The sequence below is a fragment of the Eptesicus fuscus genome, chromosome 21 (assembly GCF_027574615.1).
Source record: "Eptesicus fuscus isolate TK198812 chromosome 21, DD_ASM_mEF_20220401, whole genome shotgun sequence".
Taxonomy (NCBI): Eukaryota; Metazoa; Chordata; class Mammalia; order Chiroptera; family Vespertilionidae; genus Eptesicus; species Eptesicus fuscus.
Window position 1 is genome coordinate 33,437,487 of NC_072493.1, and position 576,716 is coordinate 34,014,202.

General features: G+C 39.8%; 1 protein-coding gene and 1 long non-coding RNA gene across 7 annotated transcripts; one reads left to right on the forward strand and one right to left on the reverse strand.

The window, feature by feature from the left end:
* The first annotated feature begins 106,756 nt into the window (after positions 1-106,756).
* LOC129147795 (uncharacterized) lies at positions 106,757-110,162 on the forward strand. Its single transcript, XR_008555005.1, has 3 exons — positions 106,757-106,774; positions 109,009-109,119; positions 110,106-110,162. It is a non-coding gene; the product is annotated as an uncharacterized LOC129147795 (long non-coding RNA).
* A 115,468-nt stretch (positions 110,163-225,630) lies between these two features.
* CNTNAP4 (contactin associated protein family member 4) lies at positions 225,631-476,443 on the reverse strand. 6 transcript variants are annotated; one of them, XM_054710987.1, is made up of 25 exons: positions 476,356-476,443; positions 438,490-438,600; positions 403,546-403,739; positions 338,531-338,678; positions 319,852-320,055; positions 319,086-319,270; positions 318,163-318,306; positions 314,447-314,708; positions 305,654-305,803; positions 300,507-300,678; positions 293,662-293,768; positions 291,165-291,284; positions 282,705-282,902; positions 278,306-278,462; positions 273,872-273,999; positions 259,085-259,255; positions 258,180-258,398; positions 246,853-247,092; positions 244,411-244,635; positions 242,900-243,033; positions 242,055-242,142; positions 230,418-230,453; positions 230,235-230,312; positions 229,832-229,903; positions 225,631-225,884 (listed from the first exon to the last, which is right to left on the reverse strand). In XM_054710987.1, exons 1-25 carry the CDS (start codon positions 476,441-476,443, stop codon positions 225,691-225,693), a joined length of 3,825 nt encoding a protein of 1,274 aa, XP_054566962.1. In that variant the 3' UTR covers positions 225,631-225,690. The 6 variants fall into 6 exon arrangements, with proteins under 6 accessions (XP_054566962.1, XP_054566961.1, XP_008137905.2 ...); XM_054710986.1 differs by having other exon boundaries at positions 230,235-230,453; positions 403,546-403,736; XM_008139683.3 differs by having other exon boundaries at positions 230,235-230,453.
* Positions 476,444-576,716: the final 100,273 nt, after the last annotated feature.

The window sequence follows — 576,716 nt, forward strand, 5'->3', positions numbered from 1 at the left end:
TGCCTTTATAGCATTGTATGTGCTGTCTGATATGTCAAGAAGATAAAATGCTTTCAAAAGACAAACATCAAAAGCCTTTTTATCGCCTCTTTCATAATGCTAATAATTTAAAGCGACATTTGAGTCAGTGTGACATGTAAGATGACTGGGTAGCAGGGACACTGGACATGCACAAACATGGCCAGAGATCATCTATAAAACCTTTGTGAATGTTTTCTTCTGGAGTCAGCCTTCAGACAGGGCAGTCTGCTTCCATGATATCCCAGGGCATTATTCATTCGTAAGATTATCTGGAGACTCAGAAACCCTTTTGGTCTCAATGTTCTATATTATAAACTGAGTGTCTAAGAGATGAAGACAGTGTGTGGTGGTGGTGGGAAGACAGGAGTGTCCTGTGCCAGGAGCAGAAGGCATTGGAATTTCATCTGTGATGCTAGAATTTGGGAGATTGATAGTCCTTAATGTTACTCAAATGAGATCTTAAGCATTTTCATAGCTGATGAAAATTAGGTCAATCTGCTCTTTACTTCAGTCAAAATTTAACAGTGCATTCCTTATTTTATCTTGAAAACTTTTTCTGAATTTTAAGGAAAGCACATCAAGAATTCTAAGCAAGGGGTGCGGGGTGGGTAAGGAGACCAGGTTTTTATTTTCCAAGATTGTTGTGACAGCAATATGAAGAAAACGTTGGAGGGAAACAGGATTGGAGGCAGGGAGATCTCTTATAAACTCATTAGAGCAAAGCCCACACTGAAGCAGTTTTAGTTGGAATAGAAAAGAAGAAATGGGCTGGAAAGTTAATATAGGATTAGAATTTATAGCTCTTGCTCATAAATCACATATATAAAGTGAACAGCAGGGACGGACTATGAGGAGATAGCTAACAGCTGAGATTAGCTGAAGAGGTGAGTGATAATGTCATTCATTAAACTAGGGAAATCGGGGTCAGCCTAAGGACTTAGGGGAAAATGGCAAGTTGAATGGTCATGTTGATTTAGAGGTGACTATGGAACACATCCCCTACCCCCCAGCAGAGAGAATAAAAACATTAATTCAATAAACTGTTCTGAAGATACATATTTTGAGGTCACCAGGATACAGTGGTAAATAGTTAAAAGATATTGACTTGTCAGGGTCTTAAACCATGGTAATACTGAGACTTGGGTCCCCTGACTTGAGTACAGTTCTGCATGAGACAGATGGTGTTACTTTTACAGGAACACTAAGGAAATATATTAATAATTAAGCTGCATTTCCCCTTCACATTCTGGATATATCTGAATTTGGCATTTCTCTTTATAGATTTAAATGTTTAAATCTAAGTATCTCTATTTTATATTCAATAAATATTTCACATTGTATTTTATTTCATACATATCTCATTATTAGAATACACTCTTATAAATATTTTTATTTGTAGTTTATCATCAATGTAGTTCATTTTATTATAGCAATGCTCAAAGTTTTAGAAGAAAAGAACAAATCACTGACATGAGATGTTGTCATGTTGTTTGTTCAAGAATATTCGCAGGCAGTCCTGGAAATGTGGGTGGGAAGTGGGGCTGGGCAGAATGTAGGAAGTTGGTCTTCAGTCTGACTCTACTTGAAAAGAAGAACATCAACCAGTGAAAAACTTAATGCATCTGCATGAATGGAAATCAGTGGCATTGATTTTCAAGGGACTTGTTACTTTGCTGCCATTTTAAAACTCGATTCATGAAACATTTTAGAATAAGGTCATTTAAAAGATCAACAAGAAAAAAAAATGCAAAGTTTTACTTAATGCAGGAAGATTACACTTTTTCAAAAGCCTTTAATTATACAAGTTTTCAGTGAGATTTGAAGTTTAATTTAATCACAAATCTATAATATGCAAGTAGGCATTGTGCTTTCCAGTACTAAGAAATCTATTCTTCCACTGATGTGTGAAGGATTTAAATGGCCATCAACTCTTAACACTAATAGCTTTTCTCTTTTTCCCTCATGCATCTGCAGCATATATTGTGATTGCCCCAAGGACTCTGAGCAGTGTGTTTGAGCACATTTAAGAATTAAACATAAAAATTTTATTAAATCATAATGACAACATGATAAAATATCTACGGTAATTATACCCACCAGATTATGACAACGTAAGTTTCTTTATTCCATTAAAAATAAGAATCAATAACTATAAAATGTGTACACATAAGTGTTGTTTTTTTTTAAAGTATTTGCTTACAAGTGGTGATATTCTTTAAAAAATCAATTAAAACTGTAACAATTTACGAAGTTATTGTTAGGGACCACTGTTTTATGGTTTTTAAATTAGGCTTGTAAACATGTAATATAAACATGTGTATGTATGTATGCATATGTGTATATTTGGCTGATAAAAAATTTTCAAAAGCAAACAGTAAAAGAAACATCACTTGACCATCCTACCTAATAAAAGGGAAGTATGCAAATAACCATCACTCTGCTACGCCCACGATTGGGCCGGCGGCAGGCTGGGGGCGGGACTCGGGGTGGCCAATTGGGCTGGCAGGAGGAGCGGGGGGTGGGGTCTCATGAGTCCCCGCCCCCCGTTCCTCCCGCCGGCCCCACTTCGGGAGGACCGATGGAGCCAGTGGCGGAACTCGGGGTGGCCGATTGCGTGGCTGCCAGCACCAGTTTTCCGCCAGCAGCAGTTTTCCTTTGGCCACCCGCTGATCGGAGCACCTCCCGATAGGAGTTCCTCTCGGGGTGGCCGATCGCGCTGGCGGGAGGCACTGCAGTCAGCGGGTGGCCAGAGGAAAACTGCTGCTGGCGGAAAACTGGTGCCGGCAGCCAGGTGAAGGAAGGTCTATTGCACGAAACTTCGTGCAACGGGCTTCTAGTTTCTCTATAAAGTAGCAATATCAACTGGACATCAGGATGAATTCAAGCAACTAGAAGATGAGACTCTCACATAGGATGTGGGAATTTTATTGTAGAGTTATTGAAAAATTCTTTATCTTGATTGGTGTGTTGGTTAGTCCTGTGTATACATCTACCCAAATTCATAAAATTATACATTTTATAAAATCCATGCATTTTGCTAATGGAAATTTTACCTTAGAAAAATATTGGTAAACTATATCTAATAATGTTTATAATTAACTGTAAAAGAAATTTTCTTGGTCAAAAAGGTGGAACTGAGATAGCTACTCAGCCATCTTACTTTCTTTTTACTTATGCTGATGAATTGAGAATCTTCATCTTTGTTTCCATTTCCTCTTCATGGCTTCCCCTTCCTATCTTAAAAGCTCACTAATACCCTTACGCATTTATGACAGTCTGTGGTTGGCAGCATAATGGCCCCTCAAATATGTCTGCATTTTAATCCCCAGAATCTATATGAATGTTATCTGACATGGCAAAGGGACTTTTCGAATATGGATTTTGAGATAGGGAAACTATTTTGGATTATCTGGGTGGGCCCAGTGTCATCACAAGGTTCCTTACAAGGGAAAGATGAAGACAGGGGAGTCAAAGTGAGAGAGGATATGAACAAAGAATCAGAATCGAGAGTAATGTAATTGCTAGTTTGAAGATGAAGGGGACCATCAGGCAAGCAACACATGCAGCCTCTAAAAGCAGGAAAAGACTAGGGAACTTTCCCCCTTAGGGCCTCCAGGAAAAAAAAAACAAAAAAAACAATCCTGCAGATACCTTGATTTTTGCTGTGAGAGCCATTTCAGTCTTCTCTCTTGAATTGTAAGATAACTAATTTGTGTTGAGTAACTACATTTATGATAATTTGTTATAGCAGCAATAAGAAACTAATACATTGCCCTAAACTTTCAAAATCCCTCTGTTCTTACCATTATGACACTAAACTTTCCTAGATTCTATTTTCACTTCTTACCCCCTGTCTCCCTGTGAAATTTTTCTCTGAGAGGATTGTTTTCTTTTTCAATTACAGTTTACATTCAGTATTATTTTGTATTTGTTTCTGTTGTACAGCATAGTGGTTAGACAATCATATACTATACAGAGTTTTCCCCCAGTATTTCCAATAAACACCTGGAACTATATATAATTACTAGAGGCCTGGTGCATGGATTTGTGCGCAGGTGGGGTCCCTCAGCCTGGCCTGCGCCCTCTCGCAATCCAGGACCCCTTGGGGGATGTCGGACTACCAGTTTCTACCCAATCCCTACAGGTCAGGAATGCAGTAGTGTGCAAAACAGCCGGCAGCCTGGGAGAAGCCCGAGCCTGGGCCCGGCGCCGTTCCTGCTCATCCAGGCCCTGCTGGGCCTGCCACTGCTGCTGCTCAGTAGTGCTGCCTCAGAGGCGGCCTCCTGCGTTGAACATTTGCCCCCTGGTGGTCAGTGTGTGTCATAGCACACTGGTCACTTAGGGTTTTATATATAGAGAGATACTATTGACTATATTCCCTATGCTGTACTTTACATCCTCTGACCATTTTGTAACTACCAATTTGTACTTCTTAATTCCTTCACCTTTTTTCACCTACATCAAGCATCTTCTCCAGCTACAGTGGTATTGTTATGGGCAATCTCACTTCTTGAGTATGACAAAGGAAGAATTCAGAGCCAAGAACTCGAATGCAAAGGGAAGTTTACTCAGCAAGCATAGTAAAAATACACTGGAAAGGAAGAACCCAGCGGGCTGCTCAGAGAGCTGCCTTGGCCTTTTAGAAAGAAAGTCACAGAAGCAGAAGAAATGGACCAGCTGGGCTGCCTGGACTCCGGAAACAAGTTGCAGAGGCAAAAGAAAGGCCAGGGGAGACAGGTTCAGGGGAATAGCTCAGGACGAACTGTCCCCACCCCCCAGTTGTAAATCTCCTGAGAACCTTTAGAACTTAGGAGAAAGAAAAGCAAAGATAGGCACCTGAGGAAAGAAGAAGGATGGAGAAAGGCACGGATGTATGTGTGTGTGTGAGAGAGAGAGAGAGAAAAGAGAGAGAACTGGGTCCTTTGTCTTAGGTTTTTTTGTCTGTTTCCTTAGGTGTCAGTTTTAGGAGAGATCTCAATCAGAATGTTTATCAGCTTTCCAGGTGTGTGCTCTCAGGGTTGTGGTCTCTACTGATTGGTCGGCAGTAGGGTAGGGGGTCCTGTTGTCAGCCATGGCATCTTTTTGTTTGATTTTGCTGCATTCTGGGCCTGGAGCTGAAACACAACTGAGGCCTAGATGTCATCTGTAGTTTGATCAAATCTCTGTCTCTGTGGTCAACAGACCAGAGGCTTTGTTCCTAAGATTATTTGATGCTGATCAGAACCTCATTGTCCTGAGGGCTTAATGCCTAAGGGAGTGGTCTTGCGAAGGAGAAGGAGGCAGGTGTGCCAGGATGCTAGATAGGGTCAGTGTGAATCAGCCATCTGTCTCCGCTTCCCCATTTTACTTGCCAAGGAATTTGCCTAGCTTCTTAATGTCATTACAAGAGAAAACACACACGCACACACGCACACATGCACGCACACACACACACACGCACACACACACGCACACACGCTAAATAACAACGAATGGGTTAACAATGAGATCAAGGGAGAAATCAAAAGATACCTTGAGACAAACAAAAATCAAAACATAACCACCCAAAATCTATGTAACACAGTAAAGCAATCCTATGAAGGAGGACTTATTTTTTTTTAATTTCTATTAATCAGATTTTGAATGACTTTACATCACTTGACACATAGCATTCCACATCTTTATATTATTTCTTAAATTAGTCCAAATGGTCCTCTTTTTGTAAATGCCACCACTACTTTCTGGACATCATGGTCAGGACAAACAGTGAAGCACATGCCTCCCTCTCCTTGATAAATGGCTCCCCTCTAAGAATCATTATGTGGGATCCCTGGTGGGAAGAGGAGTAATCTGTAGAGAAGGATACTTGTCCATATTAAATGAGATATATAGAGAGAGGCATAGTAATCCCTCAGTAACTCTCAGTGTTTTGCACACACACATCCTAGTCCTTCTGCAAAATAGATTTTAGAAGTATCCTGTTCTAAATATGCAAATAATATGGAGATCTGGAAATTGCCTAGTGATTTGCATTCCTCAGTTACCAGACATTATTTCATAAAATGTTTGTGTGATTATGCCATAATTTTATTGCCCAGATTATGTGAGTAAAATAAATTTGTATCTCCCCAAAGGATTTCAGACATAGATTCTGTGTACTAAAGAATTTCCTTTCTTTTCTTCAGTAACATTTTAAAATAAATCATTCAAATGAGTTTGCTGCATAATGTGTTTTTTTCCCTGTTTTTAGCTTTTTATCTCTTTTCCACAAGCCATGCTTGGGTAGATAATTTTAAAAGATTTTAGCAGTTGAAAGTATACAGAGCAAAACTGGAAAAAGCACTTGCCATCCTTCTCCATGATTATGCCAACTTAATGCTGGGGTATCTGAGGAGTATTGTTAAATAAAATAAAAGCTTCTGAAGCTATTAATTAGGCAACTAATTCTCTCACTTCTTCCCTGATTTATTTTTTAATTCAAGGTCATGTTCAAAGTCTTAGACTACTAGCTGCTAAATTTAGTTTTTTATTATTTTTTATTTTATTGTGGCAAGAACATTTAGCATGAGATTCACCCTCTAACAAAATTTTACGTGTACAATTCAGTACTGTTATAGAACTATAGAAAGAGTGTTGTGCAGCAGTTCTCTGTAACTTACTCATCTTACGTATGTGAGACTTTATGCCCATTGATGAGTACCTCCCCATTTTCCCTTCTCCCAGCCCCCAATAACCACCATTCCACTCTCTGTGTCTGTGAGTGTGGCTATTTTATATACCTCATATAGATGGACTCACACCCTCCTTTCCCTGTGCAACTGGCTTATTTCACTTAGCATAATGCCCTCCAAGTTCATCCGCACTGTTGAAAGTGGTAGATTTTCATTCTTTTGTAAGTCTGAATAATATCCCATTGCATGTATATACCGCATTTACTTTAGCCACTTGTTTATCAGTGGATATTTCCACATCTTGACTATCGTGACTAGTGCATCATTCAACATGGGAGTGCTAAATATACTTTAGAGATGATGATTTCAATTCTTTTGGATAAATGCACGAAGTGAGATTCTGGATCATACAGTAGTTGTATTTATCATTAAAAAAATATCCACACTGATTTCCATGAATGATTTCTTGGATATGACAACAAAAGCATTGGCACACACACACAAAAAAAGCATTGGCACAGAAGGCAAAAATATACAAGAGGGACTTCATCAAACTAAAAAGCTCCTGCACAGCACTGGAAACAAAGGGTGAAAAGATACTGTATAATGGGAGGAAATGTTTGCCAACCATAGGTCGGATAAGGGGTTAATTTTTAAAATGCAGGGGTGGGCAAAAGTAGGTTTATGTTTTAAGTACATGAAACAGTTTTTTTTGTACTATTAATTAATTATTGTATTATTTGTATTATCAATATGAACAATTATAAACCTACTTTATCTACCCCTGTATATAAGAAACTCCTACAACTCAAAAGCCAAAAAAAAAGCCCACAAGAATCTATAATCTGATTAAAACTGAGCTAAAGACATGATTAAACACTCAACCAAGATGAAATATACGTGACCAACAGGTACATGAGAAGATGCTCAGTATCACTAACCATCAGAGAAATGCAAATCAAAAGCACAGTGCGATGTCTCCTCATACCTGTTAGGATGGCTATTATCCAAAAAACTAAAGACAGAAATTGGTCAGGATGTGGAGAAATGGGAACTCTTGTGCTTGTAATTTCAGTCTTCAGTGCACACTACCAAGATTGTGACTTACTGATCTATGACTAATGTTCATTACAGTGGATTGGTCCATCACGAAGCCAGTTCTACCATGTTGTCCAGAAGTAACAGAGCTTAGGATAGACCCCTGTTCAATTTTAATGTTCTGAGTGCATCCTTCTCTCCTTTTACTCTTTATTTTGTCCTTATATAATTGATAACTAAATATAATTTTTAATATATTTTTGTTTTCTGAGTAAAGCAAAACTAACACAGTTCTTTAGGTTGATATAATTTGCTTAAACTGTCCTACTTTTGAGAGCCCTCTCAATATCATCAGCTAGTCATATTTTATGAAATTAGCACTGAACCATTCTAATAAGTGCTAGATAGTTTCTGATGAAAATTATCAGAAGAGATGTGAGAAATATTAGAATATATCTTTTATAATTTGTAATGAATAATAGCATAATCAAAGCTGGTTATAAGTGTATTTTTCAGAGCTTTAATTAGATTTTATAATTTTCTTGTTACTAAAGCTCTGCATACTGGGTAAAACAATTACTTTAAGAACTCAGTGTCAGTAAGAACATGAAACAAGCATTGGAAGAGAATGTTAGAACTGTAGGGATTTGGGGAAACCTCTGAACTCTTTATACAGATAGAGAAGCTGAGGTCCAGAATATGGAAATGAATGGCCCTCCTTGGCTCTTATCTTCTGGCTAAGCATTACTGATCTATTTATTATGTGAGAGGAGCCAGTGGGTTTAATGGTGCAAAATCCCAGAGATAGGGCAGGGAGCCTGACATTTATTCATCTCCCATTATGTGTGAACTCCTGGGAGTCCGCACCCACGTATCACTTTATACAGTTCTCAAAAAAACACCACACCAAACAAACAAAAAAACCCACAAACAAACAAAACAAAACAAAAACCTGAAGAAGAAGACTTGTGTTCCTGTCCTGTATAGGGAGCGGCTATAGGGTTAAGCCTCGGACTGACCTGTTGGCAAAGCCACAAACAAGTCCCAGCTTAGAGGGCACAGCCCTCTTAGCATAATTAAGCTTGACCTTATGACATTCCCTAGATCCTTCCTGGGTAGCTAATGGGCTGTGGGAGGTGCAGCAAGTGCTGCCAAAACAAGTGAAACTCACAAGAACATTGTAACTATGTTGACCACTACCTTGTTTACCTCTGACTATAAAATAAAGCCTCTGCTGGTTGGCTGTCTCTCTCTCTGTGTCCTCAGCCAGGCACAGGAGATCCACCAAGCCCCAGCTTATTCTCTTTGTCTTTTCTTTAATCCTTCGCCACCCCCCCCCACTATCCCCACCCCCCCTGCCCCCAACTTACCGAACCCTTGGCTGTGCAGTTCTGAAGCCCCATGCTAGTGGGGAAACGGAAACTGAAAATCTCCTGCTCTGAATTCAATTTGGACTGAATGTGTGTGACCACCCAAAGTTCATACATAAGGCCCTAACCCCTAAAGTAATTCTATTCAGAGATGGGGTCTTTGGAAGATAACTAGGGTTGGAGTGGTTCATTGAGGGTGAGACATCTTGATGGGATTAGGACCTTATAGGATGAGAGAGAGAGAGAGAGAGAGAGAGAGAGGGAGGGAGGGAGTTGTTTTCATGTGCATGCATCAAGGGAAAGCCAGGTGAGGACGTAGGGGACCATCTACAAGCCAGTAACAGAGCTCCGGCAGAACACAACCTTGCTGGCACCCTGATCTCAGGCTTCCAGCCCTCAGAAGGCTGAGAACATCAATTTCTGTCAGTTAAGCCACCCAGTCCATGGTATTTTGTTATGCCAGCCCAAGCTAATGCATCTGTGAAAGTTGCAAGGCTACTGGGTGCTGAGCTGAGCCCCCAAGCAGGTAGATCTCTGTGCCCTGGGCCCATCTGTCCCGTGGGACTCAGAAGTCAAGCTCTGTGAGGCTGTTTAACATTTGCACTGGCTGTCCATCACTACGTAAACTATTAGCATGCCATTGTAAAAGAAATACCAGATAACTAAGGCGCACGTCTATGGAGCATGTACTATTGCCTGGTGCTGTGCTTAGCATTTTATAAAAGCTGTTCCATGTAAGCCAGTTTTCTGTTTTTATTAGTTGTGTCTCTTTTCCTTCTAAACGATAACACTTTATACTCCTACCTTCTTCAATAATTTCTCATGTCTGCTTCAGGAGAGAAATTACAGTAGGGCCCCTGGGAAGGCAACTTAGTATATTCAAAGGCTACAGATAAATATCTGGTTTCCTTATGAAAACACCCCGTGTGGACATTATGAATCTGTGCAGTATCATTTCTTCAAAAAAATTTTACAAGAAACTCTTTAGCACATTTTGGTGTTTCATGTGAGCCCTGAACTAGGAGAAATTGGGCAAGTTATTATGATAATATGGCTTTATCATTGTTTGAATGGACAATCTTGAGTAAATCATTTCATTGCTTGATCTTCCCCAGTTCTGACATCCACTCATGGCTGCTGCTTATGAGAGATTACATGAAGCAGTAAAATAACACATAGCAGTGTGGAGCCAGCATCTGGACTGCTATAGAGGAGGCTCTGGGGAATACACTGGTGCAGAAAGAGTCTCCACACAAAAGAGCAGAGGTACCTATGCTTGGCTGCTCCTCATATCTCCCGTCTGCACTCGGGTTTCACCGAGATACTTTAGGTCAGCCCAGTCCAACCTGGAGAATGTAAGTCACTGGCCTGGAAAGGCAGGCTTTCAACTCCCTAACAAGAGCCTTTGGAGACAGAAGACTGATTAACATGAAAATGAAGAGCTAGAAGAGATCTTAACAGGGTCACTAAGCAAAGGAAATATGATCCATTGAGGAGATGATGGATTCATATATTCAGGAGACATGTGTAGGTAATGTGTCACGAGCTATGCTGGCTGCTGAGGGTGGAGCAGTGAAAAGGCATAGCCCCTAAAGCTGTGGTCAAATGCATCGTTTCTTCAGCAGGGTTTCATGACATTGAGAAATGCCGCTTTCTCCATACAGAGTGCACTTTCCCTGTTGGAGTGAATTTCACAGAATGAATCCTATGAACCGAATAGCTTACACCCTAAATAAGGAAGACCTGATAAAGCCTAAATAAGAAAGACCTGATAAAGGCTAAATAAGGAAGACCTGATAAAGGCCAAATAGCATTGTGCAGGGGTTTTAGAATCACACAGATATGGGTGAATCTGTTTCTTTGCATTGCATGTGAAATCGTGAGCAGTAGTTATGTACCAACCCCAAACCTCAATTTTCCTGTCTACTCAGTGGTGGATAATCCAGTTCCAACCTCATTTTTTTTGTTTTCTGTTTTGTCTTTTTTGAGGGGTTAATTCAAATGATGAATATAAAGTACTTGCTATAGTGAAGATATATAATAACCAATTGGGGAAAATTTGCTGTTTTAATGTTCTCATAATTATCAGTTGATTTAATTTTACAGAAAAGATGAGATAGGAAGAATAGTGCTGCCTTAGTTTGGGTCCCCCCAGAAATAGGCCCTGAGACATATTGTTTATTTGGAAATTGATTCCAAGAAACATCAGAAGAGATCAGGGAAGTAATATGAGAAGGGAAAGAAGGAAAAAAAAAAAAAACAAAAGGCATTATCAAGCATGCCCCTGGAGCTTACTCTGCCAGGAAACTCTGGGTCTCAGTGAGGAATACACCTTGAAGCCACCTCACTGATGGTGCAGGGTGCAAACTCTGACTGTCCATCTACCATCAATTCCCTGGCCCTTCTATTCATTGTCTAGGGCACGGTGGGCTCTGGAGGCTAGAGAAAGCCTTCAGAGAAAGTGAGGAGGCCTTGGCAATTGGAGGTTGGTCTGTGTATTCGTTTTCTATAACAAGTCACTACCTTAGAGCAACCCCACGTATTATCTCCCAGTTCTGTAAGTCAGAAGGCCAGGTACAGTTTAACTCAACTGGATGCTCTGCCTAGTCTCCCCAGGCTGCAATCAAGTGTCCGCTAGGTTGCATTCCTTCCTGGAGGCTCCAGGGATAAGCCTGTTTCCAAGTTCACTCAGGCTGTTGGCCAAGTTCATTTTCTTGCAGTTGTAGGACTGAGGTCCTCTGCTCCTGGAGACTGCCCCCATTCCTGCTCATAATCTCTATGCAGCTTCCCCCATAGGTGAAGGTACTCCCATGCTTTCAATCGCTCTGACTTTCCTGTCTGCTCCCTCTCTCAGACTTCAGCTGGAGAAAGCTCTCAGTGTTTAAAGGATCATGTGACTAGTCCACCCAGATAATCCAGAATAATCTCCCTGTTTCAAGGCCCATAACCTTCATTATATCTGCAGCACCCTTTTTTCCATGTAACGTAACATATGCTTTGGTTACAGGGGTCAGGGTGTGGGTGCCTCAGACGTGCACAGAAGTGGTAAGGCCTGGGCATACATGCAGGCCACCAACAGCAACTACTAGAGCTCCCAAATGTTCCATTACCCATGTGCCTAAGAGATATGAGGGGAGACTCTAAAATGATATCTTGATAGAAGCAAAAGGTAGCAAGATGTGGTGCTTCCTCAAGTCTTTCTTATGAAGTAAGAAAACTCATTTAATTTGCGGAGAAAGGAAATCTATAGCATCTGGCTCTTTGACATGGTAAACCTAAGAGGACAAAGGTCTAGGGTCCATAGAAAATCTACCTTATGCATCATTTGTGGCCAGTAAACAGCCATTGCAGTATCAGAACTTGCATAGAAGTGGAGAGAATTGATTCCATGATGTTTAAATTATGGAACCTGGGATGGGACACATTGAGAACCACCTCCATGCCTTTTTTCTGACAAGTGTATCTAGAATAGATTTGTACCAAATGCTCTTTCAAGCAGAAGAGAATAGCTGACACACTTGTATGTATCCAATTTATGTTGAGTGCATGAATGCTTGTCCTGTATTGGTGATCTGGAAGATATCTGGTGCAAATCCATCAGAGACTGGGACAATGCACCACAAAAATCCACACCCTTCCTGTGGGAGGAAACTGAGTAGAACTTGTCTGTTTCAGTTATGAACATACTAGAGGCCCGGTGCACAAAATTTGTGTATGGGGGGTGTCCCCTCAGCCCAGCCTGCATCCTCTCCAATCTGGGACATCTCTCTCGCAATCCTGGACCACTGGTTCCTAATTGCTCACCTGCCTGCCTGCCTGGTCGCCCCTAATTTACTCCTGCCTGCCGGCCTGATCACCCCTCACTGCCTCTGCATGCTGGCCTGATCGCCCCTAACTGCCTCCCCCCTGCTGGCCTGGTAGCCCCTCATAGCCCCCCCCCCACTGGCCTGGTCACCCCCAACTGCCCCCCCTGCCTGCCTGGTCACACCTTACTGCTCCCCCTGCTAGCCTGGTCACTCCTAACTTTCCCCGCCCTGCTGGCCTAGTCGCCCCCAACTGCCCCCCCCCCATCGGTCTAGTCACCCCTCACTGCCCCTCCTGCCCCCACCGGCCTGGTCGCCTTTTACTGCCCCCTCTGCCGACCTGGTTGCCCCCAACTGCCCCCCACCCGCTGGCCTAGTCGCCCCTCATGCCCTCCCCCCCCCTCCCCACGCAGGCCCCCCCCCCCCCCGGGCCTGGTTGCCCCACGCAGCCTGCTTGTTCAGTTGTTTGGTTGTCCCTCACTAACCCCCCTGCCGACCTGGTTACCCCACGCAACCTGCTTGTTCAATCGTTTGGTCATCCCTCACTAACCCCCTGCTGGTCTGGTGATAGGCAGCCATCTTGTGAGGGTGTGATGGTCAATTTGCATATTACATCTTTATTATATAGGATATTATATAGGATGCTGATGTTTTGCACTCAAAAGAGTGGGTTAAAGCTTTCTTACTTCTTCCCAGTTGTAAAAATGCTATACCCAAAACACCACTGAGACTCTATTGAAAAAATGTCCCAGTGACCCCAGAGTTCCAGCAATAGAGGCATCTATACTAATAAAAGCCTATGTGGTTGTCACGCCCTCACACTGTGATGCCCTCACGCCATAACAATCCATCACCAGGAGGCTGTGTGTGTAGTGGGTACACGCAGGTGAGCGGGACTTGATGCTGCGTGTGCAGCACGGAGGCAAGGACCCCTGGCTCTGGCCTACCTCTTTGGGGCAATCCATCGAGGATCCTTGGATGGGTGGGTGGGGCCTACCTCTTTAGGGCGATTGATAGCGGGGCTCCCACACTGTGAGAGGGCACAGGCCAGGCTGGGGGACATCTCCCCCAGTGCATGAATTTCATGCACTGGGCCTCTAGTAGTATAATAAACATGGTGTCATTATAGATTCATTACCCAGATGGGCGAGGAAAGTTTTGAATAGTAAGAAAGCAGCTCCACCTGCTATGTTCCTCGATGCTAGAGACATTCTTTGTTCCCCATTTTATCTGACTGCACAAAAACGTGACCCCTGTAAAGCTTTAATAATGCTTTCGAAAGAATATTCCGTTCCCAAAATGCTAGCTAACATTTTCATACTCACGTGTGAGCCATTAGAAAGAAATAACTATGTTTCAGTTTATATCTGAAGATTTTGTACATATCAGTACAGATGACCTGTTTGCTTCCAGGAATATGCTAAGGAAGATGTCAGTGGTTTTTATCTGAGGCCTCCCAGGGCTCAGCCCTTTGCTGGGAACTTTCTCTCCTAATAAAGAGTTCACTCGCTGTGCTCACTTTATCCTCACTGGAATCCCTGAGGTAAGCTGGTTTACCAGCTTCTGTTTGCTTGTTTCTTATTCCTCCTCATGGAACAAACCTAGAATGGAACCACCACTGCAGCTGTAAGTACAAAGAATAAACAAAGATAAGGCTTCAGACCACAAAAACATTGCCGAGTTCCCAGCTAATTTTATCCCTGGAGGAAAAACAAAACAGAACCTACCTTAAAGTAAAATTAAATGTAGTGCTACAGTATGAACTCCAGGGTTTGCTTAGAGATTTGCTTATCTGTCCACAAACTTGGCTTTCACATATGTGAAAGGATGTCAGCTAGAAGCAAGTGCTTCTAAAAATCATTCACTGTCTCAGATGAGAAATCTCAGGTTTCTGCGTAGCTTTCAACTTTATTTCCAAACAATGCAGGCTCTGATTTAAGATGCATATTAAACAACCCTAGGCTAGGCTTTTCTCCTGTCATTTTTTACAATATTGTAATTAGATGTGCCTGAGAGACCGGGAAGAAGCTTTCTACAATCATATTTTGTTGATATTATAACTTTTTGTTGATATTAAAACTTTTGAGAAGTTAAACAGTGCATATTGTAATTAACTAGGTTCTCTTTAGAAATGGAATGTAATAGAAGGAGCATGCACTGATGAGCAGGTGGCACAACTACAGGGATCTGGATTAAAACATCCTCGCTGTGTCCTGTTGGGATGTGCTTTTGTTTTCATTAGACGCCTTTCCTCTGCAGCCCTGTTTTGTTTTATCAGGAGCTAAGAGGTAGCCTGCAAGAACCCATCCTCTCACACACGTTGGACACAACTTGGGACTCATTCAAAGATATGTCCCTGGATGTAAGGCCAATAAGAAGAAAGAAATTATATTTTATGTAAACGATAACAAAGTATTGATTAGCTAACATTTCTCCTCTCTGTGTTTCAACATTGATTTTTCTTTTTTGTATTACCAAGTTTTTAATCATTCATGATCCCTTAAGGGGAAAAGGACATTCGAAAGCAAGGTTCCATGCTGAGAAGTGAAAGTACAATCACAAAACCCCCTGGCTTTAAATAAATGTTATTTTATAATTTTTTTTTTAGTTACTGAGAACTAAACTTTCTTGTTGATATACTATTTTATTTTTCCACACTGCACATTTGTGGGTGAAAAATAAGGAATGTGAATGGTAAAATTACATTATTGTAATTATATGATGAATTCTCTTATCGACCCCACCTTTGAGTACTTGGGTATTTCTCATTCCTGGGCTCCCTTTATTGACTGTCCTATCAAATTCCCTAATGGCATATCCAGTAAATGTGCAATTGTAGGGCTTCCATTAATGATCTAGCCTAAAATTTAGCAGCAGAAAATATATCTTTTGAAGAGCTGATACGCTTTCCTTAATCAGTTAGTAGATATTAAAGAGTCCATCTGAAAAAAAATTGTCAATCAGAATAATTGTATTAGACTATGATTTTCTATATTTCATCTCATCTAGACCCACACCGCTTTGATCTTCTATTTTTATGCTCTTACAGTGTGGGTAGGAATATGTTTTACATATATATATTTATAGAAAAAAATAGATCTTTAGTTGTAATGACTTAAGTTAAACTTGAGATTCTGTGAAATACATGACATCAATTATGACTCTTCATAGTTCAAGGTTTCACGAGTATATAATAATTGAAGGTCAAACACAAGAACCACATGAGGAATTCTCTTTGGAGTAATAGCCATTTTGCCCAGCAACTTGCTGCTAGAAATTACATTCTCAAGAAGAGCACCTGATATTTGGGGCCTAAACTTGAGCCAATGTAGCATTAACTTAGCTTTCCCTTTTCTCTGGAACTAGGTTGAGAGGTAAGCGTAGGTGCATGTTACCATGTTCTTTGAGGAATGTAACTAGCCAAACTAAGGAAGGAGATAAAAGGAGAACTCTTAACCCATGCCTTCCACAGAATAATCTGAGGTGTGGTGCTTATCTAACGTCAAAGTCTATAAAATATCTGGACTTTTTATTCTTTTTTTCTCCCCTCTTATCTCCCATTAAGGGTTAGACTTGACCTGTATTCATGGACAGAGACAGTATTACATGGCTGAAGGTGGGTTGTGCTAATGGTGGATTTACTTCTCCGAAGGTGATCTGGGTCATTGGTGTCAATGACAATTGTGGGGTAGGAAGCAACTCAGAGAATTGCAGTGCTTGTGAAAGAATCATATCATTTGTGTGTTGTCAGTGACCATTGTTTAGAGAAGAAAAGAGATGATTAGTATGATCACAGTGGCCTTAGTCCTCCTCCAGTCAGCCATGGTTATGGGAGCATGGTCTCCTAGGCCAGCCATCACCAGATCTTTCCTTTATGATTTCCCCTCCACATCTCGCTGCACAAGAGCTTTGCTACCCACCTGGTGGCCCCTTGCAGAGAACTGGGAATCTTCCAAAACTGAGCCTCACTGAGCTCCTGAACACAGAAGGCAAAATTCAATGAGGAATTGTATGCAACAGAGTACATTCCTAGTGGACCAGTGTGCAATTTAGGACACAGAGGGCATAAGTGAGTGGTGTGGTTTTGAAGTGTCAGGCTTCATTCAGTTATTAAATTCTGGCTACCCTATTTTTGTTCTCTCAACATGCAAAGCTCAGAGTGATACCATCTCTATTGGTAGCCCTTTCTTTTCCTGTACTGATACCACAGTATGAAGTAGTCATCCAAGCTGTATCTCAAATCGTTGCTTTTATTCCAGACCTCACCAGGCTGAACAGGGCATTACCAGTGGATGGTTGGAGGACTGTGCTGGCCTCCCCATTGTGCAAGGCATTGACACATCTTCGTTAACTGTGAATACTTGAAAATTACTTGATTCATTTACTCAATGTGATATTTATTGCACAGCAGTTGTCACATACTGTAGTATATGCCAAGGATAAAATTAATAGATAAGATAAGAACCTCACCTTCAAGGAATATTAACAAGATAACAGCTTTGAATACACTTAATAGAAGAAATATGGGATTTTCGAATTTTAATGATAGGATTTATGATGTGGAAATTGAATATAATTTGGGGGTCAGGCCTGGAGTATTGGTAAGAGAGGATGGGGCAGGATGGGGATTTGAGCAGAGAAGAAGAGACATGAGGTGTCAGGACATTAGGAGGGGTGGCTCAGGGCTCTGGGTACCTAAGAAGGATCCTGCAATGGTGATATGGGGTTGCTGGAAGGGAATACAATGATGAATGTTACTTTAATACGTTGCTAGTCCCTCTGTCTGGGCCTCCATGCCTCCCTGGAATCTCTGGTTTGTTAGCTAGAAACTCCCAGGGGATGCTGAGCTATGACCTGAGCTCCTCCCTCCCAGAGCAGCAGCATCCTGGAGGTTCTCAGGTCATCCCCTCTGTCTTCTTGGTGAGCCAGCTGTGACTGCTAATTGCTGCTGACAGGGATTCTGGAACAGCCATCAGGGTAATGAAGCCTCGGAAGCTGTTAGAGGGTTTATATTCTTTTACTGTGGGACTGTGCCTAAAATAAACACGAGTTTTCAGATAAAGGGCTTCGTCTATGGCTATCACACGGGGATAATGAAGAACTGTCAGAATCCAGTAGATCCATGTGTTTTTGTTTTGTTTCCGTGGTTTCCTTTAGATTGTGCTAGAATGAAATTAGATTGAGCCTAACCGTAGCAGAGCTTTGCGAAAGAACATTGCACTTTCAGAGTGAAAAGTTGGCTGGGGCTCTAGAGAGCCACTCCCAGAACTGCTGCCTGATTTGCATTTTAAATGATCTGGGCTGTAGAGATCCCGTTATTTCTGCACTATCACTCTTAAAGACGTGAAATATTCTCATCACAGCTCCAAAATTGGAACACCAGAAGCAGAACTAATGAAATCATGGGCATTTTGAAATTAGGGGGAAAGATGAAATGACTTGTTTTGTTCTTAAAATAATAATGACTTTTTAAAATGTTTCCCATGAGATTGGGGTCTGTTAGTTAAAAAAAGAGGCTTTATCCCTATACTTATTTTTTTTCTTTTCTGTGTAGTTAATAAATGAATATAAAATTTAATTCTTATTTACTATATTTTCTCAGATACTCATTATCTTGTATTTATTCAGGTTTGGGTTGAATAAATCATATTGTTTTTCCACAACAAATGTTTGTCATACACTTTTCACAAAAGCAGTGGCCTCAATTTTTATGTTACATAATGTGGTGGGTGAAGGAGACAATAACTAGATCTTATGCTTTTAAAATAAACGGTGATGCCTTCCAGCTATACTCTAAACCTGAATCTGAAGCAGAGGATTAAAATGCATGAACGTGCCCTAACCTGTTTGGCTCAGTGGATAGAGCGTAGGCCTGCGGACTGAAATGTCCCAGGTTTGATTCCAGGTCAAGGGCATGTACCTTGGTTGCGGGCACATCCCCAGTAGGGAGTGTGCAGGAGGCAGCTTATTGATGTTTCTCTCTCATCGATGTTTCTAACTCTCTATCCCTCTCCCTTCCTCTCTGTAAAAAATCAATAACATATATTTTAAAAAATGCATGAACGTGCGTGCGTGCGTGTGTGTGTGTGTGTGTGTGTGTGTGTGTGTGTGTGTTTAGCTATTTTGGGAGGAAAGCTTCTATGTTGGAGTCAGGCCTATGGAGCTAATGCAGGGAGTTACTGAATAGCTCTCATCTCCCTCCAGCTCTGCTGTCAGCTCCTCCAGACCCAATGGGAAGAGGAGAAAAAGAATAAGGAGAAAGAGCAGAGATACATGAAAATAGGGGTGTGTGCTATGATGTGGTGGTGGGAATTAAATAAATACATAACATTAATTAAAATAAAAGGAACTCTCCCCTTGTCCCATTTCACTTGAAGATTCCATTGTATGTGAAGGGCTATTCTATTTTCTTGTGTGACATGATAATAAAAATAATTTGGGAGCAGAATAATTTTGAAATAAGTAAATTAATATGTTCATACCTCTTAGAAGCCCAGTACTTGGTTTTCACACAAATGCCAACAAGATTCAATTTACAAAGTAAGACACAGAGTTTGGAGGTGGGAAAGGCTTGGACTCTTACATAAAAATTTTCTTTTAAGTTGTGTAATGGAAAAAAGGTTAGGAAAGGGAATTTACCTCTTAATAGGATATAGTTTGCCAGGAAGTAAGTCAAGGACAAGAATCTGGTGCCTCCTGTCTGATATGACCTGTTTATGTGGTTCTCATGAGTTACCCCGCCCCAAACTCCACTTGCCTATTTAACCCAAGACAATATCCAAAAAAGGATTGAGTGGCATGGGAAAAAGCAACCCTTCTTTTAAGGCTTGTCCTTCTTGATAGACAGACTACTGGTATCATTATTTGTCTTACTGATTTTAAATATAACATGACTTCTTGACAAGCATCCCTTCCTTCTTTCTCCATTTGATCAATAAAGATGTGTATGCGTGTATCTGTGCATGCACCTGCACCTGTAAGAGAACACACATTTTCTTTTTTTAAAATATACTTTATTGATTTTTTACACAGAGGAAGGGAGAGGGAGAGAGAGTTAGAAACATGATGAGAGAGAAACATCGATCAGCTGCCTCCTGTACACTCCCTACTGGGGATGTGCCCGCAACCAAGGTACATGCCCTTGACAGGAATCGAACCTGGGACCCTGAGTCCGCAGGCCGACACTCTATCCACTGAGCTAAACCAGTTTCGACAGAACACATTTTCTTACTCGCGGTCTGAAGGCCAAGTGAATGTCCAGAGGTGCAAGGAACTAGGGACAATTCCCAGAGAGGGTGTCTTGAAACTGTCATCTTATTTTCACACAGGTGATAATAAATTGTTAATATTGTCATTTAAGCTGTTGCCTATTGATGTGTATGAATAAGAGGGTTATAGTTTATTTGAATGGGGAAAACACATACCAACAAAGGAAATCTACCAACCACATATTGGGAGTAGGGGCACCATTTAAAGCATCTGCCCATAAAACTTAGGAGAGGTGCTCAGAGCTGCCCTTTGATGATCGCTCTTCAACTGTACAAACCCAGGGAGGCTGCATGGAAGCATTGGTAACTATTGTTATCACTCTTTTTTTAAAAATATATATATTTTTTATTGACTTCAGAGAGAGGAAGGGAGAGGGAGAGATAGAAACATCAATGATGAAAGAGAATCCAATGATTGGCTGCCTCCTGCACACCCCCTACTGGGGGTTGAGCCCACAACCCAGGCATATTCCCTTGACCGGAATCAAACCTGGGACCCTTCAATCCACAGGCCAATGCTCTAGCCACTGAGCCAAACCAGCTAGGGTATTATCACTTTTAAAGGATTTGCATTAAATAAGGTTTCTACAATGAAATCCTCCTCCTGCCACCTGTCAGACCTAAAATCAGAAAAGAATTATGACTTCCATGCTTCATTGTGATTCAAAACTGATGGGAATTATGTGTATATATCTATATACTGATACACCTACATACCAATATCCATCTATCCATCTACCCATCCATCCCCCCTTCAAGGAATACTTTCCTGAAAACTTACTAGAGTTCTGTGAATAATACTCAGATGCAAATTTGAGACTTTAATTGTGTCATGCTCTGTAAGCAGCTCAAATGTTTTTTTTTTACATAATTGATTTTGTGCATACAATAACAATCACTAAAGACCGTTGAATAATTGCTTCTGTTGATGAATTTCATTGCTATCATGTGAAAGCTACACATTTTAATGTTTTTCCTGGCACTTAACAAATTGTCTTTATTAGAAAAGTTTTTCTTTGGTAATTTATAGCTATTTGTTCCAGAATACAATGGAGCAAATGATGTCATATTTCCCTAATCATTTTAAGACTAGGTCTGTGATCCTACCTGACAGGGTTCTCTAGAAATGAAATTCCAGACATATTTTGAGGTTCTCTTTCTCACACCAGCATCTCACAGGTTTCCTGGGGTCTTTCCTGAGAGAAAGTGAATTATGGGCTTGTTTTTAGTTACCATGACACTACTGACTTTTGGACCAAAGGATGGAAGCTGCTGTCAGTTTGAATCTGGCATTTCCATCTACCATAGAAACTCCACAACGTCAAGCCAGTTGGCTCAAAAGGGAAATGCCATATAGAATTAGCCCAGCTAATACTTTGCTAAAATATATTTTAATAAGGAACACATCGTATTCACAGAGCCTGGTTTTACCCCCACAGTGTGTTGTTCATCACGACGCTCAGAAAGATGCTGGTGAGCTGGAAAGATGTGTGGAGAGTTGAGGCTGCACACCCCCTTCTATTACATGTCGCATGTGCGCTTCAGTGGGTAAAGGTTAGAACAGCTGTCTCAGATCACACACCTGTATCATGATTTCTAGTGAAGCGAACATACTACAGCAAATTGGGCAGTGTCGTCTATTGTCTTACTTCTGGAAATGAGTTTGGGAACTGACCTGTCACTCTGAAGTGCTTATCGAGCACCCTGTGCTCATTCTGTATTGTACATGCATTGGACAATATTCAAAGTATTCCTGCAGGGCTCTTTCTTAGACAAGCTGTGGGCTTTCTGAAAGTGGGTGGGAGGAAATGTGTATATATGAATTCTAATCCCGCAAACATTATAGGAGTAGATGAATTTATTATTTTCTCTACGTATGAATTCCTGGAGGATCACAATGGTGGTTTAGTCATCTTTCATAGCAACTGGTGCTTTTTTTCTGGTAGAAATGCAAAAGCATTAGTAGAATGTGTACAGGCAGGATCTAGATTTGAGTGGTAACTTGGGGGTAGCTCCATCTTAGTTACCTGATATGCTCAGGCCCCTTAGATTAGTAAGAGAGAGTAAACTAACCAGAAGTACATAAAAAAGATGCAAGTGCTTTTCAGAGTATGTACTATCCAAATCTCCACCTGTGCTAGTTAACTTGTTACTGTGTGTCCCCAGCCTCTTTCCACCTTCAATTCTTCTCCCCCTACTTTGGTGCTGTCCCCAAAGTGGATTCCAGCAGTGGATCCTCTCGAGAAGACAGGTCCACGTGACCTTGGCTTATCTGGGATGCTAAAGTGACTCCAGGGTCCATGTGTGCAGTCTCTTTCAACAGGGAGTTAGAAGACAGAAGAGCATAATAGTTATCACACTGAGCTATGTGGTCAGACATGACAAGATTCAAATCTGAGATCCAGCATTTTCAGGCCAATTGATCATGTGCAAATAGTTAAACTTAACAGCTCTTTGTTGTCTGACCTGTAAAACGTGAGTAAATATGTATTTTCATAGACTGGGAGGAAGGATTAAATTAGGCAATGTGAAGCATTCAGCATAGTGCCCAGGAACATAGTAGCTGCTCATTAAAGAGTATAAGTAGTTATTTTAGAGTTTTAGAGACCGTCTGGGCTGTTAGAAATGTCACATTGATATTTAATTGAATAAGCACTATCTGCATATTATATCATTCTGTTGAGTAATTTCAAATTTTCAATTACAGTAATTTCTGTAGGGCCTTATGATGAGTGAGTTTTGTCCATTGATTTTAATTTAAAAAAAAAAATCTATGAATGTAATGTCAACATGAATATTTGCTTTGTAGAATACGGTAACCCTGAAAAAAGTGTTGCATTTATATCCTCTAAGGTATATTTATTGCATATAAGAAGGATGGCAAATATGATGGGAAGATAAATACACAAGAAATATGATATAAAGGAGATATGGAACTCATTTTGTTTTCTTTTCAATATCAAGGCAAAAGGTGATATTATTAATCTCTTTAATTTTCCTCTGCCAAAAATGATTTATTGCCCTGTATTCACCTATCATACTCTTGACCTTTATGTAAGTGTAATATTCCATAATATAAAGAAAATGACCTTTCAACTTGACTTACACTGTTTGCTTACAATGGGAAACTTAACATCTGTTAACAGAAAGTTTGCATATTATGGCTATTGGAAGATCTTGAAAGATATCTTTGTTTTTCATTGTTATTCTATGAAAACGATGAGTCCAAAATCTCCTAGCAGAGTTTAGCATCCAATGGGCTTACTCTTTAGTCAGGTAATATAGATTCAGATATTATAGATAAATTAATTAGGGCTCTAATAATTCATACAGTGTAATAACTGACCTCAATTGCTAGTAATTAACTTAAAATATAACATTCATCAATTTTGAGCACTTACCTAGTTATACCATTGATGACTTACCAGACAATTCATTCCAACATTTCTTCTTCTTATAAACAAGTATTTAAATCCCAGAAGCAAATAAAAACTCTTAAGGGACTATATTTATCTTTTAAATTGATCTGTGCTACAATATGAAAGAACCTCAAAAACATCATGCTAAGTTAAAGGAATCAGCCACACACAAAAAAGCCCCCACTCATTTAGGTAAGTTAATAATTCCAGAAATACTTTGGAGCTAGACCAATAGATTGAATGTAGGGGATAACAGAAAATGAATATGACAGGTAACATCTAACATACACTGAGTGGCCAGATTATTATGATTTCTGAATGCATAATAATCTGGCCACTCAGTGTATATCCTATATAATAAAAGGCTAATATGCAAATTGTCCCCTTGACCAGGAGTTCAACCAGCAGGCAGGCCGGCCAGCTGCCCATGTCCCCTCCCCCTGGCCAGGCTGGCCGGACCAATTCATGCACAGGGCCTCTAATACACACACACACACACACACACACACACACACACACACACACACACACACATATACATATACACACACACACACACACACACACTGAGTGGCCAGATTATTATGCGTTCAGAGATCATAATAATATGGCCACTCAGTGTATAGCCAAATGAAGAAGGTAGATGAGCCCTTTTAACAACAAAGAGAAGACTGTGAGGTATGGAGGTATAGGGACAGATCAGGGGACTAGAAGTTTGAGATGCCCAGTAGAGATCCAGGAGAGAAGGCACATACACAGTTGAATGTAGAGTCTGAACCTTTGAGGAATGGTCAGGGTTGGAAATATGTAGATGATATTTAAAGCTATGACTTAAGTCTTATTGCACTGTTGGTGGGACTGCAAACTGGTGCAACTCCTATGAAGAACATTATGGAGGTTCCTAAAAAAAACTAAGAATAGGCATACCATATGAACCAGCAATTTCACTTCTGGGTATTTATCCAAAGAAAATGAAAACACTAATTCAAAAAGATATCTGCACCCCTATGTTCACTGTAGCAGTATTTATAATAGCCAATATATGGAAGCAACCTAGGTGCTTCCAAACATACATACACACACACACTCAAATCTTACACAGCAATAAAAAATTAAAAAAAGAATGAAATCTTGCCATTTGCTAAATCATAGAGGGCATTATGCTAAGGGAAATTAGTCAGGCAAGTAAGGACAAATACCATATGGTTCCACGTATATGTAGAATAAAAAAAACAAAGCAAAAACTAACTCATAGAAACAGAGACCAAAGAGATGGTTACCAGAAGGGAGGGGTGGGGGAGGGGGTGGTTAAAAAGGGGAAGTGGAATTTCATGAAAAATATTGTGATTAGTTTACATGGTGACAGATGATTACTAGAATGAGTGGGGTTGTCATGTGTAAGGTATAAAAATGTAAAAACACTATATTGTACATCTGAAACTAATATATATGTATATATATGTACATATGTATATGTGTATGTATATATGTATATACATATATGTATATATGTATGTATGTATATGTGTGCATGTGTGTGTATATATATATAGATATATATATATAAAGCCTAAGCAACCGTTGCTACCGAACGACCGGAACAACCGGTCAGCCAACCAATCACTATAAAGCGCACTGACCATCAAGGGGGCAGATGCAGGAGCTGCCCCCTGGTGGTCAGTGCGCTCCCACAGCCAAACTCCTGCAGCCGGCCAGCCACCTGCAGTCCCTTCCCCTATTCCTCTCCCCAACCGGCAGGCCCTGATCTGCCTGGCCCCAATTGGTGTAGTGACCACATCTGTGTACGAATTCGTGCATTGGGCCTCTAGTAACCAATATAAGATTGTATACAAACTATCCTATATAATAAAGAGCTAATATGCTAATTAGACCGAACAACAGAATGACTGTCCAGATGACCTTCTGGATGAAGCCGGAGCTGTGAGGGCTGAGCATGCACCAGGCCTCTGGTCCTTAAATAAAAAAGGAAATTTTAAAAAAAAGCAAAAAAAAAAAAAGCTAGGTGCAGCCAATTTGTAACCCCAACAAGCCTACAAACAAATCTTGTAAACAGATTATGAAATAAATGCCTTGTTTTTGAAGAAAATAGAAGTTCTTATAGAACATGTATAGATGGAGAGGAAAACTGAACTCGGATCCTTAGGACAAACCCCATGTAGAGGTTATAAGGAAAAGAATAATCCAATGAATGGGAGTGAGAAGAATTGGATAGAAAGGCATAACCAGGAGCATGGGGAATAAAACAAAGAGAAGACATTTTTATGGAATAGAGCAAAATGAACATAACTATAAAAAGAGCATCATACTGCTACATTTATTTTAATTGATTAATGTGTACTGAGTTATGTCTTACTGGTAAATATATTCTGCTAATTAAACTTTGCATTTTGACTTCTTTTAATTTAACAGAAGCATTTTCACAGCATCCATAATGATGATGACATAAAGTTTCATATCCAGGAAATTAAATTATTATTAGAAATAAATTATCACACCCAACAATTATCACTGCAAGCATTTGAAAATTCCAAGTGGCTATATTCAAATATTCTCACCAGTCTAAAGCCTTTCAACAAATTACCAGTTCCCTCATTTACATAATGTATTCAAGAAAATGTGTGAATATGACAATGAAGCAATTCCTGTAGAGAGGGCAAAGGACAGGTGAGAATCGTAAATGAATTGTGAAGTCTTTTATTGAAACACGTTTTAGTTTGAATGTTCATTAACTTAAGTTTTTTTTTTACATTAAACTTGGTCTAAGAAAGAAAAATATTGGCATTGTTATCTTTCCAGTGCATGGTTTTCAAATACCTAGTGTCTAAACAAGTATCTAGTGTCTAAACAAGTAATCAAACTGTTATCATGGGTCCAAAAACTAATGAACAGACTTAGCCATTTTGGCTCAGGGGATAGAGCTTCATCTTGTGGACCAAAGGGACCCAGGTTCAATTCCAGTCAAGGTCACGTACCTTGGTTACAGTCTCCTCCCCTCCCAGGCTCTGGTCAGGAAGCGTGCAGGAGGCAACCAATGGATGTGTTTCTCTCACATTGACCTTTCTCTCTGTCTTTCGCTCTCTCTTCCACTCTTTAAAAAAAAAAAAATCAATGGAGAAATATCCTCCGGTGAGGATTAACAACAACAAAAAGCAAATGAACAAATGTTCTCAGAAGGAAGAGGTATGGTCTCCCCCTTTGTTCTGGTCCTTGTTCTCTGTGCCTGGTGTAGGATGCCTGGGCCTTTCTCAATCACCCCCAAGAGCTACGCATTCAGTTTACCATTGAATGAATAGGATATTACCTTATGAAGATGTCACATTCTTCTCAATTTCAACCATTTGAGCCGCTAGCAATAACTGAACAAGGAATAACCATTAACTTAGTGTGATTCAGCAAGGTTAATTCTGATACAAATCTGCAAACTCCACTTACTTGTTCTCAGTTGTCATTAATCATTACAAGCACTTGGGATAATGTATATGTTGAAGAGTCAAAGTCACCACTGAAAACGAGGCAAAGCAACAGACAGCAGAGAAAGCAAATTGTATGACAGAATATATTTTGCTGCATCATAACCATTTTCTCAGAAACCCACTTCACACTAAACTTTGTGACATAAAATCTCTTATTTGGCATAGTTCATTTTCTAGAACACATTTAAAACTTACGGCTCCTTGGAGAGATGTCTGATTCTTGGTCAGGAGTAGGAAATACCAGATAAACTTGGAGGATCTAGTAGTGCCAAAAAGTAAGAAATTGCTAAAGGAAAAAAAAAAAATGAGGCAGACATGCAAAAAGTATACAGGAGTAAATTTGAAAGAGCTGCCAAGGGCCAAAGCTGGAAAATTATGAGCAGCAAAATAATCACAGTATTTTATTATAACTCAAATAAATATCTGAGTCAATATTGATATAAATAAATGATTGAATAAATAAATGTGGGAGAAGGAATGAATCTTCCTCAGAGAAAACTTACAAATAATTCATCTCCTCCTGGGAAAGATACATTCCTCCAGGTGGTATAACAATTTCCTTCCCGCTGAGTGTGGGATGGATTTAGTCACTGGCTTTCAGAGAATCAAATGTGGGAAGGCAAAAACAGGAGCTTTATAGTGAAGAAACCCGGCATTGGTCAAGAGTAACATCACGTGATGAGTCAGGCTGATGGCAGCAGTGTCTTTCTATGATTAGGGTCATTACCTCTGCAAGTGCATAACTCATTACAGTGTCTTTATAGAGATACTATACAGTGGGTTTGTTTGTTTTTTCTTATACTATAGATACTTCTAGAACCAAGAGGTCTGTTGAATCATGTGGCTGAAGAGGCTACATGTGCCTCAGCCTGGAGGATCTGTAGCAAACATTTGTCCTCAGGACCACACTCAAGACTAAGTCTTCCACATAACCTCATAAACAAGTCTGAGCATTGCCCTCAAGTGTGGAGTGTGCAGAACCTGAAAAAAATCTCATGTGTTACAACAAAGGAACAATGTGCAAAGTAATTTTATTTTCATGGAATGTGCTGGCAATCTGAATTTTTGTGGAGTTTCTCTCTCACAGTAAGGGCTTCTAGAGTATTTGTTTCTCTTTGCTCTGCCCTGGATTAATATGATGTCATAAATATAATGGGCCAAAGTAATGTTCTACACAATATCCACTGTGGCAGGACACCTTAATGCTGCATTGTGGTGGAGAGCATGGGATTAACTCCCTGAGATAAGCAGCTGCCATGAACGGAGGGCAATTCCCAGAGAGGGGGTGGGTGGTTTACATGAAGCATGAGTAGCCCAGACCTAGAGTGGTTGAGGAATGGATGTAGTGGAGACATGGGAGGACACCAATTATACTTGTATTGAGTATGATGAGCCAAAAGAAGCTAAAAATTTTTTTAAAAAATCCACACACGAGAAAAATAATGCATCAACTATGAATTAAAATCAGAAGATATTTTAGGCAAATGACTGACAATTAATTTGTAATAATACCAAAAAGAGAGAAGCCATTAACTTGTGGTTCAATGAGCCATGATAAATTTTATGAGTTTCATTTACGTTTACACTTGTAGAATGTGGAGTACATACGCCATCATTTTAAAGCCAATAACTGGAATGAAAAATCAGAGACAGAATATAAATTAAAACTTGAAAAGTAATTCAGTTTTCCGATTGCAAATATTTTGTGTTTTGAAAATCCTTTTGCAAAGATAAACTAATTGTTAAGCCATCTTAGGTGGGCTAATACCCAGATCAAAACCCTTTTTCAGCTGAAACCAGTTTGCCTCAGTGGATAGAGCGTCAGCCTGCGGACTGAGAGGTCCCAGGTTCGATTCCGGTCAATGGCATGTACCTTGGTTGTGGGCACATACACAGTAGGGAGTGTGCAGGAGGCAGCTGATCGATGTTTCTCTCTCATCGATGTTTCTAACTCTCTATCCCTCTCTCTTCCTCTCTGTAAAAAAAATCAATTAAAAAAAAACAAAACCCTTTTCCAAGTTTTTGTCAAGTATAACTCAGAGAGAATTGCCCTTATAACTGATATAGTTGTCTCAATGCAGACATCACTGGAAGGGTCACTGACATCCATGTAATTGAGCAGAAAGGCCCAGTTCCCAGACATTCTAAGTACTCATAACATTGGTGAAGAGAATGAAATAATAAAGTAACCATGGCAATATGCATGGCTTGGCCACAGGATGAGAATTTAGGTGCTGAGTAATCGTAGACCATTTTACCATGGTTTGCTGGCCCTCTGGGTGAGCCTCACTGGACAGTATGTTTGAGCTCCTTTGGAGTAGCTGGGACTTGGTTAGTGATTACAAAGGCTGTAGCAAAGCTTTGTGTGCCAGCTGGACAGTAGTAAGCACTTTGTCCTGTGACATTTTGGCAGAAGGGAGATTATGCATATTCAAGCCTACGCCTTAAGAGACCTTGTACATTTCCACCTGTCCTTTTTTGTCTTTTTTTTAAAATACATTTTTTTATTGATTTCAGAGAAGGAGGAAGAGGGAGAGACAGAAATATCAGTGATGAGAGAATCATCTATCGGCTGCCTCCTACACGCCCCACACTGGGAATCGAGCCTGCAATCTGGGCACGTGCCCTGACTGGGAATTGAACCGTGAGCTCCTGATTCATAGGTTGACACTCCACCACTGAGCCACGCTGACTGGACTCCACCTGTCCTTTTGTGTGCCGGGCTTTGCCATGAGAGGAACAAGCCCTGGCTCTCATTATCCAAGAAGGATGCAAGATGTGTGGAGCAGAGCAACCCCAGCTCAGCCCAGGTCAGAGAAACCCAGCTGACCTGCAGAACCATGACAGTAAATACTTGCTTCTGTACGCCTCGAGAGTTGCAGGTCATTTTTCATGTAGCAAACACTAACCAAGTGAGTTGATTTTGCCTACATCTGTTCTTGACCTTGGCCTCTTGCTGTGGATCAAAATTCCCTTTGTCCCTTTCTCTTTCAATCCTGCCTCCACACCCATGAAAAATAGCCACTTCAGGCCGTATGACCTCCACCGTCGTTCCTGACTGTATAAGTCTTAGGCCTGAACATGGTATAAATTACATCTATCAGCTTTTACAGGAATCGGTCATAAAATGAGGAATTGAACTAATTATCCAACTCATTGATGCTAAAGATTAATTTCTCTGCCTATGATCTGTATGGGGACTGGGAAGTGAATAACATTTAATGAGTACCTACTGTGTGTGTAGAGGACATTCTGCTGTGGGTTCTAATGCCCAGCATCTCATTCAGTCCTTAAAATAAATATTCACATGGGTATTATTATCTTCAGAAGAGACTAAAACTCAAAGAGGCTGTGTTACTTTATAAACATCTCCCACGTGGGAACTGGTGGCTGAGCTGCAAACCCAGGACCGTCTGGTGCCAAAGCCCATTCATTGTCCACGACTCCAGTGTACCTGACTCCACAGATGCTGAAGTGATTCCACTTTACTGAAATTGCTAACACGTTGGCTTACACAGGTCTCATAACAAAATATGATAGAGCAGGAAATATCAGTCTCTATTTTTTCTCTAAAATTGCATTTGCAAATAACGTATCCCAATACCTGGTTCATAATTGTTAGTTACCACTAAGGTTGCACCCTCCTCACTATTTTTACAAATGTTGTTAATAAAAATGAAAACATTTCCCAAGCCATCTACTTTGCTCAGCACCATGGACAACACAGATAGATCCTCAACAATGAGATAAATGGATTCTCGGATGATCCAACATCAGAATTTCTCTTCGTAAGGAACTAATATTTGCTTATAAGACATTCAGCATGCCTTCTGGGATAGGAGAAGACAGTGTAGGGGCTTGGAGTACAGAGAGGAAGGGTTGAATGACTACATGGAAACAACATAAACTGCTGGCTGAAACCAGCATGGCCCCCACCAAGTGCCAGGAAAATGACGGGGTGCTCTATGCATTAACTCGTCTCATCCCCAAATACTCTATGCATTAGGTGTACTTGTAACTAACCTACTTTTCCAAATTGGAAAACTAGTCCCAGGGAGGTTAGCTATCTCTCCCAATCATACATAGCTAGAAGTGGTAGCATTAGGAATGAGACCCAGGTACTCTGATTCACAGACGGTTATCTTAATTCTTTGACTTTTTTTTTTCATCTCAATGGGATTTTTCAGGGCACGGGGAGATAAAGGTAGGAGTAGGGATGGACATGGAATCTCTACAGGGAAAAAAATTGAAGTCCTGAGTCAGATGAAAAGTCACTAAGAAACACCTAGTATTTGAATGGATTAAAGTGTGAAAAGTGAAATAGAAGTCAATGGCTAACATAAAATTGGATATTTTTTCTCTTTGGCTCATGATATAGATTCAAAACCTTAGGATCTACCATATGCACAGTTGCCTCTTTTAAAGAGTGCTAGGTTTATTGGTGAGGAAGCTATATGTATTTTTTAAAATCTGAAAAACAAAAAAGGTTTAAAAAATGTTGAATTCCCTTATAGTTTATATCACCAATATAAATAGCTATTTCCTCAATGCCATAAAGTACATCTAAATACTCTGAAATTAATAAAATGTGGCAAGATTTTAAAAATTCAAGTTTGAGGCATTTTGAATGAAGAGAAAAGTATGTGAAACAAATGAGACCATTTTTCAGGATCATCTTTTTATCTTACTGGTAATAGATCATTCATTGAAATAATTTTCTCATTTGAAACACAAGCATGGTTTTACTCTCATCTCACTGAGATAGAATAGGATACCACTTACAAGGAATAAGAAAAATCTGGAGAAAAAAGGGGGAAAAAGATTAATAGCATGATACTCCTAAGAGACGACATACAAACAAACATCATTGGCAGCAGGATGACACAAATGTGAAAGAAACTCATTCCTTAAGAATCTGATATTCTCCACACACACCCTCCACTTCTCAAGGAAGGCTTTCTATTAGCAAGGAACCTCAAAATTGTTCCTGGTTTCAGGAAAGTCTGCAGTGGCAAAGGCCATCAATTATTCTTTCTGTAAAGTTGAGTAAGGACAGAAGTAATTATATACTGTGGGAGACAGGACATTTCCCTGGGGGGAGAGTGTTGCTCTGACCTGCCACCGAGACGCTCATGGCTCTTTATGGAGAGAGGACCTTCAATTAACGCTCATGAGGAAGAATAAAAGATATGCCATTTAGTTTCTTCTTTTTTAAATGCAAAATCATCAAAGTAAGAGGAATCTCCATAAAGCTTCAGACTTATTTCTTATTCGAGGGAGAATATAGGTCAATTGTGCCCAAAGTAAAATTGCTAATTTCTGAATTCTTAAAACGTCACTTTCCCAAATTCTTTTGGTAGTGATGCTGGTTAAAGATGAGTTTTGTTCTGCCATGAAATCAGCAAATGAAATGAAAGCATATTCAAACCATATGGTGACTTTTGCAATCTGATTTTCTGTACTTTAATGATTAGGTAATAATTTATGATTCATTACCTTGGGATTCCATATACAAAATAAATACTACATGAAAAAAATCTTTACACAATTCTGTAAATATAGAACTACTTTCAAATTTATTTCATTTGTTTCATCTAGAGTCAAATGACTTATGTTTGAATTTAAGTTTTCTCCTTTCCCATCAGCTATATTCTAAAAATCCTCTTTAAAAACTGACAATGCCATATACTGGCAAAGATATGGAACAACTGAAGCTCTCTTATGTTGTTGGTTGTGAAGATTTTGGCGTATGACCCAGCAATGTCACACTTAGGTATTTATGCAAGAAAAAAAGAAAATGTATGTCCACAGAAAACCTTATGTGAACGTTTATTGCACTTTATTTGTAAAAATGCTAGAAACAAAATGTCATCTAATGGATGAGTGAAAAAATTACAGTACAACTACACTGTAAAATACTACTCAGCAACGTATAGAAACACAATAACTGCAGTGGATGAACCTCAAAGGCATTACGCTGAGTGAAAGATGCCAGACTTAATAGGCTACGTACTATGTGCTACCATTTATATGACATTCTGGAAAAGAAAATTATAGGGACAGAAATCAGATTGGTGTCAGCAAGGGACTGGGGAGAGGGAATTCACTATGAGGTGATGTCAAATATCTTATTTTAATTTTTAAAAAATATTTTTTCAATTTCAGTTGACATACAATATTATACAATAGTATGATTTTCTTATATGTTTTGGGTATTAAATCCCTCATCAGATGTATCATTGGTGAATATCTACTCCCATGCAGTAGATTATCTTTTTGTTTGGTTGATGGTTTCCCTCACTGTGCAAAACCTTTTCAATTTGATATAGTCCCATTTGTTTATTTTCTCTCCTGCTTCCCTTACAAGAGGAAACATATCCAAAAAAATTTTTAGTAAGAGTGATGTCAAAGTGTTTACTGCCTAAATTTTCTTCTAGGAGTTCTATGGTTTCAAGTATTAGTCCATTTAAGTCTTTAATCCATTTTGAGTTTATTATGTTATATGGTGTAGGGAAGGGGTCTAGATTAATTGTTTTTCATATGTCTGTCCAGTTTTCCCCATACTATTTATTGAAGAGATTGTTTTTACCCCATTTTATATTCTTGCCTCATTTGTCATAGATTAATTGATCATATAGGCATGAAATTTATTCTGGTCTCATCTATTCTGTTCTACTGATATGTGTTTTTATGCCAGAACTCTGCTGCTTTGATACTGCGAGAGGGTGCAGACTGAGCTCAGGGACACCCCTGAGTACACGGATTTTCGTGCACCGGGCCTCTAGTTGGTATATGAAAATGCAATAATTTCTGAATATTAAATTTGTATCCTGCTACTCTTCTAGTTAATTTTTAGCTCTCTAATGAGGACACTCTTCCCCCTCTATTTTAGCGAGAGGCTTCTCCTACTCACCCCACCTTTAATGATGTGGTTTTCATGGAGATTGGCCAGAGAAAGGAGCAGATGATGCATTTCCAGGGTTTTTCTAATTGGAACTGAGGAGTCTCTTTCTAAGAGGGAGAGATGTGTTCTAGGAGCTGCTGGAGAAAGCCTTCTGTCTCATGGAAAACACCAGGGAGAGAGAAGTAAGGCAGCCTGTAGAGTATGGAGATGGAAGCCACAGAGTCCTGAGCATCTGAGCTCTGCCCTTGCCCTCCTGCACTTGACACAGATGAGGCCTCCAATGTATGCATTAGTCATGTGCCTTCTCTTTAGTACTATTGTATTTTATCATGAGCTAGTTTTGAAATGAGGTTTTGTTTTGCTTCAAACAAGTCCTGACTAATAGCCCACAGATCGCTGTTAACAAACTCTGAGATAAGCCATAGAGTCATGAGTTTTCATATTGAAAGTTAAGATAATTCATGCAATCCCTTATCATTAATTTTAATGAAGAAGCTGAAGCCTATAGAGTTAAGTAATTATCCCATTATCATATGATATAAATAGCACAACCAGGAATTGAATTGATGGCTTTATATTTTTATGCTTGCTCCAATGCATCCAAGGAAAAAATGTGTATCATATCTTAGCCTCTTATATTACAGCAGGCAATGATACCAGTCTCTTGCCCATTGTTACCAAAAAAGTTTGTTTTTTTTTTAATTAAGGGAATTGGAAACTAAGTTCTACATAATCTGGCTACCTATTACTCTGGGATATGTATTCTACTGACCTCCTCAAATTCACTTCACTCTAGCCATCTTAATCAGCTCACTATTAGTGTGATATATTCTCCATCCGTTTTGTTTAAACCTATATGTTTCTTTATATTTAAGTGGTTCCAGATAAATTTTAGAATTATTGTAGACAACGTATACTTGGGTCATGTTTTTGATCCACTCAGACAATCTCTGCCTTTTAATTGGTGCATTTAGACCATTGACATTCAAAGTAATTATTGAATTAGTGATTATTCATATTGAAATAGTGTTTACTGATATAGTGGTCATTGGTATTGATATGACAGTTATTGATATAGTAAGATTAATTTCTACCATATTCATTACTGTTTCTATTTGTTATTCTTCCTTTTTTTCTATTTTGGTCTTCCACTCTTTCTGCCTTTTGTGGTTTTAATTGAGCATTTTATGTGATTCCATTTTTCTCTCCTTTTAGTATATTAGTTATGCTTTTTTCACTTTTTTAGTGGTTGCCCTAGACCAGGGGTCCTCAAACTTTTTAAACAGGGGCCAGTTCACTGTCCCTCAGACCGTTGGAGGGCCGGACTATAGTTCAAAAAATTTTTTTAACAAATTCCTATGCACACTGCACATATCTTATTTTGAAGTAAAAAAACAAAACAGCAAAAACACCCGCAGTGGCCTGCGGGCCGTAGTTTGAGGATGCCTGCCCTAGACTTTGCATTTTATATTTGCAATTAATCCAAGTCCACTTTCACGTAACACTATGCCACGTCATGAGTAATGTGAGCATCTTTTATAGTTGCCCCACAGTCCTTGGATATTCTGTTTTGGTGTTGGTGGTGTTTTTTCAGTCTTTGTTTTCTTTGCTTTTCAGTTTTGGAAAATTCTATTGAGATGCTCTTAAGCTCAGAGATTCTTCCCTCAGGTGTCCTGTCAACTATTAAGCCCATCAAAAGCATCTTCATCTCTCTTACAGTATTTTTATATCTGGAATTTCTTTTTTGCTTCTTCCTTAGGATGTCAGTCTCTCTGCTCACATTGCCCATCTCTCTGGCATGTTGACTGCTTTATCCATTAGAGCCCTTAGCTTATTAATCATAGTCATTTTAAATTCATGGTCTGATAATTCCAACATCCCCTCCTTATCTGGTTCTGACACTTGCCCTGTCTCTTCAAATTGTGTGCATTTCCTTTTGTTATTTCCTATAGCATTTTTCCTGATACCCAGACATGGACAGGGTTTAACTTAAGGCCTATAGCAACGTGGTGAGAGGTGTGGCGGGAGGGGAAGTGTTCCATAGTCTGAGAGGTCTCAGTCTTTTAATGAGCCTGTGCCCCTGGACTGTGAACTACCCAAGTACATCTCAGTTTTCATTCCTCTCCCCCACTTTGATGGGACAGGATGGCAAAAGTGGGTTAGAGTTGTAGGGTGCTCCCCGTCCCCAGGCCAGTGAGGTTATGATAATCATACCTCAGCACATTAGGGCTGGTTAAGCAGTCTCTCCTGAGAACAGGAATCGAGAACAGAGTGCTCCCATGTGTTTCAAAATGGTTCCTTTTCCCTTTCAGCAGGGGAAACACTCCCCGCCCCATATTTGCTTTGGGAACCTGGTTGAGCTCTTGGAGGTAAATCTCACAGGACTATGGGGGTGTCATTATGACTGGGTCTTTGGAGTTTTTTAACTCTCCGGCTTGACCACACCGAGCCACCAGCAAGTGGTTCAGGAATCACAATTCAAGTTGCCCAACCTGTCACTTGTTCCCACCACTTCCCACAAGTCTCTGCTCCAGGAAGCCAGTTCAGCTCCCTCTTGTTTGCGTCTGTTTCTCCAAACTTGGGCCAGTGGTTTGCCCTGTGACCTCGCCTCTCTTATGGATCCAAGGGAGCCAAGAACAGTTGTTGATTTTTCCGTCTGTTCAGGTTTTTACTCATTAGGACTGAGTGGTGACTTTGCAGGTCCTTACTCGTGGGACTGGAAACCGGGAGTCTCCCCTCACTATTTTACAAACCTGCTTGCCATACTTCCACCCAAAATCCCCTTTTCTTCCTCTCTCTTCCTTGATTTCTCTGCCATTGGCTGTCCTCTTGGCTCACTCCCTCATCTTCAGGTGTCGTTTTGTAAATAAAGGCTCTCTGGACACTTCATAGAATATTGTAATTCCCCACCTCTTCCCCCCTCACACATTTTCTTGTCCTCTCCCTCTTACTGATTTTCCTCTTTAAAAGGCATCATTAACATCAATTACTCTTTTATATTCTTCTTATTTATTACCTTACTTCCCCACTGAAGTGCAAACTTCATAAAGACAAAGATATTTGTCCATTTTGTTGATTGCTGTATCCATAGACCCTTGGAAATGCCTAGTATATATAAGGTACTCATATTTTTATCAAAATGTGTTAAATGAATAGATAAGTAAATGATTCTGGGATTTTATTTCTTTGACAATTGATTTTTGTTCATTGAACACAGAACTCACTAACTAAATATTTTTGAGAGTTTCATTTTGGTCCTAGTGAATGGAGGACCCACGTTCTATCCAAATTCTAGACAATGAAGGACATTTTCATGATAGGGAGCACCCCGGGAATCCAAGGACAGAATAACATGTATTTCCTGGCCTGGAGTGATCTGTTTGTGGAAACAGGGACCACCCTGAGGTCTGGGCTGCTCTGCTCCTGCCCAGTCCACCCAGAGCCCAGTGGTGTCTGACCTCCACCTTCCTGCGCACACCTTCCGCTCTCTGCTTCTCTGTCCTTGGGCTTGCTGTGGTTACCCCCAGTGAGTTCATAGAACAAACCAGGGAACTGGGTTGGCTATATTTGATCAGGTGTCCTTCCCCCTGTGATCACCTATAACCAGGAAGGTGGAAATCGCAGGAAAAGTAAGAATGCCCCTTTAGGAGACTGTGAGGAAGTAATACTCTCTACAAAAGACTAAGAGCAGGTCTGACAGGGAAGCATATTTAAAAGTATTATTTCATTTATAAAGTAATTGATGTAATGCAAATACAAGCCTGTGATTCTCAGCTGTTTATAGGGACCTGGAATAGACCACAATAGGTGGCATACATTCTGCTTTCTTCATTTTAAAGAGGAGGAAATTCAAACCCAGAGAAGTCTTGAGTGTCATCAGTGTTCCACATGACTGCCTTTGATATTTTATTAAATTAACCTCGACATCCTAGGGTCCCAGGTTCCTAATTAGTGAAATAAAATGAATTATAAATTTAAAACAATGATATTGACGGTGAAACAAAATCTCATCAATAATCTTTCTGTTTCTCTCACTATTTCTGTCTTTGGCAGACACTATTCTCTCTGCCCCTGCCCCCCATTTTTTTCTTCCTCCATAACTTTAATGGAAGAGTTCTAATTTCTTAATTGGTGGAACTGTCTCAGGAAAAGGAGAAAAATGTCCCAAAGGAAATTTTTCATTAAGAAAAGACAAGTGTAGGAGCCTCACCCAAATGAAACAAGAACATGTCAGGAACACTTAGACGTACAAACACACTTATTCATACACAGGTGAACTGTCAGATATATTCACACCCCGAACATGATCGTTTTGTGAAGAAAATAAATCAACCACAGTATCTACAAATCTTCATTTTGATTTTGTGCAACACAGAAGCAAAAAATAAACATTTGGTGTCTTTTCTTGAGAAGTATCTATTTACTTTCCATTTGTAATGCTTTGCTATACATATTTTTTTGCACACATTTACTCCAATATACATCTCAGCAGAATCACCAGGGACACTTGAAAAAATGAAAAGAAAGCTACTAAAATAATGTGCAGTGCATACTCCTTAACACAAAATGTCTTCAAAGAATAATCTACTGGAAAAAAAGACAGAAAACCCTTGAAGTGAATGCCACAGTGTAATCTGGAATATGATTTGCCTGAAAAATGATGGAAGCTAAGACAAGCTCCACTGCCACTGGTATAATTGAATAGATCTTTATACAATAAGAGTGATATTTCTGTCCACGGCCGCATGTCACTGAGCTCTGAAGTTGTAGACAAACATTCGTTCTAATTTTTCAGACTCTATGCAACCCCCAAAATAGCTAGATGTTGACATCTTAAATACATAGGTTCCTATTTTTAAGAAAAAATGAAGAAACACATGCTCATTTTTTTTTCACATATTTTATCACTTACCTCAGAGATTACACAGGGTGGACAAAAGTATGTTTACAGTTATCCATATGGAAAAATATATCATACAAGAATAAATAATAATGCAAAAGTAAACTGTTTCCCATATTCACTACTGTAAACCTACGTTTCCCCACCCCTGTATAGGAAAGCTTGGTTTTCCTGAATGACCTTGGGCACATTCGGTAGCATTCTTGAACCTCACGTTTCCCACACGTACAATAGATTGTAACTCAAAGAGCTATTGGGAGAAATGCTTAAATGTCTGTCTGTAGCAAGCTTAGCACAGAGCCTGATAGATAGTGAAACGGCCAATAATGTTTGCTGTTGTTATTACTGTAATTCAGTGGCATCAGTCTATGACCATGGAAGCAAATGTTCTCTAGCAATCAATATTTTGAAGGACTATTATATTTGGAAATCTCTGAAAAGTAATTTGCCTTATTTTCGGTTGGTAACGAGCAGTGTTCAATTACAAATTAATTTATATCTCGAGATTACATAGAGGGTGTCACCTTCAATGGATGATGAACACATACACCTTGACCAGAACTGCATTCACACACAAAAGAATATATGGCTGAGTTTGAGTTTCTGCGGAGTGACTAATGTAGTCGTGGCAAATGAGCTGTCCACTTTTTGACTCACTGCTATAATGAACTTGCCTTGATGAAATGGTAGTTCATAGCACTCAAAAAAAAAAAAATTAACCATGCCAGATAGTCCTCCTATATTTCATTTCATTTCCATAATAGATAAAACATGCTGATTGCACATCTCTAAAATGTGACCTTTTCCTCTCCTTTGCATTGTATTCTGTATTTAATACACGCGAGTGGTGTGAGGAGAAAAATACTGTCAAAACAAGTTGCTCCATAACGCTGTTCTTCCTTTTTATCTTCTCATGGCCATCTTTGACTTGGCTAATGATTCACTTCAAACATTTCATTAGCCTAGAGGGGCCAGTCAAGGGATGGCGGGGGGAGTGGGGGTCTTTGTTCATAACACAAGTCATCAACATCTTCATAGTTCTCTCTACACTGGATTTCTTTCATTTCTTGCACTTCCTTTCAGTTTTCTCCCATACTGAAGCGCTATCTTTTACCTCCATGCATTTAATATCTCTCTATTAAAATTTCAAGGCTAAATGAAGATGATTCTTGCAGGCATATTTCTAGACCACAGAGCTATCAGCTTTAGGGGAAAAACTTTTCCCCAAACCCCAAACAAATAACTATCTAAAAATCTTTCCTGCTTTGTTGATAAAACCAAGCAGAATTCAGCTTGGATGTGTTTATTAATTAAAAAAATAAACTATATTCAGAGGCGAGGTTACTTTTGGGCAAGATGCACTATTCCCAATACTCTGCTTTTGTGATGTATCAAAATATTTTCTATAAGCAAAATCGAAAACATAGCACATCACTCAATAAGTTGAAATATGATGCCAATAATTCTATATACATCTAGAGTTTGAGGGCAACTAAATTTGTGTAAAATATAAGGAAGCTATTAGTTAGTTTATATAATAATTTAATTATCACAATCAAAAGACATTGCTAAAGCTAGAAAGTTTTACAAAGTATTATAAGCCAAAAACATCTGAGAAAATATGAAGACCTTTTAAATAGATTTGATGAACATTTATATTTGCATACGCATATTTAAATACAGAAGCAACTGGTCAACACTGGAGAGAAAAACGTTGGTTCACTGGCTGAGAAAAGCAAGCCTCATCTCCTCTTATCAGTAGCCACATACAGACCCAGAGACAGAGAAGCTCAATCCTGAATATGGGATTCATCCTCAGAATCCTCTCCCCGCATCTGGCATGCCCTTTCTAAGCCATGCAAATGTATCAAGTGCTGGCATTCATTGAAAACTGCTATGCGCCAACCAAATGTGGACCAAGAAATGGAAAGGATTTTGTGCCAATAATATTCAAGTATACAGATTCTTGTGCCAAATTTCCCAAAGAACTGGCATCAAATCTAATGGGTGTTTGCAGGTGATTTGTCAGAATATTATCAGCCCCTTTCTACAAAATGGTTCTTTCATGTATTTAACAGCATCAATAAAACAGACATACATGAGTAGAGCGAAAGCTTTCTTTCAGTAGAACGGCAATTCTATAAAGGTAGAAGGACCACAGACAAACTACCATTTTGGAACTAGCATAGACATAACTGATACATCAATGGTCGTTAAACCCATTAGGTGAGAGTTTGTTTCAGAACAGGACATTAGTGCAATTTCAGAATTTCTCACCACAGACGGCTTATTAATAGCAAAGGGAACAAGATAACTTTTCAGGGGGGAAATCTGGTGCACACCACTTAACCCAGTGATCAGCAGCATTACTATTAATAGGATTAAGTGACAGCAGGTGCCTCCTGATAAAATCCACTGAGAAGGACAAAATACCATGAATGTCGTGTTCTGCCAAAAAAAAACCCACAAAAAACAAAACTAAAATTGAATCATGAGGAAAGATTTGGTTAAACTTGAAAGAATAGACTACAATGCAACTAGCCTGCAGCCTGTTGGTGATTCTTAAATATTATTCAATTGCTTTCAATGAATCATTTCTCAATCACCTTTAAAATTTGTTGCCAAAACAAAAAAATTTAAATTTTAGTATATGTATTAAGTGAAGTAAAAATATAATTTAAGACCCATTGAAAGTGTTTCACTAGAACAGTGAAACAACAACAAAAAACAACATCACATTGAAGCAGAAAAAAAAATTCAACTAGATGGCAGCATTCATTTTACACCAGAGACTATAATTTGTGGATATGGAATTTGATGTATTTTGAAGTCCTCATATACCACCAGTCTTTGTTGAAAAGTGCTTAAATCTTATTTTATACAGCATTTCAATTGTCTTCTAGACACGGGGATTGGGGTGATGCATTGAATCCTGGAAGAGATGAAATAGATTACAATATCATGAAGATACCCCAGAGTGTTTTGTGGTTGTTAATGTGCGGTGTGAGTGGTGATTTTATTTAGATTTCAGTTCATTCTGTGTGGTCTCCAGGGAGTGGTCTCATGAGTCTGTTTCATATGGAAGCAAAAGAGAACTCTTTATCCACATTCGAGCAGGAAGCTTTTCCAGCTTTGTCCGTGTTCAGTGAAAATGGTGGGAAAGAATAATAAAACAAACCTGAGCACATTCATCCAGACCTTGGATCTGGTGAGTGTCAGGCTAATGGCAGGCTGGCATTTAGCTCCTGATAGCCACATCTGTGCCTCCCCACATGTTCGCTTGTTTTTAATTCCTGCATTGATTAGGTATGATCACAGTGTGATTTCCCCTCCTGCAGACAACTCATTTGTATTGCAAATTGTTAATAACATCCTAAAGTCCAACAATATTATCATCACCGGGGCCCCCACAGCCTTCACATTCACTTCCATGTTATTGAGCTAACAAGCCCTGCACAGGGCCAGCTGCAGCTCCTGGTGACGCTTATGTAATCAAAGCTGACTTTCTCAGTGGGGGCCTCAAACTATTAAAGAATTGTAACAGATTAGGTGAGTAGAGGTGAAAAAATGTGCTTCATTTGTCCTTTCTGCTGGTACTTACATTAGGAATGCTAGGATTTCTTTTAGTGGGTGGCATCATAGAAACATTCCCTATTTATATTTTTATTTATATTCATAGTCAATATTTTCCCCTCTAAGTATAACTCCAGCTAAATTTATTGAACAGTATAGAAACTGGATGTACCTTTGGGCTTTGGAATAAAATACACTTGTGTTAGCATTTTGACTCCTGTGATTACGACAGTGAACTTTAGAACAAGTTTCTTTTCTCCTTCTGCCTGTTCCTACATATCAAAACTACAAATAGCAGTAGTCCTTTTCTGTACTTAGTGAGTTGTATTTAAGGAAAATGTGGATTAAAGTGCTTGTGTACAATAAATACCAGCGACTACTAGAGCTAATCATGAAAGTGCTTTCTGTGGCAGGAATTAGCTATTTCTTAGATTTTATTTTAAATGAAATAAATTATATTATGCATTCTATTCAATTAAATATATAATTATATTTTCCAAATTATATTTAACAAATTGGAATCTTGAAGGGCCAAATGAATCCAACTCCTTGAGACATTTGAATGATCAAATCAGCAAATAATCTTATTTGAAATATGGTCACCCATTTACTTAAATATTTTAGATGGGTGGTAATTTTATTCTATCAATCATTTTCTTTCAGGGCTTTATTTTTAGACTCAACAGTGTGGGAATTGAAGATTTCTGCTCCTGGCCATGATGGATTACTTTGCAACTGACCATTACCGAATGCCAAGAACGCTAGGAAAGGTAAATGCAATAAAAACACATTTTTGCAGGTTCCAGAGAGCTATCAAGGCAGTTAGAACTTACAGAGCCATGAACCTGGAGAAAAGAAAAACACATTGGAGGTTCCTAAGACATTTTTAGTCAAGACATTTGCAGATTGTTAAACAGCATAGGGCAGGATGTAGAAAAGCTGAATATGCCCAGTGTGGCTCAGTGGTTGAGCGTCGGACCTATGAACCAGGAGGTCATGGTTTGATTCCCCGTCAGGGCACATGCCCGGGTTATGGGCTCGATTCCCAGTAGGGGGCGTGCAGGAGGCAGCAGGTCAATGATTCTCTCTCGTCATTGATGTTTCTCTCTCTCTCCCTCTCTGAAATTAATAAAAACTTATTTTTAAAAATGTGTTAGAGAAGCTGAGCAGAAAGGAGCAGCTAAGCAGTGTTTCTGACAGTCTTACAGATGAGAGAGCCAAAGATTGGGGATTTAGTCTTTTAAAGCAGCCAGGACTTGAGGGGCCAAATCCTGCAGTGAAGGGAAGAGGAGAAAACCTAACTCTGCTCCAGTTCTCATCTCAAAGTTGTTCATGTGACGGAGTCATAGGGTGAAAGGCTGAGCAGGGATTGGCATCTAAATGTCTGAGAAAATGCTCAGAGTTTTGTAGGTGCACAGCACAGAGAAGTGAAAAACTGGAATCTAGGTTCCTAAAAAGAAAGGGGTCCTGATAAAACTGTAATAAGAGTAACCAGAAAATAGACCAGGTCTTATAAAACCCCCAAGCCTGCTCTTGAATCTGTGTAAGTCCTGCTTGCATACAGGATTGCCGAAATTAACTACAGGCAAGAATTTAAACCTCTTTTCTTAGAGGAATATATCATCATTTAGAGCCTGTAAAGTTTTTCATGTAAAATGGACAGCATTTAATTTTAAAAAGTTAAGAGGTGAACAAAGAAATAGGTCTAAGAAATAGCAATGTTAGAAATGGAGCCAGTGATCATCCATATTTTGAAGTGAGCAGAAGTGTAAAACTGTGATTTATAACAAGAGGTTAGATAAGTTAGAGGATTTCTACAGAGAACTGAAATCCATAAAAATTTTCTGCATGATTTTAGAGTAGGCAAAATTTTCTTAAGTAGATGCAAAAAGCAGTAATCACAATGTCTTACAGTTTCATCCATGTTATTGCAAGTGGCAGGATCTCCTTTTTTTAAGGCTGAATAATATTACAGTGTGTGAGTGTGTGTGTGAGTGTGTGTGTGTGTGTGTGTGTGTGTATACAGATATATATATATATATATATATATATATATTACAACTTATTTATTCATCTATTAACATATAGGTTGTATTCAAACCTTGGCTATTATTAATATCAAACACATGGAAGCAGAGAGTAGAATGGTTGCTACCAGGGGTGGGGAGGTGAGGAAAATTGGAAGAGGGGGAGATTTGGGTCAAAGGTACAAAGCTGCAGTTATGTAGTATGAATAAATCTAGAGATCTAAGGTAGAGCATGATGACAATAGTTAGTAATATTGTATTGAATACTGGAAATTTTCTACGTGGATTTTAGATGCTCTCATCACACACACAAAAGCCACTAAATATGTGAGGATATATGTTAATTAGCTTGAATGTAGTAATCATTAAACTATAATAATAAAAGCTAATATGCTAATTAGACCAGACGTCTTTCTAGACGACCTTCCGGATGAAGCCACGTTGTGGGGGTTTGGGGGGTGCCAAGTCAGAAGCAGCCGTGGCGGCAAGCGGGGGCCGAGGCAGAGGCAGCTGCTGCGGTGGCAGGAGCTGAGCCACTTGCATGAATTTTCTGCATCGGCCCTCTAGTCTACACTAATAAAAGAGAAACATGCAAATTGACCATACCTCTGCTATGCCCACAAGCCACGCCCACCAGCCAATCAGGAGCGAGTTTGCAAATTAACCCAACCAAGATGGCTGCAGCCACTGAAAGGCAGGAGGTTTGGGTTTCCCCAGCAATGGAGGAAGCCAAGCTTCCTGCACACCTTGGCCGGCCCAGGCCTCCACTCAAGGCTACAAAGTTTCAATTATAGAAGATAAATAAATCCCAGATACCAGGGCCTCTGCTTGGGTCGCCAGGGGGCGTGGCCCACCTGCAAACCACCACAGGCTCCTCACCCAGGCCGCCCCATGCCCCAAGGGAACCCTCACCCTGATCTGGGACTCCGTTCAGGGCAAACCAGCCGACCCCCACCCGTGCACCAGGCCTCTATTCTATCTAATAAAGGATTAATATGCAAATTGACTATCACTCCAATACAAGATGGCTGCCCCCATGTGGTCAAAGATGGCTGCCCCCATGTGGACACAAGATGGCCACCACACAATGGCCAGCAGGGGAGGGCAGTTGGGAGGGACCAGGCCTGCAAGGGAGGGCAGTTGAGAGTGATCAAGCCTGCAGGGGAGGGCAGTTAGGAGTGACCAGGCCAGCATAGGAGAGAAGTTGGGGGTGACCGGGCCTACAGGAAAGGGCAGTTGGGGGGGACCTAGGCCTGCAGGGGAGGGCAGTTAGGGGTGACCAGGCTGGCAGGGGAGTGGTTAAAGGGTGATCAGGCTGGCAGGCAGAAGCGGTTAGGGGCAATCAGGAAGGCAGGCAGGCGAGCAGTTGGGAACCAGCAGTTCTGGATTGGGAGAGGGATGTCCCGGTAGGATCGGGCCTAAATGGGCAGTCGGACATCCCTCAAGGGGTCCCAGATTGGAGAGGGTGCAGGCTGGGCTGAGGGACATACCCCTCCGTGTACAAATTTCTATGCACCGGGCCTCTAGTACTATATAAAAATAAAAATAATTTAACTTGTGCTATAAAAACGACCAGGGATAAATCTCACCAACATACTGCTTAGCAACAGAAATCTATACTAGTAAAGAGCTAATATGCTAATGGTCGATACGCCGTAAGGGGTAACGACTAGGTCATTAGCATATTAGCTGGGGCGTTGCTCCGGAGAGGGGGAAGAAGCAGGAAGGCGCCCAGAGGAGGCGGGACCATCCCATGCTGGGGAGGGGAGGGGTGAGAGCCCATAGCGCCCCCTTCACCAGGCCTTTACCACCCACCACTTGACTCTGAGTGCCCTGCAGCCCACCTGCCAGGGGAAGGAGCACAGTGCAGCAGGCGGGAGGCTTCCATGCTCTCCTCTGGCACCATGATGGGGCAGAGCTGCCGCATTGCTCCAGAGACGGGGCGGAAGCAGGGAGGTGCCCTGGAGCTCTGCGTGGACAGGTTCGGGTGTCAAGGCAGGGCTGCAGGTGGGTGGGCGGCGCCACGCGATTTCGTGCGCTGGGCTCCTAGTTAGTCATAAAAGGGAATATGATGTTAGTGCATTTATGTAAATTTCCTTAACAATCAATGGGAAGTCTAAACAGTGGATATTTTTGGCTGGTGATTATGACCAGGAGTAGTGAAGCAGGGATTTCTGCAGTACTGGTAATGGACTTTTTCTTAACGAACACAATAGTTACATGGGTGTGTTCATTTTAAATGCATCAGATTGTACCCTTGTGGTAAGTACATATTCTCTAACAAAGTGAACTCAGTCCCTTAGAATCCCTCAAATTGCCTTAATAGAATTATTATTAATTTATAATCAAGCCAAATCACAAGGTGTTTTTTTTGTTTGTTTGTTTTTTTAATCCTCACTTGAGGATATTTTTCCCTTGATTTTTAGGGAGAGTGGAAGAGAGAGAGAAAGACAGAGAAATATCGATGTGAGAGAAACACATCCATTGATTGCCTCCTGCATGAGCCCCAGCCAGGGCCCAGGCCAGGGAGGAGCCTGCAACTGAGGTATGTGCCCTTGACCGGAATTGAACCCGGGACCCTTCGGTACACAGGCCTATGCTCTATCCACTGAACCAAACTGGCTAGGGTCAAACTACAAGTTTTTATAGTTTGCCTGTACATATGAATTGCATTTGCCTTTTCTCTACCTGGGATTAATGTCTTTCTCAGCTTCCCCAAAGTGAAGACTGCTTATAATCTTAATTTTCGGAACAGAGCACATTGGACATTGCTGTTCCACCATTTCTCATGTATTAGAATAATATTTTTATTGCTATATGAAAGAATTAGTACATGACTTGGCCTTTTGCATGTGGCACAAGATGGAGTGTGACATTAGTTTTTTCTGATTGTTGAATAACGCCACCCTATCTGAAGCATTCTGCTTGCCTTTTCTTATTCATCTGTCTGCAAACATCTGGAAGAGATATGTTCAGATAGAGGAGTGTGTGAGTACGGAGATACCATACCCCCACCCCCCATGAGCAAAATCTTAACATAATAATTTTCTTAAATTTTTATTCCATAAAAGATAATTTACCACCTAAGTAAATTTAACCCAAAACTTAACATTGGTAATGCTTTTGCTTTGCTTTTTTATTTGTCTGTTCCTTTATTTGTTGGGGTTAGCATGCCCTTGGTTCTATACAATACTATTTCTCCCCAAAGAGAAGTTAATATAATCTATGGAAATATTACTGTTATTATATTTGCTCAATTTTTCAGATATCCCCCAAATTTCATAATGCTTTCTCTTGCTTTGCAGCTTTACTGATTCTTATTTTCAATTTTTGCTGTCTTCACTATCTACGTTTCCTCTACCATTTGAAAAATATTATTTTACTCTAAACAAGTAATGTTTTAATTGTCAGCAAGCAATACTTGTGAAAATGGAAGATACTATCACCTTGTTGATCTGTGAATCAATATCCACATGCATGAGGCATTTTAACCATAACACTCAGATCAGATTAACTCTGCAGGCTGGTTCTGTCTGGAGAAAGGGAGTGAGATTTAGGGAAGCTGGTGAGACCAGGATGTGAGCTCTTCCTTTAATAAGGCAGTGTGTATCTCAATGCTCTGTCAAATCTCTTGTAGCTTTTACAATCTGAGGAGGGCAGTTCAGCTTGATAATAGCAGCTTAGTTTGTGATAGACCAACTTTTGCCCTGAGAACTTGTGGAAGAAACCTGATAGAAACAAACAAACAAACTATTTGAAGACATCTGAGAGCTACCTTTAAGGCAGTGGGTATTTGAGAGCCTAAGATCTGAGAAAAAGAAAAAAGCCAAGAGCTGTGAGCCTGACATTTGGCCCCATTCTCCACTCAAGGGAATGACTATTTTTAAAGCAGTTGCTAAGAGACTCAGTAGAGTAAAAGTTCCCACAGTACTACAGAGCTGAGAGAAGGAAGCAAATGGAGTTTATATTTGCCCATGGAGGAAGGACCCATGTAAATCAATAAGGGTTTCTGTTGGTTCTTGGGATCTCCACACAAAGTTATAGGTGAATCAGAAGCCAGCACTTGCTAGTGAAACATCTCATTTAAAATCTATCCAACGCCCAGTTAGATTAAGGTGATCTCCAGTCTAGTTGTCTGTCTGAAGCAGAAGTAAGTCCTTAATTCTATATTTTAATGTAAATATACAGAATTCAGTAAAACATATAAAAGAAGGAAAGGCTAAGAACCAAAGAAAATTATCTAATAAAAGATGCAAAAGAAAAGCAATGAAAACATCAGATATGTATCTTGAAATAATGATAATTCAAATGTTCAAAGCATGAAAACATAGAATTGGCAGAGAATTAGAAACACTAATAAAGTGCAAAATGAAGGTTCTAGAAATAAAACCAGACAAAACAAACAGTGAGTGAGTGGATTAATATCATGGCGGTTTAGACATAGTTTGAGAGAGTTGAGGTGGATAGATGAGTATACAAATACAAAGAAAGAAGAGAGTGAAAAACAAAAAATACTGAAAAGAATTTAAAAGATATATTAGACATGGGTAAAACTCTGATATATGTGTAATTGTAGTTCCAGAAAAGAGAAAGACAATAGGGCACAAGCAATATTTGAAAACATAATTGCAGATGATTTTTCAGAATTAGTGAAAGACTTAAGAGTTACAAACCTCAAGCAGAATAATTATTAGAAAACCACACCCAAACACTGCTAAAAGTGAAAGACCTAGAAAATCTTAAACATCAGACAGAAAAATAAAAAAGTAATTACCTTTATAGCAGCACCAGTAAGAATGATGGCTGGCTTCTCAACCTGAAGCAGTGAAAGCCAAAATACAATCATTTCTCATTATTTCTGAAAAGTGCTAAAAAAAATCCAAGGAAACCCAGTCACTGTAGAATTCTATACCCAATAAAAGTATCCTTCAGAAAATGGAGGCAAAACGTTTTTAAACAAACAAAATTTGAGAACATCTGTAACCACAGACTTTCACTAAAAGTGGTATTTTTCAATCCGGGTTGAGAATATGTGTATGTGGAGGGCCAACTTAAGTTACATGGGAATTTTCGACTGCATGGTGGGGTTGTTACCTATAGCTCCTCTTTGTTCAAGAGTCAACTATAATACTAAAAAGTGTCCTCAGGCCACAGGAAAATGACATTAAAGGCAGAAGCGCAGAAAGTAAAACTAGATAAACGTTCTATACAGATAGACATGTGAGTGAAAATGGTTACTGAGTATACATTTTGTTTTACAAGATGAAAGAGTTAAGCTGGAGCTGGATGTTCGCGGTGTTTGTACATGATGAACATATTAATGCCACTGAACTGAACACCTAAGAGTGGTTAATACGGTAAATTTTATGTCGTGTGTATTTTACCACAGTAAAGAAAATGAAAATGACACACACACAAACACAAAGATATGCGGAATAACATAACAAATACTCAGCAGCTTAAAAAATACTGTTTCTGGTCAGTGGTGCCTCAGTGATTAGTCACTCAGCTCATGGTTCCCGGGGCTTGCTTCATGACAAGCACATGAGGGGCATGGAGGCAATGCAACTTTTATAGCAGTCCTTCCCCTTCTTAATAAACAGCCCCTCCCTAAAATTAAAAAGCTAATTCATTATTTATTGTGCATGACAATACATCACAATGTCTTGTGGAATTTGAAATTAACATAAAATGAAATATTCAATATCAACAGTCCATGAGCTAGAGAAAGGGACAAGTTCTCTGAGGTGCATGCATTGACAAGGATGTGGCAAAGTACTAACTTAAATTAGACTTCAATTAATTAAGAATGCATGCTGCAATCTCTAGAGTAACTTAAAAAAATAAAGGAATACACTAACAAGCTAATAGAGAGGTAAATGGAATAATAACATAAGTAGTAAATCAAGCTATTTTATCATGGTTTCTTTAAAATAAAAATCTCAAGGAGACTCTTGTCCAAAATATATTTAAGTTTAAACATTACATCTAAATACCAGAAAAATAATTTTGAAGTTGTTTCATACAAGAAAATAAACATGCAAAGAAAGGCTTGACTTGGGGTGGAGGTAATATGTTTTAAAAAGAGAAAGGCCTGAAATGGTATATCCTTAATTTGTGTTTCTCCATATTTTTCACTAACCTTTGAAATGGGAAGAGAAAAATATTGAAGTGAAAGTGGAAGCAAAGAGTATGTGGTAAGAGACCCTTGTTTGTCAATGATAATATAAAGTTCCAAATTCATGAAATAGCGACCTTGAGCGTTAATCTAAAAGAACTAGTGAGCCTGGCTGGTGTGGCTCAGCAGTTAGAATATCAGCCTGCTGACTGAAGGGTCGTGGTTTCGATTCCCGGTCAAGGGCTCATAACTGGGGTGTGTGCAGGAGGCAACCAATTAATGTTTCTCTCTCTCTCTCCCCTACTCCCCCCCCCCCCCTTGCTTCCCTCTCTCCCTTCCACTATCTTTGAAAAACAATGGAACAGCTATCCTCTGGTAAGGATTAACAATCAATCAATCAGAGCAGGTAAAGCCAAGTGATGGTAGTTTATAGGGGAAAAGACTGTTTTCTGGAAGACAGGGTGAGGTAGAATCTCCCACAAATAGCAGTTCATTTAGGGCTGCACAACTAAGATGGAAAATATATTATTTAAGGAGCAATAGAAGAGCTGGTTGCAGGTAGGTTCCAGCATAAAGACTAGGTATTTGTAAGATTGTCCCCTGCAGGACTAAGTGCTCATCTCCTAATGGTTTATGTAACAGAAATCCTTCTCTTCCCTAGATTTCTAGGAGTATTTCAGTATCTTACTGTCTAAGGACCCAGACCATGAGTGGGGAAATGACTTTCTCATATACTTTTATCCTCTCTTATGTCTCTCTTACCTGAAGGTTGGCTTTCATTAAAAACACAGCAATGCTCTAATAATCTTCCAATATTCTCAGAGCATTGAGGTCCGCAAGGAAAAGAATGTCCATGTGTGATCCGAGACAATGCTTGAAGAATGAAAATGCTTATTCACCTACACATGGCCTTGAAACCCACCACATCCTGATTACAAATCAAGGAGAATAAATGCACATCTTTAAAACATATTTAAAATATCCATAATTAATGATACCCTCATCTCTTTGAACCATTTTAATCCACTGTCTTCCTCTCACACTTAATAAAAACTGTCACACACACCAGCCTTTTTGAGTCTTACACATGGAAGTAGGCAGTCCACATAGGAGGAAGGTGCATCCTAGAAATAAGTAGAGAATCTAGTGGCTTAAATGATAGTGGCCTCCTATGATTTTCTCAGTCACATTGCTCTGTTAGCCTGTGTCATAGGTACTTGCTGGATTTTCCCTGTAATATTCAGATCGTGGTTTCTAATTCATGCATCATACTCATTTAACTGCATGTAAACCCCACTGCAGGAATTTCTGTGGATGGTTTGGTTTAATTATGCAGATAACTGAATATATGACAGACAATGGGCCACTCCTGCTATCTGATCATTCAAAAGCCCATTCCACTCCATGTCAGATGGTCATTTTTACTGCCCAAAGTTTAACTGTTTGGGCAATTAAAAATAGATTTGACTCCTAAATGGTAGATTTTAGAAACGGTTTAGCCCACTTTGTTTCAGAAATGATTTAGAGAGGTATGTACATTAACAAACTAGAAAGAATAATTTGCTTTATCTTCTAACAAAATTCTTACATACACTTGAGTATTTAATCCCACGCTAGCCATTATTTTTTGAGAGGTAATTACTTCCACCTTCATTGTAGAAAATTAATGTCTGTATTAATGAGGGGAGTTGTCTATGAAAAATAAAATGCTTTCTTAAGGTAGAGAAGACAGTTAAGTGTTCTGGGGATCTGAGCCCTGGAGCCAGCCTGCCTGTGCTGGAAAGCAATCGCTTTTTACCAGCTGTGGGCCCTGGAGAAAGCTAGGTGAATTCTGAGTGCCTCACCTTTAAAATGAGGATAATAGAATATCTTTTTCTGAAGTTGAAGTATAATTATTCATTTGAGATGCTTAGTATAAGCAATTCATCGTCTGGTTACACTCTCAAAAGAATTGAAAGCAGATAATTTTATACCCATATTTTATAGCAGCATTATTCACAATAGCCAACTGGAATCAATGCAATGCCCATTGAAGGATGAATGTGTAAACAACATGTACTATGTATGTACAATGGAATATTAGCCTTAAAAAGGAAGTATTTCCTCATCTTTATGGCTGAATAATATTCCATTGTATATATAAACCACAACTTCTTTATCCATTTATCATTAAGGAACACTTAGGTTATGTCCATGTCTTTTTTTTAATATTTTATTGATTTTTACAGGGAGGAAGGGAGAGGGATAGAGAGCTAGAAACGTCGATGAGAGAGAAACATCGACCAGCTGCCTCCTGCACACCCCCCACTGGGGATGTGCCCGCAACCAAGGAATATGCCCTTGACCGGAATCGAACCTGGGACCTTCCAGTCCGCAGGCCGACGCTCTATCCACTGAGCCAAACCGGTTTCGGCTATGTCCATGTCTTGACCATTGTAAATAATGCTGCTATGATCATGGGGGGTGGGGGGAGCATCTCCATTTATTCCCACCCCTTATCCTCTTCTACCTTCCCCACTTCCTTTTCCCTCTGAAAATCATCATATTGTTGTGTCTGTGAGTTGTTTATTTTTATTTTAGTCCCTTCACTTTTTTACCCAGTCCACCAAACTCTCTCTTCTCTAACAGCTGTTAGTCTGTTCTCTGTATCTATGAGTCTGTTACCATTTTGTTTGTTAGCTTATTTTGTTCATTAGATTCCACATATAAGTGAAATCATATGGTACTTGTTTTTCTCTGACTGGTTTATTTCACTTAGGTCCATCCATGCTGTCAAGAAAGGTAAGATTTCCTTCCTTTTTGTGGCTCAGGAGTATTCCATTGTGTAAATGTACCACAGCTTTTTTACCCACTCATCTATTGATGGGTATTTGGTTGCTTCCAAATCTTGGCTATTGTAAATAACACTGCAATGAACATAGAGGTGCATATATATTTTTTGAATTAGTGTTTCACATTTCTTCATATTTTTTCCCAGAAGTAGAATTTCTGAGTTGTAAGGCAGTTCATTTTTAATTTTTGAGGAAACTCTATACTATTTCTCACAGTAGCTGTACCAATCTACATTCCCACCACCATTTTGCAAGGCTTTTCTTTTTTCCACATCCTCATCAACACTTGTCATTTGTGGATTTATTGATGATATCCACTCTGACAGGTATGAGGTGATATCTCATTGTGGTTTTAATTTACATTTCTCTGATGATTAATGACATTCATATATCTGTTGGCCATCTGTAAATCCTCTTTGGAGAAGTGTCTATTCAGGTCTTTTGTCCATTTTTTAATTGCATTGTTTGCTTTTGTGGTGTTGAGTTGTATAAATTATTTATAAACTAGAGGCCTGGTGCATCTCATGCACCGGTGGGGTCCTTTGGGTGTGGCCTGTGGGGATCGGGCCATGAGCCCTGCATAGGGCCCCCTTGGGTCAGCGGAGTGGCGCTCCTGCTGTGGGAGCTCACTGACCACAAGGGGGCATCTCCTGCATTGAGCATTTGCCCCCTGGTGGTCAGTGTGTGTCATAGCGACCGGTCAACCAGTCGACCAGTCACTTAGCCTTTTATATATATAGATTTAGATATTAACTCCTTATCAGAGGTATCATTGGCAAATATGTTCTCCCACTCAGTGGTTTCAACAGACCCTCTAGAATCTAGATAGTTTCAACAGACCCTCTAGAATCTAGATAGTTTCAACAGACCCTCTAGAATCATAGAGTCTAGATGATTCTGATGTATATGCAAGCTGAAGTTTGAATTTTATGGAAGGAAACAGTTATGATTAATTAACAAATATTAACTCCAATGACATCACTTATTCATTTTCTATATTGTTTAGGCTCTCTTGATTCATTTTCCAGAAAGTAAATCTCATTTAATTTTCTTTGTGCTTTTATTTATTTTTTAAATTTATCTTTATTGTCGAAAGTATTACAGATGTCCCCCTGTTTCCCCACTGACCCCCGTCTATTTAATTCCATATTTGCCTTCTTTACAATACCTACTCTAATGTCTCACAGTTCAAGTGTATAACAGAAGAAGGAAATATTCAGGGGTAAACAGTGCTGAAAGTCATTACGGGTAGAGGCATATCCCCAAGGCTTATCTTTCGTGTATTTGAGTAATAGATAGACCAGAGGTCATTCCCATCATAACACATATTCTACAATTTACAAATTACAGAATATAGAAGAAAATTATTGAAAATGCCTGTGGAAACTGTAAAGTTTTTCAAAAGAATGTTTGTAATACCTTACATTGGCATGTTCCCTTTCATGATAAACAGAGGTTATGGGTTATTTAAATGAGTTGTAAGCATCTGGGGGGCCATTGTCATCCTCATTAAAATTCCACTAACTGTAAAGACCTCTTTATTCTTCAAATGAACACACTGTGAAGGAAGTCGTTGTAAAATACCCAGACTGTCACAGACATTAACCTCCTACATCAATAGCTTCTACTTTTTACCGAACTCCAATAAAACCTAGGAATTCTCAACTGGAAGCACTTTCCTTCTGCAATAAAGTTGGCTTTTTGTGGACCCATAAATCAAATCACCTTTCCTCTTCTGAACACAACCTAAAACAGATTCCCTACCCTCGTGTTCATCAAATAGATAAACTTTCACTCAGTTCTTAGCTAGTGGTAGTTTCCTCAGGAAATCAAGTACTCAGAAAATGTGGCTAACCCTGTTCCAACTTCCTTATTTTGCAGGAGCTAACAATGTGTGCTTGATATTTTCAGATAATTCCTCTATCACAAATGTCTATAAATGGAATGCTGGGCCCAATCAGTGGATCAGAAAGCTTGCCCTGGTGCCTTTATGGGCCACCTCTGATGATGGCTCTGGGCTGGAGCCAGGAGGACTTATTTTAAGGCTCATGTGGGCCACTTATTATGTAGCCTCCAGCAAGTGACCTAGCTTACCTGATCTCAGTTTATGTAGAAAATTAGATTAGATTCTCTCTAAGGTTGCTTCTAATTATAAGAGTTCCATGACACTCCTCCCAACCCACCCAAGGGGAAGTTATTAAAAGCAAGCTGGATGTTCATAATAAATGATTCATGATGATTCAATAGAAATAAGGAATAGTTTCTGATTCATGGTCAACTTTCACTGAGTAGTCATCACCCTGGAGGAAACTCTGAGTTCCCATTCAAGGGTAATTTGGCTTTTGGAAGGACATTGGGTGTTAGGCATATATAAAAATTACCATCTTTAGGAATTTCACATTGATGTGACTACTCAGAGCCCTGTGCACTAGGCCTCTACAGAACGGAAAAGGACCTTCTGGGGAAGGGAGGAGAAGGGAGAAGGTGGTGGCTCCATTAGCAGTGGCTAAATAATGCAAAACCTGGAGGTCATTTATGTTCTGTAGAGGGGTCCGATTTCATCCTGTTCAAATTGAAATGTCCAAGAAAAGTAGCTTTTTTGATATTTTGTTTTCAATGTTCTGTAACTTGCTATGGAACTCAATTCCTAAAAGTAGCAATCCATGACAGGGATGTGGGGAACCCACAAAATAAATAAAAACAAATTCAAATCCAATAGTTTCTTCTGGTTCAAAACTATCTCTTTCTGTTTGATTGGTTCATTAGGAGAAAGGGTCATCGAAGTATAAATCCCTTTTATGGCTAATAATCCATGTTTCCTTTTTACAATTCCCAAGAGGACCGCTGGTGAAGACTTGTAAATCCTAATGGTCTGGGGCAGCTCCCGGGTACCCTGCTGTGAGGTTGGCCTTAGAGTGGCTTATTTTTCCTGCTATTGATTGGGGGGCTCTGGATGGTGTCTGGGGCCCACTGCTGTTTCTAGAGTGAGATGTTTCCCACTCTCTGCAGTCTTCTTGTCTTTCTCTGAGGCCTCCCCAGGTCACCGGGTGAGTGTGCACTTGGTGTGTTTCTGATCTAGGCACATGGGAACCTCAGAGTATTGTACTTGGCAGTGCCATCTGTGAGGGATTGGACTCAGGGCTCTATTTCAAGACTTTCACCCTCTGCTTTGTCTAGCTCTCATGCCATCTGAGGGATGATATGGAGGTGGTATCCTGTTGGAAGGTTCTGGTCCACTTTTCTTTCACTCACATTGCCCTTTGACCAAGTCCCTGGGGCATGTCATTTGCTGATCCTCTCTCCAAGTCCAGGTCAGGACACTGAACATTGATATGAACCCCTGCTCCCCTACTCTCCTCCTTCACCAGAAGGAAGGCTCTTTGCTTTCTCTTCCTGGTGATAGAGACTTCCATACAACCCACTTTCCATTCAACATCCTACCTTATGTTTTTGCTCACAAGGAAACACATACTCTACCAGCATAATTATTCACAGTGGAAATCCACACTCTGAATCATCCTGGCTTAGCTCTTAAAGTGCAGAAGAAAGGGCTTGAAATTAATATACACTTTTCTCACAAGCAAAGCCTCTTCATCCATCAAAAACTATAATCGCTGTAATTCAAAAGTCTTAGTTAAAAGTCAAAAGCAGAATACGGATGCTGGTGTTTTTCCTCCATCACTTAACAATACAGTTAAAATCCTTGATGCAACAGATGCCTTTGGCCATGTAAGGAAAATATATGACAGTGATTGGGAACTCACTCTGTAAGAGGTTATGTTCTAAGCACTGTATATATTGATTGAGTTCTATCAACCATTCTAGGAGATGATACCATTATTAGTCTCATTTTTGAGAGGAAACAGGCTTAAATGAATGAGATGACTTGGCTAATGGCACCCATCTAGCAGGTGGTGCAGCTAGTATCTTAGGAAGGAGCCACATGAGAGCCAAAATGACTTCACTTTAATTTATATGTGTGTGTGTCCTCTTTTATTTTATAAATTATTATATATTTCTTATACTGGGGGGTGGGGCGTCCCTCAGCCCGGCCTGCGCCCTTTCACAGTCTGGAAGCCCTTGGGGGATGACCAACTGACAGCTTAGGCCCGCTTCTGGCTGAGCAGCGCTCCCTCATGGGAGCACACTGACCACCAGGGGGCATTTCCTGCATTGAGCATCTGCCCCCTGGTGGTCAGTGCACGTCATAGTGACCGGTCATTCTTCCATTCAGTCAATTTGCATATTATCCTTTTATTATATAGGATAAGTATATTTGTATATTTATTTCCTGTGTTATAGAAAATTTAGTACTGAATTAGCTAATTATTATCTTCCATTTACTTTCATTTTATAAAACATATTTTTATTGATTTCAGAGAGGAAAGGAGAGGCAGAGAGAGATAGAAACATCAATGATGAGAGAGAATCATTGATCGGCTGCCTCCAGTATGCCCTCTACTGGGGATTGAGCCCGCAACCCGGGCATGTGCCCTGGCCGGGAGTCAAACTGTTATCTCCTGGTTCATAGGTTGATGCTCAATCACTGAGCCAAGCCAGCCTGGCTGTGTTCATATTTTTAAAGCAGAAAAGCCACTTTCATTAATAATCTTGTACAATAAACCATAGAGGACCTGCTCAGGTTAAAGTACGGAAAGAGAAAGGGGATGTCTGTGGGTCAGGCGATAAGGCCCCATCCAGTTACCTCCTCCACAGCAACTCTGCTGGCCTTCATTCTTCTCAGAATCCATGTTGGAACCCCTCTTCCTGCAGGTGGCCTTCCTGTTCCATCACTTAATTATCTCCTGAAACATAAGTCAGAATCGGATTGCCAGGACTGGGCAGGATTATAGACCATCCAATTTTGGTTTTGACCTGATGGGGCCTAGGGGTACACACTGGAACTGGGGGTCTGTTTTCTCATGCCACTTGACTGTCCACTTCTCCCTGGAGCCCGCCCCCCCCATTCCCCTTCAAGACCTGCAGAGCAGAGGGTGCCAAGTAGAAGTTAGTGCTCACACTTTGTTCCAAGGGCATGTTGTGTTTGGTTGTTGTGTGTTGTATTGTAATAGTGTGTGTTCTCCTGTTCAACACTGTTTGACCTCTTCCTTTCGCCCTTTACTTGCTTACCTGAACGGACTGGCCCTTACAGCTTTCCTATGTCCATCCTTGACCCACAGTTGCTTCCTGATAAGCCTGAAATTAGGATCAGCTCTTAACCACAGCTCCCACACTGGCCAACCACAAGCTCTGTGAGTGCAGTGACTGTGTCTGGTTCACTAATGCGTCCCCAGCACTTGGTATACTGCTTGGGACATAGTAAGCACTCAGTGTGTGTTTTCTTAAAGTATTAATTAACTGATGGCACTAACTTGTGCTCTTATCAATTGATTTAAGTGTCAATGTGTTAATTATCCTGAAAAAGCAGATGTGGTTTTACATGCTTAATTGACAAGAAGGAAGCCTTTTGGGTATCAAGGGGTTTGTTTTAAAAATCTTAAAAAAAATAGCAGGGAGATTTAGTGATTTGATGAACCATGGAATTAATTGCTTGCGCTGTCCAGTTTCAATTACTCTCTCTCCCGTCCAATCTGTTACAGATGCTTTGGCAGCTTTGACACTTGGTTTTACATTTTAAATAGCAGGTCAACTCACCTTCCTAATGTAGACAAGGAACCACACTATTTCATTTTGGTCTGGGAAAGTTACCAAACTTTGCATGCTAAGTATACAAGTTCAAAGCAAATTTATAACTTAGGAAATATTCCAGTTTTCCATATTTACTTTCTGTATTCCAGTGTAATTCCCTGGAAACAAAGCCATCAGCTGTCATTGTTTTTCTATCATTATAATTGCAAGAGCATTGTAACAAGCTCTTCAGGCCCTCTGGGAAATTTGGAAAAACTCACTAAAACTCATATCACAAAGTACAGCTCTCTTAAAACTAAAAAATGCAAGTGTTTCATTAATTATTTTTATCACGCCTCGCTATCATTAATGATAGAAGTTTGAGTTAAGTGCCATTAAGAAAAAGGTATGTGTGTGCTCTTAACCACATCAGTGCTGCTTTAAAGAATATGTATGCCAACTCAACATTCAAATGACTTCAGATTATCAAAATGTTAAAGGCAAGAAATAATTTGTCAGTGTGAAATCACGTCTAAGTTTTCTTCCTCCTAATACATAAGTCTGCCTTTTCACTTGTACTAAATTCAGATGAATATTCTCGAGGAATTAATAGGACCTTACTATTGATTTGGTATCACTTACCCCAAATAGGGACATCACTCTGAGAGGAAGCAATGTGGTTCTACTGATATTTCACAAATTATCATCTTTTGCCTTGTTTTCTGTTTTTTATGGTTCATTTTTTCCAACAATATTCAGTTTTTGAGTAACAATGAGGTGCTAGAAACCATGGCAACTGCATCGAGCTTTCCCACAAACCTACCTGGCATCTGGCAAGTAAGAGGCCAGAGCCAGGATCCAGAATCAGGGCTGTTACATTCTCTGGTCTGTGCTGGTTCCCCTTTGCTGCTGTGCTTCTATTTACCAGTTGTTAATTCACTGTTCATTTAATCACGTCCCAGGTAAATTGTGCAGTAAATGTTGTAAACACTACACAGAGCCACCATTGTCACACAGAGTGGCTATGCTCGCCTCACACATGTATTTTAAAGGAAGAGAAATCGCTATATTCTTTGTGCACCACTAATTCCTGATTATCTTAATTTTTTCAGTTATTTAATTACTACCGAAGGGAAAGGTACAATCTTTCATATAAATGCTATGAAATTAGAGGAATGCCATTTCTCTCCAAAGCCAGTTTTCATTAAGAAGAAAATAAAAGATTGACCCTCCCAAAACTCCTGGTGCTTTTAGTTGTAATCACTTTAAAAACAAACTAACTTGGAAGCCTCATTTGCAATTTAAAATGACTTTCTAAAAGGGCACAATTCACTGAAATGCCACATTTAGGGGTTATTTTATTTCTTTAATTCTGATGGCTTTTAATTAAGCAAATGCATAGCCACTACAATAGTTTCTCTTAAAATTTACTGAGACTGAAACAAATAATATACCTGAGTATGTGTGTGGGTGTGTGTGTACTAAAGTCACGGTTCCAAAGTTCACAAGACCTTTCTAAATAATGACCTTCCCAAGTATCTGGGAGGAGGTAGGTGACTCTGGAGCTCTGGTCACAGCCTGTACCAACAGGCTGCATTGAGGGTGCTATTTAGTTTTACATCATCAAAGGTTTCAACTAGGGTCAGTGGACATGGTTCTGTGATGGGTCAGCAGTTCCTGGCAATTGATGCCCATTGCTGGATTAGGAACAATGATTGGGCTGCACATTCCTCCCCCTGCATTATCCATTATCAGCCTCCTCGTTGCCTTCCACACCTTTTTCTGTGGTTTGGGCACCATTTCCTCTTCTACTTCTGCATGTGGCATTTGATCAACTGGGAGGACTCTTCTTATCTCTTTATCTTAAAATTGTACCTTAAATGTTACCTCCTCAATGGAGTATTACATAGACCAAGAAGTTACATGTAGGCCCACTACTTTTATAATACTATATATATGTTAGGTAGAATTTCTTTCATTACACACAGATCAGCTGAAATTAAATAATGACAACTTTTAATGTCTTCTCCACTGACAGATTGTAAGCCTTTTGTAGGGAGCTCACCCTCATGTACTTCAATCACTGCAAGTGTTTCTATCACCACGATCCTCTCAATGTTATATTTGAATAGCTCAGCACTCACCCATATCCCCCACTGGACTATGGGCCATGTGAGGAGCTGGCTACCCAGTTTTCATCTTTTTATCCAGAATGTATCCAGTTATTGGCATAAAAGTAGATCCACAATGAATACTTAATGAATGAATGAAACTTGAACTCAACTCCACTGCAATTGCCCTAATTCAGATATCACTGATGTTGTATTAGACAACTGAAAGATAGCACAGCCTCAGCACTGTTGACATTTGGGCCAGATAATTGTGTGTGTGTGTGTGTGTGTGTGTGTGTGTGTGTGTGTGTGTGTATTTTAGGAGGACAGGCTGTTTAATTCATTGTAGGATGTTTAGTAGCGTCCCTGACTTCTATCTGCTACTTGTTGGAAGCACCTCCCCTCAATCCTGAATAATAAAAAATGTCTCTAGATATCACCGCATGTGGTCTTGGGTATTGAGATTGCTCCCTTGAGAACCAGTAGACTTATCTAATAATATACTTTTCTTCCTCGGCTCCAAACCTTTCACAATGCTAATAATACAATTTTAGCAATAGTAATAATAACCAATTCCAATTGTGTCTCTACCTTGCCTGAAAATCTTGTCCTGGGTTACCACATCTATAGAACTTAATCATTTTCACTGTGAACGATGGCATTGTAGAAAGCAGGCCTGAGATACTAGCACTGAACCTCCTCCGCCATGAACTGCTCCTCTGACCTTCAGCAAGTGCATTGACCGGTCTACGTTCCAAGTTCCTCATTCCAAAAGCTAGGCTATGCTCTTCTCACTCTAAAGTTCTCAGATTCTTTATCTAATTTAGTTAGCCATGCAGATTGGCAAACGCTGTCTTTACATGTTTAGCACTATGTTCAGCCAAAACCTAGTGTTTAAGGTGTTTAAGAAATCTGATCTGTCTGCAGGATGCTTTCAAAGTACTCAGAGTTTGACCTAAACATCCTTCTTTTGAGTTACCAGGAAACACCAGGAAAAACTTTTCACAGTGTATTTTGAAAATAAAATGTGTTCTCTCTCTAATAGACTCTAAATAGTAAAGGGCTATTTTGTTAACAGATGGGACTGTGAATCTTAGTAACTTATTATGTGACCTTGGGGAAGAGATTTAGCTTCTCTCAACCTAATTATTCCATCCATAGGTTAGAAATTACAGTGATCTCTCATGTGGTTGCTGTGAGGCCTAGGGTTTGGCAAAAAGACTAGTGCATAATAAGTGTTCAAAAATTTTATTGTTTTTATTCACTTTTTTAGCAATGGTAACAGTGCTTTCATCAGCAACTTTTCCTCTTAGTGTCACATACCAGAAATGCTCATTTCACGATCATTGACATCATATTGTAGTTACTTAAGTATGATGAGCTTTTCAGTACGCGACAATAGAGGAGCTCAATATAAATTTGGCGAATTTAATACTCATTGGTGTACATGTATGTTTCAGTAATGTGTGGGCAGATGCTGTTTCACTTTAAGGGAAAATGTAATTTTATTGACCTATATGGAAACCAACAAAAGTCACTTCTTGTTAATAGCCTAGATAGTTAGATTAAAAATCACATTATAAAGCTATCCTCATTTGCAGAAAATGTCCTTCAGTTGTAACATTTAATTAATATTGTAACTCATCAAAGGTGCTGAATAATATATGCCACTCTCCAATTTGGCCCATCCCAAAGGAGAGTACATTTATTTAGCTTTCCCATGCCAGAGAGATGAAGGCCTGAAGATGCTACAGAAGAACCTGTAGATATCTTTGTTTATTTTTCCCTAGGCTGCTAATTATGTTCTCAAAATATGATTAGTTGAAGTAATTTGTATGCAAAGCACATCTGATCATACAATGCCTTTGCATCTTTGTCATGTGGTTACTCAGCTCAGATAACCTAACAATAACCCATTATCAGGAAAGATGATCTGAGCACACATGAGAACAATGACTGATGTGCTGATTCAAAATGTGTCAGCAAATTCAGAGACAAATTTATGTTTTTAAAAAATTAAATACAACTTACAGTGACATTCATGGAGCGGCTACTAATAGTTCTCAAGTTGGGCTGAAAATAGAATCACTCAGGGATGATTTTAAAACATAACAGTGGCCTCGTCATAAATCAACTCAGAATATCTGAGGGAATACTAGTACTTTGAATAAAGCATTTTTGATGTTTCTCTTGAAATTACTGTGTTTTCTTTGATTACAAAATCCGCCATTATTAACCAGTACACCTTGTATGTCTGCAGAGTGATATCTTCTAAAGCTGCCTAAGTGATTTCAACATGTCGCCAGGGTTGAGAACCAATGAACTAAGTTATTTTTTTATTTTATTTTATTTTTTTGTTAGTCGGAATGATGCTTTCAAAGACACAGTAAAGGAGTGCCAAGTATCTATAATAGGTCATAGTTTCTGTACTAAAGGCACTTAACACCCATGCAGTTAGACAGTGAGGGAGATAAACTAGCCCCTTGTTTGCTGGCATGATTGTTTATGTAATCTGTTCAAGTAGGAGGAGTCAACTTGGGTTTTAAAACTTTGGTGAACTATTGGAACAAATGAACTCAAAGTTTCCCAAGAAAATAAGTAGAGCATATTTGGATTAATCTTTTGTATCTTTATATTTTAATAGTTTTAAACACAAGTGCAAGCTAATAAACATCACACATTTGTAGGTATTTAAAATACAAAATAAATATAATAAACCTCTAGCCAATAATTATCTGATATGTGGTTCTTCATAGGAAATCATCCATTGATATTACTTTAAAAAGCAAAATCTTCCATTGTTATTATTTTTTTTAAAAGCAAAATTTTCCATTGTTATTATTTTTAAAAAGCAAAAAGCAATATTTCCCTATCATTGGTGTGATTTCAGCTCAGAAAGCAGAGGCGAGAGCTGAAAGAAGGAACCGGAAGTAGGAATAAACATTATGTAACAGGGACCAGAGACCTAGTGAAGGGAACCACATGGCTGAAGAATTTCGGATGCTGGTTTGCTTACCCTGTTTTTAAGCCATCAGGAAGTTTGCTATTTTTTGGTCTCTCACTTCATTGTAATAAACTATAGATACAAAGACTTTCATGGGAAACTAATTTTATCTTTTGGTTTTAGGACATGAAAGACTTTAAATAAGATGCTTACCTAGTATATTTTATGAAATGTCAAAAACATGAATAGGAGCAAAAGCTGATCACTTTACTTCTGCAGATGGCATTAAAATTCCAGTCACAATATTGTTTACTTCACTCATGCTATTTGGTAGAAAGTATGAAAAGGAGAAAAGGAATCATTCCATATATTTCAGATAGCCACACTATATATATTAAACTAGATACATTCAGTGTAATTTACCCTTAGTAAGTGGCTGATAACAAATACTTATAAACATATACTGTTCTTAGTCATTCAGAAGGAGGGATCTTTCTCTTTTATGACACAGACTCAGCACTGGCTCTTTGTGATGTGTGTTCCTGTGCTTAATTAATTAGTTAATTTGTTCATTAATTAACTCAGAACATAGGAAATGTGAGGGAAAATGTTGACTTAACCTGATTTTATTTTCTCTAGTTGTCGTCCCCTATGGTCTAGCCTCCTCTCTTGAAAGAGAGAAAGAGAATTATTTCCCCATTTCTTTTTTAAAAAAATATATTTTTATTGATTTTGGAGAGGGGAAAGGAGAGGGAGAGAGAATTAGAAACATCAATGATGAGAGGGAGTTATTGATTGGCTGCCTCCTGCACGCTCCCTACCGGGGATGGAGCCCACAACCCTGGCATATGCCCTCTGCGGGGATCAAACCGTGACCTCCTGGTTGATAGGTCCACGCTCAACCACTAAGCTATACCAGCTGGGCAGTTCCCCATTTCTTACATGTAGGCTGGTCTTATGATTTGTGTAGGCCAATGTATGTCAGTGTGCCAGTTCTGAGCCTAGTACTCAAGAAGGTTGTTTGCTTGTGTTGTCTTTCAGAACCCTCTGACCCCCCTTGAGAACAAGCCTGCGCCAGCTTCCTGGAGGATGCGGAGCTACATGGAGGAAAATTACAGCCAGACAACCCCAGAGAACAGAAGCCTGCTGACTACAGCCACTGAAAACAGACAAGAGTCCAGCTGAGTCCAGAGAACTGTCCAATTGGCCCACAGACCAAGTAAGCAACAACAAAGCATGATTACTATTTTAAATCCCTAAGTTTTCAGATGGTTTGCTATGCAGGACCAGAAACATGGTATAGAAAGAGAACCTACAGGTGAGATGCTGTCTGAAATACGTGGCACTAGGAAGAAGGGAAACATTAGCCAGAGCTGGGAAAAAATGGCAAGAGACTTGGTTGGCAAAAGATTTGTAAATGGTGACAACATTTTTATTGGATGGCTGGGAAAATGGTGACCTGTGGTTTACTGACAAAACTGACACTTGTGGTGAGTAGAAAATGGAAATAATGTACCTAATGAATTATAAGCTTTGGGTAGGTGTTTTCCAAGTGGAAAATGAAAATGTCACTGGATTTCTCTTATTTAAATTTATTTATCTTTATTGTTGAGGGTATGACAGATGTCCCCCATTTTCCTCCCATTGGCCCCTCCACCTGGTTCACACACCAGAAGAGCTGGAGAGATACATGAAGCACATCTGAATAAAAACCAGCTCATAGTTAGAGATTCCAGTATTGGCCATTCACAGCTGACGTGCTCCGTGAGGGAGATTTAAATGATCAGATTGACCGTATTGGTTTAATTTCAGCCTCTCATCAATCATAGCTGCTAACTATGAACTTTAAGAAATCATTTTATTTTGCACTCTCATCTTTTCATAATTATCCATAACAATAGCTGAGTTTACTTGACATACTTATATTTCATGCACATCTATCACTCTTTATGCTTAATATAGTCTTGAGATTTATTTTAACAATTATATCAACTTATTTAATACGAGGTTTGGTTTGCTTCCTTGTTTTACAAACTTATCACAGGGTTTTGTCGTTGTTTTCTTTCCTGTTTACTGTGTGATTTAAATTGTTTGGGCATCTAAATGCATCTCCTCAAGCAATTCTTCATTTGCTGCTGTGTAAAATTATCCTAAGTAACAACAAAATTACCCATAGTACTTTTCCAGTGCTAGAGCAATTTTAAAGAAACTGCAGACTCAAATTTCACTTCATTTACAGTTGGCACTTTTATATAAGTATTACAAAAATCAAGTTACATCTCCCAGAGATGAGTAAAAATACCAACTTAGGCTCAGGATGGGGAAAATAGTGTAAATAATTCAGAAGCATTCTTGTTAGTATTTCTACTATTTTAATTTATCTGTTACTCCTATGTTATAAAACATTATATTAGAGAACTGATTTCTTTGGGGCATCATTATCTAGAGTTATTCTCTAGAAATACATATGATAATTAATAGTTTTTCAATATTAAAACAAATTAAACACAGTTGACCCTTGAACAACATGGGTTTGAACTACAGAGGTCGATTTGTACGTGGATTTTTTTCAGTAAATACCTGAACCCTTTTCATTCTGTGGTTGAGAGTTCATGGATGTGGAGGGCCAATTGTATGCATTAATTGACAGCATTTTATTTAGGCATCTGTGGATTTTGGTATCTGTAGGGGGTTTTGGAACCAATATAAATTGGGATGAATTTTTAGTTAAATTTTGGGGGACTCTAAAATTATACGTGGATTTTGACTGTGTCAGGATTTGGCATCCCTCTCTTTCGCATTCCTTGTTCAAGTGCCAACTGTGTATACAATTAAAATTAAAATATTCAAATACTGAAATAGACAAGCATATTTCAAATCTTAAAAAATATAATTGTTTTTTATTTCCCTGACACCAAGTCAGTGTTCTGATAGTGGTGGGTTCACATTTAAGTGGATGAATTTCATTCTGTACAGACTCGCTACATATACTTAAGACCAACGACTTTCCGAATATATATATATTTTAAAAAGAGTCGCTGTGATAATTTCTGTTTCCAACTTGTATCTGTTTGACGTATATGTTCAAATCATGTCAATATAAACATTGTCCACCTTCAGTTTTTGTTGGTGGCCAGCAGATAGTCTAAGCTAAGATAGTTTACACCTACTATAGAAGCCTGAAATTTTATCCATAAATAAATATTTTTGTACAGCGTTTATTTTGGATGCTTCTAATGGCACACAAAAAATGCCCCATCATCAACAACAGTGACCCTTGCTTACAATAGTGCCTGGCACATAGTATGTACTCAATAAATATTTGCTGAATGAATGATGAGAGAGGAACATCTAATATTTCATAGCAGATGAAAAGAGAGGAAAAACATATAATAACATTAAAAATGTGATGACAACGGCAGAATGGTGCCGGGGAGTCTAGACAGCTGATGAATTGGAAACATGTTCCTGGCAGCCGGGATCCTGGATCCCACTCTTGCATTCTCTACACACACGGACTTTGAACCAGTCACTTTACTCATCTGAGCCTCAGTTTCCTCATTTGAATTATGAAGATCTAATTGTTGGATGCAAATATTCTATTACGTTTGGTAGAATACACCTCCTTACCAATGTGATTCCTGTCAGGGTTTTATTTTCAGGTCTGGCAATCTTCTGGGTGTTTTAGTTCCTTCTGTTTATTTCCTCTACTAGTGTAGAGTCTTTCTTTTATCTGAAGATCCTTCCCTAGCGGGAGTGTTCTCCCTACTGTAAATATCAGTGATTTATGTCTGGAAGGAATCTTACAGATGGCCCTTTTCCATTTATTCGTTTTACATAAGCACTGAAACTCTGACAGATAACATAAATGGGGTAAGTTCCACATTGAGTTACTGGGACGGCCAAGATTCTGCTTGTCTGATTAACCATAAAAACAGAGTTTCTTCTGCTCCTGCAGGTACCAGCTCGACAGAGCCAAGTTCATTACTTAGGATTTAGTTGGCATCTTGCTTTCTTCTTCCTGTCATTTGCTTTTATTTTTCGTGATATGTACAGATATAGTATCCTTCGATGAACAATTACCAACCTAGCAGAAAGACTAAAAAACACATGTGAGGATGGTTATAATAGGTGAACATTTATTTTTTTTAAATGATGCAACACTTGCCCTAGCTGGATTGGCTCAGTGGATAGAGCGTTGGCCCGAAAACTGAAGGATCCCAGGTTTGATTCCGGTCAAGGGCACGTACCTCGGTTGCAGGCTCGATCCTAAACCCTGGTCGGGGCACATGCGGGAGGCAACCAATTGATGTGTCTCTCTCACATGGATGTTTCTTTCTCTGTCTCTCCCTCTCTCTCTTCTACTCTCTCTAAAATTCAATGGAAAAATATCCTTGGGTAAGGATTAACCCCCCCAAAAAACAAATTATGCAGCCATCACCAAGAGCAGGTTCCCATTGATTCGAAAACTTCTCAGCATCAGAACTTTACCATCCAAGTGATTTTGAAATTTTCTTAACATAGCCCAAACATATTCCTAGATCTTGAATTTGGGATATTTGACTTGCAGGGCATCAAAGACCAAAAAAAGAAAAAAAAAAAAAAAAGAATTTCTCTAGTTCTCTGTCTTCACACAAATCCACATGTGCTATCGTAATACAGGATCTAAATCCAGGGAAGGCCTCTATTCCTTTTATCAGTGTCCTTGTGCTTTGTGTCTTTTTCCCTGGGACTAGAAGGAGATGGCTGCTCCAACACTTAAAATGCTTCCCAGTGGCAGCTCGTTTCATGAATCCACATCTCAGCACCATGGGGAGGGTCACTTTCCTCTCTGATCCTGAGCCAAATCTGTCAAAGAAAATGATGAGCAGCAGTTGGTAGCAAACATCCTTTTTCTCACTCGGTAGACCCTTCGACATGCTGCTCTATGATTGCAAGTGAGGATGCACGCAATTCTTGGGGCCAGAAATAGTCGCTGTAGTGGAATACCTAACCAGAACCCTGCAACATCTGGGAACCATTTAAAAAGCCCGGCATTTTCCTGCCAGCAGTCATACTATCCGCAGTAGGAGCAGTTCATTAGTCAGGAACAACTCGATTTAGGAATTTACTCTTGAAAATAAGTCGGGCTTCACATAATAACCTCTGTGGTTTTTCCTAAATGAAACATACCCTGCGTTTCATTTGTGCCCTGGTCTAATAATACTGGTAAGCAGTAGCCCTTTAATAAAACAACCGATCAAGTTGATTGAAAGTGGCTCAGATTAGCATCGCTGTCGTCACATGAAATAAAACAGAAGGGTGATTACCAGGTCATAAACGTTTGACTTTGGTTATAAATCCAAGCCCTAAATATTTTGCCATCACCTGTCATCCTTGGTCACACACCTTTCATCACTTCCTCCCCGGCTGTTTTCGCTAACATTATTCCTTCCGTTCTCCCAACGCCTGCAGTTAATTACGCCCAGCACTCCAGCTCTTAATTGCGTGCACATTGCCTCTGCACAACAGATTGTTGGCACTTAAAGGCTTAGGATCTGTCCTCTAATCTGCTGTCCGCATCTAACCGAAAGTGACCCCAAAATCGTGATTTTTACTATACCTGTACTATGCACCTAATGTAGAACATTATTGGAACAGGAGAACATGTATTGCTGTCTATACAGGAATTTGCCACCTTTAAATGTAGTGATTCTTGTCTCCCCGACCCGACTGTAAGGTCCCTGTGTGCCTCACACAGGAAGGGGCACTGCCAGGAAGCTGCGCACGAAGCAGGTGTATGAAAGGCACTCTAGTCCAGCGGTCGGCAGCCGGTGGTCCACGGCCCACTGGTGGGCTGTGAGGTCCGAAAGGTTGGCGACCGCTGCTCTGGTCTGATGGTCTTGGGTCCTGCAGTCTTTAGGAATTGGAAACAGCAGCTGGAAAAGGTCGCTTCGGTCCATTTTATGCCTGTCACCAAAACCTGTTGTGACAGGTTTTTCAACTATTGAAAACACCAAGTGATCACTTTCTGTAAGGTTAGACACGAGTCGTCGCATAGATTCCAAAATCTGTATTCAAATATAGAACAGTAATGTGATAAAGAGATTATTTGGATTATCCTGCTTTATCAAATTACCATGAAAAACTTTTCCCCGGTTAGTGACAACTCTATAAGGAAAATGATTTCTCCTAGGCATCCTCATTTCCAGCCCAAGGATTCAAGGATCTTTGGAGAAATGCTTGTTATGGGACGAGAGCAGACAATGCACAGGGTGAGGCTGGTGTGTCCTGTAGTGGCAGATAGTAAGGAAGGGCTCAAACCAAACCAACACGCAAGCAAACAGCAAGCTAAGTTGAGGGGGTGTGTCAAAGGGCCACGGGACCCAACTGGAAGTTTCCCATGGCTAAAGACGGGATGATTTGAGCAACAAAGTAAAGTAGTAGTAGATTATAGCACAAAGTATAACATAAATACCCATGAGTTCATATGATACTAATAAATGGTTGAGTAAATCAATGAGTGGAGGAGGAGAGACCATTCTGCCCTGCAGAAGAATTCCACATATTTCATGTAGATGCTCTTCTCCCAAGGAAACGACGCCTAAATCCTTCTCCTTAAGTGTGGCCTACTCATAGTGACTTCCTTCCAAAGAACACAGCATGGAAAGGGGGAAAATGGAGTCACTTTCTGGTGGAGAAACCTCGCAAGTACCACCGCAGCCCCATTGAGCAAGGTCAACGCCAACGGTGATGTCACATTGATTTATGTACCTTTGATATGAGGTGATAAAAGTGACACTTTGCCCTTGTATTTCTTCCCCCCACAAACCCATATTAGAAAAATTCCAAGAGAGGGACATTTTACAAAATCCCTGACTACTGCTCAAAACTGCCAGAGTCATCCAAAACAAGGAAAGTCTGAGAAACTATAAAAAGAATCTTAAATCAGAGGCAAAATATTAGCCATTAAGGTAAGACTAGCCTTAAGGAAACATGACTGCGGAAAGTACTGGTCATCATGATTGAGATCAGGGACAGAAAAAAACACACAAAGTACGAAGTAAGAAAACCTGAGTAAAGTATGGACGTTAGTTAATAGTAATGTGTCAATATTGGTTCGATAAAATGCACTCTGCTAATGAAAAATGTTACTAATAGGGGAAACTGGATGTAGGGTTTATAACACTGTACTGTGTTCACGATTTTTCTGTAAACCCAATTTTTTTTTCTCAATAAGAAATTGACTTATGATAAATACATTGGCAAAATATTTGCACACACATATTACAAAAGAAAATATACAAATGGCTGTTAAGCGATGAAAAGATGCCCAACCTCATTAGTCATCAGTGATATGCAAATTAATACCACAGTGAAGTAGCATTGCACCTGACAATACCCAGGGACACTGAGTGTTAGTTGCAACTGGAACTCCCCTTCACTGCTGGACAGGATGTAAATTGTAAAACCATTTAGGAAAGCAGCCCTGAGAAAGTGAAACACACACTTTCCCGATGGCCTAGCAATCCAGCTCCTAGATATTTTATTGAAGGAAATGAAATCACACGTCCACACAAAGACATGCGCACCTGGTTCCTAGGTTGATGCTCAACCACTGAGCCACGCTGGCCGGGCTGCTTATGATTTTTTTTGTTTCCCATAAGACAGTCTTTCTGAGTCAGAAAGTACTTTGCAATAATGGAAAAGGCTTAGATGCGTGGTGTGCATTATTTTTACTTGTCCCCTCCTGAATTAGATGAAATGTTTTTTTGTTTCCTAATATTATACTCTTCTCTGAACCAAAATGCAAAATTAATGTATTACATATTTAGTGCCTTAATAATGACATAATATTTACCGTTTGTTTTTAATAGAGTGGCGGCCATTTATATAAAAAGTGAAATATGCATATAATTATTTAGATATTTTGGTTTTATTATAGCAAAGCATCTAAGTAATGATTAAATATTTAATAATTCAAACCCAAATTGTTGCCTTAAAACGTATATTTCATAGCGTTTGAGTAAAATTATTTCAGACCCACCTACTACCAGTTTTTAATTTAATAATGTGCTCTGTTGAGTTTATTTCTCTCACTTATTTCGAACCACTCTGGTAGCTGATACTGAAATTAAATGATGAGGCACCGCTATATTTTTCTACTGACACTAATATTTCAGTGGCTAATATTTTGCCTCTGATTTAAGATTCTTTTTATTGGCAATGAAGATAATCCATGAGGCCCGCTCCTTCTAGAGAACTCTTCCTAGAAGATGTATTACTTTATTATTTAGATATTATTTATTACACATTTCAAACTTTAAATTGTTTGGCGACAAGAATTACTTTTAAAAATATTTTTTTTTTAGGTTTTAATTCTCCACCTTGTCTTGTAAGCATTAAAAATATTCTTTAGGTTCCAATTCTCCACCTTGTCTTGCAAACAGCATGAATAAATCACTCCCAAGCAGCATAGCAAAGAGAAAATAAAGGTCATAAGGGACATATTAAGGTTATTTGCTAGGACAGTTAAGAAGCATTCATACATATGAGGACAGTCTTAAAATGAGCAGCTTTCTTACCAGGGTAGTTTGCATAATTTGGAGGGCAGCATTTCTGCAGAGCAATAATACAGGCTCTAAACATCAATGCCAACACAAGAGAAAAATGAAAGTCCAAGTTCATTAATTTGCACCTTCCTCCCCTCCCAAATCGGGGAATAACACCACATTCCTTACATTTGAGCAAACCATTAATCTAGAGTTTATTTTTGATATCTTCCTATTTTCCCTAAGTCTAATCAGTCACTAAGTTATGCCAGTTTTAACCTCCAAACATCTCTAGGGATCTGTCCACAGATGAACGATAATCAATCTTATAGTTCATATTGTCACCTTTATGATCATAGACTCCTGCAAAAGTCTCTAAATTTTCTGCTCTGGCCACATAATTGTCTTCTTACAGTAGAAACCTGATCCACCTGCTTAAAACTGACTAACTGCTCAATTGCCCAAAGACAGAGAGCAGTTTTTATCAAGGTCTGTCCAGACTTTCATGCTTTGCCCATAATTTCAGTCTTACTCTCAGCCTCTCCCTTTTCTGTGTTCAACAGACACATCGGGCTCCTCTCAGTTACATGCCTGGGCCCTGCTCCCTCCTGCCACAGGCCCTCTGCACAAGCTGATCCTTGGCCTGACATGCCCTTGTCACTCAAAACACCTGTCATCCGCTAACATTTGTACAGATGTCAGTTCTTCAGAGAAGAGACTCACAGTTCCCTTGGGGAGGAGAGGCCCTGTTTACACACCCTTTCTTTATAATATTAACATACACTTTTTACTGCTCTCTGTTTAATAATGTATCAAACACATGCACATTTGGCTCAGCATTTTATTTTAAACAACAAATATATTGAAACAAATCGTTTTTTGATGAATGAACAAATATTAATAAAGCACCTACTTTGTTCCTGTAGAGGTAACAGGAAGCTCCTAGGAGACAAATTGTTAATGGGTGATAAATGAGCAAACATAAAGGTCATAAAAGTGTGTAGAAATACTATGTCATTAGTTCTGTGGATAAGAATAAGGCATATTACAAACAGTATCTCTGAGTTACTGACATTCTGCTCTCTGTCCACAGCCCATAGGGCCTTGCAGGCATGTTGCTTTAGAACTTTGATTTATTTTGAGTGAGATGAGAAGTCATCGGTGTGTTATGGGCAGGGTGTGATGTTGACTCACTCAGTAAATAAAGTGAGGTGTTCTGAATAAATGAGAAAGGCTCACTGTGGTTGCTCCATGGAGAACAGACTTGATTGTGGAAAAAGTAAAAGCATGTAGGTTAGTTCCCAGGTTACTACTAAAGTGCAGGAGAGGGTGTTTGGAATCTGGATTTGGAAGATAGAGCTTGGGATTTGCTGGAGGAGTGGATGGGACTGGTGAAAGGGGGTATTGAGATGACCCCAAGATTATAATCTGAACTCTAGGAGAGCTGCTGTTTGCTGAGAGATGATCATTAACAAGGGGCACGGGTTGAGGTGGGTGGGTTTGGAGAGAAAATCAAGAATTAGTAATTATTTTAATTATTTTCTTCATCGGTGAAAGTATCTCAACACAGCAAATAGCTTACAGCATTAGAAACTCTCGAGCTAGAAATTGTGCTCAGGGCATTCTACATTGAAACACTGACATTGTGCTCTAAAGGAATTATAAAATATGTATATAGTGGTCATTAATTTTTAAGTCATTTTTTTTAGAGTTGGCTAATAAGGCCAATACAGGGCCTAATACGAATCACTCTAGATGGTTTAAAGCCTATGGTTTTAAATTACTATGACAAATACAATGTTTAATTCACTAACTTGATTATGTTGGTTTATTGTAATAGATGATGTTTGTTGAGGGTACCACAACATGATGCAATCCCTTACTAATTATTACAGTGATTCCCTGGTAGCAGTGATAATCTATGAGAGAAGAGGGAAAAGTTCACATGTAGATAGGTAGAATGTTAAATACTTGAAGACATTCTAAAAGATATTCCTAATTATTATCCTCTTAATGTAGGAGCAACCAAGGGACTTTGCCTGATTCAGCCTGGGCTATAAATTTTTAAAAATTGCCTAAATATTTATAAGCGTAGGCATGCTATCCTATGTATTTGGAGTTTGAACTTATAATACTGTTTTAATTGGGAAAAACTCAGGCTGAGAATAATTTAAAGTTGTCCAGGGTTGATACTGCACATGCTACCTTGCAGGAGTTCATAACATTTATGCAAAAGAAAAGACTCCATTAACCCAAGAGGTTGATTTTTCCAAGATAGACGCACAAAAGATGAGCTCATAATTTATAATTACAAGACATCTGAAGGAAAGGGACATATTAGCAGAGTTGTCAGGAAATAAATATAACCAGAACCCAGGAACTAGGGATTATGCAATTATTGGAGACAAAATATGTATAACTGTTTAGATAAAGGTGGATTGAAACGTGAGAAAGGAACAAAATGTTTCAAAAAGTTAAAGCAGAGTAGATTTGGACTTATGATGATAGCTTTAACATTTAAGGGTCTTAGAAAGTGTCACTTCTGTCTTACAACCAGAAAAATTCTGAAAAAAGATGACTTAAACACATGAGAGAATTGAGGTGGCAGGGGCAAGAACTGCCATAAGTCTTGAGATACAGGCAAGTACAGAGAATCACAGTGAGATCAGGTTACCATGAACAGAAGCCTCTGGAGCTAGACACTAGGCTCTGATGGAAAAAATAGGCAACCTGCAAGAACAGATGAGTGAAGGAAACAGAGAGATGAAAGAATCAAAGGGAAAATGAAAGTGCAGTGGAAATGAAGAATGTCTGATGGGCTCATCAGTTGACTGGGTCTGGCCAAGTAAAGAATGAGTTAGCTTGAAGATATGCCAATAAAAACTTCCTAAACTGAAAAGCAAAAAGGAAAATCAAAGCAAAGCAAAAGTCACAACAGGCTACCCAAGAACTGTGTGACAATTTTTAAAAGGATAATGCCGAAACCGGTTTGGCTCAGTGGATAGAGCATCGGCCTGGGGACTGAAAGGTCCCAGGTCGATTCCGGTCAAGGGCATGTACATTGGTTGCGGGCACATCCCCGGTGTGGGGTGTGCAGGAGGCAGCTGGTCGATGTTTCTCTCTCATCGATGTTTCTAGCTCTCTATCCCTCTCCCTGCCTCTCTGTAAAAAATCAATAAAATATATTTAAAAAAAAATAAAAATAAATAAAAGGATAACATATGGTTAATTGAAATACTCAAAATAATGAAACAGAAATATTTAATCCAATAAATGCTAAGATATTTCTAAAATTAGACACCAAACCCCAGAGAATACTTGAGAGGTAACTTAGAACTAAAATCTATACCTAACTGTATCCCATTCAAATTGCAGAAAACCTAAGACAAAGATGAAATCTTAAAGGAGCTAGGGGCAGGAAGATATCACATTATCTCTAGAGGAATAGGGTAATAATTACAGTGGGATTTTTATCAGAAATCATGTAAGCAAGAAGAAGGTAGTATGATATATTTTAAGCGGAGAAAGAAAACAACAACACATCAACCCAGAATTCTATGTCCAACAAAATTATCCTTCAAGAGTGAAAAATAGAGACTCCCTTGGTCAAACTAAGGCCAGGTGAGCTGAGCAAGTGTGAAGAGTTTAATACACTTTGGTGATGCCCCAATGTGAATAGAGCTAGGATAGAATCATTCAATTGGAAATTGTAATGTGTAACTTCTAATAACTGCATAATCATATATTTGATTATATATTTGGTAAAAATGGGGAAGTTTGAAATATTTGGAATATATATATATATATATACTATAGCCCATTTGCAGGAAGAATCCTGCAAGCGGCCGCTGTGGCCTGCTGTGGGCGCATGTGCTGCCGCAGCGGCCTGCACCCGCACGCCGCTGCCACCCGCCCCGCTCCACCCCACCCCACCCAACCCTGCCCCGCCCCGCCCGGGCTTTCCCTCTGGCAGCCACCTTGCTTTCTGCTTTTCCTCCCTCTTCTAAGTTGTCTTCAGTCTTCACTCCTCCCTCCCTCAGTATATGCAAATTAACTGCCATCTTTGTTGGGTAATTTGCATACTCGCCCTGATTTGATGGTGGGCGTGGCTTTGGCTAGTGGGCGTGGCTTGGGTGTAGCGAAGGTGTGGTCAATTTGCATATTACTGTTTTATTAGGTAGGATATATATGCTAATGTTATTATGGTAAATCTTGAAATTAACATCCACATTGTGACTCCATTATGGGTTCAGCTATATTATGTCTGAAGTATTTCAGTTCTAATGAACCAATCCTAATAGAATGAATACATAAGGTAGTAAACATTTAATGAAATTTATAGTATAAGTGATCATAAAGGACATATCAGGGAAACATAAACATATCAATAGGAATGTTGATTTTTTTGTAGACTAATACTTTACTGCCAGTATTAAATATTTCAAAGTGTTTTCAATGATTTGAATATTAGTGCATCTAGTAACATGAAAGAGAAATGAAATACATGAAAATTTAAATAACATTTTTTAGTCAAACGTAGTCTGTTCTGTTTTGAGGAAAAAAGAGGTAAGAACAGCCTATCAATTAACTGAATTCTCTGGATCCTTTAGCCACAGTAGGCTTCTGGAGGGATTGTGTTGCTGGTAATTATTGTCCACTTCTAATGATATCTGAAGACTTAGAAAAAAATTGTATTCTCCTAAATAATACCAGGGACTTGAAATACATAGCCTGGGACAAATTTTTTAAATATATTTTTATTGATTTCAGAGAAGAAGGGAAAGAGAGAAACATCAATGATAACAGAGAATGATTGATCAGCTGCCTCCTGCACACCCCACATTGGGGATGGAGCTCACAACCTAAGGATGTGCCCTGACCAGAAATTGAACCGTGACCTTCTGGTTCATAGGTCGATGCTCAACCATTGAGCCACACTAGCCAGGCAACCTGGGACAAATTTTTAATTTAGCTATTATGTAATTTCTGTCTTTAATATTATATGGCTTACAAAAGAAAACTTAGCATTACTTTTGTGCCTGATTATTAAGGTGCATGTCCAACTACATGAAACGTTAGGTAAGAAAGATTGCAGATTTCAAACAAATATATTCTCTATATGACACATTTGCAAAGATCTTTCTTTAAAAAAAATAAATCTCCAATTGTTTATAATGTAGCCTTCATCATCTAACAAACTCCTAGGAGATTTTCATGGAAAGTATTAAGAAAAATGTTTTGTTTACACTTGTTAATGTATCCTAGTGTGTAGGTATCTGATTTCTACTACTGTATTTACAAGCTTGTAATAGATTCTGAGTCTAATATATACATTGGTAATGAACATTAAGTTATATTCAAGACACCTCTGGAATGTATAATCTATGAAAATACCCTTCCTAAAATCATTAAGATCCTGAAGGAAGGTAATAGAAGGTGGGACATGGTGGATTATTTTGGGGAAGAGATACATTTTGTCAAAATATTTTTTTCTAAAATTGCTCTTTACATTAGCAGATGAGAATACACTATCAAATTACTGCTAGAGAAAATAGTCTGAGTTTGATAGGGAGATATTGTATCTTCTTTCCAGTTTGTTTGAATCCACCTAGGCCTTATGAAATTAATTCTATCATTTTAATTTGGTTATCAAATAAACCTAACGTTCAAAGAATAGTGGGTTGTAAAGTAAGTAGATGTTGATTTTTTAACATCTAGGTTTTACGGTATTGTACAAGGTTTTTCAAGGGGTTGGGAAAAGCCGGTACAGGAGATGAATCAGTAAATGAAAGCAGGTGTCGTTAACAGATCTGGTTGGTATTTTAAAGAAATTAATGGATAAAATGATATTAAGGTCCACATTGATCCAAAATTTGTATTAAATAACTAAATGTGACACATATTGAAACCTTAAGAGTTTGTGTGTGCAGCCGGACTAGTCAAGCCAACTAAGAGTGGTCCCTGACACACAGGCCTGAATCAAAACGAATGATGATTCCCTGACAGAAAATTTCTAAGTAAAAGGGAGTGGGTTAGGCCACTCCAGTTTCACTGTGTCCTCTGTCTTTTTACCTGCAGGTTTATAGTTAAATAGATGGTGGCGATTGTGGGAAGGAATTGCTAAAACATGGCAGTCTGCAAAACTCTGATTGGGCCACAGTCATTGCTGTTTTTTTAACCTGTTCACTAAGCTTGTCAACCGAAAGAACAATTTGTAATGCTTTCAGTGGCCTCGTAAGATAACACCAACAGCCCTGTCATGAGTTGGAAATCAATAAAGCATTAAAAATGCAAATACGTTCTTGTTAATATGATATAACTGTGAAGAACTTTTTAGACGTTCAATTACCATTTAACACAAAAGCCTGTAATGATTTAATTAGGAATCCTTCACCTAATTGAGGTCAAGATTGTTAGCAGTGGATGTCTAATTAGCTTGCTACAGCAGCTATCTTTTTAGAAAACTCCCTGGATAAAATCCTTCCTTAAAAAATACCCACCCCACCACCACCACCACACACACAACAAAAGGAGTGCATGTAAAAGATATGGAATCCAACTGAAGTCTATTCCTGAGTGAACAGTATTGTGGCACTATCAGACTTCTGATTTTGACAATATAACACATAATATGTTTATATATTGTCCTGGGGGGAGGCAAGCTGGGAGAAGGGACCTTGGGAACTCCTTGTAACTAGCCCTACAAATTACAGTGAGTATTACATAATTTCAAAATAAAAAGTTATTAAGAACGTATCCAATCTTTCAGAATTATAAGACTACTTGAATTTTCTACTTTCTCTTTTGAGCTCACAAGGATTATTTTAGACAATAATTGGTTCCATGAGAAAAGGCCAATTCAATGTGGCATTTGATATAGATCAAGTAAATACCAGTTTGGTTGATCCAAAATCAATTCAGAAGAACTCCAATCACAGTAGCACTCCTGAGAGGTGCTGCCCTGTGGTAGGGAACTCTAGTTTCTCGATCAATGAGGTGATCTATCAACCAGTCCCACTCCTTGTCCTCTCTACCTGTTTTTCAAAAACTCAACCAGCAGCCACAATGTGGATAATACATTTTTAGCTATAAAGATAAAAAGGAGCAGTCCTCTATTACACAATATATTTGCAATAACATTTACTCACGGACCTTGCCATTTTTATGAATGTATAAAAAATTAGGCCCTCGTTCTTGATTTTAAACTTGATTCTTATTAGGTGTTGATTGAAAACAAGATATAGGTGAAAATAAAGAAATGAGGTATTAGTCAAAATACAGAAGTATAGAAATATACTTATTAAAATGAAAAGATGTAGCTTTAAAATTCATATGAAAGAACCCTTAAAATTGCTTGAATGAGTTATGACTGTAAGCCTCATAAGATGCCATTTTTACACCATGCTGAAGTTACAGTAATGAAAGGGGCAGGTTCTCCCCGTTAGAGGCTGTCCCTCAGAAGTCAGCTGCCTGTGCCCAGTGACTGTGTGGTAAACACTTTCATTAGGGACACTTCTGGCTGGGTTCCTTTCAATAAAGATGGCAGGTCTGTTATGTAGAATGTGTACGGTGAACTAGAAGCAGAAGAGAGAAGTAAACAACACTTTTGTGCCATAAAAAAATCATCTAGTTCCAGATTAGAGTCATTCCAATGAATTTTGGCCCAAAGCAGTCTACATAACTGACAATGTAATTCTAGGTGCTTCTAACAGGAAGTAAGAACAGCTGAGGAGCCAGCTCTTTGGTTTTCTGAAGATGTAACATGTGTTCTAAAACCCTTTACCCAGAAAGCCAATACTGTGTTAGGTAAAATAAATCATCTGTCTAGAATAAATTGACTATGGCAGACATTGATTTTTTACTTCAGAAAAATATGCCAAACACGTTTTTAAAGAGAGGAATTAATGATTTTTTTTCTCTGAATTTGTAGACCTTGTTGAAATATTTTCTAATATTTGTACATGGTCTACTTCACTAAAAAAGCTAAGTAGAAACACATGAAATTAGTTATTAACATGCCTTAAAAGTCACAAAATAACCACAAAGAAAGTAGTTTCCAGAGAGAATAGATTTTATATCTTTACATTTTAATTTAAATGCAATTTTTATTTGCTTTCTCTTGCTCTAACAATCAATTGTGAGTGAATTGTGATCTGTGTGTTTTTTGTTCTATCTATCCATTTTCCTTATTCTTTTTTAAGAGTGAAAATAATATGACTTTGGTATATAAAACACATTACTGTACTGCATAAATTCTCATCATCATAATCAGGAGGGACCATCACATTCATATTTTAGAAAGAGGGAAGGTATTGGGCGTATCTTGACATTCTCTCTGTGTCTCTTCATCAAAGACATATTCAAGTGGGCACTAAAGCTAAAGGACAACAGCTCTTTCCCGGGACACCTGCAATGGCAGTTATTGTTGCCAGCCTTTCACATGCTTCTTTGTGTCTTAGTCCCTAAGAGCTTGTCTTTTAAAAGCAGTATTGGGAGTATAACAGGTGGAGAGGATGCCTGCTTACAGCAACCATTCTTGTTAAAGGCAGAGGGCCCTGATTTTGTTCACAGAAGGCATATCTGTACCAGCTTGTCGCACAGTTTGGAGAACACAAAAGGGCAGCCCTTAAACTGCAAATAATTTAAAATTATTAGGGGCGATTAGGAAGTGAGGAGAAGTAGAGATAAATGAATTGAGAGAAGCCACCCAGATGGCTCAAGTCTAGGTAACTAGATGGGGGTGAAAAGGGCATGGAAAACCCCTGGTAATAGTCACTAAAGAAAATCTTAAGAGTGTTCAATTTGAAGTTGTGATTGTTGTTCCTGTATGTCCCCCATTCTCTGTTTCCCAGAACCTAATTCTTTAAGACCAGTAACTACACAGTTGCCGTCTGTGAGGGTTGGCTGTGTTTCAGGGATTGTGTAGAAACAGAGAACTTGTTCTGAGTGGATGCATGGGCAATGGAGACTAGAAAACCCAGAACAGCGAGGTGATCTGAACACATAAAGCAAGACTGGGGAGCCAGCGATGACCGGATGTCACCGCCGCTCAGGAAGTGGCACACGTGGGGGGGGGGGGCAGCATTTTGGATATACATAAAGATTGGACTTTACTGCCCTACTTGGTTTGGCTCGGCGGATAGAGCGTCAGCCTGAGGACTGAAGGGTCCCAGGTTCAATTCCGGTCAAGGGCACATGCCCGGGTTGCAGGCTCGATCCCCAGTGTGGGGCACACAGGAGGCAGCCAATCAATGATTCTCTCTCATTATTGATGTTTCTATCTCCCTCTCCCTTCCTCTCTGAAATCAATAAAAATATATTTTTATAAAAAGTAAAGATTGGACTTTACATGTAAGCCAGTGTTTCTGGCAGGAGTGTACCAGCTGGTGTGTGAGTTACTAGTACACAGGACGCGGTGGACAGAGAATGGTTTGCTCAATAAAACCGGGCCAGTGAAAGTGAGATGAGAGGCTGTGTGGCCACTGGCTGGCCCAGTTTCCAGGACAGAAGGGAGTTGCATAGAAGCCTGTTCTGAGGAATGGCAGCCGGAAGCAGTGACCAGCTCCCTCATCTGATCAGAGAGGCAGGAGATGCCAGAGGGAGGGGAGAGGTGAGGTGAGGAGAGATGCAGTGGGCGAGGGGAGGATTGTTCACGTAGCTACGCTTGTTCCCACTCCCTTCACAGTCTCCTGCCATTCATAGTGCTTTTCGAGTCACTCCACTCACCTGCACCCACTTCCGACCCCCATGCTCCCCTCCAGTGCCTCTCAGCAGCCTTCCCAGCCCCGTCTCTCCCATTCTTGAAGGCCTTGTGCCGTGGGCAATGGGACAAGGCCCCTCAGCACGGGATCACCAGTGTCCCTCCTTGCGTCAGGGCAGCCCAGTCTCTCTCTCAGGGCCGATGCTCTGCCTCCTTCCTGCTGCAGGTGTCAGCTAGGCCGGGTTTGAATGAGAAGCTTCTGGACCTCAGGACTGGGGAAACCTGTGGTGCTGCCATCCTAAGGCTTGTGCTCTGGCTGCTAGACCTGCTCACGATAAGATGTGCCCGTTTCAGAATTTGCTCCTCTGCTTCTGGCTTTGAAAGGCCGGTCCATCCATCGCCTGTCCCAAGGAATGAGGGTCTTAGGTGCTCAGGGGTTCTTCAAGCCCCAGAAAGCATCAGTAAAAGGATATGTGCATTTCCGTTCCACAGGGCTAGGGAGGGTGAGTCCTCGATGCTCTCCCTGCCTCCATCCTGGGCAGGGGCCTGCTCTCTCAACGCCACGTGCAGTGATGAATGGCAGTGAGCCACTTTTAAACGGGTGGACAAGAAAAATATTGGACGCTGAAAGACACTATGTTTCTTGCAATTTTCAGAGTACATGATGGACATACATGTAATCCTGCCTTTTCAGAATGGCTGGGCTTTAGCCAGCCTGGCGTCATGGAAATAGCCATCTTTTTCCTATTTAATGTGCAGCATAAAGTCCCAATAGCCAGAGTTAGTTGAAACACTTAATAAGAATAATGGCATTGTAATGTGTTGCCCTGGGAATTGTGGTCTGCACCGAGAAATACACTTTTACTTTGCAGCAGGTTAATTGCAAGATCTCATTTCTCTTGTGTCTGCTTCTCACCTGACTCCTGGGGACTTCAGCCCCTTCCTCTTTATGAAGCTGTTCTTGGGGGCGAGAGAGCAAGCGCTGTTGCGTTTCCCTCTTACCCAGCAATGCCTGGGCCTACATTATGTATTCGAATGTCACTGTAAAATTTGAAAGATAAATGAATAAAGGAGTAGAATTGATTCTGCCCTTACTCAGAGAATGGTAAGTGTTGTTTGGATAGGCCGTTAAATAAATTCCAACCTGCACAGAAGCCTTCGGTAGTGTGTTCATGCGGAAGGAAGTCGTCCCGTGACACTCGGATCCATTCATCTGCGGATTAGCAGGTGCAGAGTCGATCAATTCAAAGGATGAAATGTCAGAGAGTTCTTCAGGGTTTGCTCGCAAGTCAATCATATTCATTGTATACTTAGTTTTAAAACACGTTTCATTTTTAAAGCTCCTATTTTATATCGATAGGAGCATTGTGAAGACAGTACAGAAAGTCTCCAGGTAGCTTACATTCAGCTCCCCGGTGGTTAACATCTATGTTAATGTTGGTTACCATGAAGGAACTGACAGTGATAGATTTTTGTTAACGAAAGTCCGTAGTATTCAGATTCCCTTAGTTTTGGCTTAATTTCCTGTCCCAGGAGCCCATCGAGGAAGCCTCATTACATTTAGATGCCATGTATCCTTAGGCTCCGCTAGGCTGTGACACTTTCTCAGACTGTCCTTTTTTTTTTTGGTGACATTAGGGAAACTGACCAACTACTTTGAGGGATGTTCTTAAATTGGGATTTATCTAATGTTTTTCTTACGATTAGACAAGGGTTATATGTTTGGGGGAAGAAGAACACAGAGTTAAGGTAGTTGTAATGTTCCACTGTCAGTTTCTGAGTTTTGACAAATGTACCATGGTAATGTCAGATGTTGATAATAATGGGGGAAGCTGGGTGGCACACGAGAATTGTCTGCACTATTTTTATGAACTATCTGCACTGTCTTTGCAACTTTTTGGAATATCTAGCAGTATTCTAATATAAGGAGTTTATCTTTTTAAATAAACTAGTTTTCTAAATTTAAGATAAAATAAATCATCCCAAGGAGGATATATATACAGTCATCCCTCAGCATCCGCAGGAGATTGGTTTCAGGAACCCTCCAGATACTTAAATCCACATAATGTTTTCCATATAATAATGTAAAACCATGCATACAGTCAGCCTTCTGCATTCGCAGATTCAACCAGCTACAGTATTTCAGTCCGTGGTCCGGAACCTTGGAACCTGCCAATGCAGAGGGTTCAGCATGTGATAAACAAATATGGACAAACTGGAATGACCCCAATATGTGTTAATGAACAGTGTAAGTCACAGGTAGCAGAAGTATTTCTGACCTTCAGGTCTAAGTAACCGTGAAAGGTCCAAGATTCCATTATCTTTACATGAGCCAGGTTATCAAGCAGAATTTCTTTCATTTAGAGCGGATGGTATTCCATATTTCTTCCCTGATGTTCTTAATTTTGCAAGCAAAGCTGTTCTTGAATTTAATTCTTTTAAAAGGGCTTAAAATGTGCTAAGCCCATTAAATATTGGTGCTTGCCCCATTTTCACTGCATAGAATATGAGAAGAGATATTTTTACCACAGTACGTGGCTTACTATGTAGACATTACAACTGGAAATAAGTACAGTCCAAGAAAGTTACAGAATATGTGACCATTTTATTTTACTCTATATTTAGTTAATAGTATGGTACCAATGTGAATTTCCTTTTTAAATTGATGTATATTTGACATACAATATTTTATTACTTTTAGGTATACATCATAATGATTTGACACTTATACACATTATGAAATGATCCCCTATGACAAGTCTAGTTACCATACACATTTATTACAATATTATTGACTACATTCCCCTGACATTTATTTTATAACTGGAAGTTTGTACATTTTAATCCCCTTCATATATTTTTCCATCCCCAACCCCTCCCCTCTCTGAACAACTAGTTTGTTTCCTATATCTATGAGTTTGTTTGGTTTTTAGATTCCACATATAAGTGAAATCACACGGTTTTTTCCTTTCTGTCTGACTTATTTCACTTAGCATAATACCTTCTAGGTCAATCCATATTGCCACAAATGGCAGGATTTCATTCTTTTTTTAATGGCTGAACAGTATTCCAATAATGCACACACATACACACACACATCTTTATCAATCTATTGAGGAATATTTAGGTTGCTTCCATATCTTGGTTATTGTAAATAATGCAGCAGTGAATATAGGGGTTCATATACCTCTTTGAATTAGTGTTTTTATTTTTTTGGATAAATACCCAGAAGTGCAATGGCTGGGTTGTATGCTAGTTATATGTTTAAGTTTTTGTGGACTTTCTATACTGTTTTCCATAGTGGCGCCCCATTTTAATTCCCACCAACAATGTACAAGGGTTCCCGTTCTCTACATCGTTGCCAACAGTTATTTTGGGTCTTTGTTATAATGGCCATTCTGACAGGTGTGAGGTGATATCTCATGTGGTTTTGATTTGCATCTCCCTGATGATTAGTGTAATTGAGCATCTTTTCATGTCTATTGGCCATCTGTATGGCTTCTTTGGAAAAATATCTATTCAAGTTCTCTGCCCATTTGTTAAAGTTTTTTTCTCCTAATTGTTGAAAGTATTACAAATGTTCCCCCTTTCCTCCCATTGGCCCCTTCCCCTATCTTCCCTCCCTCTAGGCCAGTGATGGCGAACCTATGAGACGCGTGTCAGCACTGACACGCGTAGCCATTTCTGATGACACGCGGCCGCTGAGGCGGCCGCATGCCGAGGATGAAACATTTGCTGCTCCTGAGGATGAAACATTTGTGAAATAATGTTTTTTCCTCAAAGTGACACACTACCCGAGTTATGCTCAGTTTTTGGCGAAGTTTGACACACCAAGCTCAAAAGGTTGCCCATCACTGCTCTAGGCCTTCAAGGAACTATTTTCTATGTCCATGGATTATGCATATATGCATGTAAGTTCTTTGGTTATATTTTTCCATTTATTTGCATCATTTCCAATTTCTTTCATCAATGTCTTATAGTTTCACTTCTAAAAAAGATATAATGAGTCTAAGATTCACATAATGCCCAATCTCCCACTTTATACTTAGTGACAAAATACAACATATTAAAACCAACCAAATTACATTTAGAAATATGTATTATGCCAATGTAAATGCATAAAAACCACAAAACAGTATACCGAACTATATAAAAATATGCTTTCTATTACAAGGAAAATGGCAATTAATTTCTTTGTATTTTTAGTATCTAATAAGCAATATTTAGTAATCATAAGTAGAGGACACAATATGTAATTTTGATCTTGTCAATACTACTTAGTAGAATGTGGTGATAACTAGATGATCATATGTATTTTTCAAATTTCATAAAAACAATTATAATCTGCTTAGAAAATAACAGTTTATATTTTGACATTTTTTTCCTTCTCATATCAATATTTTAGTACTTGGCATAGACTGAATCTCATTAACAGAAGCCTAAAATTAAAAGTTGAACAGCTGGGGTGTTGAATCAAAAACCCTGCATAGCAAAAATCAAAGCTTTGTACTTAATTACTTAGCATAATATAATTATTTCAGAAACTACTTGATTTTGAACAGTGTGAGCTTTATTTTACTTATCCTGTATGCCACTTCAAGTAAGGGAAATATAGAGAAAAATGCGGTGATGCATATTCATTTTTCCTTTTATAAATAGTGACACTACTTTCAGTTGAAAGAAGAATGGAGAAGAAAACACTGTTCAGGAGGAGTTTGGGAATTAAGAAAACAGCATCACTGCCCCTTTTGCATGTGATCCATTCTTCTGCTAAAGGGTAAATTTGACATTCTTCCAACAACCATTAAAACTATCAAGAAACCCTTGAAAATAGCATTTAAAAAATCAATAGTGCCCCTTCACATCTTTTGAATTGGTCAGTCTTGATTGCCTAGTTCCCTGAAATACTTTGGAATTCCCATGAGGATTGATGGCATAAGCCAGTGTCATGAAAACCATTAAAGAAGAGACACACCAAACTTAAGAGAGCAAGGTATTGTAGAAACACATTAAAATGTTTCCTCGGGGGGTTCCATGACTTCAATGTTCCTACCTCCTGGGTCAGTACTAATCATTATTACAGATGGGTAGATTATAGATACTACAAGTTTCGTTTAAAATAGAATATAAATTTGCAAGCATGGGTTTCTTTTATAGGGAAGTAAGGAACAAATTGAAAAACCCAGGTGTGATTTCCAGCCAAAGGTGTTATGTGAGCAGAGTCCTCTACAGAGGTCAGGAGCTCTGAGAAGGCCCGCTCCTTTGACTTTGCTTTGATTCCGCTCTCAAGACTTAGGATTGAAAAAGGCCCTGAGAGTCACTGTCATCCTGGTTCTTCCCTCCACACTCCCCACGTCCCTCTCCCTCATGGCAACAGAACTGTGTCATGTTTCCCAAGGTGATCATGTGATCATGATTGTATCTGCCCTGCTGTAATTTAGGGACAAGAGCCATTGTGTCTGCAATGTGCAAGGAAGAGGGCGTAGTGCATACGAAAAGAATGATAAAAGTACTTGGGTAAAGCCACACTGTAAAAGTGATGGCCAGATGAGTTGGATTTGTGAAAATAAATACTTAATTTTAGAATAGTTTGATGTACATATCAGTTGATTAAAAAAAAAAAGTTGGATTTTTAAAAATAACCTGAATTCCTACTCTAAGTTTAAGATGTAACACACTCAACAGGAGGGAGGAGAAGCTGCTCCTGAGGCCCGCATTGGAATCAGGAATCTGGCTGTGCCTGTTGCTAGAGCTGATTTACCATTTGCAGTTAATTGAGCCAATGCATGTCATGGGCTGGATTGTGTTCCTACAAAATTTATATGCGGAGGTCCTAACCCCAGCACCTCAGAATATGCCCATATTTTGAGATGGGACCTTTAAAGAGGTAATTAAGTTAAAATGGGGTCATTGGGGTGCACTCTCATCCAATATAACTTGTATCCCTGTGAGAAGACTTCAGGGATACAAGTTAGGCGATAAACAGAGCGAGGAGGCCAAGTGAAGACACAGGCAGAAGACAGCCGTCCTCAGGCCAGGAAGAGAAACACACCAATCCTGAAACACAACGATCCTGCTGACACCTCAATCCTGGACTTGTAGCCTCTAGACTGTTAGAGAATTAACATCTGTTGTTTGAGCCACCCCGTCTGAAATACTTAGTCACGCAGCCCTAGCAAAGTAATACAGACATTTGTTTGTACGCTCATCTACTAGTTCCATGAGCAGATTCGAGATGGTTTTTCCGTGAGTTATGACTCACTAAGTGCTAAAATATTAACAGCATTTATTTCATTGTTTCTCACTTAGTTATTACGTTGGTTTTCTTCCAAAGCTTGATGCTCCCTGGCTTGGCCGTTCACGTTTAATGAAGAAGACGCTGTGACAGAAAGCTCAGCGTGCTGCTTCCGAGCTTCATGTTAGGCGGGGCCAGCAGAGTCAGTCTTCATGGGGAGGTGCCCGGGGCCAGAGTGGGAAGGCTTCGCTCTGGGGGCAATACCCCCCCTGCTACCCCCGTTCTCTTCGGACACTGTGTTTCAGGCCTTGCCTGAAGAGCTCTTCAGTGACTGGCCTGGTTGTCTCACTTTATAGTACATGAGGTTGAAGGAGCAATGGCGGGAACTCGGGTTTTAAAATATTGCACATACTCCTTTAATCATTCTCTTTCTTTTTAGCTCTGCCTCTTGTTCCTGTCCTCACAACACCAGCTGCCTCTGCTTCTAGGTATTTCTGGGACTCTACCCAGCAGGGCATGTTGATTCTCTACTCTACCCTAGTCATTCCCTCTATTCAGTTTCTTCCACCAAATTTTTCTATCCACTTTCTTTTTTTCAGAAAAATATAAAACCTCTAATCTAGGGGTGACTCCTCCTCTTGTATGTTACTAGTGTGCCATAGGAGGCAGAAATAAAGAGGGATCTTTTGTACTAGTACTAGAGGCCCGGTGCACGACATTCATCCACTGGGCGGGGGGAGAGTCCTTCAGCCCAGCCTGCGCCCTCTCACAGTCTGGGACCCCTCGGCAGACATCCCCCCAGGGGTCCTTAGCGCTGCCTGGGAAGCAGGAGAAGCTCCCTCCACCGCCCGCTGCACCAGCCGTGAGCCCGGCTTCTGGCTGAGCGACGCTCCCCCTGTGGGAGCGCACTGACCACCAGGGAGCAGCTCCTGCATTGAGCGTCTGCCCCCTGGTGGTCAGTGCACATCATAGTGATCGGTCATTCCACTGTTCGGTCGATTTGCATATTAGGGTTTTATTATATAGGATTGGCAGCCAGGGACAAAGTATTCGTATTGCAGAGTAGTATCAGAGAGACCCTCTGCCCCATAAGAGAGAGCCAGCACCCATCAGGCACGGATGAAATCTTTTGTCCATATGTCGGTCAACTGAGACCTCTGCTGTCACTCTCCTCAGTCCCTCCCCCACCTCCAGTACCAGAAGAGCCATTGTAGCCTAGTGAGCAGTGATGGAGGAGGAAGGACAAACACTTGGTGGGGAACTAAAGGAGGACTGACCATGGTTCTCCATCCTCCGTGATAGGCTGGAACTGAGGGGAGGAAGGAGCTGTAACCTGAAACACAGCTTCAAGGCTTACGTCTACCTAGGACTAGACATTTTAATTACTAAAAATAGGCTGAGTGTGACTAAACTTATCCAAGAGTGCCTGGGGAACTGAGACCTGCCTGACTGTTCACACAGTAGAAAGGAGAGTCAAGAACACAGAGAGGATGGAAGAGGACTATGACCAAATCTTCACTAATTGACTTTTAAGAGAATGTTTTCATTTTACCGAATGTGTTCTGATGACAGCTTACGGGAGGATTTGCTCTTAATTTTGCTTCTTAAAAATGTTTTGTTGTTGTTAATCCTCACCTGAGGATATATTTTTTTCCTTTTATTCTCAAAGAGAGTGTGGAAGGGAGAAAGAGGTGGTGGTGGTGGGGGGGGGGCATTGATGTGAGAAAGACATGTCGATTGATTGCTTCATGCCAGCATGTGCCCTTAACTAGAATAGGACCAATGACCTTTCAGTGCGAGGGTTGGGGCCCTAACCACTGAGAATACCATCCAGGGCTTAAATTTTTTTTCCAACTACTTTTGATTGGTCTGTGAAGTAATAATTCTTTCAGATTAAGTGCATATTTTTTCTTCTAATGTTTTGTGTGACAATCTGATGGTGCTTAAGCATATGTGCAAACTTGTCAGAGGTAAAAAAAATATTGATACACAGCTCACAAGAAACAAAAATAAACATAATTTCAAATTTTACTATCAAGTTGAAACTTCTGAGATGATGAATCATCATGGTGTTGGCGCAAGATTTTAACCATTTCATTTTCAGTTTGCCATTTATTGAGCAAATAATGAAGTTCCCTCAAGAAGTAATTTGACTCAACTGTACCTTTTTTTTGTTTGTACCGAGATGCTGTATGTGCCATTTATATTACACATTAAATTAATTCTAATTAATTTCCTCTTAGAATGTGGATGAGGGAGGGTATCCATGCAAGTGTTTTGCACAATTGTTTTTCTCTTTTTCAAAAGTTCTTTAAAAGATTTCATCATTCGGATGCAATCGAATTGTATGGATGAGAGGCAATGCTGTGCTTTAAGCCCACCTCAAAGATGAGATTTTCAAAAACATCAATTTTATTGAGGTATCCTTTACATACCAATAAAATGTACTCATTTTAGCGCACTGTTCAGTGAGTTCTGACAAATGCATGTACCCATTTGAGCATCCCCACTTCGGAGACACAGAATATTTTTAACAACCCGAAAATTTCCCTCAGACCCATTCGCAGTCAATTCCCCTGACACCCAGGAGTAGGCAAAAACTGATAAGCCTTCTGTCACTCTTGGTTAGTTTTGCCTTTCCTAGAATTTCAAAGAAACTGGATTGTATACTCCTGTGTGTCAGGCTGCTTTTGTTCAACATGATGTTTTTCAGAGCCTTCTGTGTTGTGATGTACATCTGCGGTTCATTTCCTTTTGTGGATGCCTAGTAATTCCATCTCCCTCACTCGCTCTCTGCTGTTAGCTGTGATCTGTGCCTACACCTGGAGAATGAGACAGGGGACTTTGTCCCCAAACATGCCTTTTCTGAAGTGTATAACCTTGAGCCAATTCCACTCAGCCCGACTGTTCAGTTTGCTCGATGTGGGGTGATGATGGAATGTTATTTTGTAAACCCAGCAAAGGTTTACATAAGAGACACCGGAAGGCAAGTGATGGGAGTGTCCTTTAAGCCAAAAGTAGCGTGAGGAATAACAGCTCTCCCTGTGAACCCAAACACCTATGTTTTTGAGCCCGATCGGGGAAGCCACCATTACTGTACTCTATTTTTATTCTTTATGACCTCGTTTGTGGGAGGGTAATAGTTCCGGTATTTATTGCTGTGAAAATGATGATTCTCTCATCTATGGAGGGTTGTGTTCTCAAATAGGGACCAGGCAGCTGCCGCAGAAAGGGTCTTTAGGAAACATATTTTTATCCCTAAGCAGGTATATACTCATATTTGTGTGAAGTCCAATGAAAAATAAATGGAGAAATAAGTAACAGATAATAGATATGAATGCAGTCTAGAAGCACACCTTTCCCAAAGTGCTCTAGTTGCCCTTAATATATCATTATTATGCTCCTTGTAGAGTATCATTTGCTCTTCCGTGCTCTACCCAGGATCCCAGTCCTGTTCAGGGAAGACCACACGTCACGTGTTTGCAGGCTCCGTCTGGTTCATGGACTCAGCTTCGCGCAGTGACGTGGCCTGTGCCAGAACCCTGCAGACTAGTTGGACATGGAAGTGGGGGTGTCAGATGACCGGGTGTGCAGGAGTCCTCCTGTGGAGACTCTCAGAGAGTGATACAGGACACAGACACCCACCAGGATTTCGCACCCCACAGCGAGACATTAGCATCTCCTGGTGAAACAGGTCTAGAGGCGCCTCCATTGTCAGTTCCCTGTGGTGACAGGAGCTACAGGTCACCATGGGAACAGTGACGGTGCCCTGACCACAGCACAGGGACATGGTGCCCTCTCACCACCCCGGAAGAGGATGTTTCAGTGCATTTCCACCACTGCTGATGTCATCTAGGGTCACGTCACGGTGTGATTAAAGGCATGATTGCAGCCCCTTTACTAATGGCTGTTTGTTGTTCAACCAGAGGTTACAACTGTCCATACTATTCCACTTTGTGGGAAAAAGTGACAGATGGTTTTGTATGTGGGAAAAAAAACAACTAAAAATATTCATAGTGTTCCCCCTTTGAACAGTAGCTCACAATAATCGCCAGCTGTCCCGTATTTGTCACACTCCACGAAGAATCTGTAACAATGGAGTAGGATTTATCGTTCGTATTTTTTTTTGAGTGGACATATCTCAATTAGTACAGTACTTCTCATTGTTGAAGTAATTATTTGTAAAAAGGCTTTTGATAAATACATCTGATCTTTTCTCACTTTAATTTTGTCAAGTGCTGGTGCAGAAATGAATCAAATTCTGCACTTAGTCCCTTGAATTTTGTATTTCTATCATTTCAAGAATGCCTCTTGTCACCGTGACTTCTGAGGGAGAAACTTATTTTTCTGAGAATTAAATGACTGCAGGTGAGCTTTTAATACATCGAAACAATGCAGAATATTGTGTCTCATCTTTACTTCAAAAGGTTGGTCCCATCTGTGCATATTTACTTCTGTGCACGCAACGTGGCCTTTTTGTGCAGTCTTAATGACTCTTAAATGTCCTCACCATATACGTCCAATCTTAGGACCCAATAGATGTCAGTGATTGCTGTCTTTTTGGAAACAGCTTATAAACAAAATATTCCTTGAAACTGTTAGTCATGAAGTAGGCTATTCAGAATCTCATAACAGTAACCTTTCTAAAACATTTTTCACAAAATATCTGAGAAATACCTCTTCTACCCGTTGTGTATTCTCTTTGATAGTTTGTAAATATTACTGAGGACATGATTTTGGGGGAAAAAAACTCTTTCATATAATAGCGTTGAGTCAATCTCATCTTTCTCTATGGTTTACCCTTCTGGTCCCATTGGAATTTTGCCATGATTGATAATGTTGGGAAAAAAAAAGTCAATATTCATCTGAAAGTTAAGCATACCTTAAAATAGCTACAGCTTCTTCAAAATCCCCTGACAGAGGATAAAAGTGGGAGGGGGAAGTAGAAAGAGAAGCCAGTCTTCAATAATGGTGATTGAAATGCCCTATTTTTACAAATTTTACAGGAACATATTATCTCAGATCATGTCCAGGGTCTTCAAAGCTGCCTGTGTAACTGAGGCACCCAGAAGTTCAGGTCTCTGAATGTTGACAGGAGACTTTTCTTCTCTTTGATAATAGAAACCTCCGTGGCTCCCTTAAGGTATACAGAATGGCCTCCTTTAAGTATTGAAGGTATATAGGAAAAAAGATGAACTCTCCCCCTGGTATTGGCTTCTTCCTCCAGGTGGGATGATAGACATGGAAATCTGGGACATGGGAGAGGGATAGGAGCAGCCTCTCTCTGCGCCACTCCTCACCTCCCCGCCTAGGCTTCTAGCCACCATACCAGGGAGGGGGGACAGAAACAGGTGGCAGGAAATTCCTGGTTAACTGGCACTGTTGTGTGTTGGCTTCATTCTCTCTAGACCTGGGAGGTATCAAAGGCAGGTTCTTGCTCCTGCCTGGGTGTTTTCATAACTTCTTCAGAGCTCCCCACACCTGTCCATCTGCTGGTTGCCCAGAACTGCTGGGTGATGTTTGCTGTGACACCTGTTGCCACTCCTCTCTTCGCCCCTAGTTTCAGGAACTTCAAGCCACACATTCGCTCCCCTTGCGTTCTGTCTTCTTCCCAGGTGGTTTAATGGCACGGATTTCTCTGAAGAAATCGTCTTTATAAATGGCCTTTCTATTAGCTAAAACTCCTGAGGCACATTGTTCCCTCACACTGGGTGTAGTTCTTCCCCTTCCCTTTTGATATCTACATCTTAATCTGACTCACAACACACTGGATTATGCAATGTCTTTTCTTAAAATATATTTTTATTGATTTCAGAGAGGGAGGGAGAGAGAGAGAAACATCAACGATGAGAGAGAATCATTGATGGGCTGCCTCCTGCACACCCCCTACCGGGGATAGAGCCCGCAACCCGGGCATGTGCCCTTGACCGGAATCGAACCCGGGACCCTTCAGTCCACAGGCCAACGCTCTATCCACTGAACCAAACCAGCTAGGGCTATGCAATGTCTTTTATATCTAGGTGCTTCACTCCAAACCTTCACTGAAGCATCATTACTTTTGGGCGACCTTAAAAGATTTGGAAAGTCTATCCAATTATATTTCTTTGGGTTGCAAAAGATCTCAGAAAATGTAGGCTTTACTAGATCAAAATGGGACTCAAATCAGTTATTGAATTTGAAAACGCAGACTGAAGAATCTCAGAGGAAAGGGGGAAAGGGAGGGGGTAGAGATTAACCAAAGAATTCATATGCATATATGCATAACACATGGACACAGACAATAGTGCAGTGAAGGCCTGGGGGAGGCGGGAGCCGGGTGGGTGGGGTCAATGGAGGAAAAAGGTGGGAATCTGTAATAGTTTCAACAATAAAGATAAAAAAGTCAATTATAAAAACTTAAGAAAAAATTAAAATACTACATTTTAAAAAAAAAGAAAACACCATTATAATGTTGAGGTCTCATTAAATCAATCCATTTTAAACATAGACTCTTTCTTCCTAGCTTAACTTCCTTATAAACATAAGTAGAAAATGAAAACTTTTGCTTTTCATAGCTTTTTCACAGTTTACATTACTGTAATTTCAGGAGCTAAATCAGATCCTTATTTTTACTTACGTTCAAGTAGGGTTTTTCTTCTTGCCAGCCCCTCCATTCCCATCTTGTTTTCCACACACATACAGAGACACTTCCTTCTTCTGTGCTCTGTTCCAGCTGTACAGACTGTTAATTATTTGGGCAAGATTCAGAGCAAGGCTGAAACTAAGTGATTTGCAATTTCTATTTACCCTAGACAGTCGGCTTTCTCCACAGTACCTTCCAGCTCAGTAGAAAAGGCAGGCTTAATTATAGAAGTCACAAATAACACTGAACAAAATAATCATTTCCAGCCTTTTGTGAATCTTTAAGAGATGATGTAAAAAAGCCAGTTTTGGCTGCAAGAACTTCTGCCAGGAAAGGCTTTGTTATTTATTCAGCATTTTTCTACTCTCCCCTCAATCTGAGCTAATTTACCTTAAAGTACTGTTGGCAATGGTCCTCATCTGTGCATATGGTAAATACAGTCATTCAGTGTGTAGCTCTGTTTGATATAAAACACCAAAATATCTCTGTAACCCCAAAAAATCTAGACAAAAAGTGTGGTGATGGTCAGAGGCAGTGGGCGGGGCTGGGTGGAGGTAGGTAAACAGGGAGAAAATAGAGGACATCTGTAATAATGTCAACGAAAAAAAGATATTTCCTAGATAAGACTTTTCTAGGAATTTCATTTTCTGTTCCTCTAACTCTTCTTATTCTTCATACCAACCTTCCTTATAGTGTGTTTCCTTTTTAAATAAGTCATTTTATGGAGTGAGCTACATTTTTAATTTTACACGTGGGCGGTATGTAAACGGATTCGTTCCTCCCAACATTAGTCCTCTTATTTCTTCATGATAGATCCCAACATTTAGCCTCGCCCTTGCCACAACTGCTTTCCGCCGCCTTCTTGTCATCCAAGTACAATAGCTCTATGTTCCTTTTGAGCTGTAAGGAGAAATTCTGTGTGGTAATCCCAAAAGTCCATTTTAAATGGGAAAGACTCTACATTTTGGAAGAGATAGCAAACATCCACACGTAAGATTCGAGATGGCCTGGAAACTGTGGCATCCATTGCAGCACTGTGCATAATAGCTCAATTTGAGAGCAAGCTCAAGACTCAGCAGAAGGAGATTAATTAGCTAAATTATTGTACCACCATAGTACCAAATCCTCAGCAACCATTCAAAGCAGGTTTTTCAAGGGTACTTAATATAGAAACATATCTCATTGTTTACATTCCGTGACAGAATTAATTACACTATGTGTTTCCACATAATGGAAAGTTATACATCCTTAACATATTGTTTCTGAAGATTACTAATAACATGGGGAATGTTTACGATATTATGTTCAACACAAAAGCATAGTGTTCCCTTGTACAGAATGCCTACATATGCCCAGAACAAATCCTGAAAAGAGGTAAGCAAGGATGTTCACCAGTGGTTTGATATAGGTGGTGAGGATATACACATGATTTTCTTTTTCCCCCTTCTTTAAATATAGTTAAAACTTTCTACAACGAGCAAGCATAATCTCTATAGCAGAAATACACTTAGAACTTACATTTCTAAGAACAAATACGAGGGCTGTAGAGACTTCACGTGAAATGAGAGTTGAGGCGGTTTCCTTGTTTGGCATTTCGGAGGTAATTGAAGAACTTCGCCGGAAGATTTTCCGAGAAGTTGATGGGGGTGAAAGTCCGTTTGCGATAGATTAAAATTTAATATGGGAAACGAAATATGCTAGTGTGTTTAAATCCTATTTCCAAACAACTTGCCTATGAAAGGATGGAGAAAGATAAAACAGTAGCTAAAGAGGGACTTGAGGTTAAAAGGGGGCTGCATTTATATTTTATTAGAAGATAGTAGAGGATACACAGGCAAACGCTGTGAGGGTAGTTTAAAAGCCTCAACTTTCTCTGTGAAGAACGAAGGGGAATTATCAGCAGAGGGACGTGGCGGGTGGCAGGGTGGACCCTGTGAGGAGAATAATAAAGAATTAAAATCATCTCTGTGATGAACAGCGCAGGGAGCTGACCAATGGGCTGACGGTATTGCTGAGCAGCATCCGAGTCTGGCTGCCACGGGGGGCCCAGAAGGCGTGATGACACCAATCTGCTCAGAGGTGTGATTCAATCTTCACAGTCTGCAGGAGGCTGGGTGCCGAGTGGAAAAGGTGGATAACCGGACTGATTCAGAGCTGAGAGATTAGAAGTTTGGGTAGGGAAGTGGGACAAAAATTATAACTCCTGTGCAACTTCAGTGACAGGGGGCCGAGGGAGTTGGAAGGTTTCGTTACTTTATGAAGGAGTTGAGGTGTAGCACTCAGACCAGATAATTCAGAGCAGGCCCTCGAGCAGTCTTGGGTCTGTTAATTGCTAATGGGTGTCGTTTATCATCACGGCTTCTTGGCAGGATTTTATCTTAAAGCTGATCTGACCAGGGAATATTTTCCAGGCTCACTTCCTTGTGTTTACTTTCCTCAGTTTCATAAAGGTGTTTGAATAGAGAAGCAGTAGCATATAGCCCAGAAAGATGTGGGGTCATTGGCTTCTGAGAATCAAGTTGCTTAGATGGAGCTGGTGAGGTTTGCCCTGTGGTCCTTGCAGGTAAGGGAGGCTTCCGGAAAGAGAGAAGAACCCCCTACATTCCCCCTTATGCTAGCTCCCAGAGAGCTGTGCTTTTATTGAGCATCATCATGATAATCAGGTTTTGTATCAACCATGAGCAAAAATGTGTGTGAAGACTGAAAGTTGATTTTCTCTCTCTGATTAGAGGAAATAAGGTAGAAGCATAATGTCTTTTTAAAATATATATATATGTAAATATACATTTTCTCATTAGGGTGATACAATAATTCACTGAAATTGTCATCTCATGCTTTTCCAATTACATTAGAAAGCAGACATTATTTCTATTCTGTATCATCAAGAAAATTACTTTTAATCATTACTACCACTGCCTCTCTGCGCTGTCTGGTTCTTTCTAATCACATAGTCAGAGGGTTACAGTAAGTCCATCATAAACATCTACATAATTGGTGATGAGATGGAATGTCAGCATCTATGAAACAATGCCCAGATAACCAGTGGGATAGATTATGACCTCATAATATGAGAGGGGCCACTATAACATATATAGTGATTAGTATAGATGAATTCTTCCATATCTAATTATGGACTCATCTACATCTATTCAGTGGTATAATGAATAAGAGACCTTGTGGATTTCAAAACATCAGCCACAAATAAAATTAATAAATGCTTCATAAGCAAGTGAGGAAAGTACACTTTAGCATTTTCAGATCAATATTTGTACTAAATTTCCACAACTAGCTACAATGTGTCTTAGAAAATGCCCCTAAAGGCAAGTACTTATTAAGAGAGTTTAATAATGATGATGACACTTACTGAGCATATACTCTGTGCCTGGCACTGTTCTAAATGCTTTATATGCATTATCTCATTATTTTTTTAAATCAGATAAGTATTATGATTGTCATTATATTAAAGGAAAATGGACTAAAATCCTAGTAAAGAGAGGTGAGCTCTCATGCTAGAGATTCTATACCTGCCAGTACTTAACTATTACTTACCTTATGCAAGATTTTATATATCACTAGTGGCCCGGTGCATGGGGTGGCGGGGGTTGTCCCTCAGCCCGGCCTGCACCTTCTCCAATCTGGGACCCCTCGGGGGATGTCCGACTACTGGTTCAGGGATCGGGCCTGAACCGGCAGTCAGACATCCCTCTCGCAATCCGGGACCGCTGGCTCCTAACCACTCACCTGCCTGCCTGCCTGTTCGCCCCTAACCACTCTGCCTGCCGGCCTGATCACCCCCAACTGCCTCCCCTTCCAGTCTGATTGCCCCTTACTGCCCCCCCTGCCATCCTGCTTGTCCCCAACTGCCCCCCCCTGCCGTCCTGCTCACTCCCAACTGCCCCGCCCCCCACCAGCCTGATTGCCCCTAACCACCTCTGCCTTGGCTCTGCCACCATGGCTTTGTCTGGAAGGACATCCAGAAGGTCTCTTGGAAGGTCTCCTGGACTAATTAGCATATTACCCTTTTATTAGTATAGATTATTTGTTATACTTACAATAAGGTGAAGTTGTTCAATTTTATGGTTTCTAAGAATTATCAGATTTTTTATGTAGTTATCCAATGGGATTGATTATTTTTGCTTTCAACATTGTTATTATACTGAGCTTCTTTTCTATCTAGAGGCATACCATTTCAAAAACTGAATTGATACAGGCAGTAAAATCTATGACTGTATGTGTCATTAACGGAATGATAAATTAACCTTATACATCTCCTAAATACAGAACAAGAGACCATATTAAAACTTGTTAACGCTATGTATTAAAAATATGATTGTTAGTACATCCCAACGTTGACTATAAAAGGGGGACAGTGTTGTTTGGTTCTGATTTCCCTCTTTGTAGTCATCTTACCTTTGAGGTTCCATGGAATTTTAAGGCACATTAGTCTAACGAAATGCACACATCATTTTCTCAGCACCACTGAATGTACCTGTTGGATATTTACAAATACATCTAAGGAGAAACTTAAAGAAGGCTGTGCTTATTTTTATTAAAACTCTGCATGCATGCTTAAATTACTCTCCTGAGAAGCACATGGAAAATATGTAAGAATTTTCTTTAGGAAGCTTTGCAAGCACACATTAATTATTGTCTCACACAGGCTAAAGGAGTTTTTATTATCAACATTCCCCATGGGGAAGGGAGGTGCAAGAAAGTTTATCTAAATGGGGAAAATTGAACTGATTAGGCCTGGGAAATTACCACCGGCCCATTATTTGGAAACATCGAATGATTTTCCTGTCAAACCTTATGAATTGGTAGGACTGAATTGGAGATGACAGGGCATTTGTGGGAAAACATTAGCTCAGGAAGTATGGTTCCCAGAGGAAATTTTGATGTTTAGTCCAAGGAATTATCAGTTGAACTCATTTGTATCAAGAAAACCTACAATGGTGAAGAGGTTAGATTTCCTGACCCACCCAGCATGCCCTTCCTACAGCAGGTCCCCACAGGAAGATTCAACAGGGTTTCCCTATACATACAACCGGCCTCTGAAAGAAATGTTTTAAAAAATACTTTTCTCCAGAGACCATTTTAATAGGGCCAGGACTTTCTTACTTGTTCCCATTTGTTTGGGAAGTTTTCATTCACAAAACAAAATAAAGCCATCCCTCAACTCCCCGTGACCACTCACATTCACCGGTCCAGAGTCTTACTCTTACAGTTGTAGTTTTCCTTGATACAGTTGAGTTCAACGGATCCTCCACAGGACAAATTAAAGTATGTTAATGAGCACTGTTTATTTTCCTCTCACTACTTTCATTTATTTTTATGTAAAATGGAAAATATGAAAATTGATTTATCCTATATAATAAAAGGCTAATACTCAAATTGGAAAAAAAAAATATCTCATGCTCCCCAATCATTCTTCCTCAGTTAAGGCTCCCCACTCGGTCCTCTCAGCTCCCACTCGGTCCTATCTGTTCTGCCTCCTGACTTCGGCACTAGCTTGGTATTCAACTGACCTGAGTTTAGAGGCTAGATCAGCCCCTCTCCCTTGTCTGATGTGGGACATGTCACTTAACTTCTGTGAACCTCAATGTTCATGTCAAAATGCAGTGTCTGTAAAAATTAAAATAGATATTGTGTGTGAAGGTTATTTGTTCACACATTATGTCATAATTACATATAATTAGGGAGGCTAAAAAATAAATGCAAACTTGAAAGGACCAATATGCCAAGTTGTAGTTTATAAGAGAAGTATTATATTGAAATGTTTTAAAAATGACAATCAGGGTAAGGTGAAAAACAATGAAGTTTATCATAGGGCTGTCACAAGTCATCATATTTTTTAAAAGCAGAGTGTCTTAGTTTGCTTTCAAATGCAGGATGGCAATTCAAGATTCAGACATTATGCTGTGTAAGCTTCAGCAAACTAGGATTGATGTGTATGTCACCTTTAAGTCAGTGAGACCTTATTTTTAAAAGCAATCTGTGATGAACAGAAATGAAACAGGCACACTTCAAGTTAAAACATAAAAATGTAATAGCTATAATTCTCATGATCATAAATGGAGCCTTACATGTATGGGCAAGAAATACTATTAAGAAATTACTCTCTGTCACACATTCTTCTAAATGTTTTATAAGCTTCACCTCATTTAATCATCACACAACCTTATGAAGTTAGTAATGTCATTAGCACCGTTTTACAGATGACAAAACTGAAGCTCAGTGAATGTATGGAACTTGTCTGAAGTAGTGAGTAAAATAAACAGCAAATCAGAATTGGACCCTCACTTTCTCACTGCAAAGTGAGGGTCACTGTCACCAGAAGAGCTCCCTCCCTGTGCCCCTGTGGTTGTTAAACACATTAAAATTGGCCATAGTGGGGATATTTACACCACAGCAATTGATAGGTGTTACCAATCAGAGACCCCCTCCCTGCCACCAAGGCCCCTTGTCAAACATTCACCATCATACCACTGAATTAAAGTCTTTTGCACCCGAAGGTGCACTAGTGTTCTTTGTAGATTTCCCTTAAGCCTGCCCTTGTGTTGATATCTCTTTGTTACTCATTCTTCAGTTAGTCCTTTTGAGTGTGTCTCCCTTTTCCATACTAAGGACACATTTAACCAATATTAGGGCAAACAGTAGCTGAGCCTAGATTTTAATACCTTAAGTGATGCTTAAGAAAATTGAGAAATGAAGGATGCCTTTACATCAGCTGAATCTGTAATGTTAATCATGAATATGCTAATGTTTTCCTCCTGCCTCTGACATTTAAAAGATTTCCTAGAGGAGACTTTTTCCAGGTGTTGAGGTGAGTTATTTATAATAGCTTGATTTTAACTGCATATTTTGGGGTGACCATTGAGCTTGCAAGCAGGTGTCTGTAATAATCCAGAATGCTGTTGCTTTTGTAATTTATACATTGCAAGTTCATCTCGCATGTATACATCGGCAAGGTTATTACCTCTAGCAGGAGTAAGAAGTCATCATTGTGGTTGATAGGCAGATAGTTTATTAAAGCCGCAGCTGCTTTTTATACCGCCCTGTCATCAGCTCCCACCAGCGGAATTTATAGACTGTCCCATTTTCTCTGTCCAACTTCTGCTGTAAACACTATCCGATTTTTAAATACATGCTTCATGGCCCACCATATATTAACATGGATAAACCAACCACCGAGAGACAAAAAAAAAAAAGAAACCTACTTTAATAAATTGAGCTATAAACATACACCCAATTGGTTAATATTTATTCCACGAAAATGGATCTTCACTATCTAAGGATAAGGACGGAACAACGGCAGCACATCTGCAGGGAACAGGTGGCAGGAGTAACGGAACCAGTTTTCGGCGATGTACCCACCTCCTCCTTATTCTTCCTGTCCCTTCCTTGAGATGAACTGGTTTGGGGAATCGTGTGCCTTTGAAACTCCTCCTCAGTAAAGCGCAGAAAAATGAGCCCTTACAGTAAAGGCGCATACGGGCTTTGCTCATAAACACAGGAACCACATAGGCTGAGAGGTTTAGGAGAAGAGAAGAGGCATAGCAATGTTTGTTTTCTCAAATGAGTGTTAGGAGGAGAGAGATGAATTTGCACAAATACTACGTCCCCAAGGCCGAAATTAGCTTATTTTAGTAATTGTATTATTACTGAATGAGGTTCAGAAAGCCATGCCAGTCCTTGAGCTGCAACATTTTAGGAGGTTTTATCCAAGAAGACCACTTTGTCTTCCCGGATGACAAACCCTCTACTTTGCTTTATGAGGCAGTTAGCAACCCCACACCATGGACAGGTTGGGACCTGCGCAGGCCTCAGTGAGCTGCAACATTTGAACAGCATTGCTACCAGGACTTACGTAGAAAGACTCAAGATCGTGTGCCCAATTGAATTTGTTTTTTTGCAATTTCAGTTTTGAGGGAAATGTCTGGAATATTGTTTAGTTTTGCCTTTTTCCCCCTTTCCAAGTGTGCGTACCTTATTCTTGGAGCCAAAAAAAAAAAAAAATCATCCGGATATTCATTTATTATCTTTACCAATGCTGTCTCCATGTCCTTTTAGCTTCTGTTGATGGCTAATTTTAAATGCTTTTTTTAAATTACCTCAAAAGCAAAAGAGGAAACTAACCAAAATGAATCACAAAATCTAAACCTGGATGCCACCCAGGACTATAGTCAGATTTCCATTAGCCAACTCTGGGTTATGCTATGTTCATGTTTGTAACTTCTGTAGAGGTGGGCCAGTTTTTAATGTTGCAAATTTTAATATAGAGTTTGATCCCTCGGAATTTTTTTCTCAGTAGAACTGATCACTTCCATGGGATGGAGCCATTCCTACTTTGTGTATAGAAAGAGCTGTAGTTTTTTACTTTTCTAATATTCTAAAAAAAAAAAAAAGATTTTATCACAAAAGCTATTGTCTTGCCATATGAAGAGTAAATACTTTGGTTAACTTTTCTCTCCTAGATGTGTTCATCTATCCTGGGCAAATGCCAATTCAAAATAACATCTGTTTTTCCTCTAAGTTTAACTAATACTTAGAAATGTAAATAGAAAATGATTTCACTTTTATCTAAATTTATTTGATTTAGGGATTTGATTTTTCATTAAGATTAGTAAGATTACATATATCTGATTTAAATAAATTCCAGATACAAATATTTATTAATTTCCATTCATGATTTTAACTATATTGACTTTAGATGTGAGACCCCAAAGCCCTCTATTTTTAGAATCACTAAATTATTTTTCTCCATGCATGTGACCTTTAGACATCTCAATTCCAATGTCCCTTTTTAAATGGCTTAACCCTTTTAGAGTTCCTAGGAAAAGCCACTGCATACCTTTGCACGTATTTGTAAAGACATTTCTATGTGAAATCTTTATATATCATGAATCCAGCTTTTCTAAACCTACTGTTCGTTGTCCCTCCATTGAGTCTGCTGGATCATCCCCAACCCTGACTTACTGGCAGATTGACGAGTCCTTTTATGTTTCTCATTATGTAGTAGAGGTTAGGGGAACTTTACTACCAAGTGACTGCAAATTGCTGTTTTATTGTAATGGTCACCCATTCACATGAAAGAATCTGTGTGATCACATCATTTAAACATAGTCTTGCCGCTAGTATTTATTTTCCACACACACACACGTAATTTTGTTTTTCTTATTGCTTTTTAAGTTCTTTGCGAATCAAGGAAATAAATCTTTTGTCATATGTGTTGCAAATTATTCCTGGTTTATTATTTATCACTTAAATTTTTCTAGTTTGTCATTTGGCATTTAATAGATATGTGTGTGGAAAACAAGACACCTCTGGATTTTTAAAAATACTCTGTGTAAGTTTATTGATTTTCTTCTGAGTGTAGCTTTTAGTACTTTTCCTAAAATTTTAAAATTTTGAGCAAGTCTAAATTTGTAAACTAATTATTTAATAGTAAGTTTGAAATGTCACACTCTGAAGTGATTCTAGATAGATATTAAAGAAGAGATTAAATAAAGGCCCCCAGTTCCAGAAAGATATTAATGTTTAAAATTACAAAGAAGAGATTAAAAGCCTTCAGTTTCTTGAAGATATTAATTTTTAAAGTTACACATTTTCCTTATTTTATCTTACATCAAAGCCTATTGCATAAAGGATTAAATCCCAAACATAAACACATAAATATCCTTTGAAAAAAAGGGAAATAAAAATAGTGAAATGCTACAAGAATAGGAGTTAAAATATGATTTTAGTGGCGAAGTAGCAGGATTGTGACGCTGGACCTCGGAAGTTGATCGCCTTATTACGTCAGTCACTTAACCTCTCCGGTCCTTGGCTCTCCCACGAATAGAACGAGTGGAGGACTGTCTCACTGGTTTCCAAGCGATGCTTGAAAGACTCTCTAGAGCTTAGAAAAACCCTGGAAGGGTCTGTGAAGCAAAAAATAAACTTTGACTCAACCATATCTATCACGAGACCCTCCGGTTAACTCTCTGAGAGCCGGAAACTAAAAACAAACTTCATCTTGTCAGATCGCCTCTTTCCACCCAGTGAAAGCCAATACGCACTGTGACCTGTGCTTATGCGTGTACACTTGTGGGTTGATAGATCCAGTTCTTCCACAAACATCTGACTGTAGGACGAATGTTGTCAATTGCACACCTGTGAGCTAGAACCAGCCTTTGATACTGATGTGATTATTTATATAAAGGAATAGATTGGCTTTGCTGAATTCACCGACTTCTAAACTTCGCCTCTAAGTTTCTGCCATTTCAAGGCTGTCTTGATTAAGATGTAGGAGGGAATTAAGTTTATTCATGTTGGATTAATGAAACGCTGATTTGAGTAGAGTGTTCCCTTGCAGTATTGAGTACTTCTTTGCTTTTCTAAAATCCTCTTTCTTCACTCCTTGAGTTTAATATATGATTATTTCCCAGGAAGTACTCACATAGAGTGTTTCAAACTACGCATGTGGCCATTTTATATCGGTTGCAGTATCTGGAAATTATGGTTTCATTATCTCTTGGACTGTTCTTTAGAAAGAAAAATGTGTGTGTCTCCACCATTATAAGTTTTGGAGGCTTTGGAACGCTATTGAGATTGAAGTACTGTGCTTGCAAAAAAAAAAAAAAATTGTTTCTAACAAAAGGCGTGCTTTGAATTTTCCTTTCTACGGCCTTTTTATTCATCTTTTTTTTTTTTTTAATTCTCACATGGTGTTCTGAAGCAGTTACCATGACTCTAGGGGCTGAATTCAGCTTTGCAAATATGTTAAAAGAAATTATCAAGCACTGTCCTTCATCTAGAAATATCATCCAAGGGAAAAAAAATAAACCTTTGCTAGCTAGCGTTGTGCAACGAGCAAAAGGATTTAATCAGCACCATTACTTTCCACTGACAGGCTCAAGATTGTACTGGCTCTGAGAAAGGAACTCTTTGTATACTTCTTTCACACAGTTACCTTTGTGTTCACCACTTCCTGAGACCCAGTGCACCTCAGTGATGGCGTGCAGGTACTCGTGTGCTTGAACATGCATGATGTGCCTTGTTTAAAGGCTTACACTTGAAACTCGTATGGAGTTTAAACATCCGCTCTGGGAAACGGAGTGGCCTGCAGGTACCTTCATTGAGATCCAAAGACGGTTGAAACTGCTACATACCATCCAGAGGTGGTCGCCAGGGCCCGCCGTCATCATTGGGTGCAATGAGATGTATTGTCCCTGTGGAGTTTCATGGATGGCTCATGGATCACATGAATAAATGATGATTTATAATGACTCCACCACCGGTGGTAGCTTACACGTCATTGCTTATATGTCGCTTCCAGCTCTAAATGTTTTAATCAACTTGCTAAGTAAGAAAAGCTTGCAATTGGGGGCCTCTTCCCGACAACATGTTCTACAAGAACTCTGAAAAACACCAAGCTGGCTTTCGGTTATCCAGAGACTGACTTTTCTGTATTGTTATTATGCATCATTTTCCTATAAACCATCACTGAACTTTGTCTTTCAGTCCAAGAACGGTGAGGAAAAAGGAGGGAAGAAATTAACGAAGAAGTTTGTGCCTTGGTTTCTACTCCGTGAAAGTTTATGAGAAGGTAGGTGAGTCACTGGCTATGTGAGTTTTGAATTACTTGTCCATTAGTCTAGCTATATATATTCTAAAAATATATTTTTATTGATTTCAGAGAGGAAGGGGGCGGGAGAGAGAGAAACATCAACGATGAGAGAGAATCATTGATTGGCCACCTCCTGCATACCCCACACTGGGGATCAAGCCTACAACCTGGGCATGTGCCCCGACAGGGAATTGAACCATGGCCTCCTGATTCATAGGGAACACTCAACCACTGACCCACACTGGCCAGGCAATCTAGCTATATTTTTAATGACCACAAATAGTAGGAAACCACATTCTGTGCTATTTTGAAATAGTGGAAATCCTTTTATATCTGAGTGAACACAGAATCTGACTACATCCTACTTATTCACCCAGGTCCCTGTTTAGACTTTTTGGTATTTTCTTTTTATATAAATTATTAATAAATTCTGCATATTCAGAGACAATAGCAATGTAAATAAATTTCAAGGAGCTTACTAAACCTCTTGCTTAATATTCTCACTACTTTAATAAATACATTATCCTATTTCTATTGAGGTCCAAGTTTCAAATTAAATAGGAAAAATAACTCAGGAATTAGTTTATCTATTTTTTAGCCATATAAAGGTAGATAGAAAGATAGTGATACATATATGAAAGGCATTCATATATACTTTCAGGATAGTATATACATTGTTCAGTTGAATAAGTCAATTTTTTTTTTTTTAGCTGAAACTGTTTATGTTTCCATAGCTCTTAGGTAAACTTTGAAAGCTACCTTCTCAGATTCCTCCATGTAGGGGTTGAAATGTCAACACTCTAGAAGGACTCAGACACACTCCCCATTCCCTTCACGACGAGTAGTGATTGCAATGAGATTTGAGATATAGCAGCCTCTCTTCTCTCTCCAAAGAAGTGGGGAGATAAAAGCAAACAGACAACTGACATGAAATTTCCAAATTAAAGGTAAAAATGGGAACTTATTACCTGCTTAAATATTGTTTTTCATAACATTACATTTAAATTCTCTAAGAATAAGTTCCTTTTTAAAAAGTGCCCTTAAATTGTATGCTTTCATGTCATTAAATATTTATTTCCTTCAAGTACATCAGGAATGTCATTCATACCAAGCCCTATACTATTTTTAATCATAAAACACAACTAGGCTTATTGACTATGAATGCCTTCTGTAGTGTGATGCATTATAAAATGCTGTGCTCTGCTTTTATGGAAAACAGTCTTTTTAGTGTAACTTTGGCTTATGCACATTATAGCAGCTCTTTTCTGGTCACATCCAGTGAACTGAGACACCTTCACTCTAGTATCTGGAGTCTCCTCCCATAAATATGTCTTACGAGCATGCATTGAATGTCCCTGAAGAAAAACCAATATGGAAAGTTCATAACCTTTATGAATACTCTGGGTTTTGGTTTTGTTTTCCAGCATATATGTATCAGGCAAAAATTTCCATATGTTCACTTTTCAAAGAAAGGTTAAGTAGACTTCACAATCAAAATAGAAGTGCTGCTATTTTTCTCAAGAAAATTTTATTTTGGCATATGACGTACATAATAATTATCTTCCTCAATTAGCAGCCCATTCAGAATATCACTGCTACTAATTTTATGTCACCACTTGCCTTCTGAATGGTCTGAATATTTGATCCAGAAAATAGTAAAAGGCTCTCTTTCAAGTCACTGAATAAAAATGTTTCTTTGTTAAACATCTGAATTTATAAATTGTAAATCAGAGCCTATTCAAATGGTAGAAAGTATTGTTAAATCCAGGGTGAAGAAAGGCAAGAACTTTTATTATGCTTGGAGAACTCTTTTCCTACTTTTCTCTTGTCACTTAGTATATAGATGCTAAGTATAAAGTCACCATGAAAGGAGCTGATAACTACTTTATAAGCTTTTATTGGGGCAAAATATTTCTAGTCCAGAAAAACAAGTAAAGAGTAAAATGGGATCTGGGCCTAAGCCCATGGAGTGGTCTGTGCTGAGGGATGTGCCGGGAGCTGCCAGCAACCAATATTCCCAGCGCTGAGGTGTGGGCGCCCTGGCCCTGAGGGAGCACCTGGGGGCAGTGCTTCCACTCTGTTCCTCTGGAGCCATCATAACTCAGCAGCATTTAGACAGCTCCCCCAGACCATGCTCTGTGAACACTGGAGCCTGAAACGGGAGCAGGCGCACATGGTCGGATTGTCCGTCTTCAGTCCTGTGTCTCTTGCAGGAGGAAACTACCCATAAAGCCATGGGCTGGAGGCCATCCTGGTGCATATCTCGCTGGCTGTGAGGCGATTCCGGCTTTCATCCACTCCTCTGGCTGGATCTGTCACTCCAGGTATGAGAACCTTAACATTTTCAGCGAAAGCCTCCTCTTTCAGCATCACAGGTGATTTATGGGGGTAGACTTTTTCATATGGACATATTGAGGAGCTGTCAGATTGTGTTGATTAAGTACTCGGGCTCCGGAGGCACACTGCCAAGGTTAAAAACAAGAGGGGAAAGCATGCCACCTTGGAGTCTGTCAGCAGCTTCTCTGTGCTTTTGTGTAGTTGCCTACCATGTGAGTCAGGGATGATGATGATGATGATGATAGCTACCTTAAAGTGTTGTTACATGAAATGAATCTATATAATACCTGGCAAAGTCTGGAACATGGTAAACACACATTAGTTACAAGAACACTGAATTGTAGTAAAATTATATTCTAAGTAACTTTAATTGTACACAGTAACCTGTAGTCATACTTGATGTATTTTTATTGTTGTTAATCCTCGGCTGAGAACACTTTCTCCATTGGTTTTTAGAGAGTGGAAGGAAGGAAAGGGCGTGGAGAGAGAGCGAGAGAAACATGGATGTGATTGAGACACGTTGATTGGTTGTCTCCTGCACGCACCCTGACCGGGCCAAGGATTGAACCTGCAACCCAGTATGTGCCCTTGACCAAAAATCAAACCTATGACCGTTAGGTGCATGGGCTGATGCTCTAACCACAGAGAAATTCTGGCCAGCACTCAGGGCATTTTTACAGCATCCCTGGTTACAAGTACAAACATCACAGAGAGTCGAGAGATTCAAGGATGGGGCCTCAGACACGTGAGGACTTATCCTCACATCCTCTCTAACCACTGAGAGATGCAGGGTGAGAATAGGGGGTCTGAGAGTGCAAAGGAGGCACCCCAACCAGCCTGGGAAGCTCAGAGGAAGGTGAAGTGAGGGGGCAACGGGTAGGCTATGCTGTCTAGATTGTATACCGGTTCTCTATCACTGTCTTAAATCACCACAAACTTAGTGGCTTAACACAATGTAACTGTTTTGTCTTAGCTTTGTGGAGAGCATAGATCTGAAAGGGTCTCAATGGACAAAACCATCCTACTGGAGGCTCCAGGGGAGAATCGTTTCCTTGCCTTTTCCAGGTTGGAGACGGCCCATTGGCTCCCGGCCCCCTCCTTCATCTTCAAATCCAGTGACTGTAAGTAGAGCCCTTTTCGCATCACCCTGCACTAGTCTTACCTCCTGTCAGCCTTCACCTTCCAGTCTCAGGACCCTCGTTATTGCATTGGGCCCACCTGGGTAATCTCCACATTATAAGGTCAGCTAGTTAGCAACCCTAATGCCATCTGCAACTTAACTTCCCCTTAGACATGAAAGGGATCCTAACCCCAGGATCTGGCAATTAGGACCTGCTCATCTATGGGAGGTCTTCATTCTGCGAAGTCCAAATGTCAGTTCGCCTAAGGAACAGAACAGGGAAGGAAGAAAGAAGCGCAACACTGAGGATTGAAAATGGGCTTTAATATACACTGATTGGTGTAAAGGGAAAAGATCCACGCATTTCTACAGTTAAGTTTTCTCAGCTAAATTGGTATTAGCAAAATGCCTTCTTTTTTCTTCTTGAGAGTCATAAGGTGTGATGCAAGCATCTGATTGTTAGCCAAATAAATGGGGGAAATCGAAGGATGATTTCATCTTTGCTGCTCTGCATAGATTTTGTTTACATGTTATCAGCATTAATCTGTGAGCTTCACATCCTTTCCACTCTATTATTCTTACTAGAAAAATTCAGCTTCCAGGTCATTATAAAAATCTAAACTGGGGGGAAAAAAGTAGTGTTTGGTTATATATGAGCTTACCCTACTACTGTTTTCACTTTAATATGAAATTATAAGGTAAAAACAGTACATAATTATAGTTTTAAGACATCAAGCAGGACATGGAGTGTTAAATAATAATTTACAAATTCTCCATACTTCCCTATTTCAGTCCCAATTCTTAAATATAATTGCAATTAATATTTACTTGTGCATCTTTTCTTCCAGACATTTTTAAAAATATATTTTTATTAATTTCAGAGAGGGAAGGAGAGAGAGAGAAACACCAAAGAAGAGAGAGAATCATTGATCGGCTGCCTCCTGCACTCCCCCCTACTGGGGATCGAGCGCACAACCTGGGCATGTGCCCTGACCTGAAGTTGAACCATGACCTCCTGGTTCATAGGTCGATGTTCAACCACTGAGCCACTGCAGCTGGGCCAGACATTTTTAGGCATGCATATGTAACATTGGACAGTCAGGATGACAGGTCTAGCGTTCTGCAGCACGGTGTGTGTATATGCCCAATTGCTGGTTTGAGATGACTGTTTAATAAGGAAACATTTATATATTGATGACATTTAATGTCTTTTGACTCTTTCAGAATCACTTTTATTTATGTACCTTGGTTATTTTAGTAGAGTTTTAAGATTTATTCTTTGTGTATTGTATTTTTCTTCTTCCTCCTCTTGTTGTTAATGGTATCGTCTCAAGAAAGGAAACCACCGAACTACAAGCAGTTACCTAACACATCCCCTCCTTTTGGAAACGTCTTCCTGTCACATCCTTGAACACGTTGTCCCTGGTTCTTTCTGCTTCAGGGACATCAGCTTCTGGCCACCTTATCTCTCACCTTCTTTGTAGCTTTGCCAGTGCCGGGAGTGAAGTTTACTACCTGCTACAGAGCAGGTTATCAGGAAAGTCAATTGGTGTCTTATCTTCAGTAATTTGTGGAATTTCTACTTTTCCACCCATGTACTACAGGGCCATCTCCAGCGGGGACATGGCGTGAATTCTAAGTCCTGGCACAGCAGCCACCACCTGGTCTTGTAAGCTTTGATAAATTATTCACCACTTTGGGCCACTATGTTGTTATCTACAAAGAGGGCCAGCAGAGAGGGCTGGATTTCGATCGATACTATGAGCCCCGGGGTTCCGTGGGGCAGCCCGAGAGTGAAGGTTGGGGCTGGGAAGATAATAGGGAGCTTGCCTACTTTCATTTGCTTGGATTTTAGAAAATACAGGGTTTGATCCTTAAAATACTGAAATCCAATAGACTAAATAATCTCTATATGCGTATCTCTGAGAAGATACTATAGAACATCCTGTTTTGTGAGCTAGACACAAAATACCTGTGGAACTTGCCTAAAATCAAATTAAGGCAAGTCGTAATTTACTGTTTTAAAAACATGGAAAGATCTCTTTGATTCTCCGCATTTCAGTAGAATGAAATGCTTTTAATTTGATATTTGTATTATCAAAAAGCAAATATATTAGAAATCATTTTAAAATGAACCTTTTTCATCGTAACAATTCATATATCTTTTGGAAACTCTGTGTTTTTTAAGTCAACGATTTTTCAGTACTCTCTATTTCCCAAACAAGTCATGGGAATCTACTGACTCAAAACTCCCACAACTAAATTTTTATATTTATTTTATAATTACTTAGTTGTGCTAGACTAGAGATGATAGGATAATTACCAGGAATACATGTAGCTGGACCTTTCAACTCATGTGTGCATGTGTACCCATGTGTTCCTCACTTGGCTGCAACAATATAGTTTGGGCAGATTGATTAATCTCTATGTGTCTCTTTTTCAGAATCTCTAAAATGCTTTCTAGAGTTGAAAGTTATAGTTTATATGCTAATCACTTCGTTCAGTGCCTCGCAGATAAACTGCAAATGGCTACTAACATTGAATTGCACGTTGTCTCTATGTTGGCCCAAGAAAGTCAAACCTTAACCTCTAGTGCCAAATTTAAGGAAAAAATACACACATGCATATTTTATAAAATTTATCATAATTATTGAAAGAGAATTACTTAGAACTGTTTAGGCATTTCTATTTCATATATATATATATATATATATATATATGTATATTTTAATTCATGAAAGTGCATGGTTGTTCTCCTTGTTTGATCTGGGAATATATATAATCCAAAGAAAAGAACAGTACAAAGACCACCATGGAACAAATAGTACATTATTTTTGGAACAATAAACAGAGGGAGCAAATACAAAGTAATATCAAAAACTTCACCTCTGCAGCACCCAGAGCAGACATTGCTGAATTGATAGCATCCTTTTAATTGTTTTTAGCTAAGCTGCATTATCTTATTATTCTTAGCGCCATACTCCAGGCAGCCCCTATTCTAATGTAATGTGATGAAGAGGGGCTCAAACATACATAAAAACTATCAATGAATTTATTTCCTCCATATAAAAGTAAAGCAACAAGTAGTAAACTAAAAAATGTTCATATAACTCAAACATCTTTAGGAAAAATTTCCTAAAATGAATAGTTATTATAATGAAGGAAGAAGACTGGAAAATAAATGAGATAGATGTTGAGCTTATTTCTTAAATCTCTGATTTAAAAGAATAATTTTTTTGCCAAAACAGAATAATTATGAAGTAATGAAGACTCGGTAAAATACATATTAATCAACTATAGAATTTGAATGTGCATGTAAATTTATAAGCAGTGTGAATGAACTTATTTAATATTCAAAGATAGAAAGTAAATTCCTAAGTATTGCCATTTTATTTAATTTTCCTCAAATCTCTAAAACAATTTTTGTAAAATATATTCCTATTTAAATAAATTCAGAATATAATTTCATTTAAAGATGCATTTTTACAGCACATTTATCTAGTCACTAGATGTTACACTGGAAAAGCATGAAAACAGAGCCAGTAAATCAAATTAATATACTCTTTCAAATGTAGAATCCCAGAATATTGGAACTAAAAACATTTTTAAACACTAACTGATCCAGCCTTCCTAAGCTGTGTTTTTATTTATCTTTGTACTAATATTTTCCCTTCAACCATTTATATTTTTATCTTATATGTAAGACATATGTATTCTATGTAATATGTATTTCTAGAAATCACCTGAGATTTATTTTTTTTGAGATTTATTTTAAAACAGGATGATATAAACTAATTTAACATCTTCTTTCCCTTTTTTAATTATGCATAGAAACTTTTAATCTACAAAATAGTCACAAATAATGCATATTATGTATGTATTATATGCATAAGCCCATACACAAAGAATAAGATACAATTTTCAGTGAAAAAATGCAAGATTATTACATAGGAATCCATTTTGACTAACATTTGAGCAAGATTATTACATAGGAATCCATTTTGACTAACATTTGAAGCAAGATCTTTCATAAGTCTGCTACAAACTTGGTAAAATAAGGTAAGTACTATAAGTTATAGCAATTACAGTTGAATGAGGACTAAGATGAATATTGTAATCCACACTGAAAAATGAATACAGCTTTCTGTGCTGGTTTTCCCCAAATTGTGTTCCTTGGACCATTAGTTTTAGAGTGTGTTAGTAAAGTGTTTCAATGGAAAAGGTACTTTGGTCAAAGAAGTTGTAACTATTTGGGTAGACATTATCCAGCTGGCACTGTTATATATGTGAGCTCAGGTGCTGTCGCACGCAGGCGTGCTGTTCTCCAGAGGGAAGGTAGACGGCTTTGCCCCATTCCCACTGACCAGGGGGCTTTTCTGTGACAGAGGATGTCACAAGAATTGTGTTCCTTGGAAGATATGCTCGAAGTATGTTTGTGGGTTGTTGTTTTTTTAATGTTTTACATTACCTTTCCATATCTGTTATTAATTATATGTTATGTGTGATGTGTTCACTTAATTCCCTAAGACTTCAGTGGGAATATACATATGTATATATCACGGGTTGGATCATTTTCACCAAATACAGCCTGTGAAGGAAGAAGAACTACTCGGGTGCATTTTCAATGGTGATCAGTACAAGTGCTGTTAGATTATTTTCCAAGAAACAAAATGCAGAATGACATGCATTTGGGAAGCACCACACAGATAGTAATGCACACACACACTTAAGTATAAATGCACAGCAGGTCCTCAAATAACTTGTTTCATTCAGCATCGTTTCAGTATGATGTCACTGGACTCTAGGAAGTTAACTCTTGTTTATATCCATCAGCCTATGGGAAATTGGTCTTGTTATATAGCGTTTCACTTAACATTGCAAAAACCTATGAATAATGTTAAGGGAAGGGTTACTTTATTAAAGAAACATATGCAGTTAAGTACAGTTTCTAGACAGAGCCTTTTCCTGCAGAATAGTAATTCCTTTGAGTCTACACTTAGCTTAACAATAAAAGTTTAATTTCAGCTTGCCATGTGTCCATGGTAGATACTTCTTAAGGAAGAATCAGATCATCAATGATAGTCCAACACTGTAGGTTAGTGCAGGGACTCCGTATTGTCCCTGTTTGTCTACAAGGTGAGGATTTATAGGTAAGTCAATTGATTACTTGTACTCTGAGCTCTTGATTTCACACTTCAATAAAAAGCAGAATATTTTCCAGCATTGTTTCCTTATGGGAATGTCTATTTGAAATTTAACAATTACTCTTAAGAACACTGTGCACATCTTAAAATGCATAAAAGGAGCAGATTTGTGGGGAAACGATCTTAATGAGGCAGCTTTTAGGGAGGAGGAAATTCAGGAGAACTGTCAGAAATCTGCCCCTACGCTCAGTGGGTGTTATTCTCCAAATGCAAGTCATTTTGTGTTTTGTTTCTTTGAAAATAATTTAACACCGTTGTTCTTGTTTACTTGCGCTGATCACCATTTAAAATGTATCCGAGTAGTTTTTCTTCCTTCACAGGCTACCCTTGGTGAAAATGATCCAAGCAGCAGGTCGTACGTGTGATGACACACACGGAGTCGGAAATCAAACACACGCCAATTAAACGGCGTGTTTATAGTAAACACCTTTGCAGGCTGTCTCTCCGGTTGCATTGTGTCTGCTGTAATTCACAGTGTACCACAGGCTTAACTCAAGCTGCATGTAATAAAACTTTTGCTGTTTTATTTTAAGAGATTTTTTTTTTTTAAATCCTCACCTGAGGATATGTCTACTGATTTTGGAGAGAGGGAAGGAGAGAGAAACATTGGTTGGTTGTCTCCTGTATGTGCCCCGAACTGGAATTGAACCTGCAGCCTTTTGGTGTACAGTACGACGCTCCAACCAAGGGAGCCACCTGGCCAGGATAAGAGATGATTTTTTTTATTATTACTAATAGCTGTAGACTCATAGAACAGATTTGGGTGAAAAGTACTTTATTTTAGGCCATCAGACATAGTAGCTACATATGGCTATTTAAATTTCAATTCATTGAAATTACATCATGCTGCAATTCAGTTTCCCAGTTGCACTAGCCATCTTTCATTGTGTAATAGCCATACATAGCTGGTGACTGTTACACTGGATAGTGTAAATATAGAACATTTACATCATCACAGGAAGTTCTAATGCACAGCCCCATCCAGCCTGTTGTTCCTAGAGGGGATCCCAAGGTATATGGAAATCAAATAGGTGAGCCCCTTTATTCATATGACTTGTTCAAGTGCATAGTAGTTAAATCGCAAAATTTAAAAAGAATCTGGCCATGTGTATTCTTGAATGTGGTTGTGAAATGGGTGGGGATTATCAGCATTTTTAAAATAATCGGATTGACATAAGTGTTGGTGATTTTTTAAAATTTTCTAAAATGCTTTGAGATATTTTACAAAGTTAAACACATCCATTTCAAGTATGGATTTTCACGAATTTTTAAAAATGTATGCACTAACATGAGCATCAACATCTCAAGACAGAATGTTTCATCACCTCAAGAGGGTCCCTTGTGACCCTTTCCAGTCAAACCCACACCAAGGTCCAGCCTCGGGCAACCACTGATCCTTGTGTCAGGATAGATTAGATTCCTATTTTCTAGAATTAGAGTCTTACATTTGTATTTTATGTAGTCTTTCCTGTTTGGTTTACATCCTATATATTCACTAAACTCACTTGTGTTTTTTTAGTAATTCTTTATGTAGATTCTTTATTAATTTCTACATAGAGTCATGCTATTTGTAATTAAAGATTGTTTTACAACTTCATTTCTAACAGCATCATGCCTTCTATTTCTTTTTTTAGTCACTCCAGGACAACACTTAATAGAAATTATAAGCATGAACACCTTGTGTTCCTGACATTAAAGGGAAATATCCAATCTTTCATCCTCATCCTGAAGCAAGAGGTTATCCATAGTTATCTGTTATCTAATCTATCACAGGGATTAGACTTTATGCAAATGTGGGAGCTGGTTTGCAGTCTCTTTAAGGCAATTGTCTTTGTATCTGGTGATGTTGGAATTTGAAGTCAACAAGACAGGCAGTTAAACAGGAATGATTAAAATGGGCTGATCACGGACAAGATGGAACCCACAAACATAGCTTGGACCTAGGAGGATGGCGTGGAGCCTGTGTAAGTTTGCACTGTCCTCCGCCTTGATGATGTGGGATTCTTGCAGGGAAAGCTGGTGCCCTTGTCAGAGCTAAACAGGCTTTTGGCTCAAAGATCAAAGAAACTGGGAGAGGAGCAGTGGCAGGGCTGGCTGCCGTCCCATGAATACACAGCCGCACGCTCCCTCCAAGCACTGCTTTCCTGTGTCCTACAAATTTTGGTGAGTTGTGTTTTCATTTAGTTCAAAATATTTTTAAATTTCTCTTGTGATTTCTTCTTTGGCCTATGTGTTGTTGAGAAGTGTCTTTTTAAATCTCCAGGTATTTGGGGATTTTCCAGCTATCTTTCTAGTATTGATTTCTAGTTTAATTCCATCATGGTCGGGGAGCCCACATTGTATGGTTTCTTTCAAATTTGTTAAGGTGTGTTATGGCCCATAATGTGGTCTATCTTGGTGAATGTTCCCTGTGAGCATTAGAAGCATGTGTAATCGCTCTTGTTGGATGAAGTAGTCTGTAGACTACATAATATCCATTTGATCGATGGTGTGTGGAGTTCAGCTATGTCCTTACTAATTTTCTGCCTGCTGGATCTGTTCATTGCTGATACATGGTGTTGGAGTCTCCACCTCTAACAGCAGATTAATCTATTTCTCCTTGCACTTCAATCAGTTTTTACCTCATGTAGTTTGACGCTCTGTTGTAGGCACATACATATTAAGGATTGTTATGTCTTCTTGGAGAGTTAACTCCTTTATCATCATATAATGCCACTCTTCAGACCTGATAACGTCCCTTGCTTTGAACTCTGCTGTGTCTGAAATTAATAGAGGTACTCCTGCTTTCTTCTAATTAGTGTTAGCCTGATACATCTTTCTCCATCCACTCATTTTAAACCTATATTTAAAGTATGTTTATTATAAAATACATATAGTTAAGCCTTGTCTTTTTGGTCCACTTTAACAATCTCTGTCTTTGAATTAATGTATTTAGACCCTTAACATTTAAAGTGATAATTGCTATAGTTGGATAACATCTACCATATTTGTTACTGTTTTCTACTTGTTGTTCTGTTCTCTCTTCCTATTTTTGGCTTCTGTTCTTATGATTTTAACTGAGCATTTTATATGATTCCATTTTCTCAGCTATACTTTTTTTTTTTAATCTTTTTTAGAGGTTGCTCTAGAGTTTCCAATATACAAATATCCAATTCCACTTTCAAATACTATACCACTTCACAAGTAGTGTGAGTACCTTATAATGATAAAATAATCCTAATTCTTTCTCCCCATCCTTTGTATTATTGCTGTCATATTTATACAAGATTACATAAGCACATTAAACACATATAATCAAATACATTGTTACTGTTAATATGTTAGATCAATTTAGAATAAGAAAATTAACCATTTTTACTTTGCCTTTACTTACTTATCCAGTGCTCTTCCTTACTTTATACAGATTTGAATTTCTGAAGTAAGTAAATCATTTTTATTTCTCTCTGAAGAAATTCTTTTAACATTTCTTGCAAAGCAGGTCTACTGGCAAAAAAAACAAAAAACCCTCTATTTTTGCTTGTCTGAGAAAGTATTTCTCCTTTACTTTTGGGTACAGAAAACTAAATATTTCACTCCCCTCTCCTCCTATTTGCATGGTTTCTGAGGAGAAGTTGGACATAATTCTTACCTTTGATCCTCTCTAGATAAGATGCTTTTATCCTCTGCATTTTATCAAGAATATTCTGTCTTTGATTTTCTGAAAATTGGATATGATGTGCCTTGGAGTAGTTTTTTTGCCTTTTTTTTTTTTTTTTTTTTTACATTTATTCTTGGAGTTCCCTGCACTTCCTGGATCTGTGGTTTAGTGCCCTTAGCATATTAATTATAGTTGTTTTACATTCTGGTCTGATAATTCCAACATCCCCAACATTCCAATATCTCAGTCTGGTTCGGATGCCCTCTTCTAACAGTGAGGTTTACCTCTGAGTATTCCTTGAAGCTTTTCTCCATATCTGGACATGATGTGCTGGGAAAAGGAAGCCAGCACTGGTTCCAGCATAGGCTTCTGCTCTTGTCAGGTTTGAGTCTCTTAATTTACCTGTCTGTGTCTCCAAGTTTGGTGTAGTAGTTTACCCTATGACCTCACATCTCTGACAGATCTAAGATGAGTTATTGACTTTTTGATTTATTGTTAGGATGCAGTAATGACTTCTAAGTTTCTTACATGAAGGACTGGAAATTGGAACACTATTACAGGCATTAAAAATAATTCAGAGCCCATAAATATAGAACAAAAGGACAGAGCCCATACTGTAACTAACAGGGAGATACGTTTTTAAAATCTTTGAAATGAAAAAGAAAAACAAAAGCAAACCTTTGTTTTCTACAAAATACCATTTTATATTAATTTTGGAGAGTAATTTACTTCTACTTTTTTTCCAACTCTCCCATCTAAGAAAAACTACAGCTATTTTTTTTTCCCTTCATTAAATAAAGGCCCATTGTGATGTTGAGCCCCACAAGGGCATACAGTTCTGTGAAGGTGAATATTGCTGTTGGTCTGACGGAATGGATACAGGGAGCCTTTTAAAAATAAATGTTCCTTTCCACCATGACCAGAAGTAAGGAGGACAAAAAGCTCACCATGGCCTTAACCATAAATATCCTTAAAACGTAACTCGTGAGTCTGAGTTGTTTGGGGTAAATATTGAATTTGTTGATACCTACAAAAATATTTCTTGACTTGTTAACCTTTTCAATTGAAAAATGATTGCATTTAGAAATTAAAATACTGAAATTCAAATAATTTTTAAAGGTATACAATGAAATAAATGACCTCTATTTCCATGAGAGTATTCTAGAATGCCTTTTTTCTTAGTCCTGATAAGAGAATATGAAGCACAGTGTTCACAATTTTATTCAACTCCGTGAGGAAACCATCAGGAATAGAAGAGAGCTCACTTAAAGCACAATGGAGAAACAAGGAGATTGGTTAGTCAAGAAAGAAATGTCTAAACAAGATTGCTAAATTATGTATAAGACTGGCTGTCTAAAGGCCAATAAATTAAATTATCGATATTTCCTGGTTAACCTCTAACTGTATTGAGCTCTAAACTACCTGCACATTTATCACTTGTGGATTGTTAGTCAAATAGACTGTGACCACAGAGTTACACCTCCAAGAGTATCGGATGAGAGAACACTTTCTAAAATGCTCTGACACAGTATCAACAGCAGTCATCACTGCGCCCCTTTCTAGATGCAGCTCCATAGGTCACCTTGTTTTCTACACCGAGGAGGCCTTTTGGGTTCAAGAGGGATGAAGTGATAACTCCCATCCCCAGCCCATCCTCACAGGAGGCTTATTTACAATATACAACCCAGACACGCCAGGCAGTGCATACTAAAAGGGCTTCTTCGGTAAGAAATCAGGATACAGCAGCCCCAGAAGACTCTCATTTATCTTCCAGCTAGTAAATTCCATCAGCGTGCCTACAGGAGGACAAGACAGCCTGAATTGTTCCCGAGGAGGACAGAGCAGGGTTACAGACCCACACCTCACCCTTTCTTACCCATGTGTATGACAGCAGTGCTTCTGTAAGTTGTCTAGCGTTTGTTTTGGGTGGTGGTAAATAATGCTTTTTTAAAGTAAAAAATCATGACTTTCACACAAATATACAAAGAAGGCATGCCATAGATTTTATATAACACATTAATTAAATAGCAAGCCAGCAAAATGTCCCATTGGTTCCAGATAGGCCATCAGAAATGCTGGAATGAATTTACAAGCAAATGCTAAACTGGTCAACATTTACAGGAAAATAAACAGTTGCATTCACTAGCATTTCTATGGGAAAAATAATTTTCAGTATGTTTCCCGCCACCCTAAAATAGCTCAAAAACAATGCCCTGGAAAACCCAGTCATGTTTTGTGTGGGTGGGTATGCATTTCAGAATGTTTCATCATTTACCCAGACAGTGGACACTTTTATCAGGTACAGACCTAGCAGGAGACTTGCTGGATGGGGGGGTCTTTATATGTTCAGGTTTAGTGGCTATTGACAGATACTAGTTTCTCAAGTGATGTGCCAATTTACACTCTCCACCCATCAGCTATGTGGAATTCTTTATATGCTCTTAAAAATTAGGAAGTTCTGACCCTCAATTCAGACTTTCAGAGGGTGAAGCTTGATTTTAAGCAATCTCCTTTGTAGTTCTCACGCATCCTAACTTTTCAGAGTGACAATTCGTGGTATAATAAAAGAATCAATCTGTTCTTTGTCTCTGGTTCCAGGAACAGAACTTCAAAACCCTTAGAGCTTCCTGAGACAGGAGTGTTTTCATTATGCTAATAAGGTAGGTCCTGGTAGGCCCCCTAGATGGCTTCAGGATGGGGACTGGTCCCGCAAAAGACCAACCATGTGGTTAGAGCAGTGGTTCTCAACCTTTCTAGTGCCGCGACCCTTTAATACAGTTCATGTTGTGGTGACCCCCAACCATAAAATTATTTTTGTTGCTACTTCATAACTGTAATTTTGCTACTGTTATGAATCATAATGTAAATATCTGTGTTTTCCGATGGTCTTAGGCGACCCTGCTAGCGGTTCTCAACCTGTGGGTCGCGAACCGCTGCTGTAGAGCCTAAGACCATCGGAAAACACAGATACTTACATTATGATTCATTAACGGTAGCAACGAAAATAATTTTATGGTTGGGGGTCACCACAACATGAGGAACTGTATTAAAGGGTCGTGGCATTAGAAAGGTTGAGAACCACTGGGTTAGAGGGATGGAACTTTGAGCCAGCCTGGCCTCTGGGAAGTGGGGGCACCTGCAGATTGCGTTCAATCACATGTCCAGCGATTTAATAAAAACTCTGGATATGGACTCTGTGAAGTTTTCTGGTGTGTAAAGACATTGACCCACTTGGGGCTGGTGCTGGACGCTGCCTTATACTGAGTACATGTAATTTACATGTTAAACAAGTGAAATGCACTGATCTAACCTGATTCTTACAGCTCTTGAGTAAATCATTTTAGAAGTATAAGTTCTATGAGCATGGGCCAATTACAGTGGGGGGTAGGGAGCTTGACGATTCTGCCCATTTGGACACATTCTAGGAAGTTGTGACTGAACGACGGGCACATTATTGTGTGTAGGAAGACTATATATCATCTTAGGAAAGGGCATTCTGTAGAATACTAACTTTCAGTTCAAAGCAAGTTAAGACAAATGGACCATCTACCTTGTGGTCCAGACGGGGTGCACTGGCCACCATAATAGGATTAAGAGGAGGAAATTGAGAAGGAGCTTGAGCTGTGATTTGTGTTTCATTATCGCCAATATGAGGAGGCATCTAGTCTGTAATTCACAACTATTTAATTGTGAGGCTTAAATTCAACAGAGAAAACATCTATCTCTAGGGAATTAGATTATCCCAAGAGGAAAACAAAACCTTAAAAGAACTGATATTAGGCATTCACAAACAATACAGTGTCTTTCAATGTTAGAAAAATACTTTAGCCTTCATTTTCCAGAATTATATAATTTTGAATCGAGATAAGACTATGTTGAACTTTGGATACCTGGCTAAGATATTTTGGTTTTAATTTTCGCTCACACTGGGGGTTGAGAAGTTTGGATCAGAGGAGTGAGGAGAAGAAAGTGGTGCCATAGAAATGGATCTACAATAAGCAGGTGAATCGAGGAAGGTCAGTACAGACAGACAATTAACATTCACTCCCATGGCTGCCAGACTTTCTCTGGGTTCATCAATTTACTCAAAACTTTGTGTGTTTTAATTTCTAGGGTTGTATTTACTACTTATTTCTTCCGTGCAGACTATGTTTTTAATAAGAAACTTCATGTGCATTTTCAGGCAGGTACCCAATTTCTGAATGACTAAATAGACCCAGACATATCATGAAAACCCTTATTGTTTGAGAATTCTGGCCAATTATTCGCAACTTCAATATCAATTTTAGGAAAGAGCAGCCTCTTCATATTGCCAAAACGAAGAGTGTACCCAAGTTGGGCAGGCACCGGCAAGGAAGACTGGATTCTACGCAGCTGCGGTAGGGGAGAGAGTCACACTCGGTCTGAGCACAACTTCACCGAGACAAAGGGCTGGAGTGAGGGAGAACACCGACCGTCTACTTCTGGAAACTGAATTCACCCAAAGGAAAAGTGAGCTCTCGCGATCTTTGTGACAGAAGGTAGCTTTGCAACCAAGAGCAAAGAACATGTCAAAATTAGGCTCGTACATTGTCACAGGAACTGGGAGGTAGGGGTGCTATCTTCCTTGATGTCTACATTCCAAGAGATGGGCTATAACACTGGCGAGAGGCTTTTTAAAAGATGTATATCTCAAAGGGGCAGAAAGGAATGTCCAGTAACGAGTTTTCTAACATAGATGTTCTAGATAAGGGAGGTCAGAAGAATCCTGTGTAAAATTTGTCAAGATGAGGGGAATATTAAAGCCATCCTAGTAAATATATTTAAGCTTCTTAAAATGTACTGAAGCAATTATATAGAGGGGTAGTATATCAGTCAGAGTTGTAAAGAAAAATAGAACCAGTAGGATGTATGTGTGTTCCATGATTTATATACAGGGTGTCCCCCAAAAATGTATACACACTTTAACAGCCGATAGCTCAGTTTTGAATATGAAATGTATTTCAATAAGCACTGCCTTTATAATTATTCAAAGTGTGTATATACATTTTGGGGACACCCTATAGATATGCATATATGTGTAAACATATACACATATGTTAAAGGTATACATAGACACATGAGTGTTTGTCTATATATGGGGAGGGAGGAAGGATTGTGGAGGAAAAGGTGTTGGTTGCTTCTCCAGTCTGAAGAAGTAAAGTTGCTTTTAGGCAACTTCCACCTAGTTGCCTAAAAGCAGGACATAAATTTATAAAGGTGTCCTCTCTTTTCTCTACCAGGAAGGACACAAGTTAATCGCTGAGACAGCTCTAAATTCTAGACCCCAATGAGCCCAGAGATAGCACCAGAGGAACCAACAGAACCAACGTTAGTAATGAGCCCTTATCTCCCATTAGTGTCCCCCCATATGTTTGCCATCCCTCTGCTTTGAGTCACTTATCACAGAGTTTTCCCTGTGTCAGAGAGATGCACATGTTAATAAAATTCTGTTTTTCTGTTTGCTCTGTCTTTTGTAGGCCCCCAGGCAGAATGACCTCTTCTTTGGGGTCCACATTGTGGAGTGGGTAAGGGAGGATAATCTGTTTTCCTCAAATTCCACTGATTTAAATGTTAATCTGATCTTAAAAATACCATCATGTAGCAGCATCTAAACCGATGTTTAACCTTTTGCACTCGGATGTCGAGTGTGACTCGACACGGTTAGCATCGGTAGCAGCTTGTATGTCGAGCCACACTCGACACGTAGTTTCACCGCGGGGGGGTGGGGGGAAGGGGGATTTTTGTCTATTTTTCCAGTATCTTTTCTTGTTTTCATTAGCATGAAAGGACAAGTAAAATGTAAATGCCGTCTCAACTGATGCCACCACCTAAGCTTCACCAATGGCATCTTCAAAGGCTATTTGTTTCTAAGACACATCAGTCACGTGAAAAAGGTTAGACCAGTACACTAACTTCCAGGGGTAGATTATTATCCACTAACTTAGAGCAACGTTTAGATGGAAAGCTCCATATAATCACACCTCACCCTGACAAAAAACACAAAGATTGTGTTGTTTGTTCTAACAGAAAAATCAAAGGAGGAAGAAGAGAGACGATTTATATTTGCAAAACATGTGAATGTAAACCAGGTCTTCATGTGGGTGAATGTTTCAAAAAATATCACACCATGAACAATTATAGAGATTAAAATTACTCTTTGAATGTATCAATAATTTGAAATATAAAAAAAATCCAAATAAATAAGTTTGTATGAAAAGAAACTCCAGTTTTTTATTCTACTGCCGCGCTTTGTAAAATCTGGGTTATTTAAAAAATTAAATCCTGAGTAGAATAAAGGAATCAAGAAAAAAGCAAGCGAGTGCAAAGGGTTAAATATCTGTGTACCATGACCTAGCCAAGTTGACACATAAAATGAACCCTCGCAGGCAGTGGGGCTGGTACACAGAAACGCCCTCTGAAGAGTGTCTCTGAGAAACGTCCTGTACCACTTACACCGAATAAATCGGTTACCTAATGGCAAAAAAAATGAGCTAACTTGACATAGACTCGGTTCTCGTGAAATGTTATAGTTTCAGAGAAGCAGAGACAAGCACAATTTCTCTTTTCTGGATAATGAAGCTTGCTTTGAAATAAATGAGTATCAGGAAAGTGCCCCGAGGCAAAGAAGATGCAGCTGCGTAAGAAAAGGATCCAATTTGGGAAGCAGGAGCTGTGCGCCCCATGGTCCTCCAGGTGAGAAGCTCTGACCTTCTGATGATAAGAGCATTATTTCTGTAACTGCAGGGGACCCAGCGACAATCTGAGCGCGGAGAGATCTGCCGTCTACATTTTCACTGTGAAATGGCAAAAAAGTGGGATGTGGAAATACAGCTTTCCTTAGAGTTAGTCTACACACCTACCACCCATGATAAGCATTAGATGTCGTTAGCCTTAGAAATGATAACGTGCGATATTGTGTAGTGCTCGGTACTCTGGGAGAGTAGGAGATAGGAGAATAAAATAGAAGGGTGCATTCAAGCACTAAATAGAGATGTTAAGAAAAGCTTGCAGCAGATGAAGTTATTATTCACCGGGTGTGTTGCGGGCTATCTCTCAGATCATTGGATACACCTTAAAATGCAAATTGCTTCTTTCTAGATATTGGCAATTTTTCTCCATCCAGGGGACTGAAGATAATTTTGGCTCTCTACCCAGGGCCCAGTTTTTCAACTTCCAAAGTCCTGTAAAGGTAAAATTATTTTAATCTGTCCCCACAGGTTCCTCCTCCTCTTGGAGTCTTCACTATCCCATATTGTTTAGCTCTAAAGAGTCTACTAATGAAAGACAATTCCTAACACTAAGGAAATGAAAGCAATCTACAGATTTGTGGGAACATATTTGCTAGCTATTTAATCACTTCTCAAAGCTCAGCAATCTGCATAACATGGAATTATTACTCTGGTTTTCAGAGTCCATGCCCTATGTTCCTTCTTCTGACTCCATCTCCTTCCTTTTTTTAATTCATATTAAATACTGAAGAGCTGCAGAATATCCACCTAAAAATGTCACTTTGGCATAAGGATTATTTTTGAGCTGAAGGCAATTGAAAAGAAGCCCATAGAAGGAAAGCTCTCTGCCTTCCACCTAGTTGCCTAAAAGCAGGACATAAATTTATCAACGTGTCCTCTCTTTTCTCTACCAGGAAGGACACAAGTTAATCGCTGAGACAACTCTAAATTCTAGACCCCAATGAGCCCAGAGATAGCACCAGAGGAACCGACAGAACCAACGTTACTAATCAGCCCTTATCTCCCATTAGCGTCCCCCCATATGTTTGCCATCCCACAATTTGTTGCCCAAGAAACCCCAAATCCTTTTACTTTCACTCACTTTTCTAAAAAGTTATTGATCTTTTGTTAAGATGCCATCTAAGCCATCTTCTAACCTCTGCTTTGAGTCACTTATCACAGTTTTCCCTGTGATAGAGAGATGCACATGTTAATAAAATTCTGTTTTTCTGTTTGCTCTGTCTTTTGTAGGCCCCCAGCCAGAGAACCTAGGCAGGTGGAGGAAAATGTTTTCCTCCTCTACAGTATCAAAGTTCACTTTCATAAACATTACTTTTTTTTTTTTCCCTTTGGTGAGAGATTACAAATTTATTCGATCATCCGCACACCCAGTGGCTGAGCCTGGATGGCTCCAGCAACCAGTGGTGGGAGTCAGTGGCTTTTAAAGGACTTTTGGTGGGATTTTTTCTGGGCGGAGACTTCTTTATGCATACCCGGAGGGGAGAGAATGGAATGTGGTTAACCACCCACTTAGAATGCCAAATATTTGGTTCTTTTCATTTAAAAATGCCTACTTTACTGAATTCTAAAACCTTATCAATGGTATAATAACATTTCAAAAAAAAATAAACCAAACTAAATTATAGGATCAAACCTGATTTTAGGGTTTTAAAACAGAAAGTAATACATATATATGAGTTACAAAGGGTGGGAGTTAATGGGGAGGGTGAAATTCAAAGTTGCCATACTTCATGACTTCTTGAACTGAGTAGGATGTACCTAGGTTTTTTTAATTACTCTTATACTTTACAAAATATATGGACATGTAAATATAGTTACCATATTTGTAAATGAATACATACATATATTGTGTAGACATCCATTTGTAATGGCTGATTTCTGATTTACATAGAGCCTGGGCTATTATTCTATCTCCAGATTATTTTCCTTAATCATTGTTGATGTAACTCATGGATTGGATTGCTTTTGAAATACACTTTCTCTAACTTCATTTAGTTGGGAATAAACACTTTGACAGTATTATGTAATATTACTTCAAGATCATCTACATGGAAGCCTTTCTTTAAATTGTGTAAAAGGAACAATTTTTCCTAACGGCAGCACTTGCCTAGAGATATGAAAACTGTTTCACTGAACTCATTCTAACCAGCCAGCACCCTTAAAGAATCGTAAACTTTGAGCGACTCAACATAGGCCAGCAAGACTAGCATTGGACCTGATTATAGACTCTTTCCTGACCAAGGAGCGATACGATTTGTTTGAATTAATAATGAACAGACCTTCGGATGGGCCCCCCTTATCCAGAGGGATAGGCTACAGCCCTTAATCAGAATGTGCACCATGACTTTCCCTTCATCTAACTGCTCAGTGAAATTCTCCTCTGGTTTGTTCTTGAACTGGCTCAGGTTAGTTTTGTAATACTTTTGAAACCGACACTCAGGATATTGATGTAACTTACAATTTAGATCTGAAAATATAGTTCTGAGAATGAAACCGAAGTTATCTTTACTCAATGTTTTATCCAATATCAACTCTCCTGATTATGAAATTGTTATCAATGTGTGTTTTTTTTTCATAATTTCTTAGGACCATTATTTTATCTGAGATTTTTTTGTCAATAAAAATTCGAAATGGAATTTTTTCCCTTCCTTTATGCTTATTACTGTAACACCAGTGGTCTGCAGATGAGGTTTGTTTTTGTTTTGTTTGCTCTTGCAATTCGAGCTTTTTGAAGCATTCCTTGCCAAAACCTTTGTTTCATCCTCCACTGCCCAACAGTACAAATCATGAATGTATCCAACTGAGCGCAGTTATAGCAAACAGAGCTAGAGGAGTGCTTTTCCATCTACCTGCCTCCCCGGGAAAGGAAATAAATTGGAACCGACTTCCTGTGGGCTCCGTGGGAGAATGTGGTAAGGCAAGGATTTAAGTTATATTTTCTTAACAAACTGGTAATCCATTCCCAATCTGAATTGGTTGAACACTACAATCACCATTATTTCCATTTCATTTCATGCCCATAAAAATCGAATTCACTTGAATCCAGTGATTGTAATCACAGAACATTTACAGTGTATTTGATCTGTTGACGTTTTTCATTCGCATTTTTTTAAAGAACATGAACACAGGACTAAAGAAAGTAAAAAAGATGCTAAGATTTCCACCACAAGTTATTTTCTAATTTCTTTCCACTCCAAGCTCACATACTAAATTTATACAACTACCCTCAATTCCGCTGTATATGATTATATTAACAAGCATTTTTTTGCCATTGCCATATATTTTGTAATGACATTGAATGGATTCATAATATTATAGCAAGTCAACTAAGCAGAATTTCCTTAACCATTTGTTCATTCTGTGTAGTGAACATTTAAGCTGTTCCTACTTTAATTGTAGTCATATATATATATATTATATATATACATATATATAATATATGTATATATATAATCTGACTGACTAGATTATAATTTGTAGACATCACACCTTTTTCCACAAATAGTTTCAGTGACTATTTCCTAAGATACGGATTTTCTCTCATACAATCACACAGTATTCCTATCAAAAGCAGGACACTTAATACTGACACAATACTATTATGTATTTCATGAATTTTATCAGCTGCCCTAATATCATCCTTCATAATTTCTTGGTCCAAGTCAAATCCAGAATCATATCTAATTGTTATGCATCTTTAATATGAACAATTTTTAGCCTTTCTTTTTGCCTTTCATTATCTTGGATTCTTGAAGAAAACAGGCCAATTATTTTGTAGAAGATTCTCCAACTTATATTCGCCTGTTGTTTCCTTATGAGTGTCCCAAGGGATGCATTTTGAGCGGGAGCACCCCAGGATGATTATAGAAAACCCAAGAGGCCAGTCTGTCCCTGGGTGGAGATGCTAAGTTGATCACCTCATTAGGTGGTGTCTACCCGGCTTCTTCCCTGTAGAGTTACTATTTTTTCTCTGGTGATTAATAAGTAATTTAAAGGAGATACTTTGAGATTATGTAAATATTCTGTTCATTAAAATTGAATCCACTATATTTAGCATCTATTAATGATACTTGCCTGAACCACTGATTACTGTGATGGTTACAGAAAAATGATAAAGTGATTTTATAATAAAACATTATTTCTGTATTTATCAGTCGGCTGTTCACAGAGCTTTCTCTCCTCCCTGACTCCATTTATTTATTTCTATTGGTAGGGTCTCATTTGTTTAATTCCGCAAATTTTCTGTTCCTCTCATCATTTTGATGCTCAGATTGTTCCAGATTTTCCCAGAGAGAGCCCCCTGCAAAGGGGCTCTTGACACGTCCCCATAATATTTTAAACACTGAGTTAGTTTTTGCCACAACAGTTTTATCTCGTACTTTTCCTTTTCCAATCCTGAAGTTAACCGTTTCTACAAGAATCCCCGATTCCTAGTGGGACATGGCCTACAGCAGCTGAGGTCCGTGTGCTTGGTAAGAACATGGCTGAGAACTTGAAAGAACAGTGGAAACCTGTGGCACGTGAGCCTGGACTCACTTCCTCCCGCATCCCCCAGTGAACGAAGCACTACTCGGGAGGGCGCAGCTGAAAATACAGGGTCCCCCCCCCCCCCCCGCAACACCCCCAGTTCACAGGCTGGGATTACCGCTGTCTCAGGGGCAGAGGGCACAGCATTCCTCCCTTCCTGGAAGGTGTGGCTGAGAGGACCAGGCTCTCTCCCTGCCTCCCTCGCACAGGATGGAGAAAGCACAGAGCTGGCCTACAGAGCTTGGCCCCGATTGTCCTTGCCCAGATTGCTCTTAAGGTGGAAGTTTCATGCCGGAGGGAGAGGCCGATCGATTAGGTTTTATTGGCCTCTCAGCACCTACTTTTAGCGCAAGGTGCCACACGGGAGAAAGGAACGCTGTCCTGACCCTCAGCTCCTGTGGGCATCGCGGGTTCTACAGACGATGCACCTTTGCCGTTCTGCCCGAGGGGCGGACTGCATTGGGAAAAGAGCGAGGAGAGGTTCATAACTAAAGAGACTGAAGAAACCACGGAGATCTTGGAGAGTGCCTAAGAGGGAGCACGTAGCTCTGTGATCATGGTAGCAAAGAGCAACAAAATCAAAGAAGACAGGGCCTGTGGGAGACATGCCACGTTCACGGTCAGTTCTAGGGTCCAGAAGGCCGTGGCAGTGCTGGGCTGCACCCTTGCAGGAGCTATTAGAACAAAGTATGGCACAGACGTAAAGACAGTCCCCCAGTCACACACGGATCCAGCCACAAAGGACACAAGCCTCACCTTCATGAGGGGATTAAGCACCAACACTGGCAGAACCATGAGCAACTAACTCTGAGGCGAGGCAACGCTTAGGAAGCGGGGCTTAAAAATAAAGTCGCAAGCTTCCCAGAGCGTTTTGAATACTGTGTGCGCGCCCAAGACGGTGGCCTTCCAGGAGTAATGGGGCCGGGATTTCCAGGCTGCGAGTGCCTGCCTGAATCTGGCGCAAAAACCTGGACCCTGAACTGTAGTAATACTGCAAAGCCGCACCAGCATGTCAAATGGTCAAGGCTAAAATCCCGGTGGCCAAGAGGACCTAGGCACAAGCTTTGAGCAAAATTGCCTTATGCCGACCCAGGGGTAATTCCAGGCAGCATCTGACACAATCCACCACCTTGCACACTAAAATATAATCATAATAATAAAAATCTGAGCATAGACATTAGATATTCTAGGTCATTTTTCTGTTATAAATATGTTAACACAAAAATTAAAGGAAGATATGATGATGGGTCATTAAATAGCAAATAACAAGAAGAAGAGAGACATTACTAAAAAGAAATGGAAATTCTGGAGTTGCAAAGTGTAACAACTCAAAAACTCACTAGAGAGAGGACGATGCCAAGAAGACCTGGACAGGAAGGAAATATTTACAAAAGACATGTTTGGTAAAGGCCTCCTATCCAAAATATACAAAGAATTCTTAAAACTCAACAAGAAACAATCTGATTGAAAAAATTAGACACCTCACCGAAGACATACGAATGGAAATCAGCACATGAAAAGAGGTTCCTCGTCGTATGCCATCCATCAGGGAGATGCAGGGGAGCAGGCCCCAAGTCCGGGACACTGGCAACACCAAGTGCTGGGGGGGGGGGGGGGATGTGGCGCACGGGTGACTCTCACGCACCGCTGATGAGAATGCAACGTGACACCATTTGGGAGACAGTTTGGCAGCTTCTTACGAAACTGAACAGACGCTTACAATAGGACCCGGCAGTCACACGCCCTGATACTCACCCAAAGGAGTGGGATACCTGTCTCCACACAAAAACCTGTGTGTGGATATTTATAGCAGTTTTATCTGTAATAGTCAAAACTTGGAAGCCATCGAGATGGTCTTCCATAGGTAATGGATGAATAAACTGTATATTCAGACAATGCTAAAATAATGCTAAAAATAATGCCGTGAAAAGACATGGAAGAAACTTAGAAGCATATTACTAAGTAAAAGAAGATAATCTGAAAAAGCTACAAACTGTATGATTCCAAGTATATGACATTCTAGAAAAGGCAAAACTATGGAGACAATAAAAAGATTATTGTTTCCACACATGTGGGTGAGTAGGCAGAACACAGAGGATTTTTATCTATATGACATCATGATGTTAGATACATGTCATTATACATTTGTCAAAATTCATAGCATGTACAACACCAAGAGTGAACCCTAATGTAAACTCTGGACTTAGGGTGATTATGATGTGTCATTATAGGCTCATCAATTGCAACAAATATATCACTCTGGTGGGAGTATTGATAATGGGGAAGCCCATGCATATGTTGGGGCCTGGGGTTTAAGGCAAATCTCTGTGCCTTTTGCTGTGACCTAACAGTGCTCTAGAAAGACATTTACTTAACATTGGACTAGAGGATCTGGTCAAAATAATTAGGCAAGAAAAACAAAATGCATATAGATTGAACGAAAGAAGATACTTCTATTCAAAGATGCCATGATTGTTATGTTTAAAAATCTAAGGAATAACTAAAAACACTGTTAAACAAATAAACTAGTTCAAGAAGGTAGCAGGATGCTAGAATAATCTTTTAAAAATCAATTGTACTTCTTTACACTAGCAAGGAACAATCCAAAAGGAATTAAAAACAAAAATATTTTCACCCAGGGCATGATAGGAAATTGCAATTTCCAATATGAATAGCCCCTCGGCTTGGGATGTAGCAGAATACTTGTTTAAATATGGATTTTGTTGTTAAGATGATGCAAATGTCCCTGAAAACCAGTGTCTTCTGTGTGAGAAATTCTGGATAACTACTAAATGAAATAAATTTGTTCCCAGAAGGAATCACATAAGTGTGAAGGGAAATTAGCAGAAACATTTACAACAAAAAAGACAACTTGTTTTGGAGTAAGAAACCCCAATAAATTAAGCATGTCAAAAATTGTTTGAGGTTTCCTTAGAATCTATCTAACCAGAGAAAATTTTAAAGAGGAATATGTTGTAGATGAGGCCAAATCAGTTTGGGATCTACAAGAAATATCTAAAAAGCACAACCTTAGCAAAAAAATTGTAAAAATATACATTTGATTATACTAACACACACACACACACACACCCTAAAAAATTCACAAGGTGTCTTTTCAATCCATTTAGAAGTTTGAACAATGGGTAAAGCCATACCCTTGATTTGATCCTTGCTGCATACGCTCCATTGTCCTTTACTGAGCAAAGACCTGGGTTTTACCTTCCACCCCTGGATGATAAAAAGCAGCTGCTCTTCCAGCTCGATGCTCCTTTGCCTCCCAGTGTATTTCATACCACAGTTTTATCAACATTGTCATCACAGAGTAAGATGAATGCCATTATAAGAGCCTTCAAAATCAGTTTACTTCTAGCCTGCCTCCCAACTATTATGCTAATGCTACATATATTAGTTTTCATTAAGGCAGCCCCTGCTTCTAAATATAATTATTTGTATCAGTCAGAATGGGTCCGGTGTGGTAATAAATAACCCCGAATCTCAGTGGCTTAGTTAGGGATACAGGCTGATGGGGCAGCCATCTTTTCAATTATCATCAAAGTGGGGGAAGAGGAACCTCCGGAGGGTCTCAAAGCAATAATTAAATTCTGTGACTCAGCGACATCAGTCCCTTCTTCCAGGTTATCACGAGTCATGTATCCTCATTCCACCACAAGGGTTTTAGGAAATGTGTTCTGAAAGCAAAGAGCCAGTGTATAATGGGTGATTTACTAATTTATGGGGGTGTATGTCCATTAAAAGTCATTGGGATTTCAGAAAGTGGTTAAATTGGAAAAGCATTTTTTACATCAAAGAGTGCCAGGCAAAAATGTGTGCAGATGTACACAGCATGAGAAAAATGTTGTACTTCATGTGCTAAAACTGGAGTGAAACTTACATGATGTAACACAGGGGGAAATACAGTTCCATTTCTACTTAAATATACTATATCCCTGCTCATCCCTCTGCTGTAGCAGTCACAGGATGGTTCTACCTTGTGTCACTTAGTGCAAGTCCCTTTCACCTCCCAAGATTTATCATACCACTTTCCTTTCATTTAACTGAAATACTTCCTTTCTCAAGTTTGCAATGTCTGCCACACAGAGAATTAGACAATAGATAGTTAAAGGGGATTTTAAAGTCATTTAGCAGCACAACCCTAAACATTATTGCTTTTATTAACTTAGCCTCAGACTGTATAAAGCAAAAATCAGCAGAATTATAAGCCACTCAACTACCAAATAGTACTGCCGGGCACACACCATACAATACACAGATGATGTGTTATAGAATTGTACACCTGAAACCTATATGTATAATTTTATTAACAACCCCAATAAATTTAATAAAAATGAAAAATAAAATCAGGCAGCTTAGAATCAGCAATGATCTTGGTTGTATTTTATAATTCCTTGGATACAATAAAGTCAAGGGCAATGATTAATTACTCATTAATCAAAATGTCATAAAAACATTTTTTGAAAGATTTCCATTCACAATAGCATAAGAAAAATATGCTATGAAAGGAAATTTTAAAATATTATGTCTTAAAGGAGTATGGTATTAATACAGACATGGTCAAAGAGAGAAAATAAGAGAATGCTGACCTCAGACACATACTCAGGTGTTTGTGGAGACCTGGTTTGTGAAAGAGGTGGTATTACAAATGCCTGGGAAACTGTGGCTTTTTATTAAATGCTAATGGGAAAATAGAAATCCATAGGAAAAAACATATACATCCTTTGCTCATATTATATGACATAGTCAAACCCAAATATTCAAAATACTTCTATGAGTAAAGCTAATTGAAAATATCTAGGAAATGTATAGATAATTGTACTCAGAGTAAAGATGGTTTTCTTAAACAAAGCACAATAATAAAGGAAATCCTACCACATCTGTGCAATAAAGAAAACCATAAACAGATTCAAAACACAAGACACAGACAAGGAGTGTCTTTATAGCTTATTCAAGCAGGCAGTATAAAGAAATCCTAAAAATCAATAACGCACAAAATGTGTATGAGCAATTCACCTGAAAGGCAATAAACACGTGCAAAGAAAATGTTCAACCTCACTGGTAATAAGGAAGAATGCAAATTGAAGCCGATATTTCAGTCTACACAGAAGAAACTGTAGTATATTTTGAGGAAATTGATCTTAAGAGAGAATCAACAGATTGTGTTATTAATGGCTACTATGACAAGGAGAGAGAAATACATATTCTGCTTTGATATTTATTTGTAGGCTTTTTTTTTTTTTTTTTTTGCTTCCTTCACTACATCAATTTTTACTATAAATAGTCCAGGAACAGACAGCAAAGGGGATAAAATCAAAGCATGCCAGAAAATAATGTGTGCAGCAGTCTAGAAGGAATTGAGAGGCTTGTGGCATCACTGGGCTGACAGCCCTGCAGAACACACACACCTACAACCAGAAATGTAGCCTGGAGTCATGACACTCTTGGCATATAATTTAACAGGGTGCTAATTAGGTGAACACCAACAAGAAACATGCCAAGAAGATTTTTTAAATGCTGAATGGATAGGATAAAATGCTAAATATTCTCCTTTGAAGTCAAGATGTTTGTTTGCATAGTGCTGCATAACCTACCACCTTCCTCCCTCCTTCCCCCTCCCCGCCACATAGGGGTTTAGCATCATATTTTATTATTTGTCCTAGTTATGTGAGTTGACTGGGCTCAGCTAGGCAGTTCACACTTGGGGTGTCATATCTAGTTGCCGTCAGAGGGTGGCTGGAACTGGCAACTTTCATGCCAAGCACATCGGTGAAGGTAGCTGGAACATCTGAGGAATGACCCAAGAGGCCTTGCATGGCCTGGCTTTCTCCAGAACAAGGCTATCATGGAATCTGCCAGCTTGTGACTAGCCTTCAAAATCCCAGCACATCAATTCCATTGCATTCTCTTGGTCAAGCAGGTCACTAAGGACAGCCCAAATTCAAGAGGGCTGGGGGTGTGGGTGGATTGGACACCATATCTTGATGTGAGAAGCAGCATGTGGGCACAGGGAGGGAAGGAATGGCGGGTGGCTATCTTTGGAGACTACCCACCACACAAAATAACCAACATTCCTTCTCCTTCACTGCCCAGAGTGTATTACTAAAACGATCCTGAAGGGTCAGCCTCTTTGTGTGTCAGCACTCAATGTGAATGGACCCGATCTTTAAGCTTTTACTCCAAGGCAGGCGTGGGCACAGTCCCACACCAACAGAAGTCTGAGTCATGAATGCCACCATGGGGGCTTAATCACAAGGAACAACAGCCTGTAATTATTGGAATTGAGAGTATAGGTCAGTGGTCGGCAAACTTATTAGTCAACAGAGCCGCAGTTTGCTGACTACTACACCATGGGATCCCTAGCAATCAAATCAAGTCTAAGGAACTTCCTGTCAAGATGGCAGAGTAGGTAAATACTGTGCTCCCATCCTCCCATAATCAAATCAAAATTACAACTAAATTATAGAACAGCCATCATTGAGACCCACCTGAAGACTAGCTGAACAGGAGTCATATAATTAAGAAGAAGCCACAACAAGACCAGTAGGAGGGACAGAGACTGGAAACGGGCAGGTCCCATACCCATGGTGTGGCAATTAAGATTTGGGAGCAATAGTTTGCTTCAGAGGTCCCCCATGAGGAGCAAGGGGGCCCAGCTCCACACGAGACTCCACAGCCTGGGGCACCCGTGCTGGGAAGAGAAGTCTCCATAACATCTGGCTGTGAGAACCAATGGGGATTGCACCTGAGTAAGACAGAGGGCGGCTGCTGCTGCCCTGGGCGTCCCTCTGGAGGGGACTGAGCATGGACTTGCTTTGTTCACAATCTCTTCTCTCCTGGCTCCTTGTAGGGGCAACAGCTCAACAGGTGCCAGGGAAATACAGGAAGGAACTGACGCTGACTAGCTTCAAGGGAATAGCTGGAGGGGCAGGGGTGAGGGCAGCTCTCTCCAGGGACAGAAATGCTGACAGGCACCATGGCTCCTTGCCCTTCCTCCACCCAGCTGGCAGACGCAGGCAGGTGCCAAAACTGACTTCTCCCTGGTGATTCCCTGAGACCCCACCCCAACCAACATGGCATCCAGACAAACCCGCTTCCGGCAGCTTTTCCACACAAACAACTTGCCTCAACTCTTGCTGAGGACTTTCCTAAAATCTCTGAAAGGTCCACGAACCCCGAACAAACAGCAGATGGCTTGTACCTCTTGCTAAGAAGCCCCAACCCTAGCACAAACCACCAGATTCAGCGTGCAGTGTGACTTACATTAGGCGGCCCCAAGCTTGGCATCAGCTGCAGCCAGTGTTGTTTTGAAATGTAGCTTCAAGTAAGTGGCCAAAAAACCAGCACAAGTGGTGGTCTCAGCTCACATTGTGGTGTCCACCAAAGAGGGTCAAGCATGGCACACTGGAAGCTGACCTAGGTTCACAACATGGCCTCTTCCAAGTGCCTCCGAGTGGCAACCATCCACAGATCACGTTGCACTTCCCACCAGGCAGCCCCACGCTGGGCACAGATGGCAGCTGGCCTTGGTCTGTACCAAGGCTCCTCCTGAGCGGCTTGGGAACCAACATACCCAGTGGCCAGCTTCAGACCACACCATAACATTACCCAACCGGCTTCACAAAAGACATACCCATGCCCAGCTGATACGGTTCAGTGATTGAGCATCAGCCCATGAACAAGGAGGTCATGGTTTGATTCCTGATCAGGGCACATGCCCAGGTTGTGGGCTCGATCTCCAGTAGGTGGCGTGCACGAGGCAGCCAATTGATGTTTCTCTCTCATCAATGTTTCTATCTCTATACCCCTCTCCCTTCCTCTCTCTAAAATCAATTAAAAAATGTTTTAAAAAGACTTGATACCCAAAAGACAGACTCAGCTAACACCAGGTCCCTGATAAATCCATTCCCATTCTGTGGGTTAAACCCCTGCACAATAGCTTGTCCATTGTAGTCATGGCCAGCCATTTAACCTTTTGCACTCGGATGTCGAGTGTGACTCGACATGGTTAGCATTAGAATAAAGGAATCGAGAAAAAAGCAAGCGAGTGCAAAGGGTTAAGCCACCAGCCTGAGGGTCAATCCCACCCACCGATGTGCCCAGAGTAGTCAAGGCTCAGGTTGTAACAGGAGGGAGCACACAACCCACAAAAGAGACACTCCTGGGGCACCCACCCAGCTCTGGTGAACAAGGAGAGAGCGCCACTGGGCCTCACAGGACATCTGCCACAGAAAGCTACTCTGCCAAGACTGGGTAACACAGCAAATCTACCTAACACATAGAAACAAGCACAGGGAGGCAGCCAAATAAGGAGACAAAGAAGCATGTCCCAAATGAAAGAGCATGACAAAACTCCAGAAAATGGACAAAACAAAATGGAGCCCATTTTGTGGAAGAATAGATGAACTGAGGGAGAACTTCAACAGAAATAAAGAACATGAAGACCCTGTCAGAAATGAAGACTACAATATATGAAATAAAGACTATATTACAGGGTATTAACATCAAATTAGATGAAGCAGAGGATTGAATCAGAGATCCAGAAGACAAGTTAGTGGAAAACACCCAAGCAGGACAGCAAAAAGAAAAAATAATTTTAACCCTTTGCACTCACTTGCTTTTTTCTCGATTCCTTTATTCTACTCGGGATTTATTTTTTTAAATACCCCAGATTTTACAAAGCGCAGCAGTAGAATAAAAAACTGGAGTTTCTTTTCATACAAACTTATTTATTTGGATTTTTTTATATTTCAAATTATTGATACATTCAAAGAGTAATTTTAATCTCGACATCCGAGTGCAAAAGGTTAAAAAAATGAGGATAGTTTAAGGGACCGCTAGGACAACCTCAAGCATAATAACATTTGCATCATAAGGGTATCAGAAGGAGAAGAGAGAGAGCAAGAAATTAAACCTGATTTGAAGCAATAATGTCTGGAAGCTTTCCTAACCTGGCAAAAGAAATAGACATACAAGTCCAGGAAGTGCAGAAAGTCCCAAACAATATGAACACAAAGAGGCCCACACCAGGACACATCATAATTAAAATGCCAAAGGTTAAAGACAAAGAAAATGACTTAAGAGTAGCAATAGAAAACCAAGTAGTTATGGACAAGGGAACTGCCATAAAACTATCAGCTGATTTTTCAACAGAAACTTAGCAGGCCAGAAAGGAGTGGCATGAAATATTCAAAGTGATAAAAAGCAAAGACTACAAATAAGATTACTCTACCCAGCAAGGCTGTCATTTAGAATCAAAGGCGAGATCAAGAGTTTCCCAGACAAGAAAAAGGTAAAGGAGTTCATCAACTCTAAACCAGTATTGCAAGTAATGATAAAGGGACTTTTTTTAAGTAGAAAAGAAAATATTAAAAATATGAATAAAATATGCACCAGGCCTCTATCCTGTCTAATAAAAGAGTAATATGCAGATTGACCATCACTCCAACACACAAGATGGCTGCCCCCATGTGGTCAAAGATCCTGCCCCCATGTGGACACAAGATGGCCACCACAAGATGGCCAGCAGGTAAGGGCAGTTGGGAGGGACTAGGCCTGCAAGGGAGGGGAGTTGGGGGTGACCAGGCCAGCAGAGGAGGGAAGTTGGGGGCAAACAGGCTGGCAGGGAAGCAGTTAGACATCAATCAGGCTGACAGGGGAGTGGTTAGGAGGTGATCAGGCTGGCAGGCAGAAGTGGTTAGGGGCAATCAGGAAGGCAGGCAGGCCAGCAGTTGGGAGCCAGCAGTCCTGGATTGTGAGAGGAATGTCCGACTGCCCGTTTAGGCCCAATCCGGTCCGGTAGGATCGGGCCTAAATGGGCAGTCAGACATTCCTTGAGGGGTCCCAGATTGGAGAGGGTGCAGGCTGGGCTGAGGGACACACACCCCCATGCACGAATTTCATGCACCGGGCCTCTAGTAATATATATTATGTTACTAATTTGTCATTTATAACACTATAAAATGTTTATTATCTACAGACCATGCCAAATAACTCAGATCACTTGACCTACTCCATTTCATTAAAAGCAAATCACAGATCAATTTATATATGAACTATCTTGAAAAGTGCAAAGACAATTTTGCAACATCATGGTGAAAAAATAATTTATCTTTGCTTTACTATAGTTACAAGCATTTGGTATTTTTTTTCTTTTATAAGAAAAGCACAGCCAGCTTTCCTTGAACATTTGCATTTAGGGATTATCTTGTTCTGAAGGGTGATGGCAGTCGTCATAGAAACAACTATAGTTTCAAGAGATACATTTATCAGGGAGGAAAATATTTACCTTAGATTCCAATCCACCTTCCCCTTGTTGTTGTGGAAAGGAGTCATTTTTAGGAGCGAGCTTTCTATCTATGCGTATGCAGGGCCTTCCTGACCTTCTTCTAGGTTTGCCAGTCCCAGGGGTCATTCCTTTCGGGCATTGTGAGGCTTAGTTTAAGTCAGCATTCTGCATCCGAAACTTGTTGCTGGAGACTGCTGTCTCCTCACGATTGATTGATTTTAGAAATTATGTGATGGAACAGAAGAGTCTATTGTTTGTGTTTGAGGGGGGAAAAACACCCATGATATTTCCCAAGGCAAGTAATTATCTTCAATAATATTTATCCTTGGTGTATTCAGAGTTAACAGGAAAGCGCAGGAGCAGAAGCAAAGAGACATGTGTAAACACTTCATTTATTTTCCTCTGCCTGAAATTGTACTTGTTATTCCTCTAACAAAATGATGCTTCTTTCTTATTTAAAATATAAAACTCTTCATATTCTTAACTGTCTACAACTTTGCCTCCATGACCACTGCTTTAAAATTTATTCCTAAATATATGTACATAGTTTAACTGTCTATATTTACTTATACTTTATTGATATATCATAATATATCATATATTATTTATAAAATTAAATCTATATTTATATTCTAAATGTACATATGTTTTAAAGTTAATAACTTATCCTACCGTCTTCCTAAAGTAGATTTATGGCAATACTCAAAATACAGAGAGTATAATGAAATTAAAATAATTAAAATCTTAAGTAGGAAGAAATCAGGTAAAGTTAAAACAAATATACAAAATTCAAGATGAAATCTGCTCTGCATAAGGTTGCTAAAGGGAGTTAGAGTGACTTCATCTACTGCATCATTCACCCCCTGCTTGGCCACGCCCTAAAGATGCCATCCAAGTCGATGCTCAGAGGAAGCACCATTATCCCCACTTCTACAGAGAAAAACGCGCCCCACGAGCATCACAAACACCCTGTGCAAAGCACTTAACCTTTCCAAGAACATTTTATACTGAGCCACATAGGTGTCACCTTGTATATTAAAAACATCCCTCAAAATCGCAATGACAATGATGGCAAATTCTGTTTTAGGGGAAGCGTTCCATGATGGTGTCAGAGCCTGGGCTCCTGGCTCAGTCCTCCTCTGGAGCAACATAAAGATAGAACTCAGGGCACCCGGGGAGATGGGCACATTAAAACACCCAGGTCTAATATGTCGTTTCACTCAACTATAACCTTTGGTTAGTTTCAACAAATCAAGTTATTTTTACTGATAATTATTGGAGTATGTTCAATTTTACCCTTTGTAAGTACATTCTACCAGCCAGCCAAAATAGAATTCCATTATTTGTTAGGAGAAGACATTTAAAAAGCCACAGGAGATGTAAAATTAGCCTTCTACCTGCCCATAGGCAGAGCCTGTGATGGTTTAAACTGTTCACACACACACTCAAAAGATTAAAGCCTCAGAACTCCATGTCATAAAGCACAGCCTTGCAGGTTAGAGCAAATATACAGAGGTCATTAATCTCTAAATAAGGATCCAAACAATAACAAGGTTTAGAAATAAATATCCTAGTATATTCAAGAGTAACTATATGGCAAGTATACCTAGGCCTATAGCTGGAATTCTGGATTTCAAAAAAATTAATAAAAAGTACACACACGTGTGTGCACAAACACATTACATGCATTCCTATGTGCATATAAACATGGTAGTCAATATATCCTCACTACTTTGTATTGCAAGTTAAAGCCAGAGAAGGTGAATAAGCATGCAAACATACATGTACACACACATCTTATACTGGCTCCCACTGTCATTTAAAAATATGAAAGTAATTTTAACCAATCCAAAAGCCAAATAAATTTACTACCAGATGGTAATTCAATCTTTTGGAAGAAATTTGTTTTGTGAAATTTTCACTCTTATTCTGAGATGTATTTAACTTATTTATCTCAGACTAACACAAGTGTTTAGACCAACACGCAGGAATCTCTGTAGTAGGTAACTAAATGAGTGAGCTTGCTGGGTGGGGTCCCGTCATTTTCACGCTCTAGCTATGAAACAGATCCCATGCTGGTCACATGGCTTGGTGTGATAAGCAACAAATGATCCATGTTTCTATGGAGAGGGGAAGACATGAAACAGATAATCCCACAAATGACACTGAAACTTCACTTTCATGAGCTTCTGTGAATGAAGAGTTCAGGGGTAATGAGAATTCATGACAATGACTTTGCATCAGCTTGGCCACCTCCTGTAGCCTCACAGACGAGCAGCGCCGTAGCAGGGAGAAGCCCCACTATGACTCTGCCGGAGCTTTTTGATCCTCATCAGATATGCTGTCAATGATTCAACACATTACTTGAAGGCCTACTATGTTCCTGGGGGCTTTCCGGGGCCTCCCAAATGATTTTGGTATTTAATAACAAACAGACTTCAAATGGCATATTTATTATTTGGTCCAGTCTGCCCTAACCTCCAGGCTATGAATCTTCTTTTTTCCCCTCATTAAATGTCTTCAAGAACCCGCTCCAATTATACCCAACAGAAATGACATGACATGGCTTCGTCGAAAAAGGGAGAGTTGCTAGGTAACCCTTAAATTCTGAGCTCAAAATGATCCTGTTTCTTTTCTAGCAGAAAAGCTTCAAATTATGTTCTTTCACTTCCTATTAGCCTTGATGTAAGTTTCACTATATATATTTTTTTATCATTTTATGAACTTCTTTTGGTTATGCCCATCAAGATATGGGAAGTTTTAAAAAGAAGAATGGAGGTTAGAGTCTCATGTAAATTTGTCCTTCTCCAAAAAATTCCACAAAAAATAGTCAAATAAAAACATTCATATTTAAGAATCATATCTAATGCCGGCTTTTACTATCTTAAAAAAATGTAAGCGGCAGGTCCAAGATGACGGCATACGTGGACACTGAGCTTGCCCCCTCACAAAATCACATCGAATATACCCCTGTATTTAGAGCAAATCCTGCTGAGAGACAACTATGAGCCCACTGAATACCTTCTGCACAACAAAGAGAGAAGGACCGCAGAGAGAAGGTGAGGAAACCACGATCACTCTTCCAGAGCCGAGGCCACAATCCAGACAGGAGCTGGTGGGCACCACTGTTTACATTTCCCTGGATGTGGACAGTGGGCAGCGGCTCCATCGGGGTTCTCTGGCAGACCTTCAGGTGCTGCAGCACGTCCCCAGCCACCCCTCCTGGGGCTGGACCCAGCAGGAACAGGAGGGTGCAGAGCGTGCGTGTCAGGGGCCCTGCCACCTGGAGATGGATCCAGCAGGTGCAGCAGGTGCTCCCACTGGGCTGCACACAAAAGTCCCCCCGCACCCCCTCCCCGCCCACACCTGGAGAGTACAGAGCTAGCAAAATGCTGCAGCGCCTGCCTGTAGCACTACCTTATCCAGGGAAAGCACAGAGATGCTGGGACACTACTGGGTGCTCACATGGGGCTTCCAGACCTGGAGAGAGGGTGGAGCTAGGGAAACGCTGCCACACCCACATGCCCTGCGGGACTGCCCTGTCCAGAGAAAGGGCAGAGCTAGCGGGGCATGCTGCACACACGTGGGGCTGCCCCGTGGAAGAAAGCGCAGAGCTAGCGACACTGCGGTACCCACATGCAGGGATAGGGAGTGGGGTACTGCCGTGCACACACATGCGCCCAGGGCTGCCCCATCTGGTGAGAGTACAGAACACACGAAGTACGGCTGTGCGTGTAAATCAGGCTACTTCACCAGGAGAAAGGGCGGAGCTAGGCAGGTCAGCAGAATGGCCCTACCATGACTCTGCTCCGACTATGGACAATTAAGGCAACAGGGCAGGCACGCAGGGCTGCCTGTGTGGAATGAGAGGGTGCAGCTAACTGTTCAAGGAACTGCGCACCCAGGAAAGGAGAAGCAGCAAGGTGTGCAGTGTGTACACACAGGCCTGCCGCACCTGGAAGAAGAGATGGGGCTGGCGAGGCACTGAGAGGTAAACACACGAAGCTCTTCGAGAGCTGAGGCCACACAGACCCTGCTCTGATCACAGTTAAAGCAACAGGGCGCACCAAGGGCACACCGAGCAGCCCAGTCTAAATCGGGCCGCTCCACCCAGATTAGCAGGGCAAGAAAGCATGCACACACCAGGCTACCTCATCCAGAACCCACTCCCTCTGACAGATGATGCACCAGGAGCCACATGCATCCGTCTCAACTCCAACTGGCCAGTCAGAACAATTCAACACACAGAGCACTCTTTCAAAACCAGGAGAGGCAGCTATTCTAAGCCTCTCATAGAAACAAACAAAGCCAAACAAAATGGGGAGGCAGAAGAATATGCCCCAAATGAAGGAACAAGGAAAAACTCCAGAGGAAAAAACCAATGAGATGGAGATAATTTGCCTGATAAAGAATTCAAAGAAATACTCATAAAGATGCTCAACAAACTTGAGAATGCAATAGAGAAACTAAGCACTTCAACAATGAGATAGAAAAATTTAATAACGGACCAATTAGAAATGAAGAATACAATAGCTGCAACGACAATACATTAGAAGGAATCAGATTAGTTAATACAGAAGAATTAGCCACTTGGAAAAAGTGGAAATTACCTCATCAGAACTGAAAAATGAAAAAGAAATTTAAAATAAAATGAAGATAGTATAAGAAATCTCTGGGAAAACACCATGCACCCTAACAGTCACATTCAAGTAATTCCAGAAAGAGATGAGAAAAAGGGGAAGAAAGAATATTTGAAAACATAATCTCTGAAAATTTTCCTAATCTAGGGAAGGAAATTTTCCTAATCCAGGTCCAGAAATCACAGTTTTAAACAAGATGAACCCAAAGAGAACCACACCAAGCCATATTATAATGAAAACTAGAGGCACGGTGCACGAAATTCGTGCATGGCTACGGTCCCTAAGCCTGGCTGGCGATCAGGGCTGATCTGTGGGGCGACCGGCAGGGCAATCACCTTGGCCGGCCTGGTGCAGCCTGCTCACCACGCTCCCCCCCCCGCCCCCTCCACCACTGCAGCTGGTTGCTTCCTTCTGCAGGAGGAGACCAGTGATGCGATTTTTAAAAAAATACTTTATTGATTTTTTTTTACAGAGAGGAAAGCAGAGGGATAGAGAGTTAGAAATATCGATGAGAGAGAAACATCTATCAGCTGCCTCCTGCACACCCCCTACTGGGGATGTGCCTGAAACCAAGGTACATGCCCTTGCCCGGAATCGAACCTGGGACCCTTCAGTCCGCAGGCCGACGCTCTATTCACTGAGCCAAACTGGTTAGGGCCCAGTGATGCGATTTGCAGGGGGGTGGGGGAGACCCACTGGCACCTGCCTTGGCTGGCCTGGGGGCAGCTCCTGTGTTAAGTGTCTGCCCCCTGGTGGTCAGTGTGCATCCTAGCAACCGGTCATTCCACCGATTGTTCCACCGTTTGGTTGATTTGCATATTAGGCTTTTATTATATAGGATGGCAAAAGTGAAAGATAAAGAGATAATCTTAAAGGCAACAAGAATGAAAACACAAGTCACATACAAGGGCCACCCAATTGGCTATCAGCTGATTGTTAGGAGCAACTTTACAATCCAGAAGAGAATGGCACGATATTTCAAGGGCTGACAGGAAGGAATCTACAACCCAGAATACTTTATCCAGCAAGGTTATTATTTAGAATTGAAGGAGAAAGAGTTTCCCAGACAAGCAAAAAACTGAAGGAGTTCACGGCCTTACAAGAGATGTTAAATGGTCTTCTTTATGCAGAAAAGAAAAGGCCATAACCAGAAATAAGAAAATACAGGAAAGAAAAAAAGTCTCACTAGTAAAGGCCAATACATAGTGATTACAGTGAATCAACCACTTAAGAAACTAATATGAAGGTTAAAAGATAATAGAAAATTACATATAACTACAAAAATGAAACTGGACTACTCTTACACCATAAACAAAAATAAATGCAAAATAGATTAAGGACTTAAATATAAGGCCTGAAACCATAAACATAAGTAGTAAACTATTTGACATCAGTCCAAGTAATATATTTATGGATATGTTCCTCTTGATCAAGGGAAACAAAAGAAAAAATGAACAAATGGGACTTCATCAAACTAAAAACGCTTCTGCACAGCACAGGAAACCATAAACAAAATTAAAAAAGACTTACTGAATGGTGGAATACATTCACAAATGATATATCTGATAGAGTTGATATACAAAATCAGTAAGAAGCTAATACAACTCAATAACAGAAGTAATCTGATCAAAAAATGGGCAGAGGACATAAAAAGACATTTCACCCAAGAAGACATACAGATGGCTAACAAAAAAGATGCTCAACATCAATACTCATCAGGAAAATCCAAGTTAAAACCACAATGAGATACCACCTCACCAAGGGAACTTCATGAAAGTTTAAATATAGAAATAATCTAATGTTGGGAAATAAATTTAGTGGTCTATTTCTCTAGCTCTCACTTTCTATTTATACTTTATTTATTTCCAAAGTTAAATGGTTTTTAATTTTTTTATTGTTGAGAGTATTACAGAGTCCCCAGTTTTCCCCTTTCCCCCTCCACCCAGCCCCTTCCCAACCCCAGGTCTTCACTACACTATTGTCTGTGTCCATGGGTTGTGCATACATGCATATAAGTTATTTGGTTAGTTTATTCCATCCTTTTCTATATATCCTATAAAATAAAAGGGTAATATGCAAATTGACCCTAACGACAGAATGACTGAGAATGACTGGTCGCTATGACATGCACTGACCACCAGGGGGCAGACGCTCGATGCAGGAGCTGCCCCCTGGTGGTCAGTGCGCTCCCAAAGGGGGAGCTCCACTCAGCCCCAAGCTGGGCTGACGGCTGCAAGGGTAGGGGGCGTGGCGAGAGCCTCTCCCGCCTCCTTGGCAGTGGTAAGGATGTCCGACTGTGGCAGAGGCCCGCTCCCCGCAGGGAGGGATCCCAGGCTGCCAGAGGGATGTCTGACTGCCAGCTTAGGCCCAATCCCCCAGGGAGCGGACCTAAGCTGGCAAGTGGACATCCCCCAAGGGCTTCTGGGCTGTGAGAGGGCATAGGCTGGGCTGAGGGACCCCGCTGAGTGAACGAATTTTTGTGCACTGGGCCTCTAGTATATTAATAAAGAATATGATAAACTGAAGAATTAATGTTTGTTTTTGAGAGATTGGTTCATTGATTCGTTTTTGAGGAGACTGCTGTTTTGTATTATTCCTTATATAATTGACAAATGATAAAATGTAGAAGTATCCAGTATTGCAAAATATGGTTGTGTTTTCCCCAGATATCTTTGTCTCTGTCTTTCCCAGATATCTGTGTTTTTCCCAGATATCTTTGTCACTTGGATGTTTCTTTGCTTACTTCCTGGAACAAATGGATATTTTTGGCTTAAATTGATCACCACCTGCTCACAATGCAACATCTTGCATTTTTCAATTCCTAAGCCTATGGAAGCTATGCTTTTATAAATATAAATGTTATTTGTTGAGTAAATTGTGCCTGTCAATGGTTGGAAATTGGCACAGAGAAGAAGTACAGGGAAAGATTACAGTTCTATTTCATAAGAGAAATAGCACCTACGATTGGATAAAGCTTTCCTTCTTCCTGTTTTATCGCTGGTGCTCTCACCGCTCTGGAAAAGGGGCACAACAGATGGAAGATCTTGTTCCTGGAACTAAATATTATTTGAACATAAAAACACTATAGGCAACATCGAACTTTCTCTAAGCCTACCGGAAACTTGTGATACATTTTTGTGATAACATCACAGGCTTCAAATATTGTCCAACCATTCTCACGAAATAGAACTCATTGTATAAGTATACACTTCAAATCCTTTCAATGAACTTAAGAGTTCCCATTAGGATTCAGCTTCAATTGTACTTAAACTCTAGGTTACTCTCCCCTCCCCAATTTTTCTACATACCTTACACCATTGTGAAATTTTCTTCCCATTTTTAGTCTCAGTATGTCTTCCCTCCACAGACTCTCAGCCTAAAGCCATCCCTTGGAAGCGACTATTATACTAATGCACATATCAGGTCATAGTCAATGGCCTAATCATTTGAGACCAACTTTGCTAATAACCTAGACTCTGTTCTTACACCATTGCCTATCTTCTTAACTTCTTCCTTCTTGACCTAGAAAGCAGTGCCATTTCCTTATTGACCTGGGAAGCAACTTTATTTTTCATGCTACTTAGGTTGTCCTGATTGCTCAGTGAATGAGTTAGTTCATCTTCAAAGTTGAATGAAAAATAACCATCAAAATATGCAGAGGGGAAAAGTCAAAAATGCATATGTTTTGCCCTTATACTTTCACTTGAGGCGCTGTATTTTTTTTATTTATTGCTGCAAAACAACTTGCCATAGACTTAATGTCTAAACCAACACATATTTATCACCGTACAGTTTTTGTGGGTCAGGAATCTGGGCACAACTCAACTGGGTCCTCCGTCTTAGGGTTTCTCACAAACCCGGCAATCAAGTTGCTAGCCAGGGTTCTGGTCCTCTGAACTCTTGTGGTCGCTGACAGGACTCACCTCCCTTTGGGCTGATGGGCGGGGGGGCGCCTGTTTCTAGCTGGCTACAACCTGGAAGTTTTCCTTGTCATGCAGGCCTCCCCTACATGGTCACTTGATTCCAAGCCAGCAAGAGAAAGCATCTGCTACTAGAATGGAAGTGACATTATCATGGACCTTCATCATGGAAGCAATAACCCATCACTTTTGCATATTCTGTTGACTAGACACAAGATTCTAGGCCAGCCCATACTCACAGGGAAAGGACTACACTAAGGCTTGTACCTGAAGGCAGAGGTCATTGAGGGGTCATAGAAGCCACACTTATTTCAGCATCAACATGGGTGAAAAAAAACAACAACATTAAAGACTTCCATGCCACTAGCAGCGTATGGAAGCTTTGTCCATGGGCAAGTGGCTGTTTTCACACCGAATAACATCTGTTTCTGGGGAGGCAGCAAGCACAGTCTGAACCTTGCTCAACACTCCAAGCTTTTATTTGTTTGGACAGCACTAGAGAGCTGGCTGCCGGCAGCCCAGGCTTCCCAAATTGACCTGGCTGAGGCAAAAATTAGATTTCGGGGAGAATCTTTCCACATAATGGCCTTTTAGCTATTATGTGAAAGGGGAACCATGCACCTGTAATTTATTCCTCCCTCCTCAGGGACCCCTGGAGAAGTTTGACCCTGACCAGAATTCTTTGCAGATATCGACTGATTGAGTCTAGTAGCTAAAAGATAAATGAGGGTCCTGAAAGGGTTTGCTATGCACCGATTACTGATTCAGAAATGACTTTCGCTTTGGCTCCTGGTCCATGTAGATTGTTTATATTAAATTATCCTAAAAATCACAGGCTGAAGTCGTGCCATGTGTCTGAAACTCCAGAACTTAGCGGCTTCCCCGAGTAACTTGTCACGTGCGTACTCAGTTCTTGTTAAACTCCAAAACCAAAATAACACCCTGGTGTGGAAGAGAACACCCGGGAAGTTGTGTGTGTGGTTTAGTGCCTCCTAGGTGATGTGCATATTGTTGCTCCTGTCCCCTATCCATTGATAATTATGCGTTAAGCCTGGGCTTGGTGAGTCAGACCATCTTTATGAAACAATAGGAATAATCAAGGTGACGGCAACTCCAAATGACCTTTGGAGCAATGTATCTACTTTTATTTTAAACAGTTTCATTAAGATATAATTGGCATACATAAAACAAAACAAAACACAGTACATAAAGTTCCAGCACTTTAAGTATATGCTGCGGAAACCATCACCACAATCAAGATAATGATGCATCTAATTTGACACTGCTGACCTAAACCATAATAGATACTATGATGTAGGGTGATCTCCAAATTTGGAATCATTGTGTTATATTGCTACCTAGGGGGTCAAGAAAATACTCGAGTCAATAAGCTTAGTTATTATTTGGGGGATTACAGGGTGGCAGAAATGTCTATACCAGTGGTCGGCAAACTCATTAGTCAACAGAGCCAAATATCAACAGTACAACGATTGAAATTTCTTGTGAGAGCCGAAAACCGACTTCTGCGCATGGGCCACGAAGTTTCGATCGCACTGTATGTGCGTGCCCGCACGTGGTCTTTTGTGGAAGAGCCACACTCAAGGGGCCAAAGAGCCACATGTGGCTCGCGAGCCGCAGTTTGCCGACCACTGGTCAATACTATTGAAAAGCAAGGAGAGACTAAGGGGGAAAAAATGTAAAAGAAGAAAGAGGTAATAATTGACTTAGTGCACTGGAATTGTTTCATTGTTATTGAAAAACAGGATGGAAGAGGAAGACAGGGATAGATCATGAGCAGGGTGCTGGTGGGATAATCGGTATAATCTTGTGGCTTGAGAGGTGGAAAACCAACTTCATCTCTGGCTGGACATGGAGGACACAAATCCCAACACCATAAGCATCATGGTCTGGAATGAAAGATACACTGAGTGGCTGGATTCACTCCTTCAGTTAAAACCGTAACATTCTAAAAATAAATTATTAAGGGTTTGGGGACTGCTCACCCAAACCTCAGCAGGGGAATCCAAGGAGCTAGAAAATGGTGCCGGCACATGGCCTCTGGACAATATCTAAACTATCTGAAGGATTAGCTCTTGGTGCCCAGGGTACCTTGGTCCCCATGGTGGGGGTGGGGGGAGGGTGAAGGGGGCACCTTAGAAGGCTTAGAGCTGAAACGTGGAGGGTAGCAAGATGCTGTGATAATACCTGTATGAAGGCTAAACCCTGATTCAGAAAACACGATGTGAGAAAGTGTTCTGTCTGCGTCTCCTTTCCTGAAACACAGAATTGGGATGGAGGCCACGTGCGGATGGAGGCTGAGGCCCCTCCATTCTTAAATCGTATGCGTCCCATGTCCACCCTCCACTTGGTTTCAACTGAAGTGCTAAATGAGAATCTTTGCAATTCCCAAACTCTGCTTTGCAGAAAATATTAAACAATGTAGAATCCTAGACGTACAAGAGGAGATTAATGCTTTCATTAGCATTAATGGTTGAAGTAGGGATATTGATCTCTATTAATTCTCTTTAGAACAGCCCTTTCAAGCCAAAAGGCAAAGCAGATGATTTACAGATACTGAGAGTGGACGACTGGGGATTGATCTAGGGAGATCTGCCCTTTGCCTCAGACACACTGTAGATATGATTAAAAACAAACAAAAACAACAACAAAAAACAAACACAAAAAACTTCAAAGAGCAATGGCCAAAGGAGACTCGTATGCAGCGCTATTTAGTGATGCTTTCTTTTCCATTCCTATTTCAGAAGCCAGTCAAGAAGAGCGTGAGCTCATGTGGACGTACCTCCAGGTGACATGAACAGTGCTTGCACGGTGCCGCTTTAAGCCACCGGCGCTCTGTCATGATCCAGTGGGACTGCACTTGGCCTGGACAACCACTGAGGGTAAGTTGGCATGGCAGATAAACCCCATTACAATTCAATACCTGCCCCCGTCTCCGAACATGTGGGGAAACTACATAAGCGAGAACTACAGGAGGCTGTCCTCGGAGTATGAGAAATAAGTTATGATCTGATCTCGACCCCACCGCTACACAGCCCAGAGACTGGAGACACGGAGTGATGGCCAAACCACCTCCTCCCATGTGGGGGGCATTGTTCGTCCGACTCACCAAGTCTCCAGGAAGAAATCGGGAGACAGGCCGGATTGTGCCCTGACAGAAACGAGCAAATAAAAGATGTGTCAAGGGCTGTCGATCCCGTGGTGTCTCCCGAGCCTCGTGACCCCGACGCACAAATGACTGCAGACGTGTCAGCAGCTAGAACACACACTGACGGGAGCTTTTGGCAGAAATCAATACACTGCTCCGTGGAGGCAGCGGGGATTGGGGACTTGGAAGTGGTCTGATGCAACTGCTCGATACAGCCCTTCAGACATACAACTGTAAGCCTGTGGCTGGGGGTTGGGAGAGATGGCTCCTACCACAGGCAAACTTCAGACAGTCCTGCAGCCAGAAACCCCCATTGTGACCTGGGTGACTGATGTCGGAGAAACATTCCCACGGAGGACGCATGGCGACGGGGCCCGCCGACGCGTGGGAACGGTGTACCTGAGAGTCCAAAAGGCGTGCACCACGTCTGTGCACAGAGTTCTTCCCTGTAAAACCCACCCGGGTCCTCTCGAGAGGCCGTGCCTGCTGGATCGTCTGGACCCACATTCTCCCTTAGCCTTGCAAAGCGGCTGCCACGTTTACCGACTGCATTTCCTCAAGCCCCGAAGCTGTTTGGAAGTCGGTTCTTAGATGTTCTGCGTTCTGTAAACCCTGGTGAGGAGGAGGAAAAGGCTGCGAGGGCATCTTCAGCAGCTTTACAGGAAGCCGAAAAAAGATTGGCTACGCCACGTGCAGACACTAGAGGGAGCTCTCCCTCAGGAGACTGGCCACGGCCGGCCATCAGTTCCCAGACAGGGTAAAAGCTCTCCGAGAACGCGTCGACAGTCCATATTATTAAACTCATCGAACATCAATCTTGGCAGCAACTCTTGGAAAGAGCGTCTGCCCTTCCTCGGGGGACATTTTAATAATAATGAAATCAGATGTACTTAGGAGGCCGCGGTGCTGGTGGCAACATGTCGCAAAGACGGCAGCCCAATAAGGGAGTGACAAGCTTCGCAGGACTCCTGAGCACTTGAGATGTGTCAGGTCCAAACAAGGCGTGTCAGACAGACAATGCGTGTGGGATTTCAAAGACAGCGTTGAAATGGAATGAAAAATACTTCAATAATAATATCATATTGGTGATATGTCGATTCAATATTCTTGTGGATATGTTTGGATAAATACAATATGATTATTACAGTTCACTACCACTGATTTTACTAACTGACTTTGAGAGAGAAAGAAAGGGGAGAGAAAAGATTGACGGGAAAGAGAAACATCTATTGGCTGCTTCCTGCGTGCTCCCTACTGGGGATCAGGCCCGTAACCAGGGCCTGTGCCCCGACTGGGAATCGAACCAGCAACCTTCCAGTGCACGGGAGGACACCCAGCCAACCGTGCCATCTTGGCCAGGGCACAAGTGTTCTCCTTTTTGAGTGGACCTTCAGAAACTTTTAAATTATATATGTGGTGTGCCTTTTAGTTTCCCTTCTCTATTGTTTATTGTAGATAACTTTGTGATTTATGGACTTCGGCTGGGCTGAGCAATTGTAGGCACACATGTACCTAGAATAGGGCCACAGGAAGATCAAGATTTACAAACGAATAGACCCCCAGATCTGGCTACGTCCCTGCGCTAACTTGTTCTCCCTATGCCTGGCTCTTACCACTAGAAAGAACAATAACAACACCAACCAGAAACAAAATATCTTCTAATTTGAAAACGGGCTTGGGCGAGGCTTTTATCTGTCGGGTCCAGGCCTCCTAGATAGCCATGTGGACCATGCATCGTGCCTGCCTGTGTCCTTTGTTAATTCTAAGTAAATCTTCACCCTAGGAAAGACATGTTTCCAGTGACTTCAATGGACAATTTGGGCTTTGTGTTTGCACAAGGTTTGAAATTACATTTGTTGCTTGTACCATGTTTTTTTTTTTTTTTTTTTTTTTCAACAAGATCTGCAAGACATGCTTCATGCTTGGCCTTGGAAGACAGCCGTAAGGGGCCACCTGGAATCTGTCCCTCCCTGCAGTGTTTGAACTGCCTGCAGCACCAACAACTGTTCCTGTGAATGACCAGCCTTGAAGTCATGTGGCCTGTCAGCCGCACCTCCAGTACATGACCTCTGGTCATAACTCTTGGACTTAGAAACCAAATCTACACCCAACGGAACCATTTTTCTTTTTAAAAAGGAGGGTATTTTTAATATGGTCATTTATTAAGATGTATTAAAATAACAGGACTTTTAAAAAGTAGAATAGAAAGTCAAAATAATTATAAAAAACTAAAGGATTTCTAGGTAGGTTTCCTCAGCAAGGGAAGGAGGGAAGGACCTGGTTTGCTCAGAAAAACACAGGCATTCGTCACACTTTCATTATAGGAAAGCAGACATTTGAAAAGAAATAAAACACAAAAAAATATTTTTTTTTAGGAGGAGTGGCAGAATAAACTAGAAGAAGTGTCTCTGGAGAAATTTTAAATCTTAAAAATCAAGATAAACTTAGAAAAGGGCGGGAGACTGACAGAGGACATCATAAAAGAGGGTCATGTCCCATAGTTTCTAAATTCAGAAAAATCACGTGGACACACCTGCAATCTCACAGAGAAAGGGAGACTGCTTCAGACATCAGAGCGAACCAACGCCTGCATTCAGAGCCCAGCACCCAGGAAGCCACTGAAAGGGGGCCTCAAGGAGAATCTCAAAATATTAGGAAGGTTTAAACAAGTAATTGCAGAAAATTAGACAGATGTAAGAGACAGATTCATAGTCAAATGTTGTTAGGGAACTTCACAGCACATAAAACTCAAGGAATTATTGAACAGACAAGCAACTGGATTTTTCAGGTGACCTGTTTTCAAGGGATTTTTAATTTATAATAAGATCCTCAGGGCAAAAGAGTGTAGGGTCCAGAAAGCAAGACACAAAATAGATGTGACTGCCCAATTAGTAAATCCCCGAATGGAAGTCATTTTCATCTTTCAAGTTGAGGGGAAGATGTTGAGAATATTGAAATTAAGAGAACTGTTACAAAGCTTATATGTTCCATGGCTCGGCCCCAGCATTATCCTGTTTAGAAAGCGTTCAGATGAACTCACTCTACAATAATTACATTGATATTTGCAATTCCTGGTTCAATTAAATATACATATTCCTAAACATCTATGACCAACATTTATCTATGTCTGTACTACTTTACCGTCAAATATTTTGTTTCTCTAAGTGAAGAAACATGTTTGCCTACAATATTAAAATAAGTTTTGTGTTATTTCTTTCCTTCACCCAGTAGCTTTCAATATTGAATTTATCCTACACACTAAACACTAAACATTTTTGTTCTGTATTTTTCTCTTCCACTTACAAACACATTGTATAATGCCAGCATCATATCAAAACATTTAAAAATTTTTACAATATAAGCAGACTACAGAAACTATTATTCACGTACATGAAAGTGAACTTCCTTAACAGAATTTTAGAAAAGAGAATCTAGAACTATATAAAATTATAATACATAATGACAACAGGGTTTTTATCTCAAGAATGTAAGATCTGTTAACACGATAAAACTCTCAGCCAACTAGGAATTTTAAAGAATTTCCTCCAGCTGCTACAAGGCATCTATGAAAAGAAATCTCCAGATAACATTATGCCCAGCAGTGGAATATTAAATTAATTTTCCTGAAGATTATAACAAGAATCTCGTTCACAACTTCTATTCAACACTGTATAGGAAGTCTCAGCCAGTGCAATAAGGTAAGAAAAAGAAACAGACACAGAGAATTAATGAAGACGTAACTCTCCAGATGGGCTATCTTCAGATTACTTTTTGTCAAGGTACTTTAAATTTCTAATAAAAATTTCATGACCCAAGTAGTTACGATTTAGAAAGTAAGACAGAAATGAAGACGTGCTTGTGTGTAGAAAACACCATAAGGAAGCCTTGTATAAAGCTGCTAGCACTATTGTTTGACGTTAATGAAATGACGACTACAAAGTGAATATATATGCGCAACCAAGAATTAAAAATTGAAATTAGAAAATAATACAGTTTATTGCAGCATCAAAAGACACAAAATAATTAGGAATGGATTTAAAATTAGGAATGTTTAAAAAAATCTATACTTTGAAAACTAGAAAAAGAAATAGAGAAATTAAAGGAGATAAACATAAATGGAGAGATGTAATGTTCCTGTGAATCAGAATGCTCAGTATTGTTAAGGCTTCAGTTCTCTCCAAATAATCCTAAATTTTATATGAAAATACAAAAGGCCCCAAATAGCCAAATCAATCTTGAGAAAGAGAACAAAGTTGGAGGTTTTACCTTACCTGATATGAAATATAAAACTATAGTACAAGACTACTGTAATTAAAACAGCATGGTTACTGGCATAAAAATAGACACATAGATCAATGGAGTAGAATAGATTTAGAAATAAACCCACACTTATATGGTCAACTAATCTATTAAAAAAAGAGGCAAAATTATACAATTGGGCTTGTATCAAGAATAGATATTTATTAACAACCCAATAAGGCAAACAATATAACTTTAAAATGTGCAAAATTATTTAAAATCATTTATGAAAGAGGCCTTATACCAGTAAATAGCTAATAAACACATGAAAAACATATCTATATTGTTAGTCATCAAGAAAATACACCTTACTAAAATCCAGAACAGTTGAAATTTACAAGGTTGGCAATAGTGTTTGCAAGCTTGTGGGATAATAGGATATCTTGTGTATTTCCTCTAGGAATATAAGATTGATAACTACTTTGTAAGACAGTTTGGCAGTTCCTTAAATACATGCTTACTATGTGCCTCAGCAGTTTTACTTCTATAAATTTACCCAAGAAAAATGAAAATTTATGCCCAACAACAACTTCTACATAAGTATTTACAACTTAATTCATAATAGACCCAAACTGGAAATACTCCAAATGTCCTTCTACTGGTAAATGGATAAACAAATAATAGTATCTCTATGCACTAGAGTACTATCCTATATAATAAAAGGGTAATATGCAAATCGACCAAATGGTAGGACAACTGGTCGCTATGACACACACTGACCACCAGAGGGCACACGCTCAACACAGGAGCTGCCCCCTGATGGTCAGTGCACTCCCACAGGGGGAGTGCCACTCAGTCAGAAGCCGGGCTCATGGCTGGCGAGCTCAGCAATGGTGGTGGGAGCCTCTCCCGCCTCTGGGGCAGTTGGACATTCCCCGAGGGCTCCTGGACTGCTAAAGGGCACAGGCTGGGCTGAGTACCCCCCCCCCCCCCCAAGTGCACAAATGTCTTGCACCAGGCCTCTAATTTGGTGATAAAAAAGCAGGAAATCTAACCTTCTGTGACAGCATGGATGGACCTGGAGATTATTATGCTAAGTGAAATAAGCCAGTCCAAGAAAGAAAAATACCACATGATCTCACTTATATGTGGAATCTAATAAACAAAATAAACTGGCAAACAAAATAGAAACAGAGGCATGGATACATGGAACAGACTGACAGCTGAGGGGAGGGGGGAAGGGGAGACTAGATGAAAGAAGGTGAAGGGATTAGCCACAGAACATGTATGCAAAGCCCAAGGACATAGACAACAGAGGGTAGGGGGTGTGGTGGCTGGGTGGAGGGGGATAAAGTAGGGGCAAATGGGGATAGCTGCAATGGTGTTAACAATAAAAAAAGAAGAGGAATGGACTACTGATATACACTATAACATGGATCAATCTCAAAATCATTGTACCGGAATGAAAAGGCACACACACAAAAAAATCCATATTTTATTATTCTATTTACATAAAAATTATAGAACAAGATAAACTAACCTATCGTAACAGTGAGACAGTGCTTGCCTGGGACTGGGAGTTGAAGAGGATGGCTTTCAATGGGCACAAAGGAACACTGGGGGGGTGACAGAAATGTTCTGTGTTTTTACTGGAATGATGATTATACGAGTGCATTTATTTGTCAAAACTCATTTAACTGTATATTTAAAATTAGTGCATTTCCTTTTATGTCGATTATACATCGATCAGCTTAGTTTAAAAATATGGATAGCTACAGAAAACAACTCTTTCCACCCTGCAAATACCCAGAGGAAAACAAACCGTAGCCTTCAGCGCATGGTCAGGTCCATGCCTACCAGCTGCTGGTCATGTCTGAGGAGAAGGAACCTGAGGAAAAGCTTTGAGTTTCTGCTAGTCACGCAGGTGTGTCTTTGTACTTACAGATTTGAAAACTTGCAAAAACCTAATATCAGGTGGCACAGCTTCTAAAACATATTAAGAATGTGTTAGTCATAGATTTTTTTTTCTTTTCTCTCGTTTACTAACGTTATGTTTGAACGTAGGACACGTGCTTTGTAAACTGGGAAGAAATATGGTCTGTGCTGCGTTTCAATTTGTGCCCTTCCTGGGTCCAAGTCATTGGCATTCCGAGGTGAAGCCTCCTGTCCTTTTCCCCTAATTATGCCAAGTTATTTCACGCCTCAGTTCTCTCCCCTCACGTTGCTTTCCGGGCCTGAAATTTTGTTCCCTCGTCTCTGCTTGGCTGGCTCCTACTCATTCTTCCAGACCCAATTTAAAAATTGCTGCTCCAGAATCACCATTCTGTTTCAATGAGGTGTTCTTTATTAAACTTACTCATCGCACCACATTCCACTCCTTCAAGACAGTGAAAACATTCGGATCTTGTGTATTTATAAATAAGAACTTCTGCTTGCCCTCTGTTCTCTCTCTGCTCTAAGTCCCGTGACCCCGTTCCTTTTTAGTACATACGAATGCTGTGGAGTATTGCAGTTGTTCACTGCTGATGGGTCCCAGATATGAGTAGATTCCAAGTTCTCAAACAAAGAGAATATACCATTCTTTGTATATGGTTTTTCTAAATTATTTATAATGTGGCTTAATCTAGAAGTGAACTGAGAGGATTTTTTTTGTTGTTCATCCTCAGCTGAGGATATTATTACCATTGATTTTTTAGAGAGAGTGGAAGGGCGGGGGAGAGAATGGGGGAGGGAGAAAGAGACGGGGGGATGAGAGAGAGAGAGAGAGAGAGAGAGAGAGAGAGAGAGAGAGAGAGAGAAGAAGGGGAGAGAGAAACGTATATGAGAGAGACACATCAATTGGTTGCCTCCCATACATGCCCTGACCAGAGCTGGGGATGAAACCTGAAACCCATGTATGTGCCCTTGACTGGGAATCAAACCTGTGACCCTTCAGTGTGTGGGCCAGAGCTGGGAGGATTTTAATGGCAGGGACCCTAATACTGTCCAAGTTTATATCTCTTGTTCCTAAAGGAGTGGTGAAAACAATAGCAGCAACTGTTATTGGAGAAAAACACATCTTGTCTTCCCCCATTGCTAGTAGGAGTGGGGTGCTGGGGGTACAGTTGGAATGAGCATTTCTGGAGGCCCCCATGGGAGATGTGATAGGGTAGAAAGCTTTATTTCCAAGGAATTGCCTCCCTGGGTTTCCAAAGTCCCATTTCCCTTAGTCCGGTACAGAAGAAGTGTACCTGGGCTTTATTGAAGCAAAGCCAGTGTCACAGTTTCCTTTCCATGTTGGCGCTGCGGCCAGTACCAGCATTAGGCTAGCTGCAGTCCATTAGTCCACTGCCCGGAAAGCAAGTGACAGGAAGCCAGCCATGAGCCATGAGCCATGAGGCACGCGTGCCAATAGGAACCAAGAGCCTAAGAGCACAAGCTCCTTCGTTTAGGGCCGTGGTCGGCAAACTCATCAGTCAGCAGAGCCAAACATCAACAGTACAACGATTGAAATTTCTTTTGAGAGCCAAATTTTTTACACTTCTTCTAACGCCACTTCTTCAGAATAGACTAGCCCAGGCCGTGGTATTTTGTGGAAGAGCCACATTCAAGGGGCCAAAGAGCCGCATGTGGCTCGCGAGCCGCAGTGTGCCGACCACGGGTTTAGGGGATTATATACTCCATATGTTCACGTCCTTGCAGTGGCCATGCCCATTCTGGCCAATGACCTCTGTTCCCAGGTGTGGTTGATAGGAAAGTATCTTCCCCATGTGGTTCCCTCCCTCAATGTTTTGCAGGAAATATGCCTATAATGTCTGGTCTTCCTTCGCTCCTTTCCTATTATTAATAACTAGCTAATTACACCAGTCTCTCAAAAACAAAACAACAAACAAAAACTAATCTGTGATCTTTGGAGGATAAGAAAATAAGTCATTTTTTAAAAATGTTAAAAGAAAGAATCAAGCATTCACCTTACTTAGCTATCTGAACTGTATCACTAGGTAGTTTAAGGGTAGATCACAAAAAGTGTCTGTTTATAAAAACATCCTAAAAATGTCCTTAAGAAGCAGCCCTGACAATTAAAATACCACCATCTTGCAAAAACCAATTAATTAAATTAAAAAGGGATTTAATCATTAAGCACCATGGCCCCTCACACAACCAGGAGTGAGTCAACTAAGCACAGTGCCTTCTGGTTAAAAAGGACACCACTTAGTCCTTCCAGAGGAAAGGGGCATGGGTCTGATGAGGACTTAGATTCTGCAGCAAATATTCCAAGGAATACAGCGGGAAATGTGGAACCACACCATGAATACATAAAAAATAAGGCCCATTCTTTGGAAAATCATACAGGACAGATGTCCTGGGATCTTCACCAGATACATTTATTTGAAATAGACAGGAATACATGATAAGACATGGGCAAACCTTTTCTACTGGAAACACTAAAGGGAGTCCTTCAGGCTGAAAGGAAATTAGAAGAGTAACACGAATGAAGAAATGAAGAGCCTTGAAATGGTTCCTTAAGGTGCAAACCCCAACCCTTTTCATGGATAATAAGAAAAAATCACGATCAGAAAACTTGCAATAGAAAGGAGCCTGATAAAGGGCATCTACAAAAACTCAAAGCTAAAATCAATAATAAATTCTAAACGCTTTACCCCTAAGAAAGGAGCAAGACAAGGACGTCTACTGTCACTATTTCTATTCAACACTGTACTCCAGAGGATCAGCTACGGTGTTTACACATGGAAAAGAAACAGAAGGCCATCAGATAGTATAGAGAGAAGGAAACTGTATTTGCTCAGATATACATGCTCATGTGTATAGAAATTCCTAAGAAACCCATAAAAATAATAGAGCTAATAAAGGAGTTCAGTATGCTTGAAGGATATAAAATCAAAATATAAAAATTAGTTGGACATATTTCTATAGACGGGCAATAAACAATATAAACACAAATTTAAGAAATCAGCTCCATTTTCAATAGCACAAAAAGAAAAATATACTTAGAAATGCATTTAACCAAAAAGTACATGTATATACTGTAAAGTATAAGATATTGTTGAAATAAATTAAGGATTAATTAAGGACATGTTTATGGATTAAAATATTAAGATGGCAATACTCCCCCAAATAATCTACATTTTCAATGCAACCACTGCCAAAATTTCAGTTGCTTTTTGTGTAAAATAAGGTAATCCTAAAATGTAAATGGAGATGCAAGAGACCTAGAATCACCAAAATAATTTTTAGACTGAAGGACGTTGGATGACTCATACTTTCCAGTGAAAAACTTACTACAAATCTACAGTAAACAAGACCCTGGGTGCAGGCGTAAGATAGGCATATAGGTCAATAGAATAGAATTGGTGGCTCTGAAATACAGTCATACATTATGGTCCATTGGTTTTCAACACAGATGCCAGGAAACTTCAATTGGGAAAGAATAATTCTTTCAATAAATGGTAGTAGGACAATTGGATATCACATATAAAAAAAGGATTTAGTCTCTACCTCACACCATATGCCAAAAATAACTCAAAATGACCAACTAAGCTAACTGAAAGTACAAAACTGTAGAGCTCTGAGCAGAGAACAGTGGTGAATGTTAGTCACCTTCGTTTAGGCAATGATTCCCTAGGTGTGTCAGCAAAACTGATCTATACTAATAAAAGGGTAATATGCTAATTAGACTGGATAGACCAGATGTCTTCTGAACATCCTTCCAGACAAAGCCTGGGCTGCGAGGGCCACAGTGGCTGTGAGGGCTGAGGCAAGCCGCCACAGCGGGGAGGGCCCATCGCAGAGCCCCGTCTGTCCGGTGGGCAGGGCCTCCCTCTGCACAGCATTGATCACAGAGCCCTGGCGGGGTGGGCAGGGTGGGCAGGGCCTCCCTCTGCACAGCATTGATCACAGAGCCCTGGCTGGGTGGGCAGGGCCTCCCTGTGGGCGGGATCAATGGTAGAGCCCAGGCCGGGTGGGAAGGGCCTCCTTCTGCTCTGCGATTGATCCCAGAGCCCCAGCAGGATGGGAAGGGCCTCCCTCTGCAGGGCATCCATCTGGGGGGTTCCAGACTGCCAGAGGGCATAGGCCAGGCTGAGGGACTCCCCCAAGTGCTCAAATTTCATGCACCGGGCCTCTAGTATCATAATGAACCTAGTTCTTAATAGGAGGAAAGGGAAGGCCACATATTATAGGCATGTCATTTGGGCAGCTTTGCCAGAAAGCTGCCGCTTTACACTCCCCAGAGAGCCACGGGTCTATTCCCTGCAGATCACTGGGGGAAGGGACTGGATGGGGAGGAGGATGGGCAAATGTGCAGTAAGTCAGGGTGATATCTAGAAGATACTTGTCTTGTCAGTCACACCCGGGAACAGACCATTGGCCAGAATGGGTGTAGCCACTGCGAGGGGGAGAAATTTGGATATTTAATCCCTGAACAAAGGAGTTCACTCTCTTGGTGTGCTGTGCTCGACTCCTGGCTTGTGGGGCTCTCACTCCTGCTTGCTGGCATTTGCCCACAGGACCCACAGCCATGTGGGCCCCACACACGATGGACTAATGGACTGCAACTAGCCCAGTGGTTGGCAAACTGCGGCTCACAAGCCACATGCGGCTCTTTGGCCCCTTGAGTTTTTAGCAAAGGCCAGCTTAGGAGTCCCCTAATTAAGTTAATAACAATGTACCTACCTATATAGTTTAAGTTTAAAAAATTTGGCTCTCAAAGGAAATTTCAATTGTTGTACTGTTGATATTTGGCTCTGTTCACTAATGAGTTTGCCGACCACTGACCTAGCCTGATGCTAAACTGGACCCGGCTGCAGCATGGAACGGAAACTCTGGACACTGGCTTTGCTCTGAGCTCCACTGAGACCTCGGCTACACTTCTATGACTGGAGTCACGGAAATGGGACTTCACAAACACAGAAATATAATTCCACACAAGTAAAAATCACCCATTCTCCCATGCAAGTTTCAGAAAATTCTTTTTCTTGAGATATCATGAGAATTCCATCCCCAGTGGGTACCCAGTGGGGAAGGAGACACCCCACTTCATCCAATAACAAAACCACAAGCAAAATAGACAAGTTGAATACCTTGACATAAAAGCACTTTGTGTTTTAAAGAATACCAGCAAGAAAGTGAAAAGGAAACCCATGAAATAGGATAATAAAAAATAGGCAAAGGATTTCAATATTATTTTTTACATTTGTCAATGAACATGTGGAAAGACCCTCAACATCACTAGTCATTAGCAAAATACAAATTAAAACCACAATGACATACCACTTTAATACAGATACAATAAAAAATGACAGAAAATAAATATTGGCAAGAATAGAGAGAAATGAAAACTTGTATACACAGTTAGTGAGAATGTAAAATGGTGCATTTCTGCTCTGGAAAGTGGTTTGGTATTTCTTTAGAAAGTCAAACATAGAGTTGCTATATGACTCAGCAATTTTATTTGTAGGTAAATACCCAAGAGAACTGAAAATATATAAAAACAAATGTTCATAGCAGCACCGTTTATAATAGCAAAAAAGTGGAAAATCTGATAAATGGATAAAGAAACTTTGGTATATCCATAAAATAAAATATTAGCCACAAAAAGGAGTATCAGTTCACGAGACATCATGGATGAACCTTGAAAACATGCTGAGTTAAAGAAGCCACAAAAGTCTACATATTGTATGATTCCATTTATATGAAATACCAGAATATACAAACCCACTAAGACATAAAGTAGATTACTGGCTGCCACTGTGAGGGGTGAAGGGAACAAGAATGACTACTAATAGGTATGTGGTTTCTTTTGGGGGTGATGAAACCGTTCTAGAATTAGTAGTGATGGTTGACAGATTTATAAATATACTTAAAACCCACTGAATCATAAACATTAAAGGGTGACTTTTATGGTGTGTGAATTATATGTGTCAATAAAAAATACAGGTAACTAAAAACTGAGTCATAATAAAACCAACTTAATATTTGTAACTTAAAACGCATAAATATGCATTTATTCCTAATGTTCATAGGAGAAATGAGTCCTTTCTGTGAATGTAGTCCACTGATTATTCTTCTGTGTAATTTTGTCATAATCCACACCCATAACGCATCTTTCTAGAGTCCTAGATTTAGGTTATTGCAAACTGAGTGAGAAATTAAAGACATTTGGGGATCACTCTGAGGGGGCAGAATCTGTCAAAATATTTCCCTGGTCTTTTACAGTTACCTCATCAACACCGAATTTGGCAGCTATTTGAAAGCTCCTCTTCTTTACCGAGTCTTTCTAAAGCCTTTAATTTAAATTGCACTGCTCACTTTCTCTACTTTCAACTCGTATTCAGCAGAATTTTTGGCATTTAATTAAAACATGTAGTGGGAATAACAAACACAAGTGGCCAAAGCAGGTTTGAGAGACCCATAACGGGTCCTGACAAGTGTGTGGTTCGGCTGGGATGCACGGGACGGGGAGGGCAGACAAAGGAAGAGGGTCACGGGCACAAGTCAACAGGTGGCACAACACCAGGGCAAACAGCTTGTCCCGAGCCACTGGTGACTGGCAGCCCAAATAATCCCTGTTGTGCTTAACCTGATATTCCCGGGCACACGGGAAGGTCATTGCACACACACAGACTAGCAAGAGCCACAGGACAGACTTTTGGTAACATAAACGAAGAAATGTGACATGTTTATACTCCCATGCATGAGTCTAGGGGTGTTCTTCTGTCCGGTGAAGACTGCAAGCATCGCTCCTATCAGAGTCCCCCTCCAGGCCTTCCTCTGTATTCAGTACGCATTTCTAAGTCCTGGCTTGGAGGAGGTTACATACGCTGGGTTCCAGTCCTGTCCTTTCCACTGCTGAGTGTGGAAAATGGTTATAACAACAGATGTGTTAGGCAAAATAATGGAAAGATGTCCACACCCCAGTCACCTGTGAACATGTTACCTTACCTTGCCAAGGGGACTTTGCCGAGGAGATAGTACGGTTAACTACTTTTTCAAACTCTTTGGGTTCTGAGCTAAAAAAGGTATCAGAACACTTGACAGTAGCCAGCTCTAGCTAACTATAAAGTAAAACGGAGGGAAAAGGAGGAATAAAACCGAAAGCACACCCATCTGTTGTACCTGGGTCTTGAGTAGGCAAGGCCAAGGCCAACAAGGACTGAGGGATGGAGAACACACACCGGACTCAAATATCCTGAAGTATTTGCTAGCTGGGTATTCATACGGCTGTTGTTAGAGGTGAATTTTATGAATGACCATACATACGTGGCACCAAAATATGTATCTGCCTTCATAGGTGATGCCATTATGGCCTCAGAAATAGTAGGAGCCGTTTCCCCTCTCATCCCGCTCAAGAATGCGTAATAGCAAAGATAAACAGCCAACAGTAAGGACATTCCCATGATCTCCCCCAGACATGTCTTTCTAGTCAGTATTCAAATTGTTCCAAATTGATGCCTGTTTGTGTTCCCGCGCACACAGAATGCTCATCAGGGATTATACAAAGGCTATTATAATAGAAACAGGCTTCACGAAGTTGAATTACTAGAAACCCTGTTACTGAGACACATTTTCCCCCCTAAGCTTCTAATTTCTCTGCTCACAATGACATCCCCAGAGCTTCAGCGGCACAATTTTCACTGCTTTGCAAAGTGATATATTTTCTATGAGTCAACCAGGTTTGCATAATTACTTGGTTGAAGTTGACAAACAAAACTTTTGATACATTAAAAAGAAACGGGTAAGACAGGCGAAGACAAGAAGGATATGTTTGTAAGATACCGTTGTTTCAATGTAGGTATCACTTTATCTTTAAATGAGTGAGAGTAGATGGGAAAACAATCTAGGGGCTCATGGCAATTGTATTTATCTCTGGGTGCCCCCCAAGACCACCCCCCCACCTTCCCATACTCATGCTTTTACTCTTATATAATTACCTCCCCTTGGGGATGGAGCAGGCTTATTATGTCCTTTTAACTTGTAGAATCCTATCTAATAAAGATGGAATATGCAAATTGACTGTAACTCTGTAACAAAGATGGTAGTACCCACAGCCAATAAGAAGGGAATATGCAAATTGACGCAACAAGGTGAGAGGTGGAAGGCAGCTCTGGCTGGAGCGAAGGCGGAAAGGTGGCTCTGGGCCCAAGCAAAGGGGGAAAGGAGGTTCTGGGCTGGAGCGAAGGCGGTGCCAGCAGCCAGGGGAAGGAAGGCCTATTCTTGCACGAATCTTCGTGCATCGGGCCTCTAGTAAGATTTTAAGAGTTGTCTTGCTAGGAGACGTTTTCTCCTTTGCTGCTGTGCTGTGAGCTGGCCTATGGGGAGGACCACATGACGGCACTGAGAGAGGTTTCTGTCCACCAGCCAACAAAACACTGCCACCCTCAATCTGAATTCGTCCAACCACCACACGTGAGCCCCAGTGAGACTGACGCCCTGATTGACAGCTTTGTTATCCACTTAAATAGAGGAACCAACCAAGCCATTCCTGGACAGAAAGCGTGAGATAACATATACATGTTGTTTTAAGCAATAGCTAACTAACATACTGGTTTTCAAAATCAACCTTTTAACTGTGGAGGCTGAGAGAAGTTTCCTAATATAAACTGTGGTCTCAGACATCTTCATTAAATACTAACCCATCGTCAGTGGCATCTGTTGGCTCGTTATGATGCTGCACACATGAACCCCTGGCTCACAAGTGGGGGCTCACCTCCCTATATCTGAAAAGCGTGTGTCATGTTCAACTTAAGTTCCCACCTTATTTAATTTGTTGTAAAATGTTCTCACCTTTCTTCTTTCTTGTCTCAGCTGTACCGAATCACCAAACCAGGCAAGTTCACATCCCAAATGCTTCTAAAAGTCTTCGGGTTCTTTTCCTTCATATTCCCAAGCCATGGTTCAGGTACCACAACCGTCCACCTCTTGACTGAATCAACTTCCTGCTCGTCTCACCACCACCATCTCACTCTGTAGCTCCCCTCCCTTCATGCTCACCTGTAGCTGGAGTTAACATTTCCTGTGCAAACACGTGATTATGTCAGCTAGATTCTTTAAATCATCTCCAAAGCCTTTGAACAAAAGCTAAAACCCTTCAGTATAACTCCTGCCCCAGTTTTTATTTCAAATGCCTAGCAGATAAAGCACATTTTGCTTTCCTAAGGATAGGGATTGTGTGAGTCCTATTTTAGTCTCAGCATCCTGCATGTTTGATTCAAGCCTGAAACAAATTTGGCAGCTAATATTAGTTGAAGGAATACAGGAAGCAATAAATAATATTTTTACAAAAGGTTAGATCTCATGGTAAATATTCTTAGAGCACACATGCACGCACACACACACACACACACACACACACACACACACACACAAAGGAAGAAGAGAGAGCAAAGCAAAGCAATGCCAGAAATCTATTGGCGGTGATGAATGTTACTACCTTGATTGTGGTGGTGGTATCACAGGGATATGCATACTAGTATATCCAAGCTCATCAAAATGTACATGTTAAATGTGTATATTTTAAAAATACACTGACTGGCCAGATTATTATGATCTCTGAATTGTATAATAATCTGGCCACTCAGTGTATATCCTATATAATAAAAGGCTAATATGCAAACTGTCCCCTTGACCAGGAGTTCAACCAGCAGGCAGGCCAGCCAACCTCCCATGTCCCCTCCCCCGGCCAGGCTGGCCGGACCCCACCCATGCACGAATTCATGCACCGGGCCTCTAATACATACATACATACACACACACACACACACACACTGACTGAGTGGCTAGATTGTTATGCGTTCAGAGATCATAATAATCTGATAATCTGGCCACTCAGTGTATATTAAGTGTACCTCAATAAAAATTAAATTTGTAAAGATCTTTAAATTTTTGTAAATAGAATGTGCTTCTCTAAAAAGTATCTCATATATTTTGTGCATTTAATTCCTGAAATGGATACCTATTCTTATGAAACCTTTTGCAACATCTAATAGGCACCTGTGTTTACACATGTTCATAGCCATGTGTTTATATATATGCATCCATTTCTCCTTACAAGCTCCTTTGGGAAGGAGAAAAGGTGAGAGGAAGCAGAGTGCAGATAGTGCCAGGGTAATGACTGCCTCGGAGTCAGAGAATGATGGCAGGTGACCGCGCTCTCTACTACTGTGTACTATGCAGTTTGGTCTGAGATTTAACTTTCCAGTGGTCATGACCATTCAAAAAGCACGTATTTTATAAATATACAGCCAAGTAAATGCAAATCTACATCCGTTACCTACATGGCTGTCATTAACAGAAAGCCTTCGGCCAACGCAACAGCGAACCTGCCCTTTGGGTTTCTTTCCAGCCATGAACTGACTAAGCGCCCTGTGTTCTGCACTTTCTGGAGCTTTGGCCACAGGTAATACGGCTATAGACACTGCACAGAGATATGAACACCCCCCTCCTTGGCCATTTCCATATGTCGAATGATTGACTTGTACCTTAGAATTGTATCCAAACATTTCACTCAGACTTTCATCTTTCCACTACACTGAATCACACACACACACACACACACACACACACACACACACACACACACACAAATGAAATTGACAAAAGTTGCTGGTTTGCATGAGGCTAATAAGAATTTCCAGAAAATGTAAAATGAGGCTCTCTTGCAGGCCCTGGCTGGAATTGAGGCAGACAGTGTTGGCCGAGTAAAGGATCCACATCTCTGTTAGCTGCAGACGTTCATTAAATAACAGGATCTACAGCAGCCTTTTCTGCCCTTGAAAAGCCATTGAGTGAGTCTCTCCTTCAGTCACTTACAAGTATCTTAAAGCATGGAAATTAAGAGTATCTGAAAGAAAGTGGGCTGGTATTCCCACTGGTGGCTCAGTGTCTGCTATCCAGTATGGTGGCCTGCTGCATGTGGCTTCCGAGGATACGAAATATGGCTAATCCAAGTCAAGATGTGCCATAAATGGAAAATACAATTTTCAACACAATATGATTTATTTAAAATGTAAAGTATTTCAGTAATACATCTTGTTTGCTAATTACATATTAAAATAACACTTTGGATATCTTGGATTAAATAAAATTTATGTGAAAGTCAATCTCGCTTGTTTCTTTTTAAGTGTGGTTACCAGAAATTTAAAAATTGTACATGTGGCTCATATGATACTTCTGTTGGTCAGAGATGCTTTATGTAGTATTATTCTCCAATAGGAAAATGGGAGAAGCTTAGTGCCTATTTCAACTCTTTCTATTCTCATGGTCAGAGAATTCATCTCCTCTCTTCTTTGTAAAACCTCACATACCAAGCCATGGCTAGGGAGTGGATGGTGAACCTTTTAAGTGTTTCCTAGTTTCATTTAAATATAATTTTTTAGCTCTTTTTTGCTCTAACACCCCTATTATCTACCCTGTAAAACACACGTTGGAGCTGTAATTGTTAAGGTCCACTTCCTGATCATTAATTTGCATGTGCCTAAGTTCGTTTCACTATAGTATCTCATCATTACATTATTTCTACCAGTCAAGTTCCTTGGTTGCAAGCAACAGAAAACTCTGGATTAAGTAGAAGAAGAATGCATTGGGAGGATATCTGACAGCTGGGCCTAGAAGCTTGGAGAATGAGGCTTAGTCAACTCGCAGAAACGGAGGGAAAGGACAGGCCATGGGAAACACAGTTGAGGCCACTCCTCGGATTCCACACCCCCTCCACTGAATAATGATGATGGTGACGTTTCCACTGTCTCTGTGCTTATATCCCTCCTTCAGACCCTGCTCCCTGTGGGAGCACTTGATTGATGGAGCCCAGTAATCCATGTCCATGCCCTTCCCACCGCAGAGGCTTCAGCTGACCTCTTGCATGTTGGAAGGCAGGTGCCTGCCCACCACCAGGACTCACATGATGGAGCTTGTAACAACTTTGAGAAAGGTGTTCAGATTCTGGATAATATTTGTAATAACATATATCCATACAAATCCTTCCAGACATATCATTGCTATAGTATATAACAGAGGATAATGAGTTTAGCATGAGGGTTAACACAAAAATTTGGGGATTTATATTGGTAGTGAAAAAGATGCTAGTATGCTAAATACAGCATGGTTTTAAATACTCCATCAGTTTATGAAAATAAACTTTGTGATTTAAATTTTACGAAAATTTCCTGTGCTTTCCAAAATTAAACTGGCTCTTTCAATGTGCCTCTAATGAGGATTAAATCTTAGTTTCAGAACCTTTTGATCTTTTCAATCTACAGACATTTATTGACCTATTAGTCTTCGTTCGGCCTCTAAGAATGAAAGATTAAGGAACAGCAGATAATTGCATATAGACGTTTCCATTAGAAGGGACCATGTAGGTCTCTTTCCAGTTGTTAATGGTCTGTTGACACTCACTCTGAGAGTAACTCATTATTCCCGACTTTATATAGAGCTATGCCTGTAATTAGCTATTCATAGCTTAGGGTACTCATTTAATTGAAATGATCAAATTTAAAAATTCCCTTTTTCTTTACTTAAAAAATATACCCAACAAAGCAATCCATACACATGTTAAAAAAATAAACAGTGCCCAAGGGCTTATTATGAAAAGCAAAACTCTTCTAACCTACAATTTCTTACCCTCCATCTCACCCATTTTTAACCATCTCTGGGTTTCAATTATCCTGGAGGTTATTCCCGTAACTTTAAATAAATTATTCATTCTGCGACTTTAAAAATCTATTATCTAGACCCAAGGCACTGAATGACAACATTCCCACTTTGTATTTCACAGCCTATTGATTCCATATCGTCGCAAACAACTGTAATTGGTAGAGACAAAGTAAAAGTAATTAGATGAATCACAAGGGAAGATTAAAAAGGACTGAATCAGAGGTTTTTCTGGTGATTATTTTCCAGTCTGATTTGCACTTACTCTGTCTCTTAGTGCAAGGGAGACATTGGGGGTGAATTGTTAAGATGCCTGGGCACTCATTATTGGAATCCTTATGTGAGACTGCAGCGACCACACCCTGGCTGGCGGGCAGTGACAGGGAGGCCCGAGCACGGCTGTGGCTGGGGCTGTTGGCCACTGACCCTTGGGCAACCACTGGAGCAAGAGCTCCTCGCTCCTCCTCGAAGGTCTTTTGACAGCTCAGCAGGCAGAATGCAGCTGCTGTTTGCAGCTCAGTTGTTTTCCCCCCAGAAACTCAAGCCAAGAGAAAAAATGTCAAGGAAGCAGAAGAGTTATTTCTGGCACTTGTGCATCTATTCAGGGCTTTAATGTCAATGTCATAAGTTGGGAGAGCCTGGAAGGCAGAGCATACCAAGCACCACGGTGTGGATGTCAGAAATCAAGTCAGGGGAGTAGTTGTCTACTATCTGAAGTGGAAACTGGAACTTCTCTAATTCCAGTTGCTTTCTGGCGTGGTGGTAAGGGGGGGTAGGGGGGGTGTTTTATTGGCACACACACAAATGTTACTGGTAGAGAGAGTCTCCTGAAGTTAAATAGATTTTGTAATAGTATTTTAAAACACACTTAAATTAATATGACTACTACATATCAGATTAGCAACTTAATTGAGGTGGTCAAGCTCAGACAATGGTGAAAATTCTGCCCTCTAACACAAAGCCCGATTTCCTATCTTAATAACTGGGAATGCCATCCGTCCAGTGGCTTTGATCAAAAGCATGGAATTACTGCCCTGGAGTCCCTGCTCTGGGAGACCGCGATGCCCTGTATTCACCAGTAAGTCTCCCCGATCTTGGGAGCAGCGGCTTGCCTTCCCTTCGCTATGGAGCCAAGAAGAGTCACTGATTTCCAGTCTGATGTTAGGACGAAGGAACAACTTCCAAGCTCCTTATGCACAGAACCGGAAATGGGGAGTCTGACAGTCTCTTTCTATTGAACTCAAGTCCCAAAGCACATGCAGCACTAGACCCTGTTGACAGCCCCAAACCTACCTCCCTTTATTGTTAATTTCTTAAACGAGTAACGTACACACAGTGGCCTCCATTTCCTCTGTTCATATCCCACTCCAACCTTCCAACCTCGCTGCCAAAATCCGACAACCATTCTGCACAATCCGATCAATAGCTCACCAGTATTTGACCAGTTCCTCCCATCCTTCAACTTCTCTCCTCTCTTGCCTGTTATGGCACCACCCTAAGCATGTTCCTCCTATAACTCTATGTTCCTCCTATAAGGCTGTCTCTTTCAAGTCGCCCTTTTCATATGATCACTTAAATATTGAATTTCTTTCAAGAATAGACTAAGATCTCTTTTCATTCTCTGTTCCATTCCTAGATGAGTGTGACCATTCCCATGGTTTTAAATACTAATCATCTATAATAATGAAAGGGTAATATGCTAATTAGACTGAACTTCTTCCAGACGTCATTCTGGACATCCTTCCTGACACAACCGGGGCCTGAGGGAAGCCAGCCCAGTCCCGGGTGCTGGAGGGAAGCCGGTGCCAGCAGCTGGGGGAAGGAAGGCCTACTCTTGCACAAATTTTCGTGCATTGGGCCTCTAGTGTATCGATACTTCCCAATGGACATTTCTAATCCTGATGTGCTCCAAGTTCATTTGCCAAACGTCTACTCAACAATCACATATGGATGTCTCACAGATGCTCAGTGTGACATGCCCAGGACTGACACCTGGATATTCTGATACTGATTTAAAAAAGAAAAAAGAATTTCCACTCACTCAGTTGTTCAAACACACACACACGTTGTGGTTTCCTTTTTTTGAGCAACTATGGTGATGATTTCAAGTTTAATACATTAAATATGAACAACTCTGTACATCCATCATACCTCAATAAAGGCACTTAAAAACGTAAGAGAAGAAAACCCAGAGTCATTTTTCATAATTCCCTGACTCTCCTCAACTCCCACACTCAGCTAATCAGAAAAAAACCTTGTCTTTGACATCAACAGAATGTTGTCCTCACTGGATTCTCTCCTTCCTAATGCCACATTCTTAATCCAAGCTGTCATCTCCTACAACTGCTCTGGCCGGTTATCCTGTGCCTCATTTCAGCCCATGTCGCATAGATCCAGATTTAATATGTGAATCAGGTAGACCATTCAGCTGCTTAAAAACCCATTATGAACATCCCATTCTATTGGTGATAGAATGGCTCTATCTTTCATGTATATTCATATGGTGCAGTGCTATAGGGCCATGAGAGAAAATCAATTCATATCATATATAACAACATGCATATATCTCAGAAACATAACACAGAATGAAACAAACCGAAAACAAAAGAGCCCTCACTTTATGATTCCATTCATATAATATTAATGAAAGAAGTAAAACTGATCAATGGTGGTGGAAGTCAGAACAGAGGTTACATGCGGATGAGGAATCACTTTGAAGAATTAGCTGGTGATGTTCTATGGCAGCTACCTGCACATTTTCACTTTGGGAAAATTCATTGAATTGTATGGCAATGACGCGTGCATTTTTCTTCATGTATATCATACCTCAATATAAAACGTAAGAGCGTTTGGATCTTTCTTCTTCTTCTTCTTCTTTTTTATTTTTGAGTTATTAACCACATGGGGTCTGATAAAACTAAGAAATTTTCTGCTTGGCAATTATTGTGTATTTAGAAAAATCCCTAATTACACATTCATCTGATACACTAGAATGATTTCAGAAAGCCTTGGCTAATATGAAAAGTATGTGTTCTGAATAAGTACTATCCCACTAGAAAAGTAAACATCAGTCCTGTGATTAAACAATGTTAATATAACGGTGCTAAAGAAAATAAATTCAAAATTGTAAACAGCCTAGAAACACCACATGACAAGTTCTATCCTGGTTGTGAGATTGACAGGAATGGAAATTCTTCCTTTTGAATGAGAAAAGCAGCAAGAGGAGCTGTAAGAATCCATGCTCTACAACCTAAGCGCCCATCAGCAGATGAGTGGATTAAAAAATTTTGGCACATCTACACAATGGAATACTAGGCTGCAGTAAAAAGGAAGGAACTCCTACCATTTGCAACAGCATGGATGGAGCTGGAGAGCATTACGCTAAGTGAAATAAGTCAGTCAGAGAAAAATAAATATCACATGATCTCACTCATTTGTGAATTATAATGAACAACATAAACTGATGAACAAAAACAGATCTAGAGACAGAGAAGCATTGATCAGATGCTCAAACCTCAGAGGGAAGGTAGGGGAGGGGAGGGGTAAGGGGGAGAGATCAACCAAAGGACTTGTATGCATGCATATAAGCATAAGTGATGGACGCAGACAACAGGGTGAGGGCAGGACTGGGGGGATGAGGGGACAATGGGGGGATAAAGACACATTTGTAATACCTTAATAAAAAAATACATTAAAAAAAGCCCATGCTCTACAAATCAGACTTAAAACAAGATAGCCCCGTCCCTTTTATTGTGAGATGACTTCACAAGTAGCCAGGGGAAGGGGCATTTTTATCTCAGGTATCCTATATAATAAAGAGGTAATATGCAAATTGACCATCACACCTTCACAAGATGGCTGCCTACGACCAGGCCAGCAGGGGGGTTAGTAAGGGATGACCAAATGACTGAACAAGCAGGCTATGTGGGGTGACCAGTTGGCAGGAGGGTTAGTGAGGAATGACCAAACGACTGAACAAGCAGGCTGCGTGGGACAAGCAGGCTGCGTGGGGCAACCAGGCTGGCGGGGGGCCATGAGGGTCATCTAGGGTGGCAGGTGGGCAGTTGGGGGAGACCAGGCCAGCAGGGGGGGGGTGCAGTTAGGGGCGATTAGGCCAGCACGCAGAGGCAGTGAGGGGTGATCAGGCCGGTCGGGGGAGGGCAGTTAGAGGAGACCAGGCAGGCACGCAGGTGAGAGATTAGGAGCCAGCAGTCCAGGACTGTGAGAGGGATGTCCAGCAGTTGGACATCACCTGAGGGGTCCTGGATTAGAGAGGGTGCAGGCTGGGCTGAGGGGACTCCCACTCCCAGTGCACAAATTTTGTGCACCGGGCCTCTAGTCTAGATATAAAAGAGCTATCACACCGATTTCAGCTTTAGGACTCTGGAGTTACTTCTACACACATTTCTTTTTAATAGTTTTGTGGATTGTTGTCTTTTTTTTTTTTTGGCACACAATAACATGCATTCATGGGTAAAAATGATCCAAGCCAGACATAGTCTGTAATAACACGCAATAATAATTTGATTTTGAATTTATAAGGCTAAATGGTAATATCAACTTTCAAAACAAATGCCATCCCTTGAAACTTCTCAATCACAAAATAGAAGGTGAAATATAAAAGAAATAGTGATTGAACAAGTAATGTAAATTATAGCATCAATTATGTTCTTTCAATTTGAGAGCTATGTTTACCTAGGCCAGACTAGAACACTGAAGACTAGACATTTGGATGTGTGAGGTGGATATTATTAATATGATTAGGCCACTCATTTAAAATTTATAAATCATTGACTACCCTTGAAAAGTCAGTTTTCCTAAATAATTAAAAGTTCCATATATTAAATTTAGGGGTAATATTACAACTATATGTACATCATGCATTTTCTGCTGTGTCATCTTATTATTGGCATAAAAGATGCTAAGTTTCTATATTAGTGCAGCTGCCCTCTTGTCCCTCTTTTATTGTTTCATAAACTTTTATGACAACTTTAGCAGAAAATTTGAATTTTTCCTGATTCTCTCTATAGACTTCTCTCTAGGGATTCAAGCACATTTACATGCAGTTTTTAATAGGTAATATTTTATAATATTTTAATGTTCCCAGTGGAGGAAGAAGTCTCAAAAACAAGTAGGAGTCTCATTACCAGCCTAAAAACAACTTCATTTTTCTGTTCTCAAATGATTAACTCCATTTTACAGCGTCAGAGAAACATCAGCCTGCATGTATCTTGTGGGTGAGGAGGGGGTTGGAGAGAGAGTCGGGCAGATGGGTGTTGAAGGCAGTCATGAGCGGGGAGCACGACCCCTTCCAATTTCAATGCACGACTCACTTCATGTTCAGAGCTGAATTTACATGAAAATCAAATTCATAAATTCAGCCACAGGAAATGGAAATCACATTCATAAACTCAGTCACGGCTTTGATCAGGAATTTTGTGGTTGTTATTGTTCTTTGTGAATTGTTGTAGGAGTCACGGCAGATGGTAATGTTTCCTGAGATGTCTGTTGAACCTGGCTTTCTCGTTTCTCCCACCAGAGCACGGGGCTAGAAAATCCTTAGCACCTTCAAGGATCGGGCCATCTTAGAGCGGACTGGTCCTTGGACCTAAGTCCCTCATTTGACATATGAAGTACAGCTACAATCTGAAACAGGCCTCTGTCCTCTAACTCCCAGTTCAGTGACCTTTCCCCCAGAAGGTGAGGTCCAAAGTCTGGGGAACACTGATGATATTCACAATGATGAGCTGAAAGAACATACTGATTGAGAGATGGAGTTTGGAAATCAATGAACATTTGAATCATATGTATACATAGGTAATTGTTGTATGGATAAGATAAATGAATGTTTATAAATATCACAATGCTGACGCATGCCAGTTAAGATACTCTTTTCAAGTTTCAAAGAAATTTTCTATTCATATCAGTGAAGTATCCCATACCAAGTACCAGGAGATGGACATTAAGCATCAGACTCACACTGACTATGGGAGATTGCTATGGAAGGACTGGTCCTTGGTTGCAGGTGAGGGCACAACCTTAGAGGGGGGAAGGCCGGCTCAGCATCTCCTTGAGAGCAGTGTAGCTCTTCTCTACGACACCCCCCATGTACGGAAAGGTCATTTTCATTTACGCCACACAAAAGTTCCCATTCAAGGACTGCATGTGTGTTTGTGTGAACAGCCAGGCTCTGAAACTACCCTGATTTGTATGATGTCCATTTCCTGAGGCATTGGAAGACAGTTTTAATGAGGCATTAACATTTCTACTGTGATGCCTTTTGCCTAAATCTGTATAATATCCTTGTGAAATTATACAAATACTCTTACCTTTAATTCTGCTTTTTCCTGATCTAAGACGTAACCGGTAAATAGATTTAGAAGCAACAATTACCACCACGAGAAAGAGAAAACAGACACCTGTTGCTTGGAACTTCAGCCATACACCATCTTGTGAACTGATATCTCAATAACCATTAATACGTTGCTAGGCTGGGACCCAAGATTCTAGTTAGTATTATAATTTAAAAAGCCTCTCGTTTGCATTCAACATGTGGGCAACATGCCAAGAAGAGAAACACAAATTATCTTGATTTGTTTGCCAGCTGGTGCTTTGGACCGAATGGCCAACAACCAAAGAACCACCACCCTCAGTCACACGGGAAAGTAAAATTAATTTCTTGCTCGGCACACATATTTCTGACTGTTGAAAAATTATCCCAAGGGGGGAAAAAACTAATTGTCACAGTAAAACACAATTTTGTCTCACTCATCATCCATCGGAAACTCTGAGAGAGACAAATATAAGACTGTTGGCAACAGGGATTTTGCGTTAATATGACTGTTGACATATGACTGTTAATCACCTTTCCTCATTGAAATTGTTTCAGGAGAGTCAGCATCCAGTTCTCAGTGTAAGTAATTTGCTTTTGTTTGCTAATGCTATTTTTAAGTGGGAAAATATTTATATAGTTGTGTTATATATATGCATATAACACAGATATTTTTACAATATATAAGGTATCCCCACAAATGTATACACACACTTTGAATAAATATAAAGCCAGTGTTTACTAACTTACATTTCATTTTCAAAATTGAGCTATCAGCTGTTAAAGTATACGTACATTTTTTGGGGACAGCCTGTATATAAAATCTTAAATATATAGTGTAAAATAACTTGAAAACCCACAATAAATAGTCTCCTTTATGCAATTTTAATGAATAATTTACGGTGACTTTATTACATTATTTATTAGTGATGAAGATATCTGGAAACAGGAGACTTGTTTTTGAAAATGAGATCTGAGACTAGATTGATGCAGGCGAAATACTAAACTGTAGTCATGTCCACACGTAAAAGATGTAAACTGTCCTGCAATTTCTTTGGTTACCACTAGTTAGCCAATTACCACTTCAAGTATTTAGCACTGATTTTTCTCTGGAAGGTGTGCCAATTTGGAACTCTCTTGTGCCTTCCTAATCTCCATGTCATTCAACCTGAAGTTTGGAAAAGAAACCCACACAGCAAATTCCACACCAGCAGCTACGGGAGGATGGTTCAACTCTCGTAGAGAGCTTTCATAGTTTTCACAGAAACTACACTAGCATCCAGGGCAGCGACATCCCTCACATGGACACCTTGTGTCTTAACATACCCGACTGACTTCTTCTAGAATGCCCACCTGACTCTTAATTCCTTGAGTTGTAAAGAGAGCTCCAAAAATTCCACTTCATAACACTGTTGCTAAATTCTGAGAAAAGCAAAGAGCAATTCGGGAGAATATTCAGATTACGAAGGGGGAAGAAAATGATCCGACTTTTGAAATGTCTAATGACAAAATAGAAACACTTGTGGGTATAGGTATGATTTCATATTTAGGCCTCTTTTATAGTTGGTTATTACTTAATCATCTTCACATTGTAGAGGCCTGGTTGAATCAGGTAACAGTCAGTGCTTTATTGAACTTCTATTTCATTCATGTAAAACTACACAGTTTGGATGAATATGGTGTAAGTGGATATGTCATTAACACTGATTATAATGAATTCTGACAAGTTATGCTGACGTATGGAAATGAAACCATAGAACTTCCATTTGAAATGAAAGGAAGTGAAACCCTAATTTGAAGCAATGCTCCATTTGCATGTACAGGCAGCTGTATGATTTATGACAGGGAGAGTTTTCATCTAGAAGAGAAAGTTGCCTCTCCAGGAGTTATTATATGGTGGAAATGAGATTTCCTAACCTATTTAGATGAACCAGGCTGTGCATTATCTTTCACTCTGATATCTCCCTGCCTTCATTTCAATAACCACCGCTGCTATTCTCCGCTTACTGAGGGGAGAAGGAGATAAAAAATGTGTTATTCCACGAGAATGGCAAAATATCTCATATTTATTATATTCAGATAAAAATCTGCTTGAAGAGTAATTTAAAAATACGTATAATGATTCTATTCCTGAATAATTCTGTATCTGGTTGCAATAGATAGTGGTGGGTGGGGGGTAACAACACCTCATTGACGGTTTTCCTTTTTATCAGTGATATTTGCATACAGGATAACCGAGGGAAAGGGAAGAAAAAGGCTTTTGAGAGTTACGTGATGAGGGTCAAATGTCATGAAGGTTTATAAGTTCCATAATAACTGCTTTCTGTATTGATGGGTTTCTCTAAATTGCTAAGGACTTTCGGGAATTCTCATGATGACCAACTACTCCACATACAAACATACCATGATTCCGTATTGTCATTTTTAGAGATTTCATTTACCTAAGTGATGCCAAATAAGAACATTTTGGGAATGATATCCTGTTAGGCTAACAAAAATCAAAATGAGTTTTGATTTAATGGTTAAGTTTTGATTTCCAAGTTCCTGTGGAGATTGGAAAATGAAAAATCACTCCCACTGTAAAACTTTCCATCTTAGCCACAACGTCTCCCCGTCATAAATCACAAAGCTGCAGTAGATGCAAATGGAGCATTTCTTCAAATTAGGATTTCAATTCCTTTCACATTATAGCACGAGTCCATGCATGACGTGCAGACAGAGCTCCCCCTCCCCCCCACCTCTAAGAATTTCCAAATGTGACAGGCGGTGTAACTTCAAGGCGATGGTGTGTGTGTGTGTGTGTGTGTGTGTGTGTGTGTGTGTGTGTGTGTGTGTGTTTTACAGGAATGTGTCAGTCAGCTGAGTGCACATGACTGTCAAGTTTCAAGGTTGGAAGGGAATGCGAAACTCACGCAGTGCGACCATATGTTCTGATGTTGACGCATCTCCAGAGGGAGGCCGACTGCCGCTTGGCACTGGCTCTCCCTCCTGCGTCCTCCTTTACACGCTGTGGGCATGCGGCCAGTTACTTAACCCGTTCCTACCTCACGTTCCTCACGTTGAAATGGGAACGACAGTAGCAGGACCTCTCTATCGCCTCCTTCTAATCTAAGGACTAGATGAGTTATTCCTTATCAGACTTGAGCACTGTGCCAGGCCCCCCCCCCCCGCCCCCTGCCCGGCCTCATTGCCTATCATGAGTACCTCCTCTTCTTTGGGTCCCCACAAAGGGGCCTCCTGTTTGGAACCAGCACAGGTTGTTGTTAGTTTTCTTCTACTGACGCCCAAATGCATGTCTTTAGAGGTTATTCTCACTGTCCTAACCTTAGCCCCTTGGAATCATGGAACTTCAAGGCTTAATACCCACTGCTCATGGGTTACCTTCCAATATGTAAATTCAGCGGGGGACTTTAAATTCAGACAGGTCGGGTAAGAACGCATGAGTTCACTGGAGTTAGTAGCCTGAATCCTCTAACACCATGTTTTCCTGTGGCTTAAGAAAGAGGGAGACATACAGAGATAGGTACTGCAATAGCGCCAATGTCTTAAAGAGGGTGTGGGGTCCAATGAACATAAGGGCCTAGAATTTCATTAACGTTGACGATGACGATGATGGTCTTCCACTGGATAGACCATTTTTGGAGCTTGGGTCTCACTGAATGCCATAGTTCTCACACGCCTGTAAAGTTACCCTGGTGCCGCTAGTCCTCAAGTGGCTTCTGTAGTAGATCAACTCTGCCCTTGTGGTTCTGATGATGAAGCTGTCTTGGTAATGAACTTCACCTATTGCAGCAACAGAAAATGTCTCTGAGAGGTTGCACACCTTACCAACCTCTGAAACTGTTCCTGTTACAGAAATGTTAGAGCCCATTATCTAGAAATCCTGACCTTGACCTTGGTTTTCTTCAGCTGCAACTGCTTACCAGCTCTCGTGTTATATCCTCTATTTTATTTCCTCTTCGTGTTGAAAAAAGACATCCTTTTGGTATAAACTTCCTCCGACAGAACCACATTCTCTCCATTTTAGGCAGGGTTTTCTTTTTCGTGTTACAGTTAACGTATGCAATGCCCTGACTACGTTTATGTCGTGTGTTTCCCCCCGAAATGTTTATATTGTGTTTTCTAGGCAACACGGAGGGCGTTGGTAAAATGAAGCATCACATTATCTCTCCCTAAGAGAATGATGATAGCTTTCTAACTACATTTGTGTTTCCACTATTTCTCTCTCATCATCTGGGAACAACAGCCAGTCATCTACCTACAACATAAATGTTTCCTCCTGTGATTAACATCTTCCAGAGCACGATATCGCCTGCAGAATGACATGTCTTCTAAGACATACCAAGCCCTCTATTATCTTAGCACTTATTTTCTCACCAAATTCAGTTTTTATAGTAAAATTGCTTGCATCTTTCACCTCATCTATCCAGGACCTGGAATTTAAACAGTTATTTCATGCTGCTCTCTGGCTTCCTCTGCTCAGACCTGACATTCCAGCTACATGGAAATGCTACTACCCACACCTCCACGTAACAACACACACACACACACACACACACACACACACACACGGACACACAAACACGGACACGCACACGCACTTTATTTTGAAAACTCTTCCTTGTTGTTTGATTCCCAGCTCAAACATTATCTCCTCTTTGAAGTATTTTTTGTTTCCCTTCTTACTTCTCCTGCAGATTCCATCTCTGTACTTTCTATATATCACAGTGGGTAGAGTTGACTGGTTTACATCCCTGTCTCCTCTGCTTCTGAGCTCTTTAAGGGCAGGGTCTATCTGTTGCTTTGTAGCTCTGTTCTAACATAGATCAAAACTTCAAGCGAGTATGCCATAGCAGTTGAGCATGTGAAATCGGTAGCCAAACTGTAAGTGATACCATTTTCCCCTACAATGTAACTTGGAACAACTTTCTAAATCCAACTTATCAGTATCTGATTCAAGGAATAGTTTGGAGGAGTAAATTAAAATGCTTAGAGTAGTATTTGACATTTAGTAAATATTCAAGTAGTGTCAGTCATTAAATATTTTAAAATTATGGAGTAGTATACACAGATAGAAATATAAATTAAAACTAAAAACTGAGCCAGCTAAGTTCCTGGGCATTTGCATTTTTGTTAAAAATTAAAAACAGAGCCCTGGCTGGGTGGGTCAATTGGCTTATTTTGTCCCAGACAGAACAAGTCTGCAGGTTCCATTCCTAGTCAAGGCACATACCTACGTTGCAGGTTCAATCCCTAGTAGGGTGCATACAGGAGGCAAAGATTGATGTTTCTCTCTCACATCGATGTTTCTATTGCTCTAAAAAAAATCAATAAAAGTAGATCCTCGGGTGAGGATTAAAAATAGAGGTAAAGTCGTTTTATTCCAATCTCATTCTCATTTTCAATGATCAAAAGATAAATGACAAATTGTGCCTCATTTGAACAATATTTAACATTTGGTAAGTGTTCCATTAGCAACAATCACTAAGTATTATTGGGTTACTCATCTGCATGTTAAAATAAGAATTTGATATTCAGAAGTAAATCAATTCAATACATTTCCAGAGGGAGAAAGCAGAGCACTTACAAGTTATAGATCTGAATTCTGCTCTGTTATCAGAACCTTCAGAGTGTTTAACATTTGGGTCTTTGGTTCTAATGTAATGTGGTTGTATTTTTAAATTTTTTACTGAGTGTATTGGGGTGTCATTGGTTAATAAAATTAAATAGGTATCAGGTATACAATTCTACAATACATCATCTGTATATTGTATTATGTGTTCGCCACCCAAAGTCAAGTCTCCTATCACCATTTATCTCCCCTTTACCCTCTTCTACCTCTCCCCACCCCCTTCCTTCTGGCAATCATCACACTATTGTCTATGTCCATAAGCCTTTTTCCCCCCTTTATTTAATCCCTTCACCCTTCTCACCCAGCCCCAACCTCTCCCCATCTGACAGCCATCAGTCTGTTCTCTGTCTCCATGAGTCTGTCTCCACTTTGTTCATTTTGTTCATTAGATTGCACCTGTAAGTGAAATCATATGGCACTTGTCCTCCTCTGACGGGCTTATTTCACTTAGCGTCATACTCTCCAGGTCCAGCCATGCTGCAGGAAAAGGTATGATTTCCTTCTGTTTGTGGCTGAGTGCTATTCCACGGTGTACATGTACCACCATTATTTTTATACTCTTATTGACTGGTGGGCAAATTAAAACCACAGTGAGATTATCACCTCTCACCTGTCAGAACGGCTAGCAGCAATAAATCAACAAACAAGAGTGTTGGCAAGGATGTGGAGAAAAGGGAACCCTCGTGCACTGTTGGTGGGAATGCAGATTGGTGCAGCCACCGTGGAAAGCAGTATGGAGTTACCTCGAAAAATTAAAAATGGAACTGCTTTATGACCCAACGATTCCACTTCTGGGAATATATCCAAAGAAGCCAAAAGCACTGATTCAAAAGAATGTTTGCACCCCCGTGTTCACTGCAGCATTATTTACAATCGCCACGATCTGGAAGCAGCCCAAGTGCCCATCTGTACTGTGGATTTTAAAGAACTGAAATTATGTTTTATTTTTCCTTAACTTGAGACCATTTCTTCTTAAAGCAATACGGCATGTTTTGTGTTTAAACATTTGTGCAGAACGGAAAATTCCTTAGTTTCCACTTAAAGTAAAAATATAAAGCTTTGTGTTAAATATACTGTACATAGAAACATTTCATTTAAAAATTCACTGAGCATAAGTAACATTATTTGCCTCATTACTCCGCAGGCATGAACATAAAGTTCTGTGTTCGGAGAGAAACTTTTCGGTGACAGGATGATGGACCTGTTTGTGCAGTTTACATTTCCCATCACTCGTGTACGGTCAGCCTTCACGAACATAATTTCATTTAAAAATGCAGGGCGTGATTGATTTTGTAAATGTACTTTTTTTCTTACATACCTGTCACCTACCTGCCCTTCTGCTTGTGTGTGTGCTTTTAAAAGTGCCCGGCGTGGGTTTCACCAAATGTAAAGCACTGGCTATTTTGGGAAGGTGAGATTTAGGGAAATGCTTTCATTTGTATAAAATAGCCCCCCCCCCCCATGCATGGGGCACATGTGCCAAGACCCCCCGTGGTGCCTGAAAGTATAGACAGCACTGAGCACGAAGTATATTGTGTGATTTTTCTCCCTATACAGACATACTTTTCATGGAAAGGAAGCATTTCATAGCTTCTCCGGGCTGTATCCAGCCGGCATCACTGCTCTTGTGCTTTGGGGCCATTAAGGCAAATTAGGGTCCCGTGAACACAAGCACGGCCACCCTGCGGTCGGGGTGCTAACGAAGGCAGCTACTAAGGATTGATGGACGGGGAACATGTGCAGCCGGGACACCCTGGATAAGGGTGATTCCCGTGTAGGCAGGACGAAGGGGGACAGTGTCAGATTTTATTCCACTTGTCAAAATGGTGCGCAGTTTCAAACGTATGAATGGTTTCATTCTGGAATTTTCCACCTAATACTTTCAGACCGTGGTTAACTGCTGCTGACTGACAGCACAGAAAGGGAAACCCCGGGTAAGAGGGACCGCTGTGCTTTCCTTTGTTGCCTGAATTGTATTCGCTCATCCTTTAAAAGTAATGGTAGCCGAAACCGGTTTGGCTCAGTGGATAGAGCGTCGGCCTGCGGACTCAAGGGTCCCAGGTTCGATTCCGGTCAAGGGCATGTACCTTGGTTGCGGGCACATCCCCAGTGGGGGGTGTGCAAGAGGCAGCTGATCGATGTTTCTCTCTCATCGATGTTTCTAACTCTCTATCCCTCTCTCTTCCTCTCTGTAAAAAATCAATAAAATATATTTAAAAATAAAAATAAAAGTAATGGTAAACAACATTCTTTAACTGGAAAATTTAAAATTTTTAAGGTTTTCCCACAGTTTTTTTTTTTTTTTTTTTTTTTTTGGAAAATAGGTATCCAAAAACTAACAATAAGGTGAAATAGTATAAATCCTCTAATGATACATCCAATCGTTTTAAAGACCTTAGACTGAAGTTAGCAATTTGATACGATTTTTAGAATTCAGCTACCCATTTGGCATAGTATTATGGAAACCCAGATGGCATTAAAAGAAAGAGGAATTTTCCACGTTTTTAATGCCATTATGATCTCCCTAACATAAAACTGAATCAAGAAATAGAACTATTCATTATGGAATGAAAACATTTGCGTGATACATAATTGTGAAGATGTTAGGGAGGCAGCTGGCCGTCAAATGTAAAAGGAGCTGCTGTGTCTGCGCGCCCAGAACACCGCTGTCTGCGCGCCCAGAACACCGCGGTCTGCACCACGCAGCTCGGGCCTCCTTTGCCCTTTGCCATGGCAGAAGTCACTACGGCAGGCCTGCTAGATGCTCACTGCAGGAAACGCATTGTGAAGAAGAAAGTAAACACGCTAACCACGGCCAGGGCAGAGGGTGTTTGGGTGATGCCGAGCCGCTGTCGTTTCAAACCCAGGGCAGAGAGAACAGTTTTCGTTTTCAATAGCTGGTTAACATTTGGCTCGTGTGAGTTTGCAGACAAAAAGTATCAGCCTCATCTCATCTCCCTCCATCTGACTTTAGGCAAGGACGAGAGGATCGATGCTCTCTCTGGCGGGGGAATGCTACATCAGCTCCTCAGAGCCGCTCGCCGATGCTACGCTAACTACCCACTCGCTTACAGATGAGCCTCCATCGCCAGCACCTTCTTAATGTGTCTCTGCCCTTCCCCCACCGGCTGGTGGCAGCTGCTCTCCCCACACATGGCGGCACTCGAGACCTGGGCTTTCCCTGCTCATTCCACAAGTAATCAACCAAACAAAGTAATCTAAGCAAAGCTGAAGTCAACAAAAACACAGTAGCTGTACTGTGAGTCTGATTTACCCAGGTGACAATTCCTGCCTTTTCTTACTGTATCACAAATGTGGAAATCCCAACCCAGAATTGTCCCATAAACACAGTTGGCAGATGAAAACAAAAGTGAAAGAGAGAAACTTAATACATTTTAAGTGTTCCAAGTAATCCATGTGGTAGTTTCCTTAAATGTCCAATGCATGTACAAATATATGTGTGTAAACATCCATATACATGTGTACACACATCTATACATATATATACACATATGTGTGTGCATGTACCAGAAGAGTAAAATATCACCCTCTTAGGTTTCTCAAATTAAGTGAGTTCATTCAACTCATATCCTAACTGTAAATCCTTGGGCACCATACATATTCCCCCCTAAAACTGAGCTTCCCCATCTTCACTTGGACATAATAATCATAATAAACAATAACGAAATACCTCACTGGGATTATGAGGCCTTAATAGGATAATGCATGTTTATTTCTAATCAAAGCACCTGGAAATGAGCACGTGATAGAAGTGATCATTATTCTTCCAAGTATGTTATAAATAAGCATCCTTTCTTAAAGGGCTCTTTAATGTCCACTCTTGGCCCCTAGAGCAGGCTGAACACTCATTAGTGTACTTAAGCACCAATTCCTACAACCCGGGGACCCCGGCACCTTGGTCATCCTCTCGGACCCACTCACTGAACTGAGTCCCTGCAATACAATTTTAGGCACCAAAACTCCCAGGGTTGCTGAGTTTCAATAGTTCTTGTCTAAGTTTAAGAAAGAACATGATGAAAAAAGAAAAGGTCAATATATTCCATGTCTCCTTTGGATGTTAAACATCAGGTGAGGGAGAGTGCCCTTTAGGAGAACACAGTTACGGTGCGATAGTCCCTTAAGATGTCTGGGCGACACGCCCTCCCTGCCAAGGACCGTCTGCGCCACCCATGGCAGCTCATGGTGGTGCATCCTCAGCACCAGCTCCCGCAGCTCAAACCAGCCCCTGCTGCAACAGCTCTGCGCCTCTCAGGACACAACTCAACTCTCCGGGGGATGCAGTGTTTGGCTTTTAGGAGAATCGACAACTCCCTATTGGCCTGTCCACACCATTTCCTGGGGGCAATGAACCAGCATCTCCACAAGTGAAGGCGTAACGTCTGTGCAAGGATTTCTTCAGGAATGTTCCCAGGCGAACCCAGCCGATGCGCCTGAGAGCCACTTTAGGAAACCAACTTGGAACGTTGGGGAGTAAAACACCTTGTTGTCCCTGTCCCCAGCCTTCTGTGCCCTCTGGTAGGGTGCAGGCTCACTGGTCAAGCTAGGCAGGCCCACCCCCATTTCACCCCCGTTTTCACCGCTGCCTTGATGACAGTTGGAAGGGACAAACTTTATTTGCCTGATCAGAGCTGTGAGTACAGACATGTCAGTATCCGATTGCAGGACCGCCTCTCTCCCCTCCAGCTGGCTCCCATGTTCCCCAAGATCCTTCGCTCTCCAAAGACACGTTTAGAATAGACATTGAAGAAATTTACAACAATGAAAAAGAGACCTGTAAGCCGCTAACTCAGGGAAATACCTATAAATGTCAAGGTCTTGGTTTTCTAACACCCAAAGCAGCATCAAAGAAGAAAAATAAATCTCTTTAAAGAGATTTAGGGGGGAAATGTTAGATTTAGGGGGAATAACAGTAACATTTATAGGTTGATCAGATGGATGCTTGGTAGGAGCTGAATTGGACCTCCATTCTTGCAATCTTTTAAGATTCGTTTAATGCTCATATAAATAGTGACTTATAGCTATAGGCTATATTTTGCTATTTCTAATAAAATTTTTATAATGGAAGAGGCCATTATTACTTGCCTAATATGTCAATCTATTCTCTTGATTTCCCCCCACACAAAAGCAGCCTTTGCCAAATGATTAATAGTTTTTATGGTCACAATTAACTGTAATTGAAGCCATGGAACTCAGGAAGAAATGAGAAGTCCCTAAAAGGCAACCCTGAAGCCCATAAAGAGACAGCAACACAATATGTATTGAGTCCACTCAGATTCCGAGCATGCGCGTTAAGGCTCATTTTGTGGTCACCATTAAACAAACAATTCTATAGGCCTTCACTTTTAAAAAGGTTTAAAAGAAGGTGTGTTGGAACCAGCTTGTACCAGCTCACAAGAAGGCCAATTCTGTGGATTTCTCTCCAGGTCTTCATTCAGAGACATCAAGTGGGTCACTTGAAATAGACCATGATGGGAGTATTTACACCGTGGGAATTGACAAAAGCTACAAATCGGTACTGGATTTTTCCTTTTCTCTCTCTCTTCATACACACACACACACACACACATACACACGCACACACGTGTATATATAACATGTGTGTATACACACACACACATGCACACACAGACACATACATATACATGCACACATATACATATATTTACAGGGTGTCCCCCCAAAATGTATATACACTTTAATAGCTGGTAGCTCAATTTTGAAATTTTATAAGCACTGCCTTTATAAATTATTCAAAGTGTGTATACATTTGGGGGACAACATATATATAAATGTATATATTTACACACGTGTGCATATGTATTATATATTTTTGAAGAATCTGTTTACTAAACCAGCAAATTTTGGTTAACTTTAAATGTACTTAAAGCAGAGTTACTCCCAGAAAGGTATTTTTAGATAAAAAATTGACTAAGTAAATGCAACAATTACCTGAATAGAGCAATGAATCTCATTCCTTCATTTCTTTCTCACTTTATTCATCCTCTTACCATCTATGACCTATGCTCCCTGAAAATTTTATTTTCTCTCAATCCCACTTTTAAAATTTCCTGTTTTTGTCATATTTTATCCTTTTATCATTTCCCCCCAAATTATTCTACTTATTTTTACTTGCACAATTTACTTCTTGCTTTTATTCACTCCCCATAATCAATATGTACATTGGTTGTAAGATTCCCATATAAGTTGGAAACCAGCTTTCCTATTAAGAGCCTAAAGTGCAGAAATTTAGCACATTGTGAATAAGAAAATTATCAAGCTGGTAAAAGTAGGAAAAGGGGAGAACTGAGGAATAACAACAGTAATAACTAGGTACCATATGCTGCCTTACCCACCCTATGCCAGATATGGATCTTAAAACTTCATTTACTTTTAAAACCAACCAGGTTAACATAACCTTGGATGGTTGTAATTGTTCCCCATTTAAATAGGGCTATACTTTTGATGATGTCACAGTGAAATGTGTGGCAGAACAGAGTTGAAACCAATTTATGCTTTCTCCCATGTTCAGATCACTTCCGATATGATTGAGGGGATGTGTTCATGCTCAAATGGAGGATGGTTGAAGGCATCTCAGTGCATTGAGACATGTAAGAAGGAAGGATGTGTCAACAGAGAAAGGTGGTAGACTGCTTTTAAATTCAAGTATGACAACATATAGCCTGAACTAACTGGAGAAAAATGAAAGAGGTGCAGGCATTTACAGAAAAAGATACACTCTACTCTGGGTCCTGGATGACATTTCAGAGTTCATCATGACTTTGTTAACTTTCCACAAAGATGACTCAATTGCCAGTCTAATTAAAAACTGGGCTTCGCACTGAGCTCAGGAACAGGAAATAGATGTCCCTCAGAAGGGACAGTCAATGATCTACTTATTAGAAATTTGGATCCCATAAATCACTTATTTGGAATTTTATTTCACCTATCAGGGGCTGTGGTTCAGTAGCTGCTAGTCAGAGCAAAGAAAACGCTGAACCCCCAGAGCTCTGTTAGAACTGCCTGGGATGGGAAGGCCCTAAGCCAGGGTCTAGACCAGGCCATGTTCCCTTTCTGTGTTAAATTAGGGTCACAATCTCCATGGGGCAACTTCGCAAGCCTGGGTTATAGTCTCCCGGCTGTCTGGACTTCCTGAGTCTGAGTACTTATTACACTGTTGCTTATTGCTCTTAAATCATAAGACCCAGGAAGGTAAAAGACATATCTGCCTTACAGATTACTGTATCCATAATATATACCTAGGACAGTGTTTCAATGAACCCATTTTGAACAAATGGATGAAAGGATGGGGGAGGATCCTGAGGGCCACGAATGTACTGTCCGTCCTTCTGTGGCAAAATCACGTTTAGACCTCTTTATACTTCTAATTTCAATACCACTTACTAATCACAAAATTTTGTTTGAAGCCAGTTTAAATAAATAGATTATTTCAAAAACAAGTTAATTTTATCTTGGTCATTTATAACCATATTTTTCAAGAAATAATGGTATAAATTATTGATAGATCTTCAAAAAAAATTTCAGGCAGATTACATAGATCAAATGTTAGAAAAGAATTAGCGGTTTTAGAAAAAGAACTTTCCCTAATTCCAGTCTGTTATTTCTGACCCTAAAAACTAACTTCATCGTAACTTGCCTCGCCTCCAACAAGACACTTCAGGCTGCACTGTTGGCTCACATCAATGCTGCAGTGTCACTACCACAGAAAGCACCATTACTCGGGTATAAAAGTGATCACTGGTGTTGATCTCTTTTTTATTATATAAATCAAGCAAAAAAAAAAAAAAAGCATTTGCTAGAACATTAAAAATTCTGCTAATGTGACAAGGTCTCACTGAAAACTTGTACCTGCCTCCAATCATCAGATTTGATGATGAAAAAAGATGAAGTGGATAGTTGATTAGAGGGTGTATGAAGGTAAAGAATATATTGGCCCACACAAAGTTGGAAATTAGGAAAAATGATATAATTGCAAGTTTTGGCCCCAGTTCATTTGAGGTGGGTTATATAGTCTTTATAATGAAACACCCAAGGCCAGTAATGATCATCAGTAAACTCGACATAGATAAAAATTCTCCATTGTGAATCAAATTTGTTGTCTAACTACACGGGAAAGGTCTTCATGAAAATAGTTTTCAGTAAGATAAAAAAGACGAAAAAAGAAAACACATTTCACACCATGAGTTCAATCACATTGATTGAATAAATTCAATCACATTATCAATCAATGAAATAAACTGCATTAATGAAAGTAGCTCTAGAAAAAAATTTTTAAAATTCTGTCAACACTGGTATAAACTTAATTATATTTGTGTTTATAAATGTAGATGCAAGATTCAGGAACTAAGTAATGATTTCTTGCAGAGATGCATAATAACTATATTCCTATTCTTAGGAATTCCTATTCATGCTTCATTTTGACTGATGACAACAATATTCTTATCTATTCTGATGTGAAGCGATGTAAGGTAGGCATACATACTAGCCCAATGTGTACTGGGCTATTTGAAACAGGTACTGGTACCCCAGTGTATTACATAATTTATGGGGTAATTGTTTAAATTCAATACCAATTATTTTACGGAAAGATTGTTTAGCAACGTGCGGTTTTCCCACTTTAGTGGAAGTAGTAGATTTTGATAGCATCTATCTTTAGCAGATTCATGTTAGCATAAAAGATAAGTTGTCCTTGAGGAATAACTCAGATTTGTTGATAAAAGCACTCAATGACTCAATCCACAGATCTAATATTTCAAAACACATTTTAAAAGTTAACTTTGTAAATTAGCTTAGAGAACCACATGTTCATAGCTCTCTTTGGGGAATCATAGAAAGCATTTGGTTCTGCGACATGTCCCTTAAAACCCGATTTACTAGTGACTGTCATGACATTTTCAACCCACACAAATAACTTCGACATGAATCATGGTTGATAAGTATAATGTTATATAACTTCTATCAAAAAAGTTTTTTTAACAGTTTAATCTTAACTCATTTTACAAATAAGTTGAGTGAAGAAATTTGCCTTAAATTACTTAATTTTTTAATGACTGAAACCATTACTGGAATTAAACTGTACTGACTCTTAGTCATGAACTCATTTCAAGAAAACTAATCACTTACATACCTAATTTTATAACTTGTTTTTTTTTAATTTTCAAAAATAAGCCAGTAATTGCTAATTGATTTATAGGTTAGTCTTGATAATCTGTCTTCTATCACTCATAGCCTCCAGGTTATGTCACTATAGAATTCAGAATTGAGTATCAACCTTGCAAGCGCAAAATATATTTAGAGAAAGAGAGAAATCATTATGGGAGTATTTCATGCATCTACTATAGCATTACTATTTACATTTGGGAAGAAATTGGTTGACCCTCTTTCTCCTGTTTCCTTTTCTCAAAGCAGTCAAAGAAAGAATTTTATCTCTATCAAAGCTTCTCAGAGTGAGGCAGGGCAATTACACCAGGTTGTGGAGACAGACAAGTACATCGTAAATCATTTTAACACACCTGCCTTCCTGCGTCTCCCAACTTTTTCCTCACTGTGTGTTTTCACCTCACCTATTTGGAGATTTTGATCTAGGCTCCATGGTGCCATCAAAGAAAACTATGAGGATCAGCTCCAAGTGTTTTAGCTAAAATGTTAACTCTTGAATCGCAGGAGAATGTGTTCCTGTGCATGAATCCTGTCACATTCAGTCACTGCACATGCACATGTGCCCCCATGTGCGCGCATGCACACACACACACATGCATGCACACACACACACACACACGCATGCACGCGCACAGTCTAAACCCTTAAAAATTACCCCCATCCATGCACCCCTAGTTCCCGTTGACATATTAGCAACGTCCGAATCTGCTTTGCTGTGTTGGCTCTCCCAACCCCCGACTCGGGAGCAGGGCTTTCATTTAATCATTTAGGACACGTTGAAAACTGACCCTGGTTATTGACTTGGAGGCAACGAAGGGCAGTGAGGGCAGAAAAACCTTTATCCTGCAAGGCACCTGCTTTCCGTAAGGCCTTCACCTGGTCTCCAGGCAACAGGAAGCTAATCCCTTTGGCAAGGAGGGACTCAGGAACTCTGAAGATGAAAAGATCGTGTGTGTTTATCCACCCATATAACCCCAGGCAAGTCTGAGGGACCCATTATTTTTATTTTTTATTTTTATTTTTTCCTACCAGGGCCCTGATTTTGACACAGGAGACCTACAGGCTTGTACATTTAGTTTCGTTTGTAGCTTTGCTATCTTATAATCAGAGCCTGAGCCTGGTTCTCAGCACAGTGTTCTTTGAGGCTACAGAGGGTACCCCTCAAAGCTGCATGCGAGGCCCTCTGGCTTTGGGGCATGTCTTAAAGGGCAGTGGACTGCCCCGAGCTGATCGCCTCTCTGCAGCCTGTCAGCAGCTATCCGACTCCGTTATCCTGATGTGTAGCAAGGTCCCCTCAGTCCCAGGACGCTGCCACGGGCTAGCACCCCTTCCGAGGGCACCCAGGCACTGCGCGCTGGGGATCACTCCCGCCCTACATCACGGCCAGCGATGTGGTCACTGCTCCTTTCAGCTGCACAGTCCAAACCTTAAAACCCACCTTGGCGACCTGTGCTTTAAAGATACCCCTAGTACAAGTTGTCCTTGCCCAGGCGCTTTACAACACAGAGCCGAGGACAGGATTCAGACCCTACAATGTCATTTGGGTGGTACCCGCCCAGAGAAGAGGAGGGGAAATAAAGTGAAATAAAAAAAAAAAAAAAAAAAAAGATGTTGTGCAATGAGATGGCTACGGCATCACCCTGATCCACGGAACAGGACAACACAGCCAGGTGACATAAATGTGCATTCAGCGCTTGGGAATTCTCCAAAAGTGTTGGAAAGAGGATTCTCATCTTAGGGAAAAGAAGCTGTGGGGGGAGGGAGGGGATCTATTTATCTATTTGGCTCTCTCCTGTCTCCCATTTCCTATTGATGAAGTTTCTCCTTTTGGAGAGTTAATGCCCTCCAGGCCTGACAGCCACACAGAAACCTCTATCTCACTCACCGAAGTTGACAATTCACCCAATTTCAAAAAGTCCGGCACAGGTGAGATGACAACCAAGAAAGACAGAAAGAAGGCATTTGGGGGATCTGAGAGGGCAGATGAAGGTTTTGTTTCAAACCAGTTTCCACTCACCCTCCATTCACGCCTCCCATAACCGATCCCACCACGCAATGCGGGACCTCCACTCTGTCCATGAACAAAATATGCACAACAGAGACACAATTCATGCCCCTGGGACCGTGGAACTCGATTGCAGAGAAAGCATAAGGGGAGAAAAGAATTTAAAAGGCTTGTCATTTTAAGTGACTCGTAAAATAGAGCATAGATACATAGTAAAAGGGTAGTAAGTAGTGAGGAGCTAATTAGGAAAAACGTTTCAGAGATTTAATGTATTTTAGTCTACTTTTTTTTTTAAGTGAAACTTATAAACATGGCTTCTTGTATGTCTTGGTCCCTTTCCACCACATTATGTACATGGCTCAGTTCTCTGTCATGTTGTGTCAACATGACCCATCAGAGTCCAGCGAGTTAAGTCAGCCGAGTCCAGACATCCCCCATGAGGACGCATCTACAAGCTATAGGAGGGTGACATACTGGGTAAGTTCAACTGATTTTTGGTAACTTCAATAACATAGCTATCACCCACTGTTCTAACAGTCTTAAGGGTAGTCAAAGATACCAATGAACGCAGTGATTTATAAATTTTTAATAAGAATAAAAACTTGAAGGAAAAAGGACAGGTAATGGGTAGAAATTGTCATGCCAGGGAAGCCATTATCTTTCTGATTTATATAACTATGAAATAGTCAATTTCCACTCCAATCACACCTTTCATCCAGTAGCAAGTGACACTGAACACAGTTTATATAAACTGAATTTATGTGAAAGAATCATAACACACACATTTTGATTACCTGTAAATATGTTATAAATCAGGAATCTTGGCTGTGTTTAATAACAATAACCTGATCATGGGATATGCTTTTTGGGGGGTCAATTTCCTTTGTTTTCATTTAACACTATATGAGTTCAATAATATGGCCCCAAAAATTATATTTCTTTGTGTTTTCTGCATAGTAACGCTTGCCAAGTAGGCTAAACACCCTAGATGAGTTTGCTGGAGTTTGTCAATGCTACTAATAGACAAATTGCTTCCCAAGTATTTAGTACATAAAAATGATTCCTTCCCTAAACCAGATGCATCATGGATGATACAAAGATGCTTTATTATATTGCTTTTATAACTTTTCTCAACAAAATGGGCTTTATTAATGTTCTGAATGTACAATATTTGAAACCTACAGGTCATACTCAGATAAAGTTCACACACTAATGGAAGATACTTATGGCTGCAAGTATAAATTTAAAATCATTTTGAGTAGCAAATATTTTATTCTTTGATTTTATATGTTTACTCTACACACACACACACACACACACACATTTTGATTACCTGTAAATATGTTATAAATCAGGAATCTTGGCTGTGTTTAATAACAATAACCTGATCACGGGATATGCTTTTTGAGGGGTCAATTTCCTTTGTTTTCATTTAACACTATATGAGTTCAATAATATGGCCCCCAAAATTATATTTCTTTGTGTTTTCTGCATAGTAACTCTTGCCAAGCAGGCTAAACTGTAATAAATATTTTGTTTATTATTTAAGATTCCACCCTGAGATTTAAGCTCCTTTTTCCCCCAACTGATTTTCAAACAGTTCTTACTCTGACTTTTGCCATCCTGTGCAGTAATGATTTAAGGACTAATTTGGGACAATTTAGCTAATGGAAATGCCTAGGTCTTTTGTAAGATGGATGCTTTTAAGCTTTACTTATACTTAATTAGTATAAATCTTTAACGGTGATTTATGTGTGCAGAATATTTTTTTCTACCACCACCCATTTCCTGCTCTATGCAGTGAAATTTTTGAATCTTGATAAGTAACCATCTCACATTGTTTTGATAAATTTAATTTCTACATTTTAACCAAGGATTTTGTTGCTAAAAAACACCGAATCAATGACAGACCCTTCCAGCAAACTCATCTAGGGTGTGGGTTCTTTTTTTTTTTTTATCCTTCACCCGAGGATATTTTTTTTTCATTGATTTTTTTAAGAGAGAGTGGAAAGGAGAGAGGAGGGGGAAGAGAAAGAGAGAGAAACATGGATGTGAGAGAGACACATCGATTGAGTTGCCTCCCATTCTAGCATACAACTGAGGTACGTGCCCTTGACTGGGAATCGAATCCGAGACTCTTCAGTCCATGGGCCCATGTTCTAACCACTGAGCAAAGTGGCCAGAGCTACGGTGTGGGTTCTTGACCATGGTGGAGTAACATGTCCCCTTAGCAGTCTGGAGAAGTTTGTGAACTCTATCTCAGAATAATATTGATCTATTTATCAATCAATCAATAATCTATATGATGAAAGTCTAAGTGACCTTTACTGTGGAACGACCACAACGACCAGTCACTATGATGTGCAGTGACCACTGGGGGAAGACGCTCAATGCAGGAGCTGCCCCCTGGTGGTCAGTGCGCTCCCACAGGGGGAGCACCACTCAGCCAGAAGCCAGGCTCACAGCTGGCAAGCACAGCGGCAATGGCGGGACCTCTCCCACCTCTGTGGCAGCACTGAGGAGCAGCGAGCCGCCGAGTGGTAAGGAGCAGCAAGCAGGCGGGCAGTAAGGAGTGAGGAGTCCTGGACTGCAAGAGGGCGCAGGCCGGGCTGAGGGACCGCCCAACCAGTGCATGAATTTCGTGCACCGGGCCTCTAATATATATATATATATAAATATTATGGAAAATGAATATCTGTTACATTAAATAACAAGCTTTCATGCATGTCAGGCTAATAACTATGAACATAGACTGTATTTTGACATATCTGCAATAACTATGAATATAACATGAAAATATCTTAGTTCTATTGGTGTGAATCACTGGTACCATTAATACCATGGTGGCTAGTTGCCCACAATCAAACTAAAGGAGATGCTACCTGATTTAATCAACTCAGCCAATCCAATTTGTCTTCATGATATCCATAAGTATATCATGAGATTTTAGTAAAGTGTCTCCTGATATTGAGTGTCTATCAGTGTAGATTTGATGTCTAGTATTCTGCAGGAATTTCTAAAGAATAGAAGACTTTCAGTGTCATTTATTTTCGTGTGCCTGTGTCCCATGCAGGAGCTGCCACCTTTCAGAGCAGTCTGATTTGTGAGGGGTAAAGTCCTTAGGAAGAATGTGTACGATAGGATCCCTTCTGCTTGTGCACACCGTAGGAGGCCCCGTACTGAGGGACCCGAATAAACACTTCATCAAACTCACAAACACAATGCCTCTCTAAAGCAGTGGTTCTCAACCTTTCTAATGCTGCGACCCTTTAATACAGTTCCTCATGCTGTGGTGACCCCCAACCATAAAATTATTTTCGTTGCTACTTCATAACTGTAATTTTGCTACTGTTAATGAATCGTAATGTAAATATCTGTGTTTTAGGCGACCTGCTAGCGGTTCTCAACCTGTGGGTTCTGACCCACAGGTTGAGAACCGCTGCTGTAGAGCCTAAGACCATCGGAAAACACAGATATTTACATTACGATTCGTTAACAGTAGCAAAATTACAGTTATGAAGTAGCAACAAAAGTAATTTTATGGTTGGGGGTCACCACAGCATGAGGAACTGTATTAAAGGGTCGTGGCATTAGAAAGGTTGCGAACCACTGCTCTATAGCAAAACACACACACATTTCCACATTAACTTAGCATAGGTGTAACCACAGAATTATAGGTGTGGCTAGAACCATTGTGTAAATTGTAGCAAATGCAAGTCAAACTGCCAGTGCTATTTGTCCTCTAAAATAAACATTATCTTTACAGTCTCAATTTCTTAGCTTTCCCAGTGTTGGCCCCTAACTACTTCCATCATAAAATGATTTAATTTCTATTAAGAAATTACCATCCAACCAGCCAGTATATCAGTGTTACCCAGCCTTTAAATCATTGAGACATATTTCATTTGAATACCCATCCATCAAATTAGCTCCATATGTCAACTCAGAGAGCAATGTGAACTTTCACACGGACAGAGGATTCTATCAAACCGCCACTGCCAAGGTAGTTTCAAAGCTTATTTTTATGTTGAAACGGAAAAGCTAGTTTAAATGGATACTGGAGAAGCTTGGTTTTATTGAATATGTGGGATACATAGTGCATTCCACTTTGCTTTTACTCATCGAGAATGAATAAAAGCAAGGAAAATGCTCTAGTTGTTATGTAAGGCACATTATTCATAATGCTTTTCATTTCCTGAAATATGTAGTTTTAGATTGAACAAAAAATCCAATTTATGAAAATGAGAAGCCTACTAAAGCTTAAAGTTCATGTATATGTGTGCATGAATGTGTGTGTATGAGTGTACAGGTAGGTGTGTGTTCACATGTGTGCATGTGAGTGTTCATGTGTGTGCACATGAGAGCCCATGTTGAGTCTAGACATGCATGATGGAATATATGCGAGTTCAAATGTGTGTGTTCATTAGTGAATGTATGTATGAGAGTGGATGTAGATTGCTGTCCTGGGTAGGAATGTGTGTTGCCTGGGGGATAGGGCATGTGTGGGGGGGGCGCTTTCAGGGGATACATGAGTGTGAGGGGCACAGGGAGGGGTGTTCACCACGGGGACTTGGGTGAGGGATGTGGGGGGGATGTTGGGCACGTGAGGGCCATTTGTGTGGGTGAGAGCTGGGCACACAGTGCTCGCCTTGGCTTCAGTGGTGATTAATTCTAGTGGCGAGAAATCCGGGGTCAATGCACAGGAGTTGGTGGGAGAGAGACTGGGATGCAGGGTGGGTATCAAGGACAGTTGCAACTGCTTCAAAACTTCACCTGAGCCTGGTCCTCACCACAACTCTGCAATTGATTCCCACACTTTAATTTAGCTCTAGAACTAACACCCTTTCCTCCGCTTAGAATTATGAAATCTTAAAAGGTTCAAGTGGTTTTTAAGGTAATTTATTCAAATCCTCAATTTGGCACTAGTACAAAGTTCAGGAAAATTTTATTACTCCAACTTTTCTTTTTCCCTTCAGACATAGTCCATAATGATGACGATGCATTTGTGGAAATGAAAGCAACTGGCTCTCAGAGAAAACACTCCGGCTAACCATCGGCCACAGGAGCAAGGGGAAGAAAACAGGAGCCGAGTACACCCCACACCTGAGAGGCGGGTGCTGGGCCGAGACACAGCAAGGACTGCGGGTAAGCAGGGCCTGTGGGTTCTCACGGGAGAGAACGCAATCAAGCCTATGGGCTCTTTTGACTTTACTTGCTTTTCTCCACTGCCTGCCTTTTTTTTTTTTTTTTTTTTACTCTTGAATCTTGACCCATAATTGTCACTCTGGTGAATATTTGGACCTGTGTGCTCTGGGAGGTAAACCAAACCCCAATTAATCACAATACAGTTGCCCTCAGTGCATGTTTCGTTTTTGAGTATTTTTAGGTTCCTAAACACTTTATTTACAAGTAACTTATTTACAGGAGACAATTTCATGGCTTAGCAACATGTGTCCTTACAAGAACAAAAGAAAGCGCCCCCAGACTCCGCCTCAGACGTCTCTTTTCACTGACCCTCCTTCCCGGGTGACCTGACTCATGACTCTGGACCCCAGGTTGCCCTGGGCTCAGACTCCCTCTCTGACGCCTCCAACTGAAGACCCAGCGGTAACCTCACACTCGGCTTTCCACGTCCAGAGGCAACAAGAGACCCTTGGATAAACACTCCGCTGCCTGTCCCCCTTGTATCGTCACTCCAGCAACATGTTTTGTTTTTTATCCTTCTGGAAGTATTTTATGTATGCCCCAGGACACGCAGACACATGGGCACACAGCCATGGACACACACACACACACACACACACACACACACACACCACAGTAGCCAGCCGCTAAGATGGTCCCAAATGGCCCCATCTTCTGTATCCGAAGCCTTTTGTAACCCTGCCCCCTGCCTATCTTGCTGCTAACAACCAGAGTACACAGACTTGGAGGAGATTCCACTCCTATGATTAGGTTACACAGGGTTGTAACCTGGGTTTTGCCGGCAGACACTCCCTCCTGCTTGCTTTGAGGAAACCTAACATGAGAAAACCCATGTCCACCGGGCCGGGCTTTTCCAACTTTAATATGCACACGAGTCCCCTGGGAACCTTGTCAAAATGGAAATCCTGCCGTAGTAGTACTATGGGGCTAAACTGTGTCCCCTCAGAATTCAAATGCTGAAATCCTAACCCCTAGGACAGTGATGGCGAACCTATGACACGCGTGTCAGCACTGACACGCGTAGCCATTTCTGATGACACGCGGCCGCTGAGGTTTATTAAATACAATTATATATAACAATTATATATTTATGTTATTTAAACTATAAATATCGTGAAATAATGTTTTTCCTCAAAGTGACACACTACCCGAGTTATGCCCAGTTTTTTTGGTGAAGTTTATCACACCAAGCTCAAAAGGTTGCCCATCACTGCCCTAGGACCTCAGAATGTGATTGTATTTGAAGATGGGGCCTTTAAAGAGGTAATTAAGGTTAAGTGAGGTCACTGAGGTCGGGCTGTATGCCAATAGGGCTGGTTTCCTTACAAGAAGGGAAGAGACAGACAGACAGAGGGAAGACCCTCTGAAGACACAGGAAACAGATGGCACCTACAAGTCAAGTAGGGAGGCTTTGGAAGAGACTAAACCTCTGACGACACCTTCACCTTGGACTCCAAGCCTCCAGAACTGTGAGACAATAAATGTGTTACTAATGGCAGAGAAAAGAAAGGAAAACCATGCCACAGGTCCAGGGCTGGCAGTCGGCAGCCTCATTCCTGACCACGTCCAACCCGGGGCGAAGCCCCGCTTTCTCTAAACCTCCTCAGAACCATCCAACAAATCAAATTCTCCAAGGCCTTTCCAACTCATTGCGGGTGACACACCCCGTTTCCCCATTTTCCTTGTTGCAATGAGCAGTTCACCCAGGTTTATTTCACTGAAGGTAGACAGCCACTTCTTTCTTATGGCTCATTGTGAGATCTGAGAAGGCAGGGACATTTTGCTGGTTGTGTTCACTCGCATATCTCCACTACCTAAACCGAGCCTGGCATGGGTTCAATAATCAATCATACACTTTTGTTGAGCCATTGAAAGAAGTCCTCCTCCCCCAAGGACATGGATCGTGTAATAATCAGAAACAGGCAGAAATGAGAGGTCCTCATGGGAGGACCCGTCATCTCATCTGGATAAGTCCCCTTCCTAAGCGATTTCAGATTCTTTAACTCAGAAATTGAGAACCAAGGATGGATTATCTTCTTAGGCTTCAGTCTACTGCAGGAACACAGAAATAAAGTAAAATAAGTCAGACAGAGAAAGACAAATCCCAAATGATTTCCCCTACGTGTGGACTCTAACAAAACCAAAACAAACAAACCCCACAACACAGAAAGAGTCTCATAGAGTCAGAGAACACACTGATGGTTGCCAGAGGGGAGATGGGGGGGGGGGGGCGGGGAGGGAGAAAAAGGCAAAGGAGAATAAGAGGTACCAACTTCCAGGTATAAAATAAACGAGTCACAGGCATGTACCGTGCAGCCCAGGCAATACAGTCAATAATATCGTAATAACTCCGCACAGTGACAGATGGTGCTAGATTTACCGTGGTGATCACATCGTAAGGCATATAAATGTAGAATGCTGTGCCCCTGAAGCTAATATGATACTGTAAAGAATGCATCACTAATGGACATTAGAGAAAATATAAATGGAAAACAATGTTTATTTTTAGAAACAAATAATTGGGCCTAAGGGCAAAACAGGTGCAATTAACTTCCTAGTAAAACTGAAATAAAGTTGTGGGTTCCACCATCCATCACGGCCCCCCCTCATCGTCATCATTCTGGGCCTATGAGTTTCTGTTGCCAGTATTGGCAACTGAGGGAATAGACAGCTTCATGGTGTTCAAGGGCGTGGAAGCATCGATAATCCCTTTGCCTCAGTCTATTTACGGTGAAGTCCCAGACTTCCCTCCTCAAGATCTTAATTTAGGCATCAGCCCTCCCATGGTCAGAGACCTTCCTTACGATCCTCGTGATGGCAGGGCATTTATTTACATCCTGTCAAGATCAACGTAATTCTGGCTGATGTCTCTTCCTGAGTTTATCTCTTTGTTTTGAAGCTGCTAAGTCACTCTACAGGAAATAGAAATAAGTCGCTTTGGGCAAATCACAGCAATGTCTTCAACATAAAAGCGGGATCAACAAAGGAGAGATTTTGTTAAGAGAAACTGCAGCCACAATGGGGGCGAGGTGAGGAATCACCCAGGACCCAGTTTAAGTGGCGTTGCTCCAGCCCCTTCCTTCCCACGTCCCCCAGGTCACACTGCCTCACACCACACTGTCCTTTATTTTCCACGCGGCACAGCGAGTGGCAGAAAACGGTGGGGCAGACCATTACAGCCATCAAGGACACTTCTGAGTTGTCTGAATCTTTCTCTGGACACTGAGAGGCAGCTTGCTAACGGAAAGATTTGAAATGCTCCTGACTGAGATTTCCTAGAAGCTCGTTCATGTCCCCTCTCATGTGGGGTCCTACGTGTATCGCTGGAATTCTTCTTGAGAAATAAAGACACAAACAAACCTGTGCTTGCTTCCCTGTGTTTTTGCACATTAAGCCGGAAAGGCAGTGTTTTACGCACCCCCACAGAAACCCACCCTCTCAGATGCGGGCGGCACGTCTTGGTTATTCCGTGTGGTTTCACCTCTCCTTCCCAGCACAGTAAGGGCTTGCACCTCGCAGCCTGGTTTCGCGCTGCACGCTGCAACTTGGAGGTGCTGGGCTGGAGTTTTCAGCTCTCGCCTTGTTGTCCTGGATTCCACCGTGAATGCCAGGCCATCTGTCAGGAGCTGCTGCCAAGAGCGGCTATTTATCTGGCTTCTCTGTCAATTTAAGAGGACTTAGCAAGCTGGCCACCTGCCAGCAGCTTCAGAACCAACCTTGAGAGAGAGGACTGCTGAGGAAATGACTGCAATGATACAGTTTACGTCTCCCTTTTCATTTACCCAATTTCTCCACATCTGCACATAATGAAGAGAGGAACTGACTCAACACCCCACTCCCCCCGGCACCTCCGCACTCACTCAAGAGTCTCCCTTTTCCTTCCCGGCACTTTCTTCCCGTGGAAATCCCACCCATCCTTCGGGGGCCAGCAGAAACCACAGCCAGGGGAGCAATGTCACCCCCACCTCGCATGTTCTCCTTGGCCTCTGGCCTCACACATTTCTTAAGCATCTACCACAGCGTATGCCAGGATCGCCAGAAACCTCAGAGGTTTGCATCGCAACATACCAGGAATGCAAGACTCTCCAATTCACTCGTTTTCTAGCAAGTGTCTAGTGTGTGATACCCACTAAGTAATTACGGCAACCAGCCAATCAGGATGAAGCCAGCCTCTAACCCAGTGGTTCTCAACCTTTCTAATGCTGCGACCCTTTCATACAGTTCCTCATGTTGTGGTGACCCCCAACCATAAAATTATTTTTGTTGCTACTTCATAACTGTAATTTTGCTACTGTTAATGAATCGTAATGTAAATATCTGTGTTTTCCGATGGTCTTAGGCTCTACAGCAGCGGTTCTCAACCTGTGGGTCACTCATCTAAGACCATCGGAAAACAGATATTTACATTACGATTTATAACAGTAGCAAAATCACAGTTAGGAAGTAGCAACGAAAATAATTTTATGGTTGGGGGTCACCACAACATGAGGAACTGTATTAAAGGGCCGCGGCATTAGAAAGGTTGAGAACCACTGGGGCAAATGGAGGGTTAGCAGCGAGGCTCGTTGGAAGCATTTGTTGAGAGTTCCCTGTAGGGCCCAACACGGAGACAGAGTGAGACCCAGGAGACTGGAGCCCAGCACTGGGGTCCCAGGTCAGGGCAGGGGTGCAGCTCCAATGAGCAGCAGGGACGGTGCGGCAATGCTTCCCGGGAAATGATGTGAACCAAGATGCCGATACAGCGCTGGGCAAAAGGAGGTTTATGGCCGTGAGCACCCCAAACCCAACTTATTCTTGCATTCTTACCCATTAATTACTGTCTTATTTGTATTGCAGCGGTAAAGCTCCTTTTGCCCGCCCCTGTACATAAAACCAGAATTGCCTATTTTCTCTCTTATAAACACAAATAGAAAAAAAAAAGTGCATTTACATAAAAGCCCCACAAAACGGTCCTGTTTTAATGGTGTCTAGTAGACAGGGAGTGAGTCACAGTTTATGTTTTTCTCTGGGATGGTACCGATACCTCTGGTGGCAAAATACGGTTCTAAGGGTTTGGCAGAATGTTTTTGGCAAAAGGAGGAAGTGTTGAAGGAAAATGGAAGAGCAGAGACACCAGGCTGGTTTTATTATCTGAGGAGAGCAGCTTGCCAGATGTCCCCTAGGTGTAACCATTGCAACTGAAAATTTGGAGCCTCTCCCTGGAGTTGGGTGGGTGACTCTGAAGAAGACAGGAGACAAGGCAGATCACCGGGCAGAGGTCGAGGACTGTTAGAAAACAGCCAGGGCCACGGTGGAGTCGAACTGGCCTGCAGGTGGCGCTCTGAACGGCCGCCGTGCACAAAGCCGCGTCCTCAGCTGTAGTCCAAGGGCGTCCGCACAGGACAGGGAACGTGGCTGGGGGAACAGAGGTGTGTGCACATGCGCGGGTGTGAGTCCCGTAGGACAGGCTCTCAGACGGGGCTGCGTGTTGGAATATTCCCAGGAGGTTTATTTTTTTAAATGGTTGCATTCACTTTAGGGATTTTGATCTGATTTGGTCTCGAGTGCAGCCTAAGCTTTGGGATTTTTAAAAGATTCCCCAAAGTGGGAGAACCACCACCACAGAAGAGAAAAGAATCCAATGCACAGCATTAGGGCCGATTGGCCAAAGGGATCCTGAAAACTGATGCAGAACAGAGCACAAGTCCGGAACCCCAGGGCATCAAACTTGTGTGGGAAATTAAGGTACAAGAATCCATAGTCGGCGAAGCAGTTTCGCTCTGGGAGTCACAGAGGCCGTTAGAAGAGGGGGATGAACCCCATAGAGCGCGAGGGCCGAGAAGAGAGAAAATACAGGAGCTACGAGAGGGGACGCCTGTGCAGGGCCCCGCAGACCTGGGCCAGTTCCACACGGGCGACAACCAAGGGCCACCGCTTCACCAAACTTTATGACTATAAATGTATCGCCAGCTGGTGTGGCTCAGTGGTTGAGGGTCGACCTATGAGCCAGGAGGTCATGGCTTGATTCCCGGTCAGAGCATATGCCCAGTAGGGGGCGTGCAGGAGGCAGCCAATCGATGATTCTCTCTCATCATCGATGTTTCTATCTCCCTCCCTCTCTGACATCAATAAAAACATATCTTAAAAAACAAGTATAAATGTATTGCATCGGTTTATCAGCAAATACACCGATATACCACCAACCACTCATGTCATTTAGTATTTCTTAGCTAATTACCTGTTAAGTTTGTCAAGTCCCAAGTTAAATAATTCTTCCAGATATACCTAAGCCAGATACACGTAAATCTTATCGATGCCCAACCTTCGGGAAGTCACAGAAAATCCATCCATGTGAGGACTTTTGCACTGGTTGTGCCCAGATGGGGAATATGACACGAGTGGCAGGAAATTTTACCACGGTTTTAGACCACAGGGATGAAAGTTATTTCACATTATGGACTGTTTTATCTGTTTCACTCTAGAGAAAATTTTTTTTAAATTTGCATTTTTACCTATGAATTTTTCATGCTCCACATTTCTCACAGAGGAGAACGAACATGTGTAAAGACGTCCAGTAATGCTCAACATGAGCCTGTAACCACCGTGGAGGGAGCTCTAGAATCGAGGCTTGGGTTTAGTTCTGGCAGGAACAAATTTAAACGCCGATTTTCAAAGAAAGAGAAGTGTCCAGGTGTTGTTAAAAAGATAAATAAGACTGTTGCTCCGTTTCACCAGCATGTGCATTTTGCTGAGGAAACTGGCCGAGTTGTCTCCGAAACAGAGGAATGCATGGGGAGAACAAGCAAGGCTTCGGCAGGAAGCTCCCGGTATGTGACATGACCCGCGCCCGCTCCCAAGTGCTTCCCAGCCAGGAATTCCCAAGACTGAAGGTTCCAAGCATTTTCAGTCCTTCAAATATTTCGACACGATTGGTTTCACCAGTTACCTGCCACGCGTCCGAAACGGAAACCATCCTGCTTGCATCTATAGACGCTTATGGCATACAAAGGGTTAAATCACACACATACCCCCTCCTCCTCTTCTCCCAGCTTCTCATCCCCCCCTACCCCCCGAGATAGTACCTGATGAACTCTACTTGCACACACCTGCTTCTCCAACATCAGCTGGGGCTCAGGACCTCAGGAGTTCCAGGCCTGCGTGTTCTCTGTCACAGACAAAGGATGTGGAGACTTACTCCCAAGAAACTCTCTCCATGTCGGTGTGTTGGCATGATTCTGAAATTTCTTTATGTTACTGTGATAATTCTCTGATATTCCTCCCCACGGGTTGTTCGAAATACAGCCACTCCCGGGCCCGAGTACACTTTCCGTTTAAATCTCACCATTCCAAGGGCGGTCCGTGGCCCGGCAGCTCTGCCGTCCCAGGGAGCTTGTTAGAGCTGCAGACACTCAGGACAAACCCCAGACCATCTGAGTCGGAACCGGCTCTAACAAGATCCCTGGTGATGTGAGCGCAGGTTAGAACTGACAGCCACAGACGCTCTTGCCCTTCAGATGTCTCCGACTACTCGGCATTTGCATTGCATGGATTTAAAGTTTGTGTGTTCCTTTTTGAACATCTTAACTTCACAAGTAGTAATGTTTGGAATACATTAAGGACAGGCAAAGCCAACAAACAAATTAATAAGTGATTTCAGCTGTTCTATTGCTGCTTTATTTGCTGGTTATCTCCCACTCTCCCAGAGATTTCACTGTAATTCTTATGCAAATGTTCCCGCTTCTTACATCTTCACTCTTACCACCCTCAATAGCCAGTTTTATATTTAAGACAAGCCTACTGGAAACTTCCATCGTGACAGACCTAAAACAATGAAAACCTATGGGTCTACACCTAATCATTTTCTGCTTTCAAGATGCTTTGGTTTTGGTATTGCAAGTGATTACAACAGATTTCCATGTGATTCTAACAATAATAATTACAACAGATTTCCATGTGATTCTAATAACCAGACCACTGATACAGTCTAAGAGTATATTCAATATTACTTCCCTCCTTTTGAAATTGGCATCCAACCTTTTCGAAATAAGTTATCAATAGCCTCCATGTGCATTTGTTACATCACAACATTATTTCTTTGCAGTGGTGTTTTAAATGCTATATTTGGGGGAGGCTTTTTTTTTGGGGGGGGGGGGGACCTTATATTGGCAGCCTATCAAGTATATAGATTTACCACTGAATTGAAAGTCAGCAGCCCTGAAAATTTCATCTTGTATTATTGAGAATTCCAAATTGGACTTTAACTTCCTAATTACAACAAAGTAAATATTTTGCTACTGCATCATTGTGAGAGCATGTTCATATCCCCAGATAGAAATCTGTTTTTACATTCATGTTATTGCTACTTGTATTTCATTCCCAGAAATTGGGGAATCCTGATACATTTATAGCTCAGAAGATACTCAACTGAATTGAACATTAGACTACTCAGCACACTCGGCATTGGCTCATAAACTCCCACGAAGTTGCATTATGCTTGAAGTGAAGGCTGAATGCTACATTATCTCTTATTCAAGTTTGAAAATAAATAAGAAATGAGAAAAAATGGTGCATCAGATTAAAAAATCATTTCAATCCCAGATAAATCATATGAAGCCATGGTTTCTGTCCACACCACAAGCCAGGAAGAATAGATCCAGTTATTATTTTTTTAATTGTTAAAAATTGCCATTGATTTTAAAGAAAAACTAGACATTCATGTTTTAACTTTATCTTAGGTGATGTTACTGTTGTAGGGTGGGGAGTCATTTTGAAAACACACATTTAAAGTTAATTCCTCTTCCTGAAATCAATACTGTACGACTTACCGACAAACACAACACTGAGCCAGGGAGGTCAAATGCAAAGGTTGGGAGGTTTCTGGCTTACTGAGCAAGGGAACGGGACACTTACCCAGCTCCCCAACGCGATCCTACTTCATGTCTCCCAGGAGTCACTGCTCACCCACTCCGCCCCCTCCACTGGCTGCTGCTTCTTATAAACAAGCCCAGTTCCCCCGCCAGCAGCCCAGCCCACTTGCCTCCTGCAGACAACAAGCCAAACCTGAGAACAGCTCTCAAGGCACCCACTCTAGCCCAGTCTCCCACCAGAATGGAGATGTGGATTAAAAGTGGAAATTCCTGTTGCTCCCGCTTAATCAGAATCACTTGACTTGGGGGTCTGGGACTACACAGCTGAGATGACTTACCTTGCTTTGTTTGGAGAACTGCATCTAAGGCATAGAGAATGTTGATCAAAATCATAGAAACCCCACACATTTGCCACATGTTCCCATCCCATGTTGGGAAGTGATTTGGAAACCACTTTGGGGCTGCTTTTTATGTGTGCTTTCATTGTACTAAAACAACACATGTTCTCCCGTTTTTGTTAAATAATGCATGGCAATTATTATTACTGAGGAGTTAGTTGCTTGGACTGAGGTGAAATGCATAATAAAAGGCATCACCACATACAGCACTTACTATATGCCAAGCTTATACAACCTGAGTGCATTTGTACAAAGAACCTTGGAAGTTACTCCTTAGGATTTATAAGATGCGTCTTCCAGGGGGCTGTGATGAGAGGGTTAGGAGTTTGTGTTGTTAAATAGATGAAGCTAATTTGAAGGAAAGAGGCACTTTGAAAGCTCTGCAAGCCAAATGAGTCTACAAAGCTATTTAAAACGTTTCCTTTAAGCATCTCACTTGGAAAATCATCTAACTGCCTTTATGAATTTCCAGCATAATAGATTTAAAAAATGTCTTTTTATAATTCAGACAAGTGCTAGGGAATAAAACATATACACACAGAGTACCTAAAACACGTCTAAGCATACACACAACACATGAAATATGCTGGCATATTTATGTATATATATATTTACATATATATGTTACATATACAAATATTTGATGTTTCACATAAATGTGATTGAAATAAGTGGAGGGAAATTTGGGGTTCCTTAAAAAATTGAGTTCACAAAAAAACAACAACACCGCCCCCTCTGAAACACTGGAAACAAGTCGTCTGTGGATAACTGCTGTGGCAGCCGGGCCAGCAGCCCGAGTGACGGGAGAGCTCTCCTTGTGCCGGTCACACGCTCACAGGTCATAGCCAGGCTGCGTGAGGATGAGATAAAAACGTTTGTGTCCAAAAAAAAGATGCTCAAGCCATGGCCGGTGTGGCTGATGGTTGAACGTCATCTGTACACCAAGAGGTCACCAGTTCAATTCCCAGTCAGGACACATGCCTGGGTTGCTGGCTGGATCCCCAATAGGGGGTGTGGGGGAGGCAGCTGATCCACGTCTCTCTCTCTCTCTCTCCTCTCTCTCTCTCTCTCTCATTCTTTCATTCTCTCTCTCTTTTCACTCTCTAACCCAGGGGTCCTCAAACTTTTTAAACAGGGGGCCAGTTCACTGTCCCTCAGATCGTTGGAGGGCCGGACTATAGTTTAAAAAAAAAAACTATGAACAAATTCCTGTGCACACTGCACATATCTTATTTTGAAGTAAAAAAACAAAACGGCAAAAACACCCACATGTGGCCCGCGGGCCGTAGTGTGAGGACGCCTGCTCTATCCCTTTCCATCTCCCCTTCCTCTCTCTCTAAAATGAAAACACATTTTTAAAAAAAGTTGTTCCTAAAAACTAATCCAGAAGTTTCAGAGCTCTAGTGTCCATAGAATGAAATCATAATTATATGCATGTGTCAATTAGACCAAAACAATCAGCACCAGCAAAAGGGGGGAGTCAGGAGGCAGAGTGACAAAGATTCTCTCCTTCACGGAACTCTGGCTGGTTCCTCTGATCAGGACTCAGCCTAGTGCTGCAAACAGATGAAGGAACACCAACATCATGTCTACCACCTCTACGATGGCCCAGCCCCCGTTACAGCGCCTGCCTGAACCACCCGGAAGCCAGAAGAATCTGCCCTTTGTGCCAGCCAGCACCCGAGGACAGGAGCACAGAGCCCAACCGCCCTAATTACCAGCGAGCAGGCACAGCTGGGCGCATGGCATGGGTAATTTATAACCAACGCTTTCTAATTTTTCACCTCCCTGACTCTACCAAGCCCCTGCTTACCTCCCTCCCCACCGCCTCGTTCTTCCTTTAAAATTCCCAGTCACCTCTGGACAGGTCCACGTGGAGTCTGCTCCATCCTGCACTGTTCTCCTGACAGCAATTGTTATTACTGGTTAAAACCTGCCCTTCCCCGTCACTCGTGGCTGGCTTTTTATTGTGGACAACAGCAGTGTGGACTATTTAAAACAGCCATGTCGAAGGAGAGGCACAGGTTTCCTCTTAAAACAGAGGCCCGGGGAAGGGAAATCAGGCTTAAATTGAACTGAGCTGGGTTTGAAAACTGTTGAGGTCTAGAAACATGTTTCACATGGGGAAACACGGTTATTTATGCTTGCTCCATTAGGCATTGTTCGCCTAGAAATATGAAGAAATTGAGTATTTGTGATTAAATATCAATACTAATTTCTTTAACAACAACCCCGCCGTCTTGATCGTTCTGTGCCATCCATAAACCTCGCCCCGCGGACCATCACCAAGGAAGTCAAATATGGAACAATGTAAGCCACAGAGCAAAGAGTCATAGCACTGGATTGCAGAATAAAATATGGATGTGTCCACATCCGAATAAAGAATTGAATAAATCATTAAATGGTGGAGAAGGGCAGCTCTTCCTTATAGAAAAATTCAAATTAATAAATGTGGAAGGAACGAGGGAAAGACAAAAGCACCTTTTGGCACAGACCAGAGTAAAATCTGTCGGAGGCAAGATCCGCTAATGGATGCTGAAACCAGTCGGGGAATGGCGAGGGGAAACAGGATAGCAGCCACAGCTAGAAGTAATTTTACAAAGGAGAAACCCCGTGGGGGACAAACATCACATTAACCAAGAATTCCAGGCCCCATACCACAAGCAGTAACACATGCTGACAGCATGCACCCGTGACATTATGAACTGAGGACACAACATCACTTCTGTGGTGCTCTTGCCAAAAACTGGGTAAGCTCTCTTGAATCACGAGAAGACATAAGGCAAGCCCAAACCGAGTGTCACCGTCGGTTATTGTAAAGTAGCAGCAGAGTCAAGGTCATGCAAGACAAGGAAACACCAGGGAGCTGCCACGGGTGGAAGGACATTAAAGAGACACAGCCACTAAGTACAATCGAGGGTCCCGGGCTGGATCCTGCCACAAAACAGGATGTTAGGGAGGAATTCGCAGGAGATCCGTAGGTTAGTGTCCAATGCTAATTCCCTGGTTTTCATAGGGAAACATAATTATGTAAGTTGTTAACGGGAGGGAGGCGGAGTGGAGGGTAAACATCAATTCTTTTTTTTTTTTAAATCTTTATTGCTGAAAGTATTACTTAGGTCCTCCTCCCCACCCCCCTATTAACTTCTTCCAGCCTGCTCCATTAACCTCTTCCGCCCCCTCCCCCCAGGCCCTCACCAGCCTCATTGTCTGTGTCCACAGGTTATGCATGTATGCATACAAGTCCATTGGTTGATCTCTTCCCACCCACCCTCCCCTGCCTTCCCTCAGAGGTTCAACAGTCTGTTCATGCTTCTATGTCTCTGGGTCTATTTTTTTTTAAATGTATTTTTAGTAATTTTAGAGAAAGAAGGGAGAAGGAAAGAGAGATAGAAACATCAATGATGAGAGAGAACAATTGATCGGCTGCCTCCTGCATGCCCCACATTGGGGATCCAGCCTGCAACCCTGCATGTGCCCTGACCATGAATCGAAACAGCGACCTCTTGGTTTGTGGGTCAACACTCAACCACTGAGCCACGCCAGCTGGGTCCTATTTTTGATCATCAGATTCTTTGGTTTATTAGATTCCACATATGAATGAGATCATGTGATACTTCTCTTTCTCTGACTGGCCAAACATCGATTCTTTGCACCAGTTTTACAAATATTCTGTAAGTCTAAAATTATTTCAAATTAAAAAATATTAAAAAGATGGAGACACAGCACTTTCATGTGCCCCCTCCTTTCCTGTGCTTTTTGCAAATTAAACCTAAAGCGCTAGCGAGGCATTTAATTTCTTTCCTGGAACACATTTGAGTTCATTCTTCTGCAGTTTCCATTAGTGTCTGAGTGGACTCATCTTCCCATATGAACGGCCAGGTCTGCTGAGTGAAAGTCCAGGTTGATTACTAATAAAATGCATTTCCCGTAAATGTAGTAACACTCTTGAAACATTACAAAAAGTAAAAGAAAATTACTGATGTATATAGCATGCACAATGAAATGTTCATTGCCCATAAGTGTTATTGTGGACAAATGGGTATTGAACAAGGGTGACATTTGTAACACTAATGTATATAATATGACTCATTCAAAACACATTTCAGTACCTCAAAAATAAAATTTAGGGCATTGAGTAATTGGCTTTCATTAAACTTTTCTTAATTGGATACTTTCTAAATAGGTTTATCAGTGATCACAAAGTGAATCTATAAAGCAACTTATAAAAATGTAGCATTCACCATGTAATGGACACTGCATTCATGGTTATTACTATCCAGAGAAGTTGGGCATGTGATAGATAAGCTACATTTGCTTAATGCTTGCTTTGAGGTATTTTATTGTTCTAAATAGGTACTAAATGTCCATTTAAAAAGAAAAACAATAGTCAGTAAGCTGCATAAAAATAACTGGAGGACTGTCTATGTTTCTACCAGTTTCAATCAAGTGAGTGAAAGCAATCACCCTTCGTCATCCCCCATGCCCGAGTCACTTCCCAATGGAGCCCTGCTGACTCCTGAGCCAGCCACAGCCGGGCTGCTGCTCTGCAGCTCCCCAGAGCCCACAGAGCCCGGCAAGAAAGTAAGGGAAGCATCAGTCCCATAGAGTGTCAGTGTGTGTCTGTCTGTCTGTCTCTCCCTCCCTCCCTGTCTCCCTTCCTAATCCACATGGATTTCAAGTGAAACGATTTCCAAACCAAAGAGACCTATACTAGAAAACATAATCCACCCAACAAACTCAACACATTATGTAAGATCATTTCAATAATGAAAATCTCCATTTTTTTCCAATTCAAATACAGTATATAATCTATTATGCTCAAACCAAACCCCTTTTCTTCTAATCTAATCCAAATGCTCATCACAGTGAGCATATATACTAGTATATTGTGAGCAGATACTATATACATCTTATATAAACTCAAGATGAGAAAAGTTGTACATCAGATAACTGTTGATAAACTAGCTTTCAATTCTGCATAATAACCTGGTTAATACTGAACAGACACAGGTAAATGACAGACTGCGACCTCACTCTGTTTATAAAATACAGAGAAGTCGAGTGGAGGCTAATGTGTTTCATTAAGAGCAAATAGAGATCCCAGGAATAGATAATGTAAGAATTATAACTGGAGCCCAGCAGGCGTGGCTCAGTGGCTGAGCATCGACATATGAACAAGGAGGTCACGGTTCCATTCCCAGTCAGGGCACATGCCCGGGTTGCAGGCTCGATCCCCAGTAGGGGGTGTGCAGGAGACAGTGATCAATGATTCTCTTTTATCATTGACTAGAGACCTGGTGTGCATGAAATTCTTGCATGGGGGATGGTCCCTCAGCCTGGCCTGCACCCTCTCATAATCCAGGACTGTTGGCTCCTAACTGCACGCCTGCCTGCCTGATCACCCTTAACCACTCGCCTGCCTTCCTGATTGCCCCTAACCACTCACCTGCCTGCCTCATTGCCCCTAACCACTCACTTGCCTGCCTAATTGCCCTGGTCTCTGGTCATTCTGGTCGTTCCACTGTTTCAGTTGCTGGGCTTCTATTATATAGGATGTTTCTCTCTCTCTCTCCCTTTCTCTCTGAAAGCAATATAAAGAATTGTCACAGCTGCCTTTTATTTTGTTTGCTTGTTATTTACAAGACAGTAGAAGAAGTTTGATCTTAGTAAAGGTGTAGCATTACACAAGATGCTGATTAAAGGGGCTTGATGGGTAAGTACAGTGGTGTGGGGGAAGGTTATTCTGTTTTGCTAATAGAAGTTGCATTTAGACATTACTAGTGGCCTTCTGGTTCTGGAGAGAAAGATAATTGTTGATCTTTGCTGCAGTCTTCCTTTCTTATGAGATGTATCGCCAGAAATTGACCCATCACTTACATGTATAAAAAAAGCAATCAGTTATCAGTCATTATTTATTTAACCTGTGTTTGCTCAGTTACCTCTGTTGGGTGTCTCTACACATCACGCCCTGTGCTTGGTGATGGGACTGATATGAACTGAGATCTGTTGATCTCATGGGGCTCAGTCTCTGGAAGAAAGCATGCCAGGGTCGTGAGATGGTGCTTTCAGTCCGAGAATCTGAACTAGCCATGGAGACAGGGGAAAGCTTTGCTGAGAAAATGCTGCTCAAAATGATGGGAATGAGTTAACTATCTGAGGAGAAAAGAATTTACTACAAAGGGTTAGCAAACTCAAAAGCTATGCACTGGGGGCAGGGGTGAATGGAAAATAAATGGAATTGAACTAAAAGAATATTAGTGTGGAAAAATAGGAGTTATCTCTATCTGATATGAGGCCAGGGCCAGGTCCTGATTATGTGTAAGTTAACCATATAATTTATCACTAAAAATGAAACACTCTTGATAGTGAAGTGTGACACACAGCTCTAATTAATCTGGAACCATAAGGATAACCATATGGGATATAGGGCCACCGTGACCTTCATCCTAAGAGCAAAGAGAGGCTTCTAAAGAGTGTGCCATGACACAGAGAGAGGTTTGCAGAGGAGAGAACGGCTAGGAGGTTGGGGGTTGCAGCCTGACACCACAGACCAATTAGGAGGCCACTTCAGAGCATCATCCAGGTGATGACAAGAGCTTGACAGGGGGGTCGGGAAAGAGAGAAGCTGGATTTATGATAGGTTTAAGGGTTGAGCAGACATACTAATATATGGGAGTGTGATGGAGGGGACTCCTGGTTTGATTTCAACTTTTGGCAACTATGTGGCTAGTGCTGTTTTCCACAGAATAGCAGACCCTGGGAGAGGCGGGCAGCAGGATTAGGATTGACACATGGTTGGAATGAGGCTTAGAGCATGAAAGATGAGGTTAATCTTCCTATTAACCCAGCGGTGAGTCACAGAATGTTCGAGAGAGAGGGTGTCAGAAGCTGCCACCCGATACTCTGCAAGGATGGATGGATGGCCCACAGTCCAGGACATTTCACTGTCAAGCCCTCCAATGGTCCTGGCAATGACTTGGGAGCCAGACTCTATTCTGTCTCTGGGGTTAAGGTTCCAACTAAATCATATATATGCATGCCATTCATCCTGGGCAGGAAGAAACCTCGAGGAATGTGCTTCCCCTGGGGCTGTGCTCTTTATGTTTTGGGAGTGGGAAGGCAGCTGTGCCAGTCTGGGTGAGAGGTCAGACCGTAGGGAAGGCCACGTGGAACAACTCATTGCACGGGCATAACTGGTGGACTCTAGGAACGGCGGGAACTGATATCAAATTCAATTCAGTTGTTCTGATTTGTAGATATATATGTCAATTTCAGAGACAAAGTGACAGGGCTCAGAGATAGAAACATCAATGATGATATAAAATAATTGATTGGCTGCCTCCTGCATGCCCCACACTGGGGATCGAGCCTGCAACCCTCCCCCCCCCCCCTCCCACCCCCGGCATGTGCCCTGACCGGAAATTGAACCATGACCTCCTGGTTCCTAAGTCGAAGCTCAACCACTAAACCACACCGGCCAGGCCTGATTTGTAATTTTTTTTAACCTTATGTCCAACATGTCTATAATTTTCTTTCTTAAACGTTACAGTTCAGTATTCCCTGTGCATGGTGAATTAAGAGAAAAACTCGAACTGCAACCAGAAGCAGCTGGTCATGAAATATAGAGTTAATCTAGTTAGCTTAAACTAGTTTAGTCACTAGAGTAATGGTCTCATGTGGGCAGCTGGCTGAAGTAACTTACAAGGACCTAGTATATAACACCATTCCTGCAGGGCCTCCATAAGGTCTTGGAGGGAGAAGGGGTTCAACTTCAGACAGTCCTGAGATAGGAGCAGAAACTATTTTCACTTGGATTTTAAAGGAAAGGATGGTGTCTGAAGGAACTAAATGGGGGTCTGTGTTGGTTTCATGTCTGGGAGCCAATGGGAGTTTCTAACACTTTCCCCATACCCACTGCTTCAGTGGAAAAGCATTCACAGGGCAAAAAATAGTTGCTCATGCATAATTAAAATTTTTAGCAATTTAGTGGCAATTTTGTTTGTACAGTATTATTATTATTAAATATTTTTATTGATTTCAGAGAGGAAGGGAGAGGAGAGAGAGATAGAAACTTCAGTGATAAGAGACAATCATTGATCAGCTGCCTCCTGCATACCCCACACTGGGGATAGAGCCCACAACCTGGGCATGTGCCCTGACCAGGAATCGAACCATGAACTACTGGTTCACAGGTCGACACTCAACTACTGAGCCACACCGACGGTGCTGTACAGTATTATTAATATCTCAGAAAATGTTTCCCTTCAAATGAAAGATTTTAAGGATTGACTATGTTTATAATATATTTTATAGCTTAAATTCTATAGCTTAGCTTTGATTTCATGATAGAAGATAGAAGAAAAGTAGAAATTGCTCAAAGATATTTTTTAGAGGCATTTAACACCATATCAATTTCACACATCATGAAATTTTAACTATGGGGAGGCCAAACTGTACTAAATTTCCACTAAGAAAGTCATCAGGGAAGATGAGATATTTTCTTTCTCTTATACAAATTATAGGCAGAAAAAGGATAAGTGGACAGAAAAGTGACACCATTCAGAAACCATACTCAGCACCATCACTACTATAGTTCTTAACATAAGGATTCAAAGTTGAAATTAGTTTGGTCAGTATTTGTTTTAGTTTCTGAGTATTTTTTGACCTGATAAATGTGGTGCTTTTGTTATATTTGGCTTATTTCCTTCCCTAAAACTACAATCCTATTTGAGAAGGTGCCATTCTACAATAGTTTATTTGGTGCTATAGATTTCTACTAAGAAACCATTACCAAATACCTTTAAAAAATGAAAAAATTATCGCAGAGTCACAGTCCTCATAGTCATTTGAGACCACCTTCTCTTAACATGTATTTTGGAGAAACAGGCCATTTCACTGCTCAATTAAAAAAATTAATTTGTTCCTTTTGACTAGAGAGAAACACGAATCATTATTAACAGTGTATTTTCAATGAAAACATAGAGTCATTCACAGAAACATACTTTATTAGAAAGTTTCTCATAAGAACAGCTTGGAAGCAGATGTGTTAGTTCAATGGGCATAAGGCCATGTCTGATACCAGCACATGGAATAAGAAAATTATTTTATTAAGAGCAAACACAAATGAGTCTGGCAAGACGCAAAGAATTATAATGAGAACTGGTCTCCCTACTTGATGGCTCGATAAAATCGGTATTAATAATTTAATGACTTTTCAAAAAATAATGGGTAGAGCCCCTAATTGTCAGAAAGGCAATTTGAAGCCACTTGAGCAAGTCGAGTGATGAGAATTTCCACTCCTTTCTCAGGCGGGGGAAGGGTGAGCAGGAAGCAGGGGCCATGGGCGTGCCCAGCTCTGCTCTGGCTAGACTCCCAGACGGTTAGTCTCTGCATTTCCTCCATACAAGGGAAGTGAGGCCAGTTTACGTAAGGAAACGGATCAGACGGTATATACCCAACCCTGGAAACGTGGGGACAGGCAGTTGCTTCACAAGCATTTCACACACAGAAGCACAGAGAGGCACCTGAATACAGGTTTCTCTGTAGAAAAGTTCAAACAAAAAGGATCTGGAGTGAAGGACATCGGGTTAGTTGGATGAAGAAAATGACAGTGGTAGGCAGACTAATGGCCCCTCAAAACTGTCCACGTCCTATCCTTGCAACCTGTGGCCCCATCACCTTACATGGCAAAGAGGGTCAGCCTGCAGCAGCCCCAGTTCAGCTGCTGTGCCAGATGTTGGTACCTTTGCTATTGTGGAGTAACATGTTCTCGGGGAAGGGGGAGGGCTAATCGGGGAATAAGGACACATATGTAACACCTTAATCAATAAATTAAAAAAATAGGTGGATATTGATCTGAAAAATGTGTCCGTTCCAAACCTATCAGAGAAGAAATTTAGAAACAGTTTGTAGTTACTTGGAGGGGACAAGAATCTTGCCCCAAGGCTATGTTAACTAACACTCTGCTTGCTCTCTGTCTTGGTTAAGTCTGAAGAGATCTCGACATCTGGACGTCCTGCAGAACACACTCACCCGCTATGCCGGCTGTCGGCGCAGTGCAATTATTAAGGGTCTAGTGCCTTAGGGCAGAGGTCAGAAAACAATGGCCTCTGGGTCAAATCCGGCCCACTACCTATTCTGGACGTTGTTTAGTTGGAATGCAGCATTTTAAAGATACACTGTCTATGGATACTCTCATGTGACAACGACAGAGCTGAGTCATCCTGGCAGAAACTGTATGCCCCCCAAGCCTGAAATGTTCACTCTCTGGCATTTTACTGAAAGTCATCTGGGCATGCTGGGGCATCTCTCCCAAGGAAATAACAAAATAGACAAGTGGTCCGCCTTGGACCACACAACCCTGCAGACCCTATGCTCTTAGAGGGGTCACTGGTGGAAAAAGATGCTGTGTGGACCTCACCGGCAGTCACCAATGCGAACGTCACATTGCGGACATTGAAGGTTTGGGAACAACCCCGTGTCATCCGCAGCGGAGAAATATACAATTTTCTACAAAATCCTCTGGGATGCCACTGAGCCCTGCTAGAGAGGAAGTCCTCACCCTGAGACACTGAGCTGAGTTCTATTAGACCCACCAAGTCAGGAAGTTAGCTGCGCCCAGCAGAAAGCCATCGTAAATTGGAAATGGTGCATCTGGGCCAAGCATCAGCAGGCACAAACAAGCTGCACAAGCCACTATCCCAGACCCTCTGCCATCCTCTCCGCCTCCCAGCACATTTCCGCAGCCCACACTTGGGGAGCATGGATGGTCCTTTCCTACCAGGGGCTGAAGAAGGGAAGAGTATGGGCTTGGTGCATGAACGCGTTAATTCAGAACGTGGAGTGCAAGCTGGGCAGGGAAGGCAGCACCACTGCAGTCCCCATCAGGGCAGCCCCGAAGGACAGGGGTGAGGAAAAGCCTTCCCCGCCAGGAGCACCCCTTTTGGATGGTGCCCCTGGCCATCACTTTGTGTGAGAGAAATGGCCCAAGGTTATATGGTCTCACAGGCAGGAATTTGGCCAGTTGGCCAGGACCTAGAAGGAGATTTGGAAGATTGGAGACTAGGAAGTCTGAGGTAGAAGCTTGTGGGTGTGGGCACGGAATGTAAAGATCTTTGCCCACCAGGAAGAATATGCTACCACAGAATCACCACGAAACCCACAAGCGGACAGAATGACTTAGCCAGGTGGTACTACCCAACCTCAACCCCTGGGCACTGAACTGCTAGCGCAATGGGCGCGTGAACAGAGCGGCCGCGGAGGCAGGACTGGGGGCAGCATGAGCTACCACACATCAAGGCTGCTGTAGCTGCTACCACTCCTGAGTGTTCAAATGGTCCCCAACCGTGTCCCTTCTCCAAAATGCTACCCCTCTACCGGGACACCAGTTCTGTGGCAAGTTGACTACATCTGATCTTTTTAACCCTGAAAGGGACAGAGACTACTTTTGATTAGAATCACTACTAATTTCAGCTATGGGCTGCCTTTACTGCCTGCCTGCAGGTGCCCACCAACACCTCCTTTGGAGGATCCACAGAGGCCCTCGGATGGTCTGGCATGGAAGGATGCATGCTCCTGCCACACATCCTTCGCTGAGAGTGTTAGGTGGGAAGCTCTGTTAGGGTAATTGTCCCTGGTCAGTAATAATAGAACTATTACTAGACCATGGAGACAGGAAGAACATGTTGGGCATGTAGACACTCTTTTGACCAATTTTAATTGTAAATGCAAATGTATAGTAGAGGTCTAGCAGACAAGGGTTCAAACTTCGCAGAGCTGTCAGCTGGAGACATGGGGGTCTGTAATGGGCCGTTGAGGAGGGAGAGGGCAAGTACCAGTTACAGCCAAGAGACCACCTGCAGGGGCAGAGTCTATGGTCTGTTACACCTTCTTTCCCTCTCACCAGATTTCTGGGCGAGTGTCTCCCAGAGCCAATAGGAAGCAGTTGATCTGAGCAGCACAGGGATGGACCCAGGGATGCTGTACTGTGCTACCCAGATCCCTGTTCTGGACTAAATGACTTCTTTTCCCCAGATGCTGAGAAGAATTGTCCTCCCTCTTCAGGAAATGCCTAAGCAGAAGAGAGCTGTCTGTCCAAGCTCATGCCCACTTCACCAGGCAGTCACATCCACCAGCTGCTTGATACAGAGTTTAAATGCCCAGCCCCCTCACGCCAACTCAGGGGCCAAACCAACAGGTGGGCTGAGCCCTTGGGACAGCACCACAGCCCAACTTCTCCATCTGCCCATCCTGCATCGCCCTTTCCCCCACAGGTGCTGATCTCTATAGCACTCTCTAATAAAATTCTTTCATGATAATCTGTCTCAGGGTTTGCTTCCCAGGGAACCCAGCCTGTTACAGCATATAATTAAGAAACAGGAAGATAGTTAAAAAGACACAGCTAAAAGAGCTCAAGCCCTGGTCGGTTGCTCAGTGGTTAAAGCACCGGCCCATGGACCGAATGGTGGTGGGTTCAATTCGCAGTCAAGGTCACATACCTTGGTTGCAAGTTCATCCCCGGCCCTGATATGTGAGGGAGGCAACCAATCAATATTTCTCTCTCATGTGGCTGGTTTTTTTTTTTTCTCTCTCTCTCTCTCTGTCCTCCCTCCCTATCACTCTCTCTGGGTGAGGATAAAATAATAACAATAATAATAATAAAGACCTCAAAATAATGGTGGGGCAATATGGTAATGGAGAGCTATTTTTCTTTGTAAGATTTCTCATACTATTTGAATTTTAAAATATATGCATGTAACTTAATATATATTTAAGTATACTGTTATAAATAAAGAAAAGGGTAAGAAAATAATTGCTTTGGAGAAGCCATTATAATCATGGGTCTGACTGTTTTCCATCCCACTTTACTTTCATTTGCAAGGCTTCAAAGACTTGAAGACTTTGGAACCTACAGATCCACCAAAAGCCCGACTCTCTTACCACATCACATGCAAACTGTTTCATGTTCCCTTCCTCCTCATTTCGTTTTCTTGTAGGCATGCATGTTCTCACTCACACGCATCTCCAACACACAGTTGGCTTCTCAACTTTTTCTTCCTGTTACCACTCTCCATCTTGCAAACTTTGGGAAAGCAGAAAACAAGCAGGACATATGAACATACCTGGGAGAGTCAAACAATCACCTGAACACGATTTGATATGAAACGTGTCATCTTTCATCTATCCTAAGGATCATACGTGATGCCTCATCACACAGATCTAACTCATACTACATATTTCATAAAGACTATATATGCTGCGGGCTGGAGGGGGTCAATAGGGAAAAAAAGACACACATTTGGGATACTTTCAACATTAAAGATAAATTTAAAACAGGAAGAAACAAAGTGCTCCAATTAAAATTCTCTCTCCTAGAATCAAGGACGATACACACTTAATATTTCTTTAAAAAATACAAACACCAATCTATTAATGGCAATGGCCTATCAAATAAAGGTTTGTGTTCATTTTTAAAGAATCTGGAAAAGATCTAGACCTGTAGGTCACTCTGGACAAAGAGGATATCGAGATCCTTCCAATGTTCGACACCACCAAGTAATTGTCAAAGCTCCAGGTCTTGGAGGCACTAAGGTCAGCCAACTGTGGAGTGAAGAGGAAATTCCAGCCCCGCCTTCGCCACCTACGGGCTGCCACAGGTCCCCCGGGAACCTCACCCCTGTCTGCACCTCGGACGCTCCCTCTGCAGACTGAGCTGTCCGCACCACCTAATGCCTCAGTGCTCTCCACCTGCCGGGCGGATGCGTCCCAGGCCTGTTAGAGGTGAAGGACAATGCTGTCGAATGAAAGAGAATTCTACATAATTGACTCCTGTTTGGTTGGCTGTCTGGTTGCTTCTTGTTGTCTTTCATTTACCATGTAACGAGTGTATTCAGTGTGCTTCAAAGAGCAACACTTGGGAGAAGATAGAAAAGAAAAAATGGAGCTGTTTCCTAGAGTGAACAAGGGCTATTTCAGTGGCATTGTTTCTACAAAATTGAGATGCCATTTCCCACGGATGACCCCCATTTCATGTGCCACACTGACTCTACTCTATTTGCATATTGCACATGTGAATTGAATGAGATGTGGAAAATGTAGACCTCTCAAGAAGAGAAGGTTAATTAGGTATTGTTTTCATTTCAAATCACAAATAAAATTTTTTTAAAATGTTTACATTATAGCAAAGTGCACTATATAGAATGAGGCAAACTAGGTTTACAGTTGCTCTTATGGAAAATGATACAATAATTAGAAAATAATAATACAAGAATAAACTGTGTTTTGTGTACTCACAACTGTTAACTTACTTTTGCCCCACGCTGTGTTTTCCCATATAATCCTGTGCATCTGTGAGTGCTCATTGGCCAAGCTCTCTGCAGAAGTAAAAGGACACCCCCAAATTTAAATATGTAATAATCTCTCAACGAACAACTGCTAACAAGTCATAGTTCTCTGGCAAAACTGAAAGTCTAGTTTAATTTCCTTTACTTGTTACAATCAGTAAACCTTTTCATATTTTTTCCTTTCATTACTGAATCCACTTAAAAGAAAAAAATACATTATAAATACATCTTTTGTTAATTCATAATAATTACCAATAGGTTTCAAAAAACACACATACCAGTAGAGAAGGCAAACATCTACACATCTTTTTACTGTTTTAAGAAAAAAAAAATCCAGTATAATTTTCTCATTTTAAACTTTTGTACAATGTTTTTTAAAATATATTGTGCATTTTAATTGAAAACTGCACTTTATTAAGAAAAAGAGAAGGAACAAAGATCACAGATCGGGAAATGAAAGTCATGGCGCGTGATGTATTGGTGCATTTTGATGCCATAATGTTGCAGTTTCGAGCCGTGCAGACCACAGAGCACTATGCGGCTTCACCATCCATAAACCTGTCTACATTCCAGCTCCCAGCCAGGTTAATGCTGCTACTAAACAACATAAACATCTATAAAAGATTCAGGCTTGTTCTGATGTCCGCATTCAGCTTTGCATCAAATAAAAACTATTTCTACGCTCAAGCCTTCACTAGCCACCACCACAAGTCTTTCAAGTAAAAAATAAAAAATATGCCATTTGTCAACACAGGTCCTTCATGAACTACTATATTAATTCATATCCTTAAGTTAGTCAGGCATTTACAGAAACATCAAAATGGAGATAGTGCTATGAGAAAGGACAGGCAGGTTTTGTAAGGAGGGTTAAAAAGAACAAAAAGATGCCTCATTGATATATTTCCAAATTATTCTTGTATGGACAAGCTAAGGAATCCAATTTTTCCTTAGTAGGCATCTAGAAAGTGTGATTATAAATAGCAAAGTGCCTTTATTATTTAATTGTTTGTGGAATTCAAAGATAGCTACATGCAAATATCTTGTTTACATGGCCTCAAATTGTATCAGCTTCAGAAGGTTTTTGCTAATTCTTTAATCTCTTGGTATGTGTATATCCCCTAATCAGAATCTACTAGTTAGTAGGCTATACTGACTTTTGGTACTTTGTTATAAATGTACCCCAATGTCGTAAATGAGAAGTGACTACACAGACCCACTTAGTATATATCATATAATATGTCATCACCCTTTAGAATGAGCAGACTTTAATCACTCTACCGGTTTTGCAGAAAGAGGGCATGGTTTCTACTTGTATTTCAAAAAGTATGCTCTGGTGGTCAGTGCACAGCAAAATGTATGCCTAAAGGGGTCCATATTTTAGAATGGGGAATGGACCTCTACGCTTTAAGTGTCTCTTTTTTCCTAATACCATGCTCCGTGGAATATAGTGAAGGGAGATAAAAAAAAGTTGGTGATAAACTTCAGAAAAAAAAGTATGAAACTATAAAGAAAACAGACAAAACATTTGGGGAAAATATTCTAGGCAGTATAGTTCATTTGAGATATTACAGTTGTAAATAAAGATACTATTTGGCAGTGTTAAGGATTGTGTTTTTATATCAACAACTTTAGTTACCAACATTTCACAATCCTTGGGAAATTGGCCTTACAAAAGGTCTTAACTACTGACACTCCCAAACAAGAATAGCAAATTAAAGGCCAGACATCACACACTGATGACCAAAGCACTTTCTGAGACTTGTTACATATGAATTCTACGTTCAGAGCTGAATTCTGACACTCAAAACCTAATGTATTAAAAATCATTAATAACAGTCAAATAGGAAAAGAGCAATACAAACAAACCAATGACAAGAAAACATCTTTCAAGGCTATTGATCAATTGTATTGAATGTAATACAGAGAAAGGCAAAGGGGTTTGTTTAAATGCTTTTGGCCACTGAAGATGCAAACACCAGCCAAACAGGATCTTAGAAGCATTTCCAGGGCTATGAATAACACCAGGGGAACACTAAAGCAAACACAGCATATGTTCTCAAATAAAGCAAGGCCATTCTAGTCCAGTTTTGATATTTACCTCGAACAAAACTCATGTATCACGTGGTTGAAAGACCAGGGGTACAGTGTTAAAAACCACAGTCATCAAACCAGTTAAACTTGCATTTAGATCCCATCAGAACATTTGGAAATGAACAACATGATCTAATTCCTGTTACAGAGCATGACTGCTAGTGAAACGTGTCACTGGACGAGGCCTCCTGGAGCCATCGTGAGTCTGGACATGGCGAGATGGCAGTGCTGCAGATCCATCGCCTGTACATTCAATGCAAGAACATAGTTTTGTCCATTTAGAGCCCCTGGCTGTTAAAACACACTATTGTCATTGCAAGCTAAGTCATGGCTGCCAATCAGAAGAAGTATTCTTTCTGATTTTCACTGACTGCATTTTGTCTATTAAGCTGGCTTTTCAAAACAGCCTCGGCACCGTCTACATTCTCTGACCTTTTTGCCTCATTTCTTTTGTATAACCTTTTCTGCTGATAAATGCGAACAGCTATGGCAGTGATACACAGCAAGATAAAGATCACAACAGCTATCAAACCTGGTGAGAGAAGAGAGAAAAGAAACGCAAAGTCAGAAGGTTCGCCTGAACAGAGACGGTGTTGACTTCATTGTTTCATAAGTCATCGTAAAATGATTTTCAGCTTAAATCAAAATTGGAAATATCAAAATTTCAGGTATTTCTGGATCAAGTGGCATCATGATATATTGAGTTTACTTCTGAGTTCTATTACCCTTGAGGATGATTCACCCCCAGTTATTCTGGATGTATATTATATTGAATTTATTCCGTGCATTTATATTTAACACAAGAAGGTCTCTAAGACCATGTAGTCACTTCAAACTAAGACACAGACAAGTTATAATTATTTTGAAATTACAGGACAGTAGTAACATCACAAAATAATTAAATGTTTTCTCATACTTAAATATGTAAACATTTTAATGATGTTGATTTTCAATAATTTATAATATGCTGAATAGCAGAAACAGGTTATATACAGTATATAAATAATGACTAATGAAATATATTGATACCCACATATAGGTACATTTAGATTATTTCTATATGAAGAATATTTATTTTTTGAAACTTCTGGTTGTAAATAAAGGAAGGCTTGCACTGCTAGGCAATCAAAGGAAAACAAACAAAATTAAAAAAAAAAAAAACAGATTCACTCAAGAGTGTCCCTGATGAAACACTAAAAATTACTCATTTCATTAAATCTTGACCTTTGGTTATAACTCTTTTTAACATTTTGGGTGAAGAAATAAAAATTTTCCATAAAGTACCTCTGGTCGTCTACCCTGAAGTATGATGGCTGTCTCCATGCAAGTGCTTGTGTGAATGTGTGAGCTGTGAGCTGTCCTAGTTGCTTCTCGCTGCACGGAACACCGTGTCTATTGAAAGAATGACTGACAGACAAACTATGATTGTTTGACTCGGAAATTTGGCAGATATTTCCTCCAAAATGAAGGGAGTTCCATTTTAGAATGTCCCTTCAAGAATGACTGACAGTATACGGGGGTTTGCAAAAGGAGGTTTACAGTTGTGAGTACACAAAAGTTTATTCTTAAATTATTGTTTGTATTTTTCCACATGAACAACTGTAAGCCTACTTTTGCCCACCCCTGTATATATTGTCAATGATAAAGTCAAGCTTTCACATGAAAGACAGAATCTGGGATTCTGTCTGGCACCATGCGTTGGAGAGTTTCCTAACACTTAGACTTTTCTGATGAGATCAGTAGAGTTGTTAACTAATGGCTGTTTTTTTACAGACAAAAATAGGTCAGTGAAAACAGCAATGTGGATCCTATGGTAAAACTGTGAGTCTTCATTCTAGTTTCATGGAGTCCGACCAAGCCAAACCTCTGCAGGGTCCCATCAGTGACAGTGGCTTCCTGAGCACATGCTTTTAGGGCCAGGTTCATTAGAGCGAAGCATAACATTGCCAGTGGCTAAGTGGATTTTTGTCTGGGTCAACCTTATCTGAGGAGAGCAATGTAGCTAAATTTAATATAAATGTGGTAACCAAATTCTGTACCTCAAATCTGAAGACTTTACTAATGGGTGTGGCTATTTTTGTTATTATTAGCCATATTAATAAATAATAATTTTAATCAGAATATCCATTTGTTGTTATATTTTGCCTCTCACCTTAGAAAAGCAACCAGTTGAGTTGCTATAAATATCTCTGTCGTCTGGTTATAGGCCTCTGGTTTAAAAAAAAAAGTTCTGAACCATGTCAACATGAAAACTGATGGAGACGTTATAGAGAGCAGGGTATTGCGACTATAAAATAAACATCAGCTTCACACTGGCCCAGGGAGGACATCCGGGCAGTCCATCCAAAACCAATGGAGCTGGAACCAGTTCCTCCGTGTACGTGATTTATGTCCTTTAATTTGGGGAAGATGCTATGTCAGGATTTGTCATGTCCATGAAAAACCTTGATTATACAAATAATGCAAAAGATATTCTAAATAAAATATGGCCAACTACTGCACTCTATGCTGTTGCCATCTGAAACTCTGTGTGAATGTGTTTTTAGGAGGAAATTACATAGCTTTCTCTCTAAATCTGGCCATCCATGTTTGTGTGGGTTGGCCAGAAACCCTCTCCAGTAAATCCTCTAAAACTGGGTCACCAGTTTTTAAATGTCTTATTAAATCAATTTCCTATATTATGTTATTCAGTGTTTGTAACTGAAGAAAAGATCATCTGAAATATAGAACATTGGGGGATTATCCAATTTGGGAAAATCCTCAAGTGAATTAATTATTGTTACACTGTGGGTGCAGTTTATAAGTAACTAGACAACGGGCGAAGAATTCTACCACGATGCTCCCAGATGGAGAAATGCACCCGAGGATGACATTCTGGGATTGAGCAGATAAACTGCACATGGTCCCAGGGCAAAGCCTCTTAGAAGGCCATGGCCAGCTGCTCTGCCTCTGCGGCTCAGTCCCTGCAATGATCAAGGGCAGACACCAGATCCGTAGATCTTAGCGAGTCCCCGAGCTGCAAACCTTCCACATTGTCCTTCTCTGCTCTACGCATTTGAATCAAGTAAGAATTTTATAGGCGATCTATAACTTGTTTCCATTCCAAAATAACACAGAATGACTTAATAGAGCTCTCCGCTACTCCGTAAATCTGGTCAATGATCTTTGCCCACAGCAACAGTATTCTAAAGAGTAAATACTTAGTTCTAACATCGACTTGACTATGCAATCACTCTCTCTCCCCCTGTATCTCTATCTCCCTATATCTGTACTGGTTAAATGTATAGCAAGCACCATTATGAGACTGAGACCATTTGTTTGACTAGAAACCTGCTTTAAAGTGTTAAGATTGAAATGCTATAGCTTTAAATGAGTTTTCACCATATAATGGTGAAATATGTTAATAGTATATATCAACGTATTTCTTTTTAGACATGCAGTTATTAGCAACTGTTCTAACAGGTTTTTTGCTTCTTACATGACTAATTGGGGATCCTATTTAGGAAGTGTTAATTTATACACTATGAATTTGATAAAAAGTAAAGCAATGGGAATAGCAATGAGGATGTGGATATCCTCACAAAGATCTGACCAGTACTATACTGTCTAAATAAAATCCTAATTACTTAAAGGAAGGCGATGTCTAGGTGAGTAAGGATATAAAAAGATAAAACCGAAGCCCACATAAGTTGCCCAAGTATATGAGTAATCACATTATCTGGCAATGTAATGAAATAAATGTTTACTTTTTATGTTCATATGTGCAGAGTGTGGAAAAAAGGCCAGAAACATTTCAATAATCTGAGTTTAATGCCATTCTTAAAATCATTAAAAGTTTATTTGAGGGGTTGGTATTGAAAAAAATTATGTCTCAGAGAATATACTGTTTCATTGCTAGAAAGATATACTCATTTTTTGTGTGAAATCTGCAATTTAAAGTAACTAGGAACCATTTTTATTCAATTTACCTAAAATTTATACAAATTTAAATAAAATATAATATTTATTGATGGTAGCATCTAAACAATGAAAATGTCTGTTTTATTAATCATTAAGGCAACATAAAATGCTTCTAATGTTAATCTCAGGTTTTCTCAACTCTTTACATAAACCCTTGCAGAAGCAGTGATATGTCCAAGAAGCCATAAAAAATGATACTTCTTCAAATATATTCAGAATTACCTAGGGAATGTAGATGGCCATTTTCCAGCTAAATTATATTCCTTATTACACAGTTTAGCAACTGTTCTTTAAGTGTGGTGCTTCAGTAAAATGATCAATTATTTATACTGAAAATCTCCAAGGAAGCTGGGAATTGAGGAATACTCTATAAGACAATCCAGTAGAAATAATCAACCAACCCCATGGGCCTCAGGATTCAGTGCCTAACACTGAACGAGTTTCTAGAATGCTAAAGATTCACCATTCCTAGCAATGATAGTAAGAACCAAAGCGGAGCTCATTCATGCTTTCTATTACCTCCAATTACTGCAGAGTCACTTTTGATAGCATTAGCCAGGGGCTCTCTGTCATCTCTTGTTCCAGAATGATCTGCAGTAAAAGGACAAAAGGGGGGGGGGAAGACGGGGGTGATATATGCAAGTAAAAAGAATTTTGAAAATGTCATAAACGTTTTAAAGCAGAACAGAATGTAGGTCAATGTGGGATCTCTGTTATTTTAAACTTAAGAAATGTCAACTGCGATGTCCCGCATGCATAGGAAAGTGCGAATCTAGAGAGAAATGGGAAAGGGAACTGAAAGTTAAACGGAAGCAATTTTAAGAAGCCATCTGGAGAATGTCGCATCACAGCAGCATCGGAAGTTTTCAAGGCAATGGACAAGCTGTGTTTGCGGCTGGGTAACGACACACACATATGCTACCTGCAAAGGAGTGTGTCCTTTCCCTGGATGTGGCGTCAGTGCCAGCCTGGGCCACGCAGCTGGACTCCGTCACGTGCCCTGAGACAGTGACGAGGGTGGAGCGGCTGGGGTGCAGAGCAGCCTTCAGAGGGGCCACGTGGCTGAGCTGCACTGCAGACAGGCAGCCCAGGAAGCCCTGCGCACCAGCCAGCGCCGTCTCCTGGTCAACATCACTGTGCTCTGCAAAGACAAAGACAGCAGGATTAGCAGTGCAAGTGCCAACGGGAATGCCACATGGAATGTTCCGGGTCTGATATGCAGAAGCTGTCTAGGTATTTAGTCACTGCACACGTGTACACACACACACACACACACACACACACACACACACACACACACACAGTGACTAAATTCCCTTTTTCTTTTTTTTTGCCTTTATTTAAAAGGTCAGATCCATTAAGTCTTTCCACAATAACTGCTGAGCCTTTCCAGGTTAATGAAGGCAAGATTTTAAACATGGCTAATTACATATGACAAACTCCCGGGAAATGATTAAAGCCTCCATAAGAATGGGTCAGGATACAAACAGATGAGGGTTCATGATGATGGTCTCACATAGTAGAGATTAAGCCCCCCCAATTTTTAGGGAGTCTAGTTGCTCATGGACAGCTGTGAGAACTTTCATGCCTTTCTTCCAGGTTCAATGACTGCCATCACTCAGACAGAAAGATCTGTGTGCCCTGAAGACAGGTGTATACTCCCCAATTGGATGAGCATTGAGTTAATATGGGGCTGTTGTGGAGCAGAGATTGGCTTGAATGCCAGAATATTAATTCATAATTTTACAGTGAAGAATAGGTTTCTATTTTATGCTTGAAGAGCATGCGTCTAAACAAGTGCAACTAGGTAGTGTTAGAGTTCAAAGGTTATCAGACTGCAATGCATCCATCCATCCAATACGCTCTCCCGTGCACTGCACATATGGAGACATGGACCACATGTGCATTTTGATCTTTTTAAAAAAGAACATAATAGGTACTAAGTATTTATTGAGTGCTCTACGGGATTTGCATGTTTGTGTGTAACCCTTGCAGTCGCCATGAGTATATTATTCCAGTCATACAGAGGAGACACTTAGGTTCAGAATTTTAGGAATTTGCCTGAGATTACACAGCTGGCATCGTGTACTGGACTCCAGTCTTGTTGGACTTCCAACCACAGGCTTCTTTTATTCATGAACCACTTTCTGACAGACAGATTCTTTCCTTGGCTCTGCTCGTATTTTCTGCAGGGCCTTTTATTTATTTTATTATTATTATTTTTGGCTTGAGAGCAGCTATTCTTGGAGTAACTCTGGGCAACTCAGCACTGATTGAACTGTCTCATCATATCAGGGTTTCTGAAGGACACTTCCTACTCCTCCCTTTTCATTCACATTTTATGCCAAATGATAAAAATACTGATGGAATGTTTAGTATCATGAGCATCATTCGCTATAAAAAGAAAACGGTGCATTAGAGGGATGACATCACGTTCCTGTTGTGGCGGATATGGTATTCAGCTCCAGTCTGTCTAACTCTGGAGGCCAGGGTCTCACCGCCAGGCTCCTGCCTCCCAGCACTGAGAGGTATCACTCTGCTGCTCACATGCTAGACCGCGAGCTCCATGAGTGTACAGGGGACCTCAGGGCCCAGCATCACGTCGGTACCTGGGAGGCACTGCATCAGTGTGTACAAACCAAAGAACGAACTTAGTCCCACCACAGAGCAGTCATTCATTTGAATGGATATACCTCAAACGCATATATTTTTAGAAAGACAGCATTCTTGCCTTGGAGTTTTTTTGTTTGTTTTGTTTGTTTGTTTTATTGAACAAGAAAAGGAAATACTTTAATACAACATAACCAGAACAGTATTTTCCCATTTCTCTTAAGAGGTTAAAATCTTGAATAAAATTTCTTTAGACCTTTAAAAAATATTACCTTTTGAACCAAAAAAAGGAAAAAACCCTCATGTAAATAGATAAGATTCATTCCTTAATAAAAGTCTGACATGAGGTGACTTTTAAAAACCTTCAAATTAAAAACATTTTTTTCCTATTACATATTTTTGTATAAAAATTTTAAACTATAAAAGTTAAAATTGACAGTCAGTCCATTAATATTTGTTGCTTAAGAGCTAAAGACACAGGAAACAAACTCCCTGCAATTCAGGCATCTTGCATTCCAGCGGGGGAGACAGAAAATAAACACAGAGAAAAGGAACTAATGAAAATTTTGAAGAGTGATAATGCCAGGAAGAAATAAGTTAGAAACTGTGATGGGATGTATCTGGAACAGAACTTTATCTTAATGAATGAGGTGATCTTTTTTGGGGGGAATGCGGGGTTTGTCTATTTAAGGATGCGTCTTTTCACAGACCTAGTCTCTTAGTAGTCTGTAGCTATTATTCCAGCAGCTTCTGGCTTTTTTACTTTTTTTCTCCAAATTTGCAAGCTTCCCTATGATTTAGGAATCTTTGTCAGATTGTTCCTAGGCGTAGACTGCCCTCATCTATTCCGGGTGCTTTAAATCTATGGACACAAGGTTTTCTTTAGCCGGAACATTTCATAGATGGTGTGCCCAAGTACTGTTTCAACTCGACCCCTTGAACCGCGTGGAGTGCCGATTCCTCACATTGAGTCTCCTCCACTACTCTCTAAGCTATTTTACTGTGCCTCCTGATTTCTATCGTTTAGGACTTATTTTTGTGGGGTCAAGTGTTTCATTCACTTTATCTTCCAGGTGATAAAGTCAAGCATCAACAAAGACCATTCTTTCCTGCTGAGTTTTTCAGTCTGGAAAAATAAAAAAATAAAAAAGTTTTCATTCCTCAAGGTCTTTTTGTTGCTTTACTAGAATTTCCTTCAAGCTCTTACTAAGTTTCATTCCGAATGCCATCTGTCTCCTGGAGTGGCTTTATATTTGTAGGGAATGATTCTGGTTGCTTTGGTTTTTCTCCCATTTTATAGCTGCTGAATCTCCTTAAGTGGAGGTTGTTTTTCTCATCTGCTCGTTGAATCACAGTCACTGACCTCCTCAGTCGGCTGATGCCCAGAGAAAGCAGACCGGGCAGCCATCCGTGTCAGTGAAACGGTGGACAAAGCACCCACCCAACTCCGGACGGAGAGGAATTGGCCCACATTTCAGCTCACCCTCAGGAGGATTCAGGAAGCCCTCAGATTTCAGGTCATTCCCTTTTTGGCAAAGAGGGAAATGGACACACTGATGTTTCCATGCTGACTTTCCCCCCAGGCAATCCAGAGATCTATGAAAGCCCAGAATTCCAAGTGGGAGTTGGGAATCCAAACAATTCAGGGTCTCTCCCCTGCCCCGCCAGACTCTTGTAGGCCGACCCCCGGGCCCTCTTCCAACCAGTCCCACCACACTTTCTCACCAGAAACCTCCAGGGTCCCCCCTGCCTGTGGGCTGGACCAACACCTCCTTGTTCTGGGAGAGTCAGTGGGTTGCAATTAGAATTAGGAGTGAAGGGGAACTACAAGGACTGTTAGCCATCTCCCCAGAATTAAGTCCAAACAAAATTAACAGCTATATTCAGGTGCTCAAAGCAGAGTTGGCCCTAGAAATACATAGCAACAGAGATCTGCATTGACCAGGATGCTAGTACAGCCAATGAGCAAAAATATACATCCTTCCTCTCATCTGACTGCTGACTTGCCAACACCACGTAAGGGTGAGAACAGGAAGGTGGGGGAATCCAAGACAGATGTCTCCTGCTTTACGTAAACCCTGATAGACAATCATGTTTTGCATGTTTCTGGTTATGAAAATACTCGTGTGACTCAGACTTCTGGGTAGTCTTGCCTATCAGAAAGTTAACCTCAGTTTATTGTATCTTCCAATAAAACGCTTTGTTGAAGAAGAAATCTTTTAACAAAAGGTCTACTAGGAAAATAGTGGACCAAGGAAATAAAATGTGTATGAAGCACCTTTTAATCACTGTTTCTGGAAAGGATATGGAGTTCAGTGGAAGAACCATTAGAAGGAGTGACTCATGCAATTTCTTGTGGTTCTCATAACAAAACAAAATAAAACCAACAGCAGCCAAAAAAAGATAAAACAAAACAAAAATAAATAAAACTCAGAAAGCAAATCTAAGTAGTTTGATCTCAGAGCAGCCAAAGGATCTCAACATCTTTACTCCATAAAAGTAAAGATAAGCAAAGCTTGCCTGAAAAGGGTGCAGTGAATCAAAGGAGAAGCAGGGCTGAAACCCTGCAGATGTTTTTTTGTTTGTTGTTTGTTTTTTTTTTTTTTACCATTTTATGCAATTATAACAAGGATGCAAGGACAACAATAAAAAAGAGTTAGAAGAAGAGTAAAATGGCAAGGCAGGCAGGAAAAACTATGTGGGTGAAGCAGCAGGGTTCCATAAAAGGTGTTTACCGCCAACCACACCTGCTGCCCTGAGACCTAACCTTGAAAACCTGATTAATATGGAAGCTATTTATTTCGATATTTGGATGTCTTGTCTTGTGCTTTCAGTACAACCTGTCTCATCTTAAGTGTCACAGGACAAGACCTGTGCAATAATCTAATTAAACTTTCTTACGGCTTCCCTTGGCTTTGAAGCAGGTTTTTCATGAAATATCTGAGACTGAAGTTTGTTCTTAAAGCTCTTCCGAGGAGATGAAGTAGACGTCCTCCTCCCTCTGACCACACACTTTATTTACATCTGGCCGGAGTCTCCACGGCAGAGACCTGAGTTACTTCCTGGCTCTGCAGCCTCAGAAGAGATAAATGACCCCTATGGGTCATTGCCTCTAAATATACCAAAGCTACCACTCAGAACAAGTAAAAACCATCTTCGGGCTTTTAGAAAGCTCTTCTCACATAAAAAACAATCCACGAACAGAACTCATAACTTAATTTTACAGTGGGTTTCGGACAGAAAGAAGTGGAATGCAGCCTGTAAACTGTGGAGGAATATGCATGGAGCTGAGCTGCTGCGCCTGGCCTTCGGCTGCCACCGCGATGTGTGAGCATGTTCTGTGGCCCCGCACCGTTACCCATCTGTAATGAATGGTCACTGTAACTGCACGCCGCCTACGAACAGTGATTTTTCAGTCATTTTACAAGAGGTTAAATGATATCATTATTCAAAATATGGGCGTGAGAGGTTCTATGCAATTTCAAGTTTATGTAATGATCTTAATTGAGATTCTTTTTTCACATGGCGAAATTGCAATCCAATAAAAGCTTAAAAACTTAGCAACACAACTTTATACTTTTACATTTCCTTTGGTTAATTAGATCTTAGAGATTTTTCTCTCTCCCTCTCTTTTAAAATATATTTTTATTGATTTTACAGAAGAAGGGAGAGGAAGAGAGAGAGAAACATCAATGATGAAAGAATCATTGATTGGCTGCCTCCCGCACACCCCACACTGGGGACCGAGCCTGCAACCCAGGCATGTGCCCTTGACCAGAATCAAACCCAGGACCCTTCAGACCGCAGGCCGACCCTCCATCCACTGAGAAAATCCAGCCAGGGCAAGAGAGATCTCTTTTTATATAACTTTTGAGTAAATTGTTCTCCTAAAGGATCTGATGGAGGAATCATCAGCTTTGGCATTGGTGCTTGGTACATTCTGACCGTGCTGAACGAGGAAACGACACCAGGCTGTCTGCCTGTTCAGAGGGGACCACAAAGAACGGAACTGCCCTCCCTTTGTCCTCCAGCACCGTTTCTACAAATGAGGATGCGCAGCAGGAACACTTTTTTCACTGCAATCATCATTAAAGACCATTATCAGCAGATATCAAGCAGGGAGAGCAATTCTTACATAACGATATCCAATTGTACTATGATGATGAGGAAACCATCTCTAACCCTCTATTACAGTGAACAGACAACACTAGCAGAATTCAGTTTCACTCATCTCATTCAGATGAGTCCTCCAGACCCTTAGACTGGCCTGTCTAGTATCACTTGGCTCTCACCCCTGAGGTCCTGAATCCACACCCCTGCCAATCTCCCTCCCCTTCCCCTGCTCTCTCCCATCAATGCCTGTTCTTTAATGAATCCACTCACACAACAGTGTGAGCACCTGATCATGGCTTTATTTTTTACTTAACCATGGTGCAGGTACATTTTAAAGCATGTTATAATTAAAGAAATAAACAATCACTTTCTCCTTTAGAGATTATTCTAGTTTTAACATTGTAGGACGGTTTCTCAATCTGGGAGCTGATACATACATAATTTGGGCTTTGTGACTACTTTCATCATTTGGCATTTTTTGAAGTGTAAGTAGAGCTCTATGTTGTATGTTTGATGGCCAAATGAAGGTGACCAGGGTGATGGAGCATGCTTGTCCCTCCCACCTGGAGTACTTGTGATGATGATCTGTGACTCTGATAAACCCCAATGTCAACCTTATCATTTGTTCTATAATTAAAATCAGATAACATGTTTCGCTGTCATGGGTGTTCTCTGGACTTGGGACATGACACTTCTGACCTATGCTCATGTGTCATAATGAGGAGAAATGGCCTTTTTCAGTTTCTAGGTCTGGGTAGTGCAGAATAATCCAGCTAACTCTGAAAAGGACCAAAGCAAGGATGAAGTCACACCACACACTGAAGAAGTCTACGACATTTTAATTGTTAAAATATTCAAAAATCAATGTGATGAATACAAACTATGACTTTAGGTAGTTTCTTATAAGAATGAAGTCACACCATGTATTGAAGATAGTCTATGACATTTTAAATATTAAAATATTTAAAAATCAACCTGCTCACTTAAAAAGAAATGATTTTCAGTAGTTTTCTTACTTTGCTTGCTCTCAACTGTATGTCTCCTTTAAAACTTGCTTTTAAGTAACCAGTCCATTATCTTAAGAGGCATTTCACAATATACAGGGTGGGGGAAAAGTAGGTTTACAGTTGTGAGTACCCAAAACACTGAGTTTATTCTTATTTATTATTGTTTTATTTTCCATATGAATAACTATCAACCTACTTTTGCCCACCCTGTATTTACAAAGTCACAGTGCCCTTGGTTATCTAAGTCACCTTTTCCCCTTGCCTCCAGGCATGGAGGCTCGTTTTACATAAAGGATTTCTGACACATTGAAAATTATTCTCACAGCTCTTCAGTGAGACTGAGTAGATGCCCTTCTTTTGCTGACTGCACATTTTATTTACACCTGCCCACACCTGCACTGCAGTGGCCTGCGTGTGCTTCCTGGCTCGTAGCCTCAGAAGAGAGCAATGATCACCACTGGTCATCACCTCTAACATATGAATGCTACCAATCAGAATGAGAAAAAGTAACCAGCTTGTACCTATAATAAATCATAAAACTATTCTAACATATCAAAGCATCTGGGTCCAGAATTCAGAGCCTAATTTTACAGTGAATTATGAATATGAAAAGCAAGCTTAATGTACTATATTATTCATGACAGGAGGACCTGCTTGGCTAAAGCCTTGATTTTTCCACCATAGCTCGCAACTTAATTCATTATTATTGCCAAAGTTAGTGAGCCTTTAAAAATTTGAAGTGTAATAGGGACTTAGTACAATTTGATATTGTTTCTTAAAATTTACCTTCCTTTCTCAGTATCTGCTTCTAATATTTGTTAACATTGACAGTAATCCAAAATTACCCCTTAGTTCCTCCTGGATTTAATAAATGAATACTGGAGAAAGTGAGAGTGGGAAAATATTTCCTTCATTTCTGGGTTTCCATCTGAAATTATAGTGGATAGTCATATCCTTAAGTCTTTGGTTGACAATGGAGGCAATGACAACTCCAAAGAAACAACTGGTTAATATTTATATTCTGCTCCCTTAAAAATATTCAGAAATTATAAAATTATACAAGTATTTTAATTTATTTTAATCTGGAGGGTGATTTAGAACTCTTTTATCTGAAACAATAGAAGGTATATTATATTCAATTAAATACAGAACAACACTTTGTATAATGATCATCTGTATGCCCACAAACCATAAGCTCTGTGGGGGCAGATGCAATGTTTACCTTGCTGTGTGACTTTCTTGCGTTACACAACAGGGGATCACAAACTAGGAGTTAAATGAATCAGTGAGCCAAATGGGCTTTCAAAAATGAAAACCATCTATATAATAAAAGCCTAAGCAACCTTTATGGCAGAACGACCAGAACGACCGGTCGCTATGATGCGCATTGACCACCAGGGGGCAGATGCTCAACATAGGAGCTGCCCCCTGGTGGTCAGTGCGCTCCCACAGGGGGTGCACTGCCCAGCCAGAAGCCGAGCTTATGGCTGGTGAGTGCCTTGGCGGTGGTGGGAGCCTCTCCCGCCCCTGAGGCAGCACTAAGGAGCAGCGAGCCAAGAGGTAAGGAGCAACGAGCAGGTAGGCGGTAAGGAGCTGGGGTCCCGGACTGCGAGAGGGATGTCCTGAGGGATCCCAGACTGTGAGGGGGCTCAGGCTAGGCTGAGGGACCCCCCTCTCCCCTTCTCCCCAGTCCACACATTTCATGCACCAGGCCTCTACTATTTAATAAGGAGGGTCAGGAAGAACGTGCCTTGCAGACCTCCAACTAGTGGACAGTAACTCACCAGGGGCTATGGCTGCAGGCTCTGAAACACATTGTCATGCTTGGGCCAAGCCTAAGGTGACCAGATTTTAACATTGGTAAAGCGGGACACCATTGACCGGGGGGGGGGGGGGGGGGGGGAGGGAGGGGGCAGGTTCTTGATTAAAAATTCGATCTATATTGAGCAACAAAAATTTTCATAGAATGCAAAAATAGTATTGTAATGTATTTTTTTAAATTTCAACGTAAGTACAATTTACAAATATAATAAATAAAAAACTTTGTATAGTATTATTTTATTCTTTGGCATATTTCTCATTTGAGTGAATTTTTTTTTTAGTAGATTGCTGTCATTGTTTAAAAGGTCATGAATTTGCCGTAACGTAAGTTGTAAGTGTCACTTTCAAGGCCGGCGCTAGACTTTTTGCCGCCACTATAAAATATAAATAATACGAGTACTGTCTGCTAAATTCAAGAAAATTTATGTATTTATGAAATAAATAAATTACTTACCTAAATTATCTAATAGCTGATTTGTAATGACATCACTTGTTTAACTAGCTTACTAGCACGCAGTACGATGTGTATCGTCTGAGAGACAGTTACAAAATGTTTTCGTCGTTGCCAATCCCAAAAAATGCCATTGTTCATTAAGTCCAAACAATGGTGGTCGAATTCTAACAACTGATCAACAATGCGAACTTTGATAAGCAGTTCTCGATAATCAGTTCTCAACAATTATTTGTTCTTATTAAAGTTTAACATGATAAAATTAACAAAAATATTATAAAAGTCATATCCTGGCTAAATAGCCACATGGCCGCCGAAAACCGTATATTCCCTTCCGTTCTCCCGCCGTTCCCTAGCTTGTCATGCATTCTTTCCAAAAATCGGGACTTTTTTAAAACGCCGCGGGATGCAGGACAAATTGTTAAAAATCGGGACTGTCCCGCCAAAATCGGGACGTCTGGTCACCTTAGCTAAGCCATGCTTCCCACGGACTGTTCCCAGCCAATGGCTGGTCACAGCAGAGACTCTAGGCAGGCCCATAAGTGGAAAACATGGGACTCCTCTGATGGTTGACTGACTCCAGGGATCCCCAAAGGGTGTGCAACCTCTGTAAGACTGCACAGAAGTCCAAGATACTTCTGTCTAACTTCCCCCACCCCAGCTCCCCTTCATTTGGACGCAGAATTGCATTACCGTCAGATGGCAATGCTGGTCTTGGCCAACTCCCTCCCTATTTTCTTTCTCACAAGTGTTCTCTTAATAAAACCCTCACATGGTTAAGTTTATCTTTTCAACTGCTTCTTGGAGGACCTGGATTAACATAATGAGAAACTTCAAGATTGAGCAACCCTCTGAAAAATTAATAGTTCCATTTTAGCATCAATTTTACTATAATTTAATATACTGCATTAAAATATAATAATATACTACATAACATTTTATTGTAATGTCATATACCATACTCAATTTGACCATAAATTATTAGTCTATTTTGAATTACAAATGATTTGAACTCAGCATTAGTCCTCTGTCAAGATCCAAACCTTAGGTACACATCAAATAAATTTTCTTATACTTTTAGGAGAATGAGTAGCAGTTCATTGCTGAATTTGGACTTTAATCTTATTTTTCAGCATGAGCAATATGCATTTGAATAATATACTAATATTGAATAAAAACATTAACATCTTTAATTCCATACTAATCTCCCCTATTTCTTTACAAAAAGGAAAACAAATATTTATATAATGAATGTTATTATTCTCCTTGGTTAATACAATCCTCCTCATAGAATGAAGATCAGTTTCTTAATAGTTTTATAATATATTTAATATATTTCTACTCACAAAAATATTTTAATCAGTAACTCTGGCATTAAATTTGAAGATGTTATTTCTTTAAAAATATGATTTTATCAACATTATGCATAATTGTTAGGATTTTCTACTTTGTATTTTACATAATGCCTCATCTCAGACCCTGTTACCCTGAGGAATGCTTGAGCTGAAGATTTGTTATATTCAATTGATTTTTTATTGCTATAGTTGAATTTATATAATTTACACTATGAAACACATTTGGAATATTTCAGTTAAGCTTCCAACTATCTCAACAATAGTTTGCACATACTTTTTATGTCCACTCTAGCACATTGGAAGAACACTGCAATCCATGCTATTTCCCTAGTCTGGAGAGTAAGAGCACACAATTGTGATACTCATCATGGTTCTAGAAAGCCTATAAATATTTATAAACTTAACTATGAATCTTCTCCAAGACCAATATTTTGATCATTCACCCATGGCTTAATCAAACATTCTCAAGATTGTGAGATTATGTACAGGGAATGTAAGGAATGATTAATCAAGGTACAAATCATGGAAAAGGTAAAAAAAAAAAAATTAAGTACATTTACTATCTTGGGTGAAATAGGTAACCTGTTCTTTCTAACTTTACTATTTGATTTCTTGTGTGTTGTGTGTGTGTGTGTGTGTGTGTGTATGTGTGTGTGTGTGTGTGTGTGTGTTAATTTTCACTGGAGGATATTTTCCCATTGATTTTCAGAGAGAGTGGAAGGGATGGAGAGAATAAGGGGGGAGGGAGGGAGGGAGGAAGGGAGGGAGGGAGGAAGGGAGGAAGGGAGGGAAGGAAGAGAGAGAGAAATAGAGAGACAGAGAGAGACTGATGTGAGAGAGACACATCAATTGGTTGCCTCCTGAACACTCCCGACCAGAGCCCTGGATAAGGATCAAACCTATAATTCAGGTAGATGCTCTTGACCTGGAATCAAACCCAAGACCCTTCAGTGTGCAGGCCAACACTCTAACCACTTAGACACACAGGCCAGGGCTGTTATTTGATATTAGAGGTCCGGTGCACGACATTCGTGCAATCAGGTGAGGGGGGGGGGAGGGTCCCTCAGCTATTATTGGATATTTTTGAAGTGTGAGAACAATACCTTGTTTCATTATGCCAGCCAGAGTGGCATTATAACACTATGAAGGAGAATGCTTGCTCACCCTGCAGGAGGTCCCTACTCAGAATTACACGTACCTCTGAGAAAGTACACTTGCTGCCTTATAACTAAAATAAGGCCAGAGATTTTTGGGGGGTGGTGGGGGCATGATGAATTTGCAGGTGTGTGTGTGTGTGTGTGTGTGTGTGTGTGTGTTTGGAATATGACTCTTCTGATCCATGTCTATGCATCATAATCAGAGGAAAGGTTGTTTCTTTTACTTACCTAAAATCCTGCCCAGTACAAGAGATTTGACTGCACTGAATTCTGTACCTGATGACAGGTGGACTTGCCTCCTTGCATTCTCGTCAATCTACAAAATTGTTATATGAGATGCCAAAATCCAAATGGATGCCATTTTGTTGAGAAGAGGACAGGAAGCAAAGGGGAAAAAAAAACAAACCAAAAATGATAAAATAGGCAACTGTTAGTATGGCCCCAAAGGTTAGCCATATATAAAACTGAATATTATTTTCTAAACTATTTCTATACTACCCTCAGATAGACTGCACCCCACCTTCTATCCCCTTAATCACTTTATTTTTGCTCCACTATATGAGAAAGACAAAATTGATAAAGCCAACATTGTTTTATTTTTTACTTGAGTTATTCGGCTAAGAAATTTTCCTCTATGCTGAAACATGAGTGCTTTTCTTCCAAAGCTGGTAGAATACATCCACTTTCTCTGCTGTGACTCACATTACTTCTCTCTTTACTGATGGTGCAGTAATTAATGTCAGTGCTAGAACTGTGGCTGCCTTTAGACCCATCCGAAGCGAACGGGTTTCATCGGAGCAGCAACAGTCCCACCAGTAGTCACGACGATAAACTAGGCAGTATTTCCCTCCTGAGCAGTAAAACAAACGCTGGACGTTTGTATATTTAAGTATAAAATATTAATAATATCTCGGACAGAATCTTCTCCCCCTTCAAACACTCTGCCCACACATTTGATGGTAGGGGCTGTGCACCAGCAGCCCTGAAAGGATGACTGTTTACTCATCCATCACACACTTCATGCTGGCCAGTCCTAACTGTAGCCCGGGCTTCTCTAGGGTTTGCTACGTTACCTCTACAAGGACCGCTCCTTCTTCTCTGTTAATCTGGACGTGGTGAAGCTGCCCATCAGCCATGTTTTTGAAATCAAAGGTAATGACATCTGGTTCTTGATATCTATTCAGCTTGTACCTGACCTGCAAACTTCCTAAAGTAGGGAGGGAAATTATATTTCCAGTTAAAATTGTATTTTAAAAATTACTTATAAAGATTCAGAGTACATTTGTTGTTCTTTAGTAATTTCTGGGGAAAATTCACAATATTTTATTTGGGTGTATCCTTTCAGCATAATTCCTAGAAGTCAATTTCTATGTGAAATCAAGACCACGCCTGTTGCTAATAAGCAGTGTTTTTCCTGCAAATTTTTAATTCCCCCCCCTAGATGTCAATATGAAATTAAGTAAATACAAATATCTGTACTAGCATCTAATTAAAAAAAAAGACTTGGTATATTATAAAATACCAAACTATTGTGGAATATTGTAATAGCATTCTGTTTCTATAATCTCCATCCCTGAAATGTAATTGATTAATAACATTATTAAGCAAATGTAGTTTTACTAAAGACAAGAAATATTTGGCCAAGTGGTCATGGTCTAAATTTTGGAATGAAATTAGAGTAAAATAAATGGTTTTAAGCCAAACTTACTATTTGTAGTACTCAACTGTCTGTAAAGATGTCAGTTTACTTCACAGAATATCTCCCAATTTAACAAAGAAAATGTCCTAACATATAGATAAGCTTTAAGCTCAAAATGTATACAGTGAAGGCAAATACACCTATTAAACAATATTATTTTTACTTTGGCCCTCAGTGCCCATGGGCCATATTTGATTTAATTGAAATGCTATATTCACATGTTTGTAAATGTGTTTATGTTCCTCATGCAGAGAACGCATTTATAAAATTTTTATCTTTAATCAGGATAAAGGGAAGAGAAAAAATAGCAGTAAGTAGTCTCTGTGACAAGGTTTCTGTAGGAGTCACACGCCCTAACCCACACGCCATTACCCTGCATCAAGGCACCAGCATTGTCCATGACTATTTTATTGCCTATAATTAGAATCAACAGATTATTTTGTGGGCATCTTCTTATACATAATACTAGTTTGTCAGCATTCCTTCAAAATTTTGTGTTTTGATTTGAAGGAAATATTTGTTATGCGCAGAGTAACATCTTATTTCAAAATCAACCACAGCACTGATGCTGATATTCATGTGGAATAGTAAAGAGCTTCTAGCAATAATAAAATGTAACAAATATTTTATATAATAAATTATAATTCATATGGGCTATTATACTTATCAAAATTATAAGGAGATAAAGAATCTTAATTCCTTTCATTAATCCTTTATAGATTCAATTTATGGGACAGTAGTGAAAATATAAAATTGAATACAAAAGACAGGCACACTTTTTCTTCCAGTTTGTAGTCTGAGAAGCAAGAAGATGAGAATGATCCATATTATTACTGATGTAATGCTCTAACTCAATTTTCTCTCTCTCATCTAAAAAGCACTCACCATTTTTGGCAATGATGACTGAAAGGTACTCTTTATAAAAGGAGCTCACATAGAGCAGTGAGCTGGGTGTCCGTGTTGTCCGGAAGCTAAATTTGATCATTTCTCGGCGCAGCTTCAGATCACCATGGAATGAAGCAGCGTGGGAGCTGGCATTTTTACTTAAGGGATAATTTTCTTGAAAATGGTAAACCACGGACGAGCCGGATCCAAAATACGCAGCGATCTCTGAAATGATATATACATTTCATGTTAAAAATTAAGACCAAGGATCTTGTTCCAGTGATATTAACTGATATTTTTAATGAAAAATAACAAATTAAATAAATATAAGAAATACCCTCGAACCAGAATTAAATAACACTATAAATTAACAGAGCTTTCACAATGGTCACTGAAATGGCTTTATGTTAGAATTATATGTAATTAATCCACTAGTTAATCTCATCATTGAAAGCTTAATGCTCTCCCGAGTTCAAACATAAACCAGGCTTCTTGACTTTCATCTCCCTTCCCATCCATTTTCTTATTTAACTTTTAAACCCCACCTATCATTTTATAGCCAGAATACAGTAGTCTTCCTATATCAGGGAGAAAGGAAGTTTGAGGCCTTCTATTACCTTCCAGGATCAGCAGGCAGAATGTTCCTTTCTGTCTAAAGACTTTCTCCTACTCACTGTGCGCTAAAAAGTCTACCATTAACAGGAGAGAGGAGAAATGGGCATTTGTGTAGCAGTGATGCACATAAGGAACTATCCAGCCTCTTTTAAATCACTGTACCCAGGCAGAGTATTTTACTCATGTGAGATTAACATCTCAGATTCACACACACATGCACACGCACACTTCCACGCCAAGAACACAGGTATAAAATGAAGAGGACACTGGGAAAGGCAGTTAGTGTTGCATCCAGAACCTGCTTCTGTCCATTACCATGCAGGCCCAGTTGTTGGATCTGAGTTGTGGATGATGCTTACTGTTAATATAGCAACGTTTCCACTCCCATGGAACTTCAGGAGGTTTTTCGTTTTTTTACTTTTATTATCTATTATATACTTTTTATATTGAGTATAATATGTGGATACAGAATTCCTAATTGCATTTAACAAGATGAACCAGAAGTCATTTCGATTCAGAAAATGAAGACATGTTCCGGTGACCAAGCAGTCTTATTTCTAACTTTAAATGTGAAAAGTCTCCTAAGATGGCAGCAGCAGTGTGAGATTTATGACTGCAGGTGGACTTCAAATGACAACTCATTCCTGAGAAAAAGCAGATAACGTGCAGAGTGTGTTTTTGACAACTTTTCATTAAATAACTCCCAATGCTTGCGTTGCAAATTGGAGGTGGCTTCAATTTGGAGCCTGTTGTTGTCCGTCGCCTCTCAGAAAAGGTCCACTAAGCCAGAAACATTTAAATAAAGCAACTGAATTGAACTGGACAACAGTTTTCTATGAGAAACTATGAAAGTATAACAAATGTTTATATATTCAGAGACGTCTGTCCAAAACACTTAATACTATACTCAGTTCTTTTTCCTTCCATGATGTAGACCAGTGAACAAGACAAGCTGAAAAATATTCCACTATTTTACTTCAGAACCAGATACTTGACACATCATAGAGCAAAATGCCCATATTTTGTTATACAACAATATGTAATGAAAAAGGTATTTATATTCTTAGAGAAATATCTGTTTGGAAAAAGCAAAAAAAACCAAAACAAAAAACAACCGACAACTTGTCCTAGATTTTCCTGAATCATTGACTATCTTCATCAAAAATAACAATAATTGCCCTGGCCAGTTTTCTCAGTGGTTAGAGCTTTGGCCTGGGGACCGAAAGGGTCACAGGTTCGATTCCTGATCGAGGGCATGTACCTCGCTGAAAGTTCCCTGGCCCTGGTAAGGGTTAGTGTGGGAGGCAACCAATTGATGTGTCCCTCTCATGTTGATGTCTGTCTCTCTGTCTGTCTCTCTGTCTCTCTCTCTTCTCTCTCTCTCTCTTTCTTTCCCTCCCTCCCTCCCTCCCTCTCTCACCTCCTATTCTTTCTAGAAATCAATGGAAAAAATATCCTAGGGTGAGGATTAGAAATATAAAATAAAAATAACAATAATACCTTTAATGATTTTACAATAGAGAACTGTCCCAAGGGGCAGGTTGTTGACAACCATATTAAGAGCACTAATATGAAATAGAAAAAAAATCAGATTGAGCACTTAACACTTTAAGACATCATCAATAAACACTCTTTAAGTATTGAGGCAATCCTAAGAAATACAGTGTGATGAGCAAAAAAAAAAATATATATATATATATTGCAAAAATAACAAAAAAAAAAAAGAAATGGATTTTTTTTTGTTTGTTTCAAATAGCAACACAGACAATAACAGATGTTTATTCATATTGGATATGTTTTCCTCTTAGGTACCCATGTCATCCTTACCATCGGAGCAGAAAGGCCCTGTGTATGCAGAGAAGGTGCAGTCGCAAGAGAATCCACTGGGCTTCTCTCTGCAATTCCCTCCGTTGCGACACAGCTTTCCGTAGCTGCTGCAATGCCCTCGACAGCCGGGCTCCACACCGGGAGTCACCCTGGCCCTGTCCTCCAGGTCCAGGGCCTGCCCGTTCAGCTGCAGGGCCCGGAGGCATCCCAGGAAGCCCCTCTGCCTGGTGGCCGTTCCACCTGAAAGGGAGATACTGCAGATGGAAACACGATCCCAGGTCTCCTATGCAGGATTTAAAGACCAAGCAAAACTGAGGCCTCCCAGAGAACTGCAGAAATTTGAAGAGCAAAAATATAATTCTGGAAACATGATTTGAGACAAAACATTAAAAGACTTGAAAAAGACAAAACAATTCATTTTTTTCTAAATGATGATTTTGTTACATATTTGTTTTCTAAAAAGTATTTATTAAACTCTAAATTGAGGAGGTTTTTAAACATTAGTTATTATGTAGAAAGTAATATATTTTTGCAATTTTAAATAAGAATATATTTGAGGGTAAATGTGGTTTGTTCTCAGATTGAAAACTGATCCTGATGCTGGTACAGTAGTAACTTAGTAGGAATTATAATGAAACCTTGAGTCCTCCTAACTTGACCACATTGATGTGGTCTGTTAGTTGGAGTTTTTTTTGGTTGAATTTTTTCAAAATGTTGGTCCAGCATTCATTGTTTTAAGCTTGGAAAGACTCAACAAAATTGGGAAGAGGACTGATGAAGAAACACAGTGGTATAACATCCTATATAATAATATGCAATATTAGGCTAATATGCAAATTGTCCCCTCAACTGGGAGTTCGACCAGGACTTTGACCAAGGGGTGGGGCTGGCCAGCCAACTGCCTGAGGCCCCCCCCGCCCCCCGCCAGTCGTGCCCCCGATTGCCCCCCCCACCCCAATTGGGGGCGGGGCCGGCCAGCCAACCTCCCACGTCCCCTCCAACCCATGCATGAATTTATGCACCGGGCCTCTAGTTTATTAAATAATACACAACAATATGCACTTATCAAGTCACCTTTGGAGAAATTTAAAATGTTTGGAAAGGATCAAACCCCGTTATTCTACACAGAGCTTCTCACACTTTAGAGACTATGAGTATACATGCAAAGGCTTTATTGAAACACAGATGTAGGAGCTCACCGTAAGAAATACTGATTCTGTGACCCAGAAACAGGGCGGTTAATACATGTTCAACAATCCTCAGAGGGGAATCTCCCTCAGACACTTGTCCTCCACATTTAAAGCACTATCTGATAGGAATGTAGGCTCTAGGAGGACTCCCACATAAACCTGTGTCCAGAAACATCGTTAATGAATGCTCAGAACTTGAAGAGGCATAATAATGCCCTGATCTGAATTACTCAGATGATTCTGCCAAGAGGAACTTAGTTGGTCACGGGATCTTTAAAAAGGAGCTTCGTCTTTGAACAGATGGTGCTGCCTCACCCAGGACCTCATACCTGCTCTGCACCGACCTGCGTCTTGTGCACTCCCTCCCCTCCTGGCTGACTTAGCTCCTAGTCTGGCCTTAATTACTAAAGCCTCCTTATCCTTGGATATTTCAGGTGTTTTTGTATGTAATAAACAAAAGTTGGCCAGAAGGACCCTACATAAATATTTGACACCATCTACCAGGCTTTATATTTTACCAATTTATGCCGGGTATTGTCAGGGTCCCTTCATTAGAGAGCGTATTCAATAAGGGCTGCAGAACAGTGCCCGGACCATAACAGCTGTGCAATAGCCACTGGTAATAACTAGTTCATTAGCAATTGACATTAATAATGACTACTAATTAATACTCAATTTATTATTACTAATTAATTAATACAGTTTTAAATTAAACCAGATTATACCTCAGGACTGGGACACGAGGGCCTATTGCTTCAAAGTTTGAAGAGAGGAACCCTTCTGTTGCACAGGGATGTTTGGGTCCCAGAGACTGAGGCTAAGGGTAAAACTCAATGACTAGAGAATAAATTAATTCTTTATTTTTGGATAATGAAATACCATGAAGAGGAAACCAAAAGATTCTGGACTCATGCACTAATGCTCTTTATAATTCAGATTCATAGACATAATGGTCTCTATTCAAACTACTGTATTTAAATTTCTGTATTCAAATGGCTTCAATTGACATAATCTGTGCTTCTTCAATGAGAATATAGACGTCTTCAGGGTATGGGTCAGGTTTTCTATTTCTAAATCCAGATGCAGTGTGGTGCGCATCCCGGATGTACCCCAATTCCAGTTTATGTGGGTGTGGCAGGAAGGAAAGGACTGACTTCCTCCCAGTTTCAGAACAGCTGACAGTCTTCTTGTTTCATTTGGCCTACATTTACTCAATCTCCTGTCATTCTGGGAGTCTCTCTTCTGCCGTATTCTCAGGACTCTTTCCCTTCCACACGAAAGCTGTTCCTCACCTTGGCTTCAGACTTCCCTCTTCTCCCATCTGCTGACAACTCAGTAAGAATGTCTAGGGCTCAGAGTTAAGTCTCTGACACAGGTTTTCGGCATCCTTGCTCGAGTTTTCTTTCCTGGGTAAGGTAGCCCGCGGCCTTGGTTTTACCTTTAGCCCCGGGTTCTTTGGAGGAGGGCGGCTCCTGTGAAGTCTGCAGTAGAGGCACGCTCCTGGTAGATTCACTCACTTCATGGTATAGCGTGGTGGATGATGGTATACAGTTTACAGTATGTAGTAGTGTTAAATCCTGGTCTGTTAGGCACCTGTCACTCTAACCATCCCGGCTCTCTGTCTTAGGCGTTTATCTCATTCTGCCAGGGATGTAATGATAAGGAAATAACGTGGAGTCCAACAACTGAACACAATCCATTTTCAACTGTTCCCACTGGTTTATTCTTTTTTATTTTCTTTTGTTTTGGTTCCGATGATGAGACTCTAAAGGCATAGAGGAGACCAGGGCCAACCCCATGGGCATAGCTGAGTGATTTTAAAATAAACACATTTAGTCGGAGGCAGAAATGGGACCAGAAGCTACAGGTGGTCTTTTGTTACAAGAAAGCCTCTTTCTTCTCCACAAAAAGAAAATATGATCAAACAAGAGAAGTTCCATTCTCTTCTATTCCGCAGATCCCTTTCGGTTGGAATGGCATTTCAAAAATGCAAGTTTTATTTCGCAGCTCTTTGCTGGGCACTGTGTCGGGCACGGGAGGCTCAGAGTTGAATGCAAATGATTTTGCCCTCAAAGAGCTCACAGTCTAGTCTAGATTTAGGCAGGTAAACACACAATTACCCCACGGTGTTATGGGTATAAATAAATACCAGGTGGAGAAGAAGGTCAGGAAAAAAATGCTTAAATAGTATTTGTAACCTTGAGAAAAAAAATCAATACTCAGCTTAGTAAACAGGACCTCTTAAAGAGTACTTTTAAAGAGTTCATGTTTACCCAGTCAAATAGTTTTAAACTACCTTTTGAAATCACCACAACAGTAATGTCTAATTAAATATAAACCTATGTGTCATATATGTATTGAAGAGTTTTACCTTACCATTAGGTATCAAGTTAATATCATCTTATTTTAAGATGTAACTATTCTGGAAAACATGGGTATTGTAAATAGGATTAGGTTTAAAAGCTTAATTCAAGATTCCAATGGATGGCCAATGAAAATGAGTTGCAGTTTGATTAATTGATTCTGGATGTTTCTGCTGAGCTATTATGTTTGGAACTGTCTTCCAATTAATTTTCTATCAATTTACCTGCCATACTACATCAGATATAATGAATCCCGGAACGTCCCAAACACTGAGTATCCTGTGAGACAAACGCCTTCCCTTTCCCTGTGAACGAATGCAACTGCGTTTGTTCACTTACGTAACAGTATTGGGGCCCGGCACCCAAATAAGTGTGCTAGGTGCTGAGCAGAGACTGAGCCCAATCCCTTCATCACGTTCATTATTCGCAGGAAGTTAGTCCAAGTGACAGATGCTATTGTCACAGAGAACAAGCTGACTCTTTCCTATGCCAATTTTCCACTACTTTTTGTGGCAGCAAGACCTTTAATTTTTAATGGAAAATTATTTATGTGCTGTGCTTGGATGTAATGAGGATTAATTGGGAACCGCTGCATAATTCGCCCAGGGGCCTTAGAGGCAGAAAGAAATCAAGATTCCCACACTTCTCTTTAAAATCCAAAGTCATGAAAGCTTGTCTGGCAGAGACCAGGAGCTCTCCCTGACCTCGGGACTGTGGCAGAAAAAGCAGCAGAGACCTGACCACAGGTCAGTGTGGGGCAGGGAAGTGACAGGCTATGTGGGCTGGGCGTTGAGTCAGGGATTAAAGGAAATAATGGTATATCACGCATTGGATCGCCAGTCCGGTCCTGCCCAGCCATCCGGAGGAAGGCAGCCTTGCAGACAGGATGGTACCAGTTAACCCAGAGGTAGGAGATTGGAAGCCCAGCTATGATTCTGCTATGTAGTGTTCCTCACTGAGCAAATGAGGGAGGACTGGGAAGAAGAAGACTCTTCTCATGTTCAAGGAACCATCGTGGTTGAAAGAAGCAGCTGGTATAAGCAACCCAGTAATTCCACTCGTGAAGGTTGTAGGAGACCTCCAGTCACTTTTCCCTGAACCAAAGTCAGTGGTAAGAACATGTCCTCAGAGGAGCAGCAGTGGGGAAAAGTGGGTCTATTTAGACTTCTCACATGACAGAGCCACAGCAGCTCTCTCTGACCATAAGTAAGGCCTGTTTTAAAGATATGAACTATTGGTGGTATCAGCCGTATTCTCTGATATCAAGAGAGTCCATTTCAATTCTGGTTTTAGTCAATAATCACTCAGATTTGTTCACTGGGCATGGGAAAGTACACTGGGAGCATTTGCGGCTAAATATGAAAAAGACATCTGAAGGAAGGGAATGATAATTGAACTAAGTGATATGATTACAGTAAAGAGAAAGGTGACTTCTATGCACTGCACTTTGGTGCTGAGGCAACATATTTACTACAAAAGAAAGTTAGTCTGAAATATAAATCATTCAAAGTTATCTGGCATTCTCTTCCGCCAAGTGTACTTTAGCCTACCAGAACCAAACTGAACATTAAAAAGAGAAACACTAGAATATATTATAATTAAGAAGGTGGAGGAGGGTAGGTAGGTTGGACATGTTCAACCAAAGAACTTGTATGCATACATGCATAACCCATGGACACAGACTATAGGATGGTGAAGGCCTGAGGCTGGGGGGCGGGGGCAGGCTGGAAGGGGTCAATGGGGGAGGAAAGGGGACATATGTAATACTTTCAACAATAAAGATTTAAAAGACTTTCTGTTCACCAAAAGACACCATTAACAATATGAAAACACAATCCATAGAGATAAAGAAAAGATGTTTGTAATACATTTATCAGAATGGAAATCATCTAAAACATATGGAGAATATTTTAAAGACAACCCTGTAGAAAATGGGCAACAGATCTGAACAGCCACTTCACGGAGGAGGCTACCCAAGTAGAGATTTATCAGTGTCTCCTAATTCTTAACATAGGCAGATCCTACAACCCAGTATTTCCACTCTTAGGTACACAGCCAATAGAAATACAAGTATATGTTCACTGAAAGACCAGTATAAGACATATTGTAATATTCAACTTTGAAAGTGCACAGATGCCCATCATAGTAAATGAGTATTTCTTTGTGCCCATACTGCCAGTGTCCCAGAAGATCCCCAGGTGATACCACTGTGCACTTAAGATTGAGAACCATCCTTGGAAGACTTCAACGTTAACTCTTCTGAATGGCATTTAGAAACTGATCAGGGGTAGGGAAACTTTTTTCTGCCTGGGGCCATTTGGATATTTATAACATCACTCACAGGCCATACAAAATTATCAAGTTAAAAATTATCCTGCTAATATTTGGTCAAACACTTAATTAATTCACCTCTAATGCCTTGGCAGGGCCAGACCAAATGATTACGTGGGCCTACTAAGGCCCGTGGGCCAGGCATTCCCCACCCCTGCTCTAGATACTCAATAAACGTTTGTAGATTTGATGCAATTCCAATGCAGTACAAATGACTTCTGAGTCTATTTCCGGAGTCCTTACTTCTCCTCCAGGGCCTGGTCACAAAGTACTGAAGTGGAGCTTGTCCCACTTAAAAACCTGTCAGGAAAAGCATTTAGATGGCAAACAAAAATTGCAGAGCTGGTTGAATGAAAATCAATTCAAGGCTAATTTAAGAAGCTTCTAAGAAAAATGCTGAGTTTACAAACCAAAATAGAAAATGACCACTGTCACATTTCAGCTTTAAAAATGATTGATTCTTTTCCCTCCATCACTTCTGTGGCTGGAGAATGTTTGTGAGCATAAGGGAACTTAAGCAGTGACTCTGGACATTGAGTCCTCAGAGTTAACAAGTTCAAGGGCATACGTTTTACACACCGATTAGCTTCATGTTGCTGAACTTAGTTTTTAAGGTAAGGAATAAGCACCTCTGAATAGAACTATTTAAGATATGTCATAAATCACACACATACAAAACAGGACAAAGTGAAAGAATGTGAAGGGTGGGTATAGACCCAATGCCATAATTAAGAGCAAGGATGGAGAAAGATGGCCTACAAATAAAGGGTGATTATCATTTTTATTACAAAAATAACATGATTGTCATGATGAAAAGTAACATGATGATTGAGGTTATTTGGGGAAGAGGAGATGTTCATTTCATTGGTGCTCTTTGTTTCTAATCTATCACATTACATTAATGTTAACTTTTCTCACTTTTTATGCAAGAATTTTTGTTCATTATTTTATTACTCCACTTTGCATAACTTACTACAGTGGAGATTAGTTGAAGCTATTTGCTCTAATATTTGGAAATACAGGGGTTGTTAACATCCTTCTGTTTTATAATTCCTTGGTATAGGCTAATACGAGTTGAGTCTCTGAAACTATTTATAATTTACTTACTCTTATTTCTATCGCCATATATAATCGTTGCCCAGCTGAATTACGTTTTAAATCATGCTTTCTATTTATTCTTAGTGATGTTACTCAGAAGTTAAAGCATTAGCCTTGCCTCAGAGTTTCACTCTGAGATGTGACTACACTTTATGACTGGTCTTTAGGAGAGAGAGTGGAACAAGAAATGGAGAAAATGCCCTCAGTTCTCACATGTTGCCCCATTGCAGGAATCACTTCTGAGAGACTGTGGGAATTTTAAGCTAAAAAATGTAATGCCAATAAATATTATCAACACAGGCCTGGCTATAATAGCACAATGAGATGGAGAATATAATTTAAATCAAAATTAACATATATTCAAATATCCACAGTGTTTTATATGTACATAAAAATTTTAACCATAGTATCTAAAACAAACATTTCTACATTATCAAAAGTTCTACTATTTCCTATTTTTACTTGATATTTGAAACATTTTACAATCGTTTTTTAGTTTTCTGATAAATTTGTTTACAAACCAGAGGGTGCATTTTTGGTAAAAACTACTAAATGTGATGATGATAAAAAATGTATTTCAGACTGACTAACGCTAACCAAGTCTTTCAATTTTGTCCTCCATGTATAAAGATTGTGTTTCCGTGTAATTTAAAAGATTATTACTATCATTATTTATTATTATTATTATTATTATTATCATCATCATCATCCTCATCATTGGTGTCTTGGATTTAAAATCACTTTTTAGGAGAAAAAAGTTATGCTGAAAACTACAGACTTACTCTTTGCAATTACATGTACTCATTTATCCCAGGACCCAAATACAAATGATAGTTGTTATCCACACTTGAAAATACTGATGAGCTGTAATTATTTTTAAGATGGACAGGGTGTACTACAAATTAAACTTTTGAACTTGTAAGTAAGGGAAATGAAATTACCCTTTAAAATTATAACCAGAAAACTAATTATATTGGAATAAAGCAGACTCCCAGTCATACAATGAGTCATTGGGTTTGAGAGCATACTTAAGGCTCATCTATTTGAAGGTATTAGTATGTGGGGAAACAGTTTCCGTGATAAGTCCCTTCTATTTCCGAAATGTATTGGCACAGAACATATGAACAAAGATGCCCTTATTTCCTGGTGAGAGTGTGATTATGGGATGGGTGGGATCTCACTGAAGGAGAGAAAGGAGGTGAAGGCCAGATACATTTGCTGGGCTGTGAAGCAGGTTTTTGCAGCCTGACCACAGTGTGGTTTGTAGTATATAATCTAGAGTATGGAGCCAGGGACAGTTTTAGTCATGCTACAAAATAAGATAAAGGAAGAAACAAAGAAAAGCTAACTTTAGGTGAAATGAAAAACTGAGAAATGATGGAAGGAACCCAGAGCCCTACCAAGCAGGGTCTTGTCCCCAAGGACATGAGCTGGGTACCTTGTGAACAATAACAGCAATAGCCATGTCATCAGCAAGTTGTGTGCACTGACCTTTAAAACGTCCTGCGTTTATCTGTCCATCTCCACTTTGGCCTATGCACCATTATCCCTCACAAGGACTACTTCCATAGTCTGCTCCTAACCTCCTCCCTCCATCCATACTCCTCACATGAGCAAGAGAGAACGTGGAAAATGTAAATCAGATCATGCCACGCCTCTGACCCCTCAAAATAAAATCCAAATTTCTCAACAATGCCCTACAGCTCAACATTACCTCTACCTCATCCGGGACCACTCTTTTCCTCCTGCTGTTTCTCTCCTTGCTACTCTACTACCTAAAGTTCACTGCCATCACGGTGAGCATATTCCCTTCCTGGAATTCTCTTCCGTTAGATACCCACAGGGCTCCTTTTTCTGCTTCCCTTCAAACGTAAGGTCCTCAGAGAGAATTCCCCTGACCACTTGAAATAGAACTGCCAACCCAAATCATTGCCTGACTCCTTATTCTGCTTTTTATTGTATTTGTCATTATATGTAATTACATATATGTATATATATTCACACATATGTATATATTGTTTTATTTTGTCTTATATATTACTCTTTCATTGGCTGTCTCTTGTCTCCTGCACTGAAATACACACTCAGGAGGCAGGGAACTACTTTTTGGTCTTAGTAAGTGTGTCATTAAATTAGCTATAATTATTAATGATTTTTTACTAGTTTTTCACTCACTTTGCACTAATTTGGTATAAACTTTTAAAGTATAATTTAACTTTCACTGATTCTTCCTGCAGAGAAAAAGAATTTTCATCTAGAAAATACTTTAAAATTCTGATTTGATGAATAATAATTTTATAAATTAATATTTTGCCTTTTAAGTATTGCTTTATTTACTTGGTTGGGACCCTTTCTTAAGAAAGTGGTCCACTCCTATGGTAGAGGAAGATGTAAACAAGACCCACATGTGGCCTCTAGACCAGGGGTTGCCAACTGGTGGTCTGTAAACCACTGGTGTTCTGTGAGGTCCGAAAGGCTGGCAACTGCTACTCTAGACAGCCAATGATCTTGTATCTGCCTGTGGTTGCAAGTCTTTTTCAAAAAAATAACCCTTCTTAAAATAACATCACATTAACCATTTCAGTTTACTCAATTACTTGTGATTAGGGAGAAGGGAATTCTATAAAGAGATTTTTATTAATAGATGTAACATTTTTTTCTGAGATTCTCTTTCTGCCTTTTCTTTTTAATTTTCAATGACTTTGACCTAAACATAACAAAGATGTCAGTTTTTAAAACTTTCAAGTAACACAGTCATCCTGGGGTTTAACATATATGGGAATTCAAAAGCCTACCGATTGCTTTCCATAAAGATGTAAGCTCTTAGATCCTTATTAAAATTATAACACATGATTGATGGTAAAAGACTCAAGTCTACTCTAATCCAGTTTTCTGATACCACAATAGTACTTCTATCCATTACACCTACCTGAAATCAGGCTAAGGCCAGGATTCCTATCAGACACAATATATAGTGATTCCATTTCTCTGAAGTTAAAATTCATACCAAGGATAAAAGTTCATGCACTGGCAAACTGCCGCAGATTTCTCTGAAAGATCTGAGGACTGTTTTAGCCTTTTCAATTTTCAAGAATAGGAAGGCTATTTCCTAGATCCTGACAGATTTTAAATTGCCATACTTTTACTTGTGGCCATCTCTCATTTTTTGTAATTCAAGAAATATCTATGTCAACTTCCTGACTGGGCTTCTAGCATGTTATTAAAAGAAAACATATGTACTTCTTCTCATGTATTCTTTATTATTTCCATACTCTTAAATAAATCAATCAAGTGGCCACAAGATCATGATTAGATTGTCCATTACAGTGTCTTACTCATTAAATATTTATTGAAAGAAAGAATGATAAAAACAATGAGTACATAAATGTACTTGAAATCTCAAATATTTCTTACTCAAAAATAAAAGAAATAAACTTCACCCTCCTCAGTGGAAGGGAATTAATAAAACAAGATTGTTAAGCAATAGATGATGTCATGGAAATCTCATGAATTATGTTCTAAAACAAAACTCTTAAAAATGCTTGAAATATAATTTCTGATCCTTTATAACTTATCCTGATTTACAGTATTATTGTGTCCTCACATATATTAAAATATAGAAAAAGTGTTCAAATAAGAAAGAATTCCTTAAACTTTATGGTAAGTCCTATAAAGTAATTGGCAAAGATACAAAATAAAACCAATACAATCAGAAGGATTCCAGTAGCAGGTCTATAAGCACCCAGCAAATGCATTTAGGAAATAAAAAAACAATTGAATATAAATATGAAGTAAGTAATAAAATATCCAAAATATGGACAAAATGAGAGATACCAGCAGACTAAGTGGGGAAACTGGTCAAGCATAGATTTTATATGTTTCTTCTCTGCTTTTCTTTTTTTTTCTGCTACTGGCCTATTTTTGATGAAAAGTCACTGGTTGGCATTGCTTGGAATTACAAGGAGGGTTCCTGGACTCTCCTAGGAACAGAGAGAACCATCACCAATATCATACTAACTGCACTAATGTTAAAACAAGTCCTGGGACAAAGCACAAAACCTATAACATTAAGAATGCAGGTTCAGCAATTAGTCGAAGGCAAATTTGAATATCATTTATTGGGTGGATTTCTGAAGGCAAGTCACTTCAACCCCCCCTTCCTCTCAGTGATCTCATTTATAAAATAGGGATAACACCCATTTCACAGGTTGGATATAAGGAAGAGATGAAACACTTGGCACAGTTTGGAACACAGGTTCTCAATCTTTATTTTTATAGTTGGTACTATTTTATGTTGGCTCATCCCTCACAGTTAAATGACAAACTGCCTAGAAGCAGAACTTACCCACAAAGAGCTGACTGTTGAGCTGCAAAAGGACATGGCCATCCGCGGGAGCGGGTTGGGTCTCTGGTGGGAGCTGATCCACTTGAATGGATGCCTCTTTCATGTTCCTTTCAACCCTAACGTGGTGCCACTGGTTGTCGTTGAAGTGAGTGGGGGACTGCACCGAGACTTCAGAGGGCCCGTTCCCCACATCAAATGAAAAAGCCACTACCGCCGGAGCTGGGAATGTCAGACACGAAAACTGGCCAAGTCAGAGAGCCCAGTCGTCAACATACTTAGAAATAGCACATAGCACAGTATACAACTGATAATTTGAATTTTATGGGAGAACCCAAGGACAGCAGTAAAGAATAGATGTGGAATGGGGCAGTAAAATACATTTGTAATTTGGAGAAGAAAAAGCAAATTTTAAGAAATTCATCCTCAAAGTGAATTTTTTAGATTGATAAAAATAAGTTATTTATCCAGGGCAAGAAAACTAAATAGCATTTTATAAAAAAAATAATTTTACAGTGATTCAAAGTTTGTATAAATTTTAAAGCATGCAATATACATTTGATATCAAGATACTAATAACAGTCTAAGAGGAGAGCAAAATAATATGGCTGGGCAATTTAATTAAATGATTTTTTATTTACTAAAAATTTAGTTATTTTTTTTTTATTATTTGAATTTAAAATGTGCCTTAAATGGTTCTAGAGAATACAATGATTTCCCCAAACTATCACAAGTTAAATACTAAATTATTTTCTTACAGAAATACTAACTTAATTTCATAGAATTTTTTCAAAGGGACACAAGGAAGAGATTCAGTGGATAAAGTAGAAACATGATTCTTTAAACATTAGTTGAAGGATTTGCTACTAAACAGAATCCCATAGACTTCTCTGGAAAAGGAGACTTACAGCGTAGCTCTATCCGTATGAAGTCGGTAATCCCCAGGTTCTCTAAAAACACCCCGGAGGAAGCTGTGGTCTTAAAAAAGAAAGACACGTCTGCACTGAGTTCTCCGTGGAAAGTGGGGAAATGAAGGTATGAAGCCTCGGTATTGAAGGAAGCTGAATTCCAAAATGACCCTGGTTTAAAAAAAACAGGGAAAATATAAAAAAGTAAGAAAACAAATTCAGGACATAAAATGAATGACATAATAATAATTTTAGCATTTTTGCTATTAAAAAATACAGTGTGGTGAAGGCCTAGGGGGGGATCAATGGAGGGAAATGGGACATCTGTAATACTTTAACAATAAAGGTAAATTTTAAAAAAATATTTTTAATTCATACAAACCAGCTTTTCTTTTTCTTTTTCTATTAACTATATAGTAGTATACAAGTCGTGAGCATGATTAGAGATTTTATAAGGGTTGAAATTCTGACTCCTTCCAACACAGGAGAAAAATGACCACTGCAGAAATGGTCTGCATGTTACATTTGATATAAGAGACACATCCTCAGCCTAATTACCATCCTCTCCCAAAGTGATATAAGGACCTGCCAAACATTAATTAATAGACTTAATTTTTTTGCAACTTGAAACTTTAAACACCTCCATTACTCTGGGTAACAGAAGCCGTGAAGAAGCTCAAAGTGTTTTTGTGCTAACACTTCTAACACAAACACTTCACAGAGCCACACTTGCAGCTAGCTGCTTTCACTAATGGGCCCTGTGATTCTCTCAGCTGCGACTGGCATTCAAAATATCCTCGTTTAATTAAAGATCAAGACTCTGTTCCCTCTGTGCTGCACTGATATTCTCATGAAAATGCTCTTTTACTTCAAAATTGTCTTTGACTTGGCTTCTCATAGTGAATTATATGAATAGTACAAAAGGGGTTCTCAGAAAGTTTTAAAAGGTTCAAGATAAGAAGAAAATGTGTAAAAGGTTGGGGTATAAATGAAGAGATGTGAAAAAATTATCTGGACGATGGATGTCATCTTCTCTTTCCCATTCTTTGTGTTGTTGCTGTTATATCTACAGCGTTCTTTCCTTTTGAACAAATATTCTGGGTCTGCCTGGAAAGTGCGGAAAAAAATATATCAATGCAGTGGCATGAAGGGACAGGAGTGACATCCAGCTGGATGCGTGTGGTGGATGAGACTCATTATCGAAGAAATGAACTATGCACTGCTGCCTTCACCAGCGAATTCTCAACACACCAAGTAGAAATGTACATCTTGAGTTTAAGCAACTGCCTCCCATATGTGCCCACAAACAACTGGATAAATTTCTATCTCATCAGCCTCCTGGAAGAAAGACTACAACAGTCCCCACTTCTCTGCAGTACAGTTACCTATGGTCAATCAGGGACTGAAAATACTATGCGGGAAATTCCATAAACAAACAATTCATAAGTTTTAAACTGGGTGCCATTCTGAGTATTGTGGTAAAATCTTGCACCATCCCTCCTGTCCCACCTAAGACATGAACCATTCCTTTGTCCAGCTCTCCTCTCTGTTTATGCTGCTCATCCCTAGTCACTTAGCTGTCACAGTTATCAGATTGGTTATGGGGGGGGGGAGGGGGAGAGAGAGAGAGAGAGAGAGAGAGAGAGAGACTACATTCCAATAATTTTTATTACAGTGTATTAATTATCCATTATTAGTTGTTGTTGTTAATCTCTTACTATGCCTACTTTATAAGTTAAACTTTATCATAGGTATCCTATCTAATAAAAGGGTAATATGCAAATTAACCATCACTCCATCACAAAGATGGTGGTGCCCATAGCCACAAGATGGCAGCGCCCAGTCCTCTCAGCACAGCTGGAGTCCCTCAGTCCCGGGGGGGTGGCTGCTGAGAGCGGGCAGCGTGAGTGGCCTGGCAGAATGCTTGCTTCGTTGCCACAGTGACGAGGCAAGTGTTCTGCGCCCAGCCACGGATGGGCCTCTGGGCCACAGAGAGCCTCTGGGCAGTGGGTGCGTAGTGGCCAGGTCCCACAGAGAGCTACTGGCGCACGGATTCGTGTGCAGGGCTACTAGTGTATATATAGGAAAAGACGTAGTGTATATATAGGGTTTGGTACTAACTGTGGTTTCCGGCAACTACTGGGGGGTCTTTGAACATATCCCCTGAAGATAAGGGGGGACTACTGTATTGATCCTCTGATGTTAGAAAACAGTAATTGCAGGGAGGGGGGAAATGGTTCATTATGTTTGCAAAGAACAGATACCTAACAAGTTAAAAATTACAAACTTGACTCAGCTTCTATTTGTTCATTAGATTTTAACTTATTTTCTATAAATTCTGGGCTAAACAGCAGTGCTTATACCTAGCGTGCATTCTTAACGAGAGGGATACATTCTGAGCAATGTATTGTTAGGTGGATTTGTCCTTGTGTGAATATCACATACAAATCTGGATGGTGTGGCCTACTACACGCGTAGGCTATGTGGTATAACCTTTCGCTCTTAAGCTACAAACCTGCATAGCATATTATTGTACTGAGTACTGTTGGCAATTGTAACACAATGGTAAGCACTTGTGTATCTAAATATATCTAAATATAGAAAAACAGTAAAAATCGGCATAAAATATAATTTTAAAGGCACACCTGCATAGGGATCTACTGTAAGTGGAACTTTCAGGACTGGAAGCTGCTCTGGGTGAGGCAGCGAGTGAGTGGTGAGTGAGTGTGAAGGCCTGGGACATTTCTGTGCACGGCTGTAGACTTTATAAGCATGTCACATAGCCCTCTCCCTGCTTCCACCGGACAGAGTCAGAGCACCGAAGCTTCCAGTGCTGCTCCATGGAGAAGGACTTGGGCTGGGCTGATTGGAAATGTCAAGGAGGAGGAACGGGCTGGGTGAGGCGCAGATCACCAGGACAGTGACCAAGAGGAGGGACTGACAGGTGGCCTGAGGATCAGTAGGAATGAGGAATCAAGATGGAGAGACAAAGAACACAGGGGACTGTCATAGCAATGTGATTCTGGCCATTGCATGTTGGAGCGGTGGTCAGATTAAAGAACTCTGTGGTACCAGAGGTGGGGGGGATGAGGGTAGTAAAGGGCAAAGGGGGTCAAATATATGGTGATGGAAGAAGATCTGACTTTGGGTGGTGGGCACACAAGGAAATATACAAATGGTGTGTCATAGAATTGTACACTTGAAACGTACATAATTTTATTAAGCAATGTTACCCCAATAAATTTACTTTAAAAAAAGAGTGTCACTTAACATGGAGAGAGTGTAAAACTGAGGACTTAGTATTTTGACGGAAATTTGTTTTGGATTCCATTGACTCTATCTGGCATGAAGGGCACTCTTTGGCAGTGAAATGATGGAACAAATAAAACTTACCTATGCTTTGAACCTTACAACCTGGAAACATTTCCAAAGTACAGGGAGAGGCTGGCTCCACACTACCAACGTAAGCTTTCATTCAAGTGGCACCTAACACCTGTTAAGGCAGCTCCTGTGGGCCTGTGTCCCTGTGCAGGGTCTTGGGTCCAGCCATGCACTCTGAAGGCGGTCACACTAGGCCTGGGGGCTGCCGTGTGTTCTGAATAGGGAGCGCTGGGCACTGGCTCCTCTGTGCTGAACCGGGTCAGTGGCTGAGTGATTGGGATGCAATTTGTGCACTCAAAATTGAGGTGCAGTGAGTGAGAGGGAATCTATTGTCAAGCCCTACAGATATTGCTCCGATCTCAGGAAAAAAAATTCCTCCTGAACCACACATTTCCTCCCATTTCTAACAAGAAATTCAGCTCCATTATAATCTTTTGGGACCACTACCTATAGATGTGATCCATCGTTGACTGAACTGTTGTTATGAGGTGCATGACTATATCTTATTTTTCTTATGAACTTGATTCAAAAACAATTCTCAGATCATATGTAGACAATTTCAGAGCTGTATTTATTCAGCTGAGAATATACTTTGAGTGTTTTTCCCCCCTATAGACAAATGAAACCGTACATTCCTTATTTTCATTTTACAGATAAGTATTTCCAATCCTAGATATTTTGATCTCTAGGAAAGAATGCAAGAAAATGCAAAATATCACGTTAAGGTTAACAACACATTTGTGTTCTTAAAAGTTCCTACAGTGACCCATTATTAGAAATTAAATGTCTTTCTGTTGAAAGGTTATATCATGAAAACTAACATAAAGCTATAACTTGAAATAATGGAATATTTTAAAATCTTACTTTTGGTCTGATTAGAAAGAAAAACACGCAAAATTACTTAAAGGACTAAATTAGATAATACTGTCATAAGACAAAATATCGCATCTGTTTCATTTTTATGACACAGCTAACCCAGTAAAGCATCCTATAGGGAGCTTCGGGGAACTGGTAGAAACAGAAGAACAATTCTTTGAATTGCTACTATCTTTATAATGAACACTTTTATGGTAATGAAAACAATTTATTACCTTTGGTAGCTTAAACACTCACACACATAATAGCACCTATTTTATCTAGTTAGCAAACCTTATTTTACAGATTCATCATAGGTAAAAAAAAAAATGAAGAATATTTTACTGGAAGAAAAAACTGCTGCTAATTTACAATAATTATAAAGAAAGCAAAGGCCAATATTCCTATGATCAAATAATGTTCTGACGTCTCAGCTCTTTACTGATGGCTGAGAAGCGCCCAGGAGGAAGGGGGCTACCTCTGGGAAAGGAGGGGCAAGGAAGAACCAGAGTGCGCCCAGCGGGCAGGCCCAGCAGGAAGCTGCAGGTTTTTGAAGAGAGGATTCCTCAGCTAAGGTCGGTTTTTAGAAAATCCCTAAGCTGCACCAGTAGCAGATCTGAAAGCAATCCTTGCCTCTGTGAAAGCTAGTCAGGAGAGTGAGATGCCCTTGTACCATCCCAACAAACACAGATCAAGATGTATTGTTCTAAGAAATGTATAATGACTTAATTACTTAAAGTAATTAATACTGAGTATGTTTTAAACTGAATTCAATATAGGGTACTAGAGATTTGGAAAGATTCCTTCACGTATGCCACCTTTTATCGTTCCAGAATTAAAAAAAAAAAATTGTAATGGGTAACAGGATCTATATAATTACTTACTTAGAAGAGGAAATGTACATAAAGTAAAAAGAGGTCATTAGGAAAATTAGCATAGTAGAATTAAAATTACAAGTAATATCTAAAATATTTGTTTTGCTAAAATTTTATTCACAGTATCAATAATTATCCTTAAAAAAAAAAAAAAACTTAAAGAGACAGACAGTAGATTAGTGGTTTCCTAGCTGGGGATGGAGCTCCTGATAACAGGGGCTGAGGAGTGCGGACTTTTGGGGTTGATGTTCCAAAGTTGTTTCTAACAGTTATAGTGCTGTGACCACCAGAAGCCCCTGAATAGTTCACTTCACATGGTTGAATTGTATGGTATGTGAATTATATTGTTTGAAACAGTAACACAAAATAACTCCACAGTATTTGAAAAATATATTGTTTCTTAAGAAAATGTTTTACTTTTAAGATAAAAATAAAAACAATGATGTGTTCACCATACTTTTCTTTTTTTTTCCAAGCACCTTATCGACTGCCATTTAAAAATCTGTAAATATTTAATGTACACAACTCAATTAGTTTGGTACCACCACTTTTCTGAAAAGTGAATAAAATAAAATGAAATACAAAAGTGGCAAGGCAGGGATAATTTACTAGTCAGATGGCTCTTCCTGCATGCTGAAGAATCATGTTTAAAAGCTGGAAATATGGATTTCTTTAATAAAAATGTTTATTTTGAGTTAATTGTAGATTTCCATGCAGATATAAGAATCCGCAAAGATTGTGTGTTCCCTTTAGCTAGTTTTCCCCAAAGGTAATATCTTGCAAAACTATAGTACATTATCACAACCAGGATATTCGTATTGATCCCATTAAGATGAAGAAACACATGGCCCAGCCAGCATGGCTCAATGGTTGAGTGTCCACTAATGAACCAGGAAGCCACTGTTCAATTCCTGGTCAGGGCATATGCCCAGTTGGCAGTCTTGATCCCCAGTAGGGGGCATGCAGGAGGCAGCCAATCAATGATTCTCTCTCATCATTGATGTTTCTATCTCTCACTCCCTCTCCCTTCCTCACTGAAATAAATAAAAATATTTTTTAAAAAGAATACTTGTATCACCTCAAGTATTTCCCATGCCTCCCTTTATAGCTGTAACCTTTCCTCCTGCTCTTCCCCCCGCTCTTCAACCACTAATCAGCTCTCCTCATTTAAGAATGTTTTACAAATAAAAGCATACACTATGTAGCCTTTTGAGATTGACTTTTATTTTTCCCACTCAAAATTACTCTCTGAAGATTCGCCCCGGTAGTTCATTCCTTTTTATCGCAGAGTAGTATTCCATGGTGTGGATGTACCACATTTCTCTGCAACTCCTTACCCCAGCAGCAATCTTCTCCATCTCAATTAGTGCCAATTCTATGCCTCTGATAGACTAAACACCTTGGTGTCATTCTTTTTTTTAAAACATATTTTATTGATTTTTTATAGAAAGGAAGGGAGAGGGAGAGAGAGTTAGACACATCGACGAGAGAGAAACATCGATCAGCTGCCTCCTGCACACTCCCTACTGGGGATGTGCCCGCAACCAAGGTACATGCCCTTGACCGGAATCGAACCTGGGACCCTTCAGTCTGCAGGCCCACGCTCTATCCACTGAGCCAAACCGGTTAGGGCTTGGTGTCATTCTTGACTCTTCCTTTGGCAATCCACATCAATCCAGAAGCAAATGTTACTGCTTCCTCTGACCTGGACTCATCCTACAGCTACCATCATTGTGCCCACGGCTAAGCCTCCAGGTCTATCAGCTGGGTTGGTGATATGGTCTTGTAAATGCTCTCCTTGTTCAACCTTACCCTGGTTGATTTCATTAAAGCATAAGTGAAATCACACCACCCTTTTTCTCAAACTCTCTACTGGTTTCCAATGCCATTCAGGTTGAAAAAGAACGAATTTTCAGAACAATCCTCCATGATGGGAGCACCAGTTTCCTCTCTGGCTCCTTCTACCATTCTCTTCTTTGCTCTCTCGACTCCAAACATATTGAACAATTTGCCATTCCTTGAGCACGCCGGTTACAGTCCCACTTCTGAGTAATTATGCTGCTTTTCCCCTGCCCACAGTACTCTTTCACAGGTATACACAGCCTTGCTCCCTGATTTCCTCAGACCTTTATTCCAATGCCACCTTCTTAGTGAGCTCTTAATGACCATCTTATTTCAAATTTCCAATCTAACCCTACTCCTGCCTAAACTAAACTATATTGTATTCACAACACTTACTAGCATCTACCATACAATCTATTTTACTTACTTCTTTGTTGTTTATCACTCCAAGAGAACTCAAGCTCCAAGAATGCAGGTACTTTTGTCTATTTGTTCATCTCTCTCTCTCTCTCTCTCTCTCTCTCTCTCTCTCTCTCTCAGGAAGGCACAGTGCAATGTTACAATGCATGGGCTCAATAAATAATTGTTAAATGAAATGGTAAGATGTCATTTGTCCAAGTAACAATCAGAAAGCTTAGAGTAATTGCTCCCGGTTTGGTTGTATTATATGAATCTCAATAAGTACATTCAAATTTCTTGTTAAATAAGTAGGAAAAAGGGAGAGAGAAAAGAGAGGAAAAGAATATGAGGAGGAGAAAATAAAAAAGTGGATAAACTTTAGGAAAATTAAAGGAAACCCACGGAAAAAAATAAATTATAAAAATGAAAAGACTTTCTTAATGATGGAGGATTATCAGACACAGCAGAGCTTACCAAATTACATTATATGATTATTTGCTAAAATGGAATTGATCTGCACTCTTTTTAATGGTTTTTATGTAGTCTGCCAAATGGAACAGAACTCTGTCAAACGGAAGAGAAATTAAACAAATCACTAGTCAATATCTTTTTCTAGTCTAAGAATATAACTTCTGCAAAGTTATTTATTGCCTACATGCATCTTTGATTATTTAATGCATTCTGGGAGCTGTGATTTCTCAGACAGCTGAACGAGTCAATGCAGATAAAATAAAGAAAGTAATTTCAATGACAAGAATTTCTTAGAACAAAAAACAGGAAAATCTTTTCTAATTATGTAAGTTTTGGGAATGCCTGATTAGACATAAAATTTCAATACAATGAATTAATTGAGAAGAAATACATTTAATAAATTGGTTGAAAAGTTCAAATGCCAAAGAAATAAAAATACAACTTTGTTCTAATTAATGAGCTAAGAGCAGAACTGTAGATCATGCTTGCAACAACATATAAATGTATGTATACATTTTAGCACATCACGTCCAATATAAGAAAAAATTAATACCAATGCCCAACACTGATATGCATCCTTGTTAAGTTACTGGCCTTTAAGGGTAATTATTACTTATTCAGTTAGAAAAAGCAAGTCACCCACAAGGTGGAAAAATCAGTTTGGACCAAAACTTTCCACAGCAACATTCTATACCAGAAGATAAAGACACACAGTCCACAGATCTGAGAGAAAGAAGAGACATCCAGTCTAACATTTTGTTGAGTGTTAAGGCAACAGGCAGACATTCTCAAATTCAGAACTCTGAGAATAAAGCACATACAAGTCCTCTGGGTGAAAAATAAAACCCTACTTCATAATGAAATACAGCAAACAGAAGTTATCTAGAAAAGCTGTGGGAGACAAGACGATCGCATCTCTCAGTGCAGAGATAGTAGGTGCCCACTGGGCAAAGTCACAAAGCACGGTCCAAAACCATTACACCAGGTTCTAAGAAGATTAAATGTCCTGTTACCTCATAATGCAGACATTCCATTCCTAGAGAAGTAAAAACGTATGTTCAGGAAAAGTTTATACATAGATGTTATCAACATTATTCATAATAACCTCAAAGTGGAATAATCCAAATATCTATCAATGGATGAATGGATAAACAAAATGGAATATTATTTGGTCATGAAAAATAATGAAGTATTGATATATGCTACAGCATGGATAAACTTTGGCAATACCATACTAAGTAAATGAAGCCAGTCATGCCCTAACCGGTTTGGCTCAATGGATAGAGCGTCGGCCTGCGGACTGAAGGGTCCCAGGTTCGATTCTGGTCAAGGGCATGTCTTTGGTTGCGGGCACATCCCCAGTTGGGGGTGTGCAGGAGCCAGCTGATCGATGTTTCTCTCTCATCGAAGTTTCTAACTTTCTATCCCTCTCCCTCTCCTTTCCTCTCTCTGTAAAAAAATCAATAAAATATATATTTTTTTAAAAAAGAAGCCAGTCACAAAGATCACATATTCTGTGTTTTCTTCTAAAGGAAATGTCCAGAATAAGCAAATCTGCAGAGATAAAAAATAGATCCATGATTTATTAAGGTTGGGGTGGAGGTAAAAGAGAAAAGGGAATGGGTCCAAGTTTTTTGGGGGACAAATGGGTCCAAGTTTTTTGGGGGACAATTAAAATATTCTAAAATTGATTGTGGTGATGGTTGTACAATGCTATATAATTTGCTAAAATAATTAAATATACTGAAATCTGATTAGATTGTGTACTTTAAACAGGTGAATTGTAGGGCATGTGAATTATATCTCCATGGAGCTGTTGCCAAAATAAATAAATAAATAAACAAAGTTAAACCAGCCAAGTCTGGTTTAGAGTTCTGAGGCAACAACATTCTTAAACATGTACCAGCTCAGCAAATACAACACTCATGAGTCTTTCTGGGGGTAAAAAAACTGAAAATATCAACTACCTGACAATGCAATCCAAGAAGAAATGGATCAAAATAAAAATCAGTCAAAAATAGAGAAGCTCTGATGACAGGACTAGTGGTTAGCACTAAAAAAATAAACAACGATACAAATAATAGCAAAACTAGCAAAAATTAGATGGTTGAGGGAGAAAAGAAAGGATAAGATAAATGAGTGGTAATTTTCCCAGTTTTCAGAATACATTAATATTGTCTAAATTTTAAATATTAGTTTACTATAAAACCTGGTGACTCTATAGCCTTTAAAATTTTTCATATTTTTTATTGTTTAAAGTATTACAAATAGTAGTACATATGTCTCCTTCCCCCCTCCTATTGATCTCCCCCCGCCCGGCCTCCCCTACCACCACCCCCCTACCCGCACATGCCCTCCCTCCCTCCCCCCAGTGTCTTGAAACCATTTGTTATGCTTATATGCATGTATACAAGTCCTTCGGTTGGAGTTGTGAGGGATCATTCAATTTGAATATATATTTATATGTTATATATATACATAACATAAAGCAATAATTTTAGCTTTATTTCAGTTTCTTCTTTCATCCTTGATTTCAATTAGTAAAGTTTTATAAATTTATTTATAATTCTGTTTTTCTATTTTTCTGTCTAGGGCAATGGTTCTCGACCTGGAGCAATTCTGCACCCCAGGAGACATTGGAAAGGTCAGAAGATATATCTAGTTGTCACAACTGGGAGAGCAGTGCTACTGGCAGCTACTGGGAGAGGCCAGGAATACTGCCAAATGCCCTACAGCGCTCAGGACAGCCCCAACCATAACAAGGAATTACCCAGTCCAATGCCAAGGTTGGGGAATGCTGCCCTAGAGACCTCTAGCAATGTCTGGAATGATCCTCACTGGTGTTAATCAGTATTTCTGAGTTTTGTGACTCTTGGTGATTATTAAACTCTTTTCTTTGAGATTTCTGTATATCTTAACATTTTATAATGATTATATATCAATCAAAACATTAATGTTTAATACTTAAAACAATGAATAAATGTGTATATATATATATATATATATATATATATATATATATATATAATTGTCAAGAAATGATATTATTGTAGTCCTGAGAATTATTAGGATTCTTAGCCTCAAAGTAATGGACATCTTTTGAAAGTGTTGGAAAGAACCTTTGTTTCCTCACGTTTGGAATTTCTTAAATATAAATTGTTAGTAACACAAGTCTTTTCTAAAGAAGAGAAAAAACAGAGCAAAATAGGTCACAAAGTATTTTTTCTCCAAGAAAAGGGTGTTTCCATTTTATAAAGACACTATATTATTTAAAAAGTGAAAAGCAAAACGTCTTAATATGAACTAAAATCATATGCTTATTTGAAAGCACTTTCATGCCACCAGCCCAAGTGCATTGCTGAGAAATGGCTCAGCTGGAACGAGGTGCTCAAGTTCTATGTGAGTTTTTAATCGGGAAAGCCTTACAATACAACCAACTCCTTTCATTAAACGTACATCTCTGCATATCATTTAATTGCTTATACAATCGAAAACTTATTCCTGTCTCTCAGGAACAATTCACAAGCTACAGGTTTCTTGAGCTGTGTGTGATAGATCATTCTCCTTCTTTCATAAACTGCTCTTTATTGATTATCTTTCATGTAACAGGTAATGTACTAGGTACCAGGAACATACTGATAAATGAAGAATGGACCTGCTCTTGAGAGGCTCGAAAATACTGAAAAGCCAGTCTGGGAAATACGTGTTTATAATATGTTCAACATTCCTTGAAAGTGTAGGATCAAGTGTTCTAGAGACCAGTAGAAGGTTCATGGAGAAAGGGCTTGAATCTGAGGGGACAGTTTTCAGCAAGAGGACTGGGAGGTTTCTCTGGTGAAGGAAAACAAGGGAAGAGGAAGTGAAGCCAGATGCTGTCAGTGGTTCGTGAGTGTTCTTTGTGCTGTGAGATCTGCAGAACTAGGGGATAATCCTGGTAGATGTCTTCCTGATGGATGCTCAGAAACATTTAACCCTGTGTGCCCATACTGGACTTCTACTCTTCCTCCTTAGCATGTAGGGAGAGTTCTGAAGATACTCCAACCACAGCTGGCATGCTCTCCAGGTAATTTTTAGGCATATGGAAGTTGAGGAACAGGGTACTTCAAAGATGAAGATGTCCCCACTGCTCCAGGGAGAGTGAATAGAAAGGAAAGTACAAGAGAGGGTCCTCCTAATTATAACATAGATATTTATAAATTAAATTATTTATGATTATTTCCATATTCACAAATACATTAATTCATTACTAAGTTTTATGTCTGCAGCACAACTTTAAAGGCAGCTTTATCATTCATAGCTGTTGTATTTTAGGTAAAACATTCCTAATGGTGTTATCAATGACTTCTGACATCGAACAATAATAGCAGAAGTAATACTGAATTTCAGAATCACCTACATTTTTTTTAAAGGTGAAAAGAAGGACTTGGAAAAAGACAATATTGATTAATTAGGGGAAAGCTTGTGTCTGGAACCAGTAAGTCTCATACTCATGTTTATTTGTCCTGCTTTCTTGAGGGTTCTTTTCTTTCCCAGAAAAACAGGCTTCATGTAAAATTTTCAACATCTGTAGTCTGTGTGATAAAACCAAAATGTTTTTATTGCCATTTTTCTTTTTAAATCTAAAACTTCCTTGTCTCAGTTGAGGGTACTAGCACCCTTACTGTCCCAATGAAGGGCACTAGCATCTTTATTGTCTCCATGGAAGGCACTAGAAGCGTTACTGAAATCAGAAAGCTGGAGATCATCCTCAGACCCTTTCAGCCTCAACTTCCATCTAAATCACACTGAATGCACCTCTCTCATTGAGACCCTTCTTTAAGCCCCATCCAACCATTGCTTAGTTCAAGCCCTCATCATTTTTCCTTGTCTTACATTACAGGTTATTTTGTTGGTCTTTAGGTATATAATTGGTCTTCATGATTTCATTTAGATCATGAAGTTTAAGCTATTTCTCAGCCTTAAATGTTCCAGTCCTAATGCCTTCCAGATAATGACCACATACCTTTCTTCCATTTATAAACCCACAGTGCATGATCCTGTATCTAGAAGCCCCCAATATCTACACAGTCTATCTCACTTGGAAAGAATAAAAATGTGCCTAGAGCATTTCATCTACAGGGGGCAGATTTTCCATAGAGAGAAAAGGGGACATCCTTTTTTCTGCAGCCATTGCTCATCTTACTGAGAAAATGTGAAAAAGCCCTTCAGACAGAAACAGGTCTACACCCTCGTGTGAGGCTAAACCTCAACCCTAAACAGATGTAGGAGACACACTCTCGTGAGAGGCTGAGCCTCAACCCTAAACAGATGCAGAAGACAATAAGGCCCAGGAAAGCTCTCAACTACTGTTTTATTAATAAGTCAGAGATTAATTAGCAGGTCTCTAAGTACTTCAACTAGCTGTAAATTCTTTTTCCTAATGTTGGTACCCTCTCCCTATATCTCTATGGTCACAAACATTTAATACTCAGCACTAGTGACATTTAGGACAGATTACTGTAAAGTGCTGTCCTGTGCACTGAAGGAAATTTAGCAGCATTTCTGTCCTCTCCCTCTAAGTGACAGGAGCATTCACACACACACACACACACACACACACACACACACACACACACAGCCCAAAATGTCTCCAGATATTGCCAAATGTCCACTAGGGGTGGGGGAGGGAGGAGTCACCTTGGATGGAGAATCACTGCTCTAAGTAAAAAGGTGCTGTGTGCCTAAGTTCATGGCAGGAAGTTTTTGAGAAAGAAACCCTAAGGGCTTGAGCTGGCAGTGACCTCAATCAAAGCAGAGAAATTCCCCAGGGATTGAGGCAAATGAAAATAAGGGGATGGAGGAAGCCAACCTGAGCTCCTGAAAGGTTAGGATCAGAGCCAGCAGCGGAAAGTGCATGCGATGTATAAAACACTTGCTCTATAGTCACAAAGTTGTTGCCCTGCCTGGATGCAGCTGAGTTTACAACCTCATCTCTTTGCACATAATTTTTGTCTCCATGAAATATCCTGTGTCATCTTCATGTGATTGTGTAAGGCCTACTGACAGAACAGGAAGTTGAGCTGATAAAGATTAGCGATGGTAGGTATAATGGCAGACAGTTTTTTTTACAATGTATATATAAATTTTTATATCCCAGTATCATTTTTGCTTTTTAACTAAGCAACTTTGGCTAGGTATCCCTGTAAATCCACTGAATTGTCAGATCATCTCTTCCTCTGTTGAGGCCTAGAATAAAATTTTATTTTACTGTATGCTTTTAGAGTAAATAAACATTTCTTCTATTTCCATTTTAAGTTTTGGAAAAACTAAAAGCTTAAATATTTAATGATTCCGTCTCTATAGGTCTAACTGATTTCAGAAAGCTTATAAATGGACACACATGCTTATTTCATTCCCTGATGAAAATATATTTTTTCTATGCAACTATATTTGAATCTTAAAACTCTGGTTTAGGGTGTTAATAGACTGAATATACACAATAGCATGTCCCACTGAGTTCCATAAACACACACACACACACACACACACACACACAGAAAAAAAGAGATTAAAAATTGAAATATGTCTGATTATACTGACATTTGGCTGTACTTCTAATCCCCACCCAGGCCCAACAATAGGAAACTGACATACATTGGTAACAATTTTGAACAGCACTGAGGCTCTCCTACATGGTAACAGCATGTGGGAATTGAGGAGTACTGGAACGTGTTCCTGAACCAATCATCCAGAAGCTTAGGGGTTTCTTTCTCTTGGATCTTAAGAAGGTTTGCCATTCTAGCATTTATGACAGGGCTTTGCACACTGTAGAGGTATTTTATTTGTTGGCTGACTAAAAAACTGTTTCAGACATTACTTATGCGATTTCACAGTAAGATCTGATTAATTATATTATGATAAAAACATGATTCATAAGTGGCATCACTTTCCTCAGATAAGCTACCAACACATGGCCACCACTTACTGTCTCCCCGGCAGAGTAGAGGCCCCAGCTTGTAAGCTGCTTCTGAATGCGGCCGGCCTGTGTCTGTGATCACTATCTTAGTCACTGGCAGATGTTCTTTGTAGGAAAGGAATCCAGTGTCATTGGTCCTAAAAAATAGTAACAACAAAATTCTTAAAATTACTCTGATTAACGTAATTATCAAATAAACAATAGGCCTTATTACATTTCAAAGCCAAGATGTTCTGAGCTAAATTTGCACACACAAGAGTAAGGATCAAATTGCTCATCTGAGTATATAAAAATATGGCAACATTTTAATTTCTCTTGCAGACAGAATAGAGCTGGTGATTTTTAAAGTCAGTTGGCCATTTTCTACCTTAAAATAGAATGGTTTAACCCATTAGCATTTAGTATAATGACTGATACTGCATTTTTAGATCTACCATTTTGATTTTTTTTCTTTTTTCCCCCCTTATGTTTCTCTCCCTTCTTTCCTGCCTCCTCTTGGTTTACACCATATTTTTGTACTGATGTTCTTTATTCACTTTTTAGCTATATGTCTTGTTGTATTTTAATATTTGCTTTATTGATTACAAAATGCAACCTTAATTTATTACAGTCTACTTAGATTTTACATTGTATTATTTAATATAAAATGTTAGCTTCCTACAGGATAATTTCTTTAACACTCCCCCCAATACACACATATACCTGTTCTTTATGCTGCTATTGTAATATATGTAACAATAGATGTTATAAACTTTATAACAGTCCAGATGTTTTAAATTTTATAATTCAACAGTAAAGTTTAATGTATTTTTTATTAAGAGAAAAATTTACATTTACTGACATATTCACAATTTCTAGAATCTTTATTTTTTCCTGAAGTTCTGAGTTTTCTGTTATTATTTCTCTGTAGAATATCTGTTAGCATTTCTTACGGTGCAGCTCTGTTGGCAAAAATTCTCTCAGCATTTAATTTGAAAACAACTTCTTCTATCTTCATATTGAAATACATTTTGCTCACAATAGAATTCTAGGTTGACCTTGCTTTTTCTTTCAACACATTAAAGATCTCATTCCGTGAACTTCTGACCTGCCTTCAGATGAGAGGTCAGCCTTTATTGGTATCCTTGTTTGCTGTGTGGCAGGTGTCCCACCAGATCCACACAACCTGGCTACTTTCAAAACATTTATCTTTATCCTTAGAGTTCAGCCATTTGCACAATAAGTTAAGGTGTATTTTTCTCCATTTTTATTCTGCTTGATATTCTGAGTTTCTGGAATGAGCACACTGAAGATGTATTAGTTATCTTTTATAACGTAACAAATTACCCAAAAACTTCATGACATAAAACAGCACCATTGCTGATCTACATCCTAGTCAGGACTCTGGGCAAAGCTTCAAGGGATCCTTTGGTTCAGGGTCTCTCCCAAGGCTCCAATCAAAGTTTTAGTGAGGACCCCAGTCATCTCAGTGCTTGACTGGGCAGGGATCAGCTCCCAAGCTCACTGAAGCGGGTGTTGGCAGTGTTCTTTGTCAGCTGTTGGACTGTTATCCACTGGCTGTTGGCTGAAGGCCACTCTCGATCCTCTGCCACATGGGCCTCTCCTCAGGACAGATCACAAATGACAGCTTGCCTTATCAGAACAAGGAAGCTAGAAGAGTCAGAGAGAGAGGTAAAGAGGCTCCAGCAAGTCAGAAGTTAGTCTTTTGTAATCCAATCTCAGGAGAGTTGTCTCATCACCTTTACCGCATTCTATTCATCAGAAGCAAGTCACGGGTCCTGGCGACCCTCAAGGAGAGGAAATTCCACTAATAGGCAGTGCGGATCATCTCGGGGCCATCGTGGAGGCTTGTCTTGGAGGCTTGCTACCACAGACATTTCTTAAACAAGATTGAGAAATTTTCAGCCATTGTTTCATCAAATATATCTTTGCCTCATTTTATTTCCTATCCTTCCGGGACTCCACTTTCTTGCCCATTAAATCACTGATGCTTTTCCAAAAGTCACCAAGGTTTTGTTAATTTTGTTCACTCTTTTTGTTGTTGCTCCTGTGTTCTTCAGATTTAATAACTTCTATTGATCTGTCTTCAGGTTCGCTGATGATTTCTTCTGCAATCTCCTGAACTGAAGACCATCCATTGAATTTTTCTTATCAGATGTGCCTTTCTATTCTAAAATTTCTATTTGCTCCTTTAATGTAGTTCTCATTTATCTGCTTAGCTTCCTCTCTGTTCACTTGTGATTATATTTATCTAAGTTTTGGGGCATGTTTATAATAATTGTTTTAAAGTTTTTGCCTGCTAATCAAGCATGTGTCCCCAGGGTCTGTTTCTAATAAGTGCTTCTATTTTCTAGACTTTCAATCAGAGTTGACTCTTCTTTTAAATATACAATAATCATTATATTGCTCTGGACATTGGGGGTGATACTGTAGAGACTGTGGTTTCTGTTATTGTTCTGAAGATTCATTTTTATTTTCACGGGCAGTTAAATCACAACTTACCACAATAAATTATGTACACTTGGTTTTACACTTCATTAGGGTAAGCCTATGTCAGTTTTGCTCTTATTTTTCAATTATAGTCTTTGCTGTAAAGACATAGACCTTCTGTCATTTCTATGGTAAGCTGAGGGGTTTATAAAACTCATCTCAGTGAGACTTAAACTCCACATTCTGAGTCTCCTCTGGTAGTGGCTACTGAACCTCTGTAGCTTGCTCAGTTTTCCAGTTGGATCCTCTCTGCTTGGTTTCTAGAAATCTCCTCTGTGCCTGTGCAGCTTGGAGCTCAGCCAAGGACGAGGAAAGCTTACACGGTGGACGCCCCCAGGTTTTCTCTTATCTGGGATTCCCATTCTCCCCTCAACATCCAGCCATTCTGGCAGCCCAAACTATGCTCTCATACCTCTTAACCTCACCCCCCACCCCCAATAAAATCTAGTTATTCTCTTTGAGTTCTAGCCACCACATAACATGTGATCTGATTAGTTCCCTCAAAGAAAAGGCATATATTCATAATCTCAACCACTTGAGTTCCCATCTTCCAAGGCTCAAAGGCTCCCAACCCTAGCAGTTTCTACCTACATTTGGTTGTTTTCCACTGACTTCAAGTAGTTGTTCTTACAAATAGCTTTTCTGGGATTATAAATGTTCTCTAGGGAAAGTTATTTCTATGCAAACTACATAACCATAGCAGAATTTAATATAAAAAGTTTCAATATCTTATGATTGAAAATTATTTTTGATGAATAATATGTTATGGAGGTATTAGAGAGTTATTGGTGATTATGTTAGTTTTTTTCTTCTGTTAAGCATTGCTATGAACATTTTATTCACATTTTAAAATACAATATTACTGTGCAGGTGTTTTTATGAAGGCAGTGAGAAGTAAGAGAATACAAATTTTTAAAAACTAGACTTTGAGTAAGAGACAATACCCTTTATACCAAACAGGTAATAGTAAAAGTACAATCATGACACCACATAGATGCCTCTTTCTAGGGTATTCCAAAATAATCTGTCTTTTGATACAACATAGTCTTGATGTTTATCAAATAAATCAATGAAACAGCCAGCATACGATTCAAAATGTGAACTCAATTGACAATGAACTGATTACTGGAATTAATGTACATTCTGTAACCAAAGCAATCATATGTATAGCCAGATTGACTATTAATATTTTTAAAAATAATTATTATGTGCAGATCCAGGTGCACAGTAGTATAACATACATATGGTATGTTGAACAGTGAGTATGGAAATTAAAAAATATTTTCACTTCATAAATAAAATCCAACTCTAGTAAAAAATAGAATACATGTATTTTTAAGTTTTCAAAGGGAAACACATATTTAAGACTTTTATTCTATTTAAAGAATAAATTTCAAGTTCAATTTTCAAATCCCTCAAATGTTACAGATTTCCTCTTTCAAAATATGATAAACAATAGAACATTAGTTCTTTGGTGGGTTGTCTTTTTTTAAAAAAAGCTACATGTTTATAATTATAGGAAATTCTAAGTTTACATTTTTAAAGGTTTTAGAGGCAATTATTGAGGAAATGTGCTTTAGTAATTACTGGCTGTAAATATATTTTGAGAATAATAGAATGCTTAATTACACTTAATTTCAAAGAGAATGATAACTGACTAAGAATGAAGAGGAAACGTGAAACAGATGCCTCTTTCATTGTATTACAAAAGTAAAACGTATATGACTAAACAGTCCATTACCAAAAAAATTGAAATAAAAGGACATTGATCTTAACATTTAGGACTCAAACTGATTATAACACATTTCATCAAAACATACCTGCATCTAATTTCTTCACTGCCCTAACGTGTTCAGTATCTACCTAGCTCTACAATGTAGAGTCTACATGTTTTAAGTGATCCATTTAAAAAGATAAACTTTTTTTTTGTGAAAGGAAATCATATGAAATCACCATTCATTCCGGTCAGCATCGCAGTTGCAGTAATACTGAGAATCAATGCAGTTCCCCTCTAGTCCACAAGTACATTTTTGAGGATCAGGCAAAGAACCTCCCCAATACGTGTGTGTCTCATTGGTTCTTCCAACCCACCAGCTCAGAGGGGTCCCATCTGAAAGACAAATGCATGAAATGTGACATCTGCTTTATACCCCCTGCCTTCTGTCTCAGCATAATGCCTCTCCTTCCCAAATCATTAAAAAAATAAATAAAAGGAGAAAGACAAAGATGGATTTAATGCAGTGATAGTCAAAGCATTGTAGTTGATAGCATTTCCTGAAGAAAGCTTTTTAAAAAATGTTTTATTATTTAAACTCAAATGATTGATATATTTTTCTTTGAGTAGAAAAGACACCAGCAATTCTTATTTTACTCAGGCATGATAGCAAAAATGTATTGAAAGCAGTTCACATATGTAATTTCTTTGAAAATAATTTTTGAAACAAGTTGGCATAAAAATATAAACCAGAGTAATTAACATGTCAGAAACAAAACTGATATGAGATAATAAAATGGTCATTAAAACATTATAGAATGTTATAATATAAAGTCAGTGATTTTTTTATTGTTGTTAATCCTCATCCACAGATATTTTTACCACTTAATTTTTTAGAGAGAGTAGAAGGTAGAGGAAGGGAGAAAGAGAGAGAAACATCGATGTGAGAGAGACACATCAATTGGTTGCCTCCTCCACGCGCCCGACCGGGCCAAGGATCCAGCCTGCAACAGAGGTGCATGTCCTTGACTGGAATCAAACCTGCAATGGGCTAAAGTAAAGGATTTATCTCAATATATGTATTGGCTAAAATAGAGTAGCTGTTTATTAAACATTGGGCATGGTATGGCACTTCTCTGTCATGATTGAAGATTTATTTGGAAGTATGTATTTTTCTCTTTCATTTAATGGCTCGGCTATTTATTTGGAGACTATAGAGTAACACTGAAATATCTTAGTGCCTGAAGCAAACACTACATTCAAAAACAAAGTTCTCCTTAACCAAATGCATTTCTTTCTATGATGAATGTTCAGCTATCAGCTCCTTCTCAGAGTTAAAACTAAACCTGATGTCAAGAAACTAGAGCAAAGAATAGACAGAAGAGTTAGATAGGATTTTGAGAAAAGGAGGTAAAGCATGAGGGCAATATCTCATTTAAAAAAGAGAGAGAGGAAATTGTAGTAATTAGAAAATCAAATCAGCATGAGAAGAATGTGAGATCAAATCAGTCAGCTATCGAAAAGTGCTTGATCCTTTTTCTGTTGACTTTCAAACCTTTTAAGTTATCATCAGCCCCACTAAAAATCTGGAACTTTTACTAATTTCCCCTTTACTTACAAATGCCAGTGCTCATTATAACTTACTGTTACAATAGGACCTTAGGACCCTACTAGTGCTGGCAAGCTCTCTCCCAGCATTACTATACATGAGATCAGGCAAGCCAAAAACAAGGAGTTAGCAAAAGCTTGTGTTGTGCATAAAGACATTATCAAGAATCTTCATTTTTAAAAATTGCATAATTAATTCATCAGCAGAAGGTGAAACCTATTTAAAACATTTACCAGAGATATTTCAATATACTGCTTAAAACACTATGTGTTCATGGATTAAAGAGAAAATAAATCATCATTCCTAAACAATGAATAATATTTTAACCTCTAAATGTACTATCTTCCTTATAAAGTAGAAACGACTGAATGTTTAGTGGTACCAAATACATTTGGTTCCATCCAAGACTTTTTAAAATGTCCCAAAGAATTTAAGTTAGTATAAGAAAGAATTAAGAAAATCATATAAAATATCATGATCATGGTAGAACATTCCACTTCCCATAGTTAAAATCCCATGTGACTTGTGTATTCACATGGATCGTCCTTCTAATGTGCAGAGTTTGTGGATCCACAGTCTACTTGATTCATCTGCAATGATGGCACCATTATTACCTGACTCTGCCACAGCTTCAATATCTGAAGCTGTAAATTTAACTTGTCTGGCACCATCTTCTTGTTTTTCCCTCTATATTTCTAAATTTGACCTCAAAATCCAAATTGTTCTGTCTTTTTAGTTTTTTCTCCTCAAATCCATCCACATGAATTCCAGGGTCATGGACCTGAGAAAATGTGTGTATTTAACAACTCTCATCATCTCTTGTCCTACAGCGTTCTAGACTTTACTCCTTTCTTCACTAGTGGCTCTCACGCCTGGCTGAAACACTGGCCATGAAGTGAGGGAGTGGGGGGGGCTTTTCTTCAACTCTGTGAGGTCCCCCTCACTTTGTGTGGTGCTTGCTCACGAACCCCTTGGAGCTATTGTTTTCTGGTTCCGTTAGGTTGACTCGCTTGCAATTTGAATGGTTGTCTTTCCTTTAGTCTTTCTTTTAGTTAAGTCACTTAATTCATTTCATTCCATAGCATTCATTTACCCTTTTATAAGTGTGGTTCTCATTCTCTTAGAATACACTTCCATATTTGCTTGTCTATACTTTAGATTCCAAGATCAATATTTAACAACAAGGAACAATCAGTTGCACATTAAGCTGCTATGTTGACTATAACTGTGACATTCTGGAGAGCAGGGATCGAGAGGACCTCACTCCATGCACTTTGCGTGTGTTCCGCACCTGGGAGGCTGGTACCGCTGGCCACATTTCAGAGAAGAGAAAATTGAGAAAATTTCCTCCATCCAAGTTCTATACCTAGTCAACAAGAGACTAGAAACTTCAACTTAGATCTCTCCCCACCTCTGAACCCTGTGCTCTTGGCACTACAACTATCTGATGGAGAGTCTCAGATGGGATTGAAGTTTCAGGGGGATGAAATTTCAGCAAGAGACTAGCAAGATGGAGTAAAAGACTGAATGAGATTTTTTAAAAGGAGGAAAAGGAAGGAGAAGGAGGAGGAGGGGGTAGAACCCAGGCATGGGGAGGAAAACCTGGCTGTATTAAGTGGCTGGAAAGTAAATAGAAGAGGAGCTTAACTGAAAACAAAATGTCCAAATGTCATATCAAGAGTCCAGCATGTTTCAGCATGATCCAGATGACATCTGATAATCACACATGAAACACATTTCTTCTAAAATTCTTGTAATTCTATCTGGAACTCCAACCTCCCTTACGATGACAAACAGGAGTGAACACTGACAAAGTCGCTTCATTGTGCTGAGGTCTTAGAATCTTCTCTAACTTCTAAAGAAGAAATACACCTGCTAGGATATTTCTGCCAGAAAACAGTGTTGGGGAGTTGCATGAAGGTTGCATAAGCAGGCAGGTCCAGAATAGGCACTGCTGGTGTTCAGACAGAAGAGTCTGTATTGGACAGACAGGGGACAAGAAGGCACTGAAGTTTCTTAAATAGAAACATGTCATGGTGGCAGCAGTGTTTCTTAAAGGTTAATATTTTTCATAATAATCAGGATTTGGGCCGCGCCGGCATGGCTCAGTGGTTGAGTGTCAATGTATGAACCAGGAGGTCACGGTTCGATTCCCGGTCAGTGGACATGCTGGGTTGTGGGTTCGTCCCAATGAGGGGCATGTAGGAGGCATCCAGTCAATGGTTCTCTCTCATCATTGATGTTTCTATCTTTCTCTCCCTTTCCCTTCCTCTCTGAAATCAATAAAAATATATTTTTTTAAAAAGATCAGGATTTTGGATTACACATCAGATGGTTAGAAGGTATGGAAAGGCCAAGCGGGGAGGCCAGTTGAAATTTCTCACCGTGACTAAGAATTGGGTCACAAAGAACTAGAGAAAGGCAGAAATGTAGGACCTAGATGTTCTCACATAATGAGATGCCCTAAAAGGAAAAAACACAAACCCTGAAACAGAACTTAGGAGCAGACTGGTTATTAGAAGGAGCACACGGGAAAGAGTTAAGATGGTCCTACTGGAGCTACTAAAGAAACTGGGTTTGCAGCACCTATTTTAATTTCCAATTATACCCAGAGGCTCACTGTCAACAGTCCATGAAAAAGAGTCACACAGAACAGTCACTTTCCGAAAACGAAGTCATATTTTTATTAGCTCTTTTCCACGATAAAACAAACTGCACGTGTCGCCTGCCCTTTGGAAGGGTAAACACTGAATTGGCAAGCTTTCTGTGCAGTCATCAGATTAAGGCCAGGAGAGGACTCAAAGGCAATCAAGGCTTTGAACAAAGCTCAGTGTAAACTGACCTTGTTCTTTTCTTCAGGCACAGAACCTCTGTGACTTCCAGACTGTGACATGTTTGCTGAATGTAGAGGGAGATACCCTCTCAGCGGTGATATACCACCGCCCCGGCAGAATTCGAGTCCTCAGGAACTGGTGCAGTAAAGCACGCTGAGCAGGGTGCGTTGGGGGAAGAGGCCTCAGTTTACCCACCTTGCCTATTTACAAGCCGCGACTTCTTGCAGTAGTAGGCCAGCTCCTGCTCGCAGTGCTCCGCACGGGTGATTGTGGCCTGGAGTTGCTCCAGGCTGGCCACGTACTCAAAAAACCCAGCATACGGGTTCTCCGGGGGAGTGTTTCTCACTCTTGTTATCTCCGAGCCATTGTGCTGGATGATGGTCCATGCAGTTTCTTGGATGCAGAAATGGGGGAAGAAAGAGAGGAGACCATCACTAGTCTGCAAAAGTTAAAATAAATAAAGAAAATCAAAATCACCTTTTATCTGAGTCAAACTGTTCTAGTCATAAACCTCTCTGAGAGGCAGAATCAACACAAATGGATTCTTAAAATTTAATAAAAAATATATAAATAATTGTTTTTGAATTATAGTAAAGTGATCCTATTCCCTGAAATGTATACAATTGCAATGCATTTGCAGTGATTTTGTTTTCATATAATTTAGCCAGACAATATTTATAGTAAAAAATATTAAATTTCTCTGGTATGTTCCATTTAATCAAATCTGGTGTTCTATATTTTAAAGATGCAGCATCATTTTATTTTCCTTCAGGAAAGAAAAAAAATATTATAATTGTAAAACATTATGGAGTGTTGATATACCCAGAATTCAGAGATGTTACAATGTGAAAAAAAGCACATCTCAGAATTTGTAAAGTATTTTGAGTTACACAATGTAAGCAATTAATTTTGTAGCCTTTAAAAATTATTCATGTTACCTGCAAAAAAAAGTCAAAATGTTATGGCTTGATATATCTCTCTCCTCAGACAGCATTCAATTATGAGTACATGTCTATTTCGTTGTAAGTCAAGTTTGACATATTCATTTGGTATCATGTGATCTGCATTATTATGCAATGCAACAGGAAGTTACTCTTTTGAACTGAGCACAACTGATTCAGCACCAGCAACACAACTAACACAACAAATAGTAGAGCTATCACTATTAACACCTGACAAAGTCTGCAAACACTTCCATCATACTGATTAGCAGAAGTATTTAGAGGAAATAAAATCCCTCCATTGTTTATAACAGAAGATAGGCATAATGTATCTATCCTTCGACTTTTCCAGCAAGACTTCATATTATATTCACTGTGATATATGCAGGCACAGGAACAGATTAATCAAAAGTTCTCTGATTTAATAGGTAAGAAACAGATTGGAAGTTGTCAAAACCCTGGTATGTATGTGCTGTTAAGTCGCATATCTTTCTGTACTCAGAGAAATAGTCCAAATTAGAGAAAAGCAGTGGGTAGCATTCACTGCCCCCCTCCCCTTTTTAGCTAACATATTCATATTCACATGGTTCAACATCAAACCACGATAAGGAAGTATACTTAGAGAAATTTCCCCCCCAGCCCTCCCCTAGTCATCAGAAGTTTGAACAGAGAAGTCTGCTAAATAAATGACATTGGACACAAATTTGACAGCCTTCCTGCCATCTATGTGTGGATCATTATTTTCCCCTGAAACAATAGCTGTTACTTTTATTTCTACCTTGCGCCTCAGCTCACTAGCGAGCTTCCTCAGTGAAACACTTCCGTTGAGGAGGACAGGCTGTGTAAGCTAATGAAGTTAACTATGGATGGCCAGGCAGCAGCACAGTGAGTGGCAGACTTGGCTGGGATCTGTGCCCCTAAGAAAGTCAGGGGAAACCTGAGCCTCCGTCTCCAAATTTGGAAAATACAGTCGCAGTGGGGTAGGCCTGAAGTTCTATAATTTTAACGAGGCAAATCTGCCAGCCTCGCCTCTGTTGGACTCGGCTTTTATTGTTCGGCAGAACGATTCATCTTGTCTCGTGGTAAATCAAAGGCGCACAGGAAGAAGCGCGGCTGTGCTGAGCCCCTGCCCAGGGGCCAGGACAGAAAACCTGCCTGAAACCTTTGTCGCTAAGCCTTTGGGTCACACTGAGAAGGACTTCCCCATAGTTTAGCGCTGGGTCACAATTAACACATGATTCGAAAGGCCTTTTAAGTTGCTGCGAGAGATTCCAGGCCTCAGCACAGGACAACCATTAGAGAGCAGCTCCTAACAGTTTCCTTTTGAATTCTATAATTTCAACATTATGATCGTTCCTGTAAGAGGATTTAGTTTCTAATAAAAAGTGCTACAACGCAGGAAGTTACCCAAACAATCTAGATGTCCAGGGCATGGCAGAGACAATGAACTCATCACAATGGATTCCCAGCAACGGAGAGGGGAACCAGGCAGCCACGTTCCCCGTCTTTACTAACAGGGGAACCCCTCGGAGCTATTAATTTACAGCCTCGTTACTGCTCTTTCAGACATGAGTGTGTTATCGGATGTTTCTACATACACCTATTCGGAAATTACAGCTGTAAGAGGCATCGATCCCGTCACAATTTGCAATTCAGTACTTTGTGACTTATTGTGTTGGTCTTTTCGACTGGGCCGTGAGCTCTAAGAGAAGAGCGGTAGTTTCTGATGTGCTAACCACACAGTCTGCAGCACACAGCACCGGGGCTTGGCACAGCATGCAGGAGAAGACATTTAAAAAATGAGGAAATAGCCGAAACCGGTTTGGCTCAGTGGATAAAGCGTCAGCCTGCGGACTAAAGGGTTCCAGGTTCGATTCCTGTCAAGGGCATGTACCTTGGTTGCGGGCACATCCCCAGTAGGGGGTGTGCAAGAGGCAGCTGATCGAAGTTTCTAACTCTCTATCCCTCTCTCTTCCTCTCTGTAAAAAATCAATAAAATATATATATATAAAAAAATAAAAAATGAGGAAATAAACAAACGAATGAATAAAAACAATGCATTGTCTAGACTGGAGAACAACCTTCCAGGTGGCCTGATCTGATTCTGTGGCGGCTCTGAGACTTCCATTGCCCTTTAGGTTCCATAACTCACCTATAGGTAAACGGAGAACTCCAAAATAACGTAAGCCTGAAGTTGTGAAGGGTATATGAGATGCCATGCAAGTTACCCTGCCCCATATGCAAATTATGTCTATGTTTATCTATTTATATATGGATTTAGTTAATGGTGATAAAGACATACGGTAGATATATACTAACAGGCACAGGAGTCCTCTGGATCCGGGGCCTTTCACTCCCAACGCCTTAGCAGCATCCATTCTCGACACCCCAATTTTCCACGAGCCCACACAATGAGTGCCAGATGCCCCTGCATGTGTTAAAGTTGCACAAGAGAGGAACCCCAAAATTCTGAGGCGTGAAGCTCACAGAGGATGGCTGGCACCTCTTCTCCCCTCCATAAAGTGAGGAAGGGGAGGGGCACGAGCCCGTGTGTTTGTATCACTCTCAGAAGGTAAGCGAATGCTGCTGGGGGAGAGAAGCCTTGAAATCTCTCCAGAGAAATTCACTAACTTCCAAGCCATAGCAACATTGAATTACCCTCTAACCCAGGCAGTCAGATTATTTTTCTTAGAAAGCAAGTTTCCTCACACGTAGTTCTCGTCTACAGACAAGGAAACACCACCTGGTGGAGATGTTCCGATGGCTGCCCCCTCCACGGCGGCAGAAGCCAGTTTTGTCTCCATTTGCACATTCATTTCACTATTCCTGATATGTACATGCGTGTCTGTTCTTTGGAGTTCCTGTTTAAACGCCTATAACATCTTACCAGTTTCCTCATTGGTAACGTGTTACACAAAATCTTTAAAATGCTTTTTTTTTTTTTTATGTCTGTCTAAGAGCCATGGTTTTATTTTATTTTTTAAGTATCCTTTACCCACTGCGAAGAGAGTTGTTCAGCTAAGGAGACACAGAGAAATAAATCAGAAGAGGTAGCTGAAATAGGCGGAAAATCTATTAACTTTAATAAATACACTAAAAAAAAAAAATTGGAAAGGCAGTTTGGGTCTACTGGTGTCTCTCCCTGAGGAGAGTTCCAATAATATAAATTGTATGTAAAGCAACTGAATAATTAAGAGCTTGATTTATCTTGGGCTGGCTGCTATTTTTCAGCGTGATAACAGTGTGGAGGGAAAACATGCTGTTTAAGCAGCACAGTTGCAGAGCGCGTGTTCCTTCGCACTAATGACTGAGGGTGATGGATGGGATGTGGCCCGCGAGAGCAGGTAGGAGGCGCTGCGCCCAGGAAAGCGGGCGAGGGGGCAGGAAAACACACCGGAGCAAAAACGGCATCGGCTGGGCTGCATCTGAATCATCCTAGTTATTCACTCTCACAGCTATTAAGAAGGCCTTTCTGCTGGAAATCCCTGAAGGAAAAATAATGTCGTTAGGAGAACTATACCATCCAGCTCTCTCACTGGAGGGTCTTAGGAGCCCGTATCTCACGGTCACCCTGGGAGCTTGTGAATGAAGCCGCGGCCCACGCCTCGGTCTAAACTTCCTGACTCAGTGAAACTAAAGCCGGGAGGCTCGGCAGCGGGGCAGCGGGCAAGGGTGACTGCAAGCCACCAAGCTGTCATTTTCACAAAAGTGGGAAAGCACTGCTCCGGCCCTCCTCCTGTTTTCCCCACTGAAACACTGTCCGCGTGCGATGTGTGATGAGGCACTTCTTGAATATAAAACTATTTCATTTTAGATAAAGCGGCGGCTTTAGTGGAGCAAAAAAGGGCCCCTATATTTCTATAGTGTCAGACACTTGGATTCCTAGTGGCCTGGCCAATTATTTTAAAACTATAGTTAGGATACTCTGTTGGGAAAGAATTTTCTTTTTTTAATTGAATTTATTGGGGTGACACTGGTTAACAAAATGATACAGGTTTCAGGTGCACAATTCCACAACCCATCACCTATATGCTGTGTTGTGTGTTCACCAGCCCAAGTTAAGGAAAGAATTTTCCGTCTTTAACATAGTTTAGGGAAGTGTCCATACAAAAGAGATTTTCTGTTTGTTTTTTTCAACTTGTAATGGTTAAAGGTATTAAGAAGTGAGCCACCAGTGGAGGACCCTCACCCGACTATTCTGTCACCATAACCTTGAACTCTCTAGTCTTCAAAACTGTGAGAAATATATTTCTATTGTTTACTAGAGGCCTGGTGCATGAAATTCGTTAACAGGTAGGGTCCCTAGGCCTGGCCTGCAATCAAGGTCGAACGGGGCCTTCTGGCTGCCGGCCAGGGCCTTCCTTTGTTCCATGCTGCCCCCTGGTGGTCAGCGCACGTCATAGTGAGCGATCAAACTCCTGGTCTCCGGGTCAAACTCCGGAGGGGACACTTTGCATATTAGCCTTATATACATATAGATATATAGATAGGCTCCTCAGTCTGGAACTTTGTTAGAGCAGCCAGAATGGGCCACAACAGACAGTGCTCCCAGTGTTTGAGTAAATAGAAGCCACCTGTTTGCATTATATGAAAAAAATCTCTAGACACATTCTAGAGTAATGTCCCTCCAAATCTGTTTCCCAGGTTTCACCTCCATCTTCAGTTTTTAGAACCACACATTAATACAAAGGAACTGTGGCTCCCATGTTCAACAGCCTTCTCCGTGTCTCATCTGAATGTGTGACAGAATCTCAAACTCAAATGTGTGGCACTGAGCTCCCGAGTTTCCCCTTAAACTTTTTCTGACTACATCCCAAATGATGGCAACTCAAATGTGGTGTTGTTTTTCACTTCTTTTGTGTTCCCACACTTCACACGTACAAAGAGAAAATGGAACCTCCTTCCCTCATCTGCCTTGTTGTTATCCAGCACAAGCCTCCATCACCTGCTCTTGCCTGTATTCCTGCATTTCTTGAACTGTCTCCAAACAGGTTCCTTAACTCCTTTGATAGATAGATGATAGATAGACAGACAGATATTGACTGATATAGAAAGAAATAGGGGTTTTGCCAACACCTGTATATATTTTTAGTATGTGTGTAACCCATGGCATATACACTGAGTGGCCAGGTTATTATGATCTCTGAATGCATAATAATCTGGCCACTCAGTGTATATCTTATATAATAAAAGGCTAATATGCAAATTGTCCACTCAACCAGGAGTTCGACCAGCAGGCAGGCCGGCCAACCGTCCATGTCCCCTCCCCCTAGCCAGGCTGGCCGGACCCCACCCATGCACGAATTCATGCACCGGGCCTCTAATGTGTGTATGTGTGTGTGTGTGTGTGTGTGTGTGTGTGTGTGTGTATAAAATGGCTACTAATCCTATTAAAGGAAATCATATTGCATCCACCATTGCTTAAAACTCTCCAATTTCTCATCTCATTCAGAGTAAGACCGGAGACCTTACAAAATTGTCTGGACCCCATGATTCTTCCCCTCCTGCCCCGCCCAACCTGGTTCTTCTACTCTCCTCCTCTACTCTTGATAACTCGCCATATTCCAGCCATGTGGGACTCACTGGTTTCTGAACATACCTGGTAACATCACCCCTCTCAGGACTCACCAGTTGCTCTCTCCACCACCTGAAAGACTCTTACTCCAGATATTCACCACCTGCTTTTAAGTAGTAAATCCACCTTTCCAAAACCTTCAATTTATCATTGCCTTTTTCTGTTTGTCTTGCTCCACAAACTCTAACTTCCTGACACAGCATTAACCAAAGTAAATTTACTGAAATGTTGAAGTAGGTGGCTATTGAGCAGTTAAAATGTGACCAGTGAGACAGAGGAACTGACATTTAATGTGATCTTAATTTAATTAATTAATTTAAATTTGTAAAATTTATTTCAATTCATTTAGTTTTATTAATTTTAATTAATTTTGAATCTAAATAGGCACTTGTTTACTAATGGCTACCATACTGGACTAGAGGCCCAATGCAGGAAATTCGTGCAAGAGTAGGCATTCCTTCCCCCGGCTGAGGGCACTGGCTTCCCTCTGGCACCCGGGACCCGGGACCCGGGCTTCCTCTGGCAGCTGGCAGGCACCTGGGGCCCAGGCTTTCCTCACAATCCCTGCTTCATCTGGAAGGTCATCCGGTCTAATTAGCATATTATGCTTTTATTATTATAGATGTCTTCATATCTGGCAGAGTTGAGCTCTTCAACTTTATTCTTCAAAATTAATTTGAATCCTCTATTTCCTTCAAATCTGTTGATAGATTTTAGAAACTGCTTGCTCATTTTCACCTAAACACTTACAGAACCAGCAAACAGACACCCTTCTGGAATTTTAATGTAGGTTTGCACAGAATCAATGACTACTTGGGAAAAATTGATATTTATACCACATTGAGTTCTCTAATCAATAAAAATTGTATATATATTTCTCCATTTATTTAGGATTTTAGTTGATCTCAAGATCATTTCATACTTATCTATGTAGAAGCCTTCACATCTTTCATTAGATTTATTGTCATGTATTCAATATTTTTATGCTATTAAAATAAATCTAAAATTTCATTTTCTAATTGCTTATTGCTGGTATGCAGAAATCAATTAATTTTTATATTACTGGTATCCAATAATCATCCTAAATTTTAGTAGTTTACCTGTAGATTATTTAGACTAGTCTCAATACATAACCTGGTCATCTACAAATAATGTGAATCTTAGGTCTTCCTTTCCAGCACTTCTTTCATTCATTTTTCCTGCTTTCTTGCACTGACTAGGACCTCCAATACAATGAAGAACAGTGATAACAGCAGGCTTCCTTGTGTGAATACTGGTAACAGGGTAAAGCTTTCAGTATTTCACCACGAACTGTGTTATATGTTGTAGGGATTTTTGTGGGTAGTCTTTAACAAATTAAGGAAATTTCCTTCTATTGGTAATTTATTTTCTTTTTTATCATGAACAGATGTTGAATTTAATCAAATATATTTCCATGACTATTGACTATTCATTCTTATTTAAGTAGTAGAGGCCCGGTGCACGAGATTCATGCACGGGGGGTGGGTGGGTGTCCCCCTCAGCCTGGCCTGCGTCCTCTCGCAGTCTGGGACCCCTTGCTCCTTACCACCCACCTGCAGTGGAGGCGGGAGAGGCTCCTACCACCGCCTCTGCACTCTCCAGCCGTGAGCCCGGCTTCTGACTGAGCAGTGCTCCCCCTGTGGGAGTGCACTGACCACAAGGGAGCAGCTCCTGCGTTGAGTGTCTTCCCTCTAGCGGTCAGTGCACGTCATAGCGACCAGTCGTTCTGCAGTTGGGTCAATTTGCATATTACACTTTTATTATATAGGATGTGTAAGTAAGGAATTCAAGAATAAACTTCATGAAAAAGTAAATATTTTCAAGGCTTTTACATGCCTCAATTTTCTCAGAGAATAAAGTCTATCCTTTTTGTTTTGGGACTTAATGAAATACATTTATTATTAGATGTTCTATACACACACCACATACACAGAAAATAATGACAACATTTTAAATCATTATTATTAAACTATTTTTAAAGATTTATGTTAGTTCTACTGACCGACATACATTTCAATCAAATTGCAAATTAGGTCAACTTTCTACTTCCTTCATTTTAATTTTAGGTTTAAAGCATTCATGAAAATATTACCATTAAATGAAAGCTGATTAACTCACCAGTCATATTGCAATAGAGAAGAAATGGTTCTAAGGGACCACTTCCATCTGAGTCTATATAGTAAAACCCTGAAGTATTTCCTCTGTGCTTATAGGCTTCACATGACTGCTCATAGATAGCTGTAAAAAAATGGATCATAAATGGAATAGAATGATAAGTATATTACTGACCCGAAGAAAAGGTAAAACATACTTTAAAACAAAATTCATTCTTTTTTAAAAGAACTGGTATGGATGAAAGCAGGTTAGATAGAAAAAAAGAAGAATGAGGCTGTATTTTATGGCATTTTTTTTTATCACTAAAGGAATATGAGAATACTCAGTCAAAATGAAAATTCAGTTTATTTTTACATTAGGTAGAGCACGAAAGGGAAAGTAGTTGTCTTAAATGTTAAGACACTTAAAGTATAATTTTAGACATCCATCTAAATGGATCTTTCAGCATCCATAATAACCTAATATCTGAAGTACAATAGTGTAATCTCCTTAAATCATCTGCTGATAGCCACAGCAATAGAAAAGTTTTAAATAATGTTGTAACTATTCTCCTTTCTCACAGAAAATTATCTATAGATAAAATCCTATTTTATAAGGCAAATATGATTTATAAAGCTCCTCATCAGTAATTTAAGAAATAATTTGCAAAAGAAACTTTCTAAAATACTCTGTAATGAGAAATCAAGATAATTAAAATTCAAAGCAGAAGAAATACTTATATGAAATATGTCCCCAAGTGGATGCAATGTATTTTGATCCGTAATAGGATGTTTTTCATTATACAATTATATAGTTTCCGTGTACAAGGTTTGATATTATCACCTGTATATATCGCACAATCTCACTGAACACTTGGCCAAATGTACTGATAATTTCCATCAAGCTTCTTATTCTGTGAAATGAGAAATAAATCATCCCCTGAATGTCCTTCCCTAATCTATTCTAAATTTTTGAAAATTATGTTAATGAGTTTTAGACAATATGAAATAATGTAACTAATTTGCTCAGTGTTACAAAATTTCAGATAATCATGCAAAATTACTTCTCAATTCCTCCACAGTCTGATGGTTTTATTTTTTCCTATTATATATTACAGAGATGAAAATAGAAGCATGGATTGCTTTCCAGTCACATTTTCTAATAAGAAGTTTTAAAAGACTATCCCTTTACCTCCTTCTACTCATGCTAAAGATAGTGATGGCTTCACAATAACCAGTAAACAACTTGTCATCCTAGCCCCATTTCTCAGAATGGTTATTAGCAAAAAACAAAACAAAACAAAAAAAACACTAAAAAACCAAACCTTCATTTAGACTATTTGCTCAAGAACCTAATAACTCAATAACTCAATAATTGGGTCAAATTGTGGGCCACAGATGAAAATATCTTATTTATTTATCATCTGGCTTTTATCCTCAGAGCTGTTTGGGTTTGTATTTAAATTCAGTCACTGATGCCCGGCTGGTGTGGCTTAGTGGTTGAGTGTCAACCTATGAAGCAGGAGGTCACGGTTCGAGTCCCGGTCAAGGCACATGCCTGGTTTTAAGCTTGATCCCCAGTAGGAGGTGTGTAGGAGGCAGCTGATCAATGATTCTCTCTCATCGTTGATGTTTCTATCTCTCCCTCTTTAAAATCAATACAAATAAAAAATAATAATAAATTCAGTCACTGATAATAATTATAGACAAATAATGAGTCCATCAAAATACACTCAATTGACTTTCTGTGTTGAGTTAGTTACTACCATGGGATGATGGAGGATATGAAAATTAACACAGACTGTCCCTTCACTAGCTGGGTGAGCTGGGTGGAGAATTTTGGCCTCTGGTTCCAGTGAGATGTGACTTCAGGGACAGCAAGCATTCTTCATGATCTTAGATCTTAGAAAGCCTAGGTAAGGTGATGCCTAGGAACGACCCAGCTGCAGCCCTGAACACGACCTCTGAGCATCCCCTTGCAGAGCCCCCGGGGCTGGAAGTCCAGGCTTCTGATCTCAACTCTGGCCGGAGTCCAAAATAGCGCCCAGTGAAGAGACCAAGACGGGTGAGGCTGGTGACTGTGAATAGCGCCCTTGGGTATCCTCATCATATGCACCAAAAAACTGGATGACAGAATGGCATGAGTCTCTCCACACACACAGACGTTTCATCAGAACAAATGCATGGCTTATGATACAGGAAAAGAGTATTGGTTGTGATCCCAGGCAGGCGTTCACATCCGCGCTGTGGCTCACCTCTTTAAGATGCCTCAGGTAAGGTGATTAATCTCTCCTGGTCACCTCAGGAGTAAATTAGGGATAATAATAGTACACACTTACTAAGGTGGCAATCAGAATGAAATGATCTGGGACAACTAGAAATCGACTGGATGCTAAAACTCAGGTGTGTGCCTTCCAATACATGGTTGCACATACATGGGCATATATACACACAGCAATGAAAAGGGAGATGGAAGGAGGAAATCAGAACAGAGGCAAGAAGAAGAGGTGTGTCCGGCTTACAGTTGTGGCAGGTGGCTCCCGTGTAACCCGTGTTGGCACAATTGCAATGAAAGGTGTTCCAGGATTGGGAACACTCCCCACCGTGCTCACAGTAGTTGGGCAAACACCTAAAAGAAGGTGCAGACACAGTCACTATTTTTCACTCTGAGATACAGAACACTGATCACATGGTCCTGTGAAAGGAGAATGTGAACCGTAACATGAAAAGTAAATTTAACATGACTAATGGTTACTCCATCTGTCATTAAAGCACTTTCATCCCAGAACTCAACCTTAGATCAATGAATTCATCAAATTTCAACCAATTCTCGGGCAGTTGTGGTTACTTACTTTTCAACATGTCTTACTCTATCCGAGCCCTTTCTTTCCACCTAAGTGACATTATAACCAATTCAATATGTTGCCAGAAATATCAACAGCTTACATAAAATAACATTTAATCATACTGATGTACTACACTGATTATTTAAAGGAAGAAAAAGTAAAGGAAAAAGAGAAGGAAGTAGGAGGGAGGGACATCTTTATTCACTTGTGTCTACATTCGGGAATGTGGAAGGTATATGGTATAGGCAGATTCCAAACACTGTGTCAGGGGCTCCCAGGATATTCAAATGTCCAAGAGAAAGACAGGCATACATAGAAGCATTGAACAGACTGTCAAACCACAGACGGAAGGTGGGGGAGGGTGGGTGGGTAGGAAGAGGTCAACCAAAGACCTTGCACGCATATATGCATAACCCATGGACACAGACAAAAGGGTGGTGAAGGCCTGGGGTGGGGAGTGGGGGCGGGATGGGAGAGGTCAATGGGGGGAAAAGGGGACATGTAACACTTTCAACAATAAAGATTTTTTTAAAAAAGAGAAAGACAGGCGCGCTCAACATCTATCAAATACCCTGTGACTTACTGCTCGAGGCAGTTCACTTTCAATATTAGATACTAATGACATTCCTTTAATGACACCCTCTCTTTGAGAAGCTGAACCTTTAGTAGTTGAAAAAAAATAAGAATCACATGAAATCAATATTGAACAAGGAGTGAGAGTGGCAGTGTCTGATCTGATCCCAGGCTTTGAAAAGCTGTACAGTACCCAACAGTAAACATGTGAAATTACCAAGCAATCCACTGTTTTCAATTAAACGTTTTTAATTAAAAAGAAAAATACTAAAATATATATGTATATAAGTGACTTTTTCAAAGAGTTAATAAATTGTTAGGACAGAAATACTTATGAAGTTGTTTGGACACAAAATGCTTTTTAAGTGAAAGTAGTAGGTATATCTTTTGGCTTAGGATACAGTGAAAAAAAATTACTGAATGATGCATTGTGTCCAAGACTTTTAAATGTTCTCATTCATCCCAGATTTAAAAAATAAACCACAAAACCTGCCAAGAATGTATTTATGATAGCATTTCTGCCATCTCCTTTATTAAAACTGAGGATGCGAACTTCAGGTTTTGCTTATAGGATTTTTCCAACTTTAACTGAAAATAACATTATTGATTATTCTTGATAAAAAGTATATATCCAATGTATAGAAATCAAACAATTCAGGAAACATTAGAAAAGAAATATCATTTACAATCTCAACGCATAAAAATTACCACTGTAAACATACATGTTATGTGTTTGTGTATATATATGCATTATTTATGTGTATGTATATGTGTGTATAATCATAACATTCATGTTATTTTACAACCTGCCTTCTAAAAATTCAAAAATAATGAGTATTTTTCCCTGCCAATTAAGTTTACATATATTTTATCATTTTTATAGATTCACGGGAATCCATTCAAAGAATGTGTTGCTATGTATTTAATATCTTAAGCATTTCAAATCAGTAACAACCTAGAAAAGGAACATTTTTGAAAATTATAACAATAACAATCCTAGCTGGTCATCAGAAGAGGACAAAGCAATCTAATCCTTAGCAGACCTCAAACCGTATCTAAAAGGGGGCAGTTGCCAAGCTAAATTTCTAAAGAATGAATCTTTAATTATTGTTATGCATGTGTTATTTCTAATTGATCTGCTAATGAAAGATTCAGATCCATTTTCCTTGAATGTTAGTCTGACGCGACTTTTCACATTTTTTAACTACAAAGTGAAACACTGGATTGTGGATTTTATTTCAATTCATCATAGAGTAGTTCTGTTTGACTACTAGTTATAATCTATAGCAAATCACATTGTTTAGTGAAGTACTATTTCTCAGTAAAAGTTCTAACAATTGTGTTGCACACTTTTCTCCTCACCAATCATTCCAATACAAAATAAAACAACCCATCAACCCATTTTCTTTAGCCTTTTCCTTAGACTTTTCCATCATTACCTGCCTGGCTGGTGAACTTGAACAAACTATGTACATACATCAACATTCCCCAAACTGAAGTGATGTGTACAGTTTTGGTTTACCCTGATTCCCTGTCTATTCCAATAAAAATTTCAAAACACTCTGATACAATGTAAAACATGGCTAGAAATAATGATATTGAAGTAAAAATCTATATAACATGACCACATTTAGGAAAATTGAATAGATAGGTGCCTATGGGTCCTACGATAATGGTAACCACCTGAATTCAATGGTGGCCTTCCTCAATCAGCAGATAGTCTTAAAAATATAATGTCAAAATATATCTAATTCTTTTGTTTAAGAAGTGCTTTAGGTCCAAGCAATTTAGTTAGTATTTATTCCCTAACAACTGTCACCTGCTGCCTCAGCCCACTTGTGTTTCTGCCAAGATATGGGGACATGGTCATGGGACATGGCCGCAGCTCCCTCTGCAGTTCTGCCCACACCCCTAGATCATCCCCTCCCAGACTCCCTGGGCTTAGGGCCACCTCCACTGCATTTCCACAGAGGACAAGGGGAGGGTTTGTGGACAAGTGTGGGTGTGTTTATGTGTGGGTGTGTATAAGGAAGATGTGTGTGTGTGTAGTAAGTGTGGGAATGATCTTATGAGTTTATAAGTGAGTGTGTAAAGATTGTGTGTGCAAGAGATAGTGTACTTGTATATGAGTGTGTGTATATATGGGTTAATGTGTGATGAGATATGTGAATGTTTGTATAAGGAGCATGTAGACATAGGGTTGTGCATGGTAGAGAGCTTTGGGATATGTGTGTGGTGAGCACATGTGTGCACATGTCTGACAGACTATATAATATGAGCATAAGCACATATATAAATGCATGTACACCATTATGTGTAGATTTGATCCAACTTAGTTACAGTAAAAAAAAAAGCAACATTGTTTTAATTCCTGTCAAATTGTTAAATATATTTTAATGTTCCTGTTTGTTTTTCATTGCAATTTATTAAACCATTAAATTTTGCATTTATTATACATCAACTACACATTAACCACAATGCATGTTAATGTGCACCGAGGCGGGTGTACGGCCTGGCAGATAAGACAGTTCAGAGGGACTTTCCCAGAGCCAGAAGGCTCAGAGTTGATGCTGGGCTCTGCCTCCCAGCCATGCCATCTTAGCCAATCTCTCTGAGCATCTTTGCCCATATTTGTAAGAAATAAATACAATTAAGGACAGGTTATAAGGGTTTTTATGAGGATTAATTTAAATACATATTAATTAATTTAAAATTAATTTTAGAACATAGTCATTGCATAATCTCACACATACGTACACATTCATAAAGTCACTGACATACCCAAAAGCTCCTTATATCCTTACACAAATTACCCACACAATCTTCACACATTAGCCCATACACATGCACACACACAAGCACACATTCGCACAGGTACACACCATCCATACACACTCACACACCGTTATAAGGTCATTCCCATACACATTCCCATACCCTATGCACACATACCTTCTTTAAACACAGACATTCACACACATACAAATTTAAATACTAATTCAGGGAGAAGTTATATTAAACACATATAAACTTATAAAATTGAGACTTAGTTGTGAATTGAATAACATAATCACAGATATATATAATACTCTTTCAAGTAATTGTAGATGCATTTATGATAAATGAATACATATTAATATAAACAATTACTGGAATAGAAATAGCTTTTTTATCCTGCATTTTGTTTTTTATTGTGTGTGCATGTGAAGGTAATTATGCAAAATATTTGTATAACAATGAATGGCTGGCAATGAGGATATGAATGATTTTACTGACTTCATTACACCTTGTATTTTGCAATTTAAAAAAATAATCATGTCTTGCATTCATTGTTTCCAAACATTTATTCTTATTTCTCATCTCAACTGCTCCTCAGAGATATTTAAAGACTTAGAATCTAGATGCCTATTTGAAAAATACTGGAAAATATATTTGACACTTTGCCAAATTACTTTTCTTTCTACCGTATTCCTTTCCCATTTCTCCCTTTCCTATTTCAATAAAACTTCTAAAATAATAAATAAATAAATAGTAATTCATGTTAAGTGCTTAGCATAGAGCTAGTATACAGATTTATTTTTAAAAGACTCTATTTAATAATGCTTTGGAAGCTATGTCAATAGGTATAGCATGTAAGACCAAAATAAATGACTATAATCAGCCCTCTGTATCTAACAGTTCTGCATCTGTGGATTCAACCAACAGGGATAGAAAATATTGGGGGGTACGGGGGAGTTACCTTGTTGCTGACATGTGCTAGGTAGTTAGTTAGGCCTACAATGATTGCATCTGTATTGAACATATACAGACTTTCTTTCTTGTCATCATTCCCTAAATTATACAGTATACCAGCTATTTTACATATCATTTACATAGTATTAGCTATTATAAGTAATGCAGAGATGATTTAAAGCATAGGGGAGGACCGCATAGGTCATATACAAACATCATGCCATTGTATATAAGGAACTCGATTATCCACAGATTTTGTACCTGCAGAGGTATTAGAACCAATCCTCCCACAGATACTAAAGGATGGTTATAAAATGAGTATAAGAGAATGACACATTTGGGAATTTAAAAGGTATACAAATGTAAAAGTTACTTTCATTTTTGCTATTTTTCTAATATTGCAAGGATTCCCCTGACCCTAAAGTATTTCTTTAAAAAAAAAAAAAAGCGTAGTCAAGACCTCTGCATAATTTGCTATTTCTGAAGTCCCTTTAAGGTGTGATATTGAAACCATATATTCTACAATTATACTCTGTTTCTGAGTCTGACCTCCAGAAAACAGGCAACTGGGGTTCAGGTGTAAATGGCAGGTCCGGAGCCACCACCAGGAGAAGCATGGATCTGCTTGTACTCAAAGAAGTGTCTGCAGTCTGAGCTGGTCAACATGACTATCATTCATGGGTGGGTGACCTCCCCCTGGTTTCTGATGGCTGTTACCCATTAGAAGTGGGGTCTCCCTGACTGTGTGTGAGGCCCACCTCCAGGGAGCAGATCCAGGGAGCCTTGCTCTATGCCTCCTCAAAACTGGGATTAAGGGTTCAGAGCTGATGTGGTTGTGACTATGCAAAAGCTCACTGTCATTTAATGCCCAAATCAAGCCAGTTGAGGTTCATTGTGTAAATTCTCCCTTTACATATCACCTTTCATTATAGAAAGACTTTTTTTCTACAAACTGGGTTAAATAACTAAACATGCATTCATGGAAAAGCAATGGTACCCTTCTAATGCATTGTTAAATAAGAGTATAATTATTTTTATGGACATAACAATATGTATTAATGTTCAAAACAGGACCAATAGACATTGATAGACTAAATCAGTGGTCGGCAAACTCATTAGTCAACAGAGTCAAATATCAACAGTACAATGATTGAAATTTCTTTTGAGAGCCAAATTTTTTAAACTTAAACTTCTTCTAACGTCACTTCTTCAAAATAGACTCGCCCAGGCCGTGGTATTTTGTGGAAGAGCCACACTCAAGGGGCCAAAGAGCCGCATGTGGCTCACGAGCCACAGTTTGCCGACCACGGGACTAAATGGTCTGTCAAATAGAAATAGATAAATGTTTGTGTTGATAAAATGTTTCATACAAATAAAAAGTTATTTTTAAAATTCAGAATTTACTCAAAATTTATACCGCACACTACTACAGGATAGGGGCTAAGTTTCTCACATGGTTTAGTTCTTTTAAATCTGTAATGGTCATGACATTCCATTTGGGTAAGGTTGAACATGCCTGAAGATATTTTAAAATTATTAACTATCAGTCATAATTCAAAAGTTGCTTGTCCTCTGCAATTAACTCCCAACTCTTGCACCACCATGCCCTGTACTGGAGTCCTCCTGAAACTACTGGGTTAGCCTTACACCCTGATCTACACTACAGCTCCAGACTTTTCCATGGGACAGGTTTCTTTTCAGATTCCCTGCAGAGAAGATAGTAATGGTTTTTTGAAGGTACATGAGGAGCATAGCAACCACTTCCATTTCTATGCCTGTGAAAACACTCCTCAGCTGCCAGGGAGCAAAAGGCAGGTTAAAACTGACCAAACAGGTCTCCGATTTCTTGGTACCAGATGATCAAAATGATTGTGAGGGTGTCCTAAGCTATTCAGTTTAATGACATATCTTTATACATTTATAGCCACCTAAAATTATAGCAGTATCAACATTATCTTTCGTGAACTGGTAGCATGTGTCCTTACAAACAACATGGTCACATGTTTTCTATCTAAGTTTTATCATCACAAATATGAAGTATAAAACTAAAAGTTTATTTTTTTTAATTTCTAATGTGAACATAATGATCTATTTCTCATGGAAAATATGATGGTGAAAAAGAGGAGAGAACAAAACGTTTGTTTTCTATATAAATTTTAATCTGCCACCAAACATTTGACAATGGACAGATAAGAACAAGAGTGAGAGGGTCTTACCTGTCTGTGATTCCACAGGAGTCTATCTGAAGGTCACTGAAGTTCCCCAGGGTCCCCTGCTGAACTGAAATCAGATCCACCACTTTGTTGCTGATAGAAATGCGTCTCATGCATCCCTGAAATCCACCAAGGGGATTTTTACATTTGGATCCAAAGCTGTTGTCAGGACAACCTGATAAACACAAAACAAAGTAAAACCGAGATATACCATTATGAGTAAAAATTCAGCGTCATAGAATACTTCATTAAAAAATAAAACAGGCATTTGATTATTTTATTAAAAGAGGGAGAAAAGCCCATTGCAGTTATCATTAGTTTGATCTCAATTACAAATTTCAATTCATACAATGTATTTCTCTTTATTATCATAGGATTCATAGGAAATTACTACTGTTTTAATAATTATGTGCAAGAATACTGACTTGATTCAAATTTTAAAATTATGCATATATTAATTACAGAATCCATTAGTCAGCAGTATTAAATTGTCTATAATTTAAAGACAGGAACTTAAGCCTTTTGGAACACAAAAAGAGTAGAAAGAATGAAAATGTGCACTGCAGAAAGAAAAGATAAATACATCAATAATAGTGAAATACCTTTGCATTTAAAGCTACCTATTTGGAAAAGATGTTATATTAACTTAAAATAAAATACCAAAAAATAATTAAATGCTTTATTTTAATATGCATACAAGAGCCAAATATACATGCATTTTAATAAATCATAATGGCTTAATGTCAAAAACATTTCACAATTGGATTTTATTTATTCTTTGCCTCATAAAAGAATGTTCTTTTATATTGATTTTTTTAAACATTTATCTAAGACCTGTTCCTAATTATTTAAATAATAAAGAACTATAATATTGACCATTATTGTCTGGAATTTAATGATGTTCTAAGTGTTTGTCTACCCAAGTGAAATAAATAATTTTATGGAGTATGAACACATATATTATACTTATGCATCTTTCATTAATCTTTCTTTGCCGTTATGGTTGTCAACCATTATTACAATTTCAAAGAATAAGAAATGAATCAGCAACTTCCTAATTCGGTACAATCCAAGCTAGTTTCCTACCTGGGAATGTACAGTATCACTAAATATTTTGACTGAGGATACTTACCCTTAATGCTTTGTTTTCCTAACAAAATGCAATTATATGGCAATTCAAGGCCGGATTCATATTCAAAACTGTTATCAAACAGATTGAAATGTTGTATTTTAACCAATGGAGACAGTGAAGTTTCAAATGTAATTGATCAAGAAAAGGTAATGAAAGCTCTTTGAGTATCAATTTATAGTGCATAGCACTATATTTTCAGTGTTTAAATTACCTCTGTGGTGTAGGATACGGTTACCGTATCTCTGTATGTTTTCTCGATGACTTATTAAGCAATTAAGGATGTTAAAATAAAAACGGAGAGGATAATAGTTCAAGAATATTTGGGGCAACCACTATATGCCAGGAATATAAACAGCTCTGCTAATCTCCTTTTCTCCAGGTGGTGTTTCCTGACACATTTCAAACTATTTCAGGATAAAATAAATTACGCAACATGCCTGTAGGAAACAAAACTAAGAAAACTTGCAGTCACAAGGGAAGGTCATGGAACTTTACAGCAAGCATACCCTCTTATCACAAGGCCTTTTATATTCCTAGCCACAGTGTTTAATAGCAAGAGAGGCTAAGAACAAAGAAAGGTTCAAGACAGGTTCGTCTCATTATTCTGTAATAACAGGTATCACAAGTTCATGAAATGCAACAGCAGAGAGAAGTGTAGCACTGAACCCGTCTGAAACGAAGGTTCTAAACTATGAAGATTTCTGGGGAATACTTAATGACGAGTTAATGGATGGATCCATTAGTAGAAGCAGTCAGCATGTGAAAGCACCTCTGAGGGTGACAGATAAATTATCACTGAATGTCACTGTGCCAGAGTGAGATGTCGGGTTTGACTTCCTGGTGATGCAGCGAGATCAGTGGGTGGATAACATTTGATCTACACAAGCAGGAATGTGTGAATTCTGCACACAGTTTGGTATCTCTAGCTTGTGCCATACAGTGTATTAGTCAATAGCACAAGGAGTGCATAGGGGAATATGCAGAAATTAATCTGGAGAACCCAGGTTTAAAATTGAGCATTTATAAATGATAAAAGCTGGCCACGATGCAGTCTGATTTTTTGAAAAGCATGCATTTAGTTGAGGGGGGAGTCGAACAGAGTAGAAAATGACAGGCAGATAGTGGGGTTTGGCGTGGTGCACATCGAGGGCTGCAAGTTCAGGAGCCACCCCCTCTCCCAAAGTTACAGTGGCTCCGAGACCCACAGAGAACGGAGCTGCACCCAGGCGGCCTGAGCAGACTGCTCCTCCGCAGTGGGTGCTGCAGCCAGGTTGACCATTTGCTGCTAAGAGAATTGTAAGCTTGCCATTGAATTTAAAGACAAGCAAGGGAGTACTGATGGGACGTGTGTCAGAACATGGGATATTTATTTACTTGAAGATAAACTGGCTGAAGAATTAAGTACCTAAGAAAAACCTTCCACCTACAGAAGACAGCCTAGTGATAAAGGGAACTCTCATCTACACAGACCAGAAGGTTTTCTGGGTGAACATCCCTCACAGTTTTCCCTGGGGGTGTTCCCAGGACTCAGCTTTCAGTGCTAATCCTGGGGAGGTCTGGTCACCCCATTGCCAGTACCATCAGGCAATCAGGGCCCTATGCCTGCCTGTCCTGCACTTTTGAGGACCTCGTGTAGCCTTCATCCAACCATGCTTCTGCTCATGGCCCCAAGAGGCCTCACCAAGTAAGGCGATGTGCCTACTCAGGCCCTTCTCCTAACTGCAACTGTCCAGTCCACATCCAGAATTCCCAGCCCAAAGCCCTAAGCGGGCTCCCAGAGGAATGGACTGCCTCTAGCAAGTCCTGGAGGCACCAGGCTGGGAGGAGGAGGTCAGCAGCAGAAGCCCTCGCTCCCAGCCCTGGAAATGCTGGGGAGCCCTGGAGTTGGCAGGGGATGTATTTAGTGACTAGAACTTCATGCCAGGATCAAACATATTCCGGTACTGAAGGGAACCGATGGAGAAGATGACTGAATAAACAGAGATACCTAAGTAAACTTAAGATTGGTGATCTTTTTAAAGTGCCAAAGTTAGAATTCTACTATGGAAGCTTCCACAGTGCATTCTTCAAAAATTCAGAAACATCTTAATAGATGTCAAATCATAAAGATCAGGAGGGAAAGAATAAACCCCAAATTTAAGACATGAAAGGATATGATACTGGAAGGACAAATGGGTGTTTGGTGATATTATCTTCCTTAAGCTGGGAAATGCATGTGTAGATGTGTATGTTTTTTTTTAAAAAAAAAAAAATAACCAGGAGCCTTTAAATTGTATATATCATGTAAGATGTGAACAACAGAGGAAACTGGGTGTGGGCCTATGGGAAGTCCCTGTACATCTTTGCAACTTTTCAGTAAATCTAAAACTATTCACAAAGTTTATTTAAATATAATGGTGTATATCATATGCATCACAACAAAAGCAACCGGAGTGCACATGTGATCTATTTCACTATAAAATATTATGGGTATGAATAAAAACAATAGAAATCTCCTACAAAAGAAATAGGTAGGCATTGTTAAATCTGAACATGGACGTAAAATACTTTAAGAATGATGATTCCATTTTCATGATTTACACTTCATCCAGCCTATTACTTTTATCTTTTTTTTTTTTGCAACATTTGATAATATGCTTGTTCTTTTTCTCTTTATCTCTGTTAGTGCTTCTAAATCTTTTTCTTTGAAGTAAAAGCTGTTGGTTAAGTTGGTGTACGTATTTTACCATCTCTTAAAGGAATATGTTCCTATGGATTACCAGATAATCAATCATATATCCCATCAGGTTTTATAAACAACTTGGTTCAGAAATATACAAATCTTACTAAAGGAAGAAATTATATCTTTTAAGATTGTTGGCAGTATGCTGCCTTTCACAGTAATAGATCATGTAGGGGTTTTGTTTGTTCTTAAGATCAGATGAATGATTCAGGCTTACTGTCAATTCTCAGAATGGAATTTGTATTTTATCTATATATAATAAAGATTGGGCTTTCCACCAAACTCAAGAGTGATTCTAGACTGATGTAACAATTAAAATTTAAAATAACAACAAGAAAAAAAAAACACACACCTCCAGTCATGTTAGAAATAAGCCTTACTAATAGTTTTACAACTTTACCTTTCTAATGGAAAATAAAATTTTATTTAATATTCAGTGCTAAAGATGTATTTCCATTTCCAAGCTTTCCTTTTCAAGTTTTTAGTTCAATCAAACATCCACTGGACAAGTAAATGCTTCATTTGTTTTTGTTCTCTGAGAGATATGGCCTGGCGTTGAAGGCTAATGCCCGAATTTCACCAAGTGTATCAGTTATTGCATTATTACTTAGCATTGAGAAGAGGTTTCTATAACTAATTATGTTAGATTATTTTGTCCATTGGCATAACATTGCCCTTCTGTACTGGGCAGTAGAAACGCAATAAGGATGCTCTGAAGATGCTAAGAGGCACAATCAGGAAAATACTGCAGAAAATGACATATAAGGAACATTTAACATTAGAAAAATATAACGAAGTTTAAAAGTAAGAACTGAAGCTCAGCCAGCATGGCTCAAGTGATTGAACCAGGAGGTCCCGGGTTCGATTCTGGTCAAGGACACATGCCTGGGTTGCACGCTCAATCCCCAGTGGGCATGCAAGAAGCAGCAGCTCAAATGATTCTCTCTCATCATAATTGATGTTTCTATCTCTCTCTCCCTCTCCCTTCCTCTCTGAAATAAATAAAAATATATTATTTTGTTTAAAAAGTTTAAAAAAATAAAGTAAGAACTGAAGAGGGTGGCCTAATTTCAATCAATCTCATTGTAGAAACTGTAAATATAAGTAAGTTCACCTCGAAGAAAATTTTAGGTCATAGTTTGTCATCTTGATCCACTCAACATTTCCATGTTCAAAGAAAATGAGACATTATTCCATAGCATTGACATGAGGTGAAACATGATGACATCACCAAGACACAGGGCTAGTAACTGCAAATATGGTTCAATTGCCCACGAGCCCAACCTCTTCTCTTACCTCCAAAATAATAGGTGCCACCTGAATAAACCTGCTCAGGCCCCAGGGAGGCAGCAGCAGAGGCCACCTGGCCATCCACCACCACACTCAGGTGATTCCTCCTGGCAGATAAGGAAACGGAATGCCACTGTCCATCATTCAGTCCAACACCTAGGAGAGATAAAATCAGTTAAAAGAGTTATGTCTCAGCAGTGAACAATATAAACAGTTGGTGAGGAACAGTAGGAACAGTTGGTGAGAAACAGCAATATACACATCACTCGATCAATTACAACTCAAATCCTATATAATAAAAGCCTAATATGCAAATCAACTGAACAGCTAAATGACCAGTGGAGCTGCCCCCAGCCCGCAGGCCCCAGGCCAGCCAAGGCGGATGCCAGTGGGGGCCCCCCAATGGCCCTGCCAGCACCCCGCAGAGGGAGGCGACCAATGGCGGTGGCAGCGGGGGCCAGGGCTGGCAAGCTGGTGGCACCAGGCTGGTCAAATCAGGTGCCAGTGGGCTCCCTGCCCCCATCACCCCACTGGTCAACCCAAAGATTGGTCCTGATTGCCAGCCAGGCCTAGAAACCCTACCCATGCATGAATTTTGTGTATTGGGCCTCTAGTCTATTAATAAAAGGAAACAGAAAGGAAATGGAGGCAAGTGGGAAATAGCACTCTATGGGGGAAATGTGCATTATTACCTTCCTTTCTTAGGGCCTCAATAGAGAAAACAACATTTCCATATTTGGACAATCCTAAAGGTTAAAAATCTTTCAATTATTTGGCATGGACCAATTTTCAGCTTCCATCATGTAATTTAGCTTTAATAGGGAGGGGTTTGGGAAGATCCCAGATATTTTCAAAAATTTGAGGTTATACTCAATAAAATGACTTATCTTTTAATAGAGGCCCAGTGCACAAATTCATGCACCAGTGGAGTCCCTCAGCCTGGCCTGCGGGACCGGGCCAAAACTGGCCCTCCGACATCCCCTGAGGGGTCCCAGATTGTGAGAGGGCACAGGCCAAGCCAAGAGACCCCACTGGTGCACGATCAGGGCTGGGGAGGGACACGGGAGGGTGGCCAGTCAGCGAGGGTCCATGCGAGGGCTCCAGGGTGTGTCCAGCTCTTCTCACTCAGTCCCGATTGGCCAGACTCCAGCAGCAAGCTAACCTATTGGTTGGAGCGTCTGACCCCTGATGGTCAGTGCACGTCATAGCAAGCGGTTGAGCAGCCTTAGTATATCATTAGTATATTACACTTTGATTGGTTGAACTGATGACCAGACGACCGGACACTTAGTATATTAGGCTTTTATTATATAGGATGTGTTAAAAAGATGATTACCTATTATGATAGTGTAGAATATTTAGCAAAATTTATTGATTTATTTATTAATTCAATCATTATAAAATATTTGAAGAACCTATAATGAATATTGAAAATTTACTAGCATAATGAAAAGTTAAAAAATAAAGCAGTGTGCAAAACCATATTTACACAGTTGAGCCTCATATTTTGCAGATTCCACCTTTGCTGTTTCACCCACTTGCTATGATTTATGTGTAACCCCGAAATCAACACTTGGGGCACTTTTGGAGGCGCTCACAGAAGGACAGAGCAGAGACTGATACACATGTTCACAGCTGAAGTCAGACAAGGTTGGCTTCTAGTTTCAGCTCTCTGACATAAATACGTCTTCTCACATTTTTTTTGTTTTTGTTGATTATTTTAATGTTTAAAAGACCCTGAGCCAAGCGATGAAATGCTATCCAGTGTTCCTAAGTATGCGAAGGCTATGATGTACCTTCACATCATATGTGTGTTACATAAGCTTCATTCAGGCATGAGTTACCTTGCTGTTGGCCATTTGTTCAATGTTAATGAATCAATAAGATATCTTTACACAGAATCACACGTAAAAATGGTAAAGTATGATGGGTTAACAAAAATGTTGTGACCAGAGGCCCCGGGAGCAATGGTTCAATGTTTGCTAATCTGGTGTTCATATCAACTTCATAGGACACAACTATTGCGAATAATGAGCACTGACTCTCTATATACCATGATAGTTATAGTCCTAATTTTTGTATAAATAAGGAAAAGGACCAAAGGAAATAGCCCTACAAATAGTAATTTTTGCATGAAGTTAAATTGTGTGTTTTTATATTCATTTTTTAATATTTCCCTGTATTAACAAAGTTTATATATACAATACAATATTGCTTTTACCAAGGTTTTCTTATTGCCTCTAAATAACAATCTCTGGTCCCTCCTAAGACAGTCCCCAGTGTCATGAATCTATGAGATGGTGTAGACTTTGCCTCCTAGAGGAAATTAAGTCTACAAGGGCTCTGAGGTGGAATATTCAGCAGGCAGGTGGAATTTAGAGCATCTTTGTTGTGGGTTTACCAGTAAGTTTTACATCCACTGATGGTCAACTCTGTATGATCTTGCAGATCAAATTAGTAAATGAAAATATAAGTACTCAATTAAACCCGAAGGTCATGGGCCTCTCTTCTTGATAACATGTGCACTTTCTTTACCAAGCTATTTTCGACCACAAGCTTTCAGACAGAAAATGCATAGAAGCTCCCTTAGGCAATTAAGCTCTTTGCTCTGAACTCATTTAGTAGAACATAAATTCCATCCTGGGCATCAAAGCTCATTTTTACTTTACATCCATGAAGCAAAACAGAATTTCAAAGACCCAACTCTGGTTTGCTTTGTAAAAGATAACGAGAAAGACCTGAAAACTGAAGAACGTAGGTTAGATACTTTTAGACATATTTGCTAAGCATAGACTCTGAAATAGACAGCTGAATAGAGTTATATACTCCCTGATGGTATGAGCTTGGGCTAAAATCAAATGCCCCAGATTTGTCATCCAGAGCTTCCCCCCAGAGGACACATTCAGAGTGAAAACCCTTGTGTGAGTTTTGCGTCACACGCACCCTTCCCTCTCCCTGCCCCACTACGTGTCTCCTGCCATCTTTTCTCAAAGCATGGGTGTGCCTGTGTACATGACTTTACTCCTGTTATTTCATTTTAGGCTCTCTGTTGGTCCAGGCCAGTGCTTCTCAAACTAGCTGTGGTGATGAGCATTTTTTTCCCCTACGTATTGCAGATTGATACTTATACAAAATGCAACCACAATGAATTGCTAAAAAATTAAATAAAGAGGATGTATATAACACAAGCCCACTGACCATGTGCTTAGATGGTACAGCAATATCTTAGTGCTACAGCAGTTTCTAAGAGCTTCATCTTATTTTTTTATTTCATCCTCATCTGAGGATATTTTTTCCATCGACTTTGTAGAGAGAGGGGAAGAAAGGGAGGTGGGGGCAGGGGGCAGAGAGAAACATTAATGTGAGAGAGACATATGGATTAGCGGCTGCCTCCTGCATATGCCCAGACAGGGGCCAGGGACAAATCTGCAACCAAGGTATGTGCCCTTGGCTGGGAACCAAATGTGCAAATCTTTGATTATGGGGCCGATGCTCTAAGGGCTGAGCGAAACCAGCCAGGGCCACCTCAGTTTTTATACCCATCCTGTAACAAGTATTGCACTGAGCCAGTTCTAGTGGGGTCCCTACCACTGTGAGTAGTATTGCTCCAGGTACCTGCTGGGTTAGGCACACTACAGGATTAAGTCAGAGGCTCAGGAATTTCTTTTGTCCACATGGAAACCAATTTAAATTAAGAACAAAAGACTGCTGGGACAGCCCACTCTTATCTGACACAGTGCAGTGCATCTATCCACCCAGCTAGCAGGTTAGGAAGCCATGCCATGTTTGCAGGGGAAACTTCAGAAAGCGATTCTCGAGCCACACCTGTGACAGGCATCATTCACTTGTGATAAAGAGACTTATTACCTGCCATTGGGATTTATCACTCAAATTATAATGAAGGACCTGTTTAATTCATTTCACCTAACTTTACATAATGAAAAGGATCATTTTTAAAATCAAATTCTATTTTTTTAAAGTATATTACTCCTTCCCGTTTTTAAGTGGGATGAGAAGTGAGCACCTTTCAAAAGCTTGCAAAGAGGGAAAGGAGGAGGAGGAATAGAATCTGTACTTTTTCTTATTCGTGACGTTAGGTAACTACATGCTAATTCCAGTACGTTGTTCCCACCGCTCATAACTTTTGAGTCTGGGGAGGGGAGTGTTGTTAGTATAATAATAATATAATAATAATAATAATAATAATAATAATAATAACAGTTTTATTGAACTACTAGAGGCCCAATGCACGAAATTCATGCAAGGGGCTCGGCCCTCGCAGCCCCAGCTTTGTCCGGAAGATCATCCGGATGGTCCTCTGGACAGTTGTTCTGTTGTTCGGTCTAATTAGCATATTAGCTCTTTATTATATAGGATTATTCATAACTGGTTCTGTGTGCTTTATATGATTGTGTCATTTAGTCTTCAACACTGTTGTTATTATTCTCATTTAAATATGGAGAAATGAGGCTCGAGGAACATAAACCAGTCACCCAAGGTAGCATCCATCTGGGGAGCTGATTCCCAAACCCACACTCCTCTGCCTGCAGGACCTGTGGTCCCTTTACCTATTCGCTCACGTTACATAAGTAACTTTGAGAAAGAGAAAAGCCCCTGCTAACAGCTGGGAACTGGCCTGGCACTCTCTGCGGCCCTGGTGGTGTGGGCAGCTGGCCTGCACCCAGAGCTAGGCCTCGGCTTCTCCTGCTGAACATAACCTCAGAACGTCAATATCAGACAAAGTTACTGTGTGACACCAATAAAATGGGGCCCAAAATAATCAAAACTACTCTATAATCTTGTCTAAGCACAGACAAAAGCAAAGCTAATGTGAAAAGCACAAAAATACCGAACTTTCACTCCTGGATACTACCATTGGCACCTAATTTTTTTCCTGTTAGTCTTATTTCATTCCTCTATCCTTCTAGATAAAATTTACAAAGATACCTATTCATACAATCACCCTCACTTCCTGGCAGCTTTTAATCTAGAGCAATTCTCTACTTCCTTGGAACCTCTCCCAAATCGGTTAAAACAACCCAAAATCCAATAATAAATCACCTTTCACACCTTTTTATTTAGACACTGGTGGTTTCCCAGGGTGTGTGTTCTTATTGCAATAAGCAATAAACCCAACTTGTGTGATTACTGTGGTCTCTGGGTGGAAAGCATTGACAATTCCAAATGGAACAACAGAAGAATGGAGTAATAAATGGAAGGCAATCAGAGAATAGGATTGTTTACCAGAAATCTCTCCCTCTTCTTTCTCTCCTTCCCTATTCTCTCTTTTTCCTCTTCTCCTTCTCTTTTTTTTTTCTCTCCTTCTTATTATCTCCCTTGCCCTCTCTCTCTCCCAGGCACACCTCACTCTTTTTCTCACCTTCTCAGGCCCGAACCTGTGTGTGAACACACGAAATACAGCCAGAAGAAAAAGATTTATATCAGCTCCTCGTATATAATCTTCTGGTAGCACTCCTAAATTGCTACAGAAATATTGTGACAGCTTAGCCACCATCACTCTCTCATAAGACTATAATAGGCATCCAGGGAGTATAATGTATAAAGAAAAAAGAAGCCTGCTGTATAAGGTAGGCTCTTTGCAAAGGTGCAAAAGGCAATTATACAGAGGCCATTACTCAAGGACCAGCTGAAGTGTTCTGCCTGCTTCCCAATGCCTTTCAGAGCTCTGACCCAGGGCCAGAAATTCCCGCATCCACTGCTATGTGCACTACCCAGGAGTAAAGAGCCACGCCACCACATAGCTCCTGCCACCATGAAAGAGAACATGGAGGTCACTGCCACTAATCACTTTAGGGGAAAGTGGGAGTTTAAGGGTGCCACAGGGTTACAATCTGAAAGGGTAGGGATATTCCAACAGCAAAAAGGAAAAAGGGGGAAGAAAGAAAAGAAAAGGCTTCCCCAGGTGAGGCAAATCAAGAGGGCTGCTCCACTGCCAGGGCCACTGGAATTACGGATGCCTGGGACACGAAAAAGGCAGAAACCTCTCACACGCTGCAAGCCTGCCTCTGCCAGACGACCATGAGAGCCAGTGCGTGTTTATAGGCCTGATTTCCGCCTCCAGGCAAAAGCAGCAGCAGAAATGCTAAACTCATAGCAGAAATCTCAAACTTGACAATAAAGAGAATTTGTTTTAAATAGGACAAATAACTAACTATACAACATAACAATATATAAAGTATTGTTCATTGGGTCTGGGATGCCATCTGAATGATTTTTGCTTTGACACCTATAAAAGTGACAAAGACTGCCGAAACCGGTTTGGCTCAGTGGATGGAGCATCGGCCTGTGGACTGAAAGTTCCCAGGTTCCATTCCGGTCAAGGGCATGTATCTTGGTTGCGTGCACATCCCCGGTGGGGGGGTGTGCAGGAGGCAGCTGATCGATGTTTCTAGCTCTCTATCCCTCTCCCTTCCTCTCTGTAAAAAATCAATAAAATATATATATTTTTAAAAAGTGACAAAGACTGAAAATAGTTTGTCATGAAGGACTTTGTAGTATTGCTAATATGTTTTGTGATTTGGATTAATATGATAGATAGCTTTAATATTTCAAAAATGATATAGGCTGATATAATATTTTCAAAGAATTCCAAATGACAATTTGCAAAACTGAATCAAAAATGTAGTCTGGTCATTCAAACACTTGCACAATTCAGTTCTTCCTCAACACAATTTAATTTTTATTCCATTGTAAAAGATAAAACTGTGAGATTTTAAAATATAAACAATTAGTAATTTAGATCTCCAATAGCTAAGAAAAAGCAAGCCACCCTTTTATAATGGAAAGATTTATTATAATATGATACAAATAGTAACTAATTCTCTTTAAAGACCCATTATAATATGTTTTGACAACTAATTTAATTATTGAACATTGTACTTATGAAACATAAGTGGAAAGTCTTTCCCTATGAGAGAATAAACTGGATACCCGCCCAACTACCATTTAGATAGACTAGTTTCAAACACAACAGTGAAACTAGCAAAAATTAACATTTTTAAAGAAAATGGAAAAAAAGGGAGTGGGGGAGTTGGTAAGTAAAGGCCTGCTTTTATTATATGAGGTGTAACAAATTTTTAAAATATGTTTTTATTGATTTCAGAGAGAGGAAGGGAGTGGGAGAGAGAAACATCAATGATGAGAGAGAATCATCGAATGGCTGCCTCCCGCACGCCCCCTTACTGGATCAATGCTCAACCACTGAGCCACACCAACAGGGAAAAGTGTAACAATTTTTCATACTGACAATCATGTTTAGTATAGGCTCCATATTATTAGCTATGGAAACAATCTCACCAAGTCATGTGATATAATAATAGATTAAATTGCACATGGATTTAAACATTAATTTAGAGACTTTTACATCATTCAGGGTATTCTTTATAGATTTACACCTAGTAATTTATTAAATAGACATGCCTGTAAAGTGTTTAGAAATGAACTAGCTTCAAGGAGCTCACTGCAGTTGCATTGTTCTGAAGCAGTTTCTTTAAAATGTTGAAAATTAGGCTATGAATATAACCACTTCTGCGGATGTCAAATAAATCACAATAAACTACACATTAATGGCAGGCTTACATTTTTAGGCCCTCATTTTAGGGAACCTACTAATTATTAATATGACACTGATTTATTTCCTTTGTCAAGCCTGCAAATATACCGCATTTTAAGCATTGCATTAAAAGGTCACAGCATATTATCTCTCAAAAATTATCATTCATATTGGACTTTCAGCTCCCACATTTAAACTGCGCCGATAGATGAACAACAAAAAAGATAAAGACTACACGTTTGTGTATCCATTTGTATACTTTTTCTCATATGTAGTTTTCGATTACATTTTAACTTTTTTTTCCTCTCCCAGTCATAGCCTATTAATTTTGGTCAGAGTTAATATAGAGGAGTAGTACAATGGCATCTTTAAAATGTTTTTAAAGATCATTTATTAAATTGATGTAATAAAAAAAAATTGATGTAGCAGTTTACCCCAATGTGACCTCCAGTTGCTTGGCTCAAACATTACTCCATATATATGAAAATGAAATGGAGATCCCTTGTCAAAAACTATATAATTTTAATGAAGAGACAAAAATATCCTTCACCGAAAGCACTGACCTAAATTACATTAATTTTCCAGACACTCATATCATCTCTTTAATTATATTACTTCGAATCATTACAATGCTACCGTATTGCCTGTAAGTACAGAGAACTCCTTTTGGTGCCCAAATGAGGAACTTTGCATGAATCTTTGCACCCTCCCCAAACATATCCAACTCTGTACAGAATGCATCAGCAAGTAAAGCTACTTTGACTTAGTATTTAGGTCTCACCACACTAATGCAGAGATACCATATAGACCCAAGAAAACCCTCCCCCTTTCCCTCACAGACCAGGGAAGACTAAGAGCTAAGTTAGACGATGCCTAGTTTCCACTGAAGACACCCAGTAAACTTTTGGGTCCATTTCAAAGTCTTTTACATTTATCCCCAAACACATTTTCTCAGCAGATGTTGATTTTTCTGGAGTGGGCGAGAGGGTCATAGAAGGAAATTTCTATTTCCCCTAAGTATCTTTGGGTTAATAAGAACTGTTAGTGTGGAGCCATATTTTTTTAAAAAAAATGACAATCAAGTTCCTCTAAGGAAGAGTGCTGGTAATCTTATTAACTCAAGTATTCATTTACTAAACAAATATTAATTTTTTGGTTATGTGAGACGGAGGAATAATGAAATCTTTCAAATGCATACATCATGCCCACGGGAACATACTTATTACCTGCTGTGATGTCACTGGGTAATCTTCCTGGCTGGTAGAGATTCAGCTTAAGTTTTCCATCATTAAGAAAGAGGAGGAGACCCCCCGAAACCAGCTGAAGTTCACTGAAGAGCAGAAGCCCCGCATTATTCCAGGTTCGAAATTGAAAAGCAGCAGCAACCTCGTCCTCCCTGGAAGAGCCGGGCAGCGCTAAGTAACTCCTGGGGCTGAGAAAAGTCACCGGCACAGACTGGGGTTGTGAGCAAGAGAAAGACACATTTCCCTGGAATAAAATCAAAGAAAAAGCTTTAAGGATGAGTCCATCACATTAGCAATAGAAGCTGAAATAAGTCACAAAGGCTAAGTATCAATCTCAAATTGTCCTTGATGTAAAACACATTGCTATCCACATGAAAATTCAGATTCTTGTCATACATGCAGATCCAGTGATTATAATCATGCAAATCTTTCCCTGGGTCTTTCTAGGTGAAATCCTTTTCTCCCCACCTCTCAACTTTCACGCCATCTAACCTACTTGGATTTAATTCAATAAACATTATTTAAGACAACTCTTTGTTTTTACCTTTTACTTGATTTTCCCTTTCCACTCATTGCACCCCTGTGCTGCCTTTGGCTTCGAATCCATCCCATAACATAACCAATATTAACGAGCTACTGTTTTTCTTTCCATTTTTTTCTCTGTTCCCACTGAAACAGAGTTTCAGCTGTATGTTCAATTATATACTAGTATACATAAACACTTAAACCCAGGGTGTCCCAAAAAATTGTATACACACTTTAACAGTTGATAGCTCAATTTTGAAAATAAAATGTATTTATAATTATTCACAGTGTATGTATACATTTTGGGGTGGAAGATACCCTATATATGTATGTGTTGAATGCATATACCTACACACTGGGCATTATTTGTTTTACAAAAGTAGGAACCACTTACTGTAGAATTTTTTTTTTCTTTTGTTAGTCCTCACCTGAGGATATTTTTTTCCCATTGATTTTAAGAGAGAGAAACATTTATGTGAGAGAGGCACAGCAATTGGTTGCCTCCCACACCCACCCCGACCAAAGCCGGGGTTTCAGCCTGCAACCGAGGTACATGCCCCTGACCGGAATCAAACCTGTGCCCCTTCAGTCCATGGACCGAAGCTCTAACCACTGAGAAAAACTGGCTAGGGCTATATCATAATTTTATCACTAAAATATACCTTGTGGAAATCTTTTTCAGTTATCTGACATAAGCCAAATTCCTTCTTTTTATTTAGTATGTGAGTGGTCTATATTACACTCAATTGTTTTCCTGTTAATGTGCATGCTCTTTGTGTCTAGGTTTTGCTTGAAGATTCTAAGTACAGAATTTCATGTACCTAGATGTTTTAATAAATAGTTTCAGCTTCTTTTTTAAAAAAAATAAAGTTAAAATACTCCACACTTCTACCAGTAATAAATGAGAATATCCTTTTCCCCACATCCTTGGCAGCAATAGGTATCATAGACCTTTTAAATTTGTACAAATTCAATGGCAAAAATGTCAAAGCAATATATCATTCTTAGTTATTTTTCATTGACCTGACTAGCAGTGAATCTGAGCATTTTTCATGATTCGTTGTTCTTTTCGACTTGCTTTCCTCAGAGTGGTCTGCATATCTTCTGCCTATTTTTCATTTTTCCTTCTTCTCTGCAGGTTTTACATTGGGCACTACAATGTTCAAGGCACTACTTACATCGCTTTTTTAAATATTTGTTGTTGTTTTTTCTTATCACTATGCCTTCTCATCAGATTTACAGGTATTATTTCTCATCCAATGGTTTTAAAATAGAACTTCAGGATACATTATATTACATAAATTTTTATTAAAATACTGTCTGAAAAATTATTTTGCTACTCAAGTAAAATAGATAGATAGATAGATAGATTGATTGATTGATTTAAGGATTTAAAAAACCTTAAGGTCTGAATAATTTAGAAAGAATTAAGCATGTTCTTCAACATGCTTCAGAAATGAAGATAAATGTTTTTATTTTTCCTGAAAATGATCCTTAGTAAATTTTCCAAATACAGACTTGAAAAGTCAATAAAATAAATTTTATTTAGAAGAATACATATTGGAATTTAACCATTTAGTCTTGGTTAAACAAAAGTTTTTTGTTATATTGTGATTCTGTTAAAAGTGAGTTTAGCTTTTATTATTGCAAATATCTTGTCCCAAAGAAGGAAAAACAAAAACTGAAAAGTGGACTACACTGGCCTATAACGTAAAGGCAGCTATAGGATGAACAAACCCAGTAAAAATGGGAACATTTACCAGCTGCAGTTTGGTCTCCTGCTTCATCTGGACCGCTGCCTGCTCCCTGCAAGCAGCAAATCCTCTTGCCAGTGAAAGAGGAGGCGTTTTCTGTTACTTGCAGGAGTTTCTGGAAACTCATTTGGCCAATTAAACACATCTACCTACAATATTTTATTTTCCTTTTCAACCATTTTCCCAATTATAAAAAAAAAAATTATTTTAAAATGTCAGTGGAACGCTGGCCAGGTAACTCAGTTGGTTAGAACGTCGCTCTAATATGCCAACTTTTGGGTTTGATCCATGGTCAGGGCACGTACAAGAATCAACCAATGAATGCATAAACAAGCGGAACATCAAATGGATTTTTTCCCTCTCCCTCTCCTTTTCTCTCTCTCTGAAATCAATAAGTTTAAAAGAAATTGCTGGATGTTATACTCATATAAATGCTACTAATTCACACAGAGAATTCGGGATGAAATATTTTGTAAATAATAAATATTCCTATGATGTGCTTTGAAACTTGAAAGTAAAGAAACATATTCAGATGGATATGTGTGTACACTTTTCAATCATCAGGCTGGTTAAACTGGATGCCACGTTTCACAGAATCCCCTTTCTTGTCTCTCTGGTTAAAAGTTAGCCGAACGGGGAGCTTGCGTGATAGCTGAGTGGGAATGCTGGCCATTTTCCTCCAGGGCTCTGGAGAGTGTGATGGTGCACAGTGAAGGATGACCACAGATGCTGGTGCCAGCTCTCCCTGGCGCTCCCTCACAACTCCTCTTCCCGACACGGGCCTCCACGTTCCAGCTCCTCAGACAATTGTTAAACTCCAAGTCCTAAATCAGATCCCTTGTTCCTAAAACTCAGTAGCGCTGCTTTCCCAACTGAACCTGACCTATAGGCTTGCCTTTAAACTCTGCCATATTTCCACAGAATTAGAACACAGTGTAGCCTGGCCAGCACTGCTCCTGGGACAGATGGGCAGATGCGATGTTGTCACAGCCGATTAGCTTCTTTTATTTGTTATGAATGACCATGGCATACACGTTTTTCAAATGCCTCTCTAATATACATGGATGTTATCTGATTCCAGGGAGTCAGTATGCTTGTTTAGAGAGTTTGTCAGGGAACATCTTATTAAGGAAATTACAAAGCAAAAGAAATTAGTCTCCTGGGAGTAATAATATTGCAACAAAATGATCAACTGAAAAAAAAAAAAGACCCTTGCTTTACTTCATATGAAATAAAATAACATGCTTTGTGAATTATAATTCCTTTAGATAGAATTAATCCCTTATAGGCATATTGCCAAGTAGAGAAAGGCTTTAAAAGAATAAGAGCAAAGTCTGAAACAGCTTATCAAATGGAGCAGTTCCATCATGTGAAAAGCCGTGTAGTTTTACCCCTTCCTTCACATGAAGGCTCTCTTACCATAGCGATGATCTGTGGCTTTTGTCGCTTGGCCAAATCAATGATGTCTACTCCATTGTAATAGAGATTTTCTAAACACCCGTGGAAGTTTTTCTGGGAGAATGACACTGATTTTCCAGGTGCTAGAATCCCTCCAAAGCTGATCTTAGAAAGAAAAATGGCATCAATAATATTGTTTAGTGATTTTCTGATAATCTGCTTAAATGATTATGTTTAGCAACTATCGCTGTCATCATCACATATATCAGTTTTTCATCACCCTACACTGTCATACTGTTACTGTCAGAGATTTTTTAAATAAAGATACGGATTTTAAAACAAATTTATATGCATTCAATTCTCACTTACATTAGCGTTTAATAAGCCTTCCACGATGCTAATTACCCCCAGATTTGATATTTATTGGTTGATGAATAAAAACACCTCTTTTTATCCATGGTAAACCTGATCTGTTTAATAATGTAACTGATTACAATCACATTTCATTTTATATACATTTTTGGCACACGTTGATACTTAAGCATTTGAATTTATTGTTAATGAATTAATTAATCTATTATTTGCTATATCCTCCCAATAAGTCTTCACTGTCCAGGCAACACAATTTGTATTTACTTGTGGCAATGAGATCTCTTCCTGGAGATCTTGCATGTGACATTCTGTGATTACACGTTTCAAGTAAAAAAGATCCTCTCTATATAATAATAAATTAACATAATACCATAATAAATTAACATATTGTGAGAAAGATGAAGTCTCAGTAGAAGATGCCCAGGTCTGCTACGGTGCCCTCTGTCACCTGGGGGTTCTCCCGGACTTTGACTCACTCTGAGAGTGGGGTTCTCAATAGTGTGTTTACTTTTGCTGGGCTCCACCCCATACACATCCTTAAACTGGTATCAACTGAAACATAACCATCACACCTCAGAATCCAGGTCCAGGTAACTGAACTCCCCCTGGGCGTGGAAGCGGTGCCGGTGCTCGTCCACGGTGAAGTTGACCAGTTTGCCCGCACGCTGGATGAGCACCGCGTGCCAGTGCTGATCGTCCAGCAGGCTGCCCAGGGTGAGGTTGACCGGGGTGTGAGGAGAGGGCAGTCTAGTGTCAGCTTAGAAAAGAAAAACAAAAGCACCATTATTCTCAGTCTAAAAAAGAAAAAAAAAAGCTTCCTTTTCATCAGTCACCATCTTTCATAATAATTTCCATCTCCTTCCATGCATTCCACCCCAACACTAGTGTGGATTTACCTGAAGTGGAATAGAATATCCTCTCAACCTTGCCGTAATTTCTTCCACTGTTAATTCTTTTTATTAGTATTACCCATCACATGCACATTTTCAATATAAATTTTATCTTTCCTACAACCTCATTATTTTTACTACCTTAATATTTTTTAATGACCCATCTCTTTCTTCCTGATGGTAAGAAATAGCTATGTAGGTCTATTGAAGCTATGTAAAAACACTGAATGGGGGTCTTACACAATTTGCAAAATATGAACCAATTCAAATGAAAGTACAATACTGGAGTGTGTGTGTGTGTGTGTGTGTGTGTGTGTGTGTGTGTGTGTGTATAAATGCCTTGAATCTAGAAATAAAGTGCCTTAATTGTTATAAGATATAAACACATAAAGTTACTGAAGTGATATCTAAATGACCAGATTTCAAGCCTTTCACCGAACAGTGTTACCTGAATCAATAAGTAAAAAGAGTTTTCCTCTTCTCAGTTCCAGTGTGATGTGATCTCCATTTTGCCCTTCCCTGTGGAGTAGAATCCCATCACTCTGCATGGTTTTAAATTTCAATGAAATAATCTCCTTTATGGGGCTCGGGGATTTTTGATCAAATCTGTAGAGGAGAGAACTTCTTCCATCCAGATCAACCACCTCTGATCCTAGAGACAAAGACATTAAAAGTCATTCTAGGATAAACCTGCTTTTCATTAAGCATCTTAAATGTCTATGTACAGAGAAAGCATTATACAAACATGTATAGTTTAGCTCCCAGCCAGTCATAATAAGGGAAAATAAAACCACCACTTGTCTAATTCCCTCCTGATACCTGGGATTGGTTCTGTTTTAGTCTTTACTAGCCTATTTACAAAATTCATTTTAAAATATATTTCTAATTTTCATTTATATTTTTAAAGGCTATTCTTTCTCAGTCCATAAAAAAAGAAAACCAGAAAAATGGTTATGATCAATATTCATAAAGCCACTTTGCATACTCCACAATCAGTATTTTTAATGGTGTTCTTGAAATGTCAAAGTTAAATGTTTTGGCTCCTGAAAAAGTGGTTTTGATATCTCCAAATTCTTTCATACCTGCCATATATAAAGTATTTCTGCATACAAATAAATGCACACACATCAGACCCATCAAATGCCACTTTAAATAAATATTAAACTGACCTTTGTGTTTGGTTTTGTTTTATTATTTTTGTGGCTAAGTAATAGTATTTAACAGCAGTGCTATTGTCTTTCTTTTCAAGGGCGTCGTTAAAAAGACATTCACTTAATGATATTATAAGGGCTGTTCTGCTGCATTTGTGTCATAACTGTGACATTGACATGTTTGTTCAGCTTTCTGACAGTGTCTTATCTACTCATTGTCAAGATCACTCTTATTCAGCTCATCTAAAAAAAGATGTCATGTTATACCAGTAGCATAACAGTTCATCTGTCAAAATCAGTTGCACCCTGAACAAGAAACACAAAAAAAGAATTGATAATACTCAAAAAGCCTAGCAGTGTTTTCTACATCTCACAAGTCAAAGATTTTTTTGAAAGGCAATTACCCTTGAGAATGCATTTATGTAATAAATGAAGAGGTTAAGAAAACCCAATAAAATCTGAAGCTATTTTTCAACTGGCTAGCTAACTTCTCCCAGTCAAAAAAAAAATGACATTACAGTGTACTCATCTTATTTCATTTGACAAAATTATTACAGTTACTTGTAGTATACCCAAATATGCATTTCATTCAGATTATCCATACTATTTAATGTGAATCATTTATATTCACCACCACCCAATTTTTTTTCAACTGTTCTATACAGCTATCTTTTGAAATTTCAGTGGTTTGATATTTCCACATCTTGCTAATGTGTTTATAAAGAATTCACCAAGTGCACATGAATAAACATTGCATTCTGTAGAGAGAATAATGTTAACTGAACAATTATTCCTTGTTATATCACTGAAAAAAATGTGCACAGTAAAAACATAACTCTGTGTCAAATACAAATAATGTGTTCTCTGATTATTAGATTACAATAAATTAAGAAAAATTCCAATAAGACAGACATTAAATGTGGATACATTTGGAGCAATGCATTATCACTGAGTTAATGTATAGCTTAAAGGCAACCATAGTAATATTGGTTTTATTTTAGATAAAGTCTATTTTTAGAATTAGCTACCAAGAGAATTTTTCCCCAGGAAAGGTTTAGTCTGTGTTACTTTAGTCTACTGTTTCTTTTGTTTTTAAATCTTCTTCACTATTGTTATTATTGCACTAAAATGGTCATATTAACCTTTCATGGCACCTAAAGCTTCTGTGCCTGGAATATTTCTATCAGCAAAATGAAATAGTGAAAACCATATCAGACAATTGATGCCTAAAGCAATGGTATATTGTTTCGTGTCTTAAACTGAAGCCACCTGCCATTTTCTCTCACTCTTACCCATTTTCTTCTTACTTCTCAGGTATAACACTAATTTGATGTATTCATTCAACAAATATTTATTTAGTTCATCATATTTGAACATATTTGAAGCACTGTGATGGATGCTTCGATAAAAAGAGTAATCAACACAATCATGGCCCCATGGCTTCCATCCAGTGAAGATGGACAATAAATACTAAGTGAACAAATAAGTTCATAAATGATTATAGACCTATAGCAGGTGTTCTGATCAAGGTTAAAAGAAGACTGGGGTCACCTTAGTTAAGGTAGTTGGGGAAACCCAGTTATCAGGTCTAGAAACCTGACTCTCAAGCAGATTGCAATCAATAATATACTCTGCATGGTCTTTAAGTCCAATTCTTGTCCTCATAAATGACAATTACTCTTAAACATTTCATTCCAAGAGGTCTTCACATTCTCCCAACACATTCTCTCCTTCACTGTCATGAAAGGAAGCTACGGGGACAGTCAGAAATTTAGCTCTCAGAAGGAGGAAACATGAATGAGGGGGCTGGCCTTGGAAAAAGGGGCCTGGAAGCCAGAAAGTAGTGAAGTAGGGGAATCAACAAACTGGCTACAATCACATCACAGATTCACATGCATGGGAATCATACCCTCCAGAGGGGGAAATCTAAACATAATCAGAATGTGAGTACAGTGTCAGTACAGAATTCTATATATACATGCAATATATATATATATATATATATCCTACCTAATAATAGACAAATATGCAAATTGACCATACCTCCGCTACACCAAAGCCACGCCCACCGGCCAATCAGGGCGAGTATGCAAATAAACCGAACCAAGATGGCTACAGCCACTGAGAGCAAGGTTTCCCAGGCAACAGAGGGAAACAAGCTTTCCGCCTGCCCTTGACAGGCCTAAGCCTCCACTCAAGCTACAAAGTTTCAATTACAGAAGGTAAACAAATTCAAACAGAATGGCGGCAGCCACAGAGCTGGAGAGACCAGGCCAGGGTTGCCCGCGGTAACGGAGAAAGCAAAGCTTTCTGCACACCCTGGCCGGGCTCAGGCCTCTGCTTAAGGCTACAAAGTTTCAATTATAGAAGGTGAATTAACTCAAACAGGAATGGCTGCCGGTGGAGCATGCAGGAGGCTTGGCTCCGCTCAAGGCTACAAAGTTTCAATTGTAGAAGGTAAATAAATTCCAGATACCAGTGCCTCCACTTGGTTCGCCAGGGGGCGTGGCTGGCCTGCAAACCACCACAGGCCCCTTGCTCAGGCTGCCCCATGCCCCAAGGGAACCCCCACCCTTATCTGGGACACCCTTCAGGGAAAACCAGCTGGCCCCCACTCCTGCACCAGGCCTCTATCCTATCTAATAAAAGAGTAATATGCAGATTGATCATCACTCCAACACACAATATGTCTGCCTCCATGTGGTCAAAGATCCTGCCCCCATGTGGACACAAGATGGCCAGCAGGGGAGGGCAGTTGGGAGGCACCCAGCCTGCAAGGGAGGGAAGTTGGAGGCGATCAACCCTGCAGGGGAGGGCAGTTAGGGGTGACCGGGCCGGCAGAGGAGGGAAGTTGGGGACAAACAGGCTGGCAGGGGAGCAATTAGGCATCAATCAGGCTGGCAGCGGAGTGGGTAGGGGGTGACCAGGCTGGCAGAGGAGGGAAGTTGGGGGCAAACAGGCTGGCAGCAGAGTGGTTAGGGGGTGATCAGGCTGGCAGGCAGAAGCGGTTAGGGGCAATCAGGAAGGCAGGCAGGCAAGCAGTTGGGAACCAGCAGTCCTGGATTGTGAGAGGGATAACCAACTGCCCATTTAGGCCCGCTCCCAGTGGGATTGGGCCTAAATGGGCAGTCGGACATCCCTCGAGGGGTCCCAGATTGGAGAGGGTACAGGCTGGGCTGAGGGATACCCCCCTCTGTGCACGAATTTCGTGCACTGGGCCTCTAGTATATATATTTATGGATTCTCAAAAAAAGAAAAATATTCAGATGATTCCTAACAGTATTACTTTAAATAGAAAATTCACTTATAATGGCTCTACTATAAGTCACTTTTCTTAAAAGTTATACAACATATCTGATACATGAAAAGCATACAACTTTAAACAATAATCATAAAACACTAAAGACACATAAAGTTAAGGATATAAAAATATTAAACTCTCTGAAAAAAAAAATCTTTTGAAAGAGAGAGAAAAAGAGAGAGACAGCATTTGAACTCAGTGTCCCATGGTCAGCATCTAGCACACACGCTAAGGATGCTGGTGGGAAACATAGATATAGACTCTCTTGAAAGTGATCTTACCACTGTTACAAAAAATTGAAGAAACTGAAAAATACATCAAAGGCAGAACTTCACATCTTTTCAGTGTCATACTGAGCGTTTTCTAACAGGCCCCGTCTAAAGATTAGTTAATTCTAAAATTAATATATGTCTGATTTTACCATTTATTACTGATTACGGAATCTGTTATGTAACAAGTTAATTTGTAGATATTTTTCCCAGTAGAGATTCAAATGGCTTCTATGTGGTAGAAAATACATCTCCAAAGGTTATGGGTTTTTTATTGCCCTGATGGACACTAACCATTTGTGTACTTAACCTAGTACTAGTAACCCAACACTCTTTCTTGAATTCCTATCTGCACTGGGTCTCTTGAATTTTCTTTGGAGTAGCTTCTGATTCCTTCCCTAATGATTCAAATACATCTTTGATAAGCATTTATTCTGTATTTGAATGAGTCATGCTTTTACATTTTTGAAAATTTTGCTTTTAAGACAACTAACGTAAAAAGTACACTTGGACTTTACATTGCTGCCTGGGAAAGAAACATTTCTAGTCTCAGACGTTACTGGTAATGTTCAGGATGAATTGATTTTCACTATTCCAAAAGGTTTTCAGATTTTGAACTCTTAATAGAGCATGGCCAATGAAAACATATGTCACACACAAAAAAGTTCAGATGATTTATGACAATATTTCTTTATATTAAATCTACCTATAAGAGATCTGAGTATATACTGTTAATATACTTAATTCAACTCACCCTAGCTGGTGTTGATAAGTGGTTAGAGCCCCAGAGCCAAAAGGGTCATGTGTTCGATTCCTGGTCAAGGGCACATAGCTGATTTGTAGGTTCTATGCCCGGCCCTGGGTGGGGTGCATATGGGAGGCAACCAATCAATGTGTCTCTCTCACATCGATGTTTCTTTCTCTCTCCTGCTTCTCCTCCCTTCCTTCTACTCTCTCTAAAAATCAACGGAAAAAATATCCTGCCCTAGCCGGTTTGGCTCAGTGGATAGAGCGTCGGCCTGCAGAATGAAGGGTCCCAGGTTCGATTGTGGTCAAGGGCACATGCCTGGATTGCTGGCTTGATCCCCAGTAGGGGGCGTGCAGGAGGCAGCCAATCGATGATTCTCATCATCATTGATGTTTCTATCTCTCTCTCCCTCTTCCTTCCTCTCTGAAATCAAAATATATATATATTTTAAAAAATATCCTTGAGTGAAGATAAATAAATAAATCGCCCTCTTTTTAAAAATAAGGAGTTTCTGCAGTGCACAAGAAATGCTCAATTATCAATGTCATTGCCAGGTTATGCAGCAAGCATGGCTTCGAGCCATCTGCGGGTTCTGTGGCTTTTTCTCTGTCTGTCAGCGAATGCCTGAGCTGACTTCCCACGGCAATTGTCGGCGACCTGAATCCTCCTCAGTGAATACCTCCATCACCAATCTTCTCATTTATAGCAGGAATCAAAGAAAGAAGAGACTCGCAAAGATTGTGGGCCCTGCTCTCATATCAAATTCTCCTCATGACCCCGGGAAAGAGGCACAGTCTGCTTTATTTGCATGATTCAGAAATACAATCTTCCGTGAAATGCAGGGTTTTCCAATGGAAAATATTTAAATTTCTTTCAGGGAGTTGTGTCAGAAGTGGTATTGCTCATGTGTATTCTGTGCTTCTTCCCACACACAAATTTATAGAGAGTTCTCTGTGAACCCAGGGGAAGGCACAGCAATGCATAAAAACAAAGCACTCCTCCCCCCCCCCCCCCCCCCCCCCGCAAGGAGCTTTGCTTCTGCAGCAGGACTGGGTCCCGGGCGATTTCTAATGTCACAGGAGGAGCTGACCCACTCAACCTCAGAGAAGAATATCATCTAAATTGCAGAAATGCTTTCCCCCCATGAGCAGCAAACAGTTTTTCTACCTCTGCGTATTTCACAGGCAAACAAACCCCTCATTACAATATCTTCCACTTGACCTGATATCTTCCCTCATCCCTGCAGCCTACCGCTGCTCCAGAAGTTTGAGGCTCTCAGATCCTGAGCGGCTGCCATTTGAAAAAGCAATGTTCTGCCCACCCTCCGAGTGGATTACTAAGAAAATCCTATCCAAGAGCTGGTTTCTTAAATTGAGGTCCATGGTCCCACCATGTTAGAATCAACTGAGGAGAATCTCTTGGGGCCTCCAAAAACAGTCAACATCCTGGGCTCTGCCTGAGCCTCACCCAGGAACACAGGTTCCCGAGTGATGCTGAGGCAGATGACAGCATGAGGGTTATCTGACAAGAAGAACAAGAAGGTGACAGAAGCCTATTCTCTGAAAATGAATACGCTCATTGCGTATTGAATTGTACCATGGAAAATAAATATGTTTTTATCTATACCGTAGGCGATACTTGCAGAAAACTGTGGAGGTGGTAGTGGCTTGTCCCTGAAAGATGCTTCAGGGAGAAATTGATTCTGTGAGTTAAACTATGAATCATCACATTACTGATGAGGTCAGTTGACGAAGACTCTTAAAAGAAAAAAAAAAAAAAAACTTGGGATAGAAAATGAGTAAAATGGAAAGCTTATTTCTGAATGATAGCAAATGGACTTTATTTGAAGGTCATGAACGACTTCTTGAAAACAACAAACTGAGAGTTTTCTCCTTTAAGGCTTTGGGAATCACCTCAAAAATATAAATGGACAAAGAGTGCTACCACTGGAGAGGGCTAGGGACCAAACTCTTCCTGGCTAAACATGAAGTCAGCCTTACCACTGATCACACAGACCGTTTCTTTATTTGAAAACTACTACCTACAAATTACTAAACAAACAGAGGTCAGATTGTGACTTCTAAGAAACATAAATCAGACTGAGTCACGGTTAAACTATTACTCGGCGAGATATTAAAGCAACAGTGTGATGTATAGGCACTTGAGATCTGCATTACTGAACTTGGTTTAAAGAGATGGAGAGAAGAGGCCAAGCACTCGAGAAATCAACAGGAAATAGGCTGTACTATTTTTGCAGAGTAGCATAAAAGAACACAGAATGATTTAAGGGACTCTTAAGTTTAAAACGACCAAAATTAATTCAATACAAAGGAAGAAGACACAGGATCAAATGCTGCATATAACCACAGAGAAAAGGTGACTACTATCATGGCTTTAAATAGACAGAGTTAAGGTCAGCGACAACACTCCGGGAGGTTATGGGAACAAACATGATCTCTGCCCCTTAAATATCAATCTAAATTAACCTTTTAAATAGATTTGAAATTGGTAACATCTACCACATCAAGGATAGTTGAGTGTGTCACTGGAGGATATAAGTTGTATTTCTGTTTCTAATATTTATTTGTAATAAATATTACAGAAGTCACATGCTTATTCTCAATTTCCTTATTTGGAACATGTGGAGAATAATTCCAACCTCTCATACTCCACAATAAAGCTGTAGGTATTAAATGGAAGCATAAAAATACCTCAATAATTATTAAGATTTGTACTATCATTTAATAATAACATTCAAAATCCCATATGGTCATCTCAGAAATATTTCTCCTTTAATCAATTGCTACTATATGGGTATAGTAAATTTGTAAGTTGTATATTTTTATTAATTTTATGGTTTATACTATAGATAATCATATAGTTTTCTAAACTCATCAATTTAACCAATAGGTACTAGACCAAGTTCTACAGTAGGAACTGGTGTTGCAACAGTGAACACATTCTGTCCTCATGGATCCTCCAATCTGAAGGAAAAGAAAACATCAGGTAATTCATCCCACGTGTATCTCTATCATATAAACCGCGTGGTCATGACGCCATCACCGTGCCGAAAGACCAGATTGGTCACCAAGAGGCTGAGTGCAGGGGCATTGGCGGGGACTTGACAACAGCGTCGGTGGGCGGGGCTGCGCGTGCGGGTGGGCGGGGCCATGCGATTTCGCATGATGGGCTTCTACTAGATATATAATTACAAATTTTAAGTGGAGCATGATGCGAAAAGGACAGTGTTGTATGAGAGATCTGAACAGAGAGATCTACATTAGGTTGTCCATTGCTGATATCTCTGAGGAAGTGATATTTAAGCTGAGTAGATGACCACCTATGTTAATTAATGTCTGGGTCAGAAAAGGACAAGAGGGGAGGGGCTAAGGGGGAGGTTTGACAGGCTGAAAGAAACTGAGGAGGGATGGATGGTGATGGCAGGAAGTAAATGGAAGAGGTCCTCAGGAGCTGAACCCCTGGCAGATGACCTTGACCCAGTGAAAGCCTGGTTCTAAGATTTGTTGGGACAGGTCTATTTTGGTTTGTCCTCAGCCCTAGGGCATAACACCTGGTCTTCAAGTGTGGCCTTTACTCCTAAGGCAATGCCTTTCTGATTTTTCAGTTAAAAGCCCAACGTATTGAGCAAGTCCATCTAAATTGGCAGTGCCTGAACGCCAAAGGTAGCCTTTCCAGCTCTAGAAAGATTCTGACACCTTCAGAACTTTAATCCCCTAGTTCCTGCTTTCACCAGGGTTCTTGGAAGCTCATCTTGGGCATGTGCAGTTCAGGAATCAGCCAAGGATTCACAGGAGATTTGTATGCAGGAGTTGAGTCTCTCCCTCTCTGACTCCCTCCTTTTCAGTATTCCAATCTAAATTTCTAGCCACTCTGGCCACCTTGAACTTTGACCTCTGTCTCCTCAGTTTAGTAAAGGCATATGATGTCTTGCAAACTGGGATGTGTTTTTAGGAAAAAGTCAGTTCAATGTATATCTCCTGGAGTATACCTTCCTTCTTTCAAAAATCAAGTCTTCTCAAGTTTCTGCTGGTTTTAAGTTGAACTTCAAAGCCCTGAAGCAGTTTTTTAAATATATATTTTATCCAGGAATTATCATTGCTGTGGGCAGCAAGACAGTCCAATAAAAGCTACTCTGCTATGACTGGTACTGAAAAGCAAATTGTCTTTTTATGAACTATTATAATAATTGACTTGGTCTATTAATATTTAGGATTACAAAGTAGGCATATACTAATTCTATTATTCGTTATTTATTACCTGGACTATATCTTAAAAGAGAAATTCCCTTTAGTCTTCTATTTGGTTACCTTTAGGTATGGAATACATTGGAAAAGTAGAATAAATGTTTGATGTTTTCCTTTCATTTATTAGTTTTAAAAATAATGAGATGGCTCCTTAATATCTCTCAGAAGTGACCAATGAGGTTTTTTAGTATTATCATGAACCCATTTACTTAAACATATTTAATACATTTCAAAACTGCAGGTGCTATCCTTATTGATGCTAAAATATTTCCACCTTTGGTCAGTGCGAGATTAATCAGTTGGTTCTTTTGACATAAGTCTGATGGGTTTTTCAGTTTCCTTATTTTCTGGTATTATAATACTTAACCTTATTTTAATTTAACATAACTTCTCTTATCATTAAATTAAAATCTTCAGTCTATAAACTTTGCAAAGAGTGAGAATTTATCCTCTTTGATTTTAGCTGACCAGAATCTATCTTTGTTGTAAACATTGACATACAGTGGGATTCCTCAGCTATGGTATTAGCTGATAAACAACCCGAGAACAAGGAATGTGTTTAATTCACTTGGGTCAAGATTTTAGCAGTTAGCTTGAGGAAGTATATTAATAAAAAGGTATTAAATTCAATTTTAACTCTTCTTTATAGTGAATCTAACAAATTTACTGCTTTTCATTCTTTCTCCTAACCAGACATGTGGTATGAGAGATTAGCATCCTGAAATGAGAAGACTGTTACCTAGTTCTCTCAGGGTTTTTTTTTTTTCAGGTGAATATTTGTGCTTTTCATGCCAGTTTCTTACATTTCTTAATATTTTTTTCTAAACTAAAATCTACTAATGTAAGTAGTCAAAACTTTCAATATTTTTACATTTTAAAATGCATATTCTTATTTTTAAAAGATAACACAAGTACTGTAATTATTGACTTGTTATGCTATTTATTAAATAGAATCCATAATGTTCTCTTAAACAGTTTGCATTTAAGCAAATAAACACAGTTTAACACTTCTCTATATTTCTCCTCTTCTAATCTCCTCCCTCAGTTCTCCCTGTGTTCTATGCCTGGTCTTTACCAGGCTGAAAATACCACTTGGATGACGGGAAAAACCTTCCTGAGCTCACCAAGCCACCTCCTTTCATTCATTCATTTGTGCAGAAGACTAACAGTGAAAAGGAACATCCAATTACAATAGAGAGTAAGGTGAGCATGATGTGATTGGGAGCAGACCGGCTGTTCCAGGAGCAGAGGAGATGTCCTCTGACCTAAATGTGGAGTATCAGAGATGTTGTCAGAAACAGTGATTTCTATGCTGAGAAAAGGTGATGAGTAAAAGGAGTATCTAGGTAGAGGAATGAAAGCTGGATGTATGGCAATTGCCTTAAAAAAACCTTAAAAAATCATGTTATGTGAAAGAAATGGAAAGTATGTGAAAGTATGGCTCAACAGCTGATGTTTTTATTCTGTTGAGGATGAGGAAGGAAAGACCATGGATTGCAAGATGAGAATGTTTACCTAAAAACCAGAGAAAAGGAACTTAGAATTTACTAAGTGCAACTGTCTCAGCAACCCACCCCTAATTAAAGAGCATGATCTCCTGTGTCCTAATTGCGCTTCCTCGGGAATTCTCAGACAGACACACTCATGCTCACCCTGGTACTTTCCCTCCTCTGCCTTTGTTTACCATTGCTGACTTTCCTTGGGAAATTTAGTAGGGTAATATTTCTTTATCATCAAACATTTTCTTTCTTCCACAAGTTATTTCCTTGCCTACATCTCCTGTCTAGATCTGTAAACAGGTGCGGAGCTGCTATGGCTAAGACATCTGAAATTTATGCTTTTCCTTTGAACCCATAAAGCCTAGCTTCTGTTTCTCTCATTACGCAGGAAAGAACTTCACGTTTACTGACATGAAAGTAGAACATGCTCTTTGATATGGATTTTCCATTCACTTGATGCTCCTTCATAACAAGTTACTGCTCGAACTCATTGGGACAGAGGGTAATAAAAGTGTGCAGTTCCCACAACAGCCACTTCCCCTGCAATGTCCATAGGACCAGCGTCCACCCAGAACTTCAGCAAACACCTGTGTCAGGCACAAGGGGAGCCTGGCATAAAAACACACACTACTTGAAAATGGTAGAAAGTCTCTGGCTTAATTATGTTAGAAATGCATTTCTGCTTTTCAAAAACATGAGTAGTTATTCAAACAGACCACTTCATACTTTAATTATTAACAGTAATGGAATAAGTGGAAATGTTATGATTTAATAGCAGAAATTGTATTTATATAGGTTTCAATTACATACCTTCAACCCAGAGGGTTTAGAGTTCCAACCTTCCAATTTCACAGGCACTTGAATTCAACTGCGTCAACAGTGGAGTTAATTAGTTCTCCTGTGCCCTTTCGGGATTCATTTTTTCTCCTGTGCCCCTCCCAGTAAATGGCTCTACTTTCCAGATGGGTCTTCAAATCTGATAACTCAGTGCCCCTCACATACAATCACTAAGCTCTCTTGATTCAATATCCTCAGTATATTTTGAGTGTCAAGAGAACCCTCTCTTCTGAGTCCTGGTCCTCTCTTTTGAGGCTCTATTGTCACTGCAAGAGTTCAGGGGTCTAACTGATCTGCTGCCTCCAATCTGCACCCCTCATCTCAGTCTGCATGACCATTCTCAAAAACAGACGGACCTTCCAAGCAATCCTCGTTCCTGTGCTTGACTGGGGTACACCCCTCCTCCTATTTGGACTATCCCAGCCTCCCATGTGAAATATCTATGTTTCAGTTTCAAATCCTAATGCTGTTTTTCTCATACTAATCTCCATATATCAATCACTTATTCCTCACACCCTATATACAATAATGCTACAATAATTTGCATTGAGTTTGTTCAATTTTTATAACATTGCCTTTTCTGACCTAAGGCAACTAACATTGCCCATGTTAGTTGCCATAATGGTTCTGTTTTTATAAATACTCATGCATACGTACCTACATCCTTTCACTTCTATCTCTCTCTCTCTCTCTTTCTCTCTCTCTCTCTCTACCCCACCCCACCATTGGTGAGCAAGTTGACAACCAGCTCTGCAGGGTCACCCCGGACCCCCTGTTGTGGCTGTTATTCACAGTGGCCTTGTAGGTTATCTTAGCAACATGTACATTGCTTTCTTGGCTTTTATTGTACAGTCAGTACTATAAATTTTCCATTTTGGGTGTTGTAACTTTGTAGCAATTTAGATACTGTTGTGTTTATACTTTGCTATGGAGAGTGAAAGGATTGTGTTAACTAAACCTAGCATTAGAAAGCAAAAATATTATATATATAATAATGATTCCCATATTATGAAATATATATACACACACACACTATTTTAGATTTTCTCCCTATACCCAATACCTAGTAGAATTCTCTTTCAGCAAATGTCAAAAAATACTTAAAAGGAGAATACATGTATGATTCATCTAGTTGTCAAGAGCATCGGCTTTAGAAGGCAATGGATCTGAATTTAAATCCTAGATCTAACGAAGACGGTGTAATCCTGGATAAGGGTCTGTATTTCTCTAAGGTTCACGTTCCCCATCCCCCATGTCAGGAGACTTGAGACACATGGGCTGGCGGCTGACATGCAAACCTCCAGGCCTTCCTCACACACCTATGAGGCTCACTTAAGTGCCAGCATGGACCGGTGTCGCCTGACTGTGGCTCAGGAGAGACCCCGCCCACCTCCCAACACTGCTTTTCTTTTTATAGGGATTGAAGGAGCATGCTGGTACATCTGGAGAAAATCCAGCCTGATCCTAGGTCTGGATTATTCCAGACAAAATCTTGCAGCTGTGTTCTTGTGCTGGTAACACCTGCAGCTCTTCCCTGAGGAAAGGGGAAGCCAGTGGCCCCATCTATTTCTAAACTGGGTGGCCCAGAGCAAGCCACAGGCCTCACACAGCCAACAATTCTGCTTGTCTCCTCTTACTCCTGGATAAAATGGTAATATTCATGCTCTACTTCCTTCTGTTGTTAGCAGCAAATCAGTAAATGCCTAGAAAGAATAGTATCTGACACGTATTAACTGTTTAATAAATGATGTTTATACAGTATCATGTTTTAGTAAATTAATATTCTGTAAGGCTGATGCTATGAATAAGTGTGACTACGGTGTACTAGTGAAGTCAATTTGATCAAATAGAATCCCATAAAGCACCCACAGCCAACCCATTTTGTGGTTATTTTTGGCAATCTCTGAGAGTATTTCCCTATTAAGTTTATTACTTCTCTTTTACCCAAAATTATAAAACTGTCATTTTACATTGAATCCTATCAAATTGTTTAACCGTATGTGTTTATGTTTGTGTTAAAGACGTGATGGCTCCCAGTGTGGCCACTTAGACCAGGTGTCCTCAAACTACGGCCCACGGGCCACATGCGGGTGTTTTTGCCGTTTTGTTTTTTTTACTTCAAAATAAGATATGTGCAGTGTGCATAGGAATTTGTTTATAGTTTTTTTTAAACTATAGTCCGGCCCTCCAACGGTCTGAGGGACAGTGAACTGGCCCCCTGTTTAAAAAGTTTGAGGACCCCTGACTTAGACTGTGGGTCAATGAAAAAAGAAGGCTGATGAAAGATGTGGACATTGTGCTTGCTCACTCCAAGAGATGGCAAGTGAAGTCCCAGAGAAAAGAATGTCCCCAGGGTTCCAGATCAATAAGGGGGGAGGGGCGGATTTGCGTTATCGTTAAGCGTATGTTAGAGAACTCAAAGGAGCCTGTACCTCAGCAGCTACTTCCATACAGACCCTATGAGTGTTGCTTCAGTTTTAGAAAAACAGCCTCAATAGTCTTGTGAAACTAATGATGAATTTACATCCTAGACTGAATGTGTATTAAGTGTGTAACACTGAAAAAAATTACTCAACATTTCTAAGCCTCCATTAAATGGGTGCTTTTTTAGGATTAAATTTGAATGTCTATAAAAACTGTACCTGACAGAGAGTAAGTGCTCCACAACTGTTAGCTATCATTATACTACGATAAATAAATATTCTGCAAGGTGGAGACTCTGAATGTAATTATAAATATGAAGCATTTTGAAGTTTGTTTTGTAAATTGTCCATCGTGTGGCATGAGCTTTGCTAACATCTGTGATCCAAAGACAAATAAGACAGACTGGGTTCTGTGCACCAGAATCAAAATCTGGGTGGGATATTATTTTAGGGATGGTTTTTTGAAGTGTGACAATTGTGAAGAGAGGAACTAACACATAACAGGATCGGCCAAGCTGATTGTTGAAGCCAAGAAAACCAGCAGGAAGCTGGGCAGATGGTGAGAAGCAAGCTGCCCAGGGCTCATCACTGTGATTCAGCAGCTGGAGGGAACATGAGCATTGAGTGAGCTCTGGACTCTGGCGGACTGGGCTGCACACCAGCTCTGTCCCTGCGTGTCTGTGTAGCTTGAGCAAGTCATCCTCTCTAGGCGTTCATTTCCTCATTTGCAAAGTTGGGGGAATGGAATTGTTATCTAATGATACTTATCTGGACATTTTTCAAATAATAAACCAACTGCTTAATATAGTGCAGATATAAGCACTCAAGAAAAATTTATTTTTAGAAAGATAAAAATTAATACTATTAATATTAGTACTATTGTGATTCTTCTTATTACTCTTTTTAAAATATATTTTTGTTGATTTCAGAGAAGAAGGGAGAGGGAGAGGTAAAAACATCAATGATGAGGGATCAGCTGCTTCTTGCACACCCCTATGTGCCTGACCAGGAATTGAACTGTGAACTCCTGGTTCCTAGGTCGATGCTCAACCACTGAGCCATGCCAGCTGGGCCTAATTATTACTCTTGATATAAATACTATGATTACCATCATGTAGGCCCTGGCAGGGACAGAATGCTTGCTGGTGGAGGTGGACACCGGGACTGTCACTGCGTAACAGGGAGACCTACGCAATCTGTACAAATGGATTCTCCGTCTGACACAGTTGAGACAACTTCAACAAGCCACTTGCCCTCTGTATGACATGCCTTCCTTGCATGTAAATAAAGTGAGCCAGAACAAACTTAACTTATATCACAACATGACAAAATATAATGAAGAAAGCTTTAGTGGCTAAAAAAATAAAGGTTTAGTAGAGAAATGATGATGGAGTGGAACTGAACAGTCCTGGATTCCTTTCCGGTTTCTTCGTGTACTAGAGTAAGATGCTGGGCAAATTACTCAATCTCTCCAAACCTCAGACTGCTCATTTGATGACGGTAGATCATGCTAAGGAACTCATTGTTCTATAATACAGGAGCATCTCACAGGATGGGGAGGCTTGAGGTGGGTTATCAATAACTCTTAGGTGCCTTCCCCACAAAAAGACATAATAAAAGTGCTTCATTAAGAGGAGACTAAGTGAAATCTGTGGTTTCTATCTTTGTTATGTGAAAGTATTTCAAACACAAATTATATTTTGGCAGAGGTCTTTACCCTTTCTATGAATTTATGCTGAGGGCGAAGCATAAGTGAGTTGCATGGTGTATTTTTAAGCTAGAGAAAAAAGCATTCTTTGGTCTCTTAAAGATTAAAGCTTATACTAAATAGAACACTGTCTCTTTTATGAAATTCAGGGAGCCCAAATGAAACATCCAAAAATATTCCAGTGGGAGTGGGGGAGCTCTAATATCTGAAAGCTAGGATCTAGTCAATAATAGATTTTGATAAATGGATTCACATAAGTCTACAAACATGTATGTATACTTATCTCTATATCAATTTTTCTATCTGTAAAATGTTTCCAGTTATTTAAAAAATTTTTTTTCAGTTCTCACCCAAGGATATGTTTATTGATTTTAAAGAGAAGAAGGGGAAAAAAAAGAAAGAGAAAGAGCAAGAAACATCCATCCATTGCCTCCCATAAACACCCCGACCAGGGATCAAACCCTAAACCTAGGTATGGACCCTGACAGGAATCAAACCTGCAACCTTTCGGTGTATAGGATGATGCTCCAACCAACTGAGCCACCTGGCCAGGACAAATGCTTCCATTTCTGATTTAAAACATAAAAGATGTATTGGCATACAAAAATTCCTTTTTGCAATTCTCGGATGATTAGTTACATTGAACATCTTTTCATATGTCTATGGGCCATCTGTAAGTCCTCTTTGGCAAAGTGTCTATTCAGGTCCTTTGCCCATTTTTTAATTGGATTGTTTGTTTTTTGGTATTTAGCTTTGTAAGTGTTGTATAAACTTTGGATATCAACTCCTTATCGGATGTATCACTGGTGAATATGTTCTTCCATTCAATGGGTTGTCTTTTCATTTTGTTGATGATTTCCTTTGTTGTACAAAAACGTTTTAGTTTGATGTAGTTACATTTATTTATTTATTTATTTATTTATTATTTCCCTTTCCCAGGGCAATATAGCACCTCACACCTGTCAGAATGGCTATGATCAATAAATCAACAAACAATGGAGAAAAGGGAACCCTCATGAACTGTTGGTGGGAATGCAGATTGGTGCAGCCACTGTGGAAAGCAGTGTGAAGTTACTTCAAAAATTAAAAATGGAACTGCCTTATAACCCAATAACTCAACTTTTGGGAATGTATTTGAAGAAACCCAAAATATTAATTTAAAGGAATATGTGTACTCCTAAGTTGACTGCAGCATTATTTACAACTAGAGGCATGGTGCATGAAATTTGTGCACAGGAGGGTGTGTCTCTCAGCCCAGCCTGAAACCTCTCCAATCTGGGACCCCTTGAGGGATGTCCAACTGCCCGTTTAGGCCTGATCCCAGTAGGACTTTTGTCCTAAACGGGCAGTCAGACATCCCTCTCACAATCCAGGACTGCTGGCTCCCAACTGCTCGCCTACCTGCCTTCCTGATTGCCCCTAACTGCTTCTTCCTGCCAGCCTGATCACCCCCTAACCACTCCCCTGACAGCCTGATTGATGCCTAATTGCTCCCCTGACAGCCTGATTGCCCCTAACTCCCCTCCCCTGAAGGCCTGGTCACCCCTAACTGCCCTCCCCTACAGGCCTGGTCACCCCTAACTGCTCTCCACTGCAGGCCTGGTCCCTCCCCTGCAGGCCTGGGATCCCCCAACTGCCCTTCCCTGCAGGCCCGGTTGCCCCCAACTTCCCTCCTCTGCCAGCCTGGTCACCCCTAACTTCCCTCCCCTGCAGGCTTGATCACCCCCAACTGCCCTCCCTTGCAGGCCTGGTCCCTCCCTACTGCCCTCCCCTGCTGGCCATCTTGTGTCCATGTGGGGGCAGGATCTTTGACCACATGGGGGCAGCCATCTTGTGTATTGGAGTGATGGTCAATTTGCATATTACTCTGTTATTAGATAGGCTAGAGGCCTGGTGCACAGGTGGGGGCCGGCTGGTTTGCCCTGAAGGTTGTCCCGGATCAGGGTGGGGGTTCCCTTGGGGCATGGGGCAGCCTGGGCGAGGGGCCTGTGGTGGTTTGCAGGCCAGCCATGCCGTGGAGGCCCTGTTATCTGGGGTTTATTTATCTTCTATAATTGAAACTTTGTAGCCTTGAGTGGAGGCCAGGGCAGGCCAGGAAGTTTGGCTTCTTCCATTGCCAGGGAAACCCAAGCCTCCTGCTCGCTCCATGGCCGGCAACCATCTTGGTTGGGTTAATTTACATACTTGCTCCTGATTGGCTAGTGGGCGTGGCTTGTGTGTATAGCAGAGTGGTGGTTAATTTGCATTTTTCTCTTTTATTAGTGTGGATAACTAAGATTTAGAAGCAGCCCAAATGCCCATCAGTAGATGAGTGGATAAAAAAAATGTGTGGTACATTTACACAATGGAATACTACTCAGCAGTGAAAAATAAGAAAATCTTTTGTGACAGCATGAATGGACTTGCAGAGTATTATGCTAAGTGAAATAAGCCAGTCAGAAAAAGACAAATACCATATGATTTCACTCATATGTGGAATCTCATGAACAAAATGAACTATCTATCAAGCAAAATAAAGATATACCTATAGACAGAGAGCAGGCTGACACTAAGGGGGTAGGGGTTGGGGGGTGGAGGAATTGAGGGAAAAAAAGAGAAAAAACTCATGGACATAGACAACTTTGGGGATTGCCAGGGGTAGGGAGGTGAGGGGAGGTGGAGGATGGTAAAGGGGGATAAATGGTGTTGGAAGAAGATTTGACTTGGGGTGATGGACACACAATAGTGTACAGATGATGTGTTGTGGAATTGTGCATCTGAAACCTGTATCATTTTGTTAACCAGTATCATCTCAATAAATTCAATAAAAAGGGGAAACACCATTCCTTTATCTCTTTACATGTCTATAACGTCAATTTCTGCATGGAGTTTGGCTTTTTAAACCTCTCCTCTGATAGCTATTTCAGCATGCTGGATGAAGACTTACTGTATGCGCATCCGAACACCTCGATCCGCATTCCAATCCTGCCCTTGGGGTTCCACTCCAAAGGGAGGAAGCGCAGAAACCTGGCCTTGATCGAAGGCTGGAGTCTATAGTACACGACACTGTCTGCATTTGCATTTCCTGAAAATCCCTAGAAAAAAAAGGAAAGAAGCAAATAATTGTACTCAAAGCATATCCATCTCACCTTGTCACCTTGAATGTCGGTAAGCAATGTCTAATTTGTTTGTTTACTGTAACAATGGCTAACTTCTTTAAGAATATCATGTTCACAGTTATGTCCCAATGTCTCCCCATCCACAGAAGTTACTATTTTCCTAAATTTTTCTTTATATTCAGAGTAGTTTAAATTCCACATTTCCCATTAAGCCACCGTTTAACCATGATAACCTCGATGAGTGTTGTTTCTCTAAAGTGCACATTAAACTTAAAACATTGTAAAGAGCACAAAAACTTAAGAAAATCTATCAGTATTCAAAATCCACTATCAGCAAAGAAGTAGCTCATGTCATTGATGAATGAGTAAGGTTATGCCATGTCTCTGTTGTTTCACTTTCTCAACTTACTCATTAACATCAACAAATGTATCACCCAACATTCAAGTCAGAACTATACTCTAATAGCGGGTTGTTAAACTTCACCACACTGCTGGATAAGCACATTAAAAATCGTTAAGGGAAATTGCAAGCAATAATAATTTGGAAAGACCTGTAATTAGACTTACGGACTCTAGAATTTGAAAGCTAAAAGGACCTTGAGAATGATGCCAAACTAGCACAGTCAAATTATAGGTGGGGAAATTAAAGGTCAGAAAGATAGGGAAATAAACAAAAAAAACTATTATACAGCAAGATCAGGAGTGATGTTCCCCCTACAATATCGCAATGCACCTACTCGACACACAGCTCACCTGTGAAACCCACACACCACAGCCCCTAACACGTAAGCAGGTTTTAGTTTCTCCTATGTGGCATACTGCAAGGCTCCATAGAGGAAGACGTTAGGATGAAACAGAAGTTGTTCTAAAAAATTTATATTTTTGTTTCTCTTCCTCTTCCTCCTCCTCCTTTTATTTAACTTTAACAACCAGCATATGTAGAAGCAAAGTTAGGAATGATGCTACCACCTTTTTCAGGTTCATGATACATTGCCTTATTACCACAATGGGATCAACAAATAAGTCAATCTCATGTACATTACACAGGAAAAGGCAAATAAATGCATTAGGAATACCAGTACCCAGGGAGTTTCTTCATTTGCCCACTTTTCTTTCTAGGTCAGAAATACCCCTTTATCAGCATCTACCAAAATATTTTCTAATACATAAAAAGAATAGTCTGGGTGTTTCACAGTCAGATTAATTTGATTTGATTCCCCTTTTCAGTCAATAATCTGCCTCCTGCCACCACCCCCACCAATACCCCCTGTGCCCAATTCCCAGGCTTACAAACACAGTTCTGTGATGGCACCTCCATAGTGTATCAAAAATTGGGGCATCTTTCTTCATCTCATCTGTGACCAACAAAGCATTATGTCATCAGAACCACCTCCATGGCCTCTACCTCACTTCTTTATTCTTCTGTTCCCTGCCACCATATCCCCATCCCCATCCCAAATCTCTTCCCCTCCAAGCAGTCAGCAAGATATTTAAAGGTAAATTAAAATAACATCACTCCCCCTGCTTCTGTTACCACTTAAAACAAAATCCAAACTCCATAGCAAACATACAGAGTCTTTGGCAACAACCTCCATTATGTGTCAGCCACGCTAGATCTCTTTGAACAAGTCAGGCTCATGCAGGCTGTTCATTTCTCTCTGAAGGTTCTTCCCTCGAGGTCTTTGCACGACCAGCTGCTCTTGTCATTTCAGGCCTTGGTCCAAATATTACCACCTTTCTGATTCTAGCTTCTAACGTGGTGTATCTGACACCCCTGCACCTTATCTTCTTGTTTTATTTTATTTTTGTCATATTACTCATTATTTGGGGATCTTCTTTTGTTTGTTATTTATTTGTTTATCTTATCACAGTAGAAGACAAAAGTCCATTAAACTGGGGACCTTTTATGGCCTTCCATCCACAGTACCTAGGGCATGGTTTGGCTCAAAGTGGTTCTCAATAAAAAATATTTGTGCCCAGCTGGCATGTCTCAGTAGTTGATCATTGACCTATGAACCAGGAGGTCACTGTTCGATCCTAGTCAGGGCACATGCCCGGGTTGTGGGCTCGATCTCCCAGTAGGAGGCGTTCAAGAGGCAGCCAATCAATGACTCTCATCACTGATGTTTCTATCTTTCACTCCTTCTCCCTTCCTCTCTGAAATCAATTAAAATATTTTTAAAAATAAAAATAAAAATATACTTGTTGTATGTGTATGTTTTGGAAAGGCTGAGCTTGAAAACAGACCAAAGTTCAACAGGATTCTCAATTACAGGATCTCTCAGGGCATGTCAAAGGCGAATGTGCAAATGTGCACTGTATCTCCCATAACAAGGGTAGTTATCCAAGGTGTTTCAAACATATTAGGTCCACATTTCTAGTTACTATTTCCCAGAACATAAATAGGAGAACACTGTTTAATTCCACAGGCATTTGGACTCTGATAACCAGACCCGTGTAGAATGCTCCATTCTATTCCACTGCTCAAAATTTCATGCTCTGGGCATTGGTGTGTGTGTGGTGTGTGTGTGGGTGGTGGTGGTGGTGGTGTGTGTGTGCGTGTGTGTGTGTGTGTGTGTGTGTGTGTGTGTGTTTACAGGCTCTCCAAATCAGGATAATGTGCATTCAGGATTGAGAGTCTGGTCCAAATATTACCACCTTTCTGATCCCCGCTTCTAAAGTAGTGTATCTGACACCCCTGCATCTATACTAGCAGACATTCAATCCTAATCAGACCCTCTTATCCTCTGAATCTATTTTCCTGGGTGCCACTCACAGGCTAATACAATCCCTAATTATGATTTCTTTCAGTGAACAGCTGGATGATGAATTGGCTCCATAAGAGCTCACATTTTTTTCAAAATTAATGTAACTTCATAGATTTAGATAGATGCCGCTACAATGATCACAGCATCTTACGGGGTTAGGAGAAAAGATGCATAGTGACAGTGGCAACAGGCAAGTAGAGCAGGGAGGTCTTTCACATTTCCCTGATTGGTTTCGACTTATTTGAATTTTGAGAACATACAGAAGAAATATAAGATGCTTAGTTTGTATATGTAATAAAAATATCTTGGTGCATTCAAAATTGTAAGCAGTTTTTCATACGAAGATTGGGGGAAATTATGAGGTGGGAGATATGTTTTTTTACTTAGCATGTTTCAGTCATATGTAAATGTTTAATGAGCATCTATTAATTTTACAATAATTGGTAAAATAAAGTAAGATGTAGACATAGAAAGTGTGTACAGTGACAGAACAGATAGAAATACCATTTAGCTGTGTTCTGGGTACCTTAAATAAGCATTGTAAGATCAATGCCATTGGGAAAATAAGCATCAGTAATATTAGTTAAATACAGGGGTAGGCAAAAATAGGTTTTCAGTTGCAATACAAATAAATAATACAATAATTAATAAATAATGCAAGAATAAACTCTGTTTCACATACAACTCAACCTAATTTTGCCCACCCCTCTATATTTAACTGACCAATAATATTTGTAATTCTCTGCTCCATGCATTGAAGTTTTTCCAGTACACAAGACAAAGATTCTGCTATGGAACACAATATTTAATGGTATTTTTTCAGCATGGGATTGACGATCCATCGCCTTATTAATGAAAATCCTATGCACACTATCAGGTTTCACATATATGTCCTTTGCCTAGGAGACATTCTACAATTTGCTATGAAGATTTTTCATGCTGTCACAATTCATAAAGGAAATAGGGGATTTACCTATCTCTCAAAATTTGTATTACGTGTTCGTGTCTTCCCTTGTATGTCAGAATTAGTTGAGGTGCTGTCTAGAAATGCAGATTTCTAATAGCTAGTGAAGTTGAACACCTTTTCAGATCTGATGGGTCTTTGCATGTCTTCTTGGGAGAGGTGTCTCTTCAGTTCCTTTGCCCATTTTTTAATTGGATTGTTTCATTGTTTGGTGTTGAGTTATAGGAATTGTTTATATATTTTGGATATTGACCCCTCCCCTGAGCTGTTGTGTGCAAATAACATCTCCCATTTGGTTGGTCGCCTTTTGTTTTGTTGTCAGTTTCTTTTGCTGTGCAGAAGCTCTTTATGTTTGCCTTTGCTTCCCTTGTCTTTGAGGTCAAAGTCATATAAAATGTTCTTTACAACCAAGGTTAATAAGTTTAGTTCCAATGTTTTCTTCTATGTTATTATTTCAGATCTTATATTTAGGTCTTTGATCCTTTTGGAATGAATTGTTTTACAAAGGGACAATCTGTAATCTAATTTCATTTTTTTGCATGTGGCTTTCCAATTCTCCCAGCACCATTTATTGAAGAGGTTTTCTTTTTTCCAATGTGTGTTTTTGGTTCCTTTGTCAGAAATTATTTGCCCATACACCTATGGTTTATCAAAACTACTGAGATACTACCTCACACCTGTTAGAGTGAATATTATGAACAAGATAGGTAATAAGTGTTAAAGAGGTGTGGGAAAAAAGAAATACTCACTCACTGCTGGTGGAAATGTAAACTGGTACAACCACTATGGAAATCAGTATGCCGTTTCCTCGAAAAATTAAGAATAGAGTTACCATATGACCCAGCTATCCCTCTTCTGAGAATCTACCCCCAAAAAACTCAAAAACATTTATTTGCAAAGATATAAGCACCCTTATGTTCACTGCAACATCATTCCCGGTGGCCAAGACATGGAAACAACCGAAGTGTCCTTAGATAGAAAACCGGGTAATGAAGTCGTGGTACATATATACTATGGAATACTACACAGCCATAAGAAAAGATTAAATACTGCCATCTGTGACAACATGGATGGGCCTTGAGAATATTATGCTATGTGAAACAAGTCAGTCAGAAAAAGCTAAGAACCATATGATTTCACTCTTAGGTGTGATATAAAACTGAAACTTGGAGACTCAGACAGCAATGTGGTGGTTACCAGAGGGAAAGGTACAGGGGGCCAAATATACGGAAGATGATTTGCTGTTAGGTGGTGGGCACACAATGCAATATACAGATCATGTATCATAGTAATGTTCACTTGAAATATATATGACCCTATTAAACAACGTCACCCCAATAAATTTAATAAAAATAACTAAAAATAAATTTTAAAGTTGGTTACTTACAAAAAGAAAGAAATGCAGTTTTCTAGATCCCGCACCTTTTGCACTAAACCTGTGGGCGGGCTGGGCTCTGCATTTGTAACCCCTGCCGAGCTAACAAGTACTTTTGAAAATTCTTCTGACGTGTGGATAAACTGTGTTCTTTTTCCCTCCCTGTATTATCGTAAAACTTGTCAGAGAGGGAAAAGATTTTAGAAGGCGAGTTCACTAGGGCTAACTTGCAAAGAGAGAAATAGGCAGCAACTGTTCTGTGTCATCGATCTGAATATCTTCAAAGTCAAGTTTGTGTCTCAGCATCAGCCATCGCAGAAATATATTATGTAGCTTTAATATTTGCCTCAACCCTGTGAAGTAGTAATTTTCTACCCACTTTAAAACTGAGGGTAATGAAAATTATAGAGGTTATGTGCCTAAAGCCACACAGCTAGAACATGGCAGAGTAAGTAATTCCAGGCTTTTTTTCTTTTTTTAACTCCAAAGCCCATAATTTAGCTAAGCCATCAAAAGGCCTCATTCTAACAGAATATGAAAGCAAGAACTCACCCTAGAGGAAATGTGATATTTTATTTGAGGCTTTTTTAGTTTTCCTCATATTTTATATTTAAAGTCTTTGACATATTTGACAGTAATGCAACTTAAATTATTGCTGAACTGGGACACAGCTCTACCAGTTGACTTTTATAGACAAAAGGGTTGTTCTATTAAACTTTACATTTTTCTCAAAACTATTGGAGTAGAATGAAAATAAAAGGCAAATGTCCAATAATCAATAGGACTCTTGCATATAAATAAAAATTCCCTAAAAGATACAGAATGTAAAGGAATATGTCATTATATCATCAACTATATGAAATACCTATAAGTAAAATTAATGTAATATGTCTTGTTTGATAAAAATAAAAAAGCCTTAATTGCTTTTTCTTTTCCTTGAGACTTGATGCTTTTCAAACTCAATGAGGTGTTCATAGATTTTTTTGGAAATGTATTCTTACCAAGATAATTTATGGTATTAATGAATTAAAGTTTGACACAGGATTTTAAGTATCTTCATAATGATTCTAAAGTTTATGAAGAGGTGTAATAGCATTCATTTCTTTTTTAAATATTAACTGAGTAACTCATCTAAGAAAGCCAAGATGCATAGAGAAATGCCATATGGCAATTCATGAGGGGATCCAAAATACTGCTGTAATAAATCAGAAACATAGGACCAGTTACATGTGGTTATACAGCAGACTCTGCAATTACATAAAAATATGTCTGGCTCCCACCAAAATAAACAGCAACACTAGTAGAAATTCTACACAACAAACAGGCAAACATGAAAATTTCCTGACCTCTCTTACAAGAATGACTTACATATCTGATTTACATATGACCTACTTCCAAGTACAGCTCATTTTGACACCGTCAGCTGACATGTAGACACTAAATATATCATAACAACATGCTGTCTAATGGAAATCAGCTCTTTGTGATATTGGTTATAAATATTTACAAAGTATGATTCCCAAGAGATTGTCAGGTCTAAAAAAGTGCAAAAGGAAAGCAAAGAATGCTGGTAGTGGGGAATTTGCTAATATGAACCCAGATAAGAATACTTTTAAACATTATATTGAACAAGACAGCGTAATTATATCTACAAAAGTTGATTCTATCTTGTGAGTGTGTATGTAATTCATTTACTGTAATAGAGAAACAGCAATGAGAGTATAGAAATCAAATTAGAGAAAGTTGTTTTGTTGTGTGTATAATAAATCTCAATTTTCAAAATGAGTATGGAATTTTATTAATATAAAATAAATTTCTACCATCCCTCAGAAACTATTCAATATCTTTAAAATATTTATTTGAAGGACACCAAATTATTAACAATATTTTGGTGAGGTCCCATGTCTTAGCCCTTATATTATAATCTGTGGAGACACAAAGTTGTAAAACATACTGTTCAGGCCCTTTTACCATAGAACAGTCTGATTTCTCAGGACAGAAAGATCAAATGTCAGGAGAGAGAAAGCACATGTAAGACACAACCTTCACTGTAGTCCACAACTATTATTCAGACACAACAATACATTGATATGTGAAAGATACATGGACAGGTCATTAAGCTTAAATTTATAAGAAGATAATATCTGTATAATTTTGTGGAAGATTAAAATTTTATTGAGATATAAAATAAATTTTAACTATAAAAGCACCATGTTATAGTAGTGACAGATTACTAAATACTGAACAACCCTCCTGCTAGAAAAGCTGTAAAAATGAAAAATGGGGAATGAAGCACTAAAAGACAATAAACTATTAAATGTCCAAGATCTGGGAGACAAAAACCCAAAGAGGTAAACCGACCTGTGAGGCCCTTTCCTCTTTCTAGGTGACTAAAGGAATCCTGATAAGGAAAGGCTGAGACGCTGAGAACCTGACAACTCCAGCGTTAGGAACAAAATTTTAGTTCTACATCCTTTAAGGATGGGATACCCTGGAAGCTTCCACAGGTTTCATGTCAGAACTTTGAGGGTCTACAACTTAGAATAAACGATAGTCAGAAAGGGACAACTCCTCACAGAGATTAAAACTCAGCTTCTAATCTTTTCAATCCATGAAATTATATTAAGATAGCGATGTCTAGTGCTCCCTGCTGCCTGCAGAAGCAAATATAATTATACTCTGTAAAAAAAAAAAAAACTGTCTAGATCCCAAATTATCTGTATAATTTTTCATATATAATGTCCTATACCCAATAGAATAGAATAAAACAGCAGCAACTGTTCTTAAAGTGAACTTTATAGAATATACACACATACAATAGTAAATAGGAAAGGCATCAGCTCTATATTTAAAGACCTTGGAAATCATCACTCTATTGTATATAATAAGAAAAGCTGGACAAACTGAAAATCAATGACTTTTCTCAGACCCATCAGAAAACTGAGGTTACATGGTGCTATGGACTGAACTGTGTGCCCTCAAAATCACATCTTGAAGCCTTAACCACCAATGTGATGTATCTGGAGATGGAGCCTTTGAAAGGTGATTAGGTTTAGATTAAGTCATGAGGGTGGGGCTCTCATAATGAGTTTAGTGTCCTTATAAGAGGAGAAAGAAACCAGAGCTCTCTCTCACTTGCCAAGTGAGAACATAGCAAGCCTGGAAAAGGGTTTTCACCAGGAACCAAATCAGCCAGCAGCTTGATCTTGGACTTCCCAACCTCCAGAACTATCCTACATAATGAAGAGGTAATATGCAAATTAACCCTCATGCCCTCACAAGATGGCTGCCTACGACCAAGTCAGCAGGGGGTTAGTGAGGGATGACCAAATGACTGAACAAGCAGGCTATGTGGGGTGATCAGGCCAGCAGTGGGGGCAGTTGGGGGAGACCAGGCTGGCAGGGGGGCAGTTAGGGGTGACCAGGTCGACAGAGGGGGCAGTTGGGGGTGACCAGGCCAGCAGGAGGGGCAGTAAGGAGTGACCAGGTCAGTGGGGCAGGGGAGCAGTTAGGAGCAACCAGGCAGGCAGGCAGGCAGGTGAGCGATTAGGAGTCAGCGGTCCAGGATTGTGAGAGGGATGTCCCAGCAGATTGGAGAGAGTGCAGGCTGGGCTGAGGGGACCCCCCACCCCCCCCGCACCCCATGCACGAATTTCGTGCACCGGGCCTCTAGTGAGAAATAAATGCCTATTGTTTAAGCCACCCAGTCAATGGTATTTTCTTATAACAGCCTGAGCTTACTAATACACATAACAAACCACCAACAACCCTGAAATGTGGAGAGATAAGACTATCCAAAGAATCAAAGCCGAGTAAGTCCACCTATAGCAGAAGCCACTGGTGTCCATAAACTGATAGGAATGCTTATATGATAATTTTGATGAATTGATGGAGGCCAAGTGAATTAGCATGACAGTGAGAGAAACTCCTGAAGACCACAGTACCTCCAGGAACACTTCCATGTTGTCTATGAAGATCAGGAAAAATTTACTCCTGGCTCTGGCAGGGAGGGGGAAAGGTAATCATTGTGAAATATGCCCAAAGTGTTCTCCATAGCAAAGGCCTGCTGTCCAAGGAAAAAGATTTAGCCAGAGCCTTATCCCAGTTAGCGAAGGGCACTCCTCCCACTTGTTTCCCTAGTCTTCCTGTCATACATAGGGGAAAAGTATATCAGCAGGAGTCAGGTCTTCAAGGATATAAACTGGAAACTCAGTAGCCAGAAAAAATAAGAAGCCAGAGTGAGGAGGAGTTAAACCACCAAAGAAACATCAGTGAAGGTCACAGTTCCAAGCAAAACCTCACTAAAGACACTGACATTTGTTTGGAATATAATAGAATGCTCTCATTCCTTCACATCGTACCACCACACCAAGACTCCTATAGAAAAGTGAAATAATTGAAAAACTCAGACAATGAAGAGGAAAGGCTAAAACAAAGGTATTATGTGACTTCTGAAGCCTGTGGCACCTACAGCACCCACAGGAAATAAAGAAAGCCCAATTCCTAACCATATTAATGTAAATCCTCAAATGAAAGTCATATTTACCTCATTTCCCATTACTGATACAACATGTCCATATTTCAACAAAAGAATTGTAAGGTATGCCAAAAGGCAAGAAAAAAACAGTCTGCAGAGACAAAACAATCACTAGAACCAGACTCCCATATGTCACAGATTTTAGAGTGATCAGAGTTTGAATTTAAAACTACTGTGATTAATATGCTAAGGGCTCTAAAGGGAAAAGTGGACAACATGCAAGAACAGATGGGTAATGTAAACAGAGAGATGAAAAATCTAAGAAAGAACCACGGGGAAATACTAGAAATCAAAAACACCGTGACAGAAGTACAGAATGCCTTTGATGGGCACATCAATAGGTTCGACACAGCAAGGAAAGAATCAGTGAGGTTGAAAATAAGAAAACACAAACTTCCCAAATTAAAATGCAAAAAGAAAGAAAGCAGAAGGGAATACTCAAGAACTGTGAGATATTGGCAAAAGTTGTAGTATGTGCTTAAGTGGAACACCAAAGGGTAAAAAAAAGAGAAACTGGGGGAAAAAATACTTACTTAAAGTAATTATAGCCAATGACTTCCCAAAATTAATGATAGACACCAAACTAGATCCAAGAATTTCAAAGAATAACAAACAGGCAAGAAATCAAAATAAAAGCAAGTTGCAACATATTCAAACTTTAGAAAACCAAAGATAAAGAGAATATTTTGATAGAAGCCAGAGAAAAATAAATAACTAATATAGAGAGAAATAAAGATAAGAATTACATTGGACTTCTCAATAGAAAACATGTAAATAAGGAGAGAGTGGAGTGAGATATTTAAAGTGTTAAAAAAAACACACACACACACTAAAATTCTATAGCCAGAGAAATTGTCCTTAAAAAGTGAAGGAGAATAAAAATTCCTAAGACAAAAACTGACAGAATATGTTGCTAAAAAACTTTTCTGCAAAAAATATTTAAAAGAAAAATGATATAGGTCAGAGACTTGATTCTATATAAAGAAAAGAAGAATGCTTGAGAACAAAATAAAAGAAGGTTAAGATTAGATAAATTATTTTTCTTATGCTAAGTTACAAGATAACTGTTTAAAGAAATAATGATAAAAATGTATTGGGTGATTAAGAATATTAATAAGTTAAATGAATGATAGCAATGTCAGGAACGATGAAAGGGAGGAACTGGGAATACTCTGTTATAAGATACCTGCACTACTTATTAAGTAGTATAATGTTATTCGAAGATGGGCTTTGATTAGGTGAGGGCAGTCATTAAAATTTTTTAAAAATATACCTGAATCATACAAAATACTCAAACCTAGATAAGGCATCAAAATGGAGGAACAAGAAACAAAGACAAATGCAACAAATAGAGAGTTACAAACATAGCAGATACTTATCCAAATATGTCAATAATCATTTTAAAAGTGAATAATTTTAAAAAGTGAATGATCTAAATACACTATTTAAAAGACAAAGATCATCAGAGTACAAAAAAATGACCAGACCCAACTACATGTTATCTATAAGAAATCCACTTTGCCTGGCCAGTGTGGCTCAGTGGTTGAGCACCAACTTATGAACCAGGAGGTCACAGTTCAATTCTTATTCAGAGCACATGCCCGGGTTGTGGGCTCGATCCCCAGTAGGGGGTGTGCAGGAAGCAGTCAATCAATGGTTCTCTCTCATCAGTGATTTCTCTCTCTCTCTCTCTCTCTCTCTCTCTCTCTCTCTCTCTCTCTCTCTCTCTCTCCCTTCCTCTCTGAAATCAATAAAAGTTACATGTCTTTAAAAAAAGAAAGAAATCCACTTTAAATATGAAGACTAAGAAAGATGAAAAGTAAAGGGATGGAGAAAGATATACCATGCTAATGTGAAAAATCCAGAAATAGTAAAATTAAAAATACCAGATCAATAAAGTAGTAATTCATAAGAGTTTATTTAGTGCATATTAAAGCAGTTCAAGAACTGTGCGCTTTCAAATCAAAACTGATATAAAACTCAAAGGCCTGAGGTTATAGGGTGGCTTATAAAGTGAAAATGAGGAAGTTGCAATGATTGGTTATTACAATGGGGGTTTTTCAGACAGCAGGGGATTGCTTCAAACTGATCATCTTATATCATTTTTAGGAATATGTCTTAAATTTCTTTTATGATTATCCAGAAGTATTTATAAAATACAAAGTTTCACTTATGTTCATGAAATAAGCTAGATTGAGTTTTGCTTACATGGCTTAAATGGTTTTGTCTGCTCAGGGAATTTTCAAATTTGGTTTTCATTCTGTATTTTACTTTAACACTAACACTAATCTAAAGAAAGATGGAGTAACTATATTAATCTCAGACAAAGCAGACTGCAGAACAAGGAAGATCAGTAGAGATAAATAGGCAACACTGCGTGATGACAAGCAATCCATTTTCCAAGATGGTATAACAATCCTCAACATGTATGTATCTAATAGCGGAGAGTCAAAATACATGAGCAAATACTAATTGAACTGCAAGGAGAAACAGACAAATCCATTATTATAGTTGGAGTAATTGATATATCAAGGAGACATAAAATAGTAAGAATATAGAAGAGCTGTATAGATATATTAATCAACTGGGTCTAATTGACATTTTAGAATATTCCATCTAAGAACAGCTCCATCTAAGCTCATCTGAAACATTCACCAAGATAGACTGCACTATGGGCTCTAAAATGCACCCTAACAAATTTAAAAGAATATAAATCATACAAAATTTTTTAGGGAGGAACCAAGATGGCGGCATAGTTAAACAACTAATCTGCTGCCTCACACAACAATTTCAAAAATACAACTAAAAGACAAAAACGTCTACCACCCAGAACCACGGGAATGCTGGCTGAGTGGAAGATTTACAACTAAGAAGAGAAAGGAGCACAATCTCTGAAAAGCTGAGGTACAGAGGCACGCGAATCGGGCCGGCGGCGGGCGGCTGGGTGCGCGGCTTTTCTTCAACCCGCAGGGAGACAAGTTCCCGATCACTCTGAAATCCAGTTTCTGGGGACACTCGGGGGACCCAGGCACCTACGGGGAGAAGCTGGACTCTCGGCCATCGGGTTGGAAAGTGAGAGTGACTTTTTTGCAGAGGTGCGCCCAGCAATCATTGTTTTACTGCGCTGGAACGCGGGGCGCAGGGACTTGGGAACCTGGAAAGGCAGAGACGGCTGATGCCAGCCATCGCCGTTGGCCACGCCCCAGCCTAGTGATGCCCTGAGACCCCGCCCAGCCCTGAGGCCCCGCCCCGGACATTCTACAAACCCGCCCAGGCTCCACACAGCGGCTTTTGCATATAAATGGCCTGTTCTGGGGCAGCGCAACCAAATTAACTGCAGCTCCAGTCAGACTGCTCCAAAACCGCCCAAGCAAAGGAGGAGAAAACTAGCCCTTGCTGTAGCTCTTGCTGGGGGACACACAGTACACAAGGGTACACCAAGAGTGTCCACCTCAAGTAACTGGGAGGCTGACCCGTTGAACCAATAGGACACCTAGTACACAAAACTACCCTACCAACTTAGGGAAGCAGAGAATATGAGAAGGCAAGGAAACAGATCACAAACCAAAGAAATGGAGGAGAACAAGCGACTGGACATAGAGTTCAAAACCACGGTTATAAGGTTTTTCAAGAATTTCATGGAAAAGGCCGATAAATTCAATGAGGACCAACTAGAAATTAAACATACACTGACTGAGATAAAAAATATTATACAGAGACCCAAAAGCAGACTAGAGGATTGCAAGAATCAACTCAAAGATTTGGAATACAAAGAGGCCAAGGACACTCCTCCAGAGAAGCATGAAGAGAAGAGAATTCAGAAAGTTGAAGATAGTGTAAGAAGCCTCTGGGACAACTTCAAGCGAACCAACATCAGAATTATGGGGGTACCAGAAGAAGAGAGAGAGCAAGATGCTGAAAACCTATTTGAAGAAATAATGAATGAAAACTTCCCCCACCTGATGAAAGAAATAGACTTACAAGTCCAGGAAGCGCACAGAACCCCAAACAAAAGGAATCCAAAGAGGACCACACCAAGACACATCATAATTAAAATGACAAGAGCAAAAGACAAAGAGAGAATCTTACAAGCAGCAAGAGAAAAACAGTTAGTCACCTACAAGGGAGCTCCCATACGATTATCAGCTAATTTCTCAACAGAAACAATGCAGGCCAGACGGGAGTGGCAAGAAATATTCAAAGTGATGAATAGCAGGAACCTACAACCAAGACTACTCTACCCAGCAAAGTTATCATTCAGAATTGAAGGGCAGATAAAGAGCTTCACAGATAAGAAAAAGCTAAAGGAGTTCATCACCACCAAACCAGCATTATATGAAATGCTGAAAGGTATTCTTTAAAAAGAGGAAAAAGAAGAAGAAAGATAAAAATTATGAACAATAAATACATATCTATCAACAAGTGAATCTAAAAGTCAAGTGAATTAAAAATCTGAGGAACAGAATAAACTGGTGAACTTAATAGAATCAGGCATAGAATGGGAGTGGATTGATAATTCTCAGGGGGAAAGGGGTGTCTGTGTGGGGAGTATGGGAAGAGACTGGACAAAAATCATACACCTATGGATAAGGACAGCGGGGGGGGGGGGGAGGTAAGGGAAGAGGGGGGGTGGGAACTGGGTGGTGGGGAGATATGTGGGGAAAAAGGAGAAACAATTGTAATCTGAACAATAAAGATTCATTAAAAAAAAATCATACAAAGTATGCTCTTAAATCAAAATTAAATTAAACTAGAAACCAGTAACAGAAAGATAGCTAGAAAGTCCCAAAATATTTGGAAATAACCTAAGAGTTAAAGCAGAAGTCTCAAGAGAACTTTTTAAAAATTGATCTAAACAAAAATGAAAAATACAATTTATCAAAATTTGTAGAATACATGCGCATTTTTAGCATTAAATGCATAAGTTAGGAAAAAACTAAATCTAAATAAATAATATGGTTCCATGTTAAATAAGAAAATGGAGAGTGATTCTAAAATAAGCAGAAAAGAGATCATGTTAGAGCACAAATTAGTAAAATAGAAAAACTCAGTAAGACCAAAAGCTAGTTCTTTGAAAAGTCTGCTAAAATTGATAAATTTCTAGTCATGGTACCCAATGAAAAATAAGAGAGAGAAGAAGACCCAGATGATCAATATCACAAGTGGAAGAGCAGTCACTGCTACTGAGCACAGGGACATCAAAAGGAGGAAGGCAAATGAATGAGCTACGGATGGATGTTAAGATGTTAGGGTTTTGAAAAAGTACAGTAAATTAAAACCAGGAATGGAACAGAAAGTAAATAATAAAAATAAGGCTTTGAAGGGATATTAAAATTAATGATACCCAAGCTGGACTGGTCAAAGAAAAGTAAAAAGAAGGAACATTAATAACTGCTATCAGGAATGCAAAAAAAAAATCATCTTACTATGATACTACACACATTGGAATGATGATAAATATTGAAAACTAAGTAGGTAAATTCCAAACAGCAGCTTATCAAAACAGGTGAGAAATTGGAAAATCTAAGTTACCCACATCTATTGGTAAAATTAAATCCATAATTAAAAAACTTCCATGCAGCCCTGGCTAAGTGGCTTAGTTGGATGGAGCATCATCTCATACACCAAAAGTTTGCAGGTTCAACCTCCTGTTGGGGCACATACAGGAGGCAACTGATAGATGTTTCTCTCTCAATCAATGTTTCTTTTTCTCTCTCTCCCCCTTCCTTTCTCTCAACAAAAAAAAAAAAAAAAAAAAAAACCCATATGCAGAAAATTCCAGGCCCTGGTGTCTTCCCTACTAAATTCTTCTAAACATTTAATGACAAAACACCTTATATAAGCACCTTCAAAAAGTAGAAAAACAGAATGCTTTCCAACTTGTCTTTTTGAGGCCAGTAAACTTTGAAATCAAAGTCTGACTAAAAACTTACAAGGAAAATAAAAGCCAGTTTTATTTGTAAACACAGTTCCAAATTGCTTTTAAAAAGTAGCAAAATTATTCTAGAATACAGAAATATAGAAGAGTATAATCAATCATAGCTCAATCAAGTTTATTCCAGAATTAAAATTTGCTTAATATTAAAAACCATTTAATGTAATTAAACTGAAAAAATATGTTCTTCTAAACAGATGTAGAAAGAGCATTTGATTTAATTCAACATCTAAACATAATTAAAACTTTTAGCCTAGAAGGGAATTTCTAAATCTGCAAAGAAGATCTACAAAAATCTTACAATAAGCATCACTGGTAAGAGGAAATGCTGAGAGTTGCTTTGAGTTTGGGAACCAAAGTGTGTTCTCTATAGAACCCTTTATTCAACATATAATGAATAGTCTAATTAGTGTAGTGCTAAGTTAAGAATATATTTAACAGCCCAGCTGGCGGCTCAGTAGTTGAGTTTCAACCTATGAACCAGAAGGTCAGGGTTCGATTCCTGGTCAGGGCACATGCCCAGGTTTTGGGCTCTATCACCAGTGTGGGGTGTGCAGGAGGCAGCTGATCAATGATTCTCTTTCAGCATGGAAGTTTCTATCTCTCTATTCCTCTCCCTTCCTCAATGAAATCAATAAAAATATGTTTGTTTTTTTAAAAGAATATACTTAACAGTAAATTAAAGGTAATAAAGATTGGGAAGGAATACATAAAATTGCTATTATTCATAGGTTGCATAATTTTGCATATAGAAATTTTTTTACTTTATACAGTGAGTTTAGCAAATTTGCTAGATGTAAGTTTATGTATGAATAATTGAATTTACACAACTATTGGAAGAGCCAAAGTCCAGAACACTAACAACACTAAATATGGATGAGGATGTAGAGCAACAAGAACTCTCCTACATCGTTAGTAGAAATATAAAAGGACAGGAATCACCAAGATACTCTTGAAGAGAAACAAAGTTGGAGGATTTTGTTTGCTGGATATCAAGTCTCATAACATTATAAAAAAAAAAAAAGGAAAGAAACAAAATGTCCTATTGGCAGATGGTTACTCAAGAAAACCAGTAGAGCATAATAGAGAATCCAGGAACAGACTCAACATATAGAGAGAGTGGATTTGTGACAATGTTTGCAATGCAGAGCAGTGGGAAAAAAAACACACAAAAAAAAACACACAACTACTTTAAGTGCATGGTACTAAGTGAATGGATTATCCACGCTGAAAAAAAAAAGGGGAGGGGGAATAAAATATAAGGTTGATCACTACTTAAATCACATGCAGAAACAAATTCCAGTAAGATTGTAGACTTAAATGTGAAAAGCAAAACAAGAAGGCTTCTAGAAGACAGTGTAGCTCAATATCTTCACAACTTTGAGGAGTACAAAGATTTCTTTTTTAAAAAAATATATATTTTATTGATTTTTTTACAGAGAGGAAGGGAGAAGGATAGAGTTAGAAACATCGATGAGAGAGAAACATCGATCAGCTGCCTCCAGCACACCCCCTCCTGAGGATGTGCTCGCAACCAAGGTACATGCCCTTGACCAGAATCGAACCTGGGACCCTTGAGTCTGCAGGCCGACGCTCTATCCACTGAGCCAAACCAGTTAGGGCAAAGATTTTTTAAATATGACACAAAAGGCACTGCCATAAGAGGGAAGACTGATAAATCAGAATATAATATGTATTAAGAACTTCTGTTCATTTAAATATATTGTTAAAAATAATTAAAAAGAAGCCACAAAATGGGAGAACCTATTTTCCAGGATATTATTATACAGAATGTATAGAGAACTACAAAGCAATGAGAAAAAGAGGGACAAAAGAAATATCTAAATGACTAACAAACCTAGGAAATGGTGTACAATTTCATGAGTCGTGGGAGCTGCAAACTAAAACCACAGAGTGGTGCGAATTCTGCACACTAAAATTGAAAGAAATAATAAAAAGCTAAAAAGAAAAGAAAACTGACAATACCAAGTGTTGCCAAGACTATGGAGTAAATAGAATTTTCATACACTGCTGTTGAGAGTATAAACTAGTACACTTCCCATAAAAAGTCTTTCACATATTCTACTAAGTTAAACATATATTTATCTTATGGGCCAGCAATTCCACTCTAAGAAGGTACCCAACAAAAAGCTGGCATTGTGTATCAAAGACATATAGACATACACATGAATCTTCTTGAAGTATTATTTAAAATAGTCCTAAAACAGAACTCATATGTCCATTTGTAAAATGGATAAACAAATTCAGATATATTCATATGATGAACTGTTGTAAAGCAATGAAAATAAATTGATTTATGCCTATACACAATGACATTAATGTGTTTTACAAGCATAATGTTAACCAAAGAAGCCAGGTGTAAAAAGTATATATTGCGCCCTGGCTGGTTTGGCTCAGTGGATAGAGCGTCAGCCTGCGGACTGAGGGGTCCCGGGCTCGGTTCCAGTCAGAGGCATGTGCCTTGGTTACGGGCACATCCCCAGTGGGGGGTGTGCAGGAGGCAGCTGGTCGATGTTTGTCTCTCATCGATGTTTCTGACTCTCTATCCCTCTCCCTTCCTCTCTGTGAAGAATCAATAAAATATATTTTTTTAAAAAAGTATATATTGCATTGATTTTTTAATTTTAATCAAAGGTAATTTTTATTTTTTAATTAATTAATTTTTGATTAATCTTTATTGTTGAAAGTATTACATATGTCCCCTTTTAATGTCCCCCATTAACCTCTCCCAGTCTACCTCCACCCCCCACTCCATACCTTCACCCCCCACCCTATTGTCTATGTAATGCAGGGGTCCTCAAACTTTTTAAACAGGGGGCCAGTTCACTATCCCTCAGACCGTTGGAGGGCCGGACTATACTTTAAAAAAAACTATGAACAAATTCCTATGCACACTGCACATATCTTACTTTGAAGTAAAAAAAACAAAACGGCAAAAACACCCGCATGTGGCCCGCGGGCCGTAGTTTGAGGACGCCTGATGTAATGGGTTATGCATAAATGCATACAAGTTCATTGGTTGATCTCTTCCCACCCCCCCCCCTACCCTCCCCTGCCTTCCCTCTGAGGTTTGACAGCTGATTTCTTTACTATATATTTCAAACAGGCATTAGAAGTCATGATAGTGATTACTTCGGGAGAAGAGGGAGGCAGTAGTGACCAGGAAGAGGGCATAAAATGAGCTGTTTGAGATATTGGAATATTCTTGGCCTGGGCAATATTTACATAGGTGTGTTTGATTTTTGATAATTCAGTGAGCTGTACTGATATATGCCTTGCATATTTTTCTGGATGTGTACATCAGCATAAAAAGTTAAATGAAAATAATCATGCTAACTATGAAAGAGAAATAAGTCCTTAACACTTTAAAACATCCTATATAATAAAAGGCTAATATGCAAATTGACTGAATGGAGGAACAACTGGTTGCTATGGCATGCACTGACCACCAGGGGACAGATGCTCAATGCAGGAGCTTCCCCCTGGTGGTCAGTGTGCACCCAGAGGGGGATTGTGGCTCAGCCAGAAGCCCTGAGCCGGGCTCACGGCTGGCAAGTGCAGCGGCGGTGACGGGAGCCTCTCCCGCCTCCATGGCAGTGCTAAGGATGTCCAACTGCCAGTTTAGGCCTGCTCCCCCAAGGGCTCCTGGACTGTGAGAGGGCACAGGCAGGGCTGAGGGACTGCCCACTCCCAAGTGCACAAATTTTGTGCACCAGGCCCCTAGTCCTATCCAATAAAAGAGTAATATGCAGACTGACCATCACTCCAACACACAATATGGCTGCCCCCATGTGGTCAAAGATTCTGCCCCCATGTGGACACAAGATGGGCACCACAAGATGGCCAGCAGGGGAGGGCAGTTGGGAGGCATCAGGCCTGCAAGGGAGGGCAGTTGGAGGCAATCAACCCTGCAGGGGAGGGCAATTAGGGGTGACCAGGCTGGCAGAGGAGGGAAGTTGGGGGCAAATAGGCTGGCAGGGGCGCAGTTAGACATCAATCAGGCTGGCATGGGAGTGGTTAGGGGGTGATCAGGCTGGAAGGCAGAGCGGTTAGGGGCAATCAGGAAGGCAGGCAGGTGAGCAGTTGGGAGCCAGCAGTCCTGGATTATGAGAGGATATCCGACTGCCCGTTTAGGCCCGATCCCACTGGGATCGAGCCTAAACGGGCAGTCAGACATCCCTCAAGAGGTCCCAGATTGGAGAGGGTGCAGGCTGGGCTGAGGGACACCCCCTACCCCCATGCACGAATTTCATGCACCGGGCCTCTAGTAGTCCAATAAAAGACAGTCCAGTGAAGACAAGATTTAAATTTGCATGTGTTTATCCAAAAGCAAAAAGAGAAGACTTTAAAGAATACTTCATTAAAACTGTATTTTTCACTTTTGTGCTTTCTTATAGATCATTAAGAATACCATGAAAAGTACCTTTCAACTTCTGATTTTAGATATCACATAATTTATCACTCATTATAACAGAAAGAGCTTCATTAACATCTTTCCTTTTTATCATTAAGATTACAAAGAATAATGGCATTCTCATGACCATTACCATTAAAATAACTATTGTTCAATAATGAAAGAAAATTGAGTTCTCTATTAGACATATTTTAAAATTTAGAGTAAATTATTCCTCACTTACCTCTACATTCTATTAATGTTTTTATAGTTTTTCTAATGTACTGATTAGCCCTCAAAGTGCTTCAAAATGCTTTTTATTTATTTATTAAATGAATTGCTAATAGTTTCCCCAAGTAAAAACTTAAATATGTGTTTTGGAAAGAGACTAAAAAAAAAAAAATCAACCAATCTCTCCAGCAGAATAAAATCAAATATCAACTTTATTATACTTCATCTGAAGAACTGAAATGTTTCAAAAGTGTGGCTAGACTTCAATCAGCCCTAACTGTTTGTTCCTTATAGTTTTAGAGTTAATGGCTCTCCTTTAGGCTTCTGCCATTCACTATTTAACATACATTAAATACATTATTCTATTAATGTATATTGTATGTACATTAATGTATATTGTAATGCACATTGTGTGGTACATTAAATATTATGTACCTTATTTAACTAGTGAACACTGTGTCTTCATTTAGATCATAACCTAAAGTTTCATAAATCCTGTCATTCAGAGAAGCTATGCAACCTTTGAGGCGTGCCTAAATGAAACACGGAGTCTTAGAATATACAAAGATTAATAGCCTCTAAAGTATTCTATTTAAAGTTGGTGCCAACTTTAAATTTTACCAAATATTTTTAGCATGCATAGACAAAAATATAATGCAGTATTATTTTGGGTTGTTTAACCTTCATAGTCTTTATAATTTTGTCACACAATTAAAGTTTCATTACACAGAAAGTCAAAAGGGACACTACTTTATTTAGTAATAATGTAATCAGGGAGCAAAAAAGTGCAGACTTTCTTACCCTATTCTTCACCAAGGAGACTGACTCATCTGTGCTTTGGGAGCAGGAAGTGAATAAATGCATACAGCAGACTCTGGGTTAGAGACTGGTACAAAAGTGTTTTTATTTTAATCAATAATAACACCTGCCTACTTGCATTGCCTTTTGAAGTACTACCAGATGTAACAAAACAACCAAACTAACCAGTAAATGGCTTACATACCCATGGGTATCTTGATATAGATCATGAAGCAAAGAACACAGCATACATAAATGCTTTAATGCATGCGATCCATTTTTAACACTAGAATGCCTGAGATTTGGGGAATATTTCCTCTACTTAACACAGGCAACCCAAACTCATTTATTCCATGTTCAAGTATCTCTTTTATCTTTGTAGACAAATTTCCTCAAGCCCCAATAAGCATTATTCCAACAACAACTGAAAGGTTAATAACGCCTTCGCCCCCTCTTCATAAAAAGAAATTAAGGCTGTCCATCCAAACCTTTGACCTGGAGACTTTAGTTCACCCTGGAAAAAGAAAACTCGTCATGGATCTTAATGGTTAGGGATCTATCATTTCACAGCTGGAGAAACTTGAATGAGATATATTCCAAACCTCAGTTTCTGGGGCTAGAAATAACTACTTCCAAAGTTTGAAGTACAAATTTTGAATGAAATAAAAAGATGAACACCTCCCTGGCTCATAATACGTCTGGATGAAGTGCGGTTGTGGCTGCTGTGAGGGGTGGTGACCAAGTCCTCACAGGTGGCCTCTGTCACTTACAGCTCCTTAGCCTGACTAACTCGAGTTACTAGAATCTGCTTCATAACCGCATCTCCCAGCTAAGCAGTCAAGGGAGAAATAGCAACTCCTTTAAATGTCCTTCTATCAAAGTGGCAATCCCTTTTAGGAAATGAAGCCAAATACTTATTTGAATGTAGCTGACAATATTTTTAACCTCCAGACAAAAGATATCAACAAAATACTTCCCAAGAAAGTTACTTAAAATCGTTTTAATTTCAGTAATGTAATTATTGTACCATGTGCAGCAATAAGAAGTTCCTAAATACCCATTTATTTCTGTTTCAATGCAACCAAGATTAGTTGATGAACATTTGAAAAATATTTTTAAAAATCTATAGATAACAATGTTTCTAGATATCTGTATAAATCCTTGAAGTCAGTTTATAAAACACTGCATGTGGTTTTAATGATATAGTATACTGGTAGGTATTCAAATTCTGCTTACTTGAATTTTAAGAAACTACAATATTTATAATATACAAAATAAGCATTTCCTTAAGGAACCAGATAAAATGCCCTGTTGTTCTCTATAGATAATGAAACTGATATTAATAAATCTGAAGGCAACATTTACTAGAATTCCAATGACATAGTATTGGGGCTCATTATTTCATACTTAAATAATATTTCTTTTATTTCAATACTAGAGGCCCAGTGAACAAATTCGTGCATCAGTGGGGTCCCTCAGCCTGGCCTGTGGGATCAGGCCGAAACTGGCTCTCTGACATCCACCAAGGGGTCCCGGATTGCAAGAGGGTGAAGGCCAGGCCGAGGGACCACACTGGTGCACGGTGGGGGCCAGGGAGGGATACAGGAGGTTGGCCAGCCTAGGAGGGACCGTGGGAGGGCTCCAGGGCATGTTCAGCCCGTCTCACTCAGTTCTGATCATCCAGAACCCAGCAGCAAGCTAACCTACCAGTCAGAGTGTCTGTCCCCTGGTGGTCAGTGCCCGTCATAGTCAGCGGTTGAGTGGCCTTAGCATATCATTAGCATATTATGCTTTGATTGGTTGAACGGACGACCAGACCCTTAGCATATTAGGCTTTTACTAGTATTATATAGGATTCAGTATAGAGTCCATTGTTCTATATATTCAAATTTTCCTCTGAATTCTTCAAGAACAGTCACCAATTCTTAAACCACAAATGTAACAATTAGGAATGAAAGAATGATAGACACAGTGACCTATTCTGGCTTTGTTCTCTCAAGAAGGAAAATCACGACTCTAGGAATAAGAACAGGTGTACACTCTGAACACCTATGCCTTCAGCAGTTCCTCGGGGACTCACATCTCGCTGAGGAGGCGGCGGTGAATGAGGCAGTACTGTACAGAGTGCATGTGCAGAGAACACGCTCTGGCATCAAAAACTATCCTCAATACAAATCTTTATTTTTTATTAGATTGAAGTCTTGGAAAAGTTTATACTCTTTATTTGTATACCGGGAAGAAAAAAAAATGTTTTTTTTTCCAGTTAACTGTTGGAAATTTGAAAACCAATTAGATATTCAATGATGTAAATAAGTGATTGTTAAGTTTTTTAGCTTCTGTTTTAAGAGAAGCTTTGATGTTTCAGAGACTTATACCGAAATAGTTAAGGATAAAAGACTAGGATGTTTATGATTTGCTTCAAAATAATACAATAGGGGAAAGTTTATGGGGGAGATGGATGGGACAAGATTGGCCATGGGTTGAATGCTCATTTTGCTATTCTCTTTCCTGGTGGTAAGTGGAGTAAGTGTAGGCAGTGATTAGTAAATGAATTAATGTATGTACAAGGCCTTTCTTTTATAACATTCGTCTACTTACATATTTTGAAAATTTCCTGTGGAAAGGCAAGAAACTTATTGTAGTGTATCTAGTCAACTTAAAAGCTCCCAGTGCATTACACACACACAAAAGTAACACACAGCTTTCTTTAGTAATGAAAACTGATTATGTTTGATACAATTTTCAGTTTTGCAAGTTATATTCTTTAGCTATGTAAAAAAAAAAGTGTAACCTAGGGACCACTTGCATGCTATACATTATGTTTCCAAAATAACATTTAGAACTGAAAGTTACAATTCTCCCTTTTATCTGGCTCAGCAGTATACTGCTCAGACCTAAGGACCACAGGGAAGGACTGGTCACAGCGCTCCTGTGGTTTTACAGGAGTTTCCAGAATAATGAAACCTAATGTTCTCTTTTATAGTGAGGACTGGAATGCTCAGAATAACACTGAAAAAACATAATACTGTTGGTGAAAATCTGGGTTCACAACTGCTACGAGCAATCTAATTCTGCCTCATTTCTATTCAGAATTCAAGATAGTAAATTATTTCCTTAGTTAAAATACATCCTTTTGTCATACATTTATCATAAATTCTTTACCATAATGTCTTGGTCATGAGCTCTGAAGTATTCAAAATATGAGTGTTGATCTAAAGTACTCTGCAATTCTTGCATTAAATCTTAAACTTTTAATGTCTATTCATTGAGCTAAGCAATTTCACATATGCATTTGATGCTCACAAAAACCTTGACAAAGCCTTATATAAAGACACCACGTATTGAGCAACTTAAGAATGGTTAATCAAGCTTTCAAACACCCACCTGTACTGAGCGATTCTAATTCAGCCCCTCATCACACTGACGTGGAGCTGTTTCGCTTGAGAACACTGAATGGTGTATGAAGGGAATGCACTGCAGATGGAACCCTAGTGCAGGGTCTTCCACAGGTCAGAGCTAAGGCGTATTCTTAAATGCACAGCCCTGGCTGGTTCCTTCATCCCAGATGGCCCAGGTCACAGCGCAGTTTGAAGAAATACTACTGAAGGTGTTTACTTGCTATGGGGCTGCACATTGGCTTCCAATGATATACGTTAGCACATCAAAATCCATTTGATTAAAATAATTTGTAATTTATACTATACATTTTTTAAAGATACTGAATTACTTTCAAGTCCAGAGCACTAAAATGTAATTACCCTGGCAAATGCACTTAAAATGGTGATTTTTGCAGACTATTAAAAAAATTAGCCTACCCTCTTCATTACTTAGGTGTAATACATGATTGTGTGATCAGCACACGTGCACATTAATTCAAAGTTAAGCATAATAAGAAAGGAATAAACATTACACATCAACATTTTAATAGCTTTTTAAAGTGATAAACTTATGGATTTCTTTTTACAACTTCACTATTTTGCAATTTTTAATTATATGATTATACTGAAATGTAAACAAAAAAGGGAAAAGCAAAATATATTATTCTTTTTTCATCTACTCTTATCCTCTTTCCTTTACCCACACTCCCTTGTCCTGGACATTATCCACTTCCTGGACATTAACTGAGCGGTTTTTCTGGGTTGCCTCTCACCGTGGGATCCAGTGACCTAGGGAGAATATCCCCAAACTGAATTCTGATAATTGGCAATTTTCTAATAACCCAATGCCCTACATGCTTTCTAAATTTGCCTTTTGATAAAACGTATTTCAATGAAATCCAAGAATAACAACAAATGCAGATAACTTCTTTGGAGAGCTTACTCCTTTGCAGACCTAGCGTGAATGGCTTTCCGTGGATTAACTCATCCCCAGAGGAGAGAACTGAAACCTAGAAGGGTGAAGTGACATCCAGGGTCACACAGTTAGCAACTTAGGCGAGAAAAAAAAACAGATATGTGAACAGACGCTATTCTGTTATTATTATATTAAAAGACAAAAATAAATAAGGTACCACTTTGTGCTTAAAAGGGTGGCAAATGTCAGCTGGATAATACCACGTGTTGGCAGGAATGTAGTGATATAGGGGCCCTCAGGCATTGCGGTTGGAATGTAGACTGGTATAGCTATTTCTGAAAGCACACACACATTATGCAGTACCAATCATTGATCAATCATTGATATGGATCTATCCTATTACCTACTGGTTCTGTTTGTAGTTATATACCCAGTGTAATTCTCACATAAGGTGCATAAGGGGCATGTACATGGTGGCTGTGAGATGAAAGCAACCTGAGTGCCCATGGTAGAGAGAGTGAGAATTCAAATGAGGCAGAAGCCCAGAGTGCAGTACTACGTGGCAGTGAGCAAGCCCTCTGGATGATTCTGGATGCATGCTGAAAAGGGTGACAACCTCTGCACTACCTAGCCCCGTGGTCGGCAAACTGCGGCTCACGAGCCACATGCGGCTCTTTGGCCCCTTGAGTGTGGCTCTTCCACAAAATAGCATGGCCTGGGCGAGTCTATGTTGAAGAAGTGGTGTTAGAAGAAGTTTAAGTTTAAAAAATTTGGCTCTCAAAAGAAATTTCAATCGTTGTACTGTTGATATTGGGCTCTGTTGACTAATGAGTTTGCCGACCACTGACCTAGACCTAAGTTTTCCTCCAGCATAAAAGCTGCCCCTTCTCTCATCAGATATTCATTTGTTCATTTATCCGTTTATTTATTTATAATGCTTGCGATTACAACCATGAAATTGTATTCATGAAATGACAGAATTTATGAACTGACTATAACACTAGTATTTTATGGTGCAGGCCTTATTATTTTTGGTTATTTACTGCTACTCTTATGTATGTAACAGTTGCTATATATTCTATCCCGAGAAACACATAACAATAAAAACAAACCTGTGCACTCCATACCTGATGTGCGTTGCCTGCACATGCCAAAGCCCCGTCCCCTGTCGCTCGCACAGCCCTACTCCCCTCGGAAAGGAGGCTGACAGGCGCTGCCCCTGCCGGTTCCATTGCCATTAATACTGAACCCCTACGATTTAATCTACTTCCCCACCGTTCTCCTGAGAGTAGCGGCGCAGTGATCACCAGCATTCTTCTCACTGTCATATATAACAACTTTTCTCAGTTCTCATTGTTCCTTTATTCGTTTTCCCTCTCCTCAGCATCATGCATGGTTTCTCAGCCTGGAAACTGTTCCCCACCCTTTGGACTCCTGGCTCGAATATCACCTACTGCCTCGAGCTTCCCTCATGCTGTGCATCTCCATTCACATGTTTACTAAAATAGAGGCCACATTGTAAAGTCCTATTTCCATGTGTCCTCTAAGAAAGGAAAAGTGTCTTATCCATGATTGACTCCCTGCATGTATCTCACTGCCTAAGGCAGAACACTAAATGAGTATTTGCTGAATGAATGAATGAAATGAATGAATGAATGAACGAATGAATGAATATTTGATGGAAAAGCTCAGTAAACGTTCATCCGTATTACATATATCACTCCCAGCTTGGAATAATCTTCCTGGGTCAAAAACCTTCAGTGACAAATCCAGCACGCCCACCCCAGCCTTCCGCTCCTGACTTTCCCGCCCTTGTGTGCTCCCTCCAGCTCTACAGCTCTTGGCATGCTCACTGCTCTGTCTTTGCTCCCAGTGGACCTGGAATGCCTCCCAGATCCACCTACAGGGAACCTCTTTCCAAGTGTCTCACTACTTAAATTCCATACCAGGCATCCCCGCTCCATGTCTTCCCAGTTCCCTCTACCACCGTGTCTCTGCTTCCTTAGAAACGGCTCCTTGTTTCTTATGTTTACTTACTGACCTTGTTATGTTTTTAAATTAATAGCTTCAGTTGTTCACTGTGTATCTAAGCTACCAAACTTGTAGATGTGGAGGTTTTGTGTGTAAATTGGGAAGGGTGATGCCTCCTGGCCTTGAAGGGTAGTTTTGAAGAGTGAGTTCTGGTGTGCAGACCCGTAGTACTGGCTGATACCCAGCAGACATGAGGTGAAGGACAGTGAGAGACAACAGCAGCCCCACTGCTGTGAGCTGTGAGTCCTGCTGGCGTTTGACTACTCAGCATAAACAGTATCACAGGACACCACCCTCCCACAAGGCCACTCTGTGGCTGTGATGGAGTGAGACAGAAATCAGACCACTCTGTTATCCCGTCCAAATGCACACCAAAACTAAAATAATGTTTGAACCATGAAAGTGACCACATGTCCCCCTAGCTCCTTTAACAGCTACAGCTTTAGCCCTGTCCCATCCCTCCACCTGCTTTATAAAAATCCAGAGACTCAAATACTGTGCACCTTTCCTTGTAACAGGTAGTAAGCCCAACTCTGACTCTAGTTCTGAATCGGTGGTGTTTGCCTGGTGGACAGCAGTGGCAGCTATTTTTGAAATTGGTAAGGCCGGCAGGGGAGAGCGGTTAGGGGCGATCAGGTCAGCAGGGGAGAGCAGTTAGCAGTTACATTTGCTATTACGTGTTGAATTAAAGGGCTAGCTACCAACTGAGTCTCCAGAGATATGAAGTCATCATCCCTTTTGCTCCTTTAGATATATAAATACCTACTAAGTTAGTAATCATTTAAAATATGTCTTATTTTTAGTTGATGTTACTATCATGTTATTTACGATCCAGATCATTTCATCTTAACCATGTTCAGGCTAACTAAAAAAACAGTGATCTTGCCGAAACCGGATTGGCTCAGTGGATAGAGCGTCGGCCTGCGGACTGAAGGGTCCCAGGTTCGATTCCGGTCAAGGGCATGTACCTTGGTTGCGGGCACATCCCCAGTAGGGGGTGTGCAAGAGGCAGCTGATCGATGTTTCTCTCTCATCGATGTTTCTAACTCTCTATCCCTCTCTCTTCCTCTCTGTAAAAAATCAATAAAATATATATATTTTTAAAAACAGTGATCTTTTCAGGGGGCCACGGTATTGCTGGTGCCTGTTCCTAATTTGTGGCTGAGATAGAACTGATAAAAGGTTCTCCTTACACATTTTTACAGACGATACTTACAAAATATAACTTATCTTCAGTTGAAATCTTTTATCACACTCTATTTTGATAACCTTTAGCCTGAAAAGGGAATAGTAAAAGTGAAAAAAATGATAACATCAAGTCCCTGATCCTTTCTAAGAATCTGACCTGAGCAATTCACAAAGGCCACGCCCTCCCTAAGCCTGATTTCAGTGTTTTCCAATTGGCCCCCGTTAATTTCTATTATGGCCATCCTCCCAGGAGAGTCCGTGTTGCCATCAGAAGTAAACCATTTCCAACATACAATTGTCTAAACAAGAGAAATGTTGCGGGCTCTAGTCACACTGACTTCCCTAGTTGTATTAATTAGCAGAAATGTATTCATCATGTTATCTAGCCATCACTTTCGGAAAAGGTAACTGTGGCCCTAAGTAAAGAGGGCCCACAACCTGCCAGTAATAATTGGAAGAGAAGGCACAAAAGTACGATTTCAACTTTGGGCACTTTCCATGGTAGAAAGATATAAATGATGCATCACTCATCACAGCAGCTGAATTCTTTATATACACCTTCTAGGTTTTACACATTCGTTCACTGACACTGCCTAGGGCTTCTTTGATAATGATTATGTTTTAATTGAACTAAATAAATATTTAAGCAGATACCAAGAGTGTCTAAATTTAATTTCAATAAAACCATTTTATTTTAAATTCTAACTTATTCTTAAAATAGTGGAAACTTTCATTATAAAAATAACTTAAATATGTTATGACAGAATTTGGGGAAAAAGAGAAAGGAAGAAAAAAGGCTACTCATAATTCGATCGCTCTAAAAATCAGCAGAAAGATGGGTCATTTCTTCTTGCCATCTGTTTATACTCCTATGTGTTAAATCACTTTATAATTGTAACTAGAGGCCCAGTGCACAAAATTCGTGTGGGTGAGGGGGTGTCCCTCAGCCCAGCCTGCACCCTCTCCAATCCAGGACCCCTCGGACATCCCTCTCGCAATCTGGGACTGCTGGCTCCTAACCACTCACCTGCCTGCCTGCCTGATCACTCCTAACCCCTCTGCCTGCCTGCCTGATTGCCCCTAACCATCTCTGTCTGCCTGCCTGATGCCCCTAACTGCTCCCCTGCCAGCCTGATCACCCGTAACCACTCTCCCCTACCGGCCTGATTGCCTCTAACCACTCTCCCCTGTTGGCCTGATCGCTCCTAACTGCTCTGCCTGCCTGCCTGATTGCCCCTAACCACCTCTGCCTTGCCCCCCCGCACTGTGGTTTTGTCCAGAAGGACATCCAGAAGATGTCTGGTCTATCTGGTCTAATTAGCTAGCATATTACCCTTTTATTAGTATAGGTTGAATACCAGTAAACAGAATATTGTTCATGTTTATTGCAGCTAATTAACTTTGGAAGACATATTTGCTCTGATTGCACTTTTCAAACATTCTGAGGTATGCACATCAGTGTACAATTGCAAATACAACCTTTCTGATTTCAATGACAACACAGGACACAGCATCTGATTTAAAGAATAAACTCCATTTAAATAGACGCTATTTAAATAACTTGCTCAAGGTCAACTTGCAAAATAAGTAAACATTCCTGACCAACTGTATTCTATCACTAAGATCAGAGCCTCTCATGATGAATGTCAAATAGTAAGAGGAATTTTAAAAGGTATATTTTTTCTCATGAATTTTCAGGTGTTGGGGAAGCTAGAGCTTGCCATAATAAATAGATAAAACTTTTCTCCCTGCTCCACTTGATTTTTTCTTTGGCATGTCTGCTCATCCCCATAAAGAAGTATATCCAGAGGAAAAACAATCCAGGGAAATATTAGACACACTAAAGTGCTCACTGTCTAATAGAGCTTGTTTCTGATAGTAAAAAAGAAAGTAAGTCATCTATATTGAGTAGATTTCCCTCTGACCTCATTGAAGCCCCTAATGTTTAAGTTATTTTATAGCTACTTGGTAGATACAACAGTTCACTGAAGGGGCATCAAGGAATGCCAGAATTTAGTTGGGACTCACAGCACAGAAGGCTAAAGTTTCTTCTTAGGAAGGTTGATTGGGGTCACAGCTCAACATGAAGATGGCCTGTTTGTAGCACCCCACCTGGCTCTCCCAGGGTACCCTCCCCTCGCCTCCCCTCCTCTGTGGAGTCTCTCACTGCTGCCCCAATGCACCATTATGGGACCCATTCCACTGCTGTAACTTTGTATGTGCTTCTCCTGTATTAAGAATGCCCTCTTCCAGCCCAGCCAGTGTGTCTCAGTGACTGAGCATCGACCTATGAACCAAGAGGTCACAGTTCAATTCCTGGCCAAGGATATGCCCAGGTTGCAGGCTTGATCACCAGTGTGGGATGTGCAGGAGGCAGCCAATGATTCTCTCTCATCATTGATGTTTCTACCTCTATCTCCCTCTCCCTTCCTCTCTGAAATCAATAAAAATTATAAAATTTTTAAAAGAATGCCCTCATCCCCTTCCTCTCACCTGACCGTCATGAGACCATCACTAAAACCTTATCTGACCTTATCTACCCCCCCTCTACCTCCCCCCTCCAGGCAGCTAGGCCACTCTCTGTGCTGTGTCACAACACTCTCAGTTGTTCTCAGACCTCTCAGCCCACTAGGCTGTGATCACGTCGGGGCCCCAACTCTGTCTCATTCAACTTTATGTATCCAGCAGCATATAAGAGGTGCCCAGTGCTTAGTACATGCTGACTGAATGGATATATGATCCCGAACGATAGCCCATAGCAATGGGGCTTCCTACCACTGTCACTGGGATAAACAGGTGTGTGCAATAAGGGCTATGGTATAAAGTAGGGCTGGCTTGATGATATCCCTCATTTTGTGATATAATTAATACCTCTGAGCTTTATTGATTAAGTCATCACATTTCCTATCTAGGGCATATTCTGGAGCTTCACAGGGAATATTAAAATTGATTTTGATTGTTGAGATTAACCATAGCAACAGTAACATATCAATTTATAGGTTCTTTTTGCCACCCTAATGGAAAAGGTTGCAAGGTAGTTGGTGGAGAGAGTGAATTTGGGAGAGAAGCTTTGCGTGTCAGGAACAAAAGAATAAAGAAGAGCTCAATCTCAGAATGGGATTAGACAATCATGGCTGTTAAAGCCATCTCACAGCCTCAGAGTAAACGCTTTGTGATATCACTGGTCAGGCTATTGGGCTGAGCTCCCGTTGCTCAGGCTTGGCAAGGAGCAGAAGTGCCCACGACAGGGACAGGTAGAAAGCAGACACTGGATGGAGAGCTTTGGCGTCCTTCCTCCCAGCACCGCAGCTGTGGCCGCCTGCCCTGCTGTGACAGCTGACAGCCGTCTCCACGCCGTGACACTCAGGGACATCTGTGCAGCAGGAATGAATCTGTGCCCAGGTATCCGTGTGCCTGTGCAAGCTTTAAAAATTCAAATTCCGTGTCCATTTGTTATTTCAAATAAGAGTTCTTCCCTAAGGACTCAACACTCACACACACACAAAAATTAGTTTTTCTTTGTGTTTGACGGAGGCACATTTCCCGGATGACAACAGTGACAGAGCAGAGCTGGCAGCGTGGGCTAGAAAGTAGGTCCCTGCGCTGCGCACCCACTGAGAGGAGCTGTTTCCCCCAGTCCTCCAGGATGCGTCCCGATTGTTTTGAGTAGAATGACAGTGTCTTGTTTTAAAAATTAAAAAAAGGAATGAAGCACACAGAGGTCTGCAGTGTGACTTTCTGTAGCCTTCCTTCTCTAGTGGCTATCTTTTTATAGGGCTCACTTTAGATACTTCACATCCTGGTTTGAGAATTTTGATTTCAATGTTAATACTGGTTCCCCCCTTGGGTGAGTTATGTTTGGGAACATTTCCTTAACCCAATTCTCCTCTTAAAATATATTATGATCTGTTTCTAATGCCAACATGTTGAATAACTTGACACATCTTATTATTTACTGGTATGAAGAACACAAGCTGAGTCCTGTGGCACAGCGCTATTCAAACTTTAATGTGCACATGAATTTCCTGGAGCTCCTGTTAAAATGCGGATTCTGGCTCAGCCGGCCTGGAGCGGGGCCTGAGAGTCTGCATTTATAATGAGCTCCCCTTCTGCCTGATCCTGGTGCTGCTGGTCCTGGAACCACACCTTGAGCAGTACAGTTGCAGAGCTGTGCTACTCAAGCTGGGTGAGCATGATATCACAGAGCTGGCTTGTAAAAGCACAATTCCAGGACCCTGTGCCCTGAGGCTCTGACTGAGTAGGTCTGGGGTGGGATCTTACCTTCTGCAACTCTAACAAGCTCCTAAGTGATGCTGATACTGTTGTTTAGGAAATCAGACTTTCAATATCACATGAGGTAATCTAGTTGAACCGTAAAATGCCTGCCCTTTACTAGGCTAAGCACACAGCTTTGGCATAATAGGACATTGTGCTGTAGAACACTCCCACATAAAAAAAAGCAATTTCTACAAGTCAGATACAATTTGGAAAGACTGCCCCTGGTGGGAAAGAAAAATGGAGGTAGGCTGACTTTTTCAGCAGAAAATAGTAAGAGATGTTAAATAAAGTAATACTTGAGGTCTTTATATTGGAAATGCTTACCACATCTGAATCTCATAAAAAGGGGGACAATAATAATCTTTAGACTTTGGCCAAAATTCAATGTGACTTACTGTCCCTATCAATAGACAAAAGCAGTTATTAGGAACTAAAAAGAAATACCAGACTCTATACTTTCCAAACTTCAGGAAGGTTCAACCCAGAAGTGGGCAAAAATAGTTCAATTTAGCTAGCAAGATGAGGAAGAACAAGGATGGAATAAAAGTTGACAAGGGCCCTAACCGGTTTGGTTCAGTGGATAGAGCATCAGCCTGCTGACTAAAGGGTCCCAGGTTTGATTCCAGGTCAAGGGTATGTACCTTGGTTGTGGGCATATCCCCAGTGGGGGGTGTACAGGAGGCAGCTGATCAATGATTCTCTCTCATCGATGTTTCTAACTCTATATCCCTCTCCCTTCCTCTCTGTAAAAAAATCAATAAAATATATATTTTTTAAAAAGTTGACAAGGAGTGGACGTGTGGTGGTTAATTTTACACATGAGACAACTTTCAGCATCTTAAGTTTTCCCTTTTATTTTGTGTTCATCTTACCTTGTGGAAATTGACTGATATATTTATGAAAACACTAGAACCAAATTAATGTCTCCTTCATTTGTTTTAATATATAGCCCACTTAATCAATAGTATACTAAATGTACATTTCTAAATGTTTCAGAACCACTTCATCACTGACCCAAATTAGAAAGAATGGTGTTTTGCTGTGTACAGGGAAGTATTTATTTCCGTTTTAATTTTTATATCCATGTTTGAAAAATGCTGACTTCCTGGGAGAGTGAATTCTTGGCAGTACACAATGCTGCTGCCTTTCTAAGGATGGATGAAATAAACAGCAATGCTATAATGAACTCTCTGGGTAAATGTCTCAGAAACATTCCTGACAAAAGATGCTGACGGAGCTAAACCCACAGGATGGGAACTTGTAAAGTAATTGCTACCTACCTACACTTGATGGTGATTTTTATGCATCCTCTCATATCAGTGCCTGATAGTAAAACACAAAACCTTTCATTTGGGGGCTAAATAGACTGGCAAGCACCTCTCAATGACTAATATTTACATGGTTTTGTGTTTCAGAAAAGTTAATGTTTTTAAATAAAATATTTTCACTAGCTTAGAAAACAAGAAAGGAGGGGGCTATAGCCCTACTATGGCATCCTCAACAATAACAGCAATAGTTTTACATTTACTGAGCACAATCTATAGGCAGCACATTAGACAACAGAAATAAGTACTCTATAGCATCCTATTTCATTCTCATGACAACATAATCTTCTTTATCTAAACCTCTATTAAATTATATTGGCTGACAATATGCAATCAAGATTTTGTCCATGTTCTATGTTTTTAAAAACAACATTCATTTTCATTATTTCTTTGCTAGGTTATTTCATGAACATTGATTCTGAAGTTTCAGGGGGCAATTTCTTTTTTGTTTTGTTTTGTTTTTAGTACTGTGAAGATAATCTTACTATATTTTATCACAAAGGCTAATTATAAAGATTTTAGAAATAAAGAGGTATTACTTAATACATGGTTTATAAATATATAAAACAATTATCTCACACTCAAAAATGACAAAACAGTGAGATAAAATCAATTACTTTAGCTCTAAAGGAAGACAGACTATTGGTTCCAAAGGAATTGCAAAGTCAATCAATCAATTTTATGAATAGCGATCAAGTTTTATAGTGAGATCTAAAAACTGGGAATGAGCTTCTCTCAAAACATGTTCTAGTCCTCACCAGGATGCTGACAGTGATACCTATATATTCACTGCTGTGTGTCTCAATGGTTTGTCAAATTTGTGACATTAGACTACAAATATTATTTTATAAATATGTTAATTTTCTATGGCATGGCACTATACCAAATTACCAAAAAAAAATTAGTGGCTTAAAAACACACAAATGTATTATCTTACAACTCTGTAGGGCAAGAATCTGACACAGAACTCACTGGACTAAAATCAAAATGCCAACAGAGTGCATTCACTTGGAAGCTCTAGGGGACAACCCACTTCCTGCCTTTCCCAGCTTCTACAGGCTCCCCACATCCCTGGATGCCTGGCCCCCTTCTTCCATCTTCACAGCCAGCAATAGCAGGTGAGTCCTTTTCACACTGCAGAAATCTAACCTCCCTCCACAGCCATCTCTCCCTCTGAATTCCCTCTTCTGCCTCATTCTTTTTCTTTTAAGGACACTTACAATTACATGAGGCTGGCCTGTATAATCCTATGTAATCTTTCTGTCTTAAAATCAGCTGATTAGCAACCTTAATTCCACCTGAAACCTTACATCTCCTCGGACACATAAAACAGTCACAGATTCTGAGAGTTAGGACATGAATATATTTGGAAGATTATTTTGCTTACCATTATAGGATGTATATTAATGACATATATTCATTTATTTTGTCTAAATATTTCTGAGCACCTAATATGTTTCCAGCACCAAGTTAGGCTCTGAAAAACTAATATACACAATGTGCCCTGGCTGGGTAGCTCAGTGGGCTAAAGAACCATCTCGATATGCCAAGGTTGCAGGTTTGTTCCTTGGTCAGGGCACATACAAGAATCAACCAATGATGCATAAATAAGTGGAACAACAAATTGATGTTTCTCTCTCTTTCTCTCTCTCTCTCTCTCTCTCTCTCTCTCTCTCTAAATCAATAAATACAAAAAAAATGGGAGCATGATCTTTATCTTTGAGAGCTTCCATTTTTGATTTTAGTCTTATTAACTCCTGAGATTGAATTGTTGTTTTTTGTTTGTTTGTTTGTTTGTTTAATGTGCACCATTGAGAAGGCAAAGGGCAGTTCCAATAAAAAAAAAAAAAAAGTTACTCACTTGATGATTTTGCTCCAGGCTAGTTCTGTAAACAGGTTATAAAGTTGTAGAAAGAATATACCAGGGTTAGTGACCCATGTCATACTTTTTAGGCAAATAGAAACTACAGTCAATCCTCATTCGCAGATTCTGTATTTGTAAATCTGTCTACTCACTGAATGTATTTGTAACCCCCAAATCAGTATCTGTGGAGCCCTGTGGTTATTTGGACAGGAACAGAGTGGTGAGATTTTTGAGATGCCTTCGGGGTGTGAGCTGAAACAGGCAGTGCTCTGCTTTCTCATTTCAGTGCCTATCCTGTAAACAAGTGTCCTGTTCCTGGTCTGATAGTGCCACATTTTCACATTTGTACTATTTTTGTTGGTGATTTTGCCATTTAAAAGGGCCCCTATGCATTAGTGCTATCTAGTGTTCGTAAGTGCAAGGCTATCTAGTCTTCCTAAGGGCAAGGCTGTGAGGAGTCTTACAGAGAAATATGTATGTTAGATAAGCTTCATTCAGGCATGAGTTATACTGCTGTTGGCCATGAGTTCAAGGTTAATGAATCAACAAGCTACATTAAATAAGGTGTCTTTAAACAGAAGCACACACAGATCAGGTTATACACTGATTGGTTGATGAAATGTGACCAGAGGCTTGCAGAAACTTAAGCCTGTATTTCCCTCAGGAGCAGTGGTTCAGTATTTGCTAATTCAGCATTCACAGAGACGGTATAAAACAAAATTATCATGAATAAAGAGAATGAACTGTATTTATTGTACAACTCTTGCTGCTTTAAGCAAACTGGAAAAATTTGGAGAAAGCATCAAGACAAAATATATTATGTCATTAAAATTATCTTTAAAGATTTAGAGGGGTAGATAAAAAAGCTGTGGTACATTTACACAATGGAATACTACTCGTTGTAAAAAAGAAGAAAATCTTATCCTTTGTGACTGCATGGATGGACCTAGAGAGTATTATGCTAAGTGAAATAAGCCGGTCAGAGAAAGATAAGCACCATATTATTTCATTCATATGTGGAATTTAATGAACAAAATGAACTAACAAGCAAAATAGAAACAGACTCATAGAGAGCAGGCAGACAACTCTGATAGTGGTGGTGAGGAGGGGGTGGAGGGATTGAGCATAAAAGGGGAAAAAGAGAAAAAAACTCATGGACATGGAAAACAATGTGGACTTCCAGGGGATGGGGGATGTAGGGAGGTGGAGGGGGACATGGAGGAGTAAATGGTAATGGAAGGAGACTTGACTTGGGATTGTGAACACACAATACAAAATACAGATGATGCATTAGAGAATTGTACACCTGAAACCTATATAATTTTATTAACCAACTAGTGGCCTGGTGCATGGATTCGTGCACATTGAAAGGGAATCTGGTGTGGGTGAACCAGATTCAGGGCCAACAGGGCCCCAGCAGCAAGCTAACCCACGGCCGATTCCGCGAGGAATTGGGCTCCCTCCTCCCTCCTCTCTGGGTCCAGGGTGCAGGTGAACCAGATTCAGAGCTGACAGGGCCCCAACAGCAACCTAACCTACTGGTCAAAGCGTCTGCCCCCTGGTGGTCATTGCGTGTCATAGCTACCAGTCCAAAGGTTGAACAGTCGAATGGTCACTTAGGCTTTTATATATATAGATGTCACCCCAATGACTATTTTAAAAATAAGACTTATACTAGTAATTATGCTTTTAACATATAAGCTGTTTCATACTTGACAAGTTGCACCTGTCACGTGTCAGAATAATTCACATGTGTATGTTCACTATATGTATGCCTTAGACTATTTCTCTTTTAAAATATTGTAGCTGGTTGAATGGTGACTACAAATGAAATAACTGATTTAAAAAAAAATTAAATACACACTTTAAGAGTAGCTCATATATTGCATGAAATACATGAGCTGTTGTTTCCATTTCCAATTTTGCCTTTTATTAAGTATATTAGAGGGATAAAAACAACAGAACTGATTAATTATATTAAGAGAAAATCTTGTAGGAAATGTGTTATGCATACATGTGTGCTTTTGAAGTTATTTTTTAAAGCTTACAAGAATGTAGATGAGGTCATTTCAAGGTTATTCTGAAGCTTGGCTAACATGACCACTTCCAATCACCTTCCACGAGTGTTGCTGAGAGAGGAGTGAAGGAATCTACCCCACTGTTAAGCTCCTACTCATCAGCTCCTCTCTGCCTCACACTCCCCAAGTGTGGTAAGATGAAGAGCAAGTCAGTCCCAGGCAAAGCAATGTGGCCCTTGGGCTCAGGCTTCACTTAGGCTGAGGTGTGGGGCTGGAGAAGGAAAAGAAGATATGGCTCCCTCACCCCCCTTATTTCCCTTCTTTTTTCTTCTCTGTAAGATCTTTCCTTCCTGTTCTCTATTTCTTTTTTTTATTATTAAACTAGGGGCCCAGTGCATGAATTCGTGCACCTTGAAAGGAACTGTGGGTCACGAGGCTGTGGTGGGCACAAGGGCAGTTTTCGGCCCATCCTCTGCGCCCCCACCCGGCCCTCCTGCCGTGGCCCCAGTCCCTGTCTGCTGGCAGCCCCGCTCCCGCCGCTGTCGCTCCCACATGCTGACGGAGTGATTGGGCCTGGCGCCAGCAGCAGGTGCGAGCGGGGTCGGTGCCTTCAGCAGGTGTGAGCGACAGCTGCTTCCCCAGTCGCCCCTCAGGAGCAGGGGGAGGTGGAGAAGGCCTCAGGGGCAATTGGGGCCGGCAGCCGCCGTTCACACCCGCTGACAGCACCGAGCAATCAGGGCCAGCAGTTGCTCCGGCACTGGCAACAGGTGCGAGCGCTGGGATGGGGGGTGGGGGGGAGACCGCGGCACACGGGAGCAAAGAATTTTCAGTAACCACCAGAGGCTCGCCCCAATGACAGCGACCAGTGCCCTGCCTTGGTCTGGTGCCCCCGCTCACCTGCTCCACCATCTTGCCGTGGCCAACACCCGTCATGTTCTGTGCATGCCCCTGGGTGGTCAGTGCACATCATAGCAACCAATTGTTCAGTTGTTCCACCATTTGGTCTATTTGCATACTAGGGTTTTATACATATAAATTCTTTATTGTTGAAAGTATTACATATGTCTCCTTTTTTCCCCCCATTGACCTCTCCCCGGCCACTCCCACCCCCCAGCACATGCCCTCACCCCTCTATTGTCTGTATCCATTGGTTATGCTTATATGCATGCATACAAGTTCTTTGGTTGATCTCTTACCCCACACACACCTCTGAGGTTTGACGGTCTGTTCAATGTCTCTATGTCTCTGGATCTATTTTTATTCATCAGTTTACATTTTTCATTATATTCCACAAATGAGTGAGATCATGTGATACTTATCCTTCTCTGACTGGCTTATTTCACTTAGCATAATGCTCTCCTTTTCTCTATTTCTTGACAGCAGCAAGCTTTCATCTCCTCCAACACCACACCCAACCTGAATGCTCCTTTAGCAGAACTGGCCTCACTTGGGTCTGGATCTCCTTTCATCGCTGATTGAGGCAACCAAACTCCCATTAATCTTGATATTTTATTCAACTTGGTCCTAATGATGTTCATATTGTCAGTCCTATTGCAAGTAAAATTACACTGTGTAAGAATGGAAACCTTAGCTATTAAAAATTTAAGGAGGAGAAAATGATTATCTGGCATTAAAAATTTTATTAAAGACATTTCAAACATATACCCAAGTAGGGAAAAAAGAGCAATAAAAGTCACACATATCCAGCTTCACAGATTGCTAACCCACAGTTAATTTTATTTCATCTATGACCATATCCCCTCCCAATTTATCACTTTACCTACTAATTATTATAAATTCAGTCTCAGCCATCTTATTACTTCATGCATAAACATATCTTTAAGGGTTAAGAATTCCTTTTGAAACAAAAAACAATTTAATTTCAACACCTAAAATGTTGGCAATAGTTCTGTAATGTTTTCAACATCCTGTGCTAATTGCTTATCTACCGAAAGTGTATGTGCCTGTGTGTGTGCATGTGTATGCAATATTGTTCAAATCAGGATACAAAACATTTCAACAAATGCATTTGGTTGTTTCTTTTAAATCTCTTTTTACTGATGGATCACTTTCCCTTTCATTTTCTTTAAATTTGTTTATTGGAAACGGCTGGCCATTTATCATAGTTTTCCATAGTTTGCTGCTTGGCTCTCTATGGTGTCATGTGACATGTCCTTCTGTTCCTATAGTGCATATAAACTTGTAGGTAGATTTCAAGGCTTGATTTGACTTAGGTTTGACATTTTAGCAAGAATTCTACAAAGAACATGTTATATACTTCCATCAGGAGATGCATTATACCTAGTTTTCTGTGTGTGTGTGTGTGTGTGTGTGTGTGTGTGTGTGTGTGTGTGTGTGTGTGTTTTATGGAAGGCAGCTATGCTCACCACTACACCACCAACGCAACTTAGGTGTGTGTTTTATGATGATGCTATTGATTACTGATATTCTCTAAGAACATTATTTCATTGGAGGTTATAAAATGGTGACATTCTGATTTCATCATCCCTTCCAAAATATCATTTTTTTAATCTAGAATACTTCTGTAAAAGAGAAACTTCCTCTCATCAAATATTTGATTAGTGTGAGATGCAGCTGAATCAGAAAAAGTAGAAAAATACTTGATTTTTCCTCTATGAACCAGTATCAGAATAATAAGTTGATTCCCTAATATCTTTTAATGATGGTGATAAATACACTTATAAATTCATGAATGTTTAACTTACTTGGTGCTTTAGTCCATTACTGGCATTAGTCTTATTAACATTTCAATTGTCTCATTTTGGCCAGTTGTTACCTGAGTCTTTTTGGCGAGAATTCAGTATTCATTGATAAAATCCTATTTTCCTGGAATACAATATTCCAGACTTATTTTGTACAGTTTATGTCCCAGGTCTGGATTCAGCCATTTCCCACAAGGAATCCTAGGTCCTTTTATAGTAAAACTAGAGGCCTGGTGCATGAATTCATGCACAGGTGTGATCCCTCTGCCTGGCCTGTAGAGATCGGGCTGAAACCAGCTCTCCGAAATCCCTTGAGGGGTCCAGATTGCGAGAGGGCAATTCTCAGGTGACGCAACCCAGAATTGGGCTCCTCCTCTCTGGTTCCAGGTGCACCATGCAAGAAACGCAGCTGCCAAGTCACCACAGCTCAGCAGCTCCTATGTTGAGCGTTTGCCCTCTGGTAGCCAGTGTGTGTCATAGCTATCGGTTGGGGTATCTGCCCCCCTGGTGGTCATTGTGCGTCATAGCTACCGATCGGACAGTCGAATGGTCACTTAGGCTTTTATATATATAGATGATATTAGGGGTCCACAATCGAGGTGCTAAGGTAGATCACTGATTTAAATTGATCATAGGCACAACTATAAATAGCTCTATTTTTCTTAAGAGAAAATATATCTGAAGCTCATTCTGATAAAGCCAATTCAATTTATTGCAGAATATTTAGTTTACCTCTTCACATTTTAAGTTTCTCTTTTTTCTTACACTGAAAGTATGTTTTCTAATAATATTAATATATTCACTTAACTGCTTTATCAGAATGTTTGAGTCATAATATAATCTTATATAATAAAAGGATAATATGCAAATTGACCCTAACGGCAGAACAACTGGGAACGAGCAGTTGCTATGACACACACTGACCACCAGGGGAAAGAAGCTCAATGCAGGAGCTGCCCCCTGGTAGTCAGTGCGCTCCCACAGGGGAAGCTCTGCTCAGCCACAAGCCAGACTAATGGCTGCGAATGCAGCAGCATTGGTGGGAGCCTCTCTTGCCTCCTTGCAATGCTAAGGATGTCCGACTGACAGCTTAGGCCTGGCCTAAGCCAGTGGTCGGTGAACTGCAGCTCATGAGCCACATGCAGCTTGCAAAATGCGGTTTTCCACTCTGTTGTAGTCTGAGTTTGCCGACCACTGACCTAGACTCTCAATTCCAATAATTACAGGCTGTTGTTGTTTCTTGTGATTAAGCCCCTAACCCAGTGGTTGGCAAATTCATTAGTCAACAGAGCGGCAAACCGCGGCTCACGAGCCACATGTGGCTTGCAAGCCGCAGTTTGCTGACCACTGGCCTAAGCCATCAGTCGGACATCTCTGGAGGGCTCCTGGGCTGTCAGAGGGATGTCTGACTGCCAGCTTAGGCCTGCTTCCCCAGGGAGCAGGCCTAAGCCGCCAGGTGGACATCCCCCGAGGGGTCCAGGACTGCAAGAGGGCGCAGGCCTGGCTGAAGGACAACCCCCCCACCCCGAGTACACGAATTTCATGCACCAGGCCTCTAGTATATTAAATAAAATATAATTAGTGTCATTCATTAATAAAATGTGATTATTGAAATAAATTTAATTTTTTTTCAATGAGGACACACAAATCACTGTGTTTTAAAGTCCCTTAAAAATAAGTCCTTTCTGTGTGCTTATGCTTTGGATTCAACATAAAGTCTTATTCATTTCACTTTACTTTTAATTTTTAGATATAGCTTTCTAAATTTTATTTAATTTTGTTGTATAATTATTAAATTGTGTAGATTGGTTTATAGTCAATTCTAAAAAACAAGGTATATTCAGAAAAGTATGGCTTCTATCCCTATGCCATCCTCCCCCCTATAAATTATCATAGAAGTAAAATTTTTAAAATTGTCTTACTTATCCTCCCATTTATTTAAAAACATAAACAAATATGTAAATATGTGTCTATTTCCATTCCCTATATTTAAGTAAGTGCTAATAGAACCTACCCATTTTCTTCACCTTGTCTTTGTCGAGGTAAACAAATGTGAGGGGTAGAGGTAAGCCATATGTTAATCGTTTTATATGGTCTTCACCCTCCAACGATTATCCAGATGAAAGTGATGATCCTATGAAGGAAGGTAAAATAGAGCCCAGAATTTTCTAGAGTAAATTTTGGAACCCTTTCTAGATTAATTTCTCAGTTATCACTGACCACCTGCATTTTCCTTCCACTAGCATGATGCCAGAATTTATTAATTTATTTATTTCTGTTAATTCTCACCTGAGGATATTTTTCCACTGATTTTTAGGGAGAGTGGAAGAGAGAGGGAAAGACAGAGAGAAACATCAATGTGAGAGAACCAGCAACCAAGATATGTGCCCTTCACCAAAATCAAACCCGGGATCCTTTGGTCCACAGGCCAGTGCTCTATCCACTGAGCCAAACTGGCTAGGTCCACAATTTTTTTAAAACATATTTCTTACTGATTTCAGAGGGAGAGAGAATTAGAAACATCAATGATGAGAGAGAATCATCAACTGACAGCCTCCTGCACCCCCCTCACTGGGGATCGAACAAGCAACCCAGGCATGTGCCCTGATCAGGAATCAAACCATGATCTCCAGGTCAATGCTCACCCACAGTGCCATGCTGGCCAGGCAATGCCAGAACTGTTATTACTGCTTTGCATGAGGGAACTACACATCTCAGTCTCTTCTGGGAGAGGGCTCGGGAGGGATAGGGGGGCTATTGTGTCTGTCTTAGGTGTCAGCTTTGGGGACTCACTCCAAAAGCATGTGAGTGGCCTCTATGGTAATGTGTCTGTCTAGGAGATGCTGGGTATTAGAAAATGTCAACTTACAATAAAAGATCCTTTGCATTAAAATTGTTAGATTTTAAAATTCAGCTTGTCCAATAAAATGCACTTTAAGGAAGACCACGTGAAAATATTGAGAGCTTGCTGAGAACGTTTAGAAAAAAAATAACTATGGGTAAATGACAATAGGCAACAGAGAAAAGAGATTCCAAGGGATGGAGAAAAACGTGGGAAAGGTGCAGAGCACATTTACAGAGGAGAATAACAGAGGACAAGATCCAGGGGTGGTCAGTAATTAATAATAATATAATCATTGTCACAGTAGACCTTAAAAGTAACTGAGTTCATGATGAGTCATCATTTCTTCTCAGCATCCTAAAGGTGCATGTATTGATGCTTGTGGTGTGAAAGAACCTCCTGTGTGTGCATTACTTTCTGAGCACACATTGACTCTCCCCTTGGTAAGTGCCACATCATCTGAAACTTGAAATATTTATGGGTGGTTCAAGTACATGTTGTTCTGTTCCAAGCATTGTCTGGTGGTAAGAACACAGCTCTTTGGCTACTTAGAAGTCGTATCTCAAATAGCAATTTATGAGTGTTTTCAAGAGAATAAAATCCCCCTAATCACATTCAGTTTCAAAGTCATCTCATAGACGTCTTACTGTTACTCCATGCTTAAGTGTATTCATATAGCTGTGAGCATTTTAAAAATGGAGATAAAACAGAAAAATTACAAAATACAAAATGCACCTGTCATTTTCCCTTAAAGTAGAGCAACACTGATTTCAAAGTAACCTTGCCATCTGAAGAAAAGCATGGAACTTGGTTTCTAATGTTATTTTCATCAGTGAAACCAAGACCAAATTACGTGATACAGACAGGCCTGGAACTGATCAGCATATACAAACCTTAGGCCTGCACACTCAGGCCAGAAACAGCCATGATCCCCTCAGCAACTATAGGTACCTGTCACCATCCTAAACCCCGCCTGATTTCCATATTATATGCCACCACCCTCTAGATACTCTATCTTATTCAAATTAAGATAAATTATAGTGTATGTCATCTAGTCCTAAATACATAGGGTCACTTCAAACACATTTTCCAGAATAACATAACAGACCTAGAATGTCTTGAAATACTGCAGTAAACCTGAGTTTCAGTTGATAGAATATTTTTCTGGGAAAAAAAAGCAAAACATTTACTACATAATTCTGACTTCCTACATCAAGCATGTGCTTTGGAAACTTTGATGTCATTAAACTAGATAGACAAATATACTCATAGTCAAGTGCTTCACACCCTGAGGACATCAAGACGTACAGCATTATATAAATGTTAAGCATATCTTTTTAAATCTGAACTTAAGCATAGATAAATCCTTCACAAATCATTAACCCAGGTACGGAACAAGAAGCCAGAATATTACACATCCATGAATCAATTTAGAGAAAAGATGAGGACCATTGTCCTGGTCAGAACCAGCTAAGATCAGTCAGCAATGATTGAAACTGATGTGTGCACATAACTACTAAATCAGAAGTAGAATATAGGAAGTCACTCAAAAGAAAATGTCACAGCTTGACTAATCTCTAGTTCCATTGGGAGCAAAAACATGATTAATAGATGCATCTCACATGAATGATAAAACGGCATCTGAGTGATTAGGGTGTGACCTCTGGCTGCAATCTACAAGGTAGAATGGCAAAAATAAGACAAAATCAGTAAGAGTGGAATATTTCTAAATTGACTCAGCTGAAATCAGAAAGGAAAAAAAAAAAAGACAGAAAGTAAAACCAATACCAACTACAAAGAAAGTTTAAGCGAGAAAATAAATTTTACAACTTACATTTTTAATGAAAAATTGTAAACAGAATGCAAACTAGTAGAGGAAAACTATCCAACTTTAGATTGTGGTTAGGAAAGGTAAGGAGTTAAGAGTTCCTGTTAATTTCATTCTCTTTCAAGATCTGTGAACTTCCCTGGAATGCCTCCCACAGTCACTTCCAAAAATTATGATACTAATGCATTTTCTCCCATTTCCCACAACTTCCTGTGAATTGGGGTGATTGTTAAGGACCAGAAAGTAGAACTCAAAATTTGATTAGACCTTATAATAGCCAAGGAATGATGCAGAATGAAAGGCATGTATCTGTGATAGTCAATTTTATGTGTCAACTTATCTGGGCTAAGGGATGCCCAGATGGCTGGGGAAACATTATTTCTAGGTGTGTCTGTGAAGTTGCTTCCAAAAGAGATTAGCATGCCCCATGAAATCCAAATCAGCATTTTGGGACCTAAAGTGAAGTTTGGTCACTTTTCCCAAATGCTGTATTTCCATGGAGTCAGTAAGTATTTTTATGTCTTCTGTCAACTCCATATAATTTTTCTTTCTTTGTCATAAAAATAAGCCAACCAAAGAAAAAAAAAAAGAGAGAGAAAAACACCTTTCTTCTGTTTAATGAATGTTAGATGGTTATAGCAAATTCTGCCCCTCTCAGCCTGGGTCCTCTCCCAAACTACAGGGTGTCATCTCTGTTATCAGGTAGCATGCCTTCAGATGCAGGCTCCATCTCTTACAAGCTATGTGAATTGGGGCAAGTTGCTTTTACCTTCCCTGCAAAGTAGGCATGGCAATAGTACATTATTGAAAGAATGTCTGTGAAAATTAAATGCAGAAGAAAATGAGGAGGGCGAGGAGGAGAGGGGAAGGAGACAAAGAGATATCATCTAGTCCTAAATACACAGGGTCATTTCGACATTTTCCAGAATAATATAATGGACCTAGAATGTCTTTCCCTTCTATTCATCACAGTCTTCTCAGTAACTCTCTACTTCAATATCCTTTGGATGACACATAAAACACACACCCTAGACTTAAAGGACCTTCACATGCTTCTCTTCAACACTTCCCTGCCCACACTTTGGTCCTTAATTATTTCCTGTGATTGTACCATCTCTGAAATTGTAAATGCTTATATTAGACTCTTTGATCCTAGACCACTAGATCTCTCCTGCTCCCTCACTCCTGTCCTCCCACTCTTATTTGCTTTTCAGCCTCAACAGCCCCACTCTTCCTTAGAATCCTTCCATCTCAGTGATGGTTAATTTTATGTGTCAACTTGGCTAAGTCACGGTACCCAGACATTTGGTCAGGCATTATTATAAACTAGAGGGCCGGTGCCCAAAATTCGTGAACTGGAGGGGTGTCCCTCAGCCCAGCCTGCACCCTCTCCAATTTTGGACCCCTCAGGGGATGTCCGACTGCCAGATTGGGCCTAAACCAACAGTCGGACATTTCTCTCACAATCCGGGACTGCTGGCTCCTAACCACTTGCCTGCCTGACTGCCTGATTACCTTTAACCACTCTGCCTGCCAGCCTGATAGCCCCCTAACCACTCCCCTGCTGGCCTGATTGACACCTAAACTGCTCCCCTGCTGTCATGATTGACACCTAACTGCTCCCCTGCCGGCGTGATCACCCCCAACTGCCCTCCCCTGCAGGCCTGGTTGTCCCCAACTGCCCACCCCTGCTGACCCAATCACCCCCAACTGCCCTCCCCTGCAGGCCTAGTTGCCCCCAAATGCCCTTCCCTGCAGGCCTGGTTGCCCTCAATTGCCCTCCCCTACAGGCCTGGTCGCCCCAAACTGCCCTCCCCTGCTGGCCATCTTGTGACAATGTGGGGGTGGCCATCTTGTGACAATGTGGGGGCAGCCATTGTGTGGCAGCCATCTTGTGATGATGTGGGGGCAGCCATCTTGTGCTGATGTGGGGGTGGCCATCTTGTTACACAAGGGCATGAGGGTCAATTTGCATATTACCTCTTTATTATATAGGATGTTTCTCTAAAGGTACTTTTTAAGATGAGATTGAGATTTAAATCACTAGACTTTTGAATACAGCAGATTACTCTTCATAATGTAGGTGGGCCTCATTTAATCAGTTGAAGACTTTACTAGAAAAAAGACTAACCTCACCAGAAAAAGAGGGAATTCTTCCAACACACTTCTTTTGACTCAATCTGAAACTCTTCCTGGGTCTCCAGCCTTCCAACCTATCCTGTAGATTCTGAACTTGCCAAACCACCACAATCACATGAGCTAATTCCTTAAAAAAAACAAAACAAAAAAAACACCTATGTGCATCCTGTTCGTTCTGTTTCTCTGGAGAACTCTGACTGATGCAATCTTCCATCGGCGCCCCCTTCGTTTCACTCCTTTACATGGTATTAACTCTACAGTACTTTCCTCCCTCTATGCTCTTTCCAGCCCATACGTGTCCTTATCCTCGTGTCCTCCCACCAGTGTCCCTATATATTGCATTCCTGGTTCAAACTAAGAATCTATGTCCTCTGCTCCTGCACATGGGCCGCTGCCTACAGCTGGAGAAAGCCAAGCAACAGGGCACTCAGATGCCCCGTTCATGGTCTCCAGCCTAAGATGGCCTCTCAGTCTATTTTGGAATTCTTCTCCTAGCTGGCTCCAATCTCAATTCTCCCTCTTTGTTCTCAGTAAATACGGGACCTTTTGTACAGCAAGGGACTATTCTACCCATCTTTACTTTTTTTTTTTAAATATATTTTATTGATTTTTTACAGAGAGGAAGAGAGAGGGATAGAGAATTAGAAACATCGATGAGATAGAAACATCGATCAGCTGCCTCCTGCACACCCCCTACTGGGGATGTGCCCGCAACCAAGGTACATGCCCTTGACTGGAATCGAACCTGGGACCCTTGAATCCGCAGGCCGACGCTCTATCCACTGAGCCAAACCGGTTTCGGCCATCTTTACTTTTTTTATTCTACTATCATAAGAAGATATGCCTCTCTTAAAAGCCAAGTCTATCTGGATTCCCTTGCTCCACTGCCTACTCTGGAATCATCTTCATGTTCAATCTCTGGACCTCAAAGGGTTTAACCACTCAGGTTATGATCCTGCTCACTTATAAATCCTCTATCTGTCTATGCATCACTCACCCCGTATCTTTATCACCATTCCATTCCCCTTCTCTACACAGCCAAACTACTGGGAAGAGGATTTGCCATTTCCTCGCCCCTTCTCCTTATCATGCTTCCTTTCCAAAACCCACTGCATTCAGTCAGCCATTTATTCTCACCTGTTGCACCTGTTGGCTGAATTGCTCATAACCTCAGATCTGTTGTTAATGTTGCACAAGGTATTTTATTTGCATTTCATTCTACAAAGCTTCTCTTTCCTTCCTTCCTCCCTCCTTTTCTCTATCTCCTTCCCTTCTCTTCCTCATCCTCCTCATTTTCTTCTGCATTTAATTTTCATACACACATTCTTTCAAGAATGTACTATTGCCATGCCCACTTTGCAGAGAAGGTAAAAGCAACTTGCCCCAATTCACATAGCTTGTACGAGTTGGAGCCTGCATCTGAAGGCATGCCACCTGATAACAAAGATGACATCCTTAACTGCCATCCACAGTCTCTAGTCGTTTTGTGTCCCATAGCTCTAGTACTTAGCACTGGACCTGATTTAACATTCCAACTAATCAAATCACTAGGTTCAGATAGGAGAAATAGGGCCATTGTTTCCAGAAAGCCACTAAAGCATGCATACAGCAATTAAGACAGTGTGCTGATGGTGTTTGCTACTCTGATTATCAGATCCAAACATGTTACTATTTCCAATCCAGAAATCTGGGGATGGTGGGTTTCACTGGAAGGGAAGAGAGGAGAGGCCGATTCACAGGGCCTTTCCCTGGAGCAGAGGTAGGAGACAGCCATTGCTCTATGGTGTGGTCCACCATGAAAAGCCACACAGCTTTCCCACAGGAGAAATGACTCCAGGGTGAAGCTCCATGCAATGTTCAAAGTAGGGTGAGACCGAAGGAATATATTTTCATGAATGTGTGTCTGTTCTAATCACACAAAATGTACTTTCTTTTATATATATATATATTTTATTGATTTTTTACAGAGAGGAAAGGAGAGGGATAGAGAGTTAGAAACATCGATGAGAGAGAAACATCGATCAGCTGCCTCCTGCACACCCCCTACTGGGGATGCGCCCGCAACCAAGGTACATGCCCCTAACCAGAATCGAACCTGGGACCTTTCAGTCCGCAGGCCAACGCTCTATCCACTGAGCCAAACCGGTTTCGGCTGTACTTTCTTATTGGTTAAAATTTCTTTTTTAAAAAATTGTGCTATAATCAAGGATATACTTTATTCAGCTCAGATAGATTAAATATTAAAAGACTAAGAATTTAAAAGTACAAACTAAGAAAGTGAGAGTAGCCCATATGGAAATCCAATGTTGTGTGTACATGTATCCAAAAGATTTGATTTTATGAAAAAAAAAGGAGACTGATAGACCAATTCCTTTGCAATTTAGAGACATTTCAGTATTTCCTCGTCATCTTTGACATGCAGATTTTTAAACAGATCACAAATATCACTGCGTGCTTAATTAACTCACATGTTTATTCTGATCTAAGGATAGAAAAGTTATTTCCAATGTGGCATAGTAAAATAATATTTTTAACCTTTTGTTATTTCGGGAGTAAAGATGGAACCACTATTACCATAATAGCTTTGTAGCTCTTGGGACAATTTTCTACAACTCTCCACAAACTTGCTAAAATAAATACGAGTTTTTCCCTGAAAATGATATTCCCCAGGCCACCCCCAACTCATGAAAACTCTGACATATTGTAATAAAGCCATTGCTCCCTGAGGACCTCTTTCACTGCTCCAGCAATTTTTCTCTCCTCTCTCTCATATTGAAAAAGAGCCCTATTATGAAGTACTTAAAATGTTCAAGGCTCCAAAAGGAAGACAACCTCTCAGTACGAGAGATTAATAATAACAATAAGAAATGGAGAACGGAAGACAGGAGTTCAAAGCCAAATAAAAATTTCATTTGCAGAATACAAATCAAATATGATTTCCTTTGAACTGCATCTCTCTGATTTATAGACACAGCTCTGTGGAAGATTACCTAGTATTTTTGTTTCGTGTTTTCTTTCCTCCCTTCATACTCATGGCCACTTCTGGACAAACGCCCTCACACTTGAATCGTTTCTATAACATGGCTCTTTTTAGTCACCCAAAGGATTTTCCTTTGTGAACATTTCTGAAAGGGGTAAGTCACGCAGATAACAATAGAGGGAGAAGATCTTAGATGATGCCAACTTAGAGGTATGAGTCCTAAGGGCAATTGGGAACACGAATGGATAATGCCAGATGGTTCAAGGTTGTTATGATAAGAGCTTTTCTTTTACAATTTATACCAAATATCAGATGCACGCCTTCATCTCAGGACATACACAGACCTCCGCATTGTAAAGCAGCACACATATCACCAGGTTATTGCATTTTGGATTTGAAGTCATCATAAAAGTGTTTCCTTTTACCATTATGGTATTATTAATATCTATTCTAAAGCACAGAAAGCATGGTTCCTATCTACTAGGAATTCATAACCTTAATTAAGAAATGATTAAACTTTTTAACGGAGACAGTACACATACTATGCATTTTAGCCAACAGCATTTGGGTATTTATTTATGTCATGTATATCATTTGGACTAAAGGAAAACACATAAGTAGAGTGAAACCAAATGAAAAATACATGAAAGAGTTTGAAATTCAGCCAATTAAAGTTATACATAACAAACCAGGAAAAGTAATCCAGAAAGACTGCTGGGAAATAACACTATTGCAGATGCCTTTGGAGATAAAGACCCTAGATACAAGTTGGTGGATATTGGAAAAGTGACGGGGCTGGGGGACTGGGGAATACGTGGTTGGAAGGCCCTGGCTGGAAGCAATGCCTTGAAGAATACTTAGCAAGCCTGCCTCAGACAAATGCAGAGTACGACCCAGAAGGGAACTTGGTGACTATCCTAAGAGTGATGATTAAGCATCTGCGATTGGAACTGTGGTACACAAGGAAGCTGTCAATAAAATCTGCCAGGTGTAGAGTTGGACAGAGCCATCAGGTCTGCCAGCCAAGCAAAACATTTCAATAAAATAGAGTAGCCTGCCGGTTTTTGTACACCAAATGCGTGTAATAGCCCCATCCCAGAAGCAACAACAGAAATGTATGAACCCACGCAAATACTCTTCTACCTGGTGCTCTGCAATGCACCTTGGGACTCATCTGCAAAATGTCTGATGAGGAATAAAGCGAATGCGATCTTTCCCGCATAAGAAGCAAATCTATACTTGGAACTACAGTATCTAATCTAATAATAGACAAATATGCAAATTGACCGCACCTTCGCTACACCTAAGCCACGCCCACCAGCCAAGCCACGCCCACTAGCCAATCAGGATGAGTATGCAAATTTCCCCAACAAAGATGGCGGCTAATCTGCATATCAAGACAGCGTCCAAAGAAGCCAACAGCTGCAGAAGGGAGTAAAGCTTCAAAGAAGCAAGCAAGCGGGGGTGGGAGGGGGCGGGGCGGAGGCGGGGCTGGGGGAGAAGGGCGGGGCGGAGGCGGGGCCGGGGGAAGGAGAAGGGCGGGGCGGAGGCGGGGCCAGGGTGAAGGGAAACGCGGGTGGGCTGGAGGAGAAGGCGGGCGGGTGACAAGGGCGGGGCGGAGGCGGGGCCGGGGGTGAAGGAAAACAAGGGAGGGCTGGAAGAGAAGGCGGGGTGGGCGGGGCGGAGGTGGGGCCGGGGGCGAAGGGAAACGAGGGCAGGCTGGAGGAGAAGGCGAGGCGGGTGATAAAGGTCGAGTGGAGGCAGGGCCAGGGGCGAAGGGAAACGCGGGCGGGCTGGAGGAGAAGGTGAGGAGGGGGACAAGGGCGGGGCGAGGGACAAGGGCGGAGCGGAGGCGGGGCGGGGGAGAAGGGAAACGCGGGCGGACTGGAGGAGAAGGTGAGGCGGGCCAACAAGGGAGGAACGGAGGCAGGGTAGAGTGCAGCAGGAAATCCTATTGCAGGATTTTTTCCTGCAACGGGAAAGCTAGTCCTATCTAATAATAGACAAATATGCAAATTGACCATACCTCCGACACACCCAGAAGCCACGCCCAGAAGCCACGCCCACCACCCAATCAGAGCGAGTATGCAAATTAACCCAAACCAAGATGGCTACAGTCACAGAGAGCAAGGTTCCCTAGGTAACAGAGGAAGCCAAGCTTTCTGCCAGCCGTTGCAGGCCTAAGCCTCCACTCAAGCTACAAAGTTTCAATTATAGAAGGTAAACAAATTCAAACAAATGGCGGCAGAATGGAGCTTGAGAGAGCAGGCCAGGGTTGCCACCAGCAACAGGGGTAGCAAAGCTTTCCGCACACCCTGGCAGGGCCCACCCGCTTAAGGCAACAAAGTTTCAATTATAACCCCAACACAATTGGATTCGGGCCTCGGAGGGAGCCCCAGGCTTGGCTCTGCTCCAGGCTACAAAGTTTCAGTTGTAGAAGGAAAATAAATTCCAGATACCAGGGTCTCCGCTTGCATTGCCAGGGGGGTGGCCGGCCTGCAAACCACCACAGGCCCCTCGCTCAGGCTGCCCCATGCCCCAAGGGAACCCCACCCTGATCAGGGACACCCTTCAGGGCAAACCAGCTGGCCCCCACCCCTGTACCAAGCCTCTATCCTATCTAATAAAAGAGAACTATGCAGATTGATCATCACTGCAACACACAATATAGCTGCCCCCATGTGGTCAAAGATCCTGCCCCCATGTGGACACAAGATGGCCACCACAAGATGGCCAGCAGGAGAGGGCAGTTGGGAGGCACCCGGCCTGCAAGGGAGGGCAGTTGGGAGGCACCCTGCCTGCAAGGGAGGGCAGTTGAGAGGGACCAGGCTTGCAAGGGAGGGCAGTTGAGAGGGATCAGGCCTGCAAGGAAGGGCAGTTGGAGGTGATCAACCCTGCAGGAGAGGGCAGTTAGGGGTGACCAGGCCGGCAGAAGAGGGAAGTTGGGGGCAAACAGGCTGGCATGGGAGTGATTAGGGGGTGATCAGGCTGGCAGGCAGAAGCAGTTAGGGGCAATCAGGAAGGCAGGCAGGCAAGCAGTTGGGAGCCAGCAGTCCTGGATTATGAGAGGGATGTCCGACTGCCCGTTTGGGCCCGATCCCAGGGATCGGGCCAAAACGGGCAGTCGGACATCCTTTGAGGGGTCCGAGATTGGAGAGGGTACAGGCTGGGCTGAGGGACAACCACCCTCCGTGCACGAATTTCGTGCACCGGGCCTCTAGTATTTTGATAAACAACAAAGGACTGAATCCATAATTTATTAAAGATAACATCATTCTACTGCTTTAGAGTAGATGGTGTATTTTTTAAAATGACCCTAAACCTGTGGCAAACTGCGGCTCAAGAGCCACATGCGGCTCTTTGGCCCCTTGAGTGTGGCTCTTCCACAAAATACCACAGCCTGGGCGAGTCTATTTTGAAGAAGTGGCGTTAGAAGAAGTTTAAGTTTAAAAAATTTGGCTCTCAAAAGAAATTTCAATCGTTGTACTGTTGATATTTGCCTCTGTTGACTAATGAGTTTGCCGACCACTGCCCTAAACCAATGATTCCATCTTCACCATGGATTCCCTTCTTTCAATGTATTGAAATACCATTTTTTGCCAGCTTTGCATACTCATGAATATTAGCAGGAGGGAAGAGAGCTAAATATAAAATTTTATAAATGTGGCACTAGTTAACAAACATAGCGTCAGGACTTACTATCTTAAATCTTAATTTCTTCAGTATTAAAATATTATTGGTCTACAGTCTTTGTGAGTTGATGGGAAAGTATGCAATTTTACAACTGATAAGGAATGAGAGATCATCAGTAAGTGCCTGGATTCTACCTGCAACCTCATTCTGTAAATGAAATAAACAGAAGCTCATAGAGGTGAGTTGTCTTTAGTAACATGCCTTCTGAGGCTTCTACTGGTCATTTTCTTATTTCATTTAGAACCATGTATATTTTTGCTTCCCTGTTCTGTTCTGAGATACAGGACGGTTGAGTGATACAGATGAGGCTCCTGGGTTAGCAAGCTTCCAGCTGGGCCCTAAAGAGAGATTGGTGGGTGAAAGGAAGGGTGGAGCCAGGATATTTCTCCTTTAGGTAGGGGTTTTTGTTTACAAGCCTCCTGCTCCCCATGGGCATCCCTTGCTTCCATAATTCTCTAATGGGTAGGCACTTCCATGGTCCTAGAACTAACTGAACAATGTCAGTGGTTCTGTAATGCCCAGTGTTCAGAATCCCCAAAAACCCCCCAGGAAGGAGCCAAGACCCGCTGTAACTGCAAGAGAACCTTTATGCGTGCTAGCACGAGCTCTCATCTCCAGCGCTCACCAGGGACCAAGAGAGCTTCTCTTGCCAACACCAAGGCTTTAAGGGGGTCTCAAGCAGTGGGCAGGGAGAGTGTTTATGATTGGTCAGGGGTAGGGTGAGGGGTCCAGTTACACAAAGGCACACTGGGCAGCTTGCTTAAGGTGGACTGGGTCCACCTCTCTACATTCCTATTGGCAGGTTCATGCAATTGTTACATTCTCGCGGTTTTCTAAGAAAAAGGAGTTATATACACAGGGTGGAGGGTACAGTACATTTTGTGCTGTCCTGCTCTGCCCTTTCAGTTCTCAACCTTTCTAATGTCAGTGGTTCTCAATCTTTCTAATGCTACGACCCTTTAATACAGTTCCTCATGTTGTAGTGACCCCAACCATAAAATTATTTTCGTTGCTACTTCATAACTGTAATTTTGCTACTGTTATAAATCGTAATGTAAATATCTATGTTTTCTGATGGTCTTAGGCTCTACAGCAGCGGTTCTCAACCTGTGAGTCAAGACCCACAGGTTGAGACCCGCTAGCAGGGTCGCCTAAGACCATCGGAAAACACAGATATTTACATTACGATTCATAACAGTAGCAAAATTAAAGGGTCGCAGCATTAGAAAGGTTGAGAACCACTGCTCTAAGTTCTGAGAGCACCACCTTCTCATTATCCATCCAGCTCTTGGAATTACAGCATCGTCTTGCTGTTACTAAGCTCTAAGTTGCCTGCCCTTCCCCTATCCTTCCCCATACATTGGACTGATCAGCTTTTTCATCACCTGCAACCAATTTCCTATGATGACTTCCCAGTTTCAGATGCCCAGAGTAATTTCTGCTTTTCTGACTGGGCACTGACTCAAAGATCAACTTACTATCAGAATGAAGATGTTTTTCTATTCTGTCATAATATGATCAAAGATTGTATAAGTATAAATATGTGTTATAAATTACTAATAAAATAAATATATGAGGATTCATATTGATAACTCCCATAGACTTTCTATGATCAATAAATTATACAAGATAATGCCATATAACAAGTAGGAAATAACCATTACCTGTTTTCTTAAAAATGCAATAATTGGACTATTTCCTCTCCATTCTCTTCTGTTATCTTTTAGGAAGCGTTATCTGACACTCATTTTAATTTACATGTGTTTCTTATCCCATTAGAAATTTGATATAACCTAATGTTTACCTGTGCTTTTATAAAATAAACATATAGTCCATCCACTGCTCCTCATCTCTTCCTCTTCACTCCTTCTGATTCATTCTTTAGTACCAAATGACAGCTCACTACAAATTCACTCAGAAATGGCCAGTATGTTCTTATATCATGTTTTTGATGGCCATAAATCATTCCAAAGTGAAATAAGCCAGTCAGAGAAAGCCAAGTATCACATGATCTCACTCAAATGTGGAATCTAGTGAACAAATAAACTGATGAGCAAAATAGATCCAGAGACAGAGAAGCATGGAACAGACTGTTGAATCTCAGAGGGAAGGTGGGGGATGGTAGGGGAGAGGGAAGAGATCAACCAAAGAACTTGTATGCATGGACACAGACAATAGGGTGGTGAAGGCCTGGGGGAGGGAGTGGGGATGGGGGAGCCTAGAAGGGGTCAATGGGGGAGGGAAAGGGGACATGTGTAATACTTTCAACAATAGTTTTTTAAAAATAGAAATAAAATGAAAAGGCAAAAAAAAATATTCCATTGATGAGGAAGTACTAAAATATACTTAAGCAAGTGAGCTACTACTGGAGTATTAGATCAATGTTACAGTATTTTGCTATTATAGGCAATGAAAATCTTTGCGTATGCTTCCTTTGTAGAGTGCAAGTGAATTTGCAGGATAAACTCTGGAGTTGTTCCAGTTGCTTTTTGGTGTAAATTATATATGTGGATAGATTTCAAGCATTAACTAACATTGCTTTGGACTCCCTTCCTTTAATATACTAAAAACATGCATTACCTACTAAAGAGTTTGCACCTTTGTATTCTTCCACCAGCAGAATTCGAAAGTGCCGTTCTCACCATGCCCATGGCAGTGTTTTCCTGTCTTGAATCATTTGAGTTCTCCTTCAAAATGTTGATTTCATAACACATGAGACTTGAACATATAGCATGGAATACTTTTAAGCTAGATTCTTGGGGATCAAAACCGTGCCCCATCCAGCTATGTGGCCTTGGGAAAATAACCTCACCATCCCTCAGTTTTCTTCAATACAAACTGTTCATCATCACAGTCTCTAATTCACTGGGTTGTGAAAGTTAATTGAATAAATATACATAACACATGTAGAATAGTGCCTGGCATATAAGAAGTATTTAGTAAATGTTCATTCTTCTTGTTTTAAAAATACTTTTCTTTAAAATCCATTTTTATCTTCTTCCTGTTAAACAGTAGGATCCATAATACCATGGTTTTGATGCAGTAGTTAAAATATTTTAAGAAAATCCATTACATGTAATACAAAACCATTAAAATAAAAAACGTTAATTTTTTATATACAATATGGAAACTTATGTCTTAAATAGCACTGTAGTGCCAAGATTCACATTTGTTTCATTCTTTCAGGAGGTGTTATCTGACACTCGTTTTAATTTGCATTTCTTCAATATTGAATAAGGTTGAACAATTTTACATATTTAAATATGTTTTCCTTTCTATGAACTGCCTGTATATATTTTAAACAAAATAAAACTCAATTTTTATATTACTTTAAAAACATGCTTTGTATATGTACTAATAGGATTTTCTGTGCTGCTGGATATGTCCTAGAAGTGCGATAATACAGTAACCACTAGCTTAATGTAGCTACTGAGCACTTAAAATGTGGATAGTATGACTGAGAGACTTTGTTTTTAATTTTGTTTCATTTTAATTAATAAAATTTTAAATTTAAATAACTTTACATAGCTATAGCATAGCTTTAAATGCTAAAGAAATTAGGACAGCGTTAGTTAACACCAGGTTTATAGTCTTTTGTTTTGCCTAGACTAGATCTTTAGCCAAATCCATCTTGCAACATAAACTCAAATAATGTATACTGGATCTAAGATGAATTGGCATCAGGGGATTATGTTTCCACCAAACTAAGAATCTGTACTTAATTGTCAAGTTTGTTTATTGATTAATCCAATTGTTCCCATAGGTTAAATCACCTGGGACCATTTTTTTAAATCCCAAATATTATTTAATTGGCTTGGATGCTGCCTGGGAATCAGAATTAAAATGTGCAGTGAAATTTGGGAACCACAGACATACCCTGTAATCAGTAAGTAACCTGGGATTGACAAGATGCAGGTACATTGGAGATCAGGGTTGGCCCTTATCTCCAAGGAGTTACATCATTTGCAAGGTAGGAAGGACCCTAGAGCTGATGGCTCTACCGATCTGTGGTAGTCCCACCCACTCAGCCTTGTATGTTGTGACCATGTTTATCCCAATTCAAGGTGTTGGCATATTGAGAAGCTGTTCAGCATAACTGAGCATCCAGTACACTGTTGCTATACATGCTGTTTGTTGCCTGTCCTTTATCCTTCTTATATCTAAGCAAACTTGCAGGTGAATGATTATCAGTCATAGTCAGTCTGAATACCGATCTTAATCTAAGACCACTGCTGGTGAATCAAAGTGGGCATTGCCATCACATAGGCTAAAACATTTTTCAATTTATACTCCTTCTTTTAATGTTGTTATGCTACTTTCTTCCCTAGCATTTTCTCAGTATTATCTAATTTTTCATCTTTTCCTCTGGGTTTGGTTCTCTTGCTTAGAAAGACATGCCCCTTCCAATATTATATTTTTATGTATACATTCTCCTGTGTTTTCTTTTAATACTTTTCTATGTCTGTATTGCTTTTAAGTATTCAAATAATCTGAAATCTATTTTAATATAAAATGTTTTATAAAAATGTTATTCTTTTTCTAGAAGCTATAGCTTACCAAGTCCCATATTGACTAATTTACATACTTTCAATGCTATATCTATCTTTGGAAAATCCTTAAATGTATTTGGACTTAGTAATGGATTTTCTATTTTGTTCCTTCCACTATATTTTCATGTGCCAGTATCATGTTTTAATTAATACAGATTTAGAAGATTTTCTTAACGTGTAGATTCTTCTTACCACTGTCATTTTTTCCAACTTATCTATTTTCTCATATACTAGTATATGGGAAATTAGGAATGATTCCACTTTTATGGGTTATTGTAGGTAGAATAAGTAGCTTTATAATATTGTTTCCTATTTCCAAACAGCTATGTCCTTGCATTTAATCGTCTTCTTTTATGTTCTTAAGTAATATTCTAAATATTATTTTCATATAGCTTTTTCATTTACTTTTAAGTTTATTCCTTGATATTTATTCATTCTTGGTTCTATTATAAGTGAAGCATATATACCTTTTATATTATCTACTTCAATATTTATATGTAGGAAGATAAATTACTGATTTTACCATTTCACCTTTATGTTATGCACATTATTGAATTATCTTTTTTAAAAATAGTAAGATTGGCCCTGTCCCATGTGGCTCAGTTGGTTGGAGCATCATCCCGCACACCAAAAGGTTATGGGTTCGGGTTCAATCTCTGGTCAGGGTGCGTGCGGGGCCAACCAATTAATGTTTCTCTCATTATACTGTCTCTTTCTCTCTCTCTCATGCTTCTCTCTCTCTCTCTCTCCAAAAATCAATAAAAATATATTCTCAGGTGAGGATTTTTTAAAAAATTATTTAAGAAAAATAACAAATAGTAAGATTCTCTTAGATTTTTAAGAACTATATTATATTAATGCCAAAACTTATCTCCTGCTTTCTAGCTTTATATATTTTTCTATCCACTTCTCTGATTAAAATACATTGTATAAGTTTGGAAATTAAAATGTAAAACTAGGAAAGAGAGCCAATGCATTCATTTCCTAGAAGACCTAGTTGTCTAGGTCTTAAAGAATAAAGAAACATTTCAAAAGGACAGAATTGCTCCCAAGAGAGAAGAACTACAAATGCAGCCTCCTGGGACTGGGAATGAGAAAGCCACAAGTAGATATCAGTGACATCACATCACAGGAATGACAAGAGGAATAGAGAAAAGGGATGATGTTGTTGTCACTGAACTGTCACATGGTAAAATGTGAGACACAAGTTGTAAAATGGTTTTAAAACATGTTATTCTCTGGTTGATGATTTGAGAATGATCTTGAATGTAAGTGTGCACTCTGAAGAAGGGACCAAATCAAGTTTACTACTAACTCTACTCACTCTCTTCAAATAATTTTTAACTTGCTTGCTTAGAGACAGATCAATTTGAAGACTGTGGAGCAACATAACCATTTATCCTATAGTTATAATGTGTACCTACAATTCATAGGCATTCACATATTGGTTGTATATTATATATCAATATAAAGTTCCCATATGGGTGTCCAAAGAAGTTTATGAGAAGGGACTGACATAATATGTAATCGAATGGGCACAAATGCAACAAGGTGAAAGAAACCACACTACTTGACAGAGAAGGTACTTAGCAAACTGTTTCGATTCATGATTGATTCCATATTAAGAACCCAAATGCATCCACCTTTAACCTCATTTAGGTTAATCATTTTAGTAGGTTAATCATTTTCATTTTCACAAAGGTGGAGAACTCATAGTTAAGTAGAAATATAAATAGGAGATTCCCTGGGAAGGCAGAAGCAGCTTAACGCATGCTCTAGGCATTTGTCCAGTACTGAGGCAAGTACTGCATTGCATTAAGCTTGATGAGTTGCCGTGACGTACATGGCATTAGTACTGTTGTACTTTATAAATAATTGTTGTAGCTGAGGTCACTCAACAAAGGGCTCACCAGAGGGACAGGGCTAGGAGAGATGCATCTCAGAAGGTGGGAGTGCACCAAGCTCACAGCACACCTCCACGTGTATTTCTGCCTCCTCTGGTTTCCTACTAACCCACCCCCCTCCCCCCGTGTGTTATTTGACTGGAGACAAATACATGTTAAAATCTTTGCAGGTAGTGTTTCTGCCCTGTGTGGCTTGCAGAGTTAACAAGTCAATCATTCACAGTGATAGCAATGACATAAATACCGTTTGACAGGTGATACTTCCATCCAATTGATTATGTCACAGGGGATTCATGTCTTTCACCACCCAAACCCAGACAATGACATTAGACACTTCTAATTAAAAAACAAAAGCATACTAACTTTAGAAATACACTAAAGATTTTTTTGTTTGAAAAATCAGATACAATTGAAATCCATCAAAAAAGTAAACTATTCTTGTGCATAACGATCATATTTCCTTAAATAATTTATAAATTGGTGCCATCCCATTCCTCGTCCTTACAGTCTGCGGTGTGAAATAATATTGGGCCTGTGCCAGAGAGAATGTAAACAGTTTGGCCTTAAAGTATAAAGGGCCTGCATACGTGGATCTACTTAAAATAATTTCCAAGATGCTAGTTTCATGAAATTTCAGCAATTGTTCTTAGACGAGTGAAAATTATACCTTACATTTACTTTTTCAATCCTTTACAATAAACTGACTTTAAAAAGTCTTTTGATCATAGATGGTGAGGGAGTTTATTTTGTCTTCAATTTGAGAACAACACTTTAGTAGCTTGCATTTTCTAAGTTTTTGGAAAATATTTATATGCCATCTGGTAGGGCCGTTGGTATAAATTATACTGATGAACAATGAACTATAAATTTTATTCTGAAGAAATATTTAAGGTGTAATTTTTAAAATATCATTGTATCTGTCAAGTTAACAGTTCTATGAATCATGTACATGAGTTGTATGATAATAAATCAAGTAGTTTGCCCTTCTTTTTAGAGATTATTTGGAAGAAGCAGCAGGGTGTTTTATTAATTTTTTCGGGTACACAGAAGTCTTTGTTTTCTCCAGTGCTTGAAATGGGATCAAATGAGAGAACAAGGCATCCTCACTGCAGCATTTCAATCCATGTTGATGGGCTTATTTTATTTGTTTCTAAATTTGTAACAGTTATCTTTTCTTCTCTTTCCACCACATACTCGGGTAATGCCTTATGTGCTTCCTAACTCTCTTTCATGGATTTATTTGTATCATCTGGAGCAGACTGTGAAGCTCTTAAAGAAAATTGGCATGTTTTGTTTAATTTGCATAGCTCCCATAATATCTAGAAAAACTAGGCAAAAAATACAAAAATGAGAAAGAAGTTAGGAAATACATATTTGTAAAATGCTACATTCCTTACTATGTACCTCCATTAAAAATTGTTCTTTGGCGGAAAAAGAGAATCCCAATCGAAGTGATCTGTGCTATTCTGGTGAGACTGTCACCAAGTTTCATTTGTCCTGCTTTGGCAAACAGCAGGTCACACACAAAGTGTGCTTCCCTCAGAGTGGGGCCTGAGTGTGGAGGAGAACAGAACTCGGCAACCCACCCGGAGGATTTGGGGAAGTTCTATCTACACCAGAGCCTAACCTATTTTATGTGTGGTCATGGTAACTGATGTACCAAATCTTAATTTTGATCTTGACATTCAAAGCTATCCATAAGCTTGCTTTATCACATCCAAAAGTATTATCCAGACCTTCCCCCACCTGACTGTCCATTTGGACCAGCAGTCTCACTGGTTAGTACATGGGAAACTGGGTATCTCTAATGTCCATGGTTTGTTCACACTTGTCTAGCTTCATGGAATAGTTTCCTTGATCCTTCCATAATCTAAGTCGTAATGCTTCTTTCAATACCAAAGTAAACCCTGCTCTTCTGACAAATTCAGTCCCAGTGATCTCCCTATTCTGCCAATTTCCAAACCTCTAGAAGTCTGTACCTCATATTTGCGTGCTCCTCTGAATCATTTTTTGATTTGCTCTGATGTGCTTTATCTTTCCTGACATTAACATGAGCTCTTTTAATACCTCCCAGAATTTTGCACAAGGTTAAGCACACGTTAGGAGATCAATGTATTCAAATACATTCATTCATTTTTTTCCCCCATAATTCACTCAACAAAAGTTATGTGCCACACTGGGTGATGAATGCCAGAAATGCAAAGCTAAGAAAGATAAACCCTCCCACATAAATAAAAAGTTCATAATTTATAGGGGAGAGAGAAATGTACCATCCTCACTCTAAGTATATTCAACTGGTACAATGTAAATGTACTAAAAGGAGGAGTCACTTTTAGTTACTGTGATCATAAAAGAACCCTACAAAAAAAGTGCATTTCATTTATTCATCATTCACTCATTCATTCCTTCATGCATTCATCCAACAAAACATACAGTATTTTCCTGCAATGTGCCAGGTACAGGTAGGATTTGGGAAATTATGCTGAGATGAAAGGTTAGAAGGTACAGCCTCTATTTTCAGTGTGCTCACACTCAAAAGGTGAAGACAGTATGTACTAAAAAATAATACTACCTTGACCGGTAATTGTGCTAGATGCCATTTGTCTTTACATTGATTGGTTTGGATTAGTTAAGGATATTATTTGTGCCACTACTTCATCCTCAACACCTCACCTTTAAGACAAGTAACCAAAAAAAGGCAAATGGCACTGTCTCAGTTTGGCATTTCCTAAGCTTGAGGAACAGCAAAACAATTTTCATGGTTGATCTACCATCTTTAAAAATGTCAAAACATACATTTTACTTAACACAGCTAAATATTATCATGAATTTGCCACTCCTTATCTAGTTTAAAATCCAATGCTCAATTTAGAAAAAGAGTAAAAAAAAATTCAAATTCCTAGTTAAAATAAATACCTCATTAAGCTTTCATTGTTATTGGTTCATAATTACTGTTTATTTTACCCCTAGTTTGAATGGTTTTCATGGAATTAATTCAACCGTAATATCCAGTTATTCTCGCTCTTATACACAACTTCAACCTGCTTTGGGTTTTAAGGCAGCTTTTCTCAAAAATGCTAATAAGCAACTTCTTCCAGCCCCAGCCCAACTGTTGTTCTCTCTAGAGAAAGAACAGGGCTACTTCTCAATTCAATTTACATCAATAAAATGCAGGGAATGGCCACCAAGTGCTTCAGAGATACAAAGGTGAGTGAATCATAGTCCATTTCTTCAGCGCATTTATAATGTATAAAGGAGTTCTAGGAAGTTTCAAAAGAAAGGCAGTTGACTGATCAAAGAAAATTATCATTCTGTGCCCAAATAGGTTTCCAAATTATCTGTGTGCTAAGAATGATGCTTCATTAAGTTACTCATTTTCTCTGGTTCTAGCAGCTTAGCCAGAGGAAGAAAATATAGTTCTTTGATTGCTGTATGTTGTCCCTATTCAACGTAAGATCCATATCAAGACTTTTATACACCAAAAAGAAGTCCTTGCTCCACCACCGAGCAAACTTTCTTTAGCTTTCCTCTTCCACCAGGCATTTATATACAATCAGTCAACTATAAATACCACCCACATTTTTACACACTGCCTCCTTGTCCATCTCTCTCTTATAGGAACTGTGCCACTGTCCACAAAACACATCATTTTACACACCCACTTTAAAAAACACTAGAGAATGATTTATATATAAATCATATATATGTATATATAAAATATATAAATATTCCAAATATTATCTATAAAAACATCCATATACTGGGGAGGGGGGTGTGATTTCATTCAGAAATCTCAGTCATCAGAGGAAATAAAAGAGATAAATTCTTTTGACCAACCTTTTAAAAAGTACAAAACTACTATATTATAAAAAAACAAATATTTTATACATGTTTTATTTCTTAGACTTTCACACTATTTAGTGGACTAATCAGATTTTTTTCAATTTCTGAGGACTCTGTGAAATAAATTTAAATTCAGTAGTTCCACAAATTAGATCATAAAATGTATTAGAAAATAAATATTACTGTATTTTCTCTTGAAAAAATATCTTCTAAGTAATTCTAAAGATTTTGTTTCTTGCTGCAGGTTAAGAGATTTGTAAGCAGCATGCAGGTGGACCATACCCTTTCCCTGAGAGACTATGCGTTCTGTGGAGACACATACCCAGATGCTGTCCTCCTGTCGATACTGTTTCCAGTTCCTGCCGCTGTCGCTGAACATCAGGAGGTAGCTGGTCACCCAGTTGGAGCTCCCATATCCGCCTTGAGTGGCCACGGCAGTGATCTCCATCCTCTCTCCGAGGTCAATCTGTAACCACTGGTATTTGTTTGACACAAGTGGAGACCAGCCACCAGCTCCTTTTGTGAAAACAGAAGAAAATTGGCCAAAAAAAATTAGTTAAAAATCTGTTAGTGGGAAAGAAATGCTAGTAAGACTTGATTCCTCTATGGAACTGAAAAAGTCAAATATCCAAAGCATAAAACTTCTCCTAAATGTAGGGGATGGCGGGGCAACAAGAGTTTAATATAAGTGAATGGAGTTTTGTCAATTATATTCATTTCTAGGTATTAGAACCTCCTGACACTGGGAAGAACTAGGGGTCTCATTGAATGTTTAAAGTGCTTAATTCAACAGGTGGACATTCATGCCAACACTAGGAAATAGCATGTTTACTGCCCACATGCATTACTGGGTAATGATTTGGCCATTAATTTCTTTGCTCAGAACCGGATTTAAGGGAAGACCTTCACACTATGGTGGAACTAGAAAACTACATATGATCATGTTGAATACTTAGATTAAGAAGTACACCATTAAACCTAGAATACAAAGATGGTCAAGAAATTATCCCTAACCTCACTGTGTTTATAGTCTTACATAAGGAACAGACAGTAAAATTCATGTTTGAGCCCTGGCCAGTGTGGTTCAGATGGTTGAGCATCGTCCCATGCACTGAGAGGTTGCGGTTTGATTCCAGGTCAGGGCGCATGCCTGGTTTACTGGATCGATCCCCAGTAGAGTGCACGGGAGGCACAAATCAATGGTTCTCTCTCATTGATGTTTCTCTTTCTCTCCCTCTTCTTTTCTCTCTCTCTCAAAATTAATAAAAACATTTTTTAAAGTATGTTTGAAACACAGCATGAAAAATGCTAATGGTGGGGCATGTGCAGGGAACAATAGCCCAATAAATGATGGAGAGTTCTATCCTATAGAAAGTGGCTTGCAACCATGTGTGAGAGACCATTAAATTTTCAGGAATTTTGCAAGCCGAATGTTAAACATAGCCATCTTTACAATTGGCCATGGTAGGAGTATTTTAAATCACAGACATTGCCAATCTCAATTAGTCAGCACCCGCCCCCACCCCAGCCAGTTTACCAATACACCACTGGTTCTATCCTATCTGGGAAGAGAGAGGAGAGGATGGTGGTGGTGGAGGGGAGAATCATGGAAAAGGTCAAAGAGCAAGTTGTCCTTGAGCATTCAGAAGTGAAAAATAGAAGTTTGTTGTATAGTCAAGGAAATAACTGTAGAACAAAACATTGGTTTGTTTTAGCCAATGCACACAAGAAAATTATAGATGTGACTACTGTATGTCTCAAGACGTTTCATTCCTCAGTTTAAATAATAATACTTTATTTGGGGGATATATTTATCTTAAGTAATACTGACACTGCTGATTATGTAAGTAATATATAATCACTGTCAATGTCCTGAAATAGAGTTTGACACATATTTGAATCCATAATTATCTAGTATTCAATACTATTAAAATGGAACACCTATTATATAACACTCCGATAGGAACATTAATACATGTTTATTTTCCCCCATTATTTTTCCATCCACCTTGAGACTCTGATAAGGTCTGACATTTTAGATAGAGATTAGCATTAACTGAAATATAGTCTTTATTCAAGCACTAAACTTGACATATGTGCCATTTCGGGTAACCTGGCGTACAGGCCGTGTGCCAAGAGATGCCCGATAAATGTTTGCTATTGTGGTGTAGCACACGCCACTGTGAGATCTAAAGGGATACAACTGTATTAACCGTTTTATAAGATTTAAAAATTATTTTTTTAAATATATTTTTATTGATTTCAGAGAGGAAGAAAGCAGGATAGAGAGATAGAAACATCAATGATGAAAGAGAATCATTGACTGGCTGCCTCCTGCATGCCCCCTACTGGGGGGACCCAGCCCGCAACCCTGGCATGTGCCTTTGGCTGGAATCAAACCTGGGACCCTTTAGTCCGCAGGCCGATGCTTTATCCACTGAGCCAAACCAGCGAGGGCTAAACATTATTTTCATGTCAGACACAACACACTGACACTCTGATAGATGAAAGGCAGAACTCTTTGAAGAGAAGGTTGGAGCCATGCAGGGAGATGCACCATGGGAAGGGTGACAAGTAGAAGCTGTTGGGGACAGCTAATAAATGGGTGCGGTTAGGTAGGTTTATGCGCTCCTGTGGGTTGGCTAATTGGAAGGGGCTCCAGAGCAATGGGTTGTCTCCAGTTATCTAGTACCCGACTCCAGGGTGATTAGTGTTGGGGGCACATGATGGGAGCAGGCGAGTGTGAAGCTTCCTCGACCATCCTATCTAACTTTACTATTCTGTCCCGGGGCCTAGTAAACACTTGGAAGTGGAAAGTCTTCTGGGGCCTGATGTGACCCAAGCATCCTTGGCTCTCTTCCTGATGCAACTGCCTGTCTCTCTGTATTTGTATCATTTATTCATATAGAAAAGATGGTAAAGCATGAAGCATGTGCCCCCAGTCCGCCATCGCCGTAACCGGACATTTCTACATTTGGAATGTTACCTATATCAACACAAACCTGGGAGAAAATGCTGATTATTTTGCTTCTTGCTCTTTCTAGTTCATTGTAATGGTCTAAAGTTAATAATGAAGATACATTTTAAAATACAGAATTAGGTAATATTTCTCTGGCTTTCTGACACTCCTTTACAGACCAGTATTTTAAACGTGAACACACGAGAGGAGCACAGTGAGGAAAGTGAATGAGTGATTCAGAGAGATGAAACTGGATCATCATTTCTCACCAGGAGAAAGAGGAGCCTCTCCCTGACCGCTCCCTCTTCCCGCATCGCTCACTGTCACAGCTGCTCTAGCCAACTTGAAACATTAGCGATTAATTCACCTTGAACATTTCAATTTCTCACCGATGCTGAAAAGGGACTACTGATATGCAAATTAAGCTCTATCCTCAAGGAGGTACACCAATAAAGTAATGGAAATTCGGACGCTCCAAGGCTTTGCCAAGTGAGAAGTCGGCCACAGGAAGTCCAGGGAGCCCTACTTGGAGCTAAGCCGTGCAGCTATGCAGATGCACGTGGTGTGTGTGATGGAGTGTTATGCTCCTTTTAATTTTAAAACAAATGTCAAATAGTGATACGGAAAATGCAATGATAGAGATAGAGACAGAGACAGAGTACCAGCCTATGATGAGAGGTAGGGGCATGAGTGACATGACTTGAAGATTCGATTACAGCTGAGGTTAGACTGCCCCAGCCGTATGGCCAGTGCCAAACCACCTAGCCTTCATATTATTATCACAGTCACTTTTTTGATGGAGAAAGTAACGGCTTTCTCCAGCAAATTTTAAACTCTGAATTACTATAAAATACAGTACAATAATGCATCTTTATTTTATTCACTAACCAAACTTTTCAGCTGCTGGCCAAGCACTATTTGCCTTCAATGATGCTTTTAACACAACGATATATTCAACATCACGTAGACAAATACCCGTGAGACCAAAGACCGTATTTCCATAAGCCCATCTATCCCTTGGTTAAAGGCACTTGTCCCACAAAACAAAAACAAGAGTCTTATCCCTCCATTCATGTTTTTCCCCACATCGCCATCTCCCTTTCCCTGTTCCACCCTCCTTTTTCTCTTGTGTTGGCCTCTCTACTGAGATTTGGCATAATAAAGTTTCATAAATATTTTCCAAAAAAAAAACCACAACCATTTCTTGAATCTTCATAAAACAGCCTGGAAACTCACATTTAAAAATAAAAACCCTCCTCATTGATGAGACTTTTAAATAAGTCTTGCAGTGTTGCTATGAGCATTAAATTTTTAAAAACATATTAAGTATCAATTTCTCTCACACACAGCAAGCATGAGAGTATATGGTAGTTGTTATTTTTTGACTTGTAAAGCCATTATTATTGCTACTGACGCCAAACAAAGAGTTATGATCACAATAGAGCTGAGCTTTGAAAAAGCTCAGTTACTGAATGACCACAAAACAAGGCATCTCTTATGAAAGTGTCACCTACCACTTTTAAATATCAGATTCCTAAGGAACTTGCTTCTAGAATATATGTTGCTGTGAACTGTCAAGAAAGAAAAGCAAACTAAAAATGATCCAATGCCTGTTCTATGCTAAGTGCTCTACCAGAAGTTTTATGTACCATATTAAACTTAATTATTTAGATTATCTAGTGAGATGAAATGTCTTAACATCTCTTCTTTTCAAGTAAAACTTCAAAAAAAAGATTTACAGAAGCTAAGTAAATTTTCCCAATATTATGCAAATTAAATGTTCTCAATATTACACAAATCATTTTAGTGTAGATAAGAATTACTTTTAAAACAATTTAAATCTGTGTAAGGATCTCATTTTCAAAATCATATCCTTTTCAGTTCTTTACCCCTGAAATAATTATACAACGATCATTACCCTATAGTGCTCTATTTTATCCCATGAATATATCCAAATAATTTATTCAGGGTTATTTGACTATAAATAACTGGCTGGATGAATTATGCTTCAGGCCCATATTTCTCATTTGCCAGATATCACCAATATTTACTTGTGGTCATGGGGACACATCTTACAATTTCAGGGAAGTGAAAATGAAAATTCGAAGAAAAAATATTCTTGCTTAAAGCCTTAAAATATAGTAAAGAATCCTTTGTATCCCCTACTAATACTAAAGATGGCATGGCCTCCATTCCTGTTGGTCATCAGTGAAGGTGAGGAGTTATCGAGTCTACACAGAAAGGGGAGCTATATTTCTTTCTTAGGACTTAAAGCCTAAAAGGACACAGATGTTCAAAGGCACAGAGCACAAGTGAACATGGTTGAATTTCACAAGTGAACATGGTTGAATGCAATCCTCGCCACCATTAGGGCAGCTACATTTCTAGAAAATAATTGGCTTTATTAAAATTGTCACAGAAAAGTTTCCCTCTGAGATAATGACTATTTTTCCATATGTGACTTCAACCTTCCCCAAGGGTCTAAAGGTCACCCAGATCATTTTGATCTTGACATTAAATTACAATAATGTAAGGAAACGGAAAGAACATTGTGCCAATATTGGTCTGACTCCCTTAAGTGGTCTGCTGTGTCCCCGAGCCACCATTAGGAACCTTTAACTGCTTTGTATTTTTGCCAGCACAGTTGTTTTTGCCGGAAGAAAACATAACTCTATTGATGCTGTGTGCATTGCTGGTTTTTCCTCAGGTACATTCCTGAGTCTCGGCATCATCGCCTCCCCTGGTCACAGTGCTTGTTAACGCACAGGTGACCTGAGCCAAGCCAGTGGGGCAATTCCAAGGTTTTGTTGGGACAATTGGAAAAGAAATCCTCTTTTCTGCTGTGAATGCTGAAAACACAGGATTCCAGCATCAAGCTGTAGCAGCTATTACTGTGGAAAGCCTGCTGAGTGAAGCCAGCACAGCGGGAAGCAGAATTGAGAGATGAAGTGAGACCAAGTTGAGGTGGCACAGTCAGCACCCCCAAATCCCGCTGTGTCTACCGAGCGTCCCTGTGCCTTCTCACTGCACCAGCTCCTTCCATGTGTGTGGAACCTACACAGGGTCACGGCTTTACCAATTCTCCTCTCTCCCGGCTTCGTTATTTTTTCTTTTTCTTTTTAATGAATCATCCCCATCAATGTATACTACTTAAGCACGCTGTCAGAAAGAAAAATAAAGCTTCTCTTGACCCCACTCTACATGTTTCTGCTTTTTTATATTAATACTAGAGGCCCAGTGCATGAAGTTTGTGCACTGGGGGGGAAGGGGGTTATTCAGTCCAGCCTGTGCCCTAACGCAGTCCAGGAGCCCGCGGTGTATGTCCGACTGACAGCTTAGGGGGAGTGGGCCTTAGTACTGCTGCAGAGGCGGGAAAGGCTCCCACCGCTGCAGCTGCACTTGCCAGCCATGAGCCCAGCTTCTGGCTGAGCAGCGCATCCCCTGTGGGAGCGCACTGACCACCAGGGGCAGCTCCTGCGTTAAGCATCTGCCCCCTGGTGGTCAGTGCGCATTAATAGCGACTGGTTGTTTGGCTGTTTGGTCAATTTGCATATTAGCCTTTTATTATAGGATTCTTAAAATAAGATGTCTATCCTCACTCTCTGCAATTTTTCTCATTCATTTTCTCTTAGGCCAACTCCAATTAGACTTTCACTTCACACCACTCATCTGCTCGTGTCAAAAAGCCAAAATTGAATGGTCAGATTTCAGTCTTCCTTTCAATCAGTGACATCTGTACTTCTGACTATTCCCAATGCCTGGACATACTTTGTTCACTTAGCTTCCGTACAAAAAACTCATTATCATAATTTTCTGTCTAGCTTATTGGTTGCTTCTTCTCAGGCTCCATTGCTGGTTCTTCCATTTATCTCTTATTACCTCCTAAGGATGAGATGCCCAGGGCCTAGTCCTTCATCCTGCTTCTTCTCCACATCCAGCCCTGGGTAACCTCTCTTTACTTCATAAATTTAAATATTATATATATGCCAATAATTCCCTAATTTGTATCTCCATCCACACCTCTTCCCTGCACTCCATTCTTACACATTCAACTCCCTACTTAATACCTTTAACATTTTCCAAACCAAACTCTCATTCATCCCCCAAATCTTACTCTAGTCATACCCTTCCCCAACCCAGTTTATGACAATTCCATTCTTCCAGTTTCTCAGGACAAAAGGAAAAAATATGTAGCTGTGCTTGACTCTTCTCTTTCTCTCACCAAACTACCACACAAACCAAAAATGCTGTTGGTAGGACTCACCCCTCTGGAAGTAGATCATTTCCCCACCGTCACAGGTAAGCCACATCGTTCTAGCCTGGATTCTCACAATACCACCTAACAAATCTTACTGCTTCTACATTTGCTCACTTAATCTCCATTCTCTGCACAACAGGTTAAATAAAAAACCATTCCTGTATCCACAATCACTCTCAATTTTACACTTAGTATACGGCCTACCAAGTTCTACATGATCGGCCCCCACACACACCACTCCCACCCCGTGTCTGACCTCTTGACCTCTTCATCCCAGCTTGCCCCCCTCCTTTAACAATAGCCTCCTTGAGGTTCTTTGAGCAAACTTCAGCCATTTTCCCATCTCCCACCCCATGCTTTGTTAAGCTCTCTTTCTGCCTGGAATGCTCTTCTCCACTGGGCAAACATCTTTGCCTTCAAATCTTTGCTCAAATCGGATTCCTCTCACAGAAGTTTGTATCTCCTGACCTCCCCTATTTAAATTCCTCCCACCCAGCAATCCTACTCTCCTTCATCTTACTATAAACCACTTTTCATTTTGAAACAGAAATTGACATCTTTATACATAACATATAATTTTCTTATAATTTATCCTTTATTGTGCCTTATTAGAATGTATGATCCAGGAGGTCAGAATTATTTACCTATTTTGTTCACTGATAGATCCTGAGTATTTATCACACTGTCTTGACACATAGTAGGTGATTAATAAATATTTATTTTATTAAGGAACAAAATAAATGTGTAGCCATATGCATATAAGACTGTAAATTCATATACCAAAATAGTAGCAAAGCTGGAACTAGAGCCAAACTAAATAAAATCAAGACTATAGCAGAGGGGGTCAGGACACTTTTATTTGAGGAAGAGTATTTTCCATGAAGGTTCCAAACAGGAAGCTTAAGCATTTGGGTAATGCACACAAGCATATACCTGTACACACACACACACACACACACACACACACACACACACACACGCTGACTACCAACTGCCTCAAGGTTACACAGTTTAATAACTTGTAAACTTTGTTTCCTAGGTATATTTATCACTTTGTTTTTGGATTTTTTGATATGATAAAAAGAAGAGAGATGCTTTTCACTTCATTTTCCCAGAAAGGTTCTAAATTAATAATACCTCACTCAATTTGCGTAGGTTTTAGTTCTTTGCTGTTGATCAATTTCCCCCCACGGCAAACTGTCAGAATGACTCTCAGACCTACTTCTTATATTTCCAGATCAGACATTTCTGAAATCTTTAATAATTCAGCAGATTGAAAAGTAAATGTTTACATCCTTTTCTTTTTTTCAGGCATTTTGATTTGTGTATTTGACTTGCAATTTTGGGGACAGCCAAATTTCCTTTGAAAAGATAGAACAAAATTACAAAAACACCAAATTCTGTGCCTTCATTTTTTTCATCATAGTAAGTTTTATTTCATTCAAATGCACAGTTTTGGAAAAACTACTTTTAGCACATGATGTCTAGAAATTCAGATGACATTCAAGAGCTGCCCGTGTTTTGCTTTCTAAGCTCATTATAATGTTTCTAAAAGTTTCTATTTAGATCTAGTACAGTGAGGCAGGTCATCTTAACAATGACATCATGCATCAGAAAGAGCAAAGTTACAATACCCCAGAGGGTGGAAAACCATCTTTTGCTTTCCTACCTTTTTTTTAATCTTCCCCAGCCAGACAGAGATGATAAGCTGTTATGAGTCAAATGTCCTCATATCACTTCTTCTGGATCAACAAACCAAAGTCACTCTCTTGTGCCCAACAGATATTATTTACCCATCATGATCAGAAAAGCCATCATTATTAGGTCACAGATCAAAAAGGTGCAAAAATGCAAAACCAATCCCAAGCATTTGATTGATTAAGGCAGTAATATTTTCCCAATTTGTACAAATACTGAAACATATTAACATAGTATCGTGTTTCCAATTTATAAGATATGGTTACCTGTAGGCTTAGATATTTGTATAATACAGTCTTGAATACACATACTTTACTTAATTCCATAATATTCCTTTTTAAGTGTTATTTCATTGTGGAAATGTTTATTTTCCAGGCAATGGGAAATATTATTAGTGGTACTTGTGCCCACGATAGTCTTAATGTTCCCTCAGCTTGACTAAATGTTAGACAGGTTTTTTTCCTGACTACAGGTCTCTGACCTCCCTTTTTTTAGAGCATTTAATTTAAGAAACTTGCTATTGTAAATTATTTATCTGTCCCCTTGAGATATAAATCTTCATTAAGCAGCTTTCCAGTTTTACAATTCAAGAATGTCTTTCCCAAGGACCTGAGAGCCAGCCCTTTGAAATGAATCATCAAGAACACAGAGCCCCAGTCTCCCAGTCTCTGTGGGAGGGGAGGAGCCTGCCGCCCATAAGCACCAACTAGCAAACATAAATGGCCTAACCAAATTGACCAACTCCTCACCCCCACCACACACACACACACACACACACACACACACACACACACACACACACACACAATGTTCTCTAGTACTTTTCCACTAGCTCAAACAAGGGCTCAAAAACTTCCCCACCTTTTGTTTCAAAGAATTGAGTTCAATCTCTCTCTCCTATAGCCAGTCTTGACCCCCTCTGCTATAGTCTTGAATTAAGTCTTTCCTGTATGTTTAACCCAATCAAGTGGGTTTTTTCCTTTGTCAGGAGATATTTTTTATTAAAATAATGTGTTTTCACCCTGGCTGGCTGGGTATCTCAGTGGGTTGGAGTGTCATTCTGATGTGCCAAGGTTGAGGGTTCGATTCCCAGTCAGGGCACATACAAGAATCAACCAATGAAATGAATGAATAAGTGGAACAACAAATCTCTCTCTCTCTCTCTCTCTCTCTCTCTCTCTCTCTCTCTCTCTCTCTCTCTTTCTCTCAAGTTAATAAATATAAATTTTTAAAAAAATTAAAAGAACAATGTGTTTGTCATTTCCTACCTATGGAATCATGTTCCCCAGAAGCCATTCCACATGGCAGTGAAAATACAAAGATGACTGCACCTCTGCTCTGCCTATTAATCAAAAGAATGTCACAGCCAGTTTCAGGAAAGCTGAATAGCAACAAGAAGTTTCACGGAGCAAAAGCCCAGTCTAAGGAACAGATTGGCCACACATTTGACCATGCATATCAACAAACATTCAGGGTTAGCACCAACGCACCCACACTCAGCAGACACCGCTGACCTGGGACACGGGATCCAACCAATGGCCTTGCGGTGGACACCGCATACACCAGGGGAGCCCCGCCCAACCGAGCCATGGTGTCATCTGAGTTCCTCATGTGTCTGCTGCCATTTTGGAAAGGAGCAGAGGGAAGATTAGGAAATCAGAAGGTTTGAGAATTTACCTGGAAAATACGGACACAACTAAAAGAGGCTATTTTATCAGCAAGAGGTGTGGGGGCTTGAAGTGATCTGATATGTGGGCACATATAGAAAATAGTCTCTTGGGGTGAAGGGCAAATGGGATCTCCCCCACCTTAAAACAATACTCAGAACTGCTAAAGTTTGGACAATATTGAAAAATACATGGTGGTTCCATGATATTCCTCAATTACTAACATAACCTGCTGACTCACAGATTTAAACTGGCCTGAGAAAAGGATTAATGGTTTCTGTGCCCAACATCTCAAACACTGCTAACTATGCATTTTATATAAATCATAAATTATGATTTTATAAAACTACATGAGGACTGTCAAGAACAAGGTTATTTGCATGTATATATATATATAGGTAGTCAACCAGAATTGATACACCGATCTCATTCAAAAAATACTCTGCTCTATGTGTAGTACTGATGCAGCCATGTCAGCACTCTACAGCAGAGCCACTAGCATTCATTGGACATAGCAATGATATTTGGTAGAACCTGAAAATACACACACACACTCTCTCTGTCTCTCTCTCTCTCTCTCTCTCTCTCTCTCTCTCTCTCTCCCCCCACTGGCTTTAACAGATATAATGTTCTACAATAGCATCATGGACTAGGATACAAATAGAACTCAGTGTCTGAATCCAGCAGGTACAATATTCTCCTTGCACACACTCAAGTCTAGAAATGCTCAGATTGCAGACCCTTTAGCTACACAAATGAATTGCTTCCTCTGACATCCAACCCCCCTAGGCAGCCCCATCTGGCTCCTAGCCTATGTACAAATATAGAGGAGCACACAAGAGTTACGATTTTATTAAAACTATAGAGGAAAATATGCTCTTATGTGACTTGTGTCAAAATTATAATACATCACCATTCATTTTACCAGTGACTGACACCCATGTAATTTTTTTAAATTATCAATTATTGCATGTGTTTTAAATGATTTCTTTACCTTGGTATATAAGACAAATCAAGTTTCAATGTATTTGATTTTGGGATATTATATTATGCTAAAATAGAGAATAGATGCAAATGTAACAAACCACTGCTGGGTGACTTTTCTAATCAAGACATGTATTAATCAATCTGATTTAAACCTATGCTTACAAACTTGTAATTTTATCATTGCATCTGCTAAATCGAGAAATAAATACCTTCTAAAATTATATACCACTAAATATTCTGTATTAGAAAGAGCAGGCAACTATTTCCCTGCCTCCACCAACATAAAAATCAGCTCATTTTGAGGAAGCATGATGGAGCCTGTTGTGATGTGAAAGGTAGGAAGTACAGGCCAAAAGGAAAAAAAAAAATCTCATTCAGCTCTGTTTATCTCTCTCCTATTTCTATTTGTAATGAATAATGGAAAGTTCTAAATTGTCCTTTTTGATAAAAAGAAAGTCTCACAAAGCAACCTCATTTCCACTCAAACCAATGAGGCCTTTCACACAATTGTCAGGCCACCTATCATAGTCCAGGGTTCTCAGTGTATATTGATCCACTGAGTCATAATAAAGTAGTGCTTCCAGCTGGGAATGAGAGTTAATGCAAACATTTTCTGGATCAGAAAAGACGGACAAAGAAATAGGTCTGCTTCTGCCCAGCCAATTTCAAACTGCTCCTGGCACTACTGAGAATCTCACCCACACCCCTGCGTTTTCCCACACACTGTTCCCACAGAGAAGAAGGTGGCGCCTGAAAAACAGCATCTGAGCAGACGCAGCACGGTGCACAGTAGCTGCAGTAATTACAAAGCACAAATTCTTGTGATACCCAAAATGAAGAATCGATTACTGGCATTGATTATTGTGTTGCAATTGTTACTGCTCTATTATATTATTTTTCTGAAAATAAAACGAAGGTCAATGTGTTGTTGCTATTGGGAATTTGCATTATAATTTAGAAAACTAGCACAAAAGAGAAAAACATTTTTTAAATTGTAATAAAAATAAAGGGCGGAGAAAAATTTGGAGGTGATGAATAAGAATATGGCCTTAATTAGAGTAATGGTTCCATCACTCATCGAGGTGTGTGCATTAACTGTGTACAGGTTTCTGTCTATCAATTGCCAGGGAGAGAGAAATGTCCCCCTCTACCACACCTGAGTTCTTGTGGGTGGACTAAAAATATAATTGACCGGATTAACAGGAGAAGAAAACAACAATTTAATTTGTACACACGGGAGATCATAAACAATGCTCCAAGGTATGAAAGAAGCAGTCAGCCTTTTATGCTTTCTGACAAAGAAACAACAAATGTGTGAAGAATTGGCAGGACAAAGAAACTTAGATTTGGGTGCTCATTAGTGGAGAATCGAAGCAATGTTTGGGCTTGGGTAGCAAATGAGTAAAAAAAAATAGTAAGGTGTGTTTATACATGTTTCTGGGCCTTGAATTCCCCAGCTGGCGATAAGGATGTCTCTCTCATTAGCCTGCAGGTGCAGAGAGGGCACCTTTCACACGGGAGATTTATCTCCCGCTTTCAGGAGGACAGAGAGTCAGAGGGGTCAGAGTGTTCTTGCACCGGCTGTCACTTAAGTAACTTTAATTCAAAATAATCAATATGCCATTGTGGGACATTTGGGGGAGGCCTGCCCTGGGCCCTGACACAGTCATACTTCAATAAAGTGATTTTTTTTAAATTAGCAATTTGTAACTTTAGGAAATATGAAAGTAATATTTCCAGAGTCAGCGAAGCTCAATAGTCAAACATAAATGTCAAGAACTTTATACTTTTATTTAAAGGCACCACTTTTTTCTCTTCAACAGATGCATAATTGAGTAGACAAATATTGTGTTGTGTTATACACCCTTCATAAAATGTCTAAAGTCTATCACCTCTGCACCATTATATGCAAGCCTGGATCCAAATTTCCAAGCCTTTTATGCTCCTTAACATAAAAATAGGAGGAATAACATGATGATATGGACATTACATGGAATTCCCAGGTGATCTACAAGTAGAGTTTTCATAATGAAGCTATGATTTTCATGATTCTTGAGAGATGATGCTTTAATTAAAAACAAAAACAAGCCCAGCTGGAGTGGTTCAATGGTTGAACATCAACCTATGAACCAGAAGGTCATGGTTCAATTCCTGGCCAGGGCACATGCCCAGGGTTGCAGGCTTGATCCTCAGAAGGAGGCATGCAGGAGGCATCTCTCATCATTGATGTTTCTATTTCTCTCTCCTCCCTTCCTCTCTGAAATCAATAAAAATATATATTTTTAAAAATAAAAAATTAATTAATTAATTAAAAAACACACACAAAGCTTGTTGGATATTCATCTGGCTCAGTAAATGAACAGAGAAAAAAGCATCAGGAAATGTTTCTAGATCAGAAGTCATGATCGAAAATCTGTCACTTACAGCAAGTCTCTCCTCTAGCTCCATGTGACTGCAAATTCTCATTTGTTTGTTTTTCTCCACCTCTCCAGCCAGCCCTTTGCAACGCCTTTCATAGAGTTCCCTTTCTCTGCCTTTGTTTAAAAGCTAACACAACTCTCTTCTCCTTTTACTTTATAGTCTCAGTGGACTATGTTTATCATGCCTGTAGCTACAATGATTAATTTTGTGTTTGGATGATGAAGCCTGAATCTTTATTTTTAGTTCTGACTTTCTTTTGAAATCTGTATCCCAAATTCTGAATACTTCCAATAGATCTATTCATGGATGCTCTCTCTATATATATATCAAGTTCACTATTCCAAAAATGGACACCCTGCCTCCTGTCAAAACCAGATGGCCACATCTTCATATCTTCTACTCAATCAGACTAAAATCTTGGGATCATTTCTAATTATTCCCTTGAGTAACAAATATAGAAATTTCTATATGTATAGAAATTGCCAAACCTGGTCTATATTCCCTCCAAAGTGATTTTCATTGTCACTTTAGCCTTTTCATTATCTGTACCTTATCATTTCAACCACTCAGTTATAAAATGATTTTCTGTATTTCCTTGCAGGTTGCTGGGGATATCGTTTTGAATTGAGTAAATGAAAGAGTGAAAAACATGACAACATCTGCGACATCGCAGTGAGGGAGAACTGGCAGGACCTGGTGACCTGTGGTGACCCTCAGATATTAGATGCAAGGAGGGCAAGGAGGAGGCAGAGGGCAAAGTCAAGGCTGAGAACTTGGAAAGCTTTCTGATGGTGGTGCTGAGAATAAGGAATGATTAGTGGAAGGGATATTTGAAAGATAAAAAACTGAAGGAACAGGAGTCCGGAGGAAGTCCAAAGAATTAGGCTGCTGTGGAATGACTTACTTTAGGCCTGGGGGCAGCTCTTCTAGGATGAGGAGAATGAAGCAAGGCCAGTGGGGTTTGAATAAGTTTATGGGTTTGGAGAAGAAGACAGGAAATGGTTTTCCTGCCTGTGGCCTACCCGTTCTAGAAATCTTCAATGTATGTCTCTAAAATTACTAATCTGTTTTTAGCCATTGTTCCCAGAATTGTTTTGGTAATAGCAGTTTGGGTAATTTTTCTCCTGGTAACAAAAAGTCACCTTTTTTTGAACAACATTAATACAACTTCAATCTGGCATAGGAGCTTCAGAAAACCATACAATTGGCTATGAAGTCTATTGTTATTCTCCACAATTTCATTTCAATTGTATATATTCCTGTCTCTAACTCAGCCAGGACTTTCTTTCCTCCATCTCCCAACTGCAGCTCAAGTACTACCTCTCTCATAATCTAGCTTGTTACATGTAAGAACTTTGTAATATAAGGGAACTGAGCTGATTTATGTTCATTAAATGTATAAATAAGAATAAAATCCAAATTAGAATACCATCGTCACAGTTGAATCCAACCTGGTGACATTTTTTGTGGTCAGACATAAAAGTGAGACTTGCTATTGGGTGAACTGCTATTGTTCGAAGACAGTCACACACACAGCAATTGAAGTAAATTAGGTAGATTCTGAGATGACTTCAGAAGGTCAAAGGGCTGTAAGAGTTTATCTAGCTTTCTGGTAACAAAATGACAGACTTTTTTTTATGAGAAAATTGACATTTCAAAGGATCAAACTCTCTTTTCACCATTTCTTTTATTAGAAACATTCGGATTAATTCCCATCAATCTTCTTTTGGAGTATCTGAAATGTGTCTTGAATTCCAATGAATGAGTGAATATTGGTTGAATATTGATTTAATAAGGTGTCTTATATGATTAAATATCTTAAAATTTAAATTAATTATTCTGGTTTATATAGTTTATAAAGTAGTTATATTTTGTTTTTGAACAATCTAAACACTATTAACAAACTCTCCTCACGTCTTTTCAAAATAGAAAAGAGGCAGAAATGAGATATTTCTAATTCTTAATAAAAATTATGGAAACAAAACACACACAAAAAAACTAGAAAGTTACATCACCTTCTTTAACATCTCTAAATGCCGTCCCTCATGGAAAAGAATATAGTCACATTGACTGGTTCTGATTTTTAGTACTAAATCACACACACACTTTTCAAACAGAGAAAACTATACAAGGAACTATCGCTACATTCTGATCACCCTCATTAATAACCACAATTACATCCTAAAACCATGACCCAAAATGTCATCAGTATATCCATAATCTAAAGCAGTGGTAAGAATGACTCTGGACCTGCCAGCTCGCAATAGAAACCACTTACGTATTCTACAATGTACTAAGTGCTTCACTGCCCTAATTCACAGGATTCTCACAAGAAGCCTATGGGATGGAAATTATTATTTTGGGGGCCCATTGTAGACATAAACAGACAGAGGCAAAGAGAAGTGGTCACTTGTGAAAGGGCACGGAGCTGCAGTGAAATCAGGCAAAATCCTAAACACAATCTGACTCCAGAGCATGTTCTTAACATACAACGTGGCTTCACTGTCACTACAATTTATCTTTTATGAAAGAGCAAGACGACACATAGTAGGTGATGCATATTACCTGAGGAAGCGAGGAACCGAAACAGAGCACACACTAAGGAAGTTTGGGGTGCGGAGTGTCCTGCTGGCTGAGTGATTAGGGAAACAGATATTGTATGTAGGCTCTGGGGTAGGGTTGTGAAAGGTCAAAATAAAGGGTTGGAGTCTTCCAAGCAGAGGACTGACGTAGGGCAGACAAATGCGAGGCCCATTTTTCAGGATGACAGTAATTGGACTGAAGGGAGAGAGGGGGCATGGAGAGGGCAGTGGTCATTAAGGCAAGAAAGGAGCATGGAGCCAGGCTGTAGAAAGTCTTCTTTCAAAGCTGAGACAACTGCCGAACTTTTAGCATCGGAAGACATCTTAGAGTGTGTTTTGTGTTGGGCACACATGTGTATCACAGGTTTTAGGGTAAGTTAATTTTAAAAAGAGACAATCCACAATTTTAAATGTAAGCAACCCATAAAATTTTAAGATCACTAATACTAAATGTTTTTATTGATATTGTTCTACAAGAAGATCGTATTTGCGATCTTTTACCAAGCTTTACCCAGCTTGATGATGGATAGTTTTGTCTGTATGGGTAGCTTCCACAGCCAATTGGTTTAACTTCTCACTTTTCATATTTACTAAATAAAAACCTTAACTCACATCCATATGTCATGGAGAAAAACAGAAGATGTGCATCATGAATATGCAAAATAATGTATTATTTATATATATAAATAAATATATATATATACACATATATGTGTGTTTATATATATATATACATATATATATGTATATATATATATGTATATATGTACATATATATTTTTTTTTTTAAGCAGCAAACAATCAAGCCCTGGGAACATGTCAAACTCTTTTTGTTTAAGTAGTTAGATTTTAGGTTTTTGAACAATCTCAACACTATTAACAAACTCTCCTCACATCTTTTCAAAACAGAAAAAAAAGGAAGAAATGAGATTTAAAAAATATCTTAGTCTAATTTTTGCATCACAGTCCAATTTTTAAAAGAAGTTACAATATCTCTTCCCAACATCATTATGTTTTGTCTCATAAGAGATAAGTTCAGGTAGGTAGTAGTATGCTGGTAAGTTTTTAATAAGTTGTCCTCTGGGGGGGAGAAGTCCTGCTTTGATAGCATTTGTCAATTCCTATGGTGTAAATACTCCCTCCATGACAGATTCCAAGCTCCCGACCTGATAATTCTGAATTAGAAGAGCTGCTCACAGTGGGCTCTCACGAGCCAGCAGGTTATTAATCGTATCTCAGATAAGCTTCTTTGGCAAAGCGGTTGGAATCATATTGCGGTTATGAATTTCTCAGTTACAGCCTCAGGTGTGAAAAATGCTTTTTTTTTTCCTAACTCAATCTAATTTTCTCCCTTGAGCTCCTATTCTGCCTGATGTAGAAAATCAATCTAATTGTTTCAGAGGAACCCAGTCCGGTTCATGGATTACTCAGGCAATTCAGGATTAAATGTCTGTCACCTTCAGCTTCAAAGTGCTTGCAGGAACCTCCCTCCCCTCCTGCTGGCCCTGGAGTTACTCCTGGTGCGGTGCAGGGGAGGACCCCTGCTTGGTCCTCTATGCGGGCTGTGAAGGATCCCGACATCCAAGCAGCTTCCACTGTGCTCCGTGGTGATCTGTCACAGGTCAGCTGCAACATACCTTATCACAACATCCTGATGTTCTTCCCCCCACCCAGGTATGACACTGCCCACACCCACCGCCTCATTCCTGAACGTCTGCATCCCTTCTCGGTGCCATCTGGGGCTGATGTGGGGTCTCTGCCACACCGCCGCTTCTGCATGGCAGCAACGTAATGGTTTAGCGACTTCTCTTGGTGAAGGGGAATCTCCTCTTCAAGCACCTGCTCTAAGCACCCTTTCACATTCAGATCATTGACCGAGAATGAAGGGTTCTGTAAAGCTACCTATTATGGACTTCCTAGTATTTTGAGGATAGGACTGCAGGGACAATGAGTCTTCACACGTGCTTGCTCATGTCTAACACTCTTCCTTCCTTCCCAAACTCTCCTTCAGGCTGGCCATCTCCCCCTTTAGACCTAAAAGGTGTCCTTTATGTTCCCAAACTGTATAGTGACCCCTCTCCCTTAAGCACTGAGTGGTGTGTGACTCTCTGAGCCAGGAAGGAAGATGAAGGACAAGTGTGGAGATCATGCCCATTTCTAGTCCTCAACTTATCCCACATTTAGAAGTAGCCTCTCAGGGCATTATTATTGTCATTAAAAATGTCTATTTCATCTTAAATAGAGGAGTTTATGTTCTATAACCTTTCTCAACATCAGCCAGCACATTTTAATTCAAAAAAGCAGAATCTACTGCCCAGTTTTTGAACTCTTGACAATGACCACAGTTTGGTAAGACTGTGATGCTGAGACATGTCACTGACTGCCAACTCTCCCCTGGGAACAAAGCTCCGTCATCTACCCACTGTCGCCTCAGCCCAGATACTCCGCATTTCCCAACCTGCAAGTGGCTCACCAAATGAGCCACAACACAAGAAAGGAGTTTTCTCCTGCCATATGGTTCACCAAGGCAAACCACAGTGTTTTGCTCTTATATAAGCAAGAGCAGAATTAAAACTCAGAAATCAAAGTAGTTCTTCCACTGAATAAAACAGGAGTCTATTTGCATTTTCTCATAATATTTACCCCTCCATATTCTTTGCCACTAAAATATAGTTTGTGATAGTGTCTTGAGAGAGGAATTTTACAGACAGCTTGTTCTGCTTTGCTCCCCAAGATTATTGTTAGTAATGAGATGTTTTTGCTATTAGGAGTGTAACTTTGATGCATGTGTTGCTCTATTCTTTTCCTTTATAGGAAAAATTATAACATTTGCATTAGAAATCACTGGTTTAGTTCCTTTTTATAATTTGTAACTATTGATATACTCTGTTGAGACAGCATTCTCCTGGTTTACTTTAGCTCTTTGAGCATATTTTACAGAGTTGATTTAAAATCTTTGTCTAGTAGGTCCAATGTCTTTGCTTTGTCTAGCCAGCACTTTTCTTGTTAGATGCTTGTATGAAATTACCACATTCAAATATTCACATATCCCAGTGCGTATGTTTCATTCTTCATACTAAAATCAGTTACTCCTTATGTTATGACATGTTCTGAACTTCTATTTCTTACATGTCTATTTCCTTTTTTTTTCAGTTGATTTTAGAGAGAGGAAGGGAGAAAAACATCAGTGTGAGAGAGAAACATCAATTGATTAGCTCCCACACAGGCACGACAGAGGATTGAACCGCAACTCAGGTATGTGCTCTGACTGAGAATCAAATCCACTACTTGCCACCTTTTGGTGTATAGGGCAACACTCCAACCAACTGAGCCACACTAGCCAAGTCACATGTTTATTTCTTTTAAGCTCTTATGCATCAATGATGCATCAACCTTTATAGATTTTTACTAATCATGGAATTAATATGATGTACTACTAACAGGAAAAGAACAAGTCTAATAAATATCAGTAATAGCTATACTCTGTTAGTAAATGGGAGGCAATCCATAAATTATAGCATAATTTCTGAAAGTCTGTGATTTTTTTTTTTTTCGTTTTTCCCTGGAGGTTAAATTATCTGCTCAACCACTGCAGAATATTAGCTGGACTTAGGAAGCACATTCAGAAACACCTATCCATGCAATAAAGGTGGGGCTGAGAGTCTTAAGCGGGCACAAAACAAGGTCAAAACTGCACTTTAAATTTTTTAAAATTAAAATATAGTTGACATACAATATTATATTAGTTTCAGGTATACAACTAAAATTAACTCTTCTTGAGGAAGGCTTCAAAATTGCATGACCAGTTAGGGGTAGCCTATCTAATAAAAGAGAAACATGCAAATTGACCGTACCTCCGCTATGCCCACAAGCCACACCCACTAGCCAATCATGAGTATGCAAATTAACCCAACCAAGATGGCGGTTGATTTGCATATCCAGGCACAGAGCGAAGACGAAGACACCATAGAAGGAAGCCAAGCGCTGCAGAAGGGAGCAAAACTGTGGAGAAGCAAGCAAGCGGGATGGCAGAGAAGGGAGGGAAGCAGGCAGGGCAACGGAGATGGGAGGGAAGCCGGTGGGGCAGCAGAAAAGGGAGGGAAGCAGGCGGGACAGCACAGACCGCCGCAGGAAGCCCTATTCTTGCAGGAATCTTCCTGCAACGGGCCTCTAGTATTAAAATAACATTGTTTAGAAATCAAAGAACTGCCCTGACCAGTGGTGCTCAGTGGTTAGAGTGTCAGCCCGTACAGCAAAGGGTCATGGGTTCGATTCTCGGTCAGGGGCACACACCTGGGTTGCAGGTTCTATCCCTGGCCCCAGTTGGGGTGCATTTGGGAAGCAACCACTCACTGTGTCTCTCTCACATTGCTGTTTCTCTTTCTCACTCTCTCACTCTCTCCCTCCCTTATACTCTGTCTAGAAATCAAAGAACTGCATTTGGAAGGTAGCAATGAAAACAAAACCAAAAAAAAGAAGGAGAGAGAGAGAGAGAGAGAGAGAGAGAGAGAGAGAGAGAGAGAGAGAGAAAGAGAAAGACTGCAAACCAGGAATGCACAGAATTTATCATCTTCAGGAAGAAGGGCAGGAGAGAAATAAAAAGTGATTCTATTAATTTTAAGCCATGGTGATTTAGATAACCACCAGAACCAGAAAAGAAAAGTCATTACAGGTAGAAGCTGGTTTGGATATGTTGAGCTTGTTAGTGAAGACATCTCGCAGGCAGCTGGGAAATTCCAGCAGGCAATTGAAAAAATAAAGAGAGGAGATTGTTAGCTGTGTTCTTCTCCAGCACCAATGTAGGAGGTGTCGGCACAGGCCTTCTCTTGAGGCTCTGGCAGTGGTCAGGCCACTCAGGGAGGGCGTGCACAATGCTGAGGTCAAGGAGGAGGCTTTGGGGAAACCTTGTAAACAGTCTCATTTTGGCAAGTCTGACCTTGCTTTTCATTTTTACACTGTCAGATATTTTTATATGGTCCATATTAAGTCAGTTATATTTTATATGGCCAATTTCATAGTCAGTTTTATATGTATCCTTTTATTTTCTATTTTAATATTCATTATATGTTAATTTTTAAAGGGATAAAAAAAAGATAAGATAAAAACAATAAATAATACTCAAAACACTAAATGTGATTTTAGGCTCGCTTTCTACTTAAGTTATTAGAGCTGTAAGGCCCTGACAATTCCCACTAAGGGAGAAAATCTGATATAAAGTCCTATTTGAGAAGAAACACAGAGAAGCCCTTATAAAATAATGATAAATAAATCATGTAATTTGTCAACATCTTTTTCTCGTGGAATTTCATCTACAGATCAGCCTTCAAAATGGTTACAGTTCAAAACCATATAAAATAATTTATGGGGAAAATATTTTAATTTACAGAACTATTAGATAGATGGATAGATAAGTTATATATATAAATATATATGAAGTGACATTAGCAAGATGGCAGAATAGGAGGTCTCCAGCTCACATCCCCTTTAACAATCTGGCAGCTATCCATGGACAAAATTCCCCTTGTGAGAGCACTGGGATCCAACCTCAGATCAGAAGCAGTCCTGTCTCCCAAGGACCCACAGGCAGTCCTGACTGTGCCCCTGGAGTCAGGCCCACCCATTTTGGTCCAAGCCATGGTCCAAAGGTAGTTCTGTCCTCCCAGAGACCGGGCAGGAGACACACCTACCCATGTCCCTGTGGCAGACCAGCCAACCTCAGTCCAACTGCAGATCGTGAAGCGGCCCCAGAATCTGGCCCCAGGTCCCCACAGCTGTCATCAGGGAGCAGTCCTGCTGGGAGACAAGCCAGTTGCTACCCCCAGAGGTAGGCCCTCTCGCCTGGTCTGACTGTGCATATTGAAGTGGTCCTGTAACCCAGCTCTAGCTCCTCTCAGCTGAGGTCCAGGAGCAGCCCTGTGACCTGGCTCCAGCTCCTCTCGGCCACAGTCCAGGCGTTGTCCTGCCAGAGCAGTTACCCAGCAAGAGTCACGTTCCTCCAGGCCCCTGAAGGCAGGCCTGCTGACCTTGGTTTGACTATAAATCTTGAAGCAACCCTGTGACCGGTCTCCAGTCCTGCCCTGCCTCAGTCAGGGGACAGTCAGCCCACACAGGGACCTGGCAGGAGGCACACCCACCCATGCCCCCAGACGCAGGATCCTGAAGCGACCCTGTGAGTTGGTTCCAGCCCCTCTTGGACAGAGTATGGGACCAATTCTACCTTCCCAGGGACCTGCCCAGTAGTGCTCCTTCTCATGCAGAGACAACAATGCAAGGACACACAGATCACCAAAAATCAGCAAGCATGACACCAAAGGACATTAATACACTTCCAACCGCAAAGAAATGAAGGCCTTTGGATTGCCTAACAAATAATTCAAAATAATCATCTTAAAGAAGCTCAATGAGATACAGAAGAACACAGATAGACAAATAAAATCATGATAAAATTTGGGGGGGGGGAGAGTATGAATAAAATGAGCGATTTAACACTCCTGAGAAGCCTTATAAGATGCATCTCAGAACTTTCTATCCTGCGGACAAACAGGGGAACATTTTATCCATCAGTTTTCATCCTCTATGGTCAAGGTTAGCCTCACAGGCAGACAATACGACCCATTCCCCACCATAGGGTGTATGCTGCCTGTGGATTCCCTGGGGCAGGTAGATCATCTCTCAGCACCACGAAGCCACAGGACAGGAAGCCCCAGGTAAGTGGCCCAGCCCAAGGTGAGGCCCTGTTACACCTGTGGCAAGTTGGACTTGGTCCTTACCACAGGGGCTGGCAAAAGAGGTGGGGCTGAGAGGATGTGTCACTCAAGAAGTGTCAGATTACAACACATCTTTCATTATAATAGTCTCTAACACTAGTGAATTCAAAAAAGGTGGTTTCCTAACTCAGTTATCCTCACACTTCTGCTTCATCCTGTCCTGGGGAAGAGGCTCAGGACACATAAGCATCGTATCAGAGAAGGAAGCTCTAAGCCCCTGCTCTCACTGTTTCTGCGGGCCTAGTTGTCCACCCACCAGGCCCGCAGAGCAAATGGACATTCCAGCCGAGAGGGGGCGTTCTCATTCTGAGGCCCTTCACACATGTCTGCTAACATTTTGTTTAGAGCATTTGGCATTTATATTCATGAGAGCTGGTTTTAATTTTCCTTTCTTGTTTGCCCTTGACAGAGTTTGGCATCAAGGTGATGCTATCCTCACAGAATGAGTTGGGGAGTATATGACTCTTTTTCTGTCCTCTGGAAGCAATTATATAAAATTAGAGTTATATCTTCCTTTAAAGTGTTAGAAGAATTCACAGATGAAGATTTTAGCCTGGAGTTTTCTCTGTTGGAGCATGTAAATTATGGATTTACTATCTTTAACAGACAGAGGAATATTTAAATATTCTGTTTCATTTCTTGGGTTCAATTTTGTAGGTCGGGTTTTTCAAATAATTTTTTGATTCATTTAAATTTTCAAAATTATTAGCAAGAAGTTTAAAATATCCTCTTACATTTTTTGTCTTATTGATTTTCTGTATTGCATGTCTTCTACTTCATTAACTACTGTGCTTTTCTTTTTTTGTCTCCTATTCCTTACTTTTGGTTTCATCTATTGTTCTTCTAATTTCTTGAGAAATTGAGAAGTATGGATGGATCATTAATTAATACTTAGCTTCTCTTTTTTTGTAATATAAGCAATTAAGGCTATCAATTTGGTCTGAGCTGCAGTTCACAATCGTGATCTATAGTATTTTGTTATTACTGAGTTCTGTAATTTCCAGTGAGATTTCTTTTTTAGAGGTGTGTTAATTAAATTCCACACCTTTCTGGGCTTTTTAATATTTTTAATTATTGATTTCTACCTTAATTGTATCCAGGGCACTTACTGTGTAGGTTTTAAATCCTTTGAGATTTGTTGAAATACTGTTTATGACCCTGAATAAATTTAAGTAAATATTCCAGTACACTGGGTAAGAAAGTGTATTCTGGAGCTGTTGGAGGCAGAGTTTTATTTTGCAACACATTAAAATATAAATTACATATTTACATATTTTGTCAAATTTGTTAACTTTGCTGTTAAAATCTTCTGTATTTCCATGACCTAATTCTTCAATGAGCTACAGAGAGAATTCTATTAAAAACCCCTCACAGTGATTTTGTGTTTCAATTATAGTGTCTATTTCTCCTATTATTTCTGTCCATTTTCTTTATATATTTTGAAGCTGTGTTGTTTGGTGCAGAAAATGTCAGGCTCTCTGTACGGCATTTCCTTTCTCTGAACCTTGCCCCTGAAGGCCTGGCTATCTTGGTTTCTCTCAGATATCCTTAAGCCATTAACACTTTCTAGCTGGTTTACTAGTTTATAGAAACGTAGCTGTTATGGGCTGAATATTTGTGCCTCATCAAAATTCACATGTTGAAGAAGCTATAACCTTCAACATGGTGACATTTGGTACTTTGGGAGGTAATAAAGTTTAGATTAGGTCTTCAGAGCGAAACCCTCATGATGGGATTCGTGTCCATATAAGGAGAGGAAGACAGAGAGACCTCTCTCTGCACATGCACCAAGGAAAGGCCTTGAGCACACAGTGAGAAGGCAATTGTCTACAAGCCAGAGGGCGGCTCTCACCAGGAACCAAATCTGCTGACACTCAAATTTGGCCAATTAAAATATATTCATAAAGTTTCAAATTATCAATAATATATGACAATTTCTCTGTGTATCACTAATATTGTTCACATTGTTGAATAGGAAAAGTTCACATGTAGGTAAAGTGAAAATAAACAGTGAGTTAAGTAATAAACAGTGAGTTAAGTTAAGTAATAAACAGGTATTTTATGTTGGGATCTCCGAGAAACACAACCTGGGCTGATGACTGAGGTGCCTGTTGGGGCTAGCTCCCAGGAGAAAACGGGGAGGGAGTGGAGGAAGCAGGACAAAGAAGGGGAAGAAACAGTCTTTTCCAGTCCTGCAAAAAATTCATATCCTATTCTTTTCCTCATAAAGAAAGTACTGGTTACTAAATATATTAACATCTATTATTTAGCCACCCACCCAGATGATGGTATTTTTGTTATAGCAGCTGAAGCTGACCAAGACACTAACGTTTCTAAATTAATCAGACAGCTGGCCACCTTGCTAAACTCAGGCCCTTGACCATGAGGTAGGACAAAGTCTTAGGTAAAATGTCATCATCCAGGGTTTCCTGGGGGATCAGGCTGTGTGGGGGACTGCACCTGAAATAGTTTCTTCCCCTTCTTTGTCCTGCTTCCTCCACTCCCTCCCCATTTTCTCCTGGGAGCTAGCCCCAACAGGCACCTCAGTCATCAGCCCAGGTTGTGTTTCTCGGAGATCCCAACATAAAATACCTGTTTATTACTTAACGTAACTCACTGTTTATTACTTAACTCACTGTTTATTTTCACTTTACCTACATGTGAACTTTTCCTATTCAACAATATGAACAATATTAGTGATACACAGAGAAATTGTCATATATTATTGATAATTTGAAACTTTATGAATATATTTTAATTGGCCAAATTTGAGTCATTGTGTCATTTTCAGTAGGATCATATTTGTAATTTGTTGTTGTTGTTATTGTTGTTAATCCTCACCCGAAGATATTTTTCCATTGATTTTTAGAGAGAGTGGAAGAAAGAGGGAAAGACAGAGAGAAACATCGCTGTGAGAGAAACACATCGATTGGTTGCCTCCTGCATGAGCCCTAACCAGGGCCCAGGCCGGAGAGGAGCCTGTAACCAAGGTACATACCCTTGATCAGAATCAAACTCGGGTCCCTTTGGTCCGGAGGCTGACGCCTCTATCCACTGAGCAAAACCGACTAGGGCCATAATTATAATTTAATTATTAGATTTTATAACAGTTGACAAGATGTCCTAGGCCAGGAGCATTCTGTGCCGTCTAGTTTGAGATGAATTAGGACAATCTGCCTCAAGGTACTCCCCTACCTTCCTATTGAATCCATTTCACTCACTCACATGCTGTGAAAATTTCCATTATTAGAGTGAGAAAGAAAAGACGTTACCTATAGAATGTTTCAAATTAAAAAGAGCTCATTGTCATAGAATTTAGAAATCCTCAAATTCAACCCTGTGCTTTCATAGGAAAGAGGAAATATCATTTCCCCCAAGGCCAACCACCATTTAGTATTATAATCTAGTTTTCATGATTCCAAAACCAGCATTTTTTTATCACTATAAATAACTTAGTAGTGGCTCCTTGGCTCACTCACTCATATTACATCATCAGATTGATTCAGAGCTAAACGAAATGTGCTATGGGGCAGACAAGGACAGTGAAGGGTGCGCTAGAGGGACTATCCAGACATTGGAGAGAATCATTAGAAGAGGGGGACATGTCCTTAAGGAGGGGGGGCAAGAGGGAGGGCAACACCCAAAGTAAGGAGAGAACCAAAAGGTCAAGTGGACAACCATCTCTGGTGTTAAATCAAACGAATCTTCTTCAATAGAAGAAAAGTGATTCAATATTAATCCCAGAGGTGACAGCAAACTCTCCTCTAATGAATAGAGGATATAAGCATATGGAGAAATGAGATGTAAATCTTTACTCATTTTTATTTCACCTTCTCAAGGTTAGTACACAAAATATAATCTGGAAGCATGAGTGACACACCACTGACCATAAAATTGATTTCAACTTCATTCTCCACACCTTTATCAAAATGCTAGCAAGAAGTGAAATAAGCCTATCTGAGAAAGACAAATATCACATGATCTCACTTATTTGTGGAATTTAATGAACAAAATGAATTGACCAACAAAATAAGATCCGAAGCATGGAGGCATGGAACAGACTGACATACCTCGATGTGGGATTGGGGGGGATGAGAAGAGATATACCAAAGAACTTACATATTTATATGCATAGCCTATGGACATGGGCAATAGGGTAGTGAAGAAATAGAGGTGCAGGTAGGGGGGAAATGGGATATATTTGTAATACTATCAAAAATAAAAAACACTTTTAAAAAACGTTAGCAAGTTTTTTAACTTCACAAACCAATCTCCAATGACTAAAAAAGTAAAAGTATTTTCAATAAAACCATCAGATCACCCTAATTCACAAACTTTGACTAAGGATATATAAGAACATTTTTTCTTTACTTCAAGCTAATGATGAACATATAAAATCTAACTATAAATCATTGACGCTGCTTTGTTTTAAAATTAACCAGGAATAAATCAACTCTTCCTACCAGAGTTATGTGGAAGCCTGAATTCCCTGAGATTACCTTTGTATAAGTTAATGTATATATTTGGTCCTGTGAGGTTTGCTAAAATGGGGTTAATTGGAAGGTCACACTTTGAAATTGTTTAACACTCTCCGGGGGTTGTGCTTTGGTAATGCTCGTAACCACACCACAGCGCTGCGATCATTTTCAATAAGGCCAATAGCATTTCAGTACTTTCTTTATGCTTCCAATAGAAAATTAGGGAATTAAAGCATAGAGGTTACATATGTTTTCTGTCCTTAAATAAGTAAGAAGTAGCAGGGATTTAAACCCAGGAATGGTGAATGATCCCAGATGTGTCTAATACCACAGTGTTTGCTCTTCACCTCAAATGTTATGATCCATGGGAGAGAATACCTAAGAAGCACAGCCGATGGGCTGAGGGTCAGTGCGATGGGGAAGCATGTGTTCTGTGACTATAGGGGTGACTCTCAAGAATCTGACTATTCAGGGACTTAGTTGGGTTTAAGAGCTCTCATTACAACTTTAGGAACTGTACATCTTCTAATCCCAGAGATAAATTAGGCCACGAGAAAGAAAAATTAGGCAAAGCTAATAAGAAGTCATGTGCCACAGCCTGAATCAGCATGGAGGTGGTGGACCCTTGCAATTCCAGTAATTACTGAGGTGCCTTGGGCTTCCTCAGCATATCAAATCCTAGGAGTGATGGGGAAGCAGTTGATACAGAAGCATATTTCTCTAACAAACTCTACAAGAATAGGCCTTCCCCAGTGCAGTAAACAGGCGAGGAAGCTTGCCTGCCCCATCTCTGGCCCCGGGGATCTATCAGGCATATTTCTGTCCCACACCCATGTGCCGATGAGGCACCACGTAAGTTAGGCTTGAGTCTTTTTCAGTGCTGCAAAAAATTCATATCCTATTCTTTTCCTCATAAAGAAAGTATTGGTTATTAAATATATTGATGTTATTATTTTTTTTATTTTATCCATCACCATTTATCCCCCTTATAACCTCTTGCACCTCCACCCACCCACTTTGCCCCCACAATCACCATACTATTCTCCATGTCATTGAGTTTTCTCTTTTTGTTTTTTTGCTCCATCCTTTCTCTACCACCCAGAAGCCCCGCCCCCAAGAGCTGTCAGCCTGCTCTCTAAGTCTGTCTCTATTTTGCTTGTTAGCTCAGTTTGTTCATTAGATTGCACATATGAGTGAAATCATACCATACTTGTCTTTCTCTGACTGGCTTATTTTACTTAGCACAGTGATCGGCAAACTCATTAGTCAACAGAGCCAAATATCAACAGTACAACGATTGAAATTTCTTTTGAGAGCCAAATTTTTTAAACTTAAACTTCTTCTAACGCCACTTCTTCAAAATAGACTCGCTCAGGCCGTGGTATTTTGTGGAAGAGCCACACTCAAGGGGCCAAAGAGTCGCATGTGGCTCACGAGCCACAGTTTGACAACCACTGACTTAGCATAATGTTCTCCAGATCCAATCAGGCTGTCACAAAGGGTAAAATTTTCTTCTTCTTTTCTTTCCTTTCTTTCTTATTTCTTTTCTTCCCTTTCTTCTTTCTTTCTTTCTTTCTTTCTTTCTTTCTTTCTTTCCTTCTTCCTTCCTTCTCTCCTTCCTTCCTTCCTTCCTTCCTTCCTTCCTTCCTTCCTTCCTTCCTTCCTTCCCAGTAGTATTTCATTGTATAAATGTACCATAGCTGTTTTATCCACTCATCTACTGATGGACACTTGGGCTGCTTCCAAGTCCTGGCTATTGTAAATAACACTACAATGAACACAGGGGTGCATATACTCTTTCGAATTAGTGTTTCTTAAATGCAAATTAAAATCACAATGAGATAACACCTCACACTATCCTATCTAATAAAAGAGTAATATGCAAATTAACCATTACTCTGCTATAACCACAAGCCACGCCCACCAGCCAATCAGGAGCAAGTATGCAAATTAACCCCAACCAAGATGGCTTCGGCCATGGAGTGAGCTGGAGGCTTGGGTTTCCCCGGCAATAGAGGAAGCCAAGCTTTCCACACACCCTGGCCGACCCAGGCCTCCACTCAAGGCTACAGAGTTTCAATTATAGAAGATACCATATTTTCCAGCGTATAAGACGACTGGGCGTATAGAAGATTTTCCTGGGTTGAAAAGTTGTCTTATACGCCGGAAAATATGGTAAATAAATCCCAACAAAAATGGTGGCAGCAACAGAACTGGAGAGAGCAGGAGGCTTGATGATGGAGGAAGCCAAGCTTCCGCAGCCCTGGCCTGCCTTAGCCTCTGCTCAAGGCTACAAACTTTCAATTATAGAAGATAAATAAATCCCAGATACCAGGGCCTCCACTTGGGTCACCGGGGGGCATGGCCCGCCTGCAAACCACTACAGGAAGGCCCCTCTCCCAGGCCACCCCATGCCCCAAGGGAACCCCCATCCTGATCAAGGACACCCTTCAGGGCAAACCAGCCAGCCCCCACCCATGCACCAGGCCTCTATCCTATCTAATAAAAGAGTAACATGCAAATTGACCATCACTCCAACACAAAAGATGGCTGCCCCCCTGTGGACACAAGATGGCCACCACAAGATGGCCAGCAGGGAAGGGCAGTTGGGAGGGACCAGGCCTGCAAGGGAGGGCAGTTGGGGGTGATCAAGCCTGCAGGGGAGGGCAGTTAGGGGTGAGCAGGCCAGCAGAGCAGGGAAGTTGGGGGTGATCGGGCCTTCAGGGAAGGGCAGTTGTGGGGGGGGGGTCCCAGGCCTGCACGGGAGGGCAGTTAGGGGTGACCAGGCTTTCAGGGGAGGGCAGTTAGGGCCAATCAGGCTGGCAGGGGAGCAATTAGGCATCAATCAGGCTGGCAGGGGAGTGGTTAAGGGCTGATCAGGCTGGCAGGCAGAAGTGGTTAGGGGCAATCAGGAAGGCAGGCAGGCGAGCAATTGGGAGCCAGCAGTCCTGGATTGTGAAATGGGCAGTCAGACATCCCTTGATGGGTCCCAGATTGGTGAGGGTGCAGGCTGGGCTGAGGGACACCCCTCCCAAGCACAAATTTTGTGCACCAGGCCTCTAGTCTTCAACAAATCAACAAACAACAGGTGTTGGCAAGGATGTGAAGAAAAGAAAACCCTCATGCACTGTTGTGGGAATGTAGATTGATGCAGCCACTGTGGAAAACAGTATGGAATTGACTCAAAAAATTAAAAATGGAATTGCTTTATGACCAGAGATTCTACTTCTTTGAATTTATCCTAAGAAACCCAAAACACTAATGTTATTATTTTTTTAATGTAATAATTATAAAAGATTTCATGCAATATGTTTGACAGCAGGAAACGTTCACCTCATCTGTTCTCTTAAACACTGATGTGCATCATGCATATCTTGGGAATTCATCTTTGGGATTTTAATGTAAGCATAGTAGTTGTATGCAAACAAGTGCAATGATTTGGGGCAGAAAAAAATCGCCAAATATTTCTTCATAGAATGTTATAATTATTCACATTAGAACTATATCCAAGAATGAGAGTTCTCTGTGTTAATTAACTATATATGCTAATTTTGCTATAAATAGATACTTGATTATAACAGCAGATTGTATATGCCTGGGAAAGCATTGTTTTACAAGCATTTAGAGTAGAAGGGTTTAGCTGTGATTAAAAAAAATAGATGATGGGAAAATACAGATAAATATTCAACTTTTTAGCAACACTGGAAATATTTTGATCTTACAGAATAGATGAGAGAAAACAGGGATAGCTCAGAGATATTACGGGTTCAGTTCCACACCACCACCTAAAGTGAGTGTCACACTAAGTGAGTTGTAATCTTCTTGCTGGTGGAGGCCTTGCCTTCAATTTGTGAAAACCCAACATCTGTGAAGTGCAATAAAGCGCAGTATCCCTGTGTTTGTCAGTTATGGAAGCAATCTGTTTTATACTTTAACACATGTACATATATTTGTTTATATTCACACATACAAATATGTTATTTTTTATCTTATTTACTGCTTTATTATTTTACTTGTATATACAAGTATATCACATTGCAATAACCCATTTCCAAGATTTCCAATTGGGATTATTTTGCAACCCCAGGAGCAGTTCTACAGATATGGCTTCTTTAAATGCTGTCCTAAGAGCATACATTTGATAGACTATCAAATGGTGCACTAGAACCTGTTTGAATTCTACATCGACAATAGTAAAAATTTAAGTTGTCCATTATATTTCAAACAATCCTGAAACTACTACAACAATGGAAATATTATGTAAAGGCAGAGGGAGATTTAATTCCATTATATAGCCAGGATTAGCAGTGATTATTTTTTGATGTGTTGTTTACAGTTAAGTTTGGATTATACTTCTCTGAGCCATGGAGTCTGCCAGGTTCAAATTGAGATGCATCTTCCCAGAGCAAAGAGAGGAGGAAAAGAAGTTATTTACTCACTGGCACTTGTACTAGTCTCTCAGGGCTGTGGGAACACAGTATACTGACTGGGCAGCTTAAAAGAACAGATTTTTTTCTTAGACAGTTTTGGAGGCTATAAGTCCAAAATCAATGTGTCAGCAGGTTCATCTCTCTCAGCAGGCCTTAGAGAAGAATCCTTCCTTGCTTCCAGTAGTTGTATGCAACACATGACTTTTTTTGGTTTGTAGCTATCTCATTCCAAGTTCTGCCTCTGTCTTCACCCCGCCTTCCGTCTGTCTTTTCTGTCTTTGTGTGTCTCCAATTCTCTTTCTCCTGATAAGGCCTTATTTGGAGCCCACTCTAATCCAATATAACCTTAACTCATATCTGCAAAGACCCTATGTGCAAATAAGATCACATTTATAGAGATCAAGTCAAGATGTGAAAGTTTCCTTTGAAGGACACAATTCAACCCACACTGGCACTCAAGTAAAAAATTTAAATTAATATACCTAAAAAAAAAAAAGATTCCTTTTTCTTCTTCCCTGCTGGCAGAAATGAGAACATGAAGCCTTTTCCTGACCTCAGTCCCCGCTTAGAGGGCCTAATCATTTTCATAGTTCCTACTGCACAGAGGGAAGGCAGTGGGCTGTTGAACTTGGTTTCTCACTTCTTGCCTGCCAATCTTTGGCTCTTAAGTTTTCCAGATTCCAGAGGAAAGAGGTCACCCTACCTGTGCTTGTAGGACACTGGGGCCTTTAGTTGCTGATTCAGTTTATTTAATACATGACCTGCTAACTTGGCTGAATACCCTTCCATAGCCTGATCTAAACACTACAAGGAATGGTGCCATACTAGGAATAATATATAGCCTTTAATAAATCACTCAAAATCTGACGTTCTTTTGTGAACGCTTCATGTAATTATGAGGGGGGGAAGAAAAACTAAATGTAAAAGAAAAATGTAATCAAGTAGGTTGACAACCAGCAAAAGATAATTAAAATGAGCCTGTTTTGTTTCTCTGTTTCATTAACATGCAAATGAGATTCATGAAGTTTGATATTGTGTTTCACCAAGAGCCATAGAAACGAATTAAGAATGAAAATGAGTCCCTCTGATGGAGGTTTCTGATGAGTATGTGAATTAATGAAAAATATAATTTTATCCAATTAATAACTTACATATACTTTTTGTGATTTATTGAACCTCAACTTAAATGAAATAAAAATAGTTAAATTAAATTTTGTATCTCTTTCCAAGAGCCAAATCCTATGAAAGCTTTTATTACTTAAATGGAGTGGTGGCAAATGTTAAACTCTGCTTCACTTTAAAGGGGCACGAGATGGACCTCCTCCCAGAGCAGGGCTGTGATGGCAGCATTCCCCCTGGGAGGACCTTGGGTACAGGGTCAGGACAGGCTCTCAGAGGGTCCAGGAGAGCCCACTTGCCTGTGATCAATAAGGGATTCAGAACAGAAAATACAGATAGTCCAAAGTGATCAATAACTCTCACTACAAGGCAAATAAAAGTAAAAGGTTAACACAAAAATACTAAAGGCCCTCCCAATTCCCCATTTGCTACAAGGACCTCAGTGATTACTCTTTTTGATAATCTCACACTCAGAAACACACATAGTTATGTCAACATAAAAGAAACACATTAGTAATTGTCTCAAATAATATGAGATAAATTTTTGAAATAAACAAATTTAAAATCATGCTAAATTGTTAGGTATTTATAATGTGTACCAGATGATAAAACACAGACAGACACATGCACACATGATCTACTTGCTATGCCTAATGTTCAATGTACTCAAACATTAAACAACAGACCAAGAATAACATCAAGCAGTAAAATTAGAAGAGGTGGCTGACATATGGCATGCTAGAAGGGGATAATAAATGAGCAAATCACAGTTTTAATAATACATGATGTCAGTGTGTACTGCTTTATGGTTGTTAAAAATGTTTTCTGTGTTAGTATCACCATAGAATACATACACAGATGGTTTTTGTCTTAGCAGATTACGAAAAGGGACCACGATTATATTCTGTCCCCAAGTGCAGACTTTTGAAATTCTCTTATTTCTATAGCAAGTTGTCAATGAATTATATGCACTTTCCTTTAAACGAATTCAAGCAATTAAACACAACCTAACAGTTAACAATATGAGCTGAGTGTTCCTACAGGAGCGTGAAAGCTATTTAAGTTCCCATTCCTCAACAGGAGAGCAAATCATGTCATCCACATTGAGAAGGAAACACACTGAGAGTTTGTTATTTTAAAATAACTAGTAACTTTTAAAAGTACTTCTTTTTGCAAACTTCCTTGCTTATCTTAAAACAGAGGGCCAATGAAATTTTGATGGCTACTATATACATAAGGATCGTAGAAAGATGTTCCTTGATTTACAATAGGGTTACTTCCCATTGAACCCATCGTAAGTTGAAAAGATCGTATGTCAAAAATGCATTTAATATACTTAACCTACTGAACACATAGCTTAGCCTAGCCTACCTTACACATGCTCAGAACACAATATCCAAAAAAGGCTGGAACATAGTACACTATAGAGTATTGATTGTTTAAGCTTGTGATCATGTGCCTGACGGCTCACAGCCGCCACCCATCATCACTTGAGAGTGTGGTACCACATTATCACTAGCTCAGGAAATGATCAGTGTGTACTGCTTTCGCATAACATAAAGTAAAAAAAATCCTAAGTCAAGCCATTGCAAGTCAGAGACCATCTGTACTGTTGTAGAAAAGTTTATTTTATAGGATATATAAAAAAGCTTGCCAGATTGAAGGAATTCAACTCTTCAGGTGCTGAATGATCATACAGGATTAAAATGGGATGCAGCCCTCTGCCATTCCAGAATCAATTCTATACGTCATGTACATCACATGAGTTTCTACCATTTGCTTATTTAGAAACTTACCTCCATTTACAACATATCACTTATAATGATTTCATTCAAAGAGAATGGAAAATTAATGAGATTCATCATGACCCTCAGAGGGGAAGAAAAAGCAACAAACTTACCATCTCTTCGGTTTAGCCTTGCAAATCCAGGACCGTGGCTGCTAGAGAGTTCAGATGAACTGCTGAATGAGGCCTGAGACAGGGCAGGCACCAGAGGCTCATCACAGTCATCTGCCAAGAGGAAAAAATCCATCCAGATTAGTACAGTGCAGACAGCTTTCTTGGCTTCAATAGGTAAGAGAAACAAACAAACAAGACAAAATTAAGAAAAATTAGAATCTATAACAATATGCCCATTGCTTATATACAGTCTTCTCCTGCAGGTCTATTAACTTCAATAAGAAAAGAAAAAAAATTTAAAAGCAAGAGAATATGGAAAAAGAGAAGGCAAACTTCATAGAAATGACAAAATAATATAATACCTTTAAGTAGAAAAGTTTTACTTAAACAAGAAACAAAAATACCCAATCAGTATACCTAATTTATAAACATATTGATTAAGGAAAGATTTCTAAATTTAACTACACAAAAATTAAGAACTTATGATGGCTAAAAGATATGTAAAATGAAAAGAAATATACCAACACATAGAAAATACTTGCAAAACAGTATACAATTTGTATTCCAAATTAAGGAAAACAAAATAAAATAAAGAAAAAGAAAAACTACCTTTAAATCCATTAGAAAACACCTTAGGGGGGAAAAAAAGGCACAAGCCAAAAGCAGAGAGATCATCAAATTGAACCACTATATTAGTAAACTGATTTTCTCACCAGAAAAAAGAAGTATAAATCAAGATCATAATTAGATACTATTTCACAGATGTTAGATTAGCAAGATTCCAGAAGTCTGACAACACCATATCATCCAGACAGTGTGGGCCAAGAGAAGCTCCAAAGGACTGCTAGTGGGATTGCAAATTTGAGCAACTACTTTTAAAAAACAATTTGTCCTCTTCAACCTTCCATACCCCACGTTCCACCAATTCCACTGACAGGTCCTCCTGGAGAGAGTGTCCCTACGATGAATCACTGCTCTTAAGGCACTTTGAGATCTTACTCACGGACATAATACAAAAACAAGTGTTTCCTGTATTCCATGAAAACAAAGAGGTTGGGAAGCAGTGACCTAGAGAAACTCTTGCATTTGTACACCAAGAGACATGTGCAATTTCTAGCAACATTGCTCATCATAGCAAAAAACGGTTAACAATCCAAACATCCAAATACCAAAGAACAGATCAATAAACTTAGTACTTTTCATAATGGAATAGCATACAACAGTAAAAAGAAACTATACCAATACCCACATACACCAAAAAAGAAAAAGGAGGATCTTAGAAACAAAATTTTCAGTGAAAAAAATTAAGTTATAGAAGACCATATAACGTGTTTCATCGTTTTGAGAATGTTAAAAACAAGCAAAGCTAAGTGACATTTGTTTGAGGACATATATGATTAAAAAATCTATTAATGAGACTTGACTTGGGATGGTGAACACAATACAATATACAGATGATATATTATAGAATTATGTACCTGAAACCCACATAATTTTATTAACCAATGTAACACCAATAAATTCAATAAAATATTTTAAAAACTTAAAAATAAAAAAAGTTTAAATAAATGAGAAGCATAAAATTTAGGATAGTGGTTAATTCTGGAATAAGGCAATATATGTATATATAAATATGCTAAAAGAATACATAGAAAGGTATATGCACGTCTATTATCTATCCTTTTATGTGTATCACATATAAAATTTAAAAATAAGACACAAAGAGACAGGAAAAATATAAGAATAGTATCATAAGAAATCATATTATAAGAAAGTATAAGTGATAAGTAAAAATTTTTTTAGAAATTTGTCTTTATTTTTTAAACATATTTTTTTATTTTTTACAGAGAAGAAGGGAAAGAGATAAAGAGTTAGAAACATCGATAAGAGAAACATCAATCAGCTGCCTCCTGCATGCCCCCTACTAGGGATGTGCCCGAAACCAAGGTACATGCCCTTGACCGAAATGGAACCTGGGACCCCTCAGACCGAAGGCTGATGCTCTATCCACTGAGCCAAACTGGTTAGGGCAAGATAAGTAAAAATTTACCAACTTAACAATTGAATGCCTTTCACAAGAATTTGCCTAAGATAGCATTTTATTTTTTAAGATCGTCTCATTTTCATTTGAAGTTCACTTTTTCTTCTTTCACACCTTAAATTCTTTAGCTAACTTTTAAGACAGATTTGATAACTGGCCCACAGTTTCTGCATGTCTATTGATTGGCTGAAATAGCTGACACTGTCAATCTAGTTGTAATTCAAGTATTAAGGAGTGCAGACATTAAAAGACATACAATCCAGGGAGTACTGAAGGAAATTCTGATTCTGCCCAATCACAAGCAAAATGCCTAAGTACACCGTGGAAACTAAGACCTGGGTGTTTGCACACACAAATGAATGCATTATTTATATCTGGGGGAGGGTGCACGTGTGCGTGTTTACCAGAAGTACAGTTATTTTTGAATTATTATTAGTATTCGGGTCAGAATGAGACAAAGGTATTTAACTGAAATTCACAATCAATTATGCAGATTCAAATAAATGTTTGGATGTAAAATGCCTCTACTGCAATCCATCCCTCTAAAAGGCATATATTTATTGCTCATTTGTTTTGGCACTACAAACTGAGGATTAATCCTGTTCTATTTTTAGCTAAAAAAGAATGGGATTAAAATAAGAGGAAGAGTGTTTATTCCATTTGTGGGGAGAGGGACATGTGATGTGGGAAATAGATGGGGTGCTGATAGGCGGGCTCCTGATGTTTGGTAACATTTTAGTTGTTGGTCTGAGTGATGTTACATGGCATTATTCTTTTTAACACGAGCATATACACTTCCCCACAATCTGTTGTACATTATTTAGCAACAAAATATTATAAAATGAAGCGTAGGAATTTCATCAGATACCATAATAACGTGAATAAAATAACTCTCAAATTCCAGGTTTGCCAAGCTATTTGTTTATTACCAATTTAACCTTCAATAGTCTTGACACCAGGAAGGGGGGTCTCAGACAGCAATAATGAGTCTGGTGTGAGTAAGAGCAATATTTCCCTCTAGACATTAATGAAATGAAATTCTGAAGAAAGTGTCAGTCTCCAGTGAATTTAATTCCAGAAAACCAGTTCTTTCTGGCTGCACCAATAAATACATTAAAATGCAGGCTCTGGTCATGGAAAGCTGAGAACCACAACTGGAGGTGATTTTGCCCCAGGGGACACTGAGCAATTTCTGGAGACACTCTGGTCATCACAACTTGGAGGTACTACCGGAATGTAGGGGTGGAGGCCAGGGATACTGCTGAACACCTTATGGTGCAGCATCTGAGAAACCAGACTCTACACTCACTTAACATTGGGTATAAAACAACCCAGTGAACTAGTCTTCTGAACAATCTCTCAGTGAGAACTCTCAGCTTCCTCTCAAATTTCAGTAATTATTAGCTCTAATTTACAGCTTTTCAGAGTGCATCTAATCATTATTCAGAGTGCATAAATATATAGGCATTTAAGTAAAAAGCTTTTCTAATCTGAAATAACATACTATTTCAGTTCAAAACATAATTGTTTTGTTTTTTTTTAATAAAGTACTATATCAGATCTCTGTTCTTTTCAGGGACATATATAGATACATGTATTACATATATATTAGTATACATATATTATATATTAAATGTGTATATGCACAATATTTGTATCTGTGTTAAAATCATATAATACATATATACATACATATACACATGTATTTTTTTAAACATATTTTATTGATTTTTTTACAGAGAGGAAGGGCGAGGGATAGTTAGAAACATCGATCACCTGCCTCCTGCACGCCTCCTACTGGGGATGTGCCCGCAACCAAAGTACATGCCCTTGAACGGAATCGAACCTGGGACCCTTCAGTCACAGGCCGACACTCTATCCACAGAGCCAAACCGGCTAGGGCAGTGGTCGGCAAACTGCGGCTTGCGAGCCACATGCAGCTCTTTGTTCCCTTGGGTGTGGCTCTTCCACAAAATACCACGTGCAGGCGCGCACGTACAGTGCGATTGAAACTTCGTGGCCCATGCACAGAAGTCGGTTTTCAGCTCTCTAAAGAAATTTCGTTGTACTGTTGATATTTGGCTCTGTTGACTAAAGAGTTTGCCAACCACTGGGCTAGGGCTATACACATGTATTATAACATACATATATACATACATATGTATATTGTATTATAATGCAAACATGTATATATAAAATGTGTATTTAAGATGACCCTATATCAATGCTAAGTTGGCCATCAAATCATAAGTGATGGCATATACTTATTGTATGGTATTCTAGTATAAAAAATATATAAATATATTTATATATGTGTACATATTACATATAAGCACATTACTAATAATACATGTGATTATATGTGTACATCTATATATATAAAACCCTACTATGCAAATACTGGTAGACTGAAAGGCAGAACAACTGAACAACCGAACAACCAGTCACTATGACATGTGTTGACCACCAGGGGGCGTGCACAAAACATGGCAGGCATCGGCAGCAGGTGGCAGAGCGTGGGACATGGGGGGGGCATTGGCCAAGGCAGAATGGTGGAGCAGGTAAGCAGAGGCTCCAGACCAAGGCAGGGCGCCAGTCACTGTCATTGGGGCAAGCCTCTGGTGGTTACTGAAAATTCTTTGTCCCAACGGCACTCGCACCTGCTGCTGGCACCAGCCCTCCCTCACCCGCACCTGCTGCCGGATGCCGGAGCCACCACTTGCAACAGTTGCCAGGGCCCGGCACCGACCTTGATCGCTCGGTGCTGTCAGCAGGTGCGAGCAGCGGATGCCGGCCCCGATCGCCCCTGAGGGCTTCTCCACCTCCCCCTGCTCCTGAGGGGTGATCAGGGCAGCAGCCGCCACTTGCACCCACTGACACCCACTGCTGGCACCGGCCTCAATCGCTCCACACTGTCAGTGGGTGCAAGCAGGTGTGAGCGGAGCCAGCACCATCAGCGCGTGGGAGCAGCGGCAGCAGGAGTGGTGCTGCCAGCAGACCGGGGACCCGGGCTGTGGCAGGAGCGGCCGGGTGGGGGCACAGAGGATGGGCTGAGACCCACCCCTGTGCCCACCGCAGCCTCATGGCCCAGAGTTTCTTTCAAGGTGCACAAATTCATGCACGGGGCCCCTAGTATTCATATAATATGAATGCATTTCACATATATTTTAAATATATATTATTTAATTATACACATATTGTATAAATATACATATTTCTTTGTGTGAATAAGTATTTGTATACATCAATACACATGTACTTACATGTGTAAACCAACTATATATTACTAGTATATGTATACTAGAGGCCTGGTGCATGAAAATTAGTGCACTGAAGGGGGGTCCCTCAGCCTGGCCTGCCCCCTCTCACAGTCTGGGAGCCCTCAGGGGTTGTCCTACTGACAGCTTAAGCTGCAGTCTGGCCTCCCTCTGTGGGAGGCGACCGGGCCAATCAGGGGAAGGTGCTGCCCCCATCACCCCACCACTGCTGCTGCTGCCAGCCACCATGGATGCCTGCCCTTGGCCCTCGCAGCCGCCGCAAGTTTGTCCGGAAGGATGTTTCGGCTGTCCGGTCTAATTAGCATATTATGCTTTTATTATTATAGATAATATAGTAATTATTATATAATTTTCATTTTATACTATCCTATCTAATAATAGAGTAATATGCAAATTAACCATCCCTCCGCGACAAAAATGGCGGCTCCCATAGCATGAAGATGGTGGCGCCCAGTCCCCTCAGCTCTGCTGCTGTAGTGTCCGGCCTGTCCGCAGGAGCAGTGAGGCTGGATCCGCCTCCGGAGGGGTTTTTGATCCGCCCCAGACACGGCAGTCAGAGCCTGGACAGCAGAGCATGGAGGCTTCCTTAGCGTGGCAGCAGGGAAGCCCCAGGCCCTGCAAACAGAGCCCGGACAGCAGGGCATGGAGGCTTCTGGGGCAGCGGGGAAGCCCCAGGCCCAGCAAACAAAGCCCAGACAGCAGGGCATGGAGGCTTCTGGGGCAGCGGGGAAGCCCCAGGCCCTGCAAACAGAGCCCGGACAGCAGGGCATGGAGGCTTCTGGGGCAGCGGGGAAGCCCAAGGCCCAGCAAACAGAGCCTGGACAGCAGGGCATGGAGGTTTCTGGTGCAGCAGGGAAGCCCCAGGCCCAGCAAACAAAGCCCAGACAGCAGGGCATGGAGGCTTCTGGGGCAGCGGGGAAGCCCAAGGCCCAGCAAACAGAGCCCAGACAGCAAGGCATGGAGGCTTCCTTAGTGTGGGGGCAGCGGGGAAGCCCCAGGCCCCACAGACAGCCAGGACAACAGGGTATGGGGGCTTCCTTAGTGTGTCAGTGTTGGCGAAGCCCCCAGGCCTGGCAGACAGAGCATACTGCAGGGCACTGGGGCTTCCTTCGCATGACGCATGGCGGAGGCAGGCACAGAGCAGAGAGCAGGGCATGGGGGCTTCATCTCCATGGCTGCAGTGAAACCTCCAGGCCTGCAGAGAGCAGAGAACCACGGGGAGTGGGCCTAAGCCATCAGTAGGACATCCCCTGAGAGCTCCTGGATTGTAGAGGGTGCAGGTTGGGCTGAGACCCCCCTTGCATGAATTTTGTGCACCGGGCCTCTAGTTATTACATAATAGCATATACATAGATACATATTATAATATATAGTATAAAACCACATATTATACTATAGTATATATGTATTATATGTACAGTATTTCATATATGTGATTTACATATGTAAATATATAATGTACCCACCCTTACAAGTCTCCAAAGTACTGCCCATGATAGAAGCTGCAAGTAGGGGGGGGCCTGGGCCAAATGTGAAGTGGGGAGGCTGGTCCTGGATCCTCTCCCTCTGCAGCCCCCTCCCCTCGCCTGAACAGATGCGCAGCTCAGGCTGTGGATCCTACCTCTCCCCCAGTTCTCTCCTAATATTGCAACCCACTCACCTCTCTCCTCTTCCTGCATATCACCTGCAAGTATATGCCACTTGCTCAAGTGCTGTTCAGTTTTTGCTCTGTGTCAGCAGGCACAGAGGCCCCTTGCTCCCATCTCCTCTCCGCTATCTTTTGATACCGGAAGGAAGGTTTCTAAATTGCTGGAGTAAAATGGAAATTCTTTGCTGCCCTCTCCAACTTTTAGGATGGGCCTCTGTGTGACTGAGGACTTCCTGGCTACCAGTGTTGCTTATCGCTTATCGTACCCCCACCACCTCCACATGGGAAGGACAGGGCTGCCTACCTCCCAGCAAGAGAGCTCTGGCCCGCATCCGGCTTCTGGGAGAGGAGAATGGAGGGGCCTGAACTGCTTTCCTGCAGGCTTCTAACTGCCGCACTGCACGCTGGGGCTCAGCTCCCAATCTCCCCCACCCCTCACGCAGCTGCACAGCCCCAGCACAGAACCGAACCAGGTGGAGCTTGATAAACCTTAATAAAGAAGGAACTTTGATGGGGGAGGGGGGCACATTCTAGGTAAAAGGAGCTCAGGAGAGCCTGCAGACTCCATCACTAGTGGAATCAGTAAATACAGTCATCAAGGAGAAAGGCTTGTACAATTCAAAATGGTAGCAGGGAATGTTTGGTTAATCAGTGTTTGTTTTCTTTCTATAGAGGAAGAAATGAACATCACTCTTACGACTCTATGCTTTCCCAAAATCCTATTACGTACTTTTTGTCGCTTTTTTTTCATAGTTATATTAGGATTTCCACATTAACCTTGATATACAGTTGAAAATGTGAAATATAGTTTTTGGCCTTTTTCATTTTAAAAAATCTATACACTGATTACATATGGAGAATTTCATTGAATTCTGTTAGAATATTCATATATTTAGAGGGGAAATTACCTAATTTGTGCTGAGTTAGGTAAATCTCTCTCTCTCTCTCTCACACACACACACACACACACACACACACACACACACACACATTACAGCTTTCAGGTCGATAACTCAGAAAACTCACCATTTACTCTTCATATAAGAGAAAAGCCATTGTCATTAAAAAGACAATGATAAATTAGATCTCTAGCAAACTGTGCATGTGAAAATTTTCAATAGCCTTTTATAAATAGAGATGCAAGCTTATATTGAAAGTATTTTAATATAGCTCTATCAAAAGTAATTTAATTTTATTTTACAAAGGGATTTAATGCATAATTCTCAAGTAAGTAAAAGCTGTTCAGTTTTTAATAAAAGTAATTCAATTTTCTTAATCTCTGTGTAATATTACCTGTACTAAGATAATGGGTATATATTATTGGCTGTTTATGTCCTCAGTGCTTTCCAGGTATTAACTCATTTGATCCTGACAAATACGCTATACTATTTGATACTATTAACTCCATTGGAAAATCAAAGAGAAAGGGACACAATGGTTAAATAATTTAACCAAGGGCACAGAGCTCATACTCTGAGCCAGTACATTGTTGAAATAAGTACAGTACTAGGCATCTAAAATATACTTGGTGAAGGCCTGGAAGGGAATGTGGGAGGATTCAATGGGGAGGTGGGGGGATGGATCTATAATACCTTAAACAATAAATATAAATTTAAATTAATTAATTAATTAATAAATATGCTTGACCAAAAAAAAAGGCTGATTTTCAGTAGCATTTTGCTTAGTTGCCAATGAGTAACAACAACCTCTGTTTTTTGGAAGATTTGCCAAAATCAGTTGCATGCCTGCTAATGAATCATGTTTCCCACAGAAATATTCATTGGAGAAGGACACGATAAGCTAGGATACATCACAAACATGCTTAAAATCTTTAAAAATTCTATACACTAGAGGCAGTGATGGGACCATGGACAGGGAACTTTGGAAATGTTAGAATCTCAGTCTATTCAGAAAACAAAGTTTGTTTAGACCTAGTCCAATATTCCATTGATGGATTCAAAATTAATGAATGACCTTCTCTTCAAGAAATCTATTTCAAAAAAAAAAAAAATCTATTTCCTTGAACAAAATGTTTTATTCCAATCTATATTATTGAAATTGTCATCCAGTTGAAACTGTAAATCATCAACTAAGAAAGTATGGAATTATGCTAACAAATATAAAAAATATTGTGTAAAGGTCAAATTTCATCCAAAAGTTAGGCAACAATATTGTTCTCTAACCATAAACCGGGTCTGAATTATTTCTACAAATTATGCAGCTCTAGTTTCAGAATCCCAGGAGTCCCATCTCCATGCCCAGGCATGACACATGTCCCTGATGCACCTCTGACTCCTGCCCAATAAGAGATTGAATATGCAAATGGACAACAGGCAGACTATATACAAAAACAGAACTCGGTTCATAATGGGCAACTATCAGCTCGGAAAGCCAACCTATGATCTAGTAGCCAGCCCAGACAGTCAGACAATAACCCCTGTAGCAATTAGCTCAAAACAGCTAGGACTTGGTTAATAATTTGTACCCCTGCTTTCAGGTACATATTTAGTAGAGATTTCAAGGTCAGAGGAAGCCAAATGTGCACACCTAATTAATCACAGAGGATGCCCTGTTTCTACTTGTCCTACCTACAGCTTCCATCTATCTTTGGCCCCTAAGCAGGGCATACAGAAGCCTTCTCTTTTTTCCAATTATAAAGTTTTCCCTGGCCCTTGCCTACCTGTGAGTCTCTGCCAAACATAGTTGATGATGGCTGAATCCATTGCTATAGTGACCTCTAAATAAATAGCTTTAACTTGTTCTAATTTGGATGGTCTTCATTTATTTCTATGCTAATGAGCTCTTTCCAACTCTGTAGGCTCACCCTCACAATTGTAACCCCCAAGGCATTGATTCAGCATATCAAAGAAAGTCCATCCTAAGTATCTACAGAAGACCCAAGTATGTTTAAAACGCGGCAGCATCCTCCTGATTTAAAAAAACAAAAAATCTATGGATTAGCTCTAGCTTCTAGCTTCTAGCTCTAGCTTCTATGGAAGGTGCACTTTGAGTAGTTCATCCTAGTAATTCAGGATGGAAATAGCTCGAATGAATTACTGATTCTACCTAGGATGAATTACTGATTCTAAGGAGAATGACATGGGGGAGATTTAAAACTTGCCCTTTCCAGGTCATTCAGCCTTACTCTGTCTATGGTGTAGTTTTGCCAGGACTATGCTGGTTTGGCAATTACTAAAAAAGATCTGCAAATTAATTTCTAGCCAGTGCTCCTTTCATAAATGCCTTTATACTTTTCATACTGTTTCATGAGGCTTTTTAAAGATTAAAGAAATGGGTACTGTGTCACACCCCACCTTCTTTCTCCCAATGTATCTATGTCAACTGACAGTGTGTGGAGGCAGCTGATGCAGTGACATTCTGGTAAGAAAAAAAAAAGAATACATGTTAAGAACCAGTGATGAAACCGCTGGGCTTGAATAAAGTATAATTTTTCATAAGAGCAGGTGACAAAATATGGGCCTTTCCTGATTTTATCTCTGATTATTATATAAAACAATATTTCAACTCAATTAAATACCACAGAGTATAAACTACTGCTAAATTATTTACCTTCTTCAAGTATTAATTTGAGTTTGACATAAAAATTAACATTAACTTGAGGATACTAGCTTAGATATATTAAATAAGATAAGCATGAACTTCTGACTTTGTCAATCAGTAGCTTAAATCTAAAAAATAACATTGCTGCAACTTAAAACAAGTAAATATTTATCAGTAGGTTTTTCTAGAGCTAAGCTAAAGGGCAGGAGTGATTTTCTAGTTGCCAAGTAATTCATTTTAGCTGCAGCCTGTAAGTTTCTATGCATTTTCTCCTATATAAGACTATATATATTCTAATAATTGTTAATACTCGATGGTGTTAACGGGATAAGCTTTCACTTGGAAAACACTGGCTTCTGTGCCCCAAATTGGAAGAGCTTTCCCAATTAATCTTCACAATTAATGGATTAATGGGAAGGCAGTTAACTTTTAATGACAGCACAGCCAGCGGCTGATTGATTTTAGAGGTTTAATGGCAACTATTTAAAGTCCAGATATTAGGACAAGAAGACGTACAAATTCACCAAACAAAATCAAGCAAAGGTAAAGAGGTGGAAGAAATAATTAAAAAGTAAAGAGAGTATCGCAACTCTAGGAATCTGCACACGTTGCAGACCGTTACTAACAGATAAAACAGCCACGAGGGACATCACAATGAGAGCATTTAAGACTTGGACATACATCTTGAATCAGTTCCTTTTATGACCAACTCTACATTTCAGAACGGACTTTTGATTAAAAAGAACTTGAAGAGAAACTAATAAACATAATACTCAATAATTCAAATAATAGATTGTAGAATATCAGATGTTCAATGCAGTGATATAAAGGGATTTTTGTGGAATGGAAGTGGGGAGAGAGTTAGAATATTAATAGGTATGTAAATTGGATAAGATAAAGTATGCTGTGAGTTAATAAAAATGAAGCCCAATTTAAAGAAAACTCTCTTGTAAGGTTAAAAACTGATCATCAAAAAAATGATAAATACAAATTAAAATGATGTCCACCAAACATAGGGCCTATGCCATTGACAATTTAAACACATAATAACATACAGTTAAGTAAGAAAAAGGATGAAAGACATAGAAAATAGTATGTACAAATGAGTCCAATGATGCTCTGTCTTCATTCGCTCATACAAAGATCCTGGAATGTCTACAGTTTAAGCTCATGCATAAGCATTTATGGGATTCCTCCATTTATTACAAACAATGTAGGTTAAATTGATTTTAAGTCTCTGATAAAAGAATTAAAATCAAATGGAAATGGAGACATGTCTTTATAATAAAATGGGTTAAGTGTGTAGTTTAAATGATGTTTCTTCTCTCTTTTTCTTCTTTTTTAACAGGTTCATGTGAAAAATCTTGAGTCATTACTGTAGACAACAGCTTGTTTTTCACAGCCCAGGCATAGACGCAGAGGAAGTACATGGCTGCTGTATTAGTTTGCTCTTGTTACTGTAACAAATTACTACGAACTTAAGGTCTTAAAGCAACACAAATTTATTATCTTTCAGTTCTGGGTATCAGAAATCCAAAATTGCTTTCACTGGGCTAAAGTCTTCTGGAAGCGCCAGAGAACAATCTGTTTCTTTCCTTTCTCCAGCTTCTGGAGGCTGACCTCATTCCACGCAACCCTCTGATATCTGCTCCCACCCATTACATCTCCTTCCCTGACTCTTCTGTAGCCCTCTTCTAAAGATTCTCGTGATTTCACTGGGCCACCTGGGTAATTCCAGGGACTGGGGTGTGGACATCCATGGAAGGCCATTACTCTGCCTACCAGAGTTACCAACCTATCAGTGTAGAATCATGAAATTTTTTCCAGATCAGATTCTGTGGCTCAAAATATTTCCCACTGTTATGAATAAGTCATTGAGTTAGAAATGGAATATAATTTCAGATAGACAAGACTGTATCATTCCCAAGGTCACCTGGAAGATTATCCCAAAGATCATGTATCATGGAACTGTACACTTGAAACCTATATAATCTTATTAACCAACTAGAGGCCCAGTGCAAAAAATTCGTGCACTGGGAGGGGTCCCTCAGCCCGGCCTGCCCCTTCTCACAGTCCGGGAGCCCTCAGGGGATGTCTTAAGCCACAGTCTGGCCTCCCTCTTCGGGACGTGACTAGCCGATCAGGGGAAGGCATTGCCCCCATCACCCCCTTGCTGCTGCTGCCTCTGGCATCCTTCTGCAGGAGACAACCCTGCGATCAGGGGAAGGCGACGCCCCCATCATGCCTCTGTTGCTGCCACTGCTGGCTGCAAGGCTGCCTGAGCCTCGGCCATCGCAGCCACTGCGGCTTGCCTGAGCCTCGCCCGGCCCTCATTGCCTGAGCCTCGGGCCCTCACAGTGGCAGCGGCCATCAGGAACACTCACAGCTGCCGCCGCCATGTGGAGAGTACAGGCCGCCCTCCACCAGGCCCCACCTCCCTGTCCCCATCCCTGATGCTGCAAGTCCCCTCCCACCCACGCCTGCTGCTCATGCAGCCTGCTGATCAGTCATTATGTGATGGTGTCCCAACCAATTTGCATATTACCCTCTTATTAGATAGATGTCATCTCAATAAACTTAATAAAAAGAAAAATAAATTTTAAAAATGACTATCCCAATCCTCTCCTCAATGCATAAAGCTGAGACATGTTATTCTCTCCTTTAAAAAAAACAAATCCTCACCTGAGGATATGCTTAGAAAGAGGAAGGGAGAGACAGAGAAACATTGATGTGAGAGAGAAACATTCGTCAGTTGCCTCCCATACATGCCCCAACTGGGAATCTAACCTGCAACCTAGGTATGTGCCATGACCAGAAATTGAACTGGCAACCTTTTGGTGTATGGGATGATGCTCCAATCAACCCAGCCAGGGCTCTGCTTTCTATTTTGACCACCTGCTTCTTCTCCAAGTCTCAGACATGGCTCCCCTTTCTCTATGATACACCTCCAAAGAGTCAGCACACTCCCATCCCTCTGGCAGGTCCCAACTTGAGCTAAACAGGCTTCTATTATTACAGCACCTTGCAGCTGGTCTGAGTCTCTACTTGTTGGGATGAATTTGTCTGGAGGGTCAGCATCATGTGCTAATTGTCACCTCGCACAGAAGACAGAACATACTAGTAGCATAGCATAGTGATTACAAGTTTAGCTTCAAAGCCATCCTCCATGGGCTCAAGTTCTGACTCTGAGAATTACTAACTGTTCTTCAAAACTTTATTTAAACTGTCTTCCCCCATCTCTAAGTGAGAATAATGTTCATACTAAGGTAAGCAGGGCTTTCTGAAAATTAAATGAATTAGCATATAAAGAATACTGGTACCTGGAGTATAGTAAATACATGCAAGTGTCTGTAATTGCAACCTTATGTGGTTATTATTAGAAATTTAAAAAAATCAAGACTTGGAACTGAATAAAATTTAACTTGATATCTCTTATAAAATCTTATTATAAGAATGATCCCTTGAGAATGAGAAAAAAAGAGAAGGCAGTATTTAGCATGCCTAACCACACTGTTATCCATCCCTCTAAAAAAAAAAAAAAAAAGGCACAGAATTATTAACCTAAATAAAAGAAGTAAAATGTCCTTGTGATGCATTCTTTTCCTATTAAGGAATACTTTTTAATGCTCCAAAAGGCCATATTTTTTCTTTTATCTCTTGGGCTTTAGAGTAGTTTCATTTACTCCAGAAAAATAGAATTGAAGACTGCACATGATGCAGAAATTGAGCAGCCATGATTCATAAGGAAAGTGGAAAGGGATTCAGAGAACATGGGGCATCTCTTCAGTTGGACAGCTTGATGCTGTAGTTAGAACGGTCAGAGCATTCATGCTATGCTCAGCTAAGTCACGTGTGCATGCAGTACAGCAACAATGACCTCCTAAGTGTGTACCATTTCCATTAACTGGTAGTTTCAACCTGAAATTGCCATGTTTTAGACTTTGATTCCTGGAGGGAAAATTGGGTAAGCTTCAATTCAATGCCTATTCTAGTCATATTAGATGATATTTCGACATTTGTGAACAAATACTCCATTTTATTACTAAATTATTTTGAGAGTTGTTATTTCTATCTCAAAATATCACACTCAAAGATGAAGGCTGAAATGTTACATAGTAATAGGGAATTTTTCTGCAGATAAATGCATTTTAGTAGGTGAATTCATAAAGCTATTTTAATGACCAGCTATTTCTAACTAAGGGTGGGAACTAAGCCAGTTAGAAATAATGAGCTTCTCTGAGTAACAACATGAAATTAAATGGAGGATATTTCCATTTCGTTTCCTAAGTTGTTGTGTTGGATTTTGCAATCAAGCAAGAGACAAGTTCTGTGGACCTGGGGATGGGGGGATATTTCCACCTTGATTTTGGCAATTTAGTTAAAAGCAAGCTGAGCAGGGATTAGTTAACCAGAGAACAGGTGATCTCTGGAAACTCATTCTTTCCAACAAAGCCACACCTTTACCAAAGAACCACCACTATTTCAAGGACACTTGGAAGTTTCCAGCACCTCATCTCCTTAAATAGAGGTAACATCATGGCACAGGCCCCAGAGCCAAGTGTGTGAGCCCTCAGTAGGCAGAATACTAAGATGACTCCAAGAGTTCACTCCCTTGCAGACACTTTGTAGAACCCCTTCCCCTCGAGCACAGGCAAAACCCGTGAATACAATGGGATGTCAGTCCTATGATTACATTACATGGCAAAAGCAGTTTTGCTGATGTAGTTAATTAATTAAGATCCTCGTTTAGTTGACCTTTAGATACTGAAAGGGAAGATAGGTATCCTGAGTGCACATCATCTAATCAGGCAAGCCCTTCAAAAAGTCTTAAAGGTCAAAGACACAAAGAAGTCAGAGAAGACATGAAGCATGAGTGAAGCGGCTCCCATTGGCCTTGAAGGAGCAAACTGTCATGTTGTAGAGAGGGCCAGATGGCAAGAAATGGTGGGGGGCCTCTAAGAGCTGAGAACAGTCACAGATTTACAGTAAGCAAGTAATTGAGGGTCTCAGCTACAAGGATCTAAACTCTGCTCACACACATGTCAGTTCTCTCCAAGCCTTAGATGAGACGGTAGGCTGCACCTTAATGTTTCTAGTCCTTCATCTTTTTGTAAAACAATTGTAACACTCCCAACATCCTAGTAACATTCCTTTGGGACTAAACCAAATACTGGTAAGTCATTTACTTCCAGGTCTTTCAATGTATATGAATTCCCATATTATTTGCAAATACTACTCACTATATTACTTGTTAATATTATCTTAGATATATGTACCATGTCTTGAATTAGACCATAAATTATTTAAAATTAGAAGACACATGTCTTAATTGCTTTGCATATCCCACCATAATCCACTTTTAGACTCAAAACACAATTTTAAAAAAATCTTTGAATATTTTGTCATTTGACTTTAGAACTTAAAATAATTAGCTAAAATAATCTTTAGAGCTCTTAATATAATAATAATAATACAAGTGGACATGATATGTCATTTTGCTTTTCAAGACTACCATGGTTAAAAACCGATAATTCCCATAATAAAAGACAAAACTCAACAGTCTCATTCAAAATGTATGCTTTTTTATGCTAATTTTCTGTATAATTCTATTCACACCTAACTGGAATTACAAAGAATGTTGTATAAGTTTTACTTTGTTATGATGTCTATGAATTATCATTTTCATGTTAGTTCCTACAAAATGCTGTTGAGTTGACTATGTATTTAAAGAAATACTTAAATACACCCTCAGAAGTTTCCAGGTAAAATACACCCTCCTTGAACCATCACTGAGGTACTTCCAACATATGTCATATTACTACAAATTGACTTCACATTTATCAACATTTATCACATTAGTAGGGTGAACTGATCCATGCCAATGTACCAAAGATGTTTTAACTGGAGCCCTCTAGAAAAAAAACTGCTAATAGCAATAATAGCTACATGTATTACATGCTATGTCCCAGCCAGGTTAAAGTCTTACAACAACCCAGTAAGGAAGATACTGTCTCCATCGTCCAGATATAAAATTAAAGGTCAGAGAATTTAAATTTCTTGCTGAAGGCTTTGGGCTTATTTTTTTTCCCATTCAACATATTTACTTTTAATGACTGTACTACCAGCACCACTATCCCACTTCACTGCCTGAACTTCTGAGTTATTTGAGCAAGTACATTGAGTATATTGTCTTAAGTGTACATGATGTCGGATAGGCAAGGTTCTCTCTATAGAAGACAACAACGGAATACAGGAGTGGGCAAAAGTAGGTTTATAGTTGCAATACAAATAAATAATACAATAATCAGTACAAGAATAAACTCTGTGTTTCACGTATTTGCAACTGTAAACCTACTTTTGTCCACCCCTGTATATCCTCTATAGTGATATTTCTTTAAATGTGCATCAATGATATTCCAGACATCACCTGCAAAAAGTTGGCTTATTTAACTTTTTGCAGATAAGACACTGTAATAAGTAACATTGGAAATCTCTACCAGGTTTAGAAAACACTGAGTTACAAGCAGGAAAGAGGAATCAATACAGTACAAACTCCATTTGAACATCATCTCTGCACTACCTACTCCTTCCCAATCTACACACATATTTTTGCAGATTCAACCAACAGTGGCTAAAAATAAATTTTTAAAACCCAGGAAGTCCCAAAAAGCAAAACTTGAATTTGCCACATGCCCAAGCACTACGCTGAACCCACACGAGGAAGTGATGTGCAGGCCCAGCCTGCTGTAGCCCATATGCAAATATAGGTTATATGCAAATACTATGTCATTTTATATAAGGGACTTGAGCGTTGTCAGATTTTTGTATCCTCAGAGGTCCTGGAACCATTCCTCTATGCATATTGAGGGGTGACTATGTATTTCAATTAACTTTGGGGAAGTTTAAATCATAGACTGGAGTCAACATTTTCCTGTAAAATTATCATCTCCTTCCTCAGTACTAAGAATTTAATTTCCATTGTAAGTTGACTCATAATATGCACATATGGAAGAACAGGTCCTTTTTATTTTTTAGAGCTACAATAATAAATTAAATATATTCAAGTACAATTACATTTATTGAATAAAAGTAATTATACTTGAATAAAAATAAATATAGGTAATCATCTTTTTATTATAGTTCATTCAATACCTCAAGTTCTTTGCAATGTAGGGAGTTTAATTGGTAGGGCACATTCCTATCTAACAGAATTTTAAATATATGTTTGCTGGTTTTAAACAAAATTTCAATTAAATAATAGTGTAGTACATATTTACAACAGCCAAGATATGGAAGCAACCCAAGTGCCCATCAATAAATAGTGGATTAAAAATTTGTGGCATATACAATGGATATTAGTCAGCCATAAAAAAAAAAATCATGGAATCACATATTTGTGACAGCATGGATGAACCTAGAGGACATTATGCTAAAAAAAATCATATGATTTCACATATATATGGAATCTAAAGAGCAAAAGAAACAAACAAAATAGAAACAAACTCATAGATACAGAGAATAGACTGATGGTTGCCGGTGGAGAGGGGAGTTGGGGGCTATGCAGAAAAGGTGAAGAGATTAAGAAATACAGATTGGCAGTTACAAAACAGTCACAGGGATGTAAAGTACAGCATAGGGAATACAGTCAACAATATTGTAATAACTATGTATGGTGCCAGGTAGGGACTTGAAATATCAAGGACACAACTTTGTAAAGTAGATGATTCTCTAACCATTATGTTGTAATGTTGAAATCTAAATAGCCAAGAAGAGTTTGCTAAATAGTATCATCAATTAAAATAGCTTCCTAAAGACCAGTTACTGGTGTTCTTATACTTGAAATTCTGATGTTCAAAATACTAAAGTACTTTTTTTAAAAAAGAGCGTTCCTTCTTATTTTCCATAAATCTTCTGAGTTCATCTATAAATTAGTAAAGGCTATTTCTTAACAACTTTCAGTAAAAACCTTCTAGATTTTTCTTCATAGCTGCATACGTCCAGTGGCCTATTTTTAAAATGTCACAGTTGCCACTGGAGAGCTACTGAAAGCCTCAAATGTTTCCTGCCACACATTTTTAAATCTCAGGAGACTGTATAACACTGCACAACACACTGGAGAATGAAAGCTCTCTGGAGGGGCAATTACCTCGGCTCTTCTCAATGCTTAGAGGTATTGAATATGGTCAATAATTTAAAAGCATTCACCTATGGTTCTGAATCCTTGGATACAGAAAAAGAAAAGGATTCAAAATGATGCTGGCATTTCCAAAAATAATACATTTAGTACTATCATAATGAACTGTATCATTTCTCCTTCCCTTCCCTCCTTTCCCTTTCCTCCCCTCCTCTTCCCTCCCCCCTGCTCGCTCTCTCTCTCTCTCTCTCTCTCTCTCTCTCTCTCACAGAGTCTATGAATCTTTTTAAAATTTTATATATATATATATATATATACACACATGCACATATATGTATATATGTATAATTTATTTCAGAGAGGAAGGGAGAGGGAGAGAGAGATAGAAACATAAATGATGAGAAAGAATCAATGATGAAATAGATTGATCAGCTGACTGGGAATGTGCAGAAGCAGTTGACCTCCTGGCTCATAGGTCAATGCTCAGCCACTGAACCATGCCAGCTGGGCTATGCATCTTTATATACCTGTTTTCTATACGCTTCAACATGGCAGTCATTTGGTAAATGCTTAATTAAACATAGCTTGAAGTGCACATTGTAAATTTTAATCAACTTTTGCTTTTCCATTTTACCTAGGTCCTCTTCTTACACATGAAGTGACAGATATTTCAATCCAGACTCTATTTGTCCTGAAGCATCTAAACAACTCAACTGTAGGAATTCAGCCTTTTGTCATAAGGAGCAAGTATTGAGTCTCCACTATTTGAGCCAAATGGGTGGAACGGAGGTAGATATTTGATTGAGATACAGGAAAACATCATAGTTATCAGTTATGGGGAAGGAGAATGCTCATGAAACCATTAATTCAGGATATATTCTTGTTCCTGACAAAAATAAGAGATGTCAATAAATGCAAGGACATTTAGGCAATGCCTGAAAGTATTCTGAGTGAGCCTTATTTCAGAAAGATTTTACTTAATATATCAGCATAGCATGAATCTTTATAAAATATTGTGTTGTATGTATCACACACAATCTCAAAAAAAAACTTTAAATATGATTCTTTGTCGAGAAGGAAAAAGATAAACAAGAAATAAATAAAAGTAAAAGCCACCAACTGGAACTGATCTCTTCTCGCTCTCATGTATCTCTGATTTCAATCAGCCAGGACACTATCAGTCTTACACGTTCACATGGGAGAAGTCTGCAGCCTGTTCTTGATCACCATTGCCACTCTCTTGGCTATTCTGTAGCTCTTATTGCTTCTCATATGAATTAACTCAACAGTTAAACATCTGTTTTCTATGTTCCCATGTTAGACTCCATTCCTCTCCCTCCTCATTTCCACCCTTCATTTTGCCAAGAGTTTTAACTTTACAGAATGAAAATCTAATAAGTGTCATACACATGTGTGCCCATAACACAATACTAAGATAACTCTTTCAAGATTCTGGGTAAAATACTAAGTCCTTAGCTTTATACACAGGACTCCTCATGACTTGGCCACTTTGTAACTATTTCTTTAGTGTTTGCTGCTATCACATCTCACCTTCAGCCAGTCCTTCTAGACTACGAGGTGCAAGCAAAAACTCCATGCCTTTGCGGGGATCCTTCTAACTGGAACGTTCCTCCTCCTTCTTCCCCTTCCTGGGATCCCATGTGGTGTGTTTTCATCCATTGGCTCCCAAGGCCTGGTTGCCATGAGGTGGGACCACTACTCTGTCCCTTCTCTTTATTTCCTTTTGTCTTCACCTGGGGCTATCTAGCTTCCTCTACCTGAGAGTTTCAAAGATCCCTTCAAAATGTGCATCTTAATGATGCAAAAAGAAAAACAGCTTTTTCTGATGTTCTGCCTATAACCACCCCAAATGCCCTGTATTACATTCTGCCATCACACCTATCATGTTGCGCTGTGCTTTGCTCCGGAACTAGAAAGCTGAGCTTTAAGCCTAGCGTAGGCTGGTTAAGAGTTAGCCAAAGCATCCATTGAGAACTATGCCTGTACTAACAGTAGCGACCTTGAAAGCAACTTGAACAGTACTGTACATTTTGCTTAAAAAAAAAAAAAAGCAAAACCTTAGGCATATAATATGATCACAAAAGTATTATGTATTTGGAAGTCAAAGCTTCCATTCTCAATTGTTGACAGGAATTACTGATTCCGACCATTATGACATTTCAAAACCACTGATGCTGAAGAAGTGCAATGATAGGCAGCACACTATAGAGGCTAACTAAATATTTGTTGAGTGAATAAATGAATAAAATGAGCAGAGTAAGATGAAACCCCAAGAAGCCTCAGAAATCACAAGGATAAGGAATGCTTTAATAGGCTGGATGAACAATCACCCAACCCAGTGAAAAGTAATTGTATGAAATCAAATACTTCCAGGGAATGAAACATTACTTCACTAAACATGCTTAGAATAGACTTAGCTAGTATTTCTTTCTTAGGTATAATTCTCTGAATCATCAATGACAACTGAAAAATAAGCAGAGTCCCAAAGTCTGCAACTAAGAGTTCATTTAACAGGGAACATATTCATCTACTGCAATTCATAGGAATAAATGTCCAAACTATCAACTCACAGTTAGTGAAAACCATAAATACTCATATCAACTCTAGTAATACTACTGGTCATTTATTGATTTTTAAAGGAAACGAGAGGAAATACATAGGTTACCAAATAAATCAGAATGGTATTACATCAGAAATCTAGATTGAAGTAGATTGTGTATCATAGTCTGCTTTTTATTAGAGTTACTTTAAGGCATATTTTTTGTCTTCCCCATTTTGTTTTGATCCCTGAATGGCAGGGATTTATGATTTACCCACTACCCTGAACAAGAAATCCACATAGAGCTGTTTTAGAGATTGAATGGCCAGAAGCTCCATTAGGGAAATAAGCAGAACCCTAAAATGTTAAGTGGGTAGACAGACAGGGACTTCCTCTATTCCATCTCTTCCTTTTAGAAGAATGTGTAGCTTAAGAAATGTCTGTTAAACATAAAGAATAAAAGCTGATCACAACTCTCACTTCAAACTACTAGGATGAAAACACTACCTTCAGTTCAGGGCATCAATTGTATTTTTTCAATAAAGATAGTCTGATTCTAAGAGATGCATTAAACTTCAACTCTAGCATTAGCCATTTGCTTGTAGTATTTCACCTGATATTGTATCTAGCATATGAAATGTGTGATTAAATACATTTATTTTCACCAATATCCAATTAGTTCCAAGCAAATAGTTATAAAGCTGTCAAAGTATACATTGTGAAAAATTGCCTTAAGTGAAGAATCACAGAAGTCCACCTAAAAAATGTATTATTCAAATGAAGGAGAAATTCATTTTAGAACCAATTTATCAATGCCCTACAAAATCACTTTCCTGTAATAATTTTTACTTGTGTAATCAGGAAGATAGGAAGGAGACAAGAAAGCAGCTCATCAATATTGTTATATCAAAGTAAATATTATTAAAATGATAATCTCATTGCTTTGTTTGATAGAGCAGATATTTAAAGGTGAGGCGTATTGCTTGTGAGTAAAAAAGGAGGAAAATTAAGAGCCCCGGGCATAACTATAAAGAGAGCTGGGCTAGATGAATAGGGGTTAATAGTCAAAGAAAGAGTAAGGCACAAAGTGCCCTGCATGTCTCTGATATTTTTCTTTTTTAAATAAGGGATCAGGATTAATGAGGAAACCCATTCAAAGGCATATCAGATATTTCAGAGAATCATCTACTCTCTGGGAGACTGACTCAACTCTACCAATGGAAACAGAGTTCTCATTCAAAATTGTAAATCTCAAGTGTTTTCTTTTTCATTGTGATATTCATAAAATATAGGTTGTTTTCCCTGACTATAAATGAAAGTATTGAGAAATACTAGTCTGTTTTCTTGAGATGTTGACATTTTTCTCAAAAAATACAGGAGAAATTATAAACAATTTTTTAAAGGAAGACAAAACTCTAAGGTTTCAGAAGGAAATCAAAATCTAAGGGAGGAGTGATATAGCAGCTAAGAGGTTCTTTCCATAAATAGTGACTCCCGCCTTCCGCAGAAGACATTAGGCTCACGGTTACAACCAAAACCTGCATTTGCCCATCAGAGGCCACAGGACTGGAGCTCCTGAGAAGGACACATGTAGGGATGATTGATGCTTCTGCTAAAGGCTGTAGAGACGAGACGGCTGTGTGTATAACTGACAAGACCAATTGATGAGTGAGCGGGTTTCCTGGAGGGTGACAGATGCACTTCTGAGATCTGTCAAACGTGGCAATCTCTACCTACCACCTGTGATTCATGTTTGAACATGTGATACTGCTAGAAGAAACATAGAACCATCGTTAAGTGTTATAAATTCTTGAGCAGAAAAGGGAAGGGTGTAAGACAGCTATGACTTTAAATATCTCCTTCCAAAATAAATTTATATTTTTGCCAAAGTGAGACAGAGACATTGAACACTTCATGACATTGACATTTGTAAGTGGTTTACGATACTCTGATCTCAGAGAACGAAAGACTCTTAAGACGCCATATACAACTAGAAGCAGATATTGGTAGACCAAGAGAATTTAAAAATAAGTCAATAAACAACCAATTAGTTCAAAATAGAGGACTGTTTAAATAAGAGCACATCCACTTGACAAGTTACTATGAGCAATTAAAAGAGACCAATACAAAGACTATTTAAGCCACAAGGGAAATGCAGTGGAGAGGATGGGAAAATAAGCATAAAGAAATGACTGGGTGTGAACAGATGCTGTGTTAAGATTGAGTGAAATAATGTATGGTAAACATCTGTCCCAATTCCCGATAGGAGGAGGGCATTCTACAAATTTAAAATTAGGCAAATTTTAAATTGAATTTAAAGAAGTCTTTAGAATGATGATTGCTTGTTTTGTTTATGGTTTGTTTGTTTATTTGTTTGTGAGCTACTCATAGAAGGTATCACAGAAAGAGAGAATCGGTGTGCTCTGAGATCTACAGATTGAAGTGGAGAAGTGATAGAGAAAACAGGCTGCAAAATCAACTTTGGGAAAGGGACATGAGAGACACAGAGAGCAAACTGCAACACAACCAGGGCCTGGGAACATAAAGGAAAACGTGATTTGGAAGAGGATAAAATAATATTTATGATAACTGCTGTGGGAGTGTATGTGATCAATAAAGAGGTGATTTTAATAAAGGGCAGTAAATTATCATCCTGTGTATCTCTAAGACTCGTTGGAAGGAGAATTCGGCATAGAATAATGCACGCAAAGAAAATGACTTGTTTCAAAGATATAAAACTGTTGGGAAATCATGGGAAGGCATTTTCTTTTTGCATCATTAAGATGCACACCTTGAAGGGATCCTTGAAACTCTCAGGTTGAAGCAGCTGGAGAGCCCCAGGTGAAGACAAAAGGAAATAAAGAAAAGGGACAGAGTAGTGGTCCCACCTCATGGCAACCAGGCCTTCAGAGCCAATGGATGAAAAGACACCACATGGGATCCCAGCAACCCCACCAAAGAGAAAGTCAACTGGAAGACAATTTAACTCACTTGGTAAGTTTCAATCAGTAAGAGCAATATCTCTGCTCTTAAATTTCCAAAAATTCTTCCAAATGCTAAGAGAAAAGTCACTTTATTCAGGAAATTGCAACAGGGAGAACACCAGTGATGGACTGAATTGTGTCCCCCATAAATTCATATATTGAAGCCTTGACCTCTAATATTACTATATCTGGAGACAGGGCCTTTCAGGAGATCATTAAGGTTCAATGAGAACATAAGGGTGGGGCCCTTAATTGTGAAAAGACACCACAGATCTCTCTCTAACTGATCACACACACAGAGGAAAGGTCATGTGAGGACACAGCCTTCTGCAAGCCAGGAAGAGAGGCTTTGCCAGAAATCACCCCTGCGGGAACCCTGATCTTTGACTTCCAGTCTCAGAACTTTGAGAAAATACGCTACTGCTGTTTAGCCACCCAGTTTGTGGTACTTTGTCATGGCAGCCCTAGCAGACAAATACATCACCCAAAGGGAGGGTAGCCCGGAACATGGAGAGGGAAAGAAACAAGACTGTCAATGAAAAAAGTTCTGCCTTGCGGAGGGAAGAAACAATACTGTCAGAGGGCCTTAGTCACGCGTATTGCAATCTCGCAGAAAGAAGTTGAGTTTTCTTTGTGATGTGAACTGTTTCAGCCCCTTAGACTCTGTTCATGGAACTGTTGACCCCAAGAAGGAATTTGGATCGAGTGGCTAGGTCTTTGGGTACCAAGAAGCAAGGGGGCTCAGAGTACATTCACTCAGACCAGTAAGGAAGAGCTTGGGACAGACTCCTTGGAATAAAGCAGCATTTACCTTAGAATTTATCAGACCAGAGAGGGAACCCTGAGAACAGGCATGTGTGGCTTCTAATACTCAGGGGAGATGCTTTTAAAGGCTTCTGGAGGAAGTGAGTGTGTTGCATTTCAAAGTACAAGGAATTTGGCCTCACTTAACCTTGGTCCAAACCTCAGCTCCATTCTTCCTTACTCAGTGGCTTTGGAAGGACCTCCTAATTTTCCATTTCCTGTTTGTAAAACAGTGATACCAATGCCTGCCTCACAGGCCTGTGAGGTACACTCCGCCACCTTAGAGTCCACAGAGCCCAATGCAAAAGGAACATTTTTCATTTTTAATGATGTGTGTCAACATGTGTAGAAAGCTATGAACTATATAATCACAAAGGTATACAATAGGAGGAAGAAACAGGAGAGGTATCATAAAAAGTGATCAAGTTTTACAGGAAAATCATTAAAAAAAGAACATGTGTGCAATTAAAGAGGAAAATAAACGTACAGAACTCATTAGTGCTTGTAAAAATTGCTAAAGGCAATGAAAAAAGTTTTGTGTACATTTGTAGGCAAAAGAAGAGCAGGAAAGCTGCAGGAACACTTTCTGAAGTTAATGATGTAGTTGGTCTGGACCTTGTGGGTTATTGTTGAGCTGATTAAAATTAATGATGAAGCAGAAAAGGAAAACTAAGTTTAATTTTGTTATACTCTCTGGAAAGGAAAAGGGCCTTCAAGTTAGAAAATGTAAAATAAAAGGCCAACATGAAGGAAATGACGTCCAAGAGACGTGAAGAAATTTACATTTTTCCCGGCAGGTGGACAGAACTTTGCAATACAACTTTCCAAACTGAAGAAGATGCCCTGGGAGGTGCCCCAAGATGGAGAGGCACGGGACGGCCCCGAAGGAGGAAGATGCCCTTCCGACTTTACACTCTTGTGTACTGTTCCTCTGTCCATCGAGAATCCTCTGGCCAAAGGATTTGATACTGTGGCCTATCAAATTACATTGCCTATAAATAAGAAGGGGCCGGGGAGGGGAAGAGAGACAGCAAGACACAATAAGAGTAAGTTGGCCATGATAATATGTATCCTAATGGATTATGATAGACCGGAATGAAACATGAAAACTAAGTAAATGAAATATAATAAAGTAAGTACAAAGCCAAATAAAGTTTAAAAAACAGCAAAATTAATGGTCTTCTAAATCAAAATGACTTGTTCATCATTAAACTAACTCACAATACTCCAATGTATCTAGCCTGCTTCCATTCATCTTGTGAGTGTGTGAGTGTGTGTGTGTGTGTGTGTGTATGTGTGTGCGTGTGCAGTGTGCTTCAACTGGAAAAAAACAACTGTCTATCAGTGTGCTAATTCCACATTGACTGAATGGCCTCTCTACTCCAGGCACTGTGCTAGGTGTTGCAAATACAGAAATGATTAAGATAATACCTTTGCCTTTCAAAGCTGTTACAGTTTTCTAAAAGAGACATTTTTCAATCAGTTTTTCACTCTATGTTAGGGCAGGAACAGGTGAACACTTGAGGTGCTATGGAATTTTTGCTAAGAGAATGGTGAGAGTTGAGGTGGTTTGACCAAATTAGACTCCATAGAGAAAGGAGGTGATACTTGCTTTGTGCAGAAGTTTTCCAGGAGGATTCAGAAATAAGTGATTGGGGGCAATGCCAGCAAAGGAAACAGCCGATGTAAAGGCCACGTGATAGAGGCTAAAGGACATGGGGTCAGGGCAGGATTGAGATGGTGACAAAGGAATGAGGAGGAAGGTATTTTGTTTGCTGTGCTAACAAGTCTGAACTAGGGCTAAAAACACCTAACAATTAAATATCTGCATGGCAAGACTTGCTTTCTTTTTGGATGAAAACCTTAAACTGGGTGTTATCAATGCGTTACAGAAAACTTACCTATGATAAAATGTATGGTATTTAAAAATATGGTATGATATGGAACTGAAGGAATAGGAATCCCAGGAAGGAGTGCGGGAGGAAGGGGACAGCTGCCTCTCCAGTTGTACCAGCCAAATCAGCCCTGGCAATCACTGAGATGACAGATGCCACAGCCAGACCATCCTCACATCCAGGCGAATGAAAGAGGAAAATGATCACGGAAGGCTCAATTTTGCTAACTCAGAAAAACAGAGCCCTGCCAGCATCTTCTCTGGAGAATGGTGCAGTGATTAATGATACTACATACATTCTTTTCATGCTAATCTATTTCATGTTGCAATTACAGAGAGACACTGAGAAAGACCATTCCACAGGCAAGCGTGCAGCTCGGCTTTCAAGGAATGAATGTGGCCACACCAGTACACAGCTCAGGTCTATATGTCAAGCATAGCAAATTGTTGTGATCATCATTTTATTCTGAGTGCTTACAATTCTACACCACATTTTTATTAGCCTACATTTTTCATTTCTCTGGTAGATGTTTGCCTATGAAATATTTTATCATGTTCCATTTTGTGAATTTTGTGATTAGGGCCTGTAGGATGCCACGATTTTAAGGAACCGATATGTTATCTTCACTGTTTGCTCTTTGCTTTCTTAAATGGGTTCGAATACTTTTCCCAAATTATCTCCCTCTTTTGTTTGTTTTGGGAAAGTTACACGTGTTATGATAGTTGAGATTGTGTTATGACATTTTACAAGCATGTGAAGTTTTCTTCACAGGATTATAATACAGACTCTACGTTAATGTACAACAGTTCAAATAAGCACAGAAATCATATACACTGTGGAACAAAAGAGCCTAATTGAGCAGCTTCATAACCTTGCACAGAATTCCCTCACCACCACTTTAGATAGAATTGCTTTTATTTTAGCAATGTTCTTTTAATTAAGTCCCAAACATCTAAAACATGGCAAATGTAAATATGTATTATAAATCCTTAATTATGAGGATCGCTAAGCATCCATGCAACTTCCTGCCCCGGAGATAGATTCTTTTTGTTTAACGTCAGCCAAAATTCCCAGCTAAAAGTGAATGATGGGAACAATGTTAAACTTTGTTTATAATGCCCTTCTCTTGGTACCAGTATCACTTTACGGCATTGTCTCTGAGAGTTGAATTATGCTTCAATTTATCTAGTGGTTTTAAAGCCAAAATCTCTCCTGCAATTTTCTGCTGTCACTGCCGTGTTCAGAAACACTAGCACCCTGGGAATGAATACAAGTCGAGGTGAGTGTTGCAAACCCTGAGGTCTTCATGTCATACCCTAGAAAATAAAGCACTTGGCGGTCAAAAAGGGCAACCTGTCCCTCTCCCCTCTGTTGAGGATGAGTTTAAACTGGATCCCAAAAGGCCTCTTGCTATGTTAAAATCCCACATACTGTGTTAAAACCATACTGAAGACTATCCTGACATGGTAACAAATAAGAAACAATCATATTCTATATTCCAACAAATTATATATTATTTGGAATATAGAATGTGTTATTATATTATTCCAAATATCATTTAAAATGTGCCACATAGGGGCAATGTTTTCCATTTCTCTACCAATATGGATTGTTCCCCAATTTCTACCCACAAAATCTTTCAGTATATGCATGCCACACATGAGCTCACACATACACACACACACACACACACACACACACACACACACACACACACAATGACAATGACAATTTAACCTCAGCAACTCATTTCCCTTACAGATTATTTTCAATTTAGTTTCTTCCTTTTGCTTGGTTATCTGCTGATCAACATATTTTAAAAGACAAACATATATTAATAACTTTGAAAGCTAAAGACAAGTCTTGAAGATCTAAACATATATTCCATCTTTTGGAGCAAAGCTATTAGCCCAGAAGGAATTTTAATTTCCTCAGATTTTTCAAAAAAAAAAATCTCTCCCTTGGGTCTGGTACAGCAAAGGTAATTACTTTTTATTGACAGGAAAACCTGGGGCTCTCAGTTTGGGGCCACGGGTTCAAATGTCTGTTCAATGTCATCCAGGCATCTACCAACTCCAATTTCAAGGAGAGTTTATCAGTTTCCTCATTCAGAGGGCATTTAAAAATATCTCTGTACAGCCTGGCTGGCGTGGTTCAGTGGTCAAATGTTGACCTTTGAACCAGGAGATCACCATTCAATTCTGGGTCAGGGCAGATGGCCAGGTTGCAGACCCAATCCCTAGTGGGGGCGTGGAGGAGGCAGCCAATCAATAATTCTCTCTCATTGTAGATGTTTCTATCTCTCTCTCCCTGTCCCTCCCTCTCTCTGAAATCAATAAAAATCTATTTAAAAATATCTCTGTACAGGTTGTAACTGCAGAGTATGTCAAGTAATAAAATTACAGGTTATAGTTTGTCTAAACACTACACAATAAATGTAATTGAGGAAGGCAGGTGAATTTATATATTTACATGCTGTTTCTAAACTAATATCAGCCTATGACCTCACTTGTACCATAATTGCCAGTGGGAAAGAAGTGGTTACAGATACAAATATGTCTTTTACAATCGAAAAGTATATAATATCTTATTGTTAGAGCACTGCTAAGTAATGAGAAGTACTTAATAAAAAAAAAGTAATTAGAGCTTTAGGCCAACTGATACATATCATACCATTTTTCCCTTTGTAATTTAAAAACCTTAGAGGTAAATTTCATCACTTCTCTATTAAATACTTATGGCATTAAAAATTTTTATAGTTACTAATTTTAAACTACTTAAGATGTCAAATGTTTTCAGGCTTCACTCACTTTTCCAATTATTACATTGGAATGACTCATTAACTGTAACATAAACAGGCTCATTTTTACCTCCTGTTATGCTATTTCTCCAGTTTTATTAGCAGAGTACCACTTTTCCGTGAAGCATGATGGAAATTCAATGGGAGAAAAAAATTACACATACTCTTCCTCTTCCAAATACCCATTTTACTCAGGAGAACTGAAGCAATAACGATAATTTATAATGGATTTTGCATGTGTATTCTTTTCTATTACATAATACTTTAGTTTCAGGTACCATGTATGTGAATACCTTGGCAAAAGATACTTTGGGAGAAAATTTTATCCTCCAAAAGTCAACTGGGAATGGAAAATACCTTCACTTGTGCAGTAGCATCTCAGATTTGGTCCTTACCAACAAGTAACCAGGACCCTGGAGAGCAATCAGCACTGAGAAGGGACTAAATTCCTAGATTATAAACAAGGAACAATAATTCTAGTGGGGGGAAAAAAATACACACACACACACACACACACACACACACACACACACACACACACTAGAGGCCTGCTGCACAAAATTTGCGCATGGATGCAGTCCCTAGGCCTGGCCAGCAATCGAAGCAGAGGGCCCACACGCCCTCCTCCACGTGAGTCACCATGCCAGAGTCCCCAGGTGGAGTTGCGATGAGCATAGCTGGATGCCCAGAGCAGTGTGGGCCTCTGGGCTGCCCAACAGTGCCGCACGGAAGCCGGGCAGGTAGTGTGCTCTCTCCCGGATGGCCTTGCAGACCGGCTCCTGCGTGAACCCACGGGGAGCCAGACCAGCCCCTGCAGTCCAGGCCCTGTGGTCCAGGTGGCTGCGGCCCAGCTCACCCAGAAGAGGCCGCACGAGTGCAGGGCGGGCTCCTTGCAGGCACCCAGCACCTGAGCACAGGGGTTTCCCTGGCGCGTGAGCCCTGGCATCCCAGGGGAGAGCACCCCGGGTGAGTGAGAGCAAGTTCGGCAGACACCCTGCATTCTCGCTGCACCTCCAACCCCGTCGCCCCCGCCCCCAGGTAGCTGGCGAGAGGTTGCAGCCCCCAGCCCGGGTGCCACAGGAGGTTGTTCACTGCCACCCACCCCCAGTTCCCTGTCCCAGCCCAGGGCCCCCTGCCCCCTGCTGCCACCACGGTCAGGTCACCATCTGTTGGACAATCAATCTGGGCCGGGTCTCCCCCCCCCCCCCGGAAACCCTCCCCCCCCCACCGCCACCACTGGTCGCCATCTGTGGGGCGCTGATCAGGCCCCTGCTCACACCCGCCTTGGCCTGGTGCTGCCCGCTCACCTGCTCCACCATCCTGCTGGGGTCCCGCTCTTGCTGGGGCACATTGAGGCCAGTAGCTCCTCCACTGCCACCCACTACCAGCGCCAGGTCACCAACACCAGCCATGTTCCACGCCGCCCCCTGGTGGTCCGCGCACATCATAGTGAGCAGTGAATTTGCATATTAGGCTTTTATTATACAGGATATGCAGACAATCACAGCCTTAGAACTCATTGAAAAAAAAAATTGAAATGTTGGAATCTCATACATAAGAATTTCCCCAAAAATATAACTAAAAAAAATAACCCTATGGTCAATGACATCTGTTATTTAGAAATGCAATTTATTGTAACTTAGAGTTATAAGTAAATTATATTTTTTCTCAAAAAATTTTAAACCATTTTAAAGAAACTCAAAGCCTTCAAATTACAATATCAATCTTCAGGGTAAATTATTTCACTTAAGCATACTCAGTTAAGTGGGGCTGTTTGATGAATTTACTTTTCCTTTAAGAAGGACTTTTCAGTGATAGTCATAGGTCTACTAAAGCTCCATAATTTTTTCTGCATTTACTTTGGGACATTTATTTCTCTTTTTGAGATTTTTATTTTTAAAGTAACCAAAATCAACTTATCTTAGCATTTGATGCTACAATTCAAGACCTGTTTTCAAAGATGTGTTCATTAAAGAGTATTTCTAAAAGTTTCTAACTGAAATACCAAATAAAGCAATTATTATTCTATGAGAATTTACCCCACTCCCATCAACAACAACAACACAGATCATTTCACCTCATAAATGTGGTTAATTCATGAAGCATCTCCTATTTTAAGCACATATTCTCTGATGGATTCACCATTCCCTATTATACTAGTTAACTTGGAAAAATTGCAATGATTCTAGATAAATACTAAACAAATTATTGAGGCAACAATTTTTAAATCAATAAAAATGAAAAAAAATTTAAACTAAGCGATAATTGAAACACCAGGCCCCTGGAAAAATCTGGTCAAAGCCTGCATTATTTTCACCAGAAATATTTACCTACCAATCTGAATATACATATCCGGGATTTATGTAACAAATTGGAAAAATCCTTATTATTCTTCCTACTGTTTTCAGGGGCTAAGCCATTCTGTAAACTTCCAATCACTGGAAAGCAAAAGATTTTTGGAAAGGATCGTGAAGGACTTCTTGGATAACCTAACTACTTGGCAACCTAAAGGTCATAGGATGCATTAGTTGACAATATGAATGCCCAAATATTGATTTATCGAAGATAAAAAGGATTCAAATTCTAAATATAGTATCAAATTGTGAAAAATAGGTATTTGTCAAGCAGGACTGATATTCTATTGTAAAAAAAAAATTAGAACCATGTAATGTGAGTGTCACTATCTCTTATTGTCTATTCAGAGTGAACAGTCATAAACCCCATCACAATTCTTGTTGACACTCAGAGTAAGTAGCATTTCAGTGAACTCTATGAGACTGTCCTAGGTTGTCTCTGATTTGGAAATTGGTCTTTTTAAAGACATAAATATTTATTAGAGATGAAACATTACAAACAGTTTTATGAAAAATAAATTATTTTAACATACGTCTGTAAATTTTGGTAAAAAAATATGTTATGAATTGAATTTCAATGAAAAGAAAATTTAAAATATATCCCATTATAGTTTTTAACTTAAAATTTTTAAAAACACTGTAGTAAAGAGTATAATGTAAATAAAATGAGGCCAATCATCAGTTCTTGTAGATGAAAAATAAATACAATTCCAAATAGACAAGGCATTTACACAAAAATTAATTATCTTGGCATTATCTTTATATTGTATATTATTTAAATCAAAAGTCAACAATTTAAAAGAATATTATATAGGTCCTTATATAACAAGAGAGAAATCAGTTTTAAGAAAATTTTATTGATAAAAAGGCACCTATCAGTATTATTAATTCTCAGTGGGCAGTGCTTAAATGAAAATCTAGTTTTCAATTTATTCTAGAAAGTTTGCCAATTTCAGAATTTCTAGGAAGCTATTACTCTAAAAGTCACAGAACAAGAAAACACTTCCAATGAGATCATTTTCCTCATACAATCGGTGATCCCAAATGCGAGTTTCTCATTAGTATGGAGTAGAATATTTTATACTCATGAAAATATAAAATAGCAACAGAATTCATAGTCAAAATATCTAAGATGCAATTACTTATACACTTCATTGAATTTCTTATACTAATGGGATTACTTGAGATTGAAAGTGCCCCTTTAGCAACCAAAATTGCTGAAACTTTACAAATAGTTACAAATTATTTATACTCACTGAAATAACAAGATTTCTGAACAATAAAGCCTTTAAAAGGAAACTTATGAGGAAGATATTAACTGGAAGATTTCTTCTGTTATAGTTCATGGCAACTCTAGTGATTACCTTCTGAACCAGAACTCTACAAGTATGTATTTGTGGACTAGATCATTAAAGTTCATCATAGCAGTGTAATTTGTATACTCTCCATGCCTCGTCATTATATTATATTGTATATTATTTAAATCAAAAGTCAACAATTTAAAAGAATATTATATAGGTCCTTATATAACAAGAGAGAAATCAGTTTTAAGAAAATTTTATTGATAAATTTCAAAGCAAAATAATAACTGAGCATGAATTTTTGCCATACATGTCTACCAATGAAAAAAAACAGATGACTGAAATTTGAATTTTACATAATTCTTTTGTACCACAAATAATTTTCCTTTTAATTTTTTCAAACATTTACAAATGTAAAAACCATTCTTAGCTCACAGGCTATATAAACCAAGCAGTGGGTCAAATTTGTCCCATGGACCGTATTTTACCAACCTTTGAGCTAAATATTACATTATGTTACAACTGATGTTCTATTAATTTGTTTTCATTCAAGAGTTAAATTAATTCAATCTTGATGTAGCGATTCACTCCCATTAAGGAATTATTTCTATGTGATACAAATTCCAAAATTAATTTTAGAAAACATTAAAATGTTTATTACTTAGGGTAAGCACTAGATATGTGAAAATCATATGTTTGATCACCATGCTAGCCATGAGCTGTAGCAACCACATAGCTAGAGGCTGTTCCTATGAAACTGATTGAGCATGCATGCACTCAGGAGTGGGAAGAATGCACCAAATTAATGAAAATCACTGTTGGTATTAGAAAAGTGAGTCTACATGCATGCTCACCTTTATGTCTACAGCCCAGCTACTTATGCACTGCATCATATAATTATTATTTTATCAGTACTTTATTATTATATTCTAGTTCTTTCTTGCTCTGGACAGGAATTTGGGGGAAGAGGAGGAAAGAAGCTGCTTTAGAAAGAATTCCAAGATCGTGTTTTAATAATGTGAGGATCTGTCCAGGTGCATTCCAGACTCCACAGGAATGATCCTCTGCTCAAGCAATCACCTTTATGTATGCTGATTTTAACAGATTCTTTAGTACTTCCTTCAGGGTAGTTATCAGGTATAGCCTTTATATCAGTTAGAGAAAAGAGAGAATGCAGGGAGAAGTTAACTTCTAATTAAGTCATTCATATGCTACTTGGTGAACAGTAACTAATCTCAGAGTAAGGCTCAGTATACCTGAGGCCAGAGAGCCTCCATTACATAATCTGTAAGAATAAAAATGAAAGCAAAACTACTAGTTACCTTACTACTTACAACTGTTCCTTCTGTGGCAAGTCAACCCCACCCCCAACAACATCTTAATGGTCAGAAAGAAACTGTGTGTTCATAAGAACAATTATAAAATAAAGAGATGACTCCCTTCTCAGGGCATGTCTCTTTGTAGCAAGTGAAGACACCAACAGCCTGTGCAACTTCTCAAAGACCAAGCCCTTCGATAGGAATCTGTCTCTATATTTTCATGAAAAGGACCAAATAATAACAAACTCATCTTGACCAGAACAAAGAGGAAAGACCTGGGCTGGTTCACTACTTTTGTAATGTCAAGTAGGGCACTAGTAGGCAAAGAATGTGGTCCTTTCAACATATTTTAACCTTTGACAGAAGAGGAGTAAGTAGAAACACCAAAAATGTAAGCACAGGGGTCTGGTGGTTTATATATGTTTGTATACACATATACACATGAACATAAAAAAGATGGAGCAAGAGTAGGTTTACAGCTGTTTTCATGGACATTATTATAATAAGTAATATTACAAGAATAAATTCTGTTTTGCATACTCACAACTGTAAATATACTTTTGCCCACCCCTGTACATATACATGAACATGTATGTGTGTGTATGTGTGTTTGTTTGCATAGAATCCTCCTAAGGTAGTTTCCCTGTTGATTAATCAGATCAACTAACATTCAAATTGAAGTGCACCTAATCCCTCGGCTCACAGAGTCCTGTCCCATGAAAGCTCTCACATGCAGCCTTGGGCTCACTTGGGATAACAGACTTGCTCCTGGTGAATCCAATGTAAATAAAGGGAGAAGGCCTTTGTTACTCACCTGAAAGACTGCCCTTTCATTTCCTTTATTTATATTCAGTTCTCTCTGCTTTAATATTGGTATTCAAGATTGATTCATGTTTTAATATAATGCCTTGTTCAGAATAATTATTATTGAAGTTATTGTGTAACACTTTAAAAAATGCTATGCTGGTTGATGGTCACTTGTCCATACACTGAATTCCCAATCTTGCATGTATGTTTGTTCTTCCAAAAAGGATAAAATATATAAAGTACCTTGGTAACAAGTAGACTTTGTTTCCTTCCTTAAAAAAAAAAAAAACTTACTAAATATTTTAAGATAAAACAAAAATTGGAAAATATTTTTTTATTTTTTATACACTGCTGCAAATCACACTGCCAAAGAGATATTAAAAAGAAATTACTAAATGCAACTTTAATTATCTGAAGTCATTTAGTTGTATTTTTGACACTTTAAGAACTGTCAACTCAACATATGGTAACCAAGAACTCCAACTTACATATTTAATACTCCTAACAATTTAAAATTTTATAGGTTCCTTAAGTTTATCAAATGTTTGGAAAAACATTAAAATACTTCCAGAACAAACCAAGGCTGGTAGAATACAGACCCAGGATTCAAATTTTAAGTGTCGAGACAGACTCAGCCAGAGTTAAGCACCCATGAATATCTGCTCTCCTCAGACCTCAGCCACTCATCTTTCCTGTACTAAGAAGATATATTTCAAAAGAAAGCTATTTAATGTTGATCTGCCTTTCATTAGACCTCAAGAAAACAAACAAATGTAAACAACTAGTAGACCAATCAATCACATCAATATGTTTTAAACCTAAATACGGGTGGTGCATTGAAAAGACACGACTGCATCCAGGCCAGACTAAGGGAAGGGTGCTGCAAGTGATGTGCATTACATTGTAAGAGTGACCTCTAGTGCTTTCCTTTTTTGTTGAACTTCAGTAGTTGGAGGATGAATTATTTATGCCTTCTCTACAAAACTTTGTGTGTGCTTGTGTTGTTATTGTTCGTTTGATTGATGCAATGTTTGTCACATGCCACCATTACAGCATTCCAAGATTTTGACTAGGTAGCAATATGCATCTTTTACTGACTCATTCGATTCTTCTGACCCAAATTAAAACTGAATCTGAAACAGTGCAGCATCTGAGTGAAGTCCTCTTTCTTTCGGAATGATAAGATACACCGTGCCTTTAAATGAGCTAATAGTGAATGCAAACACAAAACCACAGCAGCCATGCAGTATAAATGGACATTTCACTTGTACCCAGTAAGGGTGTTTAGAATGTTCTTCCCATACCAGAGCACTTTCGTGTACTCCAGGGATGTGCCATAGCAAACACCTTGTTACTACTGGCTTTATTTGTAACCACCCCAACCTAAACCTGGTTACACAGCAGCAAAATAAATCCCTGAACAGGCCCCATACTCCTTTCTTGAAAAGCAAATGAGCTTTTCCCTTTAAAATCCAGGAGAGATGAAAAGTTGTATTTTTAGAGCTTGTTTATCATTAATCAAAAAGGGGGGAAATTCTTCCATTTAGACATTTTTTAGCCAAACACAACTTTTAAAACTTTTTTTATCTCTAATAAAAAGTGGATATAGGGAGTTTCTGCCAAATTATTTTGAGTCGTATTTAAATTAGAAATATGATCTTTATACATTTTCCTTGAACCTATTCAGAATCAGAGTATTCAATCGCAAATTTCTAAAGTTAAAAATTCAAATCACTAAAGAATACTATTTTGGAAAAATCACCAGAATGTTTTTCCTTTAGCGAGGACTCAAGCCCCCTCTTCCAGGAGTGCTCTGGCCTCCTCCTTTCAGCTGTGAGGGCACAGCTCCTAATGTTGAGGTTCACCTCCACCAAGTCCGCTCCTGAATCCTGCAGTGCATTTCAGTTATGAGCCTGGCATCATTTTAAAGATGCAACCAGCAATCCGTCTGCCAAACTGCAAACTTCAGAAATCTCAGCTAATGCAGCATAATGGAAAGTCTGCCAGTTGTTTTCTTGTTAGACATAATTCCAATAAAATTCAGTAATCCTAAGAAAGGAAGAAATGGAGACATTCGCAGGCTATTCCCTGGTTAAGATGCTAATTTAATGTTTTTACTAGAACTTGAGCTTTCCCAATGACTATTCAAAAACGACAGGATAAGGTTCTGCTCACAGACAAAAAGAGAAATGAGACTTTCCATATTTTGACCAGACCAAGAGGAAAGACAAGTGTAAACCCAGACATATTTGCAAAAGGTTTAAGTGATGCTTCATTTAGGGCAACATGCTTTATCAATTGCAAATAATCATCATAGAAACAACAGAATGAAAGTTGGAAGGGCCCCCCTGCAAGTTTAAACCATTTGCTGTGTACTTACAGGAATTCCCAGCTCTGACCCTGCTCCAGTTTTGAGTAGATGACAGAAGTAGTAGCATCGTGAGGACAGCTCCGGTGACTGACCCCATGTTCTCATTTATCGGGCTCCCCCAAAAGATCTTGAGTGGCTCTCCCAGCGCTCCAGTCCTGTTCGCAGCCCCTCTGCCAGTTCTGTCTTCAGCACCTCTGAGTCTCTCAGCCTCACTCCCTCCTTCCCTCCTTTCTCCAACCCTGTCTCTCTCTCTCTCTCTCTCTCTCTCTCTCTCTCTCTCTCTCTCTCTCTCTCACGCGCGCGGGTGCACACACACACCACAGCCCTGACTCCTCACTAAAAAGCACCCAGCGTCTTTCCTAACAAGCATCCTTGCCGCCGAGGCCACGCCCACTCCTCGCAGCAGCGGTCCCACAAATTGACAGCAGCATCCCTCCTCCAAATTCACAGCGGCGCTCAGAGCTCCACCGCGCAGCGCTGCTGATGAAAGCTGGACCTGGAGGCGCGGCCTGCCGCTCCCGGGCTTCCTCGGGGCTCCCCCTCCCCTCTCCTCTATTCTCCAATAAGCCTTAACCCCTTTTTTCCCCTCTGGAGATGTGGGTGGGGGGAGGGGCGAGGCGGCAGAGCTTCCCGATTTTCCGGAGGTCTTGCATTTGGCAGAGCCAGTCAACTTACTGAGCTAATTCCTGAATATCCGGGAGGGCATCCAGGTAAAATTGCGTTATGTTTCATAACAAAGGCATAAAATAAGACAGAAATAACTAAGCAGCGTTGATACATTGTAGCTAAAACTGTCCTAAGGGAAAATACTTGCTGTTGTTTTTCTCTGTATAAAACTATCCTCTTTAGCGGTGGTGCCAGGATTTTATCATGAAAATGCCTCACATGGAAACAGACATTCCTGTTTAGCAGAAATTTTAAATCATCTGGTAATAGTCGGCAAGAAATTAACATTTCTTCTTTTAGTACATCAGGTGTACAAATCCACACATTAAATGCTGTGCATACATTTATTTTGATGAATGCATTAAGCTGTGAATTCAGTTGCATTCTACAATAAAATTCTTCAATAACAATTCCCAAGAAACCCTAAATGAAAAATAATGGGATACTGAAGAAAGGAAACCACACACACAGACACACATACTCACACCCAACCTAAACAATATACTGGTACAGTTGTCATTCAAAGAATCTAAAGGAGAAAAGTTGAATTCAGAAGATAAAGAACTACAGAAAAATTACTCTTCTAATAGCTGATCCATAGCTACTGCTATTTCTTGAATGGAATATTAAAATATGTAAATAATGGAATTGATATCACATAATGATAAGTATATCACATGTGTCATAGGGAATAATCTCTTTTAAAAAAGTAAAGATATTTAACTGAAAACGTACTAGATTTTATAAGAATGGAAATGCTAGAGTTCTCAAACACCTCTTGGCGATTACAAATGAGAAGAAACACAAGCCTTTAAGCAGCAGCAGCCTTGCTATGGAATGAGTGAAGGAAAGGGAAATGACAAACGCATCCCCCTGTATAACCAGTGTGTTTACAGTAGCTCTTCCCAACAAACAAAGCAGAAGTGATATTTGTGCTTTTCCGATTTTACAGATGAATAAACAAGAGCAGAGAATGTACTGACTTCAAGAGGTCATAGAGTTAGTCAAGTGCTGAGAACTGGACTTTGTTTTTCTGACTCTGATTTTACTGCTCTCACACTAGGACTTACTGCCCCCAAGTCACAGTACACCTCCTCCCTGACCCCTGTTAGTGGGAGTGAAAACCTGAGGCCCTAGAAAAAAAAGAAAAAAAAACAGGAGTGGAAAAGGGGCCATTTTTGAGTATTTACTCCATAGTCCTAGGCCTACAACCCTGATTTTGCTTTTTTCAAACATAATATGTTACAGAAAGAAAGATATAAATTGACAGTTCCTGTTAATTATTGAAGGGGGGTTACATTTTATTGGACACATGCAATATGTCATTTGTTATCTAATCAAATTATGGTGATCCCTGAGGGAAATGTCATTGTGCCTATCAAACAGAAAAGAGACTAAACCGCAGTGAAGTTAAGCATGGTGTTAAAGTGCTACAGTGAGTACGAGAGAGCGAGCTGGGCTTGGCATCCTGGTTTACAAAGCTCTAAAATCATTACTTAAATTGACTCCACACTGAGCAAGGGGATCTCGGGCTCTCTGGAACAACAACCACAAAAAAAGTTGCCCTCCTATTAAAAAGTTATATTTAATTTTTTCCACAGAACAAATTAGAGAAAAAAATTAAAAGGATCAGTACACATATCAAAAATGAAAAATAACTGAACCTTTCTTGCCAATAATAACTTCTTTAGGACAAAGTGTAAATTATCATAGCAGCCATTAATAATGGATTTTTCCATCTCAGTGGGCTATGGTAATACAATGAGCTGGAGGCTGGCACTAGAAAGAAAACCTGAGCATTTCAGGCCATGGCAACACCTGTCCCTGTGTGAGGGCCACAGAAGGGAGAGCTGCATGGGCAAAGTGAGACCCTGGGAAGAGCTTGGACACTGTATGGAGAAGCCTCGCTATAAATTCGGCTCTCACTGTGATTCTAATTAAGTGCCTTAGTTATTCTGTTCTTTCACTTCCTTTCCTTAAAAAAAAAAAATAATAATAATAATAATAAGACATCATGTGTGACAACCCCCAAAGAGGGCCTGGCACTTAGTAGGTCCTCAATTGCTTACTAGCCTTAGCATCCAGACTAAAGAGAGTGGTGGTTTGAGCAGGCAATGCTGGAATCTGGCAGCCCAGGCTCAATGTCTACTCCATTGCACCACCAACCAGCTGCATGTTCTTGGGCAAGCTGCTTATCATCCCTGATTCTGAGTTTCCTCAAATGCACCAAGAATAAGTAGAGTATCAACCTCATGGCTGAGACAATGCCTGTAAAGTGGAGGCCCCTAGAGTCACACATTCAATGTTGTTATTGTAACCATTATGATACCACAGCTCACTTTGCACAGATGAGAAATCTGATGAGCAGAGGAATTACAACTCCCCAGAAGTACACGACCCATTGGTGGCAGAAAAGGGTCGGTCATTAAGACAAACTGACTTCTCCCTTCCCTCCATAGTGGTGCTTAATGTCAGAAAAAAAAACAAAAAACGAGTCTGAATGGGAAAAATCAGAAAAGTGTGGAGACCTCATTTTGTACATTACTGTACTGCTGATTCAGACACCACGAATCACTTCTCCCTGTGTATGCATTTGTGGTTATATTTTCCACCGGTTAAGATAAAAACAACTGCTGGTGCTTAGGGTTTGGCATATGCATATTATGGGCCAGACCGTGTCTGAGAAAGCATTATAAATCAAATCAAAACGCTACAACTTGTAAAATACAGCTTTTAATTTTTTCTTGGTACAACTTTCCAGAGAACTATGTGTGCCACCATAGTGGTACACAGAGGCTCCTGGACTGTAGTTTAAATTGGAAAAGAACCATCAGGCCATAGTGGAACAAAGTCACATCAAAAGACTAGATAGAGACTAAAATGCGACTCCTTTATTCATGTAACAATTGTTTTATCTGCTGCCTGAACCTCTGATCTGGTTTCTGGATTTCTTACAAAGACAGTTGGTCAACACAATTTTGTTAAGCATCCAGGAAAAGGAAAAGTCTACAGACTTCCTATTCTGGACTTGTGTTAATAGTCATTACTCAAAACTGATTATTTTAAAAACTAAAATATATTTGAGGTGTGATACTGTCATTTATAAGAAATATGTTTGGTCATTCAGATGACCAAAATATATTTCTCATATATATTTTGTCTTCCTTCATGATTCCTGGTTCACTAAAACCCCTGGAATTTTCACTGATAAGATCAGTTTTCTTTTGTTATGATAATGATGTGATTTTTTGAAAGACCTTAGGGTAACCTAAGGGGAGGGAGGGGGGAAAGGGGTTTTTGGCAGGAGAACCAGCAACTTGATTAGACTGTTGTATCTGCAAGTCCTCCCAGCCTCTTATTCCCCTAACAACTCCTCCCCAAACCTCCTATCCCTGTGCAAACTCCAAGGAGAGGAGAGGCTGAAGATTGAGTTCAATTGCCAATGGCCAATGATTTGCTCAGTCATGACTGTAATAAAGCCTCCATAAAAACCCCAAGAGTATTGGGTTGGAAGAGCTTTCAGGTTGGTGAAGACTTGGAGATCTGGTAAGAGAGGTGGCCCTGGAGAGAGCATCAACGCTTTGCACCCTTTTGAGGCAGGAAAGTCAGAAGAGGGAACAAAGGCCTCAAGCTCTTCCCCTCTCCCTTTCCATCTTGGCTGGAACAGAGCATACATGACATTCACTGACCACCTGTTGTCCCACTTCCCCCTCCCCAATTTCCTGTAATTGAGAGGCCCCAAAACAATTGCTATTTGGAGTGGAGGCACAAGAATGACTTGCATCAGCAGTAACCCCACAGGCGTCAGAAGCTGAGGACCATCCTAGTCCCCCTCCACTTGCCCATATTTAATAAAATCCTTCCACCCAGACCTCATTGGCTCATCTGGTTCTCATAGATCACCCACTCTTACTTCTCAAGTACATGCTATCACTTTAATAAATTTACTGTGTTTTGCTAAATCTTTCTTGTTCCATGACAAGAACCTGGATTGGGTTGAGGCGTCTCCTGCCCTACCCAGGGGATGCAGGGCATTACTTTCAGTATACCTTGCTTGCCCTGAGTGTCTCTTCCGTCTTGCTATTCCTTATATATGAAATTGGTTATCTAGTAAGTAAAATGTTTCTCTGAGTTCTGTGAGCTGCTCTTGTCAATTACTCGTACCTGGAGAGGGTGTTGTGGGACCTCTGATTTACAGCCAGTCAGTCAGAAGCACTAACAACCTGGACTTGCCACTGGTGAAGTGGAAGGAGGCAGTCTTGTAGAACTGAGCCCTTCACCTGTGGAAAGTGATGCTACCTCCCTGTAGGTAGCATTAGAACTGAGTTGAATTCTCAGACAGTTTGTTAGTGTCTTAGAAATAATTGCTTGTTAGTGTGGAGAACACCCACACACATTGAAATTAGTCTCAGAACACCTATCTATGAGACAGTAACATTTTTTGCAAAAGCCCTATTCCAAATATATTTATATTAAATATAAACAATGCTTTTATGCTATAACAAGTAAACATACAAAAATATTAATTGTTGTCATTGAACTTCCATCAAGTTACTATTTTATTAATGGTATTTAATTTTATTTTGTAATAAATTTTCATTTAAGTGACTTGATATTCTGAAACCTTAATGATCCTTACAGTCAGCTAGCCTGAAGGTTGACCCCATGCACAAACAGGCCAATAGCAATCAAAACTCAATTACAACAGGAGGGTTCACATAAACCACACAAGAGACATTCCTGGAGCACCCAGGCTCAGGTGATAAAGGAGACTTTGCCACAGATCCCACATAACATCTACTACATTAGGCCACCCTACCAAGACTGGAAGTCATAGCAAATCTACCTAATACATAAAAATAAAAACAAAGAGGCAACCAAAATAGGGAGACAAAGAAGCATGCTCCAAATAAAAAAAAATAAAAAAAAAAAACACAGGAGAGAAATCTCCAGAAAAAGAGCTACATAAAATGGAGGAAAGCAATATATCAGATATAGAGTTCAATAAAATGGTTATAAGGATGCTCAAAAAGCATAGTGAAAACTACAACAGCATAAAAACATAAAAAATAACCAGTCAGAAATGAATAATACAATATCTGAAATAAAGAATACACTAGAAAAAATAAGTAGTAGGTTGGACAAAGCAGAGGATCAAATCAGTGACTTCACTTTCAGTCTGTGTGTCCTTTTTATTCTGGGGTGGGTCTCTTGAGGACAACATATATATGGGTCTTATTTTCTTATTCATTCCGCTACCCTATGGTTTTTGACTGGAGCACTTAACCCACATATATTTAAATGATTATTGATAGGTACGTATTTATTGCCATTTTATTCTTTTAACTATGCTGCTGCTGCTTCTTCTTCTTCTTCTTCTTCTTCTTCTTCTTCTTCTTCTTCTTCTTCTTCTTCTCCTTATTCTTATTCTCCTTATTCTTATTCTTATTCTTATTCTTATTCTTATTCTCCTTCATCATCATCATCATCTTCTAGAAGACCTTTAACATTTCTTATAAGACTGGTTTTGTGGTACCAAACTTCTTTAGCTTTTTCTTGTCTGGGAAGCTCTTTATTTCTCCCTAAATTTTAAATGATAGCCTTGCTGGGTAAATAGTCTTGGTTGTAGGTCCTTGCTTTTCATCACTTTGAATATTTAATGCCAATCCCTTCTGGATAATTCAACTGGTGATCTTAGGGGAGCTCTCTTGAAGATAATTAACTGTCTCTTGCTGATTTTAAGATTCTCTCTTCCTCATTAACCTTTGTCATTTTAATTATGATGTGTCTCAGTGAGGTCCTCTTTGTGGTCATCTTGCTTGGAATTCTCTATGCTTCCTGGACTTATGTGTCTTTTTCTTTCACCAGGTTAGGCATGTGTTCAGTAATTATTTCTTCAAATAGGCTATTGATCCCTTTATCTCTCTTCTCCTCCTGGTACCTTTAGGATATGAATCTTATATACTTCATGATGTCCCAAAGGGCCCTTAAACTATTGTAGTTTTTTAAATTCTTTTTGCTGCTCTGATTGGGCATTTTCTGCTACCAAATATTCAAAGAAGAACTAACACCTATCCTTCTCAAACTATTCCAAAAAATTCAAGAGGGGGGAAGACTCCCAAGATCATTTAATAAGGCCATCATTATTCTAATTTTAAAACCAGATAAAGACACAGCAAAGAAAGAAAATTATAGGTAAATATCCCTGATGAACATAGATACTGAAATCTTCAACAAAATATTAGCAAACTGAATACAGCAATACATTAAAAAGAGCATACGCCATAATCAAGTGGGATTTATTCTAGAGATGCAAGGTTATAACAATATCCACAAAACAAAAACAAAAAATGTGCTACACCATATAAACAAAATGAACAGTAAAAATCACATGATCAAAAAATGTGCTACACCATATAAACAAAACGAACAGTAAAAATCACATGATCAATAAATGCAGAAAAAGCATTTGACAAAATGCAGCACCCATTTATGATAAAAACTCTCAGCAAAGTGGGAATTGAGGGAACATACATCAACCTAACAAAAGCCATATATGACATACCTACAGCTAACATCATACTCAATAAGCAAAAATTAAAAACTTCTCCTTTAAGATTAGGAATAAGACAGGGATGTCTGCTTTCACCACTCTTATTCGACATAACACTGGAAGTACTAGCCACAGTAATCAGATAAGAAGAAGAAATAAAAGGCATTTAAATTGGAAATGAAGTAAAAGTGTCATTATTTTCAGATGACGTGATATAGTATATAGAAAACCTTAATATTACACCAAAAAGCTACTAGAACTAAAAAAATGAATTCAGTAAAGTAGCAGGATACAAAATAAATACCTAGAAATCAGTTACATTTTTATACACCAAAAATGAACTATCAGAAACAGAATCTTAAAAAAACACACAAAACAATCCCAGAGTAGTCACTTAGTAAGTTATATAATGTCTAAACCCTGTTGTATACACTTAAAACTAATATATAATATTGGATTAAAAAAAGAAGAAAAAATCCCATTTACAATTGCGTCAAAAAAAAAAGAAAAGAAGTACCTAGGAATAAATTTAATCAAAGATATAAAAGACCTATACTTGGAAAATTATAAGACACTGAAGAAAGAAACTGAAAAATATACAAATAAGTAGAAGCAGACACCATGTTCATGGATAGGAACAATTAACATCATTAAAATGTCCATACTACTCAAATCAATCTATACAATCAACACAATTCCTAACAAGATACCAATGTCATATTACACAGAATGAGAAAAAATACTCCAAAAATGTATATGGAACTACAGAAGACCCTGAATATCCACAGCCATCTTGAGAAAGAAGAACAAAGTTGACGGAATCATGCTGCCTAATATCAAACTATACTACAGGGCCAAAGTATTCAAAAAGCATGGTACTGGCATAAAAATAGACATTTAGATAAATGGAACAAAACAGCCCAGAAATAAACCCATGCCTTTATAGTCAACTAATATTTGAAAAAGGAGGCAAGAACATACCATAGTAAAGACAGTCTATTCTGTAAATGGTGTTGGGAGAATTGGATAGATACATGCAAAAAAATAAATAAATAAAACTAGACTACCTTCTTACACCATGCACAACAATAAACTCAAAATGGATTAAATACTGGGAGGTGGGAGTGGTAGGGGTGAGGTCAATGGGGGAGAGGGGGAAAGGAGACATATCTAATACTTTAATCAATAAATATTTTTTAAATGAATTAAATACTTAAATGTTAGACTCAAATCATAAAAATCCTAGAAGAAAGCAGTCAGTAAAATCTCGGACATTTCTTGTTACAATATTTTTTCTGCTATATCTCCTCAGGCAAGGAAACAAGAAAAAATAAACAAATGGGACTACATCAAACTAAAATGATTTGCACAGCAAAGGAAATCAACAAAATGAAAAGACAACCTATTGAATGGTAGAACCTATTTGCCAATGATACATATATCTGCTAAGGGGTTAATATCCAAATATTATAAAGAGGTTATACAGCTCAATGCCACAAAAACAAACAATCCAATTTAAAAATGGACACTTTTCTAAAGGGGACATAGAGATGGCCAATAAACATATGAAAAGATGTTCAACTATCACTAGTCACTAATCATCAGAGAAATGCAATTTAAAACCACAATGAGCTATCACCTCACATCTATCAGAATGGCTATCATTAATACAAACAAGTGTTGGTGAGGATGTAGGGAAAAGAGAACTCAAGTGCACTGTTGGTGGAAATGTGGATTGATGCAGCCACTGTGGAAAGCAGTATGGAGTTACCTCAAAAAATTGAAACTGATACTGTCTTATGTCCAATGGATTCCACTTCTGGTAATATACCCGAAGAAATCCAAAACACTAATTTGAAAGAATGTATGCTTCCCCATGTTCATTGCAGCATTATTTGTAATAACTAAGATTTGGAAATAGCCCAAGTGGCCATCCGTGGATGAGTGGATAAAAAAATCTGTGTAAAGGCAAATTCTGTATGATTCCACTTAAGCTGAGATGCCTATAGTCTCATCTAGACACAGGAAGTAGAATGGTGGTTGCCAGGGGCTGGGGAGATGAAGGTATGGGGATTTGTGTTTAACATCTATACTAATACCACAGAACTATGTACTTAAAAATGGTTACAATGATAAATTTTATTATGCATATTTTACCACAATAAAAAATGTTTTTTGCCGAAACCGGTTTGGCTCAGTGGATAGAGCATCGGCCTGCGGACTCAAGGGTCCCAGGTTCGATTCCGGTCAAGGGCATGTACCTTGGTTGCGGGCACATCCCCAGCAGGGGGTGTGCAAGAGGCAGCTGATCAATGTTTCTCTCTCATCGATGTTTCTAACTCTCTGTCCCTCTCTCTTCCTCTCTGTAAAAAATCAATAAAATATATTTTTTTTAAAAATGTTTTTTAAACAAACAAACAAAAATCTGTGGTACATTTACACAATGGGATACTGGTACTACTCAGTCATAAAAAAGAAGAAAATCTTATGTGACAGCATGGATGGATCCAGACAGTGTTGTGCTAAGTGAAATAAACCAGTCAGAGAAAAACAAGTACCATAAGATTTTACTTACATGTGGAAACTAATGAACAAAATAAACTAACAAGCAAAATAGAAAGAGAATAGACTGACAGCTATCAGAAGGGAGGAGAGTTGAGGGACTGGGTAGAAAAGATGAAGGGATTAAGCACACACACACAAAAATGTAAACTTATAGACGTTGACAATAGTATGGTAATTACCAGAGGAAAAGGGGAGTGGGTGGAGATAGATAGGGGGAATAAACAGTGACTTGACTTGGGATGGTGAACACACACAATACAATATAAGATGATGTGTTACAGAATTGTACATTTGAAACCTATGTAATTTTATTAACCAATGTCACCTGAATAAATACATAATTAAATAAATAAGTAAAACACAGAAATTTTATAACCAAGTGAGCAAAAATTGAGATGATTTGCTTGAAAGAAGATAGAGTTGGAAAATCCTTATTCATCAAAAATATGCAAATTCAACAAGATGCCATTTTTCTATCAAAATAATCAAAATCAAGAGTGGTATCCCTGTAAGCCTATAAAATAATACAATAATTTGGAAAGCCATTTGATAATATTATCAAGAGCCTTAAATTCTTTCACTTCCTTTGACAACATAATTTTATCTTTAGAAATACATATTAAGGCAATTATGCTGGACACAAAAAATGTGAATTTACAATTATCATGCCCATTTGCAACATTATAATAGCAAGAAGTAGGGAAAATTATCTTCTAACAAGAGAATGGGAAAACAAATTATAACCTGTTAATGTACTATATAATGTAAGCATTTAGATATTTATCAAAGGTTTACAGTAATTAAATGCTTAAAATCATCCTATCTAATGAAAGAGTAATATGCAAATTGACAAACTGACCATCACTCCAAGACACAAGATGGCCACCCCCATGTGGTCCAAGATGGCTGCCCCATGTGGACACAAGATGGCTGCCACAAGATGGCCTGCAGGGGAGGGCAGTTGTGTGCAGTTAGGGGTGACCAGGCCAGCAGAGGAGGGCAGTTTGGGGGGACCCAGGCCTGCAGGGAAGGGCAGTTTGGGGGACCAGGCCTTCAGGGGAGGGCAGTTGGGGGGGGACCAGGCCTGCAGGGGAAGTCAGTTGGGGGTGATCAGGCCTGCAGGGGGGGGGGGGGGGGCAATTGGGAGGAACCAGGCCTGCAGGGGAGGGCAGTTGGGGGCAATCAGGCCAGCAGGGAGGGCAGTTAGGGGCAATCAGGCTGGCAGGGGAGCAGTTAGGTGTCAATCAGGTTGGCAGGGGAGTGGTTAGGGGGTGATCAGGCTGGCAGGCAAAAGCGGTTAGGGGCAATCAGGCAGAGGCAGGCGAGCGGTTGGGAGCAAGCAGTCCTGGATTGTGAGAGGGATGTCCGACCACCCATTTAGGCCCGATCCCACTGGTCGACATCCCTCAAGGGGTCCCTGATTGGAGAGGGTGCAGGCTGGGCTGAGGGACACACACACACACACACACACACACACACACACACACATGCACGAATTTCGTGCACCAGGCCTCTAGTATAAAATAAAAAAGCAGAAAGCAAATTTATACATATGATTTGATCAAAGTATGTAGAAAGAAAAGAAATGCACGTATAAAAGTTTGAAGAAATAACACTAAAATGTGAACGGATAGTGTCTTGGAGCGATGATACAATACTTTTCTATATTTTTTTCAATTGTCTACTCTTAGTGTAGGTAGTTAAATATTAATAAAAGAGGAGCAAAACTGGCTAAGCTTAATTAGGTCTGAGCTTCACACACTCTAAGGACCACTGCATCCTTTGCCCTCAGGACTTAATCCCCAAAGTGGGTAGGAAAGATCATTACTAGTCATTAGCTGGAATTACCGAGGGAGGAATAAAAACAGCAGAAGAAATTCCTCTGCTGGGCAGTAGAAGCCAACATGGTGTAGGGGGAGCCCCTTTCACTTTGAGGTATGCGCAGTGGGAGCCAGGATGCCAACCATAACGGGAAGGTGTCTAATCTATGGGAAAAGACTGAATTGGTTAGAGCCGTGGTCGGCAAACTGAGGCTTGTGAGCCACATGCGGCTCTTTGGCCCCTTGAGTGTGGCTCTTCCACAAAATACCACGGCCTGGGCGAGTCTATTTTGAGGAAGTGGCGTTAGAAGAAGTTTAAGTTTAAAAAATTTGGCTCTCAAAAGAAATTTCAATCATTGTACTGTTGATATTTGGCTCTGTTGACTAATGAGTTTGCCGACCACTGGGTTAGAGGAAGGGCCCAACAATGCCCCTAGCCAAAGATCTGAAAACAGGGAGGACCAAGCCCAAGCCTGGGAAAGATTAGGAAATCCATCGGTAGGTATGAAAGAGAGCTAGCTCCTTTCCAAGCCCAAGGTAATATAATCAAAGCTAAACAAAGCCCTCCCCCCATAACAGTGGTTAGTTCACCAATTCATTTGCATATACTCTCTCCATAGCAGCCACTTGGGCCTAGCAGCCCTTGGGACCCCTAGCGAGGGCTCCACGTGCCGGCCTGGCAGCCGGGTCTCCCAATGGGCTCCAAGGGGGCACACAGCAACACAGCCCCACTGTAGCCCAGCCAGGAACGGAGGCTAAAATGTCTGGATAGGGTCAGGGACCGAACTGGACTAAGCGTTGGCATGATCTGAACCAATGGCACAGAATTTCTGGACCCTGGCCCTTTTTCTGGGCTTGATGAAAACAAGGCTGGAATTCTTCCACAGCTGGATGGATGAAGATGAGACGCTGGGATCCTGAAGGCACTCTTTTATTTCCATCCCAATAAATCTTACCACTACACCTTATCCTCCATGTGTGGGTCCCAGAAAGGCTTTTCTCATGACTCTGTGGAAGGACCCCATTTCTACCGGCCACATCACAATAATTACATACCTAATAAGAAATTTTAACTTTTATTGTTTATCTAAAAAAAAAACCACACAGATTATTAGTTTAAAAGGGCATCTATAGCCCTAGCCCGTGGGCCTCAGCAGTTAGAGCATCTGCCTGAGTACATAAGGGTCTCAGGTTCAATTCCCGGTAAAGGGCACATAACTGGATTGCAGGTTCATCCCCTGCCAGGTCGGGCACATGTGGGAAGCTACCAATTGATGTATCTCTCTGACACTGATGTTTCTTTCCCTCTCTCTCTCTCCTCCTCCCTCCCTTCTACTCTTCCTAAAAATATCCTCAGGTGAGGATTAACAACAACAATAACAAAAATGCATCTATATAGTGAAGACTAAAACCATATCAAAATATTTTTGCCTGTGCACAAATATTAGGAAAAACACAAAAACATAAATAGTTGTTGCTTTCAGATCTGAGGACCAGAGTGATTTTTATTTCTGTCATGGTCCTCAAAACACTGTATTTTTATTTATTTTTTATCCCTTCTCCCTTCACACGCCATAAAGAGATAATGTTGGGGTTGACCTGAAGATGGCTGGCTGCTCCCTCTGCTCTATAGAGATGGGTCCCAAGGTAAAAACCAATTAATGGCCCTGAAAATTGTGAACAGTAAATGCTCAGGAATGCAAAATCAAGCAGGTATTCCCCCAAGTTTTTCTTTATGTTTGTTGTTGTTGTTGTTTGTTAATCCTCACCCAGAGATACTTTTCCTTTAATTTTGTGAGAGAGTGGAAGGGAGGGGGAGAGACAAAGAGAGAAGCATCAATGTGAGAGAGACACATTGACTGGTTGCTTGCCTTCCACATGTGCCCCACCCGCCAGACCAGGATCAAGACTGCAACCGAGGTATGTGCCCTTGGCCGGAATCGAACCCAGGACCCTTCAGTCCTCAGGCCGACACTCTATCCACTGAGCCAACCCTGCTAGGGCCCCAAGTTTTTCTTGACTGGCTGGTAGGCAGAGGCATTATTCCACACCCTGTGAAATACACCATTTCACATACGCCAAAACCCCTTCCCTCTGGTATATTTGAATCGTCTCAGATCCTTTCTCCACACACATATGCTGATTAGTATTCCACTGAATATTCGAGTGGAATCCTCCATGGATATCTGAGGTTCTCCTTCTGTGCAGCTCGTTCTGTGGTATCCTCCCCCGAGAGTCTAACTGCTATGATCTTTCCAAACACAACTCGATCTCCTCAACTCAGGGAATCCATCAGACTCTGTCTAGGTTACTCCTCCCTGCACCAGGGCCTGGAAACATCCTATAGGCAATAAAATGAGGCAATCTTAGAGCTCACCATGTTTGTTGCTTAACTTTTGAGAGGGTTAACTTGAAACACAGGCAGATAGGGCAGAGGCCAGTGGGAAACAAAGGCAGGTGGGACATAGGCAGGGGCAGACATGGCAGTTTGAGCCGGCCTAACCACAGGAACCAGCCAAGCAGAAATAATAAAATGTTTCTGGACTCCAAGCAGGAGGCATGGGAAACCAAGGGAGGGCCTGCAGTAAACAAGATGTACAAACACATAGAAACAGAGAACGTTCAAGATAGGGACAGAGAAAGAACACACAGAAACAGGGAAAGTTCAGGTCCGTTGCTGGGCAAAAACAATTGAGGGAATCAATCAGGTGACGACACAGGTAGACATAGAGCAGGCTTGCAGCAAATCTATACCCCTGGACTACAAGGCTTTAACGGGCAGCCCATTCTTGGGTCCCCCTCCCCTCGTGGGAAGTCTGAATCTGCTTGTAATAAATTTTCCACACTTTTGCTTAAATCTTCTGGTCTGTGTAGCTCATTCTTAGGCATCGTGAGACAGGACCCCGGGAAAACACCCCAGCTCACAGTTCCAGTCATCACTTTGAGAGACGAATATTCTTCATCTGATATGTAATATCTTAAAACCAATTACTATATACATTTTATCAGTTTATCTGGTTATTTATTTTGCCCATGTTGTCTAGAAGTATAAAAAAAATGGTATAACATACTGCTGTTATACATAAGGCAACCATGTTATTTTATGAAGAATCTTTTAAATTATGTTCCAGAACGAAGGTCAGTTTGTTCTCCATGAGGAATTGAGGGTTAGAGGAGGAGAAAACAGTGGTTGGTTGGTTGGTTGGTTGGTTTTTTAAAAAGCTCTCCACTAAACAATCTGCTTGAATGTTTCTTTAGGGTGAGTAATATATGAATGCTCTCAAGACTAATTTCATATGGTGTAATAAAACCAATATTTGCTGATATGCAGGTTTCCTTATATGTTTGTTCTTGATTTAAATGTCTTCTTATAGACCCTAAATCACAGTTAACTTGACACATATGAACAATAGATACATAAAATTAAGGTGAGATTTCAGGAGTTGGAAAATAAATCCTTGATTCCATCATATTGTTTTAAATACATTTAGCATAAAACAAAACTCAATTCCTTAAACATATATAACATTATGCTTAAAATTCAAGTGCACTAAAAAGGGGGTCACCCTCATCTGATCTCTGCCCTTTTCGTAGGAACTGGCCATAATTTAGGCAAGGGCAAAGATTACCAGATTCAAGTGAGGTGGAAAGAAAAGAAAAAATAAGACAGAACAGAGGGTAGAGTGTGGTGGAGAAAGGGTGAGGAAGAGATAAAGGATAATTAGGCGTCAAAGATGGATTTGCCTCCAGTACAGTTTTGTCTCGGTGACTACAGCGAAGTTTTACTTGTCTGATAGAAAAAGCTTATCCCAGTAGGAAGGCATAGCATTAGGAAATGTCATGCTTAGATTTGTGATATCTTTATAGTGAACTGATTTAAGCATAAGGGAACACAGTTACTGTAGAAAACAAAGAACCTTTAGATAAGAACTTCCAAAATTTTTTTTATATCTACCAGCATTTATGTTTTAGAACTCTAAACTGATTCATGGAAAGTTTCCATTTCTCAGAATAATGAAGCAGAAACAATTTTAGCCTCGGGCAGGTCCAGGAAAATCAAATCCACCCACCACCTAGATCTTCAGATCCATAACACACAGCAAGTTCCATGCCTGGCAGCTGATGTGCCTTAAACTGCCTTAAGGGAGCAATTCTCCAACTCTCAGGTAGAAAACCACCGTTTTGGAAGAGCGGGGATAGCGGGAGTTAATATTCTACAAGTAAAGCTGGTTGTTAGACTTTTGCAAACACAGTAATGGTGCCATCTTTCCAGTAGCAGGAAAGAGAAAGAGTGCAGTTTCAGGGTTCACTGCTTTCCTAAAGAGACTAGCTCATTTTCTGTGCAGTGTCCGGACAGTCCTGGGAGGTCAGCCCTATGAGGTGGGTAGACATATGAAGTGATTTTGTTTTGACCAGCTGTTCAATATGTTAATCACATGTCATGCTAACGATAGTTGGTTGCTCAGTCACACTAGCCACATACCAAGGGCTCCAGAGTACATGTGGCTGCCATGGACTGTGCAGCCATAGACCATTTCCATCAAAGCAGAAAGTTACACGGAACAGCACTGTTGTATATGTTTGCAAAGGCTGAGTAAAGTTCTTGTTACATGTCAATATTTCAGTACCTAAATTTTCCAGAGAAGAGCTTTTATAAGCAATTTTCCTTCCAATCTTACTGAAATTATGTGCATTAAAATTTCAGATTGTAAAGTCTCAAAAGAGGGGAAAGAGTTTCTGTGCCCTTTATGTGAACTCAGCTGCCTGAAATAACCCAGAGACTGCTCACAGACAGTATCTCGGTGGTATATGTTGAATATTCCTACCAAGCTGATAAATACAATTGAAAGATTACATGCAGAGTAACTGAAGTATACAGTAAATAGTCCTCTTACACAAATTAGTGTGAATGCTCTGGTTCACATTTTAAAATAAAGTCACTTGAATGTGAGGAAGTTTTTTAAAAATCACTGAAAAAAAAGACCTAAGATATATAATAACATTGGTTGTAGTTAAAATTCAGGGAGCACTGTGGTCCAGCTGAAAGAAAGGTTGATGGGAATGTGACCAAGAGCAAGTGGTCTGATTTCTACTGATAACTGTGGCTATGACTTCCAGTGTTTAGCCCAAACTAAAAGTTCACCCTTAGATTTTAAAACATAGATATGACATTTTCCATGGAGCAGTGTGGTTGAATGTTAGTTTTGACCCCTTTGAGTTCCTATAGTTATTAGTTGTATATTCAGATGATGTTACCCAAGAACCATCTATAATAAAAAAAAGCATAATATGCTAATTAGACCGGATTTCCGGACGAAGCCGCGGCAGCGGGGGCCACGGCGGGGACCAAGCCCCTTGCACGAATTTCGTGCATCGGGCCTCTAGTTCTTGTACTAAAAAAACAAACAAACAGAAACCTGTATTATTTAAGTCCATTATATTCATGTTTTATTTACTGCAAAAATTTTCCACAAAATGAAGTGAGCCTTTTTAAGTTACAAAGTCCTTGTGAAATTTTTTTTATTTCATTGAATGCCCTAGTTGAATTAAGAAAGTCAAAATTTTCTTTTATAAGGACATCCATTTATATGCATGCCATTGATTACTGATCCACTGTCAGGTTAGGATTAAGATTTTTATGTATTTGTTTTTTCATAACTTTGTGTTTTCTTGTAAGGTGTGAAACACAACTTATGATGTCTCTGTTCTGTATAGCACATGTGTTATATATGTCTTTTATATATAGCATACATGTCTATGTACATAATATATATATAGTCATATATAGTTATGTAATAACAATATTTCAATGACATCATTTGACTCATTTTCAAGAAAATTTCAGTGTCACATGGTCTTCCTCAAAAGAAGGTATATTTATAATCCTATATAATAAAAGCCCAGTGACCAAACAGCAGAACAACCAGAACGACTGCTCGACCAGTCACTATGATGCGCACTGACCACCAGGGGGCAGACCCTCAATGCAGGAGCTGCCCCCTGGTGGTCAGTGTGCTCCCACAGTGGGAGTGCTGCTTGGCTGACCAGGATGATTTTTAAGCAGAGCTCCCACAGCCCACCCATCCCCACAGGCCACGCCCCACACCAGTACATGAATCCTGTGCACCGGGCCTCTAGTATAAATTATAAAGGTACACATTCTTGAAAAGACCATACCTTTAACCAATGATCCTGCTAATTGTGTTAAACTTAAAGGGAAATTTTAAGAAACTCATAGAATTCCCTTTAAAATATGTCATTGCATTAGATGTAATCCAAATCATTGGCCTGATTATTAAATAGGTCACTTTTTCCTTGAAAATATGAATGTGAATTAGGATGAATATTTTGATTGCTCATAAAAACTTGCCCATTCTTCTTGCCCATTCACTTTCTTTCAGACATTGGGGATTATGACAATGACAAAGATTTATTCACTCATAGAATTATTGCTTATTGTTTTATATGTGAAAGGTCATTATCTTTAAAAAAGGTAACAATTATGAAAATATTACGTCTCCCTACTAGTTATTAAAGTAATCTAAAACTGAATCCAAGTGTGTTTCAGTCAAACCCCACTCCTAAAACAGAGTGGCTGAAGACAATGTGATTTTTTATTTCTCATATTTCGGGAGTTTGGAGGGACTAGAAAATCAGAGATGGCCTCTCACATACTTGGTGACTGGGTATCAGATGGAGCCTTCCCATTCTCCTCACATTGGCGTCCTTACATGGGGTTTCAGGGCAGTGATCAAGGAGGATGAGGATATAAACTGCAAGGTCTTTTGAAGCCTAATCTCTAGAGGTCACACTATGTCATTTCCAGCACATTATATTCGACAAAGAGCAAGTCTAGCTCAAATTAAGGAGGTGGAGAAAGAGATTCCCTTCATTAATGGGGAGAGTGGTAATGTCACATTGCAAAGAGAGGTACAGGCTGGGATGGGAAGAATTTGTAGTCATTTGATAATCTAACTCATGCTGACTCTTCTTTTTCTTTATCTTTGCATTATTTTTTCTGGCAAAACTATGTGACAGCAGGATAAGACATCATTTGCATCTTTCTGACTTGAACAACATAAACACAAAAGGAAATTTTTGCAAAATTATTTGTGGTCTTCATCAATTTTTCCAAGGGCCTTTCTTAATCTTCTGAGATTCAAATCATTATCTTTTGAAGTTTAAAATAAATTTTCATTTAACCAGCTAGGTATATATAATGTTGACAGCATGTAATACCCAACAATGAACTAACCTACAAATGACCTAACCCAGTGAGTGAGGGGGGAGTCTATGCTAGTGGTTAAGTAGAAATGATAGTTGAGAGGTGCGTGATTTATAAATAATTAATTATGACTGTTTTTGCTACTAAGAGTTGTGTGTCCCTACAAAGTCTTGTAATTGCAGACCGAAATCATATCTAGTTATTAAGGACCCTCTCTCATCCAAATTACATTTTTTTAGTCCTTATTTTGTATTAAACATTATACTAGTTACATATATGAATAAACAGAGCCATTCTATACATTTCAAACACAGGTTATTTAATACAGAATTTTCTTACATGGGTATTGGAAGGGCTGTGGGAACAGAAGCAAAGGTTATCCAAAGATTAATAACTGCAGGAAAACACTGCCACTCCTGAGTTGAATAGAAGCAAAGGTGTGAATAATGTTTCCCAGAACACTATGCCCCCAGGATCCACAGTGAGCTGAGCTGCCCTAGACACTTGCAGAAGCCTGCCTGCCCGGGCACTTCCACCACCGCTGCAGCCTCCCCCCACCACCACCATCCTTGCTGCTCTTAACAGGAAAGTGTGAGAAATGAGCAGCTAGCTTCTTCCCATTTTTACCTCTCATTAGATGAACCCAACAGGAACTAGCGATTATAGTGTAGCTGCAGAACCAGCACAAACTGGTCCTACCCTGTTTCTAACAAGACCCCCAACTAAAGTTTAAGAATGAATAACACTTATGTAGCAGCACCCACGAGAAACTCTGGTGAACTCTTAACTGCTACCCCTTAAAACATCATCCCAAATTCAGAATCAGAGAGACAGATTTGAGCTTTGCCTCCTGTCCCCTTGCTGGTCCACCCCACAATAAAAGTTTTTACCATTTCTCAAAAGCTGGTGCCATCGTATTGGCTTCTATGCACACCAAACCATGAGCAGGGAGCCCTTGCTCAGTAACAACGGGAGTTTGGGGAACGTAGCCTGAGGCTCCCGCCTCCACAACACAGGGAAGAACACTGAGGGTAACAGTGGGGCTCAGACCAAATTGTCAAAGGGCCCAGCACAGTCAGACATAGCACCTACCTCCCGGAGTCACAGTGCAATGGTGGACATGTGTCTAAGTAATTCTACAAGTTCTGTTGTAAAGAGCACTGAGATAAAATAAAAATGAGGTGGACCCAGACTAATTGCAGGAAAGAAGCATAATATGTACATTAGGAGATCAGGGGAGGTAAAATATAAAATGGAATTTAAATGACAAAAGGAGTCTAAGTCACTATCTGGACAGGAGGATGGATTTCCAGGTAGAGGAAATGATGTTTGGAAGTATTTGTTTGTTTTTGTTTTGTTTTTAGGTAAGAGTAAAATGTACATTTGAAGGGTAGTTGTTTCTTGAGTTAGATAGCATTGAAAGTGCTTACGTTCGTGCACCAGGCCTCTAGTTCCTACTAATAAAAAGTAAGGGATGTTTAAACGGGCAGTCGGACATCCCTCTCACAATCCAGGACTGCTGGCTCCCAACTACTCGCCTGCCTGCCTTCCTGATTGCCCCTAATCACTTCTGCCTGCCAGCCTGATCACCCCTTAACCACTCCCCTGCCAGCCTGATTGATGCCTAACTGCTCCCCTGCCAGCCTGATTGCCCCTAACTGCCCTCCCCTGCCGGCCTGGTCTCCCCTAACTGCCCTCCCCTGCAGGCCTGGTCCCCCCCAACTGCTTTTCCCTGCAGGCCTGGGTGCCCCCCAGCTGCCCTTTCCTGCAGGCCCGGTTGCCCCCAACTTCCCTCCTCTACCAGCCTGGTCACCCCTAACTGCCCTCCCCTGTAGGCTTGATCACTCCCAACTGCCGTCCCCTGCAGGCTTGGTCCCTCCCTTCTTCCCTCCCCTGCAGGCCTGGTCCCCACCAACTGCTCTCCCCTGCAGTCCTGGGTCCCCCCCCCCAGCTGCCCTTTCCTGCAGGCCCGGTCACCCCCAACTTCCCTCCTCTGCAAGTCTGGTCACCCCTAACTGCCCTCCCCTGCAGGCTTGATCACTCCCAACTGCCCTCCCTTGCAGGCCTGGTCCCTCCCAACTGTCCTCCCCTTTTGGCCTGATCGCTCACAACTGCCCTCCCTTGCAGGCCTGGTCCCTCCCAACAGCCCTCCATTGCTGGCCATCTTGTGGTGGCCATGTTATGTCCATATGGGGGAAGCTATCTTTGACCACATGGGGGCAGCCATCTTGTGTGTTGGGGTGATGGTCAATTTGCATATTACTCTTTTATTAGATAGAATAGAGGCCTGGTGCATGGGTGAGGGCCGGCTGGTTTGCCCTGAAGGGTGTCCCAGATCAGCGTGGGGGTTCCCTTGGGGCATGGGGCAGCCTGGGAGAGGGGCCTGTGGTGGTTTGCAGGCCAGCCACACACCACCCAAGCAGAGGCCAGGGCCAGCTGGAAGTATCTGGGATTTATTTATCTTCTATAATTGAAACTTTGTAGCCTTGAGCGGAGGCCAAGGCAGGCCAGGGGGGGTGGTAAGCTTGGCTTTCCCCATCGCCAGAGGCAAACCAAGCCTCCTGCTTGCTCCAGCTCCGTGGCCATTGCCATATTTGTTGGAATTTATCTATCTTCTATAATTGAAACTTTATAGCCTTGAGCAGAGGCCAGGGCTGGCCAGGGCGGGGAAGCTTGGCTTCCTCCATTGCCGGGGCAACCCAAGCCTCCTGCTTGCTCCAGCTCCGTGGCTGCCACCATCTTAGTTGGGTTAATTTGCATACTCGCTCCTGATTGGCTGGTGGGCGTGGCTTGTGGGTGTAGCGGAGGTGAGGTCAATTTTCATGTTTCTCTTTTATTAGTGTAGATAAGAAATACATTGACAAGAAAATGAAGTTAGATTTGAGAATCCTCAAAAGTGGCATCTTTTTTCAAATATATAATAAAGCATTTTCAAATATTTCCAAGAAAACTAAGGATATCTCCCATGTTGTGGAGCCAATTTTATTTCCTTGTACTCTAAGAGATCAGTGATTTACTTCTCTGCTCTCACTAACTTGTAAAAAAAGTTTACCTGAAGCAACCGAGGAATTGCCTCAGTGGGGAGTAGCTGCTAAATTCCACTGAGATTGCATTTTGTAGACGCATAATAAACTTGTGGTAGAGCTATCTCTCCTGTGAGGAATACGCTAGGCCACTTGGCATTCACTTTCTCTTTCTCAAATTGCTTCTAAAAGCTTTATTCTGTCCAACATGATGAAATCCCTCAGGTCAATGGATCAGGGCTAAAAACCACCATGGGATTTAGACACCAGGAGGAATGACCTTGAGTCCTGTCATGGCTATGAACACTGTAACCTTGGAAACTTTATCTGTAAAATAAGAAGATCTGAGTAGATGATCTCAAATGTTCCTTTCAGCCCTGCTAAGGCAAAATGTTATGAAAATGCTTTAAAGGGTATCTGAGTCAAAGTGTGTGGGAAAAGGCATTACAAAATTTGCTTTCAGTTTATTGGAAATACTTAAAATGTCAGTGCTGCACTTTTATATACACCTTTTTATATCTCTTCTCATTTCATTATTTTCAAATGAGAATTGTATTGCCAAATAGTTGCCAGAAATGTACATCTTTGATAATTTTAAAACTTTTGTGCAGAGCTATCTTAAAGAACTCTTTTCTATCCCCTGCTCTTTGTGCCAAACGGGTATGGTGGAAATACGCTGGTTTTAAATCCCACTGACTGAATTCAGTATCTGTCCCATTGTATCTATATGATATTAGATAAATGTTAAACTAAAAATTAAAGGCCAAAGTGAGAGGCAACAAGCATTTATTTGAGATTCTAAAGGGAACAGCTATTGGGGAAGCACTGATTGAGGCAGAAACCCAAATAGTGTGCCAATTATGAGGTGAAAACAAGTGGCATTTATGAGAAAGGGAAGGAGGACAACCACATGAATAGAAGGAAGGAATTGTTCTATCCATGCCAATAAGCTAACATAGTGATGCTAATTCTAAAGAATACCTTTAATTTTCAGTCTGGTAGTCATAATATCTGCTTTCTTGTTACCTTTGCTAACAATTGTTTGGGATACAGTGCTGCTTTAGGCCCATCCAAAGGTTATTTTGTTCAGTTCAATGTTCCAAAGGTTTGAGTAAGACATGCAAGGCAGTTCCTCTTGGATGGCAGCTCCGACTCCATTTTTAAGTGTATCCGTTTATAACATTTTCTACACAAATAAATTAACTTCTCTCATCTTTCATTTCTTTTTTATCAGCTACATTAAATAGGATAATCATAATCCTTGGTTTATAACTCCCTATCACCACAAGTGCTCACATGACTCTCTTTAATTTCACTTTTATTTTTGGTCTATTTCCTAGTTTTTAGGAAATAAGATCATTAGTATAAGAAATATACTAATATTAGTATAAGGAATATCCATGAACTAGCCCTAATTTTACTTGTTTCTGAATATATGAGTCATACTTCATGTCTTCTTGCTTTTTATTTTAAGACTAATCTATGTTGTCCTGTTGCCTTCAGATATGTAGTTCATTCATCTTCATTGCTACCTATTGTGTGAATATACCATAATTGGTAAAAATTTAATTAGGTAATCTCTGGATTTTTAAAATTACAAACATTGCTGCTATGAATTATCTTCTTTATGTCTCCTGGTACAAGGTGTAAAATTTCCACTAGATATATAACTAGGGGTGAAATTTCTGGGTGTATAAGTGTTCAAATTCCTAAGCTAATGTAGAACTAGTTTTCAAAAAGGAAGCTCCAACTTAAACTGCTATCAATAATGAATAATAAACTCCATTGACCTTTCACACACTGGGTAGTTTCCCTCTTCTTATTTCCTGCCAGTTAAATGAGCACAGCACAGTAGAACATCTGCATATTTCTGACTATAGTGAATTTAAATTCTTCTTTCAATCTTTACTTATTGAACATACATGTTTCCTTTTGAGAAAATGTAAGTTCATATTTTTATCCATAAGTTTATTGGCATCATCTATAAACTTTCTATCTTATTTTGCTGGTCAATTTATATACCCTGAACCAGTAATAGACTATATTAATTAACATGGTTTTAAAATCTTGGCGGGCACAAGATGGCCTGCAGGGGAGGGCAGTTGGGGGTGATCAAGCCTGCAGGGGAGGGCAGTTAGGGGTGACCAGGCCAGCAGAGGAGGGAAGTTGGAGGTGACCGGGCCTGCAGGGAAGGGCAGTTGGGTGGGACCCAGGCCTGCAGGGGGGGGACCAGGCCTGCAGGGGAGGGCAGTTAGGGGTGACCAGGCCTAAAGGGGAAGGCAGTTAGGGACAAACATGCTGGCAGGGAAGCAGTTAGGCATCAATCAGGCTGGCAGCGGAGTGGTTAGGGGGTGATCAGGCTGGCAGGCAGAAGCGGTTAGGGGCAATCAGGAAGGCAGGCAGGCGAGCAGTTGGGAGCCAGCAGTCCTGGATTGTGAGAGGGATGTCCGACTGCCCGTTTAGGCCCGATCGGGCAGTCAGACATCCCTTGAGGGGTCCCAGATTGGAGAGGTTGCAGGCTGGCCTGAGGGAACCCCCTTCCCCCCCCCCCCCCGCCCTGCCCCGTGCACCAGGCCTCTAGTAATCATTATAATGGCTTCACCACTGTTAAATATGTTATATATAGAGATAACATAAGATTGTTTGAATTTACTTTGTTTATATAGGAAAAAAAGCATGATGTGTTGTTATTTTATACTTTGACTGCAGCTATATTATATATAAAAAAATGAAATCTATTTTAAGGGTTTCTATATTATTTGTTTCAAGTCATAATGACTAGCTACACACAAAAAAATATATAGGACAGAAGGACTAATTAGTAATGACAAGTATTCTTTTGCCTGGGTGTCCTTTGGGAATAGATCCTAAGACAACCAGTGTTGTGGGAGTGATAGGGAGCTGGTGATGGATTTGAAATTTTGACCACTTCTTCATAAGAACCACAGCTAACAGGAATCGGCCATAAAGAGAAAAAAACAAACACATTTCTGGGGGAAAAGACATGAAAGAACTAGGAGCAGGTGAGGGTCCAATAGAATAGATCAATATTCAGGAAAAGGATTTCAATCCTTAAGGTAGAGTGGATAGAGAACTAGAACAGAAAGCAGGGAACTCTACCGTGACTAAGAAAGGGTCTTTGGAAGGTAAGTCTAGTCCCAGGTCTGCTATGTTGTACAGCCCCCCAGGGGTGCCATTGACATTGTACTTCATGTGACTGGTGCCCTTGAGGTTGTAAAGTGCAGTGGCCCTACACAGTCTTATAAATGTTTCTTGGCTCATTCGACTTCTTTCTTTCCCCTTCCTTCCTTTGTCCTTCCTTCAATTTTTCTTCTTTCATTCTTTTTTGTTTCTTATTTTCGCCTTCATTCCCTCCTTCCCTCCTCTTCCCTCTTACTGTCTTATCTGTGCTGAATGTAATTAAGACTCTTTGAATCCTGAATTAAACTTGAGGAATAATATGTAGATGGCTTTAGACATTGGCATGGAACACTAACTAGTTATTCACCTTGACTCTGGATGTTAAAATAGTACTTTATGATGACATCACCTTGGATAAGTGTATTCCCCTTTCACGATCTCCTACGCAGAACTGTTACGTATTCAAATTTTTAATATCAGTTTGCAATATATTTTATACCCTAATATTAAGAAAGAGATATTTGAGACTGCAATTGTTATTTATATTATTAAAGTCCAGTGTCCTGAAATACTGCTTATGACTCACTGTGTTTGTAAGTCACACATTTAGGAAATTTTGTCAACATATGTGCATGAAGTCCATGCTTAACACTCTCTAAGGTGTGAAAGAACCCCTACAGTAAAGTACTTAAATGGCCTTGCTTCAGTAGGCTTGGAATGACTCCTATATTTGAAACTGTTCTTACATATGCATGAAAGGTAAATCTTCATATCACCTTTTATGGGTTATAATTAGTCAAATGAGGTAACTTAGAGGTGAAGCAGTGAAATTCAACTCACTAAATTTATTTTCCACAAATTAACTTTTTTCTATCCTCATCCACTTTCAATCCCTCTCCTCAAATGAGAGTTATTTCTTGGAGGCAAATAATATCAATTCTTGATAAATAAAACCCCACACAATTATAGAAAATGTATTGTTTGCAGTAGTGAAATTCTATCAGACTACATTTAATAAGAATATTTCTACCATTTGAAAAACGTGTGAAAAATAGAAAGCCACATTTATATCTAAATATTGTCTTTCCTTCTACTCCTAAATTTTTATTCTAAGTATCAGAGTTAATGATTTTCAAAAATCCATTTCTATGTAAAATCAATAAAGGACAACTCTTTCCTATGTATAAATATCTATTATCAAAATCCTAATATATGGTTTTGGTACCATATACAACTTTTAAAATTCATCTTTTCCTCCTCCTTTGCCTTCTCTTGGATTAGTAAAATGTAAATAATCATATTGGTTACAGTCAGTGAAATCAAAGAACATATTCAAGAATGAAAGTCATGACATGATGGCTTTATCATTTTAAAAGATATTTTACACTTTAAAGAAATACCATGAATTATGCAGTACTCCACACAGTAAGTACAAGGTAAAAGTACTGCTGATTTACAAGATCCTGTTGGATATACAGGCTGACCTAGGATCATAATTTTCAAATGGATGAAAGTAAAGCTTGTTGCCAGAGATAAAACAAATTATCAAGATTTAACTTCTCATAAAGGCATAATTAAATTATTTACTTGATTCCCTACATGAACCAGCCACAACAAAAATATAGTGTTCGGTGCCCCATTCCCATCTCCCCAAGAGAGAAGTGTTTTGTGACTAACGGTACCTGGTAGCCAGTTTAATTTGGATAAACTTTAATGGGAAAGAAAAGAGCCCAAGCAAAGCCCATATCACCTTTCATATTTATATATTAGTTCAATAAATATGTGCTATTTCAAGTTTTGTTAATCAAGATTATTAAGTTAGAGTCTCCAACAAATAATTGGCTTGCCTGTGGATGACCTCAAGAGGTTTGATTTCCTTGTCATGAGATACATTTAACAGGTATTGTTTATTCCTTTCCTGGGAATTTATAGAGATGTTTTTAGACCTGATCTAAGTTAGACTAAAAAACCCTTAAAATCTCATTCAGATCCAAGTTTCTAGACTCTTACGATATGAACAAAAGTTTATCTTTACAAGTATATATGTTCTTGATTCCTTCTGAAGAAAATGATGAGAAATGATCTTAAAGGAAATAACATTGGTTACTCTGGGGTGAAAGTTAAAATGAAGTTAATTTATTTTACATTGTTCCTACTTTTATCTGATCTTACTTTAATTTAAAATTAACTTAATCTATTTGGACATGTGGTGCTCAATGAAATAGAAACAATTACCTAAGCCATGTGTAATTGCAAGATTTGGCAAACCCCTACCCATGATTTTGTTTCAAGATGCCTGACATTTCTGAATAGTGTTCCAGGAGGAATTGTGGCCAACACAAAGTCCACTTCCAGAAGTATTTCCTGACATCACAAACCTCAATTTAAAGCCTTAGGTAGTCTCTTCACATCCAGCTTTCTCACTGTTAAATTTTAAGAACATAATATTACAACATAACAACTCAGGGATATTAATTCAGGGATACTTAATTTCTTCAAAAAACAACAACAACACAGAAGTGAGTAAATCTTTAGGAGTTGCAATCTTTTAAATGACTTTTTACATTAATCACATTAATAAAGGTACTTAGTGAAAAGGTGAAAATTTACTAAAAAGTTTACAATGAGCAACAGCAGTCTTTTACTTCAAGCAGCTCCTCTAATTATAAACTGTGTGACCCAGGTCAAGTCATCTGATATATTTCTGCTCCCCTTTCTCCATCTATAAAATGGAGATATTAAAAACTCCTTACCCCATAGATATTTTGTGAACAGATATCTATATATATAAAAGGCTAATATGCAAAGTGTTCCTGTGGGAGTTCGACTGGGAGACCAGAAGTTCTATTATTCACTATGACATGCACTGACCACCAGGGGGTGGCACAGAACAAAGGGAGGCCCTGGCCAGCTGCCGGCAGCCAGGGAAGGGAGGCCCCGGCCAGCAGTCAGAAGGCCCCGATCAGCCCTGATCACTGGCAAGCCTAGGGACCCTACCTGTGCATGAATTTTGTGCACCAGGACTCTAGTATATTAATAATGTGCACAATGCCTAAAATATGATAAACATCAAATAAACATTAGTCATTAATATTTTAAACCCATACCTTCCCTGTCCTAATTCTCATGGCAATCCCCTTAACACTGCCCCTGGCCTGTACCTCTATATTTAAAAAGTGACATACTTTTGTACATTATTTATTTGCTTTTGGCGCTGATGGATAATAATTTTGTGCATCCTCACCATCTTTCAATGCCTCTCTAATTACATATATAAAGTTGCTGCTTCATAGTTTTGGTTAAAACAAGACTCATCTGTGTTTACATTTTCATGACATCATTTAGGAACTTCTGACACAAGAAATAGTGAAGTCAACAACAGTGTTCTAACCAGGAGAGGTTCTACTCTTACCTAACAAGAATTCTGGTCATTCTTCCCTGCTATCCTCAATATTTTGCTTTTTATTCTTACAGTTGTCAAATCACATTGCACGGCGGCTGACTCAGCCACAGGCAAGCAGGCACAGAGGCTGGCCAGGGTCTCGAAATCCTTTCATCTCTTGTGGACTGTTCTCATTAAGAAAGAGAAATAACTTCCTAAAAAGTAACCCAGTGCAATTTCTCCTGCATCTCATTGAATCCTATGGCAATACTGAATCCTATGGCAACTCTGAACTCCAAGGCAGGCTGGGGAAAGTAGGATCTTACACAAAAGAATGGCACTGCTTTAACTGGCTTAGACCAAAAGTCCCAAACTTCCTTAGTTCACGGCACCATTGGGGTTTCTGTGATTATTTTCACAGTGCTCCTAGGCGAAAGAAATACCAAGTAATCCCCCTTTAAGGAGTTGGAACCAAACAATGTACTATGTATTTATATCCTTAACAACTTAATAGCCAATTGAGTAAGTACTCTATATCAATTGTTAAAATAATAATAATTTTAATAAAAAGAAGTGTGTGCTTGTTGGGCATCATACAGCTTCCCAAATTTAAAACTCAGTTTAGACACCAATGCCCTCATTTCCTTTTCCACGTTGATTTCCTTGCAGTACTTTCTATGTATCTCAGAAATCACTGAAAATCCTGCTTCACAAAGATATGACGTCCTGGACAGGAAGGGAGTCAGAATGAAAAGTGAAAGCAGGAACTGCCTTGAGCTCACTCAAGAAGCAAAACTCCTATCACCTGGAGGAGGGGCGCTCCCCTGAATGTGCACAGTGGAAGAAGATTTCCTTTGGTACAAGTGCTCTGTTAACAGAATTTCAGCCTTTTTTTCTCTCTCTCTCTCTTTTTGGCTCAGTGCGTGATTCACACCTTCAGGGGTACTGGAATCCCCTGAACACTGAGCTCAGAGTCCCTCTGGGACTAATGGGTTGATTGTTCACCCACATAAGGTTCTGGGTTCAGAATTACTCTACTTTCTAAATTAGTTACTATTCCTCAGTTGCCTTCTGATGCTCAATAAAGCTATTGATATCTTTAATCAATACTGGACTCTCGGAACTCTTTTTGTTTTCCACATGTGCTAATTATTTTTAACATTTCATTTCTATTTATGCAGAAGAGTTTGAGAAAGAAAAAACAAACAAAACAGGGAAGTCAATGCAACATTTTGAACTACAAGTCCAGCATGAATTTTGAATATGACTTAACCCTGGCAAGATGAGTGATAAAAGTAGAAAACTCCAGGTGTTATCCATATGAAAATGTGCTGTTATTAGATAATACATACTCATCCATCATCTATACCAAAGACTGAGAGATTGTGTATTTTCGACATCACAAAATTCCCTTTGATGCTCAGGTACCTAATATTTCAGGATGCTCTAATACCCACCTAATCACCACTCCTCCTTACACCAACGCTGCCCTAATCAGTGCGAGTATATTGACTAAAGCAAGCCATCTCCTGTTCCAATACCCATTGGCCCTTTCACAGTGACTCAGTCTCTACACGGCTATATGAGAAAATAAGTTTTAAACCAGATAGTAATCCAGGTAACTGATATTGGCTAATAGACTTTAATTTGGGTTTTAGCAACCTCCAATTCAGCAAAGTTTCTGCATTATAAAAAATAATCTTTTAAAAATATCTTTATACATTTGTATCCTATTATCTATTGTCTATTCCTGGATAGCATTTTGTAGACAAAATTATTTTCTTATACTTAATAAGAAATAAGAAATGTTATGCTATGGAAGAAAAAAATATATACCCAGATGTAGTTATAGACTAAATGTTATCATATTTTTTAAAAGTTCCTACATCATTCCCCTACTCAGCTCCCTTGGAAGAGATGAAATAGTTGTTTCTTTGAAATTTTTTATGTTAGGAATCTACACATTTGTAAACATGTAACCAGGTCTCACTATTGAGCCTAGACTCAAAGTTAATTACAACTTTATCTATTTTATATGAAAGTATACAGAAACAAAGGGATGTTTTCCTTTTATCTTCACATAGAACCGTGTTGAGTTTAGAGTTTATCCTATATAATAAAAGCCTAATATGCTAAGTGTCTGGATGTCCAGTTGACTGTTCAACCAATCAAAGCATAATATGCTAATGATATGCTAAGGATGCTCAACTTCTCACTATGACGTGCACTGACCATCAGAAGGCAGACACTCCGACCGGTAGGTTAGCTTGCTGCTGGGGTCCGGCCAATCGGGATTGGGCGAGACGTGCTGGACATGCCCTAGGGCCCTCCTCAGGTCCCTCCCCAGCCCCATTTGTGCAACGGTGGGGTCCCTCTGCCTGGCCTGCACCCTCTCGCAATCCAGGACCCCTCAAGGGATGTCGGAGAGCTGGTTTCAGCGCAATCCCGCAGTCCACTCCCCTCAGGAGGGCATCAGAAGCAGGGATCATGGCTGGCTGGCAAGCATTGCTATGGCAGCGCAAGCCTCTCCTGATCGGGACTGATTGGGCGCGAGCCCGCGGCAGGCGCAGTGGGGCTGGGATGAGCAGGAGCGGCTGGTAGGAGCTGCAGGCAGCATTGGACTGCAGGTTTCAGCCCGATCCCCGCAGGCCACCCAGAGGGACCCCACCCATGCACGAATTCATGCAGTGGGCCTCTAGTAAGGGAATAAAATGCCTTAAATATATCTGTTTCTTTATATCCAATAAAAGGTTATGCTAGCAGGCAGGTTATATAGACCCAACTGTGCACTTGGTCATCAGCACATTTGAAAACTGCACTTTCTGGTATTTTAGCTGTTTCAAAAAACTTGAATTGTTAGTATTTAAAATGAGAAGCTGTTTTCAAATATGAGAAGGCAGGAAAAAAGACAGATAAATGTTATTTTTATTGGAGAAGTCAGTCATTGGATCTTAATCTTAAACCTTCCTTTCAAATTATATTTGTTCACTGCAGATAGCAGTTCATATTAAAACTAGAGGCCCAGTGCACAAAATTCGTGCACTGTGTGTGTGTGGGTGGGGGGGTGGGGGTCCCTCAGCCCAGATTGTGAGAGGGCACAGGCCAGGCCGAGGGACCCCACCAGTGCAGGATTGAGGCCAGGGAGGGACACGGGAGGTTGGCCAGCCGGGGAGGGACAGCATGCGGGCTCCAGGGCATGTCCGGCCCATCTCGCTCAGTCCCAATCAGCTGGACCCCAGCAGCAAGCTAACCTATCGGTTGGAGCGTCTGCTGCATGGTGGTCAGTGCACATCATAGCGACTGGTTGACCGGTTGACTGTCTTCCCCCTGGTGGTCAGTGCACGTCATAGCGAGCAGGTGAGTGGCCTTAGCATATCATTAGCATATTATTCTTTGATTGGTTGAATGGCCGACCGGATGACCAGACACTTAGCATATTAGGCTTTTATTATATAGGATAAGTTTTGGATTGGGTAGCTTTGAGAAAATCATGCATAGGTTTTTAAATCCCAAACATTCACACACACACACACACACACACACACACACACACACACACACAGCTGTTTAGCAAATTTTCCCAATGAAAGTAGGGCTGTTAAAAACTACTTGGTACTTTCCTTATTTGCCTCAATATCCTGTGTAATATTTTTGTTTCCAGTGCATGTTAGCACTTTCCATACTGATTCACCTCCTCCTTGAGGTTGAAAAATTTTGAAGGCTTAAACTATGATTTTCCTTAGTAAATAAAACTGCAACATCTGCACATTACTAAAACTGTAATAAACCCTTAAGAAATATATGCCAAAAATTTTTCAAAATAAGGTATCTTGGTTGCAAGCAAAAGAAACTGGTATTTGGTCACCACAAGCAAGAAGGAAAAATAGTGGAAAGATAAGGCTAATTCATGCGATTTTCAAAGATGGGTTAGAAATTGCACATAAGTCAAGAGCTAGGACCCAGCTGTCTCCATCTTTGACTTACTAGCACCTGGCCTGAGTGGGGAGCAAGTAAGCAGCCAAATCTCAGATGCAATCCCACATGCTGGTTGCCAGGGAGTCAAGAAGGGAGGTGTGGCCCCTCTGGCTTCCATATAGGCAGGAAGCCCTCTGCTTCTCATCAGTCATCCCACTGGGAAATGCACTCAAACCAGGATGGGGGGAAATTCTGGGTAGGCAAAAAATTATAAATTTGACTGCCAATTTGACTCACACACAACTTATCCTACATTACATTTCCAATCAAGAATGTTCTCCTGATTATAATGGAATATAATTTTGAAAATAAAATTTAGCATATCTTTCCTCCAAGAAAAGAAAGCAAGGTCTCATCAGTCCAGGACTATTGGGTTATATCCATTTTGCCTTTAAAATCATTATGTCTAATCCCCATTTTTCTCTCATTAGAATGATACTAAAGTGTACAAGTTAATTAAATTTTCCATAAAGGATAATTCATATATCAGGTTTCCTCTCTGTTCAATAACTGTTTACAGCAACCTAAATTTCTTAGTTTATCTGTATTTAAAATATCTCAATTTTTTATTTCAAAAAACACAGTATTTGATATAAGTACCATTTTCTATTATTAATTTGGTTTTGGTAAATAAGTCTTCTTATAAAAATCCCATTTGGCTACTTTTTTGCAAATGAAAAAATTTGTGCTTCCAATTTTGTTTGCATTGTCTTTTAAATAGACTCAACAAAAATAAACATAGTTCTTTATAAGTTTAGTTCCAAAAGTGTAGCTCATAAACTAACATTTAATAAATAGGTTTATTAAATGCTCTATCATTCCTAAATTTTGATTAGCTTTAATATCATCAGACAGAATTTATTTATGGAAGGATGGCTCCATTTTCTTATTCTTTGTTGTCCTTTCAAACTGTGCCAGTCTTTGAAGGCATGGATTTATAAACCCTCAACATTTACAAATGATCAGTTGGACTGAAATGCACTATAAAAAAAAACTTTTATGAATTCTCCAGAAAATCCCCATTTGAGAACACGCACAAATTCCTAGGACCATAGTCATAGTTCCTTAGGACACCAATAATATTACCAAAGAATTAATCACATTTTAAAAATCAGGATTTTAAAACTTTTAAAAAATGAAAAATCCATACATTACATGAGAATTCATATGTAATAAACATGAAAATTGTTTAGTAAGATTTTATTTCCCTAAGATCCTTTAGACTAATCGAAAGTTTATTTAAAATCTGTTCTGAACAGAATTTTAATTGAATATTCCCAATTATACAAATTTTACATTTTGAATGTCTACCCAATTCATTTTTATGTGTATATTTCAGCAGACTTATATGTAGAATGAAAATAACAAGAGTTCTTATAAGGACTGAAGAAAATGCACACAAAGATATTTAGATACAGAGTTTTAATACTAAAAGTGGTAGTAATCATAATACCCATATTCCACTTTCTGCCTTGAGGTGTAAATATGTTCTTCTTTGAGATTTTTTAAATCTAAAAACCTGGCAAATGCTGTGGCTTTTACAATGACCTCCAGTGGGGATGAGTGTAGATTTAATAGCGCGTGTTCAGAACTGTGCTCGTGCACCACCACGAAGGTATTGTTAAAGTTATGCCAAAGTGACTGACATGCTTCTTGTTTATACAGAGCAATCGAGCAAGCACTTTATGAGTTTGAACATATGGGGAAAATGTAGCAAATGAACTTTTATCTTAAAAGTTAATAGATTCTCCACATGTAGCAATACATTAGTGAAGCTATTATCTGGGAAAGATTAAAGAATGAAGACAAATAAAAGGAACTTGTGGGGGCGGTGAGAGTTTTTATCAGAAAATGAGCATAGTGACGTGCTGCGGGGGTGAGGAAAGTAACGGAGCGGCATCTCATGTGAGCTTCCTCGTTGCTGATCTAGTCCGCTTTTTCTCAAACGGCAACGTGGCTCATCATAAGCACCTGCTAAAACACAGATTGTGGGGCCCTCACACCAACATTCTGATTGGTAGGTTTTAGTGGGGCCTCAAATTTTCATTTCCAACAAGTTGCCAGATGATGCTGATACAGCTGGTCTGAGGACTCCACTTAGAGAACCTTTGGTCTAGTTCAGTGGTCGGCAAACTCATTAGTCAACAGAGCCAAATAGCAACAGTACAATGATTGAAATTTCTTTTGAGAGCCAAATTTTTTAAACTTAAACTTGTTCTAACGCCACTTCTTCAAAAGAGACTCGCCCAGGCCGTGGAATTTTGTGGAAGAGGCACACCGCATGTGGCTCGCAAGCCGCAGTTTGCCGACCACTGGTCTAGTTTATAACAGACAGACAGTCTGTTACTTCAATCTCCTGCTTGATGAGAAATCTAAAACATGTTTTGATGAATAATACATATGACTGGTATTAGTCATGTTTTCTCAGACTTTTCCAATTGTTATAAAGTGTATGCTGTTAAAGTTTGATTATTACATATATTTACAAGATTTAAATTATCCCATATCCTGAGAAGTGCATGAAATATATAGCTCTATCCAATAAGCAACTTTAAAAAAAAATCATTTAAACATAAATTAAATGCAGTAAGTATTTCTGGCCCTGACCAATAAATAAGACTAGATAACGTCACTTATATTGGTACAAATTAAATAACAATGAAACACCCTTTTTCCATTCCAGAAAGGCAAAAACTAAAATGCTTTAAAATATCCTACACCCTGTTGGTAAAAGTGAAAGGTGAGATCACCTGGAAAGGGTGATTCCAGGGTTCATCTGGTGGTGAGATCTGGAGGTGCTATTTACAGCTTATTATAGTTTCTTATATTGAGATACAACTATAAAATTTATATAAGAAATGAAAAACATATTGTAAAGGTTTAAAAACTAGTCTTACTTCAGTATAAGTAACAGATTTAAAATGAAACCTGTTTCTTTTGTGAATTCAAAGCATCCTTCACCCTAATAGTTAAATTTGGTAACTTTGTAAAGAGCATCTATAATAATAAAAGCATAATATGCTAATTAGACCAGACAGCCCAATGACCTTCCGGACGAAGCCAGGACTGCAAGGGCCAAGGGCAGCCATGGGGAGCGGACCTAAGTCAGCAGTCGGACATCCCCTGAGAGCTCCCGACTGTGAGAGGGTGCAGGCTGGGCTGAGAGACCTCCCCGCAAGGTGCACGAATCTCGTGCACTGGGCCTCTAGTATTTAATAAATTAATGGAGGCTGATGGTAAAGTGGCCCATGAAGAGAAATGGTCCACACAGGCAGGAGAACAACTGGAGGAAGGACTTTAGTTCTGGAGTGAAGGGATCATGATGCTGTCCGCTTGGGCTGTGGGACTCATATGTCATCCCTAGACACTTTCTCCCTATAGAAATGTCATTAGCTGATTAACTGATCCAACCATCTCCACGTGTCTCCAACCATCCTGACCACACAGGTTAATAGCATTGCTCTGAGCTTGCTGATGTTGCTATATTCTCATATTTTTAAAGAATCATATACTGAGGAAGCACAGGCCAAGTACATATAGTACTTAGCAGGGCACTCTGCACAAAAGGCCCTGCCAGATTTTCGGTCATTCCCTTAATTTCCTTGAACAAATATCCTTTATTCACAGAAGTTCTTCTATAGCAACATGAAATAATCTTTCCTTAATGTCATCAGAGATTACACAAATATACAGATACATATCAAAATGTATATGGAGGTTATAAAAAAACTATAACACAAATTAATACCAAAACCTCCATTGCTATACTTCCTGAAATATATCAAAGAAATTAGCATTCTCTGAGAGTTCATTTTCTTGATATTTAAATCAAATAAAAATATTAGGTGAATTAATCATGTTTCACACTAAAGAGGTTAACTGAGGCTGGGAAACAGTAAAGAAATTAATCCACATTTAGGACAAAGCTAACCTGTTTTGTAAGCCTCTGGGAACCACTGAACAGAAATTGCATAATGTTGCATAATAGCAGATCGACTGAATACTCTACAAATTTGCTGATTTAGCACTTAATTCTTGCACAGCAATTATTGGGAAAGGAAGTCCTGTCAGATAATAAAATTTACATTGCTACAGTCTTTAGATTTTTAAAAACTCTGGTGAGAAGATAATTTGGTGGAGATAACATGAAATGTGTATTATGTATGCATACGTGTGTGTTGTGTATATGCATGTGTATTGTAAGTACACACGCACATATCCTCTAGTGATTTAATAAAGCCTCATTCTTTAACCATACAAATATATCTCTTTTCAGAATTCCAGTTGACTCAGCTATGCTGTTTTCAGGAGGAGAAAACAGACTGACAGATGAAATGCATGGCTATTTCTTTTTCATCAGTCCTAAGCCTGTGCAAATTGTTTTCTATTTTTCTGTTTTCTAATGTCACAAAACAGGTATCCTTGAATAAAGCCTTGATACCTGTGAGATACCTCTCCCCAAACCTGGTGTGTCTTCTAAGTTGTTAATTTTCCCATAATTTTAATAAATATTTTTCATTTCTATAGTAAAAAAATCAACTTACAGTACAAAAACAGAATAAAAAGAAATCAGAATCTCTCCTTTGTAGAAACTACTGTTTCTTGCTCTTACGTTTTAATGACTTCAGCACAGGTCCTTCCCTCTCTCCACAATGACTTGAGTTATCTTTCTGAAATTTAGGAGGATGAGAAATTTTGACATCTCAGAAACTACAGGTGATCCCTCCTTGGTTGCAGAATAATGTTCAAACTCATTATCAAGAGCACAGCCTGATGCGACTTTTCGGTGCAGCTTCTATGCACACTTTATAATTCCAATGGCCTTTTCTCATCCCTCATCATCCCTGCAATTCTTATGCTACCTCCTTCCCTCTCCCTCCCCCCCCCCCCCCAACCAATCCCCATCATCATCAGCCCTGAGACCATCTGTAGACAGTGCTGCCTTTCTTCTCTGATGACGTGACGCACGCCAGACTGGAGCTCCAGAACCACAGGCCTTCCTAGGTGAGCACAGCGTCCTCACTGCACAACCCTGTCCCTCGTTCCTCAATTGGTTACTGGGCGAAACACTGAGTATGAGGAACAGACTTTACTGATGGGTTAGGGCAGCAATTTTTCATCTTTTTCATCTCATGGCACACATAAACTAATTACTAGAATTCTGCAGCACAACAAGAAATATACTTTCTGCCAATCTGACAAAAATAGGTATAATTTTGATTCCTTCACACCAGAGGATATTGTGTTGGCTGTTGTCATTTTTTAATCTGACGATCGAAGGGAAAAGAGGTCAGTGCCCCTGACTAAATAGTCAGGTATTATTGCATGCTTTTAAAATTCTTGCAGCACACCAGTGTGCTGTGGCACACCGGTTGAAAATCTGGTTTAGGGAAGTCTAGAAGAAATTACAAGATTGCAAATGAAACAGAATGTTTTCAGGAAGAGGAAAAAATAACCAAGTCCTTCCCACTGGGTCCCCAGAAATGACCCCATTGCTAATTCAAATCACCTATCTCCGTGTTACTGAGTGCTCTGCTTCTCCTTGGTTAATGTTTTGAAAGCCCCACAGTATATACCTTCATTCCTCTTTGGGAAAATTCAACTCCTGCTGACAGGAGTAGTGTAATCCCAGTACCTGTGCCCATGCCCACTCCAATCAGTACAGCCAACAGACACAACCGGCCAGTAGCAGCAGCATGTTTTCTGAAGTCTGAATATGATTTCAAAATTCACACCACATTTGGACACGCCTCGGCTCTCCCAGTCCTGCAGGGCGGTTCAGAGCAAGCTCCAACACACTATAGCATTCTTTTTGAGTTCTCTGCACGTGAGAGACAACGTGACTCTTTATTCTTCCTGTAGTATCCCCGGCCTTTTCTTGTAGGCTGCTCTGGAGGGGACACACACACGAACAGGAGCACAGACATTTGCTTCATGCATTCATTCAATAGACATCTTTGAAACCTCCTATGTTTCAGCCACTGTAATCAGAAATGTGTTTTCAATGGTGAACAAGGCACATTCGGAGCTTACAATCATGTGAAACAGACAAGCCATGTCAAACACAAATCTTTAACTGCAGGGTGTAATCAGCAGAGCAAAGGCAAAGCATAAAGCATTTTTACACTGTCCACTTAGGGGATCCGACCTAGTCTTGGGGTCAGAAAAGATGTCCCTGAGGAAGCCACTCAATTTCTATCTGAACTGGAAGTATTGATTAGGTAAAGAGGAAAATTTGTGACCAGAGGAAGCATCTCTTAAGGCTTAGAATTACTTCTAAGTGCACCAGGTTGTGTAAGTCTGACTCCAGACAAATCCATCACTCCTACAAAATATAATTCCTATAATATACTCCTGTGGTGGTGCATCAACAAAATCATATTCATACACGGAGGGCTGTATTTTTAAGTCCAAATCTGACTAGATTTGTAAGTAAATATATACATTTATCTTATATTTGAAAAGCTCTTTCAACATTTTAACACCAGCCAGTGCTAAAGTTATCTTTGGAACCCTTTTCCTTTGATTACAAGCCTCAATGGCACTTCATCTTCTGGCAAATAATAGACTGATTATATACATTTGCTTTAACCTTCTGAGATTGCTGAAAAGGAGCCTAACTATAAATATTCAGTGATAATTGATGGTCAAAATAACAGTCGGGGTCTGAGCTCACTGAACGATTTTAGCCTCAAAAAAAAAAAGAAAAGAAAAGAAAAGAAAGGAAGGAAAAGTTAAATTTGCTTTAAGCTTGTAGTGCTTCTAAAGATTCTTTTTTATATACACTGTGATTTCTGAATGGGCTCTAATGATATTGTTACATTCATAATATGCCTCGCTTCTGAATGGTCAAAATACAACCATATTTCTTAACCTATTAATTCAGCAATTCTTTTTAAATTAAATATATTGGGGTGACATTGGCCAATAGGATCATATAGGTCTTAGGTGTAGATTTTATGATACAAGATCTGTATATTGTACTGTGTGCCCACCAACCAAAGTCAAATCTTCTTCCATCACTATATATTAGATCCCTCTTGCCCCCCACCCCCTAATTCATCAATTCCTGATTGAATGCATATGTAAAAATAAAAAATTCAAAAGCAATCCAAATAGTACAGATGGCTATCAAGTGATAAAATAAAGTCTCTCTTTGAACCCCAATTCCCAATTTCGTCAGCAGAGGTTCATACAATAAAAGTTCCTCATTTGTTTTTTTGTGGGGCTTTTTTTTTTCTGTCCTTAACAACACATAGTGCATCTCTGTCCAAATAAGCACAGTAGTATCCCATAGTGTGTCACCCCACAGTGTTCCCCGCTATGGGTGCATTTAACCATATTTAACCATGTCTGTTTCTACTGATGACCATTTAGGCCCTTCTCTTTTTGTTTCCATCACAAACACCACCGTACTAGATGCAAACACTGTTGTAAAGTGTTCAAACACTTCAGTAAGTATATAATGGTATACGCAGCAGACATATTAATACTCTCCAAATATTTAATTTTCTCCCCTATGTGATTAGGCAATACCATGGGACTATGTGCCCAACGAAATGGCCAGTAAAAAGACCAAGTTTGATCCTCCCGTTATTTCCTGCCCTGCTGTAGTGGCCAGGAGTCTGTGAGTCTCCCAGAAGTTTCAGCTATAAGACAATCGAGTTTCCATGTGAACGAGAACCTTCCTCAGCAACCCAATCCTCATGCTGGACTTCCCACAGGAGTCGGAAATAACTTCCTAATGATCAAGAAAAATGTGCATCTTTGTCATGACATTTTTCCCCATGGGACTTGGGTACCTGCTAGATAGCCTATAAATATAATTTCACCCCTGTATCTCATGGTTATGAATCATCATCTATTTTCACTCATCTTGCTGATGAGGACAATTTATGCTCAGAAATTAGAAGTCTTAAGACCTTTTCTTTATAAGATTTTCACCAAATAAATTTGTTATGTAAAATCTTATGTGTATGTGTACATACACGTGTGAATATTTCAACTATAGTTCTTATTATAATACATTAAGGTCTTTTATTTTGCTGTATAACATTTGTCTGGTTTGTTCCAGTCTCCCTTCTTCTTTCCTCTGGCCTATGCACTGACACTTCACCCTGACTCCCAGCCTTTCTTCATCTTACCTGAAGCCAAGAGATTGTCTGTCTCCATGAGTAACTGAGATCACCTGTACCTTGATTTCAACTACCTATTCCAATACCCGGTTGAAATCCCATGAGTACCAGCACTGATTTAAATGATGACATGAACATTGTTGACATGTGACATATGTATGGTTATGCATAGCACATGTATTATAATGTGTCCAGTATTTTTGCCGTAAGCATCTTTGCTGCAAGCATTTTCGCTGCAAACATTTTTGCCGCATACGAATAAGAACACCTACAACAGTATTATGCCTCACTGTTTGGAGAAGTGTCCCTACTGCAAACCTTGTCTTCAGAGCTCAAGTCACAACTGTTAATTTCATATTTGCTTGCATGATTATTTGATTATTATCTGACCCCCTAAACTCTAAGCTCATGAGGGCAGGAACCCATTTGCTTCACTTCTCAACTTCAGCCCAAACCCTTGGAGTAGCATCCAGCTCATTCAATTTGCTCAACAACCATCTTTAAAATACTATGTTTTGTTTAATTATAATGATGGGTGCTTTTTTAATTAACATAATAATACTTTAAGCAAATTTACAAAAAAATAAACCGAGCATGAATCATAATTGAGAAAAATCATTATTGTCCCTTCTGATTTTCCTTGATACTGACTGCACTGGAATTTTATTTCACATATTTTATAAAGTATTTAAATATGTTATGATTTTTATGTAATCACTAGAGGCCCTGTGCGTGAAATCCATGCGTGAGTACGATCCCTAGGCCTGGCCTGCAATCAGGGCCTTCCCTGGCTGCCCACAGCTGGCCCCGCCCTCCCGCCGCCACCCACCCCCGGTTCCCCATTCAACATCGGGTGATCAGTGCCTGATGGGACCGAGAGGTTGGCTGTTCCCACCCACTCACCAGCCCCACCCCTGCCACAGGTCACCATCTGTGTGTGGGGCAACTGGCGGGGTGGGGGCCTTGGCCCTGGCTCCACCTGCATCCCTCGCCACCCACCCCCTGTTCCCCCTTCATCATCAGGCGATCGGAGCCTGCTGGCTGGGGAAAGGGACTAAAAGGTGGTCAGTGCTCCTCATAGTGATTGGTCCAGCAGTCGTCTGGGTCGTTCTGCAGTTAGGGTCAATTTGCATATTACCCTTTTATTTATATAGGATTTGCACCTGTGCACCCTGATGAAGATCCAATAAGTGCATACATATATAAGTGAAGTCTGTGAATTATTAATTTAAATCAGTGGTGCTCATGAAGTTCTGCCTTCCTCCCCAGGGGACATTAGCAATGTCTGGAGACATTTGTCACGCCCCAGGCATTGGGGCTACTGGCTTCTGGTGGGTGGACACCAACAGCACCACTAAACATCCTACAAGGCACAGGACAGCACCTCCCCCACCCCCACCCACCAAAAGAGAATCATTCAGCCCAAATGTTAACAGTGACAAGACTGAGGAATCCTGAATTAACCCATGACCTTTACATTTGAAATACAGAAATAGTGTAATGCTTTTCCTGAGGTAACATATGTGATGTGTCATTATTCAGAGCAAGTAATGTATTGGCTCCTTTTGTTGGAACTGAAATGTTTCGTTTCATCAAACTGTTGCAGTCCATATAGTCTCAATGTCATCCTTGAAGCTGGAGGAAAGAGAAGCTTATTTACCCAGTGTCTCTCTGGGCGAAGCTCCTCACCTTGGCATCTGGATGGACCCAAGTAAGTCTACAGGATGTGCAGCACATGGAGAACCCCATGCCCAGCGCTGCAGGGTCAGCTGTTGGAAGACAGTGCATGTCAACTAACTGTAAAATCCGCCTCCATAAAACCTTGTTCTCAGTGTTTATGTAAGAGCTTCCTCACCCTGTGCATTAGCAGCGAGTATAATCCGCTTGTGTGCCAGAATGAAAGATAAAGTTGTGTTTTCCATTGCCCGGGGGAGACAATCATCCTTATGATGCTCTAAGCTACTCGATTAGCCTTGTACAAGGGAACAAAGTAAGCTGCTCTATGCATGCCTCAAGCGGCAACTCTTTTAAAGCACATTTACCTAAAACACTTTGAAAACTGAGTTTTACCATTCCTTCACAGCCTTGGAGAATTTAATAATTTATAGGTCTGCACATTGACCAGAGAAATATTTCGTCATTGATGTTTCCATTAAATTGTACTTGCTTGAAGTCAGCATGGGGTTGCAATTCTTTCTAGCAAATACCCTGATTTCTTCCACTCATTTATCAAGGGTGCTTATTGACAAGTTTCTGTGAATAGGATCCTGCCTTTGGACATCATTTTTACAAGAGAGGAACAATAACAACATTGAAAAGGAGTCTTGTGAGAGAAACCAAGATGGCGCCATAGGTTAAACACCTAACCCGCAGCCGGGCACAACAATTTCAAAAATACAACTAGAGGTCAGAACGGTCATCATCCAGAACCACAGGAAAGCTGGCGGACTGAAATGCCCACAGCTGGGGAGAAGGAGAAGGCCACGGGGACAGTCGGGGGAGCCGCAAAAGCCTGAGGTATGGAGAAACGGACGGAGACACAAGCACGCGCGCCTGCGGGGAGGATGGAGCCGGAGAGGAAGGGGCGGCTGACGGCCTGGCCGGCGTTCACTGGCAGGAAGGAGATAAAGGCTCCGGATTGCGCTGAGCGCCGGCTCCGACTGCACTGAACCCCGTTCCGGGCGAAACCCTGGGAAGCCAGGCGCAGGCTGGGGGAATGAATCTGGGCTGTGGGGCGCAGGCACAGAGGAGCGGCGGAAGGCAGAGCTCCAGAGGCGCGCGCAGGAAGGGGCGCAAAGGACGGACTGTTGCCTGCGCCACTGAACTGCCCTAGCGGGAAGGAGACAAGGGCTCCGGACCGTGCTGAACCCCAGTTCCGACTGCACTGAACCCCAGTTCCGGGCGAAACCCTGGGAAGCCAGGCACATGCTGGGGGAATGAATTTGGCCTGTGGGGCAGAGGCACAGAGGAGCGGCGGCTCCAGAGGCGCACACGGGAGGGCGCGCAGAGGAGGGACTGTTGCCTGCGCCACTGAATGGCCCTGCTGGGAAGGAGACAAAGGCGCCAGACTGCGCTGAGACCCAGTTCCAACTACATTGAAACCCAGTTCCAGGCAGCGGGCGAAACTCCAGGGCGCGTTTCTCTCAGAGGTGTTTGCAAAGAATACAGAGGGACACAGACACAGGAGCCTCATGTCTCCTGCACAGCAACTCTTCCTATATAGACAAAGAGGGTCCTCATGGACAATTGTCCTGGAGGACAATTCCTCCTAGTGACACCAACAACAATCAAGACTTAACTGTAGATACTCACTCAGTTTCGCAACTGCGCCGCCCCCGCAGGCCGCCCGGCCCGGGGCACTGGGGACGCCGCGGCGGCAGTGGCGCCCGGAGCCCGGCGGCCGCCCAGCGCCCATCCCCGCCGCGAGGCCCCCCGCGCGCCTGGTTCCGCGGGCCGCGCGCCCCGCACTCCGGACGGAGGCCCGGGCGCCCTCTCCGTGCACCTCCCGGCGCCACTAGACCTCAGTAGAGTTGACTGAATTCAAGGGATTAAGAAGAACAAATTGGGGAATTCGAAAAAGATGACGGCGGAGGTGAAGGCTGATGTGTTGCCTCACATGGCAGTTTCGGAAATACAACTGGAACATGGACTAGTGAGGGTGGCGACTGCTGCTCGCGTCCCCCCAGACCGGGCGGCTGCTCCTCTCAGTCAGCACCGCAGCCGGGGCCATGGGCTCGTGGGCGCCGCAGCAGCTGCTGTGGCGGCGGCCGCGGACTCGGCGCAGCGGCTCTCTGTGAAGGAAGAGACCATCTTTCTGCAGGAGGGGCGCATCCGCGCCACCGACCTGGCCGAACTGCGCAGTGAGATCCTCGAGGCCCCGGAGGCCGCCAACACCGATTTGGAGGATTCTTAGGAGTTCTCATCTTACATTCAAGCCCTTTAAGCCATTTTGACAGAGGAGAATCAAGAAGGCGGCTAAGTTAAACAAAGGAACTGCGAACTCCACCGCGCACAGCAATTTCAGGGGCACGAATGGAGGACAGAGCCTCTGCCATCCAGAACTACAGGAGAGATGGCTGAATGGTAGATTTATAGCTAAGAGGGAAGAGGAAACCAGCGAAATCGGAGGGGATGAGGTGTGGAGGCGCGTGGGTCTGGTTGGTGGCGGGGGAAAGGGGCTTTTGTTCCAAACCTAGGGGAGATTAGCTCTCCATCACACTGAAATCCAGCTTCTGGGGACCCGTGGGAGACCCAGATGCCTGCGGGGAGAGGCGGGACTCTTGCGGAGGTGCCAAGCGCCCCTGGGTCTGGGGGAGGCCGCGCTCCCCTGGGTCCGAGTGAGGCCAGGGGTCCATAGATCCAGGTGAGGCCTCGCGCATCTAGGCCCGGGTGAGCCCAAGTGGCCCTGGGTCTGGGAGAGGCCAAACATCCCTGGGTCCAGGTGAGACCATGTGTCCCTGGATCGGGTGAGGCCTCGTGAACCTAGGCCCGGGTGAGCCCAAGTGGCCCTGGGTCTGGGAGAGGCCAAGCGTCCCTGGGTCCGGGTGAGACCATGTGTCCCTGGATCCGGGTGAGGCCTCGTGCACCTAGGCCCGGGTGAGCCCAAGTGGCCCTGGGTCTGGGAGAGGCCAAGCGTCCCTGTGTCTGGGTGAGACCATGTGTCCCTGGATACGGGTGAGGCCTCGTGCACCTAGGCCCGGGTGAGCCCAAGTGGCCCTGGGTCTGGGAGAGGCCAATCGTCCCTGGGTCCGGGTGAGACCATGTGTCCCTGGATCCAGATGAGGCCTCGTGCACCTAGGCCCGGGTGAGCCCAAGTGGCCCTGGGTCTGGGAGAGGCCAAGCGTCCCTGGGTCCGGGTGAGACCATGTGTCCCTGGATCCGGGTGAGGCCTCGAGCACCTAGGCCCGGGTGAGGCCACGTGCCCCTGGGTCTGGAAAAGACCAAGCGCCCCTGGGTCCAGGTGAGACCATGTGTCCCTGGATCCGGGTGAGGCCTCGTGCACCTAGGCCCGGGTGAGCCCAAGTGGCCCTGGGTCTGGGAGAGGCCAAGCGTCCCTGGGTCCGGGTGAGACCATGCGTCCCTGGATCCGGATGAGGCCTCGTGCACCTAGGCCCGGGTGAGCCCAAGTGGCCCTGGGTCTGGGAGAGGCCAAGCGTCCCTGGGTCCGGGTGAGACCATGTGTCCCTGGATCCGGGTGAGGCCTCGTGCACCTAGGCCCGGGTGAGCCCAAGTGGCCCTGGGTCTGGGAGAGGCCAAGCGTCCCTGGGTCCGGGTGAGACCATGCGTCCCTGGATCCGGATGAGGCCTCGTGCACCTAGGCCCGGGTGAGCCCAAGTGGCCCTGGGTCTGGGAGAGGCCAAGTGTCCCTGGGTCCGGGTGAGACCATGCGTCCCTGGATCCGGGTGAGGCCTCGTGCACCTAGGCCCGGGTGAGCCCAAGTGGCCCTGGGTCTGGGAGAGGCCAAGCGTCCCTGGGTCCGGGTGAGACCATGTGTCCCTGGATCCAGATGAGGCCTCGTGCACCTAGGCCCGGGTGAGCCCAAGTGGCCCTGGGTCTGGGAGAGGCCAAGCGTCCCTGGGTCCGGGTGCGACCATGTGTCCCTGGATCCGGATGAGGCCTCGTGCACCTAGGTCCGGGTGAGCCCAAGTGGCCCTGGGTCTGGGAGAGGCCAAGCGTCCCTGGGTCCGGGTGCGACCATGTGTCCCTGGATCCAGATGAGGCCTCGTGCACCTAGGTCCGGGTGAGCCCAAGTGGCCCTGGGTCTGGGAGAGGCCAAGCGTCCCTGTGTCCGGGTGAGACCATGTGTCCCTGGATCCGGGTGAGGCCTCGTGCACCTAGGCCCGGGTGAGCCCAAGTGGCCCTGGGTCTGGGAGAGGCCAAGCGTCCCTGGGTCCGGGTGCGACCATGTGTCCCTGGATCCAGATGAGGCCTCGTGCACCTAGGTCCGGGTGAGCCCAAGTGGCCCTGGGTCTGGGAGAGGCCAAGCGTCCCTGGGTCCGGGTGCGACCATGTGTCCCTGGATCCAGATGAGGCCTCGTGCACCTAGGTCCGGGTGAGCCCAAGTGGCCCTGGGTCTGGGAGAGGCCAAGCGTCCCTGGGTCCGGGTGAGACCATGTGTTCCTGGATCCAGATGAGGCCTCGTGCACCTAGGCCCGGGTGAGCCCAAGTGGCCCTGGGTCTGGGAGAGGCCAAGCGTCCCTGTGTCCGGGTGAGACCATGTGTCCCTGGATCCGGGTGAGGCCTCGTGCACCTAGGCCCGGGTGAGCCCAAGTGGCCCTGGGTCTGGGAGAGGCCAAGCGTCCCTGGGTCCGGGTGAGACCATGCGTCCCTGGATCCGGATGAGGCCTCGTGCACCTAGGCCCGGGTGAGCCCAAGTGGCCCTGGGTCTGGGAGAGGCCAAGCGTCCCTGGGTCCGGGTGAGACCATGTGTCCCTGGATCCGGGTGAGGCCTCGTGCACCTAGGCCCGGGTGAGCCCAAGTGGCCCTGGGTCTGGGAGAGGCCAAGCGTCCCTGGGTCCGGGTGAGACCATGCGTCCCTGGATCCGGATGAGGCCTCGTGCACCTAGGCCCGGGTGAGCCCAAGTGGCCCTGGGTCTGGGAGAGGCCAAGTGTCCCTGGGTCCGGGTGAGACCATGCGTCCCTGGATCCGGGTGAGGCCTCGTGCACCTAGGCCCGGGTGAGCCCAAGTGGCCCTGGGTCTGGGAGAGGCCAAGCGTCCCTGGGTCCGGGTGAGACCATGTGTCCCTGGATCCGGATGAGGCCTCGTGCACCTAGGCCCGGGTGAGCCCAAGTGGCCCTGGGTCTGGGAGAGGCCAAGCGTCCCTGGGTCCGGGTGAGACCATGTGTCCCTGGATCCGGATGAGGCCTCGTGCACCTAGGCCCGGGTGAGCCCAAGTGGCCCTGGGTCTGGGAGAGGCCAAGCGTCCCTGGGTCCGGGTGCGACCATGTGTCCCTGGATCCTGATGAGGCCTCGTGCACCTAGGTCCGGGTGAGCCCAAGTGGCCCTGGGTCTGGGAGAGGCCAAGCGTCCCTGGGTCCGGGTGCGACCATGTGTCCCTGGATCCAGAGGAGGCCTCGTGCACCTAGGCCCGGGTGAGCCCAAGTGGCCCTGGGTCTGGGAGAGGCCAAGCGTCCCTGTGTCCGGGTGAGACCATGTGTCCCTGGATCCGGGTGAGGCCGCGTGCACCTAGGCCCGGGTGAGCCCAAGTGGCCCTGGGTCTGGGAGAGGCCAAGCGTCCCTGGGTCCGGGTGAGACCATGCGACCCTGGATCCGGATGAGGCCTCGTGCACCTAGGCCCGGGTGAGCCCAAGTGGCCCTGGGTCTGGGAGAGGCCAAGTGTCCCTGGGTCCGGGTGAAGCCAGAGCCTGGGTCCGGGTGAGGCCGTGTGCCCCTGGATCCATCCGGGTGAGGCTGGGTCCCAGGCCCGGGTGAGACCACGCGCCCCTTGGGTATGGGTGAGGCCACGTGCCCCTTAGTCCGGGTGACGCCGTGCCCCTGGGTTCGGCCGAGACCAAACCAGAGGGAGTCGGACCTCCGTTACCGCCATTTGTCCACCATCCAGAGCTGGGGGGTCAGTGCTGACATGTACACATAAGGAACTACTGGACATTGATATTGAGTCTCAAAAGAACTGTTGGTCCAGGGGGAAGCTCACTACAGACTGATTCATTTGCCTGTCAGCATAACTATTATTGCTCGTCTCACATTCAGTGCTTATTAGTATATATCTAGTGACATATGATCTCGCTCATCTAGGGGAAATGATGAACAACATAGACTGAGGAACAAGAACAGAACCAGAAGCAAGGAGGCATCGATCGGACTATCGGGCCTCAGAGGGAGGATAGGGGAGGGTAGGGGGAGGGTGGGGGGAGGGGGAGAGTTCAACCAAAGGACTGTATGCATGCATATAAGCCTATCAACGGTTAAGTTCAACAGGGGATTGGGGCATGCGTGGGGAGAGGGGTGGGATGGGAATGGGGGGATGAGGACAAATATGTGACACCTTAATCAATAAACAAATTAAAAAAAAAAAAAAAAAAAAAAAAAAAAAAAAAGAAAAGGAGTCTTGTGAAGATTAAAAAAGCTTTGTACATCAATAAAATATATATTTCTCATCATTCCCTTGCTTTTACACAGTAGAAAATCTTCTACTCAACTTATCCTTGAGTTCACATAAACATCTTTAGAGAAGCAAATTCAGGCTCCACCTAGTAACTTGCTCCAGCCCCTTGATTAAGGGCTAATGATGGGTGGAGGTGGGAGGGGGGTGGATTAAGAATGTTCGGGTTTTCTCAGATTCTCTGAACTTGTGTTTCCTTGTCTTATTTGCATTTTCCTCTTCCCTCAATTGAAATGATAGGAATGTGATGATAAAATGAAGGCAGTGGGTTTTCAGCTAGCAGTTTTATGAGAATATAGGATATTAAATGGATATTGATTGTTTCTAATTACTATACATTTAATTAGAAACTCCATGGATTGGGGAGTAAATTCAAAAGGGAGTGTGTCTTAGTGTGAGGAATATGATGATACAGCATAGATTATCAATGATAAGTAACCTGGTGCTATAGGGAGAAGGTGCCATTTCAGCTGCTATGAGAACAAGAGAGACAGGCAGAACTTGAAGAGGGCCTTTGGTCCCTGAGGACCAAAATGAAGGAGGAAAATAGTCCAGGTACCGGGGAAGGAGGGAAAGTCTTTAGAGCCTCCCTGACCAGTAGAAATAGAATACACCATACGTAATTTTAAATTTCGTAGTAGTTATAAGAGGTAATATAGAACAAGTAAAATTCACCTTGATATTTAACTCAATGTGTCCAAACCATTATCATTTTAATATATATGTTATCAGAGATATTTTACTTGTCTTTTTACATCAAATTGAGCTTCTAGAGTTCAATGTGTATTTAACAATTACAGCACTTCTCAATTTGGACTGGTCACATTTCAAGCGGTCCACAGGTGCCTGTGTCCAGTAGCTACCATATTGGACAGTGCAGCTCTAGAGTTCTGAACAAAGAATCCCCACACTTGGGGAGCCAGGAATAAGCTGAACTATGTGGAGGAGCAATATGCATTTCCCCGCTGTGGGCTGTGGCCTCTTTCTGCACTGGAATATACAAACTGGGCAAAGGAATGCTTGACTGCTTTGTATATTCTCCTGGACGGTGTGTACAGGGCTCAGCTGGCAGTGAGGCTGCTGGATGATACACTAGCCCACCCATTCTTCTGTGACTGCAGCTACCTTTAAGCAACAGAGGCCTGAGCATTCTCGTAGCCAGTGGAGAGAGGCCAGGGACCGTGTCTTAGCTGTTTCAGTGTTTGGCACAAGGAGAACTCCAGTGAATTTTGGCTCAATAAATGATAATGGAGGTCTACAAGTAGAAAATGGAGTCCAGAACACAGACACAAGATTAAAGCCAGTGTGAAATATTTACACTCATATATTTGTTGTGTGTTGCATCATTTATATTCAAATATAAAATACGCAGCCAATACACGATGAATATGTGCCAATATTTAAAAAGAAATTAACATTCACCCAAAATAGACTTAATTCTCCCTCCAGTTTCATTAAACTTTAGACAGGTTTTTTCATGACTATAGGCCTGACTTTCTTATACTTACAGGGTATACTTTAGAAAACTTGCAATTGTAAATTCTCTCTCTGACCATTTGAAATGTGTGTTAATCTTCTCCCAGCCTCTTGCTGGTTTTATAACCAGGAAATGTTTTCTCAAGGACCTGGGAACCATCTCTTTGAAAGTATGCATCTAAGGAGATAGCACCCCATCACCACCACCCCCGCCTCCCCATCTCCATGGAAAATAGGAGTCTAAATTTGAAGGACAGCAATTAGCAAACACAATGGCTTCATCACAGAGAAAAACATTTGCAAACTCAGGTATAATTGGGATGTGCTCAAAACATCCCATTGATCAACCTCATCTCAATGTTCTCCAATAGTTTTCCACTAGCTCACCCCACATGTAAAATCCCTCCCCTTTTGTTTCAGAGGAGGTAAGTTCAGCCTCTCTCAACTATTGCAAGAGCCCGAAAAAATATTTTTCCTTCCCTGCTTAACTTTGTCTGGCTCAATTTCTGCTTTGACACAACTTGTTAATGTATAATCTTCCTAGTTCCAAAAAATAATGTAGGAAATAAAGCTAAATATTAAACACAAGGATTAGGATAAAAAGAAAAAAAAAAGAGAAAAACTTATATACTTATCATGGAACCAGCCAAACTACCTGGAAAGTCTACAAGAGGTGGCCAAGAGAAAAAAATAGTCAGGTATTCAATGGACAAAGGTGAGGCAGGAGTTTTATGTGAGGAAAAACGAATTTACAAATATTCCCTTGAAGGGTACAACCCTATCTATAAATTGAGACGGTCCAGCGATAAAAATTGCATCATTCATTTTTATCTGTCTAGATAGGATGTCTTTCAATTTTTCATGGATCTCCCTAATCATATAGAACACTTTGTCATCTTACAAGTGACTTCCTCATTATTTCCCTTTTACTCACAATACTCTGTGCTCTTGGTTTTCCCAGCTGTGTGTAGACTCTGACCTGGGCTTTGGAGGTTAACTTCTAGTTACCCTGGGCCTCCCACTAAGTCCTGATTATAGGTCAGGCTCCATCCTCAGCTTTATTCTCTGAACTATCCTAATTGTCCAGGGGACTTATTCTTTTCTAGGTATATGCTAAAACAGGAGGATATTATAGAGCATCTCTTAAAAAAATCTAAACTATAGATCACTGACAGGATTCAGAATACTATTTCAGATGAACAGATCATTAGCCTGTATAGTGTGGCATTTAGAAATGTTTTATAGTCAAACATCTGATCAGAACAGTTACGACTAGTGTTCACATAAATCCTTCAGCAAATTATATCTATAAATGCAAATAAAAACATCTTGGAAGCATATTTCCCATCATTAATCATAAATATGTTGCTCCTCACAGTCATGAATTCAGCAAAGCAAGCAGAGTTTTCCATAACAACAGATCTTAAAACACTGTTAGGTGAAATAAAGATATGTAAATTAAGATATTTAGCCCAGCCAAACAATGAAGTCACTGGAACCAGCAACAGTATAAACAGACATCATAAGACGCTAATCTCCTTTTCCAAGTCTCCAGCATAGAAACAAAAGATTATTTATATTAACCAACAATCACAAAATGTCTATTTCAAAAAAATCAGCATATATAAGGAAAGCCTCATAATTGAGTGTTCGTCTTGTCTTCTTTTTTGAAAAGTTGGCTTATTACCTCTTACATGCCCTAATGTTCAAATAGATACTAAAGTTTGTAGAGTCAAGGCTATCTAAAGCGGTAGTTAATGGATTGTATTAACTATGGATGGGATGGGATGGGATCGGATGGGATGGGATGGGATGGGATGGGATGGGATGGGATGGGATGGGATGGGATGGGATGGGATTTTTAAAACCTTTTTACAGTGCTTTCAGGCTCCTTTCATCACTGAGTTCGGAACTTTTCAGTTTGGGCACAGTCTGGCATTTATGAAAGCAGAAATGCATTCTCTAGCTCTGTGAAAAAACAAATGCTTCTTCTCTGGACCTTATCATTAGGTTTTTGTTTAGAAAACAAAAGAAGAAACAAATGAGAAAAGAACATGGGATATTTTTCTTTAGGGTATATCAATTATGAGTGTGCATGTAAGTCTAAAATAAACACTACATATTACTGAAATACATTTTATGTCTATATTTTATTACTCCCAAGGAAATATTTTCCACATGATTGTGTTCGTTTTCCCTGTTTTAAAGAAGTCCTTTTTCAATTAAACTATCAGATTTAAATGCAAAGTTATAACACAGATAAAAGTGAACTCTTATGTTTTTAACTTACCATTTCTAAAAATAACCCATCAAATCATGCAAACTAATAAAAAGAATGGATAGAAAGACAAGTATGTACTTGCCAGTATTTACAACTGGAAGACAGTTTGGAGTAAGTTTCTTTGAGTGTTAAGTCACATTATTTAAAATGTAATGAATAAATATGTGAAAATAGATTATGAAGAGAAATGCAAATCAGAATGATTAAAAAAATAACTTCAATATGAGAGAAGACATTACTGATGCTCTGAGGCAAATACACTTCCTGAAGTGACCCCAAATCCCATGTGACTTTTTGCTTAGATTTGTCTTTTTATTTCTTCAAGAATTTAATATCCTAGTGCACTAGCTCTCCCCAAAGTGAGAATAATCTGAAGAAAGGTTGGAGCATATGACAGAGTGCATTGATTTTTTATTATCTGCACATTTGCTGATTTACTGTATTGATTTATAGAAAAAAAAAGTTAAATTACTTCAAAGCAGAGATTGGCTTATGAAACGCTAGAGCAAGGCCCAACAAATGCTCAGAGCCATTGTTCTATGCTTCCTAGACTTGATTAAGTGTTGGCACAGTGAAGCTATTTTCTTAGTGTTAACACATATAGATGTTGCCACTGTGTGCTTAAACACTGGACTGTTTCATCAACTAGGAGGTGAAATGTTTGTTTTCACAGGATTAAGTGCAATAATTTATTCACAACCCTTGACATGTATTAAATGTTTAATACATGGCAGTTGTTATTACTTTTGCTACATTTTAAAATTAAAATTTTTTTAAACTTTATATTGAACTATACTCTATATGCAGAAAAATGCTCATATAATCAGTTGGTAATCCAATAAATTCTCAAAGGCTAAAATTTGAACAACAGAGCTCAATATTTCCAAATAAAAGTTTTCTGTTTTCTCTTACATATTTTCTAATTTTTTTTACCTCTATGTAATGTTCACTCAACCCAATAGGATTTGAAGGTACCACAATATAAGCTTGAGGGTAGAGTTTTATTACCTATGCATTGATCTGAGCCTTTGTTCACAAGGCAATATAAATATGATCATTTTTCTTAACTAGGTATTACCTATTAAAAGTATTTTTTTCTCTGTATGTATTTGGGGGGTGGAGGCTGGAGGAAGGAGGGAGTGGTATATGGGGTATAAAGAATAAAATTAACTTTTATTGTATCTCCTAAGAGCCAGGCACTGTGGTAGACATTGTCACATTATTTTTCCACTGTAGGTATACTGTATCCTTACAACATCTCTATGAAGAATATATTTATTTTTACAGCTGAGGACACTAATATACAGATAGTTTGAGTATCCTGACCAATACCCACACCTTTAAATAGAACACTAAAATTTCAATTCAAATGCAACCTCATGATCTTTCTACCATCCCAGGGTGCCACTGACATTGAAATCATGTCCATGAACAAATAATCCATTCCAATAGTTTCTTTCCAGAGACTACTTGCTAATGAGTTCCACCATTACAAATATTATTTCTCACATCAATCACAGACTTCTTTAAACATTGTTTCTCAGGTTCAGCTTGACAGGATTCTTTCTCATCTAGGCCAATAGAAGACTTCACCAAAGCTGCACACCATCTTTTTTTTATGCTCAGCCTCCTATGGCCATCTTCCCCACTATTAGTCAGTGTCAGAGAAAGTGAACCAGAGAGAAATTTAAAACCATCAGCTAAAGCAAGTCAGAATATAAAACTGATTGATGGCCCTGGGTGTGTTTCTGTTGGGAGAGTCAAAATTCTGGCTTCTTGTTATTTTATTCCGTTTCTGGATGACTAATTACCCACTGAATATTTCTATTTGGAAGTTCACATTCATTATTTTTTTATCCTACACACCTTGCCTTGATAATTTTTCTTCCTCTTTCACGTTTTCTCCAATCACCCACCTTGAAAATCCTGGAGAAATATTTGACTTATCTTTCTTCATTCCCCTTTATTCAAAAGGTCAAATAAGTTCTGTGGATTCTTTATTTTAATTGTCTTGCCTCTCTTCCTGTTTATCACTGCACAAAACATTTCAAGTGCTCACTAATTCCTTCATTAACCTCACATCTCCCAGGCCCCTACTTCTAGTCTGCCTTAAACTATTTCAGTTAATGACCCTGTGGCCATTTTCTCCTTCTGCTTGTTTAACTTGCACAATTAGTGCCTCCTGTTTCCCAGTTACTATATCTCATCCAGGCCATGCAAGCTCTCCATAATCTGGCTCATCTAGTCTTTAAGGCACAGGCATTCCAATTCTTGCCTCTGCCTCCCCCCACAAACACCCTACACAACGTGCTATTCTAAACAATTTTGTTCAACACTATGCTACCTAAGATAATAGGTATGTGGAAACTTAACAGATGAGTGAACTATATTGATATTTATTAAATAGAATTCAGGATTTTTCCCTTTCTTAGAAGAACCAAATGATAATTAACTAATATATGGTATTTGTATTTCCCCTTTTAAAACAACTCTACTTGCATGAAAACCCATTTACTTTCCATTACCCAGAGGTTATCAATGGCTTTTCAACATGAATGATAAAGCAATTGCTTTAATATTGGTCCTGATTTTTCATTTTTTTAAAAATTATCCTCTTTCCATGAAGTTCATCATTTTATTATCAACAACCAACCTTGGGGTTTTTTTCTTTTTAGTATTCCCTTATTCTCATTATTGATTTCTTTCATTGGGCACCATGTAAAGCTTTATTTTCACTTACTTTCTATCAGGCATGTATTAGTTTCCTGTGGCTGCTATAACAAATTATAGGTGCTCTTTCTTTTCTCTTTATTTATGCTGTACCCAATTGTCACGAAGAGTTGCCTGACACATTGCAGATACTCAATTAACATTTGCCAAATGAGTAAACAGGTATGTCTCCATTTTTACCAGGACACTTGCATTTTTTCCCAAGACATTTTGACTGGCCAACCACTGAATATACTGCCTTAAAATCGGTGAGCTTGCTGTCTCTAAAAGGACTTGTGTAAATGTTAGTTGGTCAACCAAGAGAGGGGTTATTAGAAAGAGTTCCTCTATTGGGAATCAGTGTGGATCAAATTATTTCTTAACTCACCTCCAAAGCTGATTCTATAGTTCTAGCGGAAGAGAAGGAATTGGCCTCACTCAGATTCAGACATGGACCAATGAATATTTATTTTTTGTCCTTTTTCTATCTATTTTTTAAGATATGTTTTGAGGCCATGTGTCATGTATTTGTTTCCTGGAGTTGCTGTCAAAATTTGCCACAAAGTTAGTGGTTTTAAAACAACAATGTATTGTCTCACAGTTCTGGAAGCCAGAAGTGTGAAATCAGTGTCACTAAATCAAAATCAAGTTGTCGGAAATTATTCTCTTATCAGATGTATCATTGGCAAGTATGTTCTCCCATACAGTGGGTCCCCTTTTCATTTTGTTGGTGGTTTCTTTTGCTGTGCAGAAGCTTTTTAGTTTGATGTAGTCCCATTTGTTTATTTTTCCCTTTGTTTCTCTTGGCCTAGGAGATGTATCAGTGAAAATACTGCTACATGAGATGTTTGAGATTTCACTGCCTATGTCTTCTTCTAGAATTTTTATGGTTTCTTGAATTGCCATTTGGCCCAGCAATCCTCACTTCTGGGAATATATCTTAAGAATCTAGAAACACCAATCAAAAAGAATATATGCACCCCTATGTTCACAGCAGTGTTATTTACAATAGTTAATCAAGTGTCCATCAGTAGGTGAGTGAATAAAAAACCAACGGAATACTATGCAGCTATAGAAAAGGAGCTCTTACTCTTTGTGACAGCAGGGATAGAGTTGGAAAGTATTATGCTAAGTGAAATAAGCCAGTTAGAGAAAGTCAAATATCACATGATCTCACTTACATGTAGCATCTAATAAACAAAATAAATTGCCAAACAAAACAAGTTCAGAGACATGGGCACATGGAACAGAATGAGAGATCTTAGATAGGAGAATGGGTGGAGGGGACCAGAAGAGATAAACCTAGGAATATATATATGTATATAGGCATAGCCCATGGACACAGACAATAGTGTGGGGAAGGGCTGGGTGGAGGGCAGCAAAGGAGGGGAAAATGGGGGATATCTATAATGCTGTCAACAAGAATAAATAAAAAGTGGATTTATGTGGAGACTATTCACATGTAAAAACTTCACAAAAAATTTTTGAGGTTAAAAAAAAAGAGGGAGAAAAAAAAGTACATTATAAGAACTTGAAGAGCAGGGAGGGAAGGAAACCTTCAATTCTAGAAGAGGAAGTCATGGAAATATATTACTAAACTAGAGGCCCAGTGCACGAAATTCATGCACAGGTATTGTCCCTAGCGGCTGCCAGCTGCCGGCCAAGGCCTTCCTTTGTTCCGTGCCACCCCTGGTGGTCAGTGCACATCATAGCGAGTGATCAAACTCCTGGTCGGTCAAACTCCCAAGGGGACACTTTGCATATCAGGCTTTTATATATATAGCTTATATATATAGATACATTTTCCTAATTGACTATGAGTAGGAATGAAATTCTCATTACACTTTTAGTTCATCTTTTTGGAAAATGTGGTATTATGAAAAGTTAACTGTCAATAATAGGAAGTTCAGGGTCTCAAATTCTCTGATTCTTGGTGGCTTTTTAAGCCCCTCTTCTACCAGTCCCCTAAGAGATTTCCAGCCTTTCAGTTTTGTGGGTTTTTTCCTACAAAACTTGGAAGTATTTCAAGAACTGCTTTTGGTAGTAATTCAATGTTTTCCTGGGTGATATTGATTGAAATAATATACTTCCAAAAGGCATGAAAATTTAAAGCACTATTTTAAACTTCAAAACTGTTTCCATTTGATTTTAGTTTGGCAGTTTAAAGTGCTCTTATTTTATAAAAATTCTTCACCTACCATCAACTAATATCATAAAAAGTAAGCATTTGCTTACACAGAATCTTAAGCCTATAATAAAGACAGAGAAATACTGATGCAGCACATCTAAAATAATCAATGCTGTGTTGATATTTAGATAAATTACATTAACTCTGATTTTAATAAAAGGCTAGATAACTTTGTTTTTTGAAACTATATATATCATTAATCTTGACTGGCTGCAATAATAAACATTATTCAAACACTTCTATCTACAGACTAGAGGGTTTCAACTGTTGAAAATGTCACAGTTCATAGGAGTCTCTATTTTCACTTAGTTTTCCTTTTCTGTCTTAAACTTTCATCCTTAGTTCCTGTGTCCTCCTTCCCTATTCCCTCTGCCACCTTCCACCCCGTTCAAAGGTTTTACTCCCACGCTGGGGAGCAGTGTGTTGTTCTAAGTACAGTCAATGTCTTCATTATTGAACAAGTATGTCCTAGTTATTCAAATAGGCCTGCATATACTTTATTCCCTTCATTCTTTCATCTATTCAGAAAATATCAATTAAACAAGTTGCAGGCTTTGGATTTGATGCTGAGGACATAATGGCAAATAAGACAGAACCACTGGCCATGGGAATCTCGTAATCTAGTGGCTGAGGCAGAATCATGAACATGAGGTCTCTCAACCGCAGCACCACTGACCTGTGGGACCAGATCTTTCTTTGTGGAAGGCTGTCTTGTGTACTGTAGGATGTTTAGCAGCATCCCTGACCTGTAGCCCCTGGATGACAGTAGCATAGCCCCAGCTGTGACAACCAAAATGTTTCCAGACATGGCTAAATGTCCCCTTTGGAGTAAGATTGTCCCTGGCTGAGAGCCACGGTTATAAGCCAACGTGCCAGGTTCAGTAATAACACGCAGTCTAAGGTTAGATGATGAGAAAAGATCTGAGAAGCCTATGTAGTAAGAAGGTGGAATTAGGGCCAAATCTTAAGGGATATACATCGATTAGCCAGTTTTACATTTTTCCAGAAAATTCCAAGTAAGGGAAATATCCTACACAAAGGCACAGGGGTGAGATTCTGCATAATTAATCTGCAAATAGGAGAGAAGAATAACAAAACATAGTTATTTTGAAAGCTATAATTTAAAAACAGCAAATGGCAATGAGTGTAGAGAATGCCAGCTGGTGGATACATTGGGTGTCATGTCAGAGCAATGGACTTTCTCTTATAAAAAATGAGCAACTACTGCAGTATGGGGGTGGGGGGATTTGAAGAGATGCATTTTGTATCTACGTTCGAAGATAGGATCTATAAAGAAAAACGTCACGCCTCTGTGTTGTATGTTTTCAACTTTTTTAAATATGACACACAGGAGAATAATCATATACGTTCACCAAAATTAACCGACTGAATAATAATACTGACAACAACATTAAGAGCTGACATATTGCATCCTCACTGTGTGCAGCACTCCTCTAAATCGACGACTTTTAACCTTTTCCATCTCATGGCACACAAAAGCTAATGGCAAATTCTGCCGGACACCAGTGTGCATGGCACACCAGTTGAAAATCGCTGTTCTCAATGTAGACATGAATGATTGCCCTGGAGCGCATATCTGTGGTGGGAAGAATTCTGGAGGCAAGGACATTATTAGGATGTATTGAATTATTACACATTTTAAAAATAATTAGTAGGTAAGAGCAACACCAACAAATGCTATGGCTAAGGGATACCCAAGTGACATCCATCCAGCCACTTGGTGTCAAAACTCATGCAAAACCTCATCCTAATTTATTATCCAGTGCTCTTTTTAATACTACCCTGCCACTCTTAAACCACAGTTTCCTTCTGTAAAGCTCCAAATTCCTCATTTCTCAGCAAACATCAAGACCTACCTTGTCTTCTGTACTTAAATTCTATGAAGAGCAAATGAGATAACCTGCAGAAGTTAACTTAGAAATATAAATGATTATTAAGACCTCGGGAGAAGATGTACAAGGAAATATATGTTCTTCCTCAATGTGGCATACATTTATTTATATCCTGCCAATCCCTGCATAAATTAGTTTATTGATTGGCATTCAGTGTAAATAGATGGAATTGAGATATCACCCGAGGAAATACAGAGTGCACCTGAACATACGAAAAAGCAAGAGTCTGCTAGCAAATGTTTTACACATTGGAATTATCTTTTGCTTTTCCTCCCCAAAACAAATGCACATATCTATAAGTAAGAAATGTGAAGGTTTTGTAAAGTTTGTGAAAATACAAAGATCTTTATCCTCAACAAAAATTAAATAGTTGAAACTTACTCTGTGGAGTTTCAAAAGAATTTAGTGCACATGGCATTTAGAAGTGGGTCAAGCATGTATAGATTTTATATCAAAAAATTTCATGCTACTAGTAACTATGTTGTGACCAGGGATTTTGTCCTTTGTCTGTTTACAGATTTTATGTCTGCTTTTCAGATGAAAAACTTTAATGATGGAAGTGCACAATGAGCCAATGATGTCCCTCTTCAATTTCATTCTATTTTATGGTTCATTTCAGTTCTCCAATTTGTAAAGGATATTTTGAATCTTATTTCTATACTATGGACTGTATATCCTCACATCCAACATGGTGCCATGTATTTTAATGAGAAACATCCCCAATGCTTTCCTTTAAATCACTGATATCTATTTCAAAATAACACTTGCTCCCTGCAGGGAATTTTGGTTTTTGTTTTACTTTGTTTTGTTTTTCACTCTGTTGACAAGTATCTGAATGACAGCTTATTGAAGAGTTGCCTCATATAGTGCTACATAGTGCTAGAAACTGACCAATCATTTCTGCAGAATAAATTAGTTTTGCTTCTCATCACTTCTCTACCACTATATCTAATTAGTTCCAACATTCTCAATAACAAAGAATTCATTTTAACTAAAGAAGAAGCCTGTGTTTGAGAATAAATTCAGTTGTTTACGTTACTGAGTGTGAATGGAAGTTCTCTCATTGGCAATATATTTGTACATCCCAGGTTTCATCCATGCAAACTCCCATGAGCCTGGAGTCTCTGTGGGCATCTGCCTGAAATATATCCATCTCTATGTATTCTAGTAATATTTTTGTTATTAAAATTTATTAATCTTATTTCTTTGCTTAGCTATTAATTTATGTAGAGTGAAATACAATTTTTCAGAGTAGTCATTACCAATGTTCTGCCTTGAAAATATGAAGCATTTATAGAATATCTGAATTTAAGGAAGAATGAACAACTTCCTTTTGAACATAGAAAGGATTCCTTTTTTAATCCTTGCCTCTAGGATTCTCTCCATTATTCAGGTAAACATTTAGGGGAGAACCCCACACAGTGAGGATACAATAAGTGCCAGTACCTAATGTTGTTATTGTTAATATTATTATCCACATGTATGGATATTATTGAACACATGTATGATTATTCTGCTCTGTGTCATATTTAAAAATGAGGAAAATATACAGCACACAGTCACACTAGGCATGACTTTTTTCACTACACCACTACAATTTGAAACTGTCAAAAGTATACTCCCTTGCAACTCCAAGATCTGATACATACTGAAATTTCATTAGCCTTTAATTAAATAAATATTACAACATGTGCACAATAAATGAGAATTTGGGCACAGTTTGGCAAACCATTCTTTTGGTTTACAATTCATTGTTTATTTATAGTCCTCCTCCTACAAATTATACAGGGTGTCCCCAAAAAATCTTTACACACTTTAACAGCTGATAACTCAATTTTCACTTCTTTTCAGGTTTAACTGATTTGAAATAATGGGTGAAGTCAGACTAAGCTTTGAACAAAGAAAATTTATCCACAGACTTCTTTATGGGGATACATAAAAGGTAAAGTTTACGGTACAAAACCGGCAACAGTTGATGAATTAAGGGCGCACAGATACTGAACGAAATGATTCTTGATGTTCGCTGTTCCATTGCTTCAAGTTATCAACTGAGCCTGGACCAGAATGGTCATCAGTTTGAAAACAGGCATTGACAAAAATAATTAATCATTTCTGTAGATTTTTTTAAATTTTGAAAATGAACTGTATGTTAATAAACACTGACTTGATAATCAAAGTACACATACATTTTTTGGGACACCCTGTATCAATCATGTTTTTACTTTCTGCATTTCCTGACACTTGGACATCGTGGGCCTTGCTGACATTGGTAGAGACTGTCCCTCCCAGCGTTGACTAATTCCTGGAGAGAGCAAACTCCACCAGAAGTGCCTTTCATCTGCAAACCAGAGCCAAGCCCACACTCCAACCACGTCCCCTGCCCTAACACCCCCAGCACCAGGCACCAGACAGCGAGGGGCAGCCGTCCACCCCAGAGCCTGCTAACATTATTCAAACTAGCCAATCCTAACACTGCCTACCCTGCCTCGCCTCTTCTTTCCCACAGAAACCACAATGAAGGCTCTAGTCCACATTTTCACAACTCCCTCTGCCTCCTGACCCTGGTGCTCCCCTGTGTCACGCTGTGCCCTCTGCTCAAGCCATCTATTCAGTGGTAATTGTCCCCTGACCTGTTGGCCTCACGTTATCTGACTAATAATAAAAGCTATGCTAAAAAAACAAAACAAAAAACACCACAATTAAATTTGACATTAACTTTTTCCCCCTGGGACAAGATAAGATGTGCCTTTTCACAAGATAAATTCAAGCTTTTAGTTTGGGGCGGGGGTGAAAGTTCAATTTTATATTTCTGATAATTTGAAATACATATATTCCTAATTACATATTATATACAAGGTGGGGTAAAAATAGGTCTACAAAACACAGTATGCAAAACACAGTTTATTCTTGTATTATTATCTATTAACTACTGTGTTATTTTCCATTCCAACAACTGTAAACCTACTTTTGCCCCACCTTGTTTATTACATAGACATTCCATATAGATATATGTGGATTTTGTCTCTGCCATATCTTAATTTTTTTCCTCTTCCTATTTTATTTTTTGTCCTAAAATCTTTTAAAATATTTCTATGTTTTCTTTATGGACTTTGTCTAGTGAGATTTTGATTATGGAAATTATCTCGGTGACCTCTCCTTCCTCCCTGGGAAAATTTTTATGGTGTATATTCTTTTTCTTCCTATATTTTAATTCCTTTCTTCTTTAATTGGTGGTGGGGGGGCGGGCGACTGTGCTGCTCAGATCTCACGCTGGCTCTTTTCTGATTGGTTCTACCAGAGCATCTCTCATCCCCATACCTCCTGGAGGCCTCCATAACAAATTGGGTATGCTACATGAAACACTCTCATCAAAACTGCTATTTCTCCTGACTTTGGGCTATATCTCCCTTTCATTTTAGTATCCACGTTGCCAGTGTGCTCACAACGAATGTCGGTATATTAACTTTTGAGCTGTTGACTGTTGTTTACCTCCCCACCTTCCTTAGCCAAGCACCCCCCTGAGCGTGTGGGCTAGGTTGTAAATTACAGAAACGTGCTCTAGCCCAGCTTTTCCTTCCTCAGCATCTCCTCAGCCATCCCCAGATGCTGCCTGTTCACATTCCTATATTCTATCTCTGCACAAACCAAGTAGTTATCTTGGACTCGGCCACAGGAGAGCGGGAGACTCTCCAACTCCCAGACATCTTGAAAGGAATGTTTTGGTCCCTCCTACCGCCATCACTTGCCTCATATTTTACAATGTTCGATGTATCTTCTTCCCAGCGTTGGGATGTGGCCATTTCCTTGCTTCCATTAAAGTTGGTTTCTTTTTTTCCCTTTTTTCTTGCTAGAGCCAGAGAAAAGGAGGAAATTCCCTTTTCTCTGCCTTCCTTAACCATATTTTTTTTATTAGGCAGGAGGAATATGTAAAAGCAATTATAGCAAGATTCATGTTCAAAAACTACAGTTAATATTGGTAAATGAATGACTTATCCTAAATGCTGACACACACATGATATAAAAGAACAAAAGTAACTTCCATATGCAGGCAGCATGACTTTAGCAGCTTTTTTTAAAATCTCATTTGATTTTCACAACAACCTTGTGAATCAGGTAAATCAGGAGTTATTATCTACGTACGGTAAATGAATAAACTGAGCCTGAAAGAAAATGTGTAATGTGCTCTAGTGAGGATTAAAATACTAATAATTCATATTCTAGTGCCATTTCTTCCAAATATCTCTGCTTCTTAGAATTTACATTATGCACTAAATGCAGGAGGGGATATGTTATTAACAGATACTTGACTTCTAAGGGAAATAAAAGAGCAGAATCGTTGCATCTTAATTAGGATTCTCCTGGAAAAAAGTGACAGCATCCCAATTCAAACCAGCTGAAAAGAGATGTAGTCGACTGAATAATGTGTCCCCAAGGATGTGCGTATCTAAGTCCTGAGGCCCTGTCACTATGTTACCTTACATGGCAAAGGGGACATTGAAGATGTGATTAAGGGAAGGGCCCGGACCTGGGGAAATTATCCTGGATTAAATGGGTGGGCCCCCATACCACAATGATCCTTAGAAGAAGGATGCAGGAAGGTTAGAACCAGGGCAGGTGGTGTGATGTTGGGAGCAGAGAGAAAGCCCTTGAAGATGCTGCCTGACTAACTTGGAAGATGGAGGAGGGGGCCATGAGCCAGGAATGCAGGCGGCCTCCAGAAGCTGGAAAAGGAAAGGAAACACTCTCCCTCACATCCTCCAGAATGAATGCAGCTCTGCTGATTTTTAAGCCATTTGAGACCAATTTTAGACTTTTGACCTCCAGAACTATAAGAAAATAAGTCTGTGTTGTTTTAAACCACTCAATTTGTGATCGTATGTTACAGCAGAAATAGGGAACTAATACAGTAGGGAATTTACCAGAGCACACCCCTTGAAAGCCCAAGGCCCGGATGTGGCAGGAGGCGTGGCTGTATTCCTTGGATCCCCAAATGTCTACTTCACTTTACTCCCATGACCATCTCTGTGTATCTGGGAGATGCACCTGGCACCTTCGGGCTCCCATAATCCCACAGCAGTCTCTTTAAGACAACGGCTGATTCTTTTGTGTCCAGCTACATGTCAGTCAATGTGTCCTGGGGTGGCATGTCCTGATTTACCCACTTAAGATCAGGCGCCCACAGGGACAGCCCACCGGATGGACAGCCCCACCTAGCTCACATACGGGTTCCCATAAGGAACAAATTGTAAGTGCATTTGAGATCCCAGAAGTGGTAACTAAATACCTAAAGCCACAGGATCATCTTATTGACCACCCCCAACACATTTACTATATACTCATGATGGGAAAACTAAGAAGCCATAATGAACACTCCCACTGCCAACAGGAAGAAAGGAAAAACAACGCAGTGAGCTCGCTGTTTCATTGCTTACAACACCTTCTGGGGACAGTGAAACAGGTAGCGTCATTCCACTCTGGCCCTGCTCCCAGGGACGAAGGCGCTTGGCCCTGTTCTGACCATACATGCAAAGAACCGAGCTCCATCATTTTAGTCTTCTACATATTAAAATGCCACGAAAGCCAAGGGTGGACTTTAGGATGGGATTCATTCTAGATGGCCGTTTTTCCAAAATGGGTTTTTCTAATACTAAAATTCTCTTTGGTTGATTTGTGGTGTTTTATGTCCTTGGTCTATAAGTCCACATCTAAAAGCTGGATCCAGATTTTTCTATCTCTCAGAAACAGCTCTGCCTGTGCCCTAGCCCCTCAGAACAATGGGCTGGTTTGATTGGCTTTTATAAAGTGGGCAACTGTTACTCTAGTCAAATAATGAGTCCACATCAGAGGGTAGGTATGTCAGAAGAGCCTGTGAAACCAGGTTTTGGTAAAAAATTACCTTAAGAGCTGTATATAATCTTATTTCTTTTGTTTAGCTGAATGTTTCTCCCCTGTCTTTGTTCTCATTCGTGAGCATTTGTCTTAAAGAAAAATCATATTACTAAATTCTACAGGTGATCTTTCAATTAAAGGTTGAACCATTTCTAAAACTATTTTACCCTATTAATTTTAATAGTAATTGTTATCCCATTCTGAGGCTGATAGAGTATCAAGTTTTACCGGACACTGCTACGTCTCCTCAGCAGCAAACATCATAGCAAATTGCTTTTGTCTGTTTTTATCAATTGACTTCAAAAATAAGTCTATTAGGGGAATTTGCAAGAATGACACAATGGAGTGTAGCAAAATGGTACCTTATTTAGAGGAAACTCAGGTTAAATTCACACAGGCGGCTTTTTTGGTCTCTTTCAAGCATACTATTGAGCTGACCCTTGAGCAAATGTTTAGAAATAGTGAGAAAATGCTCTGGCAAATGACAGAAACTTCTGAAGAAGATAAACCATAACATACCTAAAACATTTTGGAATTATTCTTCATATGTCAACATGTATAATTAAATTATCCTAATTTGTATCAGCAAGTGATTCTGATAAAAGTTCATGATGAGTTGCAAGTTTCATAATATTAGACAGACATATTAATTATATTGAAAATGTTAGACTCACTTTTTTTAAAAAATATATTTTATTGATTTTTTACAGAGAGGAAGAGAGAGGGATAGAGAGTTAGAAACATCGATGAGAGAGAAACATCGATCAGCTGCCTCTTGCACACCCCCTACTGGGGATGTGCCCTCAACCAAGGTACATGCCCTTGACCGGAATCGAACCTGGGACCCTTGAGTCCGCAGGCCGACGCTCTATCCACTGAGCCAAACCGGTTTCGGCTAGACTCACTTTTTAAAACTCAAAACTCTGTTTAAATTGAGAGGCTTTTTTAGAGTTACTACACATTGGCTGTCTTGTTTTAGGTCTCAATCTCTCTTTTTCTTGCATTGTACATGGGGATCAATTTCATGTCCTTTAAAGGAAAAAAGATGAAATTATTTTGCAGTGATTAAGAATCTATGCTAATAACATCAACACTTTTCTTAATTATCAAGATGCTTCTTTAATCTTTGAACACTTACCGGTATTTATTCTTCATAGTTCTGAGTGGAAGACAGTAAAATAAAAATAAAAGAGTGATTGCAGTAGAATGATAAAGACTGGAGTGTGTGTGTGTGTGTGTGTGTGTGTGTGTGTGTGTGTGTTCTCTCATGCGTGCATTCAACAGACAATCAGAAAACATATGTTTTAGTTCTGCTGGCCAGTGCCTGTTCTTTAACTGGTCACACATTTGACCAAAGTGTTTCAGAACAGAGAATATACTGCAAATCAGAATATCACCAAAGTATGGAAGATGCTATTTTTATTTCACTGATGCATCCCATCCACTGTTATGTTGTGCATACAGACCATTCCAGCACATTTTATGGTCTGTGACAAAATGTAATAGACATTCTGGCCATCCGCCAGGTAAAATGCCTCCGATGAGCATCAGCAAGAATAGGTTTCTGGATTTCATGCAATTAATGATTTGAGTCTCAATCAAAGATAATAATCTACTAATTATCCTTTCACTTTGGGGATCTAAAATAAAATAATTTCGTTAAATCCAAAAAGGTTACAAAAATATATTCTCATGTGCCCTGCCTTTTTATAAACAGAAAAACTGTGTTTTGTTTATTGGCTACTAATGAGGCCCTCATGACCTCAACACTTACCTAGAAAACATACTGTGGACCAGAGAGCGACCTGTGAACGCACTGTAGGACACATCCCTCATCCTCGGGATCTCTTCCTAGCACCATCACTGACCTGTGAGTTAGAGGAAAAGGTAGATTATCAGTTCAAAACCATCACAGTATGAGAAAACCCATATTTGGTGGTGGCTATTTTTTGTGTGTCAACGTAGCACACAAAAGCCATTTATGGTTCCGTATTTAGATTTGGACCTTGGGAATTTTTACCATTTGCCCCAGGAAGAACTCTCATGAGTCCCCACTGCTTTCATCCCATGACACAGACTTCCCCTCACCTGGGAACAAAGACAGACAAGCTTGACTATATCCACATGAGTCACAACCACACATAGCTGTGTTTTCTTGCCTGATGTAACAAAATAGAAAGAGAACTGAAAACGGGATATGTTTAGAGAAACAACAGACTGAAGCATTTCACATCCAGGCAAATTATGCTTTTGTTTTCACAGGACTCTCCAGAGCCTACCCTTGACAAATGAAGAAGGCGGCATTTCCTAAAAATAAGCACTGCTCCTGAGATTCCTCTGCTGAAGTACAGCACACAGCAGGCCGTTCATTCTCTTCCTGAACTCTCAGAGGTCATCTGCGAGGCAAGAGCACAGAAGGCAGCCTAGTTCCTTTTCCCATTTAGTCTCCTTCCCTACTCAGAAAACTGAACTATTTACATTCCTACGCGCCTTCACACAAGGAAGACGTGCTCTGTGTGCTGTTAATGCAACAAAAGAAGAGTTGATAGAGATGGACACGGAGAAAATACACACCCAAATCCATGGAGACAGGTGGATTTTCCAACCAGTATACTGCTATAAAGGAAGAAACCCAAGAATGAAAGAAGTTAGGGAACCCCAACCAGGGTAGAGAGGAGAGAAAGTCATAGCGCCCCCTTGTGGAAGGTTAACTCTATGCACTTTGCATGTGTTAAATCATTCAAGCCTCATACTCATTCAAGTCCATGCGCTTAGATCTTTTAAAAAAAAAAAAAAATCTCCATTTTACAGGTGAGGAAACTAAAGAACAGAGAGTTGAGTAAAGAATATAAGCTAGTGGACGATGGAGTCCAGATCTGACTGGAGGCAGCCTGACTCTGAAGCTCCAAATTTTAAGCTGGACACTATCCCCTCTCTGCTTCTGCAGTACAAGGGATGGCATCAGGCTCCGCGGCGGTGGCTTGGGAAACGGAGAGCTGCTTTTTGTCTACAAGCTATTTAGGTAGAGGCTAGGAAGAAACATTTTCCTATGTCTATGTCCTGGTTAAATGGGCCATAACTGAACAGCAGATCCAAGGAAAACCATAAGTTCTCCCAAGGAATTATTTAATGCCACTTTCAATCAGCAAGAAACACTGGTAAATATTAAACAGGAGGTATTGATTTCACTCTGTGGGATCTGGGCACAATTTCCTGGAGCATGTGTTTTTCACATTTGGAGCCCTAAAATATTTCTTTCAAAACACTGACAGAACTATAGTCCAATGTGGGTATCTCATAAATAATGTGATATCGAATGGTTTATTTGGGGGGCAGGAGGTTGAGTGATTTTTGAGATTCTACAATGAACAGGGCATTTGATTAGGTACTGAAATGGGTTGACTTCAAGGGAAGACATGTTCATGAAGTAAATATAAGACAAAGTAAATTTAACAAGAAAAATAAGTTTAATTTTTAAAATTTGTGACATTATGTACAGTGAAAACACATCCTCACCTTGAGTCTCCCTCCTTCTTTGCTTTGCTCCCTTAAGATTCACTGATGCGTCCTTTGATGATAGCACAATGCCCTCTGCCCACCCCCTGCCCCAGGCTCTGCTTTCTGGGGAACCCAGAAGACACAGTAAAAGAGCAATTTGTTATAGGCCATGCAGAAACAGAATGAGTAAGAAGCAAAAGAGAAAAAACAAGCAAGAAATGAAATTCTGTTTTGAAAGACGAAATACTAGGAAAGGGAAACTTAGTCCAGCTGAAGGAGTTGAGAGGAACTATTTTAATCACTCTGAGCAGTGATAAGACTCTGAAGAGCCAGTCATCGTAGACTGACGCTTCCTCTGTTGTAAATCTATTTTACCGAAAAGCTCTTGAAAGACAAAACTCATTAGAGAGTTAAGGCAAACGGTTCTCCTCCAAAATGTCTACTGTTCACTTTTATTACTGTTGTTCCTGCCAGCAGCGCTGAGAACGCTGCGTCACTCCAGGAGCAAATGGGTGGATCAGTGTCTTTCCCCAGAGATAAATGAAGCAACAATGTGGTAAAAAGCTCTTGGTTTCGGGAGGTGAACAGTTGGATCTTTAATTACAAAGGACTAAAATCCATTACAACACAACGGGGAGCGTGTTTAATTTGCAGAAAGAGAGAAATCGCTGTTTTTTGTGACTTAAATGACCTTAATACAAAAACCCAACAACAGTCCCCACTTCTGAAGGGCGACTACAGCCTCTACCCTAAACGCACAGATGGGGGACAGGGAAGAATGGGGAGATGGGGCAAGGAGAGGGGCGGGGGGTGGGGGAGAGAGACCAGGAATTGCTTCCTCCTCAAAACTGAATGAGAAAAGGATGACAGAATCTTACGCTATCTACCTGATTTACTATCCTGAGTTCAGCTTTATGGTTCAGTGAAGTCCTCAACCCTTTGACTTGCTTGTACAAAAGAGAGCTACATTAGAAAACAAGTGGGTATTGTATGGAATTTGTGATTTTTAACTTTGCTTCCTTTTAAAAATGTGCCACAACTCTGTTTTGTTTTGTTTTTGAAAGCAAGAAGCTTTTATCTTATTCAAGTAGTTTGCAGAGTCCCCTATCTTATTAGCAACACAAAGAATGCTCTGAAAACGTCATAATCCCTTTCCTCCAAGTTCTGAACACTTCTCTGTAGAAAGTCCCTGCTAAATGCAATGAAAGCCTTAGCCTCGTCAAGGTCTAGCCTCTTCGCTGAACAAACAGAAACATGCTCTTCATGAGCTCCTTATTCAAAACGGCTGTTAAGTAACTGAAAGAATCCAAAATGGTACTTGGCTTTATGAGATCACTGGGAGGTAGGGACAATCATTTCTAACTCTCGGCTGTTTCCTTGCACAGAGAAAGTGGAGAGAAATCAATTAATTTAACCATCAGCCCTACGCCAACTTCTCATTCACTTTTCCTCCAGGAAAGGGAGTGATAAAACTTAGTGAGGGTGCCCCCTGCTGCCCTCCCGCTGCTGGGTACAGACTGTGCACAGAGAGCCCTTCCTGCTCTTTGTGAGTTCCCTGGAGTTTCACTGTAACTTGATCCAAGGAGGACCCCCGTACCCTCTCTAATTTTCTTTATCTGCAAGGGGTTCTCCCTGGAATTGCCTCTCTCCTCTTTCAAGGAAATTCTGATCTCAAATATGCTCAAATTTATTTTAGGGACAAATCTAAAAACTACTTTTAAATGATGATTCCAAAACATGTTTTTGTTAAACATCTCCAAAGAAATCATTAAGTTTGCCCACCTTGTTTAATTTACAATTCTAAACAAAGTATTTGAACTCCACATTGCCAAAGTCCATGGAATTGACATGTGTGCTTCTAAAAAGGGGGAAGAACACACAAAACTCTTAGACAAATGTTCATAGCAGCTTTATTTGGGATAGCCAAAGACTGAAAACAAACCACATGTGTTTTAATGGATAAATGGTCAAATAAATGGTGGTACCTCTATTATTCTTTTTTGGAGTTACAATTGCAAATGGAATGGTGGAATTCTTTCTTTACCCTATTAAAGTGAACTGTCATTCAAATGTGTAAGGCAGAGTTATCTCTACTTTCAGATGACACTACCGAGAAACAGGCACCTGACTTTTATTTTCAGAAATGTTAAAATGGGAGAGGTAGGTCATTGTAAGTCCACAATTTATCTCAGGTAGCCGCCTTGAACATTATTGAGACAGGTTATTTTTAATTACAAGAATGAGGGTTGATTTTAAGAAAATTTATTTTAATTCCGAGTGTCCAAAATCCTGTTTCTGAAACTCAAGTAAAAGCAACCTTTTATACTTAAAAGCTCATCCAAGATTATGTACTGAGTCTTTAATATTCAAAATAATCATTCAATTAGTGATTCCTACTTCTTTTATCTAGTTGTGGCAACTATTCCCCTAATTAACTAGTAGGAAGGACAGAACTAATCCCAGATCAATTATCATGATTTAAGTACTTTAATCACTGTCTGGGAACAGATACTCTGTAACAAAACTCACTATGACCTGATTTCAAATAAGAAACAAACAACAGATAATTTAGACAACATTCTAAACAGATAAATAGACCTATTAAAAGTTTAGGAATAAGACTCAAAATAAACAAAAATAAGAAAGAATGAGGAAAATATTCATATTTATATGAAAGAAGACTTATATTATTTGTGCACCAATACTGAGACATTCTAGATAATAGTCTCAATTTTGAAACAGTGCCTACTCTCCTTGTCTAGAAGTTAATTTTTCATTTCAATTGCTAAATTCCTTCTGTGTTTAATATTTGTGTCTCTCTGGAATTGTTATTGTTGCAACCTGCAGCAATAATTTTCTCCAATGTAGTTCTCGGGGTTTCCATCTTATTCATCTTGTCAGTTTCCTCTTAGCTGATTCTTTTACCTACTGGTCAATCCGAATGGAACAGGCCCTGAGACCCACCACATGCCTTTGCCAATTGACAGATGAATCTGCAACTCTCATTTCAAAAGCTACAGTTTACAAAATCTGATGATTCTTTGAGGTAGACACAAAGATAAATTACCTCACGTCATAAGTTAATTGATTTCATTTCATCTTTAATGTTCACAAAAATACATATTTTATCCCTTGCTTATGACAAACTTAATAACCAAGAATGCTATAGATCTATAAGTGCATTCAATATGGTGGCCACATATGGCTACTGAGGGCTTGAAATGTGGCTAATTTGAACTTCTTCTATATTCTTTAGGTGGAAACTGGTATTATTGATTTCAGACTACTTAATAATATTCATATTTATCTTATAACTAGAGGCCCTGTGCACGAAATTCGTGCGCGGAGGGGGGTTGTCCCTCAGCCCAGCCTGTACCCTTTCCAATATGGGACCCCTCAAGGGATGTCCGATGGGCAGTCGGACATTCCTCTCACAATCCAGGACTGCTGGCTCCCAACTGCTTGCCTGCCTGCCTTCCTGATTGCCCCTAACCGCTTCTGCCTGCCAGCCTGATCACCCCCTAACCACTCTGCTGCCAGCCTGTTTGCCCCCAACTTCCCTCCTCTGCCGACCTGGTCACCCCTAACTGCCCTCTCCTGCAGGGTTGATCACCTCCAACTGCCCTCCCTTGCAGGCCTAGTCCTTCTCAACTGCCCTCCCTTGCAGGCTGGATGCCTCCCAACTGCCCTCTCCTGCTGGCCATCTTGTGGTGGCCATCTTGTGTCCACATGGGGGCAGGATCTTTGACCACATGGGGGCAGCTATATTGTGTGTTGCAGTGATGATCAATCTGTATATTACTCTTTTATTAGATAGGATAGAGGCCTAGTACAGGGGTGGGGGCCAGCTGGTTTGCCCTGAAGGGCATCCCAAATCAGGTGGGGGTTCCCTTGGGGCGTGGGGCGACCTGAGCGAGGGGCTTGTGGTGGTTTGCAGGCCGGCCACGCCCCCTGGCAACCCAAGCGGAGGCCCTGGTATCTGGAATTTATTTTCCTTCTACAATTGAAAATTTGTAGCCTGGAGCGGAGCCAAGCCTGGGGCTCCCTCCAGGCCGGCAGCCATTTCTGTTGGGGTTATAATTGAAACTTTGTTGCCTTAAGCGGGTGGGCCCAGCCAGGGTGTGCAGAAAGCTTTGCTTCCCCTGTTTCCGGCGGCAACCCTGGCCTGCTCTCTCAAGCTCCATTCTGCCGCCATTTGTTTGAATTTGTTTACCTTCTATAATTGAAACTTTGTAGCTTGAGTGGAAGCTTAGGCCTGGCAAGGGCAGGCGGAAAGCTTGGCTTCCTCTGTTACCTAGGAAACCTTGCTCTCTGTGGCTATAGCCATCTTGGTTTGGGTTAATTTGCATGCTCGCTCTGATTGGATGGTGGGTGTGGCTTGTGGGCATGGCTTGTGGGTATGTCGGAGGTGTGGTCAATTTGCATATTTGTCTATTATTAGGTAGGATTTTTCCTGAAAACCCTGTTTTAGGTTCATTATACAAAATAGGATATTGCCCTGTGTCATAAATTTTGTTTTAATCCTGTAGAGAGACACTGAATTAATTATTGGATGAAATATTTCCACTAGAAGATCATTGATCTGAAATAAGATAACTCAACTACTTTTTCTGGTGCAAGCTGTGGCCAAGCAAAATTAATTCTAAGATTCTCTATTCATGAATGGGAAAGCTTTAAGAACGTCACTTAAAAAAAAGGTATAAAAATAAGTGAATATATTCTTTCTCAAGACATCATCAAATAGATTTGATATCAAATTCCCTATTTTCCTTTCATTTTAGTATTTCACTTTTAATTTTATCAGTATACATGTTTTCTGTAATGTACTTTTAGAAATTACATATTAAAACAGCTGTCATTTTGAAAAATTCCATGTACATACAATGTTTCCAAGTAAGATAATTTTTCAATTCAGAATGTTCCCTAAAGAAAAAGATTCAATGTATTCTTAGTATATTTTCTTTCTTTATGGAAAAGATACTTTAACGGATATATTTTTGTTTTGTTTTTTTACTTTCAGACATTCAGGATCTTATGCATAATCATACATTCTGAATCTAAAAAACATAAACTAAAATCCTTCTTGTAATCATATTGTAATTGGTTTTTATAATTTTTCCCTATTTATTGTTTATGCTGTGATCCCTATTTCAGTTGGAATCAAAATTCCATTAACAGTTTACTATTTATATTATTTTCTTACTTACACATTGCTACAATATATAGCACAGGTAAGTTTTCTTCATTACTCTCACCTTGAGTCTCTCTATGAAAGATAAATAACAAAGGGAAGGAGTCTTGCTATCCATTAAACTGCTATTCTCCTCTAGGTGCCATATACAGTACTTTTTAAATACTGACTCAAAACCCCATTCAAATTATTATTGCTACTGTTTTACTAATGATGAGACTGCGACTCAAAGTCGAAAAAGGACTTCCTTAAGCTGATACAGTTGATAAATGGCAGGCCTGGGAATATTCAGTAAATGTTTAATATTGTTTTACCCATACACAGAGTTCATTTTCCCAACTTTTATAAAAATCCCATTTCCTAAAATATTTTCTCTGTTTTGTGTATCCTTACCAACTAAGACAAGTGAATGATTTTCATTTTTAGTTTCTACAATGACTATTGGTGCTTAAATATGTTACATTTTTTATGTACATAATTCAAACCCTTTGTCCTAGACATTAATATTATACTCTGTTCCCTCTAACTGCCTATTCTTTACAATATACCTTAAGAACTTATGTTATTAAGGTTTCAAAACTTCAATTTAGTTCATCTTTATCAACTTCCCCCATGTCTTCCTTGGTCTGCTGTACACAAAGAATATCCTTTCCCCATTCAGGGATTCAAAGATCAGTGGTAATCAATAAGGAATTCACAACAGGAACTGGCCGATGAGCCAAACTCCCTACCTCCCTCCCATGCCCACCCACAATTTGCCGTAGGCAGTGAGGGGTACTTCCCAGCTGACCAGAGAATGGATATGAGGATATGGGACTAGGAAAATGACTTCATTTTTAACTAATTAAAAATGTTAAAAGAAGAAAGAGCAAATGAACACAACTAATCATATAAGTAGTTATTGAAGTAACCCTATTCTTCAATATCTCTAATTACTAGGATAGGAATGCAATTTAATATACATTGACCTCCTACTGGGTTCTAAATATTTGTACATAAATTTAATTCTTATAACAAATATATGATAGATATTAATATTGTCTTTTTATAAAAAATAAAGAGAATTTTTCATTCATTTCAAGTGACCTATTAATTTCATATAGATATTAAATGGTGGAGACAGGTCCAATCGGGTCAAGATATTTACTCACATACCATGTGACAATTCATTACTTAACTCTTATGCAATTAAACTTGAAAACTTTGATGAAATGGATGATTGCTGAGTAAAATATAATTACACATATAATATTTAATAATATAATGAAGCCCAACTGACTCCATCAAAAATATACACTTTAAACAAGTTAGCAAGTAATAAATGGAAAAAAGCTACCAAATCACTCCCTACTTAAACACACACACACACACACACACACACACACGAACACAAAGATAATTTCATGGACTTTGTAACTTGCAAAAGTCACTTAATACAATCTATACTTTCTAAATATTGAGAGCAAAGAATATTCTGAAGATGACAGAGGAAAGGAAAATTTAACATAAGTCTGAAATTAGACTATACTTAAATGTGATAAATATTAGATTAAATAATGATTAAAATAAAAAGATGATAAATTCTGCCCCTCATTTATTTCTTCATTAATGAAACAACTATTGTTCAATTAACTGGATTAGTCAGGATAACACACTCCAGTTCACATCACAGTTTGATGTGCAGAGGCTGGCTAGCCCTTCCCCTCCCATATGGTTTCTCAGCAGTCCAGTCTTCTTCCATGTTGTGCTCACCTTAAAGGACATGGGCAACAGAAACAGGAGAAAGGAAGAATTTGCATGGGATCACACAACAGAACTCAGGGCCAAGGCCTAGAAAATGCACCCACTGTGCAAAACTAGTCCCCATGATCCCAATCTACCCCCAAAGGAGACCGGGACATGTTGCTCTTCCCACATGTCTAGAAACAGGAAATACGATGGGAAGCTATCTTGCCTCGTTCTGCCATAGTCTGCACTTGTCATACCCAAATACCCACTTGACTCTTCCTCACAAGCATGGCAAACACTCATGTTCTCTCCAAACGAGACCATAAAGCCATCCAGTCCCAGGATTCAGCTCCTATCCAGGTGATGCACGATCTTTTCCTGCTTGTAAAGCAGCCAATCCATTCCTGAGCTCATGTTTTCCTTATAAGACTTAGCCAATATGCATTACTAAGGTTCTCTTTCCAAGTCCTGCTCTGAGAGCTCATTAGGAACACAGTCTGCTTTCCAAGTGTTCCCCAGAAACAATTACTTTATCTAACAACTTTTTGATACTGTGCCATCCCATGATTAAGTAATGTTACAAAAAAGAAAAAGAAAAATCATGATGATATTCATGGATAAGGATGCTGTTGATGGTATGAGTCATTATATAATGCATTGTTCTCTTCGTGATGAATGTCTTTCCAGTGGCAGTATTAAGAATTGAGTTTTTATGACCAAGTTGTTTTTGTCAAAAAGATAGTGTGAATCATTTTTATCCTTGCCTTTGCTACTATATACAATCAGGTAAGTTTGTGATAAACTTTCTAAAATGTAATTTTGAAAGTTGGACATAGAAAATACATAGAGCTTCGGAGAATTAATTCAGCAATTAACTCCCCTAGTTTTAACCTTTTTTCTATCTACATTTTTCCATTGTTCCTTGTTTTTAAAATGGGTATTTGTTTAGTTATATATTTGATCAGTTTTGTATCCTCTGAGCATCAGGATAGAATACAAAAGTAAGCAAGCAAATACAGGAGAATCAAGAATTAAAGTTCACTGTATCTATGAGTCTGTTTCTATTTTGTTAGTTTATTTCACACCTACAAGTGAAATCATATGGTACTTGTCTTTCTCTGACTGGCTTATTTCACTTAGCATACTCATTTATGTGCTAGCAGTCAGAAGGAAGATTGTTGAGGCTGGGTGAAAAAAGTAAAGGGAGTAAGCAAAAAAAAAAATTAAAAAAAATCCTAATATATAAAAGCCCTGGGTCCGCAATGACCAGTAACGACCGGAGGCTCGACTGGATGCCAGGCTAGGGAGCTGAGAGAGCTGGAGCTGTGGGCCCCTGGCCATCCACAGTGGCAGCTGGGAGGAGGGAGCTGTGGGCCCAAACAACCAAAGGACCAGGGCTGCGGAGGCTGAGGAGCCTCGTGGTGAGGCAGAGGAGAGTCACAGGGCGGTGGAGGTGGAGGCAAGGCAGAGGAGCGGGTTAGGGGCTGTTAGCGTGGAGCTTTGAGGGGCTGCTGAGGCGGAGGAGTGTTGGGGGGCAGGCGGTGAGTGTGGAGCTTTGCAGTGCAGGGGCTGTTAGCATGGAGCTTCACGGGGTGGTGGAGGCGGGGCGGGGGCTGTGAGCCTGGAGCTTCTGGGGGCTGCTGAGGCAGAGGAGTGTCACGGGGAGTGGGCAGCAGAGGCCGAGGAGCCTCACAGGGTGGGGGCTGTTAGCGTGGAGGTTCATGGGGCAGGGGCCACAGAGATGGAGGAGTGACCCTGGACAGCGGACATGGCCCTGATTGCAGCTAGGCCTAGGGAATCTGCACGATTTAATCGGGCACAGGGCTACTAGTAATAATAATAATAGACATAGACAATAGTATGTTGATTACTGGAGGGAAAAAAGGGTGGGAGAGGTAGAAAGGGTAAAGGAAGGATAAATGATGGAGGAAGACTTGACCTGGGGTGGTGAACACACAATATGCAAATGATGTATTATAAGACTATATACCTGAAACCTATATAACTGTATTAACCAAAGTTAATTTTTTAAATTTATTAACCCCAATAAACTTTTTTAAAATGTAAAAAAAAGGAATTAAAGTTCATCATGATTTATAAGATCTCCTGTTTTTGAGCCTCTTTCTCCCTGAAATGCTTCAGTTATAGAATATGAGGAAGTATGGAGGGTAAAGGCTCTGAAACCTTGATTGGCTTTTAAAGTAACGTACATGTATTATCTGGGCTAATCTTCTTTTAAAAATGACCTGTGATACAGAAGATATCAATTAGGTTGTTTTTAATTTGCTGATGATTGACAAGGGAAGCCAAGAGGTCTCTCACCTTCTCTCTCAAAGGGACATTAGAACAGCTGCTCACACACAGATTAATGGTCCATATATTCCAGTCTCTTGTTGCTGACCAGCTGATAAGGCACATAATTGTCCTTAACAATTGGGCATAATTTATTCCTGCCTTAGATGGCTGTTACCTTTAGCAATTAAAGCATAGTGACTGATGGGCCCTGTTATGTTATCCTAACAATTTAGCTGAATCTGCCATTCCTACTCATAGTATATAGCATGTCTATACATTGCCAGAAAATTGCATACCAAATAGTTTCATCTCAAGAAATGTTCTTCTATTCTCAAAGAATTCTAGCAAATACCATAAAATATATGTCTACCCATTTTGATGGAATACCCTTTCACTCTAGAGTTAAGGTGCATTTATATACCACTTTTTTTAGAATATATATTTTTGATAGGAAGTTGCCAATCCACATGCACTTGATATGCAAATTCATCAGCACCAGAAAGTGATATCCGGGGAAGCACGAATATATGGAGACATAGATTGCACCCTCTGGAATACTCAACCCCAGAAGTGTTTCAATGGACCATGTATCCTGGATTGCCATTCTGTTATACCAGGGGACAATGCGAATCTTCTTACAGGGGGAATAATGAAATGTTCCTATTAGGATACATTATTTTCACTTCTTGAAAAATTAGGTAGGCAGAAGTAGAGGGATGGTTGCAAAGGAAAGACATGGTTTGTGAGAGATACTAAACTCCTCCACAAAAAAAAACGCACCATCACCATAGCTGTAAGATCTCTTGATGACTCTGGGGATTTCATTATCAGATCCTTTCTCCCCACCTTGAGAATGACTTTTAAAGCTTTCCAATGAGCTAAACTGCCTCTTAGGTCTCAAAAAATCACCAACATCATATTTGTGTCATATAGATTAACTCTTAGCTATTATTCTTAACTTCTCATAGGAATTAATTTCATAAATAAAATATACTTCAAGAAAAAATAATCTTAGTTTGAAATGCAGTAGCTTTCTAATTTTCTATCCCTCTTACCATTAGCAATGAACAATAAAAGAAAAATGAGCAATTCTCACCATTTCAATAAACAGACATCTTTTCTTAATCAAAGTAATTACGTGTAACTCTGAAGGGAACCCCAGGAGATTGTTTAATTGATCATTCTAATAATAATCCTTCATTAAGTCACATGGCAGAGATGGTAAGTGGTCTATACTAAACTACAGGCCAAGTGCACAAAATTCAAGCACTCGGGGGCAGGGGGAGGGAGGGGTCCCTCAGCCCAGCCTGTGCCCTCTCACAGTCTGGGAGTCCTCAGGGAATGTACGACTGATGGCTTAGGCCCACTCTCCGTCAGGAGCAGGTCTAAGCCATCAGTCAGACCTGACATCCTTAGTGCTGCTGCGGAGGCGGGGGAGGCTCCTGCCACTGCTGCTGCGCTCACTAGCCATGAGTCAGGCTTCTGGCTGAGCGGCGTTCATCCTGTGGGAGCACAATGACCACCAGGGGGACAGCTCCTGCGTTGAGTATCTGCCCTCTGGTGGTCAGTGCGCATCATAGCGACCAGTCGTTCTGCCATTCGGTCAATTTGCATATTAGTCTTTTATTATATACGATTATAAGAGCTCCTGGTTTCATTACCTTAAAAAGAATCTACTCTAGTTTATAATTATTCCTTAAAAATTTTCCATTATTTAACTGGCAGTACTCCTGTAGAAATGTAAGAGTAATAGCATATTAATATCAGTCCATTAGTCACATATATAACTCAATCATACTAGTATGTATATACATATGTATGTATTATGTATACTGCATATATATATATATATATATATATGACTAATAGTCTGATGTGGATATATGGAGAGAGAAAATCAATAAATTTCCTATTAGTCATTAATGCTCTAAATAACGCTTCCAGTTCATTTTTACTTTTCTTTGTCTAATTTTTTTATACATCTTTATTGAAGTATCATTTATGTGCCATTAAACATCACCCATCTTGAGTGTACAATTCAATTACTTCTTTTTAATTTACAGAGCTGTGCAACCATCGGCACACTCCAGGTTTAGAACATTTCCATCACCCCAAAAGAGTCCTCATGCACATTAGCATTCGATCCCTCTTTCCACCCCACCCCAGGCAGCCATTAATCTCTGTGTCTATATAGATTTGTCTTTTCTAGACATTCATACAATTGGAATCACATCACAATCCTTTTTAAATAACTTACTTAAATGTTTTGAAGTTTGTTCATGTTTTAGTATTTATCAATGGGTAGTTCATTTTTCTAAGTAAGTAATATCCCATTATATGGATATACCTCATTCTGCTTATCCATTCATCAGCCCATGGAAATTTTGTGTGTTCCCACTTTTTTGTCTATTATGAATACTGCTGCTATGAACATTCATGCACAATTCTTTAGTGAGCATATATTTTCATTTCTGTTGGGTAAATACCTAGATGAAATTTCTGGGGATATATGATATATTTATATTTAACTTTCTAAAAAAGACTGCCAAACTATTTTCCAAAGTAGCTATATAATTTTACATTTCCACTGGTAATGTTTGAGGTTTTGATTTTTCTCCACATGCTTACCAATACTTGTATTATTATAATTTTTTTAATTTTTATTTTATTTACTTTTTCCATCACCCTATACCCTCTTGCACATTCACCTACCCCCCTTGTCCCCACAAGCAACAACCTGTTGTCCATGTCCATAAGTTCATTCTCTTTTTTTCCCCTTTGTTGCTAAATCCCTCCACACCCCCTGCCAGGGATCCCCCACCCCGCCAAAGCTGTCAGCCTGATCTCCATCTATGAGTCTAGTATCTCTATGTTGCTTCTTAGTTCAGTTTGGCTAAGTGAAATAAGCCAGTCAGAGAAAGAGATGTGTTAGTATCTTTTTTTATTATAGCAATTCTAGTGAGTGTGAAGTATTATTCTATTGTGATTTTAATTTTCAATTTCCTAATGGCTAATTATGTTGAACATCTTTTCATGTGTTTATAAGCCATTCATATATCTTCTTTGGTGAAATGTCTATTTATATATTTTGCCAATTTTTAACAGTTTATTGAAATGTTGTTTACATAAGTTAAAGTTCATCCATTAAAAGTGTACAACCCAATGGTTTTGAGTGTATTTATAAAGTTGTGCAATCATCACAGTAATCCAAATTCAAAACATTTCATCATCCCAAAAAGAAAGCTTGCATCCATTAACAAGCTTTTCCCAAAAATTTTAAATTGAGTTGTTTGATTTTTGGATTGTTGAGTTATAAGAGTTCTTTAGATATTCTTGATACAAATCACTTACCAGATATATAATTTACAAATATTTTATCCCAGTGTGCTGTTTGTCGTTTTATTCCTTTTGAAGCACAACGTTTTTTAATTTTGAAGTCTGATTTAGTCATTTATTCCTCCATGCATTCTGCTTTTGGTACAGTATCTGAGGACTCTCTGCCTAATACAAGGTCACAAAGATTATTAAAATGCTTGGCCTTGTGAAAAAAACTATTATGCTATTCTTGTGGAGAAAATTGAATCTCATGGATTTAACTAACTTCCTTAGGGTGTACATATTAATAACTGAACTGGTACATTTGCCTTTCCATTTTAAAAATGCATTAATAGGAAATCTCTTACCTTAAACTTGTTTTAATAAATACTTATTGAATGTTGAATATTTAAAATGAAGCCTTAGAATCTAAACTTGTTATCTATATAGCTGCATCAGATGGAATTAGTTCATCTTCAAAAGAAAGGGATGTTTTTCTATGAATCTTTTCAGGTATGTGTCTAGAGTACAACTAATAATAAGAAAAAAGCATTTAATTTTTTTGAAGAAATAAAGATAAACTAGAAAGTTCATATATTTTATAATATTAGTGCATTAGTTTCTTTTGAATTAACATTTTTTGCATTGTGTGATAGTTTTGAAATAGTTTATTAGAAAAACTTTTAACAGCAAACACTAGAAGTCACATAAAATTGGTATGTTGCATGTGGGAAAAAGATGACAAATTCTGTCACTCATTTTCTTTTCTAGCCTCTGAAGTAGGTGGTAATAGTAGTTTCTTCTCTTCGCAATTGTAATATAAAGTAAAAATAGAAAACAGAGCAACAAAAAGCATAGTGAAAATGCTTCAAATGGGCTCTTTTACATCCTTAAAGAAACCTGCTATTATATTAATGATTTTTCATTGTGTCATAGTGGTTTTGCATTAGTAGTATTTTCTATATGTATAACATTGTAATCTATTGAGCTTGTATGTGATAAGTCAGATACACTGAGCATCTGATAATAATATGATAGTTAAAAAGTAACATCAAGGGCATTATACATTCATATATTTATCTTACATTTCTGGTCATTTTGAGAACAGCCAGAAGAACATGTACACCAAGAATATGATTCTTCATAACCCCTGGCACTTTGATTTTATAATTTTCAGCAACCATCTGTGCCTTTATGTATACTCACACACTGCTTTCATCAGTTTCCACTGCTCAATATATTTAGCTATCAAAACTAAGAATTATGATCTGAATGAGCGATATCCACAAGGCAATTTATATTGTGCTACCAATCTGTCTTTGGAGAATTTTAGATCCAGCTAATATTATCCCATAGAAGGCTATGATACTTTGCATTAGAAACCAAGAATTTAAGCCCCATCAACACTAGCTATTATGGGTTGGACCTTGGAAAAAATCATTCCTAGTTTCAGTTTTCTCAACTGGAAAATGAAAATGAAAAAGGTAGGCTTGTCCTTCTAAGTAATGCTAGGTGCTAAATAAAATTATACATAGCAGGCTTCCAACCTGGAGGTTGAATTGAAATCACTTGAGAGATGCATCCATATCCATGCAAGGGGAGTGTAGATTTTAGAGCCTACAGTGGACAGAGTGGAGGAGACAAGGAATACAACTGCAAAATATATGGCCTTTGAGTGGACAAAGAAGAGAGCCAGGAGCATCCGAGGAATGGGCCAGAAGGAGGCAGAAGAGAAAACAGAGAACCACTCCTGCAGAGATGGCCTCAGGGCTCACAGAGTTGTAGATACCTGACACCATCTGTATGTTTTTGAGTTTTTGCAATGCCCCTTTCAAACAATCTTCTTCAGGAGTTTTAGTAGATATTTTCGAAGGTAGCACTATATTATCTTATGTGTGTCACTTACCATGAAAAATTCACATTTTAAACTGATCTATATCAGTTGCTTATAAAGCATCCCTCCAACTAATGCTATAGCTTAGTTACTGCGCTTTGATAATGTGTGATCAAATCTTTCTTGAATCCCAACTGGTCCTCTATCTCTGTGGTCTGATGTAGCTGCACTTCAGGCTGTGATACACAGTGATAACAAAACTGGTTACAGGAACAATTTCTGCCCGTTCAACCTTTCAACATGACAAACAATAGAAAGCAGTACGTCACTATGGATAAGAGCAGGGGACTTTCCAATCAAATCTTCGTTTATATTCTGGCTACATGACCCTTCGGCCATATTGATAGTCACCAACCTATAGGTTTGTGATGAAATTAAATAAGATGATCCTTATAAAGTATTCGGCAGAGTGTCTGGTACATGAGAGTGTTAAAATTTGCCACCTATTATTTTAAATGTTCTAAGTAAACGCTACAGAAGGTCTAGTTCAATTGATTTCTCTAATTCCTCAAAACAATGCTCTTCACTAAAAATAAGGGAATACACATGCATATGTTTCACAGCTTACACAAACTACACCTATGTAAACTAAGTAGGAGCATGTTAAACCACTGGATGCTCTATCTTGTTGCATTATGCTGGCTTCCCTTGACTACACTATACTTTAGGGGGACACCTCATGGTTCCCACTGAACTTCCTGTGGGAAGTGTGCTGCTTTGACGACTAATGCCAATCCCTCTATTTCTCCTCCCACTCTCATCTTTTCCAACTTTCAGCAAACTTTGCTCCACCAACTGTGCCTTCTTCTGTGTATATCCAAATAGACTGCATTATTTCAACATTTAAGCATTCAACATTCTTAAGCAGTCCCCAAATGAAAAAGAAAATAACACCTTGCTTCCCCCCAAACCTGATTTCCCAACTCACTTTCATCCATTTAATTCCTCTCCTCTAAAGTCCAGTTCCCTGAAATGAATCCCCCATCAGTGCTGCACCACCACACACATGCTGAGCAGCGAGCAGTGTGGCATCAGCAAAGCAAGAGCACAAAAATACCAGAGTCCATTATAGGGTATTCATGCAGAACTCTAAAATTAGACAATGTACAAGAAAGCTGTTCCAACCCAAGAATTCATGTAAATTTCGTGTTATTTTGAAAAATGCAATTATATTTAGAATAACCTTTATGAGAGTAGACTGTTGTCTTTATGTTTACAAGCACTAAAGATCTTAATCTGATTTGGGCTCAGTTCTCCACTTACTTCCTCTCCTTCCATCTACCTGCCACATCCCTGTAATACAGCTTCTCCAAAATAAATCCTCCCTCCAAAATAAATTCACTGAAACTGCTTTTGTCAATATCACCAGTGCCTGCCTTATCACTAATAAAGGGAGGGCCATGCTTCCTTAATTTAACTAAAATCTCTTCAGAACGTGGCAGTGTTGACCCTTTTCTTCTTGAAATCATCTTCAGTTTTTCAGCTGCACTAAAATTCTCTCTGGTCCTTGAAATATTCGGACACTCATCTTACCTCCTATCCTCGGACTTTCACCATTGTGTTTCCAGTGTCCTCATAGTGCCTGCCACATGGTAGATGGCAGACACCCAGGGAAAATGGAGGGACTCTATATGGAAGGCCTGAATCTGTTATCCATGACACTGCATCTTTTATTATCCTGTTAGATTGCAATATCTCTCCTAATTTTCTGCCATAGCTCATCTCCATGCCCCGCCACCACCCTCCCCTACTTGATCTTTGCAAATTTCTGATTTTCTTCTCTTGATTCTATGCCTCAAAACCTTTTCAAATGTCAAAAAATATGTAGACATATAAAAACCAATTGTGTTTCTATACACTAGCAATGACCATTCTGAAAAAGAACTTAAGAAAACAATCCCATTTAAAACAGCATCAAAAAGAATAAAATACTTAGGAAGAAAGTTAAGCAAGAAAGAGAGGAACTTATACACCGGAAACTAGAAAATATTGCTGAAAGGAATTAAAGAAGTCACAGATAAGTGAAAATACATCTCATGCTCGTGGATTAGAAGACTTACTATTGTTAAAATGTCCATACTGCCAAAGCAATCTGCAGATATAATGCAACTCCTTTTAAAATCCCAATGGAATTTTTTACAGAAGTAGGAAAATGTTTTAAAATCATATGGAACCTTGAAGGACCTCAAATTCTCCCCAAATTCTTGAAAAATAAAAACAAAACTGAAGGCCTCACACTTTAGATTTCAAAACACATTACAAAGCTATGGTACTCAAAACAGTATCTTTTTTATTATAGCAATTCTAGTGAGTGTGAAGTATTATTCTATTGTGATTTTAATTTTCAATTTCCTAATGGCTAATTATGTTGAACATCTTTTCATGTGTCTATAAGCCTTTTAACATACAAAGGCAGACATATAGATCCATGGAATAAAATAAGAGAGCCCGGCAATAAAACCACATACCTACAATCAACTTATCTTTGACAAGGGTGCTGGGAAAACAGTATTGGAATAGGACATTCACTTCAATAAATTATTTTGGGAATATTGGATATCCACATTCAAAAAAATAAAATTTGACAAAAATCAACTCAAAATGCGTTAAAGAGTTAAACCTAAGAACTGAAATTAGACAAGCCGGACTACATCCAACTAAAAAAGCTTCTACACAGCAAAGGAAACAATGGAGCAGAAAGGTAACCTACAGAATAGGAGAAAATATTTGCAAACCATATATCTAACAAAGGATCATTTCTAAAATGTTATACAAGGAACTCCTACCATTCATCAGCAAAAACATCAATATCAACTTTAATGCATTTTTAAAGCAAAGAATTATGTTTAATTTTTTTTACAATCAATGAAAGAAAAAGAGAGCATGCCACAGTAACGTGTGCATTTCATTGGCTATGAGAAATATAACATGATTCATTTTTACAACCAAAACTAGGTTGTTAATATAATTATTAAAAAATGAGTATAACATAAAATTGAAGGAAAATCAAGTAGGAGTAGCAGAACCCATTCCTGCTTTATCAAATCTGTGATTGAGGCAAAATTAGTAGTCCTTTAAAAATGATTAAAGCAATAATAGAAAGTGTATCTGAGTATGATACTAGGCTCCCAATTCCCCTTTAGTTTCATTGTTGAATAATCTATTTAAGAAAACATAATGCGATTTCTCAAAAATGTTCAAGTGGTCATTATCTGCTACAAAAGTACCATGGGTTTCATCGGTTTTGTTACAACAGGAAACTGAAGTGTCTTGAACCACCATCCTTCCAGGGTCCTCAAACTTTTTAAACAGGGGGCCAGTTCACTGTCCCTCAGACGGTTGGAGGGCCGGACTATAGTTTAAAAAAAAACTATGAACAAATTCCTATGCACACTGCACATATCTTACTTTGAAGTAAAAAAACAAAATGGCAAACACACCCGCATGTGGCCCGCGGGCCATAGTTTGAGGACGCCTGCTTTAGACTATGGCTTCCCATAGGAGTGAAAGAGCTAAAAATCAAAGCCTTGAAAAATCAGCTCCAATCTTCTTTTGTGAAACTTTTCCATTAGTCTAAGGAAAAGACTTTTCCAGTAGCCTATCTTGCCCTTTAAAAAGAAAACACACACACACACACAAAGTTTCCTCTTGTTTCCTGTTCTTATTCAAATTTTGATCATAGCCTAGAGTGTGTCTACATTCCTCAGGTATTCTTTAAAAGCTAGTCTGTGCCACATACCTCATTTTAATTTTTACTTGCACCCAGTAAATTATACATATGCAAAAATCACTCAGTATTCGTTGAAAAATAAAAACAATGAACATGTGAATGAATGAGTGGATGTAAGTTGAAGCTGTTATGCTGACTTTTCTCTGAAGACAGCAAATTAATATTTACTTTTATTTCTATTATCCACAAAAAGAAGAATTACTAAGTAAAGCAATTACGGAAGAAAAAGAGGTAGAGAAAGAATAAATATAGACAACAATTTTGCATAAATTTTAGGAAGTCATTATAAAGGAAAATGCCACCCGTAGCTAAATAGAGATAACATATGAATATAAAGAGGGGGTCCAAAAAAACACATTTCCAATTATATATTTCTCTTTCCTGTAATCTGAAATGTAAGTAATCATTAAAGTACATATATTAAAACATATATTTCACACAAGCCAGGGCAGTGAATTTAGGATTCCATGCATAGTAAATGGTCAGTACATAATTCCAAAGGCTATTTAAGCTCAGTAGCTTCAAATTCCATTGTTGCTAAGGAGTAAAGCAAAAGGACTAGCCTCTATTCAAAATATACTTTAATATTACCATTATATTGAATATAATTATAATTACAATTAAATGTTATATCATTTTAAAAGAAATTACTTCTCCATCAAGTTTTACAATGGCCTTTGGCATAGCAGTGAAATTGGACCTAAAAATAAAACCTCAGTTAAATGAAAAGCTCAGATTATCTGACAATTTTCATACTTCAGAATTTCCCTATGAATTTTTCTCCAGTGACCTTTCTAATGACAAAGCCTGAAATGGTAGTCAATTAAATTTATATCCCAAGGCACACTATAAATTTGTCAGGACCAAAAACAAGTGCACTGTGAAGTTCATGAAATCAGCTTCTGGTACCCAGGAGTCGAGGTAGAGAACAGGTGGCCAGTTAGTTCATGGTGCTTAAGCTGACATTGACATAATGATGCTCAGATCTGTGTGAGGCTGAAGGATAAAGAAAGGCCCTCAAAGCTCCCTAATATCATGCATTTAATTATACCAATGTATTTCAGTATTAGTACCCTCAAGCAGAATTTGGCCCCATTTCTAGTCATGAAGTCACAAGTTCATGTTTGTGTGTGTGTGTGTGTGTGTGTGTGTGTGTGTGTGTGTGTAGCTTCTCCTTGGTAATTTAATTAAGGCACAGGCACTGAAGAAAAACTCATTACCTCTTTTTAATATATTTTTTATTGTTGACAGTATTACAGATCTCATTACTTTTTGATGTAGGCAAATGTAATACAGGAGGGAGGATCTCAGTGCTCATTTTTTCTCTTGGATTATGACGCCATGTCTTACTGTTAGCAAGTTCAAACTTCCATTTCAAGAGGACTGGGTTTTGGGGGGTTTTCTTCCCAAACAAGTAAAACTATATAAAATTTAAATTTCCAGTTTATTTGGTCCTTTTATCTTCAGTGATGTCTAATGATGTTCTCTGTTATGCAAACCAGTGGTGGCTGGACTTCCTCATCATTTTTCAGTTACATGGGTACATAGGAACCATGAGATTATATCCTTCAAAGAAGAATTGTGTGCCCGTTCTTTTGGGGAACTGTTGCAAGGGGAAAGTTTGCCTTGATATCTAAGAGTCCTTACATCTACACTAATAAAAGAGTAAGATGAAAATTGACCATACCTTCATGATGTCCACCAACCAATCAGGAGTATGCAAATTAACGCAACAAAGATGATGGGTTAATTTGCATATGCAGGCGCCGAGCACCCCAGCCACTCCAGGCCTCTGGACAGTGTGGGAAGGCGGAAAGGTGGCTCCGGGCCAGAGCAAAGGTGGTGCCGGAAGCCAGGGGAAGGAAGGCCCATTCTTGCATGAATCTTTGTGCATCGGGCCTCTAGTATCATATATTTAGGTAACCCTCCAATGGATGACCCATGTCCCCTATGATCACCAACACTCTATGTACACGAGGTCAATCCCCACATAGCAGGTCAGCTCCAGACACAAGTGGAACTGAAAACCATTCTCCCTCTAGACCTGAAAAGATATTTCTCAAAAGTGTATGCTTCCTTCAGTGATTTGAAACTGCTGCATTGCAAGAAGCAAACTGGTGTGCAGCAAGAATTTGTTTTTTTATTAAATTTACTAGAGGCCCAGTGCACGAAATTAGTGCACTCAGGGGGGGTGGTTCCTTCAGCCTGGCCTTTGCCCCACGCAGTCTGGAACCCCACAGGGGTTGTCCACCTGGCAGCTTAGGCCTGCTCCCTGGGGGATTGGGCCTAAGCTGGCAGTCAGACATCCCTCTGGCAGCCTGGAAGCCCTCAGGGGATGTCCGACTAATGGCTTAGGCCCACTTCCCAACATCCTTAGCGCTGCCGACAAGGTGGAAGAGGCTCCTGCCACTGCCACTGCACTCGTCAGCTATGAACCCCGATTCTGGCTGAGCAGGGCTCCCCCTGTGGGAGCGTACTGACCATGAGGGGGCAGCTACGGCATTGAGCATCTGCCCCCTGGTGGTCAGTGCACATCACAGTGACTGGTCAATCTGGTCGTTCCTCTGTAACAGTAGCTTAGGCTTTTATTATATAGACTAGAGGCCCAGTGCACAAAATTTCAATGGAGGGGGGTCCCTCAGCCCTACTGGTGCTCTCTTGCAGTCCAGGACCTCTTGGGGGATGTCTGCCTGCCAGTAGTCAGACATCCCTAACGCAGTCCGGGGCTCTTGCAGTCCGGCAACTCTCACTCCTTACCACCCGCCTGCAGTGAAGACAGAAGTTCCCACCACCGCCACTGCACTCACCAGCTCTGAGCCCAGCTTCTGACTGAGCGGCGCTCCCCCTGTGGGAGCGCACCGACCACCAGGGGACAACTCCTGCATGGAGTGTCTGCCCCCTGGTGGTCAGTGAGCTTCAGAGTGACTGGTCATTCCACCATTCAGTCGATTTACATATTAGGGTTTTATTATATAGGATGAGTAAAATCATATGGTTCCTAGCTTTTTCTAACTGGCGTAGCATAATATTCTCAAGGTAAAAAATTTTAAAACATGCAAAACCTGACTATTTTGTCAGGTGCTCTGACCTCTTTTCCCTTAGATTGTCAAATTAAAAAATGAAAACAGCCAACACAACAATAGCCATCCAGTGTGAATGAATCAAAATTATGCATATTTTCAAGGTCAGATTGGCAAAAAATATATTTTTGGTGCCGCAAAATTTTAGTATTTAGTTTATGTGTATCGTGAGATGAAAAAGGTTGAACATCACTGGCTTACTCTATTCATACTTCCTCTGCTAAACACACATTCATTAGTAATTCTGTATCATAAGGTTTTTAAAAGCAGATTCATTGGCAGTAGGAAAGCATTTTGAGAAATAAATTACCTTTAGAAACTTAAATTTCTCCTTTCTCTATTTTTTAAAGATTTATCCCACATTTATGTTCAAAATATATGCCCCTTTTCCATTAACATTAAATATTTATCATGCTATGAAAACATGACAGTGTATTAAAATGTCTGAGTTAAATTTTAAAACCATTAGAAAAAGCAGAAAAGCTGTGGCTGCTCTTTTATGCAAGCAGAGATAAAAGAAAGCTCTTTAAAAATTACAAAACTGCTTCAAACATAGTATTTTCAAATATAGTGATAGAAAGAGGGAGTTTAGATTCAGTATGAGGCCATAAGAAAATAATTGAGAGTTGAGTGATATAATATCTCAACCCATTGACAGAAACTCACCTACTAGAAATAGTACGAATCTCTCTGCAAGTTCCATCTCAATTGAGCAAAAATATGACAAACCAATCAGGAGCATCAAAAAAACATAAAAGGTGATTTCTGGAATTTAATCAAAAGTGACTATAAAAACACTTGTTCAAAAGGGAACTAATCCAAGCCTCTTTTGTATTTTTTTGTTGTTGTTCTCAAACTCTTTTGTTCCCAAAAAAGATATTTATTTGTCATCTCATTATTGAGCACCCACTGTTTGTAAAGTACTGTTCTGGGAGGAAAACAAAGAAGATTCAGCCACAGCCTGACTTGGAGTTTCTCTTGGGAAGATAAAGACTTGGATAGTGAGCCACAATTGTGGACTGTCATGCAGTTATAACAAAGGCAGTACTTACTATAGAAATGGAGAGGACAGAGATTATTAGAACAGAAGGGTGGGAAAAGGCCGTAAAGAAACAAGTGTTACCTTGGGAGTGTTGAATTAGTGCTGATAGATGGCTTTGGAGAAAGATGGGCAAGAAAAGGGCCTTCCGAACAGGGAGAACTATAGTGTAAAAAGTAAGGCAGAATTAGGGGCAGGAGACTTTGATTCTGGGGTGGTTTGAAGATGTTGAGCAGGGCAGTGGGGCCACCAGATATCTCTTTTGGATAGATAATGTTGCCAGCAGCTTAGAGTTATGATCGACTAAGTGAAGTGTGCACACTCGAGGTGGAGATGGGTAGGGTGCAAGGTAAGCAACTGGAGTTGACTGATTTTTACTTCATATCTATAATTTCAAATGTGTAGTTATTTAGTAATGTATGTTTCGGTTCAAATAAACAGGAACATAAATTACAAAGTTATATGTATTTGTATGGGCATACCCCTGCCTTTGACTTTTCCCAAATACTTCAAACATGATACTAAAAGTAATATTGACACTACCAGTACCAGCAACAGCCCTATCTTCATCTTAGTTGAGATAACTGATATAGAGAATGGCTTGGAGAGAAATAGATGGGGTCAAGTTGAGTTACAGAAATGCTATCATTAATCTCAAGCTTTTATTACTTTGAAGTAGAACTATAAGATATGGTCAATAACTATTTGTAATTAAACAGGTGGAAAAGGTGGAGACCCTGAGATTATTTCAGTGGCTTAGACATGAATCAAACTGGCATGCTATGAATCAATAAAAAATATTCAAAAATGGAAGGAACTCAAGGGGGAAACTATGAATCACTAAATTAAGACTCAAAAACAAATAATCCATATATTCTCTTTAGTCTCTTCATCGTGGTAATTTGAAGGACAGAGCAAATTTAATTAGCTCTGTGAACAGTATTGTGTTTCCATCCACGTGCTAGGTTATTCTGCTCAAGTCATACAGCTGAATGAAGATGGATACCTCTAACTGCAATAAATAATTCCAATGGTTCCCATTATAGTTCATAAACAGAGAAGGTGAACAGTAGTTGTCTATTAGTAAATTGGGATAATACCTGTATTACCACACGTTTACTCTGAGAACTAAGCGAATTAATACACATAAAACACTTAGGTGAATCCACAATATATTATTCAGACTCAATACGCAATCGCAACTGTTATTGATAATTATTTATATTCAAACTACCTATGTTAAAATTCTGGTCACTCCATTTATAATTTTTTAACCTAGGATAAAATGCATTTTTTCCTAAAGCTCAATTTTCTCATTGCAAAGTGAACATAAAAGTATTATTATTTAAATTTTGTAAATAAGGCAAAAGTATGAGTTTTGGTCATTTTATTTTCATCCTAGAGCACTGTTGAACAGTTCTCTACAAAACAATGACTATTAATTCTAAAGGGAAATGTGCCTTTGTTTAACTTTGTATTTATTATGTATTAGAGTCCAGATTATATGAAGTTTCATGTTAAATTGTAGATTTTTGTATGTTAAAGCTGCCAATTATTTCTGTTTAGTAGAAAAAATAGCCCCACAACTTAAGGTTGTAGTAATTTTGAGGACACTACCAGTTTTGTACTATTATCTCTTGAACTTATGCCAATATTCTTCATTTTTGTGTTTATATGTATACTATCTCTTGAATTCTTCTTAACCAGCTTTAACATTTTGCTTTCCCCCTTATTAATGAAATAAACACTTACATGAGCTTACTATATATTTGTGTGAGAGTTATTTTAAAACATTTTAGAGAGTATTCTTCTAAAGCAGCTAATATTTATTGAATACTAATTGTTAAATACAATTATTAATTCATTGGTTTTTAAAAACACCAGTATGAGATGGGAAACCGTATAATACATATTTTACAGGTAAGGAAACTCGTGTGATCAGTTATTGATTAAGTAAATGTCAAACTGAGAAGTGTACCTTGCCCTGTGATTAGAATTTTTCAATTACTCCCATCTTTTAATTAAAGGAATTTAGGACATGCCGCCACAGAGCTAAATTATCCTTTCTCCAACAAAACTCCAAGGTTAGCATATTAAGGAGAATGCTAGTACATGGTACATTAATATATTGAGATCCTTATTTTATGAGTTATTTTCTCCCTTGATTTTCTGTTTCTGTATTCTGTGCCTTAATTCAAGATAAACAATCTATCATTTAGGTCTAAATTTTCAAATTATCTCAGAATCCACATTTCCTAGTTATCTAATAAAAATAATTACATGCAATACACAAAGTTCTATAACTTTTACTTCTATGAAGTGGTAGATGATATATAATAGGATATTTAACATCTGACTCTTCTGCTGTTGAAGTTTGACTGAGCTCCCAATCTCCCCAGTCTGAGGTGTACCTTGGACCAGTCACCTATAATCACATTATAACAGGGCATCACTATTGTTATTGTTGTTCTTGTGGGTTTGACTCACTTAGAAGTTGAAATAAAACAAACAAAAACAGTACATGCACTGTAAGTGTATGTATATTATATATTTACTAGAGGTCTGGTGCATAAATTCGTGCACCAGTGGGGTCCCTCAATCTGGCCTGCCCTCTCCCAATGCGGGACCCCTCAGGGGATGCTGGAGAGCCAGTTTTGGCCTGACCCCCACAGGCCCGATCCAGACAGGAGGGAGCCCAATCCTGTGCATTGAGCATCTGTCCCTTGGTGGTCAGTGCACGTCATAGTGACTGGTCAACCAGTTGTTCGGTTGTTCAATCACTTAGGCTTTTATATATAGATATATAGATAGATGTTATTCATGTTCTGCTACTCTTAATTTTTTATACCTATACAGCAAACATAATTAGATAATAAAATTAATGTAGCAATGAGTAAAAATTTAAAAATGTTTCCCTTAACTCCAGCCGATTATCTGGCATCCCCCATGGCCCACCAAGGTGAGCACTTATCACATAACTCTCTATTACTGTCAAGATTATATTCCCAAAAGAGGGATCTCATGGACTCACTGTCCTGCTCAAAATTCTCACAAACACATTATGTCAGAGACTAGTATAGGTGGCTCTGTTAGCAATGCCTGCCTCTCTTCATATGCCCCTAACAGTCCCAAACATTCAAGTAGTACTAAGTGTTCCAGAGTATCACTCTCTGCATAGCTCCTCTTATCCCGTTCCAAGCCTTCTCTCATCTTTAGATTTTTATATTTCATTTTGTATCCATGCTCTAGTACTTAACCTTTTGCGCTCGGATGTCGAGTGTGACTCGACACGGTTAGCATTAGAATAAAAGAATCGAGAAAAAAGAAAGCGAGTGCAAAGGGTTAAGACAGCTTACTTTGTGTCCTGGGCAGAATAGGGGTCCCCAACCCACAAAAAAAAGATGCCCACTATGAATAAATCAACTTACATGGCAAAAGGTACTCTCAGATGTGACTAAAGATTTTGAGATGAGAGATTGTCCTGGATTATCTTTGTGGGCTCAGTGTGATCACAAAGGTCATCTGAGGGAGGCAGGATGGTCAGAGAATGAGATATGATGACAAAAACAGAGACAGAGATTTAAAGATGTTATGCTGCTGCCTTTGAAGATGGAGAAAGGGGCCATGAGCCAAGGAATGCAAGAGAACTCTAGAAGCTAAAAATGGCAAGGAAATAGATTTTCCCTTAGAGTCTCTGGAAGGAACACAGCCTGCCAACCTGTTTTATACTTCTGAATTCCAGAACTTTAAGATAATAATCTGTATTGCTTTAAGCCACTAAGTTCTTGCTAATTTTTTACAGCAGTAATAGGAAACTGATACATCTTTATATTGACACTAGAGGCCCATTGCAGGAAGGTTCCTGCAAGAATAGGGCTTCCTGCAGCTGTCTCTGCCACCCTGCCTGTTTCCCTCCCTTCTCCGCCATCCCACTTGCTTCTCTGCAGCTTCACTCCCTTCTGCAGCACTTGGCTTCCTTCTACGCTGTCTTCAGTCTTCACTCTGCGCCTGGATATGCAAATTAACCGCCATCTTGGTTGGGTTAATTTGCATACTTGCTCCTGATTGGCTGGTGAACGTGGCTTGTGGGCGTAGCGGAGGTACGGTCAATTTGCATGTTTCTCTTTTATTAGATAGGATGATTAAAATAGTCTTCTCCTCCATATGGAAAGCTCCAAGGTGACACACTATGGTTTAGTCTACTTTGTTTCCCACAAAATTCTTTAAAAACAATTAGATGCTCAATTAATATTTATAGAAGAGATGGCTCCTTGAGAGTAAACCAGTTTAATTAGTCCTCACTTAAGCAGAATGTTTATACTGAATTTGGCTAGTCTAAAGGGACATCATTTATCGTCTTAAATGATTCTTCATAGTTTTTTATACTTTTTGTTAGAATGAGATGATAATTTCCAAATTTATCTCAGTTCTGGGTAGTATGTAGGTTTATTTATAGTTCATGTCATTTAGATACCAAATGGAAAAACAAAACTCCACATCCCTCCTGTATATATTTTTCAGGAAATAAAACTGAGACATATTTCTACAGTAAATCTAAATATCTTCTATATTATTGTGCTTAACAAGGTTATGTACATAAGATATTACATCATTGTTTGAAGTACATTAGTGCTTTTGGAAGGAGCTGCCTTCAATCTTCATTCTCATAAAAAGGGCAACCACAGTCTGTACTTTTTCTAATGGCTTTAAAATGTATGTTAACTTATAAATTCTGATCCACACTAATGTTTGTGTACCATAATCTAGAGACTATTAATGGAAAACATAATGGGGGAAAGTTTTTACAAAATAGGGCACAAGGGAAACATGTTTCTCAGAGTGTTTTGGTTACAAAATTCCCTTTGGCAATGAGTACCGGTATGTTTTTATAGAAGTTTCATGGAGCAAAATTACTAATAAATGTGTGTATATAGCACACAATGTGAGAACAGAATCCAGCCATTGATTTGGAGAAACTTGTCCCGATGATAAAAGTTTTGACCTTTGTATATAGAGCTGACGTCTATGACTTCTCATTAAGGCTTGCCCTTCTGTGTACAGAAAGTTGGTGTACACAGGGGGTAGGGGCTCAATGTTAGTGTGTTACCTATATATGCCAAACCTAAGAATTCCTCTGGTTTCAAAACCAGCTTTACAGGAAATATTGGGAGCACATTTTTTTATGCAATCTCTATAGGTCATGGTTTTAACCTTTGCCTGGTTTACAGAGCAGTGGAAATGAAAACCCATCCTAATAGCAAAGTCCATTCTTCATATCACTCAAGATACAAGAATAGAAATGTATAGAGATATGATGAAGATGATGAAGTGATGATTACTCATCCTTTACTCATTTTGGTAAGGTAAATAAAAAAGAAAATTTGATTCTTTGAAATGGTGAACTGCCCAGCAGGGGGAAGAAGCTTTTCCTGTGTTAGAACCAGAAAGCAAATTAGCACAGGTGTCACCAACACTGTACCGCCTTTCACCTACAATAAAGAGGCAATAAGCTTTTCTTAAATGGCCGTTCCTTACCGGAGCCAGCAGGGAGATGACATATACATGCATACTTGGGCACTTAATGTCTAGAAATGGGGTTAAGTGCTGCATTTTACTTTCTCAAGCCTGACGAAAATGAAGACTTTATAAAAATAAAACATGATGTTGGGAGGCTGGTGGCTGTCTTGGCCCTTTGCCCTCCTGCAGAGCTGAGCAGCACAACCCGTGTCTGTGTGAGAAACAAGGTGCCCTCTCAGCCCTCCTGCTGGTGACATGGAGGATGTCTGCCAACGTCTCGCTCTACAAAAATAATTTTTCAGTGGAATCTGAGTTTCCTTAGTTAAAAATCAGTTGATTCTAATTTTTAAATTTAAAGTGCAACATTTTTAAAAGGAAGTTAAATATATACATTTTTTTTAAACTTTTGAAGATATTTGGAAAGTTACTACATTACCCTGTGGGAGAGAGAATGTGTACATAAATATATATAAAAAGAAAAAGCACTGAGAAAATTTTACTTGCTTACAAATTTATATAGACATTTTATATATAGGCATATTTAAATAAAAATGCAAAAGCATGTATATGTTTGTTGATATTTTTAGATTCAAAATGCATTGTTTACAACATCTGCTGATATTTCATAATTACAAAGGTAAAGTCACTATCCAAATTAATTGTAGTAATTAGCAGACTGGGTTTCTCACCACAGGCAAATATCAGACTTTTAAAGTAACAAATGAGAATTTAAAAGTTGAAGCAGTAGGTAGTGTATTCTCTGAAAACAAAATGATTATTTAACATAATTTTATAAAGAATGAAATATTTATACTAATTCCTACTTTAAATTACACAAATAAATTCTTCATATTCCATTTCATTTAGTACTACAACCCTGTGAGGACTACTTTGGAAAAGTTTTTATTTGGTAATTTTGCTTGATTTCTATTCTGTTGATAGTTTATGAATCTAACTCCAATGAATTTAGGTGGAAAAGATTCTTAATAATTAATTATTATAGGTATAGATTCAGAAACTCACTTCATTTAACCTAGAAGATAGCTTTAATATTTAATTTATGACACTTCCTAATATAATAAAATTTGAATAATTGTGGATTATACTGATGGAATGAAGAGTGAAGAAAATCAACTCATGGATCTTTGATATTTGATTTACTGTACTGATAACATTACCTTCGACAATATACTATAGGAATCTTGCTAAATTATAATATCTTGGAGAAATTAAGTAGCCTTATTGACCCTAGTATAATAGATATAGTAATTATTAACTAATATGGTCATTTGTAAAGAAATATGCTTCAGGAAACAACAAAATTTTGCCTACTTCATTTCTATCCCTCACCCTCTAAAACATATATAAATCAGTTCACAGAAATTATGAATTTAAGAACTCAGATTATTATAATGACTTAGTTTGAGAGAATTTTAAATGTCATTGCCCATAACTAACTTTAACTTCAGCCCATTCTTCTTTGGATATCTTGTAATTTATTACCTATTTCTTGCATCATTTCATCTTTTTTTTTTTTTCATTTCTTTGTTCAATTAGCTCTCTGACTGGGGTTTGTTGTTGTTCATTTCTATTCTTAGTTTTTGAATTTATAAATGAAGGTGGTATTTCATATTGTTAAATGCTTTTATGAGTATATTTAATCCTTTTTAACTGTCATTGTTCAGTTTATTTCTGTTTTATGATTATTTTTCCAGGTAGAATTTTTTTTAATCCTCAAGTATACCCAAGTATATTTTTTCTATTGATTTTTAGAGAAAATGGAAGGGTGGAAGGAGAGGGAAAGAGAGAAACATTGACATGAGAGAAATATAGCGAATGGTTGCCTCCCACAATCGCCTGACCGGGCATAGAACCTGCAAAGAGGTCCCTTAACCAGGAATCGAACCCTCGAACCTTTGGTCCTCGGGCCAACACTCTAACCACTGAGCAAACCCGGCCAGGGCTCCAGGTGGAATTTTTGTCAGTTGATGTATGTTGACTTCATATTTTTCTTGTTCATTTTGCTATATTGAAGTGTTTTTACAAATTTTCTACTTTAATGGTCCTCTCCTCTGTCCCTGTGGTGTCCAGTTACATAGTGCATGTTCATCTGTTTTGGTGGTGTTAGTGAAATCTAATAAAAAGTTTATTTCCTGCCCTAACCGGTTTGGCTCAGTGGATAGAGCGTTGGCTTGCGGACTCAAGGGTCCCAGGTTCGATTCCGGTCAAGGGCATGTACCTTGGTTGCGGGCACATCCCCAGGAGGGGGTGTGCAAGAGGCAGCTAATCAATGTTTCTCTCTCATCGATGCTTCTAACTCTCTATCCCTCTCCCTTCCTCTCTGTAAAAAATCAATAAAATATATATTTTTTAAAAAGTTTATTTCCCAATACATGTTAACAATGCTTAGTGTTACTTTATTCCTGTTTACTTTAAAGATCATATATATTCTGAATTAGTAATACCTTAAAATTAAAATTTTGATAATTGAAAATTAATACAAATGTAAGTAATGAAATAGTAAAAACTACTTTTCCACTCTTTATATCAAAATAAATTAATGTAATGGAAAATAAATTTCTTTGTTGGATTTAATGTTTAAATTAACATCTATTTAAATTTTTGTAGATAGTTCATAAAGCCTGTGAAGGAATTCAAATTGGAATATGGGCCAAAATATAATTTTCAGAGGACAATGTCAAGTTCCTGTAACAACAACCACAAAAAAAGATTTTCCTATTTATCCTGATGTATACTGACAGGAAACTAATGGTAAACTCAGTAGGGTAATGAGGCACTCCTTATGAAGATGTGGGGAAATGTTAAGGATAACCCAGAGACATGGTGCAGTACCCTGAGGCCGGCCACATAAGAAAGCTGTGCCACCGCTTCTCTAGGGGAGTGGCTGTCTGAAACCTGAGAGAGTTACTGCATAGAGAGTGACAGCAGGAGCTGTGGCCGATGAAGGGCATAATCAAACCAGGTGAGTTGGTAAGGATGAAGCCAGGTAAGTAGGAAAGATGGATCCAGGTGAGTTGGTAAAGATGGAGACAGGTGAGTAGATAAAGATGGATCCAGGTGAGTTGGTAAAGATGGAGCCAAGTGAGTTGGTAAAGATGGAGCCAAGTGAGTTGGTAAAGATGGAGCCAAGTGAGTAGGTAAGGATGGATCCAGGTGAGTTGGTAAAGATGGATCCAGGTGGGTAAGGATGGATCCAGGTGAGTAGGTAAAGATGGAGCCAGGTGAGTAGGTAAGGATGGATCCAGGTGGGTAAGGATGGATCCAGGTGAGTAGGTAAAGATGGAGCCAGGTGAGTTGGTAAAGATGGAGCCAGGTGAGTTGGTAAGGATGGAGCCAGGTGAGTAGGTAAAGATGGATCCAGGTGGGTAAGGATGGATCCAGGTGAGTAGGTAAAGATGGATCCAGGTGGGTAAGGATGGAGCCAGGTGAGTAGGTAAAGATGGAGCCAAGTGAGTTGGTAAAGATGGAGCCAAGTGAGTAGGTAAAGATGGAGCCAGGTGAGTAGGTAAAGATGGAGCCAGGTGAGTTGGTAAAGATGGAGCCAGGTGAGTAGGTAAAGATGGAGCCAGGTGAGTAGGTAAGGATGGATCCAGGTGAGTAGGTAAAGATGGAGCCAGGTGAGTAGGTAAGGATGGATCCAGGTGAGTTGGTAAAGATGGAGCCAGGTGAGTTGGTAAGGATGGATCCAGGTGAGTAGGTAAGGATGGAGCCAGGTGAGTAGGTAAGGATGGAGCCAGGTGAGTTGTAAGGATGGAGCCAGGTGAGTAGGTAAGGATGGATCCAGGTGAGTAGGTAAAGATGGAGCCAGGTGAGTAGGTAAGGATGGAGCCAGGTGAGTAGGTAAGGATGGAGCCAGGTGAGTAGGTAAGGATGGAGCCAGGTGAGTTGGGAATGATGGAGCCAGGTGAGTTGTAAGGATGGAGCCAGGTGATTGGGTAAGGATGGATCCAGGTGAGTTGTAAGGATGGAGCCAGGTGAGCTGGTAAGGATGGATCCAG

What these genes read in the sequence shown, in the direction of transcription:
- CNTNAP4 (XM_008139683.3), bottom strand. Translation starts at nt 476,443, where the DNA reads ATGGGGTCAGTCACCGGAGCTGTCCTCACGATGCTACTACTTCTGTCA. An exon ending in TCTACTCTGCCGGGGAGACA is followed by an intron (nt 259,256 to 273,871) that starts GTAAGTGGTGGC and finishes TTTTTAAACCAG; the next exon opens with GGTCATTTTGGAATTCAGCT. An exon ending in AAGGAGCGGTCCTTGTAGAG is followed by an intron (nt 242,143 to 242,899) that starts GTAACGTAGCAA and finishes ACAATTTTGTAG; the next exon opens with ATTGACGAGAATGCAAGGAG.